Here is a 576,716-nt window from a genome sequence, read left to right as displayed (position 1 = left end):
TATCAAATAGCTCAGTTGTTGGAACTTGCATATACTAGAACAGCAATAATACAACATGACCATTCTGGGTTTAAGGAGACAGGTATTTTCCGGCTTAAAGCAAATGCATCTGGCGAAGAGAAATTTGCACCATCAGACACAACAGAAAGAATAATGTCAGATACCCAGAACATAACAGAGTCAATTACTGCTTCTTCCCCACATCCTGGTCCGTCGACTGATGTGCACACATATCAGTCACAAGAGTGTAAAGCTAGTTCCTTGTTACGAGAGACCATCATCAACTAGGTGAAGAAAAAAATGCGTCGTGATCACTGAATCTCCCTATGAAAATGAACTCAATGCAACAAAAGCCTCTTCCCAGCAAGCTAAAAAAATTGTTGAAATATTCCAGGCCCAGACCTTAAAAAAGAGAAGAATCTGAAAATGTGTCAGGCAAAAAGCTCTTCCATGTCTACATTCATAATGAAATGCCTTGTCATCTTTGCAAAAAGAACTACTTTCCAACAAGAAAATCAGATGATTGGATAGAGTATTAAAAGTGTGAGAAGTGGGCCCATGAGGATTGTATGGGGTGGAAGGAAGATGACTAGCACGAGTATCGGTGTATCCGATGCCTCAGACGAAATATATGATGTCGCCCCTTTGTGTCCCACAGAGTACCTGCATTTTACCCAAGGTATGGGATATAAACGTATATTCCACACTGCTGCGTTATATTAAATATAATATAAACCGTCGTCATATTTCATTGTTGTTCATGCTTTGTTTACCTTTCAGTGAAATAAATTTGAAGTCCCAACAATGAAAATTATCATTGTTGTCTATCTTTCTCCTCAACTATCTAATTACACCCCAACTTCCCCTGTGAATGTAGACGTGGAATTGTTGCTCAGCTATAAATCGAACCATAGCAGCGCGCGAAGTGAATAAACGAATAAAAAATTGTTCAACTGTGGAAAGTAACACGTCAAATCTGAGAGTATAAGCGCTTCCCTGAAATCAGGAATGATGAAAGCTGGAGGTCTCGCCAAGCCAGACTACTTCCACACCAAAGAAATCACCAAGAAGAAAAATTAGCGGTTCAAAAAAGATGAAGAGGTATTTATAAAATTGCTCTGAGATAACTGAAATTCGACGTGCAAATGATTTTGGTGGGTCAAATGCCGCTCTGAAACTAGTGAAACGGCATAAGGCCCCAGCAGTGGATGGTATACTACCGGAATTGTTAAAAACTTTGGGACCAAAAGCCAAAATCTGGTTGGCTAGATTTTTCAGCGAAATAGCTGACTCTGTAAAACCACCGAAGATATGGAAGGAGACAAATGTGATTGCAGCAAACCAGGGAAAGCAGCAGAAGATCTGAAGAGCTTTAGCCCTGTCTCTCTGCTGTGTACAATCTAAATACTGTTTGAGAGGGTTTTGACCTCGAGATTAATGCCACTTATCGCAACAGTGCTGCTGTTGGAACAAGCTGGTTTCAGAAAAAACAGAAGCTGCTGTGAATAAGTATTGACGCTGCCCACATATAAAGAAAGAGGCTTCCAAGAGGCAATGAAGGCAGGAGTAGCGCTGGTGGATCTATGATCAGTTTAGGACATAATCTGGACCCAAGGGCTTTTAGGTAAACTGCAAACAAATGCTGACGATATCTATGCTGTTGGAATGAAGGAAGGAAGATTAAGGTTAACGTGCCGTCGACATCGACGTCATTACAGATGTAGCACAACCTCTGATGTTGTCAAGGATGGAGAATGAAATTGGCCTAGCCCTTTCAAAGGAACCATCCCAGCATTTGCCTGAAGTGATTTAAGGAAATTACGGAAAACTTAAATCTGGATGACCAGGCACGGGTTTGAACCGTCGTCCTCCGGAATGCGAGTATGCTATTGAACAGAACTCACCGAATTCACCTGAGCGATAAGACAAGCAGGGTCAGGACACTACACAACGGCTTACCTCAAGGTTCAGTGCCTGTCCCCCTTAACTTTCAATTGCATACATCGAATTTACCCAACACACAGTCATGTTCATTTGCCTATGCTGATGATTTACCCATTGCCACAAAGTCAAAGACATTTTAACAGCTACAAGGAATCTACTCTGAATAGTGATCTACTTACTCTTCGTGACTGTTACTCTAAATGACATTTGAAACCAAATTCTTCCAAATCTATAAATATCACTAGGCTCCATAACAAAGACGCTAACAGCAAGTGGAGCCTTAAACTCAATGGCGAAACAATTAAACACGAAAACACCTCTAAATACTTAGGAGTTTAACTTGACTGTATAGTTTCTTTCAGGAGCCATCTGGAGAAATGAAGCAGCAACTGAAATCTTAAAACTCTGTCCTAGCCAAAATAGGAGGTAGCTCACGGGAGAGTGACGCAGACACTTGGGGAACATCAGCATTAGCACTGGTGTATAATAATGCAGAATACTGCACTGCAGCATGAGCAACGAGCGCCCACAAACAATATTGATGTGGAGCTCAATGACTAGAGGAGGCTCATAACTGAATCACTTAAAACGACTAACGCAGGGTAGGACTGGTAGGTTACCAAATTTAAAAAGGGAAAAGGGTAGGTTGTAGTTAGATAGAGTGGGAACTAGTGACGTTCGGTGGCAGGAGGAACAGGATTTCTTGTCAGGTGAGTACAGAATTATAAATACAAAATCCAATAGGGGTAATGCAGGAGCAGGTTTAATATGAATAAGAAAATAGGAATGCGGGTAAGCTACTAGAATAGCATAATAAACGCATGGTCGTAGCCAAGATAGACATGAAGCACACACCCACCACAGTAGCACAAGTTCATATAACAACTAGCTTCGCACATAATGAGGAGACTGAAATATGTGTGATGAGATCAGAAAGATTGCTCAGATAGTTAAGGGAGACGAAAATTTAATAATGACTGGGAACTGGAATTCGACAGAGGGGAAAAGAAGAGAGGAAAATTATGTAAGGTGTCAGGCAAACCCAACACCTTCCATGAAAACCCTGACATGATAAGTAAATCCTGTAGTATGTATCATAGCTCCGAATAAATCGTGACATTAAATTAACCAAAGTAATACGAGTAACGAGTGAGCAAATGGAATACCACAGACTAACACAGGAATGCCTAAATGCATGTCATACCTTCCCACCGTGGGACAGACGCAGTTCCGAGGGGAGAAACGAGAACAGAAGCCGAGAGCAGAACCGTGTTAAGCTGGAAGGCCCTACGATAAGGGACGGACGGACACCCACGTCGCCAGCTAACCGCTAGGACCACACCGCTCGCAAGTTTTAGCGTGAGACTTTTTCGCGTCTCTGTTACGTTGCAAACATTAAAAACATTGCCCCAACACGAAAAGTATAACAATTTAAACCTAGGTTATAGATGTGATATGGCATACGTCATCCTTCGATCCATTGTAGAACTTGAAAACCCACTCAGGGAATATTCGTTCACATTTTTGTTGAACGCAGTTGGTTTTTACCATCCTTTATTAAAACATTTCCTTTTATCAATAGTGCAATTTATAAATAATGTTTTGTGAGTAGAATAAAATTTCCAATGGTCAACTTAACTGCTTTTTCGACGTTATTTTACCAGCTAACTAAAAATAGGAAAGCCTTGAACCCCTTCCACTAAATTTAGTTAGTATTAAGATTCTTTTACAGGAAGTGCAGTGGAGCTGACGCTGAAATCATTAAGTATTTGGTTATATCATCGCTAGTCTCACTGAACTCTTCTGAATTCTACAGGTCATGTGTGATCTGGCGTCTCCTTACCAGCAACAGGTCCCAGGTTCAAACTAGTCAATTCCCTTAAAAAAAAAAAAAACACGCTCAGAGCGTCGTTGCGCGAAAGTGGTAGGGAAACACGATATAGAACAGACAGACACCACGCAGAATGATTAGAAAATGGCGACCCTGCCAGGATGGTAAAATACCATGATTGAAGGTCGACTACATGCCTAACTAGGTCAGAAAAATATCCTGTTGAAAAATTTTCGTAGTAAAAAAATTTTTTTTTCTAAAGTTATACATAGTCGAAAACAGTAGCTGTGGCGATAGATGGTAAAAGTATTCAATAAAATGTGAGCCTGGCAGAGAAAATAGCATAATTAAGTTATGAATTTTAAAAATTGTTAGAATTCAGTTTTATCCTCAACGCAAGCGCACAGGTGGCGGATACATCGTTGACAAGTTGGTTCTGACCCAACAAGTAAGTGAATAGTTTGTCAAGTCGTGTGAACAAAAAGTTTATGAAACGCGTGAGATCGTATGAGCGCATGTTGACGCGAAGTAGGGCGCGTGAATTGCTTTTAAAACAGAAAATAAGGGATTCGGGAAGATTAGCAATGGCAGATCGAGACCTTGACCGAATTGAGGTAGAGACCCAGCATGAAAATGGACAGAGAATAGAGGACAGTAGAACAGACGATGCAGTATCGCGAGAAATAGGATATATAACGCACCATAACGAGGATAATGTACGTCAAGGTATAGAAAACCTAGGTCAGCATACGACAGAGGAGCAGGAAAGTAGAGAGATAGTCGATGAGGATTCTAACTTGCGTCTTGAATACGTAGAACTCATAGTACAAGTAACCAGAGCTCCCTCACCACAGAGTACAAGGAATGCGAGCAGAAACGTGTCACAGAACAGTTCAATGCAATCGGTTGCGAACCAACAATCGGGCGAAAACAGAGTGTAGGACGTCGGAAGAAAACGCAATAGGACCCACCAATCCGGCAGAATTATTACAACAAATTACGGAAACCATGACAAGGCAAAATAAAGACATAGCGAACCAAATACAAATTCAAATTTCAGAAACCACGAGACAAATGCGTGAGATTAAAAAACAAAACAAAAAAATTCAGTTACACCTAAGTCATATTGAAGACGAGGCAAAAGAATCTCGAGAAGTGATACGAAACTTAATAACAGGTTACAATCAATTGAGAACAGACATTGACAAGGTACAAGAAGACGTACAAGCATTGCGTAATGCCACTCAGGACGAGATCAAAACATTACGTAACAACACCCATGGAGAAGTCAAGAAACTAGAGAAAGAGTTAAACGTAATTACTAGACAAGCAGCAGGTGCAGCGCGTGAAATTGTTGAAAACAGTGTGTTACACAAACGTATCACGAAAGCAGTGCTGAAAAGATATGATAACCGCATAGTCAAAATAGAAGCGCAAACGAAGCGACAATTTCAGAAATTGCGAACAGAGTTGTTGCAAATCATTGAAGAGCGTAGTGAACAGGATCGAACAAGCACAGAGTCTGCAACCACATCCGTATCTGTAACAGCACCGGAAAAACAAGTAATTAATGAAGATATTACACATTTGCGATTCCAGTCACAGGCGGCAAGCAACATACGTGACAATGGAAAGCCAGGTCGCGAAGAGTACAGTGCAATGCATTCAGCTACACGTTCACAACCGATGGAAGAAAATTATTGCGTACCACTCCAACGATACTACGCAAGGGTAGGCGAAAGTTACAGTGGACAATAGCCAATGGATCTACCACAACCGGAAAGAACGACGGGAGAAATGATCAGAAACAAAAGTGGCGAAGAATCGCGAATTTCATATGGAACTATGACAAAGTACGACAACGATCATTTCCTCACAGTCAGAAAATTTCAACACTTTCGAGAAGGAAACTCCTTACATCCACGAACCTTTATTGATCAATTCCGAGTAGGATTACCAGAACACTGGACGCTAGCACACAAATTAGACTTTATATGTGTCAGGAACAGTCGCAGAAACCATGCAGAATGTTGCAGCGACATGCCGATCGTACGAAGATTTCAGAGAAAAGTTTCTCTCACGATATTTGTCCAGCGAAGCACAGAACAGAGTGAAGTACGAATTATTACAGAACCCATATTCTGAAAATTCAGGAGAGAAGAGTCCCGTGAAATTATTCGAATTAATGGCAAGAAAAATCAATGCTTAGATGTACCATACAGTGACGGAGAGTTGATTAAATTATGCGCGATGAAGCTACCATTGAAATACCAGCAATCATTAGTAGGTCGCGGAGGCAATGACGTCGAAGCATTTAAAGGTATTCTAAGGGAACTAGAGTTCATATTTTCGGAAGATGACGCAAGAAAAAGACGAAGCGCACGTGAAAACAAAAGCAAAAAGCAGTGGAATCCACAAGACACAGTACGAAGAAACAATAATTACGAACCATGTGATAACTTCGCACCAAGAAACGACAATAGATTTCAACAAAGAACCGGCTATGGATTTAGAAGAGAATATGGCAATAACTATAATTCACCCAGGAACGGCAACAACTATTACAGAGGGAATAACGACAACTGGAACGGGTACTGGAGAACCAATAGACCGACAAATTATCAACAAAGAAACCACTATCAACAAGCTGAACAAGAAAAGAGAATACAGGTAAAAGAGGTGGAGGTAAGACCACCAAACCCCGATAAACGTTCGAATTGACAGCTAAGCGCCCATGCCAAAGAGAATGACGCACCGACCCAGGACAATTACAGCACCTTGAACAGAGAAGTAGAAATCTTATCACGAGAAGAGAAGAAGTAAGAAACAAATCCACAGGGACCAGATGAAAACAAAGACAAGAAAATAACAATATCGTGTTGGGACAAAATTAATTGGGAGAATACTGACGAGGAAGATGAATTACCAGAGGCATGCACAACGAATGTAGGAGGAAAGGACGAAGTAATGAGTATTGCAGAGCTATTTGAGATGGAAACCAGGGAAAGCGAATTCAATGAGGATAATGCGCAGTCGACAGAAGTTGAAAATAAGTTACGAGTGGGCACACAACCCAACGGGAATAACGAAGGAAGTTATGAAGCGATAATTAGAGTATTTAGATGCGATTATGTGGATGTAGCGACGAAGAAGGAGAAGATAGACGAGAATGAGGAAAAAGTAGAGGATCTTGAAGAAAGCGTAAATGAAGGAAGAAATAGAGAAGAGGAAATAAAAGAGAGAGAAGTAGCAGTCGAAACTTATCTTACAGAAAGTTCGAATTCACAAGGGAAATTTTTAAAAAGACTCATGTATGATTCAATGGAGGACTTGTTGATGCAAGAAGAAGTAGAACAGAAGCAACCCTTTCAAATTCAACCAATTGTGAAGGCCATGGTAAAGCATATCCCAGTCAATATTGTAATTGATAGCGGAAGTGAACTGACTGCAATCTCAGAAAATTTATTCACACAGTGTAATGACAATGAGGAATTGCCAGTTCTGAAAACACGTAAGATTAAAGTAAGAGGTCCTATTAGAAACAATGCTGCGGAAGTTACGAGACAAACAAGGTTAACTCTTTCGTGTCAAGGTCAAAAGATCGAAGCCAACTTCGTGATTATACCTAAACTAACTGTAGATTTGATTATAGGTACAGATTTTTTAAATGAGAGACAAGCGGTAATAGATATGGGGAAAGATAGCGTAACATTCGGGAATGTCACACTTCTCTTTGAGCAAAAACTAAAATTAGAAGAAATACCAGTCATAAACAAACAATTAAGAATGATGTGAGATAAAGAGGATTAAGAATTAGAATGGTATGCACAAAAGGGGGAATCGCCTCAACTCATGTTAGAAGTCCATAAAGAAATCGACGAAAAATTGCAAGAAGTTCAAGGTATTTCGGAACACAGTAAAAGAGAATTAGAGGTATTTTTACCTAAGACTGGCAGTATTAAACACTTTCAGTACAAGTTTGAAGATTAATTTTATTACTGGTAAATAATCAGCACAATATTTCAAGATTATGTTGCAGATAAGATAGTCAGGAGAAGAAGAATGAAGAGAAAGGAAGGTGGGAAAAAGAACGTAGTTTCAATAAAAACCAAAACAAAAATAACACCAATAGTACCATAGATTAAGGTGAAGGGATAAAGCGTAGATAGTCTAACAGCATGAAATACTAAAATGCTATACACCACGACACTACACAAAAATAAAAAACGAATATGAGGTTTCTTGTATAAGTTAAGACTCAAAATATCTTAGAATTGTAACATGGAAAGTGCGCCGAAATTTGTAAAGCTTTTAAAAAGGCGTAAAACAATGTAGGTACTAGACATATGTTAGATGATTATAAGTAAAACTTTTTGTAAGAACCATTGTAAAAACTCCAGCAAAGACCAGATGCAATGACCCACAAGTTGCAACGCGAGAAGTATCAAGAAAGAAAAGGACATAATTAGCAAGACACGATTCCTACAAGGCAGAAGCGTCGAGAGAGAGGAAAGGACAGCGAGACCAACAGAAGGCCCTTGTAGCAGAAGTTGGCTGTATATCTGCTGGGACAGAACACGGAGCCCTGCAGAGATGCGACGGGACGCCGAATGCCGGGTCTCCGACCGCCCTGAATGAACGGAGCGAGCACAAAACGGTCCGACGAGAAGACCGCTTGGGCAAGCCACCACTGGCAAAAACAAAAAATATGTGTAAAAGTCACACTACCACTATTAAACAGCACGCTGATGCACGAAACTGAAGAAAACGTCCACAAAGTAGAAATGACATGTCCAAACCATTTATCAAACTGTTACTAGGAGGAGAACTTCAAAGCGACTAGTTATCAATAAATATTTCCATATCCTGCCCAGAGAAGAACCAATAATCAAGTAAGAAGCAGAGAAAAAGCAGGAAGAACAGAAGTTGAAGATTCGCAAGATTGAGACCAAGAAAGAAGATGGGTGAAGAATAGACGACATTCCTTCCCAAATCCCTATCCTATTGTAAACTAGTCGTCTGCGAAGTACTACAACGAAAAACGACCGCTTTCAGCGACACATAACGATGACTTTCACGCATACAAAGCCAGTAAACAACGAGATTCTGCACTCACAGCTCCATGGGACCTCCACAACAGCAACACACACTTGCAAAGCCAACAAGGAACGACGAATGAAGTTGTACATCAAATACTTGCCCACATCCATCTCGCTCAAGTCCACCACCTTCATGCAAAAACATTCGCCAACCTCATGCTTAAACATTCATGTGAATGTGTGAAATCAAATTATGTGATGTAGGAATTGTGCAAAAGAAACTTGTGAAAAACTAAATAAGTTAAGCACACCAGACAGCTAATAAACTACAAAATAACAGTCATTGAATATGGACTTAAGTAAAAAATAGACTATCTATAAAAATAAGTCATTAGTTCTGAAATAGACAGTATATAAAAAACAAAAGTAAGGCATAATAAACACTAAAACTATATGCCACTTATTTTCTCCTCATAAAAATAAAAGAATAACTATATTTTACTTATTTTCTTCTTATAAAAACAAAGAATAAAAAATTATCTTGTTGGATGTTTTCCCTTTTTTTTTAACATTTGTACTGTAAGTAGGCTGTTTATGTTTTCTTATTGGCAACGTTACGTAGCGCTCTGTATGAAAATCACTGGCTGTGCTGTGTGCAGTCTGTGGCTAGTTTGCATTGTTGTCTGCCATTGTAGTGTTGGGCAGCGGCAGCTGGATGTGAACAGCGCGTAGCGTTGCGCAGTTGGAGGTGGGCTGCCAGCAGTGGTGGGTGTGGGGAGAGAGATGGCGGAGTTTTGAAATTTTTAAAATTGGATGTCATGAACTGCTATGTATATTATGAGTTTTCAACATTATTAAGGTAAATACATTGTTTGTTCTCTATTAAAATCTTTCATTTGCTAACTATGCCTATCAGTAGTTAGTGCCTTCAGTAGTTTGAATCTTTTATTTAGCTGGCAGTAGTGGCGCTCGCTGTATTGCAGTAGTTCGAGTAAAGAAGATTTTTGTGAGGTAAGTGATTTGTGGAAGGTATAGGTTAATGGTAGTCAGGGCCATTCTTTTGTAGGGATTTTTGAAAGTCAGATTGCGTTGCGCTAAAAAATATTGTGTGTCAGTTTAAGCCCAGTCACGTGTATAATTGTTCAAAGGGGACGTTTCAGTACCATTTGTTAGGATAATATCTCAATACTTGTGTATGTATATTTCTTTGTCAAAGCAATTCTTGGAAATAATCCTTATTTGTAAGTGTAACAATGTTGAAATGAGTGTCTAGAAACAAAAACATTTTACTTGTACATGATATGTTGAAAATGTGTTAGGAATAGATTTTACTTAATTACTACATTTATAAATAAAAATATATTTCTACGAAAATAGTTGTGAAAGACTCCTCACTTTCGATAACATACTTCTTAAAAAACAAACTTCACACTTCAATAAAGAAAGAAAATAATTAAAAATTAATAATAGCATAAAAATATTCTTTCTTGTCATTTTTGAAAATAATTTGGAAGAATATAAAAATATAAATTAGTAATACAAACTAGCATAGAACCAGAATAACGTGGCTGAACAGTCGGCAACAAAATTTTAATAAAGCAATAATTTTTGACTAACTTAGACAATGATTCAATCATTGCCTAAATTCAGTGCAAAAATTAAGTTCGAAGGGTGGTGATATGTCAGGCAAACCCAACACCTTCCATGAAAACCCTGACATGATAAGCAAATCCAGTAGTATGTCACACAGCTCCGAATAAATCGTGACATTAAATTAAACAAAGTAATACGGGTAACGAGTGAGCAAATGGAATACCACAGACTAACACAAGAATGCCTAAATGCATGTCATACCTTCCCACCATGGGACAGACACAGTTCCGAGGGGAGAAACGAGAACAGAAGCCGAGAGCAGAACCGTGTTAAGCTGGAAGGCCCTACGATAAGGGACGGACGGACACCCACGTCGCCAGCTAACCGCTAGGAGCACACCACCCGCAAGTCTTAGCGTGAGACTTTTTCGCGTCTCTGTTACGTCAAGACCACCCCCCCCCCCCCCAGCCCATGTTAAAAGATAGAGCCCTCCAAAAGAACAGTATAGATGTTACGATAACACTAAAGGACCACACCAGCTGCAAGTTTTAGCGTGAGACTTTTTCGCGTCTCTGGTACGTTGCAAACTTTAAAAACATTGCCCCAACACGAAAAGTATAACGTTTCTCATTGGATTGACAGAATTTTTGTAGGCAGAGCTTAAGGTTAACATTGAGATCCTGATTGGTCAGATGAAAACACAGCCAGATAGTTTTTTTAAACCAACTTCGGTAAATTGTAGTAAGGAGAAGTTAGAGAAGAGTTGCTTCCGAGACGGTGAGGTGAGTGGAGCTGTGCTGCCCGCCGCCCCCTGAAGAACACCGACAAGGTAATGCACGCACGGGATGCCGCATAGCATATAAAGCTTCACTCAGAACTGCAGAAGTCTCATCTGTTACACCCCCTTTTTGAGTAATACTAGTGTCGATCGTCAATTAAAGCTCATGGTGTTCACATTTGCCACTTGAAGTAAAAATCTGAAACGCGATGATTTTTCTGTTATATAGTTATTGAGAAGCCACATCAGCCACTGTAATTTACGACAAGTTAGATAAGTAAGTAAAGATAATTGAGGGTCACTGTAGACCATTTTGATAGTTTTCTCTCTTGTGAAACTTAATTTAAACCTAGATTATAGATGTGATATGGCATAGGTCATCCTTCGATCCATTGTAGAACTTGGAAACCCACTCAGGGAATATTCGTTCACATTTTTGTTGAACGCAATTGGTTTTTACCATCCTTTATTAAAACATTTCCTTTTATCAATAGTGCAATTTATAAACAATGTTTCTTTTACAGGGAGTGCAGTGGAGCTGACGCTGAAATCATTAAGTATTTGGTTATATCATCGCTAGTCTCACTGAACTCTTCTGAATTCTACAGGTCATGTGTGGTCTGGCGTCTCCTTACCAGCAACAGGTCCCAGGTTCAAACTAGTCAATTCCCTTAAAAAAAAAAAAAAACACGCTCAGAGCGTCGTTGCGCGAAAGTGGTAGGGAGACACGATATAGAACAGACAGACACCACGCAGAATGTTAGAATTAGTGGGAATGAAAGAGGAAGCCGCCTGGCAGAATTTTGCATAGAGAATAGGTTATTCATCGTTAACACTTGGTTTAAGAATCGTGAAAGAAGATTTTATACGTGGGACAGACCTGGAGACACGAAGGTTTTTGACTGATGCTTTTAATAGTTTCCACAATGAAACTTTGGCTCAAAATATGGTAGAAAACCCAAAGAGATTTCGGTTGTATGTAAAGTACATCAGTGGCAGAAAAAAATAGTCAATACCGTCACTGCGCGATAGCGATGGAAATGTTACCGATAATGGTGCCACTAAAGCGGAGTTACTAAATACAGTTTTCCGTAATTCCTTCACGATAGAAGACGAAGTAAATATTCCAGAATTCGAAACCAGAACAGCTGTTAACATGAGTGACATAAAAGTAGATATTTTAAGTGTTGCGAAACAACTCAAATCACTTAAGAAAGGCAAGTCTTCCGGTCCAGATGGTATACCAATCAGATTCCTTTCAGAGTATGCAGACACAACAGCGCTTTTATGAGCAGTCATATACAACCGCTCACTTGACGCAAGGTCTGTTCCTAAGGACTGGAAAGTAGCACAGGTCACATCAATATTCAAGAAAGGAAATAGGAGCAACCCACTGAATTAGAGATCCATATCACTGACCTCAATTTGCAGTAGGATTTTGGAACATATACTGTACTCGAACATTATGAATCACCTTGAAGAAAATGACATATTGATACATAACCAACACGGATTCAGAAAATATCGTTGTTGTGCAACGCAGCTAGCTCTTTATTCCTATGAAGTAATCAGTGCTGTCGACAAGCGACCTCAGATAAAATTCCATATTCCTAGATTTCCAGAAGGCTTCTGATACCGTTCGTCACAAGCGATTATTAATCAAATTGCGTGCATATGGAGTATCGTCTCAGTTGCGTGACTGGATTCGTGATTTCCTCTCAGATAGGTCACAGTCCGTAGTGACAGACGGTAAATCATCGAGTAGAACACAAGTGGTATCTGGCGTTCCGCAAGGTAGTGTCAAAGGCCCTCGACTGTTCCTGATTTACATAAATGATCTAGGTGATAATCTGAGCAGCCCCCTTAGATTGTTTGCAGATGACGCTGTAATTTACCGTCTAGTAAAATCATCAGGCGATCAGTTCCAATTACAAAATGATCTAGAGCGAATTTCTGTATGGTGCGAAAAGTGTCAATTGGCACTAAACAAAAGTGGGAGGTCATCCACATAGGTACTAAAAGATATCCGATAAATTTTGGGTATACGATAAATCGCACAAATCTAAGGGCTGTCAATTCGACTAAATAACTAGGAGCTACAATTACGAGCAACTTAAATTAGAAAGACCACATAGATAATATTGTGGGGAAGGCGAAACAAAGACTGTGCTTTGTTGACAGAACACTTAAAAGATGCGACAAACCCACTAAAGAGACAGCCTACATTACAGTTGTCCGTCCTCTGCTGGAATACTGCTGCGTGGTGTGGGATCCTTAACAGGTAGGATTGACGGAGGACATAGAAAAAGTGCAAAGAAGGGCAGCTCGTTTCGTGTTATCGCGCTATAAAGGTGAGAGGGTCACTGATATGATACGCAATTTAGGGTGGCAGTCACTGAAAAAAAGGCGGTTTTCTTTGCGGCGAGATCTATTTACTAAATTTCAATCACCAACTTTCTCTTCCGAATGCGAAAATATTTTGTTGACACCCACCTACGCAGGGAGAAATGATTATCATAATAAAATATAAGAGAAATCAGAGCTCGAAAGAAAAGATTTAGGTGTTCCTTTTTCCCACGCCCCATTCTAGAGTGGAATGGTAGAGGTGAAGTATGAAAATGGTTCGATGAACCCTCTGCCAGGCACTTAATTGTGAATTGCAGAGTAACAATGTAGATGTAGATGTTGATCATATAATCGTAAGACAGAGATTTCAGAATCAGATTTTAAACTGTGAGACATTTCCAGGGTCAGATGTGACTCTGACTACAATGTATTGGTTACGAACTGTAGGTTAAAACTGAAGAAATTGCAAAAAGGTAGGAAATTAAGAAGATGGGCCTTGGATAAAGAACCATAGTTGTTGAGAGTTTCAGAGGGAGCAGTAAGCAATGATTGACAAGGCCACGGGAAAGGAATACAGCGTAGTTTTGAGAGACGAAATAGTGACGGCAGCAGAAAATCAAAGCCCTAGCACAAATCCTAGGATTGAATTTAACTGATAAAAAGATAAAATATAAAAATGTAGAAAATGAAGCAGGTGAAAGGGAATACAAACGACTAAAAACAGGAACTGCAAACTGGCTATGAAGGAATGGCTCAAGGATAAATATAAGGATTTCGAAGCCTATATCACTAGGGGTAAGATAGATACCGCCTAAAGGAAAATTAACGCGTCCTTTGGAGAAAAGAGAAGAATCTATATGAATATCAAGAGCTCAAATGGAAAACCAGTCCTGAACAAAGGAGGTTCAAATGGCTCCGGGCACTATGGGACTGAACTTCTGAGGTCATCAGTCCCCTAGAACTTAGAACTACTTAAACCTGACTAACCTAAGGACATCACACACATCCATGCCCGAGGCAGGATTCGAACCTGCGACTGTAGCGGTCGCGCGGTTCCAGACTGTAGCGCCTAGAACCGCTCGGCCATTCCGGCCGGCAGCAAAGAAGGGAAAGCAAGGTGTATGGGACAGACGAAATACGCTCAGACTTTAGGGAGAATATAATAATTTCAATTCCAAAGAAAGCAGGTGCTGACAGGTGAGAATACTACCGAACTATCAGTTCAATAAGTCATGGTTGCAAAATGCTAACACGAATCCTTTACGGATGAATGGAAAAACTGGCGGAAGCCGACCTCGGGGAAGATCAGTTTGGATACCGTAAAAATGTGGGAACACGCAAGAGAATACTAACCCTACGACTTCTCTTAGAAGAACATACGTTTATAGGATATGTAGAATTAGAGGAGGCTTTTGACAGTGTTGACTGGAATACTCTCTTTCAAATTCTGAAGATACCAGGAGTAAAATATAGGGAGCGGAAGGCTATCTATATAGAAGGTCTATAGAAGGGAGATGTACTTAAAGGCAATATTATAGAAATGAAAGTCGACATAGATGAAAATGTAATGGGAGATAGTGCGAGAAGGATTTAACAGAGCTCTGAAAGACCTAAGTCTAAACAAGGTCCCCGAAGCACAAGACATTCCGTCAAAACTACTGATAGCCTTGGGAGAGCCAGCACTGCTAAATTCTTCCTTCTGGTACGCAAGGTGTATGGGACAGACCAAATACGCTCAGACTTTAGGAAGAATATAATAATTTCAATTCCAAAAAAGCAGGTGCTGACAGGTGAGAATACTACCGAACTATCAGTTCAATAAGTCATCGTTGCAAAATGCTAACACGAATCCTTTACGGATGAATGGAAAAACTGGCGGAAGCCGACCTCGGGGAAGATCAGTTTGGATACCGTAAAAATGTAGGAACACTCAAGAGAATACTAACCCTACGACTTCTCTTAGAAGAACGTACGTTTATAGAATATGTACAATTAGAGGAAGCTTTTGACAGTGTTGACTGGAATACTCTCTTTCAAATTCTGAAGATACCAGGAGTAAAATATAGGGAGCGGAAGGCTATCTACAACTTGTACAGAAACCAGACGGCAGTTACAAGAGTCGAGGAGCATGAAAGGGAAGTCTTGCCGGCCAGGGTGGCTGAGCGGTTCTAGGCGCTACAGTCAGGAACCGCGCGACAGCTGCGGTCGCAGGTTCGAATCCTGCCTCGGGCATGGATGTGTGTGATGTCCTTAGGTTAGTTAGGTTTAAGTAGTTCTAAGTTCTAGGGGACTGATTATCTCAGAAGTTAAGTCCCATAGTGCTCAGAGCCATTTGAACCATTTTAAACGGAAGCAGTAGTTGAGAAGGTAGTGAGACAGGGTTTATTTATTTATTTCATGTTCCGTAGATCTCGTATTGTGCCCTATCCCCGATTTTATTCGATCTGTACATTGAGCACGCAGAAAGGAAATAAAAAGAATTGAAATAGGAAATAAAGTTCAGGGAGAAGAATTAGAAACTGTGGGTTTTTGCCGGCCGCTTTGGCCGTGCGGTTCTAGGCGTTTCAGTCCGGAACCGCGAGACTGCTACGGTCGCAGATTCGAATCCTGCCTCGGGCATGGATGTGTGTGATGTCCTTAGGTTAGTTAGGTTTAGGTAGTTCTAAGTTCTAGGGGACTGATGACCTCAGATGTTAAGTCCCATAGTGCTCAGAGCCATTTTTGTGGGTTTTGCTGATGACATTGTAATTCTGTCAGAGACAGTAAAGGACTTGGAAAAGCAGTTGAACGAATGGGCAGTGTCTTGAAAGAAGGATATAAAATGATCTACAACAAAAGCAAAACAAGGATAATGGAATGTAGTCGAATTAAATCAGGTGATGCTGAGGGAATTAGATTAGGAAGAGAGAAAATTAAAGCAGTATGTGGGTTTCGCTATTTTGGCAGGAAATTAACTGATTATGGCTGAAGTAGAGGCGATATAAAATGTAGACTCCCAATGGCAAGAAAAGCTTTTCTGAAGAAGAGAAATTTGGTAATATTAAGTGTTGAAAAGTCTTTTCTGAAAGTATTTGTATGGAGTGTAGTCATGTATAGGAGCGAAACATGACGATAAACAGTTTAGACAAGAATAGCTTTTGAAATGTGCTGCTAAAGAAGAATGCCAAAGATTAGATGGGTAGGTCATGTAGCTATTGAGGAGGTATTGAACAGAACTGAGGAGAGAAAGTGGGAGAGGGGTGGTAAAAATCGTACAGGGAGACCAAGAGATGAATACAGGAAACAGTTTCGGAAGGATGAAGGTTGTAGTAGTTATTTGGAGGTGAAGAGGCTTGCACTGGGCAAAATAGCATGGACAGTTGCATCAAACCAGTATTCGGACTCAAGACGACAACAATATCCTCCTATCGTGGGCGTAGTGGAGTAGGTGAGAGTCGAGCAGAAGAAGGGATCTGTTGGTAGGACACACTGTGAGACATCAAAAGATAACCAGTTAAGTATTATAGGGAAGTGTGGTGGGAGAGGGGTGGTAAAAATCGTACAGGGAGACCAAGAGATGAATACAGGAAACAGTTTCGGAAGGATGAAGGTGTAGTAGTTATTTGGAGGTGAAGAGGCTTGCACTGGGCAAAATAGCATGGACAGTTGCATCAAACCAGTATTCGGACTCAAGACGACAACAATATCCTCCTATCGTGGGCGTAGTGGGGTAGGTGAGAGTCGCGCAGTTTTTTGACTTTACTGGGTAATTGCGGTAGTTAATCGGAATAGTAATATGCTGTTCTCTTAACTCAAGTCGTGTTTTAGGAATAGCACAGTGTAATGATTTTTATTTGTTATTTATAGTACTTAATTACACCGTACGTAAAACAGATACAATTACAAGGCTTGTAGAAAGCGTTGCATTACCGGCCATTGTCTTTTCTATGATGATCTCGGTTGTTAATGATACACTGTACTGATACTTATTGATTAATAATAGAACACACAAACATAGAAACTTATTGTTACTATTTCAGTTCAGTTTAGCAACTTTTGGCCCCTGCTTTACAGAGATCTCAGATCTCCTGAACTACACATCCAACACGTGCCCAGCCTCTTCTCTTGGCACACAGAACCCAGTCCTCTTTAGATGACTCCAAATACATAATGCATTTTTCAGTCTCTTCTGTTGACTCATTATTTCCAATAAAGTCCGATTTGAGTCCAGGTTTCTTCAGCTCTGTTTTCATTCTCTTGTCTTCGGTGATGATTTTTTTCTTTTCTAATTCTTGAAAACTCTCATTTTGTTAGACATAACCTTGCTCACAGCTGATTCCATGGACTCTTCATTCCATTTTCCTCTTACTTTTTTTCTCATTTTCCGCAGTTTCAATGTGAAAAGAATAAGAAGAAAAAATACATAATTTAAAAATTGAAATTACTTCTGGTCGATAATGAAAGACAATGGAATGGACGGTGCTGCACGACACACACGCAGTAGGATCGAGTCGTACTGTACGTTCTGTTACAGAAATTATCATGAAAAGTTTGTTAGATATCAATCCTTACATAACATAGATAACCGAAATACAGCAACGAAATTAGTCACCTAATTAAAATCGGGTACAATGGGATACAAAATATCTTCCGTGCGCTAAGAGCGACAGCAACAAAATCAAGCACTCAGAGCAGACACAGCACCGAAGAGAGAAAGCAGATATCTGACAAGGGTAAGCAAACTTGCTACTGCATATTGTGCAGGATGCGGAGACGAGAATCACAGTAGGGACCGATGCTGTAAGTCGGCCGATGTCGCATGATCTCCCCTATCTGACTGGTAGCTTTCTAGATGTTCGCGATATAACAGTTTGCATTTCTAATTCCAACTTTAACTGGAATTTAACGTCCACATCTTCTCGAAGCATTCTTCTCCGATTTTTAACAACTATTTCAAAAACCACGAGACGTTGTCGAGACAAATATACACCCGCTTCTATGGACTCTAAGTGGTGTCCACGGGTGGTCTATTTTGCTTTGATAGCTCGGTACGTGGCATAAGGTAAACGAGAAAGTGTATTGTTCATTAAATGCTCTTGCTGTTTGGTCATGTAAACAGATGCATGCCATAGGCGAACAAGATCCCACCCAGGACAATCTTTCGAAGTTTCTTCTCATGTTTTTCGAAAAATTGGCGCATACCATTCTACACAGTCTTTTTTATTTTTTTTAGCCATCAGTCTTCTGCTGACAATTCATACTACACGCTTATAGGGGCTGTAGAGGAGAGTTAGCGGATAACGTTTCGGTAAGGAACTCATGACCGGAAATGTAATGTTTGGAAGTAAAAGAAGTTTGAAGACGGGATCACTTTAAAGTCTCCTCCACGTTGCACACACAGCACACACAATGAGCTCTAACATGTGCGCTCTGCAAGAGCCCTTGGCGTGTGCAATGTTTCGAGTGCTCGTCGTCGGGTGCTGCTCTCCGTGACAAAGGACAGACGTCCTCTTTGACGCCGAGTGTGGCGCGTTCGCGTAGATCCACTGCCAACCCTCCGAGTTCTCAATGTACCTGTTTCTTTAAATGCGAACATTTTAGGTTATGCTTTACCGTGATTGTTATTGATATCGAATGAAACAACCAATTTACCGTTACCAGTCACTGTTTATGGGAAAATAGTGTTTTGTTTCTCCCACTAGACAGTGCCAAAAGTTCCCCCAAAATCGTAATACAATATACACGCATGTCTTACTAACAATGCAAATCCACCTGATGATAAAGGTTTAAACCTTCAAAACGCGTCGTGGAGATAAATAAATATGGACTGGTAACAGTAAACTTGTTGTTTCATTTGGTACCAGTTTATCGCAGCCATTATTGTAGTCGTACGAAAATAGTATATGATGTGTCAATTACAAGTGAGACTGACGACTGCGCCATGTTCTCAGTTTATGCGCGTACAGTGAAACAGGAGATTCGAAAATGATCAGATCTTCTGAACTTAACCAAACGATACATTTCCGCATATCGGTTCCTTATGAATACTTTTTCTACTATATCCTCTCTGCAAACCCTAGAAGCCTGCAATAGGAATTGTGAAACATCCTGTATAACCGTCGTTAGTTGTGACTGGGCTTAATTGCTACTAGGAATTATATTTATTTATTATTTTATTTATTCCTCTTATCATCATATCCGTTGTCTTGTTGCCTAGCACTGGAAGCAATCTACACCACGTCTAAACAATCGTTTATTACACAAATTGTTCTTTTAGATCAATTTACAGTTAAAAGTACTTGAACAAATAGGCTTTAAAATCTTATTATACTGAAGATTAAGAAAACATAACAGAAAAACTAATAATCACATTTCGTAAAAAAATGAACAAACGTGAAAAGAAGTTACAAACTCCTGCCACCAGCTGATACATTAGGTAAGTGTCCTACTAAGAATTATATTTATTTATTATTTTATTTATTCCTCTTATCATCATATCCGTTGTCTTGTTGCCTAGCACTGGAAGCAATCTACACCACGTCTAAACAATCGTTTATTACACAAATTGTTCTTTTAGATCAATTTACAGTTAAAAGTACTTGAACAAATAGGCTTTAAAATCTTATTATACTGAAGATTAAGAAAACATAACAGAAAAACTAATAATCACATTTCGTAAAAAAATGAACAACCGTGAAAAGAAGTTACAAACTCCTGCCACCAGCTGATACATTAGGTAAGTGTCCTCCAGCACAAATCTTCTCCTATTTTATATGACGTATCTCCCCATTCTTAAACAAATTACCTCCAAACTTGTTTCTGACGTCCTGCGTGATATGCATGATTGTTTATAACTTTCTGTTTTTATCTTTCCACTGTGTCTGACTAAATTACAATTACCAGAAATTCCAAAGCGGTTTAAGATTGTCTCATCCAAGATTGTTTCTTTATTGTTGATAAAAAATATAGTCATTTTAATTTTAGTTTCAACTGAGTTTTTGCCTGGTTCATTCTCCATTTTTTTAATCCGAAAGAACCTGTTTTCGAGAAGTTTAATCTACTGGATATATTTTAGGAAGCTAAAACCTGTATTATCTCTGTTACCACACCAAAGTTTCCCAGTATAGTGTAGTTCTTTAGCTTTTGTTCTGTGTTAAAATTCCCCCTTATCATTTCGCAGTGGGATATATTGTAGTTTCTCAGTTTCACTCACTCATCCCTGAGGTCTTCTAACTCTTAAGTCAGAAGTCTTCATGTTCGTGCATAGAGCTGAACTATTTTCGCGGAATGTCTTCTGTTTATTTTCACGCAAGTCTTAGTACTCTATCTCAGATACCTACAGCACTGCAGTTAACATAGAGGTTTTCTAGATATGGGCGTAATACCGCAAAATATCTATCACTGGATAAAAAAATGTTTCGGTCAAGGTTGCAGTGGCCTCCTTCTGATATGGCTGCAAAAGCCTATGCAGTTATATCGGTTATATTTTTTCCCTTGTATATAATAACACTAATAGCAGAATTTCCTCCTTGGTCTGTTTCTCAGTAGCATACATCCTAATAATAATTCTACACTCCTGGAAATAGAAAAAAGAACACATTGACACCGGTGTGTCAGACCCACCATACTTGCTCCGGACACTGCGAGAGGGCTGTACAAGCAATGATCACACGCACGGCACAGCGGACACACCAGGAACCGCGGTGTTGGCCGTCGAATGGCGCTAGCTGCGCAGTATTTGTGCACCGCCGCCGTCAGTGTCAGCCAGTTTGCCGTGGCATACGGAGCTCCATCGCAGTCTTTAACACTGGTAGCATGCCGCGACAGCGTGGACGTGAACCGTATGTGCAGTTGACGAACTTTGAGCGAGGGCGTATAGTGGGCATGCGGGAGGCCGGGTGGACGTACCGCCGAATTGCTCAACACGTGGGGCGTGAGGTCTCCACAGTACATCGATGTTGTCGCCAGTGGTCAGCGGAAGGTGCACGTGCCCGTCGACCTGGGACCGGACCGCAGCGACGCACGGATGCACGCCAAGACCGTAGGATCCTACGCAGTGCCGTAGGGGACCGCACCGCCACTTCCCAGCAAATTAGGGACACTGTTGCTCCTGGGGTATCGGCGAGGACCATTCGCAACCGTCTCCATGAAGCTGGGCTACGGTCCCGCACACCGTTAGGCCGTCTTCCGCTCACGCCCCAACATCGTGCAGCCCGCCTCCAGTGGTGTCGCGACAGGCGTGAATGGAGGGACGAATGGAGACGTGTCGTCTTCAGCGATGAGAGTCGCTTCTGCCTTGGTGCCAATGATGGTCGTATGCGTGCTTGGCGCCGTGCAGGTGAGCGCCACAATCAGGACTGCATACGACCGAGGCACACAGGGCCAACACCCGGCATCATGGTGTGGGGAGCGATCTCCTACACTGGCCGTACACCACTGGTGATCGTCGAGGGGACACTGAATAGTGCACGGTACATCCAAACCGTCATCGAACCCATCGTTCTACCATTCCTAGACCGGCAAGGGAACTTGCTGTTCCAACAGGACAATGCACGTCCGCATATATCCCGTGCCACCCAACGTGCTCTAGAAGGTGTAAGTCAACTACCCTGGCCAGCAAGATCTCCGGATCTGTCCCCCATTGAGCATGTTTGGGACTGGATGAAGCGTCGTCTCACGCGGTCTGCACGTCCAGCACGAACGCTGGTCCAACTGAGGCGCCAGGTGGAAATGGCATGGCAAGCCATTCCACAGGACTACATCCAGCATCTCTACGATCGTCTCCATGGGAGAATAGCAGCCTGCATTGCTGCGAAAGGTGGATATACACTGTACTAGTGCCGACATTGTGCATGCTCTGTTGCCTGTGTCTATGTGCCTGTGGTTCTGTCAGTGTGACCATGTGATGTATCTGACCCCAGGAATGTGTCAATAAAGTTTCCCCTTCCTGGGACAATGAATTCACGGTGTTCTTATTTCAATTTCCAGGAGTGTATTTCGTCTTCGTTTCTCACGGCATTTTTGATAACACTACATCCAGTTTACCTCATTCAACCCCGTAAGCGGCCCTTTAGAAAATAGTGCCCATACGCGGGTACACACACTATATTAATGCTGTTGATTAATGTCAAGTATGTTAGAGAAAATGTACACTTTGAAATCAGTCTCACCTAACTCTGGGAAAACTGGTCTACTACTGAAACATGGAAAAAGATATGTAAATGTGGGCTGCACAGTTAGCAGTTTATAATCACACAGGAAGCGTAAAAACATTTACATAATTTCCTGGAAGAACAGAACTGTTTGACGGACTGGGACTCGAATCTTGGACATTTGCCTTCCTCAGGCAAATGCTCACTGCCAGCCATTCAAGCACGACTCACGACCACCCCCCCCCCCCCTCCCCAGCCCCTTCTAGTCCAGCAAGTTTCGCAGGATAACTTCTGTGAAATCTGGAACGTAGGTGATGAGGTACTGGCGGAAGTAAACCTATGAGGGAGAGGGGGGGGGGGGCAGGGGGGGGTCTCGGTTGTTGTTTGTGTTTGTCTGCCTCCGTCGGCAGAACACTTGCCTTCCAAAACCAAAGGTCCCACTTTCGAGGCTGGGCACGACGTACAGTTTTAATCTGCCAGGACGTTTCAGTTCAGTGCACATGCCACTGCAGAGTGAAAATTCATTCTCGAAAGTTTTCTGCAACATCAGGAGAAATCAGACTAAGTGTCAAAGAGCAAGAAAAGGAAGCAGTAGTGGAAAAGGGGTGAGGCAGTTTTTTAGCCTCTCGCTGATGTTATTCAATCTGTACATTAAGCAAGTAGGAAAGAAACTAGGGTGAACTTTCGAAAGCGAATTAAAGTACAGGAAGAAGAAATACAAACTGTGCGGCTTGCTGGTGACATTGTAATTCTGTCAGAGACAGCAAAGGACTTGGAAGAGAGGTATGACAAACTGGATAGTTCTTTGAAAAGAGGTAGTAATATGAATATCAATAAAAGTTAGATAAGGGTAATGAAATATAATCAAACTGAATCGGGAAATGCTGAGAGAATTAGATTAGGAAATGAACACTTAAAGTAAAAGGATAAATTTGTTAAACTGCATACAAACTAAAATATTGGAAAGTCTTCTCTGAAGGTGTTTGTATGGAATGCAACCTTGAAGGGAACGGGACCGTGGACAAGTAGTTCAGGCAAGGAAACAGAAGGTTTTGAAGTGTGGTTCAAAAATGGCTCTGAGCACTATGGGACTTAACATCTCAAGTCATCAGTCCCCTAGAACTTAGAACTACTTAAACTTAACTAACCTAAGGACAGCACACAACACCCAGTCATCACGAGGCAGAGAAAATCCCTGACCCCGCCGGGAATCGAACCCGAGAACCCGGGCGTGGGAAGCGAGAACGCTAACGCACGACCACGAGCTGCGGACTTGAAGTGTGGTGTTACATAAGAATGTTGATGAACAGATTAATAGATCGAATAACTAATGAAGAGATAATTAAGGAAAAAAATTGCAAAAATTGTCTAAAAGAAGTAATCGGTTGTTATTATACATATTGAGACATAAAGGAATCGTAAATCTGCTAATTAAAGAAGATGCAGGGGTGGAGGATAAAAAATGCAAGGAGAGACGAAGGCTTGAATACAGTAAGCAGATTCAAATGGATGAAGGTTGTGAGGAGGTTTATACAGGATTGACCAGCGTGGGGTGCTGCATCTAAACAGTTTTCGGGCTGAAGATCACTGAAGAAGAAGAAGAAGAATGCGTGAGTGTGGTTTAAGGTTAATATGAAGGTAATTGTTTAACGAGTTATGTAGTAGGATTTAGTGTGGGAACATTTCGAAGATATATGGATATGGACAAAGGGGATTTTTGTAGAATAATTTGGTAAAGTAAGTTTATGGTAAACGGAAAGTTAATTCAAGTATAAATAACAATAGTAAATAACTTTATGCACAAGCAAAGCTTCAGCGTATTAGATAATTACGTCGGTAAAAAGTGCAGTAGTTAGGTTCATTATTTTGCGATTGGTTATTGATGAAAAGCGTGGACTGACGCGGGAGAATGTTGTTTTGCTATTGGCTGTCGAGGAAACTGACCAGTGGTAAAGCAATATTCTTCGCGCGTCTTTCTCGGCTGGTAGAGAAGAATTAGAATATTCTAGAGGAGTGGGAGCCTAGCCATGAAACAGTTCGGACTTTTGTAGTAGTAGTTCTGATGGAAATGAGAAGTTGCCGGATCCAGCAGTGTTTCATACATCAAAAGTGTTGTAAAGTGACGGCATAATAATTCCGATGGGTGTGTAGAAATTTCGGAATTTTTGAGTGAATTTTGTGACGAGAAAAGATATATTCCGCATGGCGTATTGAGCAGGTCGGTGGCTAAAAAACTGTGACTGCATTTGGTACCGACAGACTTAATATTTGGCGAGCATTATCAATCAAAAACAATCAGTATTTTTGTAGCTATTACGTTTTCGGGAAATGCAACACCATAAACTTGCTAACGTGAGTGAAAGGGATTGTGAGTGACTGTGTTAAGACTAGCACGGGCTTGGCAGTGATACTTGTTCACCTAAGTTTCAGAATATATTAACTGAGGACAAAATTTCCAAACTTTCATTTGTGTGAAAACTTTCTCCCGAAACGTAGATTAGTGACTTAAATTGCAGCCTGGTTCACGTCGAAGTACAGTAGGTTTCACTCGGCTTTCCTACTGATGATCTGCTGAGACAATGTTCACAGGTAGGTGCAGGTCCGTCGTAACGGACGGAAAAAACCGCGCCGCCGCAACAGGGTGTTCAGAAACTCTCGTTACAAACTTGTAGAGGGGAGTGAGTACATTATATTTCGGACTGGAATGCATGCCCAGAAAGGTAACGTTTTCGTGATACAATCATTTGAATATATGTTGGTAATATGACTACTTTTACAATTATTTTTAAGGTATGACCCAGTACATGACTTGTTTTACAGTTCCACTCATAAATAACCAAAATTGCTCGTGTACTCGTTGGCGGGTCCTCTTCAACGTGATGCAATACGGCCTCTTGCAGCTCGGATGTGCAGTGGCTCTTTGGAGCACGACAGGCACGCCTGCCGACATTATAGGTACCCCTTCTGGAATCCGTTGCGTAACTGTGGCGAAAAGGGTACGCGATGGAGTTGAACGTGGTGGAGAATGATCTTGATAAAGGCAATGAGCAGATCTTCAATTACTGGGAGCTTCGCCATTCAGAAGGATCATGTCACTGTATTCTGCAAACGTGTACTCAACCACGTTTCTCTAAAATTCACAGACACATGGATGAGGCTCGAACCAGGTCAGAGAGGTATGAGAGACGTCAAATGACATTAGCCGATCCGACGTAACCAGTCATAACTATGACTACCCTGTTGCATACCTACCTAGCAAACATGTTTTCAAACGACTCTAGCACGGAAACTGTGCCTTTTCGGACATAGTTTCCTATTCAAAACATTATGTACTCACTACCCTCTATAAGTCCTAGAAGTCTGAAACGGGAATTTCCGAACATCCTGTATATTTAGTCCTGAGATGGACTGTTCACAATAACTGTTTGGCACCCTGTTCACGAGCCTGCGCTACTGTCTCAAAGCTGATGAATTTAATCCTCCAAGACACGATAAATGAAGCGAACGTTCAGCTGCTCGGGAAATATTATTGCGGTATCAACAGTGTCTTCGTCGACCACTCAAAATTTACCCTATACCTACAAGCTAGTGGGAAAAAGGCAGCAGTGTAAGCTGCTACCTTTATTCTTTTTGGTGGGAAATACATTCAACTGATGAGATGGTGGTGTTGGACAGAGAATTTAAAAAGCGTATTACCTGTAACCATACAGTATCTATCGCTGTTTGACATCAGAATTCGCTGCAGAAGTCAGCTCAGAAACCATTCTGCAGCCCATGTAATCGAAGCCAATACGTGCTACCACCACTGATGGTAAAAATATGGCACAGTTTTAATTAAACTTCAAAGTTCTAGTGAAAAAAACCAGCACTCATAATGAATGGGTCTCAATGCAGCACATGTACAGGGGAAAATAGTGGTCCTAAAAGACTGTAGAGAGAGTGGTAGTTGAACGTGCGTTTTCCTCGATAGGCGTCCACAAACAACCGAAAATCGAGGCCCTCTTCCTCCCTCCCTCCGACCCTCCCTCCCTCCATCCACCTACGGGGAACACATGGTTCTTCAAATGACCAGATGCTCCACAGAGCGTCCCGCGCCCCCGCATCCCGCCGTTCACTGTTCTTCTGCTGACCTGTGTATGGCTGCAGACCATCCAGGCCCTACGCGGTCACTCACAATTTGTGGCATGACTTTGAGGCGGCGCCCCTTAGCACAAAGGGGAAATTTACAGGCATAACCCCACCCATCCAGAGGATGGTCCAGATGACCTGCAGCACTCGGCTTTCCACCATCTGGCTGCCGCCTTAAGGCTACGCTCCTACGCCAACACATTAGCGTGTATAGTCAACTAAGCAATAGGAGATAAAAGGACGGCCGCCTCAAATGCAACTAGTTCTGCTAAAGTATGTATAGTGACGCAGCCACCCCTAATGGTTAGGGAGCGCACCTGCGGTGGCGACCTGACACCGACTAGGCAGGCCCACAACGCCTGCAATAGGGCTCTCGTTCTGTGACAGGAAACACTTTCATTTGACGTCAACGCATATGTAATCAAGCATGTATTTAAAAAATGAAAACACATTTGAGACCATAATAAATGTCCTCCTTCCACGAAAATAGGCTAAGTCCATTTTCTTCTAGTTTTATGAGCAAACTCGATATAGTTTTACATTCGACTATATTAAGCAAGTTCTTTCAGCTTGTTGAACAAATTACACGACCTGAGAGCATCTGTCGTGTCCAGTGTCTGTAAATAAACTGTCATGCACGTGTGTATTACAAACATTTCAGACAATCTTTCATGCCACTGGCACACATGTCAGGAAAATAAACACATACATTTTACGTTTGACAACAAGAAGTTATAATTCAAGAGAACGTAGCCTTTTTGTACACTATGACAGGTCCCCTTTTACCAATGCGATGCTGTATACTAGCGTTTACGGAACAAATTGTGAGAGCCTGCCTCGCCCTGTGTAGGTGGTAGGTTGAAATTTCGTTAAAAGATATCGCCGCAACAAAAGAAAACCTGTCAAGAATCATCCCATGGCGTCCTAGCCATCTCTTCCACCCGTCTGGCAGCACGTCATTGATATCAATTTGATAGACTAATTAATTAAATTGATCATGAGAGTCACTTTAAATGGCGAGAATTTTTTTTCCAGCAATCGGATTACACTCGTCAAGCAGGACAACTGGGAATCCACTGAGGGAACTCAATGCTCTTTTCGAGGAACACTAATGAGAATTGACATCTGAAGCTGACCACAGAGGGATTCTACAACCCACAACATACATTTTGCCTAAGGACCATCCGGCAAATGTGGCTGAGCGGTTCTAGGCGCTTCAGTCCAGAACCGCGTTGCTGCTATGGTCGCAGGGTCGAATCCTGCCTCCTGCCGCGGGCATGGATGTGTGTGTTGTCCTTAGGGTAGTTAGGTTTAAGTAGTTCTGTAGGGGACTGATGACCTCAGATGTTAAGTCCCATAGTGCTCAGAGCCATTTGATTTTGCGTAAGGAACGCGCTATTGATGGTTCAAATGGCTCTGAGCACTATGGGACTTAACATCTGAGGTCATCAGTCCCCTAGAACTTAGAACTACTTAAACCTAACTAACCTAAGGACATCACACACAACACCCAGCCATCACGAGGCAGAGAAAATCCCTGACCCCGCCGGGAATCGAACCCGGGCGTGGGAAGCGAGAACGCTACCGCACGACCACGAGATGCGGGCAACGCGCTATTGAAAACACGATCATGACGCCTATGTTACCATTACCCTGCATAAAAAGCGGTGTTGAGTCTACATGCACACACGGTCGCTGATAGTGTTACGCTTTCAGTCAGATATTCCGTCCAAAATGCTGTCCGCAATTTGGAATCATGTCTATCCACTCAAACACATATTTGTGTTGGATCCTATAGAGATGTCTTTTAATGATTACAGCCACTGGTGAATCATATTCGAGCCACTCTCGTACCTCGAAACTAACCACCCTTTTTCGAACCTATCTGCTAAGGATCCCATGCACCACGAACTCCAGCGCTGCTTTTAGACAGTCCCTCTCCATCTTGTAACTGTTCCTAAGTCTCCGCCCCGCCCTCTCTGCAGCTTAGTCTGTGATCGTCTGAATTTAAGCCTGATCCGTACGGAAGTCGGAGAGCGCTATATCTATAACCTTCTGCATCCTGTGGGGAAACGGGGCGAGCAGAGTTAATGCGACACGAACGTATTGTGACCACTCAGTGGAAATGGGAACATGGTGTCATAGTGCATAAAATGGATAAAATTTCGGAAAGACGGTATAAATTGAGGGAAAATACACCGAAATGCGGGGAAATTGAGGGAGTACTAGCATGTCTTCTGATTGGTGCAGAACAATTCTTGTACATGGGAACGGGTTTACGACAGCAAAAGGAATATGGGAAAACGTTTAGATGGAAGACCGGGAACTGGGGAAACAATCTTTTATTTTTCGTCGAGTCAGCATTTGACTGTATGTCTATTTACGTAATAGTGACACGCGCGAGTTGCCTGCTGTCTTTGATGCTTTCCTGGAGAAAAGAGAACCATCTGCCTCTAAACTTACATGCATATGCGTTAAAGGATGACAGAGAGTGGATGGAGTGATCGTTTCAGTTGGAGCTGTAACGATGTAGGGTTTAATGGTAGACTGATGATGCATTCTAGGGAGAGAGGGGCGTGTTGCTTAATGTAATTTGACCATTTTTTCTGTTGTTTTGTCTGGATGCATAAGTTGTGTGACATAACCTGCGTTCGACTCGCATACAACTGCGTGTTCTGTGTGTGACCTAGAGCACTGTCTACTTGCGATCGTTAACAGAAAACCTCTCGATCATCAGAGAGCTCCATCTTGTTTCGACACATTCCTCTAGAGGAACGAAGATTTGTGCGACGTAATCCATTCCCCTGCCGCATCTTGGGCATAAAATAGAGTCTTCAGTTTGATAACTCTAAGTTAGCGACAGATATTTGTGAGGTATTATAATCCCCTTGTATACATCTGCCCGACGAATGTCCTGTTTACAGAGTTAGTGGCGGAATGCCGCGTAATTTCACGTGTCAAATACCGCTGCTTCGAGTTTGTCCCGTTCTTTGTAAGACGCCTTCCCCGTTACTAACGATCATTTTATGTAGCACCGATGCGAGCATTATATAATTTCTGAACCGTGATCGGATGTGAATAGTGGGGGCTACACACCTCTGAAAAGCTATATTGTACGTGTATCACAAGGAATAGATGTTTTAAGGAAGTAGTTTTTCATTTTACAGTTTATCACCATAGTTTACTGTGGAGAAACCTGCACGGTGAATGTATGTCATGCGCTGGAAATATATTTCTTACGTTGGGATGTAACAGCGTTGCATTCCATACGACTAATACGTTGTAGCTTTAGGAGTGCATGTGTGTATGTTGATTTACATAAAACGCAGCAAACTCCGTTCGTCTAGAGCTCCATCATGCATAAAAACCACCCGTTTCTTGTTTTTAACCATCTGTTATATCATCACATCAGTTCCAGATCACTCAGCACCGATAAGGGGCGCTAACCTCCTCGACATTCGCGCATCTGGAGAAATCTTGTGCTCTTAGATGGGTACGGGACAGCAGTTACAGCCTCGGTTTACACTGTTCCTTCACGAAACGTGGAATGTAGCGGTCTACTTCCGGTCAGCTGCATGGAGCGTTGGTCAAAGACAATGTGAGGACATCTTTCGGTCTCTTTATACCAAAATGCGAGAATGCTCTGTTACTCCCATCCACATAGAGAAAGATTGTAAGTTACGCACTATGGTCGAAGAGCTAGAGATATGTAGGTTGCTGTCTGGTATACTTTGGTGTATATGTTCGAGAATTAACAATGAATGAACGTACTGTGCAGTCATCTATTTACATTCGCAATGGTACTCACAAAATAGTGGAGCGGCTGTTTAGCGATGATACAGAAATTGATAAGCATGTTGCTGTGTCATTGGTCAGTGTTGAAATTATGATAAAATTGCTAGCATTGGTCGCACTGTCAACTATGATGCTTATTGTTACAATACATCGACAGTGTCTTTTCCTTCCCAACATTCCGCTGTTGATTACCACATAATGTGATTTACACTGTATGATGTCTAGTTTCCTGGAGGAGTCAGTGAACCAAATGTGTTAATGTCAGTTTAGAATAACACAGACGTCGAAGTCGTGGCGGAAGAAACAACTGTATGGCAGTGTACAAAGCGTGTTACAGCGGTGTGTCAAACAACGAAACAGGGACTCTCTCCTGCGACTGATAACATGTGGGTGAAAGTTCTTGCACAGTACAGGCGATGGAACTTTACACTGGTCTGTGCAAGTGACGTCGATCACTGGCCACCTGCTCCAATGGATAAATACCTGTATATTTAATAGGATCGCCGCATATGCTCGATGCCGGCACGTAGATGATATTCGTTTTCGATATATCGGAAAACAGAGATGCAGTAAAAATCTGTCAGATAAAATTAACAGAGCTTTTATGATTCGTAATTTTTCTCTGCTGGTTGGGCAGAATAACGATGATAGAAACATTTGGGTGATAGACATGAATAGTTTCTTAGGGACGTGGATCAGCTTCAATGTTGAGTCTTCCTAATTTTCCCAATAAGAAACACCACCATAACTGTTCACACTTTCCTTTAAACTACGTCGTGTTGCAGGAGCAGGCTTCATTTGGCGCTGACCTTACATATCGTACATGGGTGATGGAGCTATGGCAACATGTTCTCATTTCCACTGAGTGGTCAAAACATGGTAGCATTAACTCAGCTCACTCTGTTTCTACACAGGTTGCAGAATATGTTAGATATTGCTCTCTTCGTCTTCTGGGTAAAATAGCTAAAATTGAACTCGCTATCAGATGTAGTATGTATTACAGTACATCGCTCCATATCAATGGCATCTTTCCCATCCCGACTGTCCACTGGATACGCTGTTGATTACCGCATAATGATTGACTGACACCACTCCACTGAGATGGAGGGAAATTTGGCAGAACACTGGATATCTGCTACTTGTCGCTGTAGAACATGGGATTAAATGTAGAGGACATCACCTTAATGCAGTTGTTTGGAAGCGTTTCAAATTGCTACAGACTCATCCTATTTCCATATGCTGTGATGCCCTCCAAATGTTTTTATTTTTAAAAAAATTTTTCACCAATAAGACAACAGTAGCTCTTTTTATTTGTGTTACCTCATGCATGTTGTTAACAGCACCTTCCGGCAATGGTCAACACCGGAACAGTAATCATGGTTCCTTTTTTTTTATTTATTTTTTTATGCAACCCTCCACGAATTTCTCTCCTGGGCTAACCTCTTCATCTCAGAGTAGCACTTGCAACCTACATCCTCAACTATTTGCTGGATGTATTCCAATCTCTGTCTTCCTTCACAGTTTTTGCCCTCTACAGCTCCCCCCTAATACCATGGAAGTCATTCCCTCATGTCTTAACAGATATCCTTCCATCCTGTCCCTTCTCCTTATCAGTGTTTTCCACATATTCCTTTCCTCTCCGATTCAGCGCAGAATGTCCTCATTCCTTACCCTATCAGTCCACCTAATTTTCAACATTCGTCTGTAGCACCACATCTCAAATGCTTCGATTCTCTTCTGTTCCGGTTTTCCCACAGCCCATGTTTCACCACCATACAATGCTGTACTCTACATGTACATTCTTAGAAATTTTTTCCTCAAATTAAGGCTGATATTTGATATTGGTGGACTTGTCTTGGCCAGGAGTGCCCTTTTTGCCATTGCTAGTCTGCTTTTGATGTTCTCCTTGCCCTGTCCGTCATTGGTTATTTTACTGCCTAGGTAGCAGAATTCCTTAACTTCATCTACTTCATTACCATCAATCCTGATGTCAGGTTTCTCGCTGTTCTCATTTCTACTACTTCTCAATACCTTCGTCTTTCTTCGATTTACTCTCAGTCCATACTCTGTACTCATTAGACTGCTCAGTCCGTTCAGCAGATCATGTAATTCTTCTTCACTTTCACTCAGGATAGCAATGTCATCAGAAAATCGTATCATTGATATCCTTTCACCTTGAATTTTGAAACTTCCTGGCAGATTAAAACCGTGTGCCCGACCGAGACTCGAACTCGGAACCTTTGCCTTTCGCGGGCAAGTGCCCTACCATCTGAGCTACCGAGGCACGACTCACGCCCGGTACTCACAGCTTTACTTCTGCCAGTACCTCGTCTCCTACCTTCCAAACTTTACAGAAGCTCTCCTGCAAAACTTGCAGAACTAGCACTCCTGAAAGAAAGGATATTGCGGAGATATGGCTTAGCCACAGCCTGGGGGATGTTTCCAGAATGAGATTTTCATTCTGCAGCGGAGTGTGTGCTGATATGAAACTTCCTAGCAGATTAAAACCGTGTGCCCGGCCGAGACTCGAACTCGGAACCTTTGCCTTTCGCGGGCAAGTGCTCTACCATCTGAGCTACCGAAGCACGACTAACACCCAGTACTCACAGCCTTACTTCTGTCAGTACCTCGTCTCCTACCTTCCAAACTTTACAGAAGCTCTCCTGCTTCAAAGCCTGACAAGCATGGGCAAAACTACTGGTTAGCTGTAGATGTTAAAAGCAAGAATATACTGAATGGTTTCCCTTACCTTGGTAAGGATACTGCATGATCCCAAGACAAAAGGATTTCAGATTATGCAGTGACACACCTTAAGGAACCATTTCTGGGCAAAGGCAGAAACGTCACTACAGACTTCACTTCCTCAAACGACCCAAAAAATTGAAATACAAATAAACTTCCATTGTAGCAACAGTAAATACTACATGATCTGAAGTCCTTGAAGAGACCTCTGTATTCCACAAAAGTTTTAAAACTTGATATTTCCTTGACACACTATCAAGGAAAGAAAGCACAAAATGTGCTAGTAATGTCTTCCCTTCATCATGTTATTACCATAAACACAAATGAGAAAAAACTCCACAAACTGTATATTATTACAACAATGGCAGAATTACTACGCAAAGCTTAAGAAAACAATATCCTAAACAAGAACCCACAGGTTCATTCTATTAGTACTGCAAATGCACACTCGTCATATGTACAGTAGGCGTCTTCTGAAAAATATATCAGTTTCTTAAATGAACTAGAGTCATAAATATTCTATTTTAGAAATAATTTTATGTACGGGATATAGAGTCTCATTCTTACTGTTAGCAGTTACAAGTCATCTTTTTGTATCCCTTTTGAGAGTTTAGAAATCAGATCCTTAGCTTGCTGTTTCGTACGTAATAATTTTAACCGACCAAGTGTTGAGAGGTTAAACTGGAAGCAACACATTGATGGTCTGATGAAACGTCTGAGTTCAGCTACATATGCTATTAGGGTTATTGCAAATTTTGGTGATAAGAATCTCAGTAAATTAGCTTACTATGCCTACTTTCATTCACTGCTTTCGTATGGCATCATATTCTGAGGTAATTCATCATTGAGTAGAAAAGTATTCATTGCTCAAAAACGTGTAATCAGAATAATTGCTGGAGCCCACCCACGGTCATCCTGCAGATGTCTATTTAAGGATCTAGGGATCCTCACAGTAACCTCACAGTATATATATTCACTTATGAAATTTGTTGTTAATAATCCAACCCAGTTCAAAGGTAATAGTAGTGTGCATAGCTATAACACCAGCAGAAAGGATGATCTTCACTATGCAGGGTTAAATCTTACTTTGGCACTGAAAGGGGTAAATTATGTTGCCACAAAAGTCTTTGGTCACCTACCAAACAGCATCAAAAGCCTGACAGATAGCCAACTAACATTTAAAAATAAATTAAAAGAATTTCTAGACGACAACTCCTTCTACTCATTGGCTGAATTTTTAGATATAAATTAAGGGAAAAAAAACAACAACTTAAACATTAGTGTCATGCAATATTTTTTGTAATGTAATATCTTGTACAGACATCTCTTATTAACCTGACATGTTCCACATCATTACGAAGTGTTGTATTCATGATCTATGGAACAAGTATTAATCTAATCTAATCTCTAATCTGAAAAATCCACATCTTCTTTAACGCTGTCTAGTGCAGAGAAGTGTCCACAATTCTTCTCGCACAATTGTTTTTCCCACAATATAAGTTTTTTTTTTTTTTTTTTTAATCGTGTGCACTAAATCAACAACATAGTGATATTCGCGTTGGAGTGAAATGTTCAAAGTATTTAAATGAGCAGTAAGGTCACCCAAAAAAGCCAAATTAGCCACCCACTTAGGATCACAAAGTAATACTTCTGTACGTCCTTTCATTTCCAAAAAGGTATTTATTTCGCCCCTCAAGGAGAAAAACCGATGAAGCACCTCTCCTCTGCTCAGCCATTTTACTTCGGCGTGGTAGGGGATGTCTGGGTATTCTACTTCGATATCAGCCAGAAAGTCTTTAAATTGGCGATGTGTGAGTCGATGTGAGCCAAGATAATTAACCGTTGGAAGAACTGTGTACATAACATTTTTTATGTTGACAATCTTTGCACAAAGTATCTCCTGCTGTATCAGACAATGGACTGTCGCGAATAAGGAACAGCCAACTTCAGCCATTTTTGACCTCACGTAACTCAGAAATCCAGTGTGTATCCCCGGTAGCGCAGGGGCTCCATCCGTTGTTACACTGGTCAGGAGTTCCCATTTTAAACCCATTGGCTCTAACACATTTTCCACGGCTAGAAAAATATCCAAACCCGTGGTTGTGCCTTTTAATGGTATAAGATCGAGAAACTCTTCGGTGACACACAGATTGTCGTCGACACCTCGATTGAACATGACGGGCTGAGATATGCCCGCAAAGTCCGCGGACTCGTCAAGAGCGATAGAAAATGAAATTAAGTTTGCCGCTCTCTCCATTAATTGTTGCTCCATATCTGAGGCCATATCTTTGACTTGGTGAGCAACAATTTGGGGTGAAAGAGCTATTTTTTCAAATTTTTCCGTGAGGTCTGCTGGACAAATACAAGCCGCCGAGTCAACCAGGCAATCCTTGATGAGATTCCCAGCAGCAAAGGGTTTCCTACTTCACCAATTCTTAGCGAGCATTTGTAAGTTGCGCGCAAACTTTTCCCACCTGTTTCCTGCTCGTACCATGGCAAGAAAGAACATACAATTAATTTTGTACAATCCTGTTTTTAAAACACTTTTAAACTCAAATAAAAAACTAACGAAAAAGACTGGTTTCAGATGCGTTTTCCCCGAGTTCCGCTGAAAAGGACAGTGGTCGCAAAATAAATTTTTATCTATTAGAATATTTGCGTTTTAATTAATTGAAAACGTAGATCAAACTTCAAAATTTGCTTTCCCATCCATAAAAATTGCGTTTTAATTAATTGAAAACAGATGAAACTACAACATGTTTTCCCATCCATAAAAACAAAGAATGACTCTTAATGACACTTTGCTGCCCGAGAGAGCGTTTTTGACGGCTTTTCAGAAAGTGGCATAAAATAACGCACCTGAATGCAACCCAAATATAAAAATTAACCAAAAAGAAATGTTCCTTATTGCTGACAATCTGATATTCCATAACTGTCACATTGCTAAGTGACATATCAGATTATAAAATATAGTTTTATTTATCATCTTTATAAATAATAAAGGGTCATACGATAGGAAACACTTACTTCACTGTAATACTGCTTGAAATTTTCTTTCAGTTCTTCAAGCTTTGACTGGTGTTCCTCTTGTGACAAATTTTCGAACTGATCTTTGTGACAGGTATTAAAGTGCCGTTCAGTCTAGTACTTTTTTAAATACATGACGTTCCGATGACATACTAAACATTTGGCATGATTTTCGACAGCAGTGCGCAGGAAATTAATTTCCCTCTCAAGTTTAAATAGTGGGGACGCGCCGCTCCCCTTTCGTTTTGTCTGCTGCTGTTGACCATTCATCTCGATCCACTGTAGCCTTGTGTCTATTGACTAATGGCTTTGTGTCGCCTTTGACCGCTGCTGGTGCAGCGGTCTGTTGTCCGTACGAAGCGCGCGTACAGCGGCATGGCGAGGCGCGGCAGGCAATCCGCACGGCCAGCTAAACGACACGGCTCGGCCACTGCAACAACAAATGAATTCAAATGGTTCAAATGGCTCTGAGCACTATGGGACTCAACTGCTGAGGTCATTAGTCCCCTAGAACTTAGAACTAGTTAAACCTAGCTAACCTAAGGACATAACAAACATCCATGCCCGAGGCAGGATTCAAACCTGCGACCGTAGCGGTCTTGCGGTTCCAGACTGCACCGCCTTTAACCGCACGGCCACTTTGGCCGGCCAAACGAATTCGCCTAGTGTTGTGTCTATTTCCTGCAGCATAGACACAATGAGGTAGCCAGGTGCACGCTAAACTAACGCAGACGGGCTTGAAGTTCTGGAACATGAGACTTATTAATGAATAAGAAGAAAAGTACATATAGGTTTGTTACTTAACTTTTAATGAGTCCTTGGAATACATCTCTCTTGAATATTAGTACGCTATAAGCACTGATACAAATGGCGCCTTGCTAGGTAGTAGCTATGGACTAAGCTGAAGGCTATTCTATCTGTCTCTCGGCAAATGAGAGGAAGGCTTCGTACGTCTGGTCGCAAGCGATGTCGTCCGTACAACTGGGGCGAGGTCTATTCCGTGTCTTGTGACCTGCCATGTGGTGGCGCTAGGTTTGCGGTCACACAGTGGCGACACGCGGGTCCGACATGTACTACAGGACCGCGGCCGATTTAAGTTACCACCTAGCAAGTGTGGTGTCTGGCTGTGACACCACATTCCTCCCCCGCAAATCGGCGAACGGTCGTGAGATAAGGCTTCCGCCCGCCGTGGGGAGGACCCCATGTTGACGTATGCGATGAGGTGGGGAGCCTAACAACAGGCGAGGCTGTGCCACCCGCACCCGGCCATTCGGTCCGAGGGGAGCTAGGAAACGCCTGCAAACCTAGTCCAGGGTGCACGTCAACATGCGGTGTATGCGCACGTAATAAGACAGGAGTGGCCGATGGGTCGACCTCCATGCGGTCGGAGCACCCGACGGGCGAAGACGACATCTGGTCCGGAGCGGGCAAGAGGTCCATGGCGGAGGACGGCTGGTCACGGGAAGCGAGCGGCGGCGCGTGACCCAGGGAGGCGCCAGGCGGCTGCAGCGAAGCGTCCGCTGCGGGCGGCGCCGGCGGCGGCTGCGGCGGCGGCGGCGCGACGCCATGAGGCAAAATGGAAGGCAGCGTCGGTAACACCTGGGGATGAGGCGAGCCAGTAGATGGGTCCCCAGGGCGCTGACCTGACGGCACCGTCGCTGAAAGCAGACGGGGAAGTCAGGTCAGCGCCCTGGGGACCCATCTACTGGCTCGCCTCATCCCCAGGTGTTACCGACGCTGCCTTCCATTTTGCCTCATGGCGTCGCGCCGCCGCCGCCGCCGCCCGCAGCGGACGCTTCGCTGCAGCCGCCTGGTGCCTCCCTGGGTCACGCGCCGCCGCTCGCTTCCCGTGACCAGCCGTCCTCCGCCATGGACCTCTTGCCCGCTCCGGACCAGATGTCGTCTTCGCCCGTCGGGTGCTCCGACCGCATGGAGGTCGACCCATCGGCCCCTCCTGTCTTATTACGTGCGCATACACCGCATGTTGACGTGCACCCTGGACTAGGTTTGCAGGCGTTTCCTAGCTCCCCTCGGACCGAATGGCCGGGTGCGGGTGGCACAGCCTCGCCTGTTGTTAGGCTCCCCACCTCATCGCATACGTCAACATGGGGTCCTCCCCACGGCGGGCGGAAGCCTTATCTCACGACCGTTCGCCGATTTGCGGGGGAGGAATGTGGTGTCACAGCCAGACACCACACTTGCTAGGTGGTAACTTAAATCGGCCGCGGTCCTGTAGTACATGTCGGACCCGCGTGTCGCCACTGTGTGACCGCAAACCTAGCGCCACCACATGGCAGGTCACAAGACACGGAATAGACCTCGCCCCAGTTGTACGGACGACATCGCTTGCGACCAGACGTACGAAGCCTTCCTCTCATTTGCCGAGAGACAGATAGAATAGCCTTCAGCTTAGTCCATAGCTACTACCTAGCAAGGCGCCATTTGTATCAGTGCTTATAGCGTACTAATATTCAAGAGAGATGTATTCCAAGGACTCATTAAAAGTTAAGTAACAAACCTATATGTACTTTTCTTCTTATTCATTAATAAGTCTCATGTTCCAGAACTTCAAGCCCGTCTGCGTTAGTTTAGCGTGCACCTAGCTACCTCATTGTGTCTATGCTGCAGGAAATAGACACAACACCTAGGGCGCTGTCCTTGGGCGATCGCGGGCGCTAGCGCCCCACGGGCACAGTTTGGACGAGCCTGCAATACGTGAAATTATAACACGATAGTAGAATAAGATAAAACGAAATATAAGAAACATATTCAGTTAGTTTAAATAAAGAAAATCAACAATGTAATACTGGAATTTCCTTAATTTTTCAGCTCTTCCAGGAGCTCCTCAACAGAATAGAAGGAGTGAGCCATGAGGAAACTCTTCAGTTTAGAATTAAAAGTGTTTGAGCTACTGCTAAGAGGGTACTTCATATCAATTTAGATTGTTGCCCTTTGGATTAAACATTTCAGTGTCAGTACTGGTTCAAATGGCTCTGAGCACTATTGGACTTAACAGCTGAGGTCATCAGTCCCCTGGAACTTAGAACTACTTAAACCTAACTAACCTAAGGACATCACACACATCCAGGCCTGAGGCAGGATTCGAACCTGCAACCGTAGCGGTCGCGCGGTTCAGACTGAAGTGGCTAGAACCGCTTGGCCACACATCAGTGTCAGTATTCATAAGACACGAGGAAGCTCTGCTGGGTAAGAAATTATTGATAATAATCTATGTAGATGACATGCTCCTAGTGTCCAAGACATGGGAAGAACATTGCAATTTACTTAGAGCATTAGAAAGGTTTTATGTTAAAGGAGTCACTATAAAACTGTCAAAGTCAATTTTTGGGAGAGAAGAACTTAAGTTTCTTGAACACTTGGCAGGCATGAATGGAATAAAAGCAGATCCAGACAGGATAAGAGCTATAAAAGGAAGTCCAGAACCTAAAAGTATGAAACAATTGAAAGCATTTTTGGAACTAGCTTGAGTCTGTAGGAAATATGTTCAAGGCCAACCTATGAATAACACTTAGTTATTAAACTCATTGAAGCAAAACACTGCATGGATTTGTGTAATGAAGAGTCTAAGGCCTTTAACAAGAATAAAGAAACTCTAGTAGAGGCACCCATTTTAAAACACCCATGTATGGAGAAACCTTTTAATTTAGGTACTGACGCCTCAGAGTATGGAACAGCATCTGAGTTCTTTCAGAGAGAGTAGGATATTAGCAAGGGAGAAAATAATACACTAGCTTTTCAGAGCCGAGCTCTAACCAAACATGAGTTGAACTACACGGTACCAAGGAGTATTTACTTGCTACAGTGTGAATATAGAAATTTCAATCTCTTATTTGGGGATCTAAAATAAAAGTGTATAATAATCACCAAGCACCAGCATTCCTTATGGAAATTCGACTACAGCAAAGCACATTAATACACTGGGTACTATTCTTGCAAGAATATCAGACTGAAATTAACTATATGCAGGGTTCAAAAAATGAAGTTCCTGATGCATTCTCACACTTATCATTGGACATGAATGATTTAATAAGAACGGAACATCTTGGAGTAACCGTCAACATTAATTTTTTATCAATAAGTTACACTAATAACGAAGTAAGAAACCTTGCTTACAAATAAAAAAGGACATCATTGATGATCCATATTTTGGGGACAGGTGGAAAACTTTAGACCATCAGGGACAATTGATAACGGTATGGTAGAATGGATTATGGCAAATGATGTTCTGTTTTGGAGAGTAAAGAAAATTAGACTGAAATGGAGACAGTGTATACCGAAATCCTTGTAGCCTTATTTGATTACATTTATACATAAAGGGTATGGACACTTTAAGGTACGAAAATGTGTTCAATATATGATAAAATTTCACTACTTTATGAACTTAAGTAAAAAAGCACTGTCTGTACTATGTACATGTGAAACATGCAAAAAGATGAAAGACTACAATCAAGCAAAAATGTATAACTTATACCCAATACTACCTAAAGACTCATGTGACCTCATAGCTGCTAGCTGCTGGTTTCTTTGGTCAGTTACCAATGATTAGAGGGGGTAACAAATATTTGTACTAATTGCATGTTGGTTTAAGTATGTTAAACTCTATCCTAATAAGCATGAAAACATGGAGATGGCAATTAGATGCCTACAGGAATATTTCTCAGATATAGGAAAGCCATGTAGATTGTTGACAGACAATGGCCCACAGTTTATGAATAAAGCCTTTAAAGAGTTTTTAGCATGGGAAAATGTTAAATAGATTCCTATGTCAAAATACCACCCACAAACTAACCCTTGTGAATAATGAAAGAAATTGCTAGGCTGTGTAGGACCTATTGTTCAACGAGGCATATAGGTTGGGTGCAATTGATCCCCAAATTCCAAGAGTAATTAATGAATCACGACATTTAACAACAGGAGTGTCACCTATGGAAATAATGGATAAGCCATTTATAGAAGAACCTTCGTTAAAATTATTTAGTTGACCTCAGGCTGAAACTAGAGCGACAGAGGTGGTACATCAACAAGAACAGAAAAACATGACAGTGGGCTACGCAAGTGAAACAGTATAACATGCAGGTGCAAACACCAGAATTTAATACTGGAGATCTAGGACTTCTTAATGACCACCATGTCCGCCCCCAGTAGCTGAGTGATCAACGTGACAGAATGTCAATCCTACGGGCCTGGGTTTGATTCCCAGCTGGATCGGAGATTTTCTCCAGTCAGGGACTGGGTGTTGTGTTGTCCTAATCATCATCATTTCATCCCCATCGATTCGCAAGTTGCCGAAGTGGCGTCAAATTGAAAGACTTGCACCCGGTGAACGGTCTACCCGACGGGAGGTCCTAGTCACATGACATTTACATTTATTTAATGACCATCATTTGCGTTCAAACATCAAGAAAGAGACAAGTAAATTTTTCCCCAAGTATGTTGGCCCATACAGAGTCAAGGAGGTACCACACCCCAAATCACTAATTTTTATAGAGCCAACAACAGGGAAAGAGAAAGGTTTAAACAATGTGGAAATGGTAAAGAAGTTGAAGCAACAAACTACTTGATAGAAAAAAAAGGTCAGTCAGCTACGAATTTAAAGAAAATGGTAAAAGATGTGTTATGCCATGATTGTCGAGCACTTAACTGACATTTTTTGTTAACTTTAGTAGTAATTTGATATGTTATGGGTGGGTTTGCATTTAACTTTTATAGGGAAGGTGTGGGATTTGAGCATACTACACATATCTCTCTCTCTCTCTCTCTCTCTCTCTTTCTCTCTCTCTCTCTCTCTCTCACACACACACACACACACACACACACACACACAAACACCCACACCAAAACACACATACATGCCCACAGACTATACACTAACAAAGATCATTTAGGGGTATTCTTTTGTTAGGCTTGTCACTGTTTCAAGGGGAGGGAGGAATAGGACAGGATGTCCTTCTAATAAGCTTGATATAGAAATGACAAGCCAATGTTAAGAAGGAACAGGAGCTTCAGAGGTAGGAAAATAGACAGGAGAAGTCATAGTGGAAAAGCAAGAGATAGCTGGAGTTTCATGGAGGTTGCAGCCTTAAGATGAGGTGAACTGAAAGGGGAGAAGTACTGAAGTGCTCAATGAAGCAGCAGAAAAAGAGGGTGAGGTACTTCAAAGTGGGAGTAATCCCCACATAAGGGAGCTTATGCCAGATTCGGATGGACCCAAAGAAAGGAGGACACTTTAGAGGAAAGGAACAACAACTAGGCCTACGAAACAAGAGGAAAATACTGAATCCCCAGAAGATAGCCTTCAAGAAGGAAGTAATGCTTAAGGGTAATATTCGTGAAGAAAAGGAATAAAGACCCTGCTTAGGGGAGCATCTCCTCCAAACTGGACAATAAATTGAGAAAGTAAAAATTAGCTAACTCTGTAGTTTACCATGAGTATTTGAATCCCTGTATAATCTGATGTTTGATCTTAAAATTACGTATAACAATTGCTTCCTCCGAATGTAAGAATACAAATTACTGGTATTAATAGTTAAAGGGCTGAAAGTGCTCTGAAAGGACACAAGTAATTATGGTTCACTCTATGTCACTTGGCTGGCCAAAGTAGAGGATGTATTAAATATAAAACAACAGTTAATGAAAATTCTAACTAAAGGATATGTATCTTTGGTCTGGTTGTTAAGTGTATGATCATGACATCTTTTCCCTTAGTGAAGGGATATTTAGTGATCCATGCCATTCATGGAATGGCATGTATCACTTACTTCAAATATATAGCTCAGAGTAAAGATGTGCACGATTGCAATTTGTTTGTAAACATTGGGCCACATACTGTGGGATGGTATTACTTGACAGGTGCTTAGTCTACCTGCAAGAGACCATTTGGGATCTCTGTGGTGCAAGGAGAATGAAGGAGCTCTGGTGCCATGGAAGACATCTGACACCAAGGAAGACAAATATGATGTGCATAAGCAATTGTTGTTTTATCTTATTTGCATGTATGTTAATGAGATATCTTTGAGACAGCAATGTTAGTTGGTTCTCGGAGCAGTAACTTCCCATGTCATGCATCACTGTTCATGAAAGTTTGTGACAATATACAGAGTTAATTGGAAACAATCTACACTTTATTTAAGAAGAGAAGCAGTGTTTTGTTTTGTAGCCTCTTCACTTATAGAAGAGAGAAGTTCGATGCCAAAGAACAACTTGGCACAGCATTGCTGGACCCTAAGATAAATTAAAAGAGTTTTTTTCTTTATACAAGTCTAGTTGTGTAGGTGCAAATTGAGGAGCAAATCTCCAAAGTCATTGAATGTGTTCGTACACGAAATTACAACATAAAAATAATAACAGATAAAATAAAATGTTTATGAAACCAAAAAAAGTCAAGCCATAAGTTTAAGTAAATGCAATCAACAATATAACGCAAGAATCAGCTTAATTTTTTAAGGAACTCCTGAACAGAATAGAAGAACTGACCTATGAGGAAACTCTTCAGTTTCGATTTGGAAGCACGTGGATTACTGCTAAAATTTTTCAATTCTTGTGGTAGCTTACTGAAAATGGATGCAGCAGTATACTGCACCTCTTTCTGCACAAGAGTTAAGGAAGTCTGACGCAAATGCAGATTGGATTTCTGCCAAGTATTAAATGAGAGAAAGCTGCTAATTCTTGGGAATCAGCTGATATTATTAACAAGAAATGACAGTAAAGAATATATACTTGAGAGGCCAATGTCAAAATACCCAGACTAGTGAACAGGAGTCGACAAGAGGTAAGCAAACTTACACCACATGTTGCCCGAACTGTCCATTTCTGAGCCAAAAATATCCTTTTAGAGTGGGAAGAGTTACCCCAAAATATAATACCATACGACATAAGCGAATGAAAATAAGCAAAGTAGACTAATTTTCACAATCACTTATTTCAGATACCGTTCATTTGGTAAAAATGGCAGCATTAAGTCCTTGAACAAGATCCTGAACATGAGCTTCCCATGACGGTTTACTATCTATCTCAACACCTAGAAATTTGAAATGTTCAGTTTCACTAATCATATGACCATTCTGTGAAATTGCGCATTAGAAACTGTAAAAACTGTGTCTTACTGTGATTTAGCATTAGTTTATTTTCTACTAGCCATGAACTTATGTCATGAACTGCACTATTTGAAACAGAGCCAATGTTGCACATCCTTTACTGCCAAGCTAGTGTCATCAGCAAACAGAAATATTTTAGAATTACTGTAATAGTAGAGGGCATATCATTTATATAAATAAGGAACAGGAGTGGCCCCAACAGTGATGCCCCCCCCCTCCCCCCAATATAATGGTATGCCACTCAGACACCAAGTCACAGCCATTTTCAACACTGTGAATAATGACCTCCTGTTGTCAAAGTAAGAGGTGAACCAATCGTGAGCTACTCCCCATATTCCGTAATGGTCCAACTTTTGGAACAATATTTTGTGATAAACACCATCAAATGACTTACAAGTTAAATAAAAAAATATGCCTATTGTTCGAAACCTTTTGTTTAATCCACCCAGTACCTCACAGAGGAAAGAGAATATAGCATTTTCAGTTGTTAACCCTTTCAGGGGAAGTGGTTCTGTTTGAAACAACCTACAATTTCCTCATTTTGTGCCAAAAGGGCAGTGGCTACATTTGGGGACACCATTCAGCAGCCTAGTTGGTGCTGCCCTCTAGCGGCTGTCACTAAAACCGCTTAAAAATCTGTAAATATTAGCAAGTAGTGAGGCGAGTTGGATTGCCATTTTTGTACGCTGTGCGCGAACGTCTTTGTTCTCAAATTGTGACTGTATTCTTCTGTATTAGGTAACTTTTATGCATGTATTAAATGCAGAATACTGTTCTGTTTACATTAATACTATATGTTCTGCAATAACAACCAAAATAATGCATTTACAGGGTGTCCAGAAAAAGGCTCCCTGATTTCAAAATTAAATATCTCGAAAACAAAGATTGATAGATGAATGCAGTAAATGGTACGTTTATTGTGAATGCTGTAAGAAGTTTATACAGCAGTTTGAAATAATAGTTACAAAAGCTGCTAACAGATGGCGCTGTATGCTGTACAGCTCATATCAGCATACATAAGTGAAATAATCGTATGAAAACAATCTTTGCCAACAATCACATCACAATGTTTTCAAAATGTTCACCATTGGCACTACAGAGGTGGCGCAAACGAAGAATGAAATTCACCATCACATTTCTTAGTGTCTCAATCGAAATGGATTCACATGCCACAGAGATCGCCGATTCAAACTCGTCCAGCGTGGCGGGATGCTTCGGGTAGACCATGTCTTTCACTGTGCCCCACAAAAAAAAGTCACAGGGAGTCAAATCCGGCGAATATGGAGGCCAATCCATGCCTGCGCCAGTAAATTTGGGATATTCCAAAGCAATGACTAAAATTCCCGTAGTATTCCTCAAGAAAGCGAAACACTTGTTCGGTCCGATATGGTCGGGCTCCATCTTGCATAAACCATTCATTCAGTACCTGGTCGATCCTCTAACGCTTGCTGTGTGGCGACAAATTGTTCCAAAATTGCAACGTAACGTGCACCAGTGACCGTTTCTCGAATTAAAAAATGGCCAATAATGCCTCTGTTGCATACTGCAGCCCACACAGTAACTTTAGGAGAATACAGGGGTTTCGCTTCACACAAATATGGCTTTTCGGAACCCCAAAATCGCCAGTTCTGCTTATTCACGTATCCATTCAGGTGGAAGTGTGCTTCATCTGTAAACCAGATGCAGCCAACATCAAATCCTTCACTATCAATCATTGTGAGCATCTGATTAGCAAAGGCAACCCCTTGTTGCACAGTTCGTACGGCTATGGCCTGGTGCATTTGAATTTTGAATGGAAACATGTGTAGGCTCTTTCTCAGTATTTTCTGCGTGCTGGAACGCTTCAAACCAGTCTCATATGCAATTCTATGGATGGATGACATTGGATTTCGCTGAATAATTCCAGAAACTGTGGCGATATTTTGAGACATAACTGCGGTTTGCTTGCGGCCAACATGCCCCACTAGATCATCAGTTACGCTGCCTGTTCGTTGAAATTTTGCGAAGAGCCTAGGAATGGTTTTCGCATCAGGTCCTTTTGGAACATTAAATCGTGCTTGAAAACTTCGCCTTGTTGCCGTAGGACTCTCTTCTAACCTGTGGTACTCTAGCACCAGAAAAACGCATTGTTCAATGAAGTACATGGTTTTAATCTCTTCCTTTGGTACGCTAACCTCCTTTCACGTTTCAATAGTGGAACTGATCGCTCTGGGCTTCGGATCACTATTTATACTAGGCATTACGTATGGTGATTACAGCGCCATCTATTAGCAGCTTTTGTAACTATTATTTCAAACTGCTGTATAAACTTCTTACAGCTTTCACAATAAACATACCGTTTACTGCATTCCTCTACCGATCTTTGTTTTCGAGATATTTAATTTTTAAATCAGTGAGTCCTTTTCTGGACACTGTAAATGGACCGCCAAAAGTCGTCGTAGATATCTTTTGCTAATTGCTGTAATCGCACTATTTCACTCCCATTTACGGAGCTTGTTAGCACTTGATGTTAGGTTGGCGCCATTACAAAATATTGTATTGTAGTAATCGCTGCTGCTTGCTGGATCGCTGCGGTGTCTCGTTGCTGATGCTGACTCTAAATTTGTGTTGTCTAGGGTAAACACATGAGGTTCCGTGTTTTTCATGTGCTTTTGATGATAAAGAACGAGCGAAACCAACACATATGTAAACATCAAACATTTATTCCTTTAGTGGCCATATTAATTCCACTGTCCACCAAAGACCATAACACAACACAAAGTAGTACTTCCTTTACATGTTCTTTGACTTGTTTTGCCAAACAATAACACAGAAACACACTTCACCAAAGTGACATTCCGACTGCCCTACTGCCTCCGACTGGTCTCTCGACCCTTCTCGTTGCTTGTATTTATAACATTGTCAAAGAACTACTAAAAAGAGATATAGCTTATGAGTCACATGTACATCTGTTATCATAATTTGTGCAGAAAAGTTATTAATTTGCATCGAGTGACATAATTTAACATGTTATTAAAATGACAGACAGATTTGTTGACTTGACAGAATAATTCTTTGTTACAAAAAGGCTGTTTTTTAGAAGTTTGTCAATTGACTTCTCTAATTTGCATAAATAAGTAAGTAACATGAATTATGAAGAATTACATTGGTTTTCGTCTAAAATAGGATTGATTACGTGAATACTGAGTGAAAACGCTCCTAGTGAACAAATAGGTTTCACTGGGTGATTTTTATTTAAGGAGATCCAAAATACCTATGTTGGCCACTATTTTTCGTACTTCATATTAATTATTTAAGATGAACTTAGTGTTTTTACATGATGACATTTGCTGTATCAGTGATCAAGTGATATTAACTTTTGTATGGGTCAGTTATTCAGTATAATTTAATGGGTTGACTGTTTATGGAGACATGTTGTGCAATCATTGTTAACATACACAATAACTTTTCTATAATCATAAATACTCATTAAACTGGTTGAATTTGGAAGGGATCGCATACTTCATTAAAGTAAAGCCTTTAATATGTTCCGTTACAACACCCTGTATTTCCGTGAATGTTGTGGTGGTTCCATTTGAAACTACTGCTCCTGTAACGACAGCATTACTAAGTGTGACTAATTTTTTTTTTCCAGTTGCACGTGATGTATTCTCACAGACTAAAGGATGAGAAAATTCTGGAGTGCCTTTTCGCAGATATTCCTTCAGATCCCGACTCACAGATTGACACTAGCAGTGACAGTGAAAGTGATGTGCTAGCTGAAGACAGTGATCTGGATTTGCGAATGAAAACACCTGTTTTATCTCAAATTATTTCGGAAAGTGAGAGTGAGGAACATGTTGACAATGACAGTGATGATAGTTTCAGCACTAATGACGATCTGCCACTGTCTTCCATTGCGAATTTTTCATGGAGAAAGGATGTCATTGCAATGAACTTTGGCACCAATTTTTCAGAGGAAGCTGGTGTACAAGGAAAACTTAAAAATGACAGTGAAGGTATGGAACCAGTAGATTTTTTTTTGTGTCTGTTTTGTGACACTATGTTAGAACACACAGTTTTCCAGTCTAACCTGTATGCAACACAAATAGGTGGCAATTTCAGCCTCTTTCTAAAGCAGAACTAAAATTATTTTTGGCTATAAACATTCTAATGGGAATCAAGAAACCTTGTTCTTATCGTGACTGCTAGACTTCCCATAAGAAACTTCAAGATGAGTACATTTCCTCACTAATGTCGGTAAAAAGGTTTAGCTGGATTTTGACACATATTCACATCAATGACAACACTGTTATGCCTTCAAGGGAGAGCAGAAATTATGACAAATTATATAAAATATGTCCACTAATCAATCAGATACTGATAAACTTCAAAGAATTCTATGCACCTACTAAGGAGCAAGCTATAGATGAATGCATGGTGAAGTTCAAAGGACGAATTGCATTCAGACAATATATGCCCCAAAAGCCAATCAAGAGGGGATACAAAATCTGGATCAGAGCTGATAAGCTTGGATATATTTGTGATTTTCACACATATACTGGAAAAGTTGAAGGCATAGTGGAAAAATCCTTAGGAGAGAGAATTGTGAGAGATATGTGTAAAGGCTTGGAAGGAAAGGGATACCACATATACACTGACAATTTTTTTACCAGTGTCTCACTTTTACAGAAGCTGAGAGATGACGGACTTTTTGCCTGTGGAACAATTAGATCACACAGAAAAGGACTTCCTACGTTAATGTGGTGTGCATACTGTAAGAACTTCGGTACACACACCATCACATTATTTTACTTGTCGCTCTAAGGAAGTAGGCGAGTGTCAGCTATATGTCTCGTGGTCTTATCATGGCGTGTTTATCTTCTGCCGTTAGGTCAGACAATAGAAATGCCACTTGCACGCTTAGAGTAGCAGATTGACGGTGACCAACTTTAAACAGAACTTGATTAATTTTCACACACATTTATTAAAATAATAACAAGCATAAAATTACTTAACTTGGTTCTGGATGCTATTTACAATTGACAATCTGAAGTTCCTTTGGTCTTGGTACATTAATCTTATTCTCACATATCTCTGATACTTGACAAAGTGTCTATATATTTCTCTTCATGGCTAGGTACAGGAATATGACAAGCTTATTAGGCGCAGACTGAAACTTGGCTATAGACTGGTACAGACAAATGCAGACTAATGCAGACTGATGCAGACTGACTAATCGGAGGTCTGTACACTCGTTATAATACCTCGCACATTCATGTATCACTGCGCGAGTGTGATCTGTGAGGAGAAAAGGTTCTACATTAGCAGCAATCTCATTGGCTGCATTACATATTAATACGCGGATCAGCAGAAGCAGAATTTGGTCCGTCTCTAAGACAGCGTCATCTCATAGTGCGGAGACGGACGAGCGCTGCGCCTGCGCTGTTGTGCTTAGCGGGACACGCTCTAGTGGGAAAGTTGTGTACGAGCTGACTACGCGGAACTATGTGCACAACAGTTAAAAACAGACAAAGAGTTGCAAAGAGGAGAATTTGAGTGGTCTGTTCGTTCTAATGGCATTGCCTGCATCAAATGGAAGGACGAACATGTAGTCATTTTGCTGTCTACAACTGATTCGCCTTTGTGTGTTGAAGTCAGCTGTAAAGAAAAGGATGGAAAAATCACAAAGGTACATCACCCAAAAATAGTAAAATCATATAATGCAAATATGGGATGTGTCGATAAGGCAGATATGATGAACAGTTTTTATGCAATAGACAGGAAATCACAAAGGTGGTGGCTAAGTTTATTTTGGTATATAGTCGATATTTCTATTGGAAATGTACTTATTCTCTTTCGATTATGTAATCCAACAACAAAGTATAAGTGCTAAAGGATTTTCGAAGATGTGTTGCCACAGTCCTGGTAGGCAGTAATGCCTTCAAAGATAGTCCTGGCCATCCCAGTACACCGTCAGAACCATCTGCAAAAAAATACAAAACCGTTGTTCCCCACGAGAAACGTATATCGGAAGCAAAACATCTGCCAAAACATGGAACCTCAAGGCACTGTGTGCACTGCAGCACAAAGAAAGAACCCCACAGAAGCAGATGGACATGTAGTCACTGCCAGGTAGCCTTATGCTTATCTGCAGAAAGGAATTGCTTCTACTGTATCATCAAAAGTGATGACATTTAGTGGGTAGTGGCTCCATTTGAAACCACCCTGTATGTGTTCAGTTTATGTATATTTCATTTAATTTTTATAATAGAGGGAAACATTCCACGTGGGAAAAATATATCTAAAAACAAAGATGATGTGACTTACCAAACGAAAGCGCTAGCAGGTTGATAGACACACAAACAAACACAAACATACAAACAAAATTCAAGCTTTCGCAACCAATGGTTGCTTCATCAGGAAAGAGGGAAGGATAGGGAAAGACGAATGGATGTGGGTTTTAAGGGAGAGGGTAAGGAGTCATTCCAATCCCGGGAGCGGACAGACTTACCTTAGGGGGAAAAAAGGACAGGTATACACTCGCGCACACACACATATTCATCCGCACATACACAGACACAAGCAGACATTTGTAAAGGCAAAGAGTTTGAGCAGAGATGTCAGTCGAGGCGGAAGTACAGAGGCAAAGATGTTGTTGAATGACAGGTGAGGTATGAGCGGCGGCAACTTGAAGGTAAGTCTTTCCGCTCCCGAGATTGGAATGACTCCTTACCCTCTCCCTTAAAACCCACATCCTTTCGTCTTTCCCTCTCCTGATGAAGCAACCGTTGGTTGCGAAAGCTTGAATTTTGTGTGTATGTTTGTGTGTCTAGCAACCTGCCAGCGCTTTCGTTTGGTAAGTCACATCATCTTTGTTTTTACATATATCATTTAATTTTTACATTTTTCTGTCTCACTGTGTGAAAATTAATACAATAAATACAAGGAAAAATTAAAAATTATTTTTTTATCTTGCCCCTGAAAGGGTTAAATGACTTCTAAAGCCAAACTGTACATTTGATACATCTTTAGATACACAGCATTATCAGTAACTTTAGCAAACACCGATGGCATAAGAATAGGTCTAAAATTGTCTACATTATCTCTTTCTCCCCTTTTATAAAGCAGCTTTACTACTGGCTACTTTAATCGTTCAGGAAACTGACCATTCTTGAAGGAAAAGTTACAAATATGGCTAAGTACACGGCTAACAAGTGCAGCATAGTACTTTAATACTCTGCTAGGCACACCATCATATACCTGAAAGTCATTAGTCTTCAGTGATTTAATTTCTGACTCGGTCTTCCCCTTGCCAGTATCACAGAGGGGTATTTCAGACATCGGTCTCAGAAAGGCATTTTCCAAGAGAGTTATATAATTCCCTGTAGAAACTAAGTCTTTATTTAATTCACCAGCAATACTATTTATTTACTTTTATTTAATTATTTATTGTTCTGTGGGACCAAATTAAGGAGAAGTCCCCATGGTCATGGAATGAGTCAATACGTCAGGCTCATCCAAGAATTGCGCCCGGCGGGCGGGCAGTGTAGTTCAGCGCCCCGTCCGCGACCGTGTGTCGCTAGTGTCGCCATAGGAGCGAAAGAGAGAGAGAGAGAGAGAGAGAGAGCTACTGAGTGAGTGAGATCGCACAGCACTGCTCTGAGCTGGACTGTCCCGCAGTCAGATCCAATGCAAACAAAATAACAGAGGAAGCGAACCTCTGTAAAAGAGGCCAATGAGCGGTAAAACAAGCAAACTATTTACCGTTTAGGTTACAACTGGTGTTCGTGTGGCAGAATTACTACGCAAACCTTAAGAAAACAATATCCTAAACAAGAACCGAAGAACATCTTAGTCATTTTCTGACCCACAGGTTCATTCTATTAGCACTGCAAATGCACACTCGTCATATGTACAGTAGGCGTCTTCTGAAAAATATATCAGTTTCTTAAATGAACTAGAGTCATGAATATTCTATTTTAGAAATAATTTTAAGTAAGGGATATAGAGTCTCATTCTTACTGTTAGCAGTTACAAGTAAATATTTCTTGTTATACTTCGGGCTACATCTTTTTGTATCCCTTTTCAGAGTTTAGAAATCAGATCCTTAGTTTGCTGTTTCGTATGTAATAATTTTAACCGACCAAGTTTATTTAAAACTTATTAAAAAATAGAATTAAGGTTGTAAAGCTCTTTAATTCTTACAGTCAACATTGTTAAAGAAGACAATTAACATTTTACACTTTTTCCTTTTTCGAGGAAACGGTTTTGTCTGTGTCCGGTACAATATTCCGAGAAACTGATAACCCCACAGAATTAGTCAAATTTTTATCGCCAAGTATTGAACGGTTCTTAGTTTTAGCAAGCTTAAAAAAAGAGAAAAAGCGCTAACAGAGAGGATATTTCTCTTGTGGAAGGCAGCTGTAAAGTGATGCACATGAGAAAGCGGTCATTCAGGCGGATATCGCACTGCAGGTCAATCAGCTCTAGCTGAAGCACTTGTGAGACGTCATCTGCCACAAGAGAAATTGGGCGAACAAATATACCTAAGGCCGGTTGAAGCTCAATTATCTCCAACATCTGTTTTCAAACTGTTCTTGTAATTCACAAATGATTTGAACATAATGATGTTTTTCACAAAATTATTAAGTGGTTCTCAGCAAACGGACTCTCTTTAAATTTTGATAAAACACAGTATATACAGTTCCGTACAGTAAATGGCACAACTCCAGTAATAAATATAGACTTTGAACAGAAGTCTGTAGCTAAGGTAGAATTTTCAAATTTTTTAGGTGTGTCCATTGATGAGTGGTTAACCTGGAAGCAACACATTGATGGTCTGCTGAAACGTCTGAGTTCAGCTACGTATGCTATTAGGGTTATTGCAAATTTTGGTGATAAGAATCTCAGTAAATTAGCTTACTATGCCTACTTTCATTAACTGCTTTCGTATGGCATCATATTCTGAGGTAATTCATCACTGAGTAGAAAAGTATTCATTGCTCAAAAACGTGTAATCAGAATAATTACTGGAGCCCACCCACGGTCATCCTGCAGACGTCTATTTAAGGATCTAGGGATCCTCACAGTAACCTCATAGTATATATATTCACTTATGAAATTTGTTGTTAATAATCCAACCCAGTACAAAGGTAATAGCAGCGTGCATAGCTACAACACCAGCAGAAAGGATGATCTTCACTATGCAGGGTTAAATCTTACTTTGGCACTGCAAGGGGTAAATTATGTTGCCACAAAAGTCTTTGGTCACCTACCAAACAGCATCAAAAGCCTGACAGATAGCCAACTAACATTTAAAAATAAATTAAAAGAATTTCTAGATGACAACTCCTTCTACACATTGGCTGAATTTTTAGATATAAATTAAGGGAAAAAAACAACAACTTAAACATTAGAGTCATGCAATATTTTGTGTAATGTAATATCTTGTACAGACATCTCTTATTAACCTGACATGTTCCACATCATTACGAAGTGTTGTATTCATGATCTATGGAACAAGTATTAATCTAATCTAATCTCTAATCTGAAAAATCCACATCTTCTTTAACGCTGTCTAGTGCAGGAGAGTGTCCACAATTCTTCTCGCGCAATTGTTTTTCCCACAAAACAAGTTTTTTTTTTTTTGAATCGTCTGCACTAAATCAACAACATAGTGATATTCGCGTTGGAGTGAAATGTTCAAAGTATTTAAATGACCAGTAAGGTCACTCAAAAAAGCCAAATTAGCCACCCACTTAGGATCAGAAAGTAATACTTCTGTATGTCCTTTTATTTCCAAAAAGGTATTTATTTCGCCCCTCAAGGAGAAAAACCGATGAAGCACCTCTCATCTGCTCAGCCATTTTACTTCGGCGTGGTAGGGGATGTCCGGGTATTCCACTTCGATATCAGCCAGCAATTCTTTAAATTGGCGATGTGTGAGTCGATGTGAGCCAAGATAATTAACCGTTGGAAGAACTGTGTACATAACATTTTTTATGTTGACAATCTTTGCACAAAGTACCTCCTGCTGTATCAGACAATGGACTGTCGCGAATAAGGAACAGCCAACTTCAGCCATTTTTGACCTCATGTAACTCAGAAATCCAGTGTGTATCCCTGGTAGCGCAGGGGCTCCATCCGTTGTTACACTGGTCAGGAGTTCCCATTTTAAACCCATTGGCTCTAACACGTTTTCCACGGCTAGAAAAATATCCAAACCCGTGGTTGTGCCTTTTAATGGTATAAGATCGAGAAACTCTTCGGTGACACGCAGATTGTCGTCGACACCTCGAATGAACATGACGGGCTGAGATATGAAATTAAGTTTGCCGCTCTCTCCATTAATTGTTGCTCCATATCTGAGGCCATAATTTTGACTTGGTGAGCAACAATTTGGGGCGAAAGAGCTATTTTTTCAAATTTTTCCGTGAGGTCTGCTGGACAAATACAAGCCGCCGAGTCAACCAGGCAATCCTTGATGAGATTCCCAGCAGCAAAGGGTTTCCCTACTTCACCAATTCGCGAGCATTTGTAACTTGCGCACAAACTTTGCCCACCTGTTTCCCGCTCGTACCATGGCAAGAAAGAACATACAATTAATATTGTACAATCCTGTTTTTAAAACACTTTTATCACTCGAACAATTAATTGTATCACTCATTGAAACTCAAATAAAAAACTAACGAAAAAGATTGGTTTCAGATGCGTTTTCCCTGAGTTCCGCTGAAAAGGACAGTGGTCGCAAAATAAATTTTTATCTATTAGAATATTTGCGTTTTAATTAATTGAAAACATAGATCAAACTTCAAAATTTGCTTTCCCATCCATAAAAATTGCGTTTTAATTAATTGAAAACAGATCAAACTACAACATATGTTTTCCCATCCATAAAAACAAAGAATGACTCTTAATGACACTTTGCTGCCCGAGAGAGCGTTTTTGACGGCTTTTCAGAAAGTGTCAAAAAATAACGCACCTGAATGCAACCCAAATATAAAAATTAACCAAAAAGAAATGTTCCTTATTGCTGACAATCTGATATTCCATAACTGTCACATTGCTAAGTGACATATCAGATTATAAAATATAGTTTTATTTATCATCTTTATAAATAATAAAGGGTCATACGATAGGAAACACTTACTTCACTGTAATACTGCTTGAAATTTTCTTTCAGTTCTTCAAGCTTTGACTGGTGTTCCTCTTGTGACAAATTTTCGAACTGATCTTTGTGACAGGTATTAAAGTGCCGTTCAGTCTAGTACTTTTTTAAATACATGACGTTCCGATGACATACTAAACATTTGGCATGATTTTCGACAGCAGTGTGCAGGAAATTAATTTCCCTCTCAAGTTTAAATAGTGCGGACGCGCTGCTCCCCTTTCGTTTTGTCTGCTGCTGTTGACCATTCATCTCGATCCACTGTAGCCTTGTGTCTATTGACTAATGGCTTTGTGTCGCCTTTGACCGCTGCTGGTGCAGCGGTCTGTCGTCCGTACGAAGCGCGCATACAGCCGCATGGCGAGGCGCGGCAGGCAATCCGCACGGCCAGCTAAAAGACACGGCTCGGCAACTGCAACAACGAACGAATTCGCCCGGGGCGCTGGCCGTGGGCGATCGTAGGCGCTAGCGCCCCACGGGCACAGTTTGGACGAACCTGCAATACGTGAAATTATAACACGATAGTAGAATAAGATAAAACGAAATATAAGAAACATATTCAGTAAGTTTAAATAAAGAAAATCAACAATGTAACACTGGAATTTCCTTAATTTTTCAGCTCTTCCAGGAGCTCCTCAACAGAATAGAAGGAGTGAGCCATGAGGAAACTCTTCAGTTTAGAATTAAAAGTGTTTGAGCTACTGCTAAGAGGGTACTTCATATCAATTTAGATTGTTGCCCTTTGGATTAAACATCTCAGTGTCAGTACTGGTTCAAATGGCTCTGAGCACTATTGGACTTAACAGCTGAGGTCATCAGTCCCCTGGAACTTAGAACTACTTAAACCTAACTAACCTAAGGACATCACACACATCCAGGTCTGAGGCAGGATTCGAACCTGCAACCGTAGCGGTCGCGCGGTTCAGACTGAAGTGGCTAGAACCGCTTGGCCACACATCAGTGTCAGTATTCATAAGACACGAGGAAGCTCTGCTGGGTAAGAAATTATTGATAATAATCTATGTAGATGACATGCTCCTAGTGTCCAAGACATGGGAAGAACATTGCAATTTACTTAGAGCATTAGAAAGGTTTTATGTTAAAGGAGTCACTATAAAACTGTCAAAGTCAATTTTTGGGAGAGAAGAACTTAAGTTTCTTGAACACTTGGCAGGCATGAATGGAATAAAAGCAGATCCAGACAGGATAAGAGCTATAAAAGGAAGTCCAGAACCTAAAAGTATGAAACAATTGAAAGCATTTTTGGAACTAGCTTGAGTCTGTAGGAAATATATTCAAGGTCAACCTATGAATAACACTTAGTTATTAAACTCATTGAAGCAAAACACTACATGGATTTGTGTAATGAAGAGTCTAAGGCCTTTAACAAGATTAAAGAAACTCTAGTAGAGGCACCCATTTTAAAACACCCATGTATGGAGAAACCTTTTAAACTGACACCTCAGAGTATGGAACAGCATCTGAGTTCTTTCAGAGAGAGTAGGATATTAGCAAGGGAGAAAATAATACACTAGCTTTTCAGAGCCGAGCTCTAACCAAACATGAGTTGAACTACACGGTACCAAGGAGTATTTACTTGCTACAGTGTGAATATAGAAATTTCAATCTCTTATTTGGGGATCTAAAATAAAAGTGTATAATAATCACCAAGCACCAGCATTCCTTATGGAAATTCGACTACAGCAAAGCACATTAATACACTGGGTACTATTCTTGCAAGAATATCAGACTGAAATTAACTATATGCAGGGTTCAAAAAATGAAGTTCCTGATGCATTCTCACACTTATCATTGGACATGAATGATTTAATAAGAACGGAACATCTTGGAGTAACCGTCAACATTAATTTTTTATCAAATAAAAAAGGACATCATTGATGATCCATATTTTGGGGACAGGTGGAAAACTTTAGACCATCAGGGACAATTGATAACGGTATGGTAGAATGGATTATGGTAAATGATGTTCTGTTTTGGAGAGTAAAGAAAATTAGACTGAAATGGAGACAGTGTATACCGAAATCTGTGTAGCCTTATTTGATTACATTTATACATAAAGGGTATGGGCACTTTAAGGTACGAAAATGTGTTCAATATATGATAAAATTTCACTACTTTATGAACTTAAGTGAAAAAGCACTGTCTGTACTATGTACATGTGAAACATGCAAAAAGATGAAAGACTACAATCAAGCAAAAATGTATAACTTATACCCAATAATACCTAAAGACTCATGTGACCTCATAGCTGCTAGCTGCTGGTTTCTTTGGTCAGTTACCAATGATTAGAGGGGGTAACAAATATTTGTACTAATTGCATGTTGGTTTAAGTATGTTAAACTCTATCCTAATAAGCATGAAAACATGGAGATGGCAATTAGATGCCTACAGGAATATTTCTCAGATATAGGAAAGCCATGTAGATTGTTGACAGACAATGGCCCACAGTTTATGAATAAAGCCTTTAAAGAGTTTTTAGCATGGGAAAATGTTAAATAGATTCCTATGTCAAAATACCACCCACAAACTAACCCTTGTGAATAATGAAAGAAATTGCTAGGCTGTGTAGGACCTATTGTTCAACGAGGCATATAGGTTGGGTGCAATTGATCCCCAAATTCCAAGAGTAATTAATGAATCACGACATTTAACAACAGGAGTGTCACCTATGGAAATAATGGATAAGCCATTTATAGAAGAACCTTCGTTAAAATTATTTAGTTGACCTCAGGCTGAAACTAGAGCGACAGAGGTGGTACATCAACAAGAACAGAAAAACATGACAGTGGGCTACGCAAGTGAAACAGTATAACATGCAGGTGCAAACACCAGAATTTAATACTGGAGATCTAGGACTTCTTAATGACCACCATGTCCGCCCCCAGTAGCTGAGTGATCAACGTGACAGAATGTCAATCCTACGGGCCTGGGTTTGATTCCCAGCTGGATCGGAGATTTTCTCCAGTCAGGGACTGGGTGTTGTGTTGTCCTAATCATCATCATTTCATCCCCATCGATTCGCAAGTTGCCGAAGTGGCGTCAAATTGAAAGACTTGCACCCGGTGAACGGTCTACCCGACGGGAGGTCCTAGTCACATGACATTTACATTTATTTAATGACCATCATTTGCGTTCAAACATCAAGAAAGAGACAAGTAAATTTTTCCCCAAGTATGTTGGCCCATACAGAGTCAAGGAGGTACCACACCCCAAATCACTAATTTTTATAGAGCCAACAACAGGGAAAGAGAAAGGTTTAAACAATGTGGAAATGGTAAAGAAGTTGAAGCAACAAACTACTTGATAGAAAAAAAAGGTCAGTCAGCTACGAATTTAAAGAAAATGGTAAAAGATGTGTTATGCCATGATTGTCGAGCACTTAACTGACATTTTTTGTTAACTTTAGTAGTAATTTGATATGTTATGGGTGGGTTTGCATTTAACTTTTATAGGGAAGGTGTGGGATTTGAGCATACTACATATCTCTCTCTCTCTCTCTCTCTCTCTCTCTCTCTCTCACACACACACACACACACACACACACACACACACACACACAAACACCCACACCAAAACACACATACATGCCCACAGACTATACACTAACAAAGATCATTTAGGGGTATTCTTTTGTTAGGCTTGTCACTGTTTCAAGGGGAGGGAGGAATAGGACAGGATGTCCTTCTAATAAGCTTGATATAGAAATGACAAGCCAATGTTAAGAAGGAACAGGAGCTTCGGGGGTAGGAAAATAGACAGGAGAAGTCATAGTGGAAAAGCAAGAGATAGCTGGAGTTTCATGGAGGTTGCAGCCTTAAGATGAGGTGAACTGAAAGGGGAGAAGTACTGAAGTGCTCAATGAAGCAGTAGAAAAAGAGGGTGAGGTACTTCAAAGTGGGAGTAATCCCCACATAAGGGAGCTTATGCCAGATTCGGATGGACCCAAAGAAAGGAGGACACTTTAGAGGAAAGGAACAACAACTAGGCCTACGAAACAAGAGGAAAATACTGAATCCCCAGAAGATAGCCTTCAAGAAGGAAGTAATGCTTAAGGGTAATATTCGTGAAGAAAAGGAATAAAGACCCTGCTTAGGGGAGCATCTCCTCCAAACTGGACAATAAATTGAGAAAGTAAAAATTAGCTAACTCTGTAGTTTACCATGAGTATTTGAATCCCTGTATAATCTGATGTTTGATCTTAAAATTACGTATAACAATTGCTTCCTCCGAATGTAAGAATACAAATTACTGGTATTAATAGTTAAAGGGCTGAAAGTGCTCTGAAAGGACACAAGTAATTATGGTTCACTCTATGTCACTTGGCTGGCCAAAGTAGAGGATGTATTAAATATAAAACAACAGTTAATGAAAATTCTAACTAAAGGATATGTATCTTTGGTCTGGTTGTTAAGTGTATGATCATGACATCTTTTCCCTTAGTGAAGGGATATTTAGTGATCCATGCCATTCATGGAATGGCATGTATCACTTACTTCAAATATATAGCTCAGAGTAAAGATGTGCACGATTGCAATTTGTTTGTAAACATTGGGCCACATACTGTGGGATGGTATTACTTGACAGGTGCTTAGTCTACCTGCAAGAGACCATTTGGGATCTCTGTGGTGCAAGGAGAATGAAGGAGCTCTGGTGCCATGGAAGACATCTGACACCAAGGAAGACAAATATGATGTGCATAAGCAATTGTTGTTTTATCTTATTTGCATGTATGTTAATGAGATATCTTTGAGACAGCAATGTTAGTTGGTTCTCGGAGCAGTAACTTCCCATGTCATGCATCACTGTTCATGAAAGTTTGTGACAATATACAGAGTTAATTGGAAACAATCTACACTTTATTTAAGAAGAGAAGCAGTGTTTTGTTTTGTAGCCTCTTCACTTATAGAAGAGAGAAGTTCGATGCCAAAGAACAACTTGGCACAGCATTGCTGGACCCTAAGATAAATTAAAAGAGTTTTTTTCTTTATACAAGTCTAGTTGTGTAGGTGCAAATTGAGGAGCAAATCTCCAAAGTCATTGAATGTGTTCGTACACGAAATTACAACATAAAAATAATAACAGATAAAATAAAATGTTTATGAAACCAAAAAAAGTCAAGCCATAAGTTTAAGTAAATGCAATCAACAATATAACGCAAGAATCAGCTTAATTTTTTAAGGAACTCCTGAACAGAATAGAAGAACTGACCTATGAGGAAACTCTTCAGTTTCGATTTGGAAGCACGTGGATTACTGCTAAAATTTTTCAATTCTTGTGGTAGCTTACTGAAAATGGATGCAGCAGTATACTGCACATCTTTCTGCACAAGAGTTAAGGAAGTCTGACGCAAATGCAGATTGGATTTCTGCCAAGTATTAAATGAGAGAAAGCTGCTAATTCTTGGGAATCAGCTGATATTATTAACAAGAAATGACAGTAAAGAATATATACTTGAGAGGCCAATGTCAAAATACCCAGACTAGTGAACAGGAGTCGACAAGAGGTAAGCAAACTTACACCACATGTTGCCCGAACTGTCCATTTCTGAGCCAAAAATATCCTTTTAGAGTGGGAAGAGTTACCCCAAAATATAATACCATACGACATAAGCGAATGAAAATAAGCAAAGTAGACTAATTTTCACAATCACTTATTTCAGATACCGTTCATTTGGTAAAAATGGCAGCATTAAGTCCTTGAACAAGATCCTGAACATGAGCTTCCCATGACGGTTTACTATCTATCTCAACACCTAGAAATTTGAAATGTTCAGTTTCACTAATCATATGACCATTCTGTGAAATTGCGCATTAGAAACTGTAAAAACTGTGTCTTACTGTGATTTAGCATTAGTTTATTTTCTACTAGCCATGAACTTATGTCATGAACTGCACTATTTGAAACAGAGCCAATGTTGCACATCCTTTACTGCCAAGCTAGTGTCATCAGCAAACAGAAATATTTTAGAATTACCGTAATAGTAGAGGGCATATCATTTATATAAATAAGGAACAGGAGTGGCCCCAACAGTGTTGCACCCCCCCCCTCCCCCCAATATAATGGTATGCCACTCAAGACACCAAGTCACAGCCATTTTCAACACTGTGAATAATGACCTGCTGCTACCTGTTGTCAAAGTAAGAGGTGAACCAATCGTGAGCTACTCCCCATATTCCGTAATGTCCAACTTTTGGAACAATATTTTGTGACAAACACAATCAAATGACTTAAAAGTTATTTTCTCATTTTGTGGCAAAAGGGCAGTGGTTACATTTGGGGACACCATTCAGCAGCCTAGTTGGTGCTGCCCTCTAGCGGCCGTCACTAAAACCGCTTCAAAATCTGTAAATATTAGCAAGTAGTGAGGCGAGCTGGATAGCCATTTTTGTACGCTGTGCGCGAACGTCTTTGTTCTCAAATTGTGACTGTATTCTTCTGTATTAGGTAACTTTTATGCATGTATTAAATGAAGAATACTGTTCTGTTATTAATTTCCCTCTCGAGTTTAAATAGTGCGGACGCGCCGCCCCCCTTTCGTTTTGTCTGCTGCTGTTGACCATTCATCTCGATCCACTGTAGCCTTGCGTCTATTGACTAATAGATTTGTGTCGCCTTTGACCGCTGCTGGTGCAGCGGTCTGTCGTCCGTACGAAGCACGCGTACAGCGGCATGGCGAGGTGCAGCAGGCGTTCCGCATGGCCAGCTAAACGACACGGCTCGGTCACTGCGACAACATACGAATTCGCCCGGGGCGCTGGCCGTGGGCGATCGCGGGCGCCCCAGGGGCACAGTTTGGACGAGCCTGAAATACGTGAAATTATAACACGATAGTAGAAAAGGATAAATTGAAACATAAGAAACATATTCAGTACGTTTAAATAAAGAAAATCAACAATGTAACACTGGAATTTGCTTAATTTTTCAGCTCTTCCAGGAGCTCCTTAACAGAATATAAGGAGTGAGCCATGAGGAAACTCTTCAGTTTCGACTTAAAAGTGTTTGGGCTACTGATAAGATTTTTTAGTTCTTGTGGTAGCTTACTGAAAATGGATGCATCAGAATACTGCACTTCTTTCTGCACAAGAGTCAAGGAAGTGAATTCCACATGCAGATTTGATTTCTGCCTGGTATTAACTGAGTGAAAGCTGCTAACTCTTGGGAATAAACTAATATTGCTAACAACACACTATTGCTAACAACACACGACATTAAAAAATATATATACTGTGATGAGGGCAATGTCAGAATTCCCAGACTATTGAATAGGGGTCGACAAGAGGTTCTCGAACTTACACCACATATAGCTCGAACAGCCCGTTTTTGAGCCAAAAATACCCTTTTTGAATCAGAAGAATCACCCCAAAAAATAATACCATATGACATAAGTGTATGAAAGTATGCGAAGTAGACTACTTTTCGGTTGAACTGTCACTTATTTCAGATACTGTTCTAATGGTAAATAAAGCAGCATTTAGCGTCTGAACAAGATCCTGAACATGGGCTTTCCACAACAGCTTACTGTCTATCCGAATGCCTAGGAACTTCAACTGTTCCGTCTCGCTCATAATATGCCCATTCTGTCTGATCAAAATATCGGTTCTTGTTGAATTGTGAGTTAGAAACTGTAAAAACTGAGTCTTACTGTGATTTAGCATCAAATTATTTTCCACAATCCATGGACTTATTTCATGAACTACTTTATTTGATACTGTTTCAATATTACACACAAGATCCTTCACTACCAAGGTGGTGTCCTCAGCAAACAGAAATATTTTTGAATCACCTGTAATACTAGAAGGCATATCATTTATATAAATAAGAAACTGCAGTGGCCACAGCACCGACCCTTGGGGAACACCCTAGTTAACAGTGCCCCATTGGGACTGAACATCACTACCACTCTCAATACTGCGGAGAATTACCTTCTGCTTTCTGTTCTTAAAGTAAGAGGCGAACCAACTGTAAGCTACTCCCCTTACTCCATAATGGTCCAATTTCTGCAGCAATATTTTGTGGTCAACACAGTCAAGAGCCTTCGTTAAATCAAAGAAAACACCTAGCATTCACAACCTTTTATTTAATCTGTCCAAAACCTCACAGAGAAAAGAGAATATAGCATTTTCAGTTGTTAAACCATTTCTAAAACCAAACTACATTTGACAGCAATTATGTGAATTTAAATGCTCCAGTAACCTGATATATTCAACCTTCTCGATAACTTTAGCAAACACCGATGGCATAGAAATAGGTCTAAAATTGTCAACATTATCCCTGTCTCCCTTTTTATAAAGTGGCTTCACTACCGAGTACTTTAATCGGTCAGGAAACCGACCGCTCCTAAAGGAAAAGTTACAGATATGGCTAAGTACTGGGCTAACATACATAGAACAATATTTCGGTATTCTGCTAGATACCCCATTATATCCATGAGGGTTCTTGGTTTTTAGTGATTTAATTATTAACTCAATCTCCCTCTTGTCAGTATCACGGAGGAGCATTTCAGGTAACAGTCACGAAACACTTTTTTCTAAGAGCGCTATATGATTCCCTGTTGGGACTAGGTTTCTATTTAGTTCACCTGCTATATTCAGAAAGTGATAATTAAATACTGTACATATATGCGACTTATCAGTAACATGGACATTCCCACTACGCACTGATTATATATCCTCGACCTGTCTCTGCAGACCAGCCACTTCCTTTATGACTGAGCGTATGGTTTTAATTTTATCCTGAGACTTAACTATTCTATCTGCATACCACATACTTCCTAATAACATTTTTAAGCACCTTACAATACTGTTTTTAATGGGCTGCTGCATTTAGATTTTGACTGTTTCTAACGTTTTGATATAACTGCCACTTTGTTCTACAAGATATTCTTATCCCTCTAGTCAGCCACCCAGGCTGCCTGTTTGTGCTAGTACCCTGTTTTGAATATTCTAACGGAAAGCAACTTTCAAAGAGCACAAAAAAAGTCTTGAGGAAAGCATTATATTTATTGTCTACTGTATCAGCACTATAAACATCTTGCCACTCTTGTTCCTTGGTAAGGTTTACAAAGGTCTCTACAGCAACTGTTCAGCTTTCCTAAAAAGTTGATAACTATATTTAACATGTGTTGCATCACAAAAATCTTTTAGAGATAAAATTTGTGCATCATGATCTGAAAGGCCGTTCACCTTTTTGCTAACAGAATGCCCTTCTAGTAATGAGGAATGATCAAAAATGTTGTCTTTAGTTGTTCTACTGTTCCCTTGCACTCACATTGGAAAGAATACAGTTTGCATAAGATTATATGAATTAAGGAGGTCTACCAGCATCCTTTTCCTAGCACAATCACTTTTACAATTAATACTGAAATCACCACATATAATTAACTTTTTGTATTTCCTATAAAGTGAACCAAGAACCTCCTCTAGCCTTGGAGTCTGGGGATCTATAAATAACAACATTGAGAAGTTTAGTTCCACTAAATTTAACCACACCTGCACAACATTCAAACACCTTTTCAGTGCAGTACTTTGAAACATCAATTGACAAATGGGATGCCATTTTTCACATACATGGCTACTCCTCCACACCGCAAAGAGCTCCTAGAAAAGCTGCCAGCTAACCTGTATCCTGGTGAAGGAAGCCTCTGAATCTCTGAATTATCTCCTTATTTAAGAAGTGTTCAGATATACCAATAATTTCAGAGTCAACATCTATAAGCAGTTCACTAACTTTACCTCTAATACCTTGTATATTTTGATGAAATATACTAATTCCCTCATTACTCGCATACTTAAGCTCTGTTGAAAGTGGTTCCTTTGTTAGAGAGACTTCCCTTAAGCAGAAATAGCTATCAGCTGACTTCAATCTAAAAAAGGTGCAGCTCTAACATTAGCTATCAGCTGACCTCAATCTAAAAAAGGTGCGAGTGATCCCACCACCCCACCTATGCTGTCACCTATAAGCTTTGCCAACCTCCCCTTCCCATACCTGTTGAGGTGCAGGCCGTGTCTAGTGAAACCCATCCTGCTGATAGACTCCACCAACACCACTGAAATGTGACCCATGCCTTCTGTCATCGGCACACCCCCAAGTCTCATGTTATTATGCCTGACGGCTGTATTGAGATGAGGCCGATCGTGACGCTGAAACAGTTCCATGAAATGCACATTCGTGTTGCCAGTCTGAGTGCCTATCTTTTCCAGGTCACCATCTATGTCATACTCCCCATCCCTATCAATACTATTACCAGCCCCACCAACAATCACTACCTGATCCTCTTTAGTAAAATCCCTATATAACCTCCCTATGTTAACAGTCACCTGAGCCAACTCTGCATTAGGCTTGTACTGACACACGTGCACAGCACACACACACACACTGGCGAGCTTGAATTAGCATCCCCAAAAAAACGACGTAATTCTTTGATTGTAGTTGGTCGGGGTAGCTGCAAGATAGCGTCCACCTTCTCGGACAGAGGAAGAGAGCCTTCAGCAGAAATCTTATGGCCAAGAAATGTCACCTCTGACTGCCCAAAAACACACTTGTCCACGTTCAAGACGACACCGTAACGCTCCAATCGCTCGAAAATCCCTCGCAGATGTTGTCGGTGTTGATCGTGGTCAGCAGAGAACACTAACACATCGTCCAGGTAGGCGAAACAGAACGGCAGCCCCTGGAGAACCGAGTCTATAAACCTTTGCCAGGTCTGAGCGGCATTGCGTAAACCGAAAGTCATAAATTTACTTTCAAATAAACCGAAAGGCGTTATTATTGCAGTCTTTGGAATGTCGTCATTGGCCACCGGAATCTGTGTATACGCTTTAGCGCAGTCCAGGACTGTGAACACCGTGGCACCATGTAAAGCGTGATTATAATCCCTCAGTAACGGAACGGGATATCTGTCCGGCACCGTTCGCGCGTTAAGCGCACGGTAGTCACTGCATGGGCGCCAAGCTCCACCCTTCTTCGGAACAAGATGTAATGCGGAGGACCACGGGCTCTTAGATGGCCGCATTATGCCCTCGCGAATCATGGCGTCGAATTCTGCCTTCGCTATCTTCAATCTGTCCGGAGCGAGACGCCTAGGTCGGCATGCTACTGGGGGACCATCAGTCGTTTGAATGTGATGCACCGTGTCATGTGGTATGAACCTGGGAGCGCCGGGCGGCCTGGTCAAGTTCGGATAGTTAAGCAGTAATTCAGTGTACTCACCCTCCGTAGCATGGACCAACTTGGCACTGTGCGTTGCGGTGTTGCGACGGAAACCCGTGACAGCTAAGCCAGTGACGCTGTCTACCAAGCGTGCGTTCGCGACGTCCGGCAGCAGGTGGTAGTGCGCGAGGAGATCAGCCCCGACGATCGCCTCCGTGACGTCAGCAACTGTAAAATTCCACTCGTACGCGCGACGTAGGCCGAGATTAAGCTCCATCCTCTGTGTGCCATATGTTGCGATGGAAGAATTGTTGGCAGCCGTCAGGCGGAAGGCAGTTGGCGGCCGGCAACGATGTATGGCTGTTCGTGGTATGATACTCAGGTCCGATCCAGTGTCAATTAAAAACTTAACGCCGGAACTACTATCGGTAACGAACAGGCGCTTGGAGGATAACTGGCAGTCGGTTGCGCCTATTGTCGACCGCCGGTGGCGTTTGGGTGCGAGCATGGCGATGTGCACTTCCTTGCCTGATCGCCGAATCGTCGGTGGTACCAGCACAACGGTACCTCGCCTTGCGGAGTGGTAGTACTGCCGGAAGATCTGCTTCTCGAACGCCGCCGTCTGTATCGACTTCTTCTATTATTGTCGTCGTCCCGTGCTAGCAGCGCACTGACCTGGGCGCACAAAAGCTCAACCTTGGCAGCGAGAGAATCATGGTCGGCTCGTGCCACAGACGCGGTACTGTTTGCACTGTTGTCCAACGCCGCGACTGCGCTGACCGGAGCCGGTGTGATCGCGTCCTGAATCCGGTCTGCTAGCTGCGCCACGTCATCCAGCGGCATGTCCGTTTGTGAGGCGATTATGGCTTTTATTTGCGGCGGCAACCTACTGCTCCACAGCGTTCTGAGCAGACTGTCTGGCACAGTAACGGTGTCAACCTTGCTGCGTAGATGTCGCAGATATTGGGAAGGCTTCCTGTCGCCAATTTCTTCCTGTGTCAGAACCTGACGTATCCGGTCCTCTTGTGACGCGGCAACCCGTCGAATCAACTCTGATTTTAGCCTGGCATAAGCTCCAGCCTCGGGCGGTGCTGTGATTATGTCCTGCACCTCGGCTGCATAACGTTGGTCGAGTTGGCTCACTATCAGCGCAAATTTAGTTGCTTCGACCGTTATTCCAGCGCAGCTAAAACTTGCCTCTGCCTGCGCGAACCAGAGTACTGGGTTGTCGGGCCAGAACGGCGGCAAACGGACTGCAATCCTGGAGACGGCCTGCTGTTCGGTCATTATGTGCTCGTTACTTGCGTAGCTCACGACTGCTTCTTCTTAATCACGTCGGTCTCTGCTTGAATCACGTCGGTCTCTGCTTGAATCACGTCGGGGTCACCACTTGTCGGGTACAGCTAAACTGGTGGCTGTCCGACTTTTGCTTGACGTGATTCGGAAGAATGAAGACCTTCAGTTGAGTAATAATAACTTTATTGCGGCGCGTATCTGACGACGCCCGGCATGCGTGGACAGTTCGGGGCTATAAAATTTTGCTTCCGATCTATACAGAGGATCCTCAATCCTCGGGAACTTCTGTAGTTAGGAGAGAAAATAGTATCCGTCCACACAAGTCAGGAGACAAGGAACTACTCACTAACTCTAAAAAACAAGGAATAATAATCATAAGAAACAGAACGTATATAAAAGTTATAAAACACAGCGCCTCTAGAGGCTGGGCGCGAACTACACAGCGTCGCTACATCACTGTACTGACACACGCGCACAGCACACACACACACACTGGCGAGCTTGAATTAGCGCGCGGCAGCGTCGCTACAGGCTTCACAATTCTGGTGACCTGGTACTCACTCCCCAACACTTCCTGCAACTTCTGGCCTACACCTCTGCCATGAGAACTACCTAACAGCAGAACCTTCTTCTTTCTCTTCGACTTTGCAACTGCCCTAGTCACCATAACTGCTGAGGTCTGCTGCATACTTCCTACATCTATAGCTACTAGAGATTCCTCTCCACTAGACTCTGACAGTTGGTCATATCTATTGCAAACACCAATAGTAAAACTATCTGAAAATCTCCTTCTCCTAGCAGATCTCATGCCAACAGCCAGCTCCCATTCCCCAACCCCCTTCTCCCTCCTCATCCTATCTAGCTCCTCCTGTGTGTTTTTCAACTGCACCTGGAGGGCACAGATCTTACGCTCCTGATCCTCTATCAACTTGCTCTTGCTACATAACCTGCAGTTCCAGGAGAGGATCTCACCAGAATGCCCACCGGCTTCCCCACTGCATTCCCCCCCAGTGAAAATACTTCGAGCAAGTCACACCCCAATCCACTACTCACGAACCTACGGCAAAGCCCACACTTCTCACTCATGGTAAAATTTTACAGTTATTGAAACAAGAAAACTACTTTATCTAAGTTCCGCTACTGCAATAAGAAGTTTAAAAACTGACTACAATAACCATAAACTTACTCTACAAGGGAAGTAACTACTATTATTAACAGTATTAATCAACAACAAATGAGAATACCACAAAAGACTAACACAGAAAGAAAATCAAACGTCTAATGACACAGTAACGAAACTGAAAACAGTTCCCAAAAAGTTCTTCTGAAATTATTTCATCAGAAAATACCAGTTGAAGACTACTAAAGTTCTTAAATAAATCACTATACACAAACAAATAGTACTTAGCTTTCGATGCACCGCTACAGCTGCAACTGGTCAGTGCGGAATGTAAACACAGGTAAGAGGTTAAGTTGCTCGATACGAAACACTCACAAATATCAGGTCACAACACAAGAAAGGCAGAGGTGAATGAAAAAACCACTAACAAGTAACTTATATAGTAAGTATTATCACGAAAAACCATTAAAATATGTATCTGAAACCTAAAAATATATAAAAACTTAGAGAGCGTTCTCAAATGCCGTCATGCGCTTATGACATCACACCAAAGTTGCTCAGGAACTGATTGTTAAATACTGTACATATATCTGACTTATCAGCAACAGAAATATTTTTACTACAAACTGACTTTATACCGTCAACCTTGTGCTGCTGACCAGATACTTCCTTCACAACTAACCATATGATTTTAATTTTATCCTGTGAATTAGCTATTCTATTTGCATACCACATACTCTTTGCCTTTCTAATAATATTTTTAAGCACCTTACAGTGCTGTTTGCAATGGGCTACTGTAGCTTGATTGTGACTACTTCTAACATTTTGATATAATTCCCATTTTATGCTATATTATATATATCCTTATCCCACTAGTCAACCACCCAACTGCCTTTTACTGCTAGTATCCCATTTAGAATGTTCTAATGGAAAGCATTACATTTGTCACCTATGTTACCAGCACTATATGAACATCTTGCCACTCTTGTTCCTTAACAAGGTTTAAAAAACTCCATATTGTCATAGGATTAGCTCTCTTACTTAGTTTGTAATTATATGTGACATTTGTTCAGGTACAAAACCCTTTTAGTGTCAAAATTTGCGCATCATCTAGTAATGAAGAATCAATAAAAATATTATCTATGGCTGTGATACTGTTCCCCAGCACCCTAGATGAAAAAACACAGTCTGCCTCAGATCATATGAGTTTAGGAGATCTACCAACATCCTTTTTCTTGCACAATCATAAACAAAATTAATATTGAAGTCACAACATTTTTCTTGCACAATCATGAACAAAATTAATATCGAAGTCACAACATATAACTAATTTTTGGTACTTACTATAGACTGAACCAAGAACCCTCTTTAGCTTGAGCAGAAATGCTCTGAGGAATTTTTCCATGAGTGATCCTACCATCACTCACTACATTGTCACCTACAAGCTTTGCCAGTCTCCCCTTCCCATACCTATTGATGTGCGGGCCGTGCCTAGTGAAACCCAATCTATTGACAGACTCAACTGGCACCACTGCAATGTATCCTATGCCCTCTGCCATCAGTGTCTTTTCCAGCTCCATGTTAACACATCTGACAGTCACATTAAGATGAAACCATTCAGTGGCTGAAACATTTGCGTGAAGAGCACATTAGTGCCACCAGTTTGAGTAGCTATCTTTATCAGGTCACCACCTACATCATATTCCCGTCCCTATCAAGACTCTTCCCTTATCCACCCATAATCACTATCTGATCCTCTTTCACAAAATTCCTACATAACTTCCCTATGCAGTTGCCTGAGCCAACTCAGCACTAGGCTTCACAAAGCTGGTGACCTGGTACTTCCTCACCAACACTTCCTGCAGCTACTGGCCAACACCTCTACCATGTGAACTACCTAGCAGCAGAACCTTCTTTCTGTTAGGCTTTGCAACTAACTTAGGCCTCCTAACTGCTGCATGTTTCCTACACCTACAACTACAAGAGGCTCCTCTCCACCCACCTCAGGCAGTTGGTCAAATCTATCACATATACACAAAGTACAACTGTCTGAATACTTCCTCCTCCTAGCTGCCTTCTTGCCAACTGCCATTTCCCAGCACCCTTCACACTCCCCAATCTATTTAGATCCTCCTTCGCACATTGTAACTCCACCAGAAGGGCACAGATCTTACGCTTCTGCTCAGACTCTCCAATTTATTTCTACTACAGATTCTGCATTCCCCGAAGAATATCTCCCTAGATTGCCCATTGGCTTCCCCACTGCATTCCCCCCAGTGAAAATACTTTAAACAAATGCCACACTGTAACCCACTACTCACAAACCTATGACAGCCCACACTTCTCCATCAAGGTAAAATTTTACATTTACTGAAAAAACTAAATGTCTATGTTACATAAGTTCAATTACAACTATAGAATTATTTAAAGAACTAACAATAATGGTCTCTAAATTCTCTCTCTACTAAGAAAGCAACAACTTTTATTCATATTGCTAAATCACAACTAATACCAATACCAGCAAGACTTCACACAATTTCTTTGCTAAAAGCAAAAATTCAAGTGGCAACTGGAACACTCAACCAAGTTAAAACAGTGAACGAAAATTTTACTGAGATATTTCACTATAAACAATAACAAACATCAGCTAAAAACTAGCACTAGAAATTTACTAAACTACTTCAACACACAGAAAATTCTAAAAAACACAGTGAGCGAAAGTTTCCAAAATTTTATTAAACCATTATTTCACCAGAAAAACAGCACGAGACACAGTTGAAAACTACTAAATTTAATAACTGTATAACAGTGCACAAACAACTTTGTCAGAACTTGAGAACAGCTGAAGCTGCAACTGCGAGCCACGAAATGTAAACACAGTGCTAATATTTGGATGAATGATTTAAAACTACTAAAATTAATATTCGAATACAGTGCACAAACAACTTTGGCAGTTCTTAACTTCACAACTGCTATAGCTTGTAACGTACCCTCTTTGTTATGATATTGTTGTTTTGTGTTATTGTAGTTGTAGAGATATGAAATTATTGTAGCGGTTTGCTTAGTCACTCGTACTTGGGAATTTTTGACATTAAATGGAGCCTGAAACTTGCGTGATAAATACTTCGCGTGAGGTGCGATTTGCGGCATAAACAAAAATTAATTGCGGAGATGCAATCCACTGAATATTAACAGAAAAGCTTTAGAACAATACGCACGACTGACGTACATTCGCGTGCGAGTGGTTGCGATCTAATGAGAAAGATCTATCTTAATTTTTTTTTTCGTAAAATAATTACGTCGTAACACACTCGGAGATTGCGAGCGTACAATCAGGGTAGAGGCACGTACGTTCTATCATTCCCCGTGGCCTGGGTAAAAGAATTGCAATTATTTAAATTTAAAACTATTTCTTTTTCTATCGCACTCCTATTTTTATACGAAAATGAAGATTGCAGGTTCTGAATGTCTCGGCAAAAACACATCGGAATTAATCTTAGCGGCCACCAAAGGAAAGTAGTGAGCACAATCACGACGTACCTCTATTGTTGAGCATCGCGGTCGTGAAGATCGTCGCCTCCATCTAAAATTCGCATTCTCGAATTAACAGAATAATTTGTACTCCATTGGTATGGGATTTAGGCTTGATCTTGACAGAAATCATAAAACACATTTTTCATCATTTAACACCTTCATTTAACACACACATAGACATGAAATTATACAGTACGTCTTTACGCCAGCACATCAGAACAAAAAGTAGTTATAATACTAGAAGTAATAAAAGAATCTCGAAATTAGTCCTTTGTCTATCAAGGATAAAACAGTTTTTCAGAGTATTCCTCTGGTATGACAGTCGAACAAATTTTCTTCTTGTATCTTTGAGATTAAATTACAACATTTTTTAGTTCCTTTTCAAGCTGCAAATGCACGCCACAAAATGTAAGCACACTGCTGAGGTGTGAGACTTCGCTCAACAATGGCGAGTCGTATGTCTGTCTAATAATGGAGTGTTAAGGCAGCAGTAATAGATGTAGCTGCATGGAGTAATAGGTCTACAACAGATATTGCTCAAGCAGTCGAAACACCACCACAAAAGCTAGATAGCATTAACAAAAACTCCAAACTATTATTTGGAATTCTGTCAAGATGCATAGAGAAAGATCCTTTACTTGTAGTGACTGGTTGTGGACACGATGGCCCTTATCAAACCATCACCTTGGACATCATGTCTGAAACTAGTCACTGCAAATACAGGATTTTTATCACCACACTTTGACAGAATTACAAATAATAGTTCTAATAAACCACAAGTTGCTGACTCGTTTTCCTGCATCGTGCTGGAGGTTTGATGAGATAAATTACATATTTTCATTTCATAATGTCATATGAAATAACATGCTGGAGTAACTTATCTTTAAGGAAGAAAACTCTTCATTGATCATAACATGCTTACCCACAATCAGCGTGGTCCACATCTGTTTAAGGAGTTTGGCTTTCTAACTACTGCTTCATTTATTCCTTCATGAAGTTTTTTTTTTGTTAATACTCCCATGTAGTTCATAAGGAACAATGACATACGTAATTACAATATCAGAAGAAACAATAACATTCATTACTCCACATTAGGGTTGTCTTTAGCACAAAAAGAAGTGCACAATGCTGCTACCAAAATTTTTGACAACTGAACAAATTATACGAAATGTCTATCAGACAGCAAAATTAATTTTTTTGGGCGGGGAGGGGGGGGAGAGATGTTTGTCCTTAGCATCTCTTTCTATTCTGTAGAAGAATTTCTAGTATTGTCATGTGTATTTATTGGCTTTTGCAAATGTCAGAGTTAATACTATGGTTATATTTACACTTATAAAATACATTATATTCAGTAGCTGTTGCTTCTTATGTCTATTTTTTACATTTATCACATTACAACTGATATGCCAATGCCTCATATTACAATCACTATCTTAAAATTTGTTGAAAGAATATAAACATTTTTTTATTAGAAAAGATTTTAATTTTGTTTTAAAAACGTGTCCCGTGTACATTCTTAGAGCGTTTGGTAGCTTGTTATACCAAATCAAACCACTGATATATGGACTTCTATCAGTCATTTTTAACGTTGTTCTGTTACGGGAACAGTTACACTTTGTTCTAGTGTTGTGATCATGTACATCACTGCCCTCGACAGCTTCTGTTGGTTGACTTATAAAAAATACAACTATTTTGAAGATGTACAGAGAATATATTGTCAGATATTTGTGCTGCACAAACACTTCACGACATGAATCTCCATGTCCCATCCCATGTACATGTCTTATTGCTCTTTTCTGTAGTAGTAGTATACTTTTTAAATGTACATCAGCTGCACAGCCCCATAGTTCCATTCCGTAATTGAGAAAGGGGTAAAGTGTTCCATAATATACTAATTTCAGTGCTTGGCTACGAACTATCTTTGCGAGCTGGCTGAGGAGATATACGGCACTACTGACTTTTCCGCATACGAAATTAATGTGGTATGTCCACCACAAACTTTCATCAACATGGACACCCAAGAATTTACAGTTACCATTTTCTGTTGCAGAGATATTACACACACTATTCATATTGTTGTGGTGATAACTGCCTGTTTTAAATGTCAGTAGTTGAGATTTGGGGACATTCACCTTGAGTCCCTGATCATTGAAGTATTTTGTTACTTCTAGAATAAAATTGATGTGTCATCTACATAGCTTACAATATAGAAGTTAAAGGGTTGTGCAATGTCGTTAATGTACACTCCTGGAAACTGAAATAAGAACACCGTGAATTCATTGTCCCAGGAAGGGGAAACTTTATTGACACATTCCTGGGGTCAGATACATCACATGATCACACTGACAGAACCACAGGCACATAGACACAGGCAACAGAGCATGCACAATGTCGACACTAGTACAGTGTATATCCACCTTTCGCAGCAATGCAGGCTGCTATTCTCCCATGGAGACGATCGTAGAGATGCTGGATGTAGTCCTGTGGAACGGCTTGCCATGCCATTTCCACCTGGCGCCTCAGTTGGACCAGCGTTCGTGCTGGACGTGCAGACCGCGTGAGACGACGCTTCATCCAGTCCCAAACATGCTCAATGGGGGACAGATCCGGAGATCTTGCTGGCCAGGGTAGTTGACTTACACCTTCTAGAGCACGTTGGGTGGCACGGGATACATGCGGACGTGCATTGTCCTGTTGGAACAGCAAGTTCCCTTGGCGGTCTAGGAATGGTAGAACGATGGGTTCGATGACGGTTTGGATGTACCGTGCACTATTCAGTGTCCCCTCGACGATCACCAGTGGTGTACGGCCAGTGTAGGAGATAGCTCCCCACACCATGATGCCAGGTGTTGGCCCTGTGTGCCTCGGTCGTATGCAGTCCTGATTGTGGCGCTCACCTGCACGGCGCCAAACACGCATACGACCATCATTGGCACCAAGGCAGAAGCGACTCTCATCGCTGAAGACGACACATCTCCATTCGTCCCTCCATTCACGCCCGTCGCGACACCACTGGAGGCGGGCTGCACGATGTTGGGGCGTGAGCGGAAGACGGCCTAACGGTGTGCGGGACCGTAGCCCAGCTTCATGGAGACGGTTGCGAATGGTCCTCGCCGATACCCCAGGAGCAACAGTGTCCCTAATTTGCTGGGAAGTGGCGGTGCGGTCCCCTACGGCACTGCGTAGGATCCTACGGTCTTGGCGTGCATCCGTGCGTCGCTGCGGTCCGGTCCCAGGTCGACGGGCATGTGCACCTTCCGCCAACCACTGGCGATAACATCGATGTACTGTGGAGACCTGACGCCCCACGTGTTGAGCAATTCGGCGGTACGTCCACCCGGCCTCCCGCATGCCCACTATACGCCCTCGCTCAAAGTCCGTCAACTGCACATACGGTTCACGTCCACGCTGTCGCGGCATGCTACCAGTGTTAAAGACTGCGATGGAGCTCCGTATGCCACGGCAAACTGGCTGACACTGACGGCGGCGGTGCACAAATGCTGCGCAGCTAGCGCCATTCGACGGCCAACACCGCGGTTCCTGGTGTGTCCGCTGTGCCGTGCGTGTGATCATTGCTTGTACAGCCCTCTCGCAGTGTCCGGAGCAAGTATGGTGGGTCTGACACACCGGTGTCAATGTGTTCTTTTTTCCATTTCCAGGAGTGTATATAAGGAAGAGAAAGGGTCCAAGGATTGAGCCCTGTGGTACACCTTGTAATACAGGTTCACTGGTGGACTGGGAGTTCATGATTTTATTATTTAGTTTGTATGACAATTTAGTGCTTTGCTTCCAATTCAGCAGGTATGTGGTTAGAAGATTCATGGCTTGATCCCCAATACTATAAGATTTTAGCTTTTTAAGAAGTACCCTATGGTTTACCCTGTCAAATGCTCTTTTCAGGTCCAAAAATATACCTACAGTCTGCATCTTCTGTTCCAACAGACAGTAACCTTCATGGATGAACTGTGTAACTGCTGTGGTTGTACTTAGCTTTTTTCTGAAACTATGTTGCAAACCTACAAGCAGTTTATTTTTTGTGAAAAAGACACTTAGTTGAGAAAGGATCATGCTTTTGAATATCTTACTAAAAGTGGGAATTAATGATAACAGTCTATAGTTGCAGACACCTTTCTTACTTCCCTTTTTATACACTCGTTTCACTACATTCATTTTTAGAACCATTGGATACATGTTTTCTCTAATGCTGCAATTAATCAGGTGAGTAAGAGGTTTATGGATTTCTTTTAAGCACACTTTAGTAACAGCACTGGATATGCCATCCCATCCAGATGAAAATGTTTTCTTTAGCATGTATATTGCCCTGCGAACCTCCTGCTCATTCACTTCCACAAATTCAAATTCAATACATTGGGTGAGATGGCATCGGGTCTCTACATGTGAATCTATAATATGGGTTGATTGTTCGCAGAAATGTAGTAGTTATTAAAAATTTTACAAATAGTATCTGGGTTTTTTTATAATGTTACCATCATGTCTTATACGCATGTTCATCTTGTTGGGACCTTTTCGATATTTGTCAATCAGCTTCCAAAATGCTTTGATTATGTTGTCAGACTGTTCTATTGTTTTACTGTTAACCTACTTCCTTAGGTTAACAATTTCAGTTTTAAGAGTTTGCTTGGCCCTATTGTATTTTTCCTTGAAAACCTGCATAGTAGTAGCTTTATAAAGCTGGTTTAGATCATGTATTGTATTGTATTGTATTTTTATTGATCCAGGCAATCATAGTATTGTACAGCTGTACATATGATATTGGATAGGTCAAGAGAGCTATTTACAGTAATTTTTACAAATTGATGTTTACATTATTTTGTAGCAAGGAAATTATCTATCTTCAACAAAACAGTTAATACAAATCAAAGAGATGTAAGATTTAACATACGATATTGGATAGGTCAAGGGAACATATTTGCAGGTAATATTTAATAAATTGATTTTACATCATTTTGCAATGAGGAAGTTAGCTGTCTTTAACAAAACAGTAAATGCAAATGTTGTATGGTAAAATACAAACAGCTAATACAAATGTAATAGTAAAGTAGTCCAGTGTATTTCATAGACATGCACATTTATCATATTTTTACATTTTTAACCCCTTTCAAAAAAATTATCAACTGCATAAAAGCAATGGTCCAAGAGATATTTTTTTAACTTATGTGTGAAGGCTCTTGGGTTCTTTGTTGCTTTGATTTCATTGGGTAAATTATTATACATTTTTATCCCAACATTTAAAACACTTTTTTGGTAGCAGGTAGTTCTGGACTGAATCATATGTAGGTCAGATTGCTGCCTTGTTGCATAGTTATGAATATCTCCATTGAATTTTAGTGTGCAGTCATTGTTTAACAGGTATGACTTGACAAATGAGACGATATTATAAATGTAAGCAGAGGGCAGTGTCATAATGCCATTTGTTTTGAAATGTTGTCTGCATGATTCATTATGTCTTAGATTACATATTATGCGTATTGCCATTTTTTGCATTTTGAAAATATATCTACCTCCAGGTGAGTTCCCCCAAAATATGATTCCATACTGTAATGTAGAATGGAAGTAAGCATAATATACATGTATGAGAACAGATTTTGTGACTGATTTTTTGAGTACCCTTAAAATGTAACACACAGTTGAGAGCTTTATTGAGATATAATTTGTGTGTGTCTCCCATTTAAGATTTTCTGCAAGCCATATGCCAAGAAACTTGACGGAGTCCACACACATAAGCTCTTGGTTATTTAGAATCACATCAGGCATTTCTTGTTTTTGGGATGAGAGTCTGAAGTTGATGTAGGTTGTTTTCTGTATGTTTATAATCAGTTTGTTCTCGTTGAACCATTTGCTGAGTGACGACATAAGCGGTTTAATTTTTTGGTTGTGGTCCTCTGTATCAGTACCCGTTATTAGAATACTTGTGTCATCGGCAAATAGTGTGGTATGTCCTGTAGCAAGCTTTGTGCTTATTTCATCAATGTATAGCAGAAACAGTATGGGTCCCAGGATTGAGCCTTGTAGCAAACCATATCTAATAGGCATTGTGTCAGAGGAGTGGACAGTAGATTGATGGGTGGTTGTATTCTTTTTTTCAAAATTAATTTCAACTTTTTGAAATCTGTTTGACAGGTAAGATTCTAACCATTTGTTTGCAATTCCTCTTATACCTTTATTTGCTAACTTCTTAAGGAGTATGGTATGGTCAATTACATCAAACGCTTTGGATAAATCTAAAAAGATACCAGTAGTGATTTCCTTATTATCCAGTGCTTTTAAGATTTCGTTGAGATACTCATAAATAGCTGTGGTGGTTGTCTTTTGCTTTCTAAAACCATGCTGGTGTTTTGTCAATAAGGATAGTTTATTAGTAAAGTCTTCCAATCTGGTGTAAAATAATTTTTCAAATATTTTTGAGAATGAGCTGAGCTGTGCTATGGGCCGGTAATTGGCTACATCATTTTTAGAGCCCTTTTTGTGAAGTGGGGTAATTTTAGAAGTCTTTAGTAGGTCAGGGAAAACTCCATTTGTAAAGGATGCATTTATTATGTGGGTTAGGGGTTCTACAATGGATTCTCCACATTTCTTTACAATTATATCAGGAATATTGTCACTACCACTGGAGTACTTATTCTTTAGTCCTTTTATAACTGTAAGTACTTCAGGATTGGAGACTTTGTGAAGAAACATTGATGCCTGTACCGGTGCGGTTTCTATTAGTGTTTGGTGTTGAGCATTTGGTCTGTGGCAGTTGTTCTTTATCAGGTTTTCTGCTATCTTGCTAAAATAGTCATTAAAACCATTTACTATTTTTTGGGGATCTGATGTACTTTCTGCCTGAACCTAATCAGATTTGGCGGGAGTTCTAGTCTAGGATTACTTCCATTTTGACAGTGTTTAATTACCTTCTGGATTTCTCTGACTGGACAACTATATTCATAATGATGCAGTAGGGTTAAGTGGAAATCATTCTATTTCTCATCCGACACTTTTAACTGGTACACAGAATCCCATTTTTCATTTGCTAGTTTATCTTTAAGAGCATTAATATTTGATGTATTTAGCATTCGTTTCTGTAGCACAATTGTTGTTATTTTTAGGCACAACTGAATTTATGTACTCATCACCTGACAGAAGTGGTCAGAATAAAGGAAATCTAAGTTACTGTAATTTACCTTATCTATAACATATTTGTTGATTGTAGCATAATCTACTCTAGCGGAACATGTGTCCGTTACTCTGGTGTTAGAGTTCACTATATTTACAAAATTGTATCAGGTCAGTACATCGCTGAGTTTCAAGTTTACTATACTATTTGAGTTCGCATCTATATTAAAGTCATCTAATATAGTAAGGTCATTAGAACTGGCCTGACCAACAACACTACTAAGTTTATCCATAAACAGCATTACATCAGCATTTGGTGGCCTATATACTCCAATCACTTTATGCTTTGGTAACTTAAGACCATTACTGTGGAGTACAATACCTTCATTTCAATTGATCCTTCTTTGGTGTGGTGTTCAAGAAAGGAAATTTTTTTTAGCTTCTATATCCTTATTAACATAAACTGCCATTCCACTACCTTTATGCTTTTGCCTACAGTAACTATTTGCTAGTATGTAACCTTCAAATCTATAATATATTATTTCACTGCATTTTAGCCCATGTTCCATTATTACTATTACATGTGGCAAGTGTTCCTCTATGAATATTTGTAGTATGTCTAGCGTGTTTCTGAGATATTGCACATTAACATAAACTGCCACTCCACTACCTTTATGCTTTTGCCTACAATAACTATTTGCTAGTATGTAACCTTCAAATCTATAATATATTATTTCACTGCATTTTAGCCCATGTTCCATTATTACTATTACATGTGGCAAGTGTTCCTCTATGAATATTTGTAGTATGTCTAGTGTGTTTCTGAGATATTGCACATTTAAGTGCATTAACTTTACGGGTGTTATCCCTTCTTGTTTATTTACCATCCTCAACAAATCGAGTTACACTTTTTATGACATTTCGCATACACTGATTTTTTTAGAACTGTCCTGCAATGACTGATCTCTTATTTCACAGCCTGGCTTTTCTTTGCTATAACAGGACTCAGTCATATCCGAAATACATCCCTGAAAACTATTATTATGATCCTTCATTCTGAAAAAGTCTTGTGGTTGTAGCCCAGAGCAATTGGAGCTTTCTCCACACTGTCTTTCTCACACAGTTTGCTTATGTGGGAAACTAGCTTGGCCTTCCCTTTCCTGTTTAAGTGGAATCTGTGTTTTGTGTGTTCATCACGACTATCAAATGTACATGGTTAAATTTATCACACAGTTTCTTTAGCTCGGAATTGTAGTGTCGAATCTCTTTGTTTACGCACAACCATAGTGGTAAATCATGTCGCACTGGCACGTTTTTGACGACAATGTTCGTTTGAAATAGTTTTGGTAATATGTTACGGAAATATCAAGTGGATGAACAGGTATGTGGCTATCATAACACAGATGATCACAGTGCATCAAGATTAAAGACATTAACTGAACATACAACTTCACGTATAGAGTCAAATTGCTCTCAGAGGAATACGGAGAGAGACAAACTACTTACTTTTCTATAAGTTAGCATCTGTAGTATTAGAAATAAGATACTACTAGAATTAGAACATTTATGTAACACTGAGCATGTAGATGTTATATGTGTATCTGAGCACTGATTAACCCAAGAACAAGTAAATATGTTTGTTCCTCATGGGTATGTTGTGGGAGACACGATATGTAGAAAACACAGAAAGAATGGTGGTGCTAGAATTTTTGTCAAAGGAATAAAGTTTTCCAGAATTGATGTATCTATGTACTCCTCAGAACTAGATGGGGAGTTTAGTTGTGTAAAACTAATGAATGAAAATATACTGGTAGTTAGTCTATATAGGTCACCAGATGGTGACGTAAATTTGTTTATTGAGAAATGTGAATTAATAGTTAAAAAGATATTGAAGAGTAAAGCAAGAATTGCTATATGTGGTGATTTCAATACAGAAATAGTAAACACACAGAATATCCTAAGATCATTAGACCCCTATTGTACAAATAACCATGCCACATGTAAGAATGCTTGCATGGACAATATTGTTGTGAATTTCAATAGGGAAGATTTTACAGTCAGACTTGCAGGAAGTGGACTTGCAGATCATGAGCTACTACTCCTTACACTCTGTAAGAGGCAGTCAGTTAAAACGGAAGAACCTAAAGTAGTAATGGTACGAGGACAAAAGGAAGAATGCATAAGTATGTTTGCGAATGCATAAGTATGTTTGCTGATAGATAGCAAGTGCAGATTGGGACTTTATATATAATAGTCAATCTGCAAAAAGGGAAGCTGAAATTACCTTTGATAACTTCTTTAAAAAGTACACAGATTTATGGTATTCTTGTTCAACAGTCAAAAAAATTAGATATCCAAGTGAAATGAAAAAGAAAAATCTGAACTGGTTTACAGAAGAGCTAGCAGAAGTTAGAGGAAACATGCATGTGCTGTACCAGATGCATAAGCCAGCCGCTAACCAAGTAGCAGAACAGAGCATGAACATTCATAGGTCATATCTGAGACACAAAAAATTCTACAAAGCTAAACTTCTTCAGGCAAAAAAGCAAGCAGTGGAAAACTATATAGAAAGGGCTCCCAATAAATGCAAGGCAGCATGGCAGATAATAAAACAAGGGAATACACCAAAATGTACAGAAACAGCTCTGCTTGAACCTGAGGAATTAAATCAATGCTTTTTAAATTCAGTTAAAGAAATAAGTAACAGTATTAAAGCAACAAATTCATCTTCAATGGACCTTGTTGGAACACCACTGCCTATTAACCTGGTATTTCAATGGAGGGTTGTCACACCCACTGATGTTATAAAAGCTGTATCCAAATTTTCAGGTTATAAAAGTATGGACTGTTATTGGTTATCAAATAACATAATTAAACAGACAATACATTCAATTGCAAAACCATTAGCTTTTATTTTTAATAAATGTGTAGAATTTGGAGTTTTTCCAGATGCACTTAAAGTATCGAAAGTTGTCCCAGTTTTTAAAAAAGGGGACAAACATCTTCCCCAAAGCTACAGACCAATCTCTCCATTGTTCCAATATTCTCAAAGATATTTCAGGCACTGATACACACACAAATAAGGCAGCTTCTTTGAAAAACACAATATCCTATGTAGCAGTCAGTTTGGTTTTCGCAAAGGGAAAAACACAACAGGGGTCATCTTGGAAATCATTGAGCAAACCTTAACAGCTTTTGAAAATAATAATATGGCATCACTGGTATTATGTGACCTAAGTAAAGCTTTCGATTGCATTCCTGTTGACGTACTACTGGGGAAACTAGAGTTTTATGGGGTGAGAGAGAGCACTTTACCTATGATAAATTCTTATTTATGTAACCGAAAACAATGCATTTCAGTCAGAAATGTAAATTCTTGCGTAATGGAAATCAGCACAGGTGTACCACAAGGGTCTATCCTTGGACCCTTCTGCTTCATTGTAGCTATTAATGATTTACCTAAAAACATAGCCCACCCTGTTGTGTGTTATGCTGACAATACAAGACTGCTTACCACACATCAGAACATTTCAGATCTGAATAAACTAACAAAAGAAACACTTGATAGGCCCTGGACGGGTTTGCAGCCAATAAGCTCCTGTGAAATCCTGATAAAGCCCAACAAATTTTAATGGGAACTTCAAATGAAGTAGGCAATAAGTCAGAAAAACTCTTAGATATTCATATTGACTCTAAACTCTATTATGAGGAACATGTCAATCACGTATGTAAAAAAATATCTCGGGTGGAATACCTTCTCCTGAAACCAAGGGAGGTAGTGAGCTTAGAGTACCTTAGGGTGACATACTTCAGGCTATTCCAGTCACATATTTCATATGGTCTGATTATATGGGGGCACTCCCCTCACATCAAGAATATCTTGACATTACAAAAAAAAGTCTTACGCGTAATATGTAAAAGAGGTCATAGGGAGCACTGTCGTCCTCAGACTCAGAATACTCACAATTATACATTTATACATCTATGTGTCTGTACTCTACATAAAAAATAATATTTCAAAATTTATTGCCAGAGGGGAAATACATGAACACAACACCAGGGCTAAGGGCAATTTCGACATACCACGCCACAGATTAGCAAGAACAGGAAATGCCCACAAAGTTAACCCACTCAAAATGTTCAATAAACTGCCATTCATGTTCAGTCTATGGATATATTTTTTTTTTAAATTAAGTGGTACAGCTGGCTTTCAGATCATCCATTTTATGACATTAAAGAATTCTTTGAGATGCCTGAGGAGAATATTGGCATTTAAAAGTTGTCTGTAGTTAAACATATCATTGTGTGCTGTGGTTAATCATGTGTAATTACATAGTATATACAATAAACAATACAATAGGATATTATATTAGATTATAGTATAGCTTATTGCATTAACTTTTAGAAGCTATCCTGGTGTATTTTGGTAAACTGCCATGCTTGAAATGTATTGTATAATGTACTGACACTTGTTTATTTTATTATTCTGTATGTACTAGTACATCCTGTATGATGAAGCCAATATCACTGTAAAATGATCTATGATGAATAAAACTCTTGATTCATTGCAGGGCTGTCTCGCTTTCGTTTTTGTATACGTCGCTGCCGCCGCCAACAGTCATGACGTGAGTGTCTTTCTTCAGTTGACCTGTTTCTGTTGTAATATTCTCCACCACTGCATTTAACATTGCACCAGGCTTGATTTTCGCGAAAACATTTGGATAGATCTTTTCCATCATGACTGTCGGCATACAGAAGGAGTCGTTTGGTGCATCTTAAGGTTGGCAAGTTCTTTTTTGGTTCTTTAGCACGAGTTTTGTGATTACTTTCTAGTTCATTTGTGTCTGTTGTGTAATCACAATCCGCTACTAGTGCTAAGAATTTGTTTGAGAATGGTATCACTGGGGCTGTACTTAAATGTAGTTCTTGTTTGTTTGTTTTTTTCAGCATGTGCCACATTTTCCGTGCGGAATGACCATTAACAACGGAGTTGTCTTGAGTTAGGTGATAATTCTGATCCACTGCTTTATACTTTGTTTCCAGCTCTTGATATTTCCTCAGAAGTTCTTGATATTTTGTATTGATTGAAACTAAATCATCTGTTAACACACTTATTATTTTTTCTTTTGTCTTTAGCGTCTTCATTATTTCGTTTACCGCGGCACTTACTGCAGTAGCCACCAGAAAGATCGCGGGAGGCGCACATCGGCATGGCGCGTCACAGACAGTAGTTGCCACAAGTAAAGTCCTGTCCACCAGAGGGCACGCGAGAATTCGGCCGCGCCCTCTGCTGGCGGAACAACAACAACTCAGGCAGCACGGGCCATGCCCAGTCAGTTTTATATCGGGCATGCCTAGCAGACAGTTCCTGGTCTACAGTATGTGAAGTGCGACAGACAACATGAATCGTGTTAATACACAATTGGCATTGAGTAGGGTCGTTCTTTCACATGTTGCGTCATTGTTCCGGTTTCGCAGCTTATCCATGGCATGGAGGATTTAGTGTGGGTCTTGGTTGAGCAGCAGACGGAGCTCATGGCAACCATGAAAGAAGCACTTCCAGCGTTGCTCTCCACGCAGTCTGCTCCAGCGCTGTTCCCTTATCCCTTTCCCCCGTATGACGAGACGGCGAAGGATTGGGACGCATATGAACATTGCCTTCGACAGCATTTCCAGGCATTTCATGTTGCCGATGCAGAGGTATGTCGTGCTCTTTTCTTGTCTTGGATATCTCCGTCGCTGTATCAAGTTTTGCGGCAGCTAGCGCCATTGCAGGAACCCTTGTCATTGTCTTTTGACACATTCTGTTCATTGCTGTCTTCATATTATCGCCGCCGCACGCATGTTGTGGCGGCTAGGGTCGAGTTCTATCAATGCAAGAAACATTGCCATCAGTCTTACCAGGCGTGGGCCACTACCCTGCACGGTCTTAGTCGCAAGTGTCATTTTGTCACGGAGCACTCGCGAGAGTCGTATGCCCACGTTATGGTGCGCGATGTCATTGTTCGTTCGGCCCCTGATAGGGAGGTCCGGCAACGGGCCCTGCAGTTGGAAGACTCTTCCCTTAAGGAAGTCCTGTCCATTGCTCAATCGTATGAAGTCTCTCACGCGACAGGTCAACAGTTGTAAGCGTGGTGCGACGTCGTGGCGGTTCATGGTGGCACGGCTGCATCCACTGCATCCGGGGTGGACAATGTGTGAGCGGTACAATCTGGCCGTTACGGCCGCTCCTGCACGGCACGTAAACAGAGTTCTGGCCACCGGCCCCTGTTACCGTCCTGTGCGTCGTGCTATATACATCATGATCGGTCAGAGTGCCCCCAGCGTTGGGCCGTTTGTCGCAAATGTAATAAAAAAGGACACATTGCTAAAGTTTGCCACTCAGCCTCAAAAGAATCGAAGGAAGCAGGTACAGAGGACATGGACGTTGACATTCAGGAAGTTTCATCGGGACAGGCTCTCGACGCATCGGCACACAAACTCTTTATCGAGGTGTCAGTTCGGTCATGCCGATTACAACTGCAAGTAGATACGGGCGCGCTGGTTTCCTTGTTGAATGCACAAACTTACTCCGACCTTGGGTCGCCCCCATTGGCGCCAGTTTACCGGCGTCTCCGCAGTTATGGTAAACAGTTTATTCCCCTACTGGGTCAATTCACTACCGACGTTACTCACAAATCAGTCACTTGGCCTCTTACTTTTATTGTTGTCAGTGATGCGAGCTCCGCTAACCTTTTTGGATTGGATGCCTTTCAAGCTTTCGGTTTTTCTATCGCAGACACCATACAGTTGGTCTCCGAAGACGTTCCCTATCAATCATTGGAATTTTTGACCTCTGAATTTAAGGATGTCTTTGAGGAGGGCCTGGGGTGTGTTTCTGATTTTGAAGCTCACTTAACGTTGAAGGCGTCGGCTCGCCCGTGTTTTCTATGCACTAGGCAGATCCCCTTGGCTCTGTGCCCTCAGGTAAAAGCAGAGCTAGACCAGCTGACAGCCCTCAGGGTCGTTCTTCCCATTTCTTCTAGTGAGTGGGCTTCGCCCCTCGTTATTGTCAGGAAACCCTCAGGAAAATTACGTCTTTGTGGCGATTTCAAGGCCACCATTAATTCCCAATTGGTGGTGGACACCTATCCCTTGCCTCGTTCTGATCAATTGTTCTCCGACGTGGCGGGAGGCCAATATTTTTCGAAAATCGATCTTTCGGAGGCTTATCATCAGATACCACTTGATGAGGACTCCAAACGGCTGCCGGTCGTCAACACCCTGTTTGGCCTTTACCAAAACCAGCGGTTGGCCTTCGGAATATCCAGTGACCCGGCGATATTTCAGCATTATCTTGAGCACGTCATGTCTACAATCCCTCACTGTATTAATTACCTGGACGATATAATTGTCACAGGCCGCAGCACGAAGGAACACTTGCACAACCTTCGAACCCTCTTTCTCAAATTCAGGTCCGTGGGCCTGCGTTGCAACCTGCGTAAGTCGAACTTTTTCCAACCGTCCATTGAGTATGTGGGCTACACCATCTCTCGGCATGGCGTCCAGCCGCTAGGAAGTTTGGTCCAAGGTATCGTCGACCTTCTGCGGCCCGCTTCGCTGAAGGAGTTACAAGCTTTTTTAGGCAAGATTGCCTATTACCACCGGTTCATTCCCATAGCTCGCCCCCTGTATTGCCTTCTGTACAAGGGTGTTCCTTTTGATTGGTCACCTGCATGCGAGCACATGTTCACCTCGTTGAAGGGCCTCGTCACGTCAGCGCCTTGTTTGGCTACTTTTGACCGCAATAAACTGTTGGTCCTGGCTACAGATGCTTCGCAGTATGGGGTGGGGGCGGTCCTGGCCCATCCAAACACGGTTGGCTCCAAGCAGCCATTGGCGTTTGCGTCTAAAACTCTGAGTCCCACACAGGCCCATTACTCCCAGGTGGAAAAAGAGGTTTTGGCCATTGTCTACGCTGTTACCAAGTTTCACCCTTTCTTGTATGGCACAAAGTTTCAGTTAATCACTGACCATAATCCATTAATATCGTTATTTGGCCCTGCCTCTCAGATTCCAGATTTTCTCAGGGGACGCTACTGCCACTCCCACCTGTGACTCCGCCACACCGCGATGGTTCTCAGCCTTGGCGGCCTCCAGTAGCTCCAGCACCAGCATCGCCATCATTAGAGATGCCCCGGCAAGAGCCGGCTCCCCCTCGCAGGCCCGGTTTCTCAAGAGGCTGGTTCACCTGTGGTCGTGCCTTCCGCATCGTCCCCGCCACTGGGTCTTGCCCCTCCCGGGTGGAACGGGATCCAGAGTTCGACAGCTTGTCGCCAGTTCTGTCCCGGGCTCCGGTGGTGGGACGACGGGGGCCTCTTCGTGTGGGTCACTTCCAACCGCATTCGAAGGTTCTGGCTCAAGGGTTGGCAGATCCCCCCCGACTCCAGCATTCCAATGGATGTGGAGGTCATTGCTACTGCACGATCACGATGCTCCACCTTCCGACACAGTGGAGCACAGTGGCTTCAACCCCCGAAGGAGGAGGAGTGCAGTAGCCACCAGAAATATTGCAGGAGGCACACATCGGCACGGCGCGTCATGGACAGTAGTTGCCGCAAGTAAAGTCCCGTCCACCAGAGGGCATGCGAGCATTCGGCCGCGCCCTCTGCTGGCGGAACAACAACTCAGACAGCACAGGCCGTGCCCAGTCAGTTTTACATCGGGCATGCCTAGCAGACAGTTCCTGGTCTACACTACGTGAAGTGCGACGGACAACATGAATCATGTTAATACACTTATGAAGCACTGTCGGCATGTCCAGTCATGTTCGTCTTTTATATATTTCAAATTGACTTTGACACATTTATCACGGTACCAGTACTTGCAGTCGACACACAGGATACCTCTTTTGACCTTCTTCATGGAAATTTTACAAACCTCACTATCACTTTTTAAAGAAACTGAGACATCACTGCACGAAAAATATTCACTCGTGTAAAAGATGATGGGTAGGAATTACTAACTCACATCTGTAAATGAGTCTAAATGGTCTTATGTATGAATATGTAATGTGAATTAAAACAATTAGGTCTACATCATTATGATAAATTGTACAAATGATCCATGCAACATGAACTAACTAACATTTTGGCCCATTTCAAAGTTATTCTCTTCCAACAAATTTTCCTTGCTTTTTGGTACAGAACGGCAATCCCAACATTGGCAGAACTCTGACTTGTTCCTTAAAAAATTGTTCAACCTTTACTGCAACACTCTGCCGTAACAAATTAAGTGTTGATGCTTCTGTCCACTAAGGATTACAAAATGTGTTCTATCCCCTATCCCCCGCTCCCAAGTTTATTTGATTCATATTACCTGTTTTCTTAAAAATGTCATAAATTCCTCCTCCTATCTGGTTTGGTTTGAATATCACAGTCTGCCATTCAATTTCTCCTCAGGACTTGGTAGTTTCAGTTCCTTCATCATGAACCTGTGCTGGCCCACGTTTCATAACACCATTACACATAATTCTAGGTGATACACTAGACAAGTAATTTACTTGCATCTGATATTTATCCATCCTACTTTCCATCCTTTCCATACACCCATTCAACTGCTTTTGAAACCAATTCTTGCACTGCCTTGACAAATGCATTACTATCCACAGTTATAGCCATTGTCGCTTTATCAAAATACATTCACACAGTCAGAAAGTAAATACAACAAATGTTATACTTAGCAAATAACTTGAATCTATACTACAGTGCCCAAAATAATCGATTACCATAAGATTGGATCAGAAACTGCTGAACATTATAATGACAAGTGGCCTATCTTCTTTTTATATGAGCTGAATTCCAACTTACAGCAATACATAATCAACCCCATAAAGCAGAAGAAATCTACCATTTATTTGTAGTAACCTGGTTCAGGCCCTGGTTATCCACTATACAGGTAGGTATGAGATGTCAACACTGCCAACAATAGCTTTCAACAGCTGAAACCACCTGGTGCAGCCATCATGATGTGTAGAGCCACACAGGACCATCTGTTTGTTTCACTGTAGCCATGCATCTGAAGCACAGTGCAATCGACAGTTGATCATAATTAATCCTGCTCGTAGCCAGCACAAAAGTGAATAGTTCCAATGAGAGAAATAAATGGCTACATGGTAGAGCACAGAATGTCACTACCACAAAATTTACTCTTGAATCCGACTAGCAGCCAGACTACTAATCCTATCAGTTTGAACAACAAGATTGAAGAATTTTTTCTCTCCCAAAAACAAGTATTGTTAAATGAGAATCCCAATCTGCTCTCTTTACAAATTTGCTGCCACACTTAAGGTGACTATGCTGCATCCAAGGAAAAACAATTTTCTGCTGTTTTTACATACAAATACACTGATTTTAGTTAAGCAATAATGCAGTGGCAATCCCATCTTTCTTTCTTTTCTTCAGCTCCCCTTTTTTTCTCTTGCAATATCTTGGGACTGAATGGCAAGAAAATTTGGTACTAACCCTCAAGTGAGTGCACCATTTTTATAACATGACACCCTTTGTACACAAGTAAAGAATAGCTGCCTTTACATTACCAAAATAAAAATGTATGAGCAAAATCACAGTTTCATCTTACATTAAAAAAAAATCAATTTTCTAAAATATAATGTAACTGGATAGACAAAAAAATAATAATAATAATAAATAAATAAATCTGCTCAGCAAGCGATAGCAGGAGAACATACATACAAAAGGTACCACAGTTTGCAAGTTTTCGGAGCCAGTGGTTCCTTCTTCTGGCAGAAGGATTGAAGGGGAAGGAAGAGGGGTGAAGGTCTAGGAAAATGGGTAGAGTCTGGAAAAAGTCACCCAAAACCCCAGGTCGGGGAGACGTACTGGATGGGATCAGAAGGAAAGACTAATTGTTGGGACTGCACAATTTAATCTTAGTGTAATTATACAATGATACAATAAACTTATTTTCTATGAGCTAAATAACCATTTAATCAAGCAATAATAAAATAAACTTTCATGATATCACTCTGTTGCAGTGTAAAAGTGTTGCTCTACAGAAATGAATCATTCCAAGCACTAAATAATGTAGTTGCATCAGGTCCCAGGCAGCCGCTAACTTGACTGATAATTACCTTAGAGACAACTGCCTCATTGTTGCATTATGTGCTAGCTCAGAATCTGGGCCATTTTCAAGCACAGATCATAAACTTTTCTCACCTAGATAGCCGTTTATTTTACAAGGGGTATTCAGAAAGTAAATTCAAATTGGCCGCAAAATGGAAACCACTGTGAAAATCAATAATGCTTTATTTGCAACTTCCAGCTACTTATCTACACAGACCTCACTCTGACTTATGCATTTGTCGCAGAGTTGTACCAACTTTCCAATAGCCTTGTCATAGAAGGCAGCCACCAGTGCTTTCTGCCAATTTTCTACATGGTCTACAGTTCATTATCTGTGCCAAAATCTTGTCTTCACAGCCACCAGTTCATGTGAGCAGAGATGAAACTCAGATTGAGCCGATTATGGGCTGAAGTGTGGGTGATCAAATACTTCCCATCAAAAACGCTGAAGGAGCATCTTCACAGTCCCTGCAGAATGCGGCTGAGAATTGTCTTGAAGAAGGAAATGTATGATAGTTATGAGCTGCATAGCTTCAGGAAAAACTTCTCACCAGGCCCTCATACTTGACAGAAGATACTATTTTCTAGGTATCTCTATGCGCTCACACTGTGTGCTCAGAACTGAAAAGAGCAACATTATTTAGTGCAATCAATGAGTGCACAGGTGACACTGCCCTACACATCTGTGCAAGGTTTCATAGGATTTTCACAGTGGTTTCCATCTTGCGAGCGATTGGAACATGCTTTCTGAATAGACCTCATATATTATGGTACTCACTTGGTTGTATGACAACACAACTTATCACAGTGTCAGCTGAAGCAATAATGAAAGAATAAGTGTGGCCTCAAAATTGTTAAACAACAATGGAATGGTCCAATATATTGAGCTGTGCTGGCTTCAGTGTCGCGCAGTGCTAATGGCACTACATTCCATCAATTCTAGTCCTCAATGTATCATCTTTGCTTCATTATGTGTTCCCTCTGGAGCTGTGTGGTAGTGAGTAGTGTGTGGGACAGAGCACTGGAGAGTTGTGCCTTAGTACATGGCATCCTGGCAATTGCAGTGAATTGAAACCATTGAGCATTGGACTATAGGGTCCCATGTTTTCTTGCAGCGTTGACCGTTGCTAGTGGTGGGTTAAGTAATCAAGTAGCAAGTCTCATCATGTGCAACCTATTGTGAAGTGCTGTGGTGTGCTAAATTTGTTGAGATGTACTGAACAACTTGTTAGCAGTTATAAGCAGGAGAACAGTATTATCCAATGACTACCTGGAGGCCTGAAGCTTTTGGCCTCCTTGGCATTTATTTGAAATTATGTTTGAAGACTGTGCAGTAAGTACTGAATTTAAAGATTGTTAATTCTGCCCTGGTGTAAGCTGGCTGGGAATCTAGTTCCATTATGCCCTTCAGTGACCCTTTTCGGAGATGTGTGTGTCAATTTGGAGCTTTCTGCGAGTGCCAAGCTAGTATTTAGCAATTTTAACCTGATACCTGAAATTGTTGTTTGTTATCATTGAGTATTTGAGACTACAGATTGTAATTTCTGTTTGTTGTTGACGTTATGGCCCTATCGGGGGTGATTTGTGTGCGCTCAGCGTAAAGGTACATGTGTGGGTGATGCGCGTATGCATGCTTGTATTTGCACAATCTCTTATTCTGGTGTTTAGGAGCCCTTCGGGTTATAGGTCTGCCTACACTGTCTGTTAGTCCCTAAGAGGCCCCAATGAAGGTATACCTTGACTTATTAAATCTTGTTTGATTATTAAGTGATTATTCTTTTAAATGACCATTTACATTGTTTCTTGTTATTGCTAGGAAGGTTAACTTAGAATGTTTATGAACAGGTCTCTCCTATACTAAAATTTTAATAGTTAGTTTCCATGAAAACAGTCTTTAATTGCCCATTTAAGTATTGCTGAGTGTATTAATTTCTATCAGACTTGTTTGTTGTTTGGTATATGTTGACAGCCTTGTATCAGCAGTGGTTAACGCTTTGCTGTCCTGAAGGACCAGGACAAGGAAGCGGTTTCCTTCTGCTTCAGCGGCTTCCTCATTATGACACAAGGCCTGGGTGTTGGCAGGTCACATGTGCTTCTGCAGGTCTCCTGATCCAGCTTCAAGTTGAGTAGTTTATTGACATTCTTTGGGTATCATGCCACTGTGGGTATGTTGCCAGATTAGGACTTGGCTCTAGTGATTTTGGGGAAGTAATTTACTCAGTGTTTCTATTATTGTCAGGTCCTTGTGAGTGTGTTATGAAAGCCTTTGGGCAAATTGAGCTCAGAGTTTCTTGATTTCTCAAAAAAGGATTTAATTGTCATAACCATTTTAATAGCACTTTAGGGGTCTGGTAGTTTGTTTAAGTAATTAACTTGATTAATGGGTAACAGACTTGAGGTAATCAGTGAAGTATTACTTGTTGCTTCGGTTTTTACATGTGGGTAGTGTCTGGCCAGCTTGGTCATATCTTGTCAAAGTGGGAGCAGAATAACATTGTCTTATGACACCAAAGTGTCATTTGCCTTACGCTCCATGGTATTGTTAGTAAAAGTCAAATTTAATGGAATTGTGTATCTCCTAGTGGTGAGGTGGCTAATGAGCTTTGGATAGTAACATTATATGTACTTGTGTTTAATTTTTTACCTTGGAGTAGACCTGGAGCTTACTGTTGCAGTGGTGACATATGATTTATAATGTCTTTTATTTAACAGTTGGTGAACTTATGTTCAAGTCCTTGTGGGATTAGCACACAGTCGTGATGCTAGTCACATGGACAGAGTGCTGCTACAGGTTTATTTAATCAATTATCTGTTCGTAATCAGGCCATCATTGTATTGCACAGTTGACATGTTTTTCAAGTACCATTTGTAATTTTATGTGTAATTGAAATGTACTTATGCATTGTGATATTAATTTAAAAACCTTAACTATTTGTATGAATTTGGCAAGAATCTTGGTAACTGTTAGTTGGCTTATGATAGAATTGTTATTAATAAAAAATATTTGTTTGGGAATGGTAAATGGTGCATCGAGATGGGCCACACTTCTACTTGTTTTCCTTAAATCAATCCCGATCATTGGCCTGGGTCTTTATTGGTAGCATAGCATGGTTACATTCTGGTTGGTGGGTGGGGGGAGGGGTTAGAGTTTGTAACACTTTGACATCATTTTCAGTTCCTTTGAGTAATTATACTGATACATCTGTCATTCCTTGAGTTATTATATTAATATTTTTGGTTGTTTTCAGGTCACTACCAGGTGGTACCCTGTGATTTCGCATGTTACAAGGGAGCATTTGCAGTATGAATTAAAAGTTCATGGCCTGCCTATAGAAAGTAGTGTCCCTGAACTGGCAACCAAGTTGCGCACAGTGGTGGACAGCCCGCTTTGCCTTTCTTCAGACACCACTGGGGAGGTAGGTGACTCTCTTCCTCTTATTTCAGCCGCATTAGATGATGTGCAACACAATGTGTCTATCCTGGAGGGCAGCCAACCAACCTATAAGCATTTTTTAGGATCCAGGCACATCTAGCACACTGGGGGAATCATTTACAAGATTTCAGTTGAATTGAACTTAAGGATTCCAAGAAGCAAGGGGTTAACGGAGGAGGATGGAGGATATTGGTGTTTAACGTCCCGTCGACAACGAGGTCATTAGAGATGGAGCACAAGTTCGGATTAGGGAAGGATGGGAAAGGAAGTCGGCCGTGGCCTTTCAAAGGAACCATCCCGGCATTTGCCTGGTGTGATCTACGGAAATCACGGAAAACCTAAATCAGGATGGCCGGACGCGGGATTGAACCGTCGTCCTCCCGAATACCGTATTTACTCGAATCTAAGCCGCACTTTTTTTCCGGTTTTTGTAATCCAAAAAACCGTCTGCGGCTTAGAATCGAGTGCAAAGCAAGCGAAGTTCTGAAAAATATTGGTAGGTGCCGCCACAACTAACTTCTGCCGTCGAATATATGTAGCGCTACATAGGCATGCTTTGTAGGCACAAAGATAAATACTGGTGCCAAAACCTCTGCGTCAGTAAATTAATTAAAAAAAAAAAAAGATGGAAGATGAGCTTTTTTTCTCCGCCCCGAGTTTCGACCACTGCATTATCATACATTATCCAAGGAAGTAAATACAAATTCCATATTGTTCATCTTCGAGTGTAGCAGCATTTCAATGTATTACGAAAATCCGACTGGCGAGACTGTTGGGATGTTTGTCAATATGGCCAACTCTACGTTCTGAATTTTTTCCTACCTGTGAGAAGAGATGGTTGCTAATAGGAACCTAATGAAATGTGAATCACATGCAGTATTCTCTTCACCATAAGAATAATACGAATATAAACATTTTGCCATGTATTCTTTCGTGTTTGTTGCTATCTCATTTAAATCCTGTCTGCCTAATAAACTACGAAACTAGAGTGAGACAACAGCAAACGCGGAAGAATATACATATCGTGTCATGTTTATATTCGTATTATTCTTATGCCTAATAGTGATACAGTCATAAATGAAGCACGGCAACTAACTAGATTTTTAAATCTAAGACAACTCTAATTTCTGTGCAGAATTTGATGTACTAAAGAAGCGGCCGCAAAGATTTTCAAACGGAGAAAAATTTTCGCCTAACTCTCGTTCAGAACATGTTCTGTCATACGCAGTCTATTATTTGGTTCTTGGTGATCATTATCAAAGAAAGCAGCAGTGTAAGTAACAACAAATAGCAGTCTCTTGCCATTGTTTCGCTAATGAGAAGATTCCTCTTTTTTTTCTTTTCTTTTTTTAATTGTAAGCGGCGGTAGCGCGCACAAAAGCAATCCATGCCGCGAGCGGCAACAGGCCATAAACACGCACTATCAGAATGCGACAAACAGTGCATGACACAGTACAGTAATGCATTTTCAGCTTAGAGTGACGTAAACACCTATAACAAAGAAAACGGCACTTATCAGATCAAAGCAAAATAAGCAATCGATTCAAACCAGACGAAGCACGTGAAAAAGGAAGGGTTCCCGTATAAATACGGACGGAGCGCCTGACGCATAGCAATGGCTACCTGGTAAAGCTTAACTGCTAAGCTTACGACTCGAACCAAACTACTGTAGCTGTATCGTCATTCATTCGACCTAAATTGTGTCTCATATTACAATGGACCAACTTTGTTTCGATTTGGAGGTGCGGCCTAAAACTTTTTTCTCCCCTTGAATTTCGAGTCTCAAATTTCACGTGCGGCTTAGATTCGGGAATTTTTTTTTCCTTTATTTCGAGTCTCATTTTTCACGTGCGGCTTAGATTCGAGTGCGGCTTAGATTCGAGTAAATACGGTAAGGGGTTAACGAGTTGCTTATGCGGGCAAGGGTCTTGCAAGTTACGGCGGCACTCCTGAGTCTAGAGATTGAGGGTGTAGGGTTGGAACAAGAAGTTTTAAATGGTAATCAGCTTCTTGATGATACTGGTGCCTGAGGTCTTGGTAGTTTGCCCTCTGATCACTTCGCCAAATTGCCCAACCCTATTATATGCCTCCTTATTGGTATAGTTGATGTGTTTATTGATGATCTGCATCAAGTGCAGCGAGTTCTGCAGTTGGTTGTCTGGTCTGCGTATCATGCTGACGCTATGTACATACTGCACCACATGATCCTTTTGTTGCTTTATCCATTAACAAAAGGGACACTGAGTATCTTGGTCTCTGAAATCTTAAGACATCAGGATTCCATAGGACAGCTCAGGGCTTGAATTATAGACAGAAAGTTGTTGGCACATAGGCTCAATGAGCTTGGGAGGAGGTATTATTGGCAGGTGCAGGCATCTTCTGAGACACTGAGCCAATACGTTGAACAAGCGCATACGGCAGTGTCAGCACTTGATATCAGGGTTACCAAATCTGATAGTATTTCCAATATTTTAGAAGGCATGCCCTCAGAGTATCAGTCTCTCTTGGTGTTTGCACACCGCCTGACTAATTGCTAGAGTTAATTGAGGCACTGAAATTTTCTGATGAGCATCCCGGGTCTGATGGAAGTCTACTATCAGCACCTTTTATTCTGCTGGGTAAAAGGCATGATCCAGATCTGGTCCAGCCTCAAGCATTGTTGTCGGCCACTGTGGCTGAGCGGTTCTAGCGGTGCTGCTGCTACGGACGCATGTTCGAATCCTGCCTCAGGCATGGATGTGTGTGATGTCCTTAGGTTAATTAGGTTTAAGTAGTTCTAAGTCTATGGGACACATGACCTCAGATTTTAAGTCTCATGGTGCTTAGAGCCATTTGAACCATTTTTTTTTTTTCAAGCATTGTTACCATTGCAGTGCGAGTGACCTCCTTGTGTGTGAGTGCCCTGTTGATTTTCCTTCCTTATGTTTGTACTCGTCTTCCCAAAGATGTTGTGTGGCCAATGGGCAAGAGCTGTATATGATTGGTGAGGTACGCAGTGAATTTATCTGTCTGTTGCTTGGCTGCCATTTTATTCAGCAGACCAGGTTGATCCTTGACTATGTGAGTGGTACCTAGTTCTTTAAATTCTCTCCAATGTTATGAGCCTCATCAATTCTCTAAGCTGCGAAACAGGAGAATCTGCAGTTGGTTATCTTCAGCCAGAACAGGCAAGACAGTTGTTGGACCAGTTGCAGAAATTTCTGGATCTCTTGTCTAGCAAACTGGGTGTTACTCATTTGATTCAGTATAATATTCATCTAGTTGATGATGTTCCAGTTCGACAGGCCCCTTATCATCTTTTGCTGTGTAAAACGAAAATTCTGAGGGGGATGATCACTGCTGTGTTGCAGGACGGGGTAATAAGGCCTTCCACTTCACCTTATGCTTCACCAGTATTCCTGTCCATAAAGCTCAAAGACGGGACTATAGGCCAGTAGTTGATTACAGTGTTCTAAACAAGAAAGTCATTTTGGAATCGGTCCCCTTGTCTGTTCTTCACAACTGTTTCACATGGTTTTCTGGGGCTAGTTGTTTCACCAGGCTTGATTTGAATCAAGAGTCCATTGACCGAAGAATCTAAGCATGCCCCTGCCTTTTGCACAAACTGGAAGCTGTATGAGTTTAATAGAGAGCCATTAGCATTGGCAGCTGGAGCTGCTGTTCTTTCTCATTTATTGGATCATATCTTGGGGGATTTCAAATTTGAGCATGTTTCCAACTATCTTGCTGATGTAATTATGTATACCCATTCGTTCGAGAACACCTTTCTCACCTTGGTTGGTTGTTGTCCAGACTTCATTCTGCTGGGTTAACAGTGAAGCCATTCAAGATTACCTCGCCAGGTGTCAGATCTCTTTTTTGGGTCACTACATTTCAGGCGATGGCATTAGAATCAACCAGGGACAAACAACGGACCTGAAGAAATTTCCTCAACCTAGGAGTATAAAGGAGGTGGCCAGGTTTATAGGAATGGCTAATTATTCTTGTAAATTTATTCCCAATTTCGTGAAACCTGCTGCTCTCCTTAATAATTTGTGCAGGAAGGAGAGAGCTTTGTGTGGGGAGAAAGTCAGCCGTGTGCTTTTGAGGTTATTAAGACCGCTGTGCCTGATTTCTACAAGATATTTATTGTCTAGACTGATGCTTCGAACACTGGGATCACCACAGTTCTTTTCCCTGAGGATCTTGGGGAATGACATACTTTATCTTTTGCCTCAAGAAAACTGATGGGTCCCAAACTTAGGTGTTCAGAGTATGTGTCAGACCTTAGCTGTTCTATTCACCCTTGAAATGTTCAAATTTTATCTCCAACACAGAGAATTTGATTTAGAAACCAACAATCAGGCATTGGGCTAGGCGCACAAAACCTGGTAGGATTGCAAGATGGGCTGTCCACATATCAGCCTTTCGTTTCAAGGTACACCATATGAAACGGTCCAACAAGCAGGTAGCAGATGCGCTTAGTCGCATGTGTGAAGAGGAGGATCCAGGAGCCAAAGGTGAAGCTGGGGGAGCCTCATGATATGGTGTGTGGTGTGTTAGCCAAAGTACTGCAATTGTTTGGCAGCCTTAAGGCCAAGCAGGATCAGGATCCATTGTGGAGACCCATTACGAGCAATTGTAGTCCGGAGAATGGGTTCCGGAGTACTTGTTAAAGGATTGGATTTTGTATGAACAAGGAGGTGAACTCTAAGATCCAAGGATTTGTCTCCCTGTTGTGTTAGTTCCCTCCATCTTTCATTATTTCCATAACTATTTGGTGGGTAGTCATTTAGGCGTGTACAAAACCTTAGTGAAGGTACGTGCTCACCTCATGTGACCTTCACTGTACAGGGATTTTCACCATTTTCTTAATGAGTGCGAGTCTAGTGAGAGAGGTAAACCAAACACTAACTCACCCAAGGAGTTGTTGCTGTCCAAGCGAGAGCAGCATCCTATGGATGCACCCTTTATCAATTTCGTAGGACCCATTCTAACCAAAACCTTTTTGTGATTTACCGCGACCCCCCGCCCATGGAAATTGTGTGTGGTAATGCTTTGGCCTTTGTCTACAGGCAGTTTAGACAGTTCAATTTCCACAATGCCATTTGGCCTATTATCACCATGCCATATTATCCTCAGGCATCCTTTGTGGAGAGGCTCAATTGTAATCTTAAGGAAGCCTTCATCATATGCCATGCTAAGACTCCTAGTAAATGGGGTGGCATGGCACCCTCCCCTGGCTACACTTCGCATCCAATTCCACTCAGCATAAGGCATCAAAAACTGTTCCTGCCGCTCTTATCTTAGTGCATCCCATTAATTCTCCCCACTCCAACTTGTGGAGCATTAATGACCTTTTATCCACATCAATCACTCCGGATCTCCTCCAGGAGAATTGACAGAGGGCTAGGCAGAATATTGAATTGGCTCACCATTGTCGGGCAAGGTGCTCCAACCAAGGCAGATGACCCATTTGGGAAAGCTGGGAGATAAGGTTTTGTTAGAAACTTTTCCCTCGCACGATCCGCGAGTGGAACAGAATTTACCAGAATAATTAGCTATTCCTATAAACCTGGCCACCTCCGTTTTACTCCTAGGTGGAGGAAATTTCTTCAGGTCCAATGTTTGTTCCTGGTTGATCCTGATGCCACTGCCTGAAATGTGGTGACCCAAAAATGAGATCTGATGCCTGGCGGGGTAATATTGAATGGCTTCACTGTTAACCTAGCAGAATGAAATCTGGACAACACCCTACCAAGGTGAGAAAGGTGTTCTTGAATGAATGGCTATACATAATCACATCATCAAGGTAGTTGGACATACACTCAAATTTCAAATCCCCCAAGACATGATCCAACAAATGAGAAAGAACTTTGGCGCAAATAGCGCCCTCTGCCACACACTGCTTGGTGATTACAGAGTATATATATAGATGTAGATGGCGTGAGTGCAGAGTGGTGCTGGTGCTAGTAAGTTGACCCCCACTTTGTGGGCCCATGTTCTATCATCAAGGTTTTGGGGCCAGTTAATTTGTTAGTCAAGGAGTTAGAAACAGGGAAGAGCTTTCGGGTACATCTTCATCAGGTGAAGCTTGTTTATTAATGTACCATTCCTTCTTGCTGAGGGAAGATCTTTCACTTTGAGGGGGGGAGGTAGAGCCATGGTGTCTTCTGTGAGAGCATGTGCGCGATCCTACTGGCGACACTTGTGCGAGCATTCCATTGATTCTGGGCCACATCCTATCATCTTTGTTTGGTTCTGTGTTCCGTCTGGGGCTGTGTGGTAGTGAGTGGTGCGTGGGGCACAGAGATGGAATGGTGTACCCGAGTAGTCGGCGTCCTGGCAATTGCAGGGAGTTGAAACCATTGATTGTTGGGAATTGGGAGGCCAAGTTTTCCTGGATTGTTGACATTACTACTGGCGAGTTTAGCAGGCAAGGAACAAGTCTCATCGCATGCAACCTGGTTATGAAGTGTGTCAGTCAATTATGGTGTGCTAAGTATGTTGAGATGTACTGAACAACTTGCTAGCAGCTACGAGCAGGAAGACAGTACCTACCTGGAGGCCTGAAGCTTTCCACCTCCTTGGCATTTATTTGAAATTATGTTTGAACACTGTGCAGTAAGTACCGTATTGAAAGATTGTTAATTCTGCCCTGGTATAAGCTGGCTAGGAATCTTTCAGTGACCCTTTTCAGAGATGTGTGTGTCAATCTGGAGGTTTCTATAAGTGCCAAGCTAGTATTTACCAATGTTAACCTGGTATTTGAAATCGTTGTTTGTTATCATTGAGTATTTGATACTACTGATTGTAATTTCTGTTTGTTGTCGACCTTATGGCCCTTCCTGAGGTGAGTTATTGGATTTGTCCTGTAACTAAAGTTGGGTGCACTCAGTCTAAAGTTACACATATGTGGGTGATGTGTGTATGCAGGCTTGTATTTGCACAATCTCTTATCCCAGTGTTGAGAAGCCCTTTGGGTTATAGGAGTACATTATAACCAGCCATTCGCCATTTTGTGCGTATCCAAATTACAGTGTCTGTTAGTCCCTAAGAGGCCCCAGTAAAGGCGTACCTTGACTTATTAAATCTTGTTTGATTATTATGTGATTATTCTTTTAAACGACCATGTACATTGTTCCTTGTTATTGTGAGGAAGATTAACTTGCAATGTTTATGAGCGGGCCACTCATATACTGAAATTTTAATAGTTGGTTTCCTTTAAAACAGTCTTTAGTTGCTCATTTAAGTATTGCTGTGTGTGTTAATTCCTATCAGACTTGTTTGGTTTATGTTGACAGCCTTGTATCAGCAGCAGCGGACACTTTGCTGTCCTGTTGGACCGGGTCAGGGACGCGGTTTTTCTTCTGCTTTGGTGGCTTTCCCATGATCGCAAGAGGCCTGGGTGTTGGCAGATCACATGCGCTTCTGCAGATCTCCCATTACAGCCTCAAGTTGAGTAGTTTATTGTCATTTTTTGGGATTGTGCCACAAAGGGATTGTCACTGGATTAGGACTTGGCTAGTGATTTTTGGGGAAGTACTTTACTCAATGTTTCTATAATTGTGGGCATGAGATGGAAGCCTTTGGGTATTTTAGGGGTCTGGCAGCTTATTTAAGTAAGTAACTTGATTAATGTGTAACAGCCTTGTAGCTAATCAGTGAAGTGTTACCCTTTGCTTCAGTTTTTACATGTGTGGCCATATCTTGTCTGTGTGGGAGCAGAATAACATAGCCTTACGACACCAAAGGTCATCATTTGCCTTACGCTCCATAGTATTGTTAGTAAAAGTAAAATTTAACATGATTATGTAGCTCCTAGTGGTGAGGTGGGTAATGGACTTTGGAGTGGAGATGTATGCATTTTAATGTCTTTTACTTAACATCTGTTGATCTTATATTCAAGTCCTTATGGAATTAACCCACAGTTGCGATGCCAGTCACGTAGACAGAATGCCACCCAAGTTTATTTAATTAGTTAACGGTTTGTAATAAGGCTACCATTGTATAGCACAGTTGACATGTTTTTCAAGTTCCATTTGCAATTTTATATACAACTCAAATGTTCTTATGCACTGTGATATTAATTTAAAAACCTTACAATCACTAACAAATTTACAATCTTCCATATTAGATGTACCACTTATTTTAGACCAAGATACAAGCGCACGCTGTTAGTCGCCTGTACAAACTCGTCCACACGCAGGAGCCGTGCCGTTATCGCCTGTGTTAATTCTCCATAGGCAAACTCGGCCACGCAGCCTTAGTCTTTTTAAAGGCTGAGCGGGCCGCTGATGATTGCGTAACCACATGCAACTGTTATATAAGCATATCTACTGTGAGAGGCCCCTGAGGGGGGGCTAGGGAGCAGGATACTGAGTGAGGTGTGGTACTACAAAAGAATAAAATCGCTTCTCGGCTTTTGGCAAGATCAATGTGTAGTTTTTATTAATGATAATATACCATACAATCACCTGACAATATAGGTAAAGACGCAATCTTCTTGAGATTTGTTATCTTCTTACTCGTACCTGCTGCTGGAACAGTACCATAGGTGCCAGTAATATTGACCAATTGTTTGTAGACCAGCATTCGTCTGCGACGGCGATATCCAAAACGGCGACCCATTCTTGAATACTGCTATTCATATAATGAATGCGCGAAGCTGCATCAGCAGCTATTTATAGCTCAAGATACAAGCGCACGCTGTTAGTCGCCTGTACAAACTCGTCCACACGCAGGAGCTGCGCCGTTATCGCCTGTGTTAATTCTCCATAGGCAAACTCGGCCACACAGCCTTAGTCTTTTTAAAGGCTGAGCGGGCCGCTGATGATTGCGTAACCACATGCAACTGTTATATAAGCATATCTACTGTGAGAGGCCCCTGAGGGGGGGCCAGGGAGCAGGATACTGAGTGAGGTGTGGTACTACAAAAGAATAAAATCGCTTCTCGGCTTTTGGCAAGATCAATGTGTAGTTTTTATTAATGATAATATACCATACAATCACCAACAAATTTACAATCTTCCATATTAGATGTACCACTTATTTTAGACCAAATATAAATTTTTTCATCGGAATTAACCTTACGCCTTGTCCTACAATTAAGAGACAATGGACCATTGCTGCTATTCATATAATGAATGCGCGAAGTTGCATCAGCAGCTATTTATAGCTCAAGATACAAGCGCACGCTGTTAGTCGCCTGTACAAACTCGTCCACACGCAGGAGCCGCGCCGTTATCGCCTGTGTTAATTCTCCATAGGCAAACTCGGCCACGCAGCCTTAGTCTTTTTAAAGGCTGAGCGGGCCGCTGATGATTGCGTAACCACATGCAACTGTTATATAAGCATATCTACTGTGAGACATGTCCTACAAACAATTGGTCAATATTACTGGCACCTATGGTACTGTTCCAGCACCAGGTACGAGTAAGAAGATAACAAATCTCAAGAAGATTGCGTCTTTACCTATATTGTCAGGTCCTAATTACTTTTTAGGACTTATATTGAATTTTTCCATTTCAAAAGCATCGGAATCAAGTACTATAGGTAATGGTTGGATTACCTTTGCTGTTGTTGTGTGTCATGACGCTTCTAGGATTGGTTTGGAAAGTTTTACATCACGTGAAGTTTTGGCATTTTGTACTGTACATTTGGCCGAAATTCTTGTGTTAAGTGAAGGTTCCTATTTAGTACCTAATGGTCCATTGTCTCTTAATTGTAGGACAAGGCGTAAGGTTAATTCCGATGAAAAAATTTATATTTGGTCTAAAATAAGTGGTACATCTAATATGGAAGATTGTAAATTTGTTGGTGATTGTATGGTATATTATCATTAATAAAAACTACAGTTTGATCTTGCCAAAAGCCGAGAAGCGATTTTATTCTTTTGTAGTACCACACCTCACTCAGTATCCTGCTCCCTGGCCCCCCCCTCAGGGGCCTCTCACAGTAGATATGCTTATATAACAGTTGCATGTGGTTACGCAATCATCAGCGGCCCGCTCAGCCTTTAAAAAGACTTACTGGCACCTATGGTACTGTTCCAGCACCAGGTACGAGTAAGAAGATAACAAACCTCAAGAAGATTGCGTCTTTACCTATATTGTCAGGTCCTAATTACTTTTTAGGACTTAAACTGAATTTTTCCATTTCAAAAGCATCTGAATCAAGTACTATAGGTAATGGTGGGATTACCTTTGCTGTTGTTGTGTGTCATGACGCTTCTAGGACTGGTTTGGAAAGTTTTACATCACGTGAAGTTTTGGCATTTCGTACTGTACATTTGGCCGAAATTCTTGTGTTAAGTGAAGGTTCCTATTTAGTACCTTATGGTCCATTGTCTCTTAATTGTAGGACAAGGCGTAAGGTTAATTCCGATGAAAAAATTTATATTTGGTCTAAAATAAGTGGTACATCTAATATGGAGGATTGTAAATTGGTTGGTGATTGTATGGTATATTATCATTAATAAAAACTACACATCTCAAGAAGATTGCGTCTTTACCTATATTGTCAGGTCCTAATTACTTTTTAGGACTTAAATTGAATTTTTCCATTTCAAAAGCATCTGAATCAAGTACTATAGGTAATGGTTGGATTACCTTTGCTGTTGTTGTGTGTCATGACGCTTCTAGGACTGGTTTGGAAAGTTTTACATCACGTGAAGTTTTGGCATTTCGTACTGTACATTTGGCCGAAATTCTTGTGTTAAGTGAAGGTTCCTATGATATGCTTATATAACAGTTGCATGTGGTTACGCAATCATCAGCGGCCCGCTCAGCCTTTAAAAAGACTAAGGCTGCGTGGCCGAGTTTGCCTATGGAGAATTAACACAGGTGATAACGGCGCGGCTCCTGCGTGTGGACGAGTTTGTACAGGCGACTAACAGCGTGCGCTTGTATCTTGAGCTATAAATAGCTGCTGATGCAACTTCGCGCATTCATTATATGAATAGCAGTATTCAAGAATGGGTCGCCGTTTTGGATATCGCCGTCGCAGACGAATGCTGGTCTACAAACAATTGGTCAATATTACTGGCACCTATGGTACTGTTCCAGCACCAGGTACGAGTAAGAAGATAACAAATCTCAAGAAGATTGCGTCTTTACCTATATTGTCAGGTCCTAATTACTTTTTAGGACTTAAATTGAATTTTTCCATTTCAAAAGCATCTGAATCAAGTACTATAGGTAATGGTTGGATTATCTTTGCTGTTGTTGTGTGTACTAAATAGGAACCTTCACTTAACACAAGAATTTCGGCCAAATGTACAGTACGAAATGCCAAAACTTCACGTGATGTAAAACTTTCCAAACCAGTCCTAGAAGCGTCATGACACACAACAACAGCAAAGGTAATCCAACCATTACCTATAGTACTTGATTCAGATGCTTTTGAAATGGAAAAATTCAAGTTAAGTCCTAAAAAGTAATTAGGACCTGACAATATAGGTAAAGACGCAATCTTCTTGAGATTTGTTATCTTCTTACTCGTACCTGGTGCTGGAACAGTACCATAGGTGCCAGTAATATTGACCAATTGTTTGTAGACCAGCATTCGTCTGCGACGGCGATATCCAAAACGGCGACCCATTCTTGAATACTGCTATTCGTATAATGAATGCGCGAAGTTGCATCAGCACCTATGGTACTGATGTGATTCTTGAGTTTCTCCCGGCGTATTTGATAATCAAAATATCCACGGGTGTACTGCCGGTCTACAGTGTCCAACGGGCACAATATTTCGGCGATCATACATGTCGCCATCATCAGGTGAACTGACGGACTGAGCTCCTGTGAACGTGCCGGCACGGAGATCCGTACACTATGGCTGCTCAGGTGGAACTGGGTTCGGTCGCGGCGGCGGCGGATTTAAATACCCTCCGCCCGCGGTGCGCTCACTCCGCCGTCCGCGCCCCGCGCCACGGTCGCGCGGTGGAACAGATTGCGACGGCGTCTGAGATGACGTCGGTGTGATGGCTCCGTCCGCCGTGGTCGTCACAACTATACATTTGCTCGATTTACTCTTGATTAACCCAATCGCTGGTTCCCAAGCCTTGCTAAGATTATAGCCACAGTCACGATTTATGAGGTCGTCATTGGTGCGAATTTCGATGGCCTCTCTAACAACGCTGTCCCAGTATCTCGACGTCTGTACCAGAATCCTCGTGCGTTCATACTCCATAGCGTGATTTTCCGACAAACAATGTTCAGCGACTGCCGACTTGCTCGGATACATCAGTCGAGTGTGCCTCTGGTGTTCACGGCATCGATCCTCGACGGTACGCATCGTCTGACCAATATACGACTTGCCACATTGACACGGAATCTGGTACACGCCGGCCTTCCTCAAACCGAGGTCATCTTTGGCGCTCCCCACCAGTGCACGAGTTTTATTCGGAGGACAAAACACCGTTCCGACCCGGTGTTTCTTCAAAATGCGGGCGATCTTTCCCGAGCGTGCGCCTGTATATGGGATAAACGCAGTGCCTACCTCCTCCCTCGTGATTTCATCCATATCCACAGGTTGTGCTGTAGTGGTTGGGCGGAGAGCACGTTGAATCTGCCACTCTGAGTACCCATTTTTTCGAAATACAGTTCTCAGATGTTCCAATTCCTGGGGTAGACTCTCTGCGTCAGAGATAGTGCGCGCCCTATGTACTAGAGTTTTAAGTACCCCATTCCTCTGTGAAGGGTGGTGGCAGCTGTCTGCGTGCAAATACAGATCAGAGTGTGTTGTCTTCCGATACACCCCATGACCTAGGGTACATAGAGCGCGCACTATCTCTGACGCAGAGAGTCTACCCCAGGAATTGGAACATCTGAGAACTGTATTTCGAAAAAATGGGTACTCAGAGTGGCAGATTCAACGTGCTCTCCGCCCAACCACTACAGCACAAACTGTGGATATGGATGAAATCACGAGGGAGGAGGTAGGCACTGCGTTTATCCCATATACAGGCGCACTCTCGGGAAAGATCGCCTGCATTTTGAAGAAACACCGGGTCGGAACGGTGTTTTGTCCTCCGAATAAAACTCGTGCACTGGTGGGGAGCGCCAAAGATGACCTCGGTTTGAGGAAGGCCGGCGTGTACCAGATTCCGTGTCAATGTGGCAAGTCATATATTGGTCAGACGATGCGTACCGTCGAGGATCGATGCCGTGAACACCAGAGGCACACTCGACTGATGTATCCGAGCAAGTCGGCGGTCGCTGAACATTGTTTGTCGGAAAATCACGCTATGGAGTATGAACGCACGAGGATTCTGGTACAGACGTCGAGATACTGGGACAGCGTTGTTAGAGAGGCCATCGAAATTTGCACCAATGACTATTTCATAAATCGTGACTGTGGCTATAATCTTAGCAAGGCTTAGGAACCAGCGATTGGGTTAATCAAGAGTAAATGGAGCAAATGTATAGTTGTGACAACCACGGCGGACGGAGCCATCACACCGACGTCATCTCAGACGCCGTTGCAATCTGTTCCACCGCGCGACCGTGGCGCGGGGCGCGGACGGCGGAGTGAGCGCGCCGCGGGCGGAGGGTATTTAAATCCGCTGCCGCCGCGACCGAACCCAGTTCCACCTGAGCAGCCATAGTGTACGGATCTCCGTGCCGGCACGTTCACAGGAGCTCAGTCCGTCAGTTCACCTGATGATGGCGACATGTATGATCGCTGAAATATTGTGCCCGTTGGACACTGTAGACCGGCAGTACACCCGTGGATATTTTGATTACCTATGGTACTGTTCCAGCACCAGGTACGAGTAAGAAGATAACAAATCTCAAGAAGATTGCGTCTTTACCTATATTGTCAGGTCCTAATTACTTTTTAGGACTTAAATTGAATTTTTCCATTTCAAAAGCATCGGAATCAAGTACTATAGGTAATGGTTGGATTACCTTTGCTGTTGTTGTGTGTCATGACGCTTCTAGGACTGGTTTGGAAAGTTTTACATCACGTGAAGTTTTGGAATTTCGTACTGTACATTTGGCCGAAATTCTTGTGTTAAGTGAAGGTTCCTATTTAGTACCTTATGGTCCATTGTCTCTTAATTGTAGGACAAGGCGTAAGGTTAATTCCGATGAAAAAATTTATATTTGGTCTAAAATAAGTGGTACATCTAATATGGAAGATTGTAAATTTGTTGGTGATTGTATGGTATATTATCATTAATAAAAACTACACATTGATCTTGCCAAAAGCCGAGAAGCGATTTTATTCTTTTGTAGTACCACACCTCACTCAGTATCCTGCTCCCTGGCCCCCCCTCAGGGGCCTCTCACAGTAGATATGCTTATATAACAGTTGCATGTGGTTACGCAATCATCAGCGGCCCGCTCAGCCTTTAAAAAGACTAAGGCTGCGTGGCCGAGTCTACAAACAATTTGGATATCGCCGTCGCAGACGAATGCTGGTATACAAACAATTGGTCAATATTACTGGCACCTATGGTACTGTTCCAGTACCAGGTACGAGTAAGAAGATAAAAAATCTCAAGAATATTGCGTCTTTACCTATATTGTCAGGTCCTAATTACTTTTTAGGAAGATTGTAAATTTGTTGGTGATTGTATGGTATATTATCATTAATAAAAACTACACATTGATCTTGCCAAAAGCCGAGAAGCGATTTTATTCTAGTCATAAGAATTATCACTGCATGTGGTTACGCAATCATCAGCGGCCCGCTCAGCCTTTAAAAAGACTAAGGCTGCGTGGCCGAGTTTGCCTATGGAGAATTAACACAGGCGATAACGGCGCGGCTCCTGCATGTGGACGAGTTTGTACAGGCGACTAACAGCGTGCGCTTGTATCTTGAGCTATAAATAGCTGCTGATGCAACTTCGTGCATTCATTATATGAATAGCAGTATTCAAGAATGGGTCGCCGTTTTGGATATCGCCGTCGCAGACGAATGCTGGTCTACAAACAATTGGTCAATATTACTGGCACCTATGGTACTGTTCCAGCACCAGGTACGAGTAAGAAGACAGCTGTTAGTTGGTTTTTGACAGAATTGTTATTAATGAAAAATATTTGTTTGGGAATGGCAAATGACACATCGAGTTGGGCCATCCTTTCACTTGTTTTCCTTAAATTAATCCCTATCCTTGTCCTGGGTCTCAGACATTATTATTTGTGGTTGGCATACTTATACAAAGTCACACCTGCTCGAGGGTTAATCATTCTCATTAATCGAGTTTGTTCACTATAATTTCTCATCACAGGCTTCTCTTCAACTTCCTTATTGAAAAATAAAAAAAAATAAAATAAAATAACTTAATTAATTACTTCTCTATGCAACATCAATAAATGTCAAAATGATACAGTTCTGTGCCACTTAGTGGAGTACAGCAACAATAACTTTCCAGTACACTCAGCTGCATCCTGTTACAGTGGCAAATAATCACACAAAACAAAAAAAATAACTTTCTTCCATTTGTTCTTCTTGATATTACACCAGCAACTGTCTGAAAATATGCAATATGTGCAAAACCTGACACAATCAATGTAATATGATAAGGATAATGTATGGGAACAGTAAAATACAAGAACTTGAAAATTCTCACACAAAGAAAAAACCAGAAATCAGCTCATACATGTAAATAAATGTGAATGAATTATGGATTTTGAATTCAGTTGGTTTTAAGATAACCTCTACAACAGCACCAAAATGAGCACAAGAGCATCAGTGTATCCCACCAAAAGTAGCGAAACTGCATCTTCTGTTTGGTGTTGTTAACAATGCAAGACAACTATTAACCTACTTTATGTTTGGATATACACCTGATATCTGATTCATTGCATGGTGTGGAGCATTTAGCGACTAAATTGTAAACAGACAGTTTTACATGGTACTGTGCAAGAAAAAGGAAAAACAAACAAATACTTTATGCAAAAATTTATTTTCACACAACTTTATACAACATTATAGTTCATTCATACAGCAATTACAAACATTTATGTAAATATTTTGCATGCAGCTCTCTACATACAATGACACAAAAACTGTGTGTGTGTGTGTGTGTGTGTGTAGCTTATAACAGAGTCCCCAAAACAAACAATTGCAAAATTACAGCAGTAGTAGTAACAGTAGTAATAGTAAAAGCTTGTCATGTGTACGTTTAATAAAAAAAATTAAGCAGATGCTAACATAATTCAAAAAGACACAATTAACTGATACACACAAAATTCAGGTACATATTCATAAGACAAACCAGTCATTTAAATGTAAAAATGTGCTTTACTAGTATTATTTCCTTCTGAAAATGCAGACAGGTACCAGAAGGAAAACTATTCCTAATACTTGTCACAGTCAACAATAAACATAAAGAAATGATAATACTCATACAAAGATAATACATTTTAAAAGATGGCAATGGTACAAAAAATATAATCAATGATCTAAAAAACTTAACTGTGTACACACAGCGCAGCACCTTCGACACGTAGCAGCTCACAATAAAGGTACCTTTTCTCCACTTCAAGAATGCGAGCACATTCCTGTAAAAGCCAGTTGAACGATGTTGGCAGTTTCCTGATGATGGATTCGAACTGCTCATCAGAAATTTCCCCTTTCTCATATGATCCACTACAGATCCAGTAATGCCTATAAGGTAAATAAAGCTTCAGACATTCTCTGCCTGATCTTGTGATACCATTTAGCAATTTCTTTTTAAGTCTCTTGATACTTTTTCTCTGAGCAGTTGTTGCCAGTCCCACTATGCTCTTTTCCAGAATTGTTGGTTGACGAATAACACCACTACTTTGTGAAACAGTTTTTATGTGAAAGTTGAGAAATTCTTCAGACTGTAGATAAAAGTTGTTGCTGATTGTAGATGATTTACGAATTAAACAGTCTCCCTTCCTCTTCTTTTCACTTTTTTGTTGATGTTTACAAGTGTTACATTTGTTATGCTCTCTTGAAAATGAATGGTCATTTTGTTCCATCAAACTATGTTTGTCTTTTATATTATTTGTCTTTCTTAATTCTCTATTATTTTTTACTTTCTTCTGGCAAAATCTCTTTTTCTCCTTACTACTAAGAGAATGTAAAGGAATGACCTCTGTTCTTTTCCGTCTCCTGCCAGAACACATTTCTGATCTTTCATCAGACACAACTGAAATTTTGGCATATACATTATCATACTTACAACGTCGAGACACTGATAGTAGTCTCTTGAAGCTTGAATGCGCACTCTTCATCAGAATTTTTAATTTTATATTCTTTTCTTCAGCAAGATTCAGCACCCTGAAAAAAGGCAAAGTACAATCATGAAACTGATAACAACAATCAGGATTGTGTGGCTAAAATAAAAATCAATGAAACGTTTATTATGAACCAATAAGGGAACAACAAAGACTGGCCCTCTTCGATCTTCTTCATTTTTTTAAGATTTGAAAGACAGTGTAGTAACCAATTGCCTAAAGCAAAAGGGCACAATTCTACAAATAAAATATTTGAAGATTAGGAATGTAATGTGGTCATTAATAGTGGGCTTTACTGTTAAGAAAAGCAGCTTCATTGCAGCAGTACGTGGGGTGAGCAGACAGGCACAGAGACACTGGCATGCAATTTCATAATTGAATCTCTTTACCTACCACATGGCATGCCAGGCCACACCACACAGTCTGGACAAGATAACTCATGTAACTATGAACCAGCCTGAGGGGCGTTTGCACAGCACTGGGTATTCACCTGTACATGTCTGGCAGCAACATATTGACACAACAAATATGCAATTCACTGCTATATACTCCTTCCACTTGCAGCACAGTTAAGCACCATCTGGCTGAAAACTTCATAACGCTGCAGCAAAACGAGCGCTGTATCATTATGAGAGACACACAGGGGAGCAAGTGTGCTGGTACTTACCCCAGTTCACTACTACTAGCTCCACATTATCATAATGCGCATGTGCGTTGCATAAAAAGTACTGCGCCATAATCTAAGAATGAAATTAAAAATTAAAATAACTTTTCCAGACTTTGTTGGTCTATGCTTCAGTATATTAATGTTAAAATTGTTAAATCTCAGAATGATCAGTTAAATAAATTTTGCTAAATATTTTAAGAAAAAAAATAAGTGGTGCTAAATAATCAGAAGCCAAAAACTGTTCAGAATGTGTAAATGTATGTCACAATTAAAAGTTACACATCTCAATTTGATCAGTGCAATATTTTGGTCATAATCAGAGTTTTTATGAAAAACTAAAGGCGCTAAATATGAGACTCACAAAGATGAAAATTCGTATGTAGCCTCAGATTGATATAAAAATGTTAACTACGTGGCTCCACTAAGTTACCTCTATTACTTTTCACGTTATTTGTAACGAAATTGTCCATATTTACGATAGATTAAGTATGATTTATATTTGTTATAGAATGCTCTAATTACATTGATGAAATAACACAGTTGTACCAAGTTTCAAGTCTTTTATGTAAATAACAATCATTACAAGAAATCTTAAAGAGGCAGTTCAGAGGTCATATTCTACTGTCAGTTCTTTTAACTCCATTCATATAAAAAATTAAGGAGATTATAAATGGTTACATAACAGAGATATTAATTAATACGTGTCCGAGAAAGGGGCCATTTAGATGCTGCTACCTGTGCTCAGAACGGTTGACAGCAGGTTTTACATTTGCAGTCTGCTGTGCCCACATCTAAATGCAGCTAGAGAGGGAATGAGACAGACACTTTGCATCAAGATATCAATCTTTGCGGGTCAGTCAAATGCCTGTGTGCACTGTGCCTCAGGTGACATCACAGCCAAGCAACTACCAAATGTGTTCAGTAAAAGTGGAACTGAATTGCAAAGATTCTACACCACCCTGGATAGCTTAGATTTCACGGGAGTAGCTGTTTGTGTGCCACCTGTAATTTTGACAAAACAGTAGCAATTGGCAAGATTGTTTTCCACTTTTAAAGCGGGTTATTAACTTTGATGATTAGAAGACAGGGTGATAGACCATTTTCCTTGGAACTTACCATGGGGGGCACCTCTGAACTGCTAACTGTACTGTTTCTGATATGATGATTATTATTATTTCTCTCCCCTCTCAGACGCCACGTCTGGTCAAAAAAGGAAATTGACGCGGACCTTGATCAAGCGTGATTTCCTTTTAACTGTACGGCATATGTTACATTGCATTTAGGAACTTTCGGGTAATTGAACATGTATCAATAATTACAGATTTCTGTAGTTGTATATATATGTTTGGATGTAGCTGTATTGCGTTGATTTACTGGTGGATACTGTGTGGTATGACTCCTGTAGTTAATAATATAATTGGTATAATGTCAACTTTATCGTGATGCCACATGTCCTTGACTTCCTCAGCCAGTTGGATGTATTTTTCAATTTTTTCACCTGTTTTCTTCTGTATATTTGTTGTATTGGGTATGGATATTTCGATTAGTCGTGTTAATTTCTTCTTTTTATTGGTGAGTATGATGTCAGATTTGTTATGTGGTGTTGTTTTATCTGTTATAATGGTTCTGTTCCAGTATAATTTGTATTCATCATTCTCCAGTACATTTTGTGGTGCATACTTGTATGTGGAAATGTGTTGTTTTATTAGTTTATGTTGTATGGCAAGTTGTTGATGTATTATTTTTGCTACATTGTCGTGTCTTCTGGGGTATTCTGTATTTGCTAGTATTGTACATCCGCTTGTGATGTGATCTACTGTTTCTATTTGTTGTTTGCAAAGTCTGCATTTATCTGTTGTGGTATTGGGATCTTTAATAATATGCTTGCTGTAATATCTGGTGTTTATTGTTTGATCCTGTACTGCAATCATCAATCCTTCCGTCTCATTGTATATATTGCCTTTTCTTAGCCATGTGTTGGATGTGTCTTGATCGATGTATGGCTGTGTTAGATGGTACGGGTACTTGCCATGTAGTGTTTTCTTTTTCCAATTTACTTTCTTTGTATCTATTGATGTTATGTGATCTAAAGGGTTGTAGAAGTGGTTATGAAATTGCAATGGTGTAGCTGATGTATTTATATGAATGATTGCTTTGTGTATTATGCTAGTTTCTGCTCATTCTATAAAGAATTTTCTTAAATTGTCTACCTGTCCATAATGTAGGTTTTTTATGTCGATAAATCCCCTTCCTCCTTCCTTTCTGCTTAATGTGAATCTTTCTGTTGCTGAATGTATGTGATGTATTCTATATTTGTGGCATTGTGATTGTGTAAGTGTATTGAGTGCTTCTAGATCTGTGTTACTCCATTTCACTACTCCAAATGAGTAGGTCAATATTGGTATAGCATAAGTATTTATAGCTTCTGTCTTGTTTCTTGCTGTCAATTCTGTTTTCAGTATTTTTGTTAGTCTTTGTCTATATTTTTCTTTTAGTTATTCTTTAATATTTGTATTATCTATTCCTATGTTTTGTCTGTACCCTAGATATTTATAGGCATCTGTTTTTTCCATCGCTTCTTTGCAGTCGCTGCGGTTATCCAATATGTAATATTCTTGTTTAGTGTGTTTTCCCTTGACTATGCTATTTTTCTTACATTTGTCTGTTCCAAAAGCCATATTTATATCATTGCTGAATACTTTTGTTATCTTTAGTAATTGGTTGAGTTGTTGATTTGTTGCTGCCAGTAGTTTTAGATCATCCATGTGTAGCAAATGTGTTATTTTGTGTGGGTATGTTCCAGTAATATTATATCCATAATTTGTATTATTTAGCATGTTGGATAGTGGGTTCAGAGCAAGGCAGAACCAGAAAGGACATAATGAGTCTCCTTGGTATATTCCACGCTTAATCTGTATTGGCTGTGATGTGATATTATTTGAATTTGTTTGGATATTAAGTGTGGTTTTCCAATTTTTCATTACTATGTTTAGGAACTGTATCAATTTAGGATCTACTTTGTATATTTCCAATATCTGTAGTAACCATGAGTGGGGTACACTATCAAAAGCTTTTTGATAATGAATGTATGCATAGTGCAGCGACCTTTGTTTAGTTTTAGCTTGATATGTCACCTCTGTATCTATTATCAGTTGCTCTTTATATCCTCGTCCTCCTTTGCAACAGCCTTTTTGTTCTTCATTTATAATGTTGTTCTGTGTTGTATGTGTCATTAATTTCTGTGTAATGACTGAAGTTAATATTTTGTATATTGTTGGTATGCATGTTATGGGGCGATATTTTGCTGGGTTTGCGGTGTCTGCTTGATCTTTAGGTTTCAGATAAGTTATTCCTCATGTAAGTGCATCAGGGAATGTGTATGGATCTGCAATGTAACTGTTAAATAATTTAGTTAGATGTGAATGTGTTCAGGTGAACTTCTTTAGCCAGAAATTTGCTATTTTATCATTTCCAGGGGCTTTCCAATTGTGCGTAGAATTAATTGCTCGGGTGACTTCATGTTGCAAAATTATCACTTCAGGCATTTGTGGTATCATCTTGTATGAGTCTGTTTATTATTATTATCATCATCACTATTATAAGGAATATTATTATGTTTATGAGTGTGAACTTTTACTGAATATATTAATCTGTTACAACTCAAAACTACTTTTTTATAGTCATAGTCCCTGTATCCTCTGAGTAAATAATAAGCAGAAATATTTTCTTCCAGTGAGAACGAAGATTAATGACGCCTTGCACACTGGAAATTATAGCATGTTCTCCACATCGATTTCTGGTTGATAGCTAAACTAGTTTTCAGGATCTTGTAAATACAGCAGATATTTTGTAAAATTTTCTGCTGCCACACAGTGCCAGCCAAGCTAGTCTCCGCTGCACTACGGACCGTGAGCAGACGATGCTGGTTTGGCCAGTCATCTACACTAGACAGCTCACAGGATTAAGACTGCGAAGATGGACTTTGAACCGCACAATGGACAAGACATCTCCAAGCTCCACAGTACCAGCCCAACTCCTGCCTTCGAGGGCAGCGGTTTGTAACAAGGATGGTACTACTGCCAACCACAAAACCGGGCAAGCTTCTCTTCTGGTAGGTGTGTACCTCTAAGAGAATCTAAGCACATATTCGCACCACTAACAATTTCACTTATTGCAGACCATGCACCTGCAGGGGGCATGTCTGTGGCACCACCACAACACTTTGATCACTATGAAACAAAACTGAAAAAAAGATGTTTTACATTGGAGTTAAGCTTCCCTAGCCAGCACTGGCACAACCACCACCACCTCCACATACCACAAACTCTGCAATGCAGCGGCCCCCCTCATAACATAGTTGGAGCCAGCTGATTGCAAAGATCACAAGCCTTGTACAAGTTAGACATAAATATTTCAATAGTTCAATCAGGATTCAATCCAGCAACCTCTTGGTTTCCAGGTGCATGCTTTGCCACTACCCCACCAGGCCTTACAGAAGTCCTGTAATCATGAAGTTGCTGATTCAACTCATTAGTAGCAATGTTTTGTTTTTACTTTTATTTAAATTCTATGTTATGATATTGAAAAAATAATTAATACTGAATCATATATTTTAATAAAAATAACAGGATTTTATTTTTAATTACTGGCCATATACTAAAATGTGAAATGCCTTATTATAAGATGAAAATATTATAATTACAAATTATATGTATAATAATATTACACATTATAATAATCATCAATCTCTAAAAATATAAAAGGATTTTATTTAATGTTTCATTTTTTTGTGCCAAATGCTAATTTATGTGAACTCACATTTTCAAGTGATTAGTACACTGAAGTGCCAAAGAAATTGGTATAGGCGTGCGTATTCAAATACAGAGATATGTAAACAGGCAGAATACGGCACTGCAGTAATGCTTATGGAAGACAACAAGAGCCTGGTGCAGTTGTTAAATCGGTTACTTCTGCTACAATGGCAGGTTATCAAGATTTAAGTGAGTTTGAACATGGTGTTATAATCGGCACACGAGTGATGGGACACAGCATCTCCGAGGTAGTGATGAAGTGGGGATTTCCCCTTACGTCCATTTCACGAGTGTACCATGAGTATCAGAAATGTGGTAAAACATCAAATCTCTGACATCGCTGCACCCAGAAAAAGATCCTGCAAGACTGGCACCAACGACGACTGAAGAGAATCGTTCAATGTGACAGAAGTGCAACCATTCCGCAAATTGCTGCAGATTTCAATGCCGGGCCATCAACAAGTGTCAGCACGCTAACCATTCAACAAAACATCATCAATATGGGCTTTCGGAGCTGAAGGCCCACTCATGTACCCCTGATGACTGCATGACACAAAACTTTATGTCTTGCCTGGGCTCATCAACACCGACATTGGACTGTTGATGACTGGAAACATGTTGCCTGGTCAGATAAGTCTCGTTTCAAATTATATCAAGCAAATGGATGTGTATTGCATGTCAGCAGGGAACTGTTCACAAGCTGGTGGAGGCTTTGTAAGGGTGTGTGCAGTTGGAGTGATATGGGAACCTTGATATATGTCTAGATACAACTCTGACAGGTGACACATACATAAGAATCCTGTGTGATCTCCTGCACTCATTCATGTCCATTGTGCATTCCAATGGACTTGGGCAATTCCAGCAGAACAAAGTGACACCCACACATCCAGAATTGCTACAGAGTGGCTTCAGGGACACTCTTCTGCGTCTAAACACTTCTGCTGGCCACCAAACTCCCCAGATATGAACATTATTGAGCATATCTGGGATGCCTTGCAATATGCTGTTCAGAAGAGATCTCCAACCCCTCATACTCATATGGATTTATGGACAACCCTTCAGGATTCATGGTGTCAATTCCCCCCCAGCACTACTTCAAACATTAGTCAAGCCCATGTCACATTGTGTTGCAGCACTTCTGCATGCTAGCGGGGGCCTTGCACGATATTCAGTGGGCGTATCTGTTTCTTTGGCTTTTTGGTGTAATTAACGACAAAAATATTAAAAAATGGAAAGTCCATGTTGGTAAACAAACAATAAAAGGAAAGACTGCTACTCACTATAAAGATGACATGTTGAGTTGCAGACAGGCACGACGGAAGGACTGTTATGCATTGAGCTTTCAACTGAAGTCTTATAAAGGAAAACATACAAACATTCACATAAGAAAGCACACCTTACGTGCTCATGATAGCTATTTCTGGCTGCTCTGGCCAGAATGCAATTGTTGTGCGTCAAACAGAAGTAACAATCCGGAGTGGGGCAAGGAATGGGGAAGGATTACAGGGTACGGGTGAAGGGTAAGAAGTCAGCATTGCGTGGCAGTGTGAGCAGGGAGTAGATGGTGACAGGACAAGGCTGCCAGACGCAGCATCAGATGATGGGAGAGAGAGGGAGGGGGTGAAGAAGGAGAGGAGCAGAGAAGGAAAAAAGGCCAGCGAGTGCACTGGCAGAGATCAGTGCACAATGAAGGTGAGCGGATATGAATTGAGAGGAGGTGATAGGAGTGAGTGGGTAGAAACTGTTGGGTGGAGGATGTAGGAGCATTAGGCTATTGTAGGTTGAGGCTGGGATGATTTTGAGAGTAGAGAATGTGTCGTAAAGATAACTTTGACAAGTGCAATTCAGAAAAGCTGGAGGTGGAGGGGAAGATCCAAATAATCTGAGTAGTGAAGCGGCCATTGAAATCAGCCGCATGTTTTTCTTGGCCAAAGTTTGGCAGTGTCCATTCTTCTTGGTGGACAGCTGGAAGGTAGTCATACCAATACAGAAAACTGTACAATGATTGCAGCATAGCGGGTATATGGCTTTGCTACTTTCACATGTGGCTCGGTCTCTGACGGGGTAGGATGAGCCTGTGATAGGACTGGAATAGGAAGTGCTGGTTGGGTGGATTTGGCAGGTCTCGCACCTGTGTCTTCCAGAGGGATACGATAATGATAGATAATCGAAGTCCTGATGGAGGTGGTTCATTTGTTCCACTTCGGGGTGGTACTTGGTGACGAGAGGGTGCTCCTGTGTAGCTGGTCTTGGGGGTGGTGGGAATATTGGTGGAGGGAGGGGGAGAGCGGAGGGGGATATAGTGTAGGAAATTTGTTTGCAGAGTAGGTCTGAGGGATAGTGCCTGTCTGTGAAGGCCTTTGTGAGACCTTCAGTATACTGGGCAAGGGATTCTTGTAACTGCAGAGACATCGTCCTAGGGTAGCCAGGCTGTATGGGAGGGATTTTTTGGTGTTGAAGGATGGCAGATGCCAAAACGCAGGTATTGTTGGTTAGTGTCATATCCCCACATAAACCACAATCTTCCCACTGCCCCCAAGAACCAGCTACAGAGGAGCCCCTCTCATCAACTAGCAGCACTCCAGACTGGAACAACTGAACCAAATCCTTCATCATTATGCCCTGAAATGAGAGACATCTTATCCAAGATTCTTTCCTCCCCTCCTAAAGTGGTGTTCCATCAACCATCTACCCTCCACAACATCCTAGACCGTCCCTATGATACTCCCAATCCCAACTCCTTGCCATAAGGATCATATCCCTGTGGAGACACAGGTGCATGACCTGCCCAGTCCACCCAACCAGCACTTCCCATTCTAGTTCTGTCACAGGCTTATCCTATCTCATCACAGGCCAGGCCATCTGTGGAAGCAGCCATGTCATATACCAGCTCTGATGCAATCGTTGTACAGCTTTTTATATTGGTATGACTACCAGCCGGCTGTCCACCAGGGTAAATGGCCACTGCCAAACTGTAGCCAAGAGCAAAGTGAATCACCCTGTGGCACAACAGGCAGCTGAACATAATACGCTAGATTTCAATGGTTGCTTCACAACCTGGGACCATCTGGATCCTCCCATCCACCACCAGCTTTTGTAAACTGCACAGATCGGAATTATCCTCACAACACATTCTCTGCTCCCAAATCATCCTGGCCTCAACATACTGCTCTAGATCTTCCACCCAACAGTTTCCACCCCTTCTGTCCTATCACCTCTGCCAAATTCAAGTTTCCTAAACTTCAGTGTGTGCTGCTCTCTGCCAATCCACCCACCGAACTTTTTCCCTTGCCCCCCCCCCCCCCCTTTCCACTTCCCCTTCTGCTCCCCCACAGTTTCCCAAAGCTGTATCTGGCAGCTTTGTCCTGCCACCTTCTACTCCCTGCACACTCTGCCAGACACTGTGGTATCCTTCCCCTTCCCTCCTGCACTCCAGATTGTTGCTTCTGTTTCATGCAAAACAGTTGCATTATAGCCTTTGCAGCTGGAGACAGTGGTAATGTGTGCATGAGGTCTGCTCACTTCTGTGAATCTGTATGTGTGTGTTTTCCCTTGTGAATAAGGCTTCAGCTGAAAGCTCAAATGTGTAACAGTCTTTTCGTCTTGCCTGTCTGCAACTCAGTGTGTCATCTTTACACTGAGTAGCAATCTCTCCTTTTCATAATATTGTTAAAAATAGAAGCTGTTATTTTAATAAAACAATATGATTCTATGTTTGGTAATTAACATATCAGTTTATTAATAAATATAAAAAAATCTGATGCTACCAAGGATTGAACCGGTGATTTGAGATTAAGAAGACTTGCATACTACACTCTCAGCTGTTGGCAACTACACTGATTTGAAACCTCTTGGCAGATTAAAACTGTGTGCCCGACTGAGACTTGAACTCTGGACCTTTGCATTCATGGGCTAGTGCTCTACAGACTGACCTAACCAAGCACAACTCATGACCCGTCCTCACAACTTTACTTTCAGCTGTACCTCATCTCCTTCCTTCACAGGAGCTTTCCTGGAAACTTGCAGAACTAGCACTCCTTAAAGAAAGGGCATTGCAGAGACATGGCTTAGCCACAACCTGAGTGTGTTTCCAGAATGAAATTTTCACTCTGCTGTGGAGTGTGTGCTGATATGAAACTTCCTGGCAGATTAAAACTTTATACCGGACCAAGACTCACACTTGGGACCTTTGCCTTTTGCGGGCAAGTGCTCTACCGACTAAGCTACCCAAGCATGATTCACAACATGTCCTCACTGATTTGCTTCTGTAAGTTCCTCATCTCCTACCTTCAAAACTAGATTCACAGGAGAGCTTCTGTGAACTATGAAAGGCAGGAGATCAGGAACTGGTGGAAGTAAAGCCATGAGGACAGATCTTGAGTCATGCATGGGTAGCTCAGTCGGTAGCGCACTTGTCCATGAAAGACAGATCCTGGGTTAGAGTCTCGGCCCGGCACACATTTTTAATTTACCAGGAAGTTTCACATCAGTGCACACTCTGCTGCAGAGTGAAAGTTTCATTCTGGACACATTGAAATGATAGAAACATTTTTCACTTAACAGTATTTCAAAATCTTCTAACCTTCAAAGGTGATTGTTACAAGTTGTTCTGAGACTTTCCTCATATAACTTCAAGAAACTGATATCTTGGCACTGGGCTTCAGTACCTATAAGTATGAAGAAAATCGAAGAGAGCTAGTCCGTAAGGTCCTCTTGTAGGTGAAATTCTACAGTCCAACAATAATCAGATATAATTCACCATTTTCTTACCAACAGAAATATTTGATGATAAATAAGAGAAGAAATAAAGGTGCTGCAGAGAAGGTGAAAAATATATTTTTAAAGTCTGTTGAATACACAAGAAGACACATTTTACATACTAATATACAGGCCTAATACTCTAAATATAGGAAAGTGTGAGACCACCAACATGATTACTAAAAGGAAGCCATTCCATTTCGGTTACACAATTAATCATACAATCTTAAGGCTGTCAGTTCAACTAAATACCTTGTGATAAAACTTACAAAGAACTTAAATTGGAATGATCACAAAGAAAATTTTTGGGAAGGTGAACGAAAGACTGTGTTTTATGGAAGAGCACTTAGAAGATTAAACAGATCTACTAGAGAGACTGTCTACACATTACACCTGTCCATCCTCTTACGGAGTACTGCTACACACTATGGGATCCTTACCAGAGCACTAGCAGACAATACTGAAATCATTCAAAGAACGGCAGCTCAATTTGTATTATTGTGAAATGGGAGAGAGTGTGTCAAGGATACAGTACACAAGTTGGGGTGGCAATCAATAAAACAAAGGTGATATCTTTTCATGAAATTCCAGTCACCAACTTTCTCCTTTGAATACAAAAATATTTTACACAGAGAAAAATTATCTGCATAATAAAATAAGAGAACTCAGAGCTTGAACGGAAAGATGTAAGTATTCATTTTTCCAGGGCACTTTTTGGGATTGGAATGATGGAAAAATACTCTAAAGGTCGTTTGATGAAACCTCTTCCAGGCACTCAAGCGTAAATTGCAGGCTAGTCATATAGATGTAGATGGGTGTACGTCAGTTTAATAACACTAGAAGATTACATAATTATTACTTCTAATGCTGCCGCTAATTTTCATACACAGATGGACTCCTTTATACTACTAATGTGGCAGAGAAAATTGATTGATGATGCATGAACATCAAGCACTGGTAGTTAACAATGCTCATATTGCCATGTAGAAGAAGGTGTAATTAGATGAACGACAAACACTAACTTCATTTAACGAAGGTTTATTCAGCACTTTGTAATATTATTGGGATTTCCGTAGTATGAAAGCTGTGAGTACTCTTGGAAAGGCATTCACCTATCTGTATATTAATTGATCAACTTATGAGATGAGACATATTCTTTGAAAGACATTTGTTTTATATAATTTATGTAACTGTAAAGATGCGCATCTAGCGCGGACACTAATACATCGATTGCGCAGTCAAAGAAACATTTTAACAGAAGCTGAACTGACGATCCGCTTCAATCTAAATAAAAGATGACAGTAAAAAACTTTTGTAGATCTTCAGATTTTAATGTACTTCTGCTTGTAATGTGAAAATGTAAAGAAGGTCGACTTTAAGCTATAAAAGTGAGCGGTCTTGCCAGCGTGCAGACAACATTATTAATTAATAAAATTCAAGTAATTTATGTTCGAAACTGTAAACCGGCAAGTTATTGTTATGAAGGTGTTGAACGGTGCAAGAACTGTCTTTAATGTTTGAAGGAGAAAAGTAATGACTGTAATTTGTGACAAAAACATGAACCAAGGAGACAGCACAGGGCAGGCTGAAATCTGATCGCACCATACAATTAGAAAAGTACTTATGTAAGTTATACTGTTTATAAATAAGCCCTAATTTGCTAGTGAGAATTGTTTGAATATATTTAGTGTTTACCAGATTTCTTATTCCATTCTTTTCCTTTATTTTTTTACTTCCATGTCATATTATTTTTGTAAATATCAAACAGCCTTTACTGCAACAGAGAATACTGCAGCATCCTGGTCGTAGACAGAAGGCTCTTCATTGTCTTCTATACAACTCATGGCTGCCCCATTTATTAATGATTTCATTTGCAAATGCAATTTTTTTAAATTGTTCATTGTTAAAGGTCCCTTAGGTGATTATAAACTTCATACTGATTACGTAAAGAAATCCGTGTTGTTCTTTTCCAAATAATAGAAGCCTTCGCGTAATCAAAAACTAGCCTCCTTCTGACAACGATCAGGAGCCGACCAGAAGACGGACATCTTCGACCGCTTTCATGTTTCCTGTGGCAAAGCTGTGCCAAACTGGGAACAGGACATTCTAGTATGAAACACAATATATACATATATAATTATCAGATTATACAGTATATATACAGCTACAGAACATTCCAGTACAATGATTCTTGACATTTGTGATACTTCTAGAATTTACTTAAACCGAATAATTAAAATTGTACAGTCCAGGTGAGTTTTGAACTCACGACCCTCCATGCAACAGTTTAGTATCATAACCACTACACCACGGAGCTACTCAGCTTCTTCTGCGACATTGATCCCTCCTTAAGAGAACAGTGTCTCAGTGTTACGTCCTCCTAGTCCGGGAACGAGTCATCGGTCCTGCGTACTCCGACTTCTGATGACTGATTCTCGCCATGGTGGTGATATTCTTAGAACTCCTTTTGCCGCTACGCTCTTTGTCACCTTTCCGCTTGTCCTGTCGCTGGAGCTTTGAATTTACCCTGGGTTGCAGGACCCTTATAGGGCTTCATTCGAAGGATGTGGACCATATCTCTGATTTTTCGTCGTCTTGTGTCAGGGTCGAAAGCTTCAACTTCATAAGTAACATCAGACAACTGTCTTACAACCTTGTAAGGTCCAAAGTAGTGCCTGACGAGCTTCTCAGAGAGAAGCTCCAAACAGGAGTGAAGATCCAGACGAGGTTACCAGGCCGGTAGACAACAGGGTGGTGGCTCGTGTCATATCTTCGGTGATCGTTTGCTTGAGCCTGCAGCGTGCGGAGTAGAGCTAAGTGCCAAGCTTCCTCAGCTTCGGTTAACAGCTGGCCGATGTAGTCATTGTCCACATCATCAGGATGTAACGGAAACACAGTGTCCATCGTCATAGTCGCCTCACGCCCATGCACCAGGAAAAATGGCATGAATCCTGTGGTGTCTTGTTTGGCGGTGTTGTAAGCAAACATCACAAAAGATATCACCTCATCCCAGTTGCTCTGCTCAACACTGACGAACACTGACAGCACGTCAGCCAAGGTCTTATTAAGGCATTCAGTAAGACCATTGGTTTGTGGATGGTAAGCAGTCATCATGTGATGAGTAACGTTGCAATGACGGTTTATCTCTGTCACAAGATTTGATTGAAAAACTTTCCCTCAATCCGTAATTAACGATCTTGGGGCACCGTGTTTTAATACAATGTCTTCCATGATGAATTTGGCTGCTTCGAATGCTTCGGCTGTTTTCACGGCTTTTGTAATAGCATAGCGTGTCAGATAATCAGTGCAAACAATAATCCATCTATTGCCACTAGCAGACATTGGAAATTGTCCGAGGAGGTCAATCCCAACACACTGGAAAGGCATTTTGGCTGGTGGAATTGGTATGAGTTGGCCAGGTGGTTTTTGAGGAACTGCCTTTACCTCTGGCACTCTCAACAGTGTGACACTCCTAAATAAACATGGCCAGAAAAATCTCTTACAGATTCTATTGTATGTCTTAAGAAATCCTAGATATCTGGCCTCAGGTGTGTCATGGAATTTCTGTAGAACATCTAAACACATGTGTTTAGGAATCACTAGTAGCCACCTCTTTCTTTTCTTGCAAAGTAATCCATTAACTACCTTAAATTGTTCTTTCACATCCTCAAACCAATTGAAGGCAAGCATAATTTGACATATCTTGGCATGCTGCTTCTGCTCAGCAGAGAGATCCTGGAGTGCAGCGAGACAGACACTATCTTCATCAAAGTCTTGATGGTTTTGCACAGGGTTTCTTGAGAGATAGTCGGCATCTTGGTGTTTTCTTCCACTTTTGTACACTATGGTAATCTCATACTCCTGAAAACGTAGTCCCCACCTGGCGAGTCATCCTGTTGGATCCTTAAGACTTGTCAACCAACAAAGTGAATGATGGTCTGTAACAACTGTGAATGGCCTTACATAGAGATGCTGTCGAAATTTGCACATGGCCCAGATCACAGCAAGACATTCTCTTTCTGTAGTTGAGTCATTTCTCTCAGCTTCTGTAAGTGTCTTAGAAGCATAGGCTATAGCCTTCTCTTTTCCAAAATCTGAACCAGAACAGCACCAATCCCATACCCGCTGGAATCTGTGTGTAGTTCTGTGGGTGCTTTCTCATCGTACAGACCAAATATATGGTCAGTTGTCAGAGCTTTTCACAGCACATCAAAAGAATCTTGTTGAGCACCACCCCAGATAAATTTAGCATCAGCTTTTAACAACTCTTGGAGTGGCCTGGCTTTGATACAAAAGTCTTTGATAAAACGACGGTAATAAGAACACAATCCGAGGAAGCTTCTCACATCTCTAATACTTTTAGGAATAGGAAATTCCATTATAGATCTCACCTTTTCCGGGTTTGGCCGCACACCTTCATCTGACACAAGGTGTCCAAGTATTTTGATTTTTTTTGCTCCAAAGAGACACTTTCTTGGATTAAGTTTCAGTCCGTCTTGTTGGAGACACTTAAGAACGGCCCTCAGTCTTTTCATATGTTCATCAAAAGTCTCTGAGAACACTATACTGTCATCTAAATAACAAAGACACATCGTCCACTTCAGGTGACTTAGAAGATTATCCATCATCTGTTCGAAAGTTGCAGGTGCATTATACAAACCAAACGGCATTACCTTAAACTGATACAGGCCCTCAGGGATGATGAATGCAGTTTTCTCATGATCAGCTTCATTTACTTCGATTTGCTAGTATCCCAAGTACATGTCCATGGTTGAGAAAAACTTAGCCCCCTTCAGACAATCTAGTGTACCGTCAATTCAAGGAAGTGGGTAAACGTCCTATCTAGTTATCATATTAAGCTTCCTGTAATCAACACAAAAGCGCCAAATGCCATCCTTCTTCATGACGAGAACCACTGGTGATGACCATGGGCTCTGCGAAGGCTGAATGATGTCATTCTTCATTATTTTCTCTACCTCATCGCAAATTATTCAACGTTCTGTTGCTGACACACGGTCTGCTCTCTGGCTTATTGGCTGATAGTCTCCAGTGCTAATCCAATGCTTCACCGTCGATTTGTCTAACTTCCCCTTCACCTGTGGATTGAAGCATTCAGAGAACTCATGGAGAATGGCAAGTAGCTTCTTCTGTTGTTCCTTAGTGAGATCTGGTGATAGTCGAGCTAGAAGATCTTGTCTCGTAGTGGTAGCGCTAATTTCGCCCACAGACTTGGCTTGGGAGGCTCCTATGACATTCAGCTGTTCTTCAATTAACAGCTCAGTGTTTGCTACGCACATGTGTCTTGGAAGGATCTACGGGTCTCAGCGTCATTTAAATATCCACAATTCAACGAATCCGTTCTTAAACGAGACAATAGTGGCTGGGATGACCAAGTTGTTCTTCAGTGGTATCCATGGGTTGATGCATGGCATGACATGTAATGGTTACCTTTCTAGCGCTGACTGCAGGAATGATCACTTCATCCAGCGCACATAGTCTCCACACACTCAGATGTGCATTCTCCTGTCCACAGTATCTCATCTCGTCTAGCATAATCTTCGAGCAATCACACTCTACAACTGCCTGAGAATCTTTCAAAAAGCCCATCCGAGAATGATGTCATGACTACACTCTTGTAAGATGATGAATTTTAAGGGCTGTGTATGGCCACTTATACCCACACGAATGGTACATCTTCCTATAGGTTTTACGTATTTCCCATTAGCCACCTTCAGCAGAGATGTTCTGTTGTCGATGAAGACAGTTTTCTGCAAGTGGCGACGGAACTTCTCCGAAATGACTGAATATGATGCTCCAGAGTCTACAAGAGCTTGGGCTGGTTGGTCATCCATGAGGATATCAACGTAGTTCCGTATTGTTTTTGTAGAGATCGATGGTGGAGGATTTTTCTCTTCGGCGGCCTCACTTCCAAGGAAGGCCGCACCCTTTAGTTTTCTATGTTGCAGCGGCTAGGTGATTGGCTGGAGCTTCTAAATGGCGATGGAGACCTTGATCGACGTGTTGGGAAGGGTGCTCTCCAGCAGATAGCTTGCGGCGATAGTGACCTACATCTACATCTACATCCATACTCCGCAAGCCACCAGACGGTGTGTGGCGGAGGGTACCTTCAGTACCTCTATCGGTTCTCCCTTCTATTCCAGTCTCGTATTGTTCGTGGAAAGAAGGATTGTCGTTAAGCCTCTGTGTGGGCTCTAATCTCTCTGATTTTATCCTCATGGTCTCTCCGCGAGATATACGTAGGAGGGAGCAATATACTGCTTGACTCTTCGGTGAAGGTATGTTCTCGAAACTTTGACAAAAGCCCGTACCGAGCTACTGAGCGTCTCTCCTGCAGAGTCTTCCACTGGAGTTTATCTATCATCTCCGTAACGCTTTCGCGATTACTAAATGATCCTGTAACGAAGCGCGCTGCTCTCCGTTGGATCTTCTCTATGTCTTGTATCAACCCTATCTGGTACGGATCCCACACTGCTGAGCAGTATTCAAGCAGTGGGCGAATAAGCGTACTGTAACCTACTTCCTTTGTTTTCGGATTGCATTTCCTTAGGATTCTTCCAATGAATCTCAGTCTGGCATCTGCTTTACCGACGATCAACATTATATGATCATTCCATTTTAAATCACTCCTAATGCGTACTCCCAGATAATTTATGGTATTAACTGCTTCCAGTTGCTGACCTGCTATTTTGTAGCTAAATGATAAAGGATCTATCTTTCTGTGTATTCGCAGCACATTACACTTGTCTACATTGAGATTCAATTGCCATTCCCTGCACCATGCGTCAATTCGCTGCAGATCCTCCTGCATTTCAGTACAATTTTCCATTGTTACAACCTCTCGATACACGACAGCATCATCTGCAAAAAGCCTCAGTGAACTTCCGATGTCATCCACCAAGTCATTTATGTATATTGTGAATAGCAACGGGCCTATGACACTCCCCTGCGGCACACCTGAAATCACTCTTACTTCAGAAGACTTCTCTCCATTGAGAATAACATGCTGCGTCCTGTTATCTAGGAACTCCTCAATCCAATCACACAATTGGTCTGATAGTCCATATGCTCTTACTTTGTTCATTAAACGACTGTGGGGAACTGTATCGAACGCCTTGCGGAAGTCAAGAAACACGGCATCTACCTGTGAACCCGTGTCTATGGCCCTCTGAGTCTCGTGGACGAATAGCGCGAGCTGGGTTTCACATGATCGTCTTTTTCGAAACCCATGCTGATTCCTACAGAGTAGATTTCTAGTCTCCAGAAAAGTCATTATACTCGAACATAATACGTGTTCCAAAATTCTACAACTGATTGACGTTAGAGATATAGGTCTATAGTTCTGCACATCTGTTCGACGTCCCTTCTTGAAAACGGGGATGACCTGTGCCCTTTTCCAATCCTTTGGAACGCTACGCTCTTCTAGAGACCTACGGTACACCGCTGCAAGAAGGGGGGCAAGTTCCTTCGCGTACTCTGTGTAAAATTGAACTGGTATCCCATCAGGTCCAGAGGCCTTTCCTCTTTTGAGCGATTTTAATTGTTTCTCTATCCCTCTGTCGTCTATTTCGATATCTACCATTTTGTCATCTGTGTGACAATCTAGAGAAGGAACTACAGTGCAATCTTCCTCTGTGAAACAACTTTGGAAAAAGACATTTAGTATTTCGGCCTTTAGTCTGTCATCCTCTGTTTCAGTACCATTTTGGTCACAGAGTGTCTGGACATTTTGTTTTGATCCACCTACCGCTTTGACATAAGACCAAAATTTCTTGGGATTTTCTGCCAAGTCAGTACATAGAACTTTACTTTCGAATTCATTGAACGCCTCTCGCATAGCCCTCCTCACACTACATTTCGCTTCGCTTAATTTTTGTTTGTCTGCAAGGCTTTGGCTATGTTTATGTTTGCTGTGAAGTTCCCTTTGCTTCCGCAGCAGTTTTCTAACTCGGTTGTTGTACCAAGGTGGCTCTTTTCCATCTCTTACGATCTTGCTTGGCACATACTCATCTAACGCATAATGTACGACGGTTTTGAACTTTGTCCACTGATCCTCAACACTATCTGTACTTGAGACAAAACTTTTGTGTTGAGCCAACAGGTACTCTGAAATCTGCTTTTTGTCACTTTTTCTAAACAGAAAAATCTTCCTACCCTTTTTAATATTCCTATTTACGGCTGAAATCATCGATGCCGTAACCGCTTTATGATCGCTGATTCCCTGTTCTGCGTTAACTTTTTCAAATAGTTCCGGTCTGTTTGTCACCAGAAGGTCTAATATGTTATCGCCACGAGTCGGTTCTCTGTTTAACTGCTCAAGGTAGTTCTCAGATAAAGCACTTAAAAAAATTTCACTGGATTCTTTGTCCCTGCCACCCGTTATGAACGTTTGAGTCTCCCAGTCTATATCCGGCAAATTAAAATCTCCACCCAGAACTATAACGTGGTGGGTAAATCTACTCGAAATATTTTCCAAATTATCCTTCAGGTGCTCAGCCACAACAGCTGCTGAGCCAGGGAGCCTATAGAGACATCCAATTACCATGTCTGAGCCTGCTTTAACCGTGACCTTCACCCAAATCATTTCACATTTCGGATCTCCGTCAATTTCCTTCGATACTATTGCTCTTCTTATCGCTATAAACACGCCTCCCCCTTCACTGTTCAGCCTGTCTCTGCGGTATACATTCCAATCCGAGTTTAGGATTTCATTACTGTTTACGTCTGGTTTCAGCCAACTTTCTGTCCCTAGTACTATATGGGCGTTGTGACCGTTTATTAATGAGAGTAGTTCTGGGACCTTTCTATAGACGCTCCTGCAGTTTACTATTAGCAAATTAATATTGTTATTCCCTGTCCTACGCTGTCGTGCACCCACATCTTCTAGTTCATCTTCGTCGTCCCGGAGTGGGTTCGGCTAAGATCGGTCTGCTGTCTTCTGGCACAGGCGTCATCAAATATCTGCCACCTTTCTCGACAATAACATACCACAAGTCCCGGTCATCCACAGTGGAAACATTCTGGTTAGTTATCCTGGATCCTCTAGACGTCAGTCTTCCTTGGTGCCCAAACAGGTTCCTCATGAGGCATTGTAGGAACAAAACTCCACCCGGATCTCGACTTTTTCACCGTTTTAAAGGGTTATGAAGGACGAGAGATTGGGTTCAATGTCTGTTCCACTTCCTCCCTTATGACCTCTTGAAGCATCTCGGTTTTTTGCTTGCCGTGCAATCCAAGTGCTTTCTGAACTTCCTCTCTCACTATCAGGATGAAGAACACTTGTGAAATCAGTTGCTTCCTCCATCACAAACATTGATACGACGTTTGGAAGCTGTTCAAACTTTTCACGTGTAATTCTTTTTTGATTCATTGTCTCGATATACTGGCACCATTTTATGAAGTCATCTGCTGTTGAAATCTCCTTCAGAAGTAGGGCTTGATACATGTCCTCAGCAACACCCTTCATGGGATGTGCAACCTTTATTTTCCTCCTCAATTCTAGAATCCACTAGTTTACATAGCTCCAAGACATCTTGAATGTAAGATGCTGCAGTTTCTTCTGGCCACTGTGCCCTGCACTTTAATTTATCTTCAGCCTCGCTCTTCTGTCATTGTGTGTCAAAATACTTGCACAGTTCCGCATGGAATACTTCCCAGTTTGTGAACTTCTCCTCGTTGTTCTCATACAATTGCTTGGCAGTGCCCTCCAACTAGAAAAATATGTTACCTAAACACACAATGGCATCCAATTTGTTAAATTTGGCTATACGCTCATATACCTTCAGCCACTTGTTTGGATCTTCGCCATCATCACCAGAGAACCCAGAAGGATGTCTCATGTGGTGGCACACAGTTGCTATCATCGGAACATCATCTTCTTCTTCTGTCATCGATAGATTGCGATCTGTTGAATATGGCTCGAACTCGGGTTTCTCACCACGTACACGGCGGCTCTGTCATGGCCTGATTGGAGCCACTGTGTCGTCGATAATGTGCGCTATCACAAGTTCCAATACCCAGCATCTCCACTACAATAATGTCACATAGAAGAAGATGTAATTAGATGAATGACGAACACAAACTTCACTTAACGAAGGTTTACTCAGCAGTTGCACATACAAGAGCGCGCAGCAAACTGCCTCTGGCCAGAACACATACAGTATATATACAACTACAGAACATTCCAGTACAAAGAATCTTGAAATTTGTGGATATTTCTAGCATGTACTCAAAACTATCAGTTTAATAAGTCACAGCTGCAAAATACTAACGCGAATTCTTTACAGACGAATGGAAAAACTGGTAGAAGCCGACCTCGGCGAAGGTCAGTTTGGATTCCGCAGAAATGTTGGAACACGTGAGGCAATACTGACCCTACGACTTATCTTGGAAAATAGATTAGGGAAAGGCAAACCTACATTTCTAGCATTTGTAGACTTAGAGAAAGCTTTTGACAATGTTGACTGGAATACTCTCTTTCAAATTCTAAAGATGGCAGGGGTAAAATACAGGGAGCAAAAGGCTATTTACAATTTGTACAGAAACCAGATGGCAGTTATAAGAGTCGAGGGGCATGAAAGGGAAGCAGCGGTTGGGAAGGGAGTGAGACAGGGTTGTAGCCTGTCCCCCATGTTATTCAATCTGTATATTGAGCAAGCAGTAAAGGAAAGAAAATAAAATTTCAGAGTAGGTATTAAAGTCCATGGAGAAGAAATAAAAATGTTGAGGTTCGCCGATGACATTGTAATTCTGTCAGAGACAGCAAAGGACTTGGAAGAGCAGTTGAACGGAATGGACAGTATCTTGAAAGGAGGATATAAGATGAACATCAACAAAAGCATAATGAGGATAATGGAATGTAGTCGACTTAAGTCAGGTGATGCTGAGGGAATTAGATTAGGAAATGAGACACTTAAAGTAGTAAAGGAGTTTTGCTATTTGGGGAGCAAAATAACTGACAATTGTTGAAGTAGAGAGGATATAAAATGTAGACTGGCAATGGCAAGGAAAGCGTTTCTGAAGAACAGAAATTTGTTAACATCGAGTATAGATTTAAGTGTCAGGAAGTCGTTTCTGAAAGTATTTGTATGGACTGTAGCCATGCATGGAAGTGAAACATGGACGATAAATAGTTTGCATAAGAAGAGAATAGAAGCTTTCGAAATGTGGTGCTACAGAAGAATGCTGAAGATTAGATGGGTAGATCACATAACTAATGAGGAGGTATTGAATAGAATTGGGGAGAAGAGGAGTTTGTGGCACAACTTGACAAGAAGAAGGGACCGGTTGATAGGACATGTTCTGAGGCATCAAGGGATCACAAATTTAGCATTGGAGGGCAGCGTGTAGGGTAAAAATCGTAGAGGGAGACCAAGAGATGAATACACCAAGCAGATTCAGAAGGATGTAGGTTGCAGTAAGTACTGGGAGATGAAGAAGCTTGCACAGGATAGAGTAGCATGGAGAGCTGCTTCAAACGAGTCTCAGGACTGAAGACAACAACAACAACAACAACTCCAAATGAATATAGAAATTAAAATTGTACAGTTCAGATGAGTTTTGGATTCACGACCCTCCATGCAACAGTATAGTATCATAACCACTACACCACGGAGCTACTCAGCTTCTTCTGTGACAATATTATTTGTCTATAGCATAATACAGGAGTAAAAAGTGTGTCTTCAATGAAAAAATCATAACTGCCAAAGATATTTGCAACAAAGGTGAACTGTCGTGTTTGCGTGCAGGGGGCTAAATTCTCCACTCTACAATGAAGCAACACAGACACAATAGCTCCCCAATTTATTAACACCAAAGAGTAATTATTTACCTTAACACAGCGTGTGAAACAGAAATGGCCACAGCGAGTGGTAACTAGGAAAGCTAGCAAATGCTATACCATAAAAATAACCAAAAGCATTTTCAATCAAAGCTGAAGGTTTGTTTTCTGTGCCATACAATGCAAGAGGCCCATATACGATATTTTGTAGGGGGGGGGGGGGATGAAGTATTTTTAATATTCTGTACGTCAAACAGGGACTTGCAAGTAGACATAAAAAACTTTGAGTTCTGACCCTGTTAAAAACATGTGCTGTACTGACTTTTAAAACATTTTCTTGAGAGAAAAACACATGATTCACTATATTTTTTTCCTTTTCCTGACAGCTGGGGGAGGGGAAGGGAGACATGGCCCCTTCTTGTCCCCAGGTATGGGCACCATTGGTATGGTGGCTACATATACAGGGTGCCTCATTTATCTTGATCATCAAATAATGTTTTGTTCTGAAGAAAAATAAAAAAAAATGTATCAAGCAAATGTTGTTTAGCTACCAGGAGGTCATTAACCAGCATGATTGTCTTTCTCGTAACTGTTTGTTACAAAGATATGAATAGCAGTACCACTTCTTTAAACAGCATCCTGTATTTTTTATTCAGTAATCCACATTCTCTCCTCAAGATCTTTTCTTAAACATATCCAAGTGTACCACTCAAGTAAACATGATATTATTAAAAGCATAACATAAAACTGACTTTGACTTTCCTATAATATGACACAGCACAGGTATGCAAGGTGACATAACCCATTCACTTGCTGGAGTTGACAGTAAACAAATAGAAACACAAGGAAGATGCACACCAGTGATTGCTGTTCTGCTAACTTACATTATTCGTCTACGAGTAGCATTTTTATCTTCTCTTAATTGGTGTATAAACAAACTTTCAACTGAAGACTGCCGACTGAATGGCCAATGTGCATTTTCCTTGTGTTTCGGTACTGCAATTGACGAATGAAGCGATTGTGTTGTTAAAATGTCAATGGATATCAGTTACTGAATGCTGGCCCCTATTTCAACTGCACATGAAGTTGGATCTCTCCTACATGTCAGTCAGGGGCCTGAAGATGCTGTAGTGAAATGCCCAACCGGTCGCATAAGTAAAATAAAATTTGAAATATAGATGGCTGAAGGTGTTTTTCATTTGGGATTTCCAGTTCAAAAAAGTGTAAAGTACAGCAGCACCAAAATGTTTATCTCACTTCCAAATATGTTAGATGTGTATGAGGTAATCAAGTAATCAAAACAAGATTTATTTTAGCTCAAAAAATTGTTATTCTCTAGATGAATTCGTTGACAGATATAAATAGAGCACTTTTCACTTATTTCAATTTGCTGTTCTGTAGTGAGTGACCTGTATGTATTATATCAAAAAATTTGTTTACATTCTGCAACACCAATACTATTCTTTCTCACTAGGTACACCAAGCTGGATCTCCTCATACTTTGAAGGCAAGAAGTTTTGTTTCTTGTGGATACCACATTCCTTCATGGAGGAAGAGTAAATGTTTGTTTCTTGTTGCAAAGAAATACTAATGAGATTCTGATAGTGGAGCAATTCATTATGTATCACTGTTACAAGAGGGGAATCCTAGCCATATTACATTAACATTCCATTCAATTTACAACCCAAGAAGTTTGGAACGTGATGGTACATGTGTCATCCTACAAAAATCCTAACCTCTGGAATGACACTTGTTTTCCACATCAAAAATGACCTGTTGAAATGTATAATGCTTGACAGTCAAAACACAGCCACTAAAAATGACAATTTATTCCCTCATGATTAAAAAATTTGTACTGGAGACTTTTCAGACTTCTTGTAGTCTGTTCCTAGAATTTCCATTTTTTCTTCCTCCAACTTTACCATATTTCCCACAACAGTAACTGATCTCAATACACCTCAACTCTTCTCACTTATTTTTAATTAAAAGTTTTAACTGAAGCACTTACTCAGAAGGATCCAACATGAATTTCATATCTGAAGTGTTGAAATTATTCCGGAGAGAATTTTGCTGCTTACGACACTTATGGGTAATGATAATGGTACTGTAAGTTGACAGTGGTCTGAGGGTTGCAGGAAAATACATGTTATATGATTTTTCATGTCTCTCTGCAAGCAACAGCAATGGCCGTTTCAGAATTTCAACTGTCTGTGGTTTCAAACCTGTAAATATAACCAACAAATCTAAAACTGAACAGCAAAACAACATACTTCAAATAATATTTTAAAACTAAAACAAACTACAAAGTCAATACACTCATAAAATGTTCACCCTACAGTTGATGGAAAGGAAATTTATAATTTAATGTACTAATAACACTGAGATCATTAGAGAACAGAGCACAAAAAAACGGAGATAAGAAAGAAATATGTGGCCTCACATTCAGTGGAAGCATACAGGGATTCACATGAAGTGATTAAGAAATGTCAACATCATGGTTTTTCTTGGCAGTAATGTTACTAAGTGCCAAGCTTCAGAGCAGGAGATTTCATATTTACAAATGCAAGTGAAAAATTAAGGCAAAAAAAAAAAAAAAAAAGGGGGCTGCTGATTTAAGAAAGGCATACTGAAGATACTGAGATCTCAAGTTGAGATAAAAAGATGTCTCACAAGAAAGTGTCACATTTGTATATATCATCAAAAAACTGATAAACAACTTTATTTTGCTGCAACTATAATGTGTACAACTTTGCTTTCGCCGTTTGCCGATAGGTGGCAACAGCGGTCGAAAGAAACAGATCGCAGATGTCAGGCAGTTAACTTGGACCTCGGTCATCATATCCTCATTTAAACATTAGTCGGTTTGTGTCTGCATCATAAAGTTGTTCTCGATTGAAAATGTCAGTTTACGAGCCTTATTCTCATCATTGGTGGGAGGTGTTACTGCTTTGTTTCAGTATGGAAAAAAACAGTGGCTGAGTCTCATCGAATGCTCTCAAGTACGTATAGTAAGGACACTATTACTGAAAGAACGTGTTGTGAGTGGATTCAATGCTTCAAGAATGGTGATTTTAACATCATAGACCAGCATAGTAGTGGAAGAGAGAATGTTTTAGAAGATGCAGAATTGGAGACATTGCTGAGTGAAGACTCGCATCAAACTCCATAATAATTGGCACGATTAGTGGGAGTGACACAGCAAGCCACTTCAAAATGTCTCAAAGATATGGGCATAATTCAGAAACAAGACACTTGGGTCCCGTGTGAGCTGAAACCAAGAGATGTTGAACGGCATTTGTGTGTTTGTCAACAGTTGCTTCAGAGGCAAAAACCGAAGGGATTTCTGCATCGCATTGTGACCGAGGATGAAAAATGGGTTCATTACGACAACCCAAAACCACAAAAAAATCATGGGTATATCCTGGCCATGCTTCCACGTCGACAGCCAAACCGAATATACAAGGCTCCAAGATCATGCTCTGCATTTGGTGGGACTAGCTCAGTGTCGTGTACTATGAGGTGTTAAAACCAAGTGCAACAATCACAGGTGCTCATTATTGAATGCAATTAATGCATTTGATCAGAGAATGAAAAGACACACAGCCACAATACAGTGAGAGGCACGAAAAAGTGATTTTGCAGCACAACGCTTCGCCCCACGTTGCAAAAGAGGTCAAAATGTACTTGGAAACATTAAAATGGGAAGTCCTACCCCACCCGCCGTATTCTCCAGACATTGCTTCCTCTGACTATCACCTGTTTAGATCAAAGGCGCATGGCCTGGCTGACCAACACTATCGATCTCATGAAGAAGTCATAAACTTGATCGATTCGTGGATCCCTTCAAAAGATGAACAATTTTTTTGATGCAGGATTCGTACACTGCCCAAAAGATGAGAGAAAGTAGTGTCCAGCGATGGAAAATACTTTGAATGATACATGTGTAACCAATTTGTTTCATTAAAGACTCAAATGTTGAGGAAAAAATGGCGGAAGCAAAGTTGTACACCTTGTAGTTTCTATTATTTTGTTATCATTGCGCAGAATTTGAAGTTTTGAAGCCCAGCAGATGATCACAAAATAGACAGAACTATTTACAGCCAAATAAAGTTTCTTAACAACTTTTTGGTGTTGTATGTAAAAATGTCTTGTATCTGAGCTGTGGACCACAAATAAAGAACAAAGGAGAAGTGTGTTTATGTTTCCTGCAACTTATGTCTTAAATCTGATTTTGAATTAAAAACATGCTGTCATTATCTCTTTACTCTGATTTTTACACCCAGCTGCTCAGTAAAACATAATACTGAGGAGTCTTAATTTGAATATCAAGTACAATTTTTCACATGTTGCTGGCAAGCAAATTTCATATAGCACTTGGCAGATGTGACCATTTCTAGTCCATATTAATATTTTAAATGAGTTAAAGATAAGCCAAATGCAAATTTAAATCACTTTTTTACTTCATTTCTGTTTAAAGATTGCTGACTGAAGACTAATCTGAAGCAATTCCTACCCTTAAGAATGTTTTGACATTATAACTAGATTATTTTTCAGTTGCTTCTGTTTTCCTTTGCTTCAATAATCTCTTGGCAAATGAGTAGTAAGTGGCAAATTTAAATGATTTCCCAGCATTCTCACCCCTCACTCCAAATTCCACATAACAGTTTCCAACATCTTTGTGCCATATGTGACTGTAGGCTTTTCTGGCATATACTGCTGCTGAAGGTTTCTTGTGTCTCCAGCAGGGTGGTAGCATTAATATATCACAACGTTCCGGGAAGTGTCATACTTCTCATCTTCTGGCAAAGTGTCAAGATCCACGGAGAGTGGGGTATTTGTATGTGCAGTCTGCCCCTTCTACCAGTCCTTGGGAGGCTGCGGTGGTCTGACTGTGGGTGCATGGTGTTGGGGGTAGTGGCCATCCCTGGCGGCTGTGTTTGGCTCTGTGTTGGCATTCTGGGCTGTTGTGAATCCTTATTTCTAGGGATTTTTTGATAATACTTTTCCAGAAGCCAGATGCTCAGCACAGCACCTTTGTGTTTTCAAAGTTGAAGGTGTTTTCTTCCTTAGTCACACACATCTGATATGTTCTTCACAGTGTTTGGTTATATAGTGCTGTGTTTGTCCAATGTATTGTTTTCCGCATTCACATGGGATGCTATATATTCCTGGCATGGTAAGCTTCAGCGGGTCTTTGGCAGAACCTAGGGGCTCCCTCGTCTTCGGTGGTGGGCAGAGAACAGTTGTGATATTGTGTTTGCCCAGAAGTCATGCAATTTTAGCTGAGAGCGATCCCACGTACGGAAGGAACACGACTCATTTGTCTTCCTTCTTCTTCTTCTGGGGTCGTCACCACTTCTTTCTTCCTTTTCAGTGCCCTGTTAATCTGCATTCTGCTGTAACCATTTTAGCAGAAGATTTCCCTCAGGTGTTGCAGCTCGGATGGTAGGCTGTTTTTGTCACAGATAGCGCGCGCCCTACGTACCAGAATGGTCAGCACTGTCTGTCTTTGTGCTGGATGGTGTCAGCTTTTTGCATGAACATATAGGTCCATGTGTGTCTTCTTCCTATGCACTGTATGGCCTAGTGAACCATCTGCCTTCCTCTTAATTAGTGTGTCAAGGAAGGGGAGGCATCAATTTGATATTTGGATCGATACTGTTGAGGTTCTCCAGAAACTCATCTAACACCTGTCTGCCATGCCCCCACACAACAAAAGTGTCATCAACATAACGGAAGAAGTGCTTTGGTTCCTGTCTAGCAGCTTTATGGGCCACCTCCTCGAAATGTTCCATGTAGAGTTTTGCAATCACCAGAGCCAGTGGGAAACTCATGGCCACACTGTTGATCTGCTTGAAGAATTCCCTGTTGCACTAAAAGTAGGTGGTTGTCAGTGTATGTTCGAAAAGGCTGACTGTTTGTGGTTCAAAGTGCTGAGCTAAAAGTGACAAGGGGTCTTGACGGGGTGAAGAGCGACGTCACATCGAAGCTCATGAATAAGTCTTCCCTTTGTAGTCGCATGTCCCTGAGTACTTTTACGAACTCGGTTGAGTTACTCACATGGCGGCTGCAGTGTCCCGCAAGGGGTTTGAACAGTGTTGTTAGGTATTTTGCTAGTCTGTAGCTGTGAGAGTTGATGGCATCCAAAATCGGTCTTGGAGACACCCCTTCCTTATGGATCTTGGGGAGTCCCCAAGGCGTGATATCGCTGGCACTCTGGAGTGCAGCTGCTTTTCATTGGCTCAGGTGAGCTATCGTCCTTCTAGTCATCATCAAGGTTGGGTCCTTCTTCAGGTTCCTGTAGGCCTCATCTTGTAACAGCACATTATTTTCTGCCAGTAATCATAGGTGCTTAATAGCACTGTTGCGTTCCCTTTGCCTGCTGGTAAGATTGTCATATCAGGGTCGTCTCTAAGGGGCTGGAGAGCTGCTCGTTCTTCCGCAATTATGTTTAGGTAATCAAGATCTGTCAATTATTCTGCAGGTTTCCCGTCTGCCTTCTTCTGCTTCCTCTTTTGAAAGCCCTTGTATTGCTTCTTCCACACTGCTGATAATATTCCAATTCGGGATCTTTCTGGGGATGGGGGAAAAATTCAGTCCTTTTTTGAGGACCACGATTGTGGCAGTGTCCAGTTCTTTTCCAGTCAAATTAACCACGGCTCTGGTGTCATTCATCTCCTTGTCTGTCGTCTGAGTACTGGCTAGTCTGCCGAATTTACTGAGATGTTTAGATGTAGAGCCCAATTTCTGCACCTCGCTGCTGGAATGCGTGCTGCAGTCGGCCCATTCACTAGATAGGCTGTAATGCCCTTGCCAGCTGTAGGTGGCCTGTGAGGAGGCTGCGTGCATTCCTGTCAAGTTCCTTCCGAGTAAACTGAATGCGCTCCCTTACTAAGGCCACGCCTACTCATTGTAATACCTGGTCAGTCTTCTTTAATTTTACTGGGTGTCAAATAACTGCAAACTTTGGTACGATGTTCTCATCTCGACAGTGTTGTAGGAAAGCCAGTGTGCTAAGAAGTTTCGCTTTCTTGATGTGTTCCTTCTGCAGCCGCTTGAAGCACAGACTCTCCTAGCAGATCAACATGGAGCTAAAAAGGAAGAAAGAAGTAGTGGTGACCCCAGAAGAAGAAGAAGAAGAAGAAGAAGAAGAAGAAGACAAATGACACACATTCCTTTCTTATGTGGTCCACTCTCATCCAAAATTGCACGACTTCTGGGTAAACACAATATCAAAACCGTTTTCCACCCACCACCAAAAACGAGGGAGTTCCTAGGTTCTGCCAAAGACCCACTGAAGCTTAAAATGCTAGGAATATATAGCATCCCACGTGAATGTGTAAAACAGTACACTGGACAAACACAGCGCTGTATATCCAAATGCTGTGAAGAACATATCAGATGTGTGCAACTAGGACACACAGAAAAATCAGCCATAGCAGAACATACCACAAAGGAAGAAAACACTTTCAACTTCTAAAACATGTAAGTGCTGTGCCGAGCATCTGGCATCTGGAAAAGTATTATCAAAGAATCCCTAGAAATAATGATTCACGGCAACTGGTCAACAGGGATGAAGAATACCAATCCAGCGCAGCATGGAACCCTGTGATAGCGGGAGTCCGTCAGGATCGTGCTCGCCAACATCCTCCACCACAGACGCCGACAGAATGCCCCCACCAAGAGCCGAACACGGCTGCCGGGGGGGTGGCTGCTACCCCCACCACCGCACTCCCATGGCCGGACCACCACAGCCGCCCGAGGACTAGTGGAGGGGGGAGACTGCGCATACAAATATCCCACTCTCTGTGAATCCCGACACTTCGGCAGAAGATGGGTAGTATGACACTTCCCGAAACGTCGCAACATATCAACGCTACCACATGGCTCGAGACCCGAGAAACCTTCATCATCTTTGTGGCAGTCTGTGAATTTATTGGTTGACTACAATTTAAATAGCTGTTATAGATGGCTTCCTTCAGAAGATAACATTTATTTTATGACGTAGAAAATGCATAAAAATAAAAAGGGAACACCACTAAGTAAGCAATTTTACACGAGAACCAAATTCTACATCTAATTATAACTGGGTTCTCCATACAAACTTACAGTGTACAGGAGATTATATGGATGAACATAATTAAGATATATTTTAGGTAACTAGTGGAAGGCTGTAGATTCTATAACGTTTTTGCTGTTCGAAAGTTAAGTATCTTTCATTTATGCCATACATCTCAATAGCAATGCATCTCTGTATGGCAGCATAGCATGGGTAACATAGAATAACAGGTTTCAGACCTGTTGCAAAGTTTATAGCTGTTGTGCTTTCTAATTCTGCCTCTGTCTGCAATCAGGCATTTTTAACATCATACCTAATCTGTTTTATCTGTAGCTTTTGTTCCTGATTTTCTGTGTCGCTTTTTTTACAATCTGATCTGTTATAATATTTAGACTATTTTCTCTAGTCTGACTTTATTATTATCACTGTTAACTTCCACAGAAACCTAACCATCAAAAAAACAATTTCAGCAGTTTCTTCCTTATACTCAGTTCAGTACCAAACACCTCAGGATATTTTAATCTCTGCTGATCCATCATGGATACAGGATAACAGCTAGTCAAGTATTTACCAAAGGGTCTTCGAAGCATACACTTCAAAAATGGATTCACAGAATCCAGATACTGATGGCTCCAGATATACAAGTATCGGTATATTTGACTGAATACATGGAGTGCACAGGGGTCTGAAGATGGCATTAATGAAATGCCGAAACTGGAAGTCTAAATAAAATAACTTCTCAAAACTTGCAGCTGTTTGGTGATTTTTGTTTGATAAATCAGGATATTTTGGTTGAAATATTCTTGTCTGTGTCATTCCAATCTTCATATTCAACACACTTTATTACATTCTGCTTCCTAAACAAATAAAATTCTTTCATGTCAGCCAAGATAATATCCAACACTGATAGTTCCACCTCTTTCCAGTTACAGCATTTGACATCCTTACATTTGAACCTCAGCACTTAGCGATCATTAAGCCCACGTATTTATAGGTAGTTAAGTAAATTAATATCTTTTTAGAACCTCACTGATGGTCAGAGCCACTATTATTTTCTCTTCTTGCCCCTTTGCATCTACTGTAAGCTTTTCCTGCACACCTTTCCCATTGCTGATTTCCCTCAAGTACTGCCTTATTATCTCTCTGATCTTCCTGTAGACATACCTTGCGTCTGGTATTAATATGCTGGCTCTTTTCCACCTCTATGGCACTGATCAACACTGAATTATGTGATATTTTATCTTTAGCAGAAGTTTTCTTACGTGAAAACAACAAGATGTCACAAACTAATACTGCCTTTCATGCCCCCTTACCAGTTGGTCACTAACACAGTAGCTGTTATGAAGTCACAAAATATCTGAATGTTGAAGACTTTACAGATTGCGTTCCCAAATTTCATTATTGTTTTTGTTGTTGAACAACTATTGACGTTTCACCAACTGCTGTATGTTATATTAATACACTCACTGTATTTGTGGCTTCTACATTCTGATTCTGTCATGACATTTCATTAAAGTTAGTAACAGTTTTATTAACCACTCCATGCATTGTCCCCTCACTGATATGTCTTTCATAAGGAATATTGAAGAACAACTTAATAATAAGGTAAGCATAGGATGAAAGTAAATCCTTGCTCCAATGAAAATCCAAAAAATATTATTTGATAATATCTTACCCTTGAATAAATGGTCCATAGTCTTCACCTTTTCACATAGCCTTTCATCCTTGACAGCCCTTTTCCAGTGTTCAATTAGTTGCTGAGTATTACCTTCTTCTCTTGTGTCTATTAAGTCTCGAGTGGGAATATGGTGTCTCACCAGTAGTTGCTTGCGTCTCTCAAACCAACACACCCATCTGTCCCAGCTGAAGAGTCGAAGTTCGTCACCAACATACAGCCTTAATCACAAAAAAATAATTCATGGACAGAGAAGGAAGATTTTTGTTTTATATATTAACGTGAAACCAATAAGGGGCACAGTCTGCTTTATGAAAGTCAATGGTTTACTAAGAACCATACTGTAATATTTTGGTGAGTAATTAATTTTAAAATGTATTTCTTTTTTCAATTTATTCATGGTTATTACAAGTGACTGATAATCTTTTATCAGTGTTAACATGGCTATATTTTTTTGACATTATATTTCAGAACTTTGCAGTCATAATGATAAACTTAAAAAAATTGATTTTGTTTTGATGCAACAGTTCCCACTTTCTTCCAGCCATCAACAGACCATTTTGTTTTCACAATTTCTATGCTTCCCCATATGCATTGCATCTATTGGTATCTTTCTAACTTTTGAACTTTCCATCTGGACTGGATTTCCCATTTTTCCATTTGCTAATGACAACCCCACTTTCGACATTGAATTGGACAATCAACAATGCTGTGTTGTGCTACAACAGTTGTTCTTTTAATTTATGTGTGAGAGTGGCTTGTACAATGCCAATAAAGTGTACGTTGCCGTGTACAATAGCAATACCAAGGACTTAACAGAAAAATGCAGTGCTTGCAGATGCCTAACTACTATAATTTCTTCTGTGGCAATTGCAAGCACAACAACAGTAGCTGGCTCAGCAACAACAACTCTTCTAAGTTCAGGTGCTCTATACAAAAAATAGACACACACCTCATGCTTACTCAAAATTCAGCAGGTTCAGTCCTGCTTTTCTTGCTTGCCTGAGCATTAAGTGGTACATACTATTGGTTTATTTTTAAAGTTAAGTACAAGTTAGAATTTTTACAGTATCATATGCTGTAATCTCATTTGTGTACAGCACTGATTGCAGATTAAAAAAAAAAAAACTGAGCTGCCACTGTCAATCAACATGCCAAAATCTCAATGATGTTGATGATATAACTGTAGGGCGCATGACAGTGAATTCTTTAATGCTCATGAGTGTGCTTAAAATTACTAAAAGTGTCAGAAAATAAATCAAATATTTCCCTAAGCTTCTTACGTGAAATAAGCACACAAAAATGTGTGTGTGTGTGTGTGTGGGGGGGGGGGGGGGGGGCACAGACAGACAGACACACACACACACACACACACACACACACACACACATTTTTGTGTGCTTATTTCATGTAAGAAGCTTAGGGAAATGTGTGTGTGTGTGTGTGTGTGTGTGTGTGTGTGTGTGTATATTGAGATGACCACACAAACTAAACACCTAAACATATGCCTCCTCTCCCATCCCACCTCAAAACATGAAGAACGAAGAATGTATTAGTAAAGAAAAAAAGGAGTATCAAGTTTCTTGACGGCATTTATACTGAATAAGCAAGTGATATATCCAAGAGTCAGAAGATCAACAGACACAGCATCAGCAAGCTGCTGTTATCTCATCTGCAACATGTCAATGCACCAGATGTCAACTACAGCTGCGAAACTACTTCCAGCGTTGGCCCTCAGGCAGCAGACCATCTGTCTACAGCATCACAGTTAGCCTCGACCATCAAACCAGCTTCTTATTGACAACTCAACATGATGAGAGCTGCCCTTAAGCTTCGGTGAGCTGTATTAAAAACACATTGTTTTATTTATGGTGGTGGTAATGTTATGTGTTGCTTAGGTATCAAATGTAATGCGCTTGATCAAAGTTTCTTTTGTTAATTTTATAACACCCTTTAAGTTACATGGCGGCCGCAGCTGACTGAAGATTCAATACAACTGAGTCTTGTTAACAATGCATTCCAATAGTGATGCACAAGTTGGAGGAAATGTTGAAGACTATTGATGCATTAAAAATGGAACTGAGCACTAAGATAGACAGCTGCTATGCTAGTCTAAGAATATAACTAACAGTTAGTCTAAAAACAGAAGTAACTTCTGGCCTTAAGAATGAAACTAACTTCTAAATCAAGAAGAGAGCTAACTTGTAGCTTGAAAGCTATGTAATAAAGAATGAAATTTTGGTGCTTCAAAACACGATATCCTCTATAACTAAGGACTTAAAAAACAGATGTAATATAACAGCATGATTTGATATGGAACAAAGTTAGGAAAGATTTCAAAGAAAGAAATGATGATGTAAAACAAATTCAAGATTTTGCTGAACAGAACTAAATGAGGTATGTGAACAAATTTCAGATACACAATCAAGGATAAATATTTCAGAGAATGTCAAAGAAACAGAGGGAATTCTTTTTACAGATTTGAATTTGCCAACTTTGGTTGAATGAGTTAGTGAGTTAACAGAAAAGAAAGTTCATACGTTTCTCGATTTATCTGCCAGTACATTTCAGTATACAGAGGATTTATAAAGAACCAAACAGGAGTTCCATAAACTAGGGGATGAACCAGCAAAAACAAAGGATGAACTAGAAGAGGAAATTTTGTGAAAGTCAGTGGAACTTATTGAAGAACAAATATAGGAAATAGTATTAATGTATTTAACATTCTGCAAAATATAAACCTGAAGAGGATATTCATTCCACATATTTCTTAAGGTGCATCTATGACTCAAACCTGGGTGATGGATAAATTGTTTCCTGCTGGGGGCACTTAGAATCATTGTGAATGCAGTGTTTCTCATGAAGAACAGTGACAGAACTAGAAAAAGACTTTTATACAGAAAGAACAAAAGACAGAAAGAAAGAAGAATATGTTTAGAAATTATCATAAGTGGTTGCTAGATAATAAGTGAGAAGTTACATTACACACTAGAGGGTGTACTATGAAATACAAATAGATAAGCGTTATGTTAGCAAGTAGTGAAAGTGAGGTATACTATGACCAGATTAAGTATCACAGACAGCCAAACTACCACAGAAGAGAGGCGAGTGTGTGACAACAATGATTAAAATATTAGCGGTAGGAGCCAAGGCTCTCTGTCTTGTAGCCAGGTTGCAAAAATGTAGTACCTAACTACAGAGACAATCGTAAGCATAGCTCCCGCATAACATACACAGATACTACCAAAGTGTATGATCAGACATGGGTACCACAATTATAGGATAACAATCAGTTCCAAAGTCTAGCTAAAACAACACCAGTAAATAGCAATAAGAATAAGAAGTGTATTATTTATGATGCAAGGTCATGTTCCCTATTAGCAAAGCCAGGTTTGACAGAGAGAAGGAAAAGGAGTTACCCTATAGGCATGAAAGTACTGGAGCCGTAATAGCCAGAGCACTGGTATGAAATAATCGTGAATGGCATTAAGGAAATAAACATGAGTATTAATTGCAGGAGAGCTAACACAGAGGAGTCTTTGTTTTATGAAAAGGAAGGAGAAAAAATTTAGCTCAGGACTCAGGTGAATTCTAGATCTACTGGGAATGGGTCATCTGGAAAGAAGAAGTATAGGCTTGACACAGTGCAGGATACTGTACCCAGGATACACACTAATTAGCCAGAACATTATGACCACCTACATAATAGTCATTCTATCCACCTTTGGCATGGATAACAGCAGTGACGCATTGTGGCATGGAAGCAATGAGATGTTGGTAGTTTGCTGGAAGAAGCTGGCACCACATCTGCACACATAAGTCACCTAATACCCGTAAATTCTAGGGAGGCGGGGCGATGAGGTCTGATGCTACTTTCAATCACATCCCAGATGTGTTTGATCGGGTTCAGATCTGGCAGGTTGGGAGGCCAGCACATCAGTTGGAAATCACCACTGTGTTCCTCGAACCACTCTATCACACTCCTGGCCTTCTGACATGGTGCATTACCTTACTGAAGAATGCCACTGTCATCTGGAAACATGACTGTCATGAAGGGGTGTACGTGGCCTGCAACCATGAACGATACTCATTGGCCGTCTTGGTGCCTTGCATGAGCTCTACTGGACCCATGGGTGCCCACATGAATTGTTCCCCAGAGCACAATGAAGTCCCCGCCAGCCTGCCTCCATCCATCCCAAAGTACAGGTGTCAAGGAGCTGTTCCCCTTGAAGAGGATGGACTTGCGCCCTCCAATGGACATGACGAAGAATGTATTGGGATGCATCAGACCACGCAATGCTCTGCCACTGCGCCAATGTCCAGTGCCGATGGTCATGTGATCTTTTCAGTTGTCGTTGTCAATGTCATGGTGTTAACATGACATGTGCATGGGGTGTCAGCTGCAGAGGCCCATCACTAGGAGTGTTCAGTGTACTGTGTGTTCAGTCACATTTGTGCTTTGCAAAGCATTAAAATCTGATGTTAGTTCAGCCACAGTTTGCTGCCTGTCCTGTTTTATCAGTCTGGCCAAGTTACAATGTCTGGCATCTGTAATGAGGGTGTCTGTCCAATCCCATGATGTTGGGACATGGTTTCAACTTGTTTTTGCCATATGTTGAAGACAGTCGCCACAGCACTCCTGAATACCCAACAAGACATGCAGTTTCCGAAATGCTCATGCCAAGCCTCTGGCCATCACAGTCTGCCCTCTGTCAACCACAGATATGTCGTGCCTTCCCCATTCAACACACAGAGAGCATGCTCACTGATACTACATACACCGTGTGTGTGTCTGACTAGCAGTCATTCATTGACAGGTGGCTCTGCTATCGCCTGGATGGTTTACATCAAGAGCAGATCGTGGTCAAATGTTCTGGCTGATCTCTCTCTCTCTCTCTCTCTCTCTCTCTCTCTCTCTCTGTGTGTGTGTGTGTGTGTGTGTGTGTGTGTGTGTGTGTGTGTGTGAGAGAGAGAGAGAGAGAGAGAGAGAGAGAGAGAGAGAGAGAGAGAGAGATTGATTATTAAGGTGACGAAAACCCTCATTGAAGAGGGGATGGAGTGAAGTACATACTACGGCACTATCACTGTAAAAAGTTTGATGGAAAGTGGTGTACTGGACAGTATTTATCAGAATTAGGATACCATTATAGTTTGATGATACCTACAACAAAATTGCCAGGTAAATGGATACATCTCAGTACTGTAGTTCAATTGTATGTGTGTACTAAATGAACAACAAATACTCTGAACTTTGTGAACTATTATTGGTGGTTATTGATGATTATAGTGCAACAAGCAAAGAAAGGTTGCTGGTTGTAACTGGCAATTAACTCCTCAAGTTCATAGCAATAAAGTAAAGGACCCAGATTGGCTAGATAGAATGTGCTGTCATGTTTAACCCATGTTGCTGAAAGCTACTATAACCACTCCCTACTTACCTCTCTTACTGCTAGGGAAAGCAAGTAAGAGGCGAGTACAACCTTCGTAATTTAGACGTATTATGCAAAAATAGTGCGACATATACATGTAGCCCCAGGACTGAGTGGAGAAAGTGGAAGAGAAAAGCCTTAAAGTAGTATCAACTTTAAATCAGATAAAATAAAATCTGTTTGCTGATTGCTATATAAAACTAACAAGGTGACTCAGTTGATAGCCTGATTACATTTAGGAATAGTTCTACACAAAAATGTGGTCTAAACAAGACAATGTGCAAATTTGCACAGTATGTTGGGATTTGTACCAATGGTTATATTAAGCATGAAGACTGAAACGTTATGTAACTAAGATTAGATAAAATATGTCACACCTTGGTGAATACAAATATCTGTGCAGTTGATGACTGAATTTTATTCTGAAATAGGAAGGGTGTTCATAATTGAAGTTCCAATTTCAAAAGACTGTAGGAAGAGAACCCTTGGCCAGAATGATGTCAAATTTGGACAGCTTATATAGACACAGAGCAGAATGTCATGGGGAAAAAATACCAACATATGGTGCTGTAAGTGTCAGAATATGCACAAATACAAATGCATGGTACACAACTGTTCCCCAGTTTGAGTCCGAAATGCCGAACATGACTGTCTTCATGAAGGATCACCCCACTGCTTGTACAGCTTTTTCACAAGAATGGCAACGGTGCACCAGTAGCTCTGCAGAAGTTCTGGATACTCAAGGGTATGAAAGAAGGCATTGGTCTCATGTCTGCTAAGGGTCTGGAGAAAATGATCACAAAATTCGAAAAGATAGGTTCTTTTGAAGTGCAGTGTGGTAGAGGGAGGAAAGCAGTTGATCTGAAATCTGTCAATATTGCAGAAGGGGTTGAGAGGTGGTGCGCAAACATGGAATGCATGGGGAATTGCCCGAACATTGGACATGCCTGTAAGCACAGTGCACAAAATCCTACGATACATCTTACATTACTATCGATATAAAATCACTCATACTTGGGAGCTGCTTCCTGCTAACTCACCAGCAAGACAAACTTCCCCTCTGGAATTTCTTGTTCGCATGGAAATGGATAATTTTTTGGAGGTGGCATTGTGCATGCTGCTCTAGGCCCTGGATGGCAATTTGGAATTACAGAGCAGGAGAACTTTATGGATGCCCTGATTTACATGACTTTAAGGGTCATCTGATTTACATGACTTTGCAGGACCAGGTTGGTGAGGGCTAAGGACTGACAGAATTCTAACAGGTCATTGTAGAAGGTGGGGTTACAGCCAGAGGTGAGTGATGTGATAGTCAGGCCATTTGGAGGAGTGGGTTTCACTGCCTAGACAACAACACAGGACTTTGGAGGATTGGTGTCTGTAATGGTGCAGATGGAAGGAGCAGCATCTGCAGTAGAGGATTTGAAAGAAAAAAAAAGAGAGTAAAAATACAGGGGAAAAACTCATAAAAATATGTACAATGCATAGAATTATGTGAGTGGAAAAGACCAGCACTTATTGAAGTACAGGGATCAATTGCAGTGTACAGAAATTCATAATCAGAAACATAAAAAGATGTACTTTTCAAACAAAAGCATAATGATGATTCATATAGGTGTGTATTTCAGTTGTCCGTAAAGCAAATAGTTTAATCTCGCATTTTGTATTGCAAGCAGCAGTCACGATTTTGTCCCCATTTGTCTTGTCATTACTAATGCCAGTATTTTCTACTCACATAATTGGACAGACCTCAGATTGTTAGTGTTATGAAAAGTAAAATGAGCAAGATTGATTGAAGCTAGACTGCCAATGTTTCCAGAGGAAGTGGGTACAGCTTCATATTCCATCAACATTAGTGAGGGGCTCGATTATTTCACTCATTTCTTTAAAATTATGCAAATTGAAGGGGGAGGGGAAGGGGAAGGGGAAGGGGAGGAGAGGGAAGGGAAGAAACTATTGATGTCAGCTGCATAGGAACTTTGTGCTGAATCAGTGGCGATGAGTGAAAATGTATGCTGGACTAGGATTTGAACATGGGATCTCCTGCTTATTTGGCAGTTATGTTAACCGCTGCACCACCCAGACACAGCACTTATCGCAACTGCACGGACTATCTTTGCACTCCTCTCAGCTTACCTACATTCCCACCTAACGCCACCTATTCACAATCTCCATCCATGGACCTCATGTCACTACTTTGACATTCCTGCATGAGGTTGAACATACTTGTGCATCCCTACTGAAGGTGGTGGATTTACTGCCCACTGCCCACTGAGGCAAATCAGTTATATGAATGCATGGTGTCTGTTCATTCGGACATGTCTGAATCTCAATGTGTGCCAGGACTGCAGATATACCTTCAAACAAACGAGAAGTTAATTATGTAGGTTTATTTTTTCAAGGAGATAATTTAAACTTCATGATTGTTTCTTTTAGCATATTTTTAGGCCAAAAATGGTAACACACTGTATATAACATCTCAATGTACAGCACATACCTGCAAGGGAAATGTTTAGCAGGAAATTTAATTACTGTATTGTAATTAAATTTGATGAGCTCAAAAATACAGTACTGTTAGGTTCTTTTTTATTTTACTTCCACATGCATTGTTCAACATGATGTTTTTGAAAACCAAGAATAAGAATATTTTGATCACTGTAGTTTCGTGTTAATTTTTTACTTAATTAAGGTAAACTCACATTCTAGTAACATGCTTACATTCCCCTTTAAACTGTGCAATTATCATATTTCTATAACATTTCTGTATTTCTATGACATTTCTGTATTTTGCTGCATCACTTAATCAGAACACAGAATTATGCCCGTTCACAGTCAATAATAGGTGGGAAGAGGGCACTATTCACTGTGTTAAAATGAATTCTTCATCCTAAATTCAAAAGACACAAGTGTTCTGTAAGAAGAGACACTCTACAATTCAGTCCCAGGGGCAGCAGGCAGAAGAACTATTAAATTACTTGGTGTGCATTTAAATGTTCACAATAAATAAAAGACCAAGGGAGTTGTGTGACAGATAGTGAGAGTCTCGTGGTTAATTGTTTCAGTGGGGAGAGGGAAGGGAAAGTGAGAAAGGAGGATGAGCAGGCTGAGGGAACATACTGTAAATCTATGCAGCATATGAACTGCAGTAACAACTGCTTGTAGGCTGGAACTGATACCGAGAGGTGATAAATAGTACGCATAATCTACAAAGGTGGCTTCAGCTCTCCCTCACATATGTCTTGTCACCCTTTCTGTGGAATCTGTAACCTCTAAGTGCAGGAGCATTAAATAATTTAAAATTTGTTTCTTTCAAATACAAGCACAAAGAACTTCCCTGTGCTATAAGTCTGACTTCACCCATATTTATCACAAACACATTTATATTCCACAGTAAAATGGGATCCATAATAACAGTGAGGTTTTGTATTTCCTCTGGTGCCATCTTTCCATCAAGGTAGGAAGTTATGAGGGAAACTGGTCTGTTGGAGGGTCTTATTCGAGCTCTCAGACAGACTCTAATGTACACTTCATTTTGTTCTCGACCTCTCCATCATACCTTTCATAACATACCTCACCTGGACACGGCCTCAGCTTGTCCTCTAGCTAGCCAGAGCCAGTTCCTGATATTCAGGGAATGGGGCTTTGTCCAGCCTAGAGATGATGTGCTGGTATTCCCACATTCTTTCTAAATGGGTAAACCTGTCAGTTGATTTGAAGTGCATGAGATTTACCCAGGAAGGCCTGTGTTTTCAAGCATGCAGTAGAAATCAACTTTGAAAAGCCCTGACAGGGTGCAGCTCTTTACTGAAGAATGAAGTTAGCAAGAGCAGGAAATGGCCAATGGAAATATCCTGAATTCTGTTCTTAAGGCTGAAAAGGGCTGCTTGTGGTTAGCAAAACCGAAGAAGCAGCAAAATTAGTGTTTAATAACCCATTGCCAATGAGGTCATTAGAGACAGTGCACAAGCTCAGATTATGGAAAAATAGGGAAGAAAATTGGCCGTGACCTTTCAAAGGAACTATCCCAGCATTTGCCTTAAGCAATTTAGGAAAATCATGGAAAATCTAAATCTGGATGGTCAGGTGGGAATTTGAACCATCCCGTCCTCCTGGATGCAAGTCCAGTGTGCTAATCACTGTGCTACCTCCATGCTTCGGCTAAACTGAAGACAGTTGGCTAACAGCCCTTGCGAGGTGTACGAGGTAAATCTTGTATCCTCTGTGCTGTTGTTTCAAAGTGTAGTTCTGAAGTCAGTAGTCCAGATCCTTAATCATCATCTAAGTTATTTTTCAAATATGAAAAGCCTGCGAGAATTCCAAATGCATATCCAGTAGTCAGATCTTGGAATCTTTCTGAAAGAACTTAGAATGCTACAGGGTGTTTATTAATGATATAGGAGTACCGTAGCGACCATTTTAACTTCACCTTGCAGGTCAAAGCTTAAGGAATACATTAGCCTGTGAATATTGCTGGTTATAAAGGGATAAACTGCCTCTACGACAACTCCATTGCAAGTGTACTAGCAATAGGTAGCTTCAGATGGCAAAGTCTGTGCTGAGGAATCTATTTTGTGATCCGCTATTTTGGCCATTTAAGGAAATGATGTTACAAAGGTTGGTCGTTTCTGAGCCATATATGTTTTTTCAGCTTCCAAACTGACTGTTCTTATTGTGATTATCATCCAAAAACAAGTGACAGCCACAAATCTTAACCTCTTTGTTGCCTTTGCAGTTCACATAGAATAGAGGAGTTGAACAAGGGTTCCCATCTTCATGTGAAGCTTGCCACATTTTCCACATATTTCTTGTCCATTTCACATTGCGTTGGTGTGTCCACTGTGCTGAGACTTAAAACAGAACAGTGGGTCAGGGAGAAGTTTGTTTATTTATGTCACACAAATGTCTTCCCTCTCTTTATTCAGGTTTCCCCCATTTGCGTTAGAATTCAGCATGATATGACTCCCTAGCTAGAATTTAGGGAGTCTTGCAATTCAATCAGAACTGGCACCAGCACATTTTGTTTTCTGAATCTTTTCAGCTTGATGAGACATCACTGTTTTCCATTCCATATATTTGGCACATTTCAGTGTACCTACTACACATTGCAACCCTTTATGCGTATAAAAGGTCTTCCATCTATGAATAATCAAAATAACTTTTTTTTCTCAGCTGAAGCCCTGCTGTTGAGGGGATACTACTGCCCCCAACTGGTACACCATGTGTTAAAATGGATGTCATTGTGTTCCCACGAGCAGTTAGGGATATGAAGCTGTGCACCTAAGGAGAGGTGCTTCCCCTGGTAAGCCTACTATTGTACATCAACAGCCATTCACTACATTGGCATATAGCACAACTTGAAGTTGAGGATTTGTAAGAAATATCTGTTGTATTCACGGTTAAGATAATTAAGGCATGATCCCTACTCCTTGTGACACACAATGTTCCACTGCCTTGGCACGCAGTGGTCACCTTAGCAGGCACAGATCCTATGATCACAGATTCCTGGCAGTACTCACCAGACCTCAGCCTGATTCTGGATTTACCAAATCCAAACTCATCTAACCAAGACTGAGATATCTAATGTGCTTGCCATTTTGCAACTCGAGGAGGCACATAATGCTTATAAAATTCCATGACTGCTGCTTTCATTACACCCCGGATAGAATCTCAAGTGCCAACAATTGTTTACTAATTCCTTAATCTACAATTATCCAGTTTATCCCTGACAATGAAGTTTTGTCAGCAGCATCCTAATTGGAGGAAGTATTAGCTATAGCTCTGGCTTATGAAGCAACAGTGAATCCAGAACATAACATGTACAGCAGAATTCAAAAATTGATTGAATTCAGCTCAGCAATTTTCCACTCAGCATCTCTTCACCTGACCCTGCTGCAAAGATATACAGCCACTGATTCCATAGTATTTTTACATGGCATCACCCCCAGAGCATTGTTATATGGCATCAGTCTGCTCCAGCCATCAGTTGCAAACATTCTCTGCATGTACTGTGGAAGTTTCAACTAGCAGCAGTGCAACACCAAGATTGGAAGAAGTTTATATGTTTAAGTACAGATTTATGATCAGCAACCATGCTGGATGCAAGTCATCAACACACACATTCATGGTGCTACCTATACACAGTTGCACAGCAGATTATCCTTTGCATCACTATCAAAATACAGTATGCACTATAACCCCCCAACTGCTTTAACTTGGCTAGTTCTCTACATGATTGTTAAGCTATCAACTAGCCATAGCAGTTCCAAGCAACCTCTTTGCATAGTAGACACGTTACACGTGCTACCACATAGAAAAAGAAAAGATAATATTGTTGCTTATAAAAGAAATATTAATGTGAATGGGACAATGAACTACACTATAATATGTTATACTATATATGGATCAGTGAGCGCAAGGGCATTGTAGCAAGACTGAATACCACTGTAAAATCCAAACCCACCAAAAATAAACACAAAATATATCTATTTAAAAAAGCAGATAAAAATTTGCTTATCTGATTACGTAAGCCTAGATCACATGCGGTTTTAATTCAAAGAAACAGTTTCGATGGGAGCCGAGAGATATATACACCAAATACATTAATAAGAGACAGTACTGATCCCCCATGGTATGCAAAACAGATCAGAACACTGTTGCAGATGCAATGAAAGAAGCATGCCAAATTTAAAAGAATGCAAAATCCCCAAGATCAGCAAAGTTTTACAGAAGCTCAAAATTTAGTGTGATCTTCAATGAGAGATGCTTTTAATAGTTTCCACAACAAAACTGTGTCTCAAAATCTGGCAGTAAGTCCAAAGAGACTCAGTCATATCTAAAGAACACCAGCAGCAAGACGCAATCAGAACCTTCAATGCATGATAACACTAGTGATGTTACTGATGACAGTGCCACTAATGCACATTTGCTAGGACATGGGGCTCTTAAATTCCTTCACAAAACAAGACACAGTAAATATTAGACAATTCAAAACAAGAACAACATCCAATGTGAATGACTTAGAAGTAGATTTCCTCGGTGTAGCAAAGCAACTTAAATCTCTCAATAAAGGCAAGGCCTCTGTTCCAGATCCTCTGTGTAGCAAAGCAACTTAAATCAATAAAGGCAAGGCCTCTGTTCCAGATTGTATTCCAGTTAGGTTCCTTTGACTATATGCTGATACAATAGTTCCATACTTGCAATCATGTACAATTGCTCAATCATTGAAATATCCATACCTAAAAACTAGAAAGTTGCGAAGGTCACACCAATACTCCAGAAAGAAAATAGGAATAATCCACTGAACTACAGACCCATAACACTAACATCGATTTGCAGTAGGATTTTGGAACATATACTGTGCTTGAACATTATGAATGACCTCGAAGAAAGCAATTCACTGACAATAGCCTACAAGGATTCAGGAAATATCATTCTTGTAAAACACAATTAACTACTTATTCTCACAAAGTAATGATGAATCCTATCAACGGGGGATGACAAACTGATTCCATATTTTTAGATTTCCAGAACATCTTTGATACCATTTAATACAAGAGACTTCTAATCAAATTGCATGTCTATGGAATATCATCTCAGTTGCGCAACTGGATTTGTGATTTCCTGCCAGAAAGGTCACAGATCATAGTAACTGACAGAGAAAGTAATTGATTTAGGAGACAATCTGAGAAGCCTTTTTAGACTGTTTGCAAATGATACTATCATTTATCATCTTGTTAAGTCATCAGATGATGCAAACCAACTGCAAAATGGGTTAGACAAGACATCTGTATGGCGCAAAAAGTGGCAATTGACTCTAAATAATAAAAAGTGTGAAGCCATCCACACAGTGCCAAAAATAATTCACTAAATTTTGGTTACACAATACATCATTCAAATCTAAAGGCTGTAAATTCATCTGACAAAATGCAATATGTCTACTAAGGAGACTGCCTACACTGTGCTTGTCCGTCTTCTTCTGGACGATTGTTGCACGACGTGGGATCCACATAATATAGGATTGACAGAGGACATTAAAAACATTCAAAGAAGGGGAGCTTGTTTTGTATTAGCATGAAATAGGGGAGAGAGTACCAGTGATATGATACGTGGATTGGGGTGACAACCATTACAATAATGGCACTTTTCGTTGCAGCAGGATCTTCTCATGAAATTTCAATCACCAACTTTCTCCATCAAGTGCAAAAACATTTTGATGGCACCACCTAAACAGGAGAACTAATCATTGCAGTAATCAGAAATCAGAGCTCACACTGAAGATTTAAGTGTTTGTTTTTCTCGTGCACTATTCAAAAGTGGTTCAGTAGAGAAATAGCTTGAAGGTGGTCTGATGAACCCTTGGCCAGGCACTTAACTGTGAATTGCAGAATAATCATGTAGATGTAGGCGTAATATTGTAATAGATATGCTAGTGTCTGACTATTAACAAAAGACATAACAGAAATCTTCCCAAATAATGATGCTGAAGGACAAAGATGAGCCCATAAGAAGAAAAATTATGAGAAAAGTAAAACATAATTACACTCATAAAAATGTATAAACTTAACAATAATAATAATAATAAGACAGGTAAACCTAGGGAGGGAGGGAGGGGATTCTTTTCCCCTGCTGGGTGCTTCACCAGGTGGTGAATAAAAGAAGGCTCTGCAGATAGGTAGGGGGGAAATAAAATACCATCTGAGGATAAACACAAAAATCAAAATCCAAAGATGGCTGTCCCCAGATTGGGCAATCTTTGGTCAATGTCTGTTCTCCAAGTTAGGGGGACAGATAAAAAATCTCCAGGGCTAACAACCATGGGTTTAAACCAGTGGCTCTAACAATAAGAGACACCCCATACATAATATTATCAATCATGGAAGAGTGTGATATAAAACAAATTACCCCAGGCAACAATCAACTGCACCAAAGTGTGCAAACAGACCACTGGATTCTGGGATGACTGTAGCATTACACAGAGATGACGCAGAGTCTTGGAATCTCAAGCAAGATAAAATATAGGAAACCAAGTTAAGCATCTACTATCAACAAAATTCTCTTATAAAAACTGGAAAATTAAAAAAATCTTACAGACATCATCACAAACCACAAAATTCTCATAACACTCCAACAAGAAACCAAATTCATAGATGAAAACAATTTTGATTCTGGAGGCTTCCGAAAATACAAAGGAAAGGTAGATAAAAAATTGTGAAACACACATCAACCCTAGAACTGGTTTCATTAAAGACAAAAATATTTTGCAGCAAAATAAAACACCTACAGCCATCTTATTATTTTATTTTATTTTGTTGCAACCAGTTTCAACACTTCAATGCACCATCTTCAGGTTGTTGTTAATGCAGTATGGGTAGATATGATCCTATACACATCACATCAGTTGCCAGCATAACTGGGTATGCAGATAATGTGTCAGCACCCATCAACTGATTGAAGTGCTGACACATTATCTGCGTATCCAGTTATGCTGGCAAATAGGGATCATATCTACCTGTACTGCATCAACAACAGCCTGAAGATCGCGCATTGAAGTGTTAAAACAAGTTGCAACAAAATAAAATAAAATCATAAAATGGCTGTAGGTGTTTTATTTTGCCAAAATTTAAATGGCTGTTGTCCCAAAGACCTCCTGCCAAAAGGATGGACATACAAAAAACATATTTTGGGCTCCATTATAAACTTCACATCACAATTTGAAAGACTTTCCTCACTAACCTTCAAATCTGCTAACAAAATATACACCATCATGAATGCACATGGCCCCTTAAATGAAGACTATAGAAAGGACAAAGAAGAGGTGGAATGTTTTTTGGGACCAACTCAGTGGTGTTATGCAAAAAATTCCAGAAAAACACAACATCCTGCTTTTGGGGGATTCCAATGCTCTGATATGAAAGAAGTAGAAATACAAACAAATTGTTAGAAACTACCCAGCACATAACAGAACTAACCAAAATGACATCAGACTGATAGAATTATGCCAATCAAGAGGAAAATCATATGGTACCAGTTTAATTGACTTTCAGATTAGATTAGATTTGCTTTCATTCCAATTGATCTGTAGTGAGGAGGTCCTCCAGGATGTAGAACATGTCAGAAAAACAATAATACATGACAAATATTTACACCTAAAACAAATAATTTTTTTAATGAAACTATGTGAAAGGATCATTTTACAACACTCATTTACTAAGGTCACACTAATTAACTGTATTTAAAATTTAAAAAAGAATTTTTTTTTATAAAGTAATAAACATACGTACGTTGGAACTTAAATAATGGCAATTATTTATTCACAACCGATACAAAAGAGTTACATGTTTGCACCTGTTACTGTCCTTCAAAGTAGTCACCAGCATTGTGTAGAACCTGTTGCCAGTGATGTGGAAGGTGTAGTACACTGTTAGCAGAGCCTGTTCTGTTGATGGTGCGAGTGGAGCAGTCTACTGCCTGTTGAATCACTGGAACAGTTCTGAAGCGAATGCCACGAAGTGGTTCCTTCATCTTTGGAATTAAATCAAAGTCACAAGAGCTTAAGTCCGGGGAGTATGGTGGGTGGTACCATACTTCCCTGTCCCATTGACCAAACAGAGCAGCCACAGCTTGCACTGTATGCGCCCGGACATTGTCGTGCAAAATGGTGGGTGGGTTGCGCAGAAGGTGTCACCGCTTCTTTAGCAAAGCTCGTCGAAGGTGATGCTCCAAAAACTATCAGCTTTGCAAAACATGTAACTCTTTTGTATCAGTTGTAAATAAATAGTTGCCAATATTTAAGTTCCAACCCTCGTATAATAGAACTACTACAATACTTATTTACGATGAACACATTACTGCACTGAAATGGTGCAGAAATTAGATTGTACTTTACACACACACACACAAAACACATAGACACACAAAAATCAGTTGTTTCTACTGAGAAAGTCATCAATGGAGTAGAAAGAGTTGGCTACCAATAAATCCTTTAGGCTTCTCTTAATCTGAATTTCATTGGTTGTTAAGCTTTTTATGGCTGCTGGCAAGTTATTGAAAATGTGTGTTCCTGAATAATGCACACCTTTTTGTACAAGAGTAAGTGACTTTAAATCCTTATGAAGATTATTCTTGTTTCTAATATAGATTCCATGAACTCAGCTGTTGGTATGAAAGAGTGACAGATTTTTAATGACAAATGTCATTAAGGAATAAATATATTGAGAAGCAGTAGTTAGTATCCCTAGTTCCCTAAACAGGCCTCTGCAGGATGTTCTTGAGTTCACACCACATATAACTCTTATTGCAGGTTTTTGTGCCCGGAAAACTTTAGCTTGGCTTGATGAATTACCGCAAAAAATAATCCCATATGACATTATGGAGTTAAAGTAAGCATAGTATGCCAGCTTTTTCATTTTTACGTCCCCTATGTCTGTTAGAATTTGCATTGCAAATAGAGATTTGTTTAGATGCTTCAGCAGTACTGTGGTGTGCTCCTCCCAGTCGAATTTATTATCAAGCTGTAATTCCAAGAATTTTACACTGTCCATTTCTTCTATCTGCTTGTCATCATATGTTAGGCATATACTCATGGGACACCCCTTACAAGTTCTGGATGGCATGTAGTATGTTTTTTCAAAGTTTAGTGACAAAGAATCGGCTAGGAACCAGTGATTAATGTCCACAAATATTTTACTAGCTGATCTTTTTATGACTACACTTGACTTTGTATTTATTGCAATGTTTGTATCATCGGCAAACAAAACAAACTTGGCATCTGGTAGTGTTACTGATGAAAGGCCATTGATATACACAAGAAAAAGGAAGGACCTTAAGATGGAACTTTGTGGGACCCCACATGTAATTTGTTCCCAGTTGGATGATGCCTGATAGCTTAATACATGTCTCTTTCCTAATAACATCCTTTGTTTCCTGTCAGAGGTATAACATTTGAACCATTCTGCAGCATTTCCTGTTACACCATAATATTCTAATTAACTTAAAAGGATATTGTGAATTACACAGTCAAATGCCTTTGACAGATCATGAAATATACCAGTTGCCTGCAATTTTTTGTCTAATGAATTAAGTATTTTTTCACTGTAAGTGTAGATAGCCTTCTCAACATCAGAACCCTTTAGAAATCCGAACTGCGACTTTGACAGTATGTTATTTGTGATAAGTTGGTTATAAAGTCAATTGTGCATTACCTTTTCTAAAATTTTTGAGAATGCTGGTAAAAGTGAAATTGGACGGAAATTTGATGCCACTATTTATCTCCCTTCTTAAACAATGGCTTAACTTCAGCATATTTCAACCATTCAGGAAATATTCCACTTATAAATGATTGGTTACACAGATAGCTTAATATGTTACTTAACTCAAAACTTTGTTGATATTTCATCATACCCACTAGATGTTTTTGGTTTAAAGATTTTATGATGGCCATTACTTCTGCTGGGGTAGTGAAGGTCAAATTCATATTACGGAAGTACTTGAAATGTCAGGTCTGAGGTATCCCATGGCAGCATCTACAGAACATGACAACCCCAACTTTTCAGTAACAGTTATAAAATGTTTGATAAAAAGTTCTGCAACACTATACACATCTGTCACCAATGTATCATTTACTCTTAATGCTATTTGCCCCTCTTCATGTCTGCTTCTACCAGTCTCCTCCTTCACTATATCCCATATTGTCTTTATTTTGTTATCTGATATGACTATCTTTTCCTTGCAATATATTTGCTCTGATGTCCATATTACAGTCTTTAATATTTTGCAGTATTTCTTGTAATGTGCTATAGCATCAAAATCAGTACTGTTTCGGATCGACAGAGACAGTTTTACAAGATACCTCTATTCCTTGAGTAATCCATGGCTTCTTTGTAGACTTTGCTCTAACCTTGGCTAGTTTCGGGGGAAAACATTGATTACCCACTTGAGTTGAGATTTAACAGATTTTATATCCTGTTCAGTATTAACACTTAACAGAAGGAACTGCATGTCATGGTCTGAGAGGCCATTGAATATTGGTTTTGTAATATAATTTTGTTCATTGGACTTTTTTATAAAGATATAATCAATTGCTGTTTGCGAGCAATTGGCTACCGTCGTTGGGAACTTTACAGTGGGAATTAAGTTGAATGATAGTGTTACTAACTCAAATAAGTTCTTATTGGGAGTCTTCAAGGAAATCTACATTGAAGTCACCAGAAACCAAGCAGGTTTTCGATATACATTTAATATTATGAAGGATTTTTTAATGAAATTCTACTTCTGTTGCACATGCTTCCATATGCTGTTCTAGGTAATTTATGAATGTCTATGTTCCTTAATTTATGACAGTTCCTGATGAATGTGGCAACTCCTCCTTTCTCCATTTCTGCTCTACAAAAGTGAGATGCTAACCTCCATTCTGTAACACATTAAATTTCTATACCAGTGGCACATGACTCAATGTATCAGGAATCCCTCATCCCTATACTAAAAGAATTAAACACAGACAACAAAACAACAAACCTAATTATAGGAACCCTTACTGACATATACTCCAAAGTCAAATACATGGGAGAACTCTCTGACCCTTTTGAGATAAAAATTGGTGTATGGCAAGGAGATGGACTCTCCCCACTGCTGTTTAAATGTGACCTAGAAAAATTAGTCATAAAGTGGAACATGAAGATCCATAGTGAATCCAACTAGAAACAAAAAATAAAGGCATCAAAGTCAATTGCCGAGCCACTGCAGACGATATGGCACTATTAACCAAGACCTGAAAAGAAGCCAAAGAACAGATCACCAAAATATTTTAAAATGGCCAAAGAAAAAATAGATAACATCAAAGAATTCAAATATCTTGGAGAATGGATCAGAGGAAATGCCCTCGACAAGAAATCAATGGAACCTAGAAGAAGTAAAGTTGAACTGCCCTTAAAACTCACCAAAAACATATGTAACAAAAAAGTCCACCTCATGGAAAGCACAAATAAGACATTACAAAACAGTAATGAAACAGGAAGCCATGTATGCAGAAAACAGTAATGAAACTGGAAGCCATGTATGCAACCAAAACATTGTCCATCACCAGCCACGGTTCAGTTGAAAGGCTGGAGATCAAAGAAAGAAAGGCATCAAGGAAAACCCTTGGCCCCAGATTTAACAACAACAAAGTAATTCACATCAAAAATGATACTACCGAAAAACTCTGAGACATAACAAGGATAAGAACTGATTTTTATGGACACATCCTCAGAATGAACCCACATAAGCTAACAAAGAATATTTTGACTACCTCTGCAACAAAAAAACCCAACGAAGTTTGTTTAAGGAAACAGAGAATAGACCAGAATATTCACGGTCTTATGACCATGAATATTCTGGGACTGGCACATTGTAAAATTTGTTAAATATTTAAAAACACATTTTCATGAAAATTAAGTGCCTTCATAAATTCTAAAAAAAATTAATAATAATAATAATCAGAGTCTGTACTGATGCTGATGAACCTAAGAATCACTGCACCACATGCATACACTGGTGATTGAGTGCAATTCAAAATTTACATAAAAATTGCATTCTTAAGTCACTAACTGATACTCCAAAATATACTGTAATACCTTTGGAACTTGATACTTAAGAGCTGATCTGTAAGACATGTGTTGCCTCACAAACAGTGGCTCAAGGACTGCACATTAGCATTTCTTTTATCTATACTCTTATTTTTCCATCAGAATCTCTTCTATTGCCCAAAGCTGAAGAATTATTACCACTGACATATCCATTATTGAATGCCAAAGCAAGTTCCAAATTATGCTAGCAATATTCACTGTGGTAAGTGAACACAATAAAACATTCTTCAATATGTCCAGATAAACTATGTGATACGAATTTGATATGGCAAGTTCTGCCAAAATGTAAATAATTTAGGAACACACTGCTGAGCACAACATACAGGATTTCAATGACTGCAAAGCCTGTGCCGTCTTGATCCTTCCATCTAGCACAAGATTTTCTGAACTATGTAGATGAGAGTTATCCTTGCAACACACCTTTCATTTCCATAATCCTCCTGGCCTTTATCATCACTAACCCCCTGCATCCACACCCTCTTACCACCACTCTCCCCTTCCTCTTTCCTCTGTTGTCACCCCCTCCTAATCCACTTCCTCATATCGCTGTCACTTTCCTATCCTATGCACGTGCTGCGTCTCCCTCCATCTCACAATCTTGCTACCTCCCTCTGAGCCACCAGCCAACCTGGCCCAACCTTCTTGTTTCTTTTGTCACCTATCCCCAACTGAGACACCATCTCACTCCAGTCTACTTGCTTAAATGAAATTCTGGTATTGTGCATTCAGCCAGCACAAAGTAGCTGTACAGGTAGAGGTGTGCGGGTGTTTGCATGTGTGTGTGTATGTGCGTGTGTGTGTGTGTGTGTGTGTGTGAGAGAGAGAGAGAGAGAGAGAGAGAGAGAGAGAGAGAGAGAGACTCAAAAAAGGATTTGTCCGAAAGCTAGCACAGTTTTCCTTCTGTTTGTGTGCCTGTTAACTATTGTTTCCTTTACTCATTAATTACTTAAAATTCTGTCAGGTGCAGTTTCATCGTGGGGACAACCACTCCTTGATTTGTGACAGTATGCACCACCAGTACTCTGTACTGGTACCTCTGGCAAAAAGATTCACAACCGCAAATTTTGGGATGTGGTACAATAGAACTCTATTTTTTACCTGTACAAATGTTGCATTTGCACTTTTAAATTGTGCAGAAAAGATTTAAATTATGTTTTAAGAAGTATGAATATCAAAAACACCTGAGCATCTCAGAGCTTTGAAACTTTACGAAAAAAGAGAACTCCCAAACACAAACAACGGGGTTACAAAAAAAAGAAGTTTTGAGGGAATATGCAACACTAAACAGCAAAACACTATCTGCACCATGTAGGAAGACCTAGCATTCAAACATCTTCAATTATCCAAAACACTTGCTTCTCATCTCCCATCACTCTGTCTCACTTCTCATATTCTGTCACCTCTCTCACATTCTCACTCCCTATATCCATGTACACACATACACAGAGTAAGTGCCCCCCCTTCCCACCCCAAACTCCCAAACATTCAAAATTAGTGTCACACTGGACAAAAACAAAATGATAAACAAGAGGTCTGCAACAGTAATAAAGCATCTCTCTGTAAGTGTGTCGACAAAGATTTTTTCCTAAATCTTGTTTTTGTGAATGATAACTTTCTATACCCAGTGACAGTGAAATGAAAGCGATATGGAAAACTATGTATATAACTACATATCACAAAGAAACGTGCTAAGCTTGTGCAGTACAACAGACAACTTAAGTATAGAACATCCACTACTGTTATTTGGGATGGGACAAACACACAAAAAATAATTTCTCTATGAATAAAGAAACATATTTTTCTGGCTACTTTGCAGATGACACAGAGTCAAGCACAAAAATGCATAAAAGCAAGCAAAAGTGTACCAGCTCATCTTCGAAATTGTTTTAGTTTCATGTAAACAATCACAATTAAATCAACATGCACATGTATCCAGGTATAAAACTGAGAAACAACAACAGCTTTTGTATAACAGTTTCCAGAAATAAAATGAGGCCCACTGAAGGTAATACATAGGTGTAGGTAAAGAATGTGGAAAAAAAAGAAAAACTGTGTTTTGCAAGGGCAAAGTCTGAAAAACGAAATCCAATTTGTAAACATGAAAAATAGCAGTATGATTATTCCCACTTTAGTTAACAACTCTCTTTACCAAAACATGTTTTGCACGATAAATAGTTTGTACTGTGTACTGAAAAATACTTTGTACAGTGTCCTGACAAAATTTTCTAATCATAAGCCAGTAATATATATAATATTAATTTTTTGTTTTTACAATTGGGGGGGGGGGTTCTTTAAGACATAGCCCACAAATAAAAATATTCATCATCCCTACTGAGCACTCCTACAAGGCTCTGTGTTTCTACCCTAGGTGCATTCAGCTTGAAAGAGTGATTTTAGTGTACAGATAGTAAATAAACAAAACAATATTAGTGTTAACTGCAACAGCTGTGGAAGTCATCCTTGCTGTCATATAGGCTGCTGGGAGGCTGGGTGCTTGCCCAGCAAATGTCAATATGCCAGATGCCGATGTGGTGGCAGCTGTCAAAGGACTCAATTGGCTGACAACCAGTGGCAGCTGAGTGAAGACTTCCTGCGTCACAGCCTGGTGTGACACAACAGCCTCTGAGATTTCCCAGGGGACGAACCTGGGACTGTTGGCTGCAATAACCCATCAGGCAGCAATGGACCCTAGTGGCACAGAGCTGAGAGGACCTCCATTTATGCCTCAGACCATTAGGTGGCACCAGGATCCCCGGTAGGCAGTCTCCTGTAGAAGGCGGCAGAGCGAGGGTGGCCTGATGGCAAGGCTGTCAGGCAGTGGTCATTCGTTTGCAGCCTGACTGTGATGATGGTAGCTGTGTCATTAGGATGCTGTCGACCCCACGGTGGAGACTGACACAGGGTGGGCATTGCTGCATAGCACTACCAGTCACCAGATTGACTGTACATGTGGTTTATACATGGTGTTACAAAAAGGTACGGCCAAACTTTCAGGAAACATTCCTCACACACAAATAAAGAAAAGATTTTATGTGGACATGTGTCTGGAAACGCTTAATTTCCATGTTAGAGCTCATTTTAGTTTTGTCAGTATGTACTGTACTTCCTCAATTCACCGCCAGTTGGCCAAATTGAAGGAACGTAATGTTGATTTCGGTGCTTGTGTTGACATGCGACTCATTGCTCTACAGTACTAGCATCAAGCACATCAGTATGTAGCATCAACAGGTTAGTGTTCACCACGAACGTGGTTTTGTAGCCAGTGCAATGATTACAAATGCGGAGTTGGCAGATGCCCATTTTATGTATGGATTAGCACGGGGCAATAGCCGTGTCGCGGTATGTTTGTATCGAGACAGATTTCCAGAAGGAAGGTGTCCCGACAGGAAGACGTTCGAAGCAATTGATCGGCGTCTTAGGGAGCACGGAAATTCCAGCCTATGACTCGCGACTGGGGAAAACCTAGAACGACGAGGACACCTGCAATGGACGAGACAATTCTTCATGTAGTTGACCATAACCCTAATGTCAGCATCAGAGAAGTTGCTGCTGTACAAGGTAATGTTGACCACGTCACTGTATGGAGAGTGCTACGGGAGAACCAGTTGTTTCTGTACCATGTACAGCGAGTGCAGGCACTATCAGCAGCTGATTGGCCTCCACGGGTACACTCCTGCGAATGGTTCATCCAACAATGTGTCAATCCTCATTTCAGTGCAAATGTTCTCTTTACGGATGAGACTTCATTTTAACGTGATCAAATTGTACATTTTCACAATCAACATGTGTGGGCTGACGAGAATCCGCAGCTGGCCGCGGTGGTCTCGCGGTTCGAATCCTGCCTTGGGCATGGATGTGTGTGATGACCTTAGGTTAGTTAGGTTTAAGTAGTTCTAAGTTCTAGGGGACTGATGACCACAGCAGTTGAGTCCCATAGTGCTCAGAGCCATTTGAACCATTTTTTTTGAGAATCCGCACGCAATTGTGCAATCACGTCATCAACACAGATTTTCTGTGAACGTTTAGGCAGGCATTGTTGGTGATGTCTTGATTGGGCCCCATGTTCTTCCACCTACGCTTAATGGAGCACGTTATCATGATTTCATACGGGATACTCTACCTGTGCTGCTAGAACATGTGCCTTTACAAGTACGACACAACATGTGGTTCATGCACAATGAAGCTCCTGAACATTTCAGTCGAAGTGTTCGTACGCTTCTCAACAACAGATTCGGTGACCAATGGATTAGTAGAGGCGGACCAATTCCATGGCCTCCACGCTCTCCTGACCTCAACCCTCTTGACTTTCATTTATGGGGGCATTTGGAAGCTCTTGTCTATGCAACCCCGGTACCAAATGTAGAGACTCTTCGTGCTCATATTGTGGATGGCTGTCATACAATAATGCCATTCTCCAGGGCTGCATCAGCGCATCAGGGATTCCATGCGACGGAGGGTGGACGCATGTATCCTCGCTAATGGAGGACATTTTGAACATTTCCTGTAACAAAGTGTTTGAAGTCACGCTGGTACGTTCTGTTGCTGTGTGATTCCATTCCATGATTAATGTGATTTGAAGAGAAGTAATAAAATGGGCTCTAACATGGAAAGTAAGCGTTTCCGGACACATGTCCACATAACATATTTTCTTTCTTTGTGTGTGAGGAATGTTTCCTGAAAGTTTGGCCGTAACTTTTTGTAACTCCCTGTATATGGCCACAGCGGACTTGTCAATGTGAAAAACAAGTGTTGCCTTACATTTTCAGTGGCATCAAATTCCGATACTAATGCAGAAGATGAGTATCGCCACATACTTTAGGGATGCTGACACTTCCTTGAAGGCTGGTCACCACCCAGAGAACTGGGTCACTGCCATTATGAGCAAATACTGCATCAACCAGAGGTGGCTAACATTCCAGATTGACATGGGGCCCCAGCTTTGTCCTGTGCCAGTGCAAACATGTAATATAATATTATATCATCACAATATTTGCAGTGCTGAGTCACTGACCCTGCAGTCATTTCCATCATCTTACACACTTGATCTGCAACAACTATACACCACTGCAACCAGCTCCTGCAGCATAGCAGGGCTGCCAATTCAGGGGAAGAATGCAACTTGACATCGCACCACCCCTGTTTCCCACTGTGAAGGACTAGTAGTTCACAGTTTTATGAAGTTCCTGCAAGCCCCCTGGAAGGGGGAGGGGGACAGTGGATATCATCTTCATCCAGCACGCTAGTGATCAGTCTAGAAGAGTGGGAGCTTTACCATATCAGACTACAGGAGTAATTCGATAATAGGCATGCAGCCACCCTTCACTGATAGTGTATCATGGTAAACCATTGGAAATCATTATTTCCATCCTCTAGCAGTTTGGTTTATGATTTTAAGATACTGCAATCTTATCTGTATCCTTCCTATAATGCATTGTGACTAATGTTGGCCACTGCCATTTTGAAGTCAGAATCACTTTTTGTACCATCTCATTGCTTGTTGATGGTAAATCCATTTCAGACTATGAGTCAAGCGTAGCCTTGTGATAAAATATTTATTAAAAGAAGGAAGACTGAGTTTAACACCCCCTCAACATAGAGGTCATTAGAGACAGAGCACAAGCTCAGCTTGTGTCAAGGATGGGGAAGGAAATTGGGCGTGCACTTTGAAAAGAACTACCCTGGCCTTTCCGTGGTAGGACTTATGGAAATCATGGAAAACCTAAATCTGGTTGGTTAGATGTGAGTTTGAACCATTGTCCTCTCAAATGTGAGTCCAGTGTGCTAACCACTGCATCACCACATTATATGTGGCTACCCTTGCGCAGTTCCAACAAAGTTTAAGTTGTCACCTACAGCACTACTAAGCAAAGATAGAAAACATTCATACATATTAGATACGTTATCACATTTCCTTAGAATTTATTGCTTCTATTCAGAGACATATCATGTACAACAAATGAAACATCAATAACATTAATTAAGATAATGTTGCAAAATTACAATCAGTTGCTTAGACTGCACTACTAAATAGATAATTTTCTATAAGTATGAAATAACCACAAGTGAAGAGTAGCTGACTGAATGATAGGTAGGAGTTTCGGAGCCCACCTGCAATGTAACACACCATGTTACGAACCCTCACAAGAATGCCATGTGCAGTGAAGAACATGTTGGCAGCTGTGCAAGGCCGGAAACAAAGGATGAGTCAAGAGTACTTAATGAATATGAAATTGTGTGACTGATTTGGAACCTTTTGATGAGGGACATACTGCTGCTCTGTACATAATTTGCATACAAATTTGATTCTGAAGTATCTACAGATGCAACCACAACTTAAAGCATAATAATTTCCTACAGACAGAGGAACCAAGATTTGAAAACAGATCTCGGCTGCCATCATTTTGAGAGGAATTAATAAATTGTTCAAAATAGCGGCTGCTGTTTAAAAGATTCAAGTTTAAATGGGGATCTTCTTTGTCTTGAGGTGCTCGTGAACACTGAACATCCTGTCATCCCAATGGCCGAAGCTGTGCCAGGTCAGGAAACCTCTGGGACAAAAAGGAAGCAGCCAAGTCTATGGCCCAGCAGATGACAGCTAGCTGTGTAGCCACTCAACAAGTTGGCAGCACCAGAACTACTTTTTTTCAACCATAGACGTACTAGTGTGAGGTGCTGGCCAGCTAACAAAAGCCATGAGCATCACTGCTCCTGCCCCATTCTGAAACATCTTGGAAGGTCCACTAGCTGCACCTACGACTGCCTATTGTCCATACAACTGCTCCACCATGTGACGATAAAGCTCAAAGGTTCATGACTTTGGGCACAATCTAATAATTGTGCTCGGATTTGATCATTGTCTTGGTCACTTGGCAATCATCAGTATTTAGTGATACTATGGGAGAACAGCAGCACCAGCAATGTGGTAAGGTGTACCGAATTCTGTCACCCCTTCCTTTTGTTGCCAAAGCCTAGTTCTAATGGTTCTGGATTCTTACTCTGAAGTGTTCTCAGTTCAACTTACATAGCTATAGGTGAATGCTATCTCTATATGTCATTCTATGTATGTTTCTATGTCAGTGGAGGCTGCCCCAGTTAAGAGTACATTTTCTGTGCTAATTTCAGAATACATCTCTTTGTGTTAATTTCTAAATCTTTTATTTGTGTTGCAATTTCTGCCACCTTCTCTCAGTATCCACTCAAATCAGTGGCTCCCTGCAGGTAGGGTTGTAGACCATGCCTTCCCACAGCCTGATACTGAGTAGAATAACAACATGAGACCTTGACAGCCAATCAATATTTGTCTCACCTGTAATTCTTTTCATTCAGACCACCTGGGATACAAAACCTGTGGCAGTCAGTCTACTGTGGTAGCGTACACCAAGCAAAATATTGTCACCATCAAAAAGGTTTTCAGGCCGATAGCGGTTGGCTCAGAGAAACAATTAGGTTGCCAGGTCCTGATGGAATCCCAATTTGGTTTTACAAGGAGTACTCTATGGCATTGGCCCCTTTCCTAGCTTGCATTTATCATGAATCTCTTGCCCAGTGCAAAATCCCAAGTGACTGGAAAAAATTGCAGGTGACTCCTGTATATAAGGAGGGTAAAAGAACGAAACCACAAAATTACCAAACAATGTTCCTAATATTGGGTCGATGCAGAATCCTTGAAAATATTCTACATTTGAATACAATTAACTTTCTTGGGACCGAAAAGCTTGTGTCCACGAATCAGCACGGTTTTAGAAAGCATAACATATGTAAAACTCAGCTTGTCCTTTCCTCATATAACATACAGGGAACTATGGATGAAGGGCAATAGGTAGATACCATATTTCTAACTTTCCGGAAAGCACCTGACACAGTGCCCTATTGCAGACTGTCAATGAAAGTGTGGGCATATGGAATAGGTTTCCAGATATGTGAGTGGCTTGAAGATTTCTTAAATAACAGAACCCAGTGTGTTATTCTCAATGTCAAACGTTCATCTGAGACAAGGGTATTGTCAGCAGTGCATCAGAGAAGTGTGATAGGACTGCTATTATTGCCTATACACGTAAGTGACCTGGTGCACAGGATGGGCAGCAATCTGCAGTTGTTTGCTGATGATGCTTTGGTGGCTTAGACAAAATTTCTAGTTGGAGTAATAAATGGCAGCTAGCTCTAATTGTAGAAAAAAGTAAGTTAATGCAGATGAATAGGAAAAACAAACCCATGATGTTCGGATACAGAATTAGTAGGTCCTGCTTGACACAGTCGCATCATTTAAATATCTAAGTGTAATGTTGCAATGTGATATGAAATGGAATGAGCATGTGAAGAATGTAGTATGAAAGGTGAATCACTGACTTCAGTTTACTGGGAGAATTTTGGGAAAGTGTGGTTCATCTGTAAAGGAGACCATGTATAGCATGCTAGTATAGATTATTCTTGAGTATTGCTAGAGTCGATGAAATTAAAGGAAGACACTGAAGCAATTCAGGGGCAGACTGCTAGATTTGTTACTGGTAGATCTGAACAACACACAAGTGTCACGGAGATGCTTTGGGAACTCAACTAGGAATTCCTGGAGGGAAGGTGACATTCTTTTCACGGAACACTATTGAGGAAATTTAGAGAACTGGCACTTGAAACTTACTGCAAAATGATTCTATTTATGTTAACATAATTTCTGTGTAAGGATCATGAAGATAAGATATAAGAAATTAGGGCTCCTACAGAGACACATAGATAGTCATTTTTCCCTCGCTGTATTTTGAGTGTAACAGGGAAGGAAATGACTACCAGTGGTACAGGTTATCCTCCACCATGTACCGCACAGTGGCTTGCAGACCATGAATGTAGATGTAGATGTTTACATTAATGTAAGGACTTGAGGCACTATCATAATTAGACATTCTGTTACAGTAATAATCATATACTCACTCATTTAGCCTTTCTGCAGTTTCTGACACACTGTGCTCTGTACAATCATCCAATCCTAGAAGTAATTTCAGCACGAAAATAATCATGGCCATTGTCTGCACCTCAAAACTATAAAAATATTTATTTTCCTCAAAGTAAGGGAGAATAGGAATAAATTCAGCAAGCCGCTCCACCAGTGTTATCATCATATCTGTAATAAGAGGAAAAATGCTCACTTCACTTCCAGATAAGTGTACAAGCCACAATATGCAAAGAAAACTTTATTTACATCAAACCTGAGTTTCAATATAAAGAATCTTATCAAACTTATGTCAACATTCTGATATAGTATCAATGTTAAAGATTTTAGAAATGAACAGCAGATTGTAAAGACATCTGGCTAAACAATCTACTTCAATATAGGGATTACCAATAAAAATTATTTATAAATTAATTACATGAGTGCCATTAATCAACAACAACATAAGTTTTATTGGTGGCTGCTTGTTGGAAAATTAATTAATATTAGTGCTGAGAATTATGAACTCAAAAAACAAATGAATTCTTGCAAATATGAAGAAAAAGAAGATGGTGATGACTTCAAGTCTGTATAATGAAAATGAACAGAAATACAAGTACAAGGCCCTAAGCAGGGTATGAAGATGGGACAGGTTCGGAAGAATATCACAATACTGTGAACTTGGTGACAGTTATAATTACAGTACATTTGCAAGCTGTAAAGCACCAGGTAAACAATACATTCTTATCTTTGCAGAAACAGATGAACTGAAAAAAAGGAAGAAAAAATAATATAGTGGATACAGAATAAAGTAATATTGACCATAGTCAGACCAGTAAAGAATATTACAAAGAACTGGGGGAAAAAAGAAGAGAACTGCACAGTTGCCATCTTGTCATTCACCGAGGTGCACACCAAAGTGTTTATGATGTGTATAAATGATGTTCTGGTCCTGGCACAGAGTTTCAATTGTCACTGGAAATGAAATGTCTGTTGGTGAAGGAGCCATTTATTTATCCAAAAGTGAATGAACTTGAGAATTATTTACTCATTAGGAATGTTGGATCACCATGTTAATAGAACCGGATAGGAACAAGGACCACAGATTAGAATTGTCTTAAAGAAAGATCGGATTGATAAGACTGGAATGTCAAGAAAAACATGTTCATATTAAGAAGAGTGTCAAGCAAACAAAACAGATACCAGTACTAATGTAAGCAAGAGAAGTAAGGATGGCAGAATCCGTCTTGAAAGGAAGTTGAAAGCTAGTTATCAGAGCATACTATTTTTCAGAAAGTGTAGAAAATGAAGGTATACATTTCAGGCTAATATAATGTGAGTATGCAGGAGACAAAAAAATTACTTTACAACTTACCAACATAACATTTTTTCCAACAAATTTATTGGTCTCTAAAGAACTTGTAATTGGTGAACTTAATATTATTCTCCTCCTCCTCCTTATTTTATTATTAGTATTGTAATTTTGCAAATGGAACATTCAAAGAAGACTTGCAGCTCGCCATTGTTCACTTCATTGCAAGATATTTCAACTGGGCATCTGTTGGTTATTATCAGGAGAACAATTGAAAATCGATACAGACTCCACCATCCTGTGATTTATTAGCATGCTGTGTATATTCCACCCATGTATTACGATCATGGTGACCAACTGACCACACTACCTGACAGGCACTGCCATTGCAATGAGCAACAGCAGATAGCATATACTTCAGTAATAACACATTAACAAAATTGTTGTAAATGATCCACACATCACAGAATTATTGAAATGACTGGCTACAGGGGGAATAAACTAAATGAATAAATAACTATCAATATAAGAAAAAAAAGGATGAAAGTGACGAATGAAGAGCAAAACACCTCTATAAACATGAGCTTATTAACACTTTGTGGATAGCACTTGAGCAGGACTTGGGCAGTGTCAGTCAGTTAGGCAAATGATGCCAGAGAATGGCTCATGCTGTGCACCATTATTTTGTAGCAGATACTCCACTTTGTGCCTACTGTTACAAATTTAAATGACAAAATACTAACAACCAGTATTTTCTATGACTTGTCAAAAAGTATCTGATTATTCACTTACAGTATTCTCCTTGAGAAGCTTACGTGTTGTGGTGTCAGAGAACTTGCTGGTTACTAGTTTTCATCCTACCTAATTATAAGGATGCAGAGTAACCCATTAGAGGGGTGTCACATTAAGAAGTGTACCATAGGGGTTGCCATTATTCACCACAGATGCTCTTTGCTGACAACGGACATACTATAATCAATCCTAATGGATAAACTCCCACATTTAAAAATGTAAATAAAATTTTCACAAAAATTAACTACTGGTTCTTTGCAAATGGACTTTCATTGAACTTCAGTTGAACACAGTGCACACTATTCTGTGCTGCATAAAGCCCAATAAGAAATGAATTAGAATGAAACATAAGGTTAAACTAATAAATATTCTAAATTCTTAGGTGTTTATATTAATAAGAAAATGAACTACAAGGCATGTTCAGAAAGTAAGTGTACCAGATTTTTATATTTTGTTTTTTTTTTTTTCTTTTTAGAAAATGTGTATTTGAGAAAATTACAGGATGTTGTTAATACATTTGACTATTTTTCCATATAATCGCCATCCCTTGCAATGCATGTGGTGAGCTGTAGTACAAACTTCTTTATGCCCTACTCAAAGAAGATTTAATTCTACCCATGTCTGCCTTCAGGGTGGTGAAAAGATGATAATTTGAAAGTGCCAAGTCATTACAACCAAATGAGTCCACGATTGCCTTGGTAGCCAAGGCTGTGTGAGGACAGGCACAGTCCTCTCATCAGCATTCCACTTCTTTCTTTTGAATGCTCCTTTAGTGTTTTCTTTAGGGTCTTACAATATTGTTGTGCATTCATGGTCTCCCTGAGGCAAAAATTCAACCAAAATGATGCCTTTTTGGTCCCAAAAAAATGAAGCCATGATTTTTTTTTCTTTCTTTTTGCCTGAGATTGTGGTTTTTAATTTTTTGGATGGAGAATTGATGTGTTGCCACTGTGATGGCTCTCTTTTTGTCTCAGGCACGTAATGAGCCACCCATTTTTCATCTCCAGTCACAACAGAGCTCAGAAAATCCTCACCTTCCAATTCAAGTCGCTCAGGAATCTTGCAGGTGCTAAAACCCGATTTTTCTTGTGCTGCTCTGACAGCTTTTTTGGGACGCACCTCGTGCACAGTTTCTGATATCCCAGCATTTTCTGAGCATCTCATAAGAGAGTTCTTCAGTGGTTTCCACAAGTAGTTTCCTTGATTTTTTACTCCAACTCCTCAGTCAAAATGGAAGGTCTTCCACTCCTCTGCTCGTCATGAACATTTGTTCTGCCTCCACTTAACTCTCTACATCACTTAAAAACACTCCTTCTGTTCGTAACACCTTCTCCATAAACAGTTTTGATTCGCGAAAAGATTTCAGTAACTCTTATTCCTTCTGCAAGCACGAAGCGAATCACAACACGTAACTCGCACTTAGTGGGATTTCTTATCGACATCTTTCATGCAAATGTACACTACAACTTGAGTTTACACACTACCGTGCTCTTGAGATGCTCGCTCTCCTCAGGGGATCCCCCTCTACCACTTAGTGTTGCCAGCTCACAAAAAAATCACAGTCCAACACAGTTATAATACACTTACTTTCCGAAAATGCCTCGTAGAAGCAAAATATGATTTGTCGTAAGATTTGTACTTTAAAGGTAACATGTAGTGTCCACTCTAGAGCTTCTTGTAAATAGCTCTTTAAACAGTTGGTCTTTCTGACAACAGCCTCAAAATACATTTACTCTCATTTGAAGTTAGTTCTCAATAATAAATCACAATTTGAAAACAACAGTAACATTCATAATATCATAATACTAGAAGGAGAAATGACTTACACTACACATCACTTAACTTCGACACAGAAAGGAATGAGACATTCAGACATAAAAATCTTTGATTGCCTACTGAGTGATATGAAGAATTCAGTAGATAACAGATTAAATTCATCATATCTGCCTGACAGATCCTTCTACTTCACAGAATGTGTAATAATATGGTTGCTGTGTGTGTGTGTGTGTGTGTGTGTGTGTGTGTGTGTGTGTGTGTGTGTGGTGAGAGGTTACAATTATGATCCACAGAATATTAAAATAAATTAACTGAACACACAAGGAAGGATGTCTGCAGTCCATTACCACCTCTGTGGTGTTTGCTGACCCACTTTCTGCACATTTCTGCAGCTTTCAAATGGCAAAATTTGTTTACTGTGATATTTTCAGTTATATGGATGAAGTCCTTGATGACTGATTCAGAAGCAAAAATTGAGGATTTCAATGCTGATTCATATTTGTAAGCAGCTCAATGCTCAAATAAGTAATAACAAAAGATGTGGCATTTGCAAGAACATGTCATCTAAAAGAAAAGTGTAAAACAGCTCTGGTAGTAAAATACATTGTAATTTTGGTTTAAGAGGAGAATATGACAATGTACAGTTTTCACTGCCATCACTACTTAAGAGACCCAAGAAGAAATGAGAGATTTCGATGGCATGCAGCTGGCTGTCTTTCTCACATAAAACCCTTTCAAGAAATTGCCCATGTGAAGGCATCATGCTGTAACTCCCAATTTTGTGTGTGCACCACTTCATAGTTCATTCAGAAGTCTGTGTTTGGGTTGGTCACTAGTGGCTACCTTGCCTGCTAATACGGCAGTAGTCGCGTGTGCAGCCTGCTTGCTGAGCCTCCTGTTGGAACTAATGAATACACTGGCCGGAGGACCAGGCTCCACAAGCCACTTGTGTATTGCTAATTGTATTGTACCTTGTCTTCCATGCATGTCTTCTGTTCAAGCAATAAATTACAGTGTTCTTGAGTTAGAACATTTTTGGGCAATGACGATGGGATTCGATTCCGCGTGTTCCACTTCAACCATTAGTTTAATTTCTGTGGAGGCAGTGGTTAAATCTCTCCTTGAGCAACAGCAGGTTGCTACTTCCAGTTTAATGACTACAATGGCACAACCTGTGGCTCTGACAGCAACATATCCGCCACCATTTCCTATGCACGACAATGTAGCAGAAGACTGGGATGCTTACGAAAAACACCTGCAGCAATATTTCCAGACATGTGGTGTAAGAAACATAAACTTGTGCAAGGCCTTTTTTTCATTATGGATTTCACCTCACGGGTATCAGTTGTTGTATCAGCTTTCCCCATTACGAGCACTTTTTAGTCTTTCTTTTGATTAGATGTGTGAGTTACTTTCTTCCTATCACTGTAAACATACTCATGTTATTGCTGCTCACGTGTAGTTTTACTGCTGCCAAAAGTGGCCAAAACAATCGTAAGGCCAAGCTCATAATTTTATGACAAATGTTGAAAAGGAGTCCTACAATGATCGGATGGTTTTTGAGGCAAACATATGTTTTGCTCCTAATAGGGAAGTTCCAGAGTGAGCCCTACAGTGTGAAAATCCTTTGCTTACACAAGTATTGAACATAGCTCAGTCATTTCACGTTTCATGGGATGCAGGGAGTCTGATGGAAGCCTGGTCCAAAGTTTCAGATATCAGTTCCGCTCACCCTTCCCAGCCTTCAGACAGTTTGCAAGAGAACATAGACACTATTACAACAGTGCAGCTGCTGTGTCAGTGTCATATTGGTAATCGGCATTTGTGACAACAACACTTCACATCACAACAGCGAGAGCCTAGTGCTCCACTGCCTTCGTGCCCATACTGCTTTATTCAACACGTACAGATTGTGTGTCCCAAATGATGGGCAGTTGTAACAAGTGCCATAAGAAAGGACACATTGCTTCTATATATAAATCCTTTCCAAACATGAGTGAGAATGAAACAAACATGAATGTGAACAGTGTATCAGCTGTGACGGTGTCTCACAGCAAGTTATAACTGAGGTGTGGATATTTAATGAGCCATTGAGAATGCACATGAACATGGGTGCAGCAGTAACACTGGTGAATTCAAAGTCTTATGTGGACTTGGGTTCTGCCCCTCCGACTCCAGTGTTATGGAGACTGGTGAGTTGTAACAAACAACAAATTCCCATTCTTGGACAGTTTTCTGCACCTATGACTTACAAAGCTGTGGTTTGGTCATTAACATTCCTAACTGTGGACAATTCTTACACTGAAAATCTGTTTGGTTTGGTCACTTTGAAACTAATTGGATCTTCTTCAATGTGCATTTGGTTTCTGATCAAGTTCTGTATCGACAGTCAGATACTCTCTCTGCCAAATTTTCCTCTCTTTTTCTTCAGGACTGGGTTTTCCAACAGGATTTCAAGCCCACATTACAATGAAATGTCTGCCTGCCTCTATTTTTTCCTGGCCCACCTGGTACCAGTAACTTTATGGATCAAGTAAAGGCAGAATTAGATCTTTTTCAATCCCTTGAAATTATTCAAACTCTTTCTTGCAGTGAATGGTGAGCACCACTGATGATAACTGGGGGGGGGGGGGCGTACTTCCATAGTGATTTTTAAATATCTGTTTAACGCACAGCCAATCATTGATACCTATCTGTTGCCGCGCCCTGTTGAGCTGTTGGCAAACTTATCAGGGGACCAGTATTTTTCAAAGACTGACTTGGTAGAGGCATATTTACAGCTGCCACTCAATGAGGAATCTAAACATCCTCTAGTTATCAACATCCCATTTGGGCTTTATCAGTAACAGCATTTGCCTTTTGGTGTAGCGTGGAGAAAAGCTATTTTTCAACACTTTATAGAGAAACTTATTGCATCTGTTTCAGGCTGTGTCAACTATTTAGATGACACAGTACTGTCTGGTGCCTCTATAAAGGAACATATGCAGAAGCTGTGTGTTCAGCTTTCTGTTCTACAGTCTAAAATTTGGACAAGCCACAAGTTTTTTAGCTTTCCTTTATTTATTTGGGTTTTGAAGCGTCTCTTCCTGTCATTAAACCACTGTGCCAGCGTACTGATATTTTCGTCATGTAGAGCTACCTGTACTTAATAAATATTCAAACATGCATTGAGAATATATTTGAATGGTTTATTACTTGGTATTACAGAAAAAGAAGTAACTTGTAAACAACAAAAACAGTAACCAAGGAACAGAATAAGCATGAAAACAAAAATTATAACTCCAAAGAGTAGGCAACAACATTATTCAGTGGCCCAAGCGGCGGATTCAAACTTGGTGGTTTACGCCATTCATTTGTTGCCGTTCAGTCACTGATTCGTGACACAGCTGTATCTATGGATGGCGCGAATGGAACTAACATGTGTGGACACAGCAGTCAACATGAGTAGCAGTCGCTACAGGAGCCCCCTTGGTGAAAGCGGAGCATGGTGTGTCTTCTCTGAACCTGGCAGAGAAGTGAACGTTATCCCGAGCGGGCGGTGCGTGTAGGTTCTGCATTGACCTGTTGTGGCGGCAGTGCCAGAAGTCGAGGTGTTGCATCTGTCAGGTGTTGAGCTCTTGACTCCTTGAAAATGTAAGCCGACTTCACTCTGCTAAGAGACACGGTGGCCTGTTTGCCATTTACTATGATTACCATCGTCTGTGTGTGTGTCTCTGTGCAGGATGCAGTGGGGTCCAGTATATGGTGGCTGCAGTGGTGGCTTGACGCAGTCTGTATGTAACATAACGTGCAAACAGCTTTCGAGGTTGTTATGCACAAAAGTTGTTGGACAACCATGCCTGGAGGCCTTTATGAGTTTGATTTGGCTTACATGTTCCCGTAACTTGTGAAGGAACTCCGGTTGGTCATCTGTTTCTGACAGTAGGTCTGTGTCAATAAACTCCCCTGGTAGGCGTAGAGTCTCGCCATAAACCAATTCAGCTGCCAAGGACTCTATATCTGGTTTGCATGCGGCTCGTAGCCCCAGCATGCCTGTGGGTAGTGCAAATGTCCAAGATGTCCCATGGCACATTAGTGCAACCTTCAGTGTTTGATGCCAACGTTCAAGTATGCTATTGCTGGCCAGATGATAACTGGCAATTTTGTGATGTTCTTAGCCAAAGAACTTTGCTAACGTGTGAACAAATCTGACTCAAACTGTCAGCCTCTGTTGGTGGTGATATGGAGCGGACAGCCAAATCTCACCAGCCAGGTTGATGTGAAAGTGGTGGCTAGTGTTTACGTGGAGATGTTATCCGTAGGCACTGCTTAGGGCCATTGTGCACAACTATCAATCATTGTGAATATGTACTGCTGGCCATCTGGTGGAGGAAGTGGTCCTAACACATCAAGATGAACATGGGCGAAGCATGAAGAAGTGTCCGGGAACTCTCCTATTGGGGAATGAATGTGGCGAGTGATTTTGCAAAGTTGGCAGCGCTAGCAAGTTCTCGTCCATTTGCGCAGTCTCTTTCTATCCTTGGCCACATGAACCTTTGAGACACTAGCTTGAATGTTGATTGGACTCCTGGGTGGCAAAGATTATGTAAGGACTCGAACAATGGCCTGTGAAATGCAACAGGAACAAAAGCCCTTGATCTGCCATGTGATACTTCACACTACAATTTCATGTTCTCGCCAGGAATGTCGACTTGTGTAAATTGAGTGCTGCAGTGTCATCATGCAATATGGTGAGTAGCTCGGAATCATCTTATTGTGCCCTGGCAAGTGCCATCATGTCCACAGACTGTGAGACATTGGTCACTCTAGAGAGGCAGTCCGCAACCACATTAGTGATGCCTGATATATGGCGGATGTCCGTACTAACCTGGCTAATAAATTCCAATTGGCTGTACTGCCGTGGAGAGCAAGTGTTCCAATTGGCTGTACTGCCGTGGAGAGCAAGTGTTGCTGTTTTTCTGGAAGGCATATGTTAAAGGCTTGTGGTCTGCGTATATCACATACTCTCCTGCCTCAACCTGTGGTTGAAACTACCCGATTGCTTGATATACGGCTAAAAGTGCCCGATCATATGTACTCCATCTTTGTTGCGCAAGTGACAGCTTGTACGAGAAATAAGCCAGCGGCTGCCAGGATTCGTCCACCCATTGTTGGAGGGCTGCACCAGTGGCTAACTGACTGGCATCCACCACTAATGCCAGTGGAGCTTCAAGCATGGGGTGCGCCAGTGGTGCTGCTTGTGCTGGGCTCTTTTTGGTTACTTCGAAAGCCATGTTCATCTCCTCGGTCCACGGCGGCTGTTGTTCAGCTGTGCATGGTAAAGGACGGTGGCAAAAATTGAGCATTCCTAAGTATCTGCATAGCTCTTTTATTGTAGATGGCTTGGGTAATTGCAATATGGCTTCAATCTTCTCAGTGAGTGGTAATGATCCTGATGAAGATATTTGATTACCCAGGAAATTGACTTGACGTTGGCCGAACACACATTTAGCTTTGTTTAACACCACGCCATACTTCTTGAAATTCTTAAAAACTCCTCTCAGGAGCTGGCAATGTTGCTCCTTGGATGATGAATACATTAACACATCGTCCAGATAGGCAAAACAAAAGTTCAATCCACACAAGACAGAATCAATGAACCTCTGCCATGTTTGAGCAGCATTATGCAGGCCGATGGTCATAAACTAGCTTTCATACAACCCACATGGTGTAATAATAGGGGTCTTTGGAATGTCCTCTGTTGCCACTGGAATCTGGGTATATGCTTTTGCACAGTCTATAACACTGGATACAGTGGCTCCAGGCAGTGAGTCTTTTCGTAGTGGTACTGGGTAGCTATCAGGCACAGTCCGTGAGTTGAGCATTTTGTAATTGCCACACAGGTGCCAGGCTACTCCCTTTTCGGGAACTAAATGCAATGCAGATGCCCATGGACTAGTTGAGGGTCAGATGATACCTTCTCATAACATTGTGTCAAATTCCGTTTTAGCAATGGCGAGGCGTACTGGAGCCAATCGTCTCGGCTGGCAAGACACAGGCAGCCTGTCCATAATTTTTATGTGGTGGACCGTATCATGCAAAACTTGCTGTGGCATGCCTGGAGGCCTCATTAATGTCGGGAACTCCTGCAGCAGTGAGCAATACTCCTTGTCTGCAACCTGTATAACCTTGATGTTGTATGTTCTGGCATCATGATGGTACCCAGTGGTTGTAAGTCTGGTAACATTGTCTATTAGGTGAGAATTTGCTACATCCAGCAGGAGCTGATAGTGAGCTAATAAATCGACACTGATTATTGCTTCAGGCATGTTTGCTAGAGTGAAGTCCCATGTGAACTGACGGCGGAGCCCCAAATGCAATTCTTCACGCCGCGTGCCATATGTTGCACAGTTGCTGAATTATTTGCAGCAGACAAGCTAAATGCAGTGGGTGGCCTGCAACAGTGTAGTTGCACTCTGGGAAGGATACTAAGGTTGGACCCTGTGTCAATTAAATACTTCCAGCCTGATACCCTGTCCATAATGAATAACAGCCGGGATGTAGTTGAGCAGTCTGTGGTGCCTACGTCTGACTGCCGTTTGCATTTGGGTAGGCTCAGGGGCTAGTGCACTTTTTAGCCTGCTCACCAAATCTTCTGTGGTACCAACAAGTGATCGAACCAGCATCTGGTACAGACTGAGACGAGGAATGGCTATGTCCTCTGTAGCGACTACGACCTCCTTGAGACAACAGTGTGCCAATCTGTGCACTCAGTGCATCAACTTTGGCAGACAGAGCATCATAATCTGCGCGTAAAACGGGAAGAGCCACGGACGCGACACTACCAGACTTTGTCACAGCACTAATCTGTTGGTCCAGAGCGAGGACATCTTGGAAGCGGTTGGGCAGTTCCGTAACAGTGTCCAGGGACATCTCTGTCTGTGATGCGATGATCATCTTTATCTGCGACGGCAGATGGCTGCTCCATAGCGTATGCAGAAGATTGTCGGGCACTGTTCTGATGTCCACCTTGCTGCGGAGGTGAGGCAGGTACTGAGACAGTTTTCTGTCGCCTATATCTTCCTGAATCAGCACTTTTCTGATATGGTCTTCCTGTGATGATGCAGCTCTACAAATGAACTCAGTCTTTAATCTTTTGTAAGCATTCTTGGTCGGTGGTGCCGTAACTCCAGCATAGCAAAAGCTGGCCTCAACCTGAGTGAACCATAGAACTGGATTAAGTGGCCAAAACGGTGGGAGGCGAACAACCAGTCTCGATACTGCAGGCGATTCCATTCTGTAATCGATTTTGTCGCGGGACCGGTTTTCTCAGCGCGAATCACGTTGGGGTCACCACTGACGGGTATACTTTTGTCGTGTAGAGCTACCCGTGATTAATAAATATTCAAACATGCACTGAGAATATACTTGAACAGTTTATTACTTGGTATTACAGAAAAAGAAGCACAGTTGTTATAGGTAACTTGTAAAAAACAAAAACAGTAACCAAGGAATAGAATAAACATAAAAACAAAAGTTATAAGTCCAAGGAGTAGGCAACAACATTATTCAGCACTCCAAGCTGTGGATTCAAACTTGGCAGTTTATACCATTCATTTGTTGCCATGCAGTCACTGAATTTGTGACACAACTGTATCTATGGATGGTGCGAACGGAACTAACATGTGCGGACACAGCAGTCGACGAGAGTAGCGGTTGCTACAATGCTATTGCCGCAATGCCACATCCCACATACGTCAATGAATTATAAGCATTTTTAGGCAAAACTGCACACTATCCCAAATTCATACTGGATGCTGTTATTGTGGTACAACCACTCTATGTTTTAATACATAAATATGTTCCTTTCCACTGGTCAGCAGCTTGTGACTGGGCATTCAAGTTCCTGAAATCTAAGCTGTGGTCAGCCACTCGTTTTGTCACCTTTCAGCTGGGTCAGCACCTTGTGTTAGCAATGGACACGTCTCAGTTTGGCCTTGGCAACGTCCTTGCTCATAACTATGCGGTTGGGTCTGGATACCCTACTGCACATGCCTCTAAATCCTTAAATTCAGCGCAACAGTGTTATTCTCAGACAGAAAAAGAGGCAATCGTTGTTGCTGCTGCTGCTGCTGCATCTGGAGGGTACTCAACATCGCATTCTTCAGCACCCCTATGCTAACTGTGTGAGGCGAATGGGGCTGTAGCACACAAAATGAAGATAGCCTAAAATACAACATAAGATCACAACTCTCCCTTGTAATCTTAATTACATGAACACACCCAACTCCTCTGGATGGTACAATGGAGCAAGTGAGCCAAGGCTGACCATTATAAACAATGATATCTAATCTGAACAGCCACTATGAAGCAAGTCGAGAAAAGGAGACTGGTGGATCATAAAAATAGTAACTAGATGAGCCAGTCATTCTCTAACATACTAAAAGCTTAGGTAGAAGGGAAGACTTAACACAAAATCATACAAGTGCCACATTCAGCTAAAACTGAGGGCAGATCTGTCGGTAAACAGCTTGAACCTTCTCGTCATTATAAAAAATACGGTCAGTTAAAATGTGATGAACCGTAATCAGTGTGCCACATGCATCACAAACATGCAGTTCTTCACATCTGAGAAGGAAGCCATGGGTCAGGTGGCTGTGTTCTATTCAAAGTCACGTTAAACAGACTTCATCAATTTTAACTGGCCAGAAGGAAGTGCGCTATGGCCTCACAGTCTCTTTTTATTGATCGAAACTTATTTTCCATCATGCCCAGCCACTTTTTCTCCCAAAGATGCATGACAGACCTTTGTACCAATGATAGTGCAGCACATGGAGGGATAGGGCAATCGGTTACACTGAGAAGGGTACATGCCTCCTTGACCATGGTATCAGCCAACTCATTCCCATGGATACCCATGTGTTCAGGTACCCAACAGAATGAGACCTCCTTTCCTTGTCTTTGCAAGTGCAGGATGGTGTCACTGATATTCTGAACAGTTCTGTCCACTGGGTACATAGAGCAGATTGTCTGCAGCAAGCGAGTCAGAGCATATGAATAATTTGGATACACATTCACGTTTCATCTGATCCACAGTTTTAAACATCACATAGAATTCAGCGACAAAGACAGTAAATGCACTAGGCAGATGGAACCTAAAGAGAGAAGCAGGAAAAAGATAGAACAATAGACAGCATCACCCTCTTTGGACCCATCTGTGTAGACGACGTTAAGAGTCCTGGTACTCATTTAAAATGGTAATAAATTTATTCTTAAAAATGTAGCCTGGCGTGAACAACTTGGCGCACTCTGTCAAATCTAAAATTACTCTAGGTTTCAATAACAACCAGGGCAGAGCTTTGCAGCTCTGTATGTTTGGCGGAGACACTCCCGGATCCAATAAAAGCTGCTTTTCTCGGGTACCAAACGGTTTCGTCCCTTGTGGAAGAGTGCAACAGAGTTGTTCTAAGGATTCACAGATATTAATAGCTGCCAGGAAAGCCAGTGAAGTCAGAAATGACTAGAGCTTGAGCACCTGTTTAGCCACAAGGAAGCACTGCCAAGCACACAATGGTTGTTCCCCCAACTGCACACAAGCTCGGTATAGGGCTCGTCCTATAGGCTCCTGTAGCCAATCTGGTGCTCTCATGCTGTATGGAGTCTAGTACCTTTCAAGATGTTGGTTGTGCCAAGCCATAGACCGTTCCACCATAATCAACACATGATCGCACAAAACCCTAACAGAACTGCAGCAATCAGGATCTATCCGCACCCCAGTCCTTCCCATTCAAGCACTTCATGATACCCAACACTTTAAGGGCTTTTGTTTTGAGCTCCTTCAGATGTGGCAACCAAATAAGTTTGCTATCAAATAAGAGACCTAAAAACGACACTCTCTCCTTAAAATGTAAAACAGTATCCCACAGCCTTAGTACTGAAGCTGTAAAAAGAGAATGATCATGATTAAAATCAATACATACTGCTTTCTCAGGAGAGAAATTAAAACCTGTTTGAGCAGACCATCATTCCAGCTGCTTAAGTGTCAACTGTAACTGAGGAGAGGAAGATACGGGACTAGAAGTGGAACAAAAATTAGGAAAATCATCCACAAACAATGAGCATTCCATGAGATGCCTCACTGCAGACGATATGTCATTGATTGCAACTGTGAACAAAGTCACAATTAAAACGCTCCCCTGTGGGATACCATGAACTTGAGGAAATCCATCACAAAGAATATTCCTGAATTGGTAATGAAAATAATGTTCAGCAAGAAATGACTGCAGGAAAATGGGAAGGCAGCCTCGAAAGCCCCATTCATGTAGCTGACAAAGTATATTGTCTCTCCACATAGTGTCGTATGCCTTTCCAATGTCAAAAAAGATGAATATTAAATGCTGTTTCTGTAGGAATGCCTCCTGTATAGACGCCTCTACTAGAGGGAGATTATCAAGAGTGGAACGATATCTGCTAAATCCACATTGGAAAGAACTGAGGAGATTTCGACATCCTGGAGTCCAGACTAGGCGGGAGCTGATCATCCACTCTAGTATCCTTCCTACACAGTTGGCAAGAGTGACACTGCGACAGCTGCCTGGGAGTGTGCGGTCCTTTCCTGTGTTAAGAATGGGGACTGTTATGGATTCCCTCCAAGGGACAGGATATTCCCCATCTCTACAGATCTTATTAAAGAGAGCAAGTAAGATTTCTTTAGATTCAGGGTTAGGGTGCTGTAGCATTCCATAATGTATAAAGTCTGACCTGGGAGCGGTCTCGCCAGTTGCAGCTAATGCTGTGTCCAATTCCCACAGGCAGAATGGGAGGCTGCAGGCCTCATCGTTGTTGGAGGTGAAAGCAAGACGTTTCCTCTCTGAACTTTGTGTTAGGCGTGGAAACCTGGAACTGGACTGACGGACGATGTTACATCATAAAGTACCACGCCATGGTGTTAGCGGTGTTCGCAGGCATTACTTTCAGGACTCCATTGTCCTTTATCGATGTTAATGGACATGACATCCTTTTCCCAGATATCTTCCTTTCTCATATAGCACGACGACACTGATCGTTCCACCAAGGAACAGCTTTCCTTCTGTGACAGCCTGATGATTTAGGTGTAGGTGCATCAGTGACAGCGTGGATTATTGCGGTAATGTGACCCACCCACTCGTGTACAATGTCCCTGTGTTCAAGCACAGCCAGCTGGCTATAAAGCGTTCAGTTTGACTTGGATAGCAGCCACTTGGATGGTTTTCCCTCAGGCTCCATTAATTGTAAAAGGTGGACAGTAATAGGAGTGGAGGTCATCTGCAATCTCCCATTCGATAGAGTCTGCGAGAGCAGGAGAGCAAACCGTCAAACCAATGGCAGAGGATGTCACTGTTGCTGTGCAAAAATTGCTCTTGAGCCCATTTTCAGGAGACACATGGAGTCAGACTGTAATATACTTTCAACGACTTGTCACCCTGGGCAGGTGGAGAGACTACACCATAGAATATTATGAGAATTAACATCCCCTAAGGGCACAAACTGTGGTGGAAGCTGGTTGATCAGCTAGCAAAGTGCCTCGTCACCCAGTGGTGCCTGTGGTGGAAGGTAGAGGGAACAGAAAGTTACCTGAAAGGACACGCAATGCACAGTGACAGCAACTGCCTGTAGTGTGGTGATTAGGGTTACAGAGGAGGAGTAGAGTGTGTCATGAATGAACACTGCCACACCTCCCTGAGCACCATTGGCATGAAGGTCATATTTTCTATGCAGATTATAGTCCCTAAACACAGAGGTATCATATTCCTGAAATATGTTTCCTGAAGATGCACATACACCGGGGTCTGGTCTGTGTGTGGAACTTTGGTTCATCCACGGAAAATCTGAAGCCATTTAAATTACACTGCAGGATGTCCATCATCTATTTGGAAAGTTTGTCTTCTCTTTCTCTTTGCACCTTGCTGGGGAACATGAAGTCATTGGTGGTAAACTAGTAGGACTAGGTGGGTCACTGATTGGAACCACATTCATTGCCAAATTGTCAATAGCAGCAGTAGCAGCTGGTTTCCCTGCTAGTGCTTTAACTACTTTTCCACTGGACTTTGATTTGGTCTATGTGGCAGTTTTCCCTTGTTGGGCTGGAACACGGGAACGTCCCTGAGTGATTGTACCAGACAGTGCCAGTGGGACAGCTGCTGTTGGGGGAAACAGCTCCCCATTGTCAGTCTGAAAGTTTGCGTAACTGAGCCTCCGGCAAGTGCAGTGTTGCTAAAGCCTGGCAGTTTGCATGTCTAGCAACAGGAGCACATGTTGGTGGCAGCAGTTGTCACTTCCATTTAACTATGGACTGTTTCACAGCCAATGCAAATGAGGTTATGAATGATGGGAACTGCATGGATTTAGACAGCATCTTTGCTTTGGCATATGACACACAACATGTAACTTTTAAGTTCTTGAATTATCTTTTTATCCCTATAGTTGGAGCAATCTCTATTCCAGACTGGATGTGAGATAGAGCAATTAATACACACTGATGGAGATGAACATTTCACATCTGGCTCCTGAGCTGCTTGACCACAATTCCCACAAGTAGCACGAACATTACACGCAATGGTAGTATGACCAAGTCTTTGACAATTGAAACACTGCATGGGATTTGGAGAAAAAAGGGCAAACTGGCAAGCATAAGAAACCAGCCTTAATGTGACGACCACAAAAACATTTTAACACACCTGTACCCTGTTACTATAACTGATTCTGCATTTCTGAGGAGTATGCTCAGTAGAGGTACCCTCACAGCTTCGCTTGTTGGGATGGGTAACAGTGCTCACCAGTGGCCCATCTGACCCCTTGGACCAGTTTCTGAAGAATTAAGAGGCTCCACAGTTGTTCCATGAATGGCTAGGGAATGGATGTCAATCCAGTCAGAGCCCCGCTTGCCTTGGTAAGCCTTCTAAAACTGAGGTGTGGCAGGTTCTCCAGAGGTTGCCAGCTTACAACTGTTCTGCCTCAACAGCCATGCATCTCATCAGCACACAGCACACCTTAGGATTAAGGGTTTCTTTAGGGAGGTTGGTACCATCCTCACAATACAGTTAAGCCAAAATCCCCGGCCCCAGTGACATGTAACATTCCACCATCATGCTGCACAGTGGTCATTGAAGCATGCCCAGAGGTTACAGTGACAGAGAACTGCCAACACTCACCAGTTTCCAGCTCGGGGAACCTGGGTTTGCCAAGTCCATACTCAGAAAATGAATGCTGAGCCCACTGAGGGGGTCACGATACAATTATGAGATACATTTTCGACCTACAGCACAACATGACATGCCGATGACTTATTGTGTTTGACAATTGATCCAGATTCAGAGTTTTATAAAGAGGAATTACTTCACTTTCATTTAGATATAAAAGCTCAAAATATTGTTGATGGTTTTCCTATTAAAATCACTGCTGCAGTAGCTGCGTATCGTGTTTTAAGTAAAGTTGTTTCTTCTGTGCAACACACATGGCTGGACAAATTTGCAGGCTTTGCTTTTGATCGTATGAGAAATTATTTTTTATTACCAAATCATCTTTCTGTTTGGGACAAAGTGCTGCTGTTAGCTACAGAGGACACCACTGCTCGGGTTGTAGTCCTGTCTGCCCTTGGTGTGAGGTTATGGGTTTATTACATGTGGACCACTGTGGTGAGTCATGTACAAATGTGTTAGCACGCATGATTCTTGGCCAGGCATTAGTGGGGTAGTAGCAAGAGTTGTACCCTGCACAGAATATGCCACTCATCAGGCAGCTCCCCATGCTTCTTTGTCATTGTGTCCATATCCACAGCAACCTTGGGAATGAATTCATGTAGATTTTGCAGGACTTTTGTTTGAATTTTTACTGGTTAGTAATAACTGATGTTTATTATTCCGTATGTGGTGCATTGTCTCTTTACTTCTGTGCGGCAACAATTTCAGCTCTGTCAAAAATTTTTGCAATGGAAGGTCTTCCGTACATGTTAGTAACAGACAACAGCCCTAGTTCCTATCTCAGGAATTTGAATATTTTTGAAAAAAAGTGGTGTTCATCATGTCACAGCTCCTCCTTTCCACCCTCAATCAAATAGGGAAGCAGAATGACTAAGACAAACATTTAAGACTCAGATGAAAAAATACATTTTGGATGTGTCACTGACAGTAGCTCTTGACTGTTTCCTAAGTTCTTACAGGTTCACCCCTGTTGGCTGAGTTGTTGCACGGTCATCAACCCTGGACTGTGCTACATCTGCTTCGGCCGACGCCAGGCCATCTACTGGCACTGGCACCACAATCTTCCAGCCTGGCACAGCTGCTTGGGCTTGTGGGTTTGGCCACCAGCCAAAATGGGTGCCAGCAGTAATCGAGTACCCGTGGCCGACACCTCTATGTCATTTGCATGGCTGGCGAGTGGGTGTCACTACACGTTGACCAGCTACGATCTCATGTGGGCGGCTATGCGCGGGGTATGCTTCCACCATCCCTGCATCCTCTGTTTGCCCAGCCGTCTCCTGCATCATGGCTAGTGCCCTCATTTCTCCACCGCCGCTGCCGACATTTTCACAAGTGTCTGCTCTGCTGTGGGTCAGGGGCCATGGCGGGACCCCAACTCCCACACTGTGGGAGATGATGCCTCCACCACTGCTGCCTTCACTGCAACTGGCACTGCCTGTTCTACCACCTTCACTATAATATCCTTCCCTGGAGTTGGACTCAGATGTGTCTTACAATATGGCCTCTCACATGGGGATGGGCAACACATCTGTCTGAGCTCGTGCCACTTCCAACCATATGGACCCGTGGAAATGTGCCATATTACTCAAAAAACTACGTCAACCATAGAAAAATTGGCGTGAGCACAGTGCTCACTTCTTCACAAAGGATCATAGTTCGTGCATTAAGTTTGTGTTTGATTTGGCCACTAGAGCCCACCCGGACTGTTAATATAAAGCAGTTGGGTGTGCAGCCTTCCAGCTGCACCCCTTTTGGAACTAATGAGTATATAGGCAGCAGCACATGGCTCTGATGGCCACATGTGTATGGCTAATTGTTTGTACGTTGTCCTCCATGTGTATGTACTCTTTGAGCAATTAATTACAGTGTTCTTGCATCAGAAAACACCACTTGACATGACTTTCACAGCAACGGATTGTTTGTCTTTGTTTATGTCTGTAGAAATAATTTAAAAAACTGAAATTAATTATTATGCTGGATCATTTTATGGTAAAACAAAGAACACAAAACAACTTAATAGAGAATAGCGTCTTCGAAGGTGGAATATGAGAAAAACTGAGAATATCTACTCATTTTGCTTGGTAATAATTAACTCGTGCCTTGTGAAGAAACAAAAAATCAGTGACTTTTGGTCAGAAGTATTAATATTGCATAATCCCTTCCCAGCAGCAATTTTGAGTTGTGGTACGTTCAAAGCAATTTTTTTAACTTGCTCATCAATTAAAATGAGAAATACATTTTTGAGGAAGATTTGGCTTTACATTTACATGAAAAGCAATCCAGGTAAATATGGCATAAAGCTGTTTTGTTTGTGGTGCTTTGGCTGTATATGTACTGACGATGGAATGAAATGCAGGGAAAGGGGGCAAAAAAGCCAAGTATTAAGGCACTTTAGAATAGTGTGCTGGAAAACTATTTCAACAATATATGTTGTTCACTATTAGAGGTCATCTGCTATATTTGATAATTTATAGGAGTGGAAGATGAAGCCAGTAGGGAGGATGTTGAGTCACAAAAAGGCACAACAAAAACAATGTGATAGCAGCCTTTTGTTGTGCCTCTCTGTAGCTCATTGTCACCTCTACATAGTGAATACAATCTGCCATTTTCATGATATTCTAACAAATGATTTTCTTGTTCGTGATGATTCCTGTGAGAATGTATAAAGAAATTTGTGCAAAATTTTAAGTTTCTTCTCCTGCCTTAAAAAGTAGTTTATTTGTCACCTCACCTGATTCAATTAAATACTGTATATGAAACAACAAATTTTCAGTACTTATAAGTGTATTAAAATGAATCAAAATTTCTCAGTGTGGAAAAAGGTTCTGTTCATACTGAGTAAATTTTACTCCTGTTGAGTCAATACATTTGGAATAATGTAAGACAGGATTCAACTTCATCTGGGCAATAGCTTAATTTTATAAATAAAAAATTGTGTTGTGTACATTTCATACAAGTAGATAAAATGGTAACCATAATACACCCACAAAGCAATACTGAACTATGGTCACTCACAGAAGTATGAAACAGATGACTCTATAGACACATTAAAAGAATGAGTACAGTACATTAAACCATGAGAAAACTCTCTGCAACATGGGTGCCATGACTGCTAAACGCTGACCAAAAGCAAATGCAAAATCAGATTTCTAAGCAATTTTAGAACCATTTAAAAAAGAATAAAATAGATTTTGTATACCGTCTCATTTCTGAGAATTCATGTCAAAAACAAAACACAAATCAAATCAAAAATTGGAAACTGATTCTGTGTGTTGCAAACTATTTTTCACTACCAGGCTGAGAAAATTTCTCCTACCCTTAACTGCAAAGCAACTGAAATGGACAATGAAGATGGCAATGCAACAATATAATTGGTCTCAAGCCAAGAGTATCTTGTTGATTTCAGGATAATTAATTGATGTGGTTGAGAAAATAGTCGTATAGCTCCTGTATTCTCTCAAGGGTTTAGTTAGTCTGCAGTTATTGCATCTTGCCTAAGTATTCTGCAGATTAATACTGAACTGAGCTTAATGACAAGTGTGTTCAAAAAATTATGCAAGAAGCACCTCTGATGTGTTACTGCATAATACTGGAAACTTACTGATGAGAAGAACTGTGCATGTGAGAGAGACAAATCATTTAGACCCAATGAAACTTATACTTCAATAGAGTTCTAAAACCTACAAGTGTGAGCCATATAACAACTGTGGTGTACTGATATACCACACAAGAAGAGTTTGCAGCAGTTGATACCAGAAGTACCATGGACGTCTGTCCACAGCAGGAACACTGTTGCACGCAAACCGATCGTATGCCCACGAGACTCACTCCCTGGAGCCGCAGCACCACCACGAAGAGAGAAATGTGGCCCAAGTAACTGTGCACTAGCGGAAGTTTCAAGTTCTAAGTCAGCCCGAATTTTGCTACATAGTTCCTGCAGAATGTTCATAATGTCTCCAAGTCATTGAATGAGATAGAAACAGTGGCCAACAGATAGACAGTGGTTAGTCTTCAGCAGAAACAGAACAGTGAATAGAATTATTATGTATGGATGGAGACTGCCTGCCTAGAGATTTAACTGAGTATTGTTAGTTTGGAACTGCTCTTCAAACAGTACACCAACACAGATCAGTTTTCTTCCGACTTTAGTTCAGAGAACATTATTTAGTTCGTGTTCATGAAACAGTAGTCGAGGATAGGCTAAATGTGCAGTCTACAACTGCATTGGCAAAATTGAGTAATATATTTTATTATTCACTATTCTGTGTTACTTTCTTTGTGTGTGTTCCGTCCTAGAACACACGCATCCACCCTACCAGGACACCTTTATTAGTCTTTCCGAGCAGCAGCATGATTTTCATCAAAGCGGACGCCCCCAGTCCACAACAGTAACTACTGCAGAATACTTTTACTTGGTTCAGTCATCTCATTGTCTCTACTACTCTCGCCATGTTTCCTCTTGGAAACCCATGTCATTAGTGTCATTATCCTCATGATATTTTTTGTTGCTGTCTGACACTGTCCTCTTGCAATGTCTGTCTTAACTGCACTCTGCTCAAAATTTCAAGCCCACAACTGACTACAACGTTCAAACAGAGGGCAGTTAAGACAGACATTGCAAGAGGACAGTGGCAGACAGCAACAGAAAATATTATGAGGATAATGACACTAATGACATAGGTTTCCAAGAGGAAACATGGCCAAAACAGCACAGACAATGTGATGACTGAACCAATGAGCTCAAACAAGTGAGCAACAGAGTAGTCAGAAGAAAATTACAGGATTCCAAGCTACATTTTGCAACAGCAGTAAAACTGCCATAATTATATTGCACTTTATGATTCCCAATGGTAGTACAAACAAATTATTTCCAAAGAACACAGAATTTATAGTTCCATCAACTTTGTCATTAAATCTCCTTTTGTAAATGAATAACATTTCACCCCATACCTCAAAATCAGTCTTCCACCTATATATTAAAGATATACATATTCCCCTCCTTGGCACAAGATGATGACAGGCCCTACTGAAATTTCAGACCCAGATCTTGTTAACATGAAACTTCCTCTCCTCATCACACACGGCTACTGCTGCATGCCACAGGATATTTATTGCATCAATACTGTACTCCAAAGCTGGGTGACGCATAACAATATTGAACTTAAATTCATTGCTGAAAATGGTGTGATGCCATTTCTCAGCACTAAATACTTTTCAGTTATAATATTACAAGAAATACAACTATGTGTCAAGTGCTATGGCATGCTCTGTTGGATTAATAGCCTAATTATTGCACGTAGTGTATCAGTGGTGCAGGAAAAAATGTGACACTGAATAAAATCCAGTTGGTAGGTGTGAGAGAGATAAGGCTACTAGTTGGGTGTATACTGTGTGTACTACATTTTTGGAGAGGTCAGTCTTCTTCAGTCAAAACCTGCATATGATGTACAAGTGCTCTGATATATGCACTGACTACTATGGAAAGCCACTGCAACACTGGAAAGCCTAATTTGCAAGGCAGTTATTTATTTCAACATTGATCTAATGCATATCAGAATGCAGTTACTTTTAAACTCTGGTACATGTTGTTTTTGCTAACAACACACCTACAAGTTATTCCCAGTGTTCCTCCTTTTGTTGGCTAAATGCGCAGTGCTCTGCACACTTTTACACTATCAGACTTCATCACATTCAAGTGATAGTATTACTTCCGAAATGACTCTTTGATTTCAAACAAAGTGTAGCATTTAGTCTCCATTTATATTTTGGAAGCTATCTTACAGTGAGTAGCAGAAAGTACTTTTGTACCAAAATCATTTCTTTCCTCCCCTGTTCTATTTGCAAATGGTGTGGAAATAATGGCTGTTTGAAAGACTCCCTGTTAACTCTGATTTTCCTGTAATTGTCATTTCACAAGATATATGTAGAAAGAAGCAATATGCTGCATGATTCTTCTTAAAACACATGCTCTAAGAATTTTAGTAATAAAACTCTCCATGATGCACAATACCTGTCTTCTAGTATCCAATACCTGCATTTGATGATCATCTTTAAGATGAGGTAACACTCAAAAAAATACACAAAAAGAATCATCAGATTTAAGAAAATCATAATTATTATGTTATTTGAGATATGTGTGTGAAATACAGACTATTGGATAGAGCAAACTCTCGAGTTTTACATAGTTCCCACTAGGTAGCAGCAGTGTGCGCCCACTTCAGTTCTAGTAAAAATGGTGTCGGGACAACAGAAAACATTGTGTGTTCAACATTTTGAACAGTGTGGGTCAGTAATAACTGATCGGTGTGACTTTCGTACTAATATGCTGTGGATCCTCCTCCAGCACAGAGCATTAGAAGATGGCATGAAAAATTCTCAGAAACAGGTTGTTTGTGTAGAGGCAAATCGCAGGGACAGCCAGTCAAGCTTACCACTACTCCACACTGCATGCGGAGTATGTTCCCTCTCCTGAAGAAATAGTGACTTGCTGTGTCAGAGGTTCTCATTGGAACTGACTAAAGTATCCTAGATCTACATCTTCTCAGTGGTCCACTGTATGGCAGTGTTGGAAGATCCTTGCACTCAGGTCATGCTGCCACGTTCTCTTCAATACAACGAGCATCAAAGCTAACCCTTCCCATCAAATTTTCACTATCACCAAGCGGACTTTCAGTTTCCTTGAACAAGAAGCCCCCCACATCAATCTGTGCCTCAGGACTGTAGTAGGGCTTTATATGGAGGATATGGACAATGTCTCTGCTCATACAGCTTGGTTACACATATGTGTAGGTTTCCATGGCCATTGTCATGGCACTGTCAATCTGCAAAATTCTCTGATGTTTCAGCTACTGTTGCAAATGGCCTTCCTCAGGTGTTTTTGCTAACTGCTGAATGAGAAAAACTTAAAAGTTTATATATACTGGTGGAAGAGGCTGTTATCGTAATCTGATAGGTTATTGAGGATGGAGAGGAAGGGTACTGGATGTCATTTATTTGTGTTTGCATTATTTCTTGTCACTGGTGGAAACAGGCATTTTTGATTGGTGTCTGCTTGATTGCTTGCCATTGGAGGAAACACTAAAATGAGAAACAGGTGGCAGTTGTGACGTATTGCTGTTTACTCGCTGCCTGATTCCACTGAGGAGTGCCAGTACTCTGTGTACCTGCAGCTGCTGTGGCCTTTCGCGCACCTGTATGTGTTGCTTTGCAAGAGCTGCCATTCTGTAGTGGTGTTACTTCTGGCAGCCAAGATGTTAAAAGTCTGTATCTGCCTCTCTATTCATATTGGCGGGTTGTTTGCCTACTTCAATCGCCTTTCTAATCTTCCCCCTGAAGGTAAGTGACTGTTTTGCCAGTTGAGCTTCTCAAAATTCTATCTGTTTGCTACACTCATCCTGCCACCGCTGAGTTAGTGTGTTGTCTTAGATCTTTTGTGTTAAGATATCTGTTTGTTAATTGGTCGCTCCACCTCACCTGCATACACTAGTTAGCACTCACACTTGATTTTGTAAACTGTATCAGCGTGTACCACATCAATTGCATCTTTCATTGAGTTTAGAACATCTTTTATTCTCTTGTTACTTCAAAAAATCAAGTTGATACCCGCTTCGCACAGAATTTTTCCACACATTCAGTGACACCTTTAATATATGGTTGTAGGGCAATGTTTTGTGCTTCCTTCTCCAATCCCCTATTGCCTTCATCCTTTGTCGCCATAGTTTTACCTACCACCTTCATCCCATAACCACTGGCTCCAAAACTGAACCTAAGGCTTTGTAGTTCAGCCTTCAGATTTTCATCATCACTGATCCTGTGAGCCCTCTTGGTTAAAGTGTACAGGATGGACTTTTTTCTGCACAGAGTGACGGAAGGAGGCGACTGTTACTGGTGGGCTTCCCATATACTGTGTGGCCAGGTTTTCCATCAGGCTTTCGGTAAATTTCCACATCAAGGAAACACAGCACACCTTCTTTTCTATCTCCATCATGAACTGAATTTCACTTTGCTACTAACTGAGGTGTTGGTGGAAGTTCTGTAGCTCTTCTCTGCCATGTGGTCAGATAAGGAATGTATCATCAACATATCAGAGCCAGCATTCTGGGTGTAACAGTGTGGACTGGAGTCTCACTTCTTTGAATGCTTCCACGAAGATGTCTGCTGCAATAGGCAAGAGAGGGGAACCAACAGCTACACCATCTGTCCATTCATAGATTTCCCATTTCCATCTGAAATAGGTGGCCATTAAACAGTGGTGTACTAGCTCGCAGATATCAGGTGCCATGCATTCCTCTAAAATGTTCACGGTGTTTGGTACTAGTACATTAATGAATAAAGACTTCACTTCACAGTTGACCATCAGATTCACAGCCAAGATACACTCTTCTTTTAAAAGTGTTTTAAAATTGGTCAGGTCCTTAACATACAAATCTTTGTGGCTCGCTAAATGTCAAAGCTCTGGGACCAGTTCTTTCGCTAGTCTGTAGACCAGTGAAATAATACTATTCACTGTGGGTAATAAAGTAAAAGTCTCTTTGTGGACCTCTGGTACACAATGTATCATTGGTGCCTGTGGAACTTGTGGGATGAGTCTGCCGGCGGTGTCGAAGTTCATTCTCGTTTGCTTGTATGACCACCTAAGACAACACATAAAGTCAGAGGGGGCAGAGAAGTGATAGAAACAGCCAAACAAACCGCCGATATGAATAGAGAGGACAGGTACAGGCTTCACGCGTCTTGGCTGCTAGTTGCAACAGTGCAATGGAACAGCTGCTCTTGGAAGGCAATGCACACAGGTGTGCAGAAGGGCACAGTGGCTGCAGGTACACAGAGTGCTGGCACATCTCAGCCTGCACAGTAAAGAGCACTATGTCATAACTTCCAGCCATTTGTCACTGGTCTATTTCCACCAGTGGCAAGCAATTAAGCAAACACCAATCAAGAATGTCTATTCCCAACAACAAAACGAAATAATGCAAACACCAAGAAAGGACACCAACACTTCTCCTCCTCATCCTCCATCTCTTCCACCAATATACAAGAACTAAAGGTTTTCCTCATTCTGCAGTTAGCAAAAACGCTCTGAGGAAGGCCACTTGCAACAGTAGCCAAAATGTTGGCGAATTTTACACATGACAATGCGGTCACATACTCTGAAGAATTTTATTGACAATGTCTGTGCATTTTATCCATGCTGAGGAAAGGTTATAATTCTTGATTTCATGTGTGACATCGGACAACTGATGAAGGATAGGATACAGGCCAAAGTAGCACTTTAGTAACTTTTCTGACAGTCCCACTTTGCACAGAGGTGTAAAAATCCATACCACATCTCTTGGGTGCTATCTTATTGGGAGATGCTCAGTGTTATAGTGCTCTGAATCTTCCTCCTGTGTGCCAGTTGTCTTGCTTCTTCAGATCTGGTGATGAGATATTTCATGTAGTCATCCTGAGTATTGTTTTTTAAAATAGGATCAGCACATTCATTATCATATTGGTCTCACAGCCATGGAGTAGAAAGAATGGTGTGAATCTTACAGTATCTTGCTTAACGGTCTTATTTGAAAATGTCACGATGAGCAGTATTGTATCCCAGTCTCCGTGTTCAATATGAATTACATACAGAGGATATCTGCTAACATCTTATTACAGCATTCTGTGAGGCCATTCATCTGTGGGTTACGTTGCAAGGTGAGATTACCTCCAATACTAGTCTCAACTGGAAAACATATCTGTGATCAGTGATCACCACTAGGTATGCTCTGAGCTTCAAAATGATGTCTTCTCCAAGGAACAATGCAATTTCCGTAGCTTCAACAGTCAGCACAGCTTGGATGGCAATGTAGTGGGTGAGGTAGTCAGTGCAGACTATTATCCATCAATTCCCATTTGTTGACTGCAGGAATCTCCCCAAAAGGTCGATTCCAATTTGGTGGAATGACAATGCTGCAAACGCAATTGGTATTAGAAGCCCCAGAGGTAATTGTGGCAAGTACTTCCATTACCGGCATAAGTTACAGTAGTTCATAAAATGTCTAACAGATCAGTACAGACCTGGCCGGTAACATACAAGTCTCATTCTGTCAACAGTCTTCACAAATCCCAGGCGACTAAACGATGGAGTGTCATTGAAAAGCTAAAGGACAACTGGTTATAGATGAGCTGGGATGACGAGCAACCATTTCTGTGCCATTAGTTCCTATCATGCAATGTTCCATTTATTAATTGTAATCCTCTTCTGTTTGGTTCCTCCTCCTTCAAAGCAGTGCTGCATCTTGCCTCTTTTCAGCAATAACGTCATTTACTGCATCAATGACAGAGATTTCATTTGTGCTGCTGTATTCTACCACACAATTCCTTGAAAGGCAGTCAGTGACACAGTATCTGCAGCTACTTTTGCACGCCTCTGTGAAGTAATGCTCCTGGAGCATTAGTGCCCCCTGACAGATCCTTTAGGCTAGTCAGCCAGCATAGAGAATGGTGCCCCTTCACAATGATGAATGGTTTGCAAAATAAATAGCATCGAAACTAGTTGATGGGCCATACAAACTGGAAGGCACTCTTACTCAGTTGCAGAATAGTTTATTTAGGACAGTGAGAGTACTTTAGAAGCACAAGCTATCGCCTTTTCAGCACCCTCCTAAATTTTCAATAGAAATGAGTGTACCCCATAACCATTGGCATTGGCATGAAGTTCTGTCTTTGCGCCCTTGTCATAAAATGCTAGTGCTGGAAAAGATTCCAGTGCCTCTTTAAGGACAAGGAAAGATGTTTCTTGCACTTCATTTCAGGAAAATTTAGCTTCTCCTTGCAGTGTTTCTTGCAAAGAATGTGACCTGATACAGAAGCCCGTTATGAATCTTTGGTAGTATGAGCACATTCTGAGAAAATATCAGACATCAAAAATTTGCCAAGGAGTCAGAAAATCTGTGACTACTTTTATTTTCTCTGGATCAGGATGGACTCCATTGTCATAATATAGGTGCCCCAATATTTTTATTTTTTGGGTGACAAAGAGTCTTCAGGTGGAGGTGCGCAGTCTGAATACACCTCAACACAGTTGTCCAGTGACTTAGATATTCTTCTTACGTCTTTGAAAAACTGACAATGACATCCAGACAGCAAAGACATGTCACCAATTTAAAGTGTTGAAACTGGTTGTCCACAATATGCTCATACATATGGCTGGGGCAATTCATAGTCCAAACAGCTTAACTTTGAATTCACAGAGGGCATCAGGTCTTATGAAGGTAATCATTTAACCCGTCAGTCTCAATAACCCCAATTTGCCAGTTAGCATGTCCGCATGTCCATAGCTGAGAAATACTTTGCTTCTCTGAAGTGGCCTAGGGTGTCACCAGTGAATGCCAAGGGGTCGTGATGTGTTGAATCATCGGTAGCTGATGCACGAACGCCATGTGCCAACCTTCTCCATCACAAGGACCACAGGAGAGGACCAAAAACTCCTTGAAGGATCAATAATGTCATCTTGCAGAATTTTCTGCACATTCTCCCAAACTATGTGTCATCCAACAGGCAAAATTCTATATGAGTTCTGGCTAATTGGTGTATGGCCTCCAGTGTTGACACAGTATTTTACTATGAGCTGCTTGGTCTCTCTCTCTTCTCCACTCCAGATTTAAAAGCACCTGAAAACATGCAGAATGGCTAACACTTGCTGATGTTACTACTTGGAAAGGCCATATCTTACTGTAAGTTTGACAGCAGCTTCCTCCACTGCATTTCCTGTAGTATTAGTGACCTTGATTCTTCATCAATGGCACTGAGCTGCCCGTCCTAGACTGGTTAAGCTCTTACTACACACACGCCTTTAGCGATGGGAGCTGCCATGACAGTGATCCAAAGTTCTCCTTTACTATCTGCAGTGTTTAAATGATTGTCACTAGTACGTACATTTATTTTGCGAGCCTGAATATCATTTTGCAAGTGACAAAAGCTTCAAAGTTTAAATAATAAGGGAAACTTCCCATTACAGCCCCCTCAGATTTAGTGGTAAGAGGGAGCAGTGGACAGCCCATCAAACTGAAACAGATCAAGCATAAAAACAGGAAGGATATGTAGTCAACTGTGGGAAAAAAAAGCCAGTGAATGTTCCTACCTTAACAAGTGCAACACTGACTAAAATGCCTGAGCCATGGTGTCATGTTTAAGTGGTCATGGTGTTGGACTCCAAAGTGGATGAGCCGCATTAGAAGCTCCCTTCCATCAATCCCTCCCAATTGTATTCAAATTTGTATCTGTGTAATGGTGTAACATCCATTTGCAACAGAAAGGTGTAAGGAAGGGACATCTAATGAAAGTTGATTTTGCACAACTACACTGTTAGCAGCTGAAAGGAATTGGCTTCCGAATGGGAACCACAAACTTTTGATGATAAGACATTTCAGAAATCATACTTAAGGAAAAATCGGTTGTAAATTCAGCTCAAATATCTGAGTGCTTCAATGAGTACTTCATAAATGTAGAATAATCTGATTTAGACATAGCAAATTATGAGCAGAAAGTAAATAGTTTTGGGTTAAGAGGCAATACTAGTGAATGTCTCAAAAAATTCAACACAGTCTCCGCAAAATTGGTTGAAACATGCCGTACTCTCCTTAAACGACAAACTGCTGGTTGGGATGGGATACCCACCAAAATAATTTAAAAAGTTTACAACATAATAGCTCATCTTCTCTCTCTCATAATAAACAAATCCTCTGAAGAAGGTTACTTCCCTGATCTCTTGAAATATGAGGAAAAAAAACATTGTTTAAAAAAGGTTCAAAAGATGATATAGGAAATTATCACCCCATCTCTATAGTCCCTGTCATATCAAAAATATTTGAAAAAAAAAAAAAAAGCTGCTTTACAGATACAAAGCTTCATCACACAGAATGATATCATTTCATATAAGCAATTTGGCTTCCAAAAAGGCAATAAACACATCAGATGCGATAAATGACTTTATCAAAACAATTACTTCATCACTATATCGTAAAGCTAAGGTCGCAGGAATATTCTGTGATCTTACAAAAGCATTCGACTCTGTAAACCATGCCCTGATGCTTTTCACACTCAAACAGGTATGGAATAAGGGCGAGAGCACTGGTGGTTGCCGCGGTGGTAGGCGACGTGCAACGGACAATGAAAGGAAAGTTAGAGTAGGCGTCAATTACGAGGAGCCAATAAGTACCTAAAAAGGGTCCCGCAAAGTCAGCATGAATGCGCTCCCAGGGCTTCTCAGGCGAAGGCCACGGTGACAAAGATGACTTCGGGGCAGCGGCCTGCGACGCACAAGGGCCGCAGGCAGTGACCATGTGTGCTATTTCAGAGTCAATGCCAGGCCAGTACACATGACGGCGCGCCAGAGATTTTGTGCAAGACACACCCCAGTGCCCTTGGTGAAGGAGGCGCAAGACCGAAGCACGCAAAGATGCAGGTACCACAACACGCGGCGAAGCATTGTCAGTGGAAAGGAGGATAACACCATCCCTAGCCGTGAGGCGGTAGCGCAAAGCATAGTAGTTCCGCAATGGATCAGAAGTCTTAGCGGACGGGCGATCTGGCCAACCCTTCTGAATACAGCGTAAAACCCGGGAGAGGGTAGGGTCAGAACCCGTAGCAGCCGCCAGCCTGTCCCCAGTGATGGGGAACACGTCCACAACCCGCTGCTCGGCAACATCCAGGTGGAAACACAAAAGTTCGTCCCTATCGAATGCCTGATCAGGACCCTTGGGAAGGCGAGACAGAGCATCAGCATTTGCATGTTGAGCCGTTGGCCGGAAATGAATCTCATAATTGAAACGAGACAAGTAAAGAGCCCAACGCTGGAGGCGGTGTGTAGCCTTGTCGGGACGTGACGTTGATGGATGAAACAAGGAAACAAGTGGTTTGTGATCCGTAACAAGATGAAATTTTGAGCCATAGAGAAAAACACCAAACTTATGAAGAGCATAAATAATGGCCAAAGCTTCTTTCTCAATTTGAGAATACTTTTGTTGGGCATCCGTGAGTGTTTTGGAGGCATAAGCAAAGGGTTGTTCCGAACAGTCAGAAAAACGGTGCGCAAGGACTGCACCGACCCCGTATTGAGAGGCGTCTGTGGCAAGAACAAGATGTTGGCCAGGTCGATAAGTAGCCAGGCACGGGGCCTGTTTCAGCATAGTCTTCAATTTCTGGAAAGCCGCATCGCATGATGCGGACCAGAGGAAAGGCACGTTTTTATGCAACAGGCGATGCAATGGCTGAGCCACCGAAGCCGCAGACAGTAAAAACTTGTGATAGTATGCTATTTTACCCAAGAAGGCCTGCAGTTCCTTAACAGATGTAGGGCGAGGAAGGGCATCGATCGCAGCAACAGCTTGGTGAAGTGGACGAATACCATTCAGAGAGAGTTGAAACCCCAAGTACATGATAGATGACTGAAGAAATTGTGATTTCTGAAGATTACACTTAAGACCGGCAGTCTGTAAGACATGAAAAAGTGTGCGGAGATTTTGAAGATGTTCTTCAGTGGTGGAGCCAGTGACAACAATGTCGTCCATGTAATTGCTACACCCAGGGACAGGGAGTAATAATTGTTCCAAGAATCGCTGAAAGAGAGCAGGGGCGCTAGCAACCCCGAATGGCAAGCGTTGCTATTGATAGAGGCCAAAAGGCGTGTTAAGGACCAGAAACTGCCGGGAAGCAGCGTCGAGAGGAAGTTGATGATAAGCTTCTGACAGGTCAATTTTAGAAAAATACTGGCCTCCAGCAAGTTTAGTGAACAGTTCTTCAGGACGGGGCATACGGTAAGTGTCGATGAGGCATTGAGCATTTACAGTGGCTTTGAAATCGCCACAGAGACGAATATCACCATTTGGCTTAGCAACGATAACAACAGGAGAGGACCACTCACTGGAAGTGACAGGAAGCAAGACCCCTGAAGTAGTGAGACGATCCAACTCCCGTTTTACCCGATCACAAAGGGCCACAGGAATGGGCCGAGCCCGAAAAAATGTAGGCCGAGCAGTGGGTTTGAGCATGATATGAGCTTCAAAGTCGTTTGCACGGCCTAACCCACGAGAAAAAAGGGACGAAAATGTCGTCAACAAGGAATCCAGTTGAGCATAAGGAATAGCATCAGAGACAATATTGACAGAGTCATCTATGGAGAACCCAAAAACGCGAAAGGCATCGAAACCAAAAAGATTTTCTGCGTTGCTCTGGTCGACCACAAATATGGGAACAGTGCAAACGACGGATTTGTAAGATACCTCAGCATGAAACTGTCCCAAGAGAGAAATCTTCTGTTTATTGTACGTCTGTAATTGCCGAGTGACAGGTGACAGGAGTGGAGAACCCAACTGAAGATACGTCTGAGAATTAATTATAGTGGCAGCAGAACCGATATCCACCTGCATGCAAACATCTCGACCAAGGATTTGGACAGTGAGGAATAACTTCCCTGAAAGAGAAGAAGTGCAATTGACAGACAACACAGAATCAGAATCAGCGTCATGTTCATGAACATCATGTATGCAGTCAGATTTGCAAACGGAAGACACATGACCTTTCTTTTTGCAATTGTGACACACAGCCCAACGTTGGGGACAATCCTCGCGTGAATGTTTCGTAAAACACCGCGGACATGAAGGAAGTTGCCGGGGGTTTTGCTGCAGTTTCTTAGCAGGTTGTTTACGGTTAGGCCGAGGCTGCGCGTGGGAGCGCACTGCGGCCACGTTGGCCAGCGGGGACGCGCCGCACGCGTCGTCAACAGCGCACAGAAGTTGTATTTCCCCGACATCACCCCATACCTCTATTTGCGCCCCAGCGGCGCGAGAAATTTCAAAAGACTGCGCAATGGAGAGAACTTCATCTAGAGTCAGATTTGCCAACTGAAGGGCCCGTTGCCGAACTTCTTTGTCGGGCGCCGACCGGATAATAGCATCCCGTACGATGGAATCGGTATAGGATTCTTTGTGAACGTCAGTAACAAACTGACACTTTCGACTGAGGCCGTGAAGTTCAGCAGCCCAAGCGCGATAGGATTGATGTGGCTGTTTTTGACAACGATATAAGGCAACACGAGAGGCTACCACATGCGTTTGCTTTTGAAAATAGACAGACAGAAGTCAGCACATTTCAGCAAAGGACAAAGACGCAGGATCCTTCAAAGGAGCCAATTGCGACAACAACCAATACATTTGACGTGAAATCCAGGAAAGGAACAGAGACTTACATGGTTGTTCGTCCGTGACATGAAATGCCAAGAAGTGCTGTCGAAGACGTCTTTCATAATCAGACCAGTCTTCCGCCGTCTCGTCGTAAGGAGGAAAAGGAGGTATAGCCAATGACGAGAAACGCCCCGCATTTGACGCCGCGACGAAATCGCGAATCGCCGCTGTTAGAAGCGTTTGCTGTTCAAGGAGATTTTGCAATAGTTGCTTGACAGTAGCCATGGAAACCTGTGGGTCAACGGTGAAAAGGAAAAATCCCATCCTCATCGCCAATTGTTATAACGTCAAGTTTAACACACATATTTCAGAACGACACAACACATACAAGTCACAGTGTAAGTTGACAAGCAAGACATGTGTACACGTTAGCATTCGAATGAGCACTGAGTCCTAGTCTAGCGGCTGCTGCTCGGCTGGCCGCTTAGGTGGCGCAGCTGCTGCATGGCTGGCAGACAGCGCCGAACGTAGAGGACGCGCGTAATTGCGCGGTGGAGCTTTGAATGATCGGCGAGTCACAACATATTTTTGTGTCACATTGATATATTTCCTATTTGTGACCTTCAGCATAACTGCTTTTGTATCATGGTGCATAGTGTTCTTCGGCTGGTGATGGTAAGCATTTTATATCACAGAAAAAGAATCCGGAATCGACTACCACCTGGACAGGTCGGTCGTCAATGGCAATGGTGGTGAGATTTACTGACATCATGGTAACTGTCATCCATGGAGGATTTTCATCTTTGGTGGCTTCACCTCCACAGATGGTCACCTCACTTAGTTTGTCTGAATTTGAGAGCTAGGAGAGTTGCTGGTACCTCTGTACAGTGATGAGGAAACTGCTATGGCATGTTGAGAGCCACCTGGGTAAGGCAATGAGCTTCTTGCGACAGGTCCACTATAATTATCTGCACTTGACTGACACGAACAGCACTGTTCTGATGGCTGACATTTTGGGGTATAATAATCATTTAACACTCACTCCTCTCTCAGCTGTAGCATATGTGATCAGAGCATTCATGGTGGAAACATACTGGCATATTGTCCTTTGTCCTTCAAAAGACTGTTCTTCTGCAAGGTGTCATATTTAGTGGAAGAGTTGGTTGTACCTGCATTGGTCAGATACTGGTTTGTTCAGCTGATGGCAGCATGTTAAGTCCAAGTGGATCGAGTCCATTCTTCTTGGCAGAGACTGGTGCTTAAGATCGATACACCTCTTTTTCAATGTTCTCTGTTACCTCCTGATGTATAGGGTGGATATTCATGGCTGATACCTCTTGCATACTTAATTTGACCTATTTCTAGCTGCCATAAACTGCTGCATCTCTTCTCTTATGATTTGGTATATGAGACATGAGGTCATGGAGATCCTCCTCAAATGCCATTGAGGAATCAGTAACACCTCCTTCATCAGAGTCTTTTCTGTTGCACTTGTTCAATGTAATGATCCCACTTGATGATTTCCTCAGTTGTTGTGACATCCTTTATCAGAAGAGCTTGGCGCACATTATCTGTGCCTCCTTCCTAGTGCGAGATTTTTTTGGCTTCCGCAATATTCAGATTCACAAAATGCATAAGACTAAAACATTCTGTTCATAAAACTATGTCATTTGCTCTGACAATGGGCCCTGTTCTTAAATTCTTCTTCCACTAAGCAAACTTGCTGTTGATTGCCGCGGAATGCTTTCTTCAGTTTGGCACAGAATTTGTCCCAAGTATTGAACTTCTCTTCATTATTTTCAAAGCACAGCTGGGCTGTACAGTCCAAATAAAAGTACACACTTGCCAAATGCATCATGCTATCCCACCTGTCCTTTCAGCCATTTCGTGGGGTCCTGATCAGTGTTGCAGAAAAATACTGATGTATGCTTGATGCACAGCTGACTTACTGATGGCTTGGCATCCACTGGTCTCCTTAATATACATACCTTAGTAATGATGTACTGCTTGGATTTATGTTGACTAATTGGATCCACAGTGATGTAAATGTTTTGGAGTACCCAGCATTTTCACCAAACAATGTCACACCATAACCACAGTCAAAGGCTAACCAGAAATCAGAGTCACCAATGACGTATAATGTTTAGCGCTGAAATGACATTTATTACGGACACCAAATATACAGCTTGTTGTAAGCAGACACATTGAGAGTTGGCTGCTGTCCATAAACAGGTGGAAGCTGCATTGGCTACTGTTGACAAGCTTCTAGCTAATGCTCGAAGTTGCGGTGACATTGGGGTGCCAGTGACGAGACCTTTGGTGTCACAGGAATCCCCTGGTGGCCTGGATGTCACTCCGGCTTCCAATACGCAACATCTGACCGGTCCATTCTCACTCCAGAGTGGGTGGCACACAGTGGTGCGTTCACGTGTTACTGGGCAGAAGGCGAAAGAGGGAGCAGGTCGTGCGGCTGGCTCCCTATGTCTTAGCAACAAGTATGAGATGATTCCCACTCTGAGCCAGCACAGGATGCGTCTCCTGTTGGGCCAGTGGTCGATTTCCCTGCCCAATCCGGACAAGTACGGAGGGTGAGTATGCTAGTCATTGGGAGCTCCAATGCTAGGCGGGTGATGGAGCAGATAGCAGGCAAGGTGAGAAAGAATTCCCGTGTGCATTCGGTTTGTTTGCCGGGAGATCTCATCCATGATGTGGAGGAGGCCCTGCCAGCAGCTATCGAGTGCACTGGGTGCAACCGGCTGCATGTAGTGGCACGTCAGCACGAATGACGCTTGCCACTTGGGTTCTGAGGCCATCCTCAGCTCCTTTTGGCAGATGGCTGATTTGGTGAAGGCAACTAGCAATCCACGCGGGGTGCAGGCTAAGCTGTATATTTGTAGCATCGTACCCAGGGTTGATCACAGTCCTCTGGTTTGGAGCAGAGTGGAAGGTCTCAATCAGAGGCTCAGAAGGCTCTGCAACAGTATCGGATGTGAATTTCTTGACCTCCACTATCAGGTGCAGAATTGTAGGGTTCCCCTTAATAGGTTAGGCATGAACTACACGCAGGAAGCAGCAGAGCACACGAGTCATGCACATGGGGCATTTTTAGGTTAGAGGACCCCTCTCTTGGGAGCAAACACGATTTGCCTGTTAAGTCAGTCACAGCAACCTCAGAGAATCTTGGTCCTCGCAGATCAGAGATAGAAAAGATTAATATGGTTTTAGTAAACTGAAGGAGCATCCAAGGAAAGGTCCCAGAATTAGTACTGCTTACTGAAGGTGATAAGGCATAGACAGTATTGGGAACAGAAAGCTGGCTGAAGCGAGGCGTCAATGACAACGAAATTCTAAGCTCAGAATGGAATGTTTATCATAAGGATAGGTTAGTCACCAATGGTGGCGAGTGTTTATTGCAGTAAAAATTTCAATAAAATCTAGCGAGGTTTTCACGGATTCTGAATGTGAATTAATCTGGGTAAAATTGACTATCAAAGAATGGTAACAAATGGTGATCAGACACTTTTATAGACCACCTGGGTCAGGATCTGTAGTTGTAGAGTGCTTCAGAGTGAGTTTGCAGAATATCATTAGCAATTTTTCTGATCATGCCGTTGTACTAGGGGGCGACTTCAACTTGCCAGGTACAGATTGGGAGTGTTATGCCACCAAAACTGGTGCCAGAGCCACGGAATCGTGTAGCACTGTTCTGGATGTCTTGTCCAAAAATCACCAACTCGTGAGGGTAACGTCTTCGACCTCCTGGCGACAAACAGACCTCAACTTATCAAATCAGTTAATGCAGAGGAAGGTATCAATGATCATAAAGCTGTGACAGCATCTATGATGACGGGTCCTACAAGGTTAATAGCCGTGTTAGGAAAGTGCTACGTAAACAAAGAATGCTTCATCTCAGATTCAAGAAATGTAAAAACATAGCTGACAAACATAAGCAGAACAAATCGAAAATAAGCATAAGGAGAACAATGAGAGAAGTGTTCAATGATTTCAAAAGTAAGATGTTGTCAACCAATCTGAGTAAAAACCCTAAGAGATTTTGGTCATACGTAAAATAAGTAAGTGGGTCAAAATCAGCTATTCATTCTCTCAGCAACCACACTGGCACCGAAATGGAAGATAACAAACAGAGAGAAGGTCGAAATACTGAATTCGGTCTTTTGAAATTGTTTCACTGTGGAAGATCATAACACTGTCCCTCCTTTCAATCGTTGTGCGAACATCGAAAGGGCAGATATTGAGATAACCGATTAAGGAATTGAAAAGCAGCTACAATTGCTTAGTAGTGGAAAGGCTTCAAGACCAGATGAGATACCTATAAGATTCTATAAAGATTGTGTGAAAGAACTTGCTCCCCTTCTAGCAGTAATTTATCATAGATCGCTTGAGCAACAAAAGGTACCTAATGACTGGAAAAAAGCACAAGTCATTCCTGTTTTTAAGAAAGGCTGTAAGACAGATCCCACTCAATTATAGACATCTAGTTTTCAAGAAGTATGACGTTCTTGGAAAATGAACAGCTCCTCTATAAAAATCAACATGGATTCCGCAAACAGAGTTCCTGTGAAACTCAGCTCATTTTGTTCCTCCATGAGATCCACAGCGCAGTGGACAATGGCACTCAGGTTGATGCCATGTTGCTTGATTTCAGCAAGAGATTTGACACTGTCCCACAATGCCATTTAATGAAAAAAATACGAGCTTACTGAGTATTGGAACACACCTGCGATTGGATTTAAGACTTTCTTGCAGACAGAACTCAACACGTCACTCTTAACGGAACTAAATTGACAGATGTAAAGGTAATATCTGGAGTACTACAGGGAAGTGTGAAAGGACTGTTGCTGTTCACAATATATATAAATGATCTAGTAGAAAGCATCGGATGCTCTTTACGGCTATACACAGATGATGCAGTTGTTCATACCAAAGTAGCAATGCCAGAAGATAGTAAAATTTGCAGAATGACCTGCATAGAGTTGATGAATGGTGCAGACTCTGGCACATGACCCTGAACATAAATAAATGTAACATATTGTGCACACATAGAAAAAGAAATCCACCACAGAACTGCTACACTAATGATGACAAACAGTTGGAGACAGCATCTGCCATAAAATATCTAGGCTTAACTATCCAGAGTGACCTTAAGTGGAATGACCACATAAAACAGATAGTGGGAAAAGCAGACACAAGACTCAGAGTCATTGGAAGATTCTTAAGGAAATGTAACTCATCCACAAAAGAAGTGGCTTGTAACGCGCTTGTTCACCCGATTCTTGAGTATTGTTCATCTATCTAGGATCCCTATCAGGTAGGTCTGATAGAGGAGAGAGAGAAGATCCAATGGAGAGCAGCGCATTTCTTCATGGGATTGTTTAGCTGGCGAGAGAGCATTACAGAGATGCTAAACAAACTCCACTGGCAGATGTTACAAGAGAGGCATTGTGCATCACGGAGAGATTTACTATTGAAATTTCAGGACAGCACTTTTCAGGAGGAGTCAGACTACATATTACTTCCTCCCACATACATGACGAGAAAATTCGAGAAATTAGAGCCAATACAGAGGCTTACCATGGCTTGTGGAGTATAATGTAGATGTAGATGAAAGTCATATGTTATAAGTATGAAGACATAGATTCTTATACTTTATTAGATATTTATTTTTAATTGATGATTGGATCCAGCCTTTGACTTTGTGACAGAGTGATATAATTTCCCAGATATGATGTGTTGTACATTCACATTGTAGTGAATGGTAATTGTGGTATGTACATAAATAATGGGCCAGGTACCAAAACACTGATTCAGAGATAATGAAGAATATGTTTGTAGCACCTGTACAAAAGCAGTATAAAAGTTGGGGGACACTGCATATACATAAAAACTGTACTGATTTCTTGTCATATATGTGTTTTTATGCTAAGAAAGTAGGTTTAAGGTCAAAATTATACAAAATTTGAAAAACGTAACATTCTTTATCTTATGACTTCAACATACATAATGACACAAGTGCCATCACACACACATTCACTCATTTCACAAGGTTTTTATAAAAACATGTATTCTCCTCTTTCAAACATGGAATCATTCTACCTTAATCCCTTCTCTTTTCTTCAGGTAACATAGATTCACAGTGTAGTGTTTCCAGCTGCACCAGATGAAGATCAGAAGTCTTCATATTTCTCTTCAAGATGTAAAGTTCCTTGAACTCAGTTGCATTTAGAATTGACTGAACTTGCAGTACACCTAGCTGTTCAGTAGTATGGCAAATGCGTTTCTTGCTTAAATCACTATGAATGGTGTGGTGTGTGTAGCTTCAGTGATGAGGTGAACTAAATCTTTTGGAACTTAACACACAGTTAGTCTCTTTCCCTTCTCAATGCAATCAAAATCATGATCACAAAACATAAAAGAGTATCTTTCCACCAAAAACTTGTGTTCTAATTCTGTAATGTAATACTGTTGGTTCAAATGGTTCAAATGGCTCTGAGCACTATGGGACTCAACTGCTGAGGTCATTAGTCCCCTAGAACTTAGAACTAGTTAAACCTAACTAACCTAAGGACATCACACACATCCATGCCCGAGGCAGGATTCGAACCTGCGACCGTAGCGGTCTCGCGGTTCCAGACTGCAGCGCCAGAACCGCGCGGCCACTTCGGCCGGCGCGTAATACTGTTGGGTAAACCTACATAACATCATCATCTTATGTTTGTTCCACCCACAGCAGTCATCACTCCACATCATCAGTTCCTTTTTACAAGCAAGTTTTTATGTAAAGGGAAGAAATTTCATTCCCAGCCCTGTCATGTATGGTCTCACGCCAGAGAAACATGTGACCAGTCTTGCATATGCAAAAATTATAATTTGAGAGCTGTCATAAATACCACATTTCACTGTGTCTTAATGATGGAACAAAAATCACTTTTTGTAAATCCATTGCAGCTGTACAAACTTCTGAGTTAGGAACTTGTATCTTGATTTCATCAGCTTTTGTGGAACCCATAGCTTTCTTTGCTCTCCTCTAATGCAATTCTAGTTGCATTTTATTGTCTTTATTATTGGAAACACACCTCTATATGTCTTCAAGAACCTCACTTGTAGAACAGACGTCACTTGACACAAGATAAAATTTTAGCTCGGGGTGTTTTGCTTTAACCCTTTAGTGACCAAATTATTTCCAGAAGTTGTAGACTTTTTATGAACACTTTATTGGGCTAAGAAACTGTTCATAAAATCATAGTTTAAATCTTGAAAGTGAGAGTTTAGCCTACGAGTATAAAAAAAATTAGTGGGAACTATTGTTCCCACCGAACTCTGGAGTGACTTCACTTGCTAATTTAAAAAAATGTATTTCCTTTATTTTTTAGTACAAAGACATGTTAAACATTACATTTATATTTGTATTAGTTCATATTGTCCTTTGAGCTCACTAAGCTGATGTACTATGGAACTTAGAGAAGCATGGTGCTACACACAAAGGTACACGACAGTTGCTACACATTATTTTTGTTCTCTTTCCTTTGTTCTTGGTGCTACATTGGTGGCATCTTCTGTTTGTTAAACCTTTTGTAGGGAAATGAGTTCCAACTTTCTCCAGACAAACTTCATCTGGTACTTCAGACACACCTCTTTTTGGTGTTTGAAAATGAATGGGCCTTCCTCTTCTCTTACAACTTGAGAAGCCAGAGATAAGCTGCCTTGCCAGGTGCAATCTAAATGTTAGCTGGTCTGCTTCTGTCTTCTGTAGCTTCCACATAATGTAGGAACTGACAACTGCCAAATCTACAAGAAAGAAAAACAGTTTGTGCCACTACTTCCATGAACGACGGCCTACAGCATACAGTGCACGCAGCTGATCAAATATATCCACTCCTCCATTATTTTATTATGCTCTGCCACAGCCAGTGGGCAGAATACTTCACTTCTGCTTCCACTAACTTACCTTGTAATATTTATGTAATTTTCAGTCAAATCCAGCAAATATACACGAATACTATCTCCCTCATAAATATAAAAGTAGATAAATACAACACAAGTCATTTCACACACAACAGGAAAGCACACTACCCAAAAAACGCTGCAGCGGTCAAAACAGTGGCTCGTTTTCACACGGGAACTGCGCTTCTGCATTGATTGACTCACAAGGTAGAAATACAACAGCTTTCGCCTGACCGTTGACAATCTACACGTAGTTAGCACACTCTAACTGAGATGGTAGCACAAGTTAGAAGTGGGAACACGGATTACCACTGAACTTACAGCAAAAACAAATAAGTGGGAACTATAGTTCCCAATGGTCACTAAAGGGTTAAAGACTTTAGCATCAAAGCTGTATGTGATTTCAGTGTCTTCATGTTACTTTTGAAAATCCTTGAACAAAAAACAGTCAAGTCCTCCCTTAAGTAGTCTTGGAATATTGGCTTTCTTGCCTTGGTATGGAATTGATATTATTAACAGCAAGCTTTTTATCTTCTGTATATTTCCTGTATTTTTTCTTATTTCCTCGCCTTTCTTCATACAGAGTGTCAGCACTCCTCTTCCACTATGTTAATATCGAAACTCTTCTTTTGGTCAAACCTAGAAACTCATAAAATGTTCCATTACATACTTCTATTTATCTCCCTCACCATCAGGCAACATGTAGCACACATTCGCTTCTATCATCTTTGGTACTGCCAGCTGTTCAGCACCTTCTTCTGTACACACCTGAGCAGTTTTGTTAATACCATTATTTACTTTTGATCTGCTCTTCACTTTACAAGCACGTATGTGAGACATTGGATAGGTTTTTGTTTCACTGTCTTTTAGTGAGTTGACATCATTAAACAACTTAACTTTCTGTTCATATGAAAGCTGTCTTTACTGAAACTGACATTTACAGGAAACCTGAAAGAGGGATCTCTGCAAGTAAGTAAATGATTCCATCCGGGTAGTTAACCACAACCTCATAATCAGAACAATCATTTATGTCAATATGAAATTCTTTTTAATAATTAATAGCATTAATAAACATGAACAGTGCTTATTTTTTTCATAACTTTTAATAAATGTTAAAAAAGGCAGTCAAGGCCTACCAGGTGATTGGGGAGCCTTTTCAGGTGAAATCACAACATTGTCTTTCTGGGTATATTCATTTCTTTTGCTGTATAGTTTTTTTCCTTTCATTTAGAGCACTAACTTCACCTCTTTTCCTCTATTTTGGGGAGTTTTCCTTCCCATTTTGCAATATTGTGTATTATTTATCTATAATAATTACTTAAGCAAAGCCATATTGTTGCAAGCAAACCACGGAGCTACTTTCATTGTTAGCAATTCACACAAATGCGTGCCAAGACACTAACAGAGTGTTGGTGCATGACTCATTACTTGAATGTCAATGTTGGAGTTGGATACAAGTGTCATCTGGTGACAGCTGTAAACAATGTTCCTCTAGTGTTCTAATGCCTGTATCACAAGATACGTTACTGGCATGGTGTTTACAGAAGAATTTGACCAACGACACTAATTTACATTTTTTTTTTTATCTTGAGCTGGTTTTTACTTACATGCTAAAATTATCTCTAGCTTAACCTGCAAAGAACACACATAATGAGGAGGAGGGACTGGTGAATTCCACCATATTGAATTTCAGAAGTTGTTGCATTTAATCAGCAAAGTGTAAAGATAAGGTAACAGAAATGAATACAAGACACTGATCTACCACAAGGAGATGATAACTCAGGTGTTCTTGGCAAAAATTGTTTAACTGTACTCTTCCATTTTGTGCACAATAATTAAAAAACAAAACCATTTATTTTCTTCAGGTGCTGTTATGCGCACTCATTGCCTGGACTCCCAACAAACTGTCCGGTTGACGTCCAGGCACCAAATACACACAATACCATCTGAAGGATGACTGGCTCAGTCGTTGAAATATTCTGTATAGAACGAAAACAACAACTTGGCTGAACACTCAGAAGTACAAATTAATATACTGCAAGAATTCTAGAAAAAGCACTGCACCTGAAAATGAGCCTCTGCTGTAGCCTATTTTTGAATCAAACATTTGAGATCCTCGGCAAACACACAGTTAAGACTTAATGTATTTGCTGCTACATGTGTAACACTAGTTTAATCTGTATGTAACAGGAAACACAAATGATGACTGTTAGACTAAAAGTGACAGTCATCTCAAATGAAGTTCTCAAATAAATTTTCACTTTGTAGTGTAGTGTGTACTGATTTGAATTTTCCTGGCAGTGTGCTGGACCAGGACTCAAACCTGGGAGCTTTGCCTTTTGTGGCCACGTGTTCCACCAAGTGAACTACCCAAGAACAGCTCTTGACTTGCCCTTACAACTTTACATCTAACAGTACTCATCTCCTACCTTTCAAACTTCATGGAATATTTCCTGCAAACTTTGTGGGACTAGCACACCTGGAGGAAAGGATATTGCTAAGACATGCCTAGTCACAACCCTGGGGATTGTTTACAGAATGAATTTTGACCCTGCAGCGGAGTGCCCACTGATGTGAAACATCCTGACAGATTAAAACAGTATGGCAGACTGGGACTCCAACTTGGGATCTTTGCCAGTCATGGGCAAGTGCTCTACTGACTGAAGTATCCAAGTACTTCTGTGAAGTTTGAAAAGAAGGAGATGAGGGACTGGCAGAGATGAAACTGTGAAATTGAGTCATGAATCATACTTTTATATTTCTGTCAGTAGAATACTTACCCAAAAAAGGCAAAAGTCACAGATTTGAGGCCCCAGTCTGGCACACAGTTTTAATATGTCAGGAAGTTTCTAGAAAAGTTGTTCAGATAATCTGGAGAATCATTATACAATATACACTGAAAATAACTCAACTACATGTCTAACATATGTAAGTTAAGAACCATAAGTATTAGGACACGTATGAAGTCATACAAACGGTCTTATTTCTCTTGATCCAGACATGAATGGGACAAAAAAGGTAGCACTTAACAATCATAATAATAACAACATAGGAGAATTTTGACAGCACACAATATTGCACAGCTGACAAGTTATTTTACAGTTGCCATCATTTTAGTCATCTAAGTCTGAAGCTAATGTCATAATCTCATTTTTTACTTGAGTTCAGGTGATGGTGACAGATGAAACAATATATAGCTTCCAATCTGCTTTGTGTAAATCTAGCATAATTTGTCTACTGGTACATAAAATATAGAACTACTTGAATCATATGAGGTTCTGCCGTGTTCAGTTAATACGCTGTTGCTAATTTATGTGATATTTTGAATCGGTTTTAAAGAACCAAACAAAAAGACACTTCATCACCATATACAAGGTGCTACCCACCTTAGGGTCATTTCTAAGTTACGCATGGGATAAATTTACAGTTAAAAAAATTCCTCCATAAAAGGACCCCTAGTTTCATTTGTAAAGTGTAATGAAAGTGAAGACACTACGTTGCAAAACTGATTATAAGAGGACAACAACCTTTTCCTGTAATGGGGCATATAAAATTCTGCATTTCATCCCATAATAACAAATGTTGCTACAAATGAGTGGCATTGGCTTGCCAGTGAAAGGGATACTAAAATAATGTGCTGGCATAAGCCATTACCAGCACACTGGTCAGCAAAGATGTAGTGTGAAGATCGATAGTAGGCGCTGGATCAAGCATGCCTATCAGGAGAGAGGGCAGACACACACGAACAAGCAACAAGCCACCAACACCCTCTCAACATAATGTATTTAGGCCACTGCTGCTGACTGGAGAGCCTCACTGACTCAACTCACTAATCCAGGTTGGTGTCTGCCATTCAGTTGCAGAGCAGGATAGTTCAGCACAGGCTATGCCAGTACATGATAACCAGAACTGTGAATGTAGAAAGATTACAGATATTGTATTACTGGTGAGCCGGTACCACAACATGTGGACTCTATTCGAGATAAGTAAATCCTTCAAGTTCATATAACTAAAGAAATGTATTAATCCACATGTGCATTTGTGTTGAAGAAAGACGATACCGGCTGCCCATAACATCATCCTCTCCCTTGCTTCTTTACAGTACAAGACTCTACTGTGGTGACGAGGATAATTCAGTGGCGATCAAAGTTAATCAATTGGGCCAAAGATTTTGCTTGCTTATCTTGTGTTTTAGCTTGCAGGGGTGATCGTGTTCAAGTGTTTGCTACTTTGTTGTTGTGTTCTTGCACGTATTTCACAAGGGGAGCAGCAGAACTAATCAAATTTCTCTTTTCAGGGGCTTTGCTTGCTTTTTGATATAGCGTATTTGTTTAAGCCATGAATTCCCCGCCACCCCACCCCCTGCCCCCGTGCCTCAGTTGCAGATGGCCAATGTGATGCATCTAACCCAAGTTTTCAGTTTCAGAACCAACAAATCGCTACTTTACTGACAACGGTACAAGAACTACTGGCTGCATAAGCTGCGTCGACCACACAACCAACCAACCAGCCCGACACAAGTGCTACTAACCAGTACATCGACATTCTGGCAATTTAAAGACATAGAAGAGGAATGGCTTGAATATCTCACGCAGTTCCAAGCACACTGTCAAGTTACAATACTTCCTTCGGGGTCCCCCTGTTCAGGTTAATACAAAAACTATTCCCAACCGCACCTCCCAACAAACTCAGCTATGACCAAATAATCGCTGCATTAACTCAGTACTATGACCAGCAAGTCCAAGTAGCTGCAGGTAGATACCAGTTCTTTCACTTGCAGAAAAAGCCAGAACAGACATACAGCGCGTGGTACACAGAATTAAGGGGCTTGACTAGGAAGTGAAAATTTATGTGTAGTTGCGGCAACTTTTACAGTGATTTAATGATTCGCGATGCAATGACATTCAATGTCCCAGATAGTAGAATATAGGAACAGATCTTAAAGTACTCTGATCCATCACTTCCCCAAGTATTGCAAATCTTAGAGCAATATTATTCGGGTGACATAGCAGCCAATAAGTCTGACCAGGCTCCAATTTGTTGGGTCGAGTCACCTCTTGCTCACGACCACTCCAAGCAGCCAGAACACAGAGCACGTACACAGACATGCGGACAGCCATGTAGACATGCGAACAGGCCTGTGAATTTAGTGAAGTCTTGCCCTAGAAGTTTTGCTCACCATAAAAGACAGGACTGCCCATCACATAATGCAATGTGTTACATGTGTGGAAAAAAAGGCCATGTCCAAGCAGTTTGTTTGAAATGGCACTAAAACGCCAATTTTACCTGCTCCCAGAAAAAACAGGCTTGTGCACTTGCAGTGAATGCTGTGTTTTCAACAGCTTCTGACAAGGGAACCTCCCCATCGCACCCCCCTCAGATTTAGTTATAAGTTGGCACAGTGGATAGGCCTTGATAAACTGAACACAGATCAATTGAGAAAACAGGAAGAAGTTGTGTGGAACTGTGAAAAAATAAGCAAAATATACAAACTGAGTAGTGCATGTCCCACATAGGCAACATCAAGGAGAACGGGAGCTCAGGAGCGCCGTGGTCCCGTGGTAGCGTGAGCAGCTGCGGAAGGAGAGGTCCTTGGTTCAAGTCTTCCCACGAGTGAAAATTTTACTTTCTTTATTTTTGCATAGTTATTATCTGTCCGTTCATTCATTGACATCTCTGTTCACTGTAATAAGTTTAGAGTCTGTGTTTTGCGAGCGCATCGCAAAACCGTGCAATTAGTAGACGAAAGGACGTGCCTCTCCAATCGGAACCGAAAACATTTGATCGCAAGTTCATAGGTCAACCGATTCCTCCACAGGAAAACACGTCTGATATATTCTATACGACACTGGTGACGGCATGTGCGTCACATGACAGGAATATGTTGTCGACTCACCTAACTTGCACACTTGGCGAATGGGTAAAAACATTCTTCTACCTTGCCCGATTTAGGTTTTCTTGTGGATGTGATAATCCCTCCCAAAAAAGTGATGAAAACTTAAGAGTTTGTCACATAAACTAAAAATAAAAAATTAAAATTTTCATTCGATGGAAGATTTGAACCAAGGACCTTTCGTTCCGCAGCTGCTCACGTTACCACGAGACCACGGCGCTCCTGCGGTCACAGTGTTCATGATATTGCCTATCTTCCCATGAACTACTCAGTTTGTATATTTAGCTTATTTTTTCACAGTTCCACACAACTTCTTCCTGTTTTCTCAATTGATCTGTGTTCAGTTTTTCAAGGCCTATCCACTGTGCCAACTTATAACTAATTCTGAGGGGGGTGCGATGGGGAGGTTCCCTTGTGAGAAAAGAAAGATTAAGGTTGTGTCTCCTTCTCGCCCTAGTGCTCCACAACAACTTTCTAACAAACTATTTGTCTCATTACGAATTGCTGGCTGTCGTGTGAACTTTCAGTTAGATACAGGTGTCTCAGTAGCTTTGCTTAATCGCACCACAGAAGAACAGTTAGGCTCACCATGGCTTTCTAAATCTAGGGAGCACCTCACTGCTTATAACAAACAGCAAATTCCAGTGCTTGGACAGTGTAGTTTGCCTGCCACTTACAAATCTCACACTAGGACAGTGAATTTTACTGTGTCGAAATCAAGAGACAGTGGGAACATATTTGGTCTAGATGCCTTTGATTTGTTTGGGCTCAGCATCCAAGACAATGTAATTTCAGTCTCGGCTTTTGACCCAACAGACAATGTAGCTAGCTTGCTTAAAGAATTTCCTGAACTATTTTCAGAAGGAATGGAAAAAGCTAATAACTTTGCAGCACATGTTACACTGAAAGACAATGCACAGCCTAAGCTTTTCCAGGCCCACCCCATTCCAATTGCTTTAAGATAAAAAGCAGTCAGTAAATTGAAACAATTGCAAGATAATGGTGTAATTGCTCCCATTGAAGTTAGTCAATGGGCAAGTCCTCTCATTTTGTTGCCTAAGTCTTCGCATTTGTGTTGACTTCAAGTCTACACTCAACCCACAGATAGTAGTTGATACTTATCCATTACCTCGCCCTGAGGAAGTCATCGTCAGGCTTGGTGCAGGATGATACTTTTCTAAGATAGATTTATGTGATGTCTACTTGCAATTCCACTGTAAATACACACTGAGGACTGTTCAAGTATTTGCAGTTGCCATTCAGCAGTGCTTCCGCACCCACCATTTTTCAACGTTACTTGGCACTGATGACTGCAAAAGTGCCATTTTGTTCAAACTACCATGATGATATTGTCACCTCAGGTCATACACCAGAGGAACACATTGCCAATTTGTGTACTCTTTCTTGAGTGTTGTCAGAAAGAGGGCTCAAGTGTTGTCCCGAAAAGTGTGACTTTTTTCAAACTGAACTACAGTACTTAGGTCATGTGATAAACAGTCAGGGTGTGCACTCCCTTCAATCTCATTTGCTTGCAATCCATGACCTGCCAGTTCCTCGCAATGGTGTATATGAACTGCAGTCAGTGCTAGGCAAGATGACATACTACATTCGGTTTATACTGAATGCCATTCAGATTGCGGCTCCATTGCATTACTTGCATCACAAAAATGTACCTATTGTGTGGACTAAAGACTGTCAAGACGCATTTCAGAAATTCAAAAATGCCTTGCTTAGTAACAGATGTATAGTGAATTTTCAACCTGACAAGCCAGTAGTTTTGCAAGTTGATGCTTCCTCCTATGGAACTGGCACTGTGCTTTCACACAGGACTGGTGAACAAGACAGAACTATTGCTTTTGCCTTGAAGTTGTTAATTCAAATTCAACACAATCATTCTCAAATAGAAAAAGAGGTTCTCTCTACTGTGTATGGTGTGACCAAATTCCATCACTATTTGTATGGTTGCATGTTCTTTTTAGTAAGAGGTCACATGCCTTTGCAATCCTTGTTTCATCCATCACAGCCAGTTCCTTCATGCACTGCTCAGAAATTGCAATGATGGGCTTTGTTGTTGTTGCAGTATAAGTATGAAATTGTGTACAGACCTACAGCAAAGCATGACAACGCAGACACCCTATCTCACTTTCCAATTGGCCCAGACTCTGATTTTGATGCACCTGCTGCATCTTATTGTCAAATCAATGTGCAGGACTCATAATTGCTGGAATCTTTTCCCTTCCACTACAGAAAGATTGCACAGGCCACGGAAGCAGACTCAGGTCTCAAGACTTTGTTTCATTACATTCACACATCTTGGCCTCATTCACTGAACTGTGTCCAGAACTCAGTTGTGCACCGATATTTTGCAGATCGGCATAACCTTTCACAACAACAAAGTGTGATTCTAATTCAAAATGATAATATGCTTATTCCCAGAGTGTTGCAAAAGGACATGTCGCAATTGCGACACCAAGGACATCAGTGAATTGTTTTCATAAACAGTTAGCGCAATGGCACTGTACATGGCAGGGCACGGATGCTCATATTGAACAGATGACGCCACAGGGTCACGCATGCATGGAAAACCAGTCCACTCCACCACAAACATTTGCAGCTTGGCCTAAGACACAATCTCCATGTTAACAAGCACACAATGATTTTGCAGGACCATTTTGGAACACTCATTGGGTCTTAGCGGTAGTCTCTTTCAGCAAGTTTCCATTTGCTGTCCCTATGGCTTCTACCATGTCACATAGCACCATTCAAGTGTTGTACTCCATATTTTGCATAGAAGGTTTGCCAGAAGCACTTGTGTCAGACAAAGGACTACAGTTCACTTCAAGTGATTTTGAACAGTTTTGTGAACTAAATGGCATTCGTCATCTAACAAGTGCTCTGTTTCATCCCCAGTCCAACGGAGAATCAGAATGCTTCGTACGCACTTTTAAACAAAGATGGCCAAGCTTCGCATCACCCACATATGAGAACAGGTGCTGCAATTCTTTCTCACCTCCTATCACTCCAACCCCCGAGATGGACCATCACCAGCAGCACTTCTGCATGGCTGCTGCCATCAGATGCTGCTACACTTGTTCCGCCCACTGCAGCATCTGGCACCGCCAACGGTCTGCAAGTATCGCTTTGTGCAGTGTTATCTTGTTCTTTTCAGAGTTTATGACAACTGTGAGCACTGGGAAAGTGGCATGATCCAGGAACACATTGGCTCTTTTATGTACTTGATTGCAGATCCTGATGGTTTGCAGTGCCACCACAAGAACCACAAATTTGTACATATCAATTGCCACTTGATTCTGCTGCTTTTCTTCCCACAGATTCATGGCCTCATGGACTGTACAGCCTCCACAGCCACCCAATAATGCTACCAGGGCAACCCAGGAGGAGTAGATGGAAGATGTACCCTTGTTCCCACTCGCCAATCCAATGGACGTAGACCCATCATTGCCGTCGCTGTCATTACCCCAGGACATGCCCTCAGGGCTGGACGTGTGCCCTGGCAGCAGTTTTCTGGAGGATCATCCTGTTGCCTCACAAGCCAGATGGTGGGGTACAGCCTGGATTATGCCATCCTCAACAATCACGGATCCTGGCTCATCCGTCCAGTGTCCTGCCTCCGCCCTGTTGTTGTCTGCATACCCCATACCTAACAAGGGTGCACCATTTTCGGGCAGAGAAATGTGCTGGAATAAGCTCTTGCCAGCACATACGTCGGCAAAGATGTAGCGTGAAGATCGATAGTAGGCACTGGATCAAGTGTACTTATCACGAGAGAGGCCAGAGACACAAGCACTAGCAACAAGCCGCCAACACCCTCTCGACAGCAATTATTTATGCTGCCACTGCTGACCAGAGGACCTCACTGACTCGACTCATTACTCCAGGTTGGCATCTGTCATTCATTCGCGCTATGGCACAATTCAGCAAAGGCTATGCCAATAGAAAGCAACCACAATTGTGAGTATAGCAAGGTTACCAATACTGTCTGCATGAGGTCTATTACTGATGAGCTTGTACCACAACACACCGACTCTAATCAAGATAAGTAAAAACGTCGAGTTCATATAAATAAAGAGCTGTATTAATCCACGTGTGCATTTGTGTTGTAGAAAGAGGATACCGGCCACCGATAACAAAATCCTCTCCCTTGCTTCCTAACAGTACAAGACTCTACACATAAACTTTATTTGAGATTAAGAAAATCTTATTACACGAAGACACAAAATTAAACATAGAGACTGAAAATTTCAAATGACTCTCTGACAAAATAAGCCTACACAAAATAACTGAATGCATATCATAAGCATACACTATTGATGAAGTAAGTAAATTCCTCCTTATAGAAATGTGAAACCTTCACAAGTTATAGTTCCTAGATCAGCAGTCTGTCATTAGCTTCACAAATACACTCCTGGAAATGGAAAAAAGAACACATTGACATCGGTGTGTCAGACACACCATACTTGCTCCGGACACTGCGAGAGGGCTGTACAAGCAATGATCACACGCACGGCACAGCGGACACACCAGGAACCGCGGTGTTGGCCGTCGAATGGCACTAGCTGCGCAGCATTTGTGCACCGCCGCCGTCAGTGTCAGCCAGTTTGCCGTGGCATACGGAGCTCCATCGCAGTCTTTAACACTGGTAGCATGCCGCGACAGCGTGGACGTGAACCGTATGTGCAGTTGACGGACTTTGAGCGAGGGCGTATAGTGGGCATGCGGGAGGCCGGGTGGACGTACCGCCGAATTGCTCAACACGTGGGGCGTGAGGTCTCCACAGTACATCGATGTTGTCGCCAGTGGTCGGCGGAAGGTGCACGTGCGCGTCGACCTGGGACCGGACCGCAGCGACGCACGGATGCACGCCAAGACCGCAGGATCCTACGCAGTGCCGTAGGGGACCGCACCGCCACTTCCCAGCAAATTAGGGACACTGTTGCTCCTGGGGTATCGGCGAGGACCATTCGCAACCGTCTCCATGAAGCTGGGCTACGGTCCCGCACACCGTTAGGCCGTCTTCCGCTCACGCCCCAACATCGTGCAGCCCGCCTCCAGTGGTGTCGCGCAGCCCGCCTCCAGTGGTGTCGCGACAGGCGTGAATGGAGGGACGAATGGAGACGTGTCGTCTTCAGCGATGAGAGTCGCTTCTGCCTTGGTGCCAATGATGGTCGTATGCGTGTTTGGCGCCGTGCAGGTGAGCGCCACAATCAGGACTGCATACGACCGAGGCACACAGGGCCAACACCCGGCATCATGGTGTGGGGAGCGATCTCCTACACTGGCCGTACACCACTGGTGATCGTCGAGGGGACACTGAATAGTGCACGGTACATCCAAACCGTCATCGAACCCATCGTTCTACCATTCCTAGACCGGCAAGGGAACTTGCTGTTCCAACAGGACAATGCACGTCCGCATGTATCCCGTGCCACCCAACGTGCTCTAGAAGGTGTAAGTCAACTACCCTGGCCAGCAAGATCTCCGGATCTGTCCCCCATTGAGCATGTTTGGGACTGGATGAAGCGTCGTCTCACGCGGTCTGCACGTCCAGCACGAACGCTGGTCCAACTGAGGCGCCAGGTGGAAATGGCATGGCAAGCCGTTCCACAGGACTACATCCAGCATCTCTACGATCGTCTCCATGGGAGAATAGCAGCCTGCATTGCTGCGAAAGGTGGATATACACTGTACTAGTGCAGACATTGTGCATGCTCTGTTGCCTGTGTCTATGTGCCTGTGGTTCTGTCAGTGTGATCATGTGATGTATCTGACCCCAGGAATGTGTCAATAAAGTTTCCCCTTCCTGGGACAATGAATTCACGGTGTTCTTATTTCAATTTCCAGGAGTGTATTTTAAAGCACAAAGTCAAAGTTCACTAAAAATTGTGTAACACATACCTGGCAACCCTAATTCATGGACCTGCCGTTCAACTAACTTATGAACATCTGGAACTGGCACATATTTCACACCCAACCACTTTATTAAAAGTCCAGTGCCTTTTAATATGGTGGAATAATTTGCACTTTGCACTGATGCACCAAACTGTGTTCTATCGCTTTTCTTGATGTAGACTCCTTGAGGGAAGAAATGTGTCACATGTTGATATGATAGGTGCCCTTCTCGGATCCATCTGTAATCAAATATAACAAAAAGATTTAGATAGAGGGCAAATTAGCTGCTCTTCTATGAATGAAAATAATTTACGAATTCTGATACATTTCTGATGTAGTGGTTGCCACGGCTATCAGTCCACTAAATGAAAAAAAGGGTTCATGTTTGTAGCAGCAATAAAATACATGTATAACTAAATGTTTTGTTCGAAATGAGAATAATAATGTGAGTCAACTACCAATACCCACAAGAAAACTAGTCATAATTAGCAAAATAGACCAGTATGTAAATGGAACTTGTTCAGATCTGATGAACGGGATGAACATTACATGAAAGTATTCTACTGCAATGTTGTCTTTCTCGAATATTGCTACAGTAAGCAACTGCTGTCAAGCAATAGAATCAAGAAAATAATGCACAATACCTTTTGACAATTTTTCATGTTATAATGCTGAAACTACAGTTGCATTTTGAACATGCAACAAACTAGACTAATTGTTACTTCATTTTTAAATTGGCATATTGTTAGATAAATATGACTAAGCATTAATTTTAGGATAGCCAGTTACAGGCAAGAAATTTTAACTCTTTTCTGTACACTTGTCACTGTGGAGACAAACATATAATGGAGAGTCTAGGTTAGAATATCAATGAGATTTAATTATGATCACGATGCATTGCTACTCATCATAAAAATGACACATTAAGTTGCAGACAGACACAATGCAAAGACTGTTACACATTTAGCTTTCAGTCAAAGCCTTCTCAAGAAAAGAAAACACATGTGTATTTATACAAGCAAGCACACCTCATGCATACATGACTTCTATCTCCGGCAGCTCCAGCTGGAATGCAACTGTCACACTGGATGAAGCAGCAATCCACAATGTGGCGGGGAAGGGGGAGGGTTAGCAAGGCATAGGTGGGGGGGGGGGGGCGGCGGAGTGGGGGGGGGGGAGAAGAGCACTGTCTGACACAGTGTGCAGGGACAGATGGCATCAAGGCTGCCAGGTGCAGCGTCGGGAGACTGTGGAGAAGGGGATGGGGAAGGGGGGGGGACAGGGCACAGAGAAGGGGAAAATATGGGTGGATGCATTGGCAGAGAGTGCCACACAGTAAGGGTGATGACACATGAATAACGAGAAGGTGATATGACAGAAGGTGCATAAATTGTTGTGTGGAGCATGTGGGGACAGTAGGTCACCATAGGATGAGGCCAGGATAATTTTGACAGTGTAAAATGTATAGCAATGATAACTCTCATCTGTGCAATTCAGAAAAGCTGGTGGCAGAGGGGAGGATCCAGAAAGCTTGTGTTGTTAAGCAGTCACTACAATCAATGTTCAGATGCATGTTGTGCCACAGTGTAACATTATGCATATGTAGTCAAGCGATTTGGCTGCTTGGAAGTGGTATGACAGGAGATGAAATTGTTGTACGGCTGAACACTAGCAGGTCCACAGCTCAGAACACACGGCAGCAGGTACGGGCAATTCCAGGTACAAAGACGTGCAGCGCCACTGTAAATGGGTAAATACAAAGTTGGGAATTTGGAATGCTGTGGCTCTCATGTCCTCTGTTCAGGAGATGCATCAAAAATTGCAAGCTCTCCAAAAATCTATAATAATTCACAGTCAAGTATTAAAGCAAATCTGAATACATCAGTAACACCAGAAAAATGTGGTGCATCCAATGATGCAACAATATTTCAAAGTTTTTACAACTATGAAAGTTAGTATTTCACAGTAAATGAACATTTTCACAACGATCCTCTGAATTAACAACTTTTAAATGCTTCATGTGATTTCAACATATGATATCTCAGATGATAGCATTGAACTATAGCTATCATCTCTGAAAGCTACACACCTGTATCTGTTTTACTTCTTGATTTATTATGTTTTTTATATATTTTCATTATGCAAGTGTTTGTCAGAACACTGCATCCTCCATACCTACACAGCAAATGAGTACAGCATGAATACCTCACACTTTGTTATACTTTTGCCTTGTATTCAATGAACAGTCTATTATTTTGCAAGTAACTTTATTTAAATGTTAATTACAACTGATAATACAAAATCATGGCAGTTTAAGAAATGGACAACTGCATGTGTTAACTGACACCAACTTCGTAAAAGAGTACTGAAAGATGCTTCTGACAAGTAGGCCTGAATAACTGTTTACACAATATTTAATGACAATCTGTTGTCATTTGTCATGAGTGCACATGCACCAGAATACTGGCTTATTTAATTAAGGAGAAATCTTTATTTATATTTATTTTGAATGGTCCGAGTGCGACCGAATGCATATAACATTTCTTTATTTAAATATTGTTGTAATATATTAGTTCAGTCTGGCAAGCGGTCAAGCTATGTCCAATCATGTCCTTAGAACTTAAGAATTTTTGGTGTGGAAGGCCTTCAGACAATGGAAAAGCAGTCAGTATCAAGACACTACGGAAGTCATGTGAAGAGGGTCACTTTTTCGAGTAAAAGGCTCAAGGAAGCGATTCTGGACACTTTTACATTAGTTGTGGAAGGAGGCAGACGTTGGAAGTGTTTTTCTCATTGGTTTAAGTAGCTGCTGACTTGCTTCTTGTAGTTGAAGCTGAGTTAGAACACTTCATGAGATCTGTCACCCAACATAATAACTGATTCATTTACTTTTTTTTTTTTAATCCAACCACCATAGTTGATTCTCATGAAGTAGAGGTCCTGCTAATCAGTGCCTCTGAAATCCCATGTGTAGCACAGGAAAGGCTTGACTTTTTCATGTTCTGCAGTTGCTATTGGGGGCAAAATAAGATAACTTCTACTCATATCATGAAAAAGCATGTCTGAATGGGTGTACAGGCCATTAGAGTGACTCATAAATTAGAGTAGAACACAACTTTTCATATGACATATGCCTCAAAGGCTCAATGTGATACCAGAGATTACAATATATTTTATTTGTCACAAAACCATCTTGTATTTTGTTCTCATTCTTGGAGAGTGTGGTTGCTCCTTGACGGTCAAGCCACTGCCCAGCCGTGACACCAAAATGTAAAAGGGTCCCACCCACTGCAGGTGGAGCTGTTTACTTGTCATCATACCTTGCTATTTTCTCATATTCCACACCTCCCCTTTAATGTGTGCACATACAAAAATAAAACCAGCACACAGTAATGTTCTTTGAGTTACTCCCTGCTTAATATTATTCTGTCATAATCGTCTTTCCTTGTACTACATAAGTGGTGTGAAACGTTGTTTGCCTAAATGGAATGTAACAGTTCATATTCCCCCAATTAAAGGAATAATGTCAGGACTTCTCACAACCTTTAAAATAAATTATGTCATTAACATACAAATGCGAACAACATAATTACTTAAAAACACTTGATAAGTTTTCCTTTTTTAAAAGAGAATAAAAGTTTGTTTTTAATAACAAGCATTTCAATTTTTTTTATTCAGCTAAAGTGTGCTAAACAATGTTAGTCTACCTTGTGTATCTCCATCTTCTTTACTTTACATCCTGGGTGATGCAAGAAATTATCCTGTAATGGCCAGTCTTTCTATGGGGCAAGATATCACTTAAATATGCATGTATATTGTGATACAACTTAAAAAAAAAAAAAAAAAAAAAAGAGTTTTCAACTTACTTATGGTTTTTATATTTACTTATTTATTTAATGGTGCTTTGTCTTCAAGCCAGTATACTCAAGAGTTTCTTGTTTACTTCTCATTTATGTACATAGTTATTACCTTTTACTCTTTCTCACATTATTATTACCTGAGGAATTACTTGTCAAGTATGTGCCTACTATTAAAGGCTCAAGTCAATAAGTGTGATTCATTCCTGCTCCAACCATTTACGTCTCGACTGTCATGTAGTCTAGATTATGCCCTGACAATGGATGCTGGTATTAGGTGACAAAGGGGTCGCCCCATTGTAGTTGGTTCTTCGAAGTGGTGGAAGGATTGGGAGTGTGTAGGGAAATGGCATGGGATATTTGTTTTCAACGACTGGCAGGTATTGCCTGACTGTGAATGCCTTTTATAGACCTTCTTCACACTGGGCAAGGGAGCTTGTGTTTCTGCGGGTAGGCCATCTCCGGTAGCCAGGTGGTATATAAGGTATTTTTTGGTGCGGAAGGGATGGCAATGTCGAAATGCACGTACTGCTGGAGCTTGGTTGGCTTAATGTGGACAGTGCTGTGGACAGAACTATCAGAGATGTAGAGGTGAATGTCCAGGAAGATGGCACACTGGGTTCAGGAGAACCAGATAAAGTGGATGGGAGAGGTGTTGAGATTGTGAAGGAATGAGCACAGAGCGTTTTGACCCTGAGTCCACATCATGTAGATACTATCAATCAACCCAAACCAGACTAGAGATTTCAGATTTCAAGAGGCCCATATACAGGTTGCCACAGGAGGATGTCCTGCGGGTGCCTACGGCTGTGCCAAGGATTTGTTTGTATACCTTCCCTTCAGAAGAGAATTTCTTATGTATTAGAATACAGTTAGTAAGATGTACGAGGTATGAGGTGCTGGGTTTGGAATCCGGACGTTGAGAAAGATAGTGTTCAATAGCTGCAAGACCAAGCATCTACATCTACATCTACATCCATACTCTGCAAGCCACCTGACGGTGTTTGGCGGAGCGTACCTTGAGTACCTCTATCGGTTCTCCCTTCTATTCCAGTCTCGTATTGTTTGTGGAAAGAAAGATTGTCGGTATGCCTCTGTGTGGGCTCTAATCTCTCTGATTTTATCTTCATGGTCTCTTTGCGAGATATACGTAGGAGGGAGCAATATACTGCTTGACTCCTCGGTGAAGGTACGTTCTCGAAACTTCAACAAAAGCCCATACCGTGCTACTGAACATCTCTCTGGTAGTTTCTTCCACTGGAGTTTATCTATCATCTCCGTAATGCTTTCATGATTACTAAATGACCCTGTAACGAAGCGTGCTGCTCTCTGTTGGATCTTCTCTCTCTCTTCTATCAACCCTATCTGATACGGATCCCATACCGGTGAGCAGTATTCAAACAGAAGGCAAACAAGCGTATGGTAACCTACTTCCTTTGTTTTCGGACTGCATTTCCTCAGGATTCTTCCAATGAATCTCAGTCTGGCATCTGCTTTACCAACGATTAATTTTATATGGCCATTCCATTTTAAATTACTCCTAATGCCTACTCCCAGATAATTTATGGAACTAACTGCTTCCGGTTGCTGACCTGCTATATTGTAGCTAAATAATAAAGGATCTTTCTTTCTTTGTATTTGTAGCACACTGCACTTGTCTACCTTGAGATTCAATTGCCATTCCCTGCACCATGCGTCAATTTGTTGCAGATCCTCCTGCATTTCAGTACAATTTTCCATTGTTACAACCTTTCAATATACTATAGCATCATCTGCAAAAAGCCTCAGTGAGCTTCCGATGTTATCCACAAGGTCATTTATATATATATTGTGAATAGCAACGGTCCTACAACACTCCCCTGCGGCACACCTGAAATCACCCTTACTTCGGAAAACTTCTCGCCATTGAGAACGACATGCTGCGTTCTGTTATCTAGGAACTCTTCAATCCAATCACACAATTGGCCTGATAGTCCATATGCTCTTACTTTGTTCATTAAACGATTGTGAGGAACTGTATCAAACGCATGCGGAAGTCAAGAAACACGGCGTCTACCTGGGAACAGGTAAACAGAGTAAAAACTATGACATGGGAACAAAACAGAGGGCAAAGAGAGTGGACTGGAAAACCAGAAGACTTATAAACTCATTATATACTATGCTACTATAGAAATTTTGAGTAAAGACGAAGAGGCAGTGAACAAAGATCGTGACGATGTCCTCCAGAGATGGGAAGAATATCTAAAAGAGCTATATGACACGAATAGCAAACCAGAAACTCTGGAACTTGAATCACACAACAGTGTAAGTGATGACGAGAAAGGACCAACCATCATAACGGAAGAAGTAAAGTCTGCCATAGCTGCAATGAAAAATGGAAAAGCGGTAGGTACAGATATGATACCAGGAGAAATATTAAAATGCTTGAACCAAGATGGAATAAGAGAAATATTGAGGTTATGTAATAAAATATATGACAGTGGTGAACGGCCTGAGGACTTTCTGACAACAGTAATGATTCCATTACCGAAAAAACAACGAACCAAGAAATGCAGCGAGCACAGAACAATCAGCCTCATTTTACATGCAGCCAAAGTGATGTAAAGAATAATTAATAAGAGACTTGATAAGAATCTTGGCGAGGAGCAGCTTGGCTTTAGACAGAATACTGGCACCAGAGGTACAATAGGGCTCCTACGAATCTTGGGAGAAAGGTTTATTGAAACGGGAAGAGACCTATATATGTGCTTCATCGATCTAGGAAAGGCATTTGACAATGTGGTTTGGGACAAGTTGGCGATTATAATGAGGGAAAAGAGAGTGGACTGGAAAACCAGAAGACTTATAAACTCATTATATCTTAATCAAAAAGTTTCAATTAAAGTGAGAGGAGAAAGTACAAACTGGATCAGACTAGGAAAAGGAGTAAGACAAGGATGCTGTCTATGACCTACTCTTTTCAACCTCTACTTGGAAAATATGATTGACCAATGCTCAGTAGATGACAAAGGAGTAGAAATTGGAGGAAGAAGAGTAGGGTGTTTGAGGTTTGCTGATGACATGGTCCTTCTAGCCACAGGGGAAAAAGAATTACAGGATTTGGTGGACACCATTGAAACTAACGGCAAAAATATGGAATGAAAATTAACACAAATAAAACAAAAGTACTGGCACTAGGAGGAAATAAGGAAATAAAAATTATGCTGAATGGAGAAATACTAGAGCAGGTGCAAAATTTTAAGTATCTTGGAAGCAGGATAGATACCGACTGGAAGTGCACCACAGAAATTAAAACAAGGATAGCAATGGCAAAAGACGCATTTTAGAAAAGGAGAATTTTCTGCAGTGGTCTGGACAGAGAACTCAGGAAGAAACTCATAAAATGTCTTGTATGGAGTGTTCTTCTATATGGCACTGAAACATGGACTATGAGGAAGGCTGGAGGCTTTTGTGATCTGGACATGGCAGAGGATGGAAAGAATAAGTTGGATGGACAGAGTAAAAAATGAAGAGGTACTGAGAAGGGTGGGAGAGAAAAGACAGTTACTAGATGTAGTAAAGAGAAGAAAAATAAATTGGATTGGGCATATATTAAGAAAGAATGATGGACTGATAAAAACAGTTTTAGAAGGTTATGTAGAAGGGAAAAGGAAGCGAGGAAGGAAGAGATTCCAGATACTGGATGACATGATGGACGGTACAACATACAGCAGCCTTAAGAAGGAAGCAATGGACCGCAGAAAATGGAGAGGCAAAGGACCTGATAACTGATGATGGTGATGATGATGATGAGTCCATATGCTCTTATTTTGTTCATCAAACGATTGTAGGGAACTGTATCAAACGCCTTGCGAAAGTCAAGAAACACGGCATCTACCTAGGAACCCGTGTCTATGGCCCTCTGAGTCTCGTGGACGAGTAGTGCAAGCTGGGTTTCACACGATCGTCTTTTTTGAAACCCATGCTGATTCCTACAGAGTAGGATGTTGGTGTATAGAGGAGTGGCGTCAACAGTGATGGGTGCAGATCCAGAAGGTAATGAGGTGGGGAGAGTGGAGAGTCGGTGAAGGAAGTGGTTGGTATCTTTGATATGAGAGGCTAAATTTCAGGCAGTTGGGGGTGTTGGTCAATGAGGGTCGAAATTCTTTTAGTGGGGGCACAATAACCAGCTACAATACCGCATCCAGGATTGTTGGGTTTGTAGATTTTGTGAGCATGTAGAAGGCTGGACTTGTCAGAGACGTTATCTCCTTCTCCCAATCTCTGAAATGGAAACACTTCTTTGCCACCAATCTCTCCAACCAAAGCCAACCAAATCCCCACACTGAACCCTGCCTCTCCCAGTTCATACCACTATCCAACTGTGATCCTCCCTCATCCCACCTAACCACCGCCTGGTCCATCTAGGAATTCCTCCAACTTGGTCCCATCATCATTCCCCAGGTCCCTTCCTAAGGAAACCAACCTTTCAGCAAAAGAATGAACAGCCATATACAGGCACAAAACAAATTGTGATCTAATCATTCTACTTGCAGACAATGGTTCCATCACTGCCATTATGAATCACAGTGATTACCTGATGGAAGGCCTCTGCCAATTGTCTCACCCTTCCCTCTATAAACTCTGCTACAGTGGTCCCACCCCAGAAGTCAAACATAACCTCCCAATTCCTGCTTAAAGCCTTATGCCCTTCCCTGAACATCTTCCTTGAATTCATTCCCCTCCTCACCCCTGTAACACTCTGCTAGTCTACGCCATGGCCACTTTCACAGGTGGACAAGCATGTGACAGGACTGGAATAGGGAGTGCCAGGTGTGTGAATTGGGCAGGTCTTGCACCTGGGCCTTCCACATGGATTTCAAACCTATGGCAAAGGGTTGGGATTGGGAATTGCATAGGGAAGGACTAGGGTGTTGTGAAAGGTAGGTATGTGAGGCAACACCACTTTAGGAGGAGAGGAAAGGCTCTTGGGTAAGATGTCCCTCATTTCAGGGCATAATGATAAATAATCGAAGCCATGATGAAGGATGTGATACAACTGTTCTAACCCCAAGTGGGACTGGGGCCTTGGGCCCTTCCGAGAACCTCTCCCCTGAATCCATTCCCCTCCTCATCCCTATCATGCCCCACTTACCCACCTTCTACACGCTGCCCAACATCCACAAACCCAATATCCTGGATAGCCCACTGCAGCTGTTTATTGTGCCCCCACGCAAAGAATTTCGACCACTACTGACAAACACTTCCAATTGGCAGAAATCTAGCCTCCCACATCAGAGATACCAACCCTTCCTTCACTGACTCTTCACCATCCTCACCTCTTTACCTCCTGGATCCCTAGTCATCACTGTGAACGCCACTTCTCTATACACAGACATCCTTCAGGCACATGGTCTTGCTGCTATTGAACACTACTTCTCCCAATGTCCTTGAGACTCATACACCTACTAACTGTATCATAACACCCAACTACTTCTCCTTTGAAGGGAAGGTATACAAACAGATCCTTGGCACAGCCATAGGCACCCACATGGCACCCTCCTATGCCAACCTGCTTATGGGCCGTCTAGAGAAAACCTGGGCCTTGCAAAACCTCAAGCCCCTGGTCAGAATAAGGTTCACTGATGGTATCTTCATGATATGGACTCAGGCCAAAACATCCTGTCCTCATTCCTTCACAACCTCAATACCTTCTCTCCCATCCGATCTATCTGGCCCTCCTCAACCAAGTATGCCACCTTCCTCAACAATGACCACCTCCTCTCTGATGGCTCCATCCACACCTCTGTCCACATTAAACTCACCAATCACCAACAGTTCCTACATTTCAGCAGCTGCTATTCCTTTGAAGAGGTCTAGTGCCAGCAAGGCAGAGGACGATGCCTTGTGTCACCATTCAAACAGGCAAGAATTCCAAGTTACTTTACTGCAGCTTCCCACCGTGTTTCATTACAGGTAGTGACAGTGTGGCTGTGCCAGTCCTTGGCCTCCTATATATTTAAGTTGTCCAACAATGGCCACCAAATGGTGGTGCATTGTGCAACTGCTTCTGCCAACAACAACTCGGGGTTCCAGCAGTTACAGTTGGCCCTGCCTGCATGTGCAGTGGCACATCTTGTGTCCCTCATGCTAGCCAGCCAACGTTGGCATGTGATGTAATGGAGGTGATCCACTTGCATCGATGGCTGGCGTGCTGTTTTGTGTGGTCGCCTGAGCCCAATGTGGTCACGGCTCTATTCCACATGATCTCAGGGCAGGCTGCCCTGATGCAGAGTCAAACTGTGGTCCTGGAACAGCATTCTGGGTGGCGACCTAAGTGTCACAGCCCCTGTGGTGGTAGAGCTGCAATACTAGCACAAGTGACTTTAGTACAAAATGATTAGGTACTTATATGCTTTTGGGCCGTGCTTGTTTGTGCTTTGCTATACGTTGCAGCGTGTATACTAAACACCTCTGCAGTTACTGGTGTAGGAGTGTGTCCTTCTTCCGCTTAGGCACTGCTGCTGTGAGGGTACGAGATTTCCCAGATGTTTTGCAGCCAAAATTTTTAGCAATAAATAATATCACAGACTGAGGGTGAAACTATTAGCAGAAGATCTGTTTGTTTGTTTATGTGGAAAAATTGTTCAGAAGTTAAAAGTTTCATTATTATGTAAGAGGATTTATTAAGGAGCAAGTCTTGTCTGAGGTATTAGCATGAGCTCCATGCTGTCCCAAGAACATTAAAGCTGTAATTGGCATCATGAGAGATAAGGTAATCGGAGATGACAAAGAATCTTCTGCACAAGCCATGAAGGCAAGGAATATCAATGGCTATACAATAAAAATGTCAGTACTGGTGTATGGATATTCTTGTTTGAAAACAAGATGTACCTAGCTGCTTAACCACTGATCATATTTTGTAATTAAAGGCATAATAAAAGTTTCCCTATAAATCAGAGTTGATGAGTACTGGTTTTGGTAGAAGTTGAATTCTTCTGTACACACATGAAGAATTATCAACAAGTTGAGGGTTTGCAGACTTCTCAGATATGAAGACCAGTGATGAGGTAATTTATAAATTAAGTTATCCCTCGCATGTGGCTACCCTGGTTTGAGATGAACTGGAAGAAGATTAAGTGATACCAGTACATCAAACCGAAAACTGAATAACAACATTCAGTGTCAAATGAGGAAGATTTTGGTACGAAAGGAACAGTAGTCTTACAGCAAGTGACTGTTAACCAGGCATGACTGAAATGATCAGTGTCCAAGACAAACGACTGTATGGGTCTGGAACATTAAGAAACAGTACAGCCAAAGGTACAAAAAGTGAAATACAACGAACTTGAATAACATATGTTTTTTCATACATTGGAATTTCTGTTCATGAATAAATCTGCTTATAGCAAGATGATTGGACTTCAGTTACTAAGCAATTAAACTCCCATGGAATTACAAGAATACATCATACAGTCAGGGTTCATTTACTAAAAGTGACGACGAAATTTGAACCATAACAAGTAATAAATATTCGGAGTGATTATACTGACAATTTCAACCAAGTCATCCAGCGAGAATCAAGAATTTTGGCTACATCTACTGAGGTATTAACACCTGAAGCACACAAGACAAGTGGCCCTACATGTTGTTCAGAAAATAGAAGGTTGATAGCTGTTCATGAGTTCTGCAGTTCAACGGATCACCACCAGGCAGTAAGCGGCACCAACACTTGAAGATGATGCCAAATAGGAAGCAGAGTTGCAGCCAACCATGACAAGCTGCAAAATGCTGTAACTCAGTGGGTTAAATTTTTTTCTTCTTCTTTTCAAAGTGGAGTGGTGCGACCACATGAATATAGACATTAAAGTGAAGTATTTTATTATGATGACTTCTCTAAATACAGCTGATTACAATCAGGTGTGCTCTGACATTCGACTGTTACAATGAGTGCTGTTACATACAGTTTATTACAAACACGGCATTACAGTGTACACACACACACACACACACACACACACACACACACACACACACACACACACACACACACACACACACACAGCAATTCCACTATTACAGCAATGTCCGCTGAATATAGATCACTATAGCTACGTTATTGCAATACTGTTACAGAGTTGTTTTACCTTAGGAATAATAAGACAACCCACATAGACCACAGCATGACCATTGAAGATTTAACATGCTAGTTTTACAACAGCTGGCTCATTTAAATAATACAGTTTGGCATACGGATGACAAGTTCACCCAAGTTGAAAATATACAGACACAAACTGACATCAGACTGACAAATTTATAAACATGGTTTAATGAAGTCACAATCCAACTTGACGGCAGTATACATATATTGGAAACAAGATTGAACATGGGCTTTGATCATGTTTCCGGAATAGACAGATGGTTAGAGATACTGGAACAAGATGGTACCTTAGAACACATACATGTTATCAAGGCAGAAAATGACAAATTAAGGAGAATAATTGAGGTGTTAGAAAAAGAACTGACAGACACTAAAACAGTGATACTTACACTAACACAAATATTGATGTTTTGTCAGTAACAATTAATGAACTAGAACTGAGATGACTATATTTGCATTATCAGGAATACCAGTAGGTCATACCAATGATAGTTTTAGTACAAACGCACATGCAACGATACCAAATAACACTTTGAGCTTAGAGGAAACCAAGAAAGAATTAAGAAAAGAGGTAGAAGACCTGTTATTAAAGAACATGACAGTGCCTAATAAGTGTGATGACTTTACCACAACACTAAGCAAAGGATTAAATCAAAAATTTCTCAAGTTTTCACTTTCAAGTGATATTTGCCCAGTTTTATTTCTACAGTCATTTAATGGCATGGTACCTATTTCCCACTCAGATTCAAATAAGATGCTATTTGTTATAAGCCACTTGATGGGTGATGCTGCACAGTGGGTTATGTTACAGCTAGAAATCACAACTTACAGTGGTTTAGAAACAGCATTTAAGTCTCAGTATTGGAGTGAGGGGAGCCCAAGAAGAAGATCAGAACTTTTAGAATCGAAACCTTACAATAACAGTTCATGGGATGGATACAGAGTTACTGTGCAGTGGTACCTCAACAAAGCTAAGATCCTATAAGAGAGAAACATTTATTGGAAGTTATCATTAGCTGGTTACCATGGCATGTAAGGGACAAATTGTTAGGAAATGTGGGGAAAAGTGAACAACTTGTGATGAAGCAAGCTGGGATAATTTTACTTGCCCTCTTGTTTTGCCATCTGCCTCCTTAAATTCATTTTTTCACTTCTGACTAATAACCATTAACATACGCGAGTATAATCCGCATTTTCAAAAAAGAGAAAGGTTGGCCCTCAGTTTTAAAGAATATAACACTAGATCTAATTTTGTGTTAAGTTCTATGTAAATAATTTATTTTGACTATTGCTAGTTAATATCTTTCATCATAGGGCGAAATCAATAACTGTTTCATAACTTAAATTCTATTGTTGACATATAAACAAATATAAATTCTGTACTAATTATAAACATTTGGAGGAACAACTACTACTAATCTTAAAGTATCTATTTGGCTCTCTTCGAAAACATGTTAGTAAAGCCAACTCTTAATTAATTCCAAAGTAATTAACAGTTTTGTCAACAGTATTGTTTATGTAACTATACATGTTAATTTCATGATTTAAACAAATAATTTGACTTAACTCTTGTAGTGGAAGAAACTGTTAAAAAGACGGAATCTTTCGACATATTTAGTTAATTTAATGAGTTAAGTTTTAATTGTAATTTCCGTAAATTTAACTTCGAACAATGTGTAGTTTTAGTGCCTTTATTGTGACGGCCTGATTTTTGGTCACGAAACAGTCAGTCCATGGCCGAGTTTCAGAACTATTGTAGCAGTATGTGGCTGTTTGCCTGCTAACTATTAATGAGGCTTATGGAATGTTAAACAATAGTGCACTGGCCATATAACTGTGTAATATTGGGAGGGTTGTGAACAGTGAAAGTAAAAGACTGTGAAATGCAACTGTGCATTGGTTGGCTACATCATTTACAGTAGACAGTACTTGCACTTCCGCAACCCATTTTTCAGTCGGTGTAGCAACACAGTACGTCGACACTGAGGACAACAAATGAAGAAATGAAGCAGGTGAATGTCGTCACAAACTTACTAGATGGGGGACTGATGACCTTAGCTGTTTAGTCCCCCTTAAACATCCCAACAACCAACCAACCAAACTTACTAGAAAATCTAGAACAGGATGATACAGAGGAAAGGCAAGCAGAGAGCTGGCACACATGCAGCACTATCAATAATAATAATAATAATGATGATAATTAACACAGAAATCTTCACGGAGGATCTCACCCCACTAGAGTGTATGCTACAAATGAAGGAAACGGGGTACACAATGGACATGTTTATAACTTTTCAGGGAAACAGAAATGGGAACAATAACAGAAAATATCACAGTAACACATTTAACAGTAATCCTACCATGGAGAGGGAAAACTAATATGCTTCCGGGGAGAGGTTTGCGCCTCTGAAGCAATACAATATTTCTCTTCTAGCTTAATTAGGTACGACTGCGACCACTGATTAACAGATGTCTTACTACATGAAGATAACAAACAAACAAAAAGATATAAGAAACTGAAACTGACATACATTGTACGTAATGTAATTGTAAAAGTTGTTTTAGATTCTGGTACTGGCATTTCAGTGGTTGACTGCTACTTCTTGCAGCAAAATAATTTCCTGGATGCTTTTCCTCAGTTACCAGTCACAGGAATATAGACAACAGGGGTAACAGGCATGACAGGCAAACCAGTATATGCAGAACTGTTCATTAAATTTACAGCAGTGATTTTAGAGGTAGGTTTAAATGCACATTTGATTTTACGCATGGACTGGTTACTGGACAATAATATATTGTTAAACTTCCAAAATGGAACAGACAATCACATGTGGACAAGGGGATTTGGCCGCCATACATTTTGACCAAAGCAACACAATCAGATTAGAACTCACTTTAATGACAGAATCTACGCTAGAACGGGAGGACAGACACCAATTAGGTGCAGATATGGAACAGGTAAATGAAACAGATACAATTGACAACAGAAATGAATCACAGACTCTATTAATAAATGAAAAGAAGGATATGATTTCCTTATCAAGCAGACAATATTAAAGACCTCGTTTGCACGTTGAAGATTAAACCATACAACTCATTTTACATTAGATACCAGTATTGACACAGCCATTAGTATAAAAAGTAACTGAATGGAACATTATAGAAATGTTTGATAGTTGTTACAATAATCAATTAAATGTTAAAAATGCAGATGGCAATATACATATGGCGTAGGATGCAAGGACTCTAAATGGAATAGTGGAGGAACTGTTCGCAAAGTTTGAAGGAGTAAAGTATATCAGCACAATGGATCTTGTGGCAGGTTACTCGCAGATTGCCTTACATGAAAATTCATGAAAGTATACAACATTCATGTTTCAAAGAAGGTCATATCAATTCCAAGTGCAAGCATTCAGCCTAAACATATCAGTCTCTGTTTTCAAAAGAGTTTTGGCTAAAGCAACAGACAATGAGTAATGAAGTAAGCTGTTGTTTTGTGTTGACAATGTGCATGAAAAACAAGGACTACACTTAGCAGAGTAAGTGTGTTTGCTGCACCTGGTATGATAATGATCAACATTGTTTCCCCCTGGTGCTGCTTCTCCCTGTACTGATTCACACACTGCACCAAAGTCTCCACAGAGACTCGTCTCTCCTGCTCATTAATGAGTTTGTCTATGGACTGAATTAACTCAGGTCCTAAAGCCTGCTTCAACATAGTCAGATTTGCAGCTGGTAACACTCCCATGGATTTGTCTGGTCAATACAATCGAGGCTCTAAAATGCTTAGGCGGGTTATTCTTGAATTTGTGGCACATAGACGAAAGTAGGCTCCACTATTTCACATTATGTCGCATTTATTAACAACACACTCCCATTCAGCTCTAACCTATTCAATGTCCTGAGCTTCCCCTTTTCGAAACAACTCGCATTTTCCAGAATGAGATTTTCACTCTGCAGTGGAGTGTGCACTGATATGAAACTTCCTGACAGGTTAAAACTGTGTGCCGGACCAAGACACGAACTCAGGACCTTTGCCTTTTGGGGGCAAGTGCTCTACCGACTGGGCTATTCAAGCATGACTCACGACCTGTGTTCACAGCTTTAATTCTACCAGTACCTCGTCTCCTACCTCCCAAACCTAACAGAAGCTTGGAAGGTAGGAGACAAGGTACTGGCAGAATTGAAGCTGTGAGGACTGGTCCTGAGTTGTGCTTGGGTAGCTCAGTCGGTAGAGCAGTTGTCCGCAAAAGGCAAAGGTCTCAAGTTCGAGTCTCGGTCCGGCACACAGTTTTAATCTGCCAGGAAGTTTCAACTCTCACTTTGCTGAAGGTGGAGTACAACCAATGTGCCTCAACCTAGTGGAAGTAAAACTCAGGGCTAATCACCTCTTTCTTGCAATCATTTTCTGTTTCCTGACACAGCAGTATCTTCACTGCACAGGAGTTCTGACCTTCTCTTAACAATCACTGTACATTTACCCTGACAAACTTTTTCAGTACCCTCCACTTAACAGGGAACCTGTGGACTATGCAACATTGGTACTGTAGCTGCTTCCCTTTACTGGAAAGGAAATAAATGTATACCTTTGCACAATTGGTCCTTGCTTCTACCGTGTGTAGGTTAAAATAAAAAGGTAAGTTTTTATGACTAGATTAAAAAATCAACCCTAATTCTGGTGGTAGCTCCTTTCACACTTTCCATATCACCTCCAGGTACTAATTCAGTGACAACACCTAGCACAGCCTGTCACTTGCCAACCATAAGTGACAAGTGATCACCACATGGATTACTGTTCAAAAACCTATAGATACCAGTCACTGAATGCTGGCCCCTATTCTGACTGGGCCAGGGGTGAGATTCTTCCTACACGTCCGTCAGGTGGCCTGAAGATGGTGTAATGTAGCAATGAAACCGGCTGCTTGAATAAAATAATATCTGGAAATCTTGACAGCTGGTGTTTTGATTCAACATTTCCTAACGTTCTGGTTCACTGATTCCTCCATAGTTTACACACAGTTCTTTACTTCTGCTGTCAGCTGGCATAGTAACCAAGTATTATTTAAAACACCTTCCATAAAACTTGCAATTTTCATGGTGTGTCACTCACTCACTGCACTGCTGTCTTTGTTTCACTACTTTCACCACATCGTCACTGATCCTTCTAGGTTCTTCTCATCACCTGTCCAAAACACAGTTTTCAGAAGTAAGCCTCCAACATGAATCCAACCTGTCCTCCTCCTTGTATGTGGTACACTCCACAGTACCTGTGTCATCTCATCCCTTAACTTCTCGTAAGTCCGATGTATTCTCATATAAAGGTTCCTGTAACTACTTTAAGCACTCTGTGATTCTCTGCAACCTGCTGAAAAAAACTGTTGGATGCTTCCTTTCCTCATCTCACCTCATTCTGCATGTCCCATGCGTTAAATATCACCTGTATCGCTCTGCGGTGACCAGTGCGTCACCACATCTTCTTGTTTCGCAAACAGTACTCCCCCTTTCCAGGTGCTGGTTCCGCAATGTTTCCACTCCATTTACAAATAGTAGTGTGGCTATGACCCGCATCATCTTGTCTCCTGAGGCCAGGGATATTCCTTATCCTTTTCTGCCCCATAAAGTCACCTGCTACCCACAGCAGTATATCTCGCCTACACTATGCAACATGCTATACTTACAAAACACACACATAAAACATAAATCTATGAGTACTCTTATCTTCTAGGTCTTAATGCATACAGACTTCTTATCACTGGTTCATCTATAACCTCTTGCCTGCACCTCCGTACCTTCTCTTTCACTTTGCCTTTCCAGTCTGACTTCCCAATTCCTGCGATAACTTCCGAATCTCCCCAAAATGGTTTCAAACATCTCGCATGTGCAACTCTCATCCTTGCTGGCAACTGAGTCTTGACATTCACTGGTGATGTAGTTTCCACAACGTGGTATGGCCCTTGACACACTGCAAAAAATTTCTTCATTTTCCCCTCTGGAGTGAAAGAAGTTGATAACATTACCCACTGACCAACCTTGTATTGCGGCATCCTTGGTGTACATCTTACTGTTTCACCTTGCTTTTCCAGTGACCGTGTATTAACCATGGTGACAGCATCTTACGACCATATACTACCTCACACAGTGGCAATCCTGAATTTATGTGCTGCTTTGAGTTGTACACTGAGACCACATACACTAAATAAACATCCCAACTGGTACACTATGCATTCACATAGTGTCCTAGTGCCTTCCCTATAGTTCTATGCACCCCTTCTGTTCTACCATTAGCTTGAGGCTGTAGAAGACTTGTTCACAATTTCTTCACACATAATAGCTTACAAAATTCCTTGAACAAATCAGACATTAAGTTGGTTTCCTAATCTGTCACTGTCATTTCAGGTTCTCCGAACTTCAATATTCAATTGTTTACTAGGGCTCGTGCCACTGTTGCTGCCTTTTGGTTGGTCACTGTGACCATTTCCATGTAGCTTGCAAAATGGTCTATATTTGTGAGTACACACAGGTATATTGTTGGAGGACCTAAAACATCAATCCTGAGTAACCGAAATGAAGCTAATACTTCAGGTAACCTCTACAATGGTACTCTCATCTGACACAAATCCACTATCTGTGCACACTGTATGCAATTCTGTACATATTTTGTCCACATCTGACTTCCTATTCTTCTACCAGTACCTCTCCGCTACTCTTCTGTTGGTAGACCTACATCTTCAATGACCTGATAACACGTGATCATGCACCTCCTGCAAACTTCTGTCACCCCCTAAGCTTCACTGAGACTAACGTTCATGGTCCCAACATGATTTATCTGCACAGCAACCCATCCTGCACACAAAACGTTGATTGTTTACTAGATTGTTCACATTCGTCATCTGTCTTCTGTGGTGCCTGTCACTCCTTAAGCTCATTACCACCTATTTGCAACACTTCTACTTTCTACTCAAATGGTCTGTGTTCCCATGTTTCTTTCTGGGTTTATATATGACCTCAAAATCTAACTCATTCAATCATACTGCCCATCGTGGCAATCTACTGGATGGATCCCTCAACCCCAGAAGCCATCTCAGTGCTGCACGATCCATTATCACTTGAAACATTTTCACATAAATATAACACTTGGAGCAGGTAATTCCATTGGTAAGGCTCCATATTTATTTTTCTGTTGTGGAGTAATTCCTCTCAGCTGAGTTCATCTGACTTGATGCATAGGCTACAGGAGGCTCCATGCCATCTATTTTTTGAGACAACACACAACCAAGTACATGGTTGGACACATTGAAGAACAGACAATTCTTTATTCAAGTCTGGAAACACTACGATCAGAGTTGGTGTCAAAGCTTCCTTCAGTTTCTCAAAAGCATGTTGACAATCCTCTGACCAAACAAATTCTTTCAGAAAATGCATCAATGGTCTGGCAACATCCACAAATCCCTTTACAAACTTTCTAAATAATCCATGATTCCAAAAAATGACTGTATTTCCTTCACTAATTCAAACACCGAAAATTCATGTATACCTTCAAACAACCTCAGGGTCCATCTTAACACCTATACTTGCTTATCATGTGACCAAGGCATGACATGACACCTCTTGTAATGCAACTTTACCCTTCTCTGTACTTACTGTTAAATTTACAGCCCTCAATCTCAGGAATACTTCCCTTACGTATTGAATATGCTAGACCGTATCACTCACAAAGATGATTGTCTCTATATCATCAAGATACACCATACATTGGCATGATTACAATCCATTAAGAAGTTCATCCAACAACCTCTGAAATGTTGCTGTTGCATCCTTTAATCTGAAAGGCATACTCTTCTATTGATAATGTATCCACAACAAAGAAAATGCTGTTTTTGGTCAATCCTCCAGAGTGACTTCTAGTTGATGGTAGCCACTCCTTAAGCCCACTGTCAAAAAAGACTTGCTCTGGCCTAAATAGCCTATGGTTCTTGTAATGATTGGCACAGGGTAGGCATCCATTAGAGTATTAGCATTCAGATGTTGATAATCACAACAAAACCTGTATTTCCTTGATGCATCCACTGATTTCTTGCGCCCAATGACCATTCCTGACCTCCATATGCTATTAATTTCCTCAATAATTCTATCCTTCTGTTGATTGATAAATTCCTCCAGAATCAGGTGTAAGTGCCTTGGGACTCTGTACGATTTATGGCAAACAGATGATTCATTTCCTGTTGGTAATCAGCACTTCGTAATAAGTGTTGCTGGCAATGGTCCTCTCGGAAAAAACAAAGCCCCCAATACCAACTGTAACCCTTCCATCCATTCTTATCACTTCCTTTTAGATGCTTCACCTTCCTTGTAATGCAGTTTCAGTGGCATCTGGCACCTGCCCAAGGCCAACACCCCTTATTTCCCACTCCTTCTCCTTCAGGATATCCAAATTAGCAATCAACAACACCTTTGTTAACCTTAAATCCTCAACACTGAAATCATCCACAGACACAAGTAGCATTTTCTCACCATTTGCCCCTTGTAGGCATAAAACAATTCTTTTCACTAAGCAACCTGCCTGATCCAATACTTCAATTACTGCCAATGGTTCTGCCACAAACAACATCCGTACCAGTAAGTTAGACCTAACATTGACTCAAAGTGATTTCCTAGTACCCTTAGAAATACAATTGTGTGAGACAAGTCTTAGTGCAATTTCTTGCAATTAAAATGGTTCATCATATGCAATAGACTCACCTCATGACATTGCTACATTGGCAGCTGTTTGACCCAACTAAAACATTTTTCTATCAAACTCTACCATGTGCTGCTGAAAATTGATTTTGGCAAAATGCTGATGCAAGAAATCCAACGCTAGAAACATATCATAGCCCTCACTCACACATGACACTATCTCTACACATTGTCTGAACTGAACTGTAGCCAAGAAAAATCTACATCCACCAAACTCAAGGGAGTGACAACTTCATCCCCCACTCCATGTAATCATTACCACGGTGGATTCCATTGTGTATGTTCCACTAGGTCACCACTGGCAACTATCACATTTGCTCCTGTATCCAACAATATACTGCAATTCTTTTTCCCTACTATTCCCATGACTGCACAATCCACCTCTGCATATGATTTATTAGCATCTAGTATTACTTGGAATGGTGGTAGGTGGACCTTGGATTCCTTTTGGCATTTCACATCTGCTTCTTTGCCAGCCCCCTAACCATGAAACTACTGTTACCATTATGTTGGGCTCTGCCTCTACTTAAACTATCCTATGGCTAGTGCCATTGCTTCCACACATGCCCTATCTGTCTGCACCTATAACACCTTATATTGGTAAAAAACACTGTCTGTCCAACTTGCAATTCGTTTGGCATACCGGTTTCCTCGCATTCTACCGCTAACTTGACAGCTGTTTGCAAATGAATCAGAACTCCTGTTTGTACTCTCCTTGATATTACCAAGTATCAATTGCCCTCTGCTCAGCCACCTGCAAAACTGGTTCATTCACCAAGGTATTCTTTGCCACCTCGATGAACAACCACTGATCTTCCTTATCCTATCTGTACAATCTTTTATTGATTCTGCATGCTTCTTTGTTACCATGCTCAATTGTTCCCTGTAATGTCTGGCACTGCTTTGTTTTGTATAACTTGGAACTAATCCCTTTCTAAATTCTTCAAATGTTCCAGGTCAGTTGAGAGCCTCTATATAATGTGCATAAACTTTGCTTCCACCATTAATCTTAGTTTTGCTATTCTCAAAAGTTCCATGTCACATCATCCTTCCATCTCTGTCAAATTCTTAAGATCCTCCACAAATTCCTGCACTTCCTCAGTCGATTTACTAGAGAAAGCAGCAACTAAACTTGCATCTGACAAATCTATACTTTGCTCTGGTGACTGTGTCTCCACTAGAACACATAACTCCATATTGTCTGCTGTCAATTGTGCTACCTTTTCCAGTAACATATGCTGCTTCTGGTTCCAATACACCTTGCATCTCTGATTCTGCCGAAGCCTTGCCCTTCTCAGCACTCATTTTGAAACATCAACAATTACAAGACAGACAAAATAAAATACATTAATTTAATTCTTGTATCTGATCATTAATTATTTCCATCCTCTGCACTGTCTAACTAAAGGGCCATAATGCTTACATGTAAAACACACTACCAACACATGGTGCTGAAACATCTTCTAAATTACAAAGAGTGCATCTAACAGGCAAGCCTACTATCTTATCACGATCCCCATTTCCTCTAAAGTGGGACAAATCCAGTGACTCCTTACTTTTAACAAAATTCATCTTACAAACAGCATGGCTGTCAAGCTCCTTTTCTGAAAACAAGACATACTGTCAACAACAATTCAATTTCTTGATTCATTGTACCCTAGGCTGTAGGTTCAGACTTTGTACAGAATGATGACATAAGTACTCTGACAACTAGTGAAGAGGTCTGGAGTCAGCAAGCTGCAGGGGGCAGTTTACAGCACAATTTGCTACAGGCAACAGCAGTGTTGCTGTAGCATTCTGTGGCCTCCTGTGTATGTGTGTCATCTGGTAATGCTAACAGAGCGTGCAGAGCGTGACGTAGACTGAGTGGTGATGCATTACACAACCACTTCTGCCATCAATGAGCCTGGATTCCAGCAGTTACGACTGGCTATGTCCACATGCACAGCAGTGCATCTTGCATCCTTCATGCTGGGCAACAGGCAGTGGCAATTGACATAACAGCTGTTATCCACTGACTCATGATGACAACCGGCATTGCTTCCCGGGGCCAGATGGGTCTAATGTAGTCACAGCTCTATATCCTGTGATCTCAGGGCAGGCTGCCCTCATGCAGAGTCGATCTGTGGTCCTGGAACAGTACCTTAAGTCTCACAGCTGCTATGATGATAGAGCTGTGATACTACCACAAGTGACTTTAGTACAAAATGGCTAGGTATTTAGACATTTTTGGCCTGCATTTGCTTGGGCTTTGCTATGCCTTGTGACACTTATACTTAACACTTCCATGGTTGCTGATGTGGAAATGCTTCCAACTACTTCTGCTTAGGCACTGCTGCATAAACAATTTCCATACCTATCCAGGCCAGTTCACCTTGAAACATTGCGATAGCTATGGTATATTTTGTAAGGCATAAAATAACATCTTGAAGCACTAGAGACAGGATGTTCATACTCAGAGGACATGTACGCCGGTATGTTCTGCAGCAATGATTAGCATTTGAACCATGTCGCTCCAAGGGTTCAAAGTCAATATCAGTATTGTGGCACAACACCACCAACTGATAAAATGTGCCTGTTGCTCTTTATCACTATAAACCAAAGGTAATAGATCAGTATGACTTGAGCAAATGTGCAGGATGCCTCACACATGTATGCAAAACTGTGCCATAAAATCAGTTAGTTGAAACAGACAGCATTACTGGCATGAGAGAATGTGATGCATCCATCCAAACAAATTGCTGCGCATATGGGACGAAGCGTTTCAGTGTGCAACGGGTGTGTGCAGAATGGTTCATGGAAGGCTGTAGAACACAACAAGATGAGTCAGGTCGCACTACCCAGACCAATCCCAAAGAAGATTGCCACCTCATCTGAAAGGCATTCCAGGAAAGATCTGCATCCTCCTCAGCTCTAGCACAACAGTGGAACACATTGTACACTGTCAGGGATGATAGTCCACTGCCGTTCATTTAGGCGTGGGTTACGTGCGCATCATCCACTTCTCCACCTACCTTTGACAAATGTGCTGAAACACGGTAGATGGCAATGGTGTATGGAATGACATCATTGGGGACATGAATGGCATTAGATAAGCAGCATCAGAGTGACTGAATTCACACATGACATACAGCACCAACTCAAGTCCTTATGGTGTGAGGTGCTACTGGGTAAGATCACAAATCATAGATGTTGTGTGTCCAGGGCACTGTGACCAGTGTGACCTACGTGAAAGACATCTTGCGACCCATAGCCATACCCTTTCCGCACAACACTCCAGACACCATTTTTCAGCAAGACAATGCATGAAAACATGATGTTCCATGAAGATATGGCTTCTTGGTGTCACAGAATGTCAACCTCATGCCCTGGCCTGCTGGATCACCAGACTTGTCACCAGTCGAAAATGTGTGGGATATGGTGAAACGATGGGTGCAGTGCTTGACCCAATGCCAACCACCACAGATGAACTTTGGAAGCAGGTGAATGCAGCATGGATGACATTACCACAGGATGCCATCCATGCCTTATAGTGTTGATGGCATCATGGGTGGAATGAGTTATCAGAGCCCACGGCAGATCCTGAGCCTACAAGGCAACAGGACACATGCTGAACCGAAGAGACTGAAAAGCTAATCATTTCCGCAGATCATACTAATGTACATGTCCTGTGAATATGAACATCCTATCCTGAGTCATTCAAGGAGTTCTGTTTTTCTGAACATGAGTGTACTTCCCAGTTTGTGTGTTTCTTGCTGAATATTGTTGGTGCCCTATGCCTTCCACACCTAAAAATCTCTCCCATACACCCTGGCCACCTGGTGATGAAGCTATCTTGATGAGTATGCTGACTGTCTCACCAAGGCCTTCACCTCCTAGTCCATCCCAATGCTGCTCCCAATCCCAACCTCTTGCCATTGGGTTCATATCCCTGTGGAAGGCCCGGGTGCAAGACCTGCCCAATTCACCCATCCAGCACTTCCTATTCCAGTCCTGTCACAGGTTTATCCTACCCCGTCAGTGGGAGGGCCACCTGTGAAAATGTAGTCATGTCATATAGCACCTCTACTGCAATCATTGCACAACTTTTTATACTGAAATGACTACCAACCAACTGACCACTGCCAAACTGTAACCACGAGTAAAGTGGAACACCCTGTGGCAGACCCTGCAGCTGAATATAACACACTTGATTTCAGTAGCTGCTTCACAACCGGAACCATCCAGATGCTTCCCTCCACCATCAACTTTTCTGGACTGTGCACATGAGAGTTATCCTTAACACACATTCTCTGGTCCCAGATTTATACCAGCCTCACCCTATAGCACCCTACTGTCCCCGCACCCTCCTCCTAACAATTTCTGCCCCTCTGTCCCATCACCTCCTCCAATTCACATTTCCTCACCCTCATTGTGTGCTGATCCGTGCCAACACACCTGCCCAACTTTCCCCCTTTTCTGCTCCTCTCCTCTTCCATTCCCTGTCCCCCCCCCCCCCCCCAATTCCTCCCTCCTCTCTCCCCTTCAGCCTCCTGAGACACTGCACCTGGCAGCCTTCTTATGCGGCCACCTAGTCCCTGCAGGCTCTGCCAGACAGTGCTCTTCTCTCCCCCTACCTGTACCCTGCTATCCCTCCCCCTTCCCTTCCCCACTCTGGATTGCTGTTTTCATCCAATGCATTAAAGCCAAACCTACCAGAAATAGCGGCCACATGTCTGTCAGGTGTGCTTGCTTGTGTTAATGTGTGTGTGTGTGTTTTCTTTTCTGAAGAAGGCTTTGACCGAAAGCTAAATGCATAACAGTTTTTTCACTATTCCTGTTGGTAGTGCAGCTGAACATCTGCCACATTAGTTCAAAATATTAGAATCAGAACATTTTTTGCAATGTTGCAATTGATGAATGTGTGACAGAACACTGATTGATAGATGATCAGTTTGAATATTTTATTCCTCAAGATTATGCTGTTGGTAACACTATGTGTAGAAGTGAAGGAGAGAATAAAGATGACTAATATTTGTTAGAGATAGTGTAATGTTTTCTAACATAGATGATAACTCTTACTGTACTGTACTAGATGGAGAATTTAGTTGTATAAGACTTGCAAGAAGATGTCTCCTTTGGCATGGTCAACTTTTTGAAATCATCTATACAGTTATGTAGGTTAAGATCCCAGATATCACACATTGCAGCCATTCACCCTGGTGGGCCCTTGTTTGAAAGTACTTGACAAAAAATATCAGAAGTTTGCTTGATGCTCAATAGCATTAAAGAAGTAGTATTATGTGGACTGATTGCATTGGGTAATGGATGTGTATAAACTACTAGACTTTTTCATTTGTTCTCATTTTTTCTTTGTATCATTATTTTCCCACTTGGAATTTTTATGAAAGAGAATTAGTTACATTTACCTATTATAATATTCAATTATTTGAAAATGCCAATTTATCAGTTAAAAATGTAAGATGAAATAACCTATATATATCAACTGTGCAATGGTGTGAAAAACATATTTTTTGTCACAAAGATGTGCATCCTTTTCACATGGTAATCATCATATAAACATTTAAAACATAGCCTAAATTCCTTTTGCACTATTGACAAAATAACGCAGATGAAGATTTAAATGAAAGAAGGGAGTGTAGGTAAAATGAAATTCAAGTAAAATGAGGAATAGAAATAATGAATGCAATAACTTGGACCAAAAAATAGGATTTTTATATATATATATATATATATATATATATATATATATATATATATATATATATATATATATATATATAGCCAAGCTTGTGTCTGTATATGTGTGGATGGATATGTGTGTGTGTGTATGTGTGCGCGCGAGTGTATACCCGTCCTTTTTTCCCCCTAAGGTAAGTCTTTCCGCTCCCGGGATTGGAATGACTCCTTACCCTCTCCCCTAAAACCCACATCCTTTCGTCTTTCCCTCTCCTTCCCTCTTTCCTGATGAGGCAACAGTTTGTTGCGAAAGCTTCAATTTTGTGTGTGTGTCTGTGTTTGTTTGTGTGTCTATCGACCTGCCAGCGCTTTCGTTCAGTAAGTCACATCATCGTTGTTTTTTTTTATATATATATATATATATATATATATCTCAATATAATAGAGGGAAACATTCCACGTGGGAAAAATTATATATAAAAACAAAGATGAGGTGACTTACCGAACGAAAGCGCTGGCAGGTCGATAGACACACAAACAAACACAAACATACACACAAAATTCTAGCTTTCGCAACCAACGGTTGCCTCATCAGGAAAGAGGGAAGGAGAGGGAAAGATGAAAGGATGTGGGTTTTAAGGGAGAGGGTAAGGAGTCATTCCAATCCCGGGAGCGGAAAGACTTACCTTAGGGGGAAAAAAGGACAGGTATACACTCGCACACACACACATATCCATCCACACATACAGACACAAGCAGACATATTTAAAGACAAAGAGTTTGGGCAGAGATGTCAGTCGAGGTGGACGTGTAGAGGCAAAGAAGTTGTTGAAAGACAGGTGAGGTATGAGTGGCGGCAACTTGAAATTAGGAATTAGCGGAGATTGAGGCCTGGCGGATAACGAGAAGAGAGGATATACTGAAGGGCAAGTTCCCATCTCCGGAGTTCGGATAGGTTGGTGTTGGTGGGAAGTATCCAGATAACCCGGACGGTGTAACACTGTGCCAAGATGTGCTGGCTGTGCACCAAGGCATGTTTAGCCACCGGGTGATCCTCATTACCAACAAACACTGTCTGCCTGTGTCCATTCATGCGAATGGACAGTTTGTTGCTGGTCATTCCCACATAGAATGCATCACAGTGTAGGCAGGTCAGTTGGTAAATCACGTGGGTGCTTTCACATGTGGCTCTGCCTTTGATCGTGTACACCTTCCGGGTTACAGGACTGGAGTAGGTGGTGGTGGGAGGGTGCATGGGACAGGTTTTGCACCGGGGGCGGTTACAAGGATAGGAGCCAGAGGGTAGGGAAGGTGGTTTGGGGATTTCATAGGGATGAACTAACAGGTTACGAAGGTTAGGTGGACGGCGGAAAGACACTCTTGGCGGAGTGGGGAGGATTTCATGAAGGATGGATCTCATCTCAGGGCAGGATTTGAGGAAGTCGTATCCCTGCTGGAGTGCCACATTCAGAGTCTGGTCCAGTCCCGGAAAGTATCCTGTCACAAGTGGGGCACTTTTGTGGTTCTTCTGTGGGGGATTCTGGGTTTGGGGGGATGAGGAAGTGGCTCTGGTTATTTGCTTCTGTACCAGGCCGGGAGGGTAGTTGCGGGATGCGAAAGCTGTTGTCAGGTTGTTGGTGTAATGTTTCAGGGATTCCGGACTGGAGCAGATTCGTTTGCCACCTTCATCCTAAAATCCACAAACCCAATCATCCCGGCCGCCCCATTGTAGCTGGTTACCAAGCCCCCACAGAACGAATCTCTGCCTACGTAGATCAACACCTTCAACCCATTACATGCAGTCTCCCATCCTTCATCAAAGACACCAACCACTTCCTTGAACGCCTGGAATCCTTACCCAATCTGTTACCCCCGGAAACCATCCTTGTAACCATTGATGCCACTTCCTTATACACAAATATTCCGCATGTCCAGGGCCTCGCTGCGATGGAGCATTTCCTTTCACGCCGATCACCTGCCACCCTACCTAAAACCTCCTTCCTCATTACCTTAGCCAGCTTCATCCTGACCCACAACTTCTTCACTTTTGAAGGCCAGACATACCAACAATTAAAGGGAACAGCCATGGGTACCAGGATGGCCCCCTCGTACGCCAACCTATTCATGGGTCGCTTAGAGGAAGCCTTCTTGGTTACCCAGGTCTGCCAACCCAAAGTTTGGTACAGATTTATTGATGACATCTTCATGATCTGGACTCACAGTGAAGAAGAACTCCAGAATTTCCTCTCCAACCTCAACTCCTTTGGCTCCATCAGATTCACCTGGTCCTACTCCAAATCCCATGCCACTTTCCTTGACGTTGACCTCCACCTGTCCAATGGCCAACTTCACATGTCCGTCCACATCAAACCCACCAACAAGCAACAGTACCTCCATTATGACAGCTGCCACCCATTCCACATCAAACGGTCCCTTCCCTACAGCCTAGGTCTTCGTGGCAAACGAATCTGCTCCAGTCCGGAATCCCTGAAACATTACACCAACAACCTGACAACAGCTTTCGCATCCCGCAACTACCCTCCCGGCCTGGTACAGAAGCAAATAACCAGAGCCACTTCCTCATCCCCCCAAACCCAGAATCCCCCACAGAAGAACCACAAAAGTGCCCCACTTGTGACAGGATACTTTCCGGGACTGGACCAGACTCTGAATGTGGCACTCCAGCAGGGATACGACTTCCTCAAATCCTGCCCTGAGATGAGATCCATCCTTCATGAAATCCTCCCCACTCCGCCAAGAGTGTCTTTCCGCCGTCCACCTAACCTTCGTAACCTGTTAGTTCATCCCTATGAAATCCCCAAACCACCTTCCCTACCCTCTGGCTCCTATCCTTGTAACCGCCCCCGGTGCAAATCCTGTCCCATGCACCCTCCCACCACCACCTACTCCAGTCCTGTAACCCGGAAGGTGTACACGATCAAAGGCAGAGCCACATGTGAAAGCACCCACGTGATTTACCAACTGACCTGCCTACACTGTGATGCATTCTATGTGGGAATGACCAGCAACAAACTGTCCATTCGCATGAATGGACACAGGCAGACAGTGTTTGTTGGTAATGAGGATCACCCGGTGGCTAAACATGCCTTGGTGCACAGCCAGCACATCTTGGCACAGTGTTACACCGTCCGGGTTATCTGGATACTTCCCACCAACACCAACCTATCCGAACTCCGGAGATGGGAACTTGCCCTTCAGTATATCCTCTCTTCTCGTTATCCGCCAGGCCTCAATCTCCGCTAATTCCTAATTTCAAGTTGCCGCCACTCATACCTCACCTGTCTTTCAACAACTTCTTTGCCTCTACACGTCCACCTCGACTGACATCTCTGCCCAAACTCTTTGTCTTTAAATATGTCTGCTTGTGTCTGTATGTGTGGATGGATATGTGTGTGTGTGCGAGTGTATACCTGTCCTTTTTCCCCCCTAAGGTAAGTCTTTCCGCTCCCGGGATTGGAATGACTCCTTACCCTCTCCCTTAAAACCCACATCCTTTCATCTTTCCCTCTCCTTCCCTCTTTCCTGATGAGGCAACCGTTGGTTGCGAAAGCTAGAATTTTGTGTGTATGTTTGTGTTTGTTTGTGTGTCTATCGACCTGCCAGCGCTTTCGTTCGGTAAGTCACCTCATCTTTGTTTTTATATATATATATATATATATTCCCCCCATCAATTACTCACAAATGAGGGCAAATGGCTGAAGGGCGTAATACCTAGGATCTTAACCTACATTAACGCGTAGATGGTTTCAAAAAGTCGATCCAACTGCTGTGGACCTCTCCTTGTTAGTACAGAGAGTACCGTAATTGTTAATTCGTACAGATCTCCAGGTAGAGACGTAAATATAGTTCTTGAAAGATTTGAGCTGTTTATGAAAAAAATTTTGAAATCTAAAACAAAAGTCATTATCTACAGTGATTTTAAAATTGAAGTGACAAACAAAATGATGAGCATGTTACAAGAACCTTTTTTTAATACATTTAAATCTCTAAATTTGTTGTTGTGGTCTTCCGTCCAATGACTGGTTTAATGCAGCTCTCCATGTTACTCTATCCTGTGCAAGCCTCTTCATCTCCAAATAACTACTGCATCCTACATCTTTCTGAATCTGCTTATTATATTCATTTCTTGGTCTACCTCTATGATTTTCACCCACACTTCTTTCCAATATGAAATTGGTGATCCCTTGATGTCACAGAATGTGTCCTATCAGCTGATCTCTTCTTTCGGCCAAGTTGTGCCACAAATTTCTCGTCTCCCCAATTCTATTCAGTACTTCCTCATTAGTTAACCAACTGACCCATCTAATCTTCAGCATTCATCTGTAGCACCACATTTCAAAAGCCTCTACCCTCTTTTTACTTAAACTGTTTCACTTCCATACATTGAAATTCTTCAGAAAAGACCTCCTAATACTTAAATCTATATTCGATGTTAACAAATTTCTATTCTTGAGAAAGGCTTCTGTTGCCATTGCTAGTCTACATTTTATATCCTCTCTACTTTGTCCATCATCAGCTTTTGCTGCCCAAATGAAAAACCTCATCTACTACTTTAAGTGTTTCATTTCCTAATCTCATTCCCTTAGTATCCCCTGATATGATTTGCCTACATTTGCTTTTGTTGATTTTATGTCCTCTTTTCAAAACAACATCCATTCTGTTCAAATGCTCTTCCACGTCCTTTGCTATCTCTGACAGAATTACAATGTCACTGGAAAACCTCAAAGTTTTCACCTCTTCTCCCTGGACTTTAATTCCTACTCCAAATTTTTCTTTGGTTTCCTTTATGACATGTTCAATGTACACATTGAATAACACTGGGGATAGGCTACAACCCTGTCTCACTCCCTTCTCAACCACTGCTTCCCTTTCATGCCCTCAACTCTCATTACTGCCATCTGATTCCAGCACACATTGTAAATAACCTTTCGCTCCCTGTATTTTATCCCTGCTACCTTCAGAATTTCAAAGAGTGTACTCCAGTCAACAGTGTTAAAAGCTTTCTCTAAGTCTACAAATGCTATAGATGTAGGTTTATCTTTCCTTAAGATACCTTATGAGCCGCAGGTTCAGTATTGTCTCACAGGTTCCTACATTTCCCGAGAATCCAAACTGATCTTCTCTCCTACCAGTTTTTCCATTCTGCTGTAAAGGAGTCTTGTTAATATCTAGCAATTGTGACTTATCAAACTAATAGTTCAGTAATTTTCACACATTTTTGGAATTGGAATTACCACATTCTCCCACAGAATGTCATCTACTCCCGGGGCCTAGTTCCGACTTGGATCTTCTAGAGCTTTGTCAAATTCTTCTTGCAGTATCACATCTCCCATCTCATCTTCATCTACATCCACTTCCCTCTCTATAATATTGGTTTCAAGTTCATCCCTCTTATATAGACCCTCTATATACTCCTTCCACCTTTCAGGCTTCCTTTCTTTGCTTAGGACTGGTTTACTATTTGAGCTCTTGACATTCATACAGCTGCCTCTCTTTTTCCCAAAGGCCTCTTTAATTTTCCTGTAGGCAGTATCTATCCCTTTCCTCATGAAATATTCTTCTAAATCCATACATTTGTCCTCTAGCCATTCCTGTGTAGCAGTTTTCCATACCCTGTCAATCTCATTTTTTTTAATGTCTGTATTCCCTTTTGCCTGCTTCATTTGCTGCATTTTTAAATTTTCTCCTTTCATCGATTAAATTCAATATATCTTGTGTTATCCAAGGATTCCTACTAGGCCTTGTGTTTTACCTGTTTGATCCTCTACTGCCTTCACTATATCATCTCTTACAGCTACCCATCCATCTCCTACTGTTTTCCTTTCCCTTGTTCCTGTCAAACATTGCTTGATGCTGCCTCTGAAGCTCTCAACAATCTCTGGTTCTTTCAACCTACTCAGGTACCATCTCCTTAATTTCCCACCTTTTCCCAATTTCTTCAGTGTTTATCTACAGTTCATAACCAATAAATTGTGGTCAGAGTCAACATTTGCCCCTGGAAATGTCTTACAATTTAAAATATGATTCCTAAATCTCTGTCTAACGATTATAAAATCAATCTGTAGCTTTCTGCTGTCTCCCGGTCTCTTCCACGTATACAACCTTCTTTCATGATTCTTAAACCAAGTGTTAGTGATGATTAAATTATTTTTTTTTCTTTTTTTTCCCCCCCCCCCCCTTCAAAGAACTCCTTTGTAATCCTAATAAAACACAGGAGCTAATTCTGGGTTTGGCTATAGTCATGGAAAGTAAATCAGTAAAATTCTTAGACTTTCACACTGATTTGAAATTAAACTGGGAGGAACATACTGTATTAGCCATGTCTGCAAGTATCATCATCATCATCATCATCAAATCTGTGATCGAGGACCCTGTAGATCATGCGCTGACCTCACAATGCTCCTCCATAGATGGCGATCTTGTGCACTTTGGATCCAGTTGTCATGGACTCCTAGCTGGCAGAGGTCTTTCTGTAGCTCATCCTCCCATCACTTCCTGGGTCTTTTGATTGGATAGGTACCATCAGGTCTTCCCATAAGTATGGCTTTTGCCTGAGAGGTGTCTGGTCTCCTAGAAATGTGGCCTGCCAAGCTTATTCTCCGCACTTTCAGTTTGAACTACGTTCGGTTGCCTCATCAGCTCATACAGTTCTTGGTTTTTTTCTATGTCTCCACAAGCTCCCTTCCTGGACAGGTCCAAAGCATATTTCCTACAGCATACTGCTATGGGGGCACTCCTGCTATGTCAATGAAATTCTGAAAGTTATTTTAAAAAATCTGAATACTGATTACAGTTAAACCTAAGGAACAGTGCCATCTCAGATATTAACATTAATTAGTACATAAATCTACACAGCCTTGCTTACGTCAAAAGCAACTTAAATGAGTTCAACACCAGAGAGACTATACACCCTCACAACACCAGAGGCAAACTGAACCTTGATATACCGAGGCACCCACAAGGACTGCAAACTCATGCAAAATAACATGCTTAAAATTTTTTAATAAACTTCCAATATCCACTTGGACACTGTCCTATACTATTTTCAACATTAAGATATATGATTGGTTACTCAAAGACCCATTTTACAAGATAGACGAACTAATTGAAATTAGCATGATTAACATTAGTACTTACAGATATTTCTGAAAGATATGGAACTACATTGTAAAAACTCCCCTCTGAAAATTATTCTTAATTGTATATTTAATGTTCAAACCTATTCTGCTGTAAGTGGTTGGTGGTGAATAAACTGAATATTGAATTTTCTTCCAAATCATATATTGTGTTTTTAACTTGGGAACTGGGACATTAAAGAACTGTATAAACATTTAATTGTTATGTTTACATGAATCGAGATGCCTAGATGAATATAAAAAGGAAAAGATGTAGGGGAGGGGGTTGGAAGGGGGGAAAACGAGGTTATTACACCCCCCCCCCTTTCCTAGTACTGTGTGATGCCTAGAACAGACATTACTACCTATATGTCGACAGATGCTTTCACCCATCACTCGGATTTATGAGTCCCAAAGGGTCTGTGGCAGTGACTGTTGAGAGTGTCTCACCAACACTCTTGGTGATACAGGCCAGTTGTATATCAAGGCTACAACATTTGAGTAATTTTCTTAATTTATAGTACTTCAAAATGCAGGGAGGGCTCATGGTGTTGTTCACGAAATGAAAATATGACCTAAACATACCCCTCCACTGTTTTGTTACAATAATTTCTTCCCTGTGACTGCCGTTGTTGCAGAATTATACAGTTGTATTCTTAAGGTGACCTTGATGCTCGATGAGATCATGACACCACATCTACTATGATCTCCACACACTAGTACATGATGCAAGTCAATGTTATTCTCACTCCCTCCCCATCAGAGGGCAAATACAATGGGTAATAGTTCCGAACCAGGATTAATCTGATATCAGTGGCTCTGTCTGTTGCAATGATCCTAATGCCCCAAGATTCAATTTTTACCTAACAATTGAAAATCTAGGATGGAATAACAACAATACAGATATGATACAATGCTACCCATCACTGTCTACGATTCAATGCCTCCCCTATGTAGTGAGTAGCAAACACATCTACCTCATAAATCACTGAGTCACTTTTATTTTTCCAAGATACAGCATCATGCTCATGCAGCAATTTCCTGTCAGGCTGCTTAAGTTTAGGTGTGACATATGTGCCTTAAAGCCTCCATGTTACATCTGTGACACATGCATTTTGAAATCACAATCAGTCATCACTGGGTCATGCAAACTGACACTTACCCTTAGAAGTCTTGTCACAATGTAAGCTTTAGAGTTGCTGGATGGTTTTCAACCAAAATAGGACGACAAGAACAAAGAGGACCAATCCACATGTGTGGAAACCAACAAAAAATTACGTTTCATGTTAAGCTTCAAGGATAACACTACTCAATATGTAACAATATTATGAAAAGGAAATTTGCTACTCGCCATATAGTGGAGATGCTAAGGCACTGATAGGCACATTATGTTCAATACATCATTGGAATCTGGCATTATGGTGGGTGTCAGTGAAATGCACTGACCAGGGTTTCAAGCATGGAGTGTGACATTGCATATTATGGTATGTTTCTAGGGAGAAGTGTGGTTTCCTAGCATTAATAGGACCTGTAGCATCTGTGTAAGAGAATCAAAGCAGTCCCAGTTTTGTGTATCTCCTATGATCTTCATGATGTGCATGTACAGCTGTTCCTCTAACTACATAATCTCTCTTCAGTGTCACGTCACTCTTTTTGGCACTTAATAGTACTTACATCTTGATGTGTCTTAAGTAGAAAAACAATCCTTCCATCTCAATTATGCCTTAAACAATGTCTTGCATACATCTTCCAACACCATAGTTCATTCTACATGGCAGCACAATAAAACAACTAACTAATACCGCCCACGACAATCTCCTGTCTTCAGAGCCTACATACTGCAACAGTTTTCCTTTATAAGTAAAATCAGGACAGGCTGCTTTTCAGTGCCCACTTAAAACTGTAATATATTGATGAATTTGGAAACTTCACTGTTTACAAGTAATTATCAAGCAGAGTATAGAGCTCACACCTTCTATCGCATACCTTGTAACCACAGGATACAATCTGCATCCCTTAACCAGGATGTGTGGAGATGTGAATGTGCTTTCAAGGCCAATAAGAGATGTTAAAGTAGAATTATGCACTAACATTATGAGGAAGTGAAGAAAACATTTACCTTAATAGATCACTGAGTTGCTGTTCACTGCAGTCAACAAGAAGGCCGAGATGAATGAGGTTAAGTAATCTGGTGCGACCAAGAAAGTTTGGATCTGCTGATGAACGGAGGTCCGAATTGCCAACACGTTTGTGCCCTTTGTACATTCCTCGAGCACCACAGATCTTCCTTAGCAATCTTTTTCGCTCTTTCAGTAAGACTTCTGATCCACAACCCCTGTAAACAAATGACATAACATGAAAATTCATTACAAATATTTTCTGGCTGGCTGGTGAGGATGAGCGAATTGTTACTGCAATTATGAACACCACTTCTCTACTGTTAGATGTTTCATAACAAGAAAAATGATGACATGATGATGCAATACAATGATGACAAAAAAAGACAACCAAGATATTTTACATACAGTTCATGATCAAAACAGATTTCAGAATTTCAGTTTTTTAATGTGTGTTACTAAACGAAATGTAACAGGCCACTCATTGCATTTAGTAATCTTCTCACATGTTCCAAAACACACCACTGAAAACCATCATGCTCTGCACAATATTACTTTTACAACATGTTTGACATGACCTCATTCACCAAGAGCCAAATCAGCCAAAGATGTTACACGACATATACTGCTCATATTGCAAACAAAAGCAGCTTACACCTGTTTCACTAATAACTTATTTTTAATTTATTATTTCATATTGTTTCAATAATCAATATCAAAACTGACACTTGCAAATTTAATTTTAATATCAAAAACTTCCAAATAAATTAATTACTGCAGCAAGTTATTGAAAAAAGAGCCTTCCCAATACATCTAATTAACTTTGTAAAGGATTTTACAAAGAGACAAAAACTATAATCAAAGATGGAGATAGCTTCTGTAAACAATTAACAACAACACAAGGAGTTACACAATGATGTGGCCTGTCTCTAATTCTTTTCAACATCGAAGATGATCAAATAATAATTCAAGAAATGAAAATAATCTTCAGAGAACTGCCAATCAGTTTAGTTTCTTGGCTTCTAAATATAACATGAACATCTGCATTATTAAAACAAAGATTATGGCATTTAGGGAAAATCTCCTACACGATCTTAAAGTGGAGTACATAATGTTTAAGTGGAACAGGTAATACACTTTCAGTACCTCATCTGTGACATAGGATGAAATAAGATCCTAAAATTTAACACAATCTGTGGAACAGTTAAAAGTACAGAACAAAAAAAATTGAGGGAGGGAGGGAGGGGGAGGGGGGCATAAGAGACACAGATCAAGTTTTACGTCATTGCAGTACCTACTATTCCCTTTGGATCTGAAACCTGAGTGCCCAGCCAAAAGGATGTGACTACGATCCAGGCTGTGGAAATGAGATTTCACTATAGAGTTTAAAGGTGTCCCAGAGAAGATTACTTCAGAAATGAAGACAATAAGAATGAATTATAAGTTGATTTGATGCACAGCAAAAATAGATCTTAACATAAATACAGATCTAAACAGAAACAGACTGCGGAAACATGTAGATGGGTTGGATAGGATGTATGAATATAGACTTTCACAATAAATTATTCATTACAAATGTAGGGACAAGACAGAAGACCACAGAAGATATAGCTGGACCTCGTTGACCGGAACAGGTGAAATCACCTAATCCGTGAAGGGAGAAGAAGAAGGAGAAGGAGGAGGAGGAGGAGGAGGAGGCTCCGAAGAAGAACAAGAATTAATTACATACAAAATGACACTTTTCAAATTATTTTTGAACCAACATGATTCAAGTACAGATGTCACTTAACTATATATCTCACTTAGATTCATGCCTATACTTTGTTTAGATGTCATTTAAGTTATAAATTGTGGATTTAAAAAGAAATTATATATAAAGCTTCATTGGATTGCCATGTGAATTAAGTAAGTGTATCATGTTGTTTACTAAACAGTGAGAGCACAGTTCAATTAAAAAGAAGAGCATGTTCTCTCACTTAATGCCTGTGGAGCCCCACAGGTATGCCATCTGGTCCAGTTGCTTTTCCAAAGTTGAGCAGTTTTAGCCAATTTTCTATTCTGTGATCAGCTATCTCACTATCTGTCATTCCAGCTTTTGTGTAGTGGTTGAAAGGAGGGAGTCCATTACGATTTTCTGCAGCGAAACAATTTCAGAAGAGCAAATTGTATTCAGTCTTCTTTCTGTCAACTTCTGTTTCAGTGCTAGTATAGCCACTGAGCAACTGGAAAGATGATTTCAACCTGCTTACGGACATTACACAGGATGGTTTGTTTGTAAAAATTATATTTTCAAATTCATTGAACATTTCTTGCATTGCTATCCTTATGCTCTTTCTGGGTTCATTCATCTTTTGTTTATTTACTAAGCTTTGGCTTTGCCGAAATGGAAGACGAAGCTCGTTCTATTTTTGCAGCAACTCGAACCTTGGTAGGTCTTTTCCATCCCTCATGACTTTGATTGGGACATACTTGTCTACCTGTTTATCCCATTTATCTATTAGTGCTCCACATCTTTATCCTCAGAGTTTGTAATGTTGGCTACTTAAATACTCTGAACTTTGTATCCTGTAACTTCTAGGATAAAAATATTTTCCCACTTTTTTTAACAATCCTTGCACTACTTGATGCTATGACAGCCTTATGATCACCGATTCCCTCCCTGATGTTTAATGATTCCAAATGTAAGAGTCTGTTAGGTACTAGGAGATCTACTTGAAGTAACTGTCAGACAAGATATTCAGAACGATCTCACATGAATCCCTGTCTCTGTCACAAGTTTTAATGTCACTGTCACAAGTTTTAATGGCATGACTCTTACCATTTTATAGCTGACAAAGCTGTCACAGATGTTCTCTTTCCACTATTTCTTAACCTACATTAATCTACGCTCAAATCTTCCTCTGTTACACCTCATCCATTTAATAGTTGCTGTTATTAAAGGGTGATAATGACACTGTCTTTTCAAGGCATGCACATGAAAAGCAAGAATCTGTATTAAAGCCCCAACAGGTAAAAATTTAAATTTGTCATTAAGTTTTAATGATCTAGCTTTCAATTAGGACCATGGCAAAGGTAAAGTAAAACAAAAGCAGAATAATTACATATTTTAAAATGTTTCAGAAATTCATGGCACATCCTTTAAATAATGGCATCTTAAAGTTATCTGTTGCAATCACGTTGAAACCTGTCTGGATAATCAAGTGCATTAAAGAGCCCACTTCTAAGGCACAGGGAGGCATGCTGGCCCCAGATCAAATCTGCCCAGTGGATTCATGACTGTTCCAACTACAAACACAAGGAAACACATAGCCATAAAAGAGATACAGTTTACTGGGTCATGGAATACAATGACAATGATTTACTTGTCTCAAACAGATTTAACAACTGAGGTCCTGGAAGCCCATGCATGCCCTTTAAAAATGCTATCTGAATCAGGTGGCTTACCACACGACTCCCTCAGAGCTTCTGGCGATAGAGATCCAGTTTCCATTCCCACTGATAGTGGCGCATGCTCAGTGCAGTGGGAGCGCAGGAAGCAAACCAGTCGTCAGTGCTGACACATCCGTCACCACTGGGGTATGTGGAAATGGCCAGGCCTGCTCAACCCCTAGAGTGACCAGGGCCAACGAAGAGTACAGTCGACTCATGGCCCAAGGAAGGACACCTGTGCCCGTCCAGGAATGCAAATGATTTTGATGGCATATCATGAGCCAATCTTCGGTGCATACCATGAAGATGTGGTGATCACACTGACTCCGAATGATGCCCAGAATCCAGTGAGAATGCCACTCAAATGCTCTGACCCAAACTGGAGTGACAGGTGCGAACATTAGCAAAATTGACATCACTTGCGGACACATGCCTGGGACCAAGAGGCTGAGCAGTGTTCACAAGTGACAGCTGTGCAGGAGCTCAATGGGATCCTTAACTCCTATTGGCATCATTCTGTACGAGCTAAATAAAAATGTGAGAGCCTCCACGACTGGGGAATATTCTACGTGTTTGTACATCAGTGCCTTAAACATTTAGATGAGACATTCTGTCTCATCGTTTGACTGTGGATGGAAGGGAGGAACCGCTGTGTGTATAAAAGTCCTTTAAAGATTGTTCCACAGACAATAAGTTCGACAGAGCCTTGACAGTCACTATCACAGGTGGAACATAAAAGCCATACAGGAAAATGAGAAAAAGCATCTATTGCCAATAATCAGAAAGTGTCTAAAAAAGGATCAGCAAAATCAAGGAGGACTCTTTTCCAAATCTGTGCAAGAGCTGGTGGGAAAAAACAGTGTGCAGTGTCACCTGCTAGCCCAAATACTTGCGGCAAGTGTCTGGGTAAAATACGTGGCAGTGTGCCAACAGTTTTGAGCGAGAGATCCCCCAGCAGTGCTGATGTAATAAGTGGGCACCTCCCACAGCAGAGCTGCTGGAACCATGACATACAGAGTAAACTCTTCTGCCAACAGGTAAATAATGCCATCCAATACGGAAAGATGATGGCGTAACACACAAAAATTCTAAGGCAGATGCAATGCCTGATCTGGCAGAAGGTCATGTCACCCATGGTTTATCACATGTATGACCTGCTGGAGCACCGGATCTGGCACCATAGTACAGGCAATATGGGAACTTGTGATGGGGAAGAGGGGGACAGAGTAGAGATTGACATACTGCTGCTATGTGACCTTTTTTTACATTTTTAGCAAGAGGCCTGCTGCTTGGGGCCGGCCACCCTCTCATGCTGTACAAAACAAGAGGGGCATGAAGGAAGTAGCATTCGCTGTCCCTGTTGCTGATGACGGGTTTGTGCTGGCTGGGTTGGCTTGTTTGTACTGTGACTACCTCCTCTTCTACCAGAACAACAGGCTCCATGTATTGGGGCTGCAAGCTGTCAACATCACCCCAAGATTCGTAATTGGTGGGCCGCAGTGTGAGAGATATCAAACTATTTCTAATATAGGGTCCTCAAACTGAAAGGCATGCTGATGCACCTTGTTATCTGGAGCTGAACAGATGATTGCACCTCTGAGCATGATGCCCACATAAGCTCCTGAGATTTAGCTGACACATAACTGAGACCGTGGTTGCACAAGCTTTATTGCTGCAGCCATTTGTGACACTGGTAGAACTCAACAAATTCAACACACCCACGGGGACTGTATGCATACATTTGTGGTGTAGGAGAAAGCAAACAACACACAGCATCCAAAGAAATCAATGCTGAGTCTTGTAGAAGATGGCAGCAACTGGTAGTGTCTGTAATTCGCGTGTGTATGAAAGTTATAGTTCAGTAGTAAAAAACAACAAATATGTGCCTTGTAGTGATATTACTGTGAAGGTAAACGAACGAATAATCAGTCTGGAGAAAACTGTGGAAGTCCTACATAAAGAAATCGTATACCTGAAGAAAGAAAATCAGCAGTTACGACTCACTTAGAGAGCATGTGGGACTTCAGAAGCAGTAAATAACAAATCGCAGATATCGAAGGTAACATGTACTGTAAAGGAACCTCTGCTCTGCGAAACGGTTCGCCATAATAACAGCGTAGCAGCATTAAATAAACCACCAAGAAGAGTAAGGTTCGCCGACGTAAACAAATATTCGCAGCTCTGCCCGGTAGAAGACAGTGCAAAAGTCTGTAGGGTGAACGTAAGTAAGCTTTGTGAACGAAGTAATGAACAAGAAACATTCGCAGCAAAACGGGATAATGCCAAAAACAGCATAAGTAGCCGCAGTGTGAATGTTAGTAAGTTTCATGAACAAAGTAGCGATCAGGAAACATGCAGTGAAACATAATAGTGCTAATAAATATCAAAAAGGAATTCAAACAGGAGTGAAACAGTGTGATGGTCAAAGTTTAGTACATAAAACCTGTAAAATTACCTTATTGAGTGATAGCCAAGGTCGTAATGTTTCAATGTTACCTTAATGAAAACGTAAATCTCGAGTGTCTGGGGTAAGTGTATCCTTCAGCAGAAGCCAAGGATGTCTTACAAAACACTAACAAAAAGGCTTCTGAAGCTGATGTCATCATAATTATGACTGGAACAAATGACATAGCAAAAAACAACAGTGCGAACTTAATAAAAGGTTTAAGAAGCACATTACCAAGTATCACATCAAAAAAAGTGTTTGTTGTCGATGTTCCATTTAGATATGATCTTACAAAATGATCCTGCATAAATCGCGAGGTATTGGACGTAAACAAACGGCTATATCACCTGTGTTCGAAATTCAAAACTACCACAAAATCATTAAAGCTAGCGAGTTTGACAGGGAGTGCTATACACGACAAGGATTCCACCTCAACAACCAAGGAAGAAGATTAATCTCGAAACTGATTACCAAAACTGTGAGTAAAGAAATGGCCACCTTAACAGTAATACCGCTTGACCAGGGAAACCTGTAAAACCTGCTGGTCTGTCTGGCAAAATATTAACAGATATGCTCCAGAAGGATCAAAATAACCTTCAAACCATTCATTCTGAGTCCAGGAAACTAGATGTATCCAAACGTTGTCAAAATGAGGCCTGGCTACCAGCAGTAGACTTACAAACAACTCAAGATATCAGCTGTATAGAATTTCCCTGAAGAAGACAATCTGAACCCTCATCTTTACTGCCCAGGGTTAGCAAAAATAGTCTTCTGTTCTTACATATTAATATACAGTCTTTAAGAAAGAAGTTGGAAGAATTGCAGTACTGGTTAGAAACTTCCAACTGTGGTAAACTTAGTGTAAATGAGCACTGGCTATAGTCATCAGAAATTGACCTCAATATTCCATTTGGTTACTCCTTAGCTAGTAGTTACTGCAGATCAACAATTGGACATGGGGGTGTTGCAATATATATTAAGAATAGACTAAATCTACAATACTTTACTATTGATGTCACAGACCTGTGTATAGACACCATCTTTGAGGCTGCAGTTGTACATATACCTAAACATAGTATTATTGTTGCATCTGTATATCACACACCATCTTCTAGTGAATATGAATTTATGGTAAATTTTAAAAAACTGTTAGTCTTACTAACTAAGCCTAAATATAAATACCAAATAATCTTAATTTTTGGTGATATTAATATGGATATCAGGGTACAGAGTCATATCATATTGGAATTCTTGGATAGCGTAAGAGCTTTTGATTGCTATTGTCTAAATGATAAGCCTACAATATATAATGCATGCTTAGACAATATAATAAGTAATATCCATGAAAATAATGTTGAAATTGGAGTAGTGAAGTTAGGCCTAGCTGACCATGATGGCCTATGGATTACAGTTCTAGTCAGCATTCCGGATGAACAACACAAAACTGTTAGACCTATGAATGAATGCAACATAAGAGAGTTTAGAACTAGATTAAGGTCAGTTAACTGGAATGACATCTTATACAAAGATATGTGTGTGAATAACACAAGCAAATTATTTATAGAGGAAATTGCAAGAATATTTGATGAGTGTTGTCCCAGATTAGTAAAAAGACAGAATAATAACCAAGCTCATAAACCACAGAGACTAAATAATTGGTTTACACCATACCTCAACAGCATCAGGATTATGCTTCTTATGTTTAAGGACAGATCTCATAACAGCAACGAGTACAAAGAGAAGTACATTAGAATAAGAAAAATTTATAGATCTGAAATAAGTTTGGCAAAACGTAGGGCGAATGATAACTATATTCTTAAATCCACAAACAGCTGTAAAGCTGCCTGGGAAGTAATTAAAAGTGAAATAAATAGACCAACAACTCAACTAGCTATACCCATAGCCCCAGATATCTTAAACTTACACTTTGTTAACTTCAGTTTACAACAAGATTTGTCTCCCCTCAATGCCATGCTTGATGCTAAAACTCTTTTAGGTTCAAATAAGTATGCAGTCCATAAATTTGCTGGGCAACAGTAACTGAAAATGATGTTAGCAAAGCAATAGGCAAACTAAGTAGTTCCAGAGCAGAGGACTTCTATGGTCTGTCAAACTTTGTCATAAAGAAGATATCAAGTGATCTTCTGCCCCCCTCTAACCACTCTCATTAACTGTATATTACAGCAAGGGATTTTCCCCGACTGTTTGAAAATAGCAGTAACCATTCCCATATTTAAGAAAGGAGGTAAATCAAATCCAAGTAACTATTGCCCTATCTCATTAATCCCAATAATATCTAAAATAATCGAAGACTGTGTTCACCAACAAATGAATCACTATCTTGAGAGGAACAATTTGTTAAGCGACTCACAGTATGGATTCAGGTCTAAACTATCCACAGTTAAAGCAGTTGAAAATATTGTTAGTGATATATATGATGGCTTTGAAAATAAATTAATCTCATGTGCTACTCTCCTAGACCTGAGTAAAGCATTTGACACTGTATCTCATAGTACTTTGATCATGAAATTAAGACACTATGGCATGGAAGAGGACACCCTGAAATTATTAGAATCCTACTTAAGCAACAGAGTACAATTTGTTAGTGTAAATGGGCAGCTGTCAAACTCACAAACAATAAAAAGAGGTGTGCCACAGGGCTCCATACTTGGGCCCTTCCTGTTTGTAGTGTATGTTAATGATATGCCACAGTATTTACCCTGTAAAACAGTCCTCTATGCAGACGACACAACTTTTATCAATCCAGGACAGACTCGAATCTGTACGAGAAAAAAATAATATAATATTTGAAAAATCGGTTCATTGGTTTAGTGCGAACTCCCTAATCATAAATGAAACAAAAACTGAGGAAATATTCTTTAATTTGAAGGTATCAAACAAAGAAAATAAGTCCGTTAAACTGCTAGGAATGATGATTGACCAGAAACTTAGCTGGGATAAACATATCACATACGTCTGTTCTAAACTTGCACGTGCTATGTTCCTACTTTATAAGCTTAGGAGTAATGTCAGCCAAAACTTACTGCTGCATTCATATTTTGCTTATATCCACCCCCATCTTTCATATGGTATTCTGCTCTGGGGAAATTCTCCCAATTCAATATCAATTTTCAGATGGCAAAAAAAAGCTCTTCGATGTGTAGTGGGTTTATCTCCTAGGGATACATGCAGGGAACATTTCAAAAAACTTAACATCATGACAGTTCCTTGTTTGTACATCTATTATTGCTTACTACACATAAAAGAAAACATAGCTCAATATCCCCTTAGGTCATCTGTCCACACCCACAATACAAGACGAAACCACACAATTGATCTGCCATACTCTAGACTGTCTAAGATACATAATAGTTATATATAAAAACAAGGATGAGGTGACTTACCGAACAAAAGCGCTGGCAGGTCGATAGACACACAAACAAACACAAACATACACACAAAATTCTAGCTTTCGCAACCAACGGTTGCCTCGTCAGGAAAGAGGGAAGGAGAGGGAAAGATGAAAGGATGTGGGTTTTAAGGGAGAGGGTAAGGAGTCATTCCAATCCCGGGAGCGGAAAGACTTACCTTAGGGGGAAAAAAGGACAGGTATACACTCGCACACACACACATATCCATCCACACATACAGACACAAGCAGACATGTCTGCTTGTGTCTGTATGTGTGGATGGATATGTGTGTGTGTGCGAGTGTATACCTGTCCTTTTTTCCCCCTAAGGTAAGTCTGCTTGTGTCTGTATGTGTGGATGGATATGTGTGTGTGTGCGAGTGTATACCTGTCCTTTTTTCCCCCTAAGATAAGTCTTTCCGCTCCCGGGATTGGAATGACTCCTTACCCTCTCCCTTAAAACCCACATCCTTTCATCTTTCCCTCTCCTTCCCTCTTTCCTGACGAGGCAACCGTTGGTTGCGAAAGCTAGAATTTTGTGTGTATGTTTGTGTTTGTTTGTGTGTCTATCGACCTGCCAGCGCTTTCGTTCGGTAAGTCACCTCATCCTTGTTTTTACATATAATTTTTCCCACGTGGAATGTTTCCCTCTATTATATTGATACATAATAGTTAGAAACATTCCACGTGAGAAAAAAATATATCTAAAAACAAAGATGATGTGACTTACCAAACGAAAGTGCTGGCACGTCGATAGACACACAAACAAACACAAACATACACACAAAATTCAAGCTTTCGCAACAAACTGTTGCCTCATCAGGAAAGAGGGGAGGGAGAGGGAAAGACGAAAGGATGTGGGTTTTAAGGGAGAGGGTAAGGAGCCATTCCAATCCCGGGAGTGGAAAAACTTACCTTAGGGGGAAAAAAGGACAGGTTTACACTCGCACACACACACATATCCATCCATGTGTGTGTGTGCGAGTGTATACCTGTCCTTTTTTCCCCCTAAGGGGAATGACTCCTTACCCTCTCCCTTAAAACCCACATCCTTTCGTCTTTCCCTCTCCCTTCCCTCTTTCCTGGTGAGGCAACAGTTTGTTGCGAAAGCTTGAATTTTGTGTGTATGTTTGTGTGTCTATCGACGTGCCAGCGCTTTCGTTTGGTAAGTCACATCATCTTTGTTTTTAGATATACATAATAGTTATAAATATGTAGGCCTCGAACTGTTTAATATGCTCCCTAAAATTGTACAAACAGTATCTAAAAGTAAATTTAAGACAACATTGGGTCAATGGCTCAAAGGTAAAGCATTTTACTCAGTTGATGAATTTAAAGATTGTAATATGGCAGATTTGCTGTTTTAACATAAAAGGTACCTCTGCCTGTAGTAGGACCTAAATTTGTATCAATAGCTTAGGATAATGACATAGTGTTATCAACATGTATATGATAATGACATAGTGTCATCAACATGAATACTCCCTGCTTAATATAAATCTGTATAATGTTTTCCTTTTTATTGTAAAATTAATAATATATAAAATTCCAAATGTTCGCTATTGTACTACACTAAATTTCATATGATTTATATATACATTGTTATGAGAATATAACCATCTTTATACTGTAATTGAACTTATTGACGAAGCCCATTGTATAAGAAAATACTGAACGGCTAATAAAGATTCTTATTCTTATTCTTAACTGGTACAGAGATGCGGGAGTGTACTCATGGCCATGATAAGAAAAGAGCCTTACAGAACTCCATGTTGAGTTGACCACCCAGAGCACCACTTCCCATATGTATTCTATGTATCCCAATGTACTGTAGATTCATCATAAATGGGGGGGGGGGGGGGCGATGGTAGAGGGTGATCAACCAGTGTCTGAGCCTGGGTGACATGGCCATATGTTGTTGCACCAGTGTATGGAGTAAAGCCTCTATGGAAGAGGTCAAATAATAAAACACACAAAAATTCACCCCTCAACATTACCCCACCTGTGTTCCAACTAGGAACACAAGGACACAAAGCCATGAAAGAGACAAAATTTATTAGGTCACAGAGTGACATCAACAAGAATACCAAAAGAACCATTTACACATCTTGAACACATTTAACAACTGAGGGTCTGGAGCCTGTGTATGCCCTTATAAAAATTCAATCCCTGACAAGTGTTGCTGGTGCAGTGCTGTGCATGCACAGCAGACTTATGATGGTAGGTAATCAGGCTGACCCTTCTGGTCACCTCAGCAGTTGGGGGAATGACATTTAATGGCAGTGTCCACTGCACTTGAGATGGCTCGATTTATGTGCGCTGCGCGTGGTTGGAGCAGTAAGATGTGGGTTACTTAAACAACAAAATAGTTTTCCATATACAACTACGGGAATATTGGTGTCGTTCTGAAAAAGAATATCACAACAAATTCTAATACGTTTTACACCCTACCAGTCACACTAATACTTTATGTTGGTAAATTATTTTTCTGTGGTGGTATTAATAAGATTATTTTTCTCACCTTCATTTTTTCCCATATTTAATTATATTCCAGTAACTGCAATACAATTACAAAATTAACATTGGCTCATTTGGCTAATTAATAATAAACAGAGTTTCACAAAAAGAATGTCCCCTTCCCTCCACGGATTACAACATGAGTTCACTAAGCACCACCATAACACTCACATGTTGATTTAATCTGCTGGTAACAAACCTAGCAGCACACTTCTGAATTGCTTCAGTGTCTTCCTTTAATCTGATCTGGCGTGGATTCCAAAAATGGGTTGTGCAAATATTTTATAGATGGTCTCCTTTCTAGATAATACACTTTCCTAAAACTCTCCCACTAAACTGAAGTCAACTATTCGCCTTCCCTACAACTATCCTCACACACTCATTCTGTTTCAAATTATTTTGCAACATTACACCTAGATATTTAATAATTGTGACGTTGTCAAGCAGTACACCGCTAATACCATAATCAAACATTACAGGATTGTTTTTCTTCTGTTCAGCAGCAGTAACTTACATTTTTCTACATTCAGAGCAAGCTGCTATTTGTCAACCAAATAGAAATACTGTCCAAGTCATCATATATCCTAGAAATACAAATTCTGTCTAAGAACAGAAATAGAATAGAAACAGAAAAAAGTAGAAATTCTGTCTAAGTCATCCTATATCGTGTGTGTGTGTGTGTGTGTGTGTGTGTGTGTGTATTTTTGACAAAGGCCTTGCTAGCTGAAAGCTTATTGTGTGACAAGACTTTTTTATCCTTTTCATAATACTGTTACAGTCCATTCCAGATTTTCCATTGCTTGATAGATCCTTCTACAGGCATTCAATGACAATGCTTTCCTATGTACTACAGTGTCATGAGAAAACGGTTGCAGATTGCTACTCACCCTATCCATCAGATCATTTATGAATGTAGAGAACAAGAGTGGTCCTATCACACTTTCCTGGGGTATTCCTAAAGTTACCCTTGTCTCTGATTAACACTCACCATCCAGGACAAGAAACTGGGTTCTATTACTTAAAAAGTCTCTGAATGACTTACTTATTTGGAAACCTATTCCATACACTCAGACCTTTGTTAACAGTCTGTAGTGGGGCACTGAGTCAGATGCTTTCCAGACATCTAGGAATACAAAATCTGCATGTCGCCCTTCATTAATGATTCACTGGATATTATGTTACAAAAAGAGGAAGGCAAGTTAAGTAGGGTAATAATTTCTAAATACATGCTGAATTGTGGACAGAAGGTTTTCTGTCTCAAGGATTTGATTATATTCAAACTCGGAAAATTTTCAAGAACTATGCAGGAAATCAATGTTAAGTTAATGGTCTGTAATTTTGTGGGTCCATTCTTTTATTCTCCTTATATATATGAGTCACCTGCACTTTTTTCTAGTTGCTGGAGCTTTGCACTAGGTGAGAGAATCATGATAAATATGAGCTAGGTAGTGCACCAATCTACATAAAACTGACCGGGTTCCTTTCTAGACTTGGTGACTTACTTGATTTCAGGATGCGTATTTCTATGCCCTCAATAAGGCAGCCTGTGCGACAGTCAAATGATGGTATGTGTGTACGGTCCTCCTGCATGAATAATTTTTAAATGTCAAATTTAAGACTTTAGCTTTCATTTTGCTGCCTTCTATTGCCACGGAAGACTGGTCAACGAGTGACTGGATAGCAGTCTTTGACCTTCTTATTGATTTTCCATAGGACCAGAATTTTCTTTGGTTCTCCACAAGACCCTTGGCTAAGGTATGACAGTGAAATTTGTACGCTTCGTGCAGCGATCTTTTCACACACACACATGAATTATTGCTAAATTTTGTTTGCCAACATGTTTTCTTCCTTAGCCTTTTCCAAAATTGTTATTAATCACATTGGGACTAACTCAGCACATACTTCTCCAGATCATGATTTACAATCAGTTCAAACCCTGGCTATAATTCCTCATGTCCATCATCACTGTACAAGTTAAAAGCTAACTGTTTAACTGCTCTTTCCAGCCTAACTGCTATCCTAGCTTTCTTAGCAGATTTATTAACTTTAGTAACCATAATCACTATGATGTCATCATGATCACTAACCTCTGTCTCTGTACTGACACTCAATAAAGTGACATCTGTTTGTAGCTACAAGATATAAAATATTTTTGTTTTCTGCGGGTTGTCGAACAAGCTCCACACAACTGATTTTGGAAAACATGTTCAGGGCTACATCATAAGCCTGTCTGTCTGAACCAACTGCAATGAATACATAGACGTCCCAGTCTATATTGAGATCTCCAGCTAATATTGCATGACTGGAGTACTTCTGCACTACAGAGCTTAGTCTGTCTTCGAATGATTCTACAACCATTGCGGCAGAATCGGGTGGCCAGTAAAAACATCCGATGATTAACTTGAATTCACTTGCGCTGGTTACTTGTATCCAGATAACTTCACAGTTAAGACTCAATTTAAACCTCTATAGAAACAGTATTTTGTCAACTGCAGTGAACACTGTGCCTCCAATCACGTCTAAACTCTCTTTCAGCTATACATTCTGTGCCTCGTTAAATATTTCAGAGCTTTCTACTTCAAGTTTCATCCAGCTCTTGGTTCCGAGAATAATTTGAGCGGACAAATTTTCTGGATGTTAGTAAATACAGTAACTTTGTTATGAATGCTTCGGCAATTTACTTCAAAATTTTGGCAGCGAAAGTGCCTTTACTTTGTACATGATCTGATTTTGCTTTCTTCATATCGACCAATGAGCACTCATGAGAGGATCTCAATCTGTCACCTGGCATAAAAAACCCTCATGTGCACTGAACAGGTATTCTGCTACCAGAGTTATCCTTTCCTGTACCCAGGACCTCACAGAATGATCAAAACTATTGAGTAAGATGGTTACAAAAGACATATTATCACTGAATATGTAAAAGAGTCAAAATAACTAAACTGGGTGGTTTCCACCATAAGCTGTTAGCAATATTAAAATCGAACTGTGTTACAATTGCTACGATGACTTACAATAGAAGACAGCATGCCAGCACTTGCACAAAGTTGTATCTCCATTGGGCGGAAAAACAGTGACTGACTAACAATGCAAATAATGGTGAAGCAATGTATACAAATAACAGAAACAGTAATTGTGATTAAACAGAATGATCATGACTAATGAATAGAAGCAGTTACAAAAAACTTATTGGCACTGAATCTCTAAAAGAATTAAAAGACCTTAAATGAGTAGTTCCAGCTGTGTGTTGCTAACAAATTAAACTTGTTACAGTTCTGTACAATAAAAGAACAAATGCCAGTTCTTACACAAAGTAGTATTGTCATCAAACAAACGAAACACTGAGTGACTGATTACACAAACGATTATGAAGTAATTATACACACATCAAAAACCGTTTTGCATTACCCTGGTTCCCAGAACTCCTGGAGATGGACATTGACTGTGGATACTGTATAAGAGACACAGTCCTTTTGACTATTCAGAGATGTCACTAAACACACCCAAAGATGTAAACAACCATGCATGAGCAGCGCCTATTAGATGGAGGGGGGTCCGACAGTCGATCAGTTACAGTCATTCCACCAGGAAGGAGGTAAACGGTCCATGTTGTCTGTAGTTCAACCAAGCCTAGTTGGTCAATACCGCAGTTCAATCACATCCGCAATGTTTCTTTGTGCCAGGAAGCACTCTCAACAAGGGAAGTGTCCAGGTATCTCAGAGTGAACCAAAGTATTGTTGTTCAGACATGTAGAAGATACAGAGAGACAGGAATTGTTGATGACGCGCCTCGCTCAGACCGCGCAAGGGCTACTACTGCAGTGGATGACCGCTACCTATGTGTTATGGCTCAGAGGAAACCTGACAGCAACGCCACCATGTTAAATAACACTTTTCATGCAGCCACAGGACGTCATGTTATGATTCAAACTGCGTGCAATAGGCTGCATGATGCGCAACTTCACTCCCGCCATCCATGGTGAGGCCAAACTTTGCAACCACGACAGCATGCAGCTCGGTGCAGATGGGCCCAAACAACATGCCGAATGGACCAATCAAGACTGGCATCACATTCTCTTCACCAGTGAGTGTCACATATGCCTTCAACCAAACAATTGTCAGAGACGTGTTTGGAGGCAACCCGATCAGGCTGACCACCTTAGACACACTGTCCAGCGAACGCAGCAAGGTGGAGGTGTTGTTTTGAGGTGGCATCATGTGGGGCCGACATATGCCGCTGGTGGTCATGGAAGCGCCGTAATGGCTGTACAATACATGAATGCCATCCTCCGACCGACAGTGCAACCATATTGGCAGCATATTGATGAGGCATTCATCTTCATGGACGACAATTTGCACCCCCATCATGCACATCTTGTGAATGATTTCCTTCAGAACAATGGCATCGCTCAACTAGAGTGGCCAGCATGTTCTCCAGACATGAACCCTATCAAACATGGCTGGGATGGATTGAAAATGGATGTTTATGGATGAAGTGACCCACCAACTACTCTGAAGGATCTATGCCGAATCACCGCTGAGGAGTGAGGCAATCTGGACAAACAGTGCCTTGATGAACTTGTGGATAGTATGCCACGACGAATACAGGCATGTATCAATGCAAGAGGACGTGCTACAGGGTATTAGAGATACTGGTGTGAACAGCAATCTGGACCATCACCTCTGAAGGTCTCACTGTATGGTGGTACAACATGCAATTTGTGGTTTTCAAGAGCAATGAAATGGTGGAAATGATGTTTATGTTGATCTCTACTCCAATTTTCTGTACATGTTCCAGACTCTCGGAACCGAGGTGATGCAAAACTTTTTTTGATGTGTGTATATAGCACAGGAAAACCTAAAATAGAGGCCACACAGAATGATCACCACCAATGAAAAAAGTGATCATGAAAACTCAGGTCGTCATTAAACAGGTAAAAGACTAAAATTGATCACATTTATTCTTGTGACCACAATTACTGTTTCTTGTAAAGTGTACACAATTATTTCACAATTATTTCTGTAATCAGTCACTTACTGTTTTATCTGTCTAATGACACTACAACTTTGTGTAAGCACTGGCATTATCTGTTCTACTGTGCATAACCGAAATAAATTTACCACAGCTCAGTTTTAACATTGTCAATGATATGCAACAGAAACCACCCAGTTTAATTATTTTAATTCATTTACATTTCACTATTATGATACCACAACAGATATATTGCGCATGACAGGGGCGAGCCTCTTTGGTGGTGTGACTCTGCCTGGACAGTCTAGTGTACACAGCAGGTCTTATATGCACTTACTGCTCATCATGCTCCTGCCAGATGGTTGGCAGAAAGTTTATGTGATCATCATTTCAATATTTTTCCTCTAACACTACATCACTGAAACTTGGTCAATGCAACACACTTTGACTGATGACCTTGCTGTCTGGCCCCTCCCTCAAATCAACCAACCAGCGAAGCAACACACTTCACTTATTGCACTGACTGTTGAGTCCCTTGTCTAGAGGAAGCAAGTACAAAACGATACAGAGTGGGGAGGGTTTGTTAATCATTGGTAGTTCAAGGTGTGACAGTGGTTTGGGGCAGCGGCAGGAACCCCAGCGACCAAAGGGGCTGCCTGCTTGTGCATGCGCAGTTTGAGCTTGGGCTGCAAGGCGCTGATGCCTTCACAGCAGTGCACCAGTGAGCAGTGATGGAAGACAAGCCATGAGACTGAGGTGTGAACTTAGTGTTGTCAGATGACGTCTACACAAAGAAAACTATAGCCCGTTTAAAATTACTGATTGTTGACATCTATCAATTGCAGCGACAGTGTTGCCCCATCTCTTCCGGCAGCTCTGTTACAGACAAAATAGGGGGCGTCACTTCACAAGGGCTGTTAGTGGGCCTGCACATGTTCAACATTTATTGACATACCAGTTTTTTATACCTTCAAAATATTAAAGCAACCCTCACACCATCAATAATATTGTAGTATTGTCAGTGGGTAACTGGCCACATAGGCACGGCACATACAAATAATGTAAAATGTTGAAAGGCAAAGAAACTTTTTTGTGTACATACTCCACTGATTACTGGCTACAGGCAGCCGCAATGTCCTAAAGAGGGTGGATACCACTCTGGAACTTTCCGAATTGGATGAGCAGCTGGAAGTAATAATAAGTTCTGTAACACTATCTTTGATAAGACCTTCATTATTCCACACTTCGTCAATTACTTGCTCCGTAAGCATCATAACAGCCCTCCAGTCGATTTCGGCAACATTTTCCTGGCTCTGAAAAGTCAGAACCTCACTCACAGTAATTTTTTTTATTTTCGCAAGCAACATACCCTTTCCCTTGCACCAAAAAAGTTCAATAGTGTTAAAGTGGCAGTGATAAGGCGGTAATCTTATGACTAAGTCCATATTTATAAGCTACCAGATCAATAACATAGGTTGGAAACTGTGGCTAGTGAAGTGGCACGAGTCCTAATAATTCCACTTTTTTCAGTGAATGATCCATAGTAACTCTGTGTTGTCGTAATCACTAAATAATGTCTTCCTTTTCGAGAGGACAGGGTTGGAGCCTTATCCTTTAAAACTGAATGGTATGGCACAATTTTGATAATAACTACTGATGGATTTTCTAGACTAGGTAACAATGTACTTTCGAACCAATTTAAAAATGTTTCATGATTCATTTCCTCATGATACTCTGTTTTCTAGGACCTGAAAAGCAGTGCATAGCTGTGAAAAAGCCTTGGTAGGTACCAGCAAGCAAAAGAATAATTCTACCACCTGTACTAGTGGCGAGTGTCATACCCACTCCTTTATCATAATTCCAACCTTTTGTACCAGTATGATGGGGATTCACCCACATTTCATTGATCCAAACAATGCCCTTGAAATTAATGTCTTTCATTTCATAAAAAAACCTGCATCACCAAGTGGCTATGTCTTCTCTTTACATCAACATTTTACGGCCTAAAATATATTTGTATTTAAAGCCGAGACTCTGCAGAACTAGTTTCAACGACAATGTGCTGCCTTCAAAATGTTTGGCCTCACACAGTGTTGTAAGAAGCTTATCTAATGCAGGCCAATCTCTTTTATGATAATATTTGCATATGTGACGCTGGGTCGCATCTTGTGCGAAATTATCGAGACCCGTTACACTGTTACTGCACATTCCTATTTTTGCCCGGCTTATGAAAACAAGAGGGTCCTGTTTTGCTTTTTTCATTCTTATATTTCTCTTTAATAATACGAAGTATGGTCAGATCACTAACCTCAGCCGTGGTTGTTGCCCGTGCGACTACTTTGGAAACTGGTAAGAGAGGGCCTCCATTTTCCACCTCCCTCAAACTATTCCTGCACAATGCACAAGTTGTCACAATTGCCCTTTAAACACAATTCCTTACCCAACTTTCTCTTCTGATGTGTTTGCATCCCAGATCCTGGGTCTGCCCCTTTTCTTTTGGATTTCATCAGACATGATAAACCACACAAAAAAATACATGCACAACAATGGTTACAGAATACACATGTTTGATACACAAACAATAGAAGTCAGCTGAGCAATTGTTGTGGCAATTTGCCAACGGCAAACAGTTCGAGCATGACATAGAGTGCTCTTGTTGGAGGAAACCAACTCCAGCCCATGAAGTGACAGCTATCTAGTAATTTAAAAAAAAAGACTGTACAATGAGACACTCACAGAAAGTGATACTCTGTGAATTAGTCGCTCAGATTTAACACATCGTAAGTACAAGGGCACTTTGTTACAGTACCTTCACAGTTGGAAAACTGCCATTTGGTTGAAAATTCCTCTGCTTGTTCCAAAAGTTTTACTGTTCAAGGAACTGGAAATATGTAGGAGAAAGTTAGTAGACAATCCAAATTCTGATGACATCCTGTGTAGAGATTTGGAAAAAAAATATTACGAGATGGGAAAGATTCTGATTTTGCTAAAAACCTGAAAAAAATATAAGCTACTATGCTTTTATTTTTAGTAAGTCGATATTTCATGGCATTTAAGTGATATTTTCAAGGACATATAAAGAAACGTTAGAGACTCATGTCATAGAGAAGAGTAAGAATCCTTGGAATAGGATCAAATGTCTCAGTGAGCCCATGCATTCTGTATGATCACTAGGTAAATTGTTTGATTTTAAGCATACTACTGAGAAAGAAAACTGGTGTTCTACGGATCGGAGTGTGGAATGTCAGATCCCTTAATCGGGCAGGTAGGTTAGAAAATTTAAAAAGGGAAATGGATAGGTTAAAGTTAGATATAGTGGGAATTAGTGAAGTTCGGTGGCAAAAGGAACAAGACTTTTGGTCAGGTGATTACAGGGTTATAAATACAAAATCAAATAGGGGTAATGCAGGAGTAGGTTTAATAATGAATAAGAATATAGGAGTGCGCGTTAGCTACTACAAACAGCATAGTGAACGCATTATTGTGGCCAAGATAGACACAAAGCCCATGCCTACTACAGTAGTACAAGTTTATATGCCAACTAGCTCTGCAGATGATGAAGAAATAGATGAAATGTATGACGAGATAAAAGAAATTATTCAGGTAGTGAAGGGAGACGAAAATTTAATAGTCACGGGTGACTGGAATTCGTCAGTAGGAAAAGGGAGAGAAGGAAACGTAGTAGTTGAATATGGATTGAGGGGAAGAAATGAAAGAGGAAGCCGCATGGTAGAATTTTGCACAGAGCATGACTTAATCATAGCTAACACTTGGTTCAAGAATCATAAAAGAAGGTTGTATACCTGGAAGAATCCTGGAGATACTAAGAGGTATCAGATAGATTATATAATGGTAAGACAGAGATTTAGGAACCAGGTTTTAAATTGTAAGACATTTCCAGGGGCAGATGTGGATTCTGACCACAATCTATTGGTTATGAACTGCAGATTGAAACTGAAGAAACTGCAAAAAGGTGGGAATTTAAGGAGATGGGACCTGGATAAACTGAAAGAACCAGAGGTTGTAGAGAGTTTCAGGGAGAGCATAAGGGAACAATTGACAGGAATGGGCGAAAGAAATACAGTAGAAGAAGAATGGGTAGCTCTGAGGGATGAAGTAGTGAAGGCAGCAGACGATCAAGTAGGTAAAAAGACGAGGGCTAATAGAAATCTTTGGGTAACAGAAGAAATATTGAATTTAATTGATGAAAGGAGAAAATATAAAAATGCAGTAAATGAAGCAGGCAAAAAGGAATACAAACGTCTCAAAAATGAGATCGACAGGAAGTGCAAAATGGCTAAGCAGGGGTGGCTAGAGGACAAATGTAAGGATGTAGAGGCTTATCTCACTAAGGGTAAGATAGATACTGCCTACAGGAAAATTAAATTAAAGGGACCTTTGGAGAGAAGAGAACCACTTATATGAATATCAAGAACTCAGATGGCAACCCAGTTCTAAGCAAAGAAGGGAAGGCAGAAAGGTGGAAGGAGTATATAGAGGGTTTATACAAGGGCGATGTGCTTGAGGACAATATTATGGAAATGGAAGAGGATGTAGATGAAGACGAAATGGGAGATAAGATACTGCGTGAAGAGTTTGACAGAGCACTGAAAGACCTGAGTCGAAACAAGGCCCCGGGAGTATACAACATTCCATTAGATCTACTGATGGCCTTGGGAGAGCCCGTCATGACAAAACTCTACCATCTGGTGAGCAAGATGTATGAGACAGGCGAAATACCCTCAGACTTCAAGAAGAATATAATTATTCCAATCCCAAAGAAAGCAGGTGTTGACAGATGTGAAAATTACCGAACTATCAGTTTAATAAGTCACAGCTGCAAAATACTAATGCGAATTCTTTACAGACGAATGGAAAAAGTGGTAGAAGCGGACCTCGGGAAAGATCAGTAGAAATGTTGGAACACATGAGGCAATACTAACCTTACGACTTATCTTAGAAGAAAGATTAAGAAAAGGCAAACCTATGTTTCTAGCATTTGTAGACTTAGAGAAAGCTTTTGACAATGTTAACTGGAATACTCTCTTTCAAATTCTGAAGGTGGCAGGGGTAAAATACAGGGAGCGAAAGGCTATTTACAATTTGTACAGAAACCAGATGGCAGTTATAAGAATCGAGGGGCATGAAGGAGAAGCAGTGGTTGGGAAAGGAGTGAGACAGGGTTGTAGCCTCTCCCCGATGTTATTCAATCTGTATATTGAGCAAACAGTAAAGGAAACAAAAGAAAAATTCAGAGTAGGTATTAAAATTCATGGAGAAGAAGTAAAAACTTTGAGGTTCGCCGATGACATTGTAATTCTGTCAGAGACAGCAAAGGACTTGGAAGAGCAGTTGAACGGAATGGACAGTGTCTTGAAAGGAGGATATGAGATGAACATCAACAAAAGCAAAACGAGGATAATGGAATGTAGTCAAATTAAATCGGGTGATGCTGAGGGAATTAGATTAGGAAATGAGACACTTAAAGTAGTAAAGGAGTTTTGCTATTTAGGGAGTAAAATAACTGATGATGGTCGAAGTAGAGAGGATATAAAATGTAGACTGGCAATGGCAAGGAAAGCGTTTCTGAAGAAGAGAAATTTGTTAACGTCGAGTATAGATTTAAGTGTCAGGAAGTCATTTCTGAAAGTATTTGTATGGAGTGTAGCCATGTATGGAAGTGAAACATGGACGATAACTAGTTTGGACAAGAAGAGAATAGAAGCTTTCGAAATGTGGTGCTACAGAAGAATGCTGAAGATAAGGTGGGTAGATCACGTAACTAATGAGGAGGTATTGAATAGGATTGGGGAGAAGAGAAGTTTGTGGCACAACTTGACTAGAAGAAGGGATCGGTTGGTAGGACATGTTTTGAGGCATCAAGGGATCACAAATTTAGCATTGGAGGGCAGCGTGGAGGGTAAAAATCGTAGAGGGAGACCAAGAGATAAATACACTAAGCAGATTCAGAAGGATGTAGGTTGCAGTAGGTACTGGGAGATGAAGAAGCTTGCACAGGATAGAATAGCATGGAGAGCTGCATCAAACCAGTCTCAGGACTGAAGACCACAACAACAACAACTTTCCTCTGCCAATAGTTTTCACATCTTTGTCTTTGGGAAAAATAAATTTCAGCTGTTTAAGTGCTTGCAGGAAATTTAAGGACAGGCCTAAATTTTATTGAATCCACACGTGTCCCTAAGGCAACAGCATTTCAGTCATTGTTTTACATAATGTTATTAGTCATCTTAATTACTGTTCTTCAGTTAAATTTAACTGCTGTAGCTCTAATGATAGAATGTTTTACCATTTGGTAAACAAAGCTAAAAAGTCCTGTTTTTCTGACTAAAATGTTACCTTTCTCGAAAACTGCTGTTTTATTACAGCATAGAAATCATACAAACACTAATACTAAAATATCCTGTTTTTCTGACTAAAATATCACCTTTCTCAAAAACTGCTACTCCTACACCTATGAATTTTTTACTGTTGTTCTATCACAGCAAAGAAATGATACAAATGCTAATTAATCATTTTGTCGCCTCTCAAACAAAACTTTTCTCCAATAAATTCGCTGGAATAATTAGTCAGTTTCGTTCCATAATAAAGCCCGATTGGCAACTGCTAGACCCACTTTGACTGCTGATACCATTACAAACAAGAAATGGAGAAAACAAATGCATGTTCAGTATTCGTGTAAGTGTTGCCAGCCGGTATTTATCGTCAAACGAAACTGACCAGTTTTGCCACCAAATTCACTGGGGAAAAATAATCTTATTATTTTATCCATTTTGGTTGGAGAAAACAACAGCTGTTTTCGTAAATTATGCTGTAGGTAATACAGCAACAAGACAAGTTTTCTTGAAATGATTTTATTATACAATTAGCAGTTCTGGGCCCGAGTCCATCGTCAGATGGTAGCCTTGGCTTCTTTTACATTTGTGTCATCCTGAAAAGCCCTCATTTACAGATTGTATAGGAGAGCTTTTTCAGGATGACATAAATGTAAAAGAAGCCAATGCTATCACCTGATGATGCGCTTGGGCCCAAAACTATTAAAGGTATAATAAAATCATTTCAAGAAAACTTGTGGATGATTACAATATTTCCTATGGTGTAATTTAAAAATAATCTTGTCAGAGAGGTAATCAAATCAGTAGCAACCTTTTTCCCGTGTTGTATTATCATTCTTGTGATTTCTATGGTGTAATGAAGTGGCATGTAAAATTAAATAGCAGTTTTAGAGAAAGAAATCATCTTAGTCGGAAAAATAGGATTTTTTATATATATATATATATATATATATATATATATATATATATATATATAAAGAGACTTACCAAACAAAAGCGCTGGCAGGTCGATAGACACACAAACAAACACAAATATACACACAAAATTCAAGCTTTCGCAACAAACTGTTGCCTCATCAGGAAAGAGGGAAGGAGAGGGAAAGACGAAAGGATGTGGGTTTTAAGGGAGAGGGTAAGGAGTCATTCCAATCCCGGGAGCGGAAAGACTTACCTTAGGGGGAAAAATGGACAGGTATACACTCGCACACACACACATATCCATCCACACATACAGACACAAGCAGACATATTTAAAGACAAAGAGTTTGGGCAGAGATGTCAGTCGAGGTGGAAGAGTAGAGGCAAAGAAGTTGTTGAGAGACAGGTGAGGTATGAGTGGCGGCAACTGGAAATTAGCGGAGATTGAGGCCTGGCGGATAACGAGAAGAGAGGATATACTGAAGGGCAAGTTCCCATCTCCGGAGTTCGGATAGGTTGGTGTTGGTGGGAAGTATCCAGATAACCCGGACGGTGTAACACTGTGCCAAGATGTGCTGGCTGTGCACCAAGGCATGTTTAGCCACAGGGTGATCCTCATTACCAACAAACACTGTCTGCCTGTGTCCATTCATGCGAATGGACAGTTTGTTGCTGGTCATTCCCACATAGAGTGCATCATAGTGTAGGCAGGTCAGTTGGTAAATCACGTGGGTGCTTTCACACGTGGCTCTGCCTTTGATCGTGTACACCTTCCGGGTTACAGGACTGGAGTAGGTGGTGGTGGGAGGGTGCATGGGACAGGTTTTGCACCGGGGGCGGTTACAAGGATAGGAGCCAGAGGGTAGGGAAGGTGGTTTGGGGATTTCATAGGGATGAACTAACAGGTTACGAAGGTTAGGTGGACGGCGGAAAGACACTCTTGGCGGAGTGGGGAGGATTTCATGAAGGATGGATCTCATTTCAGGGCAGGATTTGAGGAAGTCGTATCCCTGCTGGAGAGCCACATTCAGAGTCTGGTCCAGTCCCGGAAAGTATCCTGTCACAAGTGGGGCACTTATATATATATATATATATATATATATATAAAACAAAAATGAGGTGACTTACCGAACGAAAGCGCTGGCAGGTCGATAGACACACAAACAAACACATACATACACACAAAATTCTAGCTTTCGCAACCAACGGTTGCCTCATCAGGAAAGAGGGAAGGAGAGGGAAAGATGAAAGGATGTGGGTTTTTAGGGAGAGGGTAAGGAGTCATTCCAATCCCGGGAGCGGAAAGACTTACCTTAGGGGGAAAAAAGGACAGGTATACACTCGCGCACACACACACACATATCCATCCACACATACAGACACAAGCAGACATATATATATATATATATATATATATATATATATATATATATATATACATATATATATATATATATGTTCACAAAATGGAAAAATGTTTCATCTCCAAAAGTATTAGAGCATATTGTTACTTAGGTGACACATGTGGATTCAACGAAATTTAGATGTATCTCTAAACTTTCTGCAAACACTGTATTGATACATTTCGAGAACTAAACAGGAAATATTTGGTTGCAGGTCTGTTTCCAATACTTAATTCTTTCAGTTGGATGGAAAGACCGACAGTATTGTTTCAAATATTGTGTTTGATTCCAGAGACAATACAGAAGTTGTATCCATATCACTTTACCTGGGACAGCCTGAGATAAGAGAGAGATACAAGCTCCATTAACTGTTTCAGATGGACATACCAATTTCCATGCAAAAAAACAAAGGTCTTAATCCCACTGGCACAAGTTTACATAAGAGGAAGAAAATAAGTGTTGAAGACAAGATGTATCTTATGCTCGAAACAAAAGACAGACTGAAAGGGAGAAAGCATTCGCAGATTTGAAAATAAAATACTTGGAGGCACCTACGAAGGAATGTATAAATTTATTTCTACTGAGCTTGGGTATGGGTGTTGCTATGAGAACACCCTACCCCACTACTTTAGTTGAGTCAAAAAAGCAAATGGAGTTTAGGAATTATGAGATGGATACAAAAATCAAAAATGAGAAGTTCAAAAGTGTCAGAACAGAGTGATTTTACATGAGAATGGTGATTTTGGGAGGATGATGTATTTCCTTTCAAAATAAAATTGAAGTTACGTTTATCCATTACAGACATTTTAGAACCCGTGACTGTTAATTGAATGTAAATATATAAAACAGCAACCAGTCACTTTTTTGAATAGTTATTTATTATTTATATAAACAACAGTTGTATAGTACAATCTGGATGCCGGCAAAGTTTCACTAACACAGTGTAAATGAATACAGACCGTGAAAAGGAGTGTGGAGTGATGTACCAATTGGCCATCAAAATGCAAGCAAGACAGATGGACACTAACGGAAAAAAGCTGCCCACACTGTCGCAAGCCAGCATCCAGCATTATACTAGAAATATTGATGTAACTTCCAGAAAACCATCTGAAGATGAACCTGAAAAGGTTCGAAAACCGATTCATGGAATAACAAATAACAATTCAAAAATGTGACTAGTTGCTGTTTTATGTATAAATAAAATTAAAGTGTTGTTTAATTTTTTACTACATTATGGAGAGCAAACAAGGGCTTTTATCACAGTGATTCAGTATTATGCAAAGTTATTACTAAATGATATGCAAGAGTGTTAATAAACATTTTCCAAATGTTTCACTGTTTTCACCTTAAAGGAGAAATGTGACAGCATGTAGCAGGAAGGGTTTCAATTACAACCTGAAAACATTCGTTCTTAACAATAAATGAGGAATTACTTGACACTCCATGATGTGTTACAACGTTATGAGTTGTTAAACTATTAGAATTGTGGCAAAGAGAAAAATTATTTTACTAATTTTAGCCAAAAATTTGAGTATTACAAAACAAAATAAGCATCACTGCGAGTTCTTCAGACGATGGTTTCTTGAACAGGCTGCATTTTTTTCCTGCAATGTGCAAAATATGCGCATACTAGATTAAAACGGAGTCTGAATTTGGAGTCGTTGTTTACAAGTAGCCTGCTAATCAAAATTTATAATAACCTTCACTGTCAGGTGCTGCAAAAACACTATTAATCTTCTTCTTCTCAAGTTGAGGAATCACAATAATATTACCGTGTCATTTTCTTCTTGTAGTACAATATCTAAGTAGTTCAGTCAAATTCAAATCGGCCACCGTTTCTCTCTATCGCATTGCCGCTGGTGTCACAGCTGCGCCTGAGTCATGCCTGAGCCGTGCCTTGGTCTTGGGAAACAGCGACGACTGCGGACAAAATTCTGTTGCATCGCCATATACATGAGTGTGCAGACAGCCCATTTTGCTGCATGGGGTCTGCGCTGTCACGCCTTGGACACCTTTAAAGAAATGGCAGCAATGGGAAGGATCATCTTGCTCTCTCTCTCTCTCTCTCTCTCTCTCTCTCTCTCTCTCTCTCTCTCTCTGTGTGTGTGTGTTTGTGTGTGTGTGTGTTTGCGCGAGCGCGCATGTGCATGGAGGCCTCATTCAACATGTTGAAGAGGCTGTTCCAGCAGCCACTGATGGAACAGTGTGCAACTTGCAAACAGTGGTGCAGATTTGTACAGAAGATGCCTGTCATCTCGCTCCAAGGTCATGCTTGGTGCTCTAAAGTAACTGGGAAGGTTGGTTGAGAAGACCAATCTCATTTGCAGAGTTTCAAGGAAACTCACAATCTACAGCACTGTCCCAGAACTTACTGGGGGAACCTGGTTCTTAGCCAAATAGAGGACTTGAACCAGGCACTTCCAAGGTTTTGTGACAAGCTAGAACACGATTTCCTGCACTTGCAGCATAAAACTGAGAACTGTAGGGTCGGCACAAATGGACAAGGGATATATTCCACATTATATGTTGCTGACCAGGTACATGACTATGTGTGGAGAACACATTAGGATTATGTGGGTAGTGACAGCTGTAAGAAACCCCAAAGTCTTAGTCTAAGACACAAAGAAATTGAAATTCACGACTACATGTTATCTGGATAGTGACAATTGTAAGAAATCTCAGTCTTAGTGTAAGACTCGAAGAAATGGACCCCACAGATGAAACAACTGAAATTCACAACAAAGTCCCAGAGTTTGAATCAGTCCTAAAAAGCACTGGAGGGAGCTCATATAATACTAGGTAAAGAGCGCTGACAAGAACCTGTCAATTAAAACTGCTTTAAGATTTTGGGGACAAGTCAAAGTGTACATCAAAAGGGTAGGCTAATGAGCAATGAAGGTGATGTATTCACCACAATGAACAACAAAATCAAATTGACAAAGACAGAAATATAAGAAGCGAGACTGTTTGCGCATATCTCGGTACAAAGCACGGGAATAAAATTCTAATTGGATTCTTTTATCGACCACCTGACTCACTCTCAGATATACCTGGAAACTTCAGAGAAGTCAACAGGTTGCCAATATGTATATTAACCGATCATACAGTCATTATTGGAGGAGACTTGAGTTATCAAAAATGAAAAGGGATAATAATCGTTTGAAAGTGTTGAGTGTGTCAAGACATACTGAGGAATAATACTAAATGCTTCCCTGAAACGTATGTGGGACAAATGGTTTGGAAGCCATTCATGATGGAAATAGATAGGGGTAATATTGATCTCTACATGGGATTCAAACAAGTCTGGCCAATGTGGAGTGGGCAACCTTTGGACTGTGGGAAAGGAGAGAGCGCATTCTGAGCGATTGTTTGATGTAGCTGTATGTAAAGTGGCTCTTGTGGATAAAGTATCCATCACCTTAACTGTGTAATTTATGACTGGAAGGAGTTCTTACCTTACCAAGGTCGTCTCTTCCTATACTGGTGACACCATGTCTGTTGTGAAATGCACAATAAATTCAACACACAATAAATTCACAAATTCGGATAATCTCGTCCAGAAAATCATGAAAATGCGGGTGTTACACAATGTGTCACCCACTATGCCACATCTGGATTACAGTACTAACAGGATTGCACTACAGGATGTGCAGTGTCGTCATGCAAATATGACAGTCGAAACTGAGGACACCGACAATTTGCAACCTGTACCTACAAACAATACCAGCCTAACTACACATCAACAGAAGCAGCCAACAACGAATCTGATCTTGGACTTTGAGCATAATGCCACCACAGACAGTGTTTTTAACCAACAAAGTTTTGCAACATGATCACCATGTCACTTTTGCACCTCTCGTGCCACAAACTGTATATGAACTACCGCTTACGGTGTCGTCACAACTAGTTGCATGCCATGAACAATCGGCAGCCATGTTGCCTCCGGTGTTGAACAATACTGTAAGTACCCTCCTCAGCCTCATCAGCCAGGTTCAGCCCACATCTCAAAGTACCAAAGTTTCACTCTACCCACCCGGATTTGTAGTTTGCTACAGTGAGCTGCAATTGGAATTTCAAATGATGATTTGAAATACATTAACCTACTCTGCCATCTAGCAGGACAGTCTGAACTAATCAGCAACCTTATCCTGTTGCTGTCACACCACTCAAACAAATACAGTACAGCAAAGACTGTTCTCCTGCAGAGATTCTCCTGAACACTGGAACAGCACCTGCAAGAGGTCATCTACAGACAGCATGTCCATGATGACACACTTTTACAACTTTGGAGTCACCTTTGCACAATGACTGATCACACTTTCGTGTGAGATTCTACCTAATGGACCTTATGGATTGTCAACTTACCAACCAAGTTGCAGCTGGCGATGATTGCGCACAAGATTGAACCTCTAGAAAAACGACTTGCACTGGCAGGTCGCATGTCCTTGGTGATACACCACCAGTGTCTTTTAAGCAGGTAGATGAACACCAGCACACGTAGCAATGCGAATTCAGCATCTCACACAGTGTCCTTTCCCACCTGAGCCAATCTCACCTGCATTACAGAGTAATGATGCACTTGCCATTCAGCCAGGCCATGGCCATCAACATGCCGGTTCCACAATCAATTCAGACACGGCACTTGCAAATGATGTGCTCCCTGCAAGTTCCAAAATGATGTCAGTGGAACAAAACAGGTGCTTTGGCCCACTCAAATAAGCACGGTCAACTTCTCACACATGCAGAGCACAACTGCACATCACTTCCACAACGACCATGCACAGACTCTTCTTTGCGCCAGACCTTGCTACATAACACTACATTTTAGTGGATACAGGCTCTGACATCATCTCCGTATCACACAGCTGTACATTAACAATCAAGTCAACATCATCGTTCCTGCTTCACTCAGTGAACAACTCACAGATATCAGTCTACAGCAGTACCATGCATACCGTTCACGAACCGATGAACCTACATTACACCTGGACTTTCTACATACCTGTAACAGATGTCTGCAAACTGATCACTGGTATGGACTTTCTACAGTTCTTCCAGCTCTCACTCGACAGAGTATGAGCAGCAATGATGCACCATACTATTTTGTGTCACACCAAGAGACTTTTTGCCTTCCCACTAATGACTCCTCTTCCCACACCCTCCGCAAATGTGCCCAGTTGTTAAGATGATGTTCTTGCTATCCAATACAGACATGCTGACAGCAACACACAAACATAGGCACTACGCATTGAAAACACAGATCTCCAGCTTCACATCAGTGAGGATAAGGTATTGCTCACATTGCTGCACAAAGACTTATGTGCGCTACACTCTTACAGCCAGCTGCAGTACACAAAGCACTGCCTATAACTTCTCTCCCCCACCACTTCTCCCCCCTTACCCCCCATCCCCACCCCCACTACATTCTGTGCACAACAGAACCTTGCCACAGGACATGCTGACAGCAACCACTATAAGGTCAGTATAAAGCATAGCGCAGTGTTTGTAAACAGTGAAATGCACCTGCTCACTTTCCATGCTCAGGTTTGCACGTGAGCAGTGCAAGATGGAACTATGCACAGAACCGTGACCAATGATGGTCCTTCCTTTCACCACAAGCCCCACAGTTTGTGTCCTGCGGTCCTGCAGGCTGCTAAAAATACAATACCGGAACTTTTACCAGTGGGCATCGCCTGACCCTCAGACAGCCTATAGACTTTCTGCACCAAGATTGTTCCTAAAGAAAGAGAGATCAATCAGACTTTGTGGAGGCTACACTGTACAGGACTTTCCACACATGTTCACCAGTGGGAATGTATTCAGAGTTATTGACTGATTTACAAATGCCCTGATGACATCCAAAAAGCAGTGATCATTGCCCCTTTTTGACTGTAGTAGTATTTGTTCATGGCATATGGACTTAGAAATGCTCCACAAATGTGGCAGCATTTCACTGACGGCCTACTTCATCCATTTCTGTACTGCTACCCCTATCTCAATGACATACTCGTCTTCTCTAGCACCCACGAGGAACATCATCTAGAAAAAGTTACAGCTGTCATTAACAAAACAAAGCTGCAGCTCCAACTGATGGAGGTGAATTCTTAGGCCATACACTCAATTTCTCAGGCATCAAATCAACTGCAGAATGCAGGTACATGGTGAAAAACCTTCCCTTTGCAAAAATTTCTTCTGACCTGCATCAATTCCTTGGGATCCTTAATTTCTATCAACAAAACCTTCCCCACCCAACTGCATTGCAATCTGCTCTCATGGACACCTTGGCTGGCAAAAGTAAATATGGGAAAAATAAAGTCGAGTGGACCACAGAGACGACAAAAGCATTCCATCAGATGAAAAACTGTTTAGCACAAGCCATTACTCTGACACACTCTCACCCTGAATCAAAACTCATTCTCATGACTGATGCGAGGGAAAGACATCTAGACCTTATTGCATATTACATCAACATACATTGTATTGGTAGTGCAGATAATATCATTGCAGACTACCATTCAAAAATTAATGCAATTTCTCTTCAATACAACCAGAGCATGTGGTCAATGAGCAAACAAATGATCCAAGCACTGCACACCATTACTGCAGGACATAATGCAATAGTATATAATATCTTTCATCATGATGCAGTTTTTATCTACACTGTATTAAGGTGTGAGAAGACTGATCAACCAAAAATTGTCATGACATCTTGCAATCTGTTCCTGCTGCCTTTGCTTCAGCTTACTGGTTTTAGTGTCTTTTTTGTAACATTTGAAGGAACTGAGGTTGGAGTTATTAATGTAGTTTTCCAGGTTTGTGATTACATTTGAAAATGATGACTCAGTGTGTCAAAACTAGTTATGTAATCTTTAAAAAGTTCATCGTTTTAGTGACTGTGGATCTTAATTTCTGCATGAGGCAGTTTGTCTCATGCTATTACATGAAGAAGGTGGACGATTTGCTTCGATCTCATCATCCAACAATGAACCTCGTCACGTGTTCACCAGTGACACGAATTACAGGTGATGCCGATGACCAGGTCATACCACTGACAGGTGTCATGCACCTAGCTGCCCTAATTGCAGGGAGATTGTAATTTGTGTGTTAACTGCCAAGGGTGTGAAGTAGATCCAATTGTGGCTGAGATGGATTTCACAATCATAGAGGCAGAGGCAATGGGAAGCTTAATCAGGGAAACAGTCAAAGGTAAGTGTTAGCTACCCTTCTGTAGCCCCAATATGGATAGTTCTGCTGATGTGAAACCCAGTCCACAACGTAAAAAAGTGGTAGACAATTTTCCTGCTTCCATTAATGTAAAGGAATTGTGATTCTTTCTTGATGTTGCAAATTCTTATCATAGGCTTGTCAAGGATTACATCACAATTGACAAAGCCACTGACAAAATTTTTAAAAGAGACAATGGAATGCGACACAGCTTTGCAGCAGACTGAAGATGTCTTGACAAGGCGTCCTCTAGAAATATACCCTTATTCTGAAAGGCAAGCAATTTTGCTGTAGGATGTGTTCTAAACCCACACACAGTAAAAAAAGACTCATGGGTAGCTGAAGAAGTTGGGATCTCTAGTATTACAAAGAGGAAACTGCATACTGAAGCAAAGAACAATGGTGATGTGATTCTTGAGCTTCTCCCGGTGTATTTGATAATCAAAATATCCACAGGTGTACCGCCAGGTTACAGTGTCCAATAGGCACAATATTTCAGCGATAATACATGTCGCTATCATCAGGTGAACTGACGGACTGAGCTCCAGTGAATGTTCTGGCATGGAGATACATACGCTATGGCTGCTCAGTTGGAACTGGGTTCGGTCGCGGCGGCGGATGATTTAAATATCCTCCGCCTGCGGCACGCTCCTTCCGCCGTCCGCGTCCCGCGCCACGGTTGCACGGTGGAACAGATTGCGGCGGCGTCTGAGGTGACGTTGGTGTGATGGCTCTCTCTGCCGTGGTAGTCACAACTATACGTTTGCTCGATTTACTCTTGATTAACCCAATCGCTGGTTCCCAAGCCTTGCTAAGACTATAGCCACAGTCACAGTTTATGAGATCGTCATTGGTGCGAATTTCGATGGCCTCTCTAACAACGCTGTCCCAGTATCTCAACGTCTGTACCAGAATCCTCTTGCGTTCATACTCCATAGTGTGATTTTCTGACAAACAATGTTCAGTGACCGTCGACTTGCTCGGATACATCATTAGTCGAGTGTGCCTCTGGTGTTCACGGCATCGATCCTCGACGGTATGCATCGTCTGACCAATATACGACTTGCCACATTGACACGGAATCTGGTACACGCTGGCCTTCCTCAAACTGAGGTCATCTTTGGCACTCCCCATCAGTGCACGAGTTTTATTCGGAGGACAAAACACAATTCCGACCCGGTGTTTCTTCAAAATGCAGGCAATTTTCCTGAGAGTGCACCTGTATATGGAATAAACGCAGTGCCTACCTCCTCCCTCGTGATTTCATCCATCTCCACAGGTTGTGCTGTAGTGGTTGGGCGGAGAGCACATTGAATCTGCCACTCTGAGTACCCATTTTTTCGAAATACAGTTCTCAGATGTTCCAATTCCTGGGGTAGATTCTCTGCGTCAGAGATAGTGCGTGCCCTATGTACTAGAGTTTTAAGTACCCCATTCCTCTGTGCAGGGTTGTGGCAGCTGTCTGCGTGCAAATACAAATCAGGGTGCATTGTCTTCCGATACACCCCATGGCCTAGGGTACCGTCAGCCCTTCTCTTGACCAAGATGTCAAGGAAAGGTAATTTACCCTCCGTTTCAGTCTCCATAGTAAATTTGATGTTGGGGTGTATGGAGTTTAGATGTGTAAGGAAGTCAAGGAGTTTATCCATACCATGTGGCCAGATGACGAACGTGTCGCCCACGTAACGGAAAAAGCAAGTAGGTTTCCATTCGGATGACGACAGGGCTTCCTCCTCGAAGTTCTCCATGTACAAATTCGCTACCACTGGTGAGGGTACCCCTGTGAGAGTCACTAGAATTGATTAGTCAGAAGTTTGACGAGAAGACCAATGAACTTTTTAGGCATGTCTTGACTTCCACGTATTTTCTTTTTAATGGAGAATAGTAGGAACAAACGGAGGGAGTCGCCATGGGTAGCCCACTCTTACCAGTGGTAGCGAATTTGTACATGGAGAACTTCGAGGAGGAAAAAAGGAAAATTATGCACCACAAAGGAATTATCCAAATGGAACTGAAATTGGCAGGTGTGATTTACATGTGCAGACAAATGATTACAATTTCAGAACAAATGGATGATATATTCAAGAGAAAGCGCTTCACACATTGAGCAAGTCAATAACGTGTTGGTCCACCTCTGATCCTTATGCAAGGAGTTACTTGGCTTGGAATTGATTGCAGGAGTTGTTGGATGTCTTCTTCAGGGATATCATGCCAAATTCTGTCCAGCTGGCACATTAGATCATCAAAATCTTGAGCTGTTTAGAGGGCCCTGCCCATAATGTTCAAAACATTCTCAGTTGGAGAGAGGTCTGACAACCTTGCTGACCAAGGTAGACACATGCACCAAGACAAGCAGTAGATACTCTCATCGTGTGCAAGCAAGCATTATTTTGTTGAAATGTAAGCCCAAGATGGCTTAGCATGAAGGGCAACAAAATGGGTGTAGAATATCAACAATGTACCACTGTGCTGTAAGGGTGTGGTTGATGACAACCAAAGGGGTCCAGCTATGAAATGAAGTGGTAACCCAGACTATTAGTACTGGTTGTCGAGCCATATGACAGGTGAAAATTAGGTTGGTATCCCACCACTGTTCAGGGCATCTCCAGACACATCTTCGCTGGTCAATTCAAAGCAGGACTCATCTTTCATGAGTCTCACTTCAAAGTCCCTATGACCAGTGGAAACATGTCCAGTGACACGTTGGACAGCACTGGGAAACCAACCTGATTGTCATGTGCATATGGCTCAACAACCAGGAGTGATATTTTATTTTGTAGCAGGACCTCTTTGGCTGTCATCTGCAGTAGCCTTACAGCACAGCAGTACTTCAATGATATCTATGCCCTATTTTGTTGCCCTTCACAATAAGCCAACTTGGGCTTACATTTCAGCAAGATAATGCCAGTCCATACACAGCAAGAGTTTCTACTGTTTGTCTTCGTGCTTGTCAAACCCTACTTTGGCCAGTGAGATCACTGGATCTCTTCCCAATTGAGAATGTTTGGAGCATTAGGGGTAGGGCCCTCCAACCAGCTCAGGATTTAGACAATATAATGCCACAATTGGACAGAATTTGGCATGGTGTCCCTCAGGAGGACATCCAACAACTCTACCAATCAATTTCACACTGAATAACTGCTTGCACAAGTGCCAATGCTTTACTGACTTGCTCAATTTGTGAAGCTCTCTCTCTCTTGGATAAGTTATTCAATTTTTATGAGATTGTAATGATTTGTTGTCTGTACATGTACATCCACCTACCAATTTCTGTCAGATTTGGACTGTTCCTTCATGGTGCAACACATTTTTTTTAGTGTGTCTCTCAGTTAAATTATGATGGCAAAGAACTGATGACTGCAGACTCTCTTTAAGTTTCTTGGAGTTACTATAAACAAAAACTTATCATGGACTCATCTTGTGGACTGTTTAGTGAGGCAATTAACAATTTTGTTTATGCAAGTAAAGTGTGGCACTTATGCTGCAAATCAACCCACATTTTATTAGATTTCATCATATAGCGCAGGAAAGCTTATGCTGCTGCACGCCAGCAAGATTGGTAGCAATCTGCCTGCCATGGTCATGCAGCATGACAATGGAGGTGTGAGTAGGAGCCATGTGATACTAGAGCATGCAGTGATTCACACTATGAGGCTTGGCAGCAAATGCATAACTCTGTTTATTAATATTAAAGATTCAAATGTTTACTCACACTACCGACTAGTATTTCAACATTTCCTAGTCAACATTTCATAACTCCAAAAATAAGCTCACATTTTAAATCATCTTATAGGACTGATAAAAAATTCACTCACCTAGTAACAGCAGAGGAATAAGCATATAAAAGTATAGAAATCTGCAAGCTTTTGGAGCCAGTGACATTTTCCCCTCACAGAAGGATTGGAGGGGAAGGAAGAGAGGTGAAGGTGAAAGATTACAAGCTGTCTGGCTTGTCTCCTTTCATTTCCATGTTGAATTCATTTGCCGGTTGTCACAACTGCTGATAGGCATGACACTTAAGTTTCATCGTGTTACAATCTCATGATGTTGCTTAATACTGGGGAATGTAGTTTATAAAAGTGCAGTGGCTGTCAGTCAAGGCTTGTAGTTCCATTCTAAGAGTGCATGAGAACTACTCAGTTTCCACAGAACTCTGAAAGCAACACAGGAGACCACACAACATTCAGAGGCTTTGTTCTGGATTATGCAAGTGAAAATTTATGGTGAGAAGCCACAAATCTTGGAATGTCTGGGCCCACGCAGTGGGAGGAGGAGTCTCGTGGAGTTCCCATCATGCTGGTTAGGCTTCTGGAAATTCAGAAGTGTATAAAGACTGCTCTGATTTATTCATCACCTACTGATGTCAGAATTGAGAATTTATAGAGCAAACTGGCGAGGAAGATGTGGTCTCACTAGCCGGGGCCTGGAGATATTCTGTGGTGGGAATTTATTAAATGTGACACTTTTCACACTATTGGTAGAAAACAGGAACATTTTCCCATATTGGCAGTTGCGGCCAGAATGGTGCAAACAGCAGAGTCAGAGGCAGGGACATGTGAAGATAGAAACTCTTGGCTTGGATGCGGAATGTGAAAGGTTGCTGGTTTTAGACATTGAGAACCCTGAGTTCAGACGGTGGATGGGACTTCATGGTGTCCAAGTCCTGATAAGCGCTATTCTGGTTTTTCGCTACAACCATGCATGGTCGACTTTCTGCCACAGCATATTCATGAGAATTTGCAACAGCACCTGCAATAGGTGGGCACTGATGTTTAAAAAAGGGGACAACATAGCATTGCTGCAGTACTGTCAATCCCAGTTCCAGTCACAGTATCATTTTCATTTATTATTCAGTCAAGCACCGGAGCAACTAAAACATTTGGTGGGTTGCATTTGTATTAGTGATAGAATGTCCAGCTACGATATGGTAGTCCTCTCCCAATTGCTTCATACCTTTATCGAAAACACCTTTCTTACTTGTCATGTCACTGAGTCTTATGCCACGTCATTTCTTTTAATACAATAAAACATAAATTTAATTTAATTTAATTTATTTTTTATTTGATGTAACTTTTAGTTTCCTTTAATTTATTATTATTATTCTTTCCTTTCTCAGACGTTATGTCTGGTTAAAAATGGAAAGTGATGCGGACCTTGATCAAGCGTGACTTCCTTTTAACTGTACGGTATATGTTACATAGCATTTAGGAACTTTCGGGTAATTGAACATGTACCAATAATTACAGATTTCTGTAGTTGTATATATAAGTTTGGATGTAGCTGTATTGTGTTGATGTACTGGTGGATATTGTGCGGTATGACTCCTGTAGTTGATAGTATAATTGGTCTAATGTCAACTTTATCCTGATGCCACATGTTCTTGACTTCCTCAGCCAGTTGGATGTATTTTTCAATTTTTTCTCCTGTTTTCTTCTGTATATTTGCTGTGTTGGGTATGGATATTTCGATTAGTTGTGTTAATTTCTTCTTTTTATTGGTGAGTATGATGTCAGGTTTGTTATGTGGTGTTGTTTTATCTGTTATAATGGTTCTGTTCCAGTATAATTTGTATTCATCATTCTCCAGTACATTTTGTGGTGCATACTTGTGTGTGGGAATGTGTTGTTTTATTAGTTTATGTTGTATGGCAAGTTGTTGATGTATTATTTTTGCTACATTGTCATGTCTTCTGGGGTATTCTGTATTTGCTAGTATTGTACATCCGCTTGTGATGTGATCTACTGTTTCTATTTGTTGTTTGCAAAGTCTGCATTTATCTGTTGTGGTATTGGGATCTTTAATAATGTGCTTGCTGTAATATCTGGTGTTTATTGTTTGATCCTGTATTGCTATCATGAATCCTTCCGTCTCACTGTATATATTGCCTTTTCTTAGCCAAGTGTTGGACGCGTCTTGATCGATGTGTGGCTGTGTTAGATGATACGGGTGCTTGCCATGCAGTGTTTCCTTTTTCCAATTTACTTTCTTTGTATCTATTGATGTTATGTGATCTAAAGGGTTGTAGAAATGGTTATGAAATTGTAGTGGTGTAGCCGATGTATTTATATGAGTGATTGCTTTGTGTATTTTGCTAGTTTCTGCTCGTTCTATAAAGAATTTTCTTAAATTGTCTACCTGTCCATAATGTAGGTTTTTTATGTCGATAAAACCCCTTCCTCCTTCCTTACTGCTTAATGTGAATCTTTCTGTTGCTGAATGTATGTGATGTATTATATATTTGTGGCATTGTGATCGTGTAAGTGTATTGACTGCTTCTAGGTCTGTGTTACTCCATTTCACTACTCCAAATGAGTAGGTCAATATTGGTATAGCATAAGTATTTATAGCTTTTGTCTTGTTTCTTGCTGTCAATTCTGTTTTCAGTATTTTTGTTAGTCTTTGTCTATATTTTTCTTTTAGTTCTTCTTTAATATTTGTATTATCTATTCCTATTTTTTGTCTGTATCCTAGATATTTATAGGCATCTGTTTTTTCCATCGCTTCTATGCAGTCGCTGTGGTTATCCAATATGTAATCTTCATGTTTAGTGTGTTTTCCCTTGACTATGCTATTTTTCTTACATTTGTCTGTTCCAAAAGCCATATTTATATCATTGCTGAATACTTCTGTTATCTTTAGTAATTGGTTGAGTTGTTGCTGCCAGTAGTGTTAGATCATCCATGTATAGCAAATGTGTGATTTTGTGTTGGTATGTTCCAGTAATATTGTATCCATAATTTGTATTATTTAGCATGTTGGATAGTGGGTCCAGAGCAAGGCAGAACCAGAAAGGACTTAATGAATCTCCTTGGTATATTCCACACTTAATCTGTATTGGCTATGATGTGATATTATTTGAATTTGTTTGGATATTAAGTGTGGTTTTCCAATTTTTCATTACTGTGTTTAGGAACTGTATCAATTTAGGATCTACTTTGTATATTTCCAATATTTGTAGTAACCATGAGTGGGGTACACTATCAAAAGCTTTTTGGTAATCAATGTATGCGCAGTGTAGCGACCTTTGTTTAGTTTTAGCTTGATATGTCACCTCTGCATCTATTATCAGTTGCTCTTTACATCCTCGTGCTCCTTTGCAACAGCCATATTGTTCTTCATTTATAATTTTGTTCTGTGTTGTATGTGTCATTAATTTCTGTGTAATGACTGAAGTTAATATTTTGTATATTGTTGGTAGGCATGTTATGGGGTGATATTTTGCTGGGTTTGTTGTGTCTGCTTGATCCTTAGGTTTCAGATAAGTTATTCCTTGTGTAAGTGTATCAGGGAATGTGTATGAGTCTGCAATGTAGCTTTTAAATAATTTAGTTAGATGTAATGTGTTGAGGTGAACTTCTTTAGCCAGAAATTTGCTATTTTATCTTTTCCAGGAGCTTTCCAATTGTGAGTAGAATTAATTGCTTGGGTGACTTCATGTTGCAAAATTATCACTTCAGGCATTTGTGGTATCATCTTGTATGTGTCTGCTTCTGCTTGTATCCACCGTGCATGCCTGTTATGCTGTACCGGGTTTGACCATATGTTGCTCCAGAAGTGTTCCATGTCTGTTATGTTTGGTGGATTGTCTATTTTAATGTGTGTGTTATCTATTGTCTGGTGAAATTTCTTTTGGTTTGTGTTGAATGTTTGGTTTTGTTTCCTTCTATTTTCACTTTTTTTGTATCTTCTAAGTCGTTTGGCCAATGCTTGTAATTTCTGCTTCTTTTCATCTAATTGCTCTATCGCTTCTTGTTGTGAGATTTTACCTACCCTTTTTCGTTTTTTGTCTGATATTTCATTTCTTATAAATTGTGTTAGCTGTCCGATGTCTTTTGTCAGTTTTTCTATTCTGATCTGTAGCCTGTGTTGCCATGCTAGTTTTGTGGGATTCTTTTGTGTGTTGGTTGGTTCTGATCTCTGCCTAGTGTGTATATTTAGTGAAGTGAGTGCTCCTATATAAACCAGTAGTTGTAACTCTTCCATAGTTGTATTTTCATTTATTTTGTTGTGTATGATTGTGTTGATAGTTGTTATTGTTGTTTCAACTTGTGGGTTATTTGGTGGTCTATGCAAGAATGGTTTAACGTCTGTATTTGTGTCTTTGTATTCTATATACGTCAGCTGAAATTTTTCTTCTATATCTAACATGTGTGTCACTTCGTGTTCTATTTGTGCTTGTTCTGGTGGCTGTCTTAAGATTTCGTTTTCCTCAGATTGTTTAATTGATGCGTGTTGTTCTTTGTTTGTTTGCTCTGGGATGTTTGAGTCCATTACTGTATTTTCTTCTTCTTCTGACTGCACATTATTTTGCTCCAATATTTGTTGTACTTGTTGTTTGATGTTTTCTAATTCTGACTGGGGTATCCTATTATTTTTGATTATTACACGGATCTGATCAGCTATTCGTTGTTCTGTTAAACATTTTAATTCTGTGTATCTGGTAATAAATGTAGTGTATACTTGTGATCTGTATCCAGTTGTGTTGGTTCCTAAGTTTGTTGCTTGGTAATAACAGAACATGAGGTGTTGGTTAACTTCATCTGACCATCTCATCCTCTGTCTTTGTTTTCCTTCTAGAGTGGTTGCAGGAAGAATATCCTACAAAACACCTCTATTTGGATTTAAATCATTTTCCGTGTGGCTAGCAGTGTCGTTACCATTGTGGACAGACATAGGGTTCAAGCATCGTCCCCGACCATGACAGCGCTTGTCCGAGGCTTCATTAGTTCTGTCCTGAACCAAGTAATCACACTAAAAGGGGGGTTAGCCCTATTAGTGGTTTTTTCTTTTCATCGGCTTTTACGACTGGCAGAACACACCGGAGGCCTATTCTGTTCCCGGGCCTCCACGGGGTTTATTATGCCGTGCTGGATCCCAATGGCCTTGTATCACTAGCATCTTATCCGCATGGCTGTAACGGATCGTGCAGCCACGTCTCGATCCCTGAGTCAACAGATGGGGATGTTTGCAAGACAACAACCATCTGCACAAACAGTTCGACGACATTTACAGCAGCATGGACTATCAGCTCGGAGACCATGGCTGTGGTTACTCTTGACGCTGCATCACAGACAGGAGCGCCTGCGATGGTGTACTCAACGATGAACCTGGATGCATGAATGGCAAAACGTCATTTTTTTGGATGAATCCAGGTTCTGTTTACAGCACCACGATGGTTGCATGCGTGTCTGGCGACATCGCAGTGAACCCACATTGGAAGTGTGTATTCGTCATAGCCATACTGGCGTATCACCCGGTGTGATGGTATGGGGTGCCACTGGTTACACATCTCGGTCACCTCTTGTTCGCATTGACGGCACTTTGAACAGTGGACGTTACATTTCAGATGTGTTACGACCTGTGGCTCTACCCTTCATTCAATCCCTGTGAAACCCTACATTTTAGCAGGATAATGCACGACCACATGTTGCAGGTCATGTACGGGCCTTTCTGGATACAGAAAATGTTCGACTGCTGCCCTGGCCAGCACATTCTCCAGATCTCTCACCAACTGAAAATGTCTGGTCAATGGTGGCCAAGCAACTGGCTCGACACAATACACCAGTCACTACTCTTGATGAACTGTGGTATCGTGTTGAAGCCGCATGGGCAGCTGTACCTGTACACACCATCCAAGCTCTGTTTGACTCAATGCCCAGGCGTATCAAGGCCGTTATTACGGCCAGAGGTGGTTGTTCTGGGTACTGATTTCTCAGGATCTATGCACCCAAATTGCATGAAAATGTAATCACATGTCAGTTCTAGTATAATACATTTATCCAATGAATACCCGTTTATCATCTGCATTTCGTCTTGGTGCAGCAATTTTAACGGCCAGTAGTGTACATAGTCCATTATGACAAAATTGCAAACGATTTTACAAAATTACAGGAGTGCTTGGAACAGATATCATGAGATGAACGAACAATGGCCATTGCAGACAACTGCATACCATTATGCAGAACTGATGAGCACATGAACAATATGGCAAGTTCTATAGTAAGCAATGCTGGTTTTGTGAAATTGGAATCAGCACCAGATAGCCTTTCAGGAGAGACTCTTCATAGTTGAACAGGCGACACATTATGTCCGTCACAAAATTTCACAATTACACAGACAAGAGTTACACTTTGCACCCCAAGGCCTTCATCTCATAATCTGACCTCTAACTACCTCCAAAGTCTCCACCCAAATGTAAATTATATTTTGTCTGTGGGCATCTCAAGGGCAGTGTAGCAAAAAGAATGTGTATGATCGCTGCAACATGCACATCATACAAAGAATTGTGGGATGCTTCCTGGTGAACTACTGGTTGACCAAGATGCTGGAAGGCATCAAACACAAAATCATATTTTGCAAGGATCTGGTTGCCTCATGATTTAAGAGGCCTGTCAAATTCTTCGAGGCTCTGGTCAAAAAGAAACATTTCCGTGACGATCTGTGTAGCGATGCCGAAATAATCCACTTCTGTCGTGTGAAGCTCTCACCATACCACCAACAAACACTGATTCGCAAATGTGGTAATGATATCGAATCCTTTACAGATACCCTGTGAGAATTAGAATTCACACTGGATGAACAGGGCACAAGGCAAGAAGACGTGGGCCTTATCACCGTGACAACTCCTGGCGGAAAGAAACAATTGTGAAGAACGGCACACAAATGGAGGTAGAACTTCAGGTGGCAACAGACACAACAGCAACCACACCTGCCGAACAGGAGGCTGCAACACCCAGAACTCCACCAAAATGATAATAGGAGACAGTTCAGGCAAAATGGGTTTGCTCCTGAACCAGACAGAGTACGGGGGGGAGGTCATTTAATGTCGTCCACCTGACCTTAACAACAGTCATCAACAGGGAAGGAAATTATAGGCAGCAATGACTAGAGATATCCATGGGACAGGCTATGCAGTTGCCCACAAAGTCAATTGGAAAAAATCGCAATAATGCACTACAGTACATGTGGACTTCTGATTTGATGAAAAGGACATGATGGAGTCCCACGAACTGCAACCAATTATTAAAGTACTGGCAGGTAACTCAGAACTGAAAGGAAGTGAAATTTCAGCTACTGCTGACACGGTTTTTAAAAAGTATGCTTTGGAATTCAACTGTCTGGTCCTATCAGTGATGAGAGCAGAAGTGAGGGATGTCACTGTAAGCAAGGTAGCAGAAGTTACACAACAGGTGAGGTTAGACTTCAAGTATCAGGAACATACATTAACAGCAAACTTCCTAGTAGTGCCGAAACTGGCAACTGACCTTGTCATCAGGGTTGATTTTCTAAAAGATCAACAAGCCATACTTGATCTCAGAAGCAGTGGTTTGATATTAAGAAAGGATAAGAAGATTCAGTTATGATCTGAGAAGAGGCCATTTGTACTCAAATTCAGGCAAACTGCTTGAAACTTGGCTATGTTCAGGAACACTCTGCAAGAACAAGAGAGGACATTTGTGATAACTGTTGACAACAAGTACAGGAAAATGAGAGTACACAAGTGATTATGAGCAAAATCGATGAAAGAATAGAGCAAATCAACCACATTGATCACCACGTTAAAGAACAACTATGTGACATACTATACTCCAACTGATGTAGAAGAAGAAAGTAGCACTCAAAATACAATTTATGATGAATGATGGAGTGATCGAACAGACTGTGTCTACATATGGCAGCCACCATTGTGTTGTCGAAAAGAAAGACAGGTCACTACAACTTGTACTTGATTCACAACAAATCAATATGATGATCATGTCAGAGACAGATCACTTAGAGAAACTCAAAGAGTTACTACAAAAATTTCATGGGGTGAAAGTAGCCACTGATCTCTGTTCAAGTTTATGGCAGGTCAATTGTATCCTGCATGTAAACAGTACATGGCATTTCTTGTTTTCGAGCACTGCTATCAGTTCAAGCATTTGCACTTTGGTATGAACATTTCCTCGCCCGCATTCATATGAGGACTTGATGGGATTCTTTGTCACATATTGAATGAGAGAATTAAAAGTTATGGGATGACATTTTGATCACTGAAAGCACATGAGGGGAACATAACAGAGTCCCAAATGAACTACTCTTCACATTACGGGCTCAAGGAGTCACTATCAATGTGGGCAAGTCACAATTTGGCACCTCTGGAGGATAATTCCCTGGCCACATCATCTGTGGTGAAGGTATTGCTCTGTGTCCAGACAAAGTAGAAGCTATAGTCGTATTTCCAACACCGATGATGAGCAAGCACTTAAGAGGGTTTCTGGGTCTCAACAACTTCTACAAATAGTTCATAATGGTAAAACTGCTCGGAATTCCATGTCTCTGCGAACTTACTGGCAGAAAGACACCTTGTGTGTGGGGCAGTGCTGCAGGAGCGAGTTCTCGTCTTTGAAAGACATGTTACAAAAAGCACCTATATTGTCACACCCTGATCTCTCACATGAGTTCTGAATGGCAAATGACAACTCCACATTGGGCGTGGGAGTTTTGATCTTCCAGGAGATCACAGCGGATAGTGAGTGGGTTCACAAAATAATAGCACTTGGTAGTTGGTTTTCAACCAAGAGCAAAAGAAACTACTTGATCACTCAACTGGAGGCTCTGGCCAGTGTCTGAGGCCTTAAGAAGTTTCAGTACTTCTTGTATGGTTGGAGGATGTTGGGCTTCACTGATCATAAAGCCCTGGAATTCCTCTTGACTGCCAAGCTGAGCAGCGAATGGTTAATCAGATGGGTGCTAGCTTTGCAAGAGTTTGATGACTTCATGATTACATATGTGCCCAGAGAGAACAACATCATTGCAGACATACTGTCACGTGCACAGATAGATCTTACGGATAACATTCATGATTCTCTGGGAAAAAATCACTTCAGTCTCTTTTACTTGCATAAAGTTGCTTTTGACATTGCAAGAGAGCAGAATAAAGATCTGACTCTCACAAGTTTAAAAAATATTTGGAAAAACAGGACCAATTCTGACATTAAACAGTTCTACCTTCTCAGAAAGAGTATTTTGTTTTATCGCAGGAAGGTGGTGGGCTTAGTGAGGGTGGTGTGTATCATGGATGCTCTAATACTAAAGATAATTTGGTAAACACAACACAGCTATGCACATTTTGATCTGCATAAATGCGTTCTCAAATTGAAGATGTGCTACTTTGAAATTGTGAAGAGATGTATCAAAAAGGTATTGTTCATGTGCAGCGATTGAAAAAAGGCCAAACCTTCAATGCAGGCTACTCAGGCTTCCCCTCTATCCAGTCATGCCCATCAAATTGCTTCAAACTGGGGCCACAGATCTTATGATACCTCTTCCCAGAATTAGATGTGGATTCTGCATCACAAAGGTGGTGATGAAATTGATGTCCAAGTTCCTGATACTGACACCATTATACAAAAGGCAACACGACACATAGCCTCCAAAGCACACTGCAAACATTTTCTCACGCAGGTCAGTCACGTAGACATGATGATATCTGACAATGGCCTGCAATTCCAATCGAGGGAGTGGAAGGAGACTTTGAGACTCTTGAAAGATCAAACCCATCTTTATACAGCCTATCACCCCATAAACAAAATAGGTAACTTATGCGTGAAACAGCACATGATATGGGATGTCTCTCAACAGGACTTCCGAGGTGTGATGAAAGAGTATCACATTGTTGCCCCACATTATCCACCTAGAGCACAACAATGCCATGCTCAGATAGTGGACCAAGCATTGAGCAGAAACTGCGAAGCATGCTGACAAAAGGGCAAGGATTCAGCAGTATCAGGTGGCGCAGGAGGTCCCCCTGAAATCCTTCCATCTCTCCAATAAACAAAAGCGAGTATGCCATAATTTTTTTCTGGCATACAATACTTCATTACATGTTAGAAGAGGTGTGCATCCAAGTGCATACAATTTGGAGACACTAAAGACTGGGAAATCAGTGGGCATTCATCATTTCAGTCACCTGGAACCCTTCTTTGAGCAGCACAGTACTCCTTCTTCTTTTCTTCTTCTCCTTTAGCATTTGTCCCACGTGCTGGTGAGGTCAGCTGTTTTGGCTCACTGTCACCGCTTCTTACGATCTTGTGTCTGATCAGGGTGAAGGCCTCAGATCTTGAGGTCTTAATGCAGGGTGTCAGGCCATCGCTGCCTTGGTCGTCCTGCTGGCCATTTCCTATTCTATTTACATGTAGGTTGAAACTAGTCTTTGCCACTGTTGTCTCGTCTGCTCTAAGGACATGCCCATACCAATGTAGACAGCTTTCTCATTTTGTCTACTATTGTTGCAACACCGTATGGCGTGTGAACATCATTATTTGTGACATGGCCATGTAATGTTAATTCCAATGTCCACAGCCGGCCGGGGTGGCCGTATGGTTCTAGGCGCTACATTCTGGAACCGCGAGACCACTACGGTCGCAGGTTCGAATCCCGTTGGATGTGTGTGATGTCCTTAGGTTAGTTAGGTTTAAGTAGTTCTAAGTTCTAGGGGACTGATGACCACAGAAGTTAAGTCCCATAGTGCTCAGAGCCATTTGAACCATCCAATGTCCACCTAAGCATTTTATCTCCATAACAGCAAGTCTTTGCTTTACTTCCTTTGTTGAAGGCCTGCATTCAGCCCCATACAGTGCAACTGGACGGATTACTGATTGGTGTACTTCTGATTTGAGCCTGTTTGGAATTTCTTGTCGCGTAGTACTAAATTGTAGAAACCCATAGTACAGAGAGCAATTATGTTAAGTAGATAATTTTGAGATATTTTTCTGTTCCGACCTCTATTATATATCTTGTGTTTGTTGAACACTGATATGCATTTACAACTAGTGTAAATGGAGCTTGTGTGGTAGTGACTAGTAAAATGTGGGGGACCCAAATAATACATCTTCTTGTTACAACACCCTAGGAAGGAAAGCTGTGAGGGTGAACCTCCTGGTTCCTGTAGATAATACAGATGAAGCTTTTGTGTCTACAGTGAATTGGATTTTTCCTAAACTGTAGGTTTTTCTTTTGTTGTTTGTTTTGAATGTCCATGTCTGTAGCACATTCATAGGGCATTCAGTTCTGATTTGAAACGAATCTACACCACTGCTGCAAGGACCCCTATCTGGACACTGGAGATTTTGTTTTGTTTTATGTTGTGTGATCCCAGGGAGCACTGGCACTTATCACATGAGATTTATCCCTGTTGTAGGTGGACAGAGTATGCAGTATTGTAAGGGAGAAGATGCGGCCTATGAGGAGAAACAAAACACCAAAGTTTACAACAGCTTTAATTCCAGGAACAATCCACCCTTTTACATAACAGCTTAGGTTAAGAAATTAACTTAATATTTTTTAATGTATGTTCTATATATGTTCCTCCACAGTAACATCATAACAGGAGATAAGGTCACTACCATGGTGAAGTTGGTTATGGAAGATGTTCGTTGAGTCATTCTTAACCACACGTTATTCTATTTGCAGGGTCACATACAACTAACATGGAAGTAGTAGGTAGTTGAATAATAACTGTAGTAATAGTCCAAGTGGTATGAATAATGAGTGAGTGAACATGTACATGTTCCATTGTAGCCACGGCTTAGTTTACTTATGTAGCTTTAGAATAAGTTCTACCATTTTTGTAATTCTATGATCTCTCATGTAGCTTGTCATATAATGTGTTGTACAGCTGTCATATAATGTGTTGTACAGCACTGCCGTATCTTAACATGCTGCTTCAGTATTGTGCACATTTGGCCAGATGATGGCATGCTGAAAATGGCTGTGCTGGCAAGGGGGAGTAGCATGGTTGGCAGCTACCAGGGATGGTGGCTGCCAACAGATATGCACCACAGCAGCCATTAAACTGCTGACTACTTCAGGCCTCGTGACCTGGTTGCGTGCTGGTAAGAACAGTGTGACTTGATCACAGGCATTGATAAATGAAGTTGGGATGGTGGCAATCCCCCCCCCCCCCTCCTCTCTCTCTCCTTAAGAAGCAACAAACTATCCAGGTTGCAGTCCTGCTGCTCTGTGCCTTCAATGGTGTCCACACATTTTGTCTCTACAAGATCGCCCCTGTGAGGAATACTTTCAGTGGCAGTCCTCTAGATACAGCACACATGTTGTGGACTAATTCATACCCTATTTGGTTTGCACATGTGCTCTCAGTAATTTTCTGTCAGTACAGATGAGTTAACTCCACAGGTGGTGCCGAGCTGGGCGAGACTCCACATGATGAGAGGACAGTGAACAGATGATAATCCTGATGTTCGTGTCAGCTGCCATAACCGATGGATGCCGCTATGCAATTTCTATAGCTGCCCGTGATAGTGCTGGCTTAGGATGCGCCCACCATTGTCCAGCCCTTTGCACATAAAAAGCAACAGCTAATGGAGGCTATGGGTCTCACTCCAGCACCACACACACCAGAGCACAGCCACACTCCAAGAAAACACACACTGACCTAAGTGCAGTGAACCACATCCTATTGCGTGATTGTGTGGCAGTGACATGCACCTCTGATCTTGATATACTTGACACAAGTCTCAGTGTACATTAGTACTTCATTATTTTCTTTATGGCAGATCCTGTGCAACTGTACACATTCCCTTTTATCAAGAATACTAAAACCATTTTCGATATATGGTTCATAGTTGTTGCAAACTGGGACATGGAAATGATCACGTCTATAAGAAGACTCTTGCAACAATCAACTCTAACCAATACTCATGATCAATGCAACATGAGCACTTCATATCCACATTGTAAACCAATAATTTGCTTTAGTATGGTGCTGTTCTCTGTATGTTTTTGGTGTAACCTTAGATACCTTTACAATGTTAGTTTAATAATGTCTCATTTACCTACATCTTACCATGTGCACAACATCAGTCAACAACAAAATCACAGTTGTGATATTTCACTGTACAGGCTAGATAATTTGCATAACATCATTTGTATGTCCACAATTTAATCCTCCATGATGTAAACTGTGTCACATTTTTCTCATTAAGTCGCTTAATGCTAAGCCATTTTGTTTACCTGTAACTTCATTTTACAAGACTTACTGTTCAACATGTTTGTAGTCACCTATTTAACAGCCAATTCATTCTTTACACCTATCCCACCTGTGGTATGAGTGAAAATGTATCTCATCTTCCGGTAAGCAATAGATCTTAAAGCTTATCACACTGTTTTTCAGTCTTACATTGGCATGACTACCACAAAGTTATCAGTTAGGATGAAAGAGCATAGGCAGAGGGTGCGTACTGGCAACACGCAATATCCTGCTAATTAGTTTGCATTAAGCTATAATTCTAAGCAATTAGCAATTGAACTAACAGGACAGCCATACCTTGATATTTGGTCACTGATATACTAGTTAAGTATGCTGCGGCAGATACTGCATATAATCAATGTTTGACCGGTTTATATTTATTCAAATTGTGTACTTTAGAGGGCTATCCTGTGGCTGAATGTGGAGATTCTGTTTCCATCCCTTTTATACCATTCCATGCAGCACATTTCAGTGTTGTCTATGGGTGCCACGATCAGTCTTGAATGGTGGCAGTTTCTAGAAATTTTGCTTAGTCGCCCCGCTACCATGCTTCGGCAGGACAACTCCCACTCAAAATTATAGGCACAGGCATGACACTTCAGTGTCATCATGCTAGAAGTCACATGACGTAACTTAGTACTGTGGAATGTATTTGACAAAACTACAGTGGCTGTCAGTCAAGGCTTGCAGCTCTGTTCTAAGAATATATAAGAACTGCTCAGTTCGCACAGAACTCTGACAGTGACAGAGGAGGCCACAGGGAAATGAAATGCTTTGTTCTGGTTTATGCATATCAAGGAGCCAGCTGAGAGGGCTCAACGAACTCCCCTGTCAACCAAGCTAAGATGGGGACACAGTATTCAGCATGATTTGGCACTTGTACAAGACTTAGGGCAGTAGTCCCAAGTGTTGGCAGCCACCTAACAATTTATAAGACTTGGAATGCCTGGATCTAAGCAGTTGGAGGAGGAGCAACATAGAATTTCTATCACATTGGTTAGGCTTCTGGAAACCCAGAAGTGTAAAAACAATGTTGTGACTCACCCATCTCCTACTGGTGTCAATGAACTTCTAGAGCAAACTGGCAAAGATGATGTTCTGCGATTGGCTGGCGTCTGGAGGCATTCTGTGGTGAGAATTAATTAGACGTGGCAGTTTTAACACTATTGGTGAAACACAGAAACATTTTTACTTGTTTTCGGTTGTGACCATATGGCACAAACAGCATACTTGGGAGTAGGGACATATGAAGATAGAAACTCTTGGTTTATATGTAGAAGGTGAAAGGTCACTGGGTTTAGATGTGAAGGACTCTGAGTTTAAATGGTGGATGGGGCTTGGTGGTGTTTATAGCCTAACGATCAAGATTCTGCTTCTTCACTATGACCACATATGGACGACTTTCTGCCACAGCATATTGTTGAGAAGATGCAACGGGACAAGAACAGGTGCTTGTTGGTGTTTTAAAAGGGGACGTACCACTGCTGTAGTACCATCAATCCCAGATCCAGTCATAGTATAATTTTTATTTATCATTCTATCAACCACTGGAGTATCTAAAGCATTTGGTTAGTTGCTTTCGTATTAGAGACTGAATGTCCAGTTAGGATGCGGCAGTGAACCCCCCAGCTGTTTAATACCTTTATTGCAATCACATTTCTACTAGTCACATCGTTGAGTCTTATGCCATGTCTGCTTTTAGTATACTCAAAATATCAATTTAATTTTATTTGTATTCTATTTGAAGTAACTCATAGTTTCTATCATTTCATTATTATTATTATTTCTTTACTTTCTCAGACGTTAAGTCTGGTTGAGAATGGAAAGTGACGCGGACCTTGATCAAGCGTCACTTCCTATTAACTGTACGGTATGTGTTATATTGCATTTAGGAACTTTCGGGTAATTGAACATGTATCAATAATTACGGATTTCTGTAGTTGTATATATGTGTTTGGATGTAGCTGTATTGCATTGATGTACTGGTGGATATTGTGTGGTATGACTCCTGTAGTTGATACTATAATTGGTATGATGTCAACTTTATCCTGATGCCACATGTCTTTGACTTCCTCAGCCAGTTGGATGTACTTTTCAATTTTTTCTCCTGTTTTCTTTTGTATATTTGTTGTATTGGGTATGGATATTTCGATTAGTTGTGTTAATTTCTTCTTTTTATTGGTGAGTATGATGTCAGGTTTGTTATGTGGTGTTGTTTTATCTGTTATAATGGTTCTGTTCCAGTATAATTTGTATTCATCATTCTCCAGTACATTTTGTGATGCATACTTGTATGTAGGAACTTGTTGTTTTATAAGTTTATGTTGTAAGGCAAGCTGTTGATGTATTATTTTTGCGACATTGTCATGTCTTCTGGGGTATTCTGTATTTGCTAGTATTGTACATCCGCTTGTGATGTGATCTACTGTTTCTATTTGTTGTTTACAAAGTCTGCATTTATCTGTTGTGGTATTGGGATCTTTAATAATATGCTTGCTGTAATACCTGGTGTTTATTGTTTGATCCTGTATTGCAATCATGAATCCTTCTGTCTCACTGTATATATTGCCTTTTCTTAGCCATGTGTTGGATGCGTCTTGATCGATGTGTGGCTGTGTTAGATGATACGGGTGCTTGCCATGAAGTGTTTTCTTTTTCCAATTTACTTTCTTCGTATCTGTTGATGTTATGTGGTCTGAAGGGTTGTAGACGTGGTTATGAAATTGTAGTGGTGTAGCCGATGTATTTATATGAGTGATTGCTTTGTGTATTTTGCTAGTTTCTGCTCGTTCTATAAAGAATTTTCTTAAATTGTCTACCTGTCCATAATGTAGGTTTTTTATATCGATAAATCCCCTTCCTCCTTCCTTTCTGCTTAATGTGAATCTTTCTATTGCTGAATGTATGTGATGTATTCTATATTTGTGGCATTGTGATCGTGTAAGTGTATTGAGTGCTTCTAGGTCTGTGTTACTCCATTTCACTACTCCAAATGAGTAGGTCAATATTGGTATGGCATATGTATTTATAGCTTTTGTCTTGTTTCTTGCTGTCAATTCTGTTTTCAGTATTTTTGTTAGTCTTTGTCTATATTTTTCTTTTAGTTCTTCTTTAATATTTGTATTATCTATTCCTATTTTTTGTCTGTATCCTAGATATTTATAGGCATCCGTTTTTTCCATCGCTTCTATGCAGTCGCTGTGGTTATCCAATATGTAATCTTCTTGTTTAGTGTGTTTTCCCTTGACTATGCTATTTTTCTTACATTTGTCTGTTCCAAAAGCCATACTTATATCATTGCTGAATACTTCTGTTATCTTTAGTAATTGGTTGAGTTGTTGATTTGTTGCTGCCAGTAGTTTTAGATCATCCATGTATAGCAAATGTGTGATTTTGTGTGGGTATGTTCCAGTAATATTGTATCCATAATTTGTATTATTTAGCATGTTGGATAGTGGGTTCAGAGCAAGGCAGAACCAGAAAGGACTTAATGAGTCTCCTTGGTATATTCCACGCTTAATCTGTATTGGCTGTGATGTGATATTATTTGAATTTGTTTGGATATTAAGTGTGGTTTTCCAATTTTTCATTACTATGTTTAGGAACTGTATCAATTTAGGATCTACTTTGTATATTTCCAATATTTGTAGTAACCATGAGTGAGGTACACTATCAAAAGCTTTTTGGTAATCAATGTATGCGTAGTGTAGCGACCTTTGTTTAGTTTTAGCTTGATATGTCACCTCTGCATCTATTATCAGTTGCTCTTTACATCCTCGTGCTCCTTTGCAACAGCCTTTTTGTTCTTCATTTATAATTTTGTTCTGTGTTGTATGTGTCATTAATTTCTGTTTAATGATTGAAGTTAATATTTTGTATATTGTTGGTAGGCATGTTATGGGGCGATATTTAGCTGGGTTCGCTGTGTCTGCTTGATCTTTAGGTTTCAGATAAGTTATTCCATGTGTAAGTGTATCAGGGAATGTGTATGGGTCTGCAATGTACCTGTTAAATAATTTAGTTAGATGTGAATGTGTTGAGGTGAACTTCTTTAACCAGAAATTTGCTATTTTATCATTTCCAGCGGCTTTCCAATTGTGAGTAGAATTAATTGCTCGGGTGACTTCATGTTGCAAAATTATCACTTCAGGCATTTGTGGTATCATCTTGTATGTGTCTGTTTCTGCTTGTATCCACCGTGCATGCCTGTTATGTTGTACCGGGTTAGACCATATGTTGCTCCAGAAGTGTTCCATGTCTGTTATGTTTGGTGGATTGTTTATTTTAATGTGTGTGTTATCTATTGTCTGGTAAAATTTCTTTTGGTTTGTGCTGAATGTTTGGTTTTGTTTCCTTCTATTTTCACTTTTTTTGTATCTTCTGAGTCGTTTGGCTAATGCTTGTAATTTCTGCTTCTTTTCGTCTAATTGCTCTGTCGCTTCTTGTTGTGAGATTTTACCTAACCTTTTTCGTTTTTTTTCCGAGATTTCATTTCTTATAAATTGTGTTAGCTGTCCGATGTCTTTTCTCAGTTTTTCTATTCTGATCTGTAGCCTGTGTTGCCATGCTGGTTTTGTGGGTTTCTTCTGTGTGTTGGTTGGTTCTGATCTCTGCCTAGTGTGTATATTTAGTGTAGTGAGTGCTCCTATATAAACCAGTAGTTGTAACTCTTCCATAGTTGTGTTTTCATTTATTTTGTTGTGTATGATTGTGTTGATAGTTTTTATTGTTGTTTCGACTTGTGGGTTATTTGGTGGTCTATGCAAGAATGGTCTTATGTCTGTATTTGTGTCTTTGTATTCTATATATGTCAGCTGAAATTTTTCTTCTATATCTAACATTATTATTATTATCTTTACTTTCTCAGACTTTTTAGAAGTCTGGTTAAGAATGGAGTGACGCGGACCTTTATCAAGCGTCACTTCCTTTTTGCTGTACGGTACATGTTATATTGCATTTAGGAACTTTCGGGTAATTGAACATGTATCAATAATTACGGATTTCTGTAATTGTATATATATGTTTGGATGTAGCTGTATTGCATTGATGTATTGGTGGATATTGTGTGGTATGACTCCTGTAGTTGATAGTATAATTGGTATGATGTCAACTTTATCCTGATGCCACATGTCTTTGACTTCCTCAGCCAGTTGGATGTATTTATCAATTTTTTCTCCAGTTTTCTTTTGTATATTTGTTGTATTGGGTATGGATATTTCGATTAATTGTGTTAATTTCTTCTTTTTATTGGTGAGTATGATGTCAGGTTTGTTATGTGGCGTTGTTTTATCTGTTATAATGGTTCTGTTCCAGTATAATTTGTATTCATCATTCTCCAGTACATTTTGTGGTGCATACTTGTATGTAGGAACATGTTGTTTTATAAGTTTATGTTGTAAGGCAAGCTGTTGATGTATTATTTTTGCGACATTGTCATGTCTTCTGGGGTATTCTGTATTTGCTAGTATTGTACATCCGCTTGTGATGTGATCTACTGTTTCTATTTGTTGTTTACAAAGTCTGCATTTATCTGTTGTGGTATTGGGATCTTTAATAATATGCTTGCTGTAATACCTGGTGTTTATTGTTTGATCCTGTATTGCAATCATGAATCCTTCTGTCTCACTGTATATATTGCCTTTTCTTAGCCATGTGTTGGATGCGTCTTGATCGATGTGTGGCTGTGTTAGATGATACGGGTGCTTGCCATGTAGTGTTTTCTTTTTCCAATTTACTTTCTTCGTATTTGTTGATGTTATGTGATCTAAAGGGTTGTAGAAGTGGTTATGAAGTTGCAGTGGTGTAGCCGATGTATTTATATGAGTGATTGCCTTGTGTATTTTGCTAGTTTCTGCTCGTTCTAGAAAGAATTTTCTTAAATTGTCTACCTGTCCATAGTGTAGGTTTTTTATGTCGATAAATCCCCTTCCTCCTTCCTTTCTGCTTAATGTGAATCTTTCTGTTGCTGAATGTATGTGATGTATTCTATATTTGTGGCATTGTGAGCGTGTAAGTGTATTGAGTGCTTCTAGGTCTGTGTTACTCCATTTCACTACTCCAAATGAGTAGGTCAATATTGGTATGGCATAAGTATTTATAGCTTTTGTCTTGTTTCTTGCTGTCAATTCTGTTTTCAGTATTTTTGTTAGTCTTTGTCTATATTTTTCTTTTAGTTCTTCTTTAATATTTGTATTATCTATTCCTATTTTTTGTCTGTATCCTAGATATTTATAGACATCTGTTTTTTCCATCGCTTCTATGCAGTCGCTGTGGTTAACCAATATGTAATCTTCTTGTTTAGTGTGTTTTCCCTTGACTATGCTATTTTTCTTACATTTGTCTGTTCCAAACGCCATACTTATATCATTGCTGAATACTTCTGTTATCTTTAGTAATTGGTTGAGTTGTTGATTTGTTGCTGCCAGTAGTTTTAGATCATCCATGTATAGCAAATGTGTGATTTTGTGTGGGTATGTTCCAGTAATATTGTATCCATAATTTGTATTATTTAGCATGTTGGATAGTGGGTTCAGAGCAAGGCAGAACCAGAAAGGACTTAATGAGTCTCCTTGGTATATTCCACGCTTAATCTGTATTGGCTGTGATGTGATATTATCTGAATTTGTTTGGATATTAAGTGTGGTTTTCCAGTTTTTCATTACTATGTTTAGGAACTGTATCAATTTAGGATCTACTTTGTATATTTCCAATATTTGTAGTAACCATGAGTGGGGTACACTATCAAAAGCTTTTTGGTAATCAATGTATGCGTAGTGTAGAGACCTTTGTTTAGTTTTAGCTTGATATGTCACCTCTGCATCTATTATCTGTTGCTCTTTACATCCTCGTGCTCCTTTGCAGCAGCCTTTTTGTTCTTCATTTATAATTTTGTTCTGTGTTGTATGTGTCATTAATTTCTGTGTAATGACTGAAGTTAATATTTTGTAGATTGTTGGTAGGCATGTTATGGGGCGATATTTAGCTGGATTTGCTGTGTCTGCTTGATCTTTAGGTTTCAGATAAGTTATTCCATGTGTAAGTGTATCAGGGAATATGTATGGGTCTGCAATGTAACTGTTAAATAATTTAGTTAGATGTGAATGTGTTGAGGTGAACTTCTTTAGCCAGAAATTTGCTATTTTATCATTTCCAGGGGCTTTCCAATTGTGCGTAGAATTAATTGCTCGGGTGACTTCATGTTGCAAAATTATCACTTCAGGCATTTGTGGTATCATCTTGTATGAGTCTGTTTCTGCTTGTATCCACCGTGCATGCCTATTATGTTGTACCGGGTTTGACCATATGCTGCTCCAGAAGTGTTCCATGTCTCTTATGTTTGGTGGATTGTCTATTTTTATGTGTGTGTTATCTATTGTTTGGTAAAATTTCTTTTGGTTTGTGTTGAATGTTTGGTTTTGTTTCCTTCTATTTTCACTTTTTTTGTATCTTCTAAGTCGTTTCGCCAAAGCTTGTAATTTTTGCTTCTTTTCATCTAATTGCTCTATTGCTTCTTGTTGTGAGATTTTACCTAACCTTTTTCGTTTTTTGTCTGATATTTCATTTCTTATAAATTGTGTTAACTGTCCGATGTCTTTTCTCAGTTTTTCTATTCTGATCTGTAGCCTGTGTTGCCATGCTGGTTTTGTGGATTTCTTCTGTGTGTTGGTTGGTTCTGATCTCTGCCTAGTGTGTATATTTAGTGTAGTGAGTGCTCCTACATAAACCAGTAGTTGTAACTCTTCCATAGTTGTGTATTCATTTATTTTGTTGTGTATGATTGTGTTGATAGTTTTTATTGTTGTTTCGACTTGTGGGCTATTTGGTGGTCTATGCAAGAATGGTCTAATGTCTGTATTTGTGTCTTTGTATTCTATATATGTCAACTGAAATTTTTCTTCCATATCTAACATGTGTGTCACTTCGTGTTCTATTTGTGCTTGTGCTGGTGGCTGTCTTAAAATTTCATTTTCCTCTGATTGTTTAATTGATGCGTGTTGTTCTTTGTTTGTTTGCTCTGGGATGTTTGAGTCCATTACTGTATTTTCTTCTTCTTCTTCTAATTGCACATTATTTTGTTCCAGTATTTGTTGTACTTGTTGTTTGATGTTTTCTAATTCTGACTGGGGTATCCTGTTATTTTTTATTATTACACGAATCTGATCAGCTAGACGTTGTTCTGTTAAAAATTTTAATTCTGGGTATCTGGTAATAAATGTTGTGTATACTTGTGATCTGTATCCAGTTGTGTTGGTTCCTAGGTTTGTTGCTTGGTAATAACAGAACATGAGGTGTCGATTAACTTCATCTGACCATCTCATCCTCTGTCTTTGTTTTCCTTCTAGGGTGGTTGCAGGAAGCATATCCTGCAAAACACCTCTATTTGGATTTAAATCATTTTCCAGTTGGCTAGCAGTGTCATTACCATTGTGGGCGGGCATAGGGTTCAAGCGCCGTCCCCGACCATGACGGCGCTTGTCCGAGGCTTCTTTAGTTCTGTCTTGAACCAAGTAATCACACTAAAAGGGGGGTTAGCCCTATTAGTGGTTTGTTCTTTTCGTCGCCTTTTACGACTGGCAGAACATACCGGAGGCCTATTCTTTTCCCGGGCCTCCACGGGGATTATTATTATTATTATTATTATTATTATTATTATTATTATTATTATTATTACCATTATTAATATTGTTATTATTTGTTAGTTGACTAAAACAGTCAGTCAGTAGGATTTTTGTAGCAATTCCCCATGTTAAGATCCATGTTAGGGTCAATTTGAGGTAGCAATTCCACTGGGCAATAAAAATTTCACACCAGGTTTTAAGGGGTGTGAGACGGAGTCTGAACATTTTCGTCATTTCGGTACAATTTCACACCTACGCACCATGGGGTTTTGTAAAAGAAAGGGACTCGTGAGGTTTAGGAAATGGGGACAGTTAAGTCAAGTCACCCTGAACTCCTTGTCAGGGGAGACTTACCTGGAGGTGATAAGAAGGAAGGAAGGAAGACTGGGTTTAATGTGATGTTGACATCTAGGTCATTAGAGACAGAACACAAGCTCAGATTGTGTCAAGGATGGGGAAGGAAATTGGCCATTCCTTTTCAAAGGAACCATCTCGGCATTTGTGTGAAGCGATTTAGGTAAATCGTGGAAATTCTAAATCTGGACAGCTGGAAGTGGGTTTGAATCATCAACCTCCAGAATGCGAGTCCAGCGTGCTAACCACTGCACAACCTCATTCAGTAGGATGATGACAAAAGACTCACTTTTAGCAAATGCACAGAATGAGATTTGAAAACCTGAGAGTTTAAAGCTGGAAGACAGGGTAATGCGGCATCCAGAGCTCAATGACAAAACGTCATGCAGAGTTAATAAGAGCAGAAAACTAAGTGCATTGAATGTGGTAGGAAGGGGAGGGAAGGAAGGGGTAGGGGGGGGGGGGAGGGGTAGGGGCCAAACAGACAGGTCAGAAAACAAAAGACATAAAAAACAAAAAGAGAGTGAAGAAAGTAATACTGAGACTGAAGAAATTAACATAAATTAAGACCAACTGGCTGACAAGAACCAAGGACATGTAACATCAGTTCCTGCATGAGGAGTTCTGAGAAACAGGTGTCTGGGGGAAGAATCCAGATGGCACGTGTGGTGAAATGGGCACCAAGGTCACAACTGTCATGTTGTAGAGCATACTCATTAACAGGATATTGCGTGTTGCCAGTACACGCCCTCTGCCTATGCTCTTTCATCCTAACTGATAACTTTGTGGTAGTCATGCCAATGTAAACTGATCAGTGTTTACATAACACCTGGTACATGACATGTCGTTTCACTGGTGGCTCACCCTTTGATAGTATATGTTTTGCCAGTTATAGGGCTGGCATAGGTACTGATAGGAGAGTGCATAGGGCAAGTCTTACAACAGGAATGGTCACAGGGTTAGGAGATATAGCACAGGGAAATGCACGCAGAAGGAGCATAGAATCTAACCGTGATATTGCAGATACTTGGAGGACTACGGAAAGCTAATCTAGATATGGTGGGCAAAATGTCAGACAGAATGGATCTCATTTCAGCACATTATTATAGGAAATCTTAGCATTTTCAAAGTAACTGATTAATACAGTCAAGACCACAACAATACTGGGTTGACCAGATGTGTACTCCTAAGTTGTTTTTTGGAGGAATCAGTTGTATCAGGTTTTGATGTGATGGCTTGGGAAATTTGCTTTTGAACTCAGCTGGTGGTGTACTTAGAACTAGTGAAGGCTAAGGTTGGTATGGTGGTGTATTGCTGTAAAGAGTCTGTATCTGAACAAATGTGTTTGCCTTGAATGCCAGGGCTGTATGGGAGGGAACATTTGACATGGGAATGTGGCATCCATCAAAATGTTTCTTAGTCAGTTTAATGTGAAAAAAGGTGTGTAGCTACCCTTGGTGAGAATGAGGTCAACATCAAGCAAAGTGGCATGGAATGCACAATAGGCTCATGTGAAATTTAAATGGGAGAATATATTTAGAGATTACAAGAATTTTAACAGGTCAGAATCACCATGAGTTCATAAGGCAAAGAAGTCATCAATGTGTCTAAACCAACCCAGCTGCTGATAGCTTATGGATTCAAGGAAAGTCCCCTCCAACAAAGCCATGAATAGGTTGGCACAGAAAGAAGACATCCTTGTTCCTGGGGCTGTGCCCCTGATCTGCTTGTATGTATGTCCCTCAAAGGTAAAGTAGCTGTTGGTAAGTATAAAGTGCATTAAGGTGAGCAGGAAGGACATCATAGGTTTGGAATCTGTTGGATGCTGACTGAGTTACTGTTCAGCATCTGACAGGCCATGTACGTATGGGATGTTGGTGTAGAGGGTGGTGGTATCATTGGTGACAAGCAAGGTGTGTGATGGCACTGGGATAGGCACAGACTCCACACAATCTAGGAAGTGGTTAGTGTCTTTAATACAGGAGGGAAGTCTTTGCACTGTAGGTTACAGATGTTGTTCAGCAAGGCAGATATACATTCGCTTGACTACAATCCCAATTTGATACCACCACTATTACCTCAAAACATCCCTTACAAGGTGTAGTAGCCACCAGAAAGATAGCGGGAGGCGCATATTGGCACGGCGCGTCACGGGCGGTAGTTGCCGCAAGTAGAGCCCCGTCCACCAGAGGGCACGCGAGAATTCGGACGCGACCTCTGCCGGCGTAACAACAAGAACAACAACAACAACAACAACAACTCCGGCAGCACGGGCCGTGCCCAGTCAGTTAACATCGGGCATGCCTAGGACACAGTCCCGGTCTACGCTAAGTGAAGTGCGACGTAACGTGAACAGTGTTACTACACAATTGGAGACGAGTAGGGTCGTTCTTTCGCGTGTTGCGTCGCTGTTCCGGTTTCGCAGCTTCTCCACGGCATGGAGGATTTGGTGCAAGTTTTGGTTGCGCAGCAGACAGAACTCATGGCCACCATGAAACAAGTGCTTCCGGCGTTGCTCTCCACGCCGTCTGCTCCGGCGCAGTTCCCTCCTCCCTTTCCCCCGTATGACGAGACGGCGGAGGATTGGGACGCATACGAACATCGCCTTCGGCAGCATTTCCAGGCGTTTCATGTTGCCGATGCGGAGGTATGTCGTGGTCTCTTCTTGTCTTGGATATCTCCCTCGCTGTATCAAGTTTTGCGGCAGCTAGCGCCGTTGCAGGAACCCTCGTCCTTGTCTTTTGACGCATTGTGTTCATTGCTGTCTTCATATTATCGCCGCCGCACGCATGTTGTGGCGGCTAGGGTCGAGTTCTATCAATGCAAGAAACAGCCCCATCAGTCTTACCGGGCGTGGGCCGCTACCCTGCACGGTCTTAAGTCGCAAGTGTCATTTTGTCACGGAGCAGTCGCGAGAGTCGTATGCCCACGTTATGGTACGCGACGTCATTGTTCGTTCGGCCCCTGATAGGGAGGTCCGGCAACGGGCCCTGCAGTTAGAAGACCCTTCCCTCGAGGAAGTCCTGTCCATTGCTCAATCGTATGAAGTCTCTCACGCAGCAGGTCAACAGCTGGAAGTGTGGTGCGACGTCGCGGCGGTTCAGGGCGGCGCGGCCGCGTCCACTGTGTCCGGGGTGGACGACGTGCGAGCGGTACAATCCGGCCGTTACGGCCGCTCCCGCACGGCGCGTAAACAGAATTCCGGCCGCCGGCCCCTGTTGCCATCCTGTGCGTCGTGCTATATACATCATGATCGGTCAGAGTGCCCCCGGCGTTGGGCCGTTTGTCGCAAATGTAATAAAAAAGGTCACATTGCTAAAGTTTGCCGCTCAGCCTCGAAAGAATCGAAGGAAGCAAGTACAGAGGACATGGACGTTGACATTCAGGAAGTTTCATCGGGCCAGGCTCCCGACGCATCGGCGCGCAAACTCTTTATCGAGGTGTCGGTTCGGTCGCGCCGGTTACAACTGCAAGTAGATACGGGCGCGGCAGTTTCGTTGTTGAATGCACAAACTTATTCCGGCCTTGGATCGCCCCCGTTGGCGCCAGTTTATCGGCGTCTACGCGGTTATGGTAAACAGTTCATTCCCCTACTGGGTCAATTCACTACCGACGTGACTTACAAATCAGTCACTCGGCCTATTACTTTTATTGTTGTCAGTGATGCGAGCTCCGCTAACCTTTTTGGCCTGGATGCCTTTCAAGCTTTCGGTTTTTCTATTGCTGACACCATACAGTTGGTCTCCGAAGACGTTCCCTATCACTCATTGGAATCTTTGATCTCAGACTTTCCAGATATTTTTGAGGAGGGCCTGGGGCGTGTTTCCGATTTTGAAGCTCACTTAACGTTGAAGGCGTCGGCTCGCCCGCGTTTTCTACGCGCGAGATAGATCCCCTTGGCTCTCCGCCCTCAGGTAAAGGAAGAGCTAGACCGGCTGACAGCCCTAGGGGTCGTTCTTCCCATTTCTTCCAGTGAGTGGGCTTCGCCCCTCGTTATTGTCAAGAAGCCCTCGGGAAACTTACGTCTTTGTGGCGATTTCAAGGCCACAATTAATTCCCAATTGGTGGTGGACACCTATCCTTTGCCTCGTGCTGATGAATTGTTCTCCGCCGTAGCGGGAGGCCAATATTTTTCGAAAATCGATCTTTCGGAGGCTTATCATCAGATACCACTTGATGAGGACTCCAAACGGCTGGCGGTCGTCAACACCCCGTTTGGCCTTTACCAATACCAGAGGTTGGCTTTTGGAATATCCAGTGCCCCGGCGATATTCCAGCGTTATCTTGAGCATGTCACGTCGACAATCTCTCATTGTATTAATTACCTGGATGACATAATTGTCACAGGCCGCAGCATGAAGGAACACTTGCACAACCTTCGCACCCTCTTTCTCAAATTCAGGTCTGTGGGCTTGCGTTGCAACCTGCATAAGTCAACCTTCTTCCAACCGTCCATTGAGTATGTGGGCTACACCATATCTCGGCATGGCATCCAGCCACTCGGAAGTTTGGTCCAAGGTATCGTCAACCTTCCTCGGCCCACTTCGCTGAAAGAGTTACAAGCTTTTTTAGGCAAGATAGCCTATTACCACCGGTTCATTCCCAGGGCTTCCACTATAGCCCACCCCCTGTACTGCCTTCTGCACAAGGGTGTTCCTTTTGATTGGTCGCCTGCATGCGAGCGAGCGTTCACCTCGTTGAAGGGCCTCCTCACTTCAGCCCCTTGTTTGGCTACTTTTGATCCCCATAAGCCGTTGGCCCTGGCTACAGATGCTTCGCAGTATGAGGTGGGGGCAGTCCTGGCCCATCGCAACGCAGATGGTTCCGAGCAACCACTGGCGTTTGCGTCTAAAACGCTTAGTCCCGCGCAGGCCCATTACTCCCAGGTGGAAAAAGAGGCTTTGGCCATTGTCTACGCTGTTACCAAGTTTCACCCTTTCTTGTATGGCACGAAGTTTCAGTTGATCACTGACCATAAGCCGTTAATATCGTTATTTGGCCCCGCTCTCAGATTCCGGATAGGGCGGCCCACAGACTACAGCGCTGGGCCTTGTTCCTCTCTAAGTACCATTATGACATTCATTTTCGCCCTACAGGACAGCATGCCAACGCCGACGCTCTTTCCCGTCTTCCGGTGGGCCCGGATCCTACGTTCGATCGAGAGGAGATTATGTGTTTTCATTTGGATGTGGCGTCCCGCCAAGCAATTGATGGCTTCCCGATCACTAGTTCTCGAGTCGCCAGGGAAACGGCGGCTGACCCGGTTCTCCGGCAAGTAGTTCGCCTCATTCAGCAGGGGTGGTCCTCCCGCCCTCCGGGCCGGGCCTCGGACCCTCTTCGTAATTATTTTCTTCTACAAGACCGCCTCTCGGTCTTGGAAGGAGTTCTCCTTCTGGCTACTGATGATACAGCTCCTCGCGTGGTTGTTCCTGCAGGTTTACGACGGGAGGTCCTCACGTTGTTAATGCGGGGCACTGGGGTGTTTCCCGTACTAAAACCTTGGCTCGCAGACATGTGTACTGGCCCGGTATTGACAGAGAAATTGAGCACTTAGTGGCCGCCTGTTCCCAGTGTGCGAGCCAACAAGCATCTCCCAGGGCAGCGTTCTCTTCATGGCCGCCGGCAACCCAAGCATGGGAACGTGTTCACATCGATTTTGCAGGCCCGTTTCTCAATGGCTTTTGGCTGATTGTCATTGATGCTTATTCCCGATTCCCATATGTGGTCCGCTGCTCCTCAACCACTTCTGAAGTTGCAATCCAGGCACTAGCAAAAATATTTTCTGTGGAAGGTCTGCCAATCACCCTGGTCTCAGACAATGGACCGCAGTTTATTTCGCAGACCTTCCAGGATTTTTGTCGGCGCTTCGGTATTCGGCACGTTTGCTCTCCCCCCTTCCATCCACAGTCGAATGGGGAAGCCGAGCGCATGGTGCGCACATTTAAGACGCAGATGAAAAAGTATGTGCACGAATTTCCTGCAGAGGAAGCCTTGACGTTTTTCTTGACGGCGTACCGGACCACACCAATGGGCGAACGCAGCCCCGAAGAGCTCCTCCATGGGCGTCAACCTAGGACTCTGCTGCACCTCCTCCGGCCTGGTCTTCGCCATTCTTCACAAAACGGAGTACCTGGCTTTCCACTGGGTATGTCAGTCTGGGCCCGTGGGTTTGGTCGCAATCCACGTTGGATACAGGCGGTGGTCCTGCGCCGAAATGGCCGCCGGCTCTATACCTTGCAGGCGGGGGATCGGGTGGTACGTCGTCACCAAAATCAGCTACGTCCACGTTCGGGCACCCACCCTCCGACCTCTCGGACGCCGGCTTCCCCATTGCCGGCACCTGTATTGGTTTCACAGGGGACGTTACCTCCTCTCCCCGCTGTGACGCTGCCGCACTGCGATGGTTCTCAGCCTTGGCAGCCTCCAGTAGCTCCAGCACCGGCATCGCCATCATTCGAGATGCCCCAGCGAGGGCCGGCCCCCCTAGCAGGCCCGGTTTCTCAGGGGGCTAGTTCACCTGTGGTCGTCCCTTCCCCTTCGTCCCCGCCACTGGGTCTTGCCCCTCCCGAGGTGGAACAGGATCCGGAGTTCGACAGATTGTCACCCGTTCTGTCCCGAGCTCCGGTTGGGGGACAACGGGGGCCTCTTCATGTGGGTCACTTCCAGCCGTATTCGAAGGTTCCGGCTCGAGGGTTGGCAGATCCCCTAGACTCTGGCCATCCAATGGATGTGGAGGTCATCGCTCCTGCCCGACGCTCCACCTTCCGACGCAGTGGATCACAGTGGCTTCACCCCCCGAAGGAGGAGGAGTGTAGTAGCCACCAGAAAGATCGCGGGAGGCGCACATTGGCACGGCGCGTCACGGGCGGTAGTTGCCGCAAGTAGAGTCCCGTCCACCAGAGGGCACGCGAGAATTCGGACGCAACCTCTGCCGGCGTAACAACAAGAACAACAACAACTCCGGCAGCATGGGCCGTGCCCAGTCAGTTAACATCGGGCATGCCTAGGACACAGTCCCGGTCTACGCTGAGTGAAGTGCGACGTAACGTGAACAGTGTTACTACACAAGGTTTCCAAGAATTCCTAACTTCCAGCAGTGCTTCGTAATCATTCCTCAGGTCACTATAACATGACCATAACCTATTATCTGCAGAACTCCAGTCCCTTTGTTCTCTAAAAACTGATGACACCACCATTATCCTCCCAGCAAGCAAAGTACCTACCACTGTGGTATATGACTGATGGAGTACATAAGTGAGGGTCTATGCCAGCTGTCTGACATCTCTACAAGCAGCATCTGCCATCAAAATCTCATCGCAGTGATTTAAATTTACCAACAGTAGCTCCTGAAAGACGTCAGGTCGCTCACAAAGACTAACACCTCAATCCACAGAACTTCTTACCCCACCCAAACCATGCCCCCCACTTTTTAACCTCTTCCTAAGATCCATAAAACCCAGTCACCCTGGCGGTACCATAATGGCTGGCCTCAAAACACCCACCAAACATATATCTGCCTTAGTTGATCAACACCTTAAACCTACAATACAAAGTCTTTCCTCTTAGGTTAAAGACACCAAGCATTTCCTAGATCACCTGAAATCTGTGTCCATTTCACTCCCACCACTTACCTTGTTTCTCACCACTGATGCCACCACCTTCTAAACCAACATATCCCGTGTAGATGGTCTGCTGCTGTACATTACCTCAATCAGTGTCCACCTGAATCCAAACCTATGACTTCCTCCCTGCTCACCTTAATCCACTTAATACTTACCAACAACTACTTTACCTTCGAGAGGCAGACATACAAACAGATCAGGGGCACAGCCATGGAAATCAGGATTGCTCCTTCCTACACCAGCCTTTTCAAGGGTCACTTTGAGGAGGCTTTCCTTGGACCCATAAGTCATTAGCCCCTGATTTGGCTTAGATACATTGATGATATCTTTGTCATACGGCCTCACTGTGAGGCTGAGCTGTTAAAATTCTTGGAATCTCTAAATATATTCTCCCAATTAAATTTCACATGATCCTGTCATGAATCCCATGTCGCTTTCCTTGATTTTGACCTTATCCTCACCAAGGGTCAGCTACACATCTCTGTTCAAATGAAACTGACTAACAAACAACAGTACTTACATTCTAACAGTGGGCATCTTTTCTATTTCAAACGTTTCCTCTCATACAGCCTTGGCATTCGAGGCAAACACATTTGTTCAGATACAGACTCTTTACAGCAATACACCACCATTCTTACCTCAGCCTTCTTACTTACTTACTTACTGGTCATACCGGACTCGAGAGTCCATTACTGCAGCAACGTATTTTCGCCATCTCTCCCTGTCTTGGGCTATTTCCTTCTATTCCCCTTCAATACCTAGGCTCCTCAAATCAGCCTTCACATTGTCCTCCCATCTACGCCTCGGTCTCCCCACAGGACGTTTTCCTTCTAGGTGCCCTACCAGTACTCTGCGCGCTGCCCTGCCCTCATCCATTCGAGCTACATGACCCACCCATCGCAGCCTACATGGTTTAATAATACTAATTATGTCAGGGCTTGAATAGAGTTCGTAAACCTCTTCGTTATGCAGTTTTCACCACTCTCCGCTAATGTCATCCCTTTTTGCTCCGAAAATTTTCCGCAAAATTTTGTTTTCAGGTACTCGAAACGGCTTTTCATTTTGCACAGTGAGAGACCAAGTCTCACACCCATACAGCATAACTGGTAGAATAATAGTTTCGTATATTCTAATCTTTAAATTCCTAGACAATATCCGTGATGAAAGTAATCTATTCAGTGAGAAGTAGCACGCATTTCCCGCCCGTAATCTCTTCTTCATTTTGGAATCAATCTCATTTCTCGAAGTGATGTCCACGCCAAGATACTTAAATGTGTTCACTTTTTCAAACTGCATGTCCCCAACTCTTTAACATTTCCTGATCTACTGCTGTTGGCATTAAAGTATTAACCAGGTATTTAGTTTTGTCTTCACTTATCCTTAGACCTACATCTTCACTAGCCTTGATTAACGCATTCGCATTTGCTGTTACAGATTCTTTCCTATCGCTAATGATGTTTAGATCATCTGCATACCCTAATATCTTAATATTTCCATTTAACTCCACACCCTCTGAATTATCTGGTGCCATTCATACAATATATTCTAGGACTAAATAAAAAAGTAGTGGAGACAGGGCATCTCCCTGCTTAAGTCCGTTCTTTATTACAAATTCTTCTGACTCCAATTACCCCACGCATACTCTACCTTTTGTGTTTTTCAAACTCGCTTCTATAAGTCTAACATACTTCTTTGGCATTCCAAGTTCCAAAAGAATTCTGTACAATTTTGACTGCAATACTGAATCATATGCTCTTGTAAAATCTATGAAAAGAATATGAACTGGTTTATTGTATTCCCATTTCTTTTCCGAAATTTGACGCAGGGTGAACATCTGGTCTATAGTTGATCTGTTCCTCTGAAAGCCGGCTTGGTAATTCCCCACAATTTCATCTGCATATGGTGTAAGCCTACTTAGCAGAATATTCAAGAAAATTTTGGAACATACTGGTAATTGCGATATCCCTCTATAATTACTACAATCCATTTTGTCACCTTTCCTAAAAATTGGGATCAGAATCGACTCCTGCCACTCTTCAGGTATCATCTCTGAGTTCCATACTTTAGTTATCACTTTGTGAACTACTTCCACCAATTTCTGTCTCCCATTTTTAACTAATTCTGCAGTTATGCAATCTGATCCTGGTGCTTTATGGTTTTTCAATTTGTTGATTGCATCTCTTACTTCCTTTAACGTTGGCTCAGGTATCTGGGGTTCTGCTGTATGTATTTCGTACGCCTGCTCATTTCCTGCTTCCTGGTATACATTTAATAGATGCTCAAAATACGCCCTCCATTTACTTAATATAGCACTGGGGTCTGTCAGTATTCCCCCAGCATCCCCTCGAAGTGAATTTGTCCTAGCCTTGTAGCCCTTCTTATACACATTTATGTCTAGGTAAAGTTCCCTAATGTTTTTTGTTTTACTGTTTGTTTCCATTTTTGTAATTTGATTGTTCAAATAATCCCTCTTCTTTGCCTGTAGCCTACGACCAACTTCCCTTCTCAAGTTCAAGAACTCCTCTCGTTTTCTGTCTCCCATTCTATCCCAATCTAATCACGCTTTTCTGCTTTCCTCTACCCATTTCTTGCATTCCTCATCAAACCACAGTTTCTTCCTGTTCTTCTTAATTGTACCTATTGTGACCTTCGCTGCCTCTTTGATATTATTCCTCACAGTGATCCACTGTTTATTTACATCCTCGTCTTGATCTTCGTGTGTCCTGAGAGCATCAAACATATTTGAAATTTCTATCACGTACCTTCTTCTAAAGTTTTCATCACTTAGCTTGTCAGTGTCTAACCTAACAAGTTCTGCATTGTGACACCTTGATGTTGCTGTAGATAGCCGTTGGTGAACTTTGGCAACTACAAGAAAATGATCAGAATCGCAGTCTCCTCCCCTGAAAGTCCTAAAATTTTCTATACTAGTGTGCCATCTCCGATCTACAAGAACATGATCAATTTGGTTTCGGGTGTGTCCACGAGACAGTACCTCAGCCTTCACCAGTCATAATTACCCCAACCAGTCTAGTTGAAAAGCTGGTTTTCCAGGCCATCACATCTAATCCTGGTACTACCGATTCCTCCAAAAAACAACTTAAGATTACGCATCTGGTCAGTCAGTATTGTTCTGATCTTGAATGTATTAATGAGCTACTTTGAAAAAGCTATGATTTCCTAAAATCATGTTCTGAAATTAGGTCCATTCTGTCCACCACACCTAGATTAGCTTTTAGTCATCCTCCCAGTCTCTGAAATATCCTTGTCAGATTCTATGCTGCTCCTGCACGCATTTCCCTGCACCATGTCTCCTATCCTTGTGACCATCCTTTTTGTGAGACTTGCCCTATGTACCCTCTGACTACTACCTATGCTAGCCCTGTAACTGGCATAACACGCACTACCAAAGGGTGAGCCACCAGTGAAACGACACACCTCAGATGTTATGTAAACACTGATCAGTTTACATTGGCATGACTACCACAAAGTTATCAGTCAGGATGAAAGGGCATAGGCAGAGGGTGTATACTGGTAACATAAAATATCCTGTTACAGAGTATGCTCTACAACATAACAGTTGTGACCCTGATGCCTGCTTCATCACACGTGCCGTCTGGGTTCTTCCCCCATACACCATTTTCTCTGAACTACACAGGCGGGAACTGGTGTTACAACATGACCTTGGTTCTTGCCAGCCACTTGGTCTTAATTTATGTTAATTTCTTCAGTCTCACTATTCCTTTCTTCACTCCCTTTTAGTTTTTTATCTCTTTTGTTTTCTGACCTGTCTATTGGCCCCTACTCCCCCCCTCCACCCCTTCCCATCTCTACCACACGCAATATACTTAATTTTCTGCTCTTATTAACTCGTGCACGACGTTTTGTCAGTAAGCTCTGTATGTAACATCACCCTATCTTCCAGCTCCGAACCTCTCAGGTTTTCAGGTCTCATCCAGTGCACTCACTAAAAATCAGTCATCCCATCTGGTAGGTCTCCCCTGGTGCAAAGTTCCGAGCAATTTTTCCAAACTTTCTCCATTTCCTAAATCTCATTAGTCCTTTTCCTTCATCCCTCTTCCTTCCCCTTCAACCGTTCTGTGAGAAGAAGGAGCCACTGGCTCGGAATGCTTGGAAATTCTATACCTTTACACATTTCTTCTCCTGTCGCCACTTGGTGAGTAGATTTTTTTGTCTATTCAATAACATTATATTTTCAAAAATTGATTATTCTCAGTCACAGTTTAATTAGAATTCTACATAATATTGACAATCATTGACTGAATAAACCAACCAATCAGAAATGGGCCCTGCACAGCAAGGCACAAAACAATGAAACTAGCTCCTGGCGCAGTTTAGTACGAACTTTCAAGTAGATCACTGACAAGCACTCTTCAACTTGTATTCAGCCCAACAACACGTACTTAGTGCAAGAGGATATTTTAGTTCTTCAACTTAAGCGAAAGCATTATTTGGACTAAAAAAATGTTGATGCATGATCTCGCATGTGTGATTTCTTGTACGGTCTATAAAATCATGGGGAGATTTTTGTGAGCTTGCTGTGGTGCTCAATAAATGAAGATAAGACTTAGAAAACTTCGATTCAAGTAATACTGTTACAATGGTTCTGAAGATCATTTCTTCCTTAGTTTTAAAAACAAAGTGGAATCCTTTTATTTTCAGATTTTCACTGAAGTAGCATAGAGAAAATCCCACTTGTCAGTCCATTATTGACAGATGATTGTATGCCTGTTTAAATCCACGACCAGCAGAGAAGAAGGCCAACTGGGACTCTGAGACAACTTTACAAGACATGAGATGAGACAACCACTTCTTGGTGAGCTAGGGAACCTGCTGGTGTGCTGGTTATTCTTTACATGTTGGTCAACATAGCCTTCCACATGCAATAATTTGTGATGCGCAACCCACACTGTTAGTGTTATAACCTTTAATCACCAATAATTGCATGGATATTCAAACACACTCACATAGAAACAATAACTGGTTACATGATAACAACTCAGTATCTCTTATTCGACTGCCGTGCCGTGACGTGCGGCTGGCGCAGTTCGTAGCTAGGTGGCGCTCCCGCGCTCAGCCGAGTTGCGGAGCGCCTCTATCGCCGTTTGTGCGTACTGTCGTGGTGGCACTGTCAATGTCGTGGCACTGTCACAACAAATCCCCCCCCCCCCCCCGGGGAAAAAAAAAAAAAAAAAAAAAAAAAAAACACTCACTTCCTTGGAAACATGGACAGTGCGGAGACATCCATGGCCTCTTGTGAGGCCCCGAGAAGATCCCGCGGAGAGAAACGAGAGTATGGTCAAAAATGTCCAGGACGGAAGCTCGTGCGTGGAACGTGCCTCCTGGACGAGATGATGGGTGAAAACTCTGGAGCAGCATCCGTAGGTGTCGTGGGCCTGGGGGTGTGCTCCAGCGAGATGGGTCCGGGAGAAGGCGGCGTTGCGACTGGGGCCGGTACCGGCGTACTCGGAAGCGGTAGCAACGTCGGCTGCAGCAACATGTACGGTAGATCGGCAGCAGCGACAGGACTGGCGTCTCGGGCTGGTGGAGGCGAAGAAAGGGGCGGTGGCACCGGCGTGGCCACCACTCGTGGGCGCATCTGGTCGTAATGGCGAACAACCATGCCGTCGTCCGTACGTATTTCACAAAGCCGGTGGCCGTGAAAAGCCGTGACCACCCCTGGAATCCATTTAGGGCGAGATCCATACCCTCGTGCCCACACGTCGGCGCCCACCGAGTATTTTCCCGCACTAGGGGACACAGCACAAGGCCTGACAGGGTGAAGCAGATGCAGTAGAGTGTGCGGTTGGCGGCCATGCAAGAGTTCAGCAGGGCTGCGATCACCCAGAGGCGTGAAGCGATAAGAACTCAGAAATTGCAGCAGAGCGTCATCTGTGGAAAAATCACTAAGGAATTTTTTCATCTGGCTTTTGAAAGTGCGGACAAGGCGCTCGACCTCCCCATTCGATTGCGGATGGAAGGGCGGTGCTGTAACATGATGAATCCCTTGTCCAGTACAAAAATCACGGAAGGCCTGCGAAGAGAACTGAGGGCCATTGTCCGTGACGATTGTGGATGGAAGACCTTCTAGCGCAAAGATTTTGGACAAAGCCAGCGTCGTCGCCGCAGGGTGGGCGACGGACATCGAACAACAAATGGAAACTTCGAGAAGGCGTCAATCAACAGTAGCCAATAAGTACCGAGGAAGGGGCCGGCAAAGTCAGCGTGCACCCGTTCCCATGGTTGCGCCAGATCAGGCCACGGAGAGGGCATTGTACGAGATGCAGCCAGTTGTGGAGCACACTGACCACACGCAGCAACCATGTGGGCGATGTCCGAATCAATACCGGGCCAATAAACGTGCCTGTGGGCCAGGGACTTAGTCCGAGAAATACCCCAATGGACTTCATGCAACAGTTTGAGAACATCTTTGCGAAGAGAGGCTGGCACCACGACCCGTGGAGATGCGCCATCCGTGGCCAGAAGAACAACACCATCACGAACAGCAAGGCATGGTAGTTGCGAAGGGGATCCGATGCTCGGCCCTTGGTCCTGTCCGACCAACCCCGTTGAACAAAACCGATCACCTGACGCAGGACCGGGTCACGCGCAGTAGCCGACGCGACCTGCGAACCTGTAAGTGGAAAACCCTCAACTGCATGACGTTCTTCCTCATCAATGTGGAAACAGAGTAGTTCATCACAATCGAAAACCGGGTCGGGGCCCATTGGCAATCGCGAGAATGCGTCAGCGTTGGCGTGCTTGGCCGTGGGGCGATAGTGAATCTCATAGTGAAAACGAGACAAGTATAAGGCCCAATGTTGCAGGCGGTGAGCTGCCTTATCTGGAAGCGACGCCGATGGGCTGAACAGAGAGACCAGCGGCTTGTGGTCGGTGATGATGTGAAACTTAGAACCATACAAAAAAACGCTGAACTTTTTTGGAGCATAAATGATAGCGAGCGCCTCCTTTTCGATTTGAGAGTAACGCCGTTGCACATTGTTCCGACCCATCCTCATACCGATGGGCGAGAACAGCCCCTAGGCCATACTGTGACGCGTCAGTCGCCAGAACCAAGTGCTGACCTGGACAGATTGTGGCAAGACAAGGCGTCGACTGCAAATGAGCCTTCAGGCAGACAAAAGCCTGCTCACACTCATCGGACCAATAGAAAGGGACGTTTTTGCGTAACAGCTGATGTAGAGGATGAGCTACCGCCGCCGTGGATGGAATGAATTTGTGATAATAAGCAATCTTGCCTATAAACACCTGAAGTTCTTTGACCATAGACGGCCGGGGTAGAGCGTTAATGGCCACGACGTACTGGCTTAGAGGACAAGTGGAAACCAAGATACACAATGGATAGTTGGAAGAACTGTGACTTGTCCAGATTGCACCTCAACCCAGCCGAATGCAAAACCCGAAACAGGGAACGCAAATTGCGAAGGTGCTCCTCAGTGGAGGCCCCCGTGACAACAATGTCATCCAGATAGTTTATGCAGCCGGGAACGGCAGCCGTGAGCTGTTCCAAAAACCGCTGAAAAATGGCCGGTGCACTAGCGACGCCAAATGGTAACCGCTGGTACTGATACAACCCACAAGGAGTGTTGATGACAAGAAATTCCTTGGAAGAAGCATCCAACGGCAACTGATGGTATGCCTCCGATAAGTCAAGTTTGGAAAAGAACTGTCCCCCAGCGAGCTTGGTAAATAACTCCTCAGGACGGGGAAGAGGATAAGTGTCAATGAGGCTCTGAGTGTTGACAGTGGCTTTAAAATCACCACACAATCGCAGACTCCCATTTGGTTTAGAAACCACCACGATGGGCGATGCCCTTTCGCTGGAGATAACAGGAAGGAGAATCCCTGAAGCTGTTAACCTGTCTATCTCAGCCTTGACAGGTGCACGCAACGCCACCGGAATAGGGCATGCCCAGAAAAACTTAGGGCGAGCTATAGGTTTAAGAGTAATGTGGGCTTCAAAATCCTTGGCACGACCCAGACAAGCAGAGAACACGGACGAAAATTCAGAACACAATCCATCCAGCTGTTGATATGGAATATCCTCAGATATGAGGTGCACATCATCATCAATGGAGAACCTGAACAACTGGAAAGCATCATAACCGAACAGGTTTTCAGTGCCCACATGATCCACCACATAAAACATGAGGGGCCTAACAACAGACTTGTAGGCAGTGGAAGCATCAAACTGGGCAATGATAGGAATTTTCTGTTTATTACAAGTTCTCAGATTTTGCGTAACTGGAGACAAGGGAGGGGAGCCCAACTCCAAATACGTGCGAGAATTAATGAGAGTTACTGCAGAGCCAGTGTCCACTTGCATGTGAATGTCTTTATCCAGAACACGAACAGTAACAAACAACTTATTTGTTTGAGAAAGCACGCAGTTAACATCCATGTCCGATGCCTCGTCCTCGTCGACAGGAACTTTAGGGAACTGACACACAGAAGCAATGTGGCCTTTTTTCCTACAGGAATTACACGTGGCCCAACGTTTTGGACACGCGGCCCTGTCATGCTGTACGAAACAATGTGGACAAGAAGGAAGTGCGGAACGAACCTGCTTCTGTAGCTGCTGTTTTCGCTGCTAGCGTTGCGGCCCAACGCGACGTTGTTTACGCGAGTGAACCGCCGCCGTATCTTCGTTCTCCTGTGAAACAGGCAAATTGTCCGTGTCGAAAGTTGACTGTACAGCGCCTACATCTATTTGCGCGCCAGCAGCGTGAGACACTTCAAAGGATTGAGCGATGCTTAGAACTTTCGACAACGACAGGTTTGGCAGTTGTAGGGCACGTTGCTGAACTTCTGTATCAGGAGCAAGCCATAGAATAGCATCCCTAACCATTGAATCAGCATAAGACTCATGATGAGTGTCCGTGACAAACTGACATTTCCTACTCAGGCCGTGTTGTTCCGCCGCCCAAGCTCGGTAAGATTGATGGGGCTGTTTACGACACCGGTAGAACGCCACGCGGGCGGCAACGACGTGGGTGTTTTTTCGGTAATAGTTAGACAATAAGTCACACATTTCTTGGAAGGACAGAGAGGCAGGTTCCCGCAGAGGGGCTAACTGAGATAGCAGCTGATAGATCCGTGGGGAAATCCAAGATAGAAATAATGACTTACACATAGGAGCGTCGACAACGCCGAAAGCCAAGAAGTGTTGCCGCAAACGCTTCTCATAATCCTCCCAGTCTTCAGCGGCCTCGTCGTAAGGAGGGAATGGAGGCGGAGAAGAGGAAGACAGACGATGAGTAAGCGACGTCGACAATGCCTGAATAGCAGCCGTCAGCTGTGTTTGTTGTGCCTGAATAGCAGCCGTCAGCTGTGTTTGTTGTTCAATGAGCGCTTGCATAAGCTGTTCCATGTCTGCTCCGTCATGAACACACAAATCCACAACGCAGTGAAAATATCCGACCTCGTCGCCAAAAAGTGTTATAACCTTTAATCACAAATAATTGTGTGGATATTCAAACACACTCACTTAGAAACAGTAGCTGGTTACATGATAACAACTCAGTATCTCTTATTCGACTGCCGTGCCGTGACGTGCGGCCGGCGCCGTTCGTAGCTAGGTGGCGCTCCCGCGCTCAGCCGAGTTGCGGAGCGCCTTTATCGCCGTTTGCGCGTACTGTCGTGGTGGCACTGTAAATGTCGTGGCACTGTCACAACAGTTAGCATGTCCAATAAACTAATTGTAATGGCAGGTACATTCCTCAATTTGCATCCTAATTAAGTAATTAGTTAGACAGTGGGCCATTAATTTAAAAGGATCTGCTACACATGGTGTTCCCTGTGTTAAGAAGATGCCATAAAAAGCAGTGAATTTTAAAAAAGGATGTCCTGCAAACTGACTCAGCTGTTAAGAAAATTGTTTATCATTCATATTTTGTGTCAGCTGTAAGATACGGAATATCTTTTGGAGGTACTAAAAATGCAAATCTCCTCAGAGTGTTAAAGATACAGAAACGTATCATCAGAGCTATAACAGGAACAAACAATAGGCTATCTTTCAAACCTTTATTCGGAAGCCTTGACTTAATGACAATTCCTTGTATGTTTACATATGAATCCTCTTTGAGCTAAAAACCCACATCTTTTCGAAGGAAGTTATTTCATACATGCGTATGCAACAAGGCATAAATCAGACTATGTTATCTTGTAACAGACTTAGCTTGTCTTAAAATACTTTGTATTACATGGCTACAAAGTTTAGCAATAAAGAACGACTCAAGTTCAAGAAGGACTGCAAACTAGAAACAACTGAAGCAAACATAGAAAAATATTTAATCTTTTCTTCTTACATTATCATCTCCCTGTATATGCAGGGAGACAATTATTTAACTATATAAAAAAAAGTGAATTAGTTACAAACTACGGCATGCACACACTTTATTCAACACAGAAACGTCACTACAGATATTTGAATTTAGGCTATGACATGTTCAATATGCCTGCCATAATTGGTGATGATGTGGCGCAGATGAATTGCAGAATTCTGCATGACCTGCTAAAGTGTCGGAACATTGATGCTGTTGATGAGTTCCTGAATAGCTGCTTTCAGCTTAGCAATGGTTTTGCAGTTATTGCTGTACACCTAGTCTTTAATATAGCTCCACAAAAAGAAGTCACATGTGTTCAGATCTGGAGAATATGGTGGCCAATTGAGGCCCATGCCACCGACCTCTGGGTACCCCAAAGCCAGAATCTGATCCCCAAAATGCTCCTTCAGAACATCAAACACTCTCCTGCTTTCATGGGGTTGAGCTCCATCTTGCATGAACCACATCCTGTTGAAATCAAGGTCACTTTGGATGTTGTTGTTGTTGTGGTCTTCAGTCCTGAGACTGGTTTGATGCAGCTCTCCATGCTACTCTATCCTGTGCAAGCTTCTTCATCTCCCAGTACCTACTGCAACCTACATCCTTCTGAATCTGCTTAGTGTATTCATCTCTTGGTCTCCCTCTACGATTTTTACCCTCCACGCTGCCCTCCAATGCTAAATTTGTGATCCCTTGATGCCTCAAAACATCTCCTACCAACCGATCCCTTCTTCTAGTCAAGTTGTGCCACAAACTTCTCTTCTCCCCAATCCTATTCAATACCTCCTCATTAGTTACGTGATCTACCCACCTTATTTTCAGCATTCTTCTGTAACACCACATTTCGAAAGCTTCTATTCTCTTCTTGTCCAAACTAGTTATCGTCCATGTTTCACTTCCATACATGGCTACACTCCATACAAATACTTTCAGAAACGACTTCCTGACACTTAAATCTATATTCGATGTTAACAAATTTCTCTTCTTCAGAAACGCTTTCCTTGCCATTGCCAGTCTACATTTTATATCCTCTCTGCTTCAACCATCATCAGTTATTTTGCTCCCCAAATAGCAAAACTCCTTTACTACTTTAAGTGTCTCATTTCCTAACCTAATTCCCTCAGCATCACCCGATTTAATTTGACTACATTCCATTATCCTCGTTTTGCTTTTGTTGATGTTCATCTTACATCCTCCTTTCAAGACACTGTCCATTCCGTTCAACTGTACTTCCAAGTCCTTTGCTGTCTCTGACAGAATTACAATGTCATCGGCGAACCTCAAAGTTTTTACTTCTTCTCCATGAATTTTAATACCTACACCGAATTTTTCTTTTGTTTCCTTTATTGCTTGCTCAATATACAGATTGAATAACATCGGGGAGAGGCTACAACCCTGTCTCACTCCTTTCCCAATCACTGCTTCCCTTTCATGCCCCTCGACTCTTATAACTGCCATCTGGTTTCTGTACAAATTGTAAATAGCCTTTCGCTCCCTGTATTTTACCCCTGCCACCTTCAGAATTTGAAAGAGAGTATTCCAGTTAACACTGTCAAAAGCTTTCTCTAAGTCTACAAATGCTAGAAACGTAGGTTTGCCTTTTCTTAATCTTTCTTCTAAGATAAGTCGTAAGGTTAGAATTGCCTCACGTGTTCCAACATTTCTACGGAATCCAAACTGATCTTCCCCGAGGTCAGCTTCTACCAGTTTTTCCATTTGTCTGTAAAGAATTCGCGTTAGTATTTTGCAGCTATGACTTATTAAACTGATAGTTCGGTAATTTTCACATCTGTCAAAACCTGCTTTCTTTGGGATTGGAATTATTATATTCTTCTTGATGTCTGAGGGTATTTCGCCTGTCTCATACATTTTGCTCACCAGATGGTAGAGTTTTGTCAGGACTGGCTCTCCCAAGGCTGTCAGTAATTCCAGTGGAACGTTGTGTACTCCTGGGGCCTTGTTTCGACTTAGGTCGTTCAGTGCGCTATCACACTCTTCACGCAGTATCATATCTCCCACTTCATCTTCATCTACATCCTCTTCCATTTCCATAATATTGTCCTCAAGTATGTCGCCCTTGTATAGACCCTCTATATACTCCTTCCAACTTTCTGCTTTCCCTTCTTTGCTTAGAACTGGGTTGCCATCTGAGCTCTTGATATTCACACAAGTGGTTCTCTTCTCTCCAAAGGTCTCTTTAATTTTCCTGTAGGCAGTATCTATCTTACCCCTAGTGAGACAAGCCTCTACATCCTTACATTTGTCCTCTAGCCATCCCTGCTTAGCCATTTTGCACTTCCTGTCGATCTCATTTTTGAGACGTTTGTAATCCTTTTTGCCTGCTTCATTTACTGCATTTTTATATTTTCTCCTTTCATCAATTAAATTCAATATTTCTCTTGTTACCCACGGATTTCTATTAGCCCTCGTCTTTTTACCTACTTGATCCTCTGCTGCCTTCACTACTTCATCCCTCAGAGCTACCCATTCTTCTTCTACTGTATTTCTTTCCCCCATTCCTGTCAATCATTCCCTTATGCTCTCCCTGAAACTCTGTACAACCTCTGGTTCTTTCAGTTTATCCAGGTCCCATCTCCTTAAATTCCCACCTTTTTGCAGTTTCTTCAGTTTCAATCTGCAGTTCATAACCAATAGATTGTGGTCAGAATCCACATCTGCCCCTGGAAATGTTTTACAATTTAAAACCTGGTTCCTAAATCTCTGTCTTACCATTATATAATCTATCTGATACCTTTTAGTATCTGCAGGCTTCTTCCATGTATACAGCCTTCTTTCATGATTCTTGAACCAAGTGTTAGCTATGATTAAGTTGTGCTCTGTGCAAAATTCTACAAGGCGGCTTCCTCTTTCATTTCTTCCCCCCAATCCATATTCACCTACTATGTTTCCTTCTCTCCCTTTTCCTACTGACGAATTCCAGCCACCCATGACTATTAAATTTTCGTCTCCCTTCACTACCTGAATAATTTCTTTTATCTCATCATACATTTCATCTATTTCTTCATCATCTGCAGAGCTAGTTGGCATATAAACTTGTACTACTGTAATAGGCATGGGCTTTGTGTCCATCTTGGCCACAATAATGCGTTCACTATGCTGTTTGTAGTAGGTAACCCGCACTCCTATTTTTTTATTCATTATTAAACCTACTCCTGCATTACCCCTATTTGATTTTGTATTTATAACCCTGTAATCACCTGACCAAAAGTCTTGTTCCTCCAGCCATCGAACTTCACTAATTCCCACTATATCTAACTTTAACCTATCCATTTCCCTTTTTAAATTTTCTAACCTACCTGCCCGATTAAGGGATCTGACATTCCACGCTCCGATCTGTAGAACGCCAGTTTTCTTTCTCCTGATAACGACGTCCTCTCGAGTAGTCCCCGCCCGGAGATCCGAATGGGGGACTATTTTACCTCCGGAATATTTTACCCAAGAGGACGCCATCATCATTTAATCATACAGTAAAGCTGCATGTCCTCGGGAAAAATTACGGCTGTAGTTTCCCCTTGCTTTCAGCTGTTCGCAGTACCAGCACAGCAAGGCTGTTTTGGTTAATGTTACAAGGCCAGATCAGTCAATCATCCAGACTGCTGCCCCTGCAACTACTGAAAAGGCTGCTGCCCCTCTTCAGGAACCACATGTTTGTCTGGCCTCTCAACAGATACCCCTCCGTTGTGGTTGCACCTACGGTATGGCCATCTGTATCGCTGAGGCACGCAAGCCTCTCCACCAACAGCAAGGTCCATGGTTCATGGGGATGAAATCAGCTTCCAAAATGTTCATGTACCATTGGTAGTCACCATGCCATCAAGGAGTATCACAGTAATTATTCCATGACAGGACACTGCACACCACACAGTCACCTGTTGAGGATGAAGATACTTCTCAATCACATAATACGGATTCTCAGTCCCTCCTTATTGATGAAGCCATCTAAATGAAAGTGAGCTTCATCGCTAAACCAAACCATATGCACATCCTAACTCCCATCATGCTCCACGGCCAGCTGTGCAGTTTGAACGTCCTAACACAAACCATTTACAAGTTATGATGATTTTATTTTATATAATTCAATAATTGTCACCCTGTAAGTCCATATTTATAAACTACAGAAGCAATTACAACCGAAAATTTAAGAAAGTGGACGAAATGTAATGTGCATGAATTTTTTTAACATATGTGTACATTGCTTTTTATACAGGATGTTAACTAATAGATGGGAAACCTCTGGGGGATTGATAGAGGTGTTAAAAAGAAACAACAAAGTTCATATATACATATGAACTTTTTTTATTTTCATAGTTCAGATACTTTTTCATTGTTTCATTTCCAACTTTTTGTTTTCAAATTTCCAGTTTTGTTTCACAGGTATTTTTTTCTTTTCAAATGTTGTCTTCTGATGGGTGAATGAAATTCATATATTGTCCACCATTAGCATTAACAAAAGCTGAAATTCATATATTGTCCACCATTAGCATTAACAAAAGCTTCTAAATACTGCATCTTGAGACTGTCCTACTTGTTTCCATATTCTGTGTGTCTGCTGTACCTACTGAAATCCTTCAAGAGCACACTGGCAAAGAATGTCAACATCCACAGTAGGTCTTGAATAAACTATGCCCTTTAAATGCCCCCCAAAATAAAAATACAACAGATTGAGATCAGGAGATCAAGCAGACCAAGATGTTGTTGCCTTGTAATCTATCTATTTATTAGGGAAACACTTATTTAAAATTGTTCTTGCTCGAAGAGCAAAATGAGGTGGGGCCCCTCGTACATAAACCACATGTTGGTGGAGCTCCCTGCCGCCATTGGATAAGCAGCAGCCAGCACCAAGCCACACTCTTAGCTCACTTATTTGGTTCATAGTTTAATTCTTAACTTCTTTGCATGTCTTTGGGTACTTGCATAGTTTAATTCACAAATTTAGGACATATTATAGTATTTAAGAGTTGCAGCATCACATTTTAGTACCCGTATAGTGTAAATTTGCGTAGTCATCTGTTTGTTTTGATTGGCTTGTGAGATAAAGAGAGAGGAAAAAAACATTGTTAGGCATGGATAGGGACTGTGCCTGTTGTGTACGGATTCAGGGGGTATTGGCCACTGTCTGTAAACAGCTGGAAGCTGTGTTGGCCGTAGTCAACAGGCTCCAGGCTGTTGCCCTGGGCCGTGGTGACATTGGGACACCTGAGGCGAGCACTTTCGTGCCTCTGGAACCTGTAGGTTTGCCTGGGATCTCTGATGCTACCGCGCCCTCGGATTCGGGCATCCCTGCTGGTCAATAACTGCATGATGGTAATTGGCGACCACGGCGGGGTCGCGAATTCCTGGGCGGAAGGCAAAAGTTGGTGCTGGCCGCAAGGCTGTACCCTTATGCCTCTGTAACAGGTTTGAGATACTGTTTACTGCTGAAAGTACTTCTGAGCCAGCAAGGGCAGCCTCGCCTATTGCGGCAGTGGCTGGTCTTCCTGAGAGGTCCGGACAAGCACAGAGGATGGGATTGCTTGTCATTGGGAGCTACAATGTTAGGCAGATGATGGAGGCCTTTAGGGATATGGCAGCTAAGGATGGGAAGAAAGCCAAAGTGCACTCTGTGTGCATATTGCGCAGAGGGGGGGAGTCATCCAACATGTGGAAAGGGTCCTTCCGGATGCCATGAAGGGTACAGGGTGCAGCCAACTGCAGGTGGTGGCTATGTGTGCATATTGCACAGGGAGGGGGAGTCATCCAAGATGTGAAAAGGGTCCTTCCCGATGCCATGAAGGGTACAGGGTGCAACCAACTGCAGGTGGTGGCTAATGTCGGCACTAATGACGTGTGTCGCTATGGATCGGTAGAGATTCTGTCTGGTTTCCGGCGGCTATCTGAGTTGGTGAAGACTGCCAGTCTTGCTAGCGAGATGAAGGCAGAGCTCACTGTCTGCAGCATTGTTGACAGGACTGATTGCAGCCCTTTGGTATAGAGCCGAGTGGAGGGTCTGAATCAGAGGTTCAGACGGTTCTGCGACCGTGTAGGCTGCAGATTCCTCGACTTGCGCCATAGGGTGGTGGGGTTATGGGTTCCGTTAAATAGGTCAGGTGTCCAGTACAAACAGGAGGTGGCTACACGGGTAGTAGGGGCTGTGTGGCATGGACTGAGCAGTTTTTTAGGTTACACAGTCTCAGGAAAGATCAAAAAGGGCTACAGCCTCAAAGGGTACAGGGCAAAGAAACGACGCGAATCGACCAAGCAACAGTTGATATCGTAGTTGTAAATTTTTACAGAGGCGCAAATCATGTTTAGAAATAATAGATTAAATAAAGTAGGTGGTAGTGTGTTTGTGTCTGTTGGTGGTAGTAGTTTATCTAGAAGCGAAGTTGAAATAGATAGTTCCTGCGAATTACTATGGGTAGAGGTTATACTCAACAGCCGTACCAAAATAATAACTGGCTCCTTCTACTGACTCTCGGACTCAGATGATATAATAGCCGAATGGTCCAAAGAAAACTTGAATCTCATTACAAATAAGTACCCCACTCATACAGTTACAGTTTGTGGAGGCTTCCACCTACCCTCAATTTGTTGGCGAAAATACATGTTCAAAGCCGGTGGTAGACAGAAAACATCTTCTGAAATTGTACCAAATGCTTTCTCTGAGAATTACTTTGAACAATTAGTTCATGAGCCCACACAAATTGTAAATGGTTGTGAAAACACACTTGACCTCTTAGCCACAAATAATCCTGACCTAATAGAGAGCATCATGATGGATACAGGGAATAGTGAACACAAGGACATTGTAGCGAGACTCAAAACCATATCAACCAAAACCACAAACAGCAGTTAAAAATTCTGCTTAATGCCTTCCTAAGAGAGAGTCTCCATTTCTTCCAAGCTCATTATGTAAGTGTGGACCAGCTATGGCTCAAATTCAAAGATAAAGTATCGACAGCAATAGATAGATTCATACCACATTAAGTTAATAAGAGATGGGACTGATCCACCATGGTACACAAAACACGTCAGAACACTGTTGCAGAAGCAACGAAAAAAGCATGCCAAATTCAGAAGAATGTAAAATCCCCAAGACTGGCTAAGTTTCACAGAAGCTCGAAATTCAGTGCGGACATCAATGCAAGATGCTTTCAATAGTTTCCACAATGAAGCATTGTCTGTCTCAAAATATGATAGAAAACCCAAAGAGATTCTGGTCGTATGTAAAGTACACCAGTGGCAAAAAACAGTCAATACTGTCACTGTGAGACAGCGATGGAAATGTTACCAATGATGGTGCCACTAAAGCAGAGTTACTAAATACAGTTTTCCATAATTCCTTCATGAAAGAAGACGAAGTAAATATTCCAGAATTTGAAACCAGAACAGCTGTTAGCATGAGTGGCTTAAAAGTAGATATCTTAGGTGTTGGGAAACAACTCACAAATCACTTAAGAAAGGCAAGTCCTCCGGTCCAGATGGTATACCAATTAGGTTCCTTTCAGAGTATGCAGACACAACAGCGCCTTTCTTAGCAACCATATACATACAACCACTCACTGTTCCTAAAAACTGGAAAGTGGCACGGGTCACATCAATATTCAAGACAGGAAATAGGAGTAACCCACCGAATTACAGACCCATATCACTGACCTCAATTTGCAGTATGATTTTGTTGCATATACTGTACTCGAACATTATGAATCACCTTGAAGAAAATGACTTATTGATACATAAGCAACATAGATTCAGAAAATATTGTTGTTGTGCAACACAGCTAGCTCTTTATTCCCATGAAGTAATGAGTGCTGTCGACAAGGGATCTCAGGTAGATTCCATATTCCTAGATTTCCAGAAGGCTTTAGATACTGTTCCTCACAAGCGACAATTAATAAAATTGCATGCATATGGAGTATGATCTCAGTTGTGTGACTGGATTTGTGACTTCCTCTCAGAGAGGTCACAGTTCGTAGTAATAGATGGTAAATCATCAAGTAGAACAGAAATGGTATCTGGTGTTCCGCAAGGTAGTGTCATAGGCCCTCTGCTGTTCCTGATTTACATAAATGATCTAGGTGATAATTTGAGCAGCCCCCTTAGATTGTTTGCAGATGACGCTGTAATTTACCGTCTAGTAAAATCATCAGACGATCAATTCCAATTACAAAATGATCTAGAACGAATTTCTGTATGGTGCGAAAAGTGGCAATTGGCACTAAACAAAGAAAAGTGCGAGGTCATCCACATGGATACTAAAAGAAATCCAATAAATTTTGGGTATACGATAAATCACACAAATCTAAGGGCTGTCAATTCAACTAAATACCTAGGAATTACAATTACGAGCAACTTAAATTGGAAAGACCACATAGATAATATTGTGGGAAAGGCGAAACAAAGACTGCACTTTGTTGGCAGAACACTTAGAAGATGCGACAAACCCACTAAAGAGACAGCCTACATTACACTTGTCCGTCCTCTGCTGGAATATTGCTGCATGGTGTGGGATCCTTACCAGGTAAGATTGACAGAGGACATTGAAAAAGTGCAAAGTAGGGTAAAACGTTTCGTGTCATTGCGCAATAGGGGTGAGAGTATTACAGATATGATGCACGAGTTGGGGAGGCAGTCACTGAATCAAAGGCGGATTTCTTTGCGGTGAGATCTATTTATGAAATTTCAGTCACCAACTTTCTCATCCGAATGCGAAAATATTATGTTGACACCCACCTACATAGGGAGAAAATGATCATCATAACAAAATAAGAGAAATCAGAGCTCGAACGGAAAGATTTAGGTGTTTCTTTTTCCACACACCATTTGAGAGTGGAATGGAAGAGAAGTAATATGAAAATGGTTCGATGAACCCTCTGCCAGGCACTTAAGTGTAAACTGCAGAGTAGTCATGTAGATGTAGATGTAGAATGTCTTACAGCAAAAAAATGTACATGTTCCATTGAAAATTCACTGAATAATGCTCCAGCCAGTGTTCCATGGAAAATGCAAACTCTAATTAATCTGTCTCCAATGATGCCAGCCCATATGATAATGCTAAACTGTTGACAATGTACTTGTTTCTAGAACTGCAGAAGGATTCTCATCCAACCATACATAAGTGTTGTGAAAATTCTGCACTCCATTCCTGATGAACTTTTCTTCATAAGTGAATTGTATGATACACAAGAAGTTTTGGTCCTGAGCACACATCTTCAATAAAGAAGTAAAAAAAGCTTTTTTAGATTGAAAATCTGTTTCAGTAAGACTTTGACAATCTGAATGTGGTATGAAGAAAGGAGCTGCTCTCGTAACAGTTTCCACAAACTCACATTACTCCCATTCTCAGTTTTTGCTGTTTCTCTGGTCCTGCTGCCATTATTATCCTCAATATGATGAAGTATTCAATTTTATAAATCAGGTGTTCTAACACTATTTGGCCTTCCACAATAAATAACCTTTTTTCAATAGAGCCTATCTCCATAAGACATCCACGTATTCTTTGAAAGGTCTTATTGTATGGTAGATTTCTCTTAGGAAATCTTTCAGCATATAAGCATCTTGCTTCAGACGCAAGTCCATACATCAGGTGCATGCCCACCATGTGCTGATCAGTATACATTTTAGACAGAAATTTACAGAACACACTAGGCCAACACAAAAATAGTTGAGTAGGCATCACACATGTGAGTGGACATCAGACACAACACGACACTCCCCAGAGGAGTTCTGTAATGCATACTTGTTCACTGGCTCCTCTCTTGGACATAATCAATTTGATTCCTGGTGGGGGAAGAATGCTTAACGCACGTTGAACAACAGTACAATAAGAACTATAGAATAAGCTTCCACTACTGATTGTCTTCTCAACAATAAAAGGATCTGTCTATTTACTAGTACCATGGCAACTGAAATAAACGTAAGAAGGCTTTGACTTGACACTTTCAAAAACAAACAACATCTCAAAAGAAGAAATATATGTAGAACCAAGCTGAAAAGCTGAAAACAGAAAGACAAAAATGAAGCGAACATGTAACAGCAAAGAAGTGTCTGTAGCTAAGAAAATAAAAAAAAATAAAAAATAAAAAAAAATTGACCATGTGTATTTATGAACTCTTTTGCTTATTTTTAAGTCCTGTATCGATTCCTGAACGGTTTCCCACACATTAGTTAACACCCTGAATATTCTTATTCATGCACACAACTGTATTAATTGATGAATCACCAGTGTTTCACTCAAATGACTGTATATGATAGGTCAAGTGACGTACAGATTCTAATCTATTCTATTGTTGTTGTTGTTGTTCTTGTTGTTGTTGTGGTCTTCAGTCCTGAGACTGGTTTGATGCAGCTCTCCATGCTACTCTATCCTGTGCAAGCTTCTTCATCTCCCAGTACCTACTGCAACCTACATCCTTCTGAATCTGCTTAGTGTATTCATCTCTTGGTCTCCCTCTACGATTTTTACCCTCCACGCTGCCCTCCAATGCTAAATTTGTGATCCCTTGATGCCTCAAAACATCTCCTACCAACCGATCCCTTCTTCTAGTCAAGTTGTGCCACAAACTTCTCTTCTCCCCAATCCTATTCAATACCTCCTCATTAGTTACGTGATCTACCCACCTTATTTTCAGCATTCTTCTGTAACACCACATTTCGAAAGCTTCTATTCTCTTCTTGTCTAAACTATTTATCGTCCATGTTTCACTTCCATACATGGCTACACTCCATACAAATACTTTCAGAAACGACTCCCTGACATTTAAATCTATACTCGATGTTAACAAATTTCTCTTTTTCAGAAACGATTTCCTTGCCATTGCCAATCTACATTTTATATCCTGGTTCAAATGGCTCTGAGCACTATGGGACTCAACTGCTGAGGTCATTAGTCCCCTAGAACTTAGAACTAGTTAAACCTAACTAACCTAAGGACATCACAAACATCCATGCCCGAGGCAGGATTCGAACCTGCGACCGTAGCGGTCTTGCGGTTCCAGACTGCAGCGCCTTTAACCGAACGGCCACTTTGGCCGGCATTTTTATATCCTCTCTCCTTCGACCATCATCAGTTATTTTGCTCCCCAAATAGCGAAACTCCTATACTACATTAAGTGTCTCATTTCCTAATCTAATTCCCTCAGCATCACCCGACTTAATTCGACTACATTCCATTATCCTCGTTTAGCTTTTGTTGATGTTCATCTTATATCCTCCTTTCAAGACACTGTCCATTCCATTCAACTGTTCTTCCAAGTCCTTTGCTGTCTCTGAAAGAATTACAATGTCATCGGCGAACCTCAAAATTTTTATTTCTTCTCCATGGATTTTAATACCTACTCCAAACTTTTCTTTTGTTTCCTTTACTGCTTGCTCAATATACAGATTGAATAACTTAGAACCACTTAAACCTAACTAACCTAAGGACAACACACACATCCATGCCCGAGGCAGGATTCGTACCTGCGACCGTAGTGGTCACGCAGTTCCAGACTGAAGCGCCTAGAACCACACGGCCACACTGGCCGGCTTGGAATTATTATGTTCTTCTTGAAGTCTGAGGGAATTTCGCCTGTCTCATACATCTTGCTCAGCAGATGGTAGTTTTTTTGTCAGGACTGGCCCTACCAAGGCTGTCAGTAGTTCTAATGGAATATTGTCTACTCCCGGGGCCTTGTTTTGACTTAGGTCTTTCAGTGCTCTGTCAAACTCTTCATGCAGTATCGTATCTCTCATTTCATCTTCATCTACCTCCTCTTCCGTTTCCATAATATTGTCCTCAAGAACATCGCCCCTGTATAGACCCTCTATATACTCCTTCCACCTTTCTGCTTTCCCTTCCTTGCATAGAACTGGGTTCCCATCTGAGCTCTTGATATTCATACAAGTGGTTCTCTTCTCTCCAAAGGTCTCTTTAATTTTCCTGTAGGCAGTATCTATCTTACCCCTCGTGAGATAAGCCTCTACATCCTTATATTTGTAGTCTAGCCATCCCTGCTTAGCCATTTTGCACTTCCTGTCGATCTCATTTTTGAGGCGTTTGTATTTTCTCCTTTCATCAATTAAATTCAGTATCTCTTCTGTTACCCAAGGATTTCTATTAGCCCTCGTCATTTTACCTACTTGATCCTCTGCTGCCGTCACTATTTCATTCCTCAAAGCTACCCATTCTTCTTCTACTGTATTTCTTTCCCCTATTCCTGTCAATTGTTCCCTTATGCTATCCGTGAAACTCTGTACAACCTCTGGTTCTTTCAGTTTATCCAGGTCCCATCTCCTTAGATTCCCACCTTTCTGCAGTTTCTTTAGTTTTAACTACAATTCATAACCAATAGATTGTGGCCAGAGTCCACATCTACCCCTGGAAATGTCTTACAATTTAAAATCTGGTTCCTAAATCTCTGTCTTACCATTATATAACCTATCTGAAACCTGTCAGTATCTCCAGGGTTCTTCCATGTATACAATCTTCTTTCATGATTCTTGAACCAAGTGTTAGCTATGATTAAGTTATGCTCTGTGCAAATTTCTACCAGGCGGCTTTGTCTTGCATTTCTTAGCCCCAATCGATATTCACCTTCTACTTTTCCTTCTCTTCCTTTTCCTACTGTCGAATTCCAGTCACCCATGACTATTAAATTTTCATCTCCCTTCACTACCTGAATAATTTCTTTTATCTCATCATACATTTCATCAATTTCTTCATCATCTGCAGAGCTAGTTGGCATATAAACTTGTACTACTGTAGTAGGCGTGGGCTTTGTGTCTATCTTGACCACAATAATGCGTTCACTACGCTGTTTGTAGTAGCTTACCCGCACTCCTATTGTTTTATTCATTACTAACCTCCTCCTGCATTACCCCTATTTGATTTTGTATTTATAACCCTGTATTCACTGACCAAAAGTCTTGTTCCTCCTGCCACTGAACTTCACTAGTTCCCACTATATCTAACTTTAACCTATCCATTTCCCTTTTTAAACTTTCTAACCTACCTGCCCGATTAATGGATCTGACATTCCACGCTCCGATCCGTAGAACGCCAGTTTTCTTTCTCCTGATAACGACGTCCTCTTGAGTAGTCCCCATCCGGAGATCCGAATGGGGGACTATTTTACCTCCGGAATATTTTACCCAAGAGGACACCATCATCATTTAATCATAGAGTAAATCTGCATGCCCTCGGGAAAAATTACGGCTGTAGTTTCCCCTTGCTTTCAGCCGTTCGCAGTACCAGCACAGCAAGGCCATTTTGGTTAGTGTTACAAGGCCCGGTCAGTCAATCATCCAGACTGTTGCCGCTGCAACTACTGAAAAGGCTGCTGTCCCTCTTCAGGAACCACACGTTTGTCTGGCCTCTCAACAGATACCCCTCCATTGTGGTTGCACCTACTGTCCTGTATCTGTATTGTTGAGGCACGCAAGCCTCCCCACCAATGGCAAGGTCCATGGTTCATGGGTGGTTCTATTGAACTCTATTTTATTCTATGCGAACAAGATAATAACAACTGGGACCAGTGTCTGCCATACCTCCTATGAGGTAGTATACTGCTACCCTAGGAATTCTCCCTTTGAGTCAGATAAGTGATGATATGAAGAATCTAGAGTGGGATAGGGGCAGGGAAGGGGGAGGGATAGCAGGGCACAGGTAGGGGTACAGAACAGCACTGTCTAATGAAGCGTGAAGGAACTAGAAGGCGGAAGAACAAGGCTCCAAGGAGAAGGGTTAGGGATTTGGGAAGGGAGGAGGGAGGGGGTGGGGGAGAGGGTCAGGGAGCAGAAATGGAGAGGAGCAGAGAGGGGGGAAAAAGTCTTTTGGGTGCGTTAGCAGAGAGTGGTGCACAATGAGGGTGAGGGTGTGTGAACTGGGAGGAGGTGATAGGACAGAGGGGGTGGAAACCACTGGGACTGTGGAGACAGTAGATTACCATAGGTTGACACTGGGATAATTTTCAGAGTGGAGAATGCTTTGTAACGACAACTCCCATCTGCGCCATTCAGAAAAGCTGTGGTGCAGGGGATGGTCCCGGCGGTCCAGGTTTTGAAGCAGCCTCTGAAATCAAGCACTTTATGCTCTGCTTTTCAATAGCAGAAAGACATGGCTTAGCTGCAGCCTGGAGGATGTTTCCAGAATGAAATTTTCAGTCTGTTGTGGTATGTGCACTGATATGATTCTTCCTCACACATTAAAACTGTGTGCAGGACCGAGACTTGAGCTTGGAAACTTTGCCTTCCATGGGCAAGTGCTCTACCAATTGAGCTACCCAAACATTCCCCAGGCTGTGTATAAGCCATGTCTCTGCAATGTCCTTTCTTCCAGAAGTGCTAGTCTTACAAGTTTCGCAGGAGAGCTACTTTGAAGTTTGGAAGGTAGGAGACGAGGTACTAGTGGAAGTGAAGCTGTGAGGATAGGTTACAAAGTTGTGCTTGGGGAGCTCAGTTGGTAGAGCACTTCCCAGTGAATGGCAAATGTTCTGAGTTTCAGTCTCGGTCTGCCATACAGTTTTAATCTGGCAGGAAGTTTCACATCAGTGCACACTCCACTGCAGAACAAGAATTTCATTCTGGAAACATCCTCCAGGCTGTGGCTAAGCCATGTCTCCACTTCTGTGCAGTTTGGAAGGAAGGAGACAATGTATTGGCAAAAGTAAAGCTGTGGGAACAAGTCATGAGTCATGCTTGGGCAGCTCAGTCAGTAGAGCACATGCCTGCAAAAGGCCAAGGTCCCGAGTTCAAGTCTCAGTCCAGGAAGTTTCATATCAGTACACACTCCACTGCAGAGTGAAGATTTCATTCTGGAAACAGTGTGGTTTCCTCTTCACTCTGTCCCCACTTCTTAGTCACAATGCTATGCCTCATCACATCACCTGCCTCAACACATCACCCCACCACTCTGCAGGTTGACGAGGGCTGGTCGACACAGGCTAGCTACCCCACCACAGAGCAATGTAAACACTTAAGTACCAAAACCATTGCCTCAAATATCATTGTGCATTGATGTCCTACCACAAGACAAAAATTCGGTCAAATTATTTAATACTTGCCCTCCTTTACCCAGTAAGTCCCCTTTCTGGGTAACCACCTTTCCAACGGAGCATTTGCTGATCTTCATTAACCTTGTAAGACTGTATACGAGGCGTGATCAAAAAATTAGTGAATGATTTTATTAGAAACAAAGAAGTAGGCTTGGTAGGAATTTGAGTTAATCTCCTTCAAAGCACCATCCTTGGCTAGTAATGCACTTATTCCACCACTGGAACCATGATTGGAAGCATGTCTGGAATGCTTCTTTCGGAACAGCATTCATCTGCTCTGTCATGGCCCTCTCAGTGTCAAGAATGGTGTCAAAACATTTGCCTTTAAGCACAGTTTTAATTCTTGGGTGTTTAGTCTCTTCCCCCAAACAACCAACCAACCAATTCTTGGGAAGAGCTAGAAGTCATATCTGGTGAATAAGGTAAATGTGGACAGACAGGAACACTTTCTTTGGCCAGAGACTTGTGATACAAAAGCAGTGTACCATGGCTCATTGTTATGATGAAGGGAGTCATTGGCCAATTTTTCTGGTCTCTTTCTTCATAAATCATTTCAAAAATGTTACAGTATGCCATATGAGTAGTATTAGAATTCCAGCTCTCCCAGCAATTACCTGCTTATGAAGCTCTCTCTATGTTATTTTGGTGCTGACAGGGTTCCCACGTGCAACATTCACTTCAGTGGTGACTTTTATAACTGCTGTTCTCTGATTTTTCATTGCAGTCCTCTCCAATGAAAATCTATCACCATCAGTCGAGGTACACTTTTGTCCTTGTTGTGATTTAGCAGGTAATGTTCTTCAGCATTCCCTAAAGATGGTATAAATCTTCGATACAGTGCCTCTTGAGGCATCAAACATTTCAGCTACCATGGTTATGGAAACAGCCAGAATACAAGCACCAGCAATTTTCCCATGTCTGAATTCACTTAGCTCTGACATAATGCATCTACAACTACACAGACACTTTTGTGACCATGATTGACACTTGCAATTTATTGAGGACAATGACAGGTGCCTTTCATGGCCAAATAGAACAGTGAAACCTGCAAGCTTGGCTCGATCTGCATTAATGTACAAACATTCATCGCTCGTGGTGTTTCCATATTTTGGTCAAACCACTATATCTATTCAGCACTTGGTCAATTATTCCTTTGAACTTGAGCCACAATTCCTCTATATGCTCCATACCAGATGTAAATCTTGCACTGGTCGAGAGAGTAGGTTGAGGGAGTGGACATCCAGGATGGGCAGTTTGAACTGAGAACAGATAAATTCAATGAATACGAGATGTGACCAAAAAATACAGCGAATGAATGTTTTAGCAGCAACTGTTGATGCTACAACCATTTGATGTAATTTTTCTGATAGCCTGAACTGTTGAAACAGGCAGTAACAATATAGAACATGTTCTGACTTGTCTGTCAGCATCCACAGATGCTAGAGTTAGGCTGTGTTTACCTAGTCTGTCAAGCATTATGGATTTTGAACAACGCATGAAGTTCTGTCTCAAGTTGCAAAAAGGAGCCAAAGAAACTCACGAAATGTTGAAATTGGTGCATGGTGACAATTCTGTAACTCTGAAGACTGTTTACAAGTAGTATGAGTGATTTGAAAGCGGAAATGAATCAGTAAAAAATGAGCAATGTCTGGAATGTCCATTACCCTCAAAAACAGAAGAAAAAGTGGAAAAAGTTGCAAAAATGGTTCATTAGCTGGTGCATTACAATTTGAAACCATAAAGAGTTCATTCCAAGGGAAACAGCTAAACGCCAAGTTTTATAAGGGCATACTGTAACATTTGCGAAACACTGTACAAAGATAGAGACCAGAAAAATGGGCCAACGGCTTCTTCACCACAACAACATGCTGTGCCACACTTCACTTTTCATTCACCAGTTTTTGGCCAGAGAAAGTGTTCCTGTCTGTTCACATCCACCTTACTCATCACATTTAGCAACATGTGACTACTGACTTTTCCCAAAAATTAAAACTGTTCTTAAAGGAAAACATTCTGACAAAATTCCTGACATTCAGAGGGCTTTGACAGAGCAGTTGAATGCCGTATCAAAAAAAGCCTTCCAGAAATGCTGTGATGAAAATGTCCATAACAGGAAAACATGGTACCAAAGCCATAAATGGAAACATGTCATTTGGATATATGATTCTTGTCACTGTCACTTGGCAATATTTTGCAGAATATGTGGAACAAAATTCTCTCAGAATTCTCTATCCATTCTGAGATGACTGAAAGGTGTTTTGAATGGCAAAGTTTTCTTTCCTACACTACTTAGGCATGGTAATGTGTTGTGTTTTTGGTGCTTCCATATTTTTGTCCACCACCTGTAAGTATCTAGTAGGATAGTTCGTGGTAGGAGGTACCATCAATGGTATACAGTCACTGTAAATAAACTTCTAAATAAACAGTGACTACTGCATAGTACACAGAGAGATGCTGAATGAAATGCATTTCACTACCATTAAGGCAATTTGTTATTTCTTCACTGACTACTACAACAGAATCTTTTCCAAAGAACTCTCAAAGAACATTTGGTCATATGTAAAACGTTGTTAGGAGCACCAAAGTTAGTGTCCAGACACTCACGAATTACAGATGAAATGAAATTGAGAGCAGCAAAGAAAAAGCAATACTGAACTCTGTTTTCAAAACTTCCTTTACATAGGAATAGAAACAGACACATTGCCTCAGTTTAATTTTCATATAACTATGTGGCTAAGTGATATAAACATTAGTGTCAGTGGTGCTGATAAATAACTTAATAGTTACAATCAAACAAGGCTCCATGGCCTGATGGAATCCTAATCAGATTCTGTAGAGACTTTGCAAATGACTAAGCTCCTGTTTTAATCATAATATATCATAGATCCTTAGAGTAAAGAACAGTGTCAGTGGTCAGAAGAAAGCACTAATCACACTTGTCTACAAGTAGCACAGGAGAAATGAGCCAAAAAACTAAAACTCACTCACATTCATGTCTATATAGTTCTAGAGCATATTCCGAGCTCAACCATAATGAAGTACCTCAAATATAATAAGATACACCAAACGGGATGACCGCCTTCATGTCAATCATAATGAGTTCAAAAACATTGGTCTCGAGAAATTCGATTCACACTTTTCTTGCATGACAACCTGAAAGTCATGGATCAAAGTTGTGACGCAGATGCAGACTTTCTTGACTTCCAAAAAGCATCTGACTCAGTATCACTCAGTGCCAGTGTTTCAAGAATTACCCTCCTTGGAAATACAAGAAGATGCGTCGGGTGAAGATCGAAGTGACCACAGTGAAGAAGATTTTAAAGGTGACAATGATTCTGTTCATAAATAATTTAATCAGCATGAGTTAAATGACTTGGTAAGGGATTTGGAACTACCCAAAAATGCATCAGAACTTCTAGCATCACGACTGCATGAAAAAAACTTGTTAGAAAAAGGAGCTAAAATCACCTACTTCCAATCGAGAGAAAATGCATTTCTGCAGTTCTTTCGGAGTGCTGATGGATATGTGTAGTGCCACAACATACCTGGTTGAATGAAGGACTTGGGAATTTCAGACTATAATGCAACCAAATGGCAAATGTTTATAGTTAGCTCAAAATGTAGCTTGAAGTGTGTTCTCCTCCACAATGGAAATTTATATGGTTCAGTCCCATAAGCCATTCAGTTTTCTTGCATGAAAAATACGAAGACATAAAGAAGGTCACTGATATGTTGCAATATAACTTGCACTGATGGCTCATCTGTGTTGATCTTAAAATAGTTTCTTTCCTTCTTGGCCATCAACACGGGTATACTAAGTATCGGTGTTTTCTGTGTATATGGGACAGCAGAGCTCATGAGAAGCATTGGGTGCAGTCAAAGTGGCTGCCAAGATCTGACCTGAAACCTGGTGAACCAAACATTGTAAATCATGCACTTGTTGACAGAAAAAAAAAAAAAAAAAAAAAAAAAAAAAAAATTATATTTCTGCCTTTGCATGTAAAAGTAGGTCTCATGAAGCAATTTGTTAGAGCTCTGTCAACTGAAGGGGACTGTTTTAAGTATATCATTTCGGCATTTCCTAGCTTGTCATATGAGAAGATGAAGGCTGGTGTCTTTGATGGGCCTCAGATTCGGCAACTTATTAAAGATGACGTTTCATAGAAACAATGACCGAACTTGAAAAGAATGCTTGGTTGGCATTCAAAAGTATTGTCGAGGACTTTCTAGCAAATACACAAGCCCAGAATTACGTCGAAATTGTTCAACAACTATTAGGGAGCTTTAAAAAGCTCAGCTGTAACATGAGCATCAAACTGCATTTCTTACATAGCCATCTTGCTAACTTTCCAGAAACTCTTGGTGCTGTTAGGGATGAACAGGATGAGTGATTCCACCAAGATTTGAAAGTCATGGAAGCAAGGTATCAAGGTAGATGGGATGTTGGTATGATAGCTGGCTACTGTTGGAGCATCAAACGAGAATGTCCCCAGATGGAACATTGTAGGAAAAGTTATAAGCAAAAATTTGTACACTAATATCTTTGTTATTATTATCTGTATAAACACAATGTAACTTTGAATATTATAATAACCTTTGAATGTATAAAATATTCTAATATTCTACTACATTTGGTTGGAACCCACTTTATTTTCCTCTGTATGCCCGATTTTAATGACTTTTAGGGTAAAGCGAGAGTATCCTGTAGATTAAAAACTTGACGTGATAGAGAAAAACTGCTAACAGTTTTGAATTCAGAAACCAAAAATTAGTTAAGAGTAAGTCACAGATCTAGGACAACAAAAGGGCTGTTCCCCAGTGATATTATTTAAACAATGATTTATGCCTTCTTGACAGAAGCAACTTTTTGTTCTCTGTACAGCTGTGGTGCCTGCTGACACATATCAGTAACCACTTTTAAATTTGCTCAGTTTTTTAATAGAACTTGAAATCAACATTTAAATTAAGTCATTGGCAAAATAGCAAAGTCATTGCTCCCATCAGATTAGGGAAGGATGGGGAAAGAAGTCGGCCAAGCCCTTTCGAAAGAACAATCCCGGCATATGCATAAAGAGACTTAAGGAAATCACGGGAAACCTAAATCAGGATGGCCGGGCATGGATTTCAACTGTCGTCCTCCCAAATGCAAGTCCTGTGTGCCAACCACTCCAGCAGCATTTCGGTCAATGGCAAAATAGTAAACTGTTCATTAAATAAATTCACAAGGATGACAAATTATGAGGTATTCATTCTGTATTCATTTTCTGTGTAATTGTGATGGATACAATGTCCTGACAAATTTCTGCATAATGAGTAAGATATAAAAGACATTGTAAATCAATAAATAAAACACATACAGATAAGTAGCTTTCAGCGATGATAGCCATAGTGCAATGCTATTATTTGAGATATCATTTATCAAAATCAAATGATGCAATTAAAAGTTGTTAACTCATTGGTTAATTGTAAAAGTGTTTATTCCTTCTCTAGATTGTCACACAGATGACAAAATGGTAGATATAAAAATAGATGACAGAGGGATAGAAAAACAATTAAAATCACTCAAAAGAGGAAAGGCCGCTGAACCTGATGGGATACCACTTCGATTTTACACAGAGTACGGGAAGGAACTTTCCCCCCTTCTTGCAGCGGTGTACCGTAGGCCTCTAGAAGAGCGTAGTGTTCCAAAAGATTGGAAAAGGGCACAGGTCATCCCCGTTTTCAACAAGGGATGTCGAACAGATGTGTAGAACTATAGACATCGATCAGATGTAGAATTTTGGACCACGTATTTTGTTAAAGTATAATGATTTGTCTGGAGAGTAGAAATCTACTCTGTAGGAATCAGCATGGGTTTAGAAAAAGACGATCATGTGAAACCCAGCTCGCGCTATTCGTCCACGAGACTCAGAGGGCCACAGACATGGGTTCCCAGGTAGACGCCGTGTTTCTTGACTTCCGCATGCGTTTGATACAGTTCCACACAGTCGTTTAATGAACAAAGTAAAAGCATATGGACTATCAGGCCAATTGTGTGATTGGATTGAAGAGTTCCTAGATAATAGAACGCAGCATGTCATTCTCAATGGAGAGAGGTCTTCCGAAGTAAGAGTGATTTCAGGTGTGCTGCAGGGGAGTGCTGTAGGACCTTATGGATAACATCGGAAGCTCACTGAGGCTTTTTGCGGATGATGCTGTAGTATATCAAGAGGTTGTAACAATGGAAAATCGTACTGAAATGCAGGAGGATCTGCAATGAATTGACGCACGATGAATGGAATGGCAATTGAATCTCAAGGTAGACAAGTGTAATGTGATGCAAATACATAGAAAGAAAGATCCTTTATCATTTAGCTACAATATAGCAGGTCAGCAACTGGAAACAGTTAATTCCATAAATTATCTGGGAGTAGGCATTAGGAGTGATTTAAAATGGAATGACCACATAAAATTAATCGTCGGTAAAGCAGATGCCAGACTGAGATTCGTTGTAAGTATCCGAAGGAAATGCAGTCCGAAAACAAAGGAAGTAGGTTACCATACACTTGTTTGCCCACTGCTTGAATACTGCTCACCAGTGTGGGATCCGTACCAGATAGGGTTGATAGAAGAGATAGAGAAGATCCAACAGAGAGCAACATACTTCGTTACAGGATCATTTAGTAATCGTGAAAGCATTATGGAGATGACAGATAAACTCCAGTGGAAGACTCTGCAAGAGAGACATTCAGTTGCTCGGTACGGGCTTTTGTTGAAGTTTCGAGAACTTACCTTCACCGAGGAGTCAAGCAGTATATTGCTCCCTCCTACGTTTATCTCGCGAAGAGACCATGGGGATAAAATCAGATAGATTAGAGCCCACACAGAGGCATACTGACAATTTTTCTTTCCACGAACAATACAAGACTGAATAGAAGGGAGAGCCAATAGAGGTGGCTTGGAGAGTATGGATGTAGATGTAGATGTGAAATATTAACTACTGTGATTGTAAACATCTTGAAATATTGCTGTGTCATTCGATCACCTCATTTATCTAAGATCACTGATGTATTCAGATTTGCATTAATATGTAACTGTGGTTTATTGTCGAAGTTCAGAGAGCTGTAACTTACACATCTGTAAGACTATCTGACACTCTGCCATTTCCTGTAGCATAGTCTGCCCTCCTAAGTGACTGGCTGTTGCCAAAATTCTCAGCACTGAGATTAACCCACATCTGGTCTTTTACTGACACCTTTGCAGCTGGCTCACCTGGAGCATCCACTGAGGCCCGCCCTGAGCCCCGGGCCCACTAGTGTTCAGTTGTACATCAAACAGACCTTACCTCACAGCAATTCTAGGTAGTGGATTAGCTTGCCTAAGTATGCATAACATTATAACTGTTTATTGAAGTAACTCTTGTTTTTATCAGAATTCCAAATCAGAAATTAATTACATAAAGGAGCCAATTTACCAATGTGTTATCCAGATTACATTTAGGTGTGAATGAAGTGAGAGGGATTGAGGGATTTTGTGCCATTTTTGAAAAGGTCCTCAGAACCAAGTTACCAATGTGTTATCCAGATTACCTTTAGGTATGAATGAAGGAGGATGGACTGAGGGACTTTGATGTCATTTTTACAATCATTGTCCTAACATTAAGTTATACACAGAAACTTAGTCTTAAGGAATAAAGTAGGTAATAAGAACAAATGATTATTTTAACTTTAAATTTCAGCAACACAAACAGGCACTGCTTTTACCAGCTGAGATGGCATTATAGACAATAACTGAGAGTATCTTGTTCTGGAGATTAAATATTACTGCATCTGGTTGGAAACCAATATTGCTTACCCAGAAAGGATAGGGACATTTCGGTATTTGTAAGTGCATAAAGCACATGCATAAACTATATTACTTTAAGAGCTGAATTCAGAAAATAGTAAAGCTACTACACTCTTGTGAGGCCTGCCCGGCTAGCCGCACGGTCTAACACGCTGCTTCTCGAGTGGGAAGGTGTGGCAGTCACTGGCACGAATCCGCTCGGCGAATTAGTGTCAAGGTCAGGTGTGCCAGCCAACCTGTGGACGGTTCTTGGGTGGTTTTCCATCTGCCTCATCAAACATGGGCTGGTTCCCCTTATTCTGCCTCAGTTACACTATGTTGGCAATTGCCTCACGAACAATGTCTCCACATACACCTTAATTACTCTTAACACACAAACATTTGGGGTACACTTGTCTGGTATGAGATGTTCCCAGGAGGATTCCACTGGGGGCCAAACTCCACAATAACATTGTGTTCAGTGTGGGGCAGCGGTGGGGTGGGTGGACTGCTGTGGCCTGTTGTGGGGTTGTGAACCACTGAGGGCTACGGTGGGTGAAACCTCTCCGTCGTTTCTAGGTTCCCAGTTCAATACGCAATACACACACACTCTTGTTAAGTATGACATTTACTATAAAGTTTTAAATAATACCATCAAAGTGACTGTATGATTTAACTGCTGCTAATTTGTTTGGAAAATTACCTACAGGTTGAGGAGGGTCACTTATGTACTGACACAATATTGGTTGAAGTATATAAAACTTCATCCTATCAAACAGGCCAACTCGGATACAGTATAAAAGTTTGAGAGACTACTTTAAAGATGCAGGTAAGCCTCGCCGATCCCTCACATATAATGGATCACAACTTACAAGCAATAACTTCAAGGATTTCTTGAGTGTGGAGGAATAAAACATGTACTGTAGCTATTTCAAAATATCACCCACAGTCCAACTCTTATGGATGAGTGATGAAAGAGATTGAGAGTCTGTGTAGAAGATAGTGATCTAATAAGCATACCGCAGAGGCTCAGCTGATTCATGAGCTACAAATTATTTTGAATGAACTACCCGATATGTATACAGGCTTATCACCAGTAGATATTATGAATAAAACTTTAAATGGTGAGCCTCTATTAGAGTTATTTAAGTGGCACCTTAAATATATATTAAAGCAGAAAAATTGCACAAGACGATGAAGGAAACTTTACAAAAACAAGTGAAAAATAGAATATTAAAAACAATCAATCATATGTGCATTCCAGGTTGATGACTTAGTATTAGTTAAGGATTTATATCCTAGTTCTAATTTGAAGAAGAGAACCAGCAAGCTTTTTCCATGCTACAGGGGACCTTTCAAGGTGTTAGGCATACTTCATCCGGAAGCAGTATTCTTAGTAGACTCAGAAACTGGTCAATACAATACTGACATGTTATAGAAATTCATATTCCCAGGACAATCTGTGATCTCTGCAGCTTCAGTGGGTTGATGCCCATTGGGTGACTGAGCTAACTGTTTCAGTATTTCACATTTTGTTTTCCTTGGAGCATTTCCTTCTACTCTTTCTATCCTGTTATCTTTAACCAAGTCCTATCCTAGATGTAAATTTGAGTGATGACGGTTCTACGTAGATCTATGAAGTGTTAAGGTAACAACAGAAGTATGATACCAAGATATAAGCATGAAAAATATATACAAATCAATGTTGGCTATAAGCAGCAAAAAAGATTTCAAAGCATGATTGTGTGTGCTCAGTCACACACACCCTTCTCAGATCAACACCACCTAAATGACAAGGCCTCACAACTCAACTGTGACATCACACAATCCAGACGGGGCACTTACCATCAAGCCTGCCTCTCGCCAAATCGTTGTGCTAACAGCGTTTCAGAAACTGATAAATATAAGACAATAAAAGACATTAAGACGATCGAGCTTGACTATAAATGAAATTACTGTGAGCTGATTTGTTATCTCAGGGAAAAAAGCGGAAGCATTTACTGTTTTCAGCTGTGTCAGATATAGAATCATGAAGGTTTTTTGCACTTAAAACAACTTTGGATGCTGAAAAATTTGAGGCACTAACAGCTGTCTAGCTGTAAGAAATGACATTACTGAGACTTAAAGGATTTTCTTTTCTTTTCTAAGGTAGTCAGATGTAAAATAACATACAACACTGAAGCAGACGGCGGAAGAAAGTGTGAATTAACAACAGCATATTTTGAGTTATTGTATGGTATATGTTTCGTTAATTTTAAAGACAAAGACATAAACAGAGTAGGGAGTGTATTCTGGCAGTACACGTGAAACTACCGCCTCCCAGAATGTTGTGTATTGGGAAGTAACAGATAAAGTTAACAGTTTAATCCTTAATTGTTGGGTAGCATTTTCTTCCGGTGCCCCCTTCAATCGTACCAAAGTTTTTATTTACACTGACACAGTTTTACTCTCGTAACAATGACACAAACAAAATTGTAGAATATACAGGTTACACATCTAACCAATGTTCAACAAATAATAATACACATCCATAACATATTTCAAATATATGGTTTGAAGTAAATTGTAAACAATAAAAGCGGAAAAAAAAAGATTACTGATAACTCTCACTACACCTATGAGCACAACCAAAACATACAGAAGTATCTATGAATTGCAAGAAACATCCCAGCATGACTCTAACAATGAAATGAAATGATCATATGGCATTGTTGGCTGGGATGCCCCATTCGGGGAAGTTCAGCCACCGAGTGTAAGTCTCATTCCACATGCACTTATGGAAACATTGAACAGTGTTACAATGTAATAGTCCTCATGAATGTAACCTTGTTTTCATTTTCTATGTTTACTTCACAGCCATAATGACTGATGCCACAGCCTCTTAATAGTTAATGAAAGGACAGATGGTAATAATTACTCTAACTATACCACATTTGCATTTCTAGATACCAAATTTCTTCTACAAAACTTCTTAAATATTAATAGTGTGGTTCCCAATTATTGTGATAATGGGCACAGCACAATATGTAGGGAAGATAATAGATGTAAGTTTTCAAATGGGAGATTACATCCCACTAATAAGTTTTCTACACAAAAGTAACTTTCACAAAAATAGAGAAAGAAAAACAAGACAATCAAAATTCATGACACGTAAAGGAAATACACAGGACACCCCTGTCCAACCACAATTAACTTTCAAATCAGAATCAAAATAGCACATGGTCAAAGATATGCAAATATTTCTCACCGAACTCTACAAAATGGCGTGTGGCAAAGAATGCTGTGCAGATAATAAGCAACATGAATGAGAGCCATCATAGAGACAGTAAAGCTGCTATCATGGCATCTTGAATGTGAAACAAGATTTTGCTGCTTTCAGTGGAAAACTACAAGCAGATTGTTGGAGGGACGAAACAGCTTTATTTTTTATTTAATAAGGTATGCTATATAGCAGAAAAAGACCTATCTAAATATTAGGATGAGTGCATACAGTAAGTAACATATCCAGAAAATACACAATGCAGCACAAAACAAGGCGCCAGAACTAAGAAAAGATACTTATTAAAACATTAGGAATCCAGGAATTTACTAGTTCAAATATCAAAATTAAAAGTGGTGCACATGACCAGCAGAACATTTCACAGAAAAGCAGACATCATCTCAGGTCACTAGTGTGGAACAGCTCATTTCACATGTGTGTGGTAAAACACGCTTAAAAATCTTCAGCATGTAGCCATATGTACAAATTAATTTGCAATGTGAATTTAAAATGACTCATTCCAAATCACTATGGTTTATCATGCAAAATGATCCATAGAACATGAAACTAAGTAACTAAATAGCTAAAACTGTAACACTTCACATCAGGGACAAGTGTCAGAGATATGGGAATAACAAGTGTCAGCAAAAGCAAACACCTCATCCATCCAGAAAGCAAAACTCAAATAAAAATAATAGAAAATAGACATATCATAAATTGCCTGGTGGGTATCAGAAACCAAATATTCCAAAGTGAAAAGAACAGGGGGAGCAAGACAAGCAATTATGACTAGATGCACTTATCTGCCATTCCCCTTACCACCTAACAACACAATCACACTATACCAAACCCACACTATTTGACATTTGCATACTATCTGAAACCACATCACCTCACATCAAGGATAAGAGTCAAAGGAATGGGATAAAAAGTGTCAGCAATACATCTCATACTTAAGGAATGCAGCACTCAAAGAACAATAGAAATTAGAAAACTCTTAAATGACCTGTTGGATATCAGAAACCAAATATTTTCAAAACATGTTAAAAATGATAGGAGGAACAAAGGAAGCAATTATGACTAACGGCACTTATCCCCCCCTTCTCTTACCACCTAACTGCTCACTCACACCATCCTGCACCCATACTAAGTACTTGATATTTGCATAGTATCTAAAATGATAATACCTTACATCAGAGACATGATTCACAGGGATGGGAATAACAAGTGCCAGCAATATTTTGAAAACACATTGATAATATGTAATAGGAGGAACATGACAAACAATTATGACTAGAGAGAGACTCTTATCAGTCCTTCCTCTTAACACCTAACAGCTCACTTACCATCCTACACTACATTAAGTAATACTCATTACAGTAAGATAGTAGACACAAAGTATATTCTCTCTGTATTGAAAATGGTGAAAGTTTTGCAACATCAGAGCTGAAGAAATAAATATGTGTGGGGAGAGCTTACATGTATTGTTTAAGATAACAAAAGTGGATAGCTATTAATCAAAATTATGTACATTTCTTTATACTTTCTTTGTTTAAAATATGTCCTTCCACCACAGTTTACAGTTTCCTTTTGTTTAATGACCTATGCACCTTGTCATTTTCCATTTTACAATAGTTATAACGCAAAATATTAACACCTGTCCAAACAACAGATTTACACAATTCTAGTGCTGAATATTTGTCACAGACCTCTACTGCAAAATCATCAATGGCCATGACACAATCAAGAATTAATTTACATCCTGTTTGCCATTGGTTCTGAAGCTTAAGAAAGGAATCACAGTGTTCATTTGATAACAGTTTTTGCATGAAACAAAAAGAATACATTACTATCAGCAATTGCATTAACTGTAGATATCGCAAGCCACCTCTATCAAGATCTTTAATAAGTTTGTGCTCGGCACCACATGCCAACTGCTTATCTATGGTTAAAAACTGAGCACAGTTACCAAACTTTAACTTCTTTATTGTGCTGTAGCAACAGTATCCAGTAATGACTGTGAGCACTGGTAATTCTAGAGCGATAAGTTCCAAATGACACTGACTAACACTTAACAATACGAGAGAAGGAAAGTTACTACTCACCATATAGCAGAGGTGCTGAGTCACGATAGGCACAATAAAAAGATTCACACAATCATAGCTTTCGGCCATTAAAGCTTTTGTCAGCAGTAGACACACACACACACACACACACACACACACACACACACACACACACACACACACACACACACACACACATGCACGCAAGCGCAACTTGCACACATGTCTACAGTCTCAGAGAGCTGAAACTACACTGCGGGCAGCAGCACCAGTGCATGATGGGAGTGGCGACTGGGTCAGGGTAAGGAGGAGGCTGGGGTGGGGAGGAGGAGGGATAGTATGGTGGGAGTGGCAGACAGTGAAGTGTTGCAGTTTAGACAGAGAGCAGGAGAGAAGGTGCGGAGGGGGTAAGTAGCGGAAAGGAGAGAAATAAAAATAACAAGAAATTAAAAGACTGAGTGTGGTGGTGAAATGACAGCTGTGTAGTGCTGGAATGGGAACAGGGAGGGGGCTGGATGGGTGACGACAGTGACTTAATGAAGGTTGAGGCCAGGAGGGTTACGGGAACATAGGACGTACTGCAGGGAAAGTTCCCACCTGCGCAATTCAAAAAAGCTGGTGTTGGTGGGAAGGATCCCTCCTCCCTGTTCCCATTCCAGCACTACACAGCCGTCATTTAACCGCCACACCCAGTCTTTTAATTCCTTTTTATTTTTATTTCTCTTCTTTCCACTACTTACCCCCTCCCCCCTCCACACCTTCTCTCCTGCCCTCCGTCTAAACTGCAACACTTCTTGTCCGCCACTCCCACCATACTATCCCTCCCCCTCCCCGCCCCAGCCTCCTCCTTACCCCCACCCAGTCGCCACTCCCATCATGCACTGGTGCTGCTGCTCACAGTGTAGTTTCAGCTCTCTGAGACTGTAGACGTGTGTGCAAGTTGCGCTTGTGTGTGTGTGTGTGTGTGTGTGTGTGTCTACTGCTGACAAAGGCCTTAATGGCCGAAAGCTATGATTGTGTGAATCTTTTTATTGTGCCTACCTTGACTCAGCACCTCCACTATATGGTCAGTAGCAACTTTCCTTCTCTCATATTGTTATATTCCATCCTGGATTTTCCACTGTTTGACTAACACTTAATTTACAAATACCTGATGCTCAGATGTCACAGGCAACATGAAGACATTCAGACATTACAGCTTTGTAGAGATCTAATTACAATTTTCCTAGCTGAGTCACCTTGTAAAGAAAGCTCTAACAAAGTTGACAATCTCAGATTTTTCTCTGCCTCAAATATTTGCCTCATTGACATATGGTACAGGGATCCAGGCAGCTGTCGATACAACCCAAACCTGGCTTCCAAGGCACCAGTCTGAAATTTTCCAGGCAGCAAGTACGACATTTTAAGTTCTGACAGACAATATCTTCTCAATTCTAATAATGTGTATGTTGTATGCTTGAGTGCAGAGTGTTTCCTTACTGAGCTTACCACTTGACAAATTCATCGAGCTCTAGTTGTCTAGCCAATTTAGAAAATTTTCTAGAAATTTACACCTCTCAATATCCTTGTGGCTTGTTAGAGGCTTTTGCATTTCCTCCCTAAGTCTAAGGCCTTTCAAATTTTAATAAATTCAGCAGTTCCTTCATAATTTTTAATGTTATTTGTAGGTCCCAACTCCAGTAAACTACAATTAATGTTGTCATTGAAAATCTGACAAACAAGCTTTACATTTTGTTTTTCTAATGAAGAGGGCCACAGAGCTTTCATACTTAAGCCATATCCAAATTTCAGTAATTTGTTCGTTTCAATTGCAAATATGGACCTAATTGCAGAAAATGAAGCTTGCATTCTCACAGATATGTTCTCAAAGCTGGGGAAGCAAAATGTCAGAAGTTCATCTTTCAAATTCACCCAGTTATTTCTGATATATTTATAAATGTGTATTGGGTCTATAACATAAAACAAGAGTTTGGAATGATCTGAAGGGTGTGGGTAAGCAATATTAAGTTCTGGTGGATTTGCAAAATTACTGACAGTTTTTCTATTAATTCAGTTATTGTCAGAACAAATACAAATAACCTTTAACCTAAGACTTCCAACATTGAACAACTGGCCAGCAGTCATTTTATTTACAGACAAGATGTGGGCAGCATGTTTAAATGATGAAATTACACCTTGCACCATAAATACATGAGCAATTGTTTCAAGAGTAGTGGTGTCATGAGCCATACCAACTAAATTTCCTCTTATGTAATCCATCGTTGGCTTAATGTGTATTTCATCTAACATGAGTGTCACAAAACAATCATGATAATTCAGGTTTGATACTTTCTCCCTAATGTAAGCCAGAAAGTTTGGAATGTTAGGATCAACATCAGTATTTGCACAGATGTTTCTAATAGTATTAGGATGAGGCAGAATAATATTTCCAATGCTTCATATGAATCTGTAAGCATGGCTTGAAATAAAAAACTACAAAGAAGCAAATACTAAAACATGGGGAAGAAACCTATGTCTCCCAGAAGGTGAAAAGCTTAACTGAAACTGGCTTCTTATGAATTCCACAGCAGGTTTAGTTTTCCCCTCACATTCTAAGTTATCTAACAACTCAACAATGAGGTCTTGAAGATGTTTTTCTTCCTTTTTGCACACTAAATTTTCAACAAATATTATAATGTTGTCTAGATCCCACAATATATCATCTTCGCAGAAGTGCAAATGGCAGACCTACAAAGTTTTTGGAACTTTCTTGGAAGTGATTTCACAACCCTTAACATAAATTCTTACACTGAGTTCCTGATTAATAATTATGAACAATACATGATGTGGTGTTGTTTCAGTGTCTACATAAAAAAACAGTATATATGAATCTTTCACTGTTTTTGACCACTTTTCACTACAAGTAACACAATCAAGCTTCTTTATCAGTTCATGAAATGAAATGAAGGAAAGTGTCTTATTATATTCTTCTAGAAATTTAATACTGCCCTCTATGGATGCCCTCAGTGCAGCAGCTTCCCCTTTTCTCCCGTTTTTCAGAAGGAAATTCTCTGGTTTTTGGCATCACTCTGGAAATATATGAAGGGCAGTTAGGAAGTTTGCTTAGGATTGCGTTTTGTCCGAGTTGTGGCTTGCTTAGTGGTGCGGTTAATATAGCCCCAGTTTTCCAGTCTGCTGCTTTTGTTTCCCACAATATATCATCTTCGCAGAAGTGCAAATGGCAGACCTACAAAGTGAAAAATAATATACTGCATGCATGTCACTGAAACTTGCACAGATACTCAAACTTCAAATGCCATATATTTTTGCCGATAAGTACAGCTTAAAATGAAAGGCATTCACCACAGAACGCTTGCTAGGATCGCAATTCTCTCTCTTGATCACAGATAACCATTTCCTTCACATATCCTCATCGGCTGTAAATTTATAAATCTGAACCTTCGTCTTCTCGTCATAATTACCGTCACAACCAGGAACACAACAATTTTTCACCATAGTGATGATCACTTCTGAACTGCTACATGCAGTACACACTTCAAAGAGCAGAAAAGCAAATGATTACACAAGGAAATTCAACTCACTAACACTACTGCTGCGAAATAGTTGTTTATATGGTTCCACATAGCATTCCTACAGGCATCTAGGTTGCGCAGCTACTGTTAGGTGACACTGGCTGTATGCCTGAAGTTGATGACGTCACTCACCTACTGGAAGAGAGTTGTAAGGCCTTTGATTTAGGTGGGGTTGCTCAGATCCATATCACATATGGTAATAGTTACTACCTGTTTTCACAGGAATGCCAAGGAGTAACATACATGCCAAGATGGGCTGCAAACAGTATGATTATTACATAATGACAGCACTTTTTTCTAAATGATATGTATTCAGTTCAGAAATGAATATCAAGGTGTGTGACATGTTGGCAATATCACTAGAACAGGGGGATGAGGAAGGGAAAGGATACCTTACCTTAAGTGGAGTACATTTCACGAGCCAACTGTTCTGCTGCCATAGCTAAGACCATTGTTATCTCTGGAGAAAGGGCATTAATGAGTTGTTTAACAGCTGATGCATGCAAATAATACAATAGACTCAATTTATTTCTGATGAGAGAGTGCTAATGAATAAATTATTTAAGGAGGTAAAATAAAAGGGCTGTAGTTGTTGATATACTATGTTAAGAGCATAAAATAATCGAAGGACTGATAATTTGTAAGTAGATGTGTCTTATTTTATAAATATTGGAAAGATAAAATAAAACTTAAGAGCAAACTTAGAACTATTCCCAACAGAAATCAAGATGCCATTTTTTAATATATATCACAGGCATTCATCTACAAAAATGAAGAAAGAAAAAGTACGTTTCACATATGCAAAGATTCAGTACAGCAGTCTTGCATTTGTTTTTTATGTTAGCAAAATGTGTCTGTCTCAATAATAAAGATAAACCCTTTAATCTAGTAGCAATAAACAGATCCCTGGTGGACAGTCACTGACATGTATTTATCGGAAGGTGATGACTTCTTGCAGCACCATGGCTGAATGTCATTAGTAGCAAAAATTAAATCAAATATGGGAGGAATAACACGAGAGAAGGCTCATTATTAGATGATCTGGCAGAATAAAAACAAAGATGATGTGACTTACCAAACGAAAGCGCTGGCACGTCGATAGACACACAAACAAACACAAACATACACACAAAATTCAAGCTTTCGCAACAAACTGTTGCCTCATCAGGAAAGAGGGAAGGAGAGGGAAAGACGAAAGGATGTGGGTTTTAAGGGAGAGGGTAAGGAGTCATTCCAATCCCGGGAGCGGAAAGACTTTTTTCCCCCTAAGGTAAGTCTTTCCGCTCCCGGGATTGGAATGACTCCTTACCCTCTCCCTTAAAACCCACATCCTTTCGTCTTTCCCTCTCCTTCCCCTCTTTCCTGATGAGGCAACAGTTTGTTGCGAAAGCTTGAATTTTGTGTGTGTGTTTGTGTTTGTTTGTGTGTCTATCGACCTGCCAGCGCTTTCGTTCGGTAAGTCACATCACCTTTGTTTTTAGATATATTTTTCCCACGTGGAATGTTTCCCTCTATATATATATATATATATATATATATATAAAAACAAAGATGATGTGACTTGCCAAATGAAAGTGCTGGCAGGTCGACAGACACACAAACGAACACAAACATACACACAAAATTCAAGCTTTCGCAACAAACTGTTGCCTCATCAGGAAAGAGGGAAGGAGAGGGAAAGACGAAAGGATGTGGGTTTTAAGGGAGAAGGTAAGGAGTCATTCCAATCCTGGGAGCGGAAAGACTAACCTTAGGGGGAAAAAAGGACGGGTATACACTCGCACACACACACATATACAGACACAAGCAGACATCTCACAAGCAGACATATTTACAGACAAAAAGTTTGGGCAGAGATGTCAGTCGAGGCAGAAGTGCAGAGGCAAAGATGTTGTTGAATGACAGGTGAGGTATGAGTGGCGGCAACTTGAAATTAGCGGAGATTGAGGCCTGGTGGATAACGAGAAGAGAGGATATATTGAAGAGCAAGTTCCCATCTCCGGAGCTCGGATAGGTTGGTGTTCCGCTCCCGGGATTGGAATGACTCCTTACCTTCTCCCTTAAAACCCACATCCTTTCGTCTTTCCCTCTCCTTCCCTCTTTCCTGATGAGGCAACAGTTTGTTGCGAAAGCTTGAATTTTGTGTGTATGTTTGTGTTCGTTTGTGTGTCTGTCGACCTGCCAGCACTTTCATTTGGTAGGTCACATCATCTTTGTTTTTAGATATATTTTTCCTACGTGGAATGTTTCCCTCTCTCTCTCTCTCTCTCTCTCTCTCTCTCTCTATATATATATATATATATATATATATATATATATATATATATATATATATATATATATCCAAAAACAAAGATGATGTGACTTACCAAATGAAAGTGCTGGCAGGTCGACAGACACACAAACGAACACAAACATACACACAAAATTCAAGCTTTCGCAACAAACTGTTGCCTCATCAGGAAAGAGGGAAGGAGAGGGAAAGACGAAAGGATGTGGGTTTTAAGGGAGAAGGTAAGGAGTCATTCCAATCCCGGGAGCGGAAAGACTTACCTTAGCGGGAAAAAAGGACGGGTATACACTCGCACACACACACATATCCATCCACACATATACAGACACCAACTATATATATATATATATATATATATATATATATATATATATATATATATATATATATGGTCTTTAAATATGTCTGCTTGTGTCTGTATGTGTGGATGGATATGTGTGTGTGTGCGAGTGTATACCTGTCCTTTTTTCCCCCTAAGGTAAGTCTTTCCGCTCCCGGGATTGGAATGACTCCTTACCCTCTCCCTTAAAACCCACATCCTTTCGTCTTTCCCTCTCCTTCCCTCTTTCCTGATGAGGCAACAGTTTGTTGCGAAAGCTTGAAATTTGTGTGTATATTTGTGTTTGTTTGTGTGTCTATCGACCTGCCAGCGCTTTTGTTTGGTAAGTCTCATCATCTTTCTTTTTAGATATATTTTTTCCACGTGGAATGTTTCCCTCTGTTATATATATATATATATATATAAGTTATGACATTTGAAATAGTATAGGTAAGAAAGATGGAGTCTGGACACATGTTTGGATTAGCTGTGTAGAGTCAATAAGCTACTGAGAATCTTCATCATAGAGATGCTTGAAGATAAGGGACAGAGTCTGTGCATACTGTTAAAGATTTAAGACGAGGCATACCCAATGTTATGTAGGTATTCAAGAGAAGGATAAGTAACCCAGGGAAGGGGTGGTTTACTCTTTGATCAAGTGAACCCACAGATGGAATGACCTGAATGTCCTTTTTTCAAATAAAGGGATTACTAAGGGCACACTCACATTGCAAAGATAACAAGGTATTTACACAGTATCTGTCCATAGAGAAGGTGTAAGTGCACCTCTTACAAAGGTAGGAAGCTATATAGACTGTTAGCCACACTTCAGAAGTGTTCTCAAAAACAATTATAAGGTAACAGACTTCCTTGGGCAGTTATGATTATTTGAATTTACTTTTCCACACATATTACTTGCCGCAGATTTGCGATTTGAAATTGTGGAGAATGATACTGATTAAAATGTCAGCACATAACTCCTTGTGGTAAAGACGTACTTAAACATTTTCTAACTCAATAAATTTTTAAAAGTTATGCTGTTGGAACTAATGAATTGAAAGTAAAGTAAATGCAATTACCTTTGTGTACGAGTAGTGTGATAATGGTACAACTTGATCAAACATGGCAAATCTCTCTCGTGTTTTTATCAATGAAAATGAAACAATTTACTTATAAAGTAATTGGATTATAGTACAAGGGAATGCAATACAAATAGAGCAGTAAACTGCATAATGGGAAAGCCATTTACTAGATTACAGCACACAATGAACAACTGTATGGTTGAATAGACATACACCAGTACTTTGAACAAAGTGTGTTAAGTGTGATACAAGTACATTGAAGAGACACAATCTTTTACCTAAGCAAGATGTATTATATAGTGGATATTTTTCAAAAATAAAAATGGGTTTGGACTTAAGTGACCCTGGGTACAGATAATAATAACAGAATGAAAGTTAAAACTATGGTTATTTGGTTGACATTTTTCAGTGTTATGGGATGTTTGTAATTAGTTCAGTAGGATGGGTTACACAATACCTCTCATCTTAGTCGGGGAAACTGTGCTGCAACATATCAATTCTAAGGAATAACATGTTCCACTTCTAACCATTCAGACAAACAAAAGATGTTTGTGAAAACTTGAAATGTCGATAAGTGTGGAACATCCCACTGTGCATGCTCTGGATAGCTGTATGTGCAGATTGGGTGGAAAAGATGTCAGCTCACAACATCAACAAGGCATGACAGCGAGTGCATGTCTTCACCTGCTGTGCAGGCCCGTTTGTGTTTGGCATTGTGGCTTGGTGGTACCTTGGAAGCCACAGAGCATACAACACAGGCAATAATGTCAACACCAGAACAATTGAAAATTATACATTCTGTAATGTGATATCTGTAAATCAAAACATGATGTAATCTATTTGGAGCTACAACTTAAAGAGAGCTCTGTTTCATCTGCAATAATTGTAAATGATGAGGTATGGTAGAAACATTGCACTTTATGGTAAATTTAGCTCACACTAACAAACCGAGTGACACATCATTCATGCAGTGGGACAAATCTACCAAAACCCCACCCGCACTGCACTCCATTAGATGTTCTTTCCAACACAGACACTAGAAAATGGCCCTTTGGGCTGAAGTAGACCGGTTGTCGGTAATGGATAGTAATGAAAAGCTGATGTAATTTTCTTCACCAGGATTTCCTGCTGTAACGAATACAGTCATGTGCCATACATGACTTATTTGGGATACAGTAGGTGCATGAATAACAGTAAGTTTAAACTCTGGTAGTACTTATGTTCTAAGGATAATGTGTTATTACTCTTCTGGATGATAAAGTATATTAGTTTTAATCATAATGATAACTGGAATGAAACAAAGGAAACTTCAGGTAGGAATATCAACAATGTAGAAAAAGAGAGACTGCTGCTTGTTGCAAAGATAATACACCATGTTGCAGAAAGACACAATTAAAAGACACTTACACACAAGCTTTTGGGCATAGTGTTTGATGGAAAAAGAGGAAACGTGCCACCCCCTCCTCCCCCCCCATTTTTTTTACACAAGCGAGCACACCTCACACACACAGCCACCGACTCTGGCAGCTAGGGCAAGAATGCCTGCTGCATGCATTCTGACTTGAGTTGCCAGAGTTGGCAGTCATGTGTGCGTGAGGTGTGCTCACCTGTGTGAATGTAGGGTGTGTGTTCCTCTTTTTCTGAAGAAGGCTGTGGTCAAGAGCTTATGTGTCAGCATCTTTTAGTTTTAATTGTGCCTGTCTGCAACTTAGCATGGTATCTTTATGATACGTAACAATCCACATTTTACTACATTTTTAATAACTGGAGTTGTATTTCAACAAAGAACAAACATTGCTTAATGTTCCATGGACAGAAGAGTATGCCTACTACTACTACTACTACTACTACTACCACCACCACGACCACCGCCACCACCACCAAACCCCCTAAAGTTATGCTAAGGGTCTTATTTGCCATTGTTCCATATTACCTTGATCTTGAACTGCAGGAGACAATGGATATTGTTTCCACAGATGACTCTCTCTCTCTCAAGCTCTGTTCAAGTTGAGAAGAAAAATCTAAGGAAGCCTCAACATCTTGCTGCACCCTCTTTGCTTCTTCAACCATAAGTTTTCTCTATAAGGTAGAATAACAATTATTCATAAGGAAAAGAAGATCTTGCAAAGTATATAAAAAAACTGATGTATCTATATTATACATTATTGTAGAACATGCTCAATGTGAGAGAAATGGAAATGGAGGGCAGACTATACAGCATTGTTCACATTTTTGTGGGCACAAAGATGTTGCAGCCTGCTTTTGAACTATTCCTATTTGCTTTAGAATCAGCAGTTTTCTTTTCATAGATACAAAAAAAAATTGTGATATTGCATGTTATTTTGATATTTATCTGCCTTCCAAATTCTTTGTTTCCCATCACATAAAGACCTTGAAATATGAGATACCACAATCAAAATCACCTTCTCCTTTATCCTCTTACTGCTTGTTCTATAGTCACAGGGTTTGTATTGATCAGCCCATTATTTCATTATTTGGAAATTGTTGATTTTAAATTTTGTAGCTGGTTGTCCTCGTGCCACCATTAAAATTAAAATATGGATTGGCAAATATTTAATGTCACAATAACAGAAATAAAACTATGAACACAACTAATCTTATCTTTTAAATACAATGACAGAAACCAGTTAAACTAATACCTGCTGACAAGCACTCAAGAGCTCTGTGTGTGTGTGTCGATTCAAATGCCACAGCTTATCTTATGCTTTGGTTTGCTGAGAATTCCTCGACAAATGCAAAAAATGTGCAAATCCAAGTAAATGAACAGGACTCTCTTCTCCATTTTACTTTCCATCTTCTGTATCAGCCTTGGTTATTTGCTTTATAATTGTAACCATTTTCTTATAAAAAAAAGACTGGGCAGTCTCTACTCTAGACACAATAACCAGCAGTTTATAAAAGCTTCTGGTGATGAATATGTCGGATTTATGAGAATCTTTCAAATTCATACATTTAATAATTGCTGAACTATAGGTCCTCTATTGCCAAAATTTCTAATTTACTCACATTTCCACTGTGTTTATATTATGTTACAAGTTCACGCATGCTAATTCATGATATCAATTGCTTAATACACAAATTCAGCTGTGACTGACTGGAACTAAACTGCAACAAACACAATTTATCAATAAAATTAATTTAAAAAATTAAAATTAGTTCTGATTTCCAATTTTTTATTGTTTATTTGCATTTTACTATAGTGATGATGTCATTCATCTAAGGAGAGGAATCTGTACTGTAATATACAAGGGGTGTTTGAAAAGTCAGTGCAAAAATAAAAACTACTTACGTGTTTGGGGTAAACCTTTTTTTATTTTTTGACATAGTCTCCTTTTAGACTTATACACTTCATCCAATGCTGTTCTAATTTGTTGATCCCTTCCGAATAATAAGAATTGTCCAAGTCTGCAAAATAGCTATTAGTTGCTGCAATCACCTCCTCGTTTGAATAAAATCTTTGTCCCGTCAGCCATTTCTTCAAATTGGGGAACAAATAGTAGTCCAAGGGATCCAAGTCTGGAGAATAGGGGGGATGTGAAACGAGTTGGAATCCTATTTCCATTAATTTTGCGACCACAACTGTTGACGTATGCTGGTGCATTGTCGTGATAGAAAAGGACTTTTTTGCGGTCCAATCACCACCATTTTTCTTGCAGCTCAGTTTTCAAATGGTTCAATAACGATGAATAATATGCACCTATAATAGTTTTACCCTTTTCCAGATAGTCGATGAGGATTATCCCTTGCGAATCCCGAAAGACAGTCGCCAAAACCTTTCCGGCCGAAGGAATGGTCTATGTCTTTTTTGGTGCAGGTTCTCCCTTGGTAACCCATTGTTTAGGATGTTGTTTGGTCTCATGAGTATAGTAATGTATCCATGTTTCATCCACAGTGACGAAACGATGCTTAAAGTCCTGCGGATTATTCCTGAACAGCTGCAAGCCATCCTTGCAACACTTAACACGATTGCAGAACCCATCTTGTGGGTAGCTTTCTCATGTCCAAATGCTTAAGCAAAAATTATTTACCCGTTCATTCAAGATGCCCGCAGCACCAGCAATCTCACGCACCTTAATTCTTCTGTCATCCATCATCATATCATGGATTTTATCAATGATTTCTGGAGTAGTAACCTGTACAGGGCATCCAGAACATTCAGCATCACTTGTGCCCATATGGCCACTCCGAAAATTTTGAAAGCACTTATAAACTGTTCTAATCAAAGGTGCAGAGTCACCATAATGTTTATCAAGCTTCTCTTTGGTCTCTTGAGACGTTTTGCCTTTCATAAAGTAATGTTTATAATCACCACACGAAATTCTCTTTCATCCATTTTTTGGCAATCACTCGACTTCCGTGATTCACACGAATGCCAAACACAAAGAAATAGACCAATATGGCTGAAACTTGGTGTGAATTCTTTCCAAAGACGCTACAAACTAAACATGACCTCGATGTGTGCTGGTGGTGCCATCTCTCGGACCTTGCACGGACTTTTCAAACGCCCCTTGTACAATGTGGCGAAGTGTAATGTTGCACATAATCTTCCGAAACAACACCATAAACAATCAGTTAGTACAGCATATTATTTGGAAGTTTGTTTTCTTCATGTGCAAGTATTTTGGAGTGGGTGGATGCAGCATATCTGCAAGCCAGGATGATGATATCAATCTCATTACATTTTGTGGTACCTGATGTTTGGGAGGTTTACTCCGTGTCATTGGGTCGTGCCTTGGAGATATGGTGTGAAACATGGGAGAACTGCCATGACAATTGTAGTGATATCATGAGAACAGTAGAAGCATTTTTATAAGCTGTCACTTTTCTGTTAGCTATCATTTGCCTCAGAATGAACATCAGTTAATATTAAAAGAAATTGTCATTGATACAGTTTGTTTGTCAAAATTACTCTACAAAGTGTTCAAGCATTGTAATGAATTAGTCAAGACACTGCTGTTCAAGATGTCCTCTGCATCATATCTTGTGATATTTAAATTTGTGAGAGACCTTTTCAACCTCCAGCACAGAAGAAGTTGGGGGAGGAGATGAAGTCTACATTATTGAAGACATACATGGTTTTTCTTTCTGACTTTACAGTTTAAATGCAAGAAGTCAGAATTAGTAATAAATGATAACAAAAAATTTCTTCATGAGTATAGCACATCACATAACACACAAGGCCAAGAGCACACCACATGTAGTGCCAGAGAAGGTAACTTCAGCACAAAGCAACATGTATGACAAAATACTAAATAAAAACATATCTATCTCTTTTGCTTGTTTCTTAGGAAGACACATTATAAAGAGTGTTAACACAGGTGTTACTTTAACTTTGTCACCACATAACACTATGGCGTGATGGAATATAAATGCCTGCAGCTTTAAGATAGATCACTATTCATAGAAGCTGGACTGAAGAGCTCACGTTGTTGTTGTCTTCAGTCCTGAGACTGGTTTGATGCAGCTCTCCATGCTACTCTATCCTGTGCAAGCTTCTTCATCTCCCAGTACTTACTGCAACCTACATCCTTCTGAATCTGCTTAGTGTATTCATCTCTTGGTCTCCCTCTACGATTTTTACCCTCCACGCTGCCCTCCAATGCTAAATTTGTGATCCCTTGATGCCTCAGAACATGTCCTACCAACCAATCCCTTCTTCTGGTCAAGTTGTGCCACAAACTCCTCTTCTCCCCAATTTTATTCAATACCTCCTCATTAGTTATGTGATTTACCCATCTAATCTTCATCATTCTTCTGTAGCACCACATTTCGAAAGCTTCTATTCTCTTCTTGTCTAAACTATTTATCGTCCATGTTTCACTTCCATACATGGCTACACTCCATACAAATACTTTCAGAAACGAATTCCTGACACTTAAATCTATACTCGATGTTAACAATTTTCTCTTTTTCAGAAACGCTTTCCTTGCCATTGCCAGTCTACATTTTATATCCTGTCTACTTCGACCATCATCAGTTATTTTGTTACCCAAATAGCAAAACTCCTTTACTACTTTAAGTGTCTCATTTCCTAATCTAATTCCCTCAGCATCACCCGACTTAATTCGACTACATTCCATTATACTCGTTTTGCTTTTGTTGATGTTCATCTTATATCCTCCTTTCAAGACACTGTCCATTCCATTCAACTGCTCTTCCAAGTCCTTTGCTGTCTCTGACAGAATTACAATGTCATCGGCGAACCTCAACGTTTTTATTTCTTCTCCATGGACTTTAATACCTACTCCGAATTTTTCTTTTGTTTCCTTTACTGCTTGCTCAATATACAGATTGAATAACATCAGGGACAGGCTACAACCCTGTCTCACTCCCTTCCCAACCGCTGCTTCCCTTTCATGCCCCTCGTCTCTTATAACTGCCATCTGGTTTCTGCACAAATTGTAAATAGCCTTTCGCTCCCTGTATTTTACCCCTGTCACCTTTAGAATTTGAAAGAGAGTATTCCAGTCAACTTTGTCAAAAGCTTTCTCTAAGTCCACAAATGCTAGAAATGTAGCTTTGCTCACAGACATGTGGAAAAGGATGATAACTGTCAGTTTCCATACAAGGTCCAAAACCTATAGCATTTATCATTTTATACATGTGTGTCTGCTATTCAGTACCTCTTCTATTTGGTACATAGTGATCTATTGTAACAAAGAAGTTTATTAAAACTATATTATTTCCCAAAGGTTTGATTGTAAATGTCTATTTCCTTGAGTTTTCAGTCTGTGATATTGAAATAATGTATCAAATGTACTGTCTCTTGCTTTTTAAAACAGTAAATAAGTTATGGCACAGCTTTGCAAAGAACCACATATTTTTACACTTTCTCTTCAAAATGCTTGAGGATGCTTATCTTGCATACCCATTTTGTGGCCTGCGTGCTTATTATCTCAGAATGATCAGATTGTTTCTCTGGGAGCACACAATAACCAACGATTCAACTGACCACCCATTCATTCTAAAAGTGTTTCACTTACCTAAGTTAGACAAACATTCTCTAAAGTATCACTGACAGCACTTCCCCAATATTCTACCAATAAACCGATGGTTACCACCTGCTTTACCCATAACTGAACCTAAGTGATCATTCCATTTCATATCCCTACAAAGTGTTCACCCAGGTATTTGTATGAGTTAGCCAATTCCAACAGTGACTCATTGCTATTACAGTCATAGGTTAATATGACTCTTCATTTTTTGAAGTGCAAAATTTTACATTTCTGAACATTTAAATCAAGTTGCCAACCTCTGCACCACTTTGAAATCTTATCAAGATCTAACAGAACATTTATGCAGCTTCTTTCAGTTAGTACTTCATCACAGATAGCTGCATAATCTGCAAAAAGCCTGATTTTTACCTTTAACATTGTCTGCAAGGTCATTAATATACAACATGGGCAGTGTGGATCCCAACACACTTCCCTGGAGCACACCTGAAGTTACTTCTACATATGATGATGACTCTCCATCCAAGATAACCTCCTTACCAAAAGGTCCTCAACTCAGTCACACATTTCAAAATTTCACCTGATATATGCCACATGACCATAATTTTGACAATAAGTGTAGGTGTGGTACTCTGTCAAGTGCTTTTCAGAAAACAAGAAACCTGCATCTATTTTGTTGCCTTGATCCAAAACTTTCAGTATGTCATGTGAGAAAAGTGTGAGTTGGCTTTTACATGACCGATGTTTTCAAAAACAATGCTGGTTGGCATTGAGGAGTCATTCTGTTCAACATATCTCATTATGTTTGAGGTCAGAATATGTTCTAAGATTCTGTGGATCAATTCTACTACCCTTCTTGTAGATGGGTGTGACCTGTGCCTTTTTCTAAGAACTGGGGACAGTTTTTTGTTCAAGGGATCTATGATGGATTATAATGAGAAAAGAGGCTAACTCAGCTACAAATTCAGTATATAATCTTACAGGGATTCCATTGGGCACCAAACCTTTGTTCAGTTTTAACGAGTTCAGCTGCTTCTCAACACCACCGACACTAATACTTATTTCATTCACCTTTTCAGTGGTTGTTGTTGTTGTGGTCTTCAGTCCTGAGACTGGTTTGATGCAGCTCTCCATGCTACTCTATCCTGTGCAAGCTTCTTCATCTCCCAGTACTTACTGCAACCTACATCCTTCTGAATCTGCTTAGTGTATTCATCTCTTGGTCTCCCTCTACGATTTTTACCCTCCACGCTGCCCTCCAATGCTAAATTTGTGATCCCTTGATGCCTCAAAACATGTCCTACCAACCGATCCCTTCTTCTAGTTAAGTTGTGCCACAAACTCCTCTTTTCCCCAATTCTATTCAATACCTCCTCATTAGTTATGTGATCTACCCATTTAATCTTCAGCATTCTTCTGTAGCACCACATTTCGAAGCTTCTATTCTCTTCTTGTCTAAACTTTTTATTGTCCATGTTTCACTTCCATACATGGCTACACTCCATACAAATACTTTCAGAAACGACTTCCTGACACTTAAATCTATACTCGATGTTAACAAATTTCTCTTCTTCAGAAACGCTTTCCTTGCCATTGCCAGTCTACATTTTATTTCCTCTCTACTTCGACCATCATCAGTTATTTTGCTCCCTAAATAGCAAAACTCCTTTACTACTTTAAGTGTCTCATTTCCTAATCTAATCCCCTCAGCATCACCCGATTTAATTTGACTACATTCCATTATCCTCGTTTTGCTTTTGTTGATGTTCATCTTATATCCTCCTTTCAAGACACTGACCATTCCATTCAACTGCTCTTCCAAGTCCTTTGCTGTCTCTGACAGAATTACAATGTCATCGGCGAACCCTAAAGGTTTTACTTCTTCTCCATGAATTTTAATACCTATTCCGAATTTTTCTTTTGTTTCCTTTACTGCTTGCTCAATATACAGATTGAATAACATCGGGGAGAGGCTACAACCCTGTCTCACTTCTTTCCCAACCACTGCTTCCCTTTCATGCCCCTCGACTCTTATAACTGCCATCTGGTTTCTGTACAAATTGTAAATAGCCTTTCGCTCCCTGTATTTTACCCCTGCCACCTTCAGAATTTGAAAGAGAGTATTCCAGTTAACATTGTCAAAAGCTTTCTCTAAGTCTACAAATGCTAGAAACGTAGGTTTGCCTTTTCTTAATCTTTCTTCTAAGATAAGTCGTAAGGTTAGTATTGCCTCACGTGTTCCAACATTTCTACTGATCTTTCCCGAGGTCCGCTTCTACCACTTTTTCCATTCGTCTGTAAAGAATTCGCGTTAGTATTTTGCAGCTGTGACTTATTAAACTGATAGTTCGGTAATTTTCACATCTGTCAACACCTGCTTTCTTTGGGATTGGAATTATTATATTCTTCTTGAAGTCTGTGGGTATTTCGCCTGTCTCATACATCTTGCTCACCAGATGGTAGAGTTTTGTCATGACTGGCTCTCCCAAGGCCATCAGTAGTTCTAATGGTATGTTGTCTACTCCCGGGGCCTTGTTTCGACTCAGGTCTTTCAGTGCTCTGTCAAACTCTTCACGCAGTATCTTATCTCCCATTTCATCTTCATCTACATCCTCTTCCATTTCCATAATATTGTCCTCAAGTACATCGCCCTCGTTTAAACCCTCTATATACCCCTTCCACCTTTCTGCCTTCCCTTCTTTGTTTAGAACTGGGTTTCCATTTGAGCTCTTGATATTCATACAAGTGGTTCTATTTTCACCAAATGTCTCTTTAATTTTCCTGTAGGCAGTATCTATCTTACCCCTAGTGAGACAAGCCTCTACATCCTTACATTTGTCCTCTAGCCATCCCTGCTTAGCCATTTTGCACTTCCTGTCGATCTCATTTTTGAGACGTTTGTATTCCTTTTTGCCTGCTTCATTTACTGCATTTTTATATTTTCTCCTTTCATCAATTAAATTCAATATTTCTTCTGTTACCCAAGGATTTCTATTAGCCCTCGTCTTTTTACCTACTTGATCGTCTGCTGCCTTCACTACTTCATCCCTCAGAGCTACCCATTCTTCTTCTACTGTATTTCTTTCCCCCATTCCTGTCAATTGTTCCCTTATGCTCTCCCTGAAACTCTCTACAACCTCTGGTTCTTTCAGTTTATCCAGGTCCCATCTCCTTAAATTCCCACCTTTTTGCAGTTTCTTCAGTTTTAATCTGCAGTTCATAACCAATAGATTGTGGTCAGAATCCACATCTGCCCCTGGAAATGTCTTACAATTTAAAACCTGGTTCCTAAATGTCTTACCATTATATAATCTATCTGATACCTTTTAGTATCTCCAGGATTCTTCCAGGTATACAACCTTCTTTTATGATTCTTGAACCAAGTGTTAGCTATGATTAAGTTATGCTCTGTGCGCAAAATTCTACCAGGCGGCTTCCTCTTTCATTTCTTCCCCCCAATCCATATTCACCTACTATGTTTCCTTCTCTCCCTTTTCCTACTGACGAATTCCAGTCACCCATGACTATTAAATTTCAGTGGTAAAAGGATTAAATTGGGGCAGTTCTCCTAGGTTTTCCTTGCACAGGAGAGTGATGTTGTAGCAAATGCAATAGATGAAGTTACACAAAAACCAAGACAGATCCAGTGCTGTAACAAGATAAAACATATTACAGTAGTAAGATGAAAAAGGAAGCATTGTAGAACAACAAAAATTTAAAAAAAATAGAGTTTTCAAAAGTATGCCTATTTTGTAGTGCACATCTTCCTGGATAGTTTGATGTATAAAACATATATATTTGAGAGATTATAAGTCACGTTATTTGGTCTGAAGTGTATCAAGATGCAGCGTCACACCCCTTTGCATAGCATTCTTCTGTCATACGTACACGTATTTCGCTTCGCAGAATTTGAATGTTTATATTTGCCATCAAATCTATATTCAGGCACCTTGAAAATGAAAGCTTTTTGAAGAATGGGTCATTCCACTGTCGCGGGTGTTACATTTTGTCACATTTTTCACGGTTAAAGTTATATTTATTTGTACTTCAGGTGTCAGAGTAAGGCTAACTTTAATTTAGTGAATAGAATAGCAGGTTATTAAGTCCCTGTAAAAATTTTAGCTCTTAATTTTACACTCAACCTGCTAAAAAAAATCGTGAAGAAGTGTTGCAGGTGTGACAAAACTTGACTCTTCATTTGCACATAGCCGTGTTCTTTAGTTATTTCATCTTCTACTTCTGAATCAGGATGGAGTAATAAAATACAAGATATGATAACTTTTATTCACAGACACTTCCAAAAGACAACTTTTTTTTTTCTCTTCGTGTTGCGGGTGTGACACATAGGTACATCAATATTATTGAGTGAAATGTAAAACAAAATGACAAGAAAATACTTTAATTATTATGTTAAAATGATAAAAACTTTAAACAAGAGAGAACTAGGCCTATTTCATACTACTGCAAAATGAATTATCCCCTGTCATTCAACAGTTTGGGTGATTTACTTTCTATGAGATTACTGAAATATTTTCCCAAGACATGTCTTCTTCTGTGGGCCAAATCCAGCATTTCCCACTGGGTTGCATACACTTCAGCAAGACCTGCTCAGCTTGTTCATCAACTTGAAGAACTTCTGCAAAGTATTTCTTCTTCCAACAGGACTTTCCAGTGACAGTCAACTCTGACAGTACAAAGTTTCCTATAGTAAGCTTCAAGGATTCTTCACTATCAACACTACACATCGAATCGTGTGCATTTTCATGGTTATGAAGTGATATCACTGTTGTAATCTCTTGGGCAGATGTAGCAGGAACCCTTATAACTCCCTCTTTAACTGGTATAATGCAATGGAGTTTGTGCAATCCTGAAATAGGCTGTACGCCTTTCCAACGATTATCCAACGTAGCCATTGCTGAATTAATTTCTTCAGATGATAAGTAGAGGGTTGTAATCCCTTTCAGTTTCTCCTTGACGCACTTGTAAAAATCATAAGGAGTGTTAATAGTAACCCTCCGTGACATTACAATTCTCCATGATGTTCTTTTCACGGTACCACCAATGCCATCAACTGCACCTTTACCGTGATAACTGGCAAAAAAATTCCAGTCACCAGTAATGTCAAAGTCAGCTTGTAAATATGTAACATTTAATTTAATAATGTGAAGCAATTCTTGAATTGCACTGTGCAACCATCGGAGAAAATCTTGACTCTTTGAAGATAAGGAAATTCTCTCTTTAGGTCCTGAAAAAGCAGCTTAAGCATTGTTCAAACTGAATATTTATTGTGGGACAAGTCATCGCTAACAATGGCATAGCTGTGTATGGTGCCATCTTTAATCCAGGCCACAGCTGTAAATATAGTTGTCTGCTGTTGGTGCCAGTGAGCACTCTGGATCTCATCCTGACAAACAGAAGTATAATTTTCAGTATAGTCAACCTGCAAAACCAAATTGTGATTACTGAAATTTACTTTTGCATCCTCAAAGTACTTTGATTACTTCTTCTTAACATAACAGTGCAGTTTGATTCCCAGAAGCTGTTTTTCTATTTCTTTAATGGCATTCAAAAAACTGTCCCAACTGTTTCTATACGCTGAGGGTGACCTTCAACACCTTTCCATTGAGTCCATTCAAGCTCAATGTTCAGTACTTCTTCATCAACAAGGCTCTTCGCATTTAAAGTGTTACACTTTTCGCAGGCACTGGACATACACTTATAATTTTCTGTGTCACAGACAAGAATGCTAACTAAATCTTGTGCTCTACTTGGAAATGTATTGGTTTCTCTTGCAATGCTTTCAACCAAATACTGTATGTTTGCGTGCTATCGACAAATACACACATTGTGTGGCATAAATGATACAGGGTATACAGAAGGTGGACGAAGAGAGAATAATTTTGATTTTTTTATCTCACACTCTGGATATTCAAGAATAAATTGTTCATTTATTTATTTATTTATTGTTCTGTGGGACCACATTTAGGAGAAGTCTCCATGGTCATGGAACGAGTCAATACATGAAATTATAACACGATTGTAGAAACAGAATGAAATGAAATATAAGAAACATATTCAGGCGACAAGTCGTTAGTTTAAATAAAGAAAATCAAGAATGTAACACTGGAATTTGCTTAATTTTTTAGCTCCTCCAGGAGCTCCTCGACAGAATAGAAGGAGTGAGCCATGAGGAAACTCTTCAGTTTAGACTTAAAAGTGTTTGGGCTACTGCTAAGGTTTTTGAGTTCTTGTGGTAGCTTATTGAAAATGGATGCAGCAGAATACTGCACTCCTTTCTGCACAAGAGTCAAGGAAGTGCATTCCACATGCAGATTTGATTTCTGCCTAGTATTAACTGAGTGAAAGCTGCTAACTCTTGGGAATAAGCTAATATTGCTAACAACAAACGACATTAAAGAAAATACATACTGTGAGGGCAATGTCAAAATTCCCAGACTATTGAATAGGGGTCGACAAGAGGTTTTCGAACTTACACCATACATAGCTCGAACAGCCCGGTTTTGAGCCAAAAATACCCTTTTTGAATCAGAAGAATTACCCCAAAAAATAATACCATATGACATAAGCGTATGAAAATATGCGAAGTATACTACTTTTCGTGTTGAAATGTCACTTATTTCAGATACTGTTCTAATGGTAAATAAAGCGGCATTTAGTTTCTGAACAAGATCCTGAACATGGGCTTTCCACAACAACTTACTATCTATCCATACGCCTAGGAACTTGAACTGTTCCGTCTCGCTTATAACATGCCCATTCTGTCTGATTAAAATGTCAGTTCTTGTTGAATTGTGAGTTAGAAACTGTAAAAACTGAGTCTTACTGTGATTTAGCATCAAATTATTTTCCACAAGCCACGAACTTATATCATGAACTACATTATTTGATAATGTTTCAATATTACACACAAGATCCTTCACTACCAAGGTGGTGTCCTCAGCAAACAGAAATATTTTTGAATCACGTGTAATACTAGAAGGCATATCATTTATATAAATAAGAAACAGCAGTGGCCCCAGCACTGACCCTTGGGGAACGCCCCATTTAACAGTGCCCCATTGGGACTGAACATCATTACCACTCTCAATATTGCGGAGGATTACCTTCTGCTTTCTGTTCTTAAAGTAGGAGGCGAACCAATTGTAAGCTACTCCCCTTACTCCATAATGTTCCAACTTCTGCAGTAATATTTTGTGGTCAACACAGTCAAAAGCCTTCGTTAAATCAAAGAAAACACCTAACGTTCGCAACCTTTTATTTAATCCGTCCAAAACCTCACAGAGAAAAGAGACTATAGCATTTTCAGTTGTTAAGCCATTTCTAAAACCAAACTGTACATTTGACAGCAAATTATGTGAATTTAAATGCTGCAGTAACCTTGTATATACAACCTTCTCGATAACTTTAACAAACACCGATGGCATAGAAATAGGTCTATAATTGTCAACATTATCCCTGTCTCCCTTTTTATAAAGTGGCTTCACTACCGAGTACTTTAATCGGTCAGGAAACCAACCACTCCTAAAGGAAAAGTTACAGATATGGCTAAGTACTGAGCTAACATACGTGGAACAATACTTCAGTATTCTGCTAGATACCCCGTCATATCCATGAGAGTTCTTGGTCTTTAGTGATTTAATTATTAACTCAATCTCCCTCTTGTCAGTATCATGGAGGAGCATTTTAGGTAACAGTCTCGGAACACTTTTTTCTAAGAGCGCTATATGATTCCCTGTTGGGACTAGGTTTCTATTTAGTTCACCTGCTATATTGAGAAAGTGATTATTAAGTACTGTACATATATGCGACTTATCAGTAACACGGACATCCCCACTACGCACTGATTCTATATTCTCGACCTGTCTCTGCAGACCAGCCACTTCCTTTACGACTGACCATATGGTTTTAATTTTATCCTGAGACTTAGCTATTCTATCTGCATACCACACACTTTTTGCCTTCCTAATAACTTTTTTAAGCACCTTACAATACTGTTTGTAATGGGCTGCTGCATTTAGATTGTGACTGTTTCTAACGTTTTGATATAATTGCCACTTTGTTCTACAAGATATTCTTATCCCTTTAGTCAGCCACCCAGGCTGCCTGTTTGTGCTAGTACCCTGTTTTGAACGTTCTAACGGAAAGCAACTTTCAAAGAGCACGAGAAAAGTCTTGAGGAAAGCATTATATTTATCGTCTACTGTATCAGCACTATAAACATCTTGCCACTCTTGTTCCTTGATAAGGTTTACAAAAGTCTGTACAGCAACTGGATCAGCTTTCCTAAAAAGTTGGTAACTATATTTAACATGTGTTGCAGCACAAAAATCTTTCAGACTTAAAATTTGTGCATCATGATCTGAAAGGCCATTCACCTTTTTGCTAACAGAATGCCCTTCTAATAATGACGAATGAACAAAAATATTGTCTATGGTTGTTCTACTGTTCCCTTGCACTCTCGTTGGAAAGAATACGGTTTGCATAAGATTATATGAATTAAGGAGGTCTACCAGCATCCTTTTCCTTGCACAATAACTTATACAATTAATATTGAAGTCACCACATATAACTAACTTTTTGTATTTCCTATAAAGTGAACCAAGAACCTCCTCTAGCTTTAGCAAAAATGTTGTGAAATCGAAGTCTGGGGATCTATAAATAACAACAGTAAGAAGTTTAGCTCCACTAAATTTAACCACACCTGCACAACATTCAAACACCTTTTCAGTGCAGTACTTTGAAACATCAATTGACTCAAATGGGATACCGTTTTTCACATACATGGCTACTCCCCAACACCGCAAAGAGCTCCTAGAAAAGCTGCCAGCCAACCTGTATCGTGGTAAAGGAAGCCTCTGAATTATCTCCTTATTTAAGAAGTGTTCAGATATACCAATAATTTCAGAGTCAACATCTATAAGCAGTTCACTAACTTTATCTCTAATACCTTGTATATTTTGATGAAATATACTAATTCCCTCATTAATCGGATACCCAAGCTTTGTAGAAAGTGGTTTCTTTGTTAGAGAGACTTCCCTTAAGCAGGAATACCTATCAGCTGACTTCAATCTAAAAAAGGTACAGCTCTAACACCCACAACTACCGGAATTTTCCCATGAGTGATCCCACCACCCCTACCTATGCTGTCACCTATAAGTTTTGCCAACCTCCCCTTCCCATACTACTACTAATATTTCGAAACTGAAAATTTGACACTATGTATGTATTTAGTTCTCTATGCTTCAGATACTGTCATCATCATATAGCACTTCTGTTTCTGTTCTCGTTCTCCAGTTTCAGGGTTCTTGACACTAAGCACATCTTTTCTTCCTGGTTCTTTTCGGCTTATGTTGTCACGAAGGTAGAAGTTCTTAATTTTATTTTCTGTATCTGCACTGAGAAACTTACTCCCTCTCTTGTACGTATATTTTTTAAGTTTATTTGCAACTTCAGGCTGCTCATCGTTAAACAGCTTTGCCACTACATCCTTTTGCTTCCTTAGGCTGCATGGTAAGCTTTTCTTCACCTTGTTTACCACCTTCCCAAGTGATCTTTTGGATCTATATGATTTAGAGGGCAACGAAGTGCAAGATGAAGTGGGAGTTTGAGCAGAAATGTTATTCTTTTCTCGATGTCTCCTTTGTCTTTTCCTATCTTGCATACGTTTAAGTTTCTTTTGATCATCCAGCAAGGCAGCTTTATTTTTTTTCTCTCCGTAACTTATCTCTTTTGCATTCCTTTTCTAACACTGCCTGATACTGAATTGGAGATTTCTTCAGTTTTTCCCTAAACTTGCAGCAACTTTCATGCTTGCCCTATAATAAATTACAAGAATTATACTTTTAGCTGGTTAATAATAATAACAATCACAACGATAATATCAACAATAACAATAATTGTGTCTGTTGTTACAGTAAAATTTCCTTGTTTAGTTCTGGTATCACGGTAACAGCTCTAACACTTTGACATGTCACATCCGAAAAGCGTTTCTTGACATGATAAGAGTGTTCCTACAAAAAAATATTATAATTAAAAGTTGTAGCCCATGTAACTAACCTCACTTTTACATACTTTCAACTTCACATAACATGAAACTAAACTGATAAACAAATAAATGTCTATTTCTGTGTTGCGGGTGTGACAGAAATTCCGTATTTTGTTTTTTTAAGATTCAGAGCTTATTTACCTGCATTATAAATGTAAAACCACAGTTACAGCTTCACAATTAACCAGAGAGTATATGCACAACACATGGACATTCAACTTCAAAGACACTAGTCTGTAGGGCTGCCAACATTTCACATTAAATTTTACAATTTTTTTCCCTGAGAAACAAAACATAAACTCGCACAGTATTTTCGTAAAAAGCTAATTTAATTTACAGTAATAATCATGCTTATAGACTATTAGAGAGCAGTGAATATATAGATCTGAAAAGACTGAAATTATATTTAAATAAATCCTTAACTATCATTAAAAGAATAAAACATAAAATATTGCTGTCACACAGTAATAGCACTTTGATTAATAAGTGAAATAGCTAATTTAAGCTTACTTTGAATAAGGCTCAGGGTTCATTAAATAAAAACAATATCCCAAAGTTGATGCTTTAATACAGTTAATAAAGTTAATACAGTATGCCTAATACTTTCAGTCAATATTGTGTAAATAGCAGGTTTTAATTGGGCCTTACACCCTAAAAATATTTAAGTATTTGAAAATAACTAATAGTACTATAGTAATATAGTAATAGAGTACTAAACTACTACTAATATTTCGAAACTGAAAATTTGACATTATGTATGTATTTAGTTCTCTATTTTATAAAGATTTTTAATATTGCCCTAAATGCCATTATTAGGGCTAGAGTGTCTTTGGAAAGGTGCAAATGTTGACCATCTGACTGGATTACTGAATATGAAGTTGTTGTTGACTGGTCGGATATCCAATTCATCCAAAGTATCTCAGTGGACATGAAGAACAGCCAAGTTGTTCAATCGCTTCTGTCCCATTGTTGATCGGAGATATTGATCGGAGATATGACTTCTGACGCCTAACGGCACTAAATGACCGTTCTGCTGTTGCTGTTGTGATTGGGACTACTTGAAGAAGCTTAATGCACTTCACTACTACACATAACATTTCTCCAACTGCAGACTCTTGTGTAATGTACTTTCTTACGCCACGCATATTTTTTATTAGCAATATCGGCTAACATATTCAAGTGTAAGCATAGTTTCTCAATGTCTAGATCATTTTTGAAAAACTCAGTTGACTTTTCCAAATTTTTTTCACCTCTGTTTACTAAAAGCAAGCACTCTTGTTCGACTGCAATGACCTGTGCGAGTCCAGTCCAGTTGAAGCAAACCTCTCAGTAATGCAAGATTGCACTGTTTCACAAACTTCAATGTAAATAGCTTTGTAGTATTCCTTTGGGATTTTGAAAGTGTGCCGTGAGCTGGCTACGTTGAGTTCATACTTCTTTGGTGTACTTCGATTCCGAGGCAGCAAAGGATCAACAATTTGTTAAGGTTTTCTTTTAAACACAATTACCAAAAGTGTTCAAAACTATTATGCCTTCCATTCAATATACAAATCAAGCCCTCATATATTTTTTCCAGATCAGCAACACTTAGATTAGGGCATTGAATTTTTTCATTGAAATCCTCTACTGGGTTCACTGCATGGCAATAAAGACATACAAAAAAAAAAAAAAAAAAAGTCTTGAATTGTAACATTGACTCAAGGTAGCCTGCACATTTGTAACATGACTCTGTTTTGTCCTCGGCAGAAAATGTTTCAAAAAACTCTAGAAGTTCTTCAAAGTTTTTCAATATTCTCAAGATACTAGAAGCTTGCACAGTCTATCAAGTCGGGCAAAGGGGCCATAGACCAGCTTGGTCGTTGGCGCTCTCGCAGCGTATGCTTCTGGAGAGTTACATCCTTTTGTTGGATTCCCTTACGGTGTTTTTTAAGTCCTTGGCTAAAGCCATATCATCCCTCATAGACATAAGATGGTGAAGACTGTCTACAACTGCCAACTCTTAACTGTGAGCAGTGCAGTGCACATAACGTGCTTTTGGTTGTATATCCAAGACTAACATTTTTAGTCCTTTGAACTTACCTCTCATATTCGAGGTACCATCACAACATTGCCCTCTTAAGTTATCCATTGACAAATGAAGACAAGCAAACACATCTTTTAAAATACTAAACGGAGTTTGTGATTCAGTGCTGGGGGTCTCGTATAAGCCAAAAAAGTCTTAGTTGACAATTACGGAATCACTGACAATACAAATACAAAATGACATTTGTTCATGAATTGAAGAATCACTTGTTTCAGCAACCATAATAGAAAAATGTTCAGTCTTCTAGATTGAAGCCAATACCTTTCTCAACACAGACTTGCCTAGTAGATCAATGATCTCCTTTTGAATGTCGTGGGATGTCCACTTATAGCCCAAACACCCTAACCAATCTTTTAAACTCAGGTATGTCATTCTTTCGGAGTTCCATTAAGTGAAAAAAAAATTGAGTTTACATCTTCGTGCCCTCTAATCGCAAGTCCTTGTTGGCATAGAAATTGCACGGTAGTAAAAATTGTCTCAATAGTTAAACAGCCTTTCTTCATATCACTATCTAACTGTTCATTCAATTGGGAGGTCACACCTCAGTTAGTGATAGAATTTAGTTTCAGAACACCTTCTTTATGCGTAAATGTATTTTCATGAAGACGGAATTTTCCCAAAGCATTTTTCCAGTTAGAAAACCCCGTGGAAGTGAATGCGTCTTCTTCTTTTGAAGCAAATTGTAATAGATTTTTAGCATCTGCCTCTTTGCAGGTTTTCCAAAACCTTTTTCAGTAGATGCTTCATATTCTAGCCATGTATATTTGATCAACTAAGACTTCTGAAATGATCTTCCCTTACTGGACTGTCCAGGTTTCAGCTGTGAATGGTTCTTGTTGAAGATGACGAAGCAACTAACGACAAAATAATTGTTGGAGGTTGACTTGCAGTATCATCAACTTTCCAAGCATGCCTTTTTGGTAACAAATTATCCATTGCAAACTTGATTCACAATACACTAAGAGACTAAAGTAAAAGAATAAAATATAGTCATATAAAATAGTCCACTAGACACTAAAGTCAGAACACTAAACACATCTGCAGCATGCACTGAATGAAACTATTCACACTGAACGACTGCAACAGCAGGGTGGGCTTTATATAGTTGTGGCATCATAAAGTCTCGAAGCATCAAGGCGACGTGAGGCAGAGAGTTCCAGGCACTTCTGCTCCAGTCCTTTTTATTTCGCTGCGGCTGCAGCACTGGCCCACTGGCGCCAGACGTTACCTGGAGGTTCACCCACCAGGACAAATTCTAAGTGGGCCCGCAGCACCGTAACACTATCATGATTCACAAGATTCATTTTCAGTTAACCTGCTTACTACTCTGATAATTATTTGTTTTAACTCATTACTGAATGTATTTTAAAAGGTAACTATCATCAAAGAAGGAAAATAAAAAATTCCAACACAATTTTGTGATTTTACAGAGCATAATAAAACTACTAATTTCCTTAAATTACTGGGGGCTCCCCCCCCCCCCCCCAAAAAAAAAATCGAACGAATTTTTGAGGGGCCTTGGGTCCCCTCAGGCCTCATGGAGTTAGTGCCTGTGACATAGGCAATAGAAACGATGGGAAATAAACAGACCGAGTGACTCCACATGGTGCAGTGACGTGTGGTTAGGTGAGTAGATGGTGTGGGTACTGCCCAGCCCTTGGTCCGGTAACAGACGTGAAAAGTTCTGAAATTCTTAAAGACACTTCCTCTTAAGTAAAACTTATGCGATACATGTGGACTCTTTGTAAGAAAGCAAGGTGACTGTTTATCTTAATTTTATTTCAATTGTGTCTTGAAAAAAGCAGTTAAAACTGGGACGATAAATAGAAAGACTACAATGTACCAATAATAAGGTTGTAATGGATGAAGACAAGCACTAAAGAAAGCTGCATGACATTTATGCAGGAAGTATGCCATGTGCATAGATAATTTAGATGAACATCGTTGTAGTGCAGCTGTGACTTTGATGATTTGTCACGTTCACATGGAAGGATCTGCTGACTCTCCAAGGCCAAAAAACATGTGCAATTCATTCTTCCACGAGAGGTTTTAAACACTTAACTGCACAGGTACATGAATCATTAAATGGTGTGAATGCTTTCCATGTGTACTAGTCCCCAGGAACAAGATGTTTAAATGTTTCTTGTGGTAATACTAAAGTGTTTCTAACAACGCAGTATTCATTAATTTATGTAAATTATAGAAACACAAATTTAGTTTGCAGATTTTGCCACTGAAGTTACACTGCTTTCCGTGTAGGCCTAAAGTCAAGATCATTTATTGTGTTGTCAATAAATGCTTTGAGGAAGTTTCCAGTAAACATGCATTGTTCAGGCTTGGAATATGAGAAAAATAATTACAAAACAAATACACATGCTTCAGTCAGAAGAATTTAGTTCTTTGACAAAAAATGCTCCTGTGCATGTTGGCTATCAACATACAGAAATACAGTAACACTGGTGCAGTACGATACTGTAATATTCTAATACAATATTTTATGCTTTGCACCTTAATTAAAATAAAACAGACCAAATATATACTAAAATTTTTGTAGTCACTAACACTTACACGTTTCGACTGAAATTTCTTTCTCTGTAGATAGCGAGAGCTCGTATAGCTTGATGACACTGTTGACTGTGACATCGATGATGCTGACTTAACACTTTTACATGATGAGCTTTTCCTGCTAGAAGTTTCTGATTTCATTTTTATGCCACAGATTAAAGAAGCATCCCTGCAAGAAACAAAACTTGTTCACTTTTTAAAAGGTACAAACCCATATGGTTTTTAAAAATACTGCAATAGATTCAACTGATAACATACTGTAAATCAAAGTCTACTCCTAGTTTGGGCATAGCTTGGTTTTTCTTTGATGTAAATGCAACGCCCATCTTCCTCAGATAGCTAGTCCACAGCTGAAGCACTAGTTCCCTTAATGATGGTTTTGCTCCAAGCTCAATCACTTCATCGACCAAGCCTTTTAAAATCCAGTTATATGCTTCCCACGTTGTCCATTCTCTGTCTACAAAGATAACATGTGAGCATGTGTTTTCTGTTATAACAAGGTAACACGCTATTCAATATTAGAAAATACTAAACGTTATGGAATCCTGAATTAAGATTAGTTCAATCATTGAAATAATACTTGCACACAAATCAACAGCTGGAAGCACATTAGTAAAGAGTTGGACTGATGGAGAAACCGACACACAAATCACTTTCTACTAGTAGTGCAAGGTACACTTTCTTTCGCAGTCTTGCCACAGAACAAAATTCATAAATGATCAGATTGGCTCAAATGGCTCTGAGCACTATGGGACTTAACATCTATGGTCATCAGTCCCCTATAACTTAGAACTACTTAAACCTAACTAACCTAAGGACATCACACAACACCCAGTCATCACGAGGCAGAGAAAATCCCTGACCTCGCCGGGAATCGAACCCAGGAACCCGGGCGTGGGAACATAAATGATCAGCATAAGTACTACACAGACTACCATTTCAACTACTTCCTCCACAACTTTAATAACTGGATGCTCTCATTAGAATGACAGTGTATAAGCTCGGACATTTTCCTTGTCAATCAAGCAAATAATGCTCCCTGAGGATTGTGAAATACATTAGAATTTAAATAGACAGCTGTATTCCAAGTTTTATTTTTATAAATAATGGAAGGAATGAAGGTAACAACTCTCCATATAACTGAGGTGTTGAGCAGTCGATAGGCACATAAACACGGTTGAAAGATACATTGTTGGAGCAAAGGATGGCTGACATCTAGGAGGGAAAGGCAGCAAACACATGAGATAGGAATGCGGCATCGTTGAGCCTACTCAGGTGCCTGCGACAGGATTGGTGCAGTATGTGTAGAATGGGTACATAGGACACATCTTGGGTCTAGGGCTCCCAAAGGAATATTACCAATGTGGCAAGGGATTAGGTGTCAATGTGATGTAAGGACGGACCAGGATATTTTGTAGCTTACCATGTGGATCCCTACATGCTGTATACAATGACATGGAGGAATGGACTACGAGGATAAGAGGAGTAGACTGAACAAGAAAGAGGAGGCTAGGTAAGCTTGAGTCCAGGAGGACCACATGATCAAAGGATGTTTGTCTATGTAACTCCCATCTGGTAGTTCAGAGAAGTTGGTATTAGACATGAGAATCCAGAAGGTAGATGACGTGAAGTATCATTTAAAGTCAACCATGTTGGGCTCACTGTCTTTTCCATCAATGACTGTTCAGCTATGTTCTTGGTCACAGTCTGAAGTGGCCAGTTGATGATCATACCCACATAAAGTCTGTGCAAAACTAACAGCAGAGCTGATTTATGATACTGTGACAGGATTGGAATAGGATACACAGAATGGACACATAGGGCACGTCTTGCATCTAGGTCTTCCAAAGGAATATTACCAATGTGGCAAGAGATTAGGCATTGATGTGATGTAAAGATGGACCAGGATATTTTGTAGCTTGCCACGTGGATCCCCACATACAACATCCCTATGCACCAACATCCCCCATGCCCTTTGACTTCCTTCTATTAACTATATTTCTTATTCATCTAACAAATTGAATTCTTCCCTGTAACTACTTCTCATGCCATGAGCACTCATGTATGCCACCCTGTTTACGGGCCATCTAGAGATAACCTTCCTAACCACACCACAACCTAAATCTCTGCCTGGTTCATGTTTATTATGGTATCTTCATATCTGAGCCCATGGCCAAGACACTCCATCCCCATTCCCCTATACCCTCAATGATTTCTCTTCCATCCGGTTCACCTGGTTCTCGTCAATCAACATGCCATCTTCCTGGATGCTGACCACCTTTCAAATGGCACCATAAAAACTTCTGTCCATAATCAAGCTCACTAACTATCACAGTACCTTCACTTTGATAGCTGCCACCACTTTCATGCAAAGACGTTCTACCTTACAGTCTGAGATTTTCTCTTGCCCAATATGCTGAAGGCCTTACTATCATAAGGTTTTCACAGATACATATTAACTTATAAACCTAGACCCCAAATAAATCTTCCATGTCATGTCTGTGTGCACATACATTCTGTAATAATTAATTCTACAGAAGAGCATTCCCAACAGCTTAGCAATAGTTTCATTCTTGTTTATTTTCCTATCAACCACTCGACACCTCAATTACATCTTAATTCTTTCCATGATTTACAAACTATTGTGAGAATCATTCCCTCATGATTGGAGCGGCAAACATCAACACACACTGATAAAAAGTTGTCAGCTTATTTGTTCAGCAAAGTTGTCAAAAGAGTTTGTTCACTGGCTGCCAGGAATGCTGTGATTAAATTTCTCTTTGTTGCAATGCAATGTTTTATGATGTTTTTCTGACAAAATTGCAGTAGATACCAATCAAGATTTGCTGATACGCCTATGCATAACAATTGTTCTGCTTTGTTTCATTTATACATTTGGATTTTTCAGCTTGTGCTACAGCGACTGAATTTATTCTAAATAAATGTTGTTCACCATGCAGCAGAATTAATATTTTGTATTTGTACCTGGATGAGTTACATACATATTCAGTTCAGAAGGCAATCAAATAGTCCTGTGACAATGGTGACCCTGATGTGATACAGCCAGTGAGAATAAACCACGATATAGTGGAATTAAGATAGATTATTCAAGAGTCAAGAATTTTTAGAGATAACGTACATAGATGGCATACCAAGGCTTGTAGGGTGACTACCCCCCTTTCTGGGCACACGATCCAGCTTTACGGTTCGCTCAAGTCAAGTTAAGTTTTCTCTGGGCTGGAGTAACAGCAGACTCCACGAAATTTGCACAAGTGGTCAGCCAATTAGACCATAATTATGCCATAAAAGTACAAGACATGATGACCACGCCTCTGGAGACAGAATCATACCTGACGCTCAAAACAGAGTTGATCCTCAAAATGTCAGCTTCACAGGAAGAGCAAGTGTGGCAAGTACTTGCACAGAAGATGTCGGGGGCAAAAACCCATCTCAGTACCTCCAGCATCTGTGCAGCAAGGTCAAAATGTGCACCACACTGGATACATTGTTGCACATACTGTGAGCAGCCAGCTGCCAGCCCAAATAAAGGCCATTATTATAGCACCCCAGATGGAGATGTCACTAGACACCATAGCACGCCTGGCAGATAGAATCTAGTAAGCGATTGTGTCATCCTCATACGTTTCAGCAGTGGCGACATGCAGCAGCGCATTGATGGTGATGTGCACAAATTACAACAGATTCCCGAACAATGTTTAAGCACTGAGCAAACAGATTGTGAGCTAGTCTCTGACCGAAACGCTACAGGAAGCTTTTGCAGGAGGTCCAGAAATCACTCCTCCAAGAACTCTCCAGCAGAGGGTGGCACAGCACAGCATGAAATTTATTGGCATCATTGGAAGTTCAGAGGCCAGGTGCAGAAATAAACTTCGCTGTGCACTTTCCCAAATGCAACAACAATCAGAAGTAGGCACACCAAATTGTCAGTCACTGTCCATGCACCTATTCATAACCAACAAGAAGACAGAATGGCAGTGTTTAGTGGAACAGAGATCCGATTTATGTATTTTTCCATGGTACATGTTGCACAGATATTGTCTGAGAACATTGTTCTGCCCTTCTGCTGCAAATTACTTACCCACACAAACCTATGGCACTCAATGCATAGAACTGGTTTTAGAATTAAGCTGTGCCTTCACTTGGAACTTTATCATTGCTGATGTGACAGAAAGCTGACTTTCTAGCACATTATCATCTACTGTTGGACATTGTCTACATATCTCATCAATAGCATCGCTAGCCTATTGGCTGCTGGGTTTTGATGCAGCATGGCAGTGCATGAAATCAAATCTATCCAGTCAACAGGCAGCACATAAGCCAATGTACTGGAGCACCCCCCCCCCCCCCACCACCAAATACACAAGCCAGTAGTCTCTGGTAATTGCCTCTGCACTCAGTGCCAAAAATGTGTGGCAAATGGTGTCCAAGCAGAGATTACAGCACCCTTAATGCTAGATCGATGTCAGATCATTATTCTGTGCTCCAATGTAGAGGTTACAATTACGCATTATGTGGTAAAACTATATCGAGTGTGCTAGACTGTGTCAAGGACTACACACAAATTCATTAGGTTGAAGAGGGCATACCGTACGTGGCTATTACCACACCATTTTGCCTCTTTGATAGTTAGTTCATGACATGCTGCTTATGAAATGCTGCATAGGCGTGGCAGAGGTTTCAAGTCTGTGCTACAAGGTTTGTTGTACTTTTTCACATATCCTGATAACATCCTGGTTTTTTCAGTCATGGCAGAACACCACCAACAGCACTTAGTCATAATCTTTAGGTGCCTGGACAAATGCAGGGTTGTGGTAAAGATTGCCAAGTGTATTCTTTGGCAAGTTGAGACCACCTTTCTAGGCCACTTGATCTCACTAGCAGGATCATTACTGCTTCAGGAAAAAGTAGAAGCAATACTGAAGATTCCACTGCAGGAAACCCCAGATGAACTGCGCTGATTTCTGGGAATTGTTGGTTGGTTTGAAAGGGGGTGGGGGGGGGGGATGGGGTGGGGGGGCGACCAAATTGCGAGGTCATTGGTCCCTTGTTCCTGGTAAAATAATTACACAAGGGAAAGAAGAAAAGAAAGGAGATGTACAGCACAATAACAGGAGAAAGAAAGAACCAGAAGAATGACAGAAGGGCAACTGATACTACTATGGACAAAACAGGAAAAGAAAACCACAGAGAGAAGCAAGAAACAAGTAGAAGGGGTAAAAACAAGAGAGCAGATGACCGTGACTGGCCGACCATGTGAATAAAAAGGAAAAGCCAGCCACTCTGTGACACAATCAAGCATCCACCCTAAAAGGATTAGAGTGGAGAACACAAAGGGACAAAGGGCATGTGCTAAAACTTATATAGAATGATAAAACCTACTGACATGTACAAATGTAATACTAAATTAGCCAGTGAGACATAGTCAGCTAAAATTAATCGCAACAAGTCCGGGGATTGAAGAGTCCGTCGCAGTGCAGCCAAAGGACAGCTCACCAAGATATGGGCCACTGTCAGCCCTGCACCGCACCGACACTGTGGTGGGTCATCACAGCGCAGGAGGTAGCCATGTGTGACCCACGTAAGGCCAACACGGAGCCAGCAGAGAACCACAGAGTCCCTGCGAGAGGCCCACATGTAGTACTGAACGCAGGTCAGTTGCAGAGAAGCCGATCTCCATAAGCGGTTGCCACGTAGCTTATTTGGCCAGCCTGTCGGCAATTTCGTTACCTGGGTTTCCAACACGACCTGGGGTCCATACAAACACCACTGAACGACTAGACTGTTTCAGGGCACAGGTGGACTACTGGATGGTCATTACCAAAGGATGACAAGGGTAGCAGTGGTCGATAGCTTGTAGGCTGTTCAAGGAGTCAGTTCACAGAAGAAACGACCCCCCTGAGCATGAACGGAACTTGGCAGTGAAAACGGTGTAGCCATCGGGCAAGGAATGCTGTTCAATATGTCCTTCTTGGACATACTCGAAGCCGACGTGAGCATCAGCCATTGAGCCATCAGTGTAAACCACTTCGTTGACTCGGTACATGTCAAGAATCGAGAGGAAGAGACAGGGCAGAGCCATGGGGTTAAGTGAGTCCTTAGGGCCATGTGAAAGGTCCAGGCGAAGCTTCAGCCTAGGTGTACACCATGGAGGTGTACATGAATGGACCTCAAGTATAGGTGATAAAGGCAAGGACTCCAGTTCGGAAAGAAGGGATCGGACATGAACTACAATTGGAAGCCTTGACCTGGGCCGCCGATGCAGGAGATGAACCACCATGGGTGGTAAAAGGAGACGGTGATTTGGATGTGCAGGAGAACTGTGAACGTATGCAACATAACTGGTCAGCAGTTGTGCACATCTAACCTGCAATGGAGGGACTCCAGCCTCCGCAAGGATGCTGGTCACCAGATTCGTCCTAAAACCTCCTGTTGATAGGCGAATGCCACAGTGGTGCACTGGGTTGAGTAAACACAATGCTTATGGTGCCGCTGAACCATAAACTATACTCCCACAGTCAAGGCGGGATTGAAGAAGGGGTCTGTAGAGCTGCAGCAGTGTAGAGTGATCTGCACCCCAGTTGGTGGTGGTTAGTGTTTAACGTCCCGTCGACAACGAGGTCATTAGAGATGGAGCGCAAGCCCGGGTTAGGGAAGGATTGGGAAGGAAATCGGCCGTGCCCTTTCAAAGGAACCATCCCGGCATTTGCCTGAAACGATTTAGGGAAATCACGGAAAACCTAAATCAGGATGGCCGGAGACGGGATTGAACCGTCGTCCTCCCGAATGCGAGTCCAGTGTGCTAACCACTGCGCCACCTCGCTCGGTCCCCAGTTGGTGTTGCTCAGGCAGCAGAGGGCATTCAGGTGCTGCAAGCACTTCTGCTTAAGCTAACGAAGGTAAGGAAGCCAAGTCAATTGGGTGTTGAAAACCAGTCCTAAGAATGGATATGGATCATCATTAAGGTAAAGTTCTGATTGTGGATGAACGGTACGACACCGACAGAAGTCCATAACACACGACTTTGCAGGCGAAAACTGGAAACCGTGGCCTACAAGCCCATGAATGAACTTTGTGGATGGCTCCCTGTAGGCACCATTCAGCAACACCAGTACTAGTGGAGCAGTACATAATGCAGAAGTCGTCTGCATACAAAGAAGGTGAGATGGACGGCCCTACAGCTGCAGCTAGACCATTAATGGCTACTGAAAATAGACACTCAATACAAAGCCCTGCAGGACCCCATAATCCTGGATATGGGTGAAACTATTGGAGGCACCAACTTGGACAGGGAAAGTAAGAAGTGACAGGATGTTTTGGTTAAAAATCGGGAGCGAGCCTCCGAGACCCCACTCGTATAATGTGCCAATGATATGATGTCGCCAGGTGGTGTCATACGCTTTTCGTAAATCAAAAAGTCTGGATGACAGACTCGAGGGACACAAGATTATCAGTGGTAGAGGAACCCTGGCGGAAGCCACCCTAACATGGAGCCAGTAGGCCACGTGACTCCAGGACCCGAACCAACCCAACTGCTGACACACAAATACACTCCTGGAAATGGAAAAAAGAACACATTGACACCGGTGTGTCAGACCCACCATACTTGCTCCGGACACTGCGAGAGGGCTGTACAAGCAATGATCACACGCACGGCACAGCGGACACACCAGGAACCGCGGTGTTGGCCGTCGAATGGCGCTAGCTGCGCAGCATTTGTGCACCGCCGCCGTCAGTGTCAGCCAGTTTGCCGTGGCATACGGAGCTCCATCGCAGTCTTTAACACTGGTAGCATGCCGCGACAGTGTGGACGTGAACCGTATGTGCAGTTGACGGACTTTGAGCGAGGGCGTATAGTGGGCATGCGGGAGGCCGGGTGGACGTACCGCCGAATTGCTCAACACGTGGGGTGTGAGGTCTCCACAGTACATCGATGTTGTCGCCAGTGGTCGGCGGAAGGTGCACGTGCCCGTCGACCTGGGACCGGACCGCAGCGACGCACGGATGCACGCCAAGACCTTAGGATCCTACGCAGTGCCGTAGGGGACCGCACCGCCACTTCCCAGCAAATTAGGGACACTGTTGCTCCTGGGGTATCGGCGAGGACCATTCGCAATGAAGCTGGGCTACGGTCCCGCACACCGTTAGGCCGTCTTCCGCTCACGCCCCAACATCGTGCAGCCCGCCTCCAGTGGTGTCGCGACAGGCGTGAATGGAGGGACGAATGGAGACGTGTCGTCTTCAGCGATGAGAGTCGCTTCTGCCTTGGTGCCAATGATGGTCGTATGCGTGTTTGGCGCCGTGCAGGTGAGCGCCACAATCAGGACTGCATACGACCGAGGCACACAGGGCCAACACCCGGCATCATGGTGTGGGGAGCGATCTCCTACACTGGCCGTACACCACTGGTGATCGTCGAGGGGACACTGAATAGTGCACGGTACATCCAAACCGTCATCGAACCCATCGTTCTACCATTCCTAGACCGGCAAGGGAACTTGCTGTTCCAACAGGACAATGCACGTCCGCATGTATCCCGAGCCACCCAATGTGCTCTAGAAGGTGTAAGTCAACTACCCTGGCCAGCAAGAACTCCGGATCTGTCCCCCATTGAGCATGTTTGGGACTGGATGAAGCGTCGTCTCACGCGGTCTGCACGTCCAGCACGAACGCTGGTCCAACTGAGGCGCCAGGTGGAAATGGCATGGCAAGCCGTTCCACAGGACTACATCCAGCATCTCTACGATCGTCTCCATGGGAGAATAGCAGCCTGCATTGCTGCGAAAGGTGGATATACACTGTACTAGTGCCAACATTGTGCATGCTCTGTTGCCTGTGTCTATGTGCCTGTGGTTCTGTCAGTGTGATCATGTGATGTATCTGACCCCAGGAATGTGTCAATAAAGTTTCCCTTTCCTGGGACAATGAATTCACGGTGTTCTTATTTCAATTTCCAGGAGTGTATGTTCCAGCAGCTTACAGAGAATGCTGGTGAGGCTAATGGGCTGATAGCTATCCACATCAAACAGGTTTTTACCAGGTTTGAGCACCGGAATAATGGTGCTCTCCCGCCATTGCGATGGAAAGACGCAATCACACCAGATCCGGTCGAAGATGATGGGGAGATGTCACTTGTAGTCAGATGAGAAATGTTTGATCATCTGACTGTGGATCTGATCTGGCCCAGGAGCTGTGACGGGGGAATGTGCAATGGGACTGAGGAGCTCCCACTCTGTAAATGGGGCGTTACAGGATTCACTGTGGTGTGTAGTGAATGAGAGGACTGTGTCTTCCAGCTACCGTTTGAGGGTGCGAAAGGCTGGGGGGTAATTCTCCGATGCAGAGGCTCGAGCGTAGTGTTCAGCAAAGTGCTCAGCAATCACATTTGCATCGGCAGATAACACGCCATTTATGTTAACAGCGGGAACACCTGATGGAGTCTGGTACCCGAAAAAATGTTTTATCTTTGCCCAAATTTGGGGAGGTGACATATGGCACTCGATGGTCGAGACATATCTCTCCCAACACTCCTGCTTCCGTCCTCTGATAAGATGGTGAACATGGGCACAGAGTCGTTTAAAGCCTATGACGTGCTCCAAGGAAAGGTGCCGCTTATGCCGCTGTAGAGCTCGCTGGAGCTTCTTAATTGCTTCAGCGACCCCCAGCGACCACCAAGGGACTGTCTTACACCGCGGGCGCACTAAAGAGCAAGGGATCGTCTTTTCTGACACAGAAATGGTTGCTGCAGTCACCTGCTCAACCATCACATTGAAGTTACCATGTGGGGGAGATTCAATGGTGACAGCAGAGGTAAAAGTTTCCCAGTCTGCCTTGTTTAAAGTCCATCTGGGCAGGCATCCCTGGGCCTGACGCCAGGGCAATGACAGGAAGATGGGGAAGTGGCTACTAGCACATAGGTTGTCATGTGCTCTCCAGTGGATAGACGGGAGAAGTCCTGGACAGCAAATTGATAAGTCAATGGCTGAGTAACTACTATGAAACGTATGGCAGTCCCAGTATTTAAGAGGCAGAGGTCGAACTGAGACAGTAAAGTTTCAACATCTCTGCCTCGGCCAGTAATCACGGTGCCACCACACAAGGGGTTATGGATGTTAAAATCTCCCAAAAGTAGGAAAGGTTTAGGGAGTTGATCAGTCAGTGCAATTAATACATTCAGGGATACTGCACCATCTGGAAGAAGATATATGTTACAGACAGTTATTTCCTGTGTCATCCTTATTCTGAGAGCCACAGCTTCAAGAGGGGTTTGAAGGGGGCACAGTTTCACAACAGACTGATTTTAGGACATAAATGCAAACTCCACCTGACACTTATTATAGTCGCTACGGTTCCAGTAGTATCCCTCATAGTCACGGATGGCAGGGGTCCGCATTGCCGGGAACCAGGTTTCCTGGAGGGCAATGCAGAAAACAGATGTAAGCTTAACAGTTGCCATATCTCAGCCAGGCGGTGGAAAAAACTGCCGCAATTACACTTGAGGATGACATCTTCGTGAGACTGGGAAGATACGGAACATTCAATGAGGTAGTTTATGCCTCAGGGTCACCTGTCGCCACCAACTTTTTGCCTGAGCAGTCTATATCCATTGTGTCTGAGGATTCGGCAAGATCTAGGTCCTTTGCGGACGCCAGAATCTCCATCCCACACAGATGCGGAGCTTGTAGGTAGCAGTGGTGTGGGTGCCACTGCAATTCCCTTGGTCTTGGGGACCTTCATTTTGAATTTCTCTCGCAGTTCCTTGGGTTCCCCTGGCTGGGAGAACTTCACTGATTCAGTCTCTGGGACTGAGGATGAGCGTGAAGCCCTACGACCAGCTGCTTTTGGGCTCTTCAGCCACTGGCGGGTGTAATCTTTCCCACTACCAGAAACCTGGGAAGGGAGTGACCCAAGGGACCCCTTCCTAGCGAGAGGTGCCAAAGAATACTTACGCTCCCCTGGCTCAAAAGTGGAGACTGATATCCCCAATGGTTGGGGGGTGTTACTCCCGAAGTAGGAGGTGCAGGAGCAACATGGAGGGAAGTGCCCCCCAGCATCAAGGGGGCAGGTGTAGTCTTCTGGTTCTGAGAGGCAACAGGAATGCGAGGAACTGACGAGGTGAAAACTGTTCTCATAGTGGCGGCGTAAGAGGACATCACAGCCACAAGATGTAGGCGCTCAAAATTTCCTCTTAGCCTCAGTGTAGGTGTCAGTCAGTCCAGGGTCTTATATTCCATGATTTTCCTCTCTTTCTGCAAAATCCTGCAGTCTGGCGAGCAAGGTGAATGATGCTCACTGCAGCTGATGCAGATGGGAGGCAGGGCACATGGAATATTGGGATGTGATGGACATCCACAATCTCAAAATGTGACTCTGGAAGTACAGCGGGAAGACATATGGCCCAACTTCCAGCACTTAAAGCACCGCATTGGGGGAGGGATATACGGCTTGACGTTACAGCGGTAGACCCTTGAAGGCAAAGATGAAGGCACCAGTGGCAAACTGATTATCCTTCGTACCTCAATGGATGCACCGGATAAAATGAACACCTTGCCGCTCTAAATTGGCATGCAGCTCATCGTCAGACTGCAAAATAAGATCCCTGTGAAATATAATACCCTGGCCCATATTTAAGCTCTTATGGGGCGTGATGGTAACAGAAACATCCCCTAACTTGTCACAAGCGGGTAATGCCTGTGACTGGGCAGAGGATGTTGTTTTTATCAAGACCAACCCAGAGCACATTTTGGACAAGCCCTCCACCTCCCTAAACTTGTCCTCCAAATACTCCACAAAAAACTGAGGCTTCATGGACATGGAAGATTCCACATCAACTCTCATACATACGAGGTACCTGGGCAAATAAGCTTCACTGCCATCCTTAGCCTGGTGTTACTCCCATGGTGTGGCCAGGGAGGGGAACAATTTGGGGTCATATTTCTTAACACTGAAGTTAGACTTTGCCACTTAAGAGACTGCTGGCGGCGGACCACGAGCAAGAGATGACGTACTATGCTTCTTGGCATGTCATCCACCCTGATGCCATCCACTCCGACCAGGGGCCCTCCCCACGGGCGCCACCCAGCCTCAGCAAGGGCCACCTGGAGGGATGACCATTGCCGGGAGTCCCGATGTCCCAGGGAGACGAGCATCTACTCCATGGCTTACGTGGGAGTTAATAGCACAGGCATCAGCAGAGTGATCCCTATGTTGTCAGGGGCCTACAACCAACAGGGTACATGGCGTCCCCCACAACGGACTTTCTACCATGCTCGATATGAGTTGCTAAGAAGTCCATGGTCATTGTCAGCGCAGAAAGCGACACTGCGTAGTGCAAGGTGGAAAACGCACCCAGGAAGGTGTCTTCACCCAAGAGATGGAGAATGAGTAGGACTGAAATGCGACGACAAGAAAGTGGGCTAAAGCTCTCAATGCACGATGGACACGATGCACCACATAAGATGCCCTTCCCCAATTGGCTCACTCTTCACGAAAATTTACTGGGAATTGTCAGTTTTTACCCCATTGAGCAGAGATTCAAGACTCTCTTCTACACTCTACATTGTGTAGCCACAGCACTGTCTGGCCCCAAAGTTATGGGAAAACTGCAAGTACTGTGGATTGACCCTATGAACACTGCAGCGAAGTATAGCAAATGCTGCACTCCTTGCACACCCTGCATTAGACGCGCCTTTTGCACTGGTTGCGGGTGCAAGCCAAACTGCAACTGGCACAGCATTACAATAATTCATGGACAATGCCTGGCAGCCACTCATGTTTTACTCACACAAGCTCTCTCTGGCACAACAAAAATGGAGTGCATATGACTGCAAACTACTTGCAGTTTACGAATCTATTAAATACTATCACACACAGTTGGGGACAAGAGTTTGCAAATTTACGAAGACCACAAACCACTCACCTATGCCTTCAGGCAAGACTATGATAAATGCTAACCACAAGAATACATTCAACTGGAATTTATTGCTCAATTTAGCATACACTACACATCAGGAATTGACAATATAGTAGCTGACTGCCTATCCCATATGAACAGTATAATGGACAACATGGGTTTTTCTCAGCTGGCCAAAGTACAAGAGTCAGACCAGGAGCTTCAGGATCTCTGAAAGACACTTCATGCAACCTTCACCTGAAACTGATCAACGTTCATGCCACAAACGTTAAACTATATTGTGAAGTTTTGAATGGGAGATCTTGTCCATTTCTACATTTGTCATTCTGTAAACATGCTTTTAAAAGCCTGCACAATTTTTGTCACACTGGCATCAGGTCAACAGTGAAACTGATTGCTAGCAGTTTTGCATGGCACAGTATGCACAAAGATCATAAAACATGGACTCGCACATATGCTCAGTGCAAGCATAGGAAAGTATCTTGTCATGTACATGTGCATGTGGGAGATCTCCCAGATACAACTGCAAGATTCATCGCAGACGGCACTGCTTGGAAAGCAACCAAACAGTTCCTTTGCAGGAGGCAACAAGTCCTGCTGCTACACGTCGGACAGCATGCAGTAGCCAAGCCCGACGCCAAAGCTGGGGTACTGGCCGATACCTTCGCGGCCAACTTCACGTTAGTTGAAGAAAATGTAGATAACGACCATATCCGAATGGTGGAAGAAAGGCAATGTGTATACCTCGCAGCAGAAGACCCTGAAGACTCCATCGAAACCACAACGGAAGATGAGGTTCAACAGCAGCTACGGCACCTCGACCCGCACAAAGCAGGTGTGTGCGATAATGTCGGTGTCACAATCCTGAAGGAGGTCCCCCCCCAGAGGCTGTGAAACTGCTCACGAAGATATTCAGCGCCATCCTTAGGACCCCCCACCACCACCTCCCCACCCCAACCCGCCTGGAAACATGCAGAGGTGATGGTGATCTCTAAGGCTGCCAAAGACAACAGGCTGGTGCAAAATTACTGGCTTATCAGCCTGATACCTACAGTCTCAAAGGTATTTGAGCGAATATATGTCAGGAGACTGCACCGTCATGTCAGAGAGGACAGCCTGCTTCCCAACGAGCAGTTCAGCTTAAGGAGGGGGCACAGGACAACACACGAACTGCTGCGACTAGTGGTGAATGCGATGGGGGTGATGGAGAGGAGGTAGTACTTTGGTGCGGTACTCTTAGACGTCTCCCACGCCTTCAAGATGGGACCTCAACAGCATGGGAAATAGCCACCGGAGTCCCACAGCGCTCAGTATTGGGGACCCTCTTATATACCCTATTCAAGGCAGACAAGCCGCGGACACAACGGGTGCAGACGGGGCTGTATGCCGATGATACAGCCCTGTACACCAAGAGCACCAACCCACATCTGATGCAAGGAAGATTACAAATAGCCTGCAACAAGCTGGGAGGTTGGGCCACCAAATGGCGGCACAAGTTCAATGCGGCGAAGAGACAGGCTGTGATCTACATGAAGAAATGTATGCCTGAAGCCCTGTCACCAATCTGCATCATGGAAGTCCCCATCCCATGGTTGAACACCGGCGACTACCTGGGCGTTACACTGGATCGGCGCCTTACGTGGAAGACGCACAGCGCCGAAATACGGGGTAAGGCGCATGGCAGAATGGGCCTCCTATACCCCTTCCTCAATCCCACGACCACACTGTCTCCACACTGCGGAAAGACGCTGTATCTGGCACTTATCAGGCCTGTGCTCGAATACGCCGCCGTGGTGTGGGAGAATGTCGCTGAGACTCACATCAGCAGTCTCCAGAAGATCCAGAACAGGTGCCTGAGACTAGCACTACATCTTCTGCATGACTTCAGCACAGCCGAACTACATCAGCTAATGGGAGTGCCAATGCTGAAGGACCGCTTCAAGCAGTCAGCAAGACATTTCTATGCCACCACGAGAAGATCCACTAATCCTCTCATAAGGAATTCACTGGCAAGAGACAACAAGATGGCTGGACTTGCTAAGTGAGTAATAACGCTGCTCAGGCAGCAAGAGGGAGGAAAAAGAAGAGTGTCAAACCAGAAGAAACAAACCAAGACGCGATGAACCACAAATCAAAGGAAAAGCAGCTAGACCTGCTAACCCTTCAACCCAACAAACCTGCAGCTTCGAGATGACACAAAGCAAGTATGTAGTAGGATCATTACCACCCACAAATAGCCAATGAATCAATTAACAACAATCGAGTGCTTCATTCACTGGCCAGAAGCCATACCAGTAGACAACATTTCAGCAGAAACACTAGCCAACACCTTAGTTTCATACTGGATATCCCAGTTCGGTTGTCTATTACACATCACAATACACCATGGCTGACAATTCGAATACAAGCTATTTGGCCAGCTGAGCAAATCCTGCAGTTCTGTACATCACAAGACGACAAGCTATCAGCCACCAGTAAATGAAATGATTTAACACTGGCAACAGTCATTAAAAGCCACATCAATGTGTCACGAGTCAAACTGGACAACAGCTATACCAATGGTCTTGCTTGGTCTGCAAAACACTAACAAAGCTGATCTGGACTCTTCACTGGTCAGGCTAGCTTAAGGAGAAGAATAATGACATCCTGGTGAGTTCATTAATCCATGCACAGTCTCGATGAAGGAAATAAATCAAACAGCCTTAATTCCCCAATTGAGAGAATGGATGACACAAAACTGACCACATCCAGCATCGAGGCATGGAACATTACAAACCTTCATGCACTCACACACACACACGTGATGTTGTGCAGGGATAGAGTGAAATTGGCACTGATACATCCACATGTGGGCCCTCAATGTGTCATTGACAGAAATGAAAAAACAATAGACATTTCAATGAACAGTAAACCTAGTACTGCCAGCCTCCGTATTGCCAGAATTGCCACAGACACAATCAAAACCTAACCAGCTACAGCCTGTGCCTCAAGTAAAACACCCTCCACTGGGAGCAAAAGCTCAACCAGAGTGCTACACATATTCTGGACAGTGCGTACACTTCTCAGTGCTTTTCATGGAGCATGTTTCACATTTTGCAAGAGGATTGGTATAGCAGCAGATGTCAGCACGTTCCGATAACAAGAAAACTGTCACAACAGTTTGCGCACTGACAACCCCCCCCCCTCCCCCCAATAAACTATGTAAACTATGGAATGGACCTTGCCACTGGCGGGATGACTTGCATGCCTCAGTGATATAGATGGCATACCATAGGGTCAACTGTGACAGAGAGGGATATCTATTGATAGCCCAGACAAATGTGTGGTTTCTGAAGAGGGGCTGAAGTCTGGATGACTGACTGATATGGCCTCGTAACATTAACCAAAACGGCCTAGCTCTGCTGGTACTGTGAATGGCTGAAAGCAAGGGGAAATTACAGCCATAATTTTTCCCGAGGGCATGCAGCTCTACTGTATGAGTAAATGATGATGGCATCCTCTTGGGTGAAATATTCTGGAGGTAAAATAGTTCCCCATTTGGATTTCTGGGCAGGGACTATCCAGAAGGATGTCATCAGAAGAAAACAAGTAGTGTTCTGTGGATCGGAATTTGGAATGCTAGATCCTTTAATCGAGCAGGTAGGTTAGAAAATCTGAAAAAGGGAAATGGATAGGTTGAAGTTAGATATAGTGGGAATTAAAGAAGTTCGGTGCCAGGAGGAACAGGAGTTCCGGTCAAGTGAATACAGGGTTATAAATACAAAATCAAATAGCGGTAATGCAGCAGTACATTTAATAATAATACGAAAATAGGAATGCAGACAAGCTACTATGAACAGCATAGTGAGCATAATTGTAGCCAAGGTAGACAGCGTCCACAACAGTAGTACAAGTTACTATGCAAACTAGCTCAGCAGATGATGCAAAGATTGAAGAAATGTATGAGGAGATAAAAGAAATTATTCAGGTGGTTAAGAGAGATGAAAATTTAATTGTGATGGGGGACTAGAATTCTATAGCAGAAAAAGAAGGAAAAGCAGTATGTGAATATGAGCTGGATGAAACAAATGAAAGAGGGAGCAGAGCACAATTTAATCATCGCAAACACTTGGTTTAAGAATCATGAAATAAGGTTGTACATGTGGAAGGGGCCTGGGTACACTGGAAGGTTTCAGACTGATTGTATGATGGTACAGCAGAGATTTTGGAACCAGATTTTAAATTGTAAAATGTTTCCAGGGGCAGATGTGGGCTCTGGCCACAATATGTTGTTTATGAAGTGTAGATTGAAGCTGAAGAAATTGCAAAAAGATAGGAAATTAATGAGATGGGACATTGGTGATTTGAAAGAACCAGAGGTTGCTGAAAGTTCCAAAGGGAGCATTAGGCAACAGATGACTAGAACAAGGGAAAGGAATGCAGTAGAAGATGAATGGTTAACTTTAAGGGATGAAATAGTGAAGGCAGCAGAGGATCAAATAGGTAGAAAGATCAGGCCTAGTAGAAATCCTTGGATAACACAGGAGATACTGAATTTAACTGAAGAAAGGAGAAAATTTAAAAACACAGCAAATACAGCAGGTGAAAGGGTATACAAACATCTAAAACATGAGACTGATAGGAAGTGCAAAATGGCTAAGCAGGAATGGCTAGAGGACAAATGTAAGGCTTTAGAAACATATTTCACAAGCAGAAAGATAGATACTGCCTACAGGAAAATTAGAGAGGCCTTAGGAGAAAAAAGAAGCAGCTGTATGAATATCTAGAGCTCAGATGGACAGCCTTAGGAGAGCCAGCCCCAATAAAATTATTTCATCTGGTTTGCAAGATGTATGAAACAGGGGACATACTCTCATACTTAAGTAACTATGTAGTAATTCCAATTCCAAAGAAAACAGGTGCTCACACATGTGAAAACTACTGAACTATTAGTTTAATAAGTCATGGTTGCAAAATACTAACATGAATTCTTTGTAGAAGAATGGGAAAAATGGTAGAAGCCGAGCCTGGGGAAGACCAGCTCGGATTCCATAGAAATGTAGGATCAAGTGAGGCAATACTGCCCCTATGACTGATCTTAGAAGATAGGTTAAGGAAAGGAAAAAATACTTTAACATTTGCAGACTTAGAGAAAGGTTTTGATGGTGCTGATTGGAATACTGTCTTTGAAATTCCAAATGTAGTAGGGATAAAATATAATGAATAAAAGGCTATTTACAACTTGTACAGAAACAAGATGGTACTTATGAGAGTTGAGGGGCATGAAAGAGAGGGAAGCAGTGATTGAGAAGGGAGTGAGACAGGGTTGTAGCCTATATCTGATGTTATTCAATCTGTACATCGAGCAAGCAGTAAAAGAAACCAAAGTAAAGTTTGGAATAGACACTGAAGTTCAGAGAGAAGAAATAAAAACTTTGAGGTTTGCCAATTATATTGTAATTCTGTAAGAGATAACAAAGGACCTGGAAGAGCAGTTGAACAAACGGACAATGTCTTGAAAGGGGGTTGCAAGATGAACATCAATAAAAACAAAAGGAGGATGATGGAATGCAGTTAAATTAAATCAATGCTGAGGGAATTAGATTAGGAAACGAGACACTTAAAGTAGTAAATGAGTTTTGCTATTTGGGCAGCAATATAATTGATGATGGTCGAAGTAGAGAGGATATAAAATGTAGACTGGCAATGACAAGAAAAGCATTTGTGAAGGAGAGAAATTTGTTAACATTGAATACAGATTTAAGTGTTAGGAAGCCGTTTTGGTGGAGGTGGGGGCATAGGCATACACACATTGTGTGTGTGTATTTGTTCTCAAGCTCAACAAAGATTTATTCCGAAAACTAGCAAGTTTTCTTTCTCACCTTTATTCCTACATTATTTACAATGTTAGATTAGATTAGATTAGCTTTTCGTTCATAGATCCGTGCTGAGGAGATCCTCGTGGATGTGGAACATGTCATTTTTTTTTTTTTTAAGCTGAAATAACAATACCAATAGTATGAATATATACAGGGTGATTCAAAAAGAATACCACAACTTTAAAAATGTGTATTTAATGAAAGAAACATAATATAACCTTCTGTTATACATCATTACAAAGAGTATTAAAAAAGTTTTTTTTTCACTCAAAAACAAGTTCAGAGATGTTCAATATGGGCCCCTCCAGACACTCGAGCAATATCAACCCGATACCCCAACTCGTTCCACACTCTCTGTAGCATATCAGGCGTAACAGTTTGGATAGCTGCTGTTATTTCTCGTTTCAAATCATCAATGGTGGCTGGGAGAGGTGGCCGAAACACCATATCCTTAACATACCCCCATAAGAAAAAATCGCAGGGGGTAAGATCAGGGCTTCTTGGAGGCCAGTGATGAAGTGCTCTGTCACGGGCTGCCTGGCGGCCGATCCATCGCCTCGGGTAGTTGACATTCAGGTAGTTACGGACAGATAAGTGCCAATGTGGTGGCGCTCCATCCTGCTGAAATATGAATTGTTGTGCTTCTTGTTCGAGCTGAGGGAACAGCCAATTCTCTAACATCTCCAGATACTGTAGTCCAGTTACAGTAGCACCTTCGAAGAAAAAGGGACCAAAAACTTTATTGGCTGAAATGGCACAGAAAACGTTCACCTTAGGCGAGTCACGTTCATACTGAGTTGTTTCCCGCGGATTCTCAGTGCCCCATATACAGACATTGTGACGGTTCACTTTCCCGTTAGTGTGGAAAGTTGCTTCATCACTAAACACAATCTTTGAAACGAAAGATTCATCTGTTTCCATTTGAGCAAGGATAAAATCACAGAAATCGATTCTTTTAATCTTATCAGCTGCAGACAGTGCTTGAACCAATTTCAGACGATAAGGTTTCATAACTAACCTTTTTCGTAGGACTCTCCATACAGTTGATTGTGGAATTTGCAGCTCTCTGCTAGCTCTGCAAGTCGATTTTCCTGGGCTGCGAACAAATGCTTGCTGGATGCGTGCTACATTTTCATCACTCGTTCTCGGCCGTCCAGAACTTTTCCCTTTGCACAAACACCCATTCTCTGTAAACTGTTTATACCAACGTTTAATACACCACCTATCAGGAGGTTTAACACCATACTTCGTTCGAAATGCACGCTGCACAACTGTCGTCGATTCACTTCTGCCGTACTCAATAACACAAAAAGCTTTCTGTTGAGCGGTCGCCATCTTAGCATCAACTGACGCTGACGCCTAGTCAACAGCGCCTCAAGCGAACAAATGTACAACTAAATGAAACTTTATAGCTCCCTTAATTCGCCGACAGATAGTGCTTAGCTCTGCCTTTTGTCGTTGCAGAGTTTTAAATTCCTCAAGTTGTGGTATTCTTTTTGAATCACCCTGTACAATACATAATTTGTCTCTATTCAAAAATTCGTCAATGGAGTAGAAGGAGTTGGCCACTAGTAAGTCTTTCAGGCTCCTTTTAAACTGATCTTTATTTGTAACTAAATTTTTTACGTTTACTGGCAAATTATTGAAGATGAGTGTTCCTGAGTAGTGGACCCCTTTTTGAACTAAAGTAAGTGCTTTTAAGTCCTTGTGCAGATCATTTTTGTTCCTGGTATTGTATGTATGAACTGAACTGTTTGTTGGAAAAAGAGATATATTATTTAGGACAAATTTCATTAATGAGTAAATATACTGAGAGGCAGTAGTTAGTATACCCAGTTCTTTGAAGAGGTTTCTACAGGACGTCCATGAATTTACTCCACAAATAATACGTATTAGACGCTTTTGGACTCTGAAAACTTTTGTTTGACTTGAAGAGTTACCCCAAAATATTATACCATATGACATTATGGAATGAAAGTAGGCAAAGTATGCAAGCTTTTTCATTTTTATGTCGCCTATGTCTGCTAACACTCGAATTGCAAATACAGATTTGTTAAGGCGTTTCTGCAGTTCTGTGGTGTGCTCTTCCCAACTGAATTTATTATCAAGTTGAAATCCCAGGAATTTAAGACTGTCAACCTCTTCTATCTGCTCTCCTTCGTATTTTATGCATATGCTGGGTGGAAACCTCTTACAGGTTCTGAATTGCATATAGTGAGTCTTATCGAAGTTTAATGTCAGTGAGTTGGCTTTAAACCATTTATTAATATCCATGAAAATATCATTAGCAGATCTTTCTAGAACTACACTTGACATACTATTTATTGCAATACTTGTGTCATCTGCAAACAAAACGAACTCTGCTTCTGGCAGTGTAACTGATGAGAGATCATTAATGTACACAAGAAAAAGCAATGGCCCTAAGATGGATCCTTGTGGGACACCACATGTAATTTATTCCCATTCTGATGATGACTGATGACTTAATTCACTAGTCCCTTGCACTGACAGAAGGTTTCTACATTATTAAGCATAACTGTAAATATCTTCATTCTGAGAATGAACTGCATCAAGTTATGAACACCACATAACACAGCAAAAGCCAGCATTGTTTGGTGTCACTATAATTTAAGGTAAATGGTACTTGATGGTTGCAAACACAAAATAAACAATCATAATACCGACTGGAAAAAGTAAGTTAAGTCAGGCCTCACAACTATTTCCAAAAACAAACAAATCTTTCTTAGTATACTATCTTCCAGTGCATTATGTCAAATAGACTTAGATCTGGATTGCGGAATGAGCTCTGGACCAGTTTCTCGGAAAGTGAGTCCTATGTCATAACTACTGCACCTCCTTGCGCAGTTTTGGAGCAACTTGGAGCAGGTAATTACCAAGCTGGGTCTACAACAAAAAACAGGTCAAGAGAGAGATGAAGATAGATAGATGGATAGAGAGAGAGCGAGAGAGAGAGAGAGAGAGAGAGAGAGAGAGAGAGAGAGAGAGAGAGAGAGAGAGAGAGCGCTGGGGTGGAGGGAGGGGTGGGGGGATGAAGAGGGTTGTAAGTTTTCTTATGAAAATTAATTTATGGTATATGACTTCAGTTCAACGTGCTCAGCATTAAATACAAGTTTTATTCATCTTGATTGTAAATTAATATTGAGAGTACAAGTTGTAATTGCTACACAATCATTTTGATATCATGAAAAACTTATTTACAATAGGTCACAAGTTGTAAGCAGTGTGCACACATTTACTTCGCATTTGACACTGTCAAATTTTATAATTCACTTAGTATTACCTGGATCAGGTTCTAGCTTGCGTTTTTTTCTTTTACTGGATGAGTCCTGAGATATTTCGTTATTTTCATCATTCCATGTTTCAAATACTTCCTCTCTTATATCCTACAAAAAACAAATATAATGTTAGTTTCCCAACAAGAGACACTATGTGATGTGCAAGGACCAGATCAATGGCTGAAGAAAAGTGCTTCTTCATCCTATTATAAACCAAAATAAGAAATTTTGTACTCGCATTATTTTCTGATTAACAAGTTTTGTGACTTATACACATTGTTTATTCTTTCCCAAATTAACTTAAACAGTTAAAATCATCACACAACTTATTTTAAATATTTTTGCAAAGTGAACTCACAAAATTCTGATTAACATCTGGATGACAATACTTAACTACTGAGTGGTGCGCCTGTGTATAAAGTGCTCTGTCCAAAAATAAAATGCTCTTGCACAGTTCCATTGTTGTTCCACAACTGCAAGCCCATACCTATTCCTTAATTTATTGCTCCAGCTCACACAGTAATAAATTTTGTTGTCACATGTCCATGTGAGCAGCAGTAATACAAAATACAAAGTGAATCTAAAAATAAATAAAGATGCTGTTACTTACCAAACGAAAGCGTTGGCATGTTGATAGGAGACAATAAAAAACACACACACAAATTTCAAGCTTTCGCAACCCAAGGTTGCTTCGTCAGGAAAGAGAGGGAAAGACGAAAGGATGTGGGTTTTAAGGGAGAGGGTGAGGAGTCATTCCAATCCCGGGAGCGGAAAGACTTACCTTAGGGGGAAAAAGGGACAGGTATACACTCGCGCGCGCGCGCACACACACACACACACACACACACACACACACACACACACACACACACACACATTTTCTGCTTGTGTCTGTATATGTGCGGATGGAGGTAGGGGTGTGTGTGTGTGTGTGTGTGTGTGTGTGTGTGTGTGTGTGTGTGTGTGTGTGTGTGTGTGCGCGCGCGCGCGTGCTAGAGAGAGTGTATACCTGTCCCTTTTTCCCCCTAAGGTAAGTCTTTCCGCTCCCGGGATTGGAATGACTCCTTAGCCTCTCCCTTAAAACCCACACCCTTACGTCTTTCCCTCTCCTTCCCTCTTTCCTGACGAAGCAACCTTGGGTTGCAAAAGCTTGAAATTTGTGTGTGTGTTTGTGTGTGTTTTTTATTGTCTCCTATCAACATGCCAATGCTTTTGTTTGGTAAGTAACAGCATCTTTATTTATTTTTAGATATATTTTTCCCACGTAGAATGTTTCCCTCTATTATATTCAAAAATACAAAGTGAATTAGACGAGAAAAAATTTACAATTTGTGCAAGAAAATGATCCTTGCAGCACAATCCCATAATGAGGCAGTTGTCTACAAGATAATTAGTAATTGAATAAGTGGCTGAGATCTGATACAACTGCACTTTTTAATGCTTCAAGCGGGTTATTACTGTCTCGGTGACACCCATCCATTTCAACAAAGTGATGTAATGAAAGTTTATTTCATTATTGTTTAATAAAACAATGCTTTAGCTCATATTATGTACGTTTATTTTATTACTGTTTAACTAAACTAAGATAAACTGTGATTTTGCTCATACATGGTTACCTTGGTGATACAAAGTCAGCTATTCTTTACATATGTACAAAGTGAACTGTGTGCCCACTTGTGTTACGAAATATGGTGCGCCCACTTGAGGGTTATAAAAGGCCTCAAAATACTGCTGTAGCTCCAACAAAATATTTCACCATGCAGGGCTCATCCAAGAACGAAAATTATTCACCAGCTAGCTTGCACCAGTAAATTATAATCCTACAACTTTACAAAACACACTAGTTTCATTTTACAAATGTAGGTATGATTTTTAAATGTAGAAACATTATATTTATACTAATGTGGCTGCTGCTATTATTATTATTATTATTATTATTATTGATCTTTCAACATCCAGCACTGGATAAAGGTTTAACAAGCTTCGTTAGATTGTCATCTTGGTCATTTTGTATCTCTTGAAATCCAGCAACGAACTTCTTTGGTTCATCTATCATCAATTACCTTGGATATATATTCTGCCCTACTTTATTGCATTTCAATTATGATATGACTTACACCTCTACTCCGGTTTGTTCAGTGTGCTGTACCTACTAATAATGCCAAACATGTCACTCTCCAATGCTCACTAAGCAATCCTCAGTTTTTAGATTATTTTCACTTCTGGACCTTTCTGCTCTTCTTGTTGTTTCTTTCCTTGTCCATCTAGTCATCATCTTCAACTATTATAAATATAAAAGCTCATCTACAACACACTTAATGTGCATAATTTACTTTCTGGTCTGTTGATTATATATTACTTCAATACTATTATTACAGATTTTCTGGCCTATTTTCTAACTTATTCTATTACATTCTTCCATCAATTGTTAAACTTTAGCTTTGCTGAGAATCTTGAAGCTTTCCTGGTGTACTGAATACTCAATATTCTGGGACTGCAGCTGCTCATCATCCACTATCACACATCACATTTCACCTGGGCACCTGTCACACAATCTGAAGATGGCAGCAACCCTGAAACTTCCTCATGTATTCAGCTTTGTTGTTGAGTACTGTGCATGTATTCTCTTTAATCAAATCAGATGTCTACCTAGCATAAGGGTCTGTTTTGATAGTTTCATTTTCAGAGTATTACTGTTTCCAGATGCATCTGTTACTAAATTTTAATTTAACCACATGTACAATCTCAAACACATATCTCAATAGTTCTATTTCACACAGTATATCCCATCTTATACCTAGTATTGTTTCTTTGAATCTCTCATGTCCTCTTTAATAGCTGCCTTGTTCCAGATGAAATTACCCTTTACTTTGGCTTCTTTGTATCAGCAACATCTTTTGCATCTGCCCAAGTACCTATTCCAAATGATCACCCACTTATGTTTGTATCTGTGCAATCTTCATTTTCAAAATTGTCAACTTGTTTAATCTGATACATCTTCCTATCCTTAAATTCCCATCATGCGTAGTGTCTATTTTTTTGGAAATGTCTAAGGTTGAATTTAATTGTGTATCCACACTGAAAGTTGCCTATTGAGATGAATCAATTAAACGAATGTATGGTGTCTGTTCTTTCAGTCTGAAAGAACAGACACCATGCATTCACATAACTGATTCACTTCAATGGGCAATGAATCCACAACCTTCAGTGCATATACACAATTACATTTGACTTCCAGCGGGAATCTAAAATTAGCGAGCACGGAGGACATGGACGAGAACTGCAGGTAGGTGGGAATGTGAGTCAGCTGGGGAGCATGTCAAGATAGTCGACCCATTTGCAATTGACAATGTGTCCAGGTGGCACAGTGGTTAATGCAACTGCCTAGTAAGCAAGAGATCCTGGGTTCGAGTTCCGGTCTGGCAAACATTTTCACTTGTCACCACTGATTTTGTAAAAAGTCCCAATGCGGCTAATATCTTTAGTTCCTTCCCTTATATTTTATTCTCCCCCCCCCCCTTTTTCCACTTTCAATTCACATAATATGTATCACAGCTGTGCATTACATTTGGTGTCCAAAAGAACAGACACCATGCATTCATATAACTGATTCACCTCGAGTGGCAATCCAACCTTCAGTACGGATGCACAAATGTTTGATCTCAATTAGCAGGCAAGGAGGACTAGGACTGGGAATGAAAATAGGTGTCACTACCTGGAAATGTGAGTCAGCCAGGGAGTGTGCCAAGATAGTCTGCGCATTTGCAAGAAAAACTGTGTCCGGGTGGCGTAGTGGTTAATGCAACTGTCTTGCAGGCAGGAGATCACAGGTCCGAGTAGTAGTCCGGTACATGTTTTCGCTCGCCATCGCTGATCCCACATAAAGTCCTGACACAACTGATATCATTTGTTCCTTCTCTTTCCTTTCCTTTCTCCCCACTTCCCCTTTAATTTACATTATTCATAAATCATTTGTGATCGAGGACACACTTCCTGTAGCATCAGTGCAAGGTAGAGCTAACAGAAATGCAGTAATGAGCTGCAAATACTTACAGCAGTTATCTTGAGATGTACAGAAGTCGAAAATGAGAGCCCTCATTCAGTTTGGTTTAATCAAAGAGTGTATTTTCTTTATTCTTCGGGTATGAGGGTATGACCAGATGTGCTCCTCATTTGGTTATGCTACTCGAAAGCAAGCTTTTTCAAAATATATGGGACAGTTGTCCGCAGCTTGTGGTCTCGCGGTAGCATTCTCACTTCCCGAGCACGGGATCCCGAGTTCGATTCCCGGCGGGGTCAGGGATTTTTCCTGTCTCGAGATGACTGGGTGTTGTTGTGTCGTCTTCATCATCATCATTCATCCCCATTACGATCAGAGGAAGGCAATGGCAAACCACCTCCCCTAGGACCTTGCCTAATAAGGCGGCGTGGGTCACCCGTGTCGCTCCCCTACGCTCTGTAAAAAAGTATGGGACTCATCATATCATCATCATCACGGGACGGTTAGTGAACAACAGGACAATACATGTCCAAAACTTATTTTGTCAGGATAACAGGTCATTTAAGCTAAATACGGAATAGGACTATCTGGGCATCCTTGTCAGAGTCCACATTTGCCCCTGGAAATATTGTGCAGTTTTAAGCAAGTTTTCAACTCTTTGTCTGACTGGTATGTAATCTATCTGAAACATTTCAATATCTTAGGGTTCCTTCCATGCTATTCTTGTGCTCTGTGTGGAATTCTATCATGTAGCTTCCACTTTACTCCTTTCACCCAGTCCATGTTCTCCTTCTGTTTCCTTCATTTTATTACTGCCAAATTACAGCCCTCCATCACAATTAAATTTTTATTTCCCTCAACAAACTGAATAATTTCCTTCATCTCATTGTACATTCCTTCAATCTCTTCATCAGCTGATGATTTAGCATGGTATGTACTACAACGGTGGAACTTGACTTTGTATCCATCTTGGGTATCCTGTGTTATCTCTATTTGATTTATTGTAGATAACCATGGATTTGCCTGATGATAAATTGTGTTCTTCCCATCACTGTACTTCACTAGTTCCCACTATATCTAACTTCAACAGCCATTTTGATTTTCAAATTCTCTAGCTGAACTACCAGATTACATCTACATCTGCATTTATACTCCACAAGCCACCCAATGGTGTGTGGCGGAGGGCACTTTACGTGCCACTGTCATTACCTCCCTTTTCTGTTCCAGTCGCGTATGGTTCGCGGGAAGAACGACTGTCTGAAAGCCTCCGTGCACACTCGAATCTCTCTAATTTTACATTCGTGATCTCCTTGGTAGGTATAAGTAGCGGGAAGCAATATATTCGATACCTCATCCAGAAACGCACCCTCTCGAAACCTGGACAGCAAGCTACACCGTGATGCACAGCACCTCTCTTGCAGAGTCTGCCACTTGAGTTTGCTAAACATCTCCGTAACGCTATCACGGTTACCAAATAACCCTGTGACGAAACGCGCCGCTCTTCTTTGGATCTTCTCTATCTCCTCCGTCAACCCGATCTGGTACGGATCCCACACTGTTGAGCAATACTCAAGTATAGGTCGAACGAGTGTTTTGTAAGCCACCTCCTTTGTTGATGGACTACATTTTCTAAGGACTCTCCCAATGAATCTCAACCTGGTATCCGCCTTACCAACAATTAATTTTATATGATCATTCCACTTCAAATCGTTCCGTACGCATACTCCCAGATATTTTACAGAAGTAACTGCTACCAGTGTTTGTTCCGCTATCATATAATCATACAATAAAGGATCCTTCTTTCTATGTATTCGCAATACATTACATTTGTCTATGTTAAGGGTCAGTTGCCACTCCCTGCACCAAGTGCCTATCCGCTGCAGATCTTCCTGCATTTCGCTGCAATTTTCTAATGCTGCAACTTCTCTGTATACTACAGCATCATCCGCAAAAAGCCGCATGGAACTTCCGACACTATCTACTAGGTCATTTATATATATATTGTGAAAAGCAATGGTCCCATAACACTCCCCTGTGGCACGCCAGAGGTTAGTTTAACGTCTGTAGCCGTCTCTCCATTGAGAACAACATGATGTGTTCTGTTTGCTAAAAACTCTTCAATCCAGCCACACTGCTGGTCTGATATTCCGTAGGCTCTTATTTTATCAGGCGACAGTGCGGACCTGTATCGATCGCCTTCCAGAAGTCAAGGAAAATGGCATCTACCTGGGAGCCTGTATCTAATATTTTCTGGGTCTCATGAACAAATAAAGCGAGTTGGGTCTCACACGATCGCTGTTTCCGGAATCCATGTTGATTCCTACAGAGTAGATTCTGGGTTTCCAAAAACGACATGATACTCGAGCAAAAAACATGTTTTAAAATTCTACAACAGATCGACGTCAGAGATATAGGTCTATAGTTTTGCGCATATGCTCGACGACCCTTCTTGAAGACTGGGACTACCTGTGCTCTTTTCCAATCATTTGGAACCTTCCGTTCCTCTAGAGACTTGCGGTACACGGCTGTTAGAAGGGGGGGGCAAGTTCTTTCGTGTACTCTGTGTAGAAACAAAATGGTATCCCGTCAGGTCCAGTGGACTTTCCTATGTTGAGTGATTTCAGTTGCTTTCCTATTCCTTGGACACTTATTTCGATGACAGCCATTTTTTCGTTTGTGCGAGGATTTAGAGAAGGAACTGCAGTGTGGTCTTCCTCTGTGAAACAGCTTTGGAAGTTTAGTATTTCAGCTTTACGCGTGCCATCTTCTGTTTCAATGCCATCATCATCCCGGAGTGTCTGGATATGCTGTTTTGAGCCACTTACTGATTTAACGTAAGACCAGAACTTCCTAGGATTTTCTGTTAAGTCGGTACATAGAATTTTACTTCACGCATAGCCCTCCTTACGCTAACTTTGACATCGTTTAGGTTCTGTTTGTCTGAGAGGTTTTGGCTGCATTTAAACTTGGAGTGAAGCTCTCTTTGCTTTCGCAGTAGTTTCCTAACTTTGTTGTTGAACCACGGTGGGTTTTTCCCATCCCTCACAGTTTTACTCGGCATGTACCTGTCTAAAACACATTTTACAATTGCCTTAAACTTTTTCCATAAACACCCAACATTGTCAGTGTCGGAACAGAAATTTTCGTTTTGATCTGTTAGGTAGTCTGAAATCTGCCTTCTATTACTCTTGCTAAACAGATAAACCTTCCTCCCTTTTTTTTACATTCCTATTAATTTCCATATTCAGGGATGCTGCAATGGCCTTATGATCACAGATTCCCTGTTCTGCACTTACAGAGTCGAAAAGTTCGGGTCTGTTTGTTATCAGCAGGTCCAAGATGTTATCTCCACGAGTCGGTTCTCTGTTTAATTGCTCAAGGTAATTTTCGGATAGTGCACTCAGTATAATGTTACTCGATGCTCTGTCCCTGCCACCCGTCCTAAACATCTGAGTGTCCCAGTCTATATCTGGTAAATTGAAATCTCCACCTAAGACTATAATATGCTGAGAAAATTTATGTGCAATGTATTCCAAATTTTCTCTCAGTTGTTCTGCAACTAATGCTGCTGAGTCGGGAGGTCGGTAAAAGGAGCCAATTATTAACCTAGCTCGGTTTTTGAGTGTAACCGCCCCCCCCCCCCCCCCTAATATTTCACAGGAACTATCCACTTCTACTACACTACAGGATAAACTACTACTAACAGCGACAAACACGCCACCACCGGTTGCATGCAATCTATCCTTTCTAAACACCGTCTGTGCCTTTGTAAAAATTTCGGCTGAATTTATCTATGGCTTCAGCCAGCTTTCTGTACCTATAACGATTTCAGCTTCGGTGCTTTCTATCAGCGCTTGAAGTTCTGGTACTTTACCAATGCAGCTTCGACAGTTTACAATTACAATACCGATTGCTGCTTGGTCCCCGCATGTCCTGACTTTGCCCCGCACCCTTTGAGGCTGTTGCCCTTTCTGTACTTGCCCGAGGCCATCTAACCTAAAAAACCGCCCAGTCCACGCCACACAACCCCTGCTACCCATGTAGCCGCTTGCCGCGTGTAGTGGACTCCTGACCTATCCAGCGGAACCCGAAACCCCACCACCCTATGGCGCAAGTCGAGGAATCTGCAGCCCACACGGTCGCAGAACTGTCTCAGTCTCTGATTCAGACCCTCCACTCGGCTCTGTACCTAAGGTCCGCAGTCAGTCCTGTCTACGATGCTGCAGATGGTGAGCTCTGCTTTCATTCCGCTAGCGAGACTGGAAGTCTTCACCAAATCAGATAGCCGCCGGAAGCCAGAGAGGATTTCCTCCGATCCATAGCGACACACATCATTGGTGCCGACATGAGCGACCACCTGCAGATGGGTGCACCCTGTACCCTTCAAGGCATCCGGAAGGACCCTTTCCACATCTGGAATGACTCCCCCCGGTATGCACACGGAGTGTACATTGGTTTTCTTCCCCTCTCTTGCTGCCATATCCCTAAGGGGCCCCATTACGTGCCTGGAGCTCCCAACTACCAGTAAGCCCACCCTCTGCGACTGCCCGGATCTAACACTTCTTCCTCCGTCCTCAAGAGTGCCAGTTTTCATTTTTTTCTGATGATATCCCCACGAGCAGTCCTCACCAAGGCATCTGAATGATAGACTATTTTACAACTTTGGATATACATTGAAATTTCACTTTACAGATGGGGCTTTATGTTCCACAAACTTATAAAATGCTTACTATACTTTACCTATTATCATATAATACTGAGAGTAAGTCCTGTGTCAACCCTAAGGAACCTATTTTGTCAGTATATGAGATACAACTTTTAGATTTTACAAAAACAATGAAGGAAAAACCTTTTTTTTAATTATAGATCATTTTATTGATTCTCAAATTATTTGCCTTCAAAATTTATTCAATTTTGCATGTGTTCAAATCAATTCTGGAAACTTTTTTTATGTTTTGATGCTTGTACCTCAAAAACACAGTTTTGGGAGCTCTGATGGCTACCAGAGAGGGAAAAAAATAATGTTGACACATTTTTTTATTCCTCCCCCACCTCCCCCTCTGGCTGCAGGAGGTAGCCATTCATTTTGGGCAACCCACAAAAATTCTGTCTTTGAAGCTGTCTCCGGATGTTACATGTCCAAGTTACATGATAAGCAGTTTGGATGTCAAAAGATGAAGCATATGCGATATTGATTCTGTAGTAAAGATTGTCATGAAAGATCCCTCAATCAAACCAACTGTGTCTGGTAGTTGGAAGAAAGCACAGGTATACCCACCCAGAAGAAGGGTAGCAGAAGTGATCAAAAGAGCTACTGTCCAATATCTTAACATCTATTTGTTGTAGAATCTTAGAACATATTTTGAGCTCAAACATAATGAGGTAGCTCAAACAGAATGACCTCCTCCATGTCAACCAGTAAGGGTTTTGAAAACATTGATCACGTGAAACCAACTTTGTACTTTCCTCACATGACTTACCGAAAGCCATGGATCAAAGTAGGTAGGTGCTGTGCTTCTCGATTTCTGAAAAGCATTTGACTCAGGACCACATCTACACTTTTATAAAAAGTGATTTATGGGATATCCTGAAAAATTTGTGATTGGACTGAGTGAGGGTTTCTTGGTAGGGAGGAAGCAGCAAATTATCTTGGGTGGAGAGTCATCAAGAGATGTAGAGATAACTTTGGGTGTGCCCCAGGAAAGTGTGTTGGTTCCCTTGCTATTCATGTTGTATATTAATGACCTTGCAACACAATATTAATATTAGGTTGGTGCATAAGTTAGTAGAGCTTTTGTTTTGCATGTTGATATTCCAGTTGCTATGGGTTTATTTATCGATTGTCATTTTTTATTTGTAGTTTACTTGTGATCTTTGAGTTTATATATCATCATTTTGTCATTTGGGGATAGTGAGTGGACCTGTGGACAGTAGAAAATGAAGTGCCAAGTGGAGAAATCCCAATGCTTCCGACATATTCTTCTGTTTGAGTTCAACAGAGGGATGACAGCAGCAGAGGCAACCAGAAACATTTGCACTATGTATGGGGATAATGTCACTGGACAGAGTATGGCAAGAAAATGGTTTCCTCATTTTAAGGAGGATTGATTTGACATTAGTGGTTCTCCATGTTCAGGAAGATCTTTGGGGTTTCAGGAAAATTGTTTAAACCCGTTAATCCACAATGATCCACGTCAGTGCACTCCAGGAATGACAAATGTAATTAAAATGTCAACATTTCACTATCGTGCGACGTTTGCATGCCATGGGGAAAGTTCAAAAATCAGGTGTATGGGTACTGCATGCTCTAAGCCAAAATCACAAAAATCTGCAGGTGGTCATATGTGCATCTCTGCTTGTTTGTCATCAACTGGCTCGTGAATAACACCAACCATTACTATTGTGTATCATTAATGGCCACAAGAAATTGTGTATTTATGCTGACATAAGGAACTGAAAGGAATGGCTGGGCCAAAAGAAAGCAGCAACTCCCCAGACAAAGACCTGTGTGCATCCACAAAAGATAATGTTACGCAGTGTTGGAACAGCAATGGTGTGGTGTACTAAGAATTACTTCCCCGTGTTGTAACCATCATTACTGACATTTACTGTCAACAAGTGAGGTGTTTTGTAGACACAGTCCAAGATTGATGACCAGGAAGGCTACGTGAAGTGATACTACTCCATGATAATGCCCAACTGCATTCTGCTAGACTGACAAAAAACACTATAATGGAGTTGGGTTGGGAAGTCATTCCATACCCACCTCATTCATTTATCATGCATCCTCAGATTTTCACCTTTTCTGCTATCTATCTAACAATCTTCAAGGAGCTTCCTTTCTGGATGAAAATTCGTTTTGAACATTGGTTGATGAGTTCTTCACCTCAAAACCAAGTGATTTCTACAGTCGCGGAATCAAAAAGTTACCCCACCACTAGCAGACTGTTGTAAAAAGTAAAGGAGAATATATCATTGGTGACTAATTTGTTATGTGTATCTGTTGCATTTATTAAACTTATGGAAAAATGCTACAAACTTATGCACCAAACAAATAGTAATCTCGCACTTTTCACACATGATGCAGTTAGCCATAATGAAGTACATTGTGAAAGGAACTGCATAAATGTTCAGTGAGACCTTGACAAGATTTCATTGTGGTTCAAAGATTGGCAGCTTGCTTTAAATGTTCAGAAATATAAAAATTGTACCCTTCACAAAACGAAAAAATATAGTATCTTATGACCATATTATCAGCGAGTCACAACTGGAATCAGTAACCTCATTCCAATATATGGACATAACACCTCGAAGGGACATAAAATGGAACAATTACATAGGCTCAGTAATGAGCAAAGCAGATAGCACACATCAGTTTATTGGTAGAATACTAGGGAAATGCAACACTCAACAAAGGAGATTGCTTAGAAATCACTCGTGCGAGCTATACTAGAATACTACTCAAGTGTGTGGAAGTTGTATTGGAGAGATTTGAAAGGGGGGTATTGAATGTTTACAGAGAAGAGCAGCACAAATGATCAAAGGTTTGTTGGATATGTGGGAATGTGTCACAAAGTTGTTGAAAAACCTGAACTGGTAGACTCTTGAAGATAGACGTGTACTATGCCAGGAAAGCCTATACAAAATATCAGGGACCAGCTTTGAATGACGACTCATGGAATATACTACAACCCTCTACATATCACAACCACAGGGATAATGAAGGCACAATCAGACTAATTACAGCATGCACAGAAATGTTCAAACAATCACCCCTCCTACACTCTAGAAGTGACTGGAATGGGGAAAAAGTCCTAAAAACTGATACAATGGGATGTATCATCTGCCATGCACTTCACAGTGGTTTGCAGAGTCTCAAGTTGTGTCAGGTTATCAAGAGTTGGATGGCATCTTCTAAACCCCATTTGGAAGCAACTGACAAGTCTCCTGGTTCCAAGAACTCACAGTAGATGACGATTTACCATTTGTTCCAGACTCCCCAACACAGCTCATCAAAGTAGCACTTCAAAGATACTTGAGATGTATAAATCTTTACCAGCTTTAACAGAGGACTCACAACGCCCTTGTCACATGTTAGGCTGATGTTCACCAGACTCTCTGAATCTTACATTTGGATGTTATAACATTCTGTAGTGAATAGTGCATGGCCCTAGAGCTGTATTGTTAGCCACCAATACAATAGATTACTATTACTACAGAGAGAAGGGACAGTGGAATATTATGAATTGAGGGAGTTAACTGCTCCCTCTCATATCTTTTTACAACACCAGAAACTAGGACATTAGGCATGCTAATGGTATTTGGTAAATGTGATCCACTACTTCCATGACCACTTCACTGTATTGATAGGTTAAAACTCTTCCTATTCCAGTATAGGATTTACAGATGTTGACCTGCCTTTGGTGCAGACTCTCCAGAATAACACCCACAGAGCCGTTGTTGGATTGAAATGTTTCTGCCACTATCTCCTCCTACTGTCTTTAATTACTCTACGGATTTGTGCTCTCTTCAGATGAAAGGATGTGAGGTTTTCTGCTGATAGTCTCATCTGAGTAACAATCTGCTTGTCCTTAGTTTCAGAGTGGCATTTCTCGCTCCATCGAGGGATTGTTGGCCATATGATTTTGGGATGGATACTTCTGTGGTACAATGAATCATGCTGGTAAGGTGATCCTCCACTTCCTGGAAACTGATGTGGCGTTCAAACTCAGCTAGCTAGTTGCACATCATAGAGTTCATGCTGCTAAATGCCCACCTGTGTGACCTCATTTCTGGCACTATTCTTTCAATAAGCCAACCCATATTTGCAAGTGGACACTAGAATGTAATCAGTTACAAATTTCTCACTGAGATGCATCTGAGGGTGGAGGTAATCAGGGAAGTCAATGGCTGATATTGTTTCTGTAGCACTGCTGGGCTGTTACTTGTACTCTGACAGAAAGATGACTTCTCTGAGGATGAGATTTTCTACACTTCTACCATGAGAACAGATGTTAGTAAAACCCCACAGTAAGTGATTCACACTGAAATCTTCTAGTTGAAAGAATGGGTGGGGCAGCCTACAGTGATCTCCAAGAGCCTCTATGCGCATATAATTATGTAGTAGCAAGTATAGAGAATACATTATTACTTTCAGTGATGTATTTTGCCTGTAATTGCTACTAATGTGATTGTAAATGGGTATGGTGAGTAATAGTAGTGGAAGTAGTAGTCAATCAACCTTTAGCCCTCTCGTAACTCAGATTATCTTTCCTGTGCAGATTGTAGCCCCTTATCACAAGTGTAAAGTACTGGTATTTTTAAACTGCCTCTCCTGTGAACAAAAGTAACAGGATTTCCCCTTTGCAAGAGTTTAAATTCTTCTGCACAGTCCCTGAATCAGTTCATATTCCACTGAATTATGGGAGGAATTTTTAGAAGTGAGGTTTACCTTCATCTGGTTGTTTTGGCTGTCAGTACAGGCATGGAGGAAGGTATCTTACAACTGCAAGTTCTTCAGTTTGTGTGTACAGGTTCATTTCTGAGCCCTCTCCAACTGATGTAGGATGTTCCCACTCTAATACACTTGGCTTGGTCTCTGAAATTCATCATTGTCAATTTTGGGTAGTACACTGATGGAAAATCTCTCTCTCTCTCTCTCTCTCTCTCTCTCTCTCTCTCTCTCTCTGTGTGTGTGTGTGTGTGTGTGTGTGTGTGTGTGTGTGTGTATTAGTACTATGTAATTTTTCTGACAGTTTTCTTGGTGGGTGATGCAGAAGATATAGAAAACTGAGAGGGCAGCATTGATTAAAATGTCTTTCATGCTTCCCAGAAGATACTTGTTTGATTATCTTCAGTTTCAGTTTCAGACTTTTTCACTGTTCCTCTTGATGTTCAAATATTCAAATAATGGCTGGCACTCTCTTTTGCTCTTTTCCTTAGCACTTAGATGTTAAAAATCAGCTCTATTTTTTACTAATGAGCTTGTATAATTGCTATGTGGGTGGATATTAATGTTTTACCATCAATTTTCATGCCAATCTGCGAACCTGTAATATTCACCTTCTTCATGATAATTTCTGTGTGCATGGTAAGTATCACTGGGGATTGTCTAACAGCATGTCGCCTGACCTTTTGCACACAAAGTACTCCAAGTTCTCTCAAGCAACAGCCTGCCATGCTCAACACAAAAACAGGCATTTACATAATCAATTAAAACATGTATCCTCTTCATTCTAGCATTTTGTAACTGTGGCACTACCATCTACTATCTTCCGATCACTGCCTTATTTTCCGGTGGGTATGCAGTTCCTTAGCATTTACCCTGCACATAGTAGACTTTCTAGCCATGAATGGTGTAAAGGCCATATCCAGGTTAGTGTATAGTAATCTACAGAATCACTAGTTCTCTGCTTCACACAGGAGTTGAATGATAAGATATACCCTCATGGACAGTACAAGTGACTGAATGGGAACGTTTTAATAAATGTACAAATGACTGAATGGGAACATTTTAATAAATGAAACACACAGAGATTGCTTTAATTTTCCTCTGTTTTGACATAGACATTAGAGAAATGACACACATTTTGCCAAACATAAACAAGCATGAGGATGTCCTGGATGCCCTTCTGTATCTGCAACTGAGTCCTCACCATTGTCTGGATTTCTTCACCAGAGCCGTATTGAAGTCTGTCAAGTTATTTATTTTTGGAAACAGACAAAAATTAGTGTCTCAAATGTGTACTGTATGGCTGATACAGTGCTGTCTTAAGGTTCAGCCTCTCAATCTCTTCCATGGTGGCACACGGTGGTGTCTTGTTGCTTCAAAACATCCCCCCCCCCCCCCCCAATTCTACTACGTTTGACTCCAGAGAATCAATATTACCCACTTTTACAATTATAATCTGAGTTTTGATTTTTTTTTCTTGGGAAATCTTTATGTCAGTATGCTCTGGAATGAGATTTTGTTTGTAATAGAGAACCCACATTCCATCTGAAGTCACAATGTTTCATGGAAAAACTGCACTTTCAATCTCTTGTGTCTGCAGGCTTTTATTTCAGGTTTAAATATACTTTGAACACATTGAGTACATATTCTCTGATAGTTAAGAAAACCAGTAATGTGAGACACATGCTCTTGTAAAATTCTGCTTCCGGCAGTAATTTCCTACTGAGTTATGCACCAATTCGGCTGCATCAATCTGTCAACTCTTCTTTTTTAATACTGGTTTACCGGCAAAGGTCATCTAGTTCCTTCTTCGTCACATTATTCTACTATTCAATGTCAGGCAGCTTTACATCTATTTAACTGGTGGCACACAGTACTATCCTCATCACAGCCATTACCATAAAATAACTTGATTCTATGAAATATTTCAACTGGAGCAACACTTGCTTTTTATAATGACCAATGGGAGTATATAACTGTTCATTTTATACTCGTATAATTTGCAAGGGGGGAAAAAGTAACCTTGTGACCATGCAAGTGGAGGCTCGCTGACATATTGGAATCCACAACTAACATAGTTCTATATTTGTACTCTGGTAGCCACCAAATGGTATTTGGCAGAGAGCACATAGTGTACCATAATAATTATTATTTCCTTCTTCCTATTCCAAATGCAGATGACACACAGAAAGAATGACTGTCAACATCCTTCTGTAGAACTACAAATTTCTCTAAATTTATTGCTGTATGCATTACGGAGGTGATTCAATATGTTACTTGACTCATATTGGAATGTGGACTATCAGAATACTGAGAGTATTGTCTGAGATGTACAACACATACCATTTTAGTGTTTCCCATTCAAGTTTGCTAAGCATTTTTTTGGCATTCTTGCACTGATTTACAACACTCAGAATCAATTGCACAATCACCCTCCAAACCCCCCCCCCTCCCCTCCTATTCCTTGCTTTCCCATAGACTGACATACTTGCAGCATAACCCAAGGTCTAGATGAGATTGGAAAATGGCAGTTTGACTGCAATTTGGCAAATTCAATGAACATACAAGAAAAACAAGCTATTTTTAAAATGAAGGTATGGGTAACAATTGATCAGTGGCATAGCATGAGGTCTAGGCTACCCTGTAATGCCATAGTTCGCCTGTAAGTTGACCAAGTCAATTAATGTGCACTTTTCATTGTTAAAATCCTATTCGCAATGATGATAACTGTTTTTCTACTGTGATATGATATTGTCACGGTTTTAGTATGTGTGAAGATATTAATAACAGGAACACCTCGCCAAAAATTCACATATCACTAGGTGAGACCCAATACTTTGACAGTTACATTCTCAATTCTTTGCCAACTGTCTGCAAGTAATCATGCATTTTATAACAGTTCAGTATAAACACTTTTACATCTGCAAATAATCTCAAAGAGTAGCAAAGGTTGCCTGTGAGGCCATTTGTACATATTGTGAACAATAATGTTCCTATCTCATTTTTTGGCAGGGGTATACTTCATGCTGATTTTGCTTATGACTGGTGCAACACACTGAATTCTGCATGTATCAATATTTGAAAAGGAAAGTTGCCACTCACCATGTCGCGGAGATGCTGAGTTGCAGATAGGCACAACGAAAAGACTGTCACAAATAAAGCATTCAGCCTGTAAGGCCTTCGTCAAAAAAAAAAGACCCCCCCCCCCCCCACACACACACACACGACTGCAGTCTCAGGCAACTGTAGCCGCACTGCCATGTTTTGAGACTGCAGTCGTGTGTGTGTGTGTGTGTGTGTGTGTGTGTGTGTGTGTGTGTGTCTTTTCTTTGCTGAAGAAGGCCTTGTCCAAAATCTATAATGTGTAACAGTGTTCTTGTTATGCCCGTCTGCAACACAAAGGGACATTTTTATGGTGAGGAGCAACCTATCCTTTTTCCTACTATTGTCAATATTATGAAAAGGACATATCGCTACTCACTGTACAGATGACATACTTTGTTGTGAGTTGCAGACTGGCATAACAGAAAGACTGTTACACATATGAACTTTCATCCAAAGCCGTCTTCTTGAGGGAAAACACACACACATTCACACCTCATACACACATGACCACTATCACCAGTCAGAACGGAACTGTCCCCCACTGAAACAAACCAGCAATCCAGAGTGGGAGGGGAAAGAGGGGGGGGGGGGGGGGGGGACGCCAACAGAGTACAGGTGGAGGGATAGAAGTCAAATGTTGCCTGCTAGTCTGTGCAGGAACTAGATTGTGGCACGACAAGGCTGCCAGGTGCAGAAACAAGAGTCTGTAGGGGAGGGGGAAATGGGGTGTAGAAAAGGTGAGGAGTGGGAAAGGAAAGGAACAGAGGAGGAGGAAAACTGGTGGGTGCGTTAACAGAGAGTGTCACACAATTATAGTGAAGGGACGTAAATTAGGAGGAGATAATGGGACACATGGTGTGGAAACTCATGGGTGGTGGGTGGAAGGACAATAGGTTACCATAGGTTGAGGCCAAGATTATTTTGGGAGCAGAGAATGCATTGTAAGCGTAACTCCCATCTGGGCAGTTCAGAAAAGCTGGTGGTGGAAGTGATGATACACATGGCCCAGGTTGTGAAGCAGCCATCGAAATCAAGCATGTTATGTTCAGCTGTCTGTTTTGCCACAGGGTACTCCACTTTGCTCTTGGTCATTCATCTTGGTGGACAGCTGGATGGTAGTCATACCAATATACATATCACTGCAGTAATTGCAGCAGAGATGGTATATGACATGGCTGCTTCTGTAGGTGGCCCAACCTCTGTTGGGGTATGATAACTGCGTACTGGGATGGACACAGGAAGTGCTGGGTGGCTGGATTGGGCATGTCTTGCACCTGGGTCTTACTCAGGGATATGGTCCCTGTGACAAGGGGTTGGGATTGGGAGTGGCATAGGGATGGACTAGGGTGATGAGGAGGTTGAGAGGGCATTGGAACACCACTTTGGAGGGCTGGGAGGGATCTTGGGTAGGATGTTCATCATTTCAGGGCATCATGATAGTTAATCAAAGTCCTGAAGAAGGACGTGGTTAACTTGTTCCAGTCCAGGGTGGTACTGGGTGATCCTCCTTTGTTGCTGACACTTGGTGGTGGTGGTGGGGGGCTGGGGTTGTGTGGGGATATGACTTAGGTCTGGGAGGTGGTGCCTGTCTGTGAAGACCTTTGTGAGACCTTCAAATACAGGGCAAGAGAGTTTTTGTCACTGCAGATACACAGTTACTGTGTGGACAGGCTGTATGGGAAGCATTTTTTGATGTGGAAGGGACAGCTGCTGTCAAAATGTAGGTACTGTTTGGTGGGTTTGATGAGGACAGAGGTGTGGATGGAGCCATCAGAGAGGAGGAGGTCATGTCTAGGAGGGCGTCACATTAGGTTGAGGAGGGACAGTTGAAAAGGATGGGAGAGAAGGTATTGAGGATGTGAAGGCCATCCACCCCCTTCGCCACCCCACTCCAGAATATTGCTTCTTTTCGAACCAACAGAGTTGCATTCTGGACGGAGTGGCCATAGGTAGTGGTCATGTGCATGAGGTGTGCTTGTTTCTGTGAATGTGAATGTGTGTGTGTGTGTGTGTGTGTGTGTGTGTGTGTGTGTGTGTGTTTTTTCCTTTCTGAATGAGTCTTTGGACAAAAACTCAAATGCGTAACAGTCTCTTCTGACACGTCTATCAGCAACTCAATGTATCATCTTCACAGTCAGTAGCTATCCTTTTCATAATATTGTTAATGTTCAGATCTGGACTTTCCACTGTTTAAAAATACAACACATTCATTAATTAAATCCTTACCTTATCTGAAAAGTAACCAGTATTAGATCGATGTCTACAAAAAAGCCGTGGATTATTTGAGGAATAAAAGTAGCTTGCAGGACTAAAAAGAAACTATATTTGTCTGTCAGAAACAGATCTGACATTACGCAAAGGAAAGGCAACCAACCTCCTTCAGCTGACTTATGCGTGGCACATATGAACACGCAAAACAAACATTGTTTTACTAGATTTATTCTTTCTCTATTAGAAGTCCACATAACGAAACACACAACTACACAGACACCCTAATGCGCAGGCCTGTGACCACATCAAGACTCATAGTCAGTCTCCAGGGGGCTTGTTTCAATTTGTTCTTTTAATGCCCTATCAAATTATTCTTTAATATCTCCTATTTCACCTTCATCTACTTCCTCTCCCTTTCTATAATACTACATAATCCGACAATGCTACACAACTGCTACAATGTATAGGAAGTCGATATATGTTCTAATCCCTGGTCTCTTCTCTCTCTGCCCATCTCTTCCTTCCTCCCTCTCTTTGTCCATCTCCTCATCCACTGCCCATTCTCTGTCTATTACCTCCTCCTCCCTCCTCTCTCTGTCTATCTCCTCCTCCCTCCTCTCTCTGTCCATCTCTTCCTTCCCCCTCTTTATGTTCATTTCTTCTTCCCTCTTTGTCGACCTCCTCTTCCCCTCTATTTCTCACTTTGAGCCTTGGGCTGGTGTTGCAAAGGAAACCTTGATTGGCAGCTGAAAAGTCACTTAAAATGAATGGTTATATCAGTTGGGATCATCGGTAGACAGGATATGGGAAAGACTTCTTCAGCTGCAAGATCTCGGAGGATCAGTGAGAGTATTTCGCCTGCTTTTAATCCACAAATGGGTACGATTACAAAGTATCAGATTCCATAGTAGTATTCTAATCATACGCCAATAAGCCATAAATACCATTTTCCTGTATTCTGTTAAAACCGGAAGCATGGAATAAAACGAACCAGAACAATGCTGTTTTCTGTTTAAAATTACATGTAAGGAGAAAGATTACATGTGGGAGAAATGGGGGAATTGATTTAAAGGCCCTGATATTGTACAACTATTGTATAAAAATCTGAAGTAAATTGATCAAGAACTTTTTGGGATCTTTGCCAACAATGCTGTCCATCTGAATGTTACAGTATCATGTGTAGTTAAAACTGACTGCAAGAAAGAAAACAAAACCACAATGTCTCACAGCACAGCACTTTTTTTTCCTTGTACTCAGTTTAACACCAAACTTGTACAGTGTCGTTTAAAAAGATACACAGCCTATTCTCATCTGAATGTTTATTAGAAAATTGTGGAAAATGTGAAGTTAATTGATGTAACACTTTTTTAAACTTTTGCTAACAATACTAGCTTATTATACATATCTTAGATACATTCACATATTACACACATTTAAAAAGTATATAGTCTATGGCCACCCTAATTTTATTAGTGTATCATGAAAAAATTAGGAGTAAACTGGTAAAGAGCTTTTTGACATAGCTGCTATATATGTGTAGCTTCTATCTATATGAACATTTAGCAAGCTTTTGCGCGCAAGTGTGTGTGTGTGTGTGTGTGTGTGTGTGTGTGTGTGTGTGTGTGTGGAGAGAGAGAGAGAGAGAGAGAGAGAGAGAGAGAGAGAGAGAGAGAGAGAGAATGTTTATTAGAGCATTGTATAAAAATCTGAAGTAAACTGCTCAAGAACTTCAAAGATTTTTGGTAACACCATTAAACTGCGGCTTGTCTTTATGTAGTAGTACATGTTGCCTTCAAGTGCATGTCCCTTGCACAGCCACTCTACATCCTTCATCCTTACACACTTCTCTTCTTTGATTGGAACTAGTTATCCATCTCAGTTCTTGACGTTTATACAGCTACTTCTCTTTTCTCCAAAAGTCTCTTTAATTTTCCTATAGGTGGTATCTATCTTTCCCCTAGTTATACATGTTTCTACAGACTTTCATTCATCCTCTAGCCACTCCTGCTTAGCCATTTTGCACTTCCTGTCAATCTCGCTGCATTCTTACATTTTCTCTTTTCCTCGACTAAGTTCAGTGTCTCCTGCGACACACTAAGGATACTAGGTCTTGTCTTTTTATCTATTTGATACTCCGTTGCCTCCACATTTCATCTCTTAAAGTTACCCATCCATCTTCTACTGCATACCTTTCTCTCGTTTTAGTCAATCGTTGCCCAATTCTCCCTTTGGAGCTCTCAATAACCTCTGGTTCTTTGAACTTATCCATGTTCCATCTCCTTAATTTCCTACCTTTTTGCAAATTCTTCAGTTTTAATCTATTCATAACAATAAATTATATATAAAAGCGTGGCGTCTGTTCTTTCAGACATGTTTGAAAGAACAGACACCACACAGAATCTGTAGCTAGATACATATTACGTAAATTGATCTCTCGTTCATCAATTTACATAATATGTATCACAGCTGCAGATTCCGCATGGTGTCTGTCCTTTTGGACACATCCGAAATAACAGACACCCTGCATTCGTATAACTGACTTGCCTCATGGGCGATGAATTCACCACATTCAGTAGTGATATGCAATTGTGTCCAACCTCATGCAGGAATCTCAAACTAGCAAGCATGGGGACATATACAGGAACTGCGGATAGGTGGTGCCAGGTGGGAATGTGGGTTGGCTGACAGGCGTACCAAGGTAGTTCATGCAGTGGCGATAATCACTGTGTCCGGGTGGTCTACCTATCTGATTAAGGAATCAAACATCCCACACACTGATCCATAGAATGCCACTTTTGTTTTTCCTGATCACAGCAACGTCCTGAGTAGTCCCCACCCAGGGATCTGAATGGGAGACTATTGCAGCTCTGGAATATTTTACCCAAGAGGATGGTATCATCATTTAACCATACAGTACAGTCGCATGTTGTCAGGAAAAGCAATGCCTGTACTTTCCCCTTGCTTTCAACTGTTCGCAGTATCAACACAACAAGGGCATGTCCACTAATGTTACAAGGCCAGATCAGTCAATCATTCATTCATACTGTTGCCCCTGAAAATACTTATAAGGCTGCTACCTCTCTTCAAGGAATGTATGTATGTTTGATCTCCCACAGATATTCTTCCTTTAAGGTCACACCTATGATATGGCCATATGTATCATTGAAACACACAAACCATCTCACCTTCACAATGTCTGTGGTTCATGGGACAGACAAAGGTTTTTATATAAAGGTGACATACAAATAACAAACTAGCACACTTCACTTGCTTTCATTCCATAATTTTATTTATGTATTTATTTATTCTTCCGAAGATAATTTGATAATGATACAGGTTTTGTCATCACAATACAATGAAAATAAACAGTTCAAATATACAGACATGCAGAATAAGTCAAGATTTTTTTACGAGGATAGGACAGATGGTCGGCCATGGCCTTGCTGAAGTAACTATGCGCACATTCAGTAAACCACAGAAACTTTAAATCAGGAGGACTGGAAAGGGCAAGCTCAATCTTCTCATATGTGAGATCAGTGCCTTCACTATTATAGTGTGTCATTCAGTTGTTAACTATTGCACAACGTTCTTATTCACACACGATTTGCAGTAAATACCTACCTTGTTGAAAATAGTTTTGCATGGTATCTTTGCATCTCTACATTACCACCACATACCCTACAGACATCTGCTGGTAATATGGAATGAGTTTACAGGGTAATTCATCAAGCCCAGCTGAAGTTTTCAGTCCAAAAGAGAACAGTACGAATTATTTGTGATGTGAACTCAAAAACTGGGGATACCAACAACTGCTTCCCAATAAATGCATTCCTTAATGAAATTTGCCATAAATGATATTTTTTTTTTTCAAACCTAGAGCTCAGTGCATGGAATCAGCACCATAAAAAAGAATAATTTACACAAATAATTCAAGTTACTTAGTATAGCACAGAATGGTGTCCATTATAGTCGACTGCAGTAGTAGTCACTTCAACAAAGGAAAAATTCAGTAAATAATTTGTGTAGTTGCAAATTTTCATCTAGTGGTAGTAGTAGTACCATGAACAACATACTAAAAATTGTGACTGGTGGAGGGAGAATGTCTGGGCAAGAGGGTTGTTTAAATGTCACCTTCTTACATTTTTCTTGAATAACTCAAAAGCTGAGGCTGCTAGCAAAAACATTTCCCAGTACAAAATTGAACCACATTAAATTACCTACTAAAAAATGTCGTATTCATTTTTTCTCTAGGACTAATACTTCATGCAATGCAGGAGACGTAAAAATCTTAGATTGTTAAAATAAAGTTTTTTAATGGTACAAAATAAATGTTTAATGTCAAATGATCTAAGAACTAACAGAAAATCTATAGTGTTTATTATCAGCAAACATCTCAACAATGGAATTATCTGTGTGATCAACATCATCCTGCAGATCCAGTAACAGAGCACAACTCATACACAGACCACGGCGCATGCAGTACATGATGAAGCATGGAATGCTGGCTCTTCAGCATCTATACCATCCCCCACACCAAGTAGAACAGTGGCAAAATATATCTTCAGGTGCTAAGAGTAATGGTTGTCACTGGGGTTCGAGTGATCCATCCTCATCACAGTTTGAGCACCATTTCGTTGGGGGTACAAGGTTGCTGATCCATTTTTGTATTTATTAGCAATAACCAAACCACTGTAACAAGAAATGGGGCTGTGAAAAAAAATATATAAAAGCAGTAAGGTAATAAAATTAATAAACCTGTAAATAAAACTCTAAAAGAGTATAGGTATGCAGCACCAGTGATTGGCGGCAGTGGGGCAAGGTCAGGTCTTGGCTTTGCTGATGCTTTTCGAAGTAATTGATACTGTACTGGAGTTTATTCATATCTTGCTGATTTTCACTTGCTTAGTATATTTCTAGAAACATCTTTTCACCAGCACATGCCACATTCTCTGCAGATGCTGAGAGGTTGGTGAAGATGCCAAATATACCACATTAGAGTGACTTGTCTTCCATCACACTTTTATTCTGCACCCTCACTCGTCACATCCACAGAACACAATTTATCCCTTAATAAGGATCTGTTGCACTTAGGCGATTTCATCTCAAATCATACACGTCAAGAGTGACTGTGTCACATCACTATTTCAAAGTTTACTGGAAAAAATATATATATGTTGAAGTTGCACATGATATCCCTCCAAAATTACAATATTTTGATTTTTTGTTAAAATGCTACAGAGTTCTCTAAATGAGAGTACTAGTGAAAATGTCATAATGAAAGCGAAAATTGAAAAATTGTAATACAGAAAGTGATAGAGATCTGAATTTATTTTCAATAAATGCTTTATTCCCAATACTATGAGACAATTAATACATGCACACTTCTGAGCTTTTTTTTATATTTTTTCGACAAACAAATATGAAAATTTGTAACTTTTTGTGAAATTCAAAATTATGTTTTGAGAATATGAATAGTCACATGATGTTAACTGTCTTGAGAAGTGATAAAGTGGAAGGGCTGCTAACTGTCAACTATGACATTAATCCACGAAATTCTTAAACTGTCAAAATATTTGTACATAAAGATGAAAGAATGAGAAATTTTTTGGTTATTGTTTCCTCCAAAACCCCGATGTTAAATTTTCTAAAAATTTCATGGTACGTTGGTTGTTCATTGTACTTAGGAAATGAATAATCAGAATGGGCAATACTTTTCTGTACAAATGTGAGAAATTTTTTAGGTAGACCTAGCTCTACTCTCAAAAATCAAAAAATCATGGACACTTACATATTTCAATTGATCACTGATTTTAAGTAAATGTCAAGCAAAACTGGTATTTCTGAATCAAAATAATTACTTTACAACATTATAAGTGAGTGGGAAAATGGTTGATAATTTTGTTCAAAAGCATTTTATAACAAAATCATATATAGAATATTTCTACCCATTTTTCTTTTTATGATATTATTCACAAATTATTATTGTCTTCTGTTATGATTTTACTTCTTCATGACTTTCCATTAATTAAAATTGCCTACAATGTAAAAATCAACATTGCACTGTTGAGAGTTCATTTGCTTTCTTCATGTTCTTCTCATTGAACTTGTATAGCCGAGCTGAATTTGAAGACAGACAAGGATGATCCAACAAGAGCAGTACTTCGGAAACGGGAACGGCACATTGATCTTTTGATGATGGCCATCTGAAAACATTGGCAGGACCACGAGGAGTCATAAAGAGGACTGTTATATCTTGCAACTCATGAGAGACACTCATTACCTATCCCACCCACCACTGATTGCCATACACACAAGAAATGAAGTGGCTCACTACAAACACTTCTAATGTATACTGCATTTCTCACACAGTAACAGAATGCATTTCATGGAGACCCATTCTTGTAATATATGTGCCACACCGGGATGCGACCCAGTAGTGACTTGATTGAAGTGCTACCAGAGGCTTCATAGCAGACCACTCCCCCCCCCCCCCTTTTAAGCAATGTACTTTCATTTAGAATTAAGAGTTTCACATGTTACTAATGTTGATACGGTGTGTACAAATCGAGTAGCATCTCTTACAGCATCAACAGCTTCATGCTGGAGATTAAATCTTGTTGCTAGGTGTTTATAGAGACCTCCTACCCCATCACATGTGCTTTTTCCATTATCTGTTGCTGAAAATATCCTTTTTTTGTTTTAATTTCTGTGTTACAGCATTGACCAAGCTCATAAAGTTGAAAGCAGTTTTTAAAATGAGATGCTGCACCATCAGTCACATACACATGTTTAGGAAATGCATGGCCTCTAGATGCTATGTCATCAATTACCATGCTGACAGCATAGCATGCATGTGCACTGTCATGAATGAGATCATCACTGACAATAGCAAAACAGTGTGACGTTCCAAGGAAGTAAGCAACACATGTGAATATTGATACCTGTGATGTGTGCCAGTGGTAACTTTGAATTTTGTTCTGCACAGCAAGAGGCCAGTACTCAGCAAAGTTACAATGAAGAGCTAATGTGTCAGTAATCTGGGATGTGGATGATATTATTTCTGCTATGGCCTGTCTGAATCTTCTGTGTGTGTTGGTGAGCTATTCCTTTCAGGACCCAATGCCTAACCTCTGCAATAAAATTCTGTGGCTCTCCTGTCTTCTTCAGCAACTCTCCTCCCTCCCACAATGCATACATTGTGTCATTGTCAGTATCCTGAAGGTATAATACTTCAACAGTCATCACTTCAGCACCAAGATACATTGCACATCCATACAACCGACATTTATTTTGCAGCTCTTGACATATACACAAAAGCATCAGGTCCACCTATTGTGTACTTCTTTTCTGTTACAGCGCTTATGGTGAAACAGTTTCAAAAAAGTACAATAAATGCATATGTACACTTCCTTCACTAGCTGTCATTTTACCCATTTTGGTTGTAAGGAGTAGAATTTTGCGAGACCAATTTTTATTTAAATTTGGATTCTCCATTTTCTTTAGGAGATATGCTTCCCCAATGGATCTTGTGTCATATCTTTTTACCTTTTTCGCAATTTTTCACAACAGAGATAACGTCAGCCTGGTTAGGACTTTGCCTGCTGCAATCTTTGTCATTGTTTAGGTAATATTCCAGAGCAACAGTAAGTATATCATCTTGAAACGGATGCCCACAGTAAGACTCTGGGCATGCCCGAATACCTTTCTCATGCTTTATTTTGAGCTTTTGAAACCAAATAATGTGATGAAATGGATATGTATTTCCGTATCCACTGCTTAGAGTAGCTACCTGGCATCAAAACCTGCCCAGCTAGCCGCGCAATCTAATGCACTGCCTCCCAGGCAGGAAGGTGTGCCAATCCCCGGCACTAACCCGCTAGGCGGATTAGTGTCGAGGTCCGATGTGTCAGCGAGCCTGTGGATGGTTTTAAGGCAGTTTTCCATCTATCTCGGTGAATGAGGACTGGTTCCCCTTATTCTGCCACAGTCACTCTGTGTCGGCAATTGCTGTCCAACCACCATTTCCACGTACACGTACACCTTCATTACTATACCACGCAAACATTTGGGGTTACACTTGTCTGGCTTGAGACTTGAAGGGAGTGGGGGTGGGGGTGGGGGGGTCCCCTGGGGGCCGAACTGCACAATAACCTGGGATTTGGTTTGGGGCTGCAGTGGGGTGGGTGGACTGCTGTGGCCTGTTAGGAGGTTGTAAACCACTAAGGGCTACGGTGGGGCGAAGACTCTCCGTCGTTTCTTGGTTCCCGGTTTAATACACACACACATACCTGGCATCAGTGTCAGTAACTGTACCTTCTCAGTATAGGTGGCTGCTGAGATAGCAGTATTTAGGTTTTGAAACCACACACCACATTTCATGCATATATCACTATCTTCAAATTCTGCATCAAATGCATCTACATTATACACTTCACAAAGTTTTGAAGACTTTGCGTGTGTAAAACTTGTTTCAATTTCTTCCACTTTTCTTTTTACTACATACTGTTTACTTCTTGTACTTCTTACCTTTCCTATACATTTAAGGGGGGGGGGGGGGGGTATAGTAGGGGCTACAGCAGAAATGCTAACATTCAATGCATCAACAACTTCACACCCAGGAGGATAAACATCTGCTCTGTATTCTTCAGTTTCACATGCAGGTGATGGTGATCATTCAGGTGAGTTGTCACTAAATTTCTTCTTTTATTGAGTGTAGCAATTCCTGCACATGGATGTGATGCTAATATTGTTACTTGAGGACCAAGATATGTCTGCAATACCTCTGACAGGTTTTCAACATCTGTGAAGTGTTTTTCTCTTACCTTAAACACCACCTTCTTGTGTCTTCATTCATCATCCACACACCTCACTCTTTCACTACTGTATTTCCTCACTGACACTGTATCTAACAAAAGGTTCAAACCAAACACAAAACTCAATGCAGAAAGGTTCATGTACAAGTTCTCACTTGTTTGTTATAAACAGAAGACATTTTACAACAGAAATTCAATGATGTGAAATATGTAGGACACTGAAAATGTTTTAACACTTCACACAGAAAAATATTGCACTGACTACTAACATATTAACCTAACAATATTTTGTGTAATTCTCAAAAGTTTTCAGATGGGGTTTTTGGAGTAAACAATTGGTAAAAACTCTAAAAAATGCATTTTTTTTTTTTTACATTTTCAGTAATAAATATTTACATCATACAGATAGCTGGAGCAGAGAAGATACTGTTTATAACTACACCAGTAGTATCTGATAATATGATGGAAAAGACAGTGTTCTGTGCCTTTCCAAACTTGAAAAAAAATATAAGTGGAAAAATTAACTTAAATCTCGTATTTTCATCTTAAATTTGTAAGTTAAAGAAAGCCCATAGGGGTGCAGGAGCCAACTAAATTTCAACACACTAACAGGGACCTTTAACACAAATCAACTACCAGGTCTCCAGTATTTCTGGTTTATTAGTTATATTTTTTTTCTTTTCTTTCTCTACTGTTTAAAAGTTATTTACAAAATATACATTTTTAAAAAGGCCATACCATTTACAAAAATTGAGATAAAAGGTCAATTCATATGAAGTGCTCGAGTGATGGTTGATAGACCATTTTTAATTACTTTATATGTGATTTTCCTATATTTTAAAATAATTTATCTTGCACCTTTACTGGATGGTGGCCATATTTGTTTGTAGGTGCGCGATGATTTTTCAGTCCAGAGACATTAGCGAAAATTTGAATATCTCTGCACTGGGTTAAGTTACAACATTGCAGTTGACATTATTGTTTTTAGGAAAGGTCCTCTACAACATTGTCTATTACACAAAATACCCTAAATTGAAAAATTACCAGTCAAAATGACTGGTGTGAATGTAGAATGTGATATGTGCTTTGTTCTGTGCGTTATTTGTAATTAATTTTGAGAGATTAACTGGAATGCAATAACATGGATGAACAGTGCTCCGTTGGACAGATACCAAGTGACGTGTGTCACAAAACAGTGTGTGTGTGTGTGTGTGTGTGTGTGTGTGTGTGTGTGTGTGTGTGTGTGTGTGGTTTGAGGTTTTCGGGAGCTAAACAGCATGGGTCACAAAACAGATTTCGGTTCAGTTTCAAAAAACTTGAAAATGTCAATGTCTTTGATGAAGTTAGACAAACTTTGTTTAAATTCTGAGTAAGTTCTTCTGTAACATCAGGGTGTGAGTATCATGAGAATTATATTCTGAAATACAACCACATTTGTGAATCCAGAACCAGAATCATGTAACCTTGTTAATATGACATGTATATTCGTAATGAGGAAGCTAATAGCATATTGGATTTTGATTGTTCCAAGTTAGATGTATCTCCTGCTTCGAAAATAATAAAATTATGTAGCAGCGAAAGAAAAGCAGCTATTGAAAATAAGGTAAGCTACAACAAATTTCAGACAAAATTAGAAAAGACTTGGAATCATGCTTTAATAAAACAGATACCAATGTTATTTCTAAAGAAGAAAACCTACCACCAGCATCATCTGACTCTCAATATTTGAGATTAATAGAAAAATTAAAAATTAAATGTTCAGTGACATCTAAAGAGGAAAAAGTTAAGATTTTAAGTTTGCTTCCTGACTCATGGTCAAGAGAAAAAATAGTTCGTGAATTCAACGTTTCTCGTCGTTTCATTAAACTAACACGAAAATTAGCGAAAGAGCAAGCATTTTTCCAGTTTTAGGAAAGAAGAAAGGAGTAGGTGTAAGTGAAGAAACAATTAAAAAGATCCAGCAGTTTTTTGAAGATGGTGAAAACAGTAGAATGTGCCCAGGTTACAAAAGATAGCAAAAGAGCTGTTATAAGTGGAGTTAAAGTAACAAAGCAGAAACAACTAGTGCTGTCAAATGTAAATGACCTTTATGTAGCTTTCAAAAATTCTCATGCTGAATGCAAAATTGGAAGGTCAAAATTTTGTGACTTCCTCCCTAAGTGGTGTATTTTGACTGGATCCTCAGGGAGACACTCCATATGTTTTTGTTTATATCATCAAAATGTCAAACTGATGATTGCAGATGCAAAACTCAGTGATCTTAACTATAAAGAGTTACTAGATTTAATTGTCTGTAACACTAACACTTATGACTGCATGATGAGTTTGTGTAATAAATGCCCTGGTATGGAAACTGTTATTGAATTGTTTTACAAATATGATGAGGAAATGCCACACAGTATTACCTTCAAACAGTAAATCTCAGGAAGAGTACATGGAATCTTTAATTGATAACTTACAAAAACTTGAAAGTTACCACTATGTTTCTAGAATCCATAGTCAGTTTTTGAAGAACAAAAAAGCATAACTTCATGAAACTGAATGCATAGTGATAGCTGATTTGGCAGAAAATTTTACATTTGTGATTCAGGATGCAATACAAGGGTACGACTGGGTCAATGACCAGGCAACAGTGTATCCATTTACTCTCTACATGAGAAAGATGAAGTTTGCAGTTCTTCAATTTGAATTCCAAGCGACTACTTGGAGCACAACACTTTGGCTGTACATGTGTTTCAAAAGTATGTAATAAATTAAATAAAAGAAAATTTTAAGGTTGAGAAGCTGATATACTTTTCAGATGGAAGTGGTAGTCAGTGTAAGAACAAAAAGAATATTTCAAATCTGTGCAACCACAGGTTGGGTTGGAGGCTGAATGGCACTTTTTTGCATCTTGGCATGGTAAAAATGCATGTGATGTAGTAGGAGGTACAACAAAGCATGAAGTAAGTAAAGCCAGCCTACTAAGACCAACCACAGATCACATTCTCACAGTACAGGACATGTATGTCTTTTACAAGGACGATATTAAAGGCCTTACCTATTTTCTGATCAAGAAAGAAGAAGTGGTTCTGCATATGAAAACAACACTTCAAACCAGATTTGAAACCTGTAAGGAAATAAAAGGAACAAGGCTTTTCCACAAATTGCTTGGCATTGCAGAAAACTTAGTTCGATGCTATGTAACATCAGAAACTGAAATTTATGAGAATCATTGTGCCAGTAAAATTACATCTCTGTCTTTAATGTTGAATGACATAGTGGCATGTGTGTATGATGGGCAGTGGTGGCTTGCAGAGGTTGAAAGAATAAGTTTGGAAAACAATGATGTTTTTGTGCATTTTTACCACCCTGCTGGCCCAAGAACATTATTCAAGAAATGTACTAGTGACAAAGTTTGGATACCAATGAAAAATCTTTTAAGGAAACTTTCAGTGCTTGAACTTACCACACCAACTGGGAGGTCTTATTCTATATGACAGAAGCCGTATGAAGAAATAAGTGTTCTTAACATTCACCAGCAGGTTCAGGAACAGTCGCATCTCTAAGGATGTTAATTGAAAACATTTATTTTAAGTATGTCACAGCAATATAGATGTTAATTTCCATTATGTTTCCACTTTTTGCATATAATTCAGTACCTTACTTCAATAATAATTGATTATATCCCGCTAATATCACACATGAAAAGGCAACAGCCATAAGATCAGTTGAAGAGTAATGTGAATCATCTCCTCATTTTCAAAAATTCATATCTTTGTTCACAGTCATATCAATGTTGAAATGTTTACAGTACGTTGCTATCATATAGGTGTACAAACAGTGCAAAAATCATTTTTTTATATTCAGTTCCACCTGAGATAACTAACCACAAACTTTACAAAAAATGAAAATTTTCAAATTTTAAAAATTCATAAAAAATTAAGGAAATATTTGTAAGTGTTCTTGCTCTATATGAGGCCAGTAGTGTACGATATCTAAATATAGGAAAAAATAGACTCTCCTAAACCACTCCTTGTTTGTTGTTTTTGGGCCTAATAAATGGATTTTTGAAAATTTGGATACCAAACTTTGGTGGTCCTTTTGACTGGTTATTTTTCAATTTAGGGCATTTTGTGTAATAGAAAATGTTGTAGAGGACACTTTTCTAAAAACAATCACATCAACTGCAATGTTGTAACTTTACCCAACGCAGAGATATTCTAATTTTCGCTAATGTCTCCAGACTGAAAAATCATGGTGCGCCTACAAATAAAAATAGCCATCATCCAGTAAGGTGCAAGGTAAATTATTTTTAAAAAATGTTTTGCACTTCTCAAATATAGGGCAATCACATACCAAAAAATTAAAATATTTAAAAATTTTCAAGGAACCAACTTAATTTTTACTGGACCACTTCATTTGAATTGACCCTAAAACAAAAATACTTTCTTAACACGTATGATATAAAGCTCTAATATACATCTTTTCCAGAGAAATTCATGATCACAAGTTGACATGACCTGCATGATTTGAAATGAAATCACCCACTTAGATGTGGTGCAGACATTTAACATTTGGTCTAAATCCACCAATAAACATTACTTTTATACCATTAAAACACCACTTTTAGTAAGCTGCAATTTTTCAACCCCACACTACTATGCTCAGTCCGCGCCAGTCAAGATGTTTGTTATGTTCTTCATGGCACTCCTTCCTACCACTAAAGCAAAATTGGAGGCTACACAATTAATTTCCCCTATATTCAACCTTTTTAGGTCTTCTACTGACTGGTCTACAACTTGCAATCAGTCACAAAAATTTTAGCAACTGATAAAGTTCAAAGAAGTCTATGGGGTTTAATAGTGGCCAACACCTTCTACTCCACTGATGGGTTTTTTCATAGAACCAATTGATGTCTATACGCTCAACAGACAAAACTTCTAGTCACTCCTTGCAAAGAGCGTACTTACACTCTGGAGCAGTGTAACTGGCTTTGAACTGGTGTCACGTTACACTCAAGTGTGGCAGAAAAGTGATGTATATAAGCCAGTCAATTGTATGAAATCAGTGCAGTAAGGTAGGTAAATATGGAGATGTAACACAATTGCAGAAAGGAGATTTATCATGTTTGGATATGCCCATAATCACATCCTGAATAAAGTTACTACTTGATTTGTTGGTGAATCAACACAGGTTGTTCAATGTTACTAAAAGGAATGGTGTATAACTCACAACCATGTAACACAGGGTAAAAATGGTAGTCGTAAAGAGGAATCGAACATGAATGTCGCACCCTATCAATCAGTTTCAAACTAAACATGCTCTGCTGCTGTCATAGAATGTAGGTACACCTCAAATAGATTCCATGCACACATTGTGAAAGAAATAGAAATCAATACCCATTTGGAGTTGAGTATGTTGCAACATGTCAATGCACATGGCACCACAAAAGGTAGCACAGCTTCAAAGTGCCAAACAACACAGTAACTGGAGAGTAGCGGTCTGACAAGTCTTGATTTTGACTCTTTTCAATTTATATAAGGTGTCAGACACACTGATGGACCAATGAAGCATTCATCACACAATGCATCCGCAGTGTAGTTTGGGACTGATGACCCTATAGTTTGGTCCTTTCCCACCGAACCAACCGGTGTAGTTCAGGCCAGGCCAGGCCAGGCGGTTCTCTGATGTTTTGAGGGAGTCTTCCATTCAATAATATAGATCTGCTCATCCACATTATTGGGATTGTGGATCAGGAAGCTTATTTCAACTTTCTCAATGACCAAGTGTAGTCCTTTCTAACTACAGCATCCTGACAACTCCCATCTTCCAAGATGACTATAGCCATTTACACATCGTGACACACATTTCCCTGCTCTGTTTATCTCTCAGGCATCCTAGTGCACCTTAATATGTCCAATAAATCACCTGGGGTTTGTGCCATAGAATTTAGTCTGGGATTATTCAGAACAGTGAATGAAACATGGCAATCAAAATCATTACAAACTGGTAGCTCTACAGGATATAACCATCACAAACGAGTGGCTTCAGTTGGGTATGACGCATCTGAGAAACTTGGGGTCACTCTGCGTAACTGAACTGACGCCACTATCGAGACCATAGGTGGTGTTTCATGCTATTAATATGATTTATTTTTTGGACAGTGTGATTATTACTACTATCAAATAATATTAGAGTTGCATAAAATGTTATTACTATTTAATTCAGTGCTGTAATGAAATCTTTGTACGTAAATACTGTGATTGGTATCTTTTTTGTGATGACTGGTTATAACAGCACAAGACTTATCTTACGTGGGTACTGTATCTCAGTGGATTTACATTTACGTTTGTCTAAAAGGTTTAGTATTACCTCTTAAACGAAAACAGCTATAAGATTTTTTTTTTTTTTTTTTTTTTTTTTTTACTTATTCCATATATATGCGGGCCATTCCACTTAGGAAATGGGAGAAGTATAGTTTTTCTTTATTTTTTTATCTGACGTTAAATGTGGTTTTATGGGATGATTAGCATACCTAATGGCCAGCAATTATTCTAATTTCCATGATATACACTCATTAATGTTAAATATATATTAGGTTTCAACTAGGCCTATGTAAGAAAATCAAGACTGTTGTCGTTTTTAATTTGAATGGAAATGGAAGTGTTAACTACTTAAAATTCTTCGAGCAATCTTTACCTGAGACTGAGTATGACATTCGCTGCAGTAATAAAAACCAGCTTCTACACAATAGTCAGTCCCTCCGCACACAGCACACGCAGGACGATTGTCAGTCATTATGATGATTTTTGATTTAACTAACGGCCGAAACTTTCATGAAAATAAATGCTTACAGGCATTGCGACCCAATAATAGAAATGTCAGGGCGCAATACATATTTTAACTCATGTGTTGTTATGGGTTACTTGAAAAGCCGGCATAAACTTCGCTTAAAAGTTTACTAAACTTTTCCTCACTGCCCAATAATAGAAATGACAGGGCGCAATACATATTTTAACTCGTATGTTGTTGTAGGTTACTTAAAAAGCCAGCATAAACTTCATTTAAAGCTTAAACTTTTCGAAACCGTCAAACACCATCCAACATCGCTAATTTTCCACGCGCCCACACGCTTTTACTTCAAAGATATTACTGAAATACAACAATAAAATCTGTCAGATTTGTGCACAGGCGTCTAAGCTAGCGAAATGAGGGATGCTCAACTACCGGACCTACCGATAGATGGCTCTATCGCGTGCCGGCCAAAGATCATATCATTGAGTGTGGTCCGCCATATCTGAATTTGGCGAGAAACGAAGTGTCAAAACACGGATGAAAATGTTTTTCGTTCTGCGCCCTGATAAGTCTTTTATATTGGATGTTCTAGATATCTACACATCAACATAAAGAAGTGTTTCTAATCTAGCGAGAAAAAACAGTGACAGTTCTGCTATGAAATTCCTAAATTTGAGTGTGTTTTGGAAGTTTAACAAGCTGGCCTATAAATTGTTTACTATTAATTTTATGAACGCTTTACTTATTTGCCCGTTTTAAAATACTATTTAAGATTCAATGGATCTCAACAAATTACCTTGGTTGCCAAAGCTTTTAACTGCAGGTATAATTCGGAAAATCAAGTGTGGAAAACAGTGAAGACGTTTCTTGAAAAAAAGTTGACATCGTTTGCTTAGGGGTATCTTTACTGACAACAGAAATTACAACTGAACTATTAAAGTATTACTTAGTTATAAACGGAAAAACCGATATTTTTCTTTATTTGAAGTGATGCATTACTGATCTGCATATATGCTGACACTGTAATTGCAACATGCACTTACGAATTTGGCTCTCTCTTTGATCAGAAATTTAAATGTCATGATTCTATTAACGCCTGTACATGACACGGTGTATTGTAACTGAGTGATAAGGTAGAAGCACCAGTTTTTGGCAGTGCTTCAGTCTTTGATACGAGACAAGAAATACATTTAAGAAATACATTTAAATGAGACAAACACAAAGGCCAATGTTAAGGTTCCTCTTAAATGCATAACTGGTATCATTTGGAAGTTAAGTGTAGTAATAATATTACATTGGACTGATCCATGATGATGTAGGAAGTGAAGGAACTTGTTGAAAATAACATCGATCACAGCTGTTAATTTTAAGGTTGGGCTGTCTAAAAACTGTAATTTTCCAGTCTGACGCGGTTCTAGGCGCTCAGTCCGGAACCGCGCGACTGCTACGGTCGCAGGTTCGAATCCTGCCTCGGGCATGGATGTGTGTGATGTCCTTAGGTTAGTTTGTTTTTAGATATTATTTTTCCTACGTGGAATGTTTCCCTCTATTATAACTATATATATCCCCCCCCCCCCTCCTTCATGTGAAGAGTATTCCTGTAATAATAGCTAATAGAACACCAAGAACATGAGGGTGTCACAGTGGAGATTTGTTTTCTGGTACAGACGTCTGATACAACTATTCCACAGCAAGACTTACTTTCAATAGGTGTGGTAGCAGTGAATTCCTATAGGATAACAGAATATTATGTCCTCCAGGAATCACATTGGGTACACCACTTACAGCATAAACAGTACAGCAACTAAAATGTTTTGTGAGCAAGTAATACCAGTCAGTATCTTTAATTTTAACATAAGTCTTGACTCCCTTAATTACCTGCTTATACGTGTGCTTGTACTACAGGTTATTGGTAAAGCAAATACTTATTGAATAGGTCTTCACACTTTTAATACTTAGCAGAAATTCTGAAAAAAGTAAATTCTTTTATTACTGAATCACCTCTATGGTGAATTAAGAGGTACTGACTGGTTTCGTTGAACATTTAATAGAAGCCTTCTTTTTACCTGCTACTGGTAAAGAGCCATTCCAAGTTCTGTACATTACAATCTCTCACATTTTTCATGAGGTTTGTTATTCTGTACACTAATATTTCTTCTTCTAAATGGTAAATATTGCATTCAGACATTGTTGGTATTAAAGGTAATTCATGAAATAAATTATATTTAAACCAGAAAATTATAGGTTCCACATGACACATGAAAAGTACCTTGTTACACACATGTATGTAGAGATTCCAAAATGTCTGTGAATTTGAGTTACAAACTTTTTAAAATAGAAATATGAAGATCACAATACTTTGGGTCTGCAATAACTCAAACGTAAAATACCTAAGTTCCCTATGGGAAACTTTGTTCTTTACGTGACTCAAGCAACTGCTTTCACTCTTAATGGAAAACTAAATGGTTTATGTTAAAGTTAACTTGCAAAAAGTGTAACCATTGTTACATAATTTCTGTGAAGTAAGATTCCTTAATGTTAATTTCTTCCTTTCTCATCGTACCTTGATAATTTCAGTTCCATATGGGACATATGACCTTTTTTTTAAAAAAAAAAAAAAAAAAAAAAAAAAAAAGCTGTTATTACTGTGACCAAACAAAATCTTTTTAACATGTAGTACACAGTGCAAATCAGCAAAAAGTGTAACTGTATAATTAAGGTAAATGTTGATGAAAATTAGGCATGTAACATGAATACTGAAATTTCCTAATCCGCAGCTTGTGGTCGTGTGGTAGCGTTCTCGCTTCCCGCGCCTGGGTTCGGTTCCCGGCGGGGTCAGGGATTTTCTCTGCCTCGTGATGACTGGGTGTTGTGTCATGTTCTTAGGTTAGTTAGGTTTAAGTAGTTCTAAGTTATAGGGGACTAATGACCATAGTGCTCAGAGCCATTTGAACCATTTTTTGAAATTTCCTAGATTTCCAAGTCTAACTGTAATCACTGTATTCAGTACTTTGTAGTGCTAGAAAGATAATTCTATATGATTATTTGCATTCTCTTCCCCTCCCCCTCCCTCAACACAGGAAAATATAATAGAAAGACCTCCTAGCAAAATAAAGACAAAATTCAGAAAATTAGGTTTTGCCTGAATCAGGCCCCCTTATTCTAGAATAGTTCTAAAGTAATAAGAATGCTTACGATCAATTGGAATATTGTGTTCATTCTAGGAAGTATTAAAACAAGAATTACGAGAGTAACAATTTTATTGCTCTTATGTTGCAAACATTACTGTTCGAAACATAGGGCCACTGCATACTCCATTAGATCACACCCATTCTGTGATTAAACTGTTTTCTTAAAGTGAAAAACTCAAGTTAACATAGTTATTGAGGGAAATATTTTCTCACACTGAGAGCTATCTGTCAAATAAGTCTCAGAACTTTTTTTTTTCATTAATTTCACACAAATCACCTGTTTTTAATGCAAGTGCATGTTTTGTAACACAAAACATCTTAAAATAAGCTTATATAATAAACAATTATAATTTTGTTACAATATCTACACAGGATGTAAAGAGTTAATTTTACTTCAATGTGATTCATCCTTTGAAGTTCATCATTATACAAAAACAAATCTATGGACAAAATAGTTTTAAAAAATCTGTCAAAATGTCACACCCATCTGCATGAAATGTACCAATACATAATCTTTTCCAATTTGAGCACTATACATGATTAAACAATATGAGTTTATTTAACTTCTGCTTTATACTTGATTTGTTGTTTAAAATTTTCTCAGCAGGCTTTTTTTCCATATGTTTTTAAGTGTGTACAGGAGTACAGGGCAATCTTACAAACAAGTTGAGTCTGATGTAAGTCCTCAATCCCAATTTCATAATGGTAATCATGAGCAGGAGCAGGAGATGGGTAATCTACAAATTTAATTTTAACACAATGAGAAAATCTTGGCCTGTTTATATTTTTGTCACATATCCCCAGCAATCATAAACACCTGAAACAGTTTCTGAGTATTCTACAACAGAGTACACGCAGTCACTTGTTTTAACCAGTTTTCCCCAGTTAACAAAATTTACAAATGCATTTTTATTGGCCATATTGGGAAAAGCATAGAGATAAATACATTCTAATGCAGATATAACTACTGATGGCTTCAGTATGTGAAGACAGTCTTTGCATGTGATCTGCCTTGAAAGGCGCAATGACACATACCCTGCAATATAATAGAGTATGTTTTGCTTGAAAAATGAGAACTTAATCTTATCATCAAGAATTGCACACCACTTCTCTGCTTCATTTTCTACAGCACATTCATCACTTTCTACTACATGCTTTGTCCGCAGCTCGTGGTCGTGCGGTAGCGTTCTCGCTTCCCGCGCCCAGGTTCCCGGGTTCGATTCCCGGTGGGGTCAGGGATTTTCTCTGCATCCTGATGACTGGGTGTTGTGTGATGTCCTTAGGTTAGTTAGGTTTAAGTAGGCCTAGTTCTAAGTTCAGGAGACTGATGACCATAGATGTTAAATCCCATAGTGCTCAGAGCCATTTGAACCATTTTGAACTACATGCTTTCTTGCATGAAAATCATAAACAGGTGGCAAACAACACACATTAAAATTTGAGCAATTCCCATTCATTGCAGTGACACTGTTACTCAAGAGCAACTTTCTCATGGCACATTTGAACTGGTATGCATTTGCAATGTTGTTCCAACCACCTCTGTACTGAATGCTGAAAAAAAAAAGCTCTATGTGGTTTTGTGACAGTTTATAAGTTAGCAAATACTTCAGAGGAGATTCAACACGAAGCATAATTGCCAGAGCTATGTGCCTGACTGATTGGATATTGAAAATTATCCCAAAAGCAAAAGTATTTCTTGCATGGAGCAGCAATGGAACACCAATGATTTTTAAGCTTTTGATATAATTTTCAGTGTCTCTGAAAATACCAAGCCAATAAGATTTGTTGTCAAGTCTCAGGGGGCTCTCATACCCTTTACTTAATGGATTTCTGGAGTTCAGAATATCAAAAATCCTATCAATATAATACAAAAATTCTACAGTTGCTTCACTTCCTTTAAAATTTGGATCACCAAACCTCCTCAAAAACTATATACTATCTGCCACGCTAGAACTCAAAAGTCTGTGCAGCTAATGAAACATTCAATTTTCTATTTACACTACTTATATGTTGTCCTGATAGTTTGTTGGCAAATGTCGTGCCTCCTTCTTGTTGTACCTTGTTCAATTTCTCAATGAAATGCCATCTAATAATGCCAGTTGGAGACTCAATAGCAGATACTTCTGCTAGAGCATTTCTGGCAAACTTAATCATATGACACATGCCCAAGATACAATAAACATTGTATTTTTCCACAGGATGAGGAAAGTAGCTTTTAAAATCACCCTTGGAAAAATTTAAAGTACAGCCAAGTGAACGTAAAGTGCTTATATTTACCTTACAGCCATCACATGTAACACACCAAACCCTAATGCCAGAATTATGCAGCCTCTCTATGATGTCATCCATGGAAAACACTTTCTTCTTCGAAGTTTTTCACGGACACACTTCAGTTTACGTTTTAATTCGTGCACAATGTCTGAGGGAAAATAAATAAATAATGCGAGTTTCGGTCGCCATGTCTTCCATTTCCACTTTCGACTGTATACAACAATCAATTACTGAAGAACCAACTGCACTCTGAAATAAAGAAATAATTTTGTTATATATGATTGAAATAACTCAAGGCTTGATGAAAAAATATTATAAGAAAACGATGGGGGTGTGAAAACATCCTTATACTAACGTTTTCGACACAATTCGCAGCTTCTGCATTGGATAAGTGGGATATGCTCTCCACGGAAGAATTCTCATTGACAACATTCTCCACGCAATCAGTAGCGTCTGCAATGGGCAAATCGAGCACGGATTCCATGACAGAACGCTAAAAACAAAAATATGGACCTGTATTACAACATTGCTTAGACCTATGTAGCGTACGAAATAAATTCACAAAAGTAAAAAGCACACACATAGCAAGGAAATTAATTAGCTACCTCAAATGGAGAATCATCGTTGTCACTCAAAATCCTAACATCATGTCGTCGTGGCTGTTTATTTGGTGGCATCAAATGTGTCGGAGAGTCAAAAACTGATGGCACTGCTTCGGGTTTGAGACGTTTCTTCCACGTTCCAGGGCTCACTACGTAATCATCTTGTCGGAAATGGTTTCCGCAAAGAAAACTGCAAGACGTAGTATTAAAATCTTTCCGCTTCACGGAAGTAATCCACGTCTTTAGTAGCTCTGGGTGCTTTAGAGGAAACCTGGTCAAAAACATCGAATTAGCAAACGCACTGTCTGTATTTTTATCGCATTGTATCGGTAGTCCTATTACCTGTGAAATGGTAAGTCACTCTCCTTACTCCACCGCTTCGTACAATTGAAAGCGGAACAAGAAATCACCATTTCGATAGTCCGTAATTCCTTATACACCGTACAGACCGAGAGAAACTTCTTGCCAAATTCGAATATGGCGGGCAATACAGACGACAGTAATCAGCTGGTAGAGCCATCTATCGGTAGGTCCGGTAGTTGAGCATCCCTCATTTCGTTAGATTTAGACGCCTGTGATTTGTGCTAAGGAGTGTTTACCACAGTCTGTATTTACACCAGTTTTTGTGAGGCAAGGAACCGCATGAGGTAAATATTTACAACTGTATATGCTCCTGAGCTCTTCTATTCAAACTGCAATAGTTAATTTCCCTTCCTCATACATTTTTAGTTTTATTTTTAATTTGAACCAAAGATATTAAATTCATTATGCTTCAAAGATGCACAGCACAAATTTGTTTAAGGTGGACGCATGTTTGATGCATACGATTACAGCGTGTGTGAAATAAACTGGAGAAGGCGTGAAGCTTAAACGTGAAGACTGGTACACGGGAGTCTGCACAATGGTAATTTTTTTAAATTGATTTTTTTAACCTGACGTTATATATTAATTTGAGTTAATATAGGGGACAAGGAAGTGTATTTTGTTATGATTGGTATTGTGTTATTTTTTCCAATTCTGTTTGATTTCCTGAAAATACATCTGCATCAAGTACGTTACTCACATCCAGTTAACCCTTATAGTGGGAGGCAGAAGACAAGGTACTGATGAAAGTGAAGTTGTTAAGTCAGTCGCGAGTCTTACTTGGATGGCTCCATCGGTAGAGCATTTGGCAGGGAGAGCAAAAGTTCGCCGGCCGCGGTGGTCTAGCGGTTCTGGCGCTGCAGTCCGGAACCGCGGGACTGCTACGGTCGCAGGTTCGAATCCTGCCTCGGGCATGGGTGTGTGTGATGTCCTTAGGTTAGTTAGGTTTAAGTAGTTCTAGGGGGACTTATGACCTAAGATGTTGAGTCCCATAGTGCTCAGAGCCATTTGAACCATTTAGCAAAAGTTCAGTGTTCGATTCCCAGTCCAGCACACAGTTTTAGTTGCCAGGAAGTTTCAGTATCTGCACTGACAAGTAGATGGTAGCGTATACATGGAGGTCGGTGTTCTATTACGTATGTGCAGTGTTTGCCTTAGCTCAGACTGTATGTGTCGCATATACTGAAGTTAACGAAATGTCCTTGGATCCTTGTTTTTCAGAGAATTATAGAGAAACTTTATGGTCTCTCTCTCTCCCCCCTCCCTCTCCCTCCCCCCTACCTATCTACCTCCCTCCCTCAATTCTGTCATTTATGGAAGTGTAAATCTTTCATATCCCTTCATTCTTCTCTCTCATCATTCCCCAAGTGGAAAGAACATAGGTCTTGGAAAAACTTATGCCTCAAATGGTCTAGAATGTGGTATTGGACCACCCCCCCCCCTCCCCCTTGAATTCTTGGTTATAATGACAGCTGATCTGTAACATAGTCCGATGTCTAGGGTATGTTGTGAGCTGATGCCTTATAATGCCAAATAAAATTTGTGGCAGATGAACCTGTGCTGGAGTCTCATACTTTCGGCACATACTTAAACGAACTTTGCCATATTTAAAGCAGTTTTTATCATAAAAATTAAATCCGTTAGGTATATTCAGAAAAAAGTATCCTATGTTAGATAGTGGGTATCTTTTGTTCATTGTATGTTCAGGAACTACAAAGAAGGCAGAGGTCATACATAATGTTTCCCAAAATTGTCAGTCGGCTCTTTTAGTTCATATTTCAAAATGTTGGCTTTGTATCTCAATTGGATGTTTCGTTGCCAATATATTGTCTTCCTAACTTGTTGTCCTATAAATAATATTCATGATTAAACAACCAAGTCATATACCTAAGAGCATTTCACAATACTGGTTGTATTAGGCCAACTAATATCAGGTATTGTTTATATGTTATGCAGATTAAGTTTCTGTGATTTACTTGTCTTTCGTTAACTTATGCCTTAACACATTCTGTATTACTGAAGGTTCTGCTGCAGAAAAGATCTACAGGATGTGATGAATGATTGAATGAATGCACAATTAAAAATCAATTTGTAATTTTATCTAAGGCCACTTATAATTCAGACCATTCTGTTCTAAGTTTCTGTGGTTTGTGTGTATCATCCCATGTTTGTTGATCCATTTAATACACTGTCACCTGGTAAAATGATAAACATATAAGCCATGTAGTGGACTATAAAAAGTAGGCCTCTAATACAAATTAATCCCCAAAGGTCCAGAGAAATAAGAATGCATTTCATATGTGCAGCCCTATTTCTGAAGGCCCAGCGAGACATTCTATTATTAGATCAGAAACAACACCAGTTATGTGTACAGCTCTCTGTGGAGTAGTTGTATTACTGTAATTTGGAAGCCACTGTATCATCCAGCCATGTTGGAAGCTATCTGTTACCATTTATTTATGGAAGGTCTGTGGTAGTAGTGACTGTGTGTAGGCAACAGTGCATAGCATTCATATAAGAGAAGGGTATGTTAATAGAACACTTTGTGAAAGCAAGTTCTTGGTGTAAAACAACACTTTCGCTTTAACTTAATATGTATTATTTGAAGAACTTTGTTATGTTTTGAAGTATCACCTTACATAACAGCAGTCTGCTCTTACACATTCACAGTGGCACATTACAGGCCTCAGATAAAAACTGATGTGCCATTTGAAAGTTAGACAGTCAAGAAAGTGTTAAGTGATTATTACACCTGTAACACCCACCCTCTGTAGCAGAGGTTGTTAATGCATGCCTTTATAGTAGCACTTGACCTGAAGGTACACTCTTTGAATCCTGTTGGTGGAACATTTTAACTGCCAGTATTTGGACAGGGAGGAGAGAAGAGGTGGTGTTGTAAAGTTCCTGATCACTAGACTTTGCACCAATGCCCTGGATTAAATTCCAAACTTCACCATTGTCTCTTGTGAAGTAAAGGCACGTGACACTGTTGGTGATGGTCCATCCATTGGACAGGGACATTAAGCCTTGTGGCTCTCTTAATGCTTGCTGTTCAACAGGTGTTAGCTATTTTCCATCACTCTTTTTCACTCGCCCATAGCAACACAAACCAGACACAATACTGTACAAGCACTCATCAGTCATCCACACAGCATGAATACACTTTTGACTCTTCGTAACAGCTGGATGGGAGGCAATGGCAAACCTCTTCCATTACGACCTTGTCTAGAAAGTGATTGATGCAGGATTCTGCATCTGCTTTCTAAGCTCATTTGTATACAGGAATACTTATTATACTCCCATAATAAAATAGGATTCTTTGATTTTTAAGAGTTCAGTTGCCTGAGATTAAAAGTGCTTTTTATTTGACAGACATTTCATATAGTGAAAATCTTTAATAATTGCTTTCTCTTATGTTCCAGTCGGAGCTCTATGTGTTGTTTGAACATGCAGCTGGATATGCCATATTCAGAGTCAAGGAGTTTGAAGAAGTAGGGATGCTCTTGCCACAAGTTGAAGCTTCTGTAACAGATTTAAGCCGTTTCAATCAAGTTGTCAAACTTATCAGTTTTGCACCTTTCAAAACTGCATCATCAGCCTTGGAAAATATAAATGGCATCTCAGAAGGTATCATTTTCAGTATTATGATTTCATTGTACAATGTCTGTTCCTTCAGGCTTGCATGCGTGTCTGTACAAGCACTCATCAGTCATCCGCACAGCATGAATACACTTTTGACTCTTCGTAACAGGTGGATGGGAGGCAATGGCAAACCTCTTCCACTAGGACCTTGTCTAGAAAGTGATTGATGCAGGATTCCGCATCTGCTTTCTAAGCTCATTTGTATACAGGACAAACTGCAGCTATATTAATATTATGAACTTTATTGACTAGTTGCTGTATTATGTATGGAAATATTACATATTGGCGAGATTTGAAAATTTGTGCTGGACCGGTACTCGAACCTGGATTTCCCACTTACTGTAAACAGTTGTTTTAACCATCTAGGCTATCCATACATGCCGTCCAGACCTCCATATGCCATATTGTCTTCACCCGCATTGCTCGCAACTTTACTTGGATTTCTGCGGCAGGGCTAATGAGATAACTGTGTTCAGTGTTACTACTATTGTCATCATTTTGCCTGTCTAGGTGTACAACACAGACAGTGTGGTGTGTGGAGGTTTAGACTGGTCCAGGGAGTGCGCATGGATAGCCAAGATTAAGACGACTGCTCGCAATGAGGAAATCCAAGTTTTGAGTCCCAGTCCAGCAAATTTTCATGTGTCACCAATAGATAATATTTCCATACCTAATACAGCTGACTGCAATTCGCAATTGAGGGATAAACATTGTGTTATGATGTTAAATGAGATGGTTGTAAAGACATAGCATTTATTTTTTATTTAACATTTATGTTCTTTAGCAAGCTGATAATCATATGGTGTTTGTTGAAATTTTCATTCTAGATGCCTGTTTATGCCCAATGCTTAAGTATGTCTCTCCTGAAAGTGGGAAATTCCAGCCTTTCACTAGTATAATGTTATTAGTTTCTTGATTAATAATATTTCTGTTTCAGGATTGCTACCAGAAGATTTGCGCCTTGTTTTGGAGACTCATTTACCCAGAAAAAAGAAATCTGTTGTAACTCTGGGTGTTTCTGAACCTAAACTTGGGGCAGCAATCACAGAAGCATTGGGCATAACATGCCAGCATACAGCCCCAATTCCAGAAATAGTAAGAGGTATGTTTCTGTATTCTGCATCCAGAATTTTGTTGTGCATGGAATGTTCTTCCTTATTGTAATGAAGTGAGTGCTTGGACCTGTAGCTATGCTCCAGTTTGACATCTCCGTGATTACTCTACAATTAACATTTAAAATGTTTGGCAGAGTCTTCATAGAGCCACTTTGCCTATTTCTTGACTGTTTTACTCTCAAATGCTGTGTGGGGAAAAATGAACATCTAAACCTTCTTGTGTGGGCTCTGATTTCTCCTACTGTATCGTGATTGTCATTTCTCCTACATTTGTGGGAGTCAAAAAGATACTTTGGCATCTGTAGGAGAAACTTGGTGATTGTAGTTTTGAGAAATTATCTGGAAAGACAAGAGAAAAACAAATGTGGCACATTAAAATCTGCATTCTGCAAGCAGTCTTACAAAATTAGGGAGTGTCATTTCTCCCCCTTTCCTTTCTCAGTTGTGAATGTTGTGCTGTTTGTAAGCCTCTACAAGGTGTTTCCGTAAGAGCATGCAAAAATTTTACAGGAGGTAAGGATGCTCCACTGAACAATTTGAGGGAGGTAACTTGGAGTCAGAGAAACCAGCTTAAGGAGATAATAGGAATAAAATCATAATACTGTGTACTTTTTTATTTACATTAGTTACAGTTAACTGCAAATACCACCACTGACACAATGAAAATACCATTTGTACTGTATCTTACAAAATGTACTAAAACTGAGAGCCGTCAACCTCAATGCAAGCATAACATTGGTGAACAATATTCTGACGCAGCATGAGAAATATCCGTGGCATGTTTCGAATTGCATCACAGGCAGGTAAAATTCTGGCAACTAATTCCATCTCTGGGGTCTCATACACAAGTGACTCTAGATATCTCCATAGGAAATAATCAGATTCAGGTCAGGTGACCTCGCATTCCATGGAAATGGGCCTCTCTTTTCAATTCAGTGACTAGGAAATACTTCTTAGTAATGAGTTTCGTTCCTCATTTCCTTGCAGAAAATGAAGAATGTACATGTAAATAAACAGCACAGCATGTATAAACTTGTACGCCAGTTAGTCGTAAATAAGTTGGAAAACAGTAATGCTAGACAAAGCAGTAGACAAGTTCACTTCCACATCTCCTTATGCTGGCTTCTCTGATCCCAGGTTCCCTACCTCGAATTGCTCAATGGAGAATTCTCTATGTCCTGTTACATTCTCTATGCCCTGTTACACTTTTACGGGCTCTTACAGAAACATACTGTACAAGAGGATTTCTGCAGTCCAACTACAAAATACTCACTTGATATTCTGCAGCAATCTTAGGTGAAGATGATGGGAAAGTAACAAAATGTTAATGGAGTCTGAAGTGATGTTCAGTAGTCATGGGGCTTGGAATCCAAGATAGGATTGATGGAGAGATCATCATCATTGTAACACAACTTCTGAAATGTCAACGTATTCAGAAGAAACACGTGAATACATAAACATTCATAGTCTGCAAGCCACAGTATGGTATTTGACAGAATGTACCCTGTACCACTACTATTAATTTCTTTTGCTGTTCCACTTGCTTATAGAGCAAGGGAGAATGACTGACTGTATGCCTCCACACGAATCCTAATTTCTCTTAACTTTGTTGTCCTTAAATGAAATATATGTTGCCGGCAGGAGAATGTTTTGACAACCAAGATTATTAATTTAATTTAAGCTATGTTTAGGTTCCAACCTAACCACAACTTCATAATCTGTATATATAAACGGCAGTGTCCTGACAGACATTCTGACTCCTCATCACTGATCCCAACTTGAAATTTTTTAGAAGGTGTGGCTCTTATTCTGTAGGCATTGTTTAAGAAGGGATTTTTCGAAATTCCAACCCTAAGGGGCTGAAGAGCTTTCTCTGAAAAATGCCACTATTAAGGCAGTCTTGAAGCTAGACCAACAAAAATTGATGTTTGATTTCTCTGTCATAAATAAAGAAATAGGTGTTCCAGCATTTTTGGAAATATAATGCTGTGGTGGTGAATTAGTGGGTGACAGCTTTTCTTAAAAAATATATCATTATTTAAGAACTACTCCAGTATTTGTAAAGCTACATGTAAGAAGTATTTTTAAATCTACATCTACAAACATTGGTATTTGACTTCTTGGTTACAAATAATATAAAAAAGTATGTGTTTCAATGTTTTTTGGAAACTGAACCCTTAAAAGGGTGGAATAGGGAATGAGACTTTCTGTGAAAATATTTATTATGAAAGCAGTTGTAAAGCTAAATCTATGAAAATTTATATTTGGCTTCTCAGTTAGAAATAAAAAAAGTGTTTCATTGTTTTTGGAAATTCAACTCCTATGGGGGTGAAAAGGAGGATGAAAGTTTTTATAGAAATGATTCATTGTTAATAATTGGCAACCAATGCTGTACAATCACAATAAAGTCATATGTTCAATTGTCTGTTTATGTTCTAATGAAAGAGTCAATTGAACATCTCATTACTTTATTGCGATTGTACAGCATTGGTTGCCAGTTACTAATGTAAAAATGATCGCAGGCCTCAGACGGGATTTTATGTCCTGTATATAAATATTTCATAGTCCAATCATTTTTTAAGCTAAATCTGTGAAAATATGTGTTTGGCTTCTGTGTTAGAAGTAAAACATATATGTGTCTGTTTTTGGAAATTCATCTCCTAAGAGTGTGAAATATGTTGAGAAACGCTTTAGGAAAAGCTTTCATTGGGAAAGCCTTATTAAAGCCTAATCTTTGGGAATTGGTGTTTGCCTTCTCAATTAGAGAAGAAAAATACACGTTTCACTGTTTTTGGAAATTCAATCCCTAGGAGGGTAAAATAGTCACACTGATACCCTGGCTCATCATTGCCTGCCCAAACTGCCAAGGATAGAAACTTGAAATTTTGAAAGTGTGTGGGTCTTATACTGTAGGCATCATTTAAGAAGAGATTATCTGAAACTCCACTCTTAAGGGGATGAAATAGGGAGTGAAAGGCTTTTTGAAAGTATGTCACTATTAAGGGAATTTTGAAGCTAGAGCTACAAAAATGGGTATTTGATTTTTCAGTCAGAAAATGAGAAATGTGTTTCAACATTTTTGGAAATTCAACCGCTAAGGGATAAAATAGTGGGTGTAAGTTCTCCCCCCCTCCCCCACTCCCACCCCTGAAAATGAATGATTACTAAAGAATTTTTAAAGCTGCATGTAAAACAACTGGTATTTGACTTCTCAGTTATAAATATTTAAAAAAAAAAATGTTTCAGTATTTCTGGAAATTCAGTTTGGGAATATTCTAGAAGTTACTGGTATGTAAACTGCCATTAAGAATTCACTTCAAAATACTAATGTCAAATATTTGTAAATTATCATTTTAACAAGTTCTTTTTCTATAATAAACCTAAAAATATATGTATAGTACTTACTTTCATTAATCTGATTATGAAATACAGTTTGTGCAAGAATTTTATTGCTTTCACAATAACAGTTAACTTCAAACATTGTAATAGCTTTCAAATTTTGTCATTCTCAGAGAAAGCTAAAAGCCTGCTGTTTATGTCCTCATTAGGTATTGGAAATATAACCATGCACTGTTCAAGCTTCCAAACATTTTTGACAGTCTTGGTTGAAATCATTAATTCAGAAGCCATTCATCAGATCATCCATCTTTTTGGAGTAGTTGTTAAAAGTTCAGAATTTTCATTTTTGAGTTTCTTAAATCAACTGCTTCTACTTTATCGAGGGCATGCAAGCCTTCATAATGGCATGATTTGTTTTTGCAAAAGGATAATAGCAGTGCATTCGTAAGAACTCAAACTGTGTGAGAAGTGAGGATTCATGAAAGATACAAGTTATTGAAACTGCTTCAGTGTCATGACTACAGCATAATTTAAGAAATCTCTGTTGATCAGATTGGGAATCATTCAGTTACTTAAGTCTCTTTTGTCCAGTTAATGTAAAAAAGTTTATGCCACTTTGAGGTGTCCAGATAACTAGTTGTGCAGGGCGTCAAGTTGGGACCAATGTGTAAATCCACAACCCACCACATTGTAGTTCTAAAGTAGCCACCACTGTGTTACAACATCTTGAAGCTGCATATAGTAGAATTGATGAAAGAACATCCATAAAAGTTGTAGAGGGTTTGATGCACCTGCTTCATGCGTTTACCTCGACCAATCTCATAACATGATTTTGCTTACAACTCTGTGACAACTCTTCTTTGCTGTCACAGCTCTAGAACCAACTATTGTTTTTGCTTGCAGTGGTTTTCACAATTGAAAGCTGATAACAGTGCTGCCAGCTGTGGGGAATCCTCTTTCGCTGACACTACTATAGTAAGCAAAACAATTTGTGTTGCATGTTTCTCAACTTAAGTTGCCAACAAACTGTTCATTGTGCTGTGGGAATTAAAAGTACTGATCTCTGGTTTATGATTCAGAAACAAAAATGAGTGATAACTTACCCTTAGGGGATAGTACAAATGTATGTTTTCAAATACTAAATCCGTCCTACATAGTCATTCCCATTCGCGTATTGGAGAACATGTGCTGTGTTTTTAATTTTTGACAGCTCGATCATTAGGCTGATAGTTATTGGTAGCTGCCACAAACAAAACTAAAATGCAAGTTTTTCAGGAAACACTACCATCTGTGGTGTTTTGCCTGTTCTCATTTTTGAATTCTTTTCATCCTGGGTTTCTGCTGTTGTAATAATTTCTTAGTTCTGGCTAGACATAGATAAAAAGTGCTATTGAGTAATGTGAAAGATGATCTGGGACTATGAAAACCAGGAATTTATAATATACCTTGCCAACGTGCCTTGTCATATATTGGCCAAACTACTAGGATAGTGCACATCAGATGCATGGAACACCAGAGGCCCACCCATCGACGACAGGCAACTAAATCAGTCTGGAGCTCAGTCATTCCACAAACTATGATGAACACAAAGCCTCAAGATGTCAACAAATTGCTGGGAAAGTCAGAAGAATTACAAGGGTGAAAATATTACTAAATATAGAAAATTACAGCACTTTCAAGTAACAAATAATTAATTACTAAATATGAGAATAGCTTGAAAAATTCACGGAATCGCCACTAAATGTCAGATGTAGTGCATCAAGGTTCTTGCGTAATAATAGGTCACTCTTTGAGTAATTCATGAATGTCAGCGATTTGGGTAGAGACCTGCCCAAGATTTTTTGTGCCTGTTTGTGAGTACAGATGAAACTTTGGACCACTACTATACCCCAGACACAAAACATTCAAAGCAGTGGAAACACGTTGATTGACCACCACCAAAGAAATCAAAGGCAATACTGTCAGCTGGAGAGGATGTTGACTGACCACTACCAAAGAAATCAAAGGCAGTACTGTCAGATGGAGAGGTCATACCATCAGATTTTCTGCTGATACATTGTCTTCGCACTGGTCAAATAATTTTGGGATAATACTACACTAACCTGCTGTACCAATTACAGCAGAAGATATGTGAAAAGAGGCCAGGTTTGGAAGGGAAGAAAGCTGTCTTTCATAAAGACAATGAGAACCCACATAAGTTGTTGCCGTTGCTAAACTACTTGAACTAAGGTATGAATTGTTGCTACAGCAACTTTACTCACCCGATTTTGCTCCACCAGACTTCCATCTTTCTCCCAAGCTCAAAATTTTCCTTGGTGGATGGAGATTTTCTTCAAACTAAGAACTGACAACCAAAGTTGGCGGATATTGCACAGGCATGAAGGAGTGTAATTTTCGATATGGGATCAAGGCATTGGAACATCACTAAACCAAGTGCATTAGTGTAAAGGGAGACTTGTTGACGTTAGTCAGCCAGTCAGTGACTTTTACGAGTTCCTAGCAAGGAGCAAATTTCATAATATCATCTGTGTGCTTTAATAGTTTAGTTTCTTGAGTTTCTCCATGTTAATTTAATATCTAATAGCTACAGTTCTTGTGTTTTCGTTTGTGTCGGAAAGAAAACTGATTTTCTGACACATTACAAGTCCCTAATCAGGGGCGAATTATTTAGTTTCACCTGAGTGCTTCGGTAGTTAGGTTTTTGGATCTCTGTGTATTAATCTAATTTATTAGACACAGTTCCTGCTTTTCGTCAGGGTCTACAGTACAGTAGCGCATCACGTGCCGATAGTCCGTTTATCTGCGTAGTTTATTTTTCCACGGTCTTTAGTATGGACAGGGACTGTGATTGTTGTGTGCTGATGCGAGCCGAATTGGTGACACTTCACACTCTGCTTCAGGCTGTGATGGCTTCGGTTACATAGCTTGAGGATGCAGTGGATGGGCACCACTGTTGTGGGCCGGATGTGGGGATCCAACAGATGTCCAGCACGTCCAAGTCCTCCAGTCAGTCCTCACCGCTGGCCAGCCCAGTTGCTGCTCGCACTGAGGTTGACCCCTCACCTGTGGTCGAGTGGGAGGTCGCCCCGGGGCGCAGCAGGTGGCGAAAGACTTCCCCAGGCGGCCGCACATAAGGCCTCCCCAGTTTGTCTGACAAACAGGTTCCAGGTGCTGTCTGTGGCTGACACTTTCGCTGAGACAGATGCTGTTGCCTGTTCTGTTTCAGAGGAAACCTCTCAGCCTGCAAGATCTGGACAATCACCGTGGGTGGGATTATTGATAGTTGGGAGCTCCAACGTTATGCATGTTACAGGTCCCCTTAGGGACATGGTTCCCAAGAAGGGAAAGAAAACCCATGTTCACTCCATGTGCATACCAGGTGGAGTTATTCCAGATGTGGAACGCGTCCTCCCAGATACCACGAAGAGCACAGGGTGCAGCCAACTGCAGGTGATTACTCATATCGGTATCAATGATGTGTGTCACTTTGGATCAGAAGAGATTCTCTCTGGTTTCAAGCGGCTAACAGAAGTGGTAAAGGCTGTGAGTCTTGCTTGCAAGATGAAAGCAGAGCTGACCATTTGCATCACAGTCAACAGGACCAATTGCGGACCTCTGGTACAGAACCGAGTGGAGGGTCTGAATCAGAGGCTCAAATAGTTCTGCGACCATGTGGGGTGCAGATTCCTTGACTTGCCAAAGGGTGGTTGGGTTTCGGGTTCCGCTGAATAGGTCAGGTGTCCACTATGCGCAGAAGGCAGCTACACGGGTAACAGGGGCTGTGTGGTTTGTACTGGACAGTTTTCTAGGTTAGAGGGTCTCTGGAAAACACAAGAAGGGCTTCAGTCACAAAGGGTGAAGGCCGGACACCAGAAGAACGTAGATACAGGAACCGTCGGTGTAACGGTTGTAAATTGTCATAGCTGTGTTGGGAAAGTACCAGAGCTCCGAGCGCTAATAGAAAGCACTGATGCTCAAATCGTTATAGGCACTGCAAGCTGGCTAAAGCCAGAAACGAGCTCAGACGAAATTTTTGTGAAGAACCTAACGGTGTTCCGAATGGATAGGCTAAACACGGTTGGCGGTGGTGTGTTTGTTGCTGTTAGAAGTAGTTTATCTTGTTGTGAATAGTCCTGTGAGTTAGTATGGGCAGAGGTTTTTGTTGGCAACTGGAATAAAATAATAATTGGATCCTTTTACCGACCTCCCAATTCAGATGATACAGTTGCTGGAGGGTTCAAGGAAAACTTGAGTTTGATTTCAAACATGTACCCGACTTATACGAGTATAGTTGGTGGTGACTTTAATTTACCCTGGGCATGTTGGCGAAAATACTGGTTAAATTCCGGAGGTATGCATTAAACATCATCTGAAATTGTGCTAAACGCATTTTCTGAAAATTATTTCGAGCAGTTAGTTCATGAGCCCACATGAATAGTAAATAGTTGTGAAAACATACTTGACCTCTTAGCAACAAATAATTCTCAGTTAATAACAAGTATCAAAACTGATACAGGGATTTGTGAACACAGGGTTGTCGTAGCAAGAATGAATATTGTAACCCCCAGATCCTCAAAAAATAAACGAAAAATATACCTATTCAAAAAAGCGGATAAAAATTCACTTGACGCCTTCCTGAGAGACAGTCTCCACTCCTTCCAAATTAATAGTATAGGTGTAGACCAGATGTGTCTTGAATTCAGAGAAATAGTCTCGGCAGCAATTTATAGATTTATACCAAATAAATTAACAAATGAATGAGCTGATCCTCCTTGGTACACAAAACGGGTCAGAACATTGTTGCAGAAACAACTAAACAAACATGCCAAATTTAAATAGACACAGAATCCCCAAGATTGGTGACCTGCTGCCGATATGGTCACAACATTATTCTGCTGCATCATCAGTACTGTGAATGCTCGTCCCTGGCCCATAGTGTGGAAACCAACTGACAGTATTGCTGCATCAGATGCAGTAGTGTTTCAGTCTGCTCTGCACCCATTGGCATCTGCAACCTGTTTGCAACAACTGCAGCAGTACTGCTATTTCAGTCAGTGGGGCTGAAAAAATTGGCAGCGCTACAATATCTGCCTCTTCCTGTAGATTCTGTATCTCAATTTTTACTCTGAGTAATTCTGCAAGGATTCTGCAAAAATTGCACGCTAAACAGACGCAAAATCCCCAAGATTGGCGATCTTTTACAGAAGCTCAAAATTTAGCACAGACTTCAATGTGAGATACCTATATCAGTTTTCACAATGAAACGTTGTCTTGAAACCTGGCAGAAAATCCAAAGAGATTCTGGTCGTATGTTAAGTATGTTAGTGGCAAGAAACAATCAATGCCTTCTCTGTGCGATAGCAATGGAGATACTATTGAAGACAGTGCTGCCAAAGCAGAGTTACTAAACACAGTCTTCCGAAATGCCTTCACAAAAGATGAACTAAATATTCCAGAATTTGAATCAAGAACAGCTGCCAACAGGAGTAATGTAGAAGTAAATATCCTCGGAGTAGTGAAGCAACTTAAATCACTTAATAAAAGCAAGTCTTCTGGTCCAGACTGTATACCAATTGGGTTCCTTTCAGAGTATGCTGATGCATTAGTTCCATACTTAACGATCATATACAACTGTTCGCTCAACGAAAGATCCGTACCCAAAGACTGGAAAGTTGCACAGGTCATACAAATATTCAAGAAAGGTAGTAAGAGTAATCCACTTAATTACAGGCCCATATCATTTATGTCGATATGCAGCAGGATTTTGGAACATATATTGTGTTTGTACATTATGAATTACCTCTAAGAAAACGATCTATTGACACACAGTCAACATGGGTTTAGAAAACTTCGTTCTTGTGAAACACAACTAGGTTTTTACTCGCACGAAGTGTTGAGTGCTATTGACAAGGAATTTCAGATCAGTTCCGGATTTCTGGAAGGCTTTTGACACTGTACTACACAAGCGGCTTGTAGTGAAACTGCGTGCTTATGGAATATTGTCTCTGTTATGTGACTGGATTTGTGACTTCCTGTCAGAGAGGTCACAGTTTGTAGTAACTGACAGAAAGTCATTGAGTAAAACAGAAGTGATTTCTGGCGTTCCCCAAGCTAGTATTATAGGACCTTTGCTGCTCCATATCTATATAAACGATTTGGGAGATAATCTGAGAAGCCGTCTTAGGTTGTTTGCAGATGACGCTGTCGTTTATGTACTAATAAAGTAATCAGAAGATCAAAACCAATTGCAAAACAATTTAGAAAAGATATCTGAATGGTGTGAAAATTGGCAGTTGACCCTAAATAACAAAAGGTGTGAGGTCATCCACATGAGTGCTAAAAGGAATTCGTTAAACTTCGGTTACAAGATAAATCAATCAATTCTAAAGGCCTTAAATTTAACTAAATACCTAGGAATTACAGTTACTTGGAAGGAGAGACAGCATTGGTCGTATATTTTTGTTTATTATCGCAAAATCGATTTTCGGTCACTTAGTGACCATCTTCAGTGCTGTAATATATAACTTAAATTAGTAAGCACTGGTGTCAATAAGCTTACGGCGATCACATAGACTCATAGACTCACATAGACACATAGTCTATGTGATCGCCGTAAGCTTATTGACACCAGTGCTTACTAATTTAAGTTTTATATTACAGCACTGAAGATGGTCACTGAGTGACCGAAAATCGATTTTGCGATAATAAACAAAAATATACGACCAATGCTGTCTCTCCTTCCAAGTATACCCATTATCTGGTCGTAGTGCACAGGACACTATGGAGTCACCAATCAAATGGAGTCACCAATCAATATAATTACAGTTACGTACAACTTAAATTGGAAGGAACACACAGAAAATGTTGTGGGAAAGGCTAACCAAAGACTGCATTTTATTGGCATGACAGTTAGAAAATGTAACAGATCTACTAAAGAGACTGTCTACACTACGATTGTCTGTCCTCTTTTAGAATACTGCTGTGTGGTGTGGGATCATTACCAGATAGGACTGACGGAGTACATCCAAAAAGTTTGAAGAACAGCAGCACATTTTGTATTATCGTGAAATATGGGAGAGTGTGTCATTGAAATGAAGCAGGATTTGGGCTGGACATCATTCAAAGAAAGGAGTTTTTCATTGCGATAGAATCTTCTCACGAAATTGCAATCGCCAACTGTGTCCTAATGCGAAAATATTTTTTTGACACTGACCTACAAAGGGAATAACGGTCACCATGATAAAATCAGGGAAATCAGAGCTCGTGCGGAAAGATATAGGTGTTCGTTCTTTACGCGCATTGTACAAGATTGGAATAATAGAGAATTGTGAAGGTGGTTCAACGAACCCTCTGCCATGCACTTAAATGTGATTTGCAGAGTATCGATGTAGATGTAGATTAAAACATTAAAAAGTTTCACTAAGGTAAATCATTTCTCTCTCTCCCATTCTGTGAACTTTTCAATCGGGCTACCCTCGTGTAGGAACAGTTTGCGAATGTTTGAGAGTAGCATTTTCAAGTTCATTTTTTAAATTTTATCCAGAGGGTCTCCAAAACAAACTAACTTTTTTAGCACTTTTTTTTATTGTGTTCTGTGTGTGAGATATATTTGAAGGTCAGATCCCCAACTAGGGTGGTTCCTTAGGACAGAACAGATTTTTATCCCCATACCTGTCCAAACTGGGTTGTGTTTCATCACTGATGACCTTGTCATCAATGGGTTGAAGAATCCCAATTGCCCATCCCCATTGTTCAAGCTATTAAAACTTGGACAAATGGTGCTGCTTGTCTTTGATCCTTCTTCGGTTCTTCCACTAATCTGTGTTCCTGTGAGTCCTGTGCTAAAGATCAGTACTTAAAAAAACAGTAAATTCTTGTCCCAACATCAGATTTGTAGCAGAACAGGAGCAATAAATGAAAAATACCAATGTAAGTAGTGTTACAGACCAGAATTAGCTCATGGAAAACATACTTTGTGTCATTTCATACAGTATGTGCATTACCACCAGTGGTGGCCAATTAATGTAGCATGATAAACTCTTCACAAGGAATACTTACCGTTATACATTAGTTTTGCAATGGTGGTGGCACACATATACAGTGTGATATGTTTGTCACTTATGAAACTAACTATTTAACTTTTTTTTCCTCCAGGAATCCGCTACCATTTTCATGGGTTGGTAAAAGGATTTACAGCAAAAACTGCAGGTGTTGCTCAGCTTGGTTTGGGGCATAGTTATTCGCGTGCCAAAGTAAAATTTAATGTGCACAGATCTGACAATATGATTATTCAAAGTATTGCTCTGTTAGATCAGTTGGACAAAGATGTAAACACATTTTCAATGAGAATCAGGTATGTATAAAATATGGCATCAGTTAATATTTGTGGCATGAAAAGGAAAGCACGTAAGTGTAAAAATGGGAATAAAAGAAAAAGGCAGAGGAAAATGATAACTAAGAGCAGTTTGAGTATTTGCTCTACTTCTTTCCCATGCTCTCATTTTATTAGTGTTTCTTACTTTCTCATGTCTGCTCTTGTTTCTGCTGTGTAATGTCTTACAGGTACAACCACTGTTGAATTCATTTTCTCATTTCTTTTTTTGGGTTAAGACAAGCAAGATGGAAGAGAAAAATTTGATAATGTGTCCACTTACACATGCATACTTGGAAAATAGTACAGAATGTTGGAAATGTAATGAACAGCAGCATAATGGTTTACTTTCAGTAGAAACAAGTCTTTTATTTCAATCTTTCTCCTCCATAGAATCCAAACTAGCATGCTACTTTAATACTAATTAATATAATGCTTTTGTTCCTCATCCTACACACCTGTGTCTGAGTAAGACACAAATTACATTATTTTCTGGTCCTGTATTTGACTGATGCATAGCCTTCCAAGTCCTTGTCAGTGCAGACTGAGGAGTACTTTTGCACTGTTTTCTGAATGCATGTTGGGGTTATACCATGTCATTTCAATAAAAATACTCTAGACACCCACCACCCCGAGTTTTGATTAAACATGGGGTATATAATTCAGTAATGATTATATGTACCAGAATCTTACTTCCTGCCACTGTAGCACGATAATGTGTACTGAGAACAGCATGTTTTGGGGCTGTCTTTACTGTAGTGTATCACTGAAACTGCACATTTTTGTAATACAAAAAGCACCAAATATGGCATGTTAGGTTTGGAAGAAATTAGACTCTTCCATTGAACCTGAAGGTGGCAGCAAATACGTCAGTGTGTGGTCTTGTAGAGGCCTGGGAAGTCAGGCAGCAGTTGTAGGTTTAGAGCCTGGGGGGGGGGGGGGGGGTCTTTGGTGGCTACGTCATAGTTACGGTGTAAACTCAAAGGCTGCAGTTGACAAAGGTGGGAGCAAGTAGCATTCCTCAACTGGTCGGCTGCTCAGCTTGGCCAGATAGCCAGCTTTATCATGCCCAGGCAGGGCTTGTTTCAGCTTAGGTCATGTATATGGTCTACTAAGTGCCGTCAAAATAATGAGAATGCCAGTTATTGCCCTAAAGCCTTGCCATAGTTGCAGAGCCATTGTGTGGCATAAGTGCTGAACTTGCAGCAAGTGTCTGGATTTCAGTATCATCCCCCTTGCCTGATCCCATGTTGCTGCACGTTCATTGGCATCACCTACTCAACCAAGCTGCTACCTTCCAGTCCAACCTAGAGCTCAGACCAAGCTACAGATAAGGCCTTTATCACCGCCAGTTTTTTTTTCCCCTCCCACATTCATTAGCTTCAGCAACTCTCAACCCAACTGTTACCTTCCGCGTAACGTAGACCTTGGGCTAAGCTAAGATCAGTGTGTCACCAAAACCAGGTTTAATGAGAAGAAAACAGCTAAATGTTTGGGACAAGCAAGAAAATAAATGTGTGTTATTACTGGCAGACAAGATTGTGTCCTGTGCTGTGTTTGGCCAGAAGCGAATTGAGTAGCCACCGTCTTTAATTCAGTGCCCTCGAAGCTAAAACGTCGTGTTTGGTGGGTTTCATGTTTATATGTGCATATTATGAGAATATGCACTTTCAGTTGTACACACCCCATTGAAGATCTCTCCAAAAGGCATTGATTTTAGCGCTGAAGTGTGACTTTGGTATATAAAACCATTATCTATAATTTCTTTGTGGTAGTGAGTAACGATATGAAATATTTTGCCTCAAGCATATTTAGTTTTAATTTTACAGCCATTCCAAAATGCAGTGAATTTGCATTTCTTGATGTCGATTCATGTCACTGATAGTACTAATTTTAGCTTCTCTAGTATTTTCCATTGTCCTTTATCTATTATTTTCTTCTGTGCTCGATAATTTTACAATTTACCTGATGATTTGCAGGAAATTAGATATGATCAGCCGCCAGCTACATCTTATATACCTCAAGAGTCATCAGGCTTCATGTATGAAGATCTATTATTATACAGCAATTTCCTGTAGCCAAGTGCTCTCAGCGATAAAGATTAATCTGTTTAAAGTTACATTGATTTCTATCACTGTATTCATTATGCATTGCAGGCCTTCCTCTTACTTTGTGCATGTAGAGCAAGCATTGATGTTGTACCTTACCAGATCTTGAGTTAATCCTGTAGCATTAGATGTTTACCATTATTGGTACTAGGAAAGCTGCTGACACTGTTAATGTTACATTTTGTAATAGTGATTATTATTACATAAAGTATATTTACATAGTTTCTGATGATTTAATCTACTGACATAATGATTTGCCCTGTGACATAATGTATGTTGTGTAGCAGTGAAAGGACGGAACACCCACAGTTTTTATTGTAATTTTATATTACCTGTTAAGATGTAGATTGCCTTGACAGATTGGTCTGTAGTGTAGCCCGAGGTCCAGTAACTTGAAAGGTGACAATTTGGCTTAACATTGCTGAAGCCAATAAGTGTCAAGAATAATATTTGGTATTAATCGTTAGCTTTGACCTGGGATAAAATGTTAATGGCTGCTGTGTTGTCACCTTTTGGTGTATACTTTTTGCAGTTAGGTTTTTGGTGTAGGTTTTGGATTTCATGTTGGAGCAGATGCATTTGGCATGTAGTGGCAGATATCAAAGTACAGGTATCTTACTTCTACATCTACTGTATTTACTCAAATCTAAGCCGCACTTTTTTTCCGGTTTTTGTCATCCAAAAAACCGCCTGCAGCTTAGAATCGAGTGCAAAGCAAGCGGAAGCTCTGAAAAATGTTGGTGGGTGCCGCCACAGCTAACTTCTGCTGTCAAATATATGTAGCGCTGCACAGGCATGCTTTGTAGGCACAAAGATAAATACTTGCACCAAATCCTCTGCATCAGTAAATAAATGTAATAAAAAGGTGGAAGATGAGCTTTTTTCTCTGCCCCGAGTTTCGACCACTGCATTTTCATACATTATCCAACGAAGTAAATACAAATTCCGTATTGTTCATCTTCGAATGTAGCAGCATTTTAATGTACTACGAAAATCCGACTGGCAAGACTGTTTGGTATGTTTGTCAATATGGCCAACTCTACTCGTCAATATGGCCAATTCTACGTTCTGAATTTTTTCCTGCCTGTGAGAAGAGATGGTTGCTAATAGGAACTTTTATGAATTGTGAATCACATGCAGTTGGTTGGCCGATTCCAACTGTGACTCATTGATACTGTAGTTATAGGATACTATGTTTTGTGTGTGTGTGTGTGTGTGTGTGTGTGTGTGTGTGTGTGTGGAGTGCACAATTTTACATTTCTGAACATTTAGAGCATGTTGCTACTCACCATATAGTGGAGATCACGGAAAGGTACAATAAAAAGACTGTCACACAATTAGCTTTTGGCGAACAAGACCTTTGTCAAAACACACACACACACACACACACACGACCACTGTCTCTGGCAGCTGGAGCCAGACTGTGAGCAGTGGGCTACTATGGGAGAGGCAACTGTGTGGGGAAAAGGAGGAGGCTGGGATGTTGAGGGGGAGGGATAGCAGGGTAAGTGTGGGGGGCGATAAAGTGCTGCTGGGAGCGCGCAGGGACAAGGTGGACAATGAGGCAATTAGGTGCAGTCAGGAGGTTGGACGGAGGGAGGGGGGAGTTTAGCAGAAAAGGAGAGAAGTAAAAAGACTGGGCAAGTTGGTGGAATATAGAGAGCTGTGTGGTGTTGGAGTGGGAACAGGGAAGGGGCTAGATGGACAAGGACAATGACTAATGAAGGTTAAGACCAGGAGGGTTACGAGAATGTAGGATATACTGCTGGGAGAGTTCTCACCTGTGCATTTCAGAAAAGATGGTATTGGTGGAAAGCATCCAGGTGGCAGAGGCTTTGAAACAGTCATTGAAATGAAGGATGTCATGTTGGGCACTGTACACGGCAACAGCGTGATCCAGTTGTTTCTTGGTCAGAGTTTGTCGGTGGCCATTCATGCGGACAGGCAACATGACTGGTTTCACAGGTAGCCCTGCCTTTGATGGGATAGGTGGTGTTTGTGACAGGAGTGAAGTAGGTGGTGGTGGTGGGAGGATGTATGGAACAGATCTTGCAACTAGGTAAATTACAGTGATATGAGCCACGAAGCAGGGGTTTGGGAGCAGGGGTTTTATAAGGATGGATGAGAATACTGTGTGTGTTCAGTGGGCAGCGGAATACCTCTGTGGGAGGAGTAGGAATGGAAGTGGGCAGGACATTTCTCATTTCTGGGCACGACAAGAGGTAATCGTCCTTTTTTCTAACCCACGTCCCCCGCCCACATTCCCCCCACCCACCCCCGCCCAGCCCCTCCCCTCCAAATGACCTCCCGGCTGTACCTAGTTGCCTCACTCTTCACCTCATCCCTGCTGCATGCTCCCAGCAGCACTTACACCGTCTCCCACCCCTGCCTGCTATCCCCCCCCTCCCCGCCCCCCCCTCCCTGCTCCAGCTTCCTCCTTCTACATCTACATCTACATTTATACTCCACAAGCCACTCAACGGTGTGTGGCAGAGGGCACTTTACGTGCCACTGTCATTACCTCCCTTTCCTGTTCGTCGCGTATGGTTCACAGGAAGAACAACTGCAGGAAAGCCTCCGTGCGCGCTCGAATCTCTCAAATTTTACATTCGTGATCTCCTCAGGAGGTATAAGTAGGGAGAAGCAATATATTCAATACCTCATCCAGAAACGCACCCTCTCGAAAACTGGACAGCAAGCTACACCGTGATGCACAGCACCTCTCTTGCAGAGTCTGCCACTTGAGTTTGCTAAACATCTCCGTAACGCTATCATGCTTACCAAATAACCCTGTGACGAAACACGCCACTTTTCTTTGGACCTTCTCTATCTCCTCTGTCAACCCGACCTGGTACGGGTCCCACACTGATGAGCAATACTCAAGTATAGGTTGAACAAGTGTTTTGTAAGCCACCTCCTTTGTTGATGGACTACGTTTTCTAAGGACTCTCCCAATGAATCTCAACCTGGCACCCACCTTACCAACAATTAATTTTATATGATCATTCCACTTCAAATCGTTCCGTACGCATACTCCCAGATATTTTACAGAAGTAACTGCTACCAGTGATTGTTCCGCTATCATATAATCATACAATAAAGGATCCTTCTTTCTATGTATTCGCAATACATTACATTTGTCTATTTTAAGGGTCAGTTGCCACTCCCTGTACCAAGTGCCTATCCGCTGCAGATCTTCCTGCATTTCGCTGCAATTTTCTAATGCTGCAACTTCTCTGTATACTACAGCATCATCCGCGAAAAGCCACATGGAACTTCCGACACTATCTACTAGGTCATTTATATATATTGTGAAAAACAATGGTCCCTTAACGCTCCCCTGTGGCACGCCACAGGTTACTTTGTCTGTAGACGTCTCTCCATTGAGAACAACATGCTGTGTTCTATTTGCTAAAAACTCTTCAATCCAGCCACACTGCTGGTCTGATATTCCGTAGGCTCTTACTTTATCAGGTGACAGTGCGGACCTGTATCGAACGCCTTCCAGAAGTCAAGGAAAATGGCATCTACCTGGGAGCCTGTATCTAATATTTTCTGGGTCTCATGAACAAATAAAGCGAGTTGGGTCTCACACGATCGCTGTTTCCGGATTCCATGTTGATTCCTACAGAGTAGATTCTGGGTTTCCAGAAATGACGTGATACGCGAGCAAAAAACATGTTCTAAAATTCTACAACAGATCGATGTCAGAGATACAGGCCTATAGTTTTGCACATCTGCTCGACGAACTTTCTTGAAAACTGGAACTACCTGTGCTCTTTTCCAATCATTTGGAACCTTCTGTTCCTCTAGAGACTTGCGGTACACAGCTGTTAGAAGGGGGGCAAGTTCTTTCACGTACTCTGTGTAGAATCGAATTGGTATCCCGTCAGGTCCAGTGGACTTTCCTCTGTTTAGTGATTTCAGTTGCTTTTCTATTCCTTGGACACTTATTTCGATGTCAGCCATTTTTTCGTTCATGCGAGGATTTAGAGAAGGAACTGCAGTGCAGTCTTCCTCTGTGAAACAGCTTTGGGAAAAGGTGTTTAGTATTTCACCTTTACGCGTGTCATCTTCTGTTTCAATGCCATTATCATCCCAGAGTGTCCGGATAGGCTGTTTCGATCCACTTACTGACTTAAAATAAGACCAGAACTTCCTAGGATTTTCTGTCAAGTCGTTACATAGAATTTTACTTTCAAATTCACTGAACGCTTCACACATAGCCCTCCCCTTACACTAACTTTGACATCGTTTAGCTTCTGTTTGTCTGAGAGGTTTTGGCTGCATTTAAACTTGCAGTGAAGCCCTCTTTGCTTTCACAGTAGTTTCCTAACTTTGTTGTTGAACCACGGCGGGTTTTTCCCATCCCTCACAGTTTTACTCGGCACGTACCTGTCTAAAATGCATTTTACGATTGCCTTGAACTTTTTCCATAAACACTCAACATTGTCAGTGTCGGAACAGAAATTTTCGTTTTGATCTGTTAGGTAGTCTGAAATCTGCTTCCTATTACTCTTGCTAAACAGATAAACCTTCCTCCCCTTTTTTATATTCCTATTTACTTCCATATTCAGGGATGCTGCAACGGCCTTATGATCACAGATTCCCTGTTCTGCACTTACAGAGTTGAAAAGTTCGGGTCTGTTTGTTATCAGTAGGTCCAAGATGTTATCTCCATGAGTCGGTTCTCTGTTTAGTTGCTAGGTAATTTTCGGATAATGCACTCAGTATAATGTCACTCGATGCTCTGTCCCTACCACCCGTCCTAAACATCTGACTGTCCCAGTCTATATCTTACTCCCACCTAGTTGCCTCTTCCATAATGCCCAGCTGCTCGCAGTCTGGCTCCAGCTGCCAGAGACTTAAATTGTTACATATCATCCTGTATTTTCCATTGTTTGATTTTGGAAGATCTAACTGAATATATTTGCAGCTTCGCTCAGATGGTACACTATTGTAGATAACTGCATCATCTGCAAAAGCTTGGTTTTACTATTAATGTTATCTGCAATGTCATTAATATACATCTTGAACAGCAAAGGTCCCAACAGACTTCCCTGGAGCACATCTGTAGTTACTTCTGCATCTGACGACTACTCTTTGTGCAAGATAACGTGCTGTGTCCTGAGTATTATCACCAAAGAAGTTACAGTGTTTGGAAACAATAAAAGTAATATTGTAGAACAAAAGCAAACTGGTCCTTGTTTCTTGGATTGTAATAAGTGCCAGTGAGGTCTGGATTCTTTTACTATGATTTGAAGATAAAATGAGAGTTTGTAGTGGTACATGTTTGCCTCACCTCACCACCAAAGGGGAGGCATGAGGAAAAGACATACTCATTGTGTTCTTCGATAGTGACACTGTGACCCATCATAACTTTGTACTGGGGGGGGGGGCAGGCATTGATTAGTGTGTTTTTATTTGAAATTGCTTAAATGATTGAAAATAAAGATCAATTGCATCCAATAATACATTCCCCTGACTGGTTGCTCCACTAAAACACACCTATTTGCTATGTCCAGTAGCACCTCTCCAAGAGCAACACATTCCATCCCCACTCATTTTTGATCTCTCTGCTCTTAAGTTCATTTTGTTTTTGCTGAAAGGATTCCATTTTGTAACAGTGAGTAATGTGAAAGAGGCTTCAGCAAGAGCCCTTCCTGTTGTTGTTATGTTTTCTTGTCTGTCATTGACTCCCATCCCTGTATTGCTCCTCCTCCCTCTGCTTCAGCTGCTTTATGCATTAATCGTAAGATTTTTTTGTTTTTCCTTTTTCAGAGAATGGTATTCATACCATTTCCCAGAGCTGGTGAAGATAGTACCTGAAAATTATATGTATGCAAGAGTGGCAAGACTTATTGGAAACAGGAAGGAGTTTACTGAAGATAAACTTGAAGCATTGGAGGAACTTGTTATGGACAGTGCAAAAGCCCAAGCTATCCTCAGTGCTTCGCGTTCTTCGATGGGTTAGTAGTCAAACTTGAAATAACGTGTAGTAGCAATAAATAGCCATTTAGTAGAAAATAATTCGTACCTGCAACAAATTTTAACTGTGAAACTAAAATTGTAACCAAAAGCCTCTGGAGATCCCATTAAATCTACCGAATGCTGTTGTATGCTAGCATATGTATTTATGGATATGTAAATATGGATCAGCATTCTAGATATCTACCGTATGCTGTTGTAGGCTAGCATATGGATTTATGGATATGTAAATATGGATCAGCATTCTAGATATGTTTCATATCAAATGAATAGATGAAGACAAATGAGTGACTTTATATCAGAAGGAATTTGGCATATAATGGGAGTTATTTGTTCTACTGTTAGTGATTTTGTTTGTTTTTGAACAGCCAGTGATTGTTTGTTTCAGCCTAGTTAGTTTCCATGTGTCACCTTCAGACATCAGCAAAGTAGCAAGTTGAGCTTTTTCTCTCCCTGTGTGTGTGTGTGTGTGTGTGTGTGTGTGTGTGTGTGTTTCTTCTTAGTTTAATTCTTAAGTAGTCTCTCTCTCTCTCTCTCTCTCTCTCTCTCTCTCTCTCTGTCTCTCTCTCTGTCTCTCTCTGAGCTTACAATTTGCATCATCGTACTCATAGTTGATTGTGATTCTTTGATTTGGAGCTGAGTGGAGGGTCTTATCCATATGCTCTGTCATTTCCATGATGGTCTTGGTGACAGATTTCTCTGTTTGTATTATGCGATGGAGCATTGCAGAACTTCTTGATGTGTAGAGGGTGCACTACATGAAGGAAGCAGCTAGTTGGCTAGCAGAGTACATGTGAAGTGCCCCTGAGGGTTTTTTAGGCTAGGTGGTAGTTATAGAGGTCTGCTGATGAATGCTCAGCAGTCAATACATGGAGAGCGTAATCAATCCATGTAAAAGACACCTGACTTGTCAAAATTTTTACAGTAAGTTGCCAAAATATTTGTAACAAAGTACCTGAATTTACTGTCCTCCAAGAAAGATGTCATGTTCAAATTATTCTCAGAACTGAGAGCTGGCTGAAACTTGAAGTGTAAAGCTCTAAAATCTTTAGCAAGGCTTGGAACATAGATTGAGAAGACAGATGAGACACCATGAGAGGGGCAGTGTTTATTGCAGTCGACAAAAATATTATGTCTATTGACGTCGAAATTGTGTCTGACAGAGACATTATCTGGACACATATAACAGGTCTAGGCGAACTTGGGTTAATTATTTAACTTTTTACCAGCCATCTGATTCCACCATGACTGTTGTAGTATCATTTAGAGAAAGTCTACAGTCATTAGTGCAGTATTAGCTTTGGGCAACTTATAACCTACTAGTATAGACAGGGATGTCTATGGGTTTATTGCGGATAGTGTGGACAGGCAGTCTTGTGAAGTACTTTTGAACACATTTACCAGAAACTGTCTTGAGCAGCTAGTATGACAGTCCACACAAATAGAAATGTTTTAGACCTCGTAACCTCAAACAGGCCTGACATTATCGATGGTGTCACTATAGACACAAGTGGCCATGACGTCATCGTAGTGACTATGGTTAAGAGAAGTTAATAAGTCCATTAAGAAGATGAGGAGAGTATTTACACTGGAAAGAACGAACATGTAAACTATTATTAGCAGATGATGGTCATTTTTTAGTTCTAATATGGTGGATGTGGAGGAATTATGGGTAAAGTTTAAATGGATTGTAAATTGTGCCCTGGAGAAACGTGTGCCGAGTAAGTGGGTTAGGGACACAGTTTAATAACAAACTTTGGAACTTTCTGAAGACACAAGACTGTTGCACTAACAGTTAAAAAAAAAAAATTATGACAGGCAAAAGTTTGTGGAAATTCGTACATTTATAAAAAAAAGAATCAATGCATGAAGCATATAACTACCATTGTCATACTTTAGCAAAAAGTCTTGCCAAGAACCTGATAAAATTTTGGTCGTATGTAAAATGACTAACAAGGAGACGGCACCATCGAGGGGTCAGGGATTTGTCCGAAATTTTGTGTGGTGAAAGCGGACCCCTAACACCTCACGTGGTTAAAATATTAGGACGCACTACCTGGAAAATCCTGGGAAAAATCGATCCAAAGTTTCTTAGGTGCCTTATGAGTATAAAATGTTAGTCCATTGCCGAGCCGCCGTCTGGCCTAAATGGTTAGGGCTCGGACACTTACGCCAGGGATCTCGGGCTCGATTCCTCCTGCGGCACCTTTTTTTTCCACCAATTATTCAAAAAGTTTCTCAAACCTACATTATCTTTAACAAATTAGTTACATTATTGAATAAAATTTATTTTCTTTTTGTTCAACAACACAATTCATGGCGGTGGGTTTGCCATTTTTCATTGTAAAGTATATGAGGAGAAACATTGGGTTTTTAATCAGAATAACAAAGTTTATTGGGAAACATTCAGTTATTATAAACAAGAACCGCTGTGGTAATTATCGTAAAAACAAAGCAATAACTTTTGCGACGTCTTGCGCAGCATATAAAAGCGGATTTTTTTCAATCACAGGGAGTTTGCAATAAATCTGTACAAAAACATGCCCCATTAACATTTACGAAAATGTTTAGAGTTTCTGATAATTTTGAGGCAAACCAGGCATATTGAATCATGTCACGGAATATTGGTGATGATAATTGATGGTGAATTATAGAATAAATTTTTATACAATTGTCCCACGTATTTCTTTCACGATTGTCCTGTAACAATGCGCTGCAATTTTGCAAGCGCTTTATGAAATTTTTAACTTGCCTGTAAAAGTAAACATCACAAGGTTGCGCCAAAGAAGTGCATATTGGAGGTATGACTTTTACAGACCAAGTTTGCATATATTCGTCATTTTGAAAAATTACGTCATATATCTCCGGATTCATTTGACCTCCCCAAGAGTCAATGAGAAGTAAATATTTATTCTCCCCGATGTAAGATTTTAAACATTTCTGGCCAAAATCCATGTATAAAACTGTTGTTAATTTTCCGGACTTAGATGATGTTACGATGACGTTCGTATAAGTATTGACATAGCCATCTATTAATTTGTGAATACTATGTTTTAAATGACTGGTCGCTTCTTTTAAGCATATGAAGACATGTGGGAGCAGTTTTCCGGATAATGTTATCGAATATTGTGCGGTGTACGAATGCATCACTTTATTCAAATCCGACTTTTTCACAAAAACTGTTTTACTCCCTTTTTCAGTGGGAGTCCTGTTGTTGTTGTTGTTGTTGTTGTTGTTGTTGTTGTTGTTTTGTTGTTGTCTTAAGTCCTGAGACTGGTTTGATGCAGCTCTCCATGCTACTCTACCCTGTGCAAGCTTCTTCAGCTCCCAGTACTTACTGCAACCTACATCCTTCTGAATCTGCTTAGTGTATTCATCTCTTGGTCTCCCTCTACGATTTTTACCCTTCACGCTGCCCTCCAATGCTAAATTTGTGATCCCTTGATGCCTCAGAACATGTCCTACCAACCGGTCGCTTATTCTTGTCGAGTTGTGCCACAAACTCCTCTTCTCCCCAATTCTATTCAATACCTCCTCATTAGTTATGTGATCTATCCATCTGATCTTCAGCATTCTTCTGTAGCACCACATTTCGGAAGCTTCTATTCTCTTCTTGTCCAAACTATTTATCGTCCATGTTTCACTTCCATACATGGCTACACTCCATACAAATACTTTCAGAAACAACTTCCTGACACTTAAATCTATACTTGATGTTAACAAATTTCTCTTCTTCAGAAACGCTTTCCTTGCCATTGCCAGTCTACATTTTATATCTTCTCTACTTCGACCATCATCAGTTATTTTGCTCCCTAAATAGCAAAACTCCTTTACTAATTTAAGTGTCTCATTTCTTAATCTAATTCCCTCAGCATCACCCGACTTAATTCGACTACATTCCATTATCCTCGTTTTGCTTTTGTTGATGTTCATCTTATATCCTCCTTTCAAGACACTATCCATTCCGTTCAACTGCTCTTCCAAGCCCTTTGCTGTCTCTGACAGAATCACAATGTCATTGGCGAACCTCAACGTTTTTATTTCTTCTCCATGGATTTTAATACCTACCCCGAATTTTTCTTTTGTTTCCTTCACTGCTTGCTCAATATACAGATTGAATAACATCGGGGATAGACTACAACTCTGTCTCACTCCCTTCCCAATCATTGCTTCCCTTTCATGTCACTCGACTCTTATAACTGCCGTCTGGTTTCTGTACAAATTGTAAATAGCCTTTCGCTCCCTGTATTTTACGCCTGTCACCTTTAGAATTTGAAAGAGAGTATTCCAGTCAACATTGTCAAAAGCTTTCTCTAAGTCTACAAATGCTAGAAATGTAGGTTTGACTTTCCTTAATCTATTTTCTAAGATAAGTTGTAGGGTCAGTATTGCCTCACGTGTTCCAACATTTCTGCGGAACCCAAACTGATCTTCGCCAAGGTCGGCTTCTACCAGTTTTTACATTCGTCTGTAAAGAATTCGCGTTAGTATTTTGCAGCTGTGACTTATTAAACTGATAGTTCGGTAATTTTCACATCTGTCAACACCTGCTTTCTTTGGGATTGGAATTATTATATTCTTCTTGAAGTCTGAGGGTATTTCACCTGTCTCATCGATCTTCCTCACCAGATGGTAGTTTTGTCAGGACTGGCTCTCCCAAGGCCGTCAGTGGTTCCAATGGAATGTTGTCTACTCCCGGGGCCTTGTTTCGACTTAGGTCTTTCAGTGCTCTGTCAAACTCTACACGCAGTATCGTATCTCCCATTTCATCTTCATCTACATCCTCTTCCATTTCCATAATATTGTCCTCAAGTACATCACCGTTGTATAGACCCTCTATATACTCCTTCCACCTTTCTGCTTTCCCTTCTTTGCTTACAACTGGGTTTCCATCTGAGCTCTTGATATTCATACAAGTGGTTCTCTTTTCTCCAAAGGTCTCTTTAATTTTCCTGTAGGCAGTATCTATCTTACCCCTAGTGAGATAAGCCTCTACATCATTACATTTGTCCTCTAGCCATCCCTGCTTAGCCATTTTGCACTTCCTGTCAATCCTTTTTTTTTTTTTTTTGAGATGTTTGTATTCCTTTTTGCCTGCTTCATTTGCTGCATTTTTATATTTTCTCCTTTCATCAATTAAATTCAATATTTCTTCTGTTACCCAAGGATTTCTACTAGCCCTCGTCTTTTTGCCTACTTGATCCTCTGCTGCCTTCACTACTTCATCCCCCAAAACTACCCATTCTTCTTCTACTGTATTTCTTTCCCCCATTCCTGTCAATTGTTCCCTTACGCTCTTCCTGAAACTCTGTACAACCTTTGGTTCTTTCAGTTTATCCAGGTCCCATCTCCTTAAATTCCCACCTTTTTGCAGTTTCTTCAGTTTTAATCTACAGTTCATAACCAATAGATTGTGGTCAGAGTCCACATCTGCCCCTGGAAATGTCTTACAATTTAAAACCTGGTTCCTAAATCTCTGTCTTACCATTATGTAATCTATCTGACACCTGTCAGTATCTCCAGACTTCTTCCATGTATACAGCCTTCTTTTATGATTCTTGAACCAAGTGTTAGCTATGATTAATTTGTGCTCTGTGCAAAATTCTGTCAGGCGGCTTCCTCTTTCATTTCTTAGCCCCAATCCATATTCACCTACTACGTTTCCTTCTCTCCCTTTTCCTACTACCGAATTCCAGTCTCACATGACTATTAAATTTTCGTCTCTCTTCACTATCTGAATAATTTCTTTTATTTCATCATACATTTCTTCAATTTCTTCATCATCTGCAGAGCTAGTTGGCATATAAACTTGTACTACTGCAGTAGGCATGGGCTTCGTGTCTATCTTGGCCACAATAATGCGTTCACTATGCTGTTGGTAGTAGCTTACCCGCACTCCTATTTTTTTATTCATTATTAAACCTACTCCTGCAGTACCCCTATTTGATTTTGTATTTACAACCCTGTATTCACCTGACCAAAAGTCTTGTTCCTCCTGCCTCTAAACTTCACTAATTCCCACTATATCTAACTTCAACCTATCCATTTCCCTTTTTAAATTTTCTAACCTACCTGCCCGATTAAGGGATCTGACATTCCACGCTCCGGGTCGTAGAACGCCAGTTTTCTTTCTCCTGATAACGACGTCCTCTTGAGTAGTCCCCGCCCGGAGATCCGAATGGGGGACTATTTTACCTCCGGAATATTTTACCCAAGAGGACACCATCATCATTTAACCATACAGTAAAGCTGCATGCCCTCGGGAAAAATTACGTCTGTAGTTTCCCCTTGCTTTCAGCCGTTCACAGTACCAGCACAGCAAGTTCGTTTTGGTTAGTGTTGCAAGGCTAGATCAGTCAATCATCCAGACTGTTGCCCCTGCAACTACTGAAAAGGCTGCTGCCCCTCTTCAGGAACCACACGTTTGTCTGGCCTCTCAACAGATACCCCTCCGTTGTGGTTGCACCTACGGTACGGCTATCTGTATCGCTGAGGCACGCAAGCCTCCCCACCAACAGCAAGGTCCATGGTTCATGGGAAACAATAGTATTTTTAATATTAAACAACATTCGAATGTGTGTGTAAATATCTTTTTCTATAATTAAATTTGAATTGATACATTTTACACCGGTAAAACCGTTTTGTACGCAGAAAACATGTATTTACCTGTTTGTTCAGTATTTATCCCATAATCCTCATGATATTGAGGGATTAAACGGCACGTCTGCCGACGAAAGGTCTCCGCAGACACCTGGATGTCCTCCATTGGTGCCGCTTCTTTTTTCGAAACCAGTTTTGTGATATTGCGTTGTGAAATTCTGTGCTTCTCTTTAAATGCCGTGACCGATCGATCAAACACCTTGAATTTGAAATCGATGAATTGTGCAGCCGCAGCCAATGCCCATTGCTATAAATTTCTTGTCGTGACTTGCTGATATTGCTGTCTTGTGTCTACAAAATGGTTGTAGGTCCACGAATCTATTGCCTCAAATTTATCCATTCGCATACCACCACTTTTAATATCTTTCTCCCATTGTGAAAGATATTCTTTTCAATTATCGGCATTTTTTGCGATGTCGCCAATGATCATGTGCGGGGCGCTTTAGCAATATTCATGACTTTGACTTTGTAGGCAATGGGAATCGTGTCACTTTTAAATCTTTTCCATGATGGTTTATATTTGTCTGGAGACTAATCACTTTGTGGCACTTCGAACTGTTCGTCGTTCTCCTCACATTCTTCACAATCCTCATGAGCGTGAATTAATTCCTCTTCAGTTACGAATTTTTTTTCACCCAAAAGTTCCAGTGTGTTATTATAAAGTTCTCTGGCCAATAACATAGCATCGCGAGTGATTTCTTCCGAAGATGTCCATGCAATTAAATTATTTTCTGTCAAAAGCTTTTCGTAATACACCACTGCATCCTTCAATCGTAACTTTGATAGATCACTATGAATGGGTTCTTCAGGAATTTCTTCTCCTACTCAAGACGAGCCAGCAACTTCTTCAGTTGATGTGTTTAACCTCGGATCGGAATAACACGTTGAAATTTGATATAGGCATGTCTGTTCATGATGAAATCGAAAAACAAACTGCCGTTTACTTCTCATAGCTCGCGCGCAGTCCTATGTGCAGATGCCCGTTATAATCCCAAGGGGACCCTTACAAAGCCCCTTTAAACCTTGAAACTCCATAAAACAAAATAGAACAATGAGCATGAATATTTTGCAGTAAATGTAAAAACTTTACATTCTTGAGCTAAAATAATGTTTTAAAACTAATGTAGGTTTGAGAAACTTTTTGAATAATTGGTGGAATAACAAAAGAAAATGAAACAGAAGAAAGAAAAAAAAGTGTTGGAGAAGGAATCGAACCCGAGACCTCTGGCGTAATAGTCCGAGCCCTAACCATCTAGGCCAGACGGCGGTTCGGCAGTGGACTAACATTTTATACTCGTAAAGCACCTAAGAAACTTTGAATCGATTTTTCTTGGGATTTTCCGGGTAGTGCGTCCTAATATTTTAACCACATGAGGTATTAGGGGTCCTCTTTCACCACAAAAAATTGCGGACAAATCCCTGACCCCCACGGTCGTGCCGTCTCCTTGTAAGTGGGATGAATGCTTCTATCCATTAACTTGTTGACAAGTTCGGTGTGGCAGTAGAAGATAGCAAAAGGAAAGTCAAAGTTTGAAATCTCAATATAAGAAAGCATTCACTCAGGAGGATTGTACAAACATACTGCCGTTTGACTGTTGTGCAGACTCCGAATGGAGGCCATTATGGTATGCGTCCCTAGTGTAGAGAAGCACTGAAAGAGTTTAAAACGATTAAGTCACCAGGTCCAGATGGAATCCCAATCCAGTTTTACAAAGAGTACACATTGGCCCCTTATAGTGCATTTAAAATTAGTTGCAACTTTTGACAGTGCCGCAGAGGTAAGCGCAGTTGCCAGTGTGTGCTGAGTGCGTCAGCGGGCAGCAATAAAGCCATGCCTGCCTTATGTCGTGAACATTAGCAGCCAATAGGTGAACATTCTTTGGTGGTAAAGAAGTGACAATAATGAGCAGAGCAGTTAAATCAATAATTTTTTATTCATACTGAGTTATGGAGTAAGTGGAGCGATCTCTTCCTCGGAACTGGCACTGGCGGTGACTGAAATTACCATCTCTTCAATTTGTTCTTCTAGCAGTCCTTTGCAATCCAATTTTCCTCAACTACCTTCTTTGTATTGCTGACAACTTGAAACCAGTCCTGTGGGGTAACACTTGCAATGACTTCTTTCTATTTTTCCCCCACACTGCTTTTCACCTGCACCCATATGTTCTCAATAGGGTTTAAATGAGCGTGATAGAGGAAGTCTGATTACACATGCCCTTTATTGGTAACCAGTTCATTAACCTGATAACATGGAGTTTTTAGCTTGTAAAGTGCTACAAGTTCCATTAATTCCGCCTTATCCATGCCAGGTTCAACTTTATTTGATGTAACATTTCTTTGCACCCAGAGCAAAATATCTGCTATCCTCCACTCTTTTCCTCCTTATCTATCACAATAGAGTGGTATCGTGCATTGTCCATTACTATTGTCATATTTGGAGAAATATTCTACAGCAGAACATCAGAAAACCACTCCATGAAAACTTTGGCATTCATTTCCTTATGATAGTCGCCTTGCTCCCTGGAATGGAACAGCAATAAATAGTTTGGAATTAATTCACAACACCTGACCACTGCAGAATACTTCAGTGACAAAAAAATTACACTTCACAAAGAGAGTTAATGAGCACGAAGCATCTGAAGTGTGACAAGGTGCTTTACCAACCAAACCACTTGCAGCATGTAGGGAAAGCCAGATCACCATTGGTGTTACCTAGACAACGGTGTCACATCCCCTCCAGTGAGCCAACGTTACGTCACAATGCAGTATAGGTATTGGTTCGCTGCAGAATTCTTGAACTTGTTTTCAGTTCAAATATGGTAAATTTCCTTGCGATGGAAAAGTGCTTCTGTTCGCATATCCGCACATTTTAAAAAGCATCACTTGTGTGAAACTCAGTTTGCACATTTCTCACATGATATCCTGTGAACCATGGGTGAATGGCAACTGGCAGATTCCATATTCCTAGATTTCTGGAAAATCTGTGTGAGCCGCACTGCAGGTGGTTAACAGAGGCCCGAGGGCATGGAATAGGTTCCCAGATAAGTGATCGGCCAAAAGACTTCTTAAGTAATAGAACTCAGTATGTTGTGCTCGATACCAGATGTTATTCAAAGACAAGAGGTATCATCAGGAGTGCCACAGGGAAGTGTGATACAGTAGAACCGCTGTTATCTATATACGTAAATGATCTGACTGGCTGGGTGATCAGCAATCTGTGGCTGTTTACTGATGATGCTATGCACTATGGGGAGGTGTTCTTGTTTGGTGACTGTAGGAGGATACAGTATGTTGTAATGAGTGGCAGCTTGCTCTAAATCCAGAAAAATGTAAGTTAATTAAGTTAATGCTGGTGATTAGGAAAAGCAATCCTATAATGTTCAAATATAGGATTGGTGCTTGGCAGAGTCACTTTGATTAAATATCTAGGTATAATGCAGCACAGTGATACAAAATGAAACTGGCACATAAGGATGGTAGCAGGCAAAGCAAATGGTTGAATTCAGTTTTTGAAAGAATTTTAGGAAAGTATATCTCATCTATAAAGGAGACTGCATACAAAACACTAGTGTGACACATTCTTGAGTGCTGTTATAATGTTTGCAAAGCTCACCAGGTCAGGTTAACAGGAAGGCATTGAAGCATTTCAGAGGTGAGTTCCTAGATTTGTTACCGGTAGTTCGATGAATGTGTGAATGTTATGGAGATGCTTCATGAACTCCAGTGGGAATCCATAGAGGGAAGACGATGTTCTTTTCATGTACCACTATTGAGAAAATTTAGAGAACCTGCGCCGGCCGGAGTGGCCGAGCGGTTCTAGGCGCTTCAGTCTGGAACGCTACGGTCGCAGGCTCGAATCCTGCCTCAGGCATGGATGTGTGTGATGTCATTAGGTTAGTTAGGTTTAAGTAGTTCTAAGTTCTACGGGTCTGATGACCTTCGCTGTTAAGTCCCATAGTGCTCAGAGCCATTTCAACCTTTTTTAGAGAACCTGCATTTGAAGCTGACTGCAGAATGATTCTACTGCTACCAACATACTGTATTTACCTGAGTGTAAGATGGCCTCCTTACTTTAAGAGGCTCCTTGAGAAAAAATTATTTTTAACATATTCTTTCTAATTGAAATTACAAACTTTTACTGAAGTAGGGTATTCGCCTAAAATGTTAATGTTACACCTATTCTAAACTTATGCCATGCATTCATTGTCTTCATTTTTATAATGTTGTTGTTGTTTGTTGTTGCAGTCTTCAGACCAAGGACTAGCTTGATGTGCCTTTATCCTGTGCAAGCGTCATCATCTTCAAGTAACTACTGCAACCTACATCCTTCCGAATCTGCTTACTGTATTCAGTTCTTGGTCTTCTTCTACAAATTTTACCCCCCACGCTTCCCTCCAGCATTAAATTGGTTATCTCCTGACGTCTCAGAATGTGCCCTACCAACCAATCCCTTCTTATAGTCAGGTTGTGCTATAAATTTCTTTCCTTCCAATTCTGTTCAGTATCTCCTCATTAGTTACGTGATCTACCCATCTAATCTTCAGCATTCTTCTGTAGCTCCCCATTTCAAAAGCTTCTATTCTCTTCTTGTCTAAACTGTTTATTGTCAATGTTTCACTTCCATACTACACTCCAGACAAATACTGTCAGGAAAGACTTCAAACACTTAATGTGTACTCAGTGTTAAAAAATTTCTCTTCTACAGAAATGCTTCTCTTGCTACTGCTGGCTTACGTTTTATATCCTCTCTACTTCAACCATCGTCAGTTATTTTGTTGCCCAAATAGCAGAACTCAACAACTACTGTAATTGTCTCATTTCCTAATCTAATTTACTCAGCGTCATCTGACTTAGACTTCATTCCATTATCCTCGTTTTGCTTTTGTTGATGTTCATCTTATAGCTTCCTTTCATGACACTGGCCATTCCATTCAACTGCTCTTCCAAATCCTTTGCTGTCTCTGACAGAATTACAAAGTCTTCAGCAAACCTCAGAGTTTTCATTTCTTCTCCCTGGACTTAAATTCCTAATCCAAATTTTTTTTTCTTTCCTTTATTGCTTGTTAACCACTGCTTCCCTTTCATGCCCCTCGACTCTTATAACTGCCATTGTGTTTCTGTACAAATTGTAAATAGCCTTATGCTTCCCGTATTTTACCCATGCTACCTTTAGAATTTCAAAGAGAGTATTCCACTCAACACTGTCAAAAGTTTTCCATAAGTCCTGCATTTCTCCAGAATCCAAACTGATCTTTACCGAGATCAGCTTATACCAGTTTCTCCGTTCTTCTGTACAGAATACATGTTAGTATTTTGCAGTCACGACTTATAAAACTGATAGTTCAGTAATTTTCACACCTGTCAGCAACTGATTTCTTTGGCATTGGAATTACTGCATTCTTCTTGAATTCTGAGAGTATTTCGCCTGCCCCATACATCTTGCATACTAGATGGAAGAGTTTTGACGTGTCTGGCTCTCCCAAGGCTATTAGTAGTTCTAACGGAATGTCATCTACTCCTGTTATCTTCTTTCTACTTATATCTTCCAGTACTCTGTCAAATTCTTCATGCAGTATCATATCTCCCATCTCATCTTCATCTTCTTCCATTTCCATAATATAGCCCTCAAGTGCATTTCCCTTGTATGGACCTTCTATATATTCCTTCCACAATTTTGCTTGTCCTGCTTTGCTTAGGGCTGATTTTCCGTCTGAGTTCTTGATGTTCATAAAGGTGGTCCTTCATTCTCGAAAGGTCTCTCTAATTCTCCTGTAGGCAACATCTATATTTTCCCTTGTGATATGTGCTCGTAAATCCTTACATTTGTCCTCTAGCCATTCCGGCTTAGCCATTTTGCTTTTCCTGTCAGTCTCATTTTTGAGATGTTTGAATTCCCTTTCACCTGGTTGAGTTACTGCATTTTTATACCACCATTTCACTCTCAAAGCTACCCACTCTACCTCTACCATACTTCTTTCCCCTGTTGTCAGTTGTTTCCTAATACTCCCTCTGAAAGTCTCTACAACCTCTGGTTCCTTCAGTTTATCAAGATCCCATTGCCATAAATTTCTACCTTTTTGTAGTTTCTCCTGTTTTAGTCTACACTTAACAACCAATAAGTTGTGGTCGGAATCCACAACTGCCCCAGGAAATATCTCACAATTTAAAATCTGGTTCCTAAATCTTGATCTTACCATTGTATAACTAGTCTGAAACCTTCTGCTATCTCCAGGTCTCTTCCAGGTGCAGTAGAGTCTCGATTATCCGACCTAAACCAGCCGCGGCAAGGTCGGATAAGCAGGAAGGTCGAATAACACGGAAAAAAACACAAAAATTAAACTAGTGTAGGCCAAATGAGTTAAACATTTAATATAATACAAATCAAATTAGACTGAATAGATATTTACTCTGTGAAGAAGTTAGTAATTGTTTTTTGTTTGCTTGCTGTTTGCCGTTTTTTTCCGCTAAATCACATAGTCTCTTAAGAAGTAAAACCTCGGTAGACAATGTTTCCTCCAGTTGCTCTACATATTTTAAAACAGTTTCTAAGGCCTTGTGTCCTTCGTTGTGAGAAATCTTGGGCGCACCTAACGTGGTTTATCCCCTTTTTTAACAATTGGTTTTCTGAGTAATTGGCTGTTTTAGCGAAAGACGCACGGGCTGTTGACCACGTTTTACTTTTTATTCAGTGAAGCTGTATGGTGAAGGAAATTTAATCTACAGTTCAGGACCTCCATTGCCTCTGTAGCATATTTTATGGACCGTTATCCAAGTCCCTCTTTTTAGCTGTCTTTCCTTCTGTCGATTGGGCGTAACTTGTAGTCGCTTTTAACTCCTTCTTCGTCTTCATGTTTTATGGTTCTGACATGGACGCATATGACCTTAGTTGTTTTTGCACCCTAAACAAAACGAACAATAAATACAAGTTTAATTTCATTCATTACTGCTGCGGTAAAGAATGTTTGTGGTCATATGTTATGCTTCTCCTATACTTGCATTGGGGCAATGACAGCACTGAGGATTTTCATTTGTGGAAAGCTTATGGAAAAAGCTGTATGGCTTTTTTCATATTTTCTAAATTCCCGGCATTTCTTCTTATGGCCGAGCCATAATAATTTTTTAATCTGTCTAGTTCCACATTTGTCAGGTAGCCTTTACCATGGTCGAAAACAGTAACAAACATGATCAGAATGATGTGTAGGTGCAGGATAGGAAACTCTGACATGATAAAACAATAGAAGCAGGAAATAATGTGCAAGAAATAAAAGAAACCTGTGCATTATCTTTGCATGGTGCGGCATTTAAATGCCAGATCACACACAGCATCAGGGAAACCATTGTAACTCATGAAAAAATTGTATTTGTATGAAACAAAAACTGTTTTATGCAGGAAATATTGGGCATTTTCAAATACACAAGTATCTAAAAATTGATTTTTTGAGTCCACTTGTCTTCAGTCTCCCCTTAAATAACTACCAGCCTCAATATGAAGTCATACCCAATGGCACCAGGAGTAACACTGCTGTGCTTCTCCAAACCATTGGAAAACTGGGACCACTCCTCAGGTCACCTCCGTACTTGCCGATGATGTTCATCTGGAGTAGTTTGGAACCTCGGTTTATTGCTGAACACGTAATCCCGTTCATCAGCAATCCGTGTTTCCCGGTTGTGGCACCACTCTAAATACAGCCGCATGTGTTGTAGTGTTAACGGCAGTGTACCCATGGGATGGCATTCCCTAGTCCAGCTACTGCTAGTCTCCAACAAATGTCGCAGAATGTTGTAGGAAATCCATTGCCTATGCTCAGATGGCAATCGTAGATGTGGTTACGATGTGCTTGATGCACATATGTCGATCATCCCTTACAGTGACCAGAAGCTGTCATCTGGAACCTTCACGATGAGAAGTACTTTTGCCCTCACATTCCCATGCAGCCCACAAATGGGTCACTGACGCATTGTAATGTCCTACAGTTCTGGATTTTGCACAGTTTGACCAGCAACCCAAATGGAGGCTCATTTACTAACTACGGTAGGTTGTCTGTGCCAGAACACCTGTTGGTGTTGTGACTTGCCGATCTTTCAAAGTGCCACCGTACAGTTACGCACGTCCTCTACATGCGGCGCTGTCTGCCAGCCATGCAGCAGCAGTGCCACCTAAGCGGCCAGCCTGCCAGTTATGATTTGACTGTTAAAGTGTACACACCTCTTACTCTGTTTACTTGATCTGTGACTTTCATGTAATGTGTCTTCCATGAAATACATTTGTCCAACTTGAAGTTATTACAGTTTGTACCAACTGAGGTCATGCAATTTGTATCAAAACAGCGACTGTTGACAGATGCTGCGTTGCTGCTTTTTAGAAAGTGAATGTACAATAGTTTGTCATCGGGCCTGCCGCAGATAGCTGCCTATCCTGATTTTTACAGACTCGGCAAGTCTCTGACCTCCACATTCTATAATGTGATGTGCACATCCAACACCTTGTTACCTACTCATGGTTTCACCATCATTCAACCAGTTTCCATAGATTTCGTCAACTGTTGTATGCAACCAGCTTTGCGTTTTCCAGATGCTCGTTCCCAGGCACTGAACCATAGTGACCTGCCCATCGTCAAAATTGCCTAGGTCATTGCATTTCCTCTTTTGTGGCATGTATCATTGGTAGAATAATTCCCACTTGTATACTTTCCCCGTTTCATTACACACCTGCAGTGCACAGGTGGCATTCAGTCTTGCTATAGGCAGTTGGCATAACATTTCAGCTCATCACTGTATTCAGTAGGGCTTTTGAATCTTAGATGTATTACATTCTCAGTTAATTGAAACCTTGAATGGCCAAATCATTGTTACCAGTACAAGTAATGATGCTGCTAAATCATCAAATAATCATGGCCACCTACTTTCTTGTAGTAAATTTACAGGTGATTCTTTCAGTTATACAAGATTTTATGTGATATTCCCCTGTACATTAACTAAGCAAAAATTGTTTAACACACACATTTCAAATGTCGCAATAACAATAACACCATCAGTGCATCCAGTTACTATGTGTCGTACATGTAGCCAAAATAAAACTAGCCTGGAAATTGCACACCAAGCAGATGTTAACAATACACATCAGTTGTTCAGTGTAATGATAAGTATCTGTTATTCCTAATGGCACATGCTCTGCAAGTTTATATACCCATACAGACTGAACTGAACCAGGTCTCCCTTGAGTAAAAGAAAAATTGAGTACACAAATGTCCTGACTCGATTTCGTCAGACATTACTGCAGAACTGAACATTCCAAGGGTGGCTTGGAAGCTTTAACTAGAGCACAGCAAGAAATTTGTAAGAATAAAGATGCAGGTTCTCTTTTTTAATATACCAGGCGGTTATCATTAAACTGAAGGCATGCAGCCAGGTGCATTGGGGCTGTGTAAATCACAGGATGCTGAAACATTGTGGGCATATTCAGTAATTGCTGTGTTTGTGGACTACACTGGAAAAAAATGATGGTTCCACTATCTGTCACCAGGTGAAAATATGGTGGTGTAAGCAGAATGAATATGAAATGTTTCCTGTTTTGACAACAGTGTGCTGTTTGTCACATGGCAACACATTTTGATTTCTTTTATGAAATGATATTGGTGTAAAGGGTTAAGAAAGTTAAGTTTTCCATATAAAATGCGATGGCTGTTGAGAAGAGAGACAGTGCACTGCTGGTAAAGTGGTTTTATCAGAGCCACAGCAATAGCAGCACTGCTTTGTGGGAACATCACAGAAAAGAACAGCTATGAAGAGGCCCCATGTCAATAAATGAGCTGAAGATTATGTTCAAGAAATTTGAAGAAACAGGTGAATTATGTGGTGCAGCAGAGAGAGAAAGGTGGTCCAATTTCATGTCAGTTGTTTATGAAGCTGCTATAGCTGTAGCCAACAGTGCAGCACATGCCTCAAAATCTGCAGCCAGTGCTAGAGCTTGTGACAGGAATTGTCTTTCCCCTGGCCAACAGTTTCACACTGGTATCCCTACAGGATTCAGAATGTACACCAAATGAAGCCCCAAGGCAGACTACAATATCGTAACATTGCTCTTGTTATGTGGCATGCATGGAAATGGATGACTTGGCCAGGGAATATCCTTTTTACAGGTAAGGCACATTTTAGTCTGCATGGTTATGTAAATGCTCAGAAGTCTCTTATATGTGGTTTTACTTCACCCCATGTTGTACATGTACGTTCATTGCATCAGCTCACATGACTGTGTGGTGTGGTTTTACAAGCTCCTTCATTCTTGAGCCATTTTTGGCCTTTTAAGTGTGCCGTGACATCTGCATGTTATAAGGACATCCTTGTGCGACACGTGACTCCAACTTTTCAAGAAAACAGCTGCACCAACATCACCATTATTTGTGCAAGATGGGGCAACACCACAATTTGCTTTCCAGGTGAAATATTTGCTTCAATAAACTTTCAATAATGAACAGATCATCTCTAGAGACTTTCAAGATGTGTGGCCTTCCAGTTCACCTGACCTAAATCCATACGATTGTGCAGATATAGAAATATCATGTCGATCAGGGATGTATCCAGGCTCTTTCTGATCTGAAGGGGATGGTATACACCAGCGTATTGCTCTGATCTCACCAAATATGTTGCAAGCAGATGTCAATCGTGTCGTGTCAAGGATGCAACAAGTTGCTGAATCGGAGGCCCTATGAACGAATGTTGTAACTTGTGAGCATATATCCTAATACATGTGCCAGAATCACTGTTATCATGTGCCTGACCATTCCTCCCCTTTTCCTGCATTTACATCATATTCTGACTGCTTACTGCACCATATTTTCATCTGGTGCCAGAAAGGGGAACACACTTTTCCAGCATACTCTGTGAATACACTGATAGTGAACATACATACGGTGTTTCAGCATACTGCAATGTATAAAGCTCACACTGCAGCACACCATCAGTTAAATTATAACCACCAGGTACCTTCACTGTCATTTCACTCCCACAGCTAACTAGAATTATGATTTTGTTGGATTTTATTGCAGGCTATTGTACACTAGAGTAATGTTTTCTGGTGTTTCTATTTGTTTTGAATAGTTTTCTATTAACTTTTTGAGTTTTAGATTTTGTTGTCACAAAATTCCAGATCCTCTTTTCAGATCAAATTCATTTCGGATATCCCATATGTGGTAGAAATGCAATGAGTTTTTACCATGCACTTTCCATTCCCTCAGTCACAGGTGTGTAATGTACTGAGTTTTATGAAATTTGCAGACCACCTGGAGAGTCTTATTTATCATCATTGTTGCTAAATATATTTCCTTGATTCAGCTTCTTCAAACACCTGTGTCAGTCACACTGCAGGTCTATTGTTTGTTGCGCTAGTAGATGATGATATTGTGGCACATGCCATAGAGATGCAGACTACAGGATAATGTCTTCCAACTCAGCTAATAGAATACAAATCTTACAGTTAAAGATATTGGACAACCACCAAATTATCCACAAGGGAAAAGTACTATAAAATGACGGGTTGGGGGAGGGGGGGGGGTTGTTCCTGTGATTTACACTCAAAGAATGCATGCAGATGTAGCTTCCAGACTCTGTTTCTGTGTGGCGTTTTTACCTCTTCATTTACAGGATCAAGAAACATGATACATCTCACAAGTAATTTTAAAGAACATTGTTTCACCAGGCTGTGTTTTAATTTAATTTAATTTTCACTACTAGTTTTGGGCTCTGCCAATTCTCATGTGCATGACAGATGTGCATATTTGTGCACAGCACTGTCATTAACAGTCATCATCTTTAAAGTTTATTACAAATCACAAATTATTTAGAGTAAAAGAGATGACTCACCGAAAGGCATAAGCGCTTCGTCATAGATAGGTACAAAAATAAAAGGTACAGAGCTTGGTTAGCTTTTTGAAATGAACTTCCTTTCTAACTGTAGAAAAAACACATTACACATGCGCACGCACAAGCAGATGCAGATGCACATGCTAGTGTGCTTGCGTTCACACAAGCCTGTCTCCCTGTAGAAAAAGGAAGAGCATTCTGGAAGCTGGTCAACCTCCACAGGTGTGTGTGTGTGTGTGTGTGTGTGTGTGTGTGTGTGTGTGTGTGTGTGTGTCCTACAGCTATAAAAACGAAGAGCATTCCTAAAGCTAGCCAAGCTTTGTACCTTTTGTTTGTTTCTGCCTTTCGGTGAGTCTTATCCTTTATTCCTATGTAATTCGTGATTTTCAATCAGAACTTGCCACACACTATATACGCTTGTTCATGTACCTGAGACATATGCATGACTTTGTGGGAAATTTTTTAACTGGTGCCCCAAACTAGCAGAGGAAATAAAATAATTTGAAACACAGCCTGGTGGAACAATGTCGTTCTCCAAATCCTGTTGAGGCTGTGGTGCCTACCGAGAAGAAATTGATCACTAGTAACTGTGTGAACTTACATGTGAACGATATTGTTACAGCGGAGTAATGATTTGAGAATTCTTGCACTGTTTCTGAGAAGAGCGTGAGTATTGCTAATATATCCAAAGTAATGCATTGTTTCATTTGCACAATAAGTAAACAGTATTTGCATAAAAAATAGGAATACTTAAAATGTCAAGATTACATAGACAGCTTAAGATAAATTCTCTTTACTCTCTTTCAAATTCTGAAGGTGGCAGGGGTAAAATACAGGGAGCAAAAGGCTATTTACAACTTGTACAGAAACCAGATGAACAGTTATAAGAGTCGAGGGACATGAAAGGGAAGCAGTGATTGGGAAGGGAGTGAGACAGGGTTGTAGCCACTCCCCGATGTTATTCAATCTTTATATTGAGCAAGCAGTGAAGGAAACAAAAGAAAAATTCGGAGTAGGTATTAAAATCCATGGAGAAGAAATAAAAACGTTGAGGTTCGCCAATGATGATGTAATTCTGTCAGAGACAGCAAAGGACTTGGAAGAGCAGTTGAACGGAATGGATAGTGTCTTGAAAGGAGGATATAAGATGAACATCAACAAAAGTAAAACGAGGATAATGGAATGTAGTCGAATTAAGTCAGGTGATGCTGAGGGAATTAGATTAGGAAATGAGACACTTAAAGTAGTAAAGGAGTTTTGCTATTTGGGGAGCAAAATAACTGATGATGGTCGAAGTAGAGAGGATATAAAATGTAGACTGGCAATGGGAAGGAAAGCGTTTCTGAAGAAGAGAAATTTGTTAACATTGAGTATAGATTTAAATGTCAGGAAGTCGTTTCTGAAAGTATTTGTATGGAGTGTAGCCATGTATGGAAGTCAAACAGGGACGATTAATAGTTTGGACAACAAGAGAATAGAAGCTTTTGAAATATGGTGCTACAGAAGAATGCTGAAGATTAGATGGGTAGATCACATAACTAATGAGGAGGTATTGAGTAGGATTGGCGAGAAGAGAAATTTGTGGCACAACTTGACTTGTAGAAGGGATCGGTTGGTAGGACATGTTCTGAGGCATCAAGGGATCACCAATTTAGTATTGGGGGGCAGCGTGGAGGGTAAAAATCATAGAGGGAGACCAAGAGATGAATACACTAAGCAGATTCAAAAGGATTTAGGTTGCAGTAGTTACTGGGAGATGAAGCAGCTTGCACAGGATAGAGTAGCATGGAGAGCTGCATCAAACCAGTCTCAGGACTGAAGACCACAACAACAACAACAACATGCTTGTTAATCGTTAGTGTAATGACTACTCAATTAAACTGATGAAATATGTGACAGCTTTGGAAAGGCAAGTAGATGGTGGAACAAGCTTCCGATCTACAGTGAGCAAGAACCCAAATGCCAGGGTAATTGCCAGTGAAACAAGTCCTACAATAGGTCGAAAATGTAGCATTTGCTACCAATAAGCATAAAGATTATACTTACTAGTCTGCATCCACTGTGTACTGGGATGAAAATTTAATTTAATACTTATCGAGAAGTACTTTATATGATTCTCTATTCATTTTCGTTTTTCTAAGGAAGCTAAAGCATATAGTTGTCTCCTACTTTATGAGCTTTATTTATAAGCACATGGGCACGTGCCGATCGATACGATTGTTGTTCAAGGAAATGTGAAATGGTATTCATAAGTGTGTCTTTCCCGGATGTTTCAAAATGCTATCTTACAAGCAGAAATTTTATTATTTTTTAGGTATGGATATATCTCCTGTTGATCTAATGAACATTGAGCTGTTTGCTGCAAGAGTTGTCGCTTTGTCTGATTATCGCAAGCAGCTTGCTAATTATCTCCATACTAAAATGGAAAGTGTAGCTCCAAATCTAGCTACTCTTGTTGGTGACCAAGTTGGTGCACGCCTCATATCACATGCAGGCTCCCTCACAAATCTTGCCAAGTTTCCAGCCTCTACAGTACAAATACTTGGTGCAGAAAAAGCGTTATTCAGGTATTTAAGAATGTTTTAAAAAATCAGTTAGTACAAACTTATATGAAATTATTATTCTCAGCCAAATAATATGTATGACTTATGATGATGTATTACTTTTTTTGTTGGTTCAGTTTTAAATTTTGTGAAACATGTCAACCTTTAGGAGGTATGTTCTCAAAGACAAGTATTTACTTCATATGTGTTACTTATAAATTTTGTGTGTTGAAAATTGTTCATATGAATGAGCATTAGTATCATTTAATACTGAACCTATATAGCCCATATTGAGCTCCCATTATCGTTTCATTGTTCCTTTAATTCTCCTGTTATTTGAAGTCGTAGTTATTCTACTGGAGATTCCACCACTTCAAAAAGAATTCTATCCAGACAAAACTCCATTTTAATGTAATGATGATCTCCTTTACAATCTGTTCTAAAGATCAATTGAATCTCTCCAATTAATCTCTGGAAAGACAAACAAAGTTTAAGGTCTCCAAAAAATAGATACAAACTTGAATACAGTAGAAAAACTGGAAAGGGGGGGGGGGGGAGGTAGAAATCAGTTACAGTAGGGAATTAATAATGTGGAATGGTATGGCAGAATTGTTCCAAAAGTATGAGTAACTTGCTTGCATGTGGAGTGACTCCATGTATGGAATAAAAATGTAATGAAGAGGAAAAACCTCTTGTCAGACGAGTATCAAATATCACCATTTAGTTTCCAAAGTAAAATATGGGTCTGCCTTTTCTAGAACTAACACTAATTTGTTTTCATCTAAATGTGTTTCAATACTATTTGTGGAATTGCTAGCGGGTTTTGTATTTACTCCAGATATTACATATTCTGATTCCTTTACTTTTTTCATGTGGCACTAAAGTAAGAAATAGAGCAAAATAACATATGTTCAGTCTGATTGTTAGTAAAATTGACATAACTTGCTGATAGTAAATGGATGCTTAACAAATAAACTCATTTAGAAACTGACCAGGCCAGAATGGGCCTTTGAATTTCTTACAGTAGTTGCTGGTGTTGAACAAACAGCATTAATAGTGTAACTATTTCATGTCACCAGTTTCGGTAGAATTCTGTGTCTATCAGATGAGGATAACTATGTCTTTATTAAAACACTATGCAGATATCCAGGTAATTAACCCACAGGCAAACTTTCTCAATCATCCACCTGCAGTCAAGTTGGCCTAAGAAGATCCCTGACAGCTGGTAGTGCTGTTGCCAGCTGTAATATCTGCAAAGCACAAACTGCTGCAGTCTAAAGCAATAGGCTTCTATGGAGGTGCAACAACACTGAGGCATTGCAATAGAGACATTGACAAAGTCCTGTTACATGATTGGTTGAGGTAGGCACATGAAGCTGCCACACTCATCCCACTGCAGCTGTAAGCAATCTTCTTATGCCTACCAGAGTATAACTGAATATGCTGTAAAGTTTAACTAGCAGATATTACAGTGCTGCTGTTTATTGTGTTTATGTATCGTGTGTTTAATTCTTGGACCATAAAGTGGAAAATTAGTGTGTGAGCATTTATATGTCAATACACTTCATTCTCCCCCTCAGAAATAGGTATTTACATTTTCAAATGTGTTCAGGCTTTTTATCTAAAATCAGTTCAATGGTTTGATTCACATCTTATCATTATATCATGAGTGGTGGGTATTTTGTAGTAATCTTAAGGGAGGCAGAATACAGTTTAATTTCCCTTCAGCAACAAGGTCATCAGAGACATGGAGTAAACATCGTTTTTGCTCATGTACCATATATACCAGACTTTTGTACCCTCCTCTTTAAAGTGAATAACCCAGTTGTGTGAAACTCATTTCTAGATTCATTATATGTTGTTTGTTAGAAAGTTATTTTTCTTGTGAAGTTATCATTTTCCATTTGCATGGTGTAAGAAAAGTAAAGCTTCCTTTTAAAGAGTGAGTGAAATTCTGTGCTATTTAAATCTTCCTTGTTTGTGTTGTACAGGGCACTCAAAACTCGAGGTAATACTCCGAAGTACGGCCTACTATTTCATTCAACATTTATTGGTCGTGCTGGGCTGAAAAACAAAGGCCGAATTTCACGATACCTGGCCAATAAATGTGCGATTGCATCTCGAATAGATTGTTTCTCAGGTGAGATAATGTATTTATCATCAAAACTGTTAATTTACATGTTGTATAAAGAATGTAACTCTGAAATCAAGATTAAAAGTAAAGTTGTAGTACAATAGATGGTTCATCTTCTTGGTGATCATCAGAGGGCAGTAGTTAGTCTTTTTGCATATCATAGTTATGTTAACTTTGTTACATGTTAAAAATATGTTTATTTTCCACAGAAAAACCAACAAACATATTTGGTGAAAAATTAAAGCAGCAAGTGGAGGAAAGACTTACATTTTATGAATCTGGTGAGCTGCCACGAAAAAATATAGAAGTAATGCAAGAAGCTATGCAGGAAGTTGCACAGGTAACAAATAACAGTTGAGGAGATTTTCTTTAGAATTATTCTAATACTTTCCTATTCATTAACTTTCAGCCCTCAAGCGGGTGCAACTATGTATAAAGTGTGCCAACCACAAATAACATATGAAGCTGATATCTGTACAGATATCATTGGTCATCTTGTAGCTCTCGAAGAATGAAGTTGTAATGAAATCTAGACCTTTCGCTGCTTACAGGTGTTGATATTTACCATTCCATCTTGTACCATTCCATTGTTTCACAATTGAAAGTCCATGCCTATTCCTTCATTATTGCTTCAGGTAACACAGTGATATGTTGTGTTGTCATATGTGCAAGTGAGCAGCAGTAATATAAAATAAATGATAAGCTGGACAAGAAAAAATTTATGATCCTTGCAAGAAAATTGCCCAAATGATGAGCTGGAAGCAAAATCCCACAATGAGACACTTGTCTAAGAGTTAATTAGTAATCAAATAAGCAGTTTCCTGAGATCTGATGCAACTGTGCTGTTTAATGGATTGAGTGGATCATTACTGTGGGATAACACTCATACGTGGCAACAGAGTAATATAATGAATGTTTATTTTATTATTTTTTACCTAAACCACGCTTTAGCTCATAAAATGTAAGTTTATTTTATCATTGTTTAACTAAACTAAGATTAAACTGTAACATGAAGAGAGCCATTCTTTACAAGTGTACAAAGTATGCCGTGCACCCACTTGTGTTACAAAAAATGACGTGCCTGCTCAAGGGTTAAACAACTGCAAATTATAAGTTGCTACAGAATTGTTAAGGCTTTCATGGCCACTTGTTGACAAATTGTCTGTTGGTATCTGCCTCGGATTCTTCGGCTGATGTTTATTTGATAAGCTTCACCTTCCACTGCTGGTGGTGGACTGGAGACGAGCTCGCGGCCACATATTATATCTGGCACGCCATGATCCAAGGGCTTTTCCATGGTCATACCTGCTGCAGTTCTCCCCGTGCTACCAGCAATGATAACTGTTACATAAGAAGTCACAGAACCAAACACTCGGCAAAGTGATACATCAGTAAAAGAAATGTCGGATACAGCCTTGCTGCCGTACATTTGCAGAGTGGCAGACAGAATCAGGTATATATTATGCAGCATGGTTAAAGACTGTTTATAAACCAACAAAGAAGATCAAAGTGTATCTCAGATCGGCAAAGGACAAAAGGGATCCACTTGCAATGTTGTACGTGTGGAAAAACCTGTTTTGGAATGACTAGATGATTAATCTTCTCCAGGATCACTGAAAATGAGCAGCATTCCAGGTTGTAGCAGGTAGAGAAATTGGTTGTCGCAGAGCAAGCGCTCTGTGAGACCAACAGCGCAGTGAAATTCTTGCTGCAGAGAACAGCTATTGCACCCGCTTGTTCAGTGAAGCTGTAGAAATGCACTGACATGACAGTAGCTTCAACAAAAAAGAAAGCCCTCAGATGAATGGATCCTGGATTTCCATGCTGGAAAGAACAACCGGTCCAGATAGAACCGGGGAGAACCGAAGTGGGAATAACAACAGAAAAGCCCTTGGACATTGGCGCGCCAGGTATATATGATCTGTGGCTGCGAGCTTGACTCCAGTCCTCCACAAGCAATTGAGGGTGAAGCTTTGAGCACTTGAACATTGGCCAAAAATCCGAGACAGCACCCAACAGGCAGTGTGTAAATTGTTGGTTTCAAATGATTGTAAATTATGATACTTGAAAAATATATTTTACAGCTTAATTATGAAAGTTGAAACTTAAATAGTGGCAACTATTTATTCACAACTGATACAAAAAGAGTTAAATGTTTGCCTCTGTTGTTGTCCTTCAAAGTAGTCACCAGCGTTGTAAAGAACGCGTTGCCAGCGATGCGGAAGGTGTAATATACTGTTAGCAGAGTCCGTTGTGTTGATGGTGCGAATGGAGCAGTCTAAAGTTATGGTGATTCTTGTGTACGACTGTGATGGTGTTATCCTGACGCATTATGTTCCGCCATGGCAGATTGTCACTGCACAGTATTACTGTTTGTTTTTGGAGCATCACCTGTGACCAGCTTTGTGAAAGAAGCAGCGACACTTTCTGTGCAACCCACCCATCATTTTGCATGACAATGTGCGGGTGCATACAGTGCAAGCTGTGGCTGCTCTGTTTGGTCAGTGGGACTGGGAAGTACTGTACCATCCACCATACTCCCCGGACTTAAGTGCTTGTGACTTTGATTTGATTCTGAAGATGAAGGAACCACTTCGTGGCATTCGCTTCAGGACTGTTCCAGAGATTCGACAGGCAGTAGACCGCTCCATTCGCACCATCAACAGATCAGGCTTTGCTAACGGTATACTACACCTTCCACATTGCTGGCAACGGGTCTACACAATGCTGGTGACTACTTCGAAATACAGTAACAGGTGCAAACATGTAACTCTTTTCTTTGGTTGCGAATAAATAGTTGCCACTATTTGAGTTCAAACACTCGTATTAAAGATGAGAAAGGAAAATATTGCTAATCACCCCATTGTATTTGTATTCAGAGCTATTGTGCTTTGCTTTAATTTATACATACCAAAACACTGTGTGGAAGAGTTAAAATTGTTGAGCAAATTGTTTTGAACAGACATCATTACAGTCATGGCTGTAAGAGACATTATTGATTCACTATAGCATTGTAGATCAATGGCTTGTTGAAAGAGGAAAATTAGAAATATATTTGCTATGAAAGTCAACAACTGGCAAGTAATTGTTTTGGGGCTAGTATTAAAATGTTTGTTGACTTAACTGAGTTTGCTATAGCTAACATAATAATAAATTACCTATAATTACTATGGACCAGAAAAATTCACGTGCTTCAAAATGTGAAATCACTTAATAAATCCTATTTCGTGGCAAATTGTACTCAGGTGCACTATTTTAACAGAAATAGTTGGAAATAGTTTTATTTTTTGTACTTAAATATTGAAAATATAAGAAATTTTTGGTTACTGGTATCCCACATCATCTGAGGAAGCTCATTTTCAAAAGATAATGTGTGTAAGAATGTGTCTACAAGATAAAAAGCCCACCTTTGCATCAGTGCAACAACGTATCGGTGCACTCAGGAGCTAATGTTCAAAAGCTGATATAATGTGAACACTTAAATGTGGCAAGTGTTTTTAACTAGGGTTATGTAGGGTACCATTAGAGGTCCAGTCTTAAATACCTTCTTTACAACACTGCCACCCTCAGCAAGCAATTATGTGGTACTGTTATGCAATGCATTGTATTCTGTACTTTGCTGTGTGTTGTACATTACGCATTGTTTTCTTTTTTTATTTTTAAGTGAGTGAAGAGAGACTACTTCTCATTCTGCAGGGAGCTTGTTTACGCCTGTCACACAGGCTGGGATCACCAATCCATAAGTCAGTTCGCAATTTCTGCTTCTGCAGAAACACAGGTGGAGGCTGACTACCCTGCAGGGAGGCGGCTAGGCTTATTTACCGACACTGCTCCTTTTCTGTCTGTTAGTCATAGTTGTAGTTTATTATGCTCATGGCCAACTGTCACAGTACAGTGATGGGAATACAAAACCGATCAATGTATTTCAACCAAGCCAAAAGTCTTTCACTAATGTACAGGTAGTTATTTTTACGTCTACTTATTATTTCTATCTGTTGCCAAGTATGGGTTGCTTAGTTATGAATGCTCCCAAAATGGCTGTACATTGTGCTTATCAGGGTTTGTCTTCTACAGATTTAAAATAAATATTATGCAGATTTTGTATTGCCAAGTTGGGTGGAAAAAGAAAAACAATGTCGAGAAACAGCACTCTGTTCACTACTGTCAATTGTTGCAATGTCTCAACAGAAATAACACTTTGTTGAAAGCTTAGATAGAGCCAAAAGAAGAAAGCAAGCAAGAACCATTGCAGAAACTAACTTTAAAATTTTGAAAATTCAAATATTCTAGCCAGAAATCTGTTAGCATGTTATTTTTCTGCACTAGCCAAGCACAGCTATTTTGAACTAGAGCAGGTAACTTGCATATGTGACAGCTCAACCATAACAGCTTGTTCCAATCCAGATCTCCACACGTTTTAAACAGAGATGCCCTTGCCAATTGATATAGTTCAACTTGAATGGGAATTAAATAAAATGTGTCTCCCAGACACTATGAATTTTGATGTTCAGCTATTTACGTAAACAAAAACTGTTGAATTATTTTATGATGCTACCGCTATTTGACCGTAATAATTTTTGTTTTATTGTTATACAGTCCAGATTTCGGTCTAAGGCCATTTTCAAGTACAAAAACTGAGGTAAACAATAAGAGTATGAATCCCAAACGCAAGAAACAGGGCAACCATGAAAAAAAGTGTATAAATACCATTGATCTTTATGTTATTTATATGTTAAAAGACATCAGACTGGTATGAAAATAAAAGTCCTTGGCAAAAAAGCATATCTGGACATATAGGACAGATCTGTCATTACGAACATTGAGAACATCTCTAAAATGCTTAAATATATTGCAAACTTTCATTTCTGGATCCTATAGCACAGCCATTATATGAAGCTCCTAACCAATCAACAGGCATGCACCTCACTATTGTCTCTGAACGACGGCTGACATGAACATAGGTGAAACGATCTTTCAAAGATCACCTTGAGAGATTAAAGGTCATATGTAAATGACATGAAGTGTCTTATCATAATATATTTGTAACAAATACGGAATTTTTACCTTGTAATACAGTTAGTTATGTAAAACATGGTGCACTATACAGGCGAGTAGTAATATATTTCCTTGCAAATTGCAACAGCAGTACACAGATTCTCGAGAAATTCCCTCACATCAGCACAATCCACCAAGAAAACCACAATGGAATGTAGACAAAATGGTGCGGAGGGGGAAGGAACATGGATGCAGCTGTGGAGCCACCTTAACACAGTGTTTCTCAAGAATACAGCCTGTCTTCGAGGAAAGAGCACTGACATATGTCAAAACACGCTAGATCTGAAGGAATTACTATCTTCTTCCCCATCATATACCTGCATTTTAGGTTTTGCATTGAATGCTCTACGAATTTGTTGCAGAGAAAATCCATTCAATTTAAAAATGCTCTTGAGGTATGTGAGCTCTTCTTGCATATTGTCTTGATCGGATATAGAGTGCGCCTGAAGCTCTAAGGTCTTGACACCTATGGTCTGTGAAGGGTGATGGCAGCTACTGGCATGAAGATATAGATTTGTGTGTGTTGGTTTCCGATATGCGGCATGTCCTAATGTGCCATCACCTGTACGGCGAACGACAACATCCAAAAAGAGGCAGCCATCTTTTTCTATTTCCATAGTAAATTTAATGCTAGCATGGATGGAATTCAAATGCTCTAGAAATCGATGTAATTCAGCCATCCCATGGGGCCATACCACGAATGTGTTGTCCACGTACCTCCAGAAGACCATTGGTTTAAAACTTGCTGAGTCCAGTGCCTTGTCCTCGAAGTCTTCCATGAATAAATTAGCTACCAGAGGGGAGAGTGGGCTTCCCATGGCAACACCATCAATTTGCTCATAAAATTCGCCATTAAACTGAAAATAAGATGATAAAAGCACATATTCAAATAAGGCCATAATGTTCTTATCAAAATGTTGGCCGATAAGAGATAGAGAGTCCTTTAAAGGTACCTTGGTGTATAATGATACCATGTCAAAACTAACAAGCACATCCGTACTATTTAGCCTGACATTGCTAAATCTCTGAATATAATCCATAGAATTACGAATGTGGTGATCATTATAAACCAAGGTACCTTTAAAGGACTTGTTATCCCTTATCGGCCAACATCTTGATAAGAACATTACGGTCTTATTTGAACATGTGCTTTTATCATCTTATTTTCAGTTTAATGGTGAATTTTGAGCAAATTGATGGTGTTGCCATGCAAAGCCCCCTCTCTCCTCTGGCAGCTAATTTATTCATGGAAGACTTTGAGGACAAGGCACTGGACTCAGCAAGTTTTAAACCAGCGGTCTTCTGGAGGTACATGGACAACACATTCATGGTATGGCGCCATGGGATGGGTGAATTACATCGATTTCTAGAGCATTTGAATTCCATCCATGCTAGCATTAAATTTACTATGGAAATAGAAAAAGATGGCTGCCTCTCTTCTTCTCTCTCTCTCTCTCTCTCTCTCTCTCTCTCTCTCTCTCTCTCTCTCTCTTTTATTTTTATTTTATTTTTTTTATTTTATTTTTATGTTGTTGTTCGCTGTAAAGGTGATGGCACATTAGGACATGCCGCATATCTGAAACCAACACACACAAATCTGTATCTTCATGCCAGTAGCTGCCATCACCCTTCACAGACCATAGGTGTCCTGAAGACCTTAGTGCATCAGGCGCACTGTATATCCAATAGACAATTTGCAAGAAGAGCTCACGTACCTCAAGAGCATTTTTAAATCTAATGGATTTTCTCCGCAACAAATTCATAGAGCATTTAATGCAAAACCTAAAATGTAGGTATGTGATGGGGAAGAAGATAGTAATTCCTTCAGATCTAGTGCATTTTTGCCCTATGTTGGTGCTCTTTCCTCGAAGATAGGCCGTATTCTTGAGAAACAATGTGTTAAGGTGATCTTCTAGTCCCCCACGAAGATTGCAGCTTTACTCAGCTCTGTGAAGATTCCATGTGGAAATTGTGAGAAGTCGTACATAGGTCAAACAACACGCAACGTTCATGAGAGGTGTGTGGAGCATCGAAGATACACACACTTATTACAACCGGACAAGTTAGCTGTGGCCAAACATTGTATTGATACAAGGCATTCCATGAATTACAGTGATGTGAAGATTTTAACATCGACCTCTCCTTTTTGGGAATCTATCTTCAAGGAAGCTATAGAGATTAGATTAGCTACTAATTTAATAAATAGAGATAATGGTTTTGATTTGGACAAAGCATAGAATCCAGCTCTGGGAGTAATTAAACTGCAGAGAAGTCATCATGGTGTCATCGCCACCAATCATACATCGATAAGCGAATGGAATGATTTTACGTCTTCGCCACAGGCGGCGCATGTGTAAGCGTATTTCTCTGCCACTGACCAGCATCGGTGACCCGCATGCGCAGTAGCGCCACGGTGGAGCATATAAGGCCGCGCTTGGCATCTTGTCGTCAGTCTTGTGCCTCACTCTGAGGATGGCCGGACGATATGCGGCCGAAATATCGGTGAAGGAAATTTTATTTGCGCGGGTGCATGCCTGAAATTTAATGGACTAATTACAAAATTTGTTGGGAATTATGTCCACAATATCATTCAGTTTAAATGAAGTGAACAGAAATAGTTCTTTTCTTGCAAACAAAGATGACATTGCATTTTCTACATTTTTCTCTTGATCCTTCTGTGCATCTGGAAATTTGCAACTAGTAGACAGTGTACAATTGACAAAGAGGTAAGTGTTGTGCTCTGTCATACCAAATGTCTTCCGAAGGCCTACTTTTTCCTCATTACATTTGGAGGTGTGGCAGATGATTGCCCTCCACACTTAACACTGTAACATCAGGCCACCTCATATGGTAATATAGAAGCTATATTATTTTCTTTGCTGGTAGACCCATTGTTGTGGCACTACTCCTGTAACTCTGTACCACAGCAGAATCTTCAAAAAGGAAAGTTTCAGTAAGAGCCCGTTTTTTGGACTTCATGAAATTTCTGCAATACGACAATAATTGATCAAAAAGATCAACCTTACCCATGCCATGGTTGTATAGCTCTACAATTGCTGGTTGATCAGTGTAACATATTTATCTTGTTTCTTGCCATAGTGTTCAACTTTGTCAGTTTTTCCTTCCCCAGTGAAGTTTTACCTAGAATAGTTTCATAACCCATGGATGTCACATACTGTTTTACGGGGAGGTGCCCTGTAAATGAAATCATTGCCTCATCAACTGCTAACTCTTACTCTACAGTTAATTCTAGACATCTTTTACACAGGGCAGTGTAGATATGCCAAACCTTCCAAAACATGACCTCATTGTTAGGTGGCATATCCACATCTTCACAAGATACAGATTGGTTGTCATTAGGAAGAGCTGTCTCTCGGTGTACTTTTTCCAATATTGTGTCGCAAGACATTCAAAGTCTGGGAAAATTTAGAGTTTCAATTGTTATATGAAGTCCAAACAATTTCTTGAGTTCTGCTGATGTAGTTTGTTACAAATTCTTAACATTTCCACTTTGTAATGCATGTAATATTTGTCAGATCAGCCTTATTGCTAAAGATGTCATTGGGAATGTACTTAATGAAGGAAGTTGAAGTCTGAGGAAGTAATTCCTGGTCTTCAATATGTTGTTCCTATTTAGAATATGAATCCAATATAGAAATTGGGTAATGATGCCACTTATGTTCAATTTCAATGTCATTGTTGATAATTGGGTCACTTTCTTAAATTGTAACTATCATTGTTGACCAAGATGGAATAACAATAATATTATGAGGAGGATAGATTGCTACTCACCATGTAGATGAGATGTTGAGTCACAGGCAGGCACAACAGAAAGACTGCTGTACATTTAAGCTTTTGATCAAAAGACCTTCTTCTGAAGTAGAAAAACACACACACACACACACACACACACACACATTCAAACAGGCACAACTTTGCAGACGTACGACCATTGTCTCTTATACCCCATAGGAGCCAGAGACAGTGGTCGTGTGTGTGAATTGTGCCTCTATGAATGTGTGTGTTTTCCACTTCAGAAGAAGGCCTTTTGATCGAAAGTGTAAATGTGTGGCAGTCTTTTCGTTGTGCCTGTATGAAACTCAGTCTCAGTTAATGTCTCCTCTGTATGGTGAGTAGCAATCTCTCCTTTACATAATATTGTCATTACTGTTTTCATTATAAATGTAACTTTAATAATTTGGCTTTATCTGGTCATTAGTTTCTTCTCTCTTTATTTTATCAACCTCCACTCTCACCTATTTTTTTCCTCCCTCTTGAAATACAGCAGGACTCCACATCAGGAACTGTTTTTCTTCTTCCATTCGTATGCATCTCTAAAATGGCACATCATGCTTAATTTTGAAATTATAATTATTTTTGTTGTTGTTGTTGTTTTTGTTTTTATTATTATTATTATTATTGTATGATGTACAGAACTGAAAATTTAAGAAAAATCACAAATAATCTTGTCAGTAGTATTTTCCTATGTACGAGGTGAGATTGGAAAGTTTTAAATATGGGCTTGTAATTGTACAATGGTGGTACTTACATGCTACTGTCATGCATCTCCTTCAAAATAGTCCCCTTCTGATTGAACACACTGACTCCAACGATGTTTCCACTTTTGGAAATATTCCTGGAAATTTTTTTCCTAAAGTGCATTAAGGACGCTATCTGTGTTTGTCTGGATGTCTTAAATAGTGAAATTGCTTCCGTTTCAGTGAAAATTTCAGTTTAAGAAAACAGGCAGAAGTCCACAGGGGCCAAATCAGGGGAATATGGCAGTTGTGGAAGCACAGGAATTTTGAATTTGGTCAAAAATTCAACGATGGAGAAGGCACGATGAGCTGGAGCATTGTTATGATGAAGCACCCAACTCCTGCCTTTCCACAGTGCAGGCCTTTTCTTCCGCACCTTTTTGCGCAAACATTCAAGGACACATTTATAGCATTTCTGGTTAATTGTGTGTCCTCCTGGTGTAAATTCATCATGCGATAGATTAAAAAAAGATCACCAGCATCATCTTCACCTTCGAGTGACTTTGCCGTGCTTTTTTCAGTCGTGGTGAACTTGGAGTCTTCCACAGCAAAGACTGCTTCAGGATCATATCCGTATACCCACAATTCATCACCTGTAATTACCATATTTAACAAATCTGAGTAATTTTTAGTCAGATTGATCAGTTCTTGGCACACTTCAGGTCTGTATTGTCTCTAGTCACTTGACAACACATTTGGAATGAATTTTGCAGACACTCAACACATGTTCAGATCTTCAGTGAAAATTGACTGAACTGCATTGAAACTTAAGTTCATCAGCCGTCTCCCTAATTGTAAGTCTATGGTCAGAGTGCACTAAGTTGGGAACTTTCACAACATTTTCATTCGTTTTTGATGTGGGAGGACAGCCGGACCGTGGTTCATCTTCAAATGATTCACGGCCATTTTTAAATATGTTGAATCAGAAAAAAAAAAAAAAACATTCGTCTGGCTCATACAATTTTTTTCTAAAAGCTGTTTTTAATAGGTCATAAGTCTCGGAAGCTGATTTCCCGGTTTTAAAACAACATTTCACACAAACTTGTTGCTCCGTTTTTATGTCCATTTTCATGCAGGCAGAATCCAGCAACAAGCCCTAACTGACCCGCACTCAACCAGCTGCCACAACGAACTGAAAAAAGAAACGCAGTTTCCTGTCAGAGGGTGTTCAAGGGCAAGACAATGACTCATTCCCCACCCTCCGTGTACCTGCCTGCCAAACCAGTAAGCAGTAGCGGATCCATTCTTAAAACTTTCCAATCACACCTCTTATACTGATATATGGTGTTCAGTCACATTGTCAGTAACTGCAGTTTGAACGCTGTGCCAGTTTCCATATATAACAATTACTGGTAGTATAACAGATGTGCCTATATTGAAGAAATTCCACCCAAAACTTGTAAAAATTGTTATGATAACAAAGAAACAGAACAATAACTTCACATGAAGTAAACACAGAAGTTCTACGTTCTGTCAGACACTATGCTTGAAACCCCATGGTTAAGATTGTACATACTGAAAAGCTGTATTTCTTTTTATTGACTAAAACAATTGTGAAATATTCAATATGGCAATAAGTAAACTGATGATTTAATAATTTGCATACAGACTAACTATTACATTCACTAGTACAGTTGGGTATAACTTACCAACTACTTTCGTGTATTCTTAAGTTCACAAGTTGCTGTGCTCTACTGCTTTCACTTGATATTTTTATAGTAGTGCATTACAGATAGCACTATTTGTGCATGATGAAAATATTTAACATACGCAAATTTGCACTGGAGGTTTCCTTTGAGGAAAACTAATACAGAGTAAGAATTAATGTACACCTTTGTACAAAGCCAGTGTGTTTGAAAAGGTTACACACACACACACAGAAATGTGGGGAGGGGGAGAGAGAGAGAGAGAGAGAGAGAGAGAGAGAGAGAGGATGTTAGACCGGGGGGGGGGGGGGGGGGGGGGAGTGGTGATACAACTAACACTTTGCTTACAGTTACAGGCGGCGACAGCAGCTGCCAAAAAGAAAAAGAAGAAGGATAAGAAAAGAAAATCAGAGTGCCTGGATGAAAGTGTTACAAATGGTAAGACCACTTACAGTAAATATAGTGTATGAAGATTCCTGACAGCTCACAGTGCTGTGGCTAACAGCTGCAGACAAAAACAGTAGCTGTCTACAGAGCTGTGGTAACACTGAGGCATTGCATTAGAGACGTTTACAAAATTACGTTATTGGTTGATATAGGCCCACGAAGCTCCCATGCCCAGCCCACTGCAACTGTCAGGGATCAACTTACACCAGTTTAACTTTAGTCCAGGAGATGAACCTTTGGTACTGACAGCTCAGTAGAATGTTTCCGTTGCCAAGCGATCGCAGGTAACCAGCCAACAACTGACTGCATTGTAGCGGGTAGGAGGAGCCACAGTGCCACCCTGCAAACCTGTTGTGCGCAGGTCAGAAACGTACCAATGAGTGGCCCACGTTCAACCAGTGCTATCATTTCACCATTTGTGTTAACATTTCAGTTAATGGTTTATTTTGTTTTCATTGTTAGTGTTTATTTGCTTCTGTCTCCTTTAAAATAATGTCCAGTGCAATGAGTAGTGCCGGCCCAACACGTGAAGTGAAATGAAGGAAGAAAAGTATGCTACACAACCAAGCACATGAATTCATGTGTTTGATGGGGGATTACTTTGAAAAAAGAAAAGGAAAATGGTGACCCTTTATTTCCAGTTGCTCAGTTTGTTAAGAGGACTACAGTAGCATTGAAAATAAGCAAGAAAAATTTTGTAACAATAGGGAAAGAAAGTACAGTATGGACTGTGGTGAGAGTGGCACAACAAGGCTGCACACACAAGGAAAGAAGCGGCAGAGGAAGAAGCAAGTAACAGCTTTGGACAATTTTGAGAAAGACATGGTTTGTCATCATATATATGGCTATTACAAGAGAAGCAAATCAAACCATCGAAAATCCAGGATGGAATGTACAATATATGAGATGGAAAGATTTTACTTACCATAGTGTGGAGATGCTGAGTCACAGATGGGCATAACAAAAAGACTCTCACAATGAAAGCTTCCGGCCATTAAGGCCTTCGTCAAAAATACACACACACACACACACACACACACACACACACAACTGCAGTCTAGGCAACTGAAACCACACTGCGAGCAGCAGCACCAGTGCGTGATGGGAGTGGCGACTGGCTGGGGAAGAGAGGGGGAGGGATAGTATGATGGGGATGGTGGACAGAGAAGTGCTGCCCTCAGTCTAGCCTGCAACACTTCACTGTCCACCCCCCCCCCCCCCCATACTATTGCTCCCCCTCCCCTGCCCCAGCCTCCTCCTTACCCCCACTCAGTCGCCACTCCCATCACGCACCGATGCTGCTGCTCGCATTGTGGTTTCAGTTGCCTGAGATTGCAGCTATGTGTGTGAGTTGCATTTGCATGTGTGTGTGTGGGGGGGGAGGGGGGGGGATGCGTGCGCTTATGTGTGTCTATTGTTGACAAAGGTCTTAATAGCTGAAAGCTTTAATTGTGAGTGTCTTTTTGTTGTGCCTGTCTGCGACTCAGCATCTTTCCTTCTCATATATTATAAGAGAAGGGAACATTCTATTCTATCTAAATTACTTGTGTCACTTCAGAAAGATTATATTTTTGTAGGAAGCTAATATGCATTATGTACAATGTCAGCTATTCAGTGTTTAACAGACACAAAATATTGATGGAAAGGCCAGATGTAGTCACATGACAGTGCAGATTTCTATGCAGAATCATGACTGTGAGATTCAAAACTATAGTGTGGCTAGATGAAATGTGGTTAATGCCAGCTGTTCATTACACAAAGGCTGGAGTGATGGAATACCCAAGGGGATCATGGCAGCACCTTTTGGGTGAGGAGGGTTAATTATTGTTTTACATGCAGGTACATCGGCTAGTTTTGTGCCAAACTGCTTGTTAATGTTTTGTTCAAAAAACACACGTGATTGCCATGAAGAGATGGACAGTGTGGCTTTTCAAAAGTGGTTCGAAACATCACTTATGACGAATGTGACAAGTCTATCAATGATCATCATGGACAATGCCCCTTATCATTCTGTTGTTCACAATAGTACACCAACTTTGGCGAAGAAAAAAGAAGATACAGTATTATTCGGTGGCTGAAACAATGAAAAGTGTATTTCAGAGAAGATATGAAGAAGGCAGAAATACCCAAAATTGTCGCACAAAAGAAACCAAAATTTCCAACATATGTAATTGATAAGATTGCTGAAAGGCACCTTCATGAAAATGTTTAGCTTCCTCCATACCATTGTCACGGAAGAATGCGTAGAAAATTTAATTATACAACTGAGAGAGAGCTGTTATAGTTCGAGCTGTGCTGATGAAGACTATTTTAAACCAGATTCTGACAGTAATGAGAGTGGTAGTTTTCCATTAGCATAACTATAACACACTCAAGAATGTAAAGACTGAGTCTGCCATCAATCTATCATCATATTGTGAGTACCATCTTCAGATTATAACTGTTAATATATTGATAAATTATGCAGTCACTTGTTGTAGAACTAATTAATATTGCTAATATTCAACAACGGAAACAAAAACTGCGTATGTTCAACGATTTGAGGAAATCATTTTCATTTCTATTGTGAAGTTTGACAAATAACTTTATGGTATTTCAGAGTATTAGAAACTAAATTGCTCTTTTCAACTTTTCATGCTTGTATATTACAAGTAGCAACTGTAGATAAATTCACATGAACAAATACAACCATGTCATTGACGCTTTTCTTTCTGCTGTTAGAGAATATGTACAAGTAGAGACCAGGTGCGGAGTGCTGTAAGCCACGTTCAACAGTGTTGCCATGTGTCTGTCCGAACTGTCAATACCAATCACTCGTCTTGTGGACTCTATAGTAAAGTTGTTAAAATTCATCACAAAGATATTTGCCAAAGAGTTAATGCGAGCTTCTATAATTTATATTTCCTTTACAGATGCTAGTGTTGAAAATGGAGACATTACTCTTGAACCTCCAAAGAAGAAGAAAAAGAAGAAGGTGAAACTCCAGCAAGAAGTTGAATAATAAACCTAGCTGCTTTGCCTGGTTACTGAAAACTATAATGTTGTGACCACTTAGGGACTGAAAAAAAAAGTACTGCTAAGTACTTATGGAAATAAGATTGAAGCTATCAATAAGATTTTACAACATAATTACTTGTACAGCTCTAAGTATCTGGAAGTCGCAGTGAAATTGAAAACACACACACACACACACACACACACACACACACACACACTGCTTAAGGAAGAATACATTCAGATAAAAAATGACAATGACAGTAGAGTTTATGTGAATGAATGTATACCTTTTATTTAGTTACAATAAAATCATTTTAAAACATTTCACGATGCAGTAACCAGTGTTGACCAACCAGTGCTCGTCATCAGATGATTACTGCATTGTAAAATTTTGTATGATGGTGTCATAAGAAAATAAAAGAAGCTATCTGGATTGAGATAGTTGAAAAATATCTTGCCAGAAGTCACAGTCAGCAAATATCAATTTCACATTCTGTTCTGTTATGAAAAAATAATTTATTTTCCAATTAACTTGAAATTTATTTTCCATTCACATTTATCAAGGTGGTGCCTTTAAAATGCAGGCCCTTAGCAATTATTAGAGTAACAAAATCTTTAGTTTGTTTTAAAATTCAGCGTAATTAATAGGGATGTTCCATTTTGTTACCAAGAACCTGTATTAGCATCAGAAGTTCTGTCATTCTGAAACTGAACTAAATACTGTTGTTTGTAGTATGCACTTTTTTGACATGCCATGTGGTATAACTTAACGAATCTTACAGAAAATACATGTACATAGCAAGGTGGTGTTGCCTGATATTACCACAATACGGTCTCGAATATTTTTATTACACTATAATGATACATGCCATTATTCAGATTGATACATGCCATTATTCAGATTGCCCAGCTATAAAAGCAGTCAGTGTTGTCTACGAGGAAGACAACTACAAGTTGGCAACATATAAGTTCCTGGACTTACAGAAAGCAAATTTGCTATAATCTTTGGTATGTTGTTGGAACCTGGTGTCTCTAATATGTTGATGGACAAGACTATGGCAAAAACTTGGTCTCTCAGCTCCCAAAAATGTGTTGTTGAAGATCATGGCCAGTTCCTTGTGCACTGCTGTATTGTACTTTTTGAGCAAGATTTTTTTATGGATTTCGTGCAGAAGTGAAACTCGGTAGTGTAATTATTTCTCGTGTTACTCCAAGGTTATTATTATAACCAGCTTAGACTTGCATTAGCACAACCTACAGGGTGACACACAAAAAATGGTAACTTTTGAAACACCATATAAAAATAGAAAAAATCTAACAAAAAAAATTTTATTGGTGGCAGTTAAACCACTACAACTTGCCATTTAAGAGAGAGTAATCCAAATTATCTGTGTTTGAATACTTTGTCCTTTGGATGGTGTCCTCCTGTATGTATGCATTCTTCCAATCTGCTCTTAAGATTCCTCATTGAATACTACAGTATTTCAGCTGGGATACTGGGCATTTCACCTTGAATTCTTTGTTTCAATTCATCCATATTGTCATATTGGAGTTTTGAGCTCTGTTCACTTGCGTGCAGAAAAATAATAATGAATTAAGGATGTGTGTGCATTTTTGGAAGTACGCAAAGTATTGTTTTGTTTTATTACACAAACGTGTTCCACTACAGTTACGGCAATCTTAGTGTTTTTTTTTTATTATTTTCCTTTTATTTTACATTATGTGTGTCCTGTGGCTGCCAACCAAAATCAGCCACAGGTCTAAATTAGTACACCATGTCATCACTGTAGTATTTTGCTAGTCCTTAGCTGTGACACATTTGTTTTTATGTACCAAATGTATTTTTGTGTATTAAGCTGAACATTTTCTCTTGCTTGTTATGTTGTCGTGGCTTGGATGCACTGAAATGTGGGTCCAGCTCAGTGACACACAAACATTTAGGTATAAAAAAACAAACTTGTCACAGCTAAGGTCTAGCAAAGTACTACACTGATGACTTGGTGTACTAATTTACCCCAGTGGCTGATTTTGTTTGGCGGCCACAAGAGACACACGGTGTAAAATTAAAGGGAAATAATAACAAATCCACTGAGGATGCCACAACTGTTGTTGAACATTTTAGGGTGATAAAACAATTATTTAAAATATCCTTTCTTTCAGGAGTGCTAGTTCTGCAAGGTTCGCAGGAGAGCTTCTGTAAAGTTTGGAAGGTAGGAGACGAGGTACTGGCAGAAGTAAAGCTGTGAGTACCGGCCGTGAGTCGTGCTTCGGTAGCTCAGTTGGTAGAGCACTTGCCCGCGAAAGGCAAAGGTCCCGAGTTCGAGTCTCGGTCGGGCACACAGTTTTAATCTGCCAGGAAGTTTCATATCAGCGCACACTCCGCTGCAGAGTGAAAATCTCATTCTGAAAACAATTATTTGTTTACCTGCAAGAAGGTGGACCAATCGTTAATTCATTATCATCTGATATTCTTGGCCAATTCATGTACACCTGACTCTTACGGTAGATCCATAAGAAAAATAACTTATCGACAAATACAGTGATCTTGGGTGCCAGTGAAAATCACCGACTCTTGAAATGACATGGTTACTGAACAGTTCTCACAGATAACGACATTTTTCACTCTGCAGTGGTGTAAATGCTGATATGAAACTTCCCGGTAGATTAAAACTGTGTACCGGACGGAGACTTGAACTCGGGACCTTTTCCTTTCCCGGGCAAGTGCTCTATCAGCTGTGCTGTCCGAGCACGACTCACAGCACATCCTCACAGCTTTAATTCTGCCATTACTTTGTCTCCTACCTTCCAAACTTCATAGAAGCTCTCCTGGAAGAATGACATTACGGAGACGTGGCTTAAACACAGACTGGGGAATGTTTCCAGAATGACATTTTCACACTGCAGCGGAGTGTACGCTGATGTGCTACTTCCTGGCAGATTAAAACTGTGTGCTAGAGAGAGACTTGAAGTTGGGACCTTTGCCTTTCGCGGGCAAGTGCTCTACCGACAGCTACCAAAGCATAAGTCACGACCCATTGTCATAGCTTTAATTCTGCCAGTACCTCATTTCCTACCTACCTACGTGCAAGGTCTCCAGGAGAACTTCTGTGAAGTTTGGAAGGTAGGAGACATTGTACTGGCAGAATTAAAGCTGTGAGGATGGGTCATGAATCATGCTTGGGTAGCTCAGGCAGTAGAGCACATGCCCATGAAAGGCAAAGGTCCTACACTTAAGTCTCGATGCAGCACACAGTTTTAATCTGTCAGGAAGTTTCAATTCTCACGCAATTGCCATTGATTGCTTTGCAGCATGCAACATTGTACCACTGTGTTGAAACCATGTTTCTTAAAGTTGTGGAATATTGTTCAATGCAGATGCAGCAAAATATTGCTACATCTTGACCCACTGATCCAAAGTGACAGTCATTGTGATCTGCTGTTCATTTTTGAAAAAATAAGGTCCAATGACCCTTGCGATGAAGCTGGGCATCATACCATCAAATGCTGATCTATAAAGGGCATTTGTGAACTTCATTAGGGTTGCTCTTTGCCCAGTAATGGTAGTTCCACGTATTTGTGAAATGTGAGGTGAACGTGGCCCCACCTGACATCCATAGCTTGTCTAGAAATCTATTGTTACCTTTTATGTTTGTCATCATTTGCTGACAGAATTCTAATTACAAATGGTAATCATTATCCTCCAGTTTTTGCGTGATTTGTAGCTCATACAAATGAAATTTTAAATGAAAATGGAGAATTTGGCAAACACACTCTCAGGACACACTGCCAGCAGTTGCTTGCCTGTGAACTGAATGCCGAGAACTCCGTAAGGCTGAAATGCCTACAGATTCGATATTCTGTGGAATATGAGCACTTCTCAGTCATCCTGTTGGTTTCCTTTCTTAGAGCATATCCAGACTCTTCAAATTTTTTAATGCAAGTTTCTCTATTCTTTTGAGGAATTCCAAATATGACACCCTAAGATGGAAAAACATCAGAATTCTCTCTGGGCACTCTCAAACTATCATCTTTCTGTAGAGTATTTTTGTGGCAAAAGCATGTTGTTTACCTTTCCACAGATCCAAAAATACTAAATGGTGAGATTTTTTACAGCTCAGGGTTCCTGTTCTCCAATTTTGTCAACTTTATATGGCTGACATTATGCATTTTAAAAGTTCCCATTTTTCGGTGTAACTCTTTATTATTTTTGAGTACTGAAAGTTTTTAACGCTGAGAACTTTCATCATGGAAAAGAATTGAACAATGCCTACTTGTTATGTAATACTGGGCTGCTAGTTTTTCTAGAGCTCTATACTTCAACTTCATATCCCATTGCATCTTGTGATCCTTCAAATAGTTAAATATTTGGGATATTTTTAGGTCATGAACCTCAAGTGACTTTCCTTCCCAAATTTCTGCAACTTGAACAAAACCAGTTTAACAAATGCTTGGGTTCAAATACTGTATGGCATACTATACAGGTAAGAGGTATTTCTGACAGTTTCTCTCTCTATAAAGTGTAGTAAAATATCTTGAATTCTCTCCAGGTGACCTAGCTATAGCACTTTGATATGTTCAAGATTTATAATTTTCCTGACAGAATTGATGCTTTAAAAAAATAATAAATACAAAACTGTGCTGTTCACTTAAGAATATGTAATGTCTTTGTAATTTTCTACTCTTAAAGAGAGTAGGTACAGGATGTCTCGAAAGACGCCCAGGAGGGGCCCACAGGTCACCAATATTTTGTGTGTGCCCTCTACACTGTGCAACTGAGTGTACTGTGTTTTCCTTTAAATTTTTTGTCAAGTTTAATTGCTTCAAATATTGTTGCTAGGTGTCAGTATTGCAGACTGTGCCGAGTCCAGGGCTTTCCCTGCCTGTATGTCACTGGGACCGGCCCTCAGACAGAAATACTGTGCATGTGTCTTCTATACGGAGTGTTTGGGTGTTTTGTTTTGAGTTTCCATTTGGTATGGTATATACAAAGGGTCAACGGGTGTTTCTTGAGTTGAACAATGCAAAAATCAGAATTGTATGTGGAATGTCAGCTTGAATTCATATGAAAATTTCACGGTGTGCATGTTCCCAATGATGCGACGATGCACAGGTTAGTGAAGAAATTTCAAGAGACTGGATCTGTGTTTCACAAAGGCCTAGAGAACCTTGTGTCTAATCGAAAATAAAGTAGATGAGATAGGGGAGGCCTTGGAAAGAAGTGTAAGAAAATCTCTGCACCATTTGGCACTTCAGACTAATGTGTAAAGAGCATCTGCTCACAGAGCTTTGCACAAACTGAAACTGAAACCATACAAAATAATGGGTAGTGCATCAACTGAGGAACTCGAATGCTGTTGCTCAGTGTCGTGCACTATGGGGAGGTTGATCCTGAGATGCCTTTTATTCTTATGAAGCATGGCTGCAGTTGTCAGGGCACCTACATTCTCAGAATAGTCGAGAATGGAGCTCTGAAAATCCTCATGAATTATATCAACAACCTCTGCATAATGTGAAAACAGCAGTGTGGTGTGCAATTAGTTCAAGACAAATTGTTGGACCAATCTTTTTCCACTAAATGATACATTATGAAAGCTATTGAACAATATCCTGAATCCTTTTATATATGATAGAGGATAGTTGACTGGCCTCCTTGTTCTCCAGGTCTAAGACCCTGTAATTTTTATCTTTGGAGACTGTTCAAAGAGAAGGTGTATGCAACAAATTCCCACATACTTAAAGAATTGGAAGGCAGGGTTCGTCTAGTCATTTCCCAGATTTCGGCAACTGTTTGCTAATGTGCTCAGAAGATGTTAGGCTGCTCTTACCACAGAGGGACATCATTTTGAGGACCTACTGTAAATAAAGGTAAGCTTAAGTTAATCAAATGGCAACATTGTTTATGCTTAACTCAGGGGAAGTGCACACACAGCCAGCTACCGGCAGATTAGTGTCAGAGATTCAGGTGTGGAGGCAGGTGGCCGTGCTGCGCGAGCTGCGGACCCCTCCTGGGTGTCTTTCGTGAGGTGCCCTGAACAGTCAGTCACAGATTGAAACAGTATCCATTTTAATCTTGAAGATAATAACTATATTGTTATTTTTGAATTAATTTTAGTGTACTTTAAATTTTTTCCTGTTTCTGAAGTATAGAAAGTAAGTATTTTTTTCTTTGGGGACCATGTTCACAGTTTTTAAATAGACATGTTTTTAACACTACCTAAATATCTGCTTTCTATTAAACAGTGAAGTGAAACTCAAAGTGAAAGGAAAGAAATGCAAGTAGTAGTTTCACTAAACAAACTTGACATTTTGTTTTAGTTCTAGAGCTCTCTGTATTCCATTACTACTATTACAAGGGACACTTCACAGCTTTGCCTTGCTGAAAAGGATGTAACATTTACTAAATACTTTAGCAAAAACAGAGTGTATGTGCAATCTAAGGAATATTAAATTGAAGTGCGGTGACAATTCCTATTTTGCATTCCATAACTAAGATTACAGGCAGTATAAAAGGGTTCTTGGTTCACTTTATAGGAGGTAGCAAAAATTTGCTGTATGTGGGTACTTAAATATTAATTTTGTATGCTCTGGTGCAGACTGTATTTTTTTCAACCAGGATACAGGGGAACAGTAGCACCACAACCATAGACAAATTTTCATTCATTACTAGATGGGCATTCTGTTAGTAAAAGGGTGAATGACCTTCCAGTCCATGATCCACAAATTTATATATAAAAGCTAATCCAATTACCATGGACCTCATTAAGGAACAAGCGTGGGAAGGATTTTTATAGTACCGATAACATAGATAAGAAATATAATGCTTTCCTTAACACATTTCTCATGCTCTTTGAAAGCAGAACATTGTGATTCTAGCAGTAAAAGGCAGCCTGGGTGGCTGACTAGTGGGCTAAGGATATCATGTAGAACAATATGGGAATTACATCAACATTTTAAAAGTAGTCACAATTGCGCTAAAGTATGCCATTGCAAACAATACTGTAAGGTACTTAAAATGTTATTAGGAAAGCAAAGAGTATGTGGTGTGCAAATAGAGTAGCTAATTCAGAGGATAAAATTAAAATGAGATTGTCAATCATGAAGGAAGTGTCTGGTCAGCAGCATGAGGTCGATGGTATAAAGTCAGTACATAGCAAAAAATGTTTCTGTTACTGATAAGTTGGATATATGTACAGTATTTAACCATCACGTTCTGAATATTGCTGGTGAATTAAACGAAAACTTAATTTCTGCAGGGAATGATATCTCTCTTCAAAAATGCCCTTCCAAGGCAGATTTATGAAATACTCCGCTGTGGTATTGATAGGGAGCGATTGAGTCAGTTATTAAATCATTGGAGACTAAGGACTCTTATGGATATGATGGAGTATCTAGCAGAATATTAAAGTAATGTGCTGCACATGTTAGCCCTGTACTTAGCCATATTTGTAAGTCATGGCTAGTTTCCTGAGTGATTAAAGTACTCAATAGTAAAGCCACTTTATAAAAAGGGATAATGGAGACAATTTCAGAACTATTTCTATGCCCTCAGTGTTTGCTAAAATTATTGAATAGGCTGTGTACATAAGGATAATTGATCATTTTATTTTATATAATTTGCTATCATTTTGAACACTAGGCACCCTTTTTTTATTTAACTAAGGCATAAATGTTGATCACAGAATGTTGGTCCAGAAGTTGGATCATTATGGAATACAGGGAGTAGCATACAATTGGTTCATCTTTTACTTTAATAATAGAGAGCAAAAGGTGATTTTCCACAGTATTGTGAATGGCTATGATGTGGGATCTGAGTGGGACACTGCTAAATGTGGGGTGCCCAGGGATCAGTCCTGGAGCCACTCCTTTTCCTTTTTTTTTATGTAGATGATAAGCCCCTCTCGTATTACAGGTATTCTAAAATATTTCTATTTTCTGATGGCACTAGCCTGGTAGTAAAGGATGTTGTGTGCAAAGTGGCACTGTTTCAAATAGTGCTGTTCAAGACATAAATTCATGGCATGTAGAAAATAAACTAATGTTAAATCACAGTTCAGACTCTGTTTTTACAGTTTCTAACACACAATTCAACAAAACCTGATATTTTAATTTGACAGAATGAGCATTTGATTAGTGAAACTGAACAGTTCAAATTTCTAGGTGCTGAGGTAGATAGTAAACTGTCATCTAAAGCCCACATTCAGTTCATGAATTACTATAATTTCTTGTTAACAATGTCAGCATATTCCCAAGAATTAGCAGCTTTCATTCAGTTAATACTAGGCAGAAATCCAATCTGCATTTGGATCACACTGTCTTTGCTCTTGTCAAGAAAGGTGTGCATTATACTGCTGCATCCATTTTGCATAAGCTGCCACAAGAATTCAAAAATCCATGCACTTCAAATCTAAACTGAAGAGTTTCCTCATGGGTCACTCCTCCTATTCTGTCGAGGAATTCCCTGAAAGATTAAACTGATTCCTGTGTTATATTGTTGATTATGTTTACATAAATTTATGGCTTGTCTTTTTTTATTCGTAAACTTTTTTTTCTGTTTTTACTTTTCTGTTGTAATTTCGTCCAGTGACATGTCCCATGACCTAGGAGACTTGCTCCGCGATTTGGCCCTACAGGATTAGACTTGTAAAATAAAAATTTAAAAAATAAGGAAATGACTTTTAGCGTAATTCTAATTGGCACTGATTAAAGTTGTTTAGATGTGTACTGTGAGGACAGTTTTTCCTCAGTGCTAATGAGCGAAAACTATAGTTGTTAGCCCTTCTGCCACAAATTTGTGAATATATGCAGTTTGTTACATATGGAGCATGAGCATGGCTTAAGAGATGGGGGTCCATCAGTGATGATCATACGAAAACATGAGTGCCTGTACTACAGTTAATAGCTACTGGCTGTAAGAAAAACTCTCTATACTATTATCAAGATAAAATGTTATTTCTGTAAGAGAGTATCATGTTCTTCAGTTGTTCTGCTCTTAAATTGTGAATAATTAGATAACTTCATTGATGAATGTATGGAATCAAGTATTGATGGAAATGTGTAAGATTCTTAAGAAGAAAGGAAACAAGTGCCATATGTGTAACAAAAAACTGAGTTAGAAAGTTACTTTCATTAATTTGCTTGAGAGAACACAATGCTGGGCAGAGCCTTTTCAGAGACAATATGCTGAAGATTAGATGGGTAGATCACATAACTACTGCGGAGGTATTGAATAGAATTGGGGAGAAGAGGAGTTTGTGGCACAACTTGACGAGAAGAAGGGACCGGTTGGTAGGACATGTTCTGAGGCATCAAGGGATCACAAATTTAGCATTGGAGGGCAGCGTGGAGGGTAAAAATCGTAGAGGGAGACCAAGAGATGAATACACTAAGCAGATTCAGAAGGATGTAGGTTGCAGTAGGTACTGGGAGGTGAAGAAACTTGCACAGGATAGAGTAGCATGGAGAGCTGCATCAAACCAGTCTCAGGACTGAAGACCACAACAACAACAACATGTGCAAGAAGTCATGATTATTTCACTCAAAAAGAGAGAGAGAGAGAGAGAGAAGATGAACTAGTATTTCACACATTCTTAAATAGGAAGGATAATTGAATCCAGTCCCTATGGTGACACCTGAAATCAGCTATGTTCAATGTCAAGTGTAAGTGTAGGTGAGAATTTTATGCATTTCGAGGGAGGTAGGGGTGTTTACGTCATGCACACCAGTAAGTAGTACCTGTTGTCTGCCAAATTTTCACAAGCATTCAATACACAGCAAACATGTAATGCAGTGATTAATGAGCTGGTTATTACATATGGTCTTCTAAGCCGCAGACATATTTATTTATAAGAAGGACATTTTATTTTATGTAAAAGTACTTTGCTGCACTATTTATTTATTCTTTTGTAGTGATATAAGTTACACAATGATCTCTTTTAGGCAATTTGTCACTATCAAGTGTACGTGTGAAGATGGTATAACAGGTACAATATTGCTACTTACATGTATGTTAGTCTATTCTACATGTAGCCACTTTATGCTTACATCTTAGTTGGTACGACATGGTCCATATGGCATCATGGAGCGTAAATGTCTTTTTGTTATGATACAAAGCTGTTAGAAAAGCTGTCAAAAAATAACTTTACAAGATCGTGCAAATAAAAAGTAACTATATAAATAACATGATCGTATCATAACAAAGAGACAACCAACATTTACACTCCAAGATGCCGTATGGATTATGTCACACTAGCTAAGAAGTAAGCATAAGGAGCCATATGTAGACATAGAGTAACATAGATGTAAGGAACAATATTATACCATCTTCACAGGTACACTTTATAATGGCAAATCACCTAAATAAGCTCATCGTGTAACTAGTATCACAACTACTAAATAAATAAATAGTGCAGCAAAAAACTTGTACTTAAAATATTTATTTTTAAAGAAAAAGTCAGTTGTGAACTTATTTTCATGTCTAACATGTATGTAACAGAGAATAATATGACATTTATTTTCACACAAAATTTGAAGGGCAAGTAGTGACCCAGCCCACCAGAAAAGAGATGACTATTATAGACAAGATGAACCAAGGGAAAGGGCTTAGATTTTTGCTTGGATAGTGGTATGTAAAGAGGGAAAAGAGATTTCATGTCTTAGGGAGCTAAAGAATTTCTCCATGACTTCCTCATAAATCAAACCGCCTGAAAATCTATAATATAATCAGACTTATACATCACAATTATTTGACACACACCATCAGCTTTTTGCCCAATACAGCTATGGGCTGATTATCAGTCTTTATCGCTGTACACATAGCAATAAAAATGATACATATAGTGTCAAAAGAGTACGTGCAGCCTAGTTGTTAATGTTGTGTGATAGTTATTAAGAATTCTCAGGTTTTGATTACAGTGGCAGAAGAATTTACTGCTTTGGGGATTTCTGGAATGGAGTCCAGTCAGCAATAAGACAATATAAGCTGCAGCAGCAAAATTTACATGTTTATGAAATTGTCGAATTGAAAGGCTTTCAGGTAGTTGGGAGTCAGACAAAAGTTTATTTATTTTTGTTTGAGACAGTTGTTTTCATCCTTATTGGTTCATAAAAAGAGGAAATTTTTGATTTAGGAGTATTTAATGGTTTAATTGGAAAATAAACTTCATTGCTCTAGTGACTTCTTCATATTAAAGAAAAATTGCAAATACTAATGTGTACCTTGGTTATTGTCATCGAGAACTGCATTTACAGTTTAAAGTACACTACTGGTCATTAAAATTGCTACACCACGAAGTTGACGTGCTACAGACGCGAAATTTAACCAAAAGGAAGAAGATGCTGTGATATGCAAATGATTAGCTTTTCAGAGCATTCACACAAGGTTGGCGCCAGTGGCGACACCTACAACTGCTGACATGAGGAAAGTTTCCAACTGATTTCTCATACACAAACAGCAGTTGACCGGTGTTGCCTGGTGAAATGTTGTTGTGATGCCTCATGTAAGGAGGAGAAATGCGTACAATAACGTTTCCAACTTTGATAAAGGTCGGATTGTAGCCTATCGCGATTGCAGTTTATCGTATCGCGACATTGTTGCTCACATTGGTTGAGGTCCAATGCCTGTTAGCAGAATATGGAATCAGTGGGTTTAGTAGGGTAATACGGAACGCCGTGCTGGATCCCAACGGCCTCGTATCACTAGCAGTCGAGATGACGGACATCTTATCCGCATGGCTGTAACGGATCGTGCAGCCATGTCTCAATACCTGAGTCAACAGATGGTGACATTTGCAAGACGACAACCATCTGCACGAACAGTTCGGCTACGTTTGCAGCAGATGGACTATCAGCTCCGAGACCATGGCTGCGGTTACCCATGATTGTGAATCACAGACAAGAGCGCCTGCGATGGTGTACTCAACGACAAACCTGGGTGCACAAATGGCAAAGCGTCATTTTTTCGGATGAATCCAGGTTCTGTTTACAGCATCACGACGGTTGCATCCATGTTTGGCGACATCATGGTGAACGCACATTGGAAGTGTGTATTCGTCATCGCCATACTGGCATATCACCTGGTGTGATGGTATGGGGTAACATTGGTTACACGTCTCAGTCACCTCTTTTTCGCATTGACAGCACTTTGAACAGTGGACGTTACATTTCAGATGTGTTACGACCCATGGCTCTACCCTTCATTCGATCCCTGCGAAATCCTACATTTCAGCTGGATAATCCATGACCGCATGCTGCAAGTCCTGTACGGGCCTTTCTGTATACAGAAAATGTTCGACTGCTGCCCTGGCCAGTACATTCTCCAAATCTCTCACCAATTGAAAACGTCTGGTCAATGGTGGCCGAGCAACTGGCTCGTCACAATACGCCAGTCACTACTCGTGATGAACTGTGGTACCATGTTGAAGCTACATGGCCAGCATGTACCTCTACATGCCAGGCAAGCTCTGTTTGACTCAATGCCCAGGCGTATCAAGGCCGTTATTACGGCCAGAGGTGGTTGTTCGGGGCACTGATTTCTCAGGATCTATGCACCCAAATTGCGTGAAAATGTAATCACATGTCAGTTCTAGTTTAATATATTTGTCCAATGAATACCCGTTTATCATCTGCATTTCTTCTTGGTGTAGCAATTTTAATGGCCAGTAGTGTATATATGATTAAATATTTATTTACCAAGTTAAAAAGATTAAATAAAGATTAGATAAATCACTATGTAATACCTGCACAAGGGAACAGCACACTCATCTTTATCAGCTGACTAAAATATATACTGTTTGTTTCTGAAGATAATCTAAACAGATTTGTTCTATGTTATTCCTTTTCCTAAATAAGCAGTTTTGTTCATATCAACAAAAACACAGTCAAAACAGATACTCAGGTATGTCATGCAGATAAAAGGCAAAAATGCATGTGGTTAAAATAACTTGACTATTGCAATTCGAAAAAGGACGAAGACGAACACTACCAGGAGCAGCAGTACACCTACAAGAGTGCGGCACTTTTCACATTTTCTTCAAAATTTGTCTCTAAACTCTTTTGAGAGAGAGAGAGAGAGACAATTCCTCATTCAAAGTGGATAGTTTTATATTTATATAGTTTTATAGGTATGATTTGGAAGGAGGGAAGTAATCACATAAAAGCATAATGTAAGGAAATATTTACATTAAAATTATATCAAATTAATCCAATTTAGAACAGTGTCTCCATCTGCAGATCACTATGAAATGCGCAGCAGAGGGGTTTCCATTACTACCAGCATTTCTTCCCATTCCATAAACATATGGAGTGCAGGAAGAATGACTGCTTAAATGTGTGTCTGTTTTCTGTAATAATTCAAATTTTCACTTTGGGGCCCATGTGGGAACAATACTTTGGGGAATGTAATACATACTGGAACTTTGTAAGTAGGATTTCATAGGCATCTAGCTATGAGAATCTGCTAGTATTTTGATATGGGATCTTGATGAGTAATCTAACAGCATGTGAGTTTCTAAACAGTCTCAGTTATAAATTGGTTATATTTTCCCATTACCCTACCAATTACATGAAGTTTGCAACTTCTTTTATCTACAACTGTGCCCATGTGATCATTTCTCTTCATATTCCAACACACTGTTACATTCATTATTTTTATGGGTTGACTGATTCCTGATTGCTATTGGATACTACATTTCTGAACATTTAAAGCATGCATGCGTATTTGTTTAGCCCACTTAATCACATGTAGTACAGTGTGCTAGATGTTATAGGACTTGACGTAAACCCAGTGTTTACAAAGAAATATGATCATGTTTACATGTGCATATTACAAATTACGTATATTTTAAGTTCATGTATTCACTTACTGAATAGTAGTGGTGGCATTTGGGATAACATCTAATAGAGCTTTCAGATGCATTTATACTTAATATTAATTTTAAATCATCTCGCAACTTCCCCATATAGTAAATACCATTCTGACTCAAACTTACAGACTCCTTGTTAGTACTGTATTGCCATTGCATCATAATTTTTTCTGACTGTCTCTGAACAATAAGAGTTGCTCTGTAGCATAATTCCATATGTTAATGGACAGTGGAATGAAGCATACTATAAAAAGAGAAATTGTTCATTACTGACACAGCGTTTTAAATGTGACACATGTGAATCACTTGCAATAATTTATTGCACAGCTGCCATGTATGTATCCCGCTACAGTTGTGTCCAAATGTATTCCCATAGTCTGATGAGGTCACACTTTTTAACTCACTTTACAAAGAAAAAAGCATATCGTTCGAGTCTTGCACCCATTTTTCTGACTTACCAACCACAGTCAGTGTTTTCCTTTACACCTCGTTTACATTGGGAACAGTCACTACAAGGTTTTTGTCGTCAACATATATTATTGACTTGTAGGGCAAAGAAGTAGATAGATGTAGTATGGAAAGTGCTGCTGGGATGTAAACACACACACACACACCTGTTGGTTACATTGTCACACCTATACTGTGTTGAGAGTGCTCACGACTTACTTGGGCAATGGGTTGTGTCGAGTGGATTGGGTGAGGGGTGAAAGAGGTGGGTTGTGGTAAGGATGGATGGGAAAGGGTGGTAGGTGGCTGGAAGGGCCTTTGACAAAGTATGGCATAAAGGCCTCCTTAAGATCTGGGCACAATGCTTCCTGCCCCCCCCCCCCCCATATGTTGTCTAATAAAAAAATCTTAACCAACCGAAGGCACAAATGACGATAGGAGGAACACTATTGTCCCTCTTCACACCTGAGGCTGGAGTTGCAGAAGGAGCGGTTCCGTCACCCACTTTCTGCAAGTTGTATACTGCCGACATCCTGAAGACTGAAATATAGTGTGAAGGCCTTGCCCTGTATGTGGATGATACCACCTATTGCTGTAATGCAGTTTCCCATAATGCCAAAACCGTTGCCTCTGACTATATCTCAAGATTAGAAAGCTGGATGTGCAAGTAGAGAATCAAACCAAATACCACAAAAAGCCAACTGATCCTCTTCAGGCACAGACACCTTTGCCAGAAGCGTAACCTATTGCCGTACAATGTTAACATAAAACTCTGGAATGAAAACATCCACTCGGGAAAGACAGCCAAATACCTAGGAATAACCCCAGACTATACACTAAGTTGGCTACCCCACACCTCCCTCACTATTGACAAATCCCACTCTCATATGAATCTAGCCAAACTAATAAGAGAGAAATTTTATGGCACCTGATTTGTCAGACCAATTCTACAATATGCAGCAATAATATGGATAAACTCTGAATCTCGATCAGGCAGAATTCAAGCTCACGACAGATGTAACATTTGCATAGCAGGATGCCTCCAACCAAGCACCAATGCCAAGGAAGTCAGCACCAGCATAAACATCCTTCCCCAATACCAGAAAGACATCAATTCCAAATTGCCAACTATGGATCCCAAAGACTTGCGACAGATGGCCTAATAAAATCTCTTAACAACTGCCAAACACTAGAAATTTAGATACCCCCACTTGCAATAGCCTCTGCCATCATACACCATAGCAAAATCTCTTCAGCAACACCTTCCAGAACATGCTCCCACTGTCACAAATATCATAGACATCGAAGGACAATAGCTTGAATGATGAAGAAAAACAGAATCCATCAAAATGTTGAAAGTTGAATTACAATAGATAGACAAAAAAGAGAAACTGTAAAAATAAAACAATGACTACTGAAATACAATAGAGATCACAACCACCACCAAAGCAGAACAATGCCAAAAATGAGAGGTAAGGAGAATCTAAAATTAAATGAATATAAGCTACAATAAAATAATGTATCAACACTAGCTGAGGTTTTGGTGGTTTTCTGGCAGCTGTAAGACAAATGCCAGGGTGTGTACTTCCACCAAAAAGAAAAGAAATGACAATCAAAGATTTATATTCCACTAGAAATGAAGTAAATCCCAAAAATAACACTCCAACTGGGGAATAAGATATGCCAAAACAGAACAACATTCACCAGCCATGGCCAAAAACCGAATTGAATTGCACAAAAACAGCCACACATTCTTCGTCACAGAGACATTGACAGAAAAAAGCAGGTGTGAAGGATATGAATGTGAGATGATGACAGTGAGGTGGAGGAGTGGGTTGGAAATGGGAGACAGAACCAAAGGAGCAGCTAGAGGAATCTCTCCCTGACTATCCACATGTCAACCTCATTGTGTGCTGCAGAGACTTGGCGGTGCAGGTGCCCATGCACATGCTACCTCTCTTTCTTCCAGCCATCAACCACCTTTACCGTAGAAAAAAGGTTGCAAGCTGCCTATGAAACCCTTGCTCATTGGGATCTTCAGTTCTAAGTTAAAGCATTGGTTTGTGACATAACAGTAGCAAATTCAATCACTTTTATAGGTGTGTGTGTGTGTGTGTGTGTGTGTGTGTGTGTGTGTGTGTGTGTTTGTTTGTTTGTTTTGTAAATTTTGACTGAAAACTTTTGGATAAGGACCTGCTTATTTACCTTGTAGGCATCAGATACATGAAATTCAAACTTTTCTGCAACATGAAAAGTTCAAGGAACACTTGGAAAGATTTGATATGTTGCAAATCTCGGTTTTTGCCTGAGAGAAGAGTAGTGTAGGTAGGATTACACTGAATTAACTGCAATTGTTCTTGAAGTACCAACACATGGAGTAACATTCCATGTTGCCGGGGCTATCCAACATGCAAGATGCAAGGTTGATGCTGAAATCTGTTCATTAGTTGAGAATGTTTGTGGTCTGTGATGAATTTGAATTGCAACCACAAGAAGAGAATGGAATTTGTGCTATATGTATTTTACATAATGTTTGTCAAAGCATAATTCAGAGACCTTTATGAAGCCATAGCACCATATTTAGAATTCACTGTTCTTTCAAATCTGTATAGATATCATGTCGTTGATTGTGATAACTCTTATGCGACTTTACAAAAATTGAAAAATCATTTGTACCCTCATGTCACAAGGGTTCAGCTAAAACTCAGTCAAATCCCTAAAAGTATCAACACTGGGAGTGAAGAATTTGTTTCTAATAATACTAGAGTATTTTTACAACATTTGATTAGTGTGTCCAGTTCCTTTAGACTTGATTAGTGAGACCATTTAGATAGGTCATTCACAGGGGCATGAAAACGAAAGTTTTGGCAACAATAGTTATCAAACTTAAATGTATCTGAAAAGTTATGCCAAATTGGCTATTAAACTGAAAGTTGTAAATGATTCAGCTGAGAAAGACCTCCAGCTCATGAAGGGCTACAATAAAAAAATTACCAAAAGTGATAAATGGAAGCAGTATGTGTGTTCAGAGTGTTAAAAGAGCATTGTCGGAATAAAAATGTTTAAAATGTGATTTCCTCCTATTACATTGACTGAGAGAAAAAGCGAAGCACTCAGAAGGGGAAGAGAAAATGATATGAGATTGACAGTTTAGGAAGATCTATGATATTTCAGTGATTACAAACTAGCCAAATTTACAGAGAAATTGGCTGTGTGAGCCCCTTACTAGTATGATGTTGCTCCATCTCTGGCCTAGATGCATCCACTGATTAAGTTGGAAAGGGTATCATAAAGCCATTATATCCCCTCCTGAGGCAAGCTGGACCACAACTGTTGTAACTGATCCTAGATATCTAGGGTACTGACACTGGGACGGAGTTGACATTTGAACTGGTCCCATATGTGTTCTATAGGGAATAGATCTAGGGATTTTGCTGGCCACAGTAGTACAGCAAAATTCATAGACACATGCTATGTGTGGTCAAGAAATGTCATGTTGAAATATGATGCCGTGATTCTATTGCATGAGAGACAGCACATGAGGACATAGGATGTCCATTAACATAAAAATCATATGCAAGGACTTCCCAAACAAGGCTGCCAGGAGTAACACCACTGTGGCTTCAAAACATTGGAACGATGGGGACTCTCCCCAGATTGTCGCCTTACTCACTAGTGACAGTCATCCAGGGTAGTGTTGAACCACAATTCATCGCTAAACACAGTACGACATCATTTATCACCAGTCCATCTTCTCTGTCATGGCACCACTGCAAACACAGCCATATGTGTTGTGTTAGTGGCCGCCTACACATGGGATGGTAATTTCCTAGTCCAGATGCTGCTAGTCTCCGACCAATGGTGCGGGATGACATAGAATGTTAGAGGCAATCCAGACTTTTTCTTCAACGCCTATGAAGTAAAAGGGTTGTGATGTGCTATACACAATATTGTGATCTTCTCTTGTAGTGGGCATGCATAGTCGATAGGATGATGAACATGCATACCCTCATATGTCACAATGCAATCCAACACTGAGCCACTCTCACATCCAAATGCCCCACAAATCTGGATACTGTTCAATCTGGCCAGCCAGCCAAATGGAGACCCAAAATGAGGGCCCTTTCCAATTCTGTCAGGTGGTGGTAAAACACTCTCACACAAGGTAGAAAGCACCTCCATGTCCTTCAAAGTGATATCTTGACATCTAATGGTCACAGCACTTTTGTGCACTAAGAGGACTGTTAACAATGTTAAAATGAACAACACTCATGAACTCTGATGGCCATTCTACCTCTCTTAGAGAACAGCAACACTCATTTACATACCCACCAATGGTGGGTACAAGTACAAAGTTACATTATGTGGGGGGGTCGGATTGCACGTAATATTTCTTCACCATGTCCAGGATCCCAGGGGCTCTTTATTCATTTGCTGGGTACAGTCTTGGTGACCCTGGGGTTTCTGAGCTGGAGACTGGTAAGTGACGCCAGTCCCGTCACCATAAGCCCTGGGCATGCTTCAGCGACCACCGTGCGGTGCAGCAGTGGAACATTGTGTGTCTCAGGGAATGGGGATATTGGCGTGACTGCCTGGATCATGTGGATGGAATAAACCTCTATAAAAAAAACCTCAATCTCAAGGTGTGCTGTGCGCTGATAAGACGCATGGCTGTTGAGGTGGAACACTCGTTAGCAGGGAACCTGCCGCACCTCAGTTGTATAAGGCTTACCTAAGCACACGGGGCTCTGTCTAGGTGGACTTCTAGTTCCCTAGTTACTTGTGGGACTGAGATGGACCCTTCGAAATCTTCTTTGCCTCCAACCAACAGAAAGCATGGGCCGCTGGTAGATTCCAAGACCCAATCCAACAAAAGGGCACGTGTAGTCAGTCCTCCTGACTCGGGAGCGAAATCTGAGAGTATCATGACAAGTAACGGAATAGATGCTGGTGGTCAGAATGTATTTTTAATCACTAAAAGGAAAGAGGGCAGCTTCAAGAAAGTTTCCCCTTTTTATATTCACAAAGGTCCTGAGGGTATTGCTGGCAGTTTGTAATCTGTTAAGCGATTGCGTAATGGGACACTGTTGGTGGAAACTGCTAGTTCCCAACAAGCTAAAAATCTACAAAACGTGCAATCCCTTGGGGAGTATGCCATCAATACTGAGCTGCACACCACCTTGGAATTACAGCAAAGGTGTTGTGACCTGCAGGGATCTGGAGGACATTCCCAAAGAGGAACTGAAAGATGTGTGGGCTCCAGCAGGAATAGTTGACGCGCAGAATATCATGAAGAGGGTGGATGGGGTTCTTGTTAAGTCCGACTCCTTTATCCTGACATTTAATAGCACAAAACTCCCTGAGCATATTAAGGCAGGTTTCCTTTGCTTAAGTGTGCGGCCTAGTGTACCCAACCCAATGTAGTGTTTCAGATGCCAGCACCTTGGGCATACTACTCTTGGGTGTCGTGGAGAAGCTACTTGTGGCAAGTGTGGTCAGGCCGCCCATGGAGGTGTCCATTGTTTGTCTCCATTGAAGTGTGTGAATTGCTCCGGGCGTCACCCCATCTGGAGTCAGGACTTTAGCGTGTATCTGGAAGAATGGAAGATAAAGGAGCTTAAAACTATTAAGCGCATTCCCTATACTGAGCCAAAAAAGCTCTATAAAGCCGTGCTGCCCCCATGTTTTGCTACCTCCTTCACTTCACTTGTTAAACAGCCCACATGGAAAGCTGACACTGCTACACAAACAAAGGCTGCTGGTGTTGGCACTAGTACCTGCCTGTGTCCATGCACTTGTGCTGCTGCTGTCATTTCTAAGCCTGTCACTCCCCCGAGAATTTCAGAAAAAGCTGTGGTTGCTGACATTGTAGAGCTCCTAGCCCTTCCAAAGTTTCCGTCTGGTACACTGTCCAATGTTGCCACACTCACAACCACAGTTGTGGCTGCAAAGTCTACACGGGAAAAAATCCAAGGCAAAATGTCAAACACCGGTGGAATCAGGCAGAAAACAGCCAGATGATGTCGACATCGACCTCTCTGACATATCTGTCGGTTCTTCTTTAGAGGCAATGGAGCTTGATGTCGGGCTGGGGCAACCATCTCGCTCCAAAACTGAGCCTCCACCCATTGTGAGCTCCCCTCCCCGCCAGAAAGTCAGGATGAAGGTACTACCCCCCTGATAGATGGCTCCCATTATACGGTGGAATGTGAATGGATTCAGGACGCACATGGAGGAACTGAAACTCTTAGCGCAGCAACGCCCTCTGTGCTTGTGTTTGCAGGAAACACATTTCAAAGCATCTGATGCCCCTGCACTATGGGGCTATACCCTATATCGCAAGGATGACCTGACTAGGGAAAGAGCCAAAGTAGGAATTGATACTCGTATGTTTGTCAATAATGGGCACCACTCCTCTGCTCTTCCCCTGGATACCGACCTGCAAGCAGTTGCAGTTGAAATTTCTGCACGTTAGAGGCTTATAGTTTGTTCTCTTTATTTACCTTCATTGAATGCAATAGAGTCTGAGGCTCTCACAGATCTTATTGCGCAACTCCCCTCACTATTTCTCTTCCTGGGCGACTTCAATGCCCACCATGTCCTGTGGAGCTCAAAGTCTACTTGCCCTCGGGTTCGAGTTTTGGAGAGCCTCCTGACATCTCAAGAGCTGTGCATCCTCAATGCTGGTGCTCCAACTCATACTCCAACTCATTTCTGCACTGCTACTGGGTCATTCTCAGCTATCGGCCTTTTTTTCTGCTCTGCAGCCCTTGCCGACTTAGTTCAGTGGGAGGTCATTGACAACCTTCATTCCAGCGACCATTTCTCAATCCGCCTTCAGCTACTCAGTGGTATGTTGCTGGAACAGAAGCCACCAATATGGATGATTGGCAAGGCTAACTGGACGCTGTTCGACCAGTTAGCTGTGTTTGAAAACCGTGGCAATGTCCAGGAATGAGTGGCTCACATCACATCTGTGATCCATCACGCTGCTGTTCTATCCATACCAAAGTCTTTTGGCCCTCTTCAGAGACGACTTGTCCCTTGGTGGACAGAAGAGTGCCATTTAGCTATCTGGGAGAGGCGTGCAACTCTTAGACAGTTTAAATACCACCCAGCAGTGGACAATCTCACAACCTTTCGAATCGCGGGATCCAAGGCTCGCCGTGTCATTAAAGAGAACAAAAAGCGGTCATGGCATGATTTTCTTGAACGATTTCCAGTAAACAGAGCTGTTTACTGATAGATGCAGTGCTAGCAGGGGTGCCTCCAAACAACACCCAGAAACATTGCTCAGGCACTAGCTCAACATTTTGCACAAGCTACTGCCAATGCAAGTGTGTCACTTAAGGCAGGTAGTGCTGGCCAAGGATTTGTGTATTCTCTAATGAATATCAGGACATAACTCCACTTCCAGTGGCTCGGTATATGGCTGTTACTACTTCGCACCTACTATTTACTATTCTCTAAATCAGTCACCACTGAATACCTTCCCAGTGGGTAAGACTGACATACTCCCAAATCAAATGATGTCTCTGCACTGACTGTTAGGTGTGAAACCTTCAGTCATTTTATGTTATACTTTTGAAAACCACTAAGTTGGTGCATAGTAATGTTACACTCGTCACTATTTAATGCTGTGCTAATCACTTGTCCATGAGATATGTCACTTGATTATTTTTGGATTATCTATTCATTAGAAGAAACAGGCTTATCCAACTGTCTTTGATTTATTGTCACCATTATTACATGCAAGTCCATAACATTGCATTAGTTTCCCTTGAATAGTCTGTACAGAGGAACAGTACCACCGTTCTAAACCAATATTACATTCATGCCATCATGTTTCTTTCATAATTTCTTTCCTGACATGTATAGAGGAATAGGATCCATGTCCTTAACCAGTAGAACGTTGAGGCCATTCTTGATTTCTTATGTATACACATTGAGCTGACAAAAGTTGGGGATAGTAATATGCATGTATGCAGATGGTGGTAATATCATGTAAACAAGCTATAAAATGGCAGAGCTGTCATTTGTACTCAGGTGAGCCATGTGAAAGTTTTCTCACGTGATTAGGGCTACACAACAGGAATTAACAGACCTTGAATGCGGAATGGTAGTTGGAGCTAGACATGTGGGACATTCCATTTTGGAAATCATTAGGTAATTCAATGTTCAGAGATACACAGTGGCAAGAGTGTTCTGAAAATACCAAATTTCAGGTATTATTTCTCACCACGTACAACTCAGTGACTGAAGACCTTCTCTTAATAACCAAGAGCAGCTGTGTTTGTGCAGAGTTGACAGACAAGCAACACTATGTAAAATAATCACAGAAATCAATGTGGGATGTACGATGAATGTATCTACTATGGCAGTACGGTGAGATTTGGCATTAAGGGGGTAGGACATCAAACGGGCCGTCTTGGAGCAGGAGAGACACCACAGGACATTTTAATTTCCATTGTCTATAGTTTTACGAATAAATTCATAAAACTTTGTCAGCATGACCAGGAAGGATTCAGGATTCACAATTATAACAGTGGAAGTTCAAAAAAATAACAAAATAAATTTTTTTTACAAGTGAAAGTTGATCATTTTTTCACTTCTATTGGCTGCGTTTATTGCTATATAAGTAAGGGTGATTCTTCGATGAATTTTGCACAGCGTACAAACCATACTTACAGGTGTATGAAACTCTAGAAATTATTTAATTTATGAAAAAATGAATGTGCTGTTACATTTTAAACTTCATGTTTAGAAAAAACTCAAATTTTATAGTTAATTATCTCAATTTTTACCACAGTTTTTAATAGATTTGGAAAATTCTAGAGTTTCGTACACCTGTAAGTATGGTTTGTGTGCTGTGCAAAATTCATCGAAGAATCTCCCTTACTTATGAAGAAAAGTGTACCTATAGCAACAAATGCAGTTAATGGTAAGTGAAAAAAAGGTGAAATTCAAATGTAAAAAAATAAATTATTTTCTTATATTTTTGAACTTCCACTACTATAAGTGTAAATCTTGAATCCTTTCTGGTCATTCTGGCAAAGTTTTATGAATTTATTTTTAAAAGTATATATAGTGGAAATTAAAAATTCCTGTGGTGTCTCTCCTGCTCCAAGTCGTCCCATTTGACGTCCCACCACCATTAATGGTCTATGGAAGCTGATGACCGATGGTAGTGCTTATTGCTAACAGCACAACCTCACCTACAGCACCTCTCCTGTGCTTTTGGCCATTTCAGTTGGAACGTAGGTGGCAGGGAAACTGTGACCTGCTCAGATGAGTCCCAATTTGAGTTGATAAGAGTTGATGATACGGTTCAAGTGTGGCGCATACTCCATGAAGCCAAGGACCGAAGTTGTCCACAAGGCACTGTGCAAGCTGATGGTGCCTCCATAATGGTGGAGGCTTTGTTTACATGGAATGAACTGGGTACTCTGGTTCAACTGAACCAATTGTTGACTGGAAATGGTTATGTTCGGCTGCTTGGGAGATGAAGAACATTCTGGACAGTTCAAGCTAATGATTTGTCTACTCAGATTGCCTGACATAAATCCATCAAACATTTATAGGACATAATGGAGAAGTCAGTTCATTCACAAAATATTGTACCAGCAACATTCTCGCATTCATGAGTGGTTATAGAGGCAGCATGGCTCAATGTTTCTGCAGGGCAAAAGGAGGTAAAACATGGTTTTAGGAAGTATCCCATGACTTTTGTCACCTCAGTATAAGTTATGATACTATCAAAAATACATATTACGTGAAACCAAACCCCTTGTTCTCCACTAATATGTAATAGCAGGTAGGCACTAAAATAGGTTCTACTAACGTCCAGGGGAAAAAACCTAACTGGATTTAAATAACTTTTGAGACCATCTGCTTTTATTTTGTATTCCATTCAAGTAGCTGCCTTGCTTTAGTTGGGTACGACTTTTACTTGTGTTCATTATAGGGAAGCATTATGTTCCCTTAAAGTGGTAATACTTCATTATCTTACACAGTGTATTCTTATGGCCTTTAAATTATGTCACCATTGCTATATCACATTTAACAAGTACTGTAATCTGAAGTTAGTCAATGAGCAGTAGTCATCCATACATACACATCAATCAAGAGGATAGTAATGTTATAAAAAAATGTTTCTACTTATTGAGAACATATCTCTCCACCATCACTTTCCTAATAGCAGCTATCTGTGACCATGAATCACTTCACCACCATAAACAGTCCTTCAATATACAGGGTGGAGAAAAATTGTGTCACAAAATTTTCATCCTGGATAGCAGATGTCAGTAGAAACCAAAATTACTAATGTTGTGTAGGTCGACAATGCACAGTTTTTAAACTACGGAAACTTGGCACCACACCCTCCAATTGGCCACAAGATTGCCCTGTTGCCGGATGCTCTGGACAATGCATGACCACAAATGCTGTCGGAGATCGTGATGTATCCAAGGTGGCCTGCACCTCGGTTCCGACACATCCATTGCAGTTTCATGATAAGACACGCTGGGAACAAACCCATCAACAGCTGTTAGTTCATGTACAGAAAGTCTTTTACATATTGTGTTGGCCCTGAAAAGGGCCTTTTTTGTAACTAGGACATTGTTTACTAAAAAGCAGGTGCTCGAACTAGCGACCCTCTGACGCGACACAAGCTTGGTAACGTCAGATGTTGTTTTGCCGAACTCTTATCAGAGATTCCTGGCATCCCCCTGATGTGACTGGTGGCATGTTGAATGTGATCCATTAATTTCTCTTGGTTTCTAGGTGGTTCATGTCTGGGTGGGTGATCTAGAACCTTGAGGAATCACCAAAGAAAAAAGTCCGGTGGAATGAGGTCTGGTGATCGCGGGGGCCATGTCCTACGAGCACCTCTGTCAGTTACCCTGCCGTCAAAGAGTACGACTGTTATGTGTGGGCGCCCCGTCATGCTGCAACAACATGCTTAGCCATATGTCCAGGGGAACATCTTCCAGCAAGCTGGGTAGAGTTTCTTGCAAAAAGTGAAGGTAATTTGCTCCAGCAAGTTGAGGAAGTAGAGTTACCGGCCTAATCAAATGGTCACCGACAACGCCTGCCCAGATGTTGAGCGAAAATCATTGCTGATGTCCATGGACGTACGTGACGTGAGAATTTCCCCTTGCCCACTAATGAACATTTTGACTCAAAGGTCATCCCCATGGAAGGTGCATTCATCGTTAAACAACACAAGTGCGGGGAAGTTGGGATCTCGTGCAACACGTTGCAGAAACCACTGGCAAAACCCTAGCCTGTGTTCATAGTCTGCCACAGGATTTAGGTCTTAGACAGGGTGAAAACTAAATGGATGCTGGCTGTCATCCCTCAAAACCTCCCAGACTAACCAATGAGTGACCCTCATGTCATGTCCAACCGCTCTAGTACTTGTTGTAGGTGCTTCCTCGAAGTGCTCAAAAACAGTCTCTTCAAATGCATCATCCCATCATGTTTGAGGTCTTCCAGCATCACCATGATATCCCGCTAATGAGCCTGTTTCGCCAAGTCACTGGTGAATTGCTGTAAATGTTTGGGGGGTGTGGGTGGCGTCTTGCTGGGTACCGTTCCCCACACAACCGTTGAGCTCCATGCGCATTACTGTCAGCTAGTCCATAAACAAAAACTATATCTCATTGTTCTCCGAACAAATACTGTGCCGCCATGCTTACTGTATGACTAAATCACAGGTGACGTGTGTGTGCTCCGAAGCAAAGCTTACATGTGAATGCATATGATGTGAGGTGGAGACAAATAGCAAGACTTATTTGACATGTGTGTGTATCACGTCGGGGCAGTGATGGAGCAAGGGACGTTTGTATCAGTGAACCAACAACCATAACGCTGCCCGTCAACCGACAAACGATGACAGGGCAATCCCACAGCCAATCGGAGCATGTGACGGCAAGTTTCCGTAGTTTAAAAATTGTGCGTTGTCAACCTACACAACATTAGTAATTTTGGTTCCTACTGGTGTCAGCTATCCACGGTTAAAATTTCATTACACAATTTTTCTCCATTCTGTATAATAATAATAATAATAATAATAATATCAACAACTATTACTTCCATCTTCTGCCATCAAAACAAAATCTCATAAGTAACCCATGCTTTTAGATAGTGTTTGCCACTTATCCCTTAAAACTAATTCTCCTTAGGATATACTATGCTGTATATGACCTTTTTCATTACCACGAGATGATTTATAGTTGCCCTATGCCTTTGGCATTTATTAGAGTTTACCCAAGTACTTTTAATAGTACCAACATTAATGTTTGTAGTTTGTTAAGCAAGAAATTTGTAGTAATTGAATAATTATGTAGCAAGTCTCTTTTATTATTACTTTAAATCTAAGGTTAAATTGGTTCTTCTTTCTAGTCACTCCTAGTAGTCTACCTTCCCAAACAGTGGCCTCTTCCCGTATGTTTCATTGTCTTTACATGGACTTGTATTTTTTTTCTTTTGAATGTGAAATACTTTATACTCCATCCTACTACCTTCCTCACTTCTTACATGAAAGGCCCTGAAGTTTTTAATACCTTCCTGTATTGTCAACCAGTTGGTTTTGTATTTTCTGATATGTTCAATGTTATATATACCTGTGATTTTCCCTGTTTTTGGGCGTTTAAGGGTTAGTGCTTTTGGGTGTGGTTTATCGATCACTTCCTGTGGACCATTGTCACGTACGTACTTGGGTATTCTAGCACTGTCTTTACCTATCGTTTTCTCCTTATTGTTGGTTGGTAATTGGCTAAGTAATACTTTTATTCATTGTGTTTTATCTAAAAATTGTGCTTTGTCTAAATGCCACTCGAAATATTGCTTAAAACTGCCCATCATCTCTTGTAAGGACAGGGCATCATAAGTTCCAACAACAGTTTGTGCTGCCTAGCAACTGGCCAATACTGTAAAAATCTTTTACAAAACTCTTCCCAGTCACTAAGTTCATTGTGATGTAATGCACCCAAATTTGCAGACTCCTCTTCTATGTGTGCTAATGCCCACTGGATTTCCTTTAATGGTTCAGTGAACTTGGCACTGCATCTTCAAATTGTCTCAAAATTATGGGGTGTAGTCCATTTCTTGGTTTAAACTTTGACAACTTCATAGAGAGCCCACTGTTGTTGTTGCTCTCAAATTGAAACTGTTCCCATCATCCCTTAGCTCTGATTGGGGAGAGTTCTTCCCATTATCATCACATTTGGTTACTGCAGAATCTACTGTCACATTGCTGTGACACACCCCATTGCCACTACGAGTCTTATCACCTTCAGGTAGCCTTAGTGACATAGCTTCAGTATCTCCATTATTAGGAACACTTAACAATCCTTGTAAATTAGCATCCAATAACGCAATAGTATCTCCTCCCTGCCCCCCCCCCCTCTCTCTCTCTCTCTCTCTCTCTCTTTCTTTCTCTCTCTAGAGAAAGAGATAGTCTATCAGTCTTATCTCTTACTTTTTCTAGATCTATTCTTAAAGCTATTACATTGTAGTATTAAATTGTTTAATTGCTCCCTAAACGCGCCAAGATATGCTTCATTCTCATTTCTTAACTTTTTTACTGATTCGTCTACACGATATACTACTTTGATATTTTTATTTTCAACTTCACCTGTAACTTCTGTAGTACACTCATCTAGCTCTTCGTTAGAACCTTAGAACTACAAAATACTTCAATAAGTTGCTCTATTTGTGCTTTCATAGCATTCTTTTCCTCCATTGGTCCTTTATATGTTTCTCCAATCATTCATCCATAGCACCAATTTCTGTTCCCACATCCTTAATCACATACTTAGTTCTAAAATATCCATAGATAACAGTCCTGAAACTTCTCCTTCAGTACTGTGGTATTGTGTGCTAAATTCTGGTGCACATATTTTGAGCTCTGCATTATTAGCACCTTAACAATTCTTTCATCCTAACTTAACTTTCACCACTGTGAATAGCCAATTTCTTTTTGCATTATGAGTTATTAGCTTGTAAAAAGTCTTTCATCTTAATGTCCAGTTTATTTTTGAGTTCTGCTTTATTAGCCTCTAACAATTCTTTCAGGTAAATATTACTTTTATAACTATGAGTATTCTCTTTAAGAATATGTGACATTTTACTCTAAGACGCAAGTGTTTCAACCATTTTTGCTAGTTACGGAGACTTTGATACACTGATAGTTTATTAACTAAAATAGATATCAATAATTATATCTGCATTCTGATTACATACTAACTGCTGATTTTTAGCTTAGTCCATGTGTACTCTATCTTGAGTCCAAAATTACATTCATAATGTTACTGTGTAACCCTTTGATTGTTACTGTATAAACAAAATCAGTGAGATGTCGAGCATCAGTCTACAATCACCAAATGCAAATAACAGTTACTGTTTCACTAAATTCACCAGATCTATCTTTGCTATTAATATTTGGTGACTGCCCTGTGAGGTGATACTTTGAAGGCTGCAGGTCTGCAAATCGTAGTGATGCCCAGACAGGCTCCTCCACCTCTAAGCAGGACAGCAACCTCCCTTACCCTAGCAGCACTGAATACAACCCTCCAACATTTCAGAATGTTGGTCAGCTGGCTCCCACCATCGCCTCTGCTTGCCACCACCTGTAAGACACCCCCTTTTCTTCTACACCGAGGACCTCTTCTTCTGTCTTCATCTCCACTCTTGCTCTTTGTCTTGCATTTTCATTTTCTTTCTTGCCTCTTGTTTCTTTTGTTGTCTTCTTTCTTGCTTGTACCAGATCTTGATATTAATTTATATAGTTAAAATTGTATTTCTGCTATGCTTGTGCCTGGTCCTGTTGATATTGTTGACACCTGCAGCGGGTTGAAATGACATATTTCTTCAGCATGTCCATCAATCGGCCTGACCATGTAATTCATTAATAAAAATAGGTTTCCAATGATATTAGCAAATCTGATACTATATTTTGACTGATTCAGTATTTCAATGCTCTTAGCAGCTTACAAACTTCACATTGGGTAACAAGATTATCCTGCTGAGACCTCAATGTTATGAAAATGTTGGTAATAGTTACATCAGTACTGATTACATCTTCTGTTCAGTTTTTATTCCTTCTTCATAATACATTTGTACACTCCTGGAAATTGAAATAAGAACACCGTGAATTCATTGTCCCAGGAAGGGGAAACTTTATTGACACATTCCTGGGGTCAGATACATCACATGATCACACTGACAGAACCACAGGCACATAGACACAGGCAACAGAGCATGCACAATGTCGGCACTAGTACAGTGTATATCCACCTTTCGCAGCAATGCAGGCTGCTATTCTCCCATGGAGACGATCGTAGAGATGCTGGATGTAGTCCTGTGGAACGGCTTGCCATGCCATTTCCACCTGGCGCCTCAGTTGGACCAGCGTTCGTGCTGGACATGCAGACCGCGTGAGACGACGCTTCATCCAGTCCCAAACATGCTCTATGGGGGACAGATCCGGAGATCTTGCTAGCCAGGGTAGTTGACTTACACCTTCTAGAGCACGTTGGGTGGCACGGGATACATGCAGACGTGCATTGTCCTGTTGGAACAGCAAGTTCCCTTCCCGGTCTAGGAATGGTAGAACGATGGGTTCGATGACGGTTTGGATGTACCGTGCACTATTCAGTGTCCCCTCGACGATCACCAGTGGTGTACGGCCAGTGTAGGAGATCGCTCCCCACACCATGATGCCGGGTGTTGGCCCTGTGTGCCTCGGTCGTATGCAGTCCTGATTGTGGCGCTCACCTGCACGGCGCCAAACACGCATACGACCATCATTGGCACCAAGGCAGAAGCGACTCTCATCGCTGAAGACGACACGTCTCCATTCGTCCCTCCATTCACGCCTGTCGCGACACCACTGGAGGCGGGCTGCACGATGTTGGGGCGTGAGCGGAAGACGGCCTAACGGTGTGCGGGACCGTAGCCCAGCTTCATGGAGACGGTTGCGAATGGTCCTCGCCGATACCCCAGGAGCAACAGTGTCCCTAATTTGCTGGGAAGTGGCGGTGCGCTCCCCTACGGCACTGCGTAGGATCCTACGGTCGTGGCGTGCATCCGTGCGTCGCTGCGGTCCGGTCCCAGGTCGACGGGCACGTGCACCTTCCGCCGACCACTGGCGACAACATCGATGTACTGTGGAGACCTCACGCCCCACGTGTTGAGCAATTCGGCGGTACGTCCACCCGGCCTCCCGCATGCCCACTATACGCCCTCGCTCAAAGTCCGTCAACTGCACATACGGTTCACGTCCACGCTGTCGCGGCATGCTACCAGTGTTAAAGACTGCGATGGAGCTCCGTATGCCACGGCAAACTGGCTGACACTGACGGCGGCGGTGCACAAATGCTGCGCAGCTAGCGCCATTCGATGGCCAACACCGCGGTTCCTGGTGTGTCCGCTGTGCCGTGCGTGTGATCATTGCTTGTACAGCCCTCTCGCAGTGTCCGGAGCAAGTATGGTGGGTCTGACACACCAGTGTCAATGTGTTCTTTTTTCCATTTCCAGGAGTGTATTATATTCAAATGTTTTATGTGTTTATGTTATACTTTCTGACATGTTCCACACCCACGAGAATCATCTCATTTTTTGAGTCTATGGAACAGAAACTGAATCTAATCTAATCTCATCTAATCTGGTGCCACCCTCTTATCAGTAATAAAATGTCAACATACCACTTATAACAAAGGCATAGGAAAGATATATAGAAGAGAGTTGTTCAGTGATTAAAATAGAATGTTATAAACCAGAGCAAAGTAGGCATTGGATACAAAATTGCTCTGTTTCACTGAGCAGTTTGTTTGTTCTAGTTTCTTTGCTTTGTAAATTTCTAGCTCTTACGACTAGTTGAGAACGTGGTTTACATTCTAAATCATTCACAAAAATATCTGCTAAAGTGCCAACTGGACTATTACTTGTCTCAAGCCCATTTTTTTGATAATATTGTTTGTCACTGAAAGTAAAAAACATGGAAGCTAAAACAAAATCTAGAAACTCAGTTAATTCTGTACACTGTGCAGTACTGATCATGATATGGGATAGCAGATTATTACTAATTATTTAAATGATTTCTTTTATTGGGACATTACTGTAAGGGTTTTTTACATCCATGGATGCCAATGTTCCATTATTTGGTATATGTATATTTTTGACTGTATTTGGAAGCTCAGAACTGTTTTTAACCCCAAATAAGTATCGGAAGAGTAAACTTATTTAAGTTTATTTTAAGAAACTTATTTACTTTATAGCATGGTGACGACATATGGTTCATAATGACATGAACCAGATTTCTATCTTTGTGAATCTTAACTGGAGATATAAACTGGAGAAGTTTACCACTCTTCAGTACAAACAATAATTGGAGCAGAAATGCCAACAACAGCAGCATCACAGACAACAGTAACAGCAGAAATCCCAGCAATAGCAGGAGCAGCAGCAGACATGGAAACAACCATCCACAGGGCAACAAGTAGACTGAAAAGGATACCTCCTTCCCATCTGAAGGATTTTTTAATTGCAGATATGACGAAAAAGAAGCCACCAAGATAAGTAACATTAAATGTCTAACAGTATCCCACCAAAATATTCAGTGTGTAAAAAACAAAGTGCAACAGCTGAAAGTCGAGTTACAGGTCTTAGACACTGTTTTACAGAGCACTGGTGTAAAGAAAGTGTAATCTTGTATATTAATGTACCCTCATATGTTCAAGAATGTTCTTATTGTAGAAACACAATGAAAGGTGGAGGATCATGTATTTATGTTAAGAATTGTATTGAATTTAAAGTCAGAAATTATATTATCATGCTAAGTGTGGACAAAGACTATGAAGTGTCAGCAATAGAAATAGTTGCTATAAATATGCCCAAGAAACAAACTATATTATGTGTATACCATTCTCCCAGTGGTAATTTAATGATATTCTTTTCAAAACTTATACAAAGCCTAGAACTAGCATTGACTCTGAAACATAATATCCTTTTGTGTGAGGACTTTAACATAAATACAGCTAAAACAGATGACATCAGTAACACAGTTATGAATATCCTACTTAATTTTGGCATGTCGTCACTAGTCAATTGTGCAACAAGAATAACCACACATTCATCATCTACCATTGACAATGTAGCTACAGGTGTAGGCAGAGAAAACTGTGATGTGCTTGTTAAAAATCTGTGACTGTCTGACCATCTATGTCAGATTATAAAAGTAGAAGCTTGTGTAAAAAAAGAATGAAAACTGCATGTATATAAAAGAGTATACTCTCCATCAGCTTTGCAAGAGTTTTCCTTAAAGTTAACACATGAAAGTTGGGAAGGAGTATATATAGAAACTAAAGTGAATAGCAAATTCTCCAGTTTTATGTCTGAGTTTCAATTAAAATTTGAAGAAACATTCCCCAAAGCATTAATTCCTATAGGAACACCCACCAACAATAAATGGATTACTAAGGGAATTAGAAAATGTGCTCAACTTGTAAATACCTAAACTCCATTGCAAAGGACAATAGTGATCCAGTTTTTTTTGCACTACTACAAAAGGATCGACAGGAAGGTACTCGACACTACAAAAAAATCAGCCAACAATAGGTTCATAAATTTAGCCAATAATAAAAGTAAAGCTACATGGGCTGTAGTGAAACGAGAAACAGGGACTGTGAAGCAGAGAGGTACAAACACACAAATCAAGAACAAGGAAAACTTAGAAAGTAAGCTGAAAGAATTAGCAAATTATGTGAATACCTACTTTAGCAGCATTGCAATGACATTACATTAAAATTTTCCAAAAAGTGCTAATCAACCAATGCAGAAGCCTATAGCAAACTCAATAGTATTGCTTCCGACTACCGAGGAGGAAGTACGCAATGTGGTACGGCAATTAAATAACAAAAACTCGGCAAGTTTAGATGAAATCCCAACGTGTGTGCTGGAAAAATGCATAAATATTATCAAAGCTCCACTAACAGAAATCATAAACGAATCCTTCAAAACTGGTTGCTTCCCTGACTATGTGAAGCATGCCAAAATTTTACCAGTTCACAAGAAAGGTGATGCAGAAAACGTTGAAAACTACAGACCAATAGCCCTATTGTCATGCTTTTCCAAAGTGATAGAAACAATAATGTAAAACAGGCTTATGAGCTATCTAAGTAAATTCAACCTCCTCTGCAATGACCAGCATGGTTTCAGGCCTGGTAGAGGTACAGAATCTGTAATAGCACAATTTACAAAAACAGTTTTAGAAGCACTAGATGGGAACAGCTATGTAACTGGCCTCTTCCTAGACCTGTCAAAGGCATTTGATACAATTGACAACCAGAAGCTGTCGCACAAGTTAGAGGCACTAGGAATAAGGGGAGTGGTTCAAATGGTTTTATTCATATCTAGAAAACAGAGTACAGTTAGTAGAGGTTGCACATGTCTACAGCGGCTCAAAGTATGTTGAGAAACATATATCTGATCCACAATATATCAAAATTGGCGTCCATCAAGGAAGTGTACTGGGCCTAGTATTGTTTCTGGTGTATATAAATGATTTCCCACAACATATCAGCCATGGAGAGAAGATATTGTTTGCTGATGACAGCAACATAGTAATCACAAGTAAGACACCAGCACAAATGCTGGAAAATTCTACTAAAGTGCTGAGGGATGTTCACAGATGGTCTCAGGAAAACAAAGTAACTCTCAACACAAAGAAAACAAATACAATATGCTTTAGAATGAACAGAAAAGAGAATCCCTTAAATTTAAAACTAGATAACATCTCCATAGATGATGTACCTACAACAAAATTCTTTGGGTTACACATTGACAGCCAAATTAAGTGGAATGAAGATGCTATGAAACTCTCGAAAAGGATATCCACAACATGTTATGCACTTAAGAGTCCTTGTATCCACATGCAGTAATGAATGTTTGAGAACTGTATACTTTAGTTATGTTCATTCAGTAATCAGTTATGGTATTATTTTCTGGGGGACAGTGCCCAGAATTTACAAACAATATTTAAAATGCAAAAGAGAGCAGTAAGAATTATTACAAAAAACAGTAAGCGGGCCCACTGCAGAGAACTTATCAAAATGTTAGAAATATTAATTGTTCGTTGTGAATTTATATTCCAAACCATAATGTACATATAGAAAACTATAGCACAAATAGCAGTTTTCATAACTATAGTACAAGAACAAGTCACTGTCTTCACCTACACAGGAAGAATAAACATAAGACTCAAAATAGCTTCTTCTATGAAGGTGTAAAACTGTGTAATAAACTGCCACAGAAAATGAAAGAAACAGATAACATGCAACGCTTTAGGAAAAATCTTAAATTGTTTCTGCAGGAACACTGCTTTTACACTGTAAGTGTATTCCTTAGTACAAAATGATTGTAAATACCTTTTGTTTCACAATATTTAACTATATGTAACATTTTGATAAGGAGCAGAAATTATTGTAAATAACTTATGTGTCACAATGTTTAACTACATCTAAAAAAACTGTATAAATATATGAATGTACACAAACTGACAACATCCGTACATTTTAAAATGTCCACGGATGGCTAAATAAATAAATCATTTTAGTGATTTCTTTTCTTAATCATTAAGAAGAAATTGGAAGCTGTCTATCTTTCTACGCAAACCGGTCTGAAACTTCTCACTTGGATCTTTGTAAATTTCTATGATATTGTTTCCTGGAAAAAAAAAAAAAAAAAAAAAAAAAAAAAAAAATCAAGTTGTGTGATCTCAACTCACATTGCTGGTCTCAACTGTTTTTTTCATGGGAATTGTGATCCTTGCAAGATGATTTTCAACTTCTTGTTCCCCCTCCCCATGAAGTGCACATACACGGTGCAGTGGGTTATATGCATGGATGCTGGAGTACACATTTGTACGAAACTGATATTTATTGGAGGCAAATGGTTTGTAGCTTGCAGGGATAGCTTCTTTCTTAGGGAAGGGAGATATAAGTGCAAAATAACACAAAGAAAGAGTGTGGGTCTGAAAAAAAGTCATTACCTGTTACAGAACGGGAATTTCACATATTATACAAGGAGCTGAGGAACCGCATTTTGTATTTTTGAAAGTAGAAGCATCAGGTTTTTTCAATTTGTTACATCAAACTACACATAGAATTACTAAAAGAAAAACAATGTTATGATCTGCCATTACATCTTGTGAAAATTTGGTTTAAGGTTTATTTTAGCTGCTAGCCCAGTACACATTTTTGTGAATTACTCATATCTGCCACAATGCCTTTCCCTTCAAGACACATAGGTTGTCTTCACTTATTGTATTTTGCTTTTAGTAATTCAGGTGCCTTATTTTTGCTCGAGTTATAGTGAAACCACATAAATATTGACCACTGATGGTTGCAAAACTGTTTTACACACAATTCAGAGAGCTACTTAACAATAGATAGACCTGCCACAAATACATATTTAAACAAACAACATGCAGTTTTCAAAGGTTTCAGTGCATTTCCGTATATAACACTAAAAATGCTTCACAACATAAAAAATAAATTCTACCTATTAATCTGTCTGATTCTATCCACAGTAATTTTTTAACTTTAAGTTGAAGCCATGTTACAATCCATTTCATTGTAAACTATTAAATACTGTACCATTATCTATAAAACTTTACTTTGTAAATGTAGTAAAGGGCAAGTAATTTAGTTTGGTCATGTTGTACAAGTCAGACTGCTGTCTCACTGATTCAATTAATCTGTCGTCATTTATTACAAATTTTAACAATAGAAATAACAAATGAAACTATTTATAGCAAATAACAAACAATAAATGATTAAACAAAGTAGCAAATCTGCCCATGGCCATTTATCGGCAGGAAATGAGCTTTGAGGGTCACCTGATGAGCAATGGATGGATGACGTCAACTGTGAAAACTTTCCTCCAGAGAAACTGGCTGTGCCTCGGTGTGACATGATGTGACGGGACAAAATGGGACAGCCAATCTGGATGCTACCATGTGAAATGTGTTTCAGAATGTTTTGATGGGATGTGATGTGACATGATGTGATGGCCAGTGTGAATTGCCCTTAATGTAGTCATCTTCATACATAAGAACTATCATATTCCCTTATCTCCTTGAATGATCAGTGCTCTTCTTTCTCTAACTTCGTATTGAGATTTTTCAAAGTACAGTTCTCATGATTCATGACTTCACAAGAACTGATAAAGCTTTAAGGCCAATTCACACTGTCCATCACATCGCATCACGCCCCATCAAAACATTCTGCAATGCATTTCAAATGGCGGCATCCACACACGCCGTCCTGTCATGTCACATCATGTCACGTCAGCTAATCATGTGACCCCCAAGCTCAATTCCTCTTGATAAAAGGTCATGCACAGTGGTGTGACTCGCCGATGTTTCAAAGTGCCGCTGCGCAGTTACGCGCGTCCTCTACGTGCGGCGCTGTCTGTCAGCGACGCAGCAGCCGCGCCACCTAAGCGCCCAGCCAGCCAGCGGCTGCTAGACTTGGACTCAGTGCTGATTTGACTGTTACCGTGTACACATGTCTTACTTTGTCTACTTGCTCTGTGACTTACATGTATTGTGTCGTTTTTGAAATATATGTGTTCAATTTGACGTTACAACAATTGGCGACGAGGATGGGATTTTTTCTTTTCATCGTTGACCCACAGGTTTCCATGGCTACTTTAGAGCAACTATTGCAAGGTCTCATTGACCAGCAAATGCTTCTCACATCGGCGATTCGCGATTTCGTCTCGCCATCCAATGCCATCTTTAGTCATTGCCTATACCTCCTTTTCCTCCTTACGACGAGACGGCGGAAGATTGGTCTGATTACGAAAATATCTTTGACAGTACTTCTTGGCATTTCACATCACGGATGAACAAACATGTAAGTCTCTGTTCCTTTCATGGATTTCACCACAACTGTATCGGTTGTTGTCGCAATTGGCTCCTTTGAAAGATCCTGTATCTTTGTCCTTTGCTGAAATGTGCTCACTTCTGTCCATATATTTTCAAAAGCATACCCATGTGGTAGCATCTCGTGTTGCCTTTTATCATTGTCAAAAACAACTGCATCAATCCTATTGCACTTGGGCTGCTGAACTTCACGGCCTCAGTAGAAAGTGTCAATTTGTTACTGAAGTTCACAAAGAATCCTACACTGATTCCATGGTACGGGATGCTATTATCCGATCGGCACCCAACAAAGAAGTTAGGCAACGTGCCCTTCAGTTGGCAAATCCGACTCTAGGCGAAGTCCTATCCATCGCTCAGTCTTTTGAAATTTCTCGCGTCGCTGGGGCGCAAATAGAGGCGCGGGGTGACGTCGGGGAAGTACAACCTCTGCGCGCTGTTGACGAAGCATGCGGCATGTCCCCGCCAGCCGACGTGGCCGCAGTACGCTCCCAAGCGCAGCCTCGTCCTAACCATAAACAAACCTCTAAGAAACTGCAGCAAAACCCACGGCAACTTCCTTCGTGTCCGTGGTGTTTTACGCAACATTCACGAGAAGATTGTCCACAACGTTGGGCTGTGTGTTACAAATGCAAAAACAACGGTCATGTATCATCCGTTTCCAAATCTGACCGCATACCTGACGTTCATGAACGTGTGCTGATTCTGCTTCTGTGTTGTCTGTCAATGGTACTTCTTCCCTTTCAGGGAAGTTATTCCTCACTGTCACTGGTCAGGATGTTCGCATGCAGGTGGATACTGGTTCTGCTGCCACTATAATTAATTCTCAGACGTATCTTCAGTTGGGTTCTCCAATCCTATCACTGTCATTCGGCAGTTACGCACGTACAATAAACAGAAGATTTCTCTCTTGGGACAATTTAATGCTGAGGTATCTTACAAATCCGTCATTCGCACTGTTCCCATATTTGTGGTCGACCAGAGTAACACAGAGAATTTTTTTGGTTTCGATGCCTTTCGTGTTTTTGGGTTCTCCGTAGATGACTCTGTCAATATTGTCTCTGAAGCTATTCCTTATGCTCAACTGGATTCCTTGTCGACGACATTTTTGTCCCTTTTTTCTCCTGGGTTAGGCTGTGCAAACGACTTTTAAGCTCTTATCACACTCAAACCCACTGCTCGGCCTAAGTTTTTTCAGCCTCGGCCCATTCCTGTGGCCCTTCGTGATCGGGTCAAAAGGGAGCTGGATCGTCTCACTACTTCAGGGGTCTTGCTTCCTGTCACTTCCAGTGAGTGGTCCTCTCCTGTCGTTGTCATTGCTAAGCCCAATGGTGATATTCATCTCTGTGATGATTTTAAAGCCACTGTAAATGCTTCAATGCCTCATCGACACTTACCCTATGCCCCAACCTGAAGAATTGTTCACTAAACTTGCTGGAGGCCAGTATTTTTCTAAAATTGACTTGTCAGAAGCTTATCATCAACTTCCTCTCGACGCTGCTTCCCGGCAGTTTCTGGTCCTTAACGCGCCTTTCGGCCTCTAGCAATACCAACGATTGCCATTCGGGGTTGCCAGTGCCAAGGCTCTCTTTCAGCGGTTCTTGGAACAATTATTGCTCCCTGTCTCTGGGTGTATCAATTACATGGACGACATTGTCGTCACTGGCTCCACCACTGAAGAACATCTTCAGAATCTCCGCACACTTTTTCATATCTTACAGACTGCCAGTCTTAAGTGTAATCTTCAGAAATCACAATTTTTTTTTCAGTCATCTATCACGTACTTGGGGTTCCAACTCTCTCGGGATGGCATTCGTCTGCTTCAGCAAACTGTCGCTGTGATCGATGCCTTTCCTCACCCTACATCTGTTAAGGAACTGCAAGCTTTCTTGGGGAAAATAGCATACTATCACAGGTTTTTACTGTCTGCGGCTTCGGTGGCTCAGCCGTTGCATCGCCTGTTGCATAAAAACGTACCCTTTCACTGGTCTGCGTCATGCGATGCGGCTTTCCAAAAATTGAAGACTATGCTGAAACAGGCCCCGTGCCTGGCTACTTATCGACCTAGCCAACATCTTGTTCTTGCCATGACTTCTCTCAATATGGGGTTGGTGCAATCCTTGCGCACCGTTTTTCTGACGGTTCTGAACAACCCATTGCTTATGCCTCCAAAACGCTCACAGATGCCCAACGAAAATATTCTCAAATTGAAAAAGAAGCTTTGGCCATTATTTATGCTCTTCATAAGTTTGGTGTTTTTCTTTATGGATCCAAATTTCATCTTGCTACGGACCACAAACCACATGTTTCCTTGTTTCATCCATCAACGTCGCTTCCCGACAAGGCTGCACACCGCCTCCAGCGTTGCGCTCTTGACTTGTCTCGTTTCTATTATGAGATTCATTTCCGGCTGACGGCTCAACATGAGAATGCTGACGCACTGTCTCGCCTTCCCATGGGTCCTGATCTGGCATTCGATAGGGACGAACTTTTGTGTTTCCACCTGGATGTTGCCGAGCAGCGGGTTGTGGATGGGTTCCCTATCACCGAGGACCGGCTGGCGGCTGCTACAGTTCTGACCCTATCCTCTCCTGGGTTTTACGCTGTATTCAGAAGGGTTGGCCAGATTGTCCGTCCACTAAGACTTCTGATCCGTTGTGGAACTACTACGCTTTGTACTACCGCCTCACGGCTAGGGATGGTGTTATCCTCCTTTCCACCGACAATGCTTCGCCGCGTGTTGTGGTACTTGCATCTTTGCGTGCGTCGGTCTTGTGCCTCCTTCACCAAGGGCACTGGGGTGCCTCTCGCACAAAATCTCTGGCACGCCGTCATGTGTACTGGCCCGGCATCGACTCTGAAATCGCACACATGGTCGCTGCCTGCGGCCCTTTTGCGTCACAGGCCGCCGCCCCAAAGTCATCTTTGTCACGGTGGCCTTCGCCTGAGAAGCCCTGGGAGCGTATTCATGCTGACTTCGCAGGACCTTTTTTAGGTACTTATTGTCTACTCATAATTGACGCCTACTCTGACTTTCCTTTCATTGTCCATTGCACGTCGCCCACCACCGTGGTAACCACAAATGCTCTAGCTCGCATTTTCTCTTTGCAAGGCCTTCCCTCTACTCTTGTTACTGATAATGGTCCGCAATTTGCCTCTTCCGAATTTAAGGATTTTTGTGTCCGTCATGGCATCATGCATGTCACGGCCCCTCCATTCCATCCACAGTCAAACGGTGGGGCCGAATGACTGGTCCGCACATTTAAGGCTCAGATGAGCAAACTCCTGACGCCTTCTGCTGCTGATGATGTGCTTCTCCAATTTCTGGCTTCTTACTGTTTCACCCCCATGGGCGACCACAGCCCGGCTGAGCTCTTACATGGCCGACAGCCCCGCTTGCTACTTCATCTTCTGCGGCCTTCCACCTCACAGCCACGGGTGCCTTCGCTTGGCCGGTTCACCGCCGATGACCTTGTATGGGTACGGGGATATGGCAGGCAGCCAAAATGGAGTCCTGGCCGCATCTTACGACACCGTGGCCGACGCCTGTATGAAATCCAGTTAGACACGGGTGTTGCAGTGCGTCATTCGGACCAGCTTCGGCTTCGTGTGCCGGCAACGCCTGTTCCAAATGCCGCTACACCACATTCGGCTCTACCTGACGCTCGGGATCTTGGCATCTCTCATTATTCACAACGCAGCCTTCTCACCATCATCTTGGTGCCAGCACAAGAACTGACGCCACCAGGAGATGTGCCCATGCAGGAACCGGGTGACCATCATCTGTCGGAGCAACTCCTTCTCCTACGGACGCTGACGCATCACCCATGTCTCCTGTTATAACAACGGGACTTGCCACAACGGGCAGATTGGTGCGCAGGCCCCAGCAGATTTGACCCTTACGTCTCCTGTCATCTCGACCCGTTATCATCGGGGACACTTCCGTCCGTACGGGAAGCCTCCTCCTTGAGACTTTACGGCCAGTGAAACAACACCTATGGATGTTAGCAATCTACACGCCACCTCCATCAGACCAGTGCAAAAAATTCAAATGGGGGGGGGGGGGGGGGGCGGGAATTAGTTGTGACTCGCCGATCTTTCAAAGTACCGCCGCGCAGTTACGCGCGTCCTCTACATGCGGCACTGTCTGCCAGCGATGCAGCAGCCGCGCCACCTAAGCGGCCAGTCAGCCAGCGGCCGCTAGGCTTGGACTCAGTGCTGATTTGACTGTTACCGTGTACACACGTCTTACATTGTTTACTTGCTCTGTGACTTACATGTATTGTGTCGTTTTTGAAATATATGTGTTCAACTTGACGTTACAACACACAGATCCGCATATTTCGTTTAATTGTGGTTTTTATGATTAATATCAGTTTGTTTTTTGTTCATTATGTGTTATAAATTGTTTTGTTTCATTATTTCTTTTGTTAAAATTTGTAATACATGATGAAAGATTAATTGAAGTAGTGAGGCAGAAGCCTGAATTGTATGATATGAGGCTACTAAATTACTTGCCCTCTACTAAGTAAAGTGGATTTTTATACATACCGGTTTAGTATTTAAAATCTTACAATGAAATGCAATGCAGTATGGCTCCAGCTTGAAATGAAAAAAGTACTGTGGGTAGAATCAGAGTGATTAGTAGGTAGATCTTATCTGTATGTTGTCAGGCATTTGTACTGTTTCACAAAGAAATGGACTGAAACATTTAGACACTGCAAGTTGTTTCTTTAAATATATGTTTGTGGCAGGTTTATTTATTCTTAAGTAGCTCTCTGAAATTTATGTGAAACAGCTTAGCAAGTGTCTGTCAGTGGTCAATATTAATGTGGTTTCAGGGCCTAAACCCAGTACAAATAAGGCACTTGAACTATTAAAGACCAAATATAAGATGGAACAGAAACCTATAAATCTTGAAGGGAAAGGTATTGAGGGAGATATCACTATTGCACAAATATTTGCATTAGAGCAGTGGTTAAACTTAACCTCAAACAAACCAATTTTTTGAGGGTTGTGTTGGCACTTAGCAATGCTATGTTCCTTTTAGTAATTCTGGGTGCAATTGTATGAAACAAATCAAAAACACTGATGCTTTGATTTCATACCAATGTGCACTCCTTTCATCCATGTCCTTGAGCCACCATGTTGTGTATGTGCATTTCGTGCATAAAAACAGTTGAAAACCATCTTGCGAAGTTCACAATGCCCTCAGAAACAAACAGCTGAGAACAAACATGCAAATTGAGAGCACATTTTTTTAATTGACTTGACGTACCATGACGTGACGGACAGTATGAATACACCTTGATGTGACAGTTCCATGACGTCACAGTGCCGTGATGGCCAATGGAAATTGCCCTCAATTGACCTCAACGGCTGTGTTCACAATTTCTAGTTTCACCATCCTAGCTGCTTTGCATGCCTTTTTAGTTTCAACTATTAATCACTTAATATTTTCCTTACTAACATTTGGAGTGATATTATGTTGTAAATCTTTATTCAGCAAAATATTTTCATCATCCCTCAGTACAATACTTGTCAAGTTAGGTACCCTGTCATTGAAGCGGTGTTGCCCAATGCCACCCTTACTTTTTACATGTAAATTATGAGGTTCGATCAATTTAGCCAATTTTTTGCTATGACTCTTTTTGATTTGTTCAGCGTTATTCCTGACCCTATCAGAAATCTCTTACCACACAAATTGAAAATGGGTACAAGAAATTTCATTACTTAGTTACGAATGTAATTTCAAAGGTGCTTTACTTAGCATGTCATTACGTTTATATGATTCACAGAACTGGGCCCCAATCTAGTTGATCTCACTTTTAGTTTTAACTGATAAGGGAAGGACTTACAAGATTATAGACATGAAATAAAGAAATTTATTCTACACTTCCTGGATCACTGTCCAATACGCGACCATGCTGCAGTTTGTGAGCTTGGGAAGGGTAATAGTCCAGCTGACATTTGATCGGATATTATTGTGAACAATTTAGAATGTAAATTTTTTGCCGGGTGTCCACAGCTAAAAGAAAAAAATGATTTATTATAAACAGTATGTTGACAACATTTTATTACTGATAGAGGGTGACACCAATGAGGTTAATGCATTTGCCCAAGCAATAGGCAGCATGTACCCAAAAATAACTTTTACTATGGAAGTTGAGAAAGAGAACTCCATTAACTATCTTGGCCTTACTATTAAGAAATTGGCAACAAACAGAAGTTTTCGATTTTCAGAAAACCTACATGTCCAGATACTATCATCAGTGCCAGTTCATGCCATCCTCCTCAATATAAAAACGCCCGAGACATTCATCAGTCCCTTTGTGTATTTTTGGCCAAATTATGTAAAGAACTCTGTCTTTTAAAGCAAATTGCAATATCTAATTGCTTTTTTTGAAAATTGTCATGTGCCCTAACAGTAGGTTAAAGAAACACATAATAAGCAGCAGTCAGATGCACACCCACCCAAAAAGAAATGGAACCAATAAAGAAAGAATGAAAACCATTCATATGAAATTTCACAGCAAAATGTTCAAGCAAATAGAATTTTTTTTTTTTTTTTTTTTCAGAAAATCTAATGTTAAAATATAAATAAAAACTGAAAAGGGTGTGAACAAATTCGAGGATTCTGCAATATACAAGATTAATTGCAATAATTGTGATAAATATTATATCAGCCAAACTGGGTGGTCTTCTAACATAAGGTTTAAGTAACATTCACATACCGAGCGAGGTGGTGCAGTGGTTAGCACACTGGACTCGCATTCGGGAGGACGACGGTTCAATCCCGTCTCCGGCCATCCTGATTTTGGTTTTCCGTGATTTCCCTAAATCGCTTGAGGCAAATGCTGAGATGGTTCCTTTGAAAGGGCACAGCCGATTTCCTTCCCCATCCTTCTCTCACCCAAGCTTGCGCTCCGTCTCTAATGACCTCGTTGTCGATGGGACGTTAAACACTAATCTCCTCCAAGTAACATTCACAATCACGTATTTATCAGAATTGATCATTCTGTAGAAGCAGAGAGCATTGCGAATGATATGCATATTCTCCACAGAGTGCACAAAGGCCATGTTCTCAACTTGTCAGAAAAACTTGAAATTTATAAAGTAAAAAAACAAAAGCCAACAAACGTGCTCAGTCGGGCAGAGCAATTTTGTACCCAATGTCTGCTTTGCTTTGTTTGATAATGTGCTACTTTAATCACTGAATACCTCTCTTCCATATATCTTTCTTACATCTGTATCTAGTACAGAGTGCTTACATAATTACTTCATTTTCTTGTGTTGAGCAAATAACTCTTGTGTTTTCTTGTCCCTTCTCTGTTTATACAATATGTTTCATTAACTAGATTATCTTGTTAATGGACTGTTATGGTGTTTTATCATTCTTTTCTTGGAATGGCATGTCACATGGTATGAAGGGCCCACTGGCGGTTATGTTCCTCTAACCACTTCTTGCCTATGTGGTATCCTGATGGTAAGGCCAACATAAGCACTGATTATTTACAAAAGTCTGTTTTCACTCATTTGGCTTCTTTCTCTATTTGTTTTATCATTTTTATATTATTCTGCATATTCCGTAAACTAGTCCTCATGTACATCATTATGTTATCATCTAAAATTTGCCACAAGAGCATATCAGAATTATTGTCACTTAACAATCTAAATTTCATCATGTTTTAATTTACTACACTTTATTACTATAATGACTTATACACCTGGTAAGCCCACTACAGACTTTACTGAATGTATTCTTCTTTTTATTTTATATCGTACAGTGCATCAATAAAGAATATATGTTATGCCTACAGTAACGACATCTGGCGAGCTTGCAACATAAACATCTTGCGACTACTGTATGACAGCTTGTTTTGAACAGTCACACTGTTAACAAGATGACTGTGTGTGTGTGTGTGTGTGTGTGTGTGTGTGTGTGTGTGTGTACTAGTTTTATGGATATAGGACATGTTTTTGAACCAGATATGCCTTGTCATGTTTAAAGTGCATAATTTTCAGATGTATGTCAGTAATAATTTTCAGCGTGGCCTATTAGTATTGTTTTAAGCTGTAGACAATCCACTAGTTGTATTTGCATTTTTTTCCCATGTTTTGCTACAGGTCCGAAGATGGTCATTGCTGAGACTGCAACCAGTAGTCTGAGAACCTACAAATTTGTGATCACAGACATGAAATAAAGAAATTTATTCTACATTTTCTTGATCATTGTTCCATTCATGACTGTGTTGCAGCTTGTGAAGATATAGTCACTTGTTTGAATCCTTGCGCGACCTTGCGAAAAGCAAGCGTGAATTTCTGATGACTTTGACCCATTTTACTTTGCATAATATTTTGCTAAAAAATGAATATTTGCCATCTTGTACAAGTTTATTCATTCTCTTAAGAATAATTATCAAAATTATTTCAGCCAGAAAATTTTAGGCAACGTCGCCTGAAAAAATTTCAGTTTGGCTTCTTATATCTCAGAGAGTGAAGGTATAGTGAACACAAAACTTGGCATGTAGTAACTTAACAACAAAATGTTCTCAAATATAAAATTTCATTTATGTACCACTTAAAAAAAAAACTTTGTTCTATATAACTCTTCAAACAGGGCTCATTACAAAGGCCACAATTTGAGCTACATAACAAACTGATTTTGGTTATCCATTGCGAGCTAACAATGCTAGACAATTTGAATGAAAGTTGGACATGAAAATAACAGCACAAAAAGAAAAAAAAAATGTGATAACCTTGGGTTCTTATATCTCATAGCATAAATCCACAGTGGACATGAAACTTAATACACAATAGTTAGGTAGCACAATGAGTGGGGTACAAAATTCCTTTCCAGTAACGTACAAATTTGTTGAATAGATGATGATTTTTGTGAAAAGGTGAAAATAGGGTATATTCGACACTTATTACGAATACTGTTTTCAGTTACAGTTTCAGAAACAAGTCTGATGTGAGACAATGTGTTTTAAGGCCTCCCCCCCCCCCCCCCAGACAGTGGGTATAATTACCAACATGGGCTAACAGTGGTAAGGCAACAGTGCTACGAGGCAAAGTAGCCAGAAAAATTTATCTGTGAATAATTTTACCTTTAGCTCCTTATATCTCATTGATTAAAGGTATGATAAACATGAAACTTAGGGCACAACAACTTAACAACACAGGATTTCCATTATAAAATATCATTCATGTACTGCTTTCCAAATTTTTACATCATTTCAAACTTGATTTTTATAGAAATAAGTCACATTCAGTTACCTTTGAACATTTTTTCCATAACTGATTTCAAACTAATCACAGTTGGAAAGAATGGTGTGTTTTCAAGTATCCAAAAAACAAATCCCATTTGATTTTTCAATGTGCTCAAAGAATACCTGAAGATGGCGGACAAATTTGAGGGAATGTACTGTGGCAACAGGCTACATTGCGCGAACCTGTTGTCTGCATTTTATTGTATGTGGATTTTATTTTTAAACAGACAAGTAATATCTCATTATGGTGACATTGTTACTAACAGTTCAAAAGTGTTGTGGTGATAGCTGTTTACTTACAAAGCCATTTGCTAAATACCTTATCTCCGATTCTCCAACCTTTAGGAGTATCTCATAAGGATACTCATATAGGTGGCAAGCAGAAAGTAATGCCAGTTTTGACCTCAAATTTCTCGACAGTGTAGTATATATTTTTTGAAGTTTTTCAGCCACTTTCTGCAGTTTATTTTCTGTGAATTGATACTGTTGGCCAGATGATAATATTGAAGGAACAGAGAGCGTGGAAAAGAGATATTTTTGTGGTACTCAATGAACACCCTGCCATTCCGCCCAATAAAATGAATGAGCTGGGCCTTGGGGATGCATAAATATTATCACTGCATCATTTTGTTCTGTTGCTATGTCAGTGTTGGTGATCCACCATTCATTATCATACATACAGGCAACATAATGGCCAGGTAACTCCATCAATTTCAGACTTCGCAGGGTCGTGCTAGATGCTCTACCACTTGGGAACCTGGATTAAGTAACTCACCCATTATTGATGTTGCACAGCTGTCAGGCGTGACCCCTACGGTGATGGGGTTGCTGCTTCATATTCTTGAACCGGTAGTGACAATGTGACCATGGGTCAATGCAGTACAGTGAGATACTGCTTGTCAGTTTAAAAATGAAAACCACACGCAACAAAACATGGACAAAAAGTTGCAGCAATGTCATGGTACATTCTCTCATATTTGCCTGTCATTTTCAGTTATTGTTAGCACACAATGGAAAATTAAACATGATTTTCTGGAAAAACATGTTCTTTCCAACTGTGAATACTTTGCACTCAGTTATAGAAAACAAATGTTCTAAAAACAAACTGAATGTAATCTATTTTTGTAATTTTTACAAAAACCAACTTTGAACTGATTTTGTAGAAATTTGGGAAAAAGTATATGAATGATATTTTATATTGGAAAACGTTATGTTTCGAAGTTGTTATCAAAAGTTTTGTGTTTATCATGCCTTTAATCAATAAGATATAAGAAGCTTAAGTTAAAATTATTCGCGGCGCAATTTTTTTAGCTACCTTTCCTTGCAGCAATGCTGCTCTACCACTGTTAGCACCTTGTAGGAAATTACACCTACTGTTCTATGGTGGGGGGTGGGGGGGGGGTTGGGGGGGGGGGGGGTTAAAACACATTGTCTCAAATCAAATGAGACTGCTGTTGAAATTGTAATTGAAAACAGTATTTGTAAAAAGTGTTGAATATACGCTATTTTCACCGTTTCACAAAAATCATCATCTTTTGCCAAATTTGTAGATTACTGGGAAATAGTAGGTGAATGAAATTCTGTATTCTATATCTTTGTGCTACCAAGGTATTGTGCATTAAGTTTAATGTTCAACATTCATTTACTCTATGAGATACAAGGATCTGAGGTTTACATTTTTGCGCCCAACTTTGATTCATATTATCTAGTATTGTTAGTTCGTGTTGGGTAATCAAATTGACTTTGTTTGCAATGAGCCCAGTTTGGAGAGTTTCATAGAAAATAGTTTCTTTCCAAAATCAAGTCGAAAATATCACATTTTTTACCTTCTTTACTTCAATCTTGCACTTGATTTATTCAGTATTGGAAAGTGGCACTAAGTGAAACTTTATGTTTGAGTAACTTTTGTTGTTAGATTACTACAGCTCAAGTTTCACATTCATCACATCTTAAGTCCCTGAGATATAAGGAGCCAAAGTGAAATTTTGCAATTTTGCCCAAAATTTTCTGGCTGAATGTCTGTCGTAAAATTATTTTAATAATTATTCTTAAGAGAACACATTAAGTCGTACAAGATGGCAAAATTTCATTTCTTTCAACAAAATATTACTTACAATATAACAGCTTAAAGTTGCGAGAAATTCACACTCGCTCTCCACAAAGTCATGCAAGGATTCAAACAAGTGACTATATATCAGGCATTATTGTTTTGATGAACATTAATCTTTACCAACGTTCATTGGGGACGTGAGTGAATGTTCTCATAAAATTTCATCAGAATTTCATGACAGTCTATCAGGAAAATGTACTGAAAGTAGGCAATTTGACATGGAATGGCGCTATAAGCTTTTCTTTGTTGCACTTGGAAGCAATTACAGAAGTACTGTGGGCCAGCTATCACTGCTTCAGGCTCCTTTTCCAGCATTGTGATACCTGTGTCAGCATGAAAAGGTGCTTAAAAGACCAACTAAATGATTTCAGACTCTTCTTCTTTGCAATATATGAATTCATTTCGCATTACAATGAGGATTGTACATTCCATTTTTACAGTTCCTTACTACCCCAAGTTGTACAATATTGGCCTTTTACAGTGTCTCTCATATATCAGGGCTGTCAGTCAACGACTGAGTTTTCTTCCTAGAGACGTCAACAGCAAAGTCTGCAACTCTTGGGGATTACTTGGACCAGAGCATATCTCCTAAGCAGGGATGTAAGCGGCATGGGATAATCGCTCACTGCAGCTAGTGCCACAGTGTGCCATAATATGCCCTGCGTTTTGCTGATGCACTGAGTTCACCCCAGCACACGGTACATGTACAAAGAAAACAACAATTCCGTGCACAGAAGGTGGGCCACAAATGTCTACAAAAAGAAAATTCCTTTTAAAAAAATTGCAGACATCATTCGTCGAATTGAATGAGCAAGGTACGAGGTCAGTTCAAAAAATTCCAGCACTTTGTTCACAAATTTTTTGTTCGCTTACCTTTTACTAATAATGCATTCTCCCTACAAAAACTCTCCTTGACAATTGATACGCTGCTCCCAACACTGTTTTCACTCCCAGGATTGGTCTTGGTACACCTCTTGGTGTATTGAATGAAGCACTGTCTGCGAATTTTCTTTTACCTCGTCTATTGTTGCAAACCTTCATTGTTTCAACGGGGGTTTTCAACTTTGGAAATAAGAAGTAAAAAAAAAAGGTTCACAGGGGCTAAGTCTGGAGAGTACAGAGGGTGAGGCAGCACAGTGATTTTGTTTTCTGTGCAATAATCAAGTGCCAACAGGGATGAGTATGCGGGTGTGTTATCATGATGCAAGGGCCATGAACTGTCTTGCCTCATTTCAGGTCACTCTCACATTTTCTCACAGGTGTCGCAACACATTCCAGTAGTACCATCAATTAACAGTTTATCCTCTGGTACGAATTCATAAATAACTAATCCTTCAAAGTCAAAGAAAACTGTCAGCATGGCTTTGACGTTTGACCTGACCTGACAAGCTGTTTTTGGTCTTGGAGAACCTCTCCCAACCCATTGTGAAGATTGAACCTTGGTGTCAACATCATAACCATAGACCCATGACTCATCACCAGTTATGATTCTCTTAAGGAACATTTCATTCTCATCTGCACTATCCAAAAGCTCTTCACAGATTGCAAAACAAAGGTCTTTCTGGTCTTGACTTGTGAGCCATGGGACGAACTTAATGGCATCGTGGTGCATTCCCAGATGTTCTGTCAAGATTTCATGACATGATCCAAATGAAATGTTACATTCTTCTGCAACCTCTCAGACAGTCAGTTTTTGATTGGCACACACAATTTCATTGCCTTTCATGACATGAACATCATCAGTAAGTGTCGAAGGGCATACTGAATGAGAGTCATCTTTAACTTCCATCCAGCCATTTTTAAAATGTGTCAACTATTAATAACAGTGAGAATGACTTAAGCACTCACCACCGTAGGCTTCCTACATCATTTGGTGTGCCTACGTAAATGTTTTATTGAGTTTCATGCAAAATTTAATGCAGATATGTTGCTCCTCTAACTTTCTCATCTCGAAATTCACAACCTGTGCAACACAACTTTCTACTCAGTACAACACTGAACAATAACTAACAGACATACATTAAAGAAACTTCCGGCAGGTACACATTAAACACAGGCGTTTGCAGGGATGCCAACCACATTTTGCTCTAATACATTGGTGGTGCGAAATTATGAATGTTTTGGAATTTTTTGAACAGGCCTCATATAAGACATTGCTTCAAGCCAAAGTGATCTGTCCCCCACTTAGACAGATGATGACATGCACAGTTTTATCCTACAGATTAACTAAATCAAGGTTAACTACTTTTCAACTCACATTTTCAATAAGTCCTCCATCGTACACAAAAGATTAAATAATCTTTAAGTGTCTTGACTTGGTTTCAAGCCATTACATGTACTTGAGCTTATATAAGTCTGTGGATTTAAATTTCACAACTGGTAAGAAAAAAATATATTTTTACACTGTTTTTCTTCATACTATATAATTATTTTTTAAGTTTACACACATAATATTGTCCATCAGGTACATTCAAGGTTCACCTATGACCTGTTCAGCCTGTAAATAACTTTCTTTTAACTGTAACTCATTTTGTTTCTAATGTTCGATGGTATGACGTACTTACAGGAAGTTGCATATGTAAGTTGAAAGTGTGAATTATACTATGCATGAAAGTTAAATACATCATTGACTAATGGAACGTAAAGTTTGTATGTCTACTTTCACACTTTAAGATGTCACAACACGTTAGAATGTGGCGAACTGTGTCAAAGGACCAAAAACAACAGGAATTTTCAGTCAAAAATAAGAAAAGAAGCTGTTGTGCGTTGCCATAGCAACCAAACGTAATATGACAAGGAATTTACTCTGAGACATTGGAATATGTTCAAGTATTTAATGGAGCAAAATTTGAATGAAAAATGGTGAAGACATGAAAAATTCACAACGATCAGACAGCAAAGAAGATATCATGGTATTTGTCTAAGAAGAAATATGCATATAATGCTCCAACCAAGAAGATCCAGTGCGGGGAATATACAGCTCTCACACGTCACGGGGACGCAGACGTGGAAACCAATGTACATCCCACGCCGCCAGCACCAGCTGATGTTCACCGGTACTGACCTGCCTCCACATCCCCTCACCTATGCTACAAGAATTCTACACTGGGTGAGCATGAAACAAAACTTCATTAGTTTAGTACGAAGTGGTACAAGATACTGTTGAGTGAACTTTATTTGTGTAGTTATCATATTTAAAGTTAGTTTTAAATGCTTACAAGAGCTAAAGCATATGAGAGTATGGAAAATATACAACAGTTTGGAAACACTCAAGAACTGGCTATGGCCATGATAGTTAGCAAAGAAGTGCCTGACTGGGCTGAGTTGGTAAATTTAATCAAAGCTCAAAGTGTGACTCTAAGTAAAGAACTAGGCTTAGTAAATTCTCAATTAAATATTCAAATGACAAATTTGGGTTTGCTAAGTGCCAAGGTCGACTCTCAAAGTGGAGAATCTAGTAATCTGTGCGAAGGCATGGGCACTTTGAAGACTGAGTTTGACACTATACGTACTAAAGTAGAGAATTTAAAAGTAGATCTAAAGAATGAGTTGACAAACTGTTTGACTACTCATGAAAATCATATGTTTACCGATCTTGGTCAGAAACAGAATGATACCTTTCAAGATTTGTCAAAAAGGTTAGAACTTAACATTGAAAAAAATGTAATAATGTAGAATCCGAACTTATTGAAAAGTTAGGTGCTTTTGAAGACATGTACAATATTAAGTATAATGATATAAGACATGGGTTGTATAGTTTGCAAGAGGTGTAGATAAGCAGAATGAGTTTTCATTCATGAGTTTTCAATCATTCAATCGCAACTTTCAGGTGTCAGTACATGGGCGGACAATGTAGAAAGGAATTTCAGAGAGAAAATAGCTAACTCTGATATCAGGTTACCTTCCATCCAGAAAGCTGTTGCACTCAGTGACCGTTAATATTGACTTGTAAATTATAGATTGCAGTGATCAGTCATCCTTTTTAATTTTTTTTTAATTGTGCATTATTATTTTCGTTCAGTGCATGTAATTCCCTGTTGGTTGGGTTTCATCCACAGTTCATTGAATACTCAGTTCAATGGATGAAGCCCAACCAACAGGGAATTACATGCACTGAGCGAAAATAATAGTGCATTGAGCTTCTAGCCAAAATCTAGATCTGCACAATAAAATTTAATAAGGACGACTGATCACTGCAATCTATAATTTACAAATCAATATAACTCTGATATTAAAAATGTAATTGGTTTGGAGGAACAATTTGGGGAAATTATAGATCAAAACGTTAGCGAGAGAATAACATCCGAGAATGTATCGCCTATTCCTCCTTCTGAACTTAATGATACCAGGAAGTGTATGGACGACCTGTGGAAAGAGATTAAGCTTATCCAGGATAAAGTAGAAAAAAGCGTATCTTCACCTAACATTGTACTAACTAGTGAAGTTGTGACCGATTTACAATGGGGAGCTAATTCAGGATTATCTAGACAATTCTGTAAATTTAAGCCAGGCAGAGATGTACATCTGACCCAGTTCTTAAAATGGTTTAACCAAGCATTACCAAAAAATTGGGAAGATTCTAAGAAGATCGAATTTGCTATGAGGTACCTTCTAGGGGAAGCCTCAGAATGGGGTACAGTAAATATTGAGAATTTTTTCTCTTGGGGGGACCTTCCAAAGAAATTTAAAGAGAGATATTAGTCTGCCAGTGCACAAAAAAAGTTAATATCAGATCCATGGGGCCCGGGTGGAGTCAACTCCCCCCAGGAATGTTAACATTCTGAGTTAATGGGCGGAGTGACGACCGTTGGATCCCAAGTTGTTTTTGGTGTTTCTTCCAAAATAGTTTTCCTGCACCATAAAACTATCCTATTATTTTACTCCTTTAAAAAAAATAAAACAAAATAAAATAAAATCTGCCTATGACCATAAAATAGAGACCAACTTCAGAGAATCACAGAAAAAAGTAAACAGAGTTATATTTGTAGAAAATGTAATATGATGTGACTAATTGAACAACTGTTATACCGAAGCATATAGCTTTTCTATTTATACCTTTATGGCACCCCATACCATCACACCAGGTGATACGCCAGTATGGGGATGACAAATACACGCTTCCAATGTGTGTTCACCGCGATGTCTCCAAACATGGATGCGACCATCATGATGCTGTAAACAGAACCTGGATTCATTCGAAAAAATGACGGTTTGCCATCCGTGCACCCAGGTTCGTCATTGAGTACACCATCGCAGGCACTCCTGTCTGTGATGCAGTGTCAAGGGTAACCACAGCCATGGTCTCCGAGCTGATAGTCCAAGCTGCTGCAAACTTCGTCGAACTGTTTGTGTAGATGGTTGTTGTCTTGGAAATGTCCCCATCTGTTGACTCAGGGATCAAGACATGGCTGCACGATCCGTTACAGCCATGCGGATAAGATGCCTATCGTCTCCACTGCTAGTGATATGAGGCTGTTGGGATCCAGCACGGCATTCTGTATTACCCTCCTGAACCCACCGATTCCATATTCTGCTAACAGTCATTGGATCTCTACCAACGCAAGCAGCAGTGTCGCGATACGATAAAACACAATCGCGATAGGTTACAATCTGACCTTCATCAAAGTTGGAAACGTGGTGGCACGCATTTCTCCTCCTTACATGAGGTATCAAAACAACGTTTCACCAGACAATGCTGGTCAACTGCTGTTTGTGTACGGGAAATTGGTTGGAAACTTTCCTCATCTCAGCACGTTGTAGGTGTCGCCACCGGTGCCAACCTTGTGTGAATACTCTGAAAAGCTAATCATTTTCATATCACAACATCTTCTTCCTGTCAGTTAAATTTCATGTCTGTAGCATGTCATCTTCGTTGTGTAGCAATTTTAATGGCCAGTAGTGTATTTCAAATGAACATTGTCATCACAAACGTGCCAGTGCGACATGATTTACCACTGTGGTCATGTGTAAACAAAGAGATTTGACACTACAGTTGCGAGCTAAAGAAACTGTGTGTTAAATTTAGCCATGTACATTTGATAGACTTAAGTAAGATGAGTCATGATGAACACACAAAACACGGATTCCACTTAAACAGGAAAGGGAAGACCAAGCTAGTTTCCCACATAAGCAAACTGTGCGAGAAAGACAGTGTGGAGAAAGCTGCAATTGCTTTGTGCTACAACCATGAGACTTTTTTAGAATAAAGGACCATAATAATAGTTTTCAGGGATGTATTTCGGATATGACTGAGTCCTGTTCACGCAAAGAAAAGCCAAGCTGTGAAATAAGTGATCAGTCATTGCAGGTCAGTTCTAAAAAACCAGTGTATGCAAAATGTCGTAAAAAGTGTAACTCAAACAATTTTGATTCGTGCAAGATGGTAAATAAACAAGAAGGGATAACACCCTTAAAGTTAATGAACTTAAATGTGCAATATCTCAGAAACAAATTAGACATTCTGCAAATATTCATAGAGGAACACTTGCCACATATACTAGTAATAACGGAACAGGGGCTAAAATGCAGTGAAACAATATATTATAGATTAGAAGGTTACAAACTAGCAAATAGTTATTGTAGGCAAAACCATAAAGGTGGTGGTGTGGCAGTTTATGTTAATAAGGATATAGAAGCTAAAAAAAAATCCTTTCTTGAACACCACACCAAAGAAGGATCAATTGAAATGACAGGTATTGTACTCCACAGTAATGATCTTAAGTTACCAAAGCATAAAGTGATTGGAGTATATAGGCCACCAAATGCTGATGTAATGCTGTTTATGGATAAATTTAGTAGTGTTGTTGGTCAGGCCAGTTCTAATGACCTTGCTATTTTAGGTGACTTTAATATAGATGCAAACACAAATAGATAGTAAACTTGAAACTCAGTGATGTACTAATCTCATACAATCTTGTAAATATAGTGAACTCTGACACCAGAGTGACGGACACATGTTCCACTAGAATAGATTATGCTATAATCAGCAAAGATGTTATAGATAAGGTAAATTACAGTAACTTAGATTTTCTTTATTCTGACCCCTTCTGTCAGGTGATAGAATACAAAAATTCAGTTGTGCCTAAAATAACAAAAATTGTGCTACAGAAACAAATGCTGAATACCTCAAATATTAATGCTCTTAAAGACAAACTAGTGAATGAGAAATGGAATTCTGTGTACCAGGTAAAAGGGTTGGATGAGAAATGGAATGAAATCTACTCAGCCCTACTGCATCATTATGAATACAGTTGTCCAGTCAGAGAAATCCGGAAGGTAGTTAAACACTGTCAAAATGGAAGTAATCCTAGACTGAAACTCCCAACAAATCTGATTAGGCTCAGGCAGCAAGTACATGATCTAAACCAGCTTTATAAAGCTACTACTATGCAGGTTTTAAAGGAAAAATACAATAGGGCCAAGGAAACTTTTAAAACTGAAATTGTTTACCTAAGGAAGCAGATTAACAGCAAAACAATAGAACAGTCTGACAACATAAGCAAAGCATCTTGGAAGCTGATTGACAAATACCGAAAAGGTTCCAACAAGATGAACATGGAACCACTCAGCATAAGACGTGATGGTAACATTATTTAAAAAAAAAAAAAAAACAAAAAAAAAAAAAAAAAAAAACAGATACTATGTGTAATATTTTTAATAACTACTACTGGTGAACAATCAACCCATATTACAGATTCACAGGTAGAGACGCAATGCCATCTCACCCAGTGTACCGAATTTGAATTTGTGGAAGTGAATGAGCAGGAGGTTCGCAGGGCAATATACATGCTAAAGAAAAAATTTTCATCTGGATGGGATGGCGTATCCAGTGCTATTACTAAAGAGTGCTTAAAAGAAATCTCTAGACCTCTTACTCACCTGATTAACTGCAGCATTAGAGAAAACATGTATCCAACACTTCTAAAAATGAGTGTTATGAAACCAGAGTATAAAAAGGGAAGTAAGGAAG

At 40.6% G+C, this 576,716-nt stretch overlaps 2 protein-coding genes and 1 non-coding gene across 5 annotated transcripts; 2 read left to right on the top strand and 1 right to left on the bottom strand.

Moving 5' to 3' along the window:
- Nucleotides 1–110,284: 110,284 nt before the first annotated feature.
- Nucleotides 110,285–451,635, bottom strand: LOC126253173 (TATA box-binding protein-associated factor RNA polymerase I subunit B). 3 transcript variants are annotated; one of them, XM_049954330.1, is made up of 11 exons: nt 451,147–451,635; nt 416,891–416,993; nt 395,059–395,257; nt 394,804–394,969; nt 375,046–375,191; nt 261,027–261,242; nt 225,366–225,598; nt 172,346–172,535; nt 143,374–143,594; nt 135,648–135,861; nt 110,285–111,649 (listed from the first exon to the last, which is right to left on the bottom strand). In XM_049954330.1, the coding sequence occupies exons 1-11, from the start codon at nt 451,243–451,245 to the stop codon at nt 110,812–110,814; spliced, it is 2,625 nt and encodes an 874-aa protein (XP_049810287.1). In that variant the 5' UTR covers nt 451,246–451,635; the 3' UTR covers nt 110,285–110,811. The 3 variants fall into 3 exon arrangements, with proteins under 3 accessions (XP_049810287.1, XP_049810288.1, XP_049810289.1); XM_049954331.1 differs by lacking the exon at nt 416,891–416,993; XM_049954332.1 differs by lacking the exon at nt 135,648–135,861 and having other exon boundaries at nt 111,575–111,649.
- Nucleotides 451,636–457,813: 6,178 nt separating this feature from the next.
- Nucleotides 457,814–520,329, top strand: LOC126253172 (nucleolar protein 56). Its single transcript, XM_049954328.1, has 11 exons — nt 457,814–457,953; nt 458,109–458,210; nt 461,092–461,296; nt 462,249–462,413; nt 473,920–474,118; nt 482,026–482,213; nt 503,066–503,318; nt 505,286–505,434; nt 505,638–505,768; nt 517,018–517,105; nt 520,027–520,329. The coding sequence occupies exons 2-11, from the start codon at nt 458,208–458,210 to the stop codon at nt 520,113–520,115; spliced, it is 1,470 nt and encodes a 489-aa protein (XP_049810285.1). The 5' UTR covers nt 457,814–457,953; nt 458,109–458,207; the 3' UTR covers nt 520,116–520,329.
- Nucleotides 520,330–564,101: 43,772 nt separating this feature from the next.
- On the top strand, nt 564,102–564,174 carry Trnaa-cgc (transfer RNA alanine (anticodon CGC)). Its single transcript has one exon. It is a non-coding gene; the product is annotated as a tRNA-Ala (tRNA).
- Nucleotides 564,175–576,716: the final 12,542 nt, after the last annotated feature.

This window comes from Schistocerca nitens, chromosome 4 (genome assembly GCF_023898315.1).
Source record: "Schistocerca nitens isolate TAMUIC-IGC-003100 chromosome 4, iqSchNite1.1, whole genome shotgun sequence".
In the NCBI taxonomy this organism is placed as follows: Eukaryota; Metazoa; Arthropoda; class Insecta; order Orthoptera; family Acrididae; genus Schistocerca; species Schistocerca nitens.
Note: the sequence above shows the minus strand (reverse complement) of the source record. Positions and strands in the feature narration are given on the sequence as shown.

Excerpts from the sequence above, each read along its gene's own strand:
- LOC126253173 (XM_049954330.1), bottom strand. The coding sequence starts at position 451,245 with ATGACTGACAATCGTCCTGCGTGTGCTGTGTGCGGAGGGACTGACTAT. Across the intron at positions 395,258-416,890 it reads CAAGCTAGAACCTGATCCAG|ACAGAGAATGGACAACGTGG; the intron begins GTAATACTAAGT and ends TTATCTTTGTAG. Across the intron at positions 172,536-225,365 it reads CCATGAATTAGGGTTGCCAG|ATATGATGATAACACTGGTG; the intron begins GTATGTGTTACA and ends CTCTTATTACAG.
- LOC126253172 (XM_049954328.1), top strand. Across the intron at positions 461,297-462,248 it reads TATAAATGGCATCTCAGAAG|GATTGCTACCAGAAGATTTG; the intron begins GTATCATTTTCA and ends TTTCTGTTTCAG. Across the intron at positions 474,119-482,025 it reads ACATTTTCAATGAGAATCAG|AGAATGGTATTCATACCATT; the intron begins GTATGTATAAAA and ends TTCCTTTTTCAG.